At 42.3% G+C, this 539,041-nt stretch overlaps 3 protein-coding genes, 1 long non-coding RNA gene and 2 pseudogenes across 22 annotated transcripts; 2 read left to right on the top strand and 4 right to left on the bottom strand.

Annotated features, from left to right (window-relative positions):
• Positions 1 to 43,213: 43,213 nt before the first annotated feature.
• On the bottom strand, positions 43,214 to 45,108 carry GCNT3 (glucosaminyl (N-acetyl) transferase 3, mucin type). The gene has a single exon (XM_039490410.1). The coding sequence runs from the start codon at positions 44,883 to 44,885 to the stop codon at positions 43,572 to 43,574; it is 1,314 nt and encodes a 437-aa protein (XP_039346344.1). The 5' UTR covers positions 44,886 to 45,108; the 3' UTR covers positions 43,214 to 43,571.
• A 27,309-nt stretch (positions 45,109 to 72,417) lies between these two features.
• On the bottom strand, positions 72,418 to 74,247 carry LOC120373407 (annotated as a pseudogene).
• A 45,267-nt stretch (positions 74,248 to 119,514) lies between these two features.
• OTUD7A (OTU deubiquitinase 7A) lies at positions 119,515 to 429,560 on the top strand. Of its 18 annotated transcripts, none has more exons than XM_039492104.1 (18): positions 119,515 to 119,991; positions 148,507 to 148,583; positions 149,480 to 149,641; positions 156,292 to 156,399; positions 244,142 to 244,253; positions 244,904 to 244,972; positions 293,508 to 293,644; positions 315,061 to 315,215; positions 353,753 to 353,935; positions 362,111 to 362,329; positions 373,141 to 373,242; positions 375,068 to 375,195; positions 378,791 to 378,903; positions 402,191 to 402,318; positions 406,587 to 406,736; positions 424,539 to 424,653; positions 424,910 to 424,994; positions 427,981 to 429,560. In XM_039492104.1, the coding sequence occupies exons 8-18, from the start codon at positions 315,065 to 315,067 to the stop codon at positions 429,409 to 429,411; spliced, it is 2,805 nt and encodes a 934-aa protein (XP_039348038.1). In that variant the 5' UTR covers positions 119,515 to 119,991; positions 148,507 to 148,583; positions 149,480 to 149,641; positions 156,292 to 156,399; positions 244,142 to 244,253; positions 244,904 to 244,972; positions 293,508 to 293,644; positions 315,061 to 315,064; the 3' UTR covers positions 429,412 to 429,560. The 18 variants fall into 18 exon arrangements, 16 of the variants coding, with proteins under 16 accessions (XP_039348038.1, XP_039348042.1, XP_039348041.1 ...); XM_039492103.1 differs by lacking the exon at positions 119,515 to 119,991 and adding an exon at positions 132,345 to 132,392; XM_039492108.1 differs by lacking the exon at positions 148,507 to 148,583 and having other exon boundaries at positions 119,515 to 119,883.
• LOC120373540 lies at positions 208,713 to 209,172 on the bottom strand (annotated as a pseudogene).
• Positions 429,561 to 458,910: 29,350 nt separating the features above from the next.
• Positions 458,911 to 508,474, bottom strand: KLF13 (Kruppel like factor 13). Its single transcript, XM_039490940.1, has 3 exons — positions 508,259 to 508,474; positions 503,859 to 504,871; positions 458,911 to 460,386 (listed from the first exon to the last, which is right to left on the bottom strand). Exons 2-3 carry the CDS (start codon positions 504,400 to 504,402, stop codon positions 460,094 to 460,096), a joined length of 837 nt encoding a protein of 278 aa, XP_039346874.1. The 5' UTR covers positions 504,403 to 504,871; positions 508,259 to 508,474; the 3' UTR covers positions 458,911 to 460,093.
• LOC120373071 lies at positions 495,657 to 524,277 on the top strand. 2 transcript variants are annotated; one of them, XR_005585357.1, is made up of 5 exons: positions 495,657 to 495,765; positions 500,105 to 500,344; positions 503,035 to 503,106; positions 517,175 to 517,357; positions 521,841 to 524,277. It is a non-coding gene; the product is annotated as an uncharacterized LOC120373071 (long non-coding RNA). The 2 variants fall into 2 exon arrangements; XR_005585356.1 differs by lacking the exon at positions 503,035 to 503,106.
• The last annotated feature ends 14,764 nt before the right edge of the window (positions 524,278 to 539,041 follow it).

The following is a 539,041-nucleotide window of genomic DNA, read 5'->3' as shown; positions in this document are numbered from 1 at the left end:
TGGGAATAGTTGTGTAAGTTTATTCCCTCTACTAACTAACTCTGCTGGATCTGTAGGAAAATATTTTCCTAATGGGTAATTATGCCTTGTTTAGAGGCATTAAAACTTCCAGAGAACACATCTCCCGTTAAACCAACTACAATATTTAAAAAAATTCTTTGTTGAATTTTGAACCAAAACTACTTTTATGCCTATGCTTAATAGTATATACTTTTTGTATTTATAATACAATTACTATCCCTCCTTATTCACCACTTGAGATCAGCTGTAGCTTTTTGGATTAATCCATATAAGAAAAGGACATGGAAAGACCGTTATAAAAAGTGGAATGACTTGTAATAGTGATCATAGTAAAAATGATATACCATGTTGATTGCCATAGCAATGTAATTTCTACTAACTTGTGTAAAGGCTTATTTGGGGTTACATCAAAAACAACTTTGTGGCTATATATCTGTGCTTGTATCACAAACCAATTTTCAGCAGATAGCACTAATCCTTCTAGTTCCTTGCCTGGAAACCTAAGCCTCAAACTGATGCTGTAGGTACAGGCATGTGTAGGGCTTATACAAAATGGACATATGTAGACACACCTAGAATCATAGACTTTAAGGTCAGAAGGGACCATTATGATCATCTAGTCTGACCTCCTGCACAATGCAGGCCACAGAATCTCACCCATCCACTCACTCCTGTATCAGACCTGTGTCAGCCATTGAAGTCCTCAAATCATGCTTTAAAGACTTCAAGGTGCAGAGAACATTCCAGCAAGTGACCCGTACCCCACTCTGCAGAGGAAGGTGAAAACCCCCCAGGGCTTCTGCCAATCTGCCCTGGAGGAAAATTCCTTCCTGACCCCAAATATGGCGATTAGCTAAACCCTGAGCATGTGGGCAAGACTCACCAGCCAGACACCCACGAAAGAATTCTCTTTAGTAACTCAGATCCCACCCCATCTAACATCCCATCACAAGCCATTGGGCATATTTATCGCTAGTAGTCAAAGACTAATTAATTGCCAAAATTAGGCTATCCCATTATATCATTTCCTTCATAAACTTATCAAGCTTAGTCTTGAAACCAGATATGTCTTCTGCCCCCACTACTCTCCTTGGAAGGCTATTCCAGAACTTCACTTGTCTGAGGGTTAGAAACCTTTGTCTAATTTCAAGTCTAAACTTCCTGATGGCCAGTTTATATCCATTTGTTCTTGTGTCCACATTGGTACTGAGCTTAAATAATTCCTCTCCCTCCCTGGTATTTATTCCTCTGATATGTTTATAGAGAGCAATCATATCTCCCCTCAGTCTTCTTTTGGTTAGGGTAAACAAGCCAAGCTCTTTGAGTCTCCTTTCATATGACAGGTTTTCCATTCCTCGGATCATCCTAGTAGCCCTTCTCTGCACCTGTTCCAGTTTGAATTCATGGGAGACCAGAACTGCACACAATATTCCAGATGAGGTCTCACCAGTGCCTTGTATAACAGTACTAACACTTCCTTATCTCTACTGGATACCTCGACTGATGCATCCCAAGACCACATTAGCTTTTTTCACAGCCATATCACATTGGCAGCTCATAGTCATCCTGTAATCAACAAATACTCTGAGGTCCTTCTCCTCTGTTACTTCCAACTGATGCCTCCCCAGCTTGTAACAATAGTTCTTGTTATTAATCCCTAAATGCGTGACCTTGCATTTTCACTATTATATTTCATCCTATTACTATTACTCCAGTTTACAAGGTCATTCAGATCTTCCTGTATGATATCCCGGTCCTTCTCTGTATTGTCAATACCTCCCAGCTTTGTCATCCGCAAACTTTATTAGCACATTCCCACTTTTTGTATCAAGGTCAGTAATAAAAAGATTAAATAAGATTGGTCCCAAAACCGATCCCTGAGGAACTCCACTAGTAACCTCCCTCCAGCCTGACAATTCACCTTTCAGTATGACCCGTTGTAGTCTCCCCTTTAACCAATTCCTTAGCCACCTTTCAATTTTCATATTGATCCCCATCTTTTCCAATTTAGCTAATAATTCCCCATGTGGAACCGTATCGAATGCCTTACTGAAATCGAGGTAACTTAGATCCACTGTATTTCCTTTGTCTAAAAAATCTGTTACCTTCTCAAAGAAGGAGATCAGGTTGGTTTGGCACGATCTACCTTTTATAAAACTATGTTGTATTTTGTCCCACTTACCATTGACCTCAATGTCCTTGACTACTTTTTCCTTCAAAAATTTTTCCAAGACCTTGCATACTACAGATGTCAAACTGACAGGCCTGTAGTTGCCCGGTTCACTTTTTTCTCCTTTCTTAAAGATAGGAACACTGTTAGCAATTCGCCAGTCGTACGGTACAACCCCTGAGTTTACAGATTCATTAAAAATTCTTGCTAATGGACTTGCAATTTCATGTGCCAGTTCCTTTAATATTCTTGGATGAAGATTATCTGGGCCCCCTGATGTCCCATTAAGCTGTTCGAGTTTGGCTTCTACCTTGGATGTGGTAATATCTACCTCCATAGCCTCATTCCCATTTGTCATCCTACCATTATCCCTAAGCTCCTCATTAAAGACTGAGGCAAGGCATTTGTTTAGATATTGGGCCGTGCCTAGATTATCCTGAGATGCTTGCTCATCCATCTTGGTCTACAATTCCTGCCTATGAATTTTTTCCCTTTCTTGGGATGCAGGCTTCTGATAGTTTCTGCAACTTTGACTTAAATAATTCCAGGCTTCCTCCACCTTTAGATCCCCAAGTTCTTCAGTCCAATCCACTTTCCTAACGAATTTCCTTAATTCTTTAAAGTAGCACCTGTGTTAATCTGTATCCACAAAAAGAACAGGAGCACTTGTGGCACTCCTGTTCTTAATTCTTTAAAGTTAGTCCTTTTAAAATCAAAAACCCTACTCACAGATCTATTTTTGTTTATCCTTCCATTTAGTTTAAACTGAATTAGCTCATGATCACTCGAACCAAGGTTGTCCCCTACAACCATTTCTTCTATGAGGTCCTCACTGCTCGCCAAAACCAAATTTAAAATGGCATCCCCTCTTGTTGGTTCAGCAACTACTTGGTGAAGGAATCCATCAGCTATCGCATCTAGGAAAATCTGAGCCCTGTTGTTATTACTAGCACTTGTCCTCCAGTCTATATCTGGGAAGTTAAAGTCTCCCATGCTCACACAATTCCCATTAGTATTTACTTCATTAAAAACATTAGAGGTTTCTATCCATATCCAAATCTGATCCTGGCGGTCTATAGCGCACCCCAAGCACTATCTCAGGGGAGGCTTTAGTAGCTTTCTTCCGCAATGTGATTTTTGCCCAGACAGACTGTCTTATCCATTCCATCCCTTCTTATTTCTTTAGTCTACCTCATCATTGATATACAATGCTACTCCACCACATTTGCCTTTATTTCTGTCTTTCCTAAACAGCACATACCCTTCAATACCTGTACTCCAGTCATGACTACTCTTCCACCATGTTTCTGTTATCCCTATAATATCTGGTTTCACTTCCTGCAGCAGTAACTCTAATTCCTCCATTTTGTTACGTAGGCTTCTCGCATTGGTGTACAAACATCTTAATTCTTGCTGTTTCGCTTCACTCACATTCTTTACACGATTAGGCCCAGACATTCTACCTCCAGTATCACCTATTAGACTGGTATCTACACTACCTTTCCTCTGTATGGCCAGTCTCCTACCCACAACAGTATCATTTCTTGATTTGTTTTCTTCCCTCTCAAAGGAGAGGGATAGCTCAGTGGTTTGAGCAGTGGCCTGCTACACCCAGGGTTGCAAATTCAATCCTTGAGGAGGCCACTTAAGGATCTGGGACAAAAATCAGTACTTGGTCCTGCTAGTGAAGGCAGGGGCCTGGACTCAATGACCCTTCAGTGTCCCTTCCAGTTCTATGAGATATAGGACTATCTCCATATATTTATAAAATCCAGCATGGAGATTACCTGGACATCTCCCAACCGTCTCTCCCCAATTCCTAGTTTAAAGCTCTCTTAATCAGTTGTGCCAGCCTCCATCCTAGAAGTCTATTACCCTCCCTACTCAGGTGAAGTCCATCCCGAGAGAACAGTCCTCTGTCCATGAATGCCTCTCAGTGTCCATACATCCCAAAGCCTTCCTTATAGCACCACTGCCTGAGCCATCTGTTGATTGCCATAATCTTGCCACAACTTTGTTGCCCTTCTCTAGGAACAGGCAGAATCCCACTGAAGATCACCTGAGCCTCGATTTCCTTAAGCGTCTTCCCCACCTGGCATAGTCTCCTTTTGATACGTTCCAGCGAGAATCTAGCCATATCATTCATTCCCACATGAAGGGCAATCAGTGGATTCTTTCCCGCTCCCATTAGGATCCTCTTCAGCCTCAGGTCCACATCCCATATCTTAGCACCGGACAGACAGCACACCCTTCTGTTCTCTGGATCAGCTCTGGTTACAGGCCTGTCTATTCTTCTCAGTAAGGAGTCCACAGTCACATAGACCTGCCTTTTCCCGGTGACAGTGCGATTCTCCCGTCTATCCCCTGTTCCCTCTGGCTGCAAGTCCTCTCAATTCCTATTCACCCTTGCAATCCTCTGCAACCCATCCCGTATCCTCCTGGGGCTCATGTTTGGTGTCATCGTCATTGACTCTTCCCCTCTCCTTATAGGGCTAGCTGCTTTTCTCTTCTTCCTTGCCCTCTCACCTTCAGCGACCACCTGCTGTGCCTCTTTTTTATTTTCCAAGTCTGCAAACCTGTTCTTGAGCTCTATTGCTCCTTCACTAGCCTGTCTTTTCCTCTGCCTGGTTCGCTTAGTCCAGGGGTGGGCAAACTTTTTGGCCCAAGGGCCACATTGGGGTTGCAAAACAGTATGGAGGGCCAGGTAGGGAAGACTGTGCCCCCTCCCAAACAGCCTGCCCCCCACCCCTTATCCACCCCCTCCCACTTCCTGCCCCCTGACTGCCCCCCTAAGAACCTCCAAACCCATCCAACCCCTCTGCTCCTTGTCCCCAACCGACCCCCCTCCATCCACCCCCTTCCAGGACCCCCTGCCCCTGACCGCCCCCTTCCAGGACCCTACCCCTTATCCATCTTCCCAGCCCCTTTGGAATGTGGCCCCGCAAACATGGGCGGAGGACTCAACAGGAGCAGGGGCAGCCGCACAGCCAGAGAGAAGCGGCGGTTTCCCCTTCAAAGGGCCGCTTCTCTCTGGCCGGCTGCGTGGCCTCCCAGTGCTCCCCCTGAGTCCTCCGCCTGCATTCCCTGCGCTCCCGCCATCTGCACCGCCCGCCTGCATATGATTTCAGTGCAGCCAGTGTTGAGTTGCCCGAGAGCCCGGCCCTGGGTCCCCCTGTTGTTGGGGGGCCTTTGCCAGGGCACCCTGTGTTCACTTGTAAATCTGCCCCTGCACCGCGCCGCCCAGCCCCGGAGCCAGCCAGGATGCCGCGCTGCCAGCACAGCAAGCTGAGGCTGTGGGGGAGGAAGGACAGCCGGGGAGGGGCCGGGGCCAGCTGGGAGCTCAGGGGCTGGGCAGGATGGCCCCGCAGGCCAGATGTGGCTCGCGGTCTGTAATTTGCCCACCTCTGCCCTATCCACACCCCCGCCCTCTGACCACCACCCCGAACTCCTCTGCCCTCTATCCATCCCCCCCTGCCCCCTTACCACACTGCCTGGAGCACCGCTGGCTGGCGGCGCTACAGCCACGCAGCCGCCGCCACCCTGCAGCACAGAGACTGGGTCAGGCCGGGCTCCGCAGCTCGCTGCCCCAGGAGCTCGCAGCCCCGCCGCCCAGAGCATTGCGCCAGCGGTGGAGCGAGCGAGCTGAGGCTGCGGGGGATGGGGGATAGCAAGGGAGGGGCCAAGGGTGAGCCTCCTGGGTCAGGAGCTCGGGGGCCGGGCAGGACAGTCCCGCGGGCCGGATGTGGCCCGCGGGCCGTAGTTTGCCCCCCCCCCCGGCTTAGTCACATGCTTCCACTGTCCACTTTCCTCACCCAGCAGTCACCCCTCATAGTTCTGTGGTTCTGCTTCCATCTGCAAGTCTGAGCTTTTCCCTTCAGCCTCATCATGTCTTTGCTCCATCATCTGCTTGAACCCCCTTCTAAACTCAACCAGAGTTTCCACCTGCATCTTCAATCCTCGGATCTTTTCTTCCATCAGCTCTATCAGGTGGCACTTCATGCAGACAAAACTTTTTTCAGGTACCCCCTCCAGGATCATGTACATGCCACAGCTTCCACATCCAGTCATCTTCATTGTGTCTTCCACTGCTTGGGTCACTACAAATGCTGCCGCTGTATCTGTCATAGGCTTCCCACCTAAATCCAGTAAATCTGGGAAACACAAACCACCACCCACAGCAAAACAAACCCCCAACAAGCACCAAGACACTCCCAGAACACTGCACGCTCCCTTCAGTAGCCTGTGTTCCTCTGCCTGCCTCTCTTAGTCTTCCCCCAAACTCCCCCTGTTAACTCCCACTCATACTCCCCTATTTACAGCTCTGTTTGCTGGCTCCTGTGCCGCTGCAGCTGTTGTGTCTTATGGCAAAACTCTTAAACTATAAATTTTTGGTGATAGTCATGTTTATCATTTACCTTACAAAGGAACCATATCCATTAGTGGTCAATCAAGCCTTTTCAGACACAAGTTGAAGCCTTACAATAGCCTGACAATAGCACATCTCTGTCAGGTAGGCCTACAAATGTTTTGTATTGATCCAAGATAAAATATGCATTGCCTTTTAACATCTCCCTTTTCAGGTGATATAGATGAATGTGGGCTCTTCCTTGTTAACCAATAATTTGCACAATCTTTAATGTCTTGGGGATATCCCTCATGTATATGTTCTGCATGTCCGTCTTACCCTGTAGGTATTTTTGGGGATATATCCAATGGGTCTGGGACACCTTCCATCTTTCAGTGTTTTAATATTCTGTATAGCAAAGGTTGTTGAAGTTCTGTTCATATGCTCCTAGTACCCCGGAGCAAGATAAATATCTGTTTACATAAAGGTGTTATCTAGGGACAAATAAAGGAATGAAGGTGAGTTAAAATCAGCTAAAAACGTGATCTATTTCTGTTCATGGTGGGTGGAATTCACCTTTCTTTAGGTTCCTGATGGGCTGTAGCAGGGCAGGGCCATCCTTTTCCCCATTCCGTAGAAGACCATCCCTTCCCCAGTAGTGATTGTGGCTTTCAGGAACTACTGTAATAGAAATAACTGTATAATAATTTATTCTTATTTGGGTTTAGGGCAGGGTTGTTATTTGCATCTGTTGGATACCAACCATATGCTATCTCTACAAATCCTTGACTTACTTTTTCCCTTGCTCAGCCCTACTTTGCATGCAGTGAATTCATGTCAAAGATCAAGAAGAAACCAAAATGTACACATTGATTCATCCAGGAATCAATTCGCCAGTCGTACGGTACAACCCCTGAGTTTACAGATTCATTAAAAATTCTTGCTAATGGACTTGCAATTTCATGTGCCAGTTCCTTTAATATTCTTGGATGAAGATTATCTGGGCCCCCTGATGTCCCATTAAGCTGTTCGAGTTTGGCTTCTACCTTGGATGTGGTAATATCTACCTCCATAGCCTCATTCCCATTTGTCATCCTACCATTATCCCTAAGCTCCTCATTAGCCTCATTAAAGACTGAGGCAAGGCATTTGTTTAGATATTGGGCCGTGCCTAGATTATCCTGAGATGCTTGCTCATCCATCTTGGTCTACAATTCCTGCCTATGAATTTTTTCCCTTTCTTGGGATGCAGGCTTCTGATAGTTTCTGCAACTTTGACTTAAATAATTCCAGGCTTCCTCCACCTTTAGATCCCCAAGTTCTTCAGTCCAATCCACTTTCCTAACGAATTTCCTTAATTCTTTAAAGTAGCACCTGTGTTAATCTGTATCCACAAAAAGAACAGGAGCACTTGTGGCACTCCTGTTCTTAATTCTTTAAAGTTAGTCCTTTTAAAATCAAAAACCCTACTCACAGATCTATTTTTGTTTATCCTTCCATTTAGTTTAAACTGAATTAGCTCATGATCACTCGAACCAAGGTTGTCCCCTACAACCATTTCTTCTATGAGGTCCTCACTGCTCGCCAAAACCAAATTTAAAATGGCATCCTCTTGTTGGTTCAGCAACTACTTGGTGAAGGAATCCATCAGCTATCGCATCTAGGAAAATCTGAGCCCTGTTGTTATTACTAGCACTTGTCCTCCAGTCTATATCTGGGAAGTTAAAGTCTCCCATGCTCACACAATTCCCATTAGTATTTACTTCATTAAAAACATTAGAGGTTTCTATCCATATCCAAATCTGATCCTGGCGGTCTATAGCGCACCCCAAGCACTATCTCAGGAGGCTTTAGTAGCTTTCTTCCGCAATGTGATTTTTGCCCAGACAGACTGTCTTATCCAGTCCATCCCTTCTTATTTCTTTAGTCTACCTCATCATTGATATACAATGCTACTCCACCACATTTGCCTTTATTTCTGTCTTTCCTAAACAGCACATACCCTTCAATACCTGTACTCCAGTCATGACTACTCTTCCACCATGTTTCTGTTATCCCTATAATATCTGGTTTCACTTCCTGCAGCAGTAACTCTAATTCCTCCATTTTGTTACGTAGGCTTCTCGCATTGGTGTACAAACATCTTAATTCTTGCTGTTTCGCTTCACTCACATTCTTTACACGATTAGGCCCAGACATTCTACCTCCAGTATCACCTATTAGACTGGTATCTACACTACCTTTCCTCTGTATGGCCAGTCTCCTACCCACAACAGTATCATTTCTTGATTTGTTTTCTTCCCTCTCAAAGGAGAGGGATAGCTCAGTGGTTTGAGCAGTGGCCTGCTACACCCAGGGTTGCAAATTCAATCCTTGAGGAGGCCACTTAAGGATCTGGGACAAAAATCAGTACTTGGTCCTGCTAGTGAAGGCAGGGCCTGGACTCAATGACCCTTCAGTGTCCCTTCCAGTTCTATGAGATATAGGACTATCTCCATATATTTATAAAATCCAGCATGGAGATTACCTGGACATCTCCCAACCGTCTCTCCCCAATTCCTAGTTTAAAGCTCTCTTAATCAGTTGTGCCAGCCTCCATCCTAGAAGTCTATTACCCTCCCTACTCAGGTGAAGTCCATCCCGAGAGAACAGTCCTCTGTCCATGAATGCCTCTCAGTGTCCATACATCCCAAAGCCTTCCTTATAGCACCACTGCCTGAGCCATCTGTTGATTGCCATAATCTTGCCACAACTTTGTTGCCCTTCTCTAGGAACAGGCAGAATCCCACTGAAGATCACCTGAGCCTCGATTTCCTTAAGCGTCTTCCCCACCTGGCATAGTCTCCTTTTGATACGTTCCAGCGAGAATCTAGCCATATCATTCATTCCCACATGAAGGGCAATCAGTGGATTCTTTCCGCTCCCATTAGGATACTCTTCAGCCTCAGGTCCACATCCCATATCTTAGCACCGGACAGACAGCACACCCTTCTGTTCTCTGGATCAGCTCTGGTTACAGGCCTGTCTATTCTTCTCAGTAAGGAGTCCACAGTCACATAGACCTGCCTTTTCCCGGTGACAGTGCGATTCTCCCGTCTATCCCCTGTTCCCTCTGGCTGCAAGTCCTCTCAATTCCTATTCACCCTTGCAATCCTCTGCAACCCATCCCGTATCCTCCTGGGGCTCATGTTTGGTGTCATCGTCATTGACTCTTCCCCTCTCCTTATAGGGCTAGCTGCTTTTCTCTTCTTCCTTGCCCTCTCACCTTCAGCGACCACCTGCTGTGCCTCTTTTTTATTTTCCAAGTCTGCAAACCTGTTCTTGAGCTCTATTGCTCCTTCACTAGCCTGTCTTTTCCTCTGCCTGGTTCGCTTAGTCCAGGGGTGGGCAAACTTTTTGGCCCAAGGGCCACATTGGGGTTGCAAAACAGTATGGAGGGCCAGGTAGGGAAGACTGTGCTCCCTCCCAAACAGCCTGCCCCCCACCCCTTATCCACCCCCTCCCACTTCCTGCCCCCTGACTGCCCCCCTAAGAACCTCCAAACCCATCCAACCCCTCTGCTCCTTGTCCCCAACCGACCCTCCATCCACCCCTTCCAGGACCCCTGCCCCTGACCGCCCCCTTCCAGGACCCTACCCCTTATCCATCTCCCCCCCCCACCAGCCCCTTTCGGAATGTGGCTCCGCAAACATGGGTGGAGGACTCAACAGGAGCAGGGGCAGCCGCACAGCCAGAGAGAAGCGGCGGTTTCCCCTTCAAAGGGCCGCTTTTCTCTGGCCGGCTGCGTGGCCTCCCAGTGCTCCCCCTGAGTCCTCCGCCTGCATTCCCTGCGCTCCCGCCATCTGCACCGCCCGCCTGCATATGATTTCAGTGCAGCCAGTGTTGAGTTGCCCGAGAGCCCGGCCCTGGGTCCCCCTGTTGTTGGGGGGCCTTTGCCAGGGCACACTGTGTTCACTTGTAAATCTGCCCCTGCACCGCGCCGCCCAGCCCCGGAGCCAGCCAGGATGCCGCGCTGCCAGCACAGCAAGCTGAGGCTGCGGGGGAGGAAGGACAGCCGGGGAGGGGCCAGGGCCAGCTGGGAGCTCAGGGGCTGGGCAGGATGGCCCCGCAGGCCAGATGTGGCTCGCGGTCTGTAATTTGCCCACCTCTGCCCTATCCACACCCCCGCCCTCTGACCACCACCCCGAACTCCTCTGCCCTCTATCCATCCCCCCCTGCCCCCTTACCACACTGCCTGGAGCACCGCTGGCTGGCGGCGCTACAGCCACGCAGCCGCCGCCACCCTGCAGCACAGAGACTGGGTCAGGCCGGGCTCCGCAGCTCGCTGCCCCAGGAGCTCGCAGCCCCGCCGCCCAGAGCATTGCGCCAGTGGCGGAGCGAGCGAGCTGAGGCTGCGGGGGATGGGGGATAGCAAGGGAGGGGCCAAGGGTGAGCCTCCTGGGTCAGGCGCTGGGGGGCCGGGCAGGACAGTCCCGCGGGCCGGATGTGGCCCGCGGGCCGTAGTTTGCCCCCCCCCCCCCGGCTTAGTCACATGCTTCCACTGTCCACTTTCCTCACCCAGCAGTCACCCCTCATAGTTCTGTGGTTCTGCTTCCATCTGCAAGTCTGAGCTTTTCCCTTCAGCCTCATCATGTCTTTGCTCCATCATCTGCTTGAACCCCCTTCTAAACTCAACCAGAGTTTCCACCTGCATCTTCAATCCTCGGATCTTTTCTTCCATCAGCTCTATCAGGTGGCACTTCATGCAGACAAAACTCTTTTCAGGTACCCCCTCCAGGATCATGTACATGCCGCAGCTTCCACATCCAGTCATCTTCATTGTGTCTTCCACTGCTTGGGTCACTACAAATGCTGCCGCTGTATCTGTCATAGGCTTCCCACCTAAATCCAGTAAATCTGGGAAACACAAACCACCACCCACAGCAAAACAAACCCCCAACAAGCACCAAGACACTGCCAGAACACTGCACGCTCCCTTCAGTAGCCTGTGTTCCTCTGCCTGCCTCTCTTAGTCTTCCCCCAAACTCCCCCTGTTAACTCCCACTCATACTCCCCTATTTACAGCTCTGTTTGCTGGCTCCTGTGCTGCTGCAGCTGTTGTGTCTTATGGCAAAACTCTTAAACTATAAATTTTTGGTGATAGTCATGTTTATCATTTACCTTACAAAGGAACCATATCCATTAGTGGTCAATCAAGCCTTTTCAGACACAAGTTGAAGCCTTACAATAGCCTGACAATAGCACATCTCTGTCAGGTAGGCCTACAAATGTTTTGTATTGATCCAAGATAAAATGTGCATTGCCTTTTAACATCTCCCTTTTCAGGTGATATAGATGAATGTGGGCTCTTCCTTGTTAACCAATAATTTGCACAATCTTTAATGTCTTGGGGATATCCCTCATGTATATGTTCTGCATGTCCGTCTTACCCTGTAGGTATTAACATTTTGGGGATATATCCAATGGGTCTGGGACACCTTCCATCTTTCAGTGTTTTAATATTCTGTATAGCAAAGGTTGTTGAAGTTCTGTTCATATGCTCCTAGTACCCCGGAGCAAGATAAATATCTGTTTGCATAAAGGTGTTATCTAGGGACAAATAAAGGAATGAAGGTGAGTTAAAATCAGCTAAAAACGTGATCTATTTCTGTTCATGGTGGGTGGAATTCACCTTTCTTTAGGTTCCTGATGGGCTGTAGCAGGGCAGGGCCATCCTTTCCCCATTCCGTAGAAGACCATCCCTTCCCAGTAGTGATTGTGGCTTTCAGGAACTACTGTAATAGAAATAACTGTATAATAATTTATTCTTATTTGGGTTTAGGGCAGGGTTGTTATTTGCATCTGTTGGATACCAACCATATGCTATCTCTACAAATCCTTGACTTACTTTTTCCCTTGCTCAGCCCTACTTTGCATGCAGTGAATTCATGTCAAAGATCAAGAAGAAACCAAAATGTACACATTGATTCATCCAGGAATCAATTCGCCAGTCGTACGGTACAACCCCTGAGTTTACAGATTCATTAAAAATTCTTGCTAATGGACTTGCAATTTCATGTGCCAGTTCCTTTAATATTCTTGGATGAAGATTATCTGGGCCCCCTGATGTCCCATTAAGCTGTTCGAGTTTGGCTTCTACCTTGGATGTGGTAATATCTACCTCCATAGCCTCATTCCCATTTGTCATCCTACCATTATCCCTAAGCTCCTCATTAAAGACTGAGGCAAGGCATTTGTTTAGATATTGGGCCGTGCCTAGATTATCCTGAGATGCTTGCTCATCCATCTTGGTCTACAATTCCTGCCTATGAATTTTTTCCCTTTCTTGGGATGCAGGCTTCTGATAGTTTCTGCAACTTTGACTTAAATAATTCCAGGCTTCCTCCACCTTTAGATCCCCAAGTTCTTCAGTCCAATCCACTTTCCTAACGAATTTCCTTAATTCTTTAAAGTAGCACCTGTGTTAATCTGTATCCACAAAAAGAACAGGAGCACTTGTGGCACTCCTGTTCTTAATTCTTTAAAGTTAGTCCTTTTAAAATCAAAAACCCTACTCACAGATCTATTTTTGTTTATCCTTCCATTTAGTTTAAACTGAATTAGCTCATGATCACTCGAACCAAGGTTGTCCCCTACAACCATTTCTTCTATGAGGTCCTCACTGCTCGCCAAAACCAAATTTAAAATGGCATCCCCTCTTGTTGGTTCAGCAACTACTTGGTGAAGGAATCCATCAGCTATCGCATCTAGGAAAATCTGAGCCCTGTTGTTATTACTAGCACTTGTCCTCCAGTCTATATCTGGGAAGTTAAAGTCTCCCATGCTCACACAATTCCCATTAGTATTTACTTCATTAAAAACATTAGAGGTTTCTATCCATATCCAAATCTGATCCTGGCGGTCTATAGCGCACCCCAAGCACTATCTCAGGAGGCTTTAGTAGCTTTCTTCCGCAATGTGATTTTTGCCCAGACAGACTGTCTTATCCATTCCATCCCTTCTTATTTCTTTAGTCTACCTCATCATTGATATACAATGCTACTCCACCACATTTGCCTTTATTTCTGTCTTTCCTAAACAGCACATACCCTTCAATACCTGTACTCCAGTCATGACTACTCTTCCACCATGTTTCTGTTATCCCTATAATATCTGGTTTCACTTCCTGCAGCAGTAACTCTAATTCCTCCATTTTGTTACGTAGGCTTCTCGCATTGGTGTACAAACATCTTAATTCTTGCTGTTTCGCTTCACTCACATTCTTTACACGATTAGGCCCAGACATTCTACCTCCAGTATCACCTATTAGACTGGTATCTACACTACCTTTCCTCTGTATGGCCAGTCTCCTACCCACAACAGTATCATTTCTTGATTTGTTTTCTTCCCTCTCAAAGGAGAGGGATAGCTCAGTGGTTTGAGCAGTGGCCTGCTACACCCAGGGTTGCAAATTCAATCCTTGAGGAGGCCACTTAAGGATCTGGGACAAAAATCAGTACTTGGTCCTGCTAGTGAAGGCAGGGGCCTGGACTCAATGACCCTTCAGTGTCCCTTCCAGTTCTATGAGATAGTCCTATATCTCCATATATTTATAAAATCCAGCATGGAGATTACCTGGACATCTCCCAACCGTCTCTCCCCAATTCCTAGTTTAAAGCTCTCTTAATCAGTTGTGCCAGCCTCCATCCTAGAAGTCTATTACCCTCCCTACTCAGGTGAAGTCCATCCCGAGAGAACAGTCCTCTGTCCATGAATGCCTCTCAGTGTCCATACATCCCAAAGCCTTCCTTATAGCACCACTGCCTGAGCCATCTGTTGATTGCCATAATCTTGCCACAACTTTGTTGCCCTTCTCTAGGAACAGGCAGAATCCCACTGAAGATCACCTGAGCCTCGATTTCCTTAAGCGTCTTCCCCACCTGGCATAGTCTCCTTTTGATACGTTCCAGCGAGAATCTAGCCATATCATTCATTCCCACATGAAGGGCAATCAGTGGATTCTTTCCCGCTCCCATTAGGATCCTCTTCAGCCTCAGGTCCACATCCCATATCTTAGCACCGGACAGACAGCACACCCTTCTGTTCTCTGGATCAGCTCTGGTTACAGGCCTGTCTATTCTTCTCAGTAAGGAGTCCACAGTCACATAGACCTGCCTTTTCCCGGTGACAGTGCGATTCTCCCGTCTATCCCCTGTTCCCTCTGGCTGCAAGTCCTCTCAATTCCTATTCACCCTTGCAATCCTCTGCAACCCATCCCGTATCCTCCTGGGGCTCATGTTTGGTGTCATCGTCATTGACTCTTCCCCTCTCCTTATAGGGCTAGCTGCTTTTCTCTTCTTCCTTGCCCTCTCACCTTCAGCGACCACCTGCTGTGCCTCTTTTTTATTTTCCAAGTCTGCAAACCTGTTCTTGAGCTCTATTGCTCCTTCACTAGCCTGTCTTTTCCTCTGCCTGGTTCGCTTAGTCCAGGGGTGGGCAAACTTTTTGGCCCAAGGGCCACATTGGGGTTGCAAAACAGTATGGAGGGCCAGGTAGGGAAGACTGTGCTCCCTCCCAAACAGCCTGCCCCCCACCCCTTATCCACCCCCTCCCACTTCCTGCCCCTGACTGCCCCCTAAGAACCTCCAAACCCATCCAACCCCTCTTCTGCTTGTGCCCAACCGACCCTCCATCCACCCCTTCCAGGACCCCTGCCCCTGACCACCCCTTCCAGGACCCTACCCTTATCCATCTTCCCCCAGCCCCTTTTGGAATGTGGCCCCGCAAACATGGGCGGAGGCCTCAACAGGAGCAGGGGCAGCCGCACAGCCAGAGAGAAGCGGCGGTTTCCCCTTCAAAGGGCCGCTTCTCTCTGGCCGGCTGCATGGCCTCCCAGTGCTCCCCCTGAGTCCTCCGCCTGCATTCCCTGCGCTCCCGCCATCTGCACCACCCGCCTGCATATGATTTCAGTGCAGCCAGTGTTGAGTTGCCCGAGAGCCCGGCCCTGGGTCCCCCTGTTGTTGGGGGGCCTTTGCCAGGGCACCCTGTGTTCACTTGTAAATCTGCCCCTGCACCGCGCCGCCCAGCCCCGGAGCCAGCATGGGTCAGGCCGGGCTCTGCAGCTCGCTGCCCCAGGAGCTCGCAGCCCCGCCGCCCAGAGGATTGCGCCAGCGGCGGAGCGAGCGAGCTGAGGCTGCGGGGAATGGGGGATAGCAAGGGATGGGCCAAGGGTGAGCCTCCTGGGTCAGGAGCTCGGGGGCCGGGCAGGACAGTCCCGCGGGCCGGATGTGGCCCGCGGGCCGTAGTTTGCCCCCCCCCGGCATAATCACATGCTTCCACTGTCCACTTTCCTCACCCAGCAGTCACCCCTCATAGTTCTGTGGTTCTGCTTCCATCTGCACGCTCCCTTCAGTAGCCTGTGTTCCTCTGCCTGCCTCTCTTAGTCTTCCCCCAAACTCCCCCTGTTAACTCCCACTCATACTCCCCTATTTACAGCTCTGTTTGCTGGCTCCTGTGCCGCTGCAGCTGTTGTGTCTTATGGCAAAACTCTTAAACTATAAATTTTTGGTGATAGTCATGTTTATCATTTACCTTACAAAGGAACCATATCCATTAGTGGTCAATCAAGCCTTTTCAGACACAAGTTGAAGCCTTACAATAGCCTGACAATAGCACATCTCTGTCAGGTAGGCCTACAAATGTTTTGTATTGATCCAAGATAAAATGTGCATTGCCTTTTAACATCTCCCTTTTCAGGTGATATAGATGAATGTGGGCTCTTCCTTGTTAACCAATAATTTGCACAATCTTTAATGTCTTGGGGATATCCCTCATGTATATGTTCTGCATGTCCGTCTTACCCTGTAGGTATTTTTGGGGATATATCCAATGGGTCTGGGACACCTTCCATCTTTCAGTGTTTTAATATTCTGTATAGCAAAGGTTGTTGAAGTTCTGTTCATATGCTCCTAGTACCCCGGAGCAAGATAAATATCTGTTTGCATAAAGGTGTTATCTAGGGACAAATAAAGGAGTGAAGGTGAGTTAAAAATCAGCTAAAAACGTGACCTATTTCTGTTCATGGTGGGTGGAATTCACCTTTCTTTAGGTTCCTGATGGGCTGTAGCAGGGCAGGGCCATCCTTTTCCCCATTCCGTAGAAGACCATCCCTTCCCCAGTAGTGATTGTGGCTTTCAGGAACTACTGTAATAGAAATAACTGTATAATAATTTATTCTTATTTGGGTTTAGGGCAGGGTTGTTATTTGCATCTGTTGGATACCAACCATATGCTATCTCTACAAATCCTTGACTTACTTTTTCCCTTGCTCAGCCCTACTTTTGGCTGTTAATCAAAATAAAACAGTGTCTGGGTGGGGAAGCAAACTATCCTGAATGCAAAGTCCTGTCCTCTTTAGCAGATGTTTTAAACTGAGAATGTAAAAGAGGTTTCATTGCCAAAATGGTTCACTTCTTTGCATGCAGTGAATTCATGTCAAAGATCAAGAAGAAACCAAAATGTACACATTGATTTATCCAGGAAACAGTTTCAAACGCAGAACATCAAATACATCACTTTCTAAATCCATAAAGCCATGGTAACTCATGGCAGAGTTAAACATTTTAGATCTATTTAGTTAATATTTAACTAACATACACTGTAATTCCTGCATTGTCTATGTGTTGAGGTAATAATTAGAATCTCTCTACCAAATAACTGGGCTTTATTTTTTTAAGTGGGCATTCTGAATTGGATTTAAACTTGCACTTTTTACAGTCCAAACCTGGCAGTGCTGTGACTGGTGCATTTAGAAATCAACATTAAGTGCCAATATGTGCTTGATTAGTTAATTATTCAGATTTAATTAAGTAGAAAAGGATCACATATGGTGCACAGTAAACTTAGATTGTAGAAATGCTTTTGGTTTGAATAATCTGATGTGTTAGCGGAGGAAAATATATATATATATATATTTATATATATATAAATAACTAACCTGACTGTGTTCTTTAAGAGTGCACAATGATATTAACAATTTGGAAGAGAAAGTAAAGAATACTGGATCTAACTAATAATGTAACGGGAAATCTGTAGGCAGAATGTAATTACACAAATATGAATATGGCCAACTTTTGGGGTTAACATCTAAGAGTTCTATGGAATTTTATTAGCAATGCACCAGTCTCTTGATTTGGAGAGGCCGAAAATGGCCTCAAGGAAGAGGAAAAGCTGTATTTTTTTATTATTTGAATGATATTTCAACCCAGAGTTGGATTACCAATGTCTCATAGCATTAATGGCTGGCTTGGTGACCTCCTCATTGACAGCTGGTTGGACTCTGTCAGCTGGGGATATTGTTCATATTTGCCACAATCACAATGGGATAAAAGCAAAACCAAAATTAAACGTTCTTGCTCTTGTGACTTGTATCACAGTTCCCAGCTGGGCCACTGGCCACAGTGAATCTTGTAGGTTCCTAAGGAACAAGGAAGGGCACTTTCTTCTCCTGTTTTTTTAAATTCACAAGGATGAGTTGATTTCTGTTTTGGGACACCTGCTGTGTAACTTTCAGACAGTGTTAATTTTATTCTAAAACACACCCACTCCCTGTGCACGTCCTCACCACTCGTTTGTCTCCCTCTTGCACTTTGTTCCCCTTCATATTCTACTAATGTGCATAATTCTTGTATAAATAGAAAATCCTGACCTAGATTCTGCCTGATGTTTCCTTTGCTGGGCATTCTTTCTGGAGCTTACCGTTTGTGTTGAGGCTTAGACTGTAGCTTCTCAATGGGATTGCAGAGTTCTTGATATGAGTTCACTATGTTTTGCACTTGTATGTATCTGAGCATCTTGTAATCCTTTACACATATAAACCAAGCCTCACAATATGCCAGAGAAGTAAGTTAGCATCCTCATCTTACGGCTGGGAAAATACAGGCAGAGCATTAAGTAATTTTTCCAAGGTCATAGAGGAAGGCTGTGGCAGAGCCAATTATAGAACCCAGGGCCTAAACTTGTGCAGTACTTACATAATTGCAGCAACTTCATGCAGTTATATGTATGCAACTTTTGAAATTTCTGATTTCCTATCCCATTCTTCAACAATAAAGTATCCTTCCTTTCTCTGACAGATGCTTCACCTTTATTAACCCCTGTCAGTAACCAGTTGAGTTATTACACTGTGACAGGCCATCTTTTATGATGCTTTGAATCATTTTGATACTGTGAAATATTAACATTGATGTAAGAATGTCCAGAGCAAGTAAATCAACATATTAATGATCATTGTATGTCTGAACGTGGGCTGAGGAGATGGTGCTTTGGGTGAAGCGCAGCGTGCAGCTGAGTGAGAAAGAAGAGCACTCAGAAAGGCAATATTAGCTTTCCCAATGGAGCTGTAGCTGTATTTCTGTCTAATCTTGGTTTTCATGCTACATCCATCAAATAAGAGAGACCATTCAGTCAGGAGACTTGTCAAGTGGAAGTCACCAAGCAAAAATAAGCATTGTATCTCAAGGGGGGGAAAAACTAAGGCAAGACCTGACCTTCCTTATGGTGCTGCTCCCTGGCTAACGGTTGGGGATGATTTAAAACAGTTGTTTCCAACCTTTTTTAATTTGGGGCCCCCTAAAAAATTTCACTTGGAGGTGCAGACCCCTTTGGAAATTCAGACTGTCGTCTGCAGACCCCTACCATAGAAGTCTTAGGCTGAAAACTGACTGAACAGAATTCAACTGTAATGTTGCACATGCTCAGCATGGCATTTGACGCAGCACAAGAGAAGGCGCTAAACTGTGGGCTTCTATGGTAACAACAACACTTCCGGGTTTTGACTGGAGGTGGGGGTAGTCACATACTTTTGATCAGAGAAACGGACTGCCTTGTCTGGGACCTGAAACTTTCTTTTCATAGTCACCTTTTGTGGACCCCTTAGACATAGTTTGCAGACCACCACGGGTCTGCGGACCACAGGCTGCAAACCTCTCTTTTAAAATACATTTGGCTCAGAATGAATTTATCATCTTGGGTTCTTAATTGAACCTTTTCTACCGATGTACTTTTATCTCTAGATTCCATGGAATTTTCTGTTTGACTTAAAGAAGTCACTGTTCTGGAGCCCATCGCTTTGATGTATATGTGAAATGTCCACAGGTAGAGTCCCTCCTACATTTTTTTCAACATGTATTCAAAATAAGTGTTTGTATTAAGCTTGACTATTTTAGACTTATTTGCCTATCCATTGTTTTCTAACCAGGATAGTGAGGTTGCAACACACTTGCCAACACACAATATTACTCTTCCCAGTCACCTTGAGGAAACACATTATGTGTTTATTTTCTATTTGTATGCCATGGTATCCAGTTACAAATGATTGATCAAGTGTTTAGAATGGCAACCATACATCTGTGCTACAAGGAGAATGAACTCTCCTTTCTGATCTGCAATGTGGTTCTTGATTGCATAGTCTGTACTTGTTGAAGCCAATGGGAATCCTAAGAAATCCTTGTACTAATTCTCTACTAGACTCTTGTTCACTGGAATTTCTGTGATGTATTTTTGCACACTTCTGAATACTATAAACATCAGTTCTGCTTCTTGCATTCAAGAGGATTTATTAAATGAGTGCCACGGTACATCAGTGATGCTTTGACGTAGTGTGTTTTAACAATGTGAAGGTTTAGCTTATCACTATTTAAAACAATCGGTATGAATGAACTGCATGAATTAAGTGTATTAAATTGAAATTGCTCCTGGAAACAGCCTGTGGTTCAATCCTCTTCTCAAGCATTTTATTCCATATGCTAACTGCCCTTTGTCTTAAACATTTCTGCCCGAGTTTCCTAAATACTTCTAGTTCTTAGTTTTAAAATTAGTATGAATATTTTCCTTTATGTCAATGTTATCACTTCATTAAAATAGCTGGTTAAGGCCTCTCAAAGTCTGCGATTCCTTGAACCTTGTTTCTTGATTTAAGTCTTTGAGTGCTGCAATGATCCTCGTAGGTTCATACTGAACCCTCTCCAGGAAACGAGCTTTCCAACTTCCTGGTGACTGATACTGATCACTGCTGTCCAAAAATAGGAGAATAAATCCTAATGTATGTGACAATTCTTTGCCATTTCCCCTGCTATTTGTGAATTATTTATGATCAGCTTGAGAAACTCTTAATTACTTGTGAATTTTTTTAATAAATAATATTTAGGCTGGAGACCATTTGTGAATTCCAAATATTTGCAGTTGTAGTGTGTTGGGTCATTGCTATATGGCATTGTTTCCATTTCTTGATTTAAATGCCACAACTAACCAAGCTGGAGCAATTTTACAATCAAACAGACGCTGTTCACAATCCACTTTGGGCAATGTTTTGAGCACTCAAGCTTAAAATATTCTATGTGCATTAACACCCAACCAGTGTAAGGCACTTTCCCAGCTGATAAGATAAGACTCATCCCTGCCATGAAGAGCTTGCAATCTAAGTGGACAACATACAGACAAAACTCACAGGCACTGTGTGAAAATCAAAACATTTTAATTTTTAAAACAAAATCGAAAGCCACAAATTACAAATGTCGTATCAGTAATTTTTAAAAAAGCCAAACACATATACAGCAGGAGATGTGTAAATATTCAGTGAAGTTCCCCAGTCACTATCTCGAGTCTTTTACTTACAAATCCCAATAACCTCTCTGCTGTCATCATGCAAATTATTTCTGTAAGGTCTTTATATTGCACTTCTCCATTGACATTCCTAAGCTAATGAAGAAACTCTTTTTTTTTTTTATGTATCCAGCCAAGATATGACTCAACTTGACCCAAATTAGTGTGTTTCTATTTGCCTTTGTGTGTTTGTGACTGTAGCAGGGTGCTGGTGCAAAAGCACCTAATTACCCCTGCTCAGCCAGCTCCAATCAAGGGAAATAGATTGGGGCTGGTGAAACAGACCTGATGCCTGGCCTGGGGATTGGCCCCACCTGAGGGCCTGACAAGCCAGCAGTTGTAAGGGCTGGGAGCCAGAAGAAAAGGCAGGCAGGGAAAGGTCAGACTCCTAGCTGTGGGCTGACTGCAGGAAAAGAGGGTACTAAGCCTGGTATAGAGCTCAACACTGGTGGTGGGAGAACTGGGTATGTGTAAATAAAGCCACGGGTGCAGCATAGCTGAAAGCCTCTCTGCACTTTATTGGGATAGCCAGTGGGCCCTGGAAGAGGGATGTGACAGAGAACATGTCACAGCGACATACTAATTATACACCAGCAATGATTAGTTCAGCCTGGAAGTGTTTAAAACATCTATAGTGTGGAATATTGCAGGCCAGGCCAGGTCAAAGTAAGTCATTTCAAATAAATGAAAGATGATTGAAGTTCTTAACTGACTTGACGGCTGGTAAATTGAAATGCCCTGGGTGTCTTCCTTTTCCCTGTATATTGTATTCAAGACAAGCTTATAGTGTGATGTGAACCTTCGCAGCCATAGAATAAATTTCACAGGTCAGTTAGGTGAGGACTGCAGAAAGAGCCAATAACAGCATGTTAAGGAGATAATATTGATTTACTTGGTAATAAAGATTTTTTCATATCAGTGTAATAACTGGTTTCAGCAAGGATTTTCTGAGTGCACAGGTTAAATGGAGGAATGTAAGAATAGTACAGTGTAACTTTGTGTCCTAAGATTTCATGAAGCCAAAACGTTTTTCATTCTCAACTCCCACTCAACTGAAAATAAAAGAAATCAATTTAGGAGAACAGCCTGGACTGAAACATGGCCTCGCTTTGGGATGTCATCAGTCTCATCTAATCTTTAGTTGCTTATTTCACTAATCAGAAATGCATTAATCAGGCCCTATATTTTGATGGCGGACAGCAAATATACTGGGCTTTCTCTGGAAAGGCTCCTTAGTGGCAGAATTGGTAGGGCCACTACAACTGGCCACATGCTCTTTCCAGCACCTCCTTCAGTGGGCAAAATGTTCAGCCCTGGCTTTTGATTTTTTTCAGACTCATTTGTGAATACCTGCCTGGTCACTCCTATAAAAACCAGCCTTTCCTGTGTTTCAGATGGATATGTACACCCATTTTTTTTGCAAATGCAAACAGTTGCACACACCCTTGGGTATGTAAAATCAGAAGCTGTCTGAGAACTTTGGCTCCATTCCTAGGGCCATTTCAAAGAACACATCCAGCATGCTGAAGTGGTAGGAAAATGCCATCTCATAAATCAAGGTGGAGGGGAACAGCACAATGGAGATTTGTTTTAAAACAATCTCTACATCACACACTATCCAGTTGTATTAGGTGCGATGAGATGATGGTAGGATTATTATATTCATGTCAAACAAACTCCCCACATGGCAAGAGCATGAATCAAACATGGTTTTAGAATATGTGGTGGTAAAAATGCTAAAATACATGTTAATAACAAAGTAGGAAAGGACTTGCTATCACATTTTTTAATATACTACTTGATTTAGCCACCCTAATGTTCTGGCTGTTACCGCAAAACAACCAACCCCACCAGTCCCATCCATCTTCAGTGTGACTTGAGCTACTTTACCATTCACTGTCATGACATAAGTTATTTCCTTTGCAAACATGTCAGGCCACCCCTGTTCCCGCAACATCAGGTGTAATGGGAGGTGCCTCTTGGCTCCTCTGTTCCTGTAGCATGGAGGCTTTTTGGAAGGCCATTTTTGCAGCTTCTATGGCATCAGCCCAGCCAGCAGTGGCAGGAAGTCAAAAGGCACAAGTTGCCCAGACCTTGCGCTCCAAGGACCTGTGCGTTTAGAAAGACGCAAGAAGAAAATGAAAAGGAAGCGAAGAAAGCGAGAGAAAGACTAACCTCGATGAAGGGGTTCTGACAGCCTGTGTCTAGACCCTGCCTGGTTTTTAATATTTGCAATAATAAGAAAGGTGCACAATCCAAGCTGTTTGTACAGACTGGGGAATTTGTGGTAATGAACTCATTTTAATAATACCAAAACAGATAATTTTGGGGATAAGACAGTACAAACAAGGGCAAAGCTGTGTGATCAGCTACTCACTTGATCAGGCTGTGACAAAGTGCAAGGAGTGAGCAGGGGAGCCTGTGCTCTGATCACTTGGAGGCTAATTCATGCCTGAGGAGAAGCTGACGGGGGGTAATGATCCATTCAGGCTAGTGGGGGTAAGAACTCAATTGACCTCCCATCAGCCCAGGGCTGCTAAAAGAGGCATAGGCAGGTACCCAAAGGAGGAGAAGCGAGGAACATGGCTAGTCACACAGAGGGCGAAGAGCAGGGAGATTTCTGCTCTCTCTCAGGTCCCGCTAAGAGGACCTAAAGCTTGGCAAAGAGGCAGGAGCACAGGGAACTGTGGCGATATTGGTGGAGGGAAATAGAACTAAAGTGTCACTGAGAGCACATTTGGTGGAGTCTCTGTGGTTTCTGCAGGGAAGAGAATGGGTGTGGTGGTGGGCATAGACAGTGAGTTATATGGGCCTGTGATGCCCTTGCTCCACCAGTGTTTGAGCTTGTATTTTTAGCAGAGTGTCCTGTCCATAGGATGGACCGGAGCAACCACCCTGGGCCCTGCGCTTTGGGGGGGGCTCACTCTTCAGGGGGATGTGGGGTACAGGGCATCCTGGGGGATTAGTAGGGGGCCTGGCCCCAGCCTGCCCCCACTGCTCTGCCCTGCCCCTGCTCTGCCTCCATTCTGCCCTGCCCCCATTCTGCCCCTTTCCCCAAACCCCCACCTCTTTCTGGCTTCCGCCCCTTCCCCCGAGTGATGCCAGCAGGGCGGGCTGGGGGCAGGTCCCCTGCTAACCTCCCAGGCTGCCCTGGACCCCACATCCTCCTGAAGTGCAGGGCCCCCTCCAAAGCATGGGGCCCAGGTCAGTCCTATGGATGGGACGGCTCTGCTTGGACCCATTCTGGGCACCACCAAAAATTATACAAACCTAGCGCCCATGGCGGTGGGCCCCCGTTACACAGGCCCTTGATTCACTCATATATTCAAAGAAAGAAGGCTCTGGCTACTGCTAAAGTCCACTTTTGTCACTGATGGGATGATCACCTGGGAACGCCTGGTATGTCCTTCTCTGGAGGTGTAATGGACGTATACCCCTCTCAGGAGCATTTCCCTTTGCCATGGCTCATGGCAGGTCAGAGGCATTTCTTCAATGGTATAAGAGCAGGTAATTTCACAGGCAATCAAATATTGATTCAGCCATGGAGCCCAAGGCCTTCATGACACAAAATAAAGGAGAAAAATCCAGGGAGTTTTAGCATTTGCAATTTATGGAACCAAAAATAGTACAGGGGTACATTAATAATTAAATTAGATCCAGCTGTTAAATTATATTAATAATTAAATTATATCAAGGCAGTGCCTGTAAAAGCTCCATGAAATGAAATTAAGTGGAGATTGAATAAAACCACTATTGCTTTACTGGAGTTGGACCTATTACTCCGTCAAGTCTCATTTATTGAACTGGGTATTAAAAACATAAAGTTCTCGTACTAATTCTGAATGAGGAGAACAAGAAGGAATTAACATCAAGTGAGTGCTTGCCTGCTTGTATTTCACTCAGCCTATTCTAAAGCAATTCAAACAAAATCATCAATTTTGAAAGAAATTAATGGCCAACGATGAAAAAAAAATAACTAGCAGAAACCAAAAGAGCAGGTTTCAAGTTACAGGTGGTTCTGAAATATCAACTCCCCATCCAGAATCTTTGTTGGTTGCAGTAGCTATGGTGATGTATTTATTAGCTCAGATTAAAAGTGAGTAGATAAAGATTTTTTTCATTACAGCTGGGCAAATACTGGAAGGGTTGGGGAGAAGTGTTCCTGAACATCTATTGGAATAAAAATCATGCATTCACCTCCATGGTCTCTGCCTGCTTCCCATGAATACTCTTATGAATGCAGATTTGCATATGGAAGGAAGACGTGTGACTCCTCGCATGGATAACTGTACACAAATGGTTGGCAGTTCTTTGTGGGTATAGCAGAATATGCCTCAGGTGACCAATGACACTGTGTGACTAGCAAATGCCAACTAGTTAAGGAAGTAGTAGAGACAAGATATCCACCGGCTGAAATATGGTCACAAGTTATGCCTACAATAATTACAATTTTTTTCCAGTAAATATCAAAGTCTGTTTGCAGATCATTTGGGAATTGGAAAAGGGGTTAAAATTTGTTGACTACATTGTTTGCTGCAAATGGAGACCCTATTCCTCTGAACTTAGTTCCATTCAAGGGCAGGCGATTACCTGCCCACAGCTCTTTGTGGGATCAGGACCTTAGTTTTTGACCTTTATGGTGGCCAAAAAAAAAAATTTTCATTATTAGACTCTGTTCTGCTTTGTTTCACATTTAGAGCTTACACAAAAGCAATAGATGTTAACAAACAGGTTCTGGTTCTGTTCCCAGGCCAAACAAGAAAGTGTTCCACCCCCCAACTAACATAAAAGATGTTAAGCTTGGCTACTTTTGCCTGGATTTTTTGCCAATGTGAGAAGGCAAGAAACTGGTTCTAATTGGTTAAGGCTGGCAGTTCACTTTCATCCCCCTCAGGTGATCTATTACTTATTGTGTTTCCACCAGCTGCCAAACATTCTCTCACTGTTATTTTGGGGGTTTTGTTTTGTTTTGTTTTTTAAGATTTATTCTCACAGCACTTTTAATCCTTAGGCAACTGGCTAATCCCCATGTGAATGATACGTGGGGAAGAATAGTTCTCATGGGGACTGAGTGGCCTCTTAGGCACCTTGTACTGAGGAACGTGGGGGAGTGGTTCTGGCCTGTGGGAACTGGAGCCAGGGCCAGACTCTAGCATGAAACAAATACTGAAACTTTCTGCCTGCCTCTTTCTGGGAGCCCTCCTCCCCGCCTCCTCCAGATCATAACTTGCCTCTCTTCTCTATCCATTCCCAGCCACTCCCTCAGGCTACGAACCTGCCTGGGGTGGTAGGAGCTGAGTCTGGGACAGAGAAGAACTGTCACAGAGCATAGACTGAGGGTCCAGCTGTGATCAGAGGTGTGATACAGACAATGAATTGATATACTGAATACTCATCCTCAGGGTCCTAGAGCTTTAAAAACAGACACACGGCAGCTAAAATTGAATTAAGAGAAGACTGCTGCATGCTGTAGTAAAATAAACTAGTTCAACCATTGAACTCTTTGCCAACACAGGCAAAACTTTATATGGGATGACATAATTAAAATACAGTGGTAGCACTTTAAAACTCAGCTAGTCCCATGTATTTTGTGAGACCCATGAAATCACATGCACATGCCACCTGAGGATGAAGGCTCCCACTCTCCTTTTAAAGCTAATTTGGCTTTTAATGGAAGCTCATTCAAGAGAAGGTATCCACCACTCGGAAAGATTTGTGGGTCCCTGCACACTCCCTGCCGTGTTTTCTGGGAAACCCATACTTTTTTCAGATGTCTGAAAATGCCAACCCCTTCTAGCTCCCGAGTCGCACGTGTGCGCTAATAGGCTCTGCCCCCTGGATTATTTTTCAGACATAAGCTATGAGATACTGTCGATATCATAATGTTTATGGCAGATACCATTCCACTGCATTGTTCAAATGGGGGCAGGGCTGTCCTTCACATAACACTTCTGCTGAACATATATATTGTACCAAGGCCTAACAAACTGTGCTGCAATAGCAGGCCTGCCCGTCATAGAAAATGGTTTGCAATGGCATGTTCCTACACAGTGTTCATGTTGCTGCCAGATGCAATGTGTCACAGGAAAGAAACTGTAAGGGTGATGTCTCGGGGCCCTCTGGGGAAGAGGGGCATTCTCCATTCCCCGTGGAGGCAGTGTTTGCCAGCTACTTTGCACAGGTATACTAAAGACACACAGTACAAGGCACTAGAGCATTGTGCCCAGGTTACTGAAATTTGAAAATGGGTGGGGAGGGGTTTTTTGTTGTCTAGATTGTGTATGAAATCTGTTAAGGTGTTCTAATGCTCTTGGGCTTACCCCTAACTTCCCTGGAATGGCTTGGATCCATCTCCTAGTAACAGCTGCTTTTCAATAGTATTTCTCTTTTTTTTCCCCCTCTGCTTTGTGGCCTTCCTTTCTGACTTTCTTTCTCTTCCCTTTGTATCCCTCCCTTGTCTCAAGGGAATTTTACTTACCGCTCATCAAATGGGGAACACAGTACAATATAAGCTGTGCCAGTCTATTGTTCAAGACAGACAAATTGGCTGGCACAGGAAAAGTAGAATATTTGTCACAGATAGAGCATGGACCTGTGGGAAATTTCCCCATTGATATGGATGAGATGAAGACCCATGTGAAGAAATACTCTACTTGGTGGAATTAAGCTCAGTGCCTCATGTGCAAAATCAGTGTATCTTATCTGCAACTTACACTAAGTATAAGAGATCCTGGATAGTCGGCCATTTATCCTGCCTCTTTATATCATTTCACTTACGCTCCAGCAGCCCTAGGTAATTACATGTGCACAGGTAAATTGAATCTATAGAAACAATAACAAACACTTTAAACTTTCATACCACATTCCATCCAAGGATGGCCTGTCAAATACAATTCTCAAAGCAGCATCAGTGAAACTGAGTTAGTATTATGCAACGAAACAGAAGCTGGGACCAGCTTGTCACAGAGAACGTGATGTTGTTATTCTTTTTTAAAGCAAAAGTCATTTTCTCCATTTTATATTAAAACACAACTTGCTTCCGTCATTCTCCATCCTACTGAGGACATGCCACTTGCTGCTATTTAGATTTTTCTCTATCAAAATGGGTCTGCGAATGACAATTATTAAATTATTGACCACACCCCCACCTAACAATAGCTGCTGATACAGCCCACATGACTTAATGGGCCCTCCTGCTTCTAGCAGGGCATGTTCATGAAATTTCTCTTCCGGATAAGTGAATTCAAGTGTCCAGCACATACAGGAGAGTTTTTTTCCCCAAAGCTCTATTATTAGTAGAGTCCCACAGGAGGTTTCCCCTTGTGTTGCTGAAAGAAGTCGATGATTTCTGCAAAGTCCAGGCAGAAGGGCTATCAGTATTTCAGAAATTTATAGCGGCTCATTTATGTGATTGATAGGATTGGGTGTGACAGGGTAAAAGTCCACACACAGGTTCTTGTGTTGCTGAAAGAAGTCAATGATTTCTGCAAAGTCCAGGCAGAAGGGCTATCAGTATTTCAGAAATTTATAGCGGCTCATTTATGTGATTGATAGGATTGGGTGTGACAGGGTAAAAGTCCACACACAGGTTCTGATGAGGAAAGGGTTCAAATTCCCCTGCTGAAGAGCTAAGCACCTCTGCAGTCTGCTAACGTTGATGGGTGGCTGTGCAGGTGTTCCTTGTAAGAAGGCTAGTCAGTCTTGTTAGCAGCAGGCAGCTGTTTCCCTGGAGAGGTGTGGGGTATATAAGTCTGCAGGAAGGCTGTATGCTGGCTTGATGTTAGATAGTGAGTAGGTGGTTTAGCTTACTGTAGTGGGACAAGAAGCCCTTCCCCTTATTTTGGGACAGTAGCAGAAATGTGTCTTTTCTTTGTGGTAGGGTCTTAGAAGGATAAGATATTTTATGCTTTTTCTTCTTGTTTTCAAAGCCTCTGCATTCTATGAATGTTTAAAGGAAGTGTGTAGTATCCTGCTATCTCCCCAGCTGTTCTCTCACAGCTAGGAAATGCTGCCATAGTCAGATGAGAAAGGAGATGATCACACAATCTTCCCACATTTGTTTCAACTCTAATTCTGCAGATTTTCCTAGTGGTCTATTGTGTTTCTTGCCCTGGGTCTGTTTGTGGTTTATTCCCCTTAATATATTTTAATTTGACCCTCCTTTTCTGTTATAATATTTCTCTTACTTACACATGCACATGTAAAAGTAGGATCTTAGAAAACAAAGACATTTATGCTGACCAATCTCTGAGTAGAGAAAGAAGGGATGACTAGAAGCTTTGCTAACATTCCCTGCAGGTGTCTGTGGTTGCTGTTCATTACTGACTATAGCTCAATCAGTTATCTTTTGTGAGGATAACTGAGAACAACTTGATTTAAAATGTGATATTAAAGCCAGCTGAGTTGTATCTCAGTTGTCAGAATCAGAATTAGCCAATAAATGTCAGTCTCCTCTAAAAGATTATTGGCAAATGTCTAATGTACTTCTATCCAGAACAACAGCTGTGCTAAGGCCCTGATTCTTGATGAAGCTCTGCAAAGACAAATCATTATATGGAACCTCATTGGCTTTAGTGGGGCTCTCAATGGATGCAGGGGCAGCATGGTGCTCCATGCAGGACTGGGTCCTATGTCAGTATTTCCCAGGGAAAGCTGGAGGAGCCTATAGAACAGTATCAAGACTACCTCCTTAAGTAAGTCAAATGTTGGAATCCGATCAGTTCTCTGATGCTAATTCTTTGATTCTTGCAGAGTGCCAGGGGATCTTCAGTAACCACAAATAGTCAAGATATCTGTTTTGCTTGTCTTAGGTAGATTCAGATGAACAATCATGAATCACTTACTCATCAACTTTTGCCTTTTTCAGTTTGAGAACAAACTGGGTTCCTCAGATGTTTCACATTATTAGCCAGATAGTTAATTTACATCATTCTTGGGCAGTAGATTTTTGTAAGCAGTTGATTGCCGGCATGTGATATTCAAAATGCAAAGTGTTTGTTAGTGTTTGTAGAGATCAGTCACAATGTATGTGTGTTCATTGACTGGATGAGTAACTGACAAGGTTTCTGGGGTTACTACTTCTATATATATATATATAAGGGATTAAATTTCCATCAGTAATGTTCTGGACAGTCTGAGGTTTGAACCCATTTATGGAGGTATGGGTAGGTTACATGTCTGGGTTCATGGGTGATCTACTGGACTGGGATTCAGGAGACTTGGTTTCTAGTCATGGGATTGCCACTGGCTTGCTGGGTGACCTAGGGTAAGTCACAGCATGTCTTTGTGCCTCAGTTTCCCCAAGTGTAAAGGAATATGATTCTGACCTTCTGGGGCTCTAGATAAGAGCTGAGTACTATTCTATTTGTAATCATTGTCCTTAACTAATCTAGAGTGGAACTGCTGGTTTGGTATGTATGCCTTGGTTCATAAATCTGATCATTCTAATGTTTTTTGAACTGAGCTGTTAAGAACATTTTGTCATGTCAGAGAAAAACAGAGTTCTCACTCTAAGGTTGGGTGCAGCAAGTCAGATGCACTTTATTCTGTAGCAACTGCATAGAGGGAGAGAGTGCACTAGGACACAGGGTTTCCCCCCACCTGGGTAGGTCTCTCTCAAGATCAACAATTAGAGCCAACATTTATACCTTTTTACAGACAATAATGAGCAGCAGCTGCATATTGTTTATACATATTTCTTCTTGATATCTTATTTCTCTCAACAATTTCTGCTATAGTCTGCATTCCATTTTTTCTTAACACAAGGTCAAAACAACCTCTCTCTGTTCTTTTCCACTCACTTGCACAAACCCTGCTTCTACAAGTCTTAGCTGTGAGCAGTGTCCTTGAACAGGGCCAGTGTCTTATCTTTTGGACTGAGCTTGCAAGCTATAGGTTGGGTTTTTTTATTTTTTTTAAGTTAACTTGTTCTGTTCTCTTCTTCTCCCCTTCTTGGCTTCTTTTAACCTACAAAGGAAATATCCACTCTTCACTCTTCACACTGCTCACAGCTAAGACTTGGCTGACAACCAAGAAAAGGGGGGGCTTGAATATACCCATGCAGCTGTAAAATATGCAAATAAACTCTTCACTCATATACCTTTTCCCAACAATGAACACACACACATTGCCATTATATAGTACTTTAGTCTTATTATTCAATGTATGCCACATGCACCCTTCCAGTAAAATAACTTTATTACAGAGCTTTGGAGCAACAAGCCAGGACAAGCACACCCACTTTTGAGGAGTCCATTCAGTACAACCTCTGGTGTCCAATAGCTTTCCTCCCTACCCAGCCCTCTGGCTATAAATCTGAGGTAGCCAGAAGGATCCCATGTACAATATGGGGAGTGGGTTAACCTTTCATGTCCTTGCTTCCAAAGACTGTTGGTGTGAAAATTTTAACAACAAATTTTCAATGAAAAGATCTGGCCTATGAAGTTTCTTTTTCTTAAGCAAATGTATTAGACTTCAATATATCACATTTTCCTGATATTATCCAAACACTTTGTATTCCAAGTTGAATAAAACAATTATCTGCATTTTGATTTAACCCTTCTATTTGATTTTGAACTAGATTGTCCTATGAAAATATTAAACCCAATAATTCTGGCCACAAGACAAACACCACAAGACGGGACATAACATACCACACAATAGGAATTGTATTGTGTGTTTGTTTTTCAGCTGGCATCAGTTTTCTCTGATTTTCTGAAAGACAAAAAGAACATAGGTCTACCCCTTCTGGGCAGTCAGTCATTGCTTAAAATATTCCCTTTTTATACAAATATTCTTGTTAATTGCAGGCAAAACAAAGGAATTATCCATATTTCTGGTATTTGTTTCATAGGCAGCCCAGGTTTCCGTGGCTTCTACCTTATCAATTAGATAATTTGCATTAATACATATGCTTTCTGGCTTGCTTCTGGATCCAAAGCTATCCATAGCTTAGACTCTTACTTAAAAGAGACATAATTGGTTTTACCAGAATTTTGATTGCCTTTTACTTTTAACTCCTGCTTTCAAAACACACAGCGGTGTGAAAGAAAACACCACTTATTGTAGCCCCTTAGAGCCTAATAGGATTTTAATTAAGTAGCACTGTATATTTACATTTCTTTAGTTATTTCGACTAAATTGTTCAAAGCCAAATGATTGCAATCAAATAATTTCTTTGCCTGGATTTATTTACAAATATTTCAAAGACACCAAGAATTTTCCTCTTTAGCATTTTACAAAGTTCAACTGCTTGATTGCCTCTAGCAGCTACAGAGTTAACTTCTCACTCTTTCCTTAAATCACTTGCTTATTTTCCCAAAACACCCCAATCAATTCAGATTTTACCATTTCAATCCATTTTCCAATCTTACTTGTCTGCTGCCTGCCCGCCCGTCTGGGCCCGATCCTTTTTTCCCGAGGTGAACCATTCCTTTCCATGGGCACAGGCTTTATTCCAATACCAATTTAGCAAGGTGGGTGGGCTCCGCAACAAGCCCCCACCCAGGTCCTGCTATGATTGGGGGTAGACTCATCTGCAACCATTCCCCCCCCCCCTTTTTTTTTTGTTCATACTCACAATCTGCCTGGGCTGCCCAGCCCCAGGGGTAGGAGAGACACAGAGAGAAAGATGTCTGGGAGGTTCCGCTCTTGGGTTTTTCCACCTGGGGGTCTCTTGGGGCATCCCTTTCAGAGACTTTTGCTCAGTATTCCAGTCCAGGCTGGCTGCTTGTGGCTTCTTCAGCATCCCCAAACCACACTGGCTACAGGGACATGAAGCTCGGCTCCTCCTTTTGCTATTTCATCTGTCTTCCATCTCTGCAGCCTCTAAACTTTGTTGTTTTTCTATGCTTGGCATGGTCTGTGTCAATTCTTGCCCTTGAACAGAGCAGCTTTCTCTTTATCTCTAGGCCAAGCTGACTTTTCAAATTAACCCATTCCTTTTCCTCCTCGCTTCCAGCCTTAACTAATTGAGATATAAAGAAGCTGAGGGGGTTAATGCAGTAGTTTGGCTCTTCGTGGCTTTCTCTGAGGTGTATGATATCTAAATCAAAGGTACCTTCTGGTGGGAATTATTTAGATGGATTATCACGCATGTAAAAATTTCAATTTTTCTAAATACCTGCAGGTACGCAGGGGTACCCTTTGAGAGCAAGGGGGGAATTCTTAAACTGTCCCTCACCAATTTTCCAATCACCCACACCAGGGAGGACGTCCTGTCTGCTAGCGGCTCATGAGCTAAAGAAAAGTCTCTCACCTCCAGGAAAGGGTCCACTGGGGTCAGTGGTTTCACTGGGTCACAAGATTCGGCTGACCCCCCCCCCTTGCTTTCAGAACTCCCACATGGGGTAGCTGGAGTCGGCTTAAGTCTTAGACCTGGTCAGAGGCTTATACCACCAAAGTTCATTCATCCACACACACTCATTCCCATATCTAGATGCATCTCATTTAACAATAACCTTACTCCTCTATGTCCGTACGTAAAACACTTTTCTCTTCTCGAGGTGGTCAAAACCCCTCTTGAGGCGGTAAAAGCCCCACAGCACCAGTGCGTTCACCTTATGCATTAACCTTATTTGAGGGTGGCCAAACTATAGTCCCCAGTACCACATACAACTACTTTATTGAGCGTGGCAAACTAAGTCCTCAGTACCACTTCAAATCTTATTGGGGGTGGCAAAACAGTTCCCCAGTACTGCTCTGCATCTGATCTTGCTGCACAGCCAATAAGTTCGGATGGCATAAGCCCAACAGAGACAAACGGCCTCACAGACAGTCCTCCTCCGATACCCCAATAGAGATTTCAAAAGGTCTCATACCTCTATTGTGGCGCTATGGGGTTCGAAGAGGAATGATCCACAGCAGCTGCCACGGTCTCTGCAGGCATTGCAATCCCAGACGAGCCCCCAAATTGTCAGAGAAAAACAGAGTTCTCACTCTAAGGTTGGGTGCAGCAAGTCAGATACACTTTATTCTCTAGCAATTGCATGGAGGGAGAGAGTGCACTAGGACACAGGGTTTCCTGCACCTGGGCAGGTCTCTCTCAAGATCAACAATTAGAGCCAACATTTATACCTTTTGTACAGACAATAATGAGCAACAGCTGCATATTGTTTATACATATTCCTTCTTGATATCTTATTTCTCTCAACAATTTCTGCTATAGTCTGCATTCCATTTTTTTCTTAACACAAGGTCAAAACAACCTCTCTCTGTTCTTTTCCACTCGCTCGCACAAATCTCACGTTATTAGGGTTAAGGTTGGCCTGTTTCTTGCTCTGTCTCTTAACCAAACTGCACACAAATCCTTTTCCCTTTCACACTTCCACAGTCAGAATATTGGTCTTTGCTCATCTCTGGCATTAAAACTCTTGTGTTTCCTATGGAAACTAACTCAGCTCTGAAAAGAATGCATGTGTCTGAGTTAAAAAGAAATTGGCAGCAAGATGCTCCTTTTTTAGACTCAAATATTTTTGAATTAAATGGTGAGTAATTGCCAAACAGGAACTAGATAGTCTTTCCTTCTGTATCTCCCCGAGAACCTTGGATATGGGAGTGGCAAGCTGCTTCTCCAAATGACAGACAACTTCTATAGAATCTAATATCCTAGAAGTCAGCGGGGCAAAGGGCAGTGTGCCATCCAATTAAATAAGGCATTCACGTAATAAGCAGTCATTGCTATTAAGTACCTCTGGGCTTAAGTTATTTCTCTGAGACATCCTGGGTAAACAGATTTCCTATTTCAACAGCTCAGGGTCTAGGTTCTGATCCAAAGCCTGTTGAAGCTAAGTGGTGTGTGCTGCTTATGCTGTCCTGTAATATGATGCAATGGAAATAAAACTCTGAAAGGCCTGCATCACGGCTAGTTCCCCACTCTGGCACTTCGAGTGCAGAAGGTGGGGACCTGCAAGGATTCTAAACATTAATACTGGCCACTTCAGGCTTGTATTAAACTCCCAAGGTTACAGCTTTTCTGTGACCTTGGATTGGTGGATGCTGCCACCACGCAAGTGCAGAACCCCTTTGAGAGCCCAGGAAGGTGCACTTGGGAATTCCTTCCTGTGGGGTACCCTCAAGCCCTTTCTCACACACCCCCTGTGGGGAAGAGCTGAGAAAGGGGGCGGGGGAATCTGCTGTTGTCACCAGCTAATTAAACAACATGTGCACAAACCTCTTAAGACACACACACATCCAATTCTGTTCTTAAGGTAAATTTTATTTAAAAAAAAAAGGCAAGGCAATACATCTGGGAACTCAGGCTATTGCTAGATTTTTAAAAGAGCAACTGCAAGGATTAACCATCAAGAATAGTTTCTTGAGGTCCATCTTAAAGGTTACAAGCAAAACAAAAACACGCGGGTTAGCCCAGAGGAATCCACAACCCAGAAAGAAATAAAAGGGATAAACCTAATTGCATCTTCTTAGACATTTCCTGATCTACTTACATATCTGAGGTTTTAAATGAGTAGTTTCTAGGTATGTAACTGATGATTTTTTCATACCTGGCCCAAGCTTCTTACAGCATAGCTCTGCCTTGTCTGCCTCTCCCTGGGAGAACGGAGAGACTAAAGGGGAGTCATTTTTCAATTTTGAAAAGTTCTAGCCTTCCCATTGGCTCTTTTGGCCAGGTGCCCACTCATTTCCATTTACCTATGCATAGCAGTGAGATTTTTTTTAACCCTTTACAGGTAGAGCAATTAGAGAACTGCTATTAAGAAGGATTTTATAGCTGCTGGCTGGGTGTTCATAAAAGGGAGCCTCCCCCATTTATCGCAGCCTGAGATTGGGGTGGCTGAATTAGTTACAAGAGATGAAGCCAGCTGTCTGAGTTATGTCAGTTAGCCTGTGTGAATCTCTATATAATCTTCATACCACCACACTTGCTCAAAAATAAAATGACATTTGTATGCCACATAAATTATGGGAATCCTAGCTTAGAAATGAGTAAAGTCTTAATTTTTATCATGCCTGATGACTAGGGTGAATTTTCAAAGAGGAGCAAAAATACTGCCAGGCTGAAGACTCCTTAGGGTATATCTACACTGCAAAAATAAACCCCTGTGGCAGCAAGTCTCAGAGCTCAAGTCAACTGACTTGGGCTCACACTGCAGAGCTAATAAAAGTAGTGTAGCTGTTCCTACCTGGGGTGGGCTCTGAAACCCAGCAAGGGGGTGGGGGGTGTCTTGGATCCTGCACTCCAGCCCAAGCCCAAACATCTATGCTGCTAATTTTAACCCCATAGTGTGAGCCCAAGTCAGTTGACTGGGACTTGCTGCAGCAGGGTGTATTTTGATTCTTGCAGTGTAAATGTATCTTTGTAGGCCACAAGGCCTAGAACGAGAGTCCAGAACTCCTGAGCTCTATTTCCACCTCTGCTACTGACTGACCAGTATACTTTGCACAAAGGGCTGATCCAGAGCCCATGGTGGTAGTGATAGGTTTTGCACAAGCAGGGTCCATTATAATTTTAGGAAGAGTTCAGTTTATCACAAGTGTCTAGCCCTGAGGTTTAGGCCAGGGTCTATTTCTGCTTCCTTGCAGTTAAGACTGGTGCATTAACCAAGCTGACTTAATTCTCAATGTTTCATTAGGTTTATAATTAAATATTCCAATCCTACAGCATACCTGATTGCTACATTTAATACATTTCATGGTCTAGCTCCTTGGTAAGACCAAGGCTAATCACCATGTCACTGAGTTAATGTGGGAGATCTATTGATCAGTTTCCTCAGGGTGGATTAAGCTAAAATTTTTCCTCAGTTTTTGGCAGTGTTATGAGGGCATAGAAAGGGATGAGGAAGAAAAAATGCCTTCACCAAATCACTCTAATCACTGAAGCTCAAAAGAAAGTACATAGGTTGAAGCAAGATTGCACTGTAAGTGTTTTATCCCACACATAAAATAAAGAATTATTACACAGTGTCAATTGGGCGGCTTATTTGTACTTCTGTGGCCTAAAAGAGCTCGATAGCACACCTGGCCTTTAGCACTTCCTGGTATAAATCAGGACAGACATGACACACAAGCAACTTCACAGTATTTTAGTGTTTCTGCCTCCAGATGAAACCAACAATGGCAAGGAGCACAGAGATTGGGGGTACAGGGGGGTGGCAATGGACAAGAGAGAAAGCAAATTTGATCTTTCCCAAACTTCAGAAAAGGTTGACTTTGAACCTAGGACAAAAGCTTGGGTTAGTTCTTAGTTTCTCCAAACCAGCATGCTTATTTCTGCTAATTAGTCCATAAAATTCTGGTCTGGAACAAGTCTAACATACGCCTTTCCAAGTGCCTTAGACAATAAAAATTAATGTTCTCTGGGGACAATATATATAATTCTTAAAGGGGGAGGCAAAAGTGGCAGTGGCGAAATGTGTATAGAATGATTACAAATGGATTATAAATTACTCTAACAGATCTGGAAGTGTACGGGACACTTGAATGCTATAGAATCATGGAATACTCAAAGCCTATTGTATTGAGATATGACAGACTAGGGAATATTCAGACTGTCATGTTAATATATGTATCTTTATGGGCTTGCTAGTGATTGTATTCCTGGCTAAAAGGGTAAGATAAAGAATGCTTCCTGCAGATAAGGCATATCCTCAATACTGAAATGAGGCAGGTAACAAGTCTCTTGAAGCTTCACCCTCCGGAGGCAGAGTACAGAGTACCTAGTTCAGAGGACCTGACCTACATAAAGTTATTCCAGGCCTGCTTGCGTAACTGTCAGAACACACGTGGCTCGCTTGTCGTTCCAGTTTGTAGAGTAGATGAACCCTAAATTTCCCCTCTTCCCAAAGCCTGAAGGACAGATGCTCATTTCTCGCATATCCTTTGGATAGGGTTAAGGTGACAACTTAATTAGCAAATATCTTGGCAACTGAATAATCATAGTTTCTACTGCGGATTGATAAGTGAGATACTAGCGGTCAGCCTGGTTCCCTCAAAACTATCTGCAGGAAAGCAGAGGGATATGTCCAACAAATAAATCAGATTTTTAAAATTTGTTTCTAGCTTTTTACTTATTTTACAGTCTTAGCCAGGTCAGCTATTTGTCTTATGTTTCTCTAGGGGAAGGGATAGCTCAGTGGTTTGAGCATTGGCCTGCTAAACTCAGGGTTGTGAGTTCAATCCTTGAGGGGGGCCACTTACGGATCTGGGGCAAAAATTGGTCCTGCTAGTGAAGGCAGGGGGCTGGACTCAATACCTTTCAAGGTCCCTTCCAGTTCTAGGAGATTGGTATATCTCCAATTATTATATTACCTTAGCTTCCTAATTGTTAGTAGATTTTATGTAGAGATTTTTCTCCAGAATAAATAAATCAGGTTTAAAATGGTCATATGTCTTGAAAAAGAGAGTCCAGGATCTCATTAACATCCTTCTGTTAGAACACCACAAGATCACATATGAAATTGATTAAAAAAAAAAATAGTCCTGTCCCTGACAGCAGGTAGGGGATCTTGGGGGACAATTACTGCACTGGTGGGGTGCAAAATAAACTTTATTAATAAAATGCAAAAACAGGGAAAATTCAATAGTGAGGGGTATGGGGTTTGTTAAGGTAGACAATTGGGGAGGGGTTTCTTTTAGTGAACAGTAGGGGGGTTTCAATAGTGGGATACAATACAGTGGGTAACCAATTAACACAGAAATATAAATGTAACAGGTAGCTAACAATTTCTATGTAAAGGGTGTGTTACAGCAGCATATAATCAACTAACAGTTATGGAAAAATGTTAAATAACAAACAATTTTAGGTAAAAATGTGTCACAGTGGTGTAAATGTAGAATGTGAGGTGTATCAGAGAGGAAAAAGTAACCAATGGGGTTTTATGCTAGAGATTTAAACTCAGTGAAACACAGAGAACAAACAGGCTGTAAGTTTAAGCAGCAGAGAGAGTGTAACAAGGTAGGGAAACACAGAGAAGCTGGGGGCGGGGATTGGCAGTGGGAAGACAGACTTAATTACAATTATACAGAACACAGCAAAATCTTATCTATGATCTAACTTAACCAAGACTACACAAATCAGCAAGTAACAAAACACAATGCAACAATTCTCTAAGCCTAACTTACAGAGTATAATCCTAAACCTAACTTAATGGGTGCACCTTATGCTAAGAGTAGTTTTAGAGGGTGTGGCTGCAGCAGTGGGACAACTGCAAGTGGGCTTCCCAGGATAGAATCCAGGGAGGCACAGCTTGGCAGTGGCACAGGCTTATTTTTTAGCAGCACAGACCACGGAGTTAGCTTAGGTCTGTCTGTTGGGGAAACAGAGCCAGCAGCCAGGACAGGGGAAGTTTGTAAGAGGGAGTTCTTACCAATCCCCAGGACAGCAGCAAAGGCAGAAGCAGGCACAGCAGTTTCAGCATCAGAGGATACAGAGGGGACTCAATTCGTTCACAATAATCAGGAGATCTCCAGGCAAAATTCATTGTTCGTGGGAGGGGAGTTAAAAAACGGGGGTACGCTCAAAAATAAAACAAGAGCGGAGAAAGGACCCCCCAGAACCCCTGGCTGATCAGACCAGGCAGCAATGCAGGAACCTTTCTAAAGTCTGATCAGAAAATGTCTGGTTATAAAGGCAAACTTAGGCAGCTTCCCACTAGTAACTCTGATTGGTTCCCCTTCTCACAGGGAGGAGAGAAGGCAGGGAAAAGACTGCAGGTAGGCATAGAACATGTCTGGGCAAGTTCTGAGCCCCCAGGTATGACTCATATGCTCAGCTATTTGGCCTTTAGGTCTTGCAGCTCTGGACATTGCCTACCCTACACAAAGCCCAGGTTTAACAAGGTGATAACAGGACCAACCCTTTGAACAGGGCAGTGGTCCCACTTAGCACGCAGCACAAGTGGCCATCCCTTTGAGAAGGGCAGTGGCTCTTGGTAAACAACTTAAGGGGCCCTCCCTTTGAGAAGGGCAGAGGCCCTGGTAAACAACTTAACAGCCAGGGAGGGGCGGCCACAGGAGGAGAACAAAAACAAAATGGAGTAGGGGGACAGCTGTAAGAAACAAAATGGAATAGGGGGATAGCTGTAACAGACAAGTCCCTGCTATATTTGCAACCATTACCACCCTCAGATACAGTGAACCTTCACAAGTTAAGAAACCTGAAATGCTTAACCAGGCTATGCATGTCTGGCAGAGTTTGCACTATGAAGTCAATGGAGCATGTGCCCCACAGTCATTCTAGACACTTTTTAAAGTCTCGCTTTTAAGCTTTTAAAACCAGATTTAGGCACTTAACTTTAGGATTCTTATTTTGAAAATTTGTCCTGTGAATATGAAAAATTCACAATGCATTTGCTAACTCGATGAAAATATTCATAACTTTTCATTGTTGATACTGAGGCTATTTTGTATGTAAGTGACAAATTTTATGCCACTAAAGTTTTTAATAGAAATACAGTTTTAGCCACTGATGGAGCAAACATTTATGCCCATGCCTAACTTGAAGCACATGAGTAGTCCCATTGAAGTGAATGGGTTTAGTTGTGAGAGTAATAGGGTGACCAGATGTCCTGATTTTATAGAGACAGTCCTGATATTTGGGGCTTTGTCTCATGTAGGCGCCTATTACCCCCCACCCCATGTCCTGATTTTTCACAGTTGCTGTCTGGTCACCCTACTGAGTAAAGTCACCTACCTGATTAGGTGTTTGTGGGATCAGGGCCCTAATGGTTAATATTTTGTGTTGCTTATAGCAGTTTTGTAACATTCAGATTCCCTACCAGTTGTGGCATTTTAAAAAACAGCATTTATAATGGAGTTCATGATACGGTTTAATCTGAGGTTGCAATTGCCTATATTTTCAATTTAGTTTTATGTAATCATAACCTGATTTAAATCAATTATTTAAAAAGACAATCAAGTGGTTGAAATCATGGTTTCAGTCACCCTACTGCCATGGAGTTGCCTCAGACATCAGTAGGGTAATAGGGGCTGTCAGCTGAAGGGTGACCAGATATCCCAATTTTATAGGGACAGTCCCGATTTTTGGGTCTTTTTCTTATATAGGCTCCTATTACCCCCACCCCCACCCTCTGTCCTGATTGTTCACACTTGCTGTCTGGTCACCCTAGTCAGTTGGCAGCCACAGTATTATAGTGCTGCACTAGTGAAATAGATACGTACTGTACAGGGTCGTGATACAGAGAAGAATGAGCTAAGGTTCAAGGTGACACAGGGAAAAGCAGCTGGGCCCATGGAAGCTGCCTGGATTAGCTAGCAAAGCTCTCGGGGTGGGTTCAATATAAAAACACATGTCTTCCCCCACACACACAGTCCCCATCCATTACAAGAGAAGGGAAGGGATGAGCTGAGTAATGGTTGGTTATTAGACTAAGATTGGGAGGCAGATTCCCTGCTTTTCATGGAAATCTTGGCTGTCTTAATTCTAACTGGGACTTGGGGTTCTCTTTGTGACCATAACTTTCACGTACAGCACCTTTTATCCAAGAATCACACTGAATTTAGCCTCATAATACCACTGGAGTTAAGGGTTATTGTCCCAGTTTTGCAGATGATGAAACTGAGGCACAGAAGTTAAATGGCTTTGGTCACACAGCAGGTCAGCATAACCTGGATCTCTGGTCTCCCAGTCCTATGTATTCGCAACAATTAAGCCATAAAGGCTACAAAATACCCAAGGAGCTGGGTTTTTATATTTTCATTATTTTTTTTAACTCTAAGGAAGCAAATTAAATATACAAAACATAGCTTCTGGTTAGCTTTCTGTTAGTGGCATGTTTAAAACAAACCAAGCCAAACTGGTTGAGGTAGTAAAAGCCACAGTTGGGTCAATCGAGTTAGGTAGTAGAAAGGATGGTGTTTGGAAAGCCACCTCTGGCACATAAGCACAGCATGGGGCAAAGAAAATGAACTATAAAAAGTCATTTGTGCTCTTGTATAATCTGATCCAAACCTTTAATCTTCCACTCTGGTTTTCTTTCTACTCTACAAAGGAAAAAACTTTGGCAATATTTTCAAGATTCATTTACCTGCCCCTTATTTTTAAATATAAGCAACTGACAAGCCAGAACCAGGAAAAGAGCAGCTAGAAAACTAATGTACACAGTCATACAGGATGGACATTTGTAGCTAACCATACAAAAGGAAATGCAAGGAAACCAATTCACCTCTATCTTTGAAGTGTGAATGTGAAAGATTAGTAAAACATAGAATGAAAAGAGAGGGAAACAACAGAACGTAAAGGGAAGCAGGAACAAAAGAAATGTTGATTCACAGTAAGCCAACTGCCTGCTTTTTAACCAAAGCACAAACACTATGTTCAAACAAGATTAAAGTTTATAATATCTCTTAAGAGATTTTATCTCTAAGGCTGCTGGTGTGTGTTAATGTACTAGGAAATCGTGTCTACAGATAAAGTAGTTCTTCCAAACTTTCACCACAAAGCAGAAAAAAGGTATGCAGCAATTTTTTGTGAGTTGTCCCCACCCCCCAACTCCCTCCCCCCAAAAAGTGTGGGGCTCTTTCCCCAAGACCAGTGGGGATGGAACGTGATGCTTATGTACAACTTCCAGATCAATCACTTTATCACAGAAACAGAGAACTGTACCAGCACTCCACATCTGAATACTCCTGAACTGCAGTTCCCATTATATACATTTTTTGGTGCAAACAGCATCATTTAAATCCATAGATTTCTACAGTTAACGTTTTCCGTGGAAAATCCTTACTCTAGATAGCATGTCCTGGTACTGAGTACTAACTACCTGCAGACGGGATTTCAGAATAAGCAGGTCCTGAATATTACTCTCTCAAGCCACATAGTGCGAATAAGACAGTTACCACAGAAGAGAAACTTCACTAAGAAAATGACTGCGCCTGAATAACCAGGTTAAATCTTATTTCTCCCTCTACAGTGGAAGTGTCCTTACTGTATAGCATAAACTACAAAAGCATAACTACTTTAGAATGCAACTTCAACGGTAGAACGGAGGAAGCAAATTAAACAGACATTCCAAGTGATTAGCAAATTCCTTTTTGTTTCCTTCAAATGAAAAGGCTTTTATTAGAAATCCCCTCTGAGCACTCAACGCCAAGGACAGGGCTACTGGAGGTTTTCTGTTCAAGGTGGAGCAAAATCTGACTCGGTACTTAAAACAGGACGCTGTACAGAATCTCTTGGAGAGGTTTCAGTGTAATTCAGACAGCATCTATCAAGAGATTTTTTACCATAGGAAAAATACTGGTGATAGTCTCAGGTCTGTCAGTTCAGTGACAAGTACTGTATGCAGAGCAAACCCCTCCGCTTGCTTGAGTGCGAGATAAAACCAACTGCGGTGTAAATGTTACCTAGCATTGTTTGTGAAGTTCTTTACAGGTCGCTCTCTCGATTTGTGTTTTCCCCTTGCTGGGCCGGACGTGCTCTCAGAGATCTTTCCCGTACACCGATTTGTAACGTAGATATTCCTCCAGACACTGGATTGCGTTTTCATCTACATTTGGGTCAAACTTGTTGGCTAGCAGATGATGGTTTTGGAGCATCCAGTGAAGATCACCTGCCCCGTACACGCAGACGGCCCGTTGGTGGGCACCCCTACATGGTGGGTAGGGTGCCCCTTTGCTGACATCGCCCTCCAGGTAGGACCACTTCACCAATCTAGCAACAGCATTGACATCAGAGACCTCATACTTATCGTTATAAGGCACCGACCCTGGCATGCCTGGCATCCGGTGGAGGGTGGCCCAGATATGTTCATCCGGGCTGTAAGTATCTTTTGACCACTCCAGCAGCTGCCGCGCCGTCGGGTTTTCAAAGAGGGCTTGAACAAAGTCCCTTGTGACCGCAACATAGGCACTGCCCGTGAACATGGGTGAGCCATGGGGCGGGAGGCTCTTCTCCGTGGTGGTTCGGATCACCGAGTTCTCCACGTGGTGGTGGTACTTCCAGCGAGCCGCCTTGATCGACGAGGGTTTCTCAGATTCCATATTGTTTTTCCCATTTAGAAACTTCAAGGTTCGGACAATCTCGGCGTTGGTTTTGATGGGGAAATCGGTGCCGCAAGTGTTTAAGAGATACCGCCAGGGCACGTTGCTCTTGAGTAGCTCCTCCATGCAGTTCAGGTCCGCTTGGACCCGGGACCAGGACGCGTACACTACTCTCTCCAGTTTAGTGGCCACAAAGACATTTTCGAAGCACGAGGCGATCCCTCGGACTGCCTCCTTGAATTCGTCCGGGGATTTCAGATCTACGTGGACACAGTATATATTCTGGGGCGTGTAGATGGACCTTAACAATCTTTCGAACATCTCAATCTTATCATGCACTACCATGGAATATGCAATAGGAAAATCTTCCTCCTCTTTGCTCAGTGGGAACTCCACAAACCTCCTGCGCGTTTTAAAGTGAGTGCAGTCCTTGGTCAAGTTCACGTAATCTTTCGGGGCTAAAGGCTCTGATTTGGTTTTCGTCTTTAGCCTGCTCAAATGAGCTTCCTCTACTGCTTCCACATCCCCTCTGATGATCCGAGAGCAGTTGATCTGGCCCCTGGGAGACAACTTCAGAGACTGGTAGAGATGATCCTTGCAACCCTCGCTCTTCAGATGCACCGTCTCCTTCCCAAGATCACTGAAGTTGCATTCCCAGGAGGAATATTTCAGCACCACCGTGGCAAACAGCATCAGAAATCCCATGAACAACAGACGCTGAATCTGACACAGACACTTTCTCTCCCGAAACATCCTGGGGGCGGCGGGGGGAAATCTTCGCAACTGGCTCGAAAAGTTTCTTCCCAGTGATAAATCCACTCCCTAAATCAAGTTCCTCTTAATCAGCAGGATTTGGGGATACAAAAATCTTCCTCCTGGATGGTAATCGGACAATTCGATCTGCGTGAGTGAATTAACCCTGGGTAGCAGGTGCATTAAGAGCAGCGGTTCCACACCCTTGTCTTCCTTTCGTGCAATTTACCTGAGCTCTGTTCAGCCAGGGCGGGGCAGAGGCTTAGTCACCAGCTTGATTTCCTGCCCCACCCCCCCCCTGGAGGTGTGGAAATACTTAGCACTGAAGCCAAGGTGAAATGAACAGCGGAAGTTTCTACCCTCCCACTCCCCTTTACGTGGCGTTACCTTTACTAGATGCTGGAATTTCTGGTACATCCAGTAGCTGGACTGATTGCGTTGTTGTCCGTCTCCTGTGGGGAAAAAATCTGAGGACCACACAACCTTTACCTTTAACTATTAGCTGCCTGCGGAGGTGCGACCCGCACCCCCATGATCCACAAGATGCCCATTTCCTATAAAGTTCAAGGTAATCCAGCCTACAAACCCGTAGCCCATAGGAAGCGCTGCGGATACACAGTAAGGAACGGTCTTACATTGACAGGGTGACTGACCAGAGGATCGAAGGGGTCTTCATCTCTGTCTGACTTCCTAGAAAGGGAAGTAAATCCACAGACAAGCGTATCCTCCACTCATTCTGTTTCTAGCTCAGTTTATGGCTATCTAGGCTGTTAACGTCGTTAAAATATAGCAAGAACTAGTCCTTCGAAAAGTAACTCTGCCCTGTGGAGCTGACAGGGGCAGCGAAGTGAGGTGGATTTTAAAACCCTTTGATCGGCATGAGCACTACTTCGGACGAAAATCTTAGCACCCTTCCAACATGGCTAAGCATGAAGGTGGCTTTCCTAACTTCTCTCTCCTCTGCTCACCTGTATCTGGGTCAAGAGTGAGGCAGCAAATACAGATTCCCCTCTTGCTTCTCCTACTGTCTCCCTACCTCCTGCTCCCTCCCTGTTTGCCTGCATCTCGCTGCTACCTTCACTAGGACTCCTGACTCTTAAAACTGGGGCAAAGGTTGGGGCGCGCTTCACTTCCCGGGCATCTTCTCTTCCCATGTCCCTCGCTCCTGGCTTGGTTTGAGTGATGAGTCCATCTGTGACTGCCAAGTTGGCCTCACTTACAAATATTTGCACCCTGTGAGCCAGATCCTGGCCCCATTGAAGCCAATGAGCAGAGCTCCCACTGACTTAACGGGACCAGGATCTGGCCCGCAGGGTGCCAATTGCATTGCACCTATTAAATAAAAGACCAGTGACTCCATGACTCACTGCAAATAGCAGTTTATTTCAGTATCTCCTAGCTCTCAGCTTTGCTGCTGCAGAAAAGACAGCCTCTCCTTGGGGAAGGCAGGAGCTCCTTTGTTTCTTTCAGAACTCTGTTTGTCTTCAATTGGATCTTTAATTTTGATGGATAAAATAAAGCTAACTCACCTTTGGGGAGGTGGGGATTTGGAATCAACGCGTGCACAAAGCCTTAACTTAGAGCAGAACTTGCCCCCATATCTGAAAAGCAGTGCCAGTTTCCATAGTATTTTCAGGGCTCGTTTAACATCCAAATTTGAATGTAGATGGGACAGGAAGGAATTGGACCCTTTAAATAGTAAAGCTACTTGGAAAAGGTAAGTGAACAGTTTGCATTTCTCCTTTCACTTATCAATGACAAATCTTAAAGGGGTAGAATATAGACGAGCTATTTCCTAGCATATTCTTGGTTGTATTTTAATGTTTTCTTTGTCCCCAAACCTGCAAAAGGAACCAGGGAAGCAGAGCTTTGCACCTGATGTCACTTAGTTCTGTATGGGCACTGGGGGGTTTGCCTGCCCAGTTCTTTTTGCAGGAGCTGGCCCTTAGTTACTATCTTTTTCTAACATTTTAAAATATTAAAATCCCCTGATTTTGATGTCAGGTTATTCTCTAGGAGTGATAAATAAGTGGCCATATTTCTTTCTGACACTAGGCCTAGAAATTCAGCCTGGCACTGAAGAGAGTACTGGTGTGCTGCAAATATCTTCTCCAGGGAATCCTCCCAAACTACCCCCCAATTCAATTGATAATTACCTGGAGTGAACGTTCCTGGAGAGAAGACAGACGGGGACTGGGAAATGTTTTTCTCACTGGAGCAAAAATGTTCTCCCATGCCAAGGAAGGAGATTCTAGACAAATAGACTTGTACAAGGAATACTTGTTCAAAAATACTTATGACTTGTTTCTGATAAATACTTAGACTGCAGGAGAGCATTCAGCTTTTGTATTTCAAGGGAGGATGAAGAAATATAGGCCTAGCATTCTCCTACTCGGAGACGCTCTTTTGGAAAATATCTGTTGCTGCATGCAACCTGGTATATTCAAAGATAGGCAATTTTCTCTTTAGGAGAGTTTTATGCTCCCTGGAGGTAAGTTGTTTCTGGTGGAGATGGTTTAGTTGTAATTGGAGAGAATATGAGCTCCATTAGAGACTACCACTCTGCTTTCAGTTTGGTAGCATCTAATTTATGCTAATAGCTCCTGGGAGCTCCCTGTAGTGCTGCTGTTCTGGAGTATTATATGGAGGTTCTAGAAGTCTTCTAAATGCCATCTCTCTTCTTCCACACCTTGATCCTCTAACTTAAATTACAGCATCCAAAGGCGTGAATATGCATTCTCTTCCATACAGACTTCCCTTGTGCATTAGGAAAATAAGATTGCAATTGCACAATTTTAGTCCTTTCTAGTTCAGGTTGCAAACTGCATTGTAGGTGTGTCACACTTGGAAATGTTGTTGTGGAAAATCATAAAGCACTCTTGCAGTAACAGCAATAATGTATACAAAATAATGGCCCTGCAATAGCTCCCGCATGCATAAAATGCAGAAGAAATTGTAGGTCTGTACACTAACTTTTCAAAGTGCAAAGCTTTCCAGATTTGTCTTCTATTTCATACATTCTTGCCCAATTTTCTAAGAACTACAGCATTATAATAATATTTCAAATGCCAGGGATATAAATGCCCCCAAACAGCCAATTGCTCCCTAAGGAGGGTTTGATCACTAATCTCATAGACTCACAGACTTTAAGGTCAGAAGGGACCATTATGATCATCTAGTCTGACCTCCTGCACAATGCAGGCCACAGAATCTCACCCATCCAGAGCAAGTGGGAGCAGAATTGGATCCACTTTGAAAATATTTATACCCTAGGGTGACAAGACAGCAAATGTGAAAAATCGGGACGAGGGGTGGGAGGTAATAGGAGCCTATATAAGAAAAAGACCCAAAAATTGGGCCTGTCCCTATAAAATCGGGACATCTGGTCACCCTATTATACCCCCATCATCAACCCATGCTCCTTGGCAGGCAAGAAAGGTTACAGCCTGATGGCTTTGTGTACATAGTGATTCTGGCATGTAGACTTCCTGTTTGAAATATATGACACCAGTTCCCAGCTGCTTGTGTACACTTTATACAGGAATTCGGGCGGGGGAGAGTAGAAACAATTTCCTTCCTGGTCACAGGTTCATTCGTTCTTGTAGCTTCCTGCAACCTTGTTGTTGAAACTCTTCTAGCTTAGAACAACTATCCTCTGCCTTTCCCCACTTACGTGGTGGTAGTGCTACCATTCTGTGAGCATGAGCCAGCTTTATCCTCTTGTAGACAGTTGTGCTCTTAATGCTAGAGGACTCCATTTTTGGAATAGCAGTCAGAACCTCTGGCAGGCTGGTCACTCGCAGGTTTTCATCTACATCTGTTCTCTGTGTTTAGTGATAAATTGCCATCTATCCATACAAGGGACAAGGTGAGTGAGGTAATATATTTTAATGGACCAACTTCTCGTGGTAAGAAACAAGCTTTGGAGCTACAGTGAGCTATTTTCAGGTCTGTGAAAGGTATCAAGTGTCAGCTAAATACAAGCACATATTCTAAGGTGAATGTGCTATTTGTTTGATCTTGCACCTAGCTGACACTCTCAGTGCCCTTCCCAGAGCTGAAGAAGCAGTGTAAGCTTAAAAGCATGTCTCTCTCACCAACAGTAGTTGGTCCAACAAGATATTGCCTCACCCGCCTTCTCTCTAATATCCTGGGACCGACACAGCTACAATAACACTGCATACAACAATGGAAGTTTCCTTATGCACTTGTTGGCTCTGGGCAACTTTTTGTGGGCCTGGCGCCAAACATAATTGTGGGCCCCCATGGGGCAAGGTGCCGGGGTTGAGGGCGGGATGGTCAGTCTCCAGAGGGAAGGGTGGGCTGGGGGCAATGAGGCACAGCACGGCAGGAGCAGCCCCACTCTGTGCAGCCCAGCAGGAGGGCACTGTTTACAAACCTGCAGCTGCCAGACACACACTGGCCTGCCCAGCCCTGTGCTGCCAGCATGCCCCTTCCCCTTGAGGGCAGGCCCGCACCACACTGCCCCCCTGCCCAGTGCCTCACCCTTATGCCCAGCTCCCCCTCGCCCAGAGACCTCCCCCACTGGCCTCCCACCACAACCGCACAGCACCCTGCACATCACACCACTCACCCAGAGCCCCCTGCCCATAGACCTCCCCGCTGCCCACCACCTTCCTCACAGTCCCACCATCACAGCTGCACAGCACCCCATATTCCTGAGGGGATTGGCACCAAAAAATTAAAAATTCTGTGCACAATATTTTAAAATTCTGTAAATTTTATTTGTCAATAAATAAATGTGGAGGCTCCAACATGGCAGTGGGGAGCACAGGCCACTGGTTGCATGGAGGTGGAAGATTACGCTGCAGCCTCCCCCCCACACCCTGGGCCAGGGACTCAGCAGTGAAGCTGCACCCGATCTTGACAAGTGCAAGGGCCAGGCCTGCTCCAGAAACTCCCTGGGGCCCTGTCCCCCTGTGCCAGGCGCACCAGGTGTGGGGGAGCAGGTTCAGCCGGGCATCAGAATCCAAGTGCAGAGGGACTTAGTGTGGGGGGATCCAGGTGGGGGTAAGAGAGTTCTCTGTGGGGCAATTTGGGTGCGGGTGGCTCAGTGGGGGATCTGGATGCACAGAAGCTCATTATGGGGTTCCAGGTGCAGAGTCAATGGGATTCTGTAGGGGATCCAGATGAAGGTGTTTGGGTCTCAGTGGGGAAAGTGTCTGGGGGGGGGCTCATCGGGTTGGTACAGATGCAGGGGAAGTGGGGCTTGTCAGAGTGAGGGTTCAATGGGGCTGATTAACAGGGGAGCTCCAGCTTCTGCCAATGGGATGCCGCATGCTGGGCTCCAGCTTCCCACATCCCCTTCTCAACCCCATCCCATGCCCCTTCCCCACTGCTCCATCTCCTCACCACCCCACCCCACTCCCTTTGTACCCACTGCCTCTTCCCTCCCCACTCCTGCTTCCTGCCCCATTCTCTTCCCCATCCCATGCCCCTTCCCCATGGCTCCATCTCCTCCCCAGGCTTGGGGGCAAGGGGAAAACAACTCCCCAGCACGAGCCAGCAGAGCAGAGTGGGTTGGGGCTGGGTTGCTCCACTCCCTGCTGCCCGGTGATTGCAGGGTGGGCCTGACTCAGGGGGCGGTGGGAAGTGGAGTGACCCGGCCCCAGCACAGTTTGCTCTGCTCTGCTCCCCTAGCTCCTGGACTTTGGGGTAGGGGGGAACCGCCCCCAAGCACTCACCAGCGACACGGCTGGGAGCGAGCTGAGATGGGGCAGGGCAGGGGCAGCTTTCCTGGCTGGCTCAGCCAGCCTGGGGATCAGGCTGGCCAGGGCCCCTTCTGACTCTGGGCCTGGCACCATGGCGCCACTGGCACCATGGTAATCCTGGTACTGACGCTAGATGATGTTTTTGTGTATTTCAGCCCCATTACTAGCTATCTCATTACCAATGCCTTCAGCAGACTGCGCATCAGTCTTAATTCTTATATTCCTTTATCCATATTAAGAAGCTAAACACTTCAGTCTACCAAAGTAGACAGAGGGCCTGATTCTTCACTTCCTTAGGAATTGTGTAGCCATTTTGACCTATGGAAAATAACATCATGTTTTTGTGAAGTTACCCTTTGAAAAAGTATTAACACTTGTCATTGACATCCTTTCTATAGAAAAATCTCTGGAGGATCTATCATCCAGATCCTAGAAAGAATTGGGAGCAACACTCAAATTTTCTATTTTATCCTATCCTCCACGATTCACCTTTTGAAAAAACCTGACTGACTCCCTTAGCAGCTGGGACCAATCATATTAGTAATATCCCTTCTTAATTTAAATTTGCTGATCATTGCTATGCCAGCTGCCAATTTATTTGTCTAGATGGTATTGTGACTTTAAGCCATGTTCTGCTAGAAACAGTTCAACTCTTCTGTATTTTGGCATGTCTTGAGGGAGACGTTTAGAATGATCAAAAATGTTTCCTGTTATTGTCAGTAATCGGAAAAGAAACTTTAATTACTGTATTTTTGTTAATGAAGAAAATAACCATAATTTCTTGCTGAAATAAGCAAGTATACCCAATTCACTCCCCGTCTCTTAAAGCCAATGCTTTATTTTACCTTTCAACAGTACCCCACACTGACAAATATGTGAAACCACAGCTAATTAGTGCTTCTGTGTTCCATTGACTTCGGACTGGTAGGTGAGTAAAGGACAATGGACACTATGAAATCACATGGACAGCAGGAACAATGTGTTATTTATCAATGTCATTTGACACTGTGCCAGATGTCAAACAGACTAAGGATTAGCTAGATGTTGAACTGGATGTGCTTGCTGGTTATTTCATACTGGATATAGCTCAATGCCTTTTGGGGGCCTATGTACTAAACTAATCTATCTATGGGTCCAGAAATACACCAGTAGTAAGCAAATGTTTTGAAATGCAAATTGGGCAATTTGTATAAACAAGCTTCCTTGTGACCAAAAACACCAGTTCTTCTCTGGCCAGCTTTCCCACTCTGAGCCACTTCACACTATCTTTCAGTCCCACCACCCAGCTTACTCACAGAGGGAAACTACCAGGTAGCGTGGGACAGCGAAAGGCTGCATGTCCACTCACACGTTTGTCACCAGCACACAGTGGTGATGCAAAGTGGTAGCATAGACAAGGCTGTGCATCGAGCATTGTCCCAACACTTCACTTTGCCCAAGCAGATGTAAGTCAGACACACTGGAAAGTGTATTGCTTAGCATTGCACTCCCCTGCAGTCACCAGTGGCAGCAGTTAATTTGCATTTCAGAAATTTCATCTGAACCTGAAAAGAAAGCAGTGAATTTAGATCATAAAGCAAGATATGCAATGCAGTGCATATATGTGTGTACGCAGACACCTTTTCAAAGGGGCCTTCAAACCTGCACTCCAACATTTTATGACATGCCTATTGGTATAAATAAATTCCCATCATTACATGAACAGAACTGGTAAGTGGATGCATTTTGCATGTGTAGACCCCTGATATCACCCATAAATGTTTCTTTGCAAATAGATGTTCACTGAAGCTGAATGAGTTCAATTTTAGTAAATATTAAATGTTTATAGTTTTAAACTAAAAGCACACATGAAACATATAGCTCTATTTGTCTGATGGGGCAACGTAATTCTCTTGCATGGTCAGGGACAATACATTATATGCACATTGTCCATCAGTATTCTAACTCAGGGGAGCCAAAACATCCCATAAGATGGGGTACCAGACAACTAGAACTGCACATGCTAGCTATATACCTTCACATGCAGAACATTCCACAGAAAACAAAAGGCAATATGCTCTTAGACACAGACAAGTCACTCAGTTACAGTAAATGAGGAAAATTCAGAGATAAAAAGGGAATATTAATGTTTAGATGAAACTTGGGGTGTAATATCATTGTCTATATTTCTCTTTGGAGTTTGTAGTAAACTGTCTATGAACTGATTGAATGGTTAGTTACCTTATATTAATGAATGCAGCTAGTTACTGGTGTGTGTCCAGGAAACAGAGATTTACTTTAAAGCAACAATATATCTTACCTATTCTTCATCCAAGGAATACTTGTGATTGTTTGCTGACACAAGCTTTATCAGCTTGCTAGAGGACTATAAAGGAAGCTTCAGGCCTGATTCTGTTTATCCAGAGGCTTAAACGTTGTCAGGGGAAGTTCAAGCCACAAAACTGAGGTCTCCAGGTTTATGCTGGAATATCCCTGCAAATTCTCATGGAAGAACTTAAACTCTACATATGAGCTGCCTATTAGACTATAAGTTTTAAAAAAAATTGATTCCAGAAGGACTTTTATAAATCAGCATCCTCACCAGCTCTACTATGAAACTGATCTAAACTTTATTCATAGCTGTATATGTATGATCTTTTAACCACAGTAACTGTTTTCTCTTAAAATAAAGCTTAGATTAGTTAATAAGAATTGGGCATAAGTGTGTATTAGGGTAAAATCTAAAATATTAATTGATCTGGTGGGTAATATGTCTGATCTCTTGGGACTGGTAGAACTTTATATATGGTGAGTAAGATTTTTAAGTAATCCTCACTATGTTTGACTTGGCTGTCTGGGTGGGAGCCCAAGGCTGGATTGCTTAAGGGGCACTGTATTTTGGGTGCCTTGGTAACCATAAGGTATTACAGAAGCTGTTTTGTTACTGGCTTGGTGAATCTAATGATAAGGATAAACCACCAGTTTTGGGAATTGTGTGCCCTATTCTTTGGAGTTTGCCCTTATTGAGCATTCTCAGTGGGGCCCCTCCAGTGATCATGGTCACATAAGTGTACTATTTTTGATGATAGGTGTCCAGTGTGTCCAATGTGAATCATTCTCCTGAAGGGAAAAGTGTGGAAATCTAGAGGTTTTATGCAAATAAGTCAATACACAAATTGGCCTATTTGATAACTAGTCTGTATATTTACATAACTGACAGCAACTGTCCAGAATACGTGGATTCAAACGTGTCACCCTGACCGGGGCGGCTCTACCTTTTTGGCCGCCCCAAGCAGTCATGCGCGGGAGGCGCCCCCGAGCCGCGGGAGCAGCGGATCTCCCACGGGCTTGACTGCGGAGGGTCCGCTGGTCGCGCGGCTCGGCTGGACCTCCCGCAGCTGCGGGCGGTTCGCTGGTCCGGCGGCTCCGCTTGAGCGCATCAGCGAACCGTCCGCAGTCATGCCTGCGGGAGGTCCGCTCCTCCTGGGGCTCCGGTGGACCTCCCGCAGGCATGGCTGCGGCAAGTCCGCCGGCCCAGCCTGCCGCCCCCCCAGGAAAGGGCCACCCCAGGCGGGTGCTTGCCCCGCTGGGCTCTGGAGCCGGCCCTGACCCTGACACTTCCAGTGTTGCATATTGATAACAGAAAAACTTGCCTACCCCTTCCAGCCTTGGCCAGGTTTCCTCCTCCCCTTCCTTCCTTCATTCCTTCCTTCCCTGTCTGGCTTCCCCTATTCTGTCCCCCTCAGTAGTGGGGGTAGGGAGTCACTCCCTCTTTGTCCAGTTGCCCCCAATTCTGTCTCCCCTTCTCCAAGGACTCATGCCTCGGTGGAGGTTCCATTACAGCCAGGATGGACCTCCGGCAATGTAGAAGGCCCAGCCCGGAGCACCAGTTAGCTGCAGCTTTCCTTGAATCACACAGCTGAGGCCTAGTGTGCTATCCCCAGACACTGAGTATATACCTAGAGTGGCACTGTAACCATAACTCTTACTGTATGTGGGGTGGTATATTGCAGCATGTTTTTGGTTGGAGTCCTCCACTAGTCCACTGATACTTGAGAAGAGGTGTGTTCTTTCTGATACCCATTCATTAGGTGATCATTTGAACTGGGTGAATAACAAACTTACTCACAAATTGTTCAGTACAAAAAATGCCAAAAGTCTCAATTCTATTTGGACAAATGGGAAAATATTTCACAAATTGACGTTCCCTTTTCACTTGCTTCAATAGGTCATCAAATCGTGTGTTTAAAATTTGAAATTCTGGTCAGTTCTACAGTTGTCTGAACAATCGGAGTGGGGAGCATGAGATTAGCACAATTTCTTACTATTTTCATTAAAAACAAAGGGTGGGATATTTTGACAAGCTCTTTATTTGCAACAAGATTACCTACCAGCTCTAGGTGGTATTCTCTGTAATAAGGGATCACATAAATTTCCCAGTGCTAATTCAAAGGCAACTCTTGAACTGCCAGCGTCTTTAGACTAGATCTAAGGGACTTATTTCCACTGGAAATGGGACCTTTATGGGACCAAAGATCATGGAGAAACATACAGCTCTGGAGCTGCAGGTACAAACCAAGGCCTTTTGTTGTCAGAATTTCAAACAACTTACACATTCTATCTTAAGTTTAAAGTCAGGTGTGGCTATTTGGCAAATTGGGGTTACAGAGATGTGAAATACATTTCTTATTGTAATTTCATTCAGTTTCATTTTCTCATCAAGTCAAAACATTTTAATACAAATTTGTGTGAAATCTCACTTTCTAAATTGATGACTCTTTGTACAATCTTTCCGTGAAAGAGCCAAATCCTACAAGACCTATGGCTACATCCTATGGACATAAATAAGTCTGTTTTCTGTGAGTTGTTTCAGCATGAGTTCTCCTCCAGATGCCTCTTCCAAAGAACACGGTGTCATCTTTGGCTCCCTGTGTGGCATTAACAGGCTATATAATACTTGCTACACTTGGGGCAGAGTTGAACCTCCAATGAACTCTAAGGGAAAGACTCTCATTGACTTCAATGAGTATTGGATGGGCCATCCAACTTCTGAAACTGATCAGTCTCGTAATTTATTCCCTCTTAGCCTGGAGTCCGAGAGTTTTTTTATATGCACTTTGCTATGTGCTCATCAGGGCTGCCAAATCTGATTTCTTTATGTGGAAACCTGTCCACTGGGAATTGTAATGAGACTTACCGGTTTTTCATATGGGTCATTTTTTAAAAGCCATCAGAAAAAAGAGCTAGCTGCTACTTGGGTGGACCAGATTCAATACCACTGGCCTAGAGATAAAACCTTCAAGCTCTGTTACCAGTCCCGAGTCCCTATTCATTTTCTATTTTATCATTTTTATTCTTCCCTAGTAAAATTTAAAGATTCTAAAATATTTATTTAGAATACTTTGAAGTATTATGACTGTTAAAAGGATTTGATCGACAGTCAAAGTAAACATTAAAGCGAACCTAACTAAGAAATGAAACTGAGGCATGAGTCCAAGAGGAAAAACACAAGAGACATTTCTGTATTTGAACTGCAATTAAACTTATCCACCATCTCAAAGCTGTAATTGTTTCTTTAAAAAAAACAGGAATGAAGAAATCACTACAATTGTCAGCTCATAAGAAAATACCTTTTAAAAAACATTACAAACTTCCTAAAGAAAGAATAAATATAACCCTACTGAGGGTGTGACCTAATCATGATTTCATCAGTATGAATGGTTACAACTTGCTACTCTTTTAAAGGAAAGCACACAATGAGATGACGCAAGATGTCTCTAATCTGTGTGTTCTTTGAGTTTAACCCAAGCCTCAATCAATACCACTCCCTTTGCTTTCTTTGCCCATTCCTGACTCCATGCTGCATTCCTTGACACTCTCCATGATTCAAGTCTCACGATTAATATTCACCTCCCTCAAATTCTCCTTCAAACTACACAGGGCCAGATCCAAACTCATGTTTGGATGAAACTGAATAGTACTTATTTTGTTGAGTGGAAAGGGTATTAGCCATTGTGATTAGGAAAAGTAGTACCTGGTCCTCTGAAAAACTGCCCCTTTCCTGCAAGGTCTGTGCATGCATGTACAATGCTAGTCCCAGGGACTGTTGCTTGGGTGGTACCTGGGCACACCGTTAGATGGTAAGCAACTGGTGGTCTTTCCTGCCACTGATGTCCCCGTTTTATTTGCTTAACTCAGACAAAAGGAAAAATCCTGACATAAAAGCAAGTGTGATATTTACACAAGACCTGAGGAGAAAAAAACAACAGAGCACTTCCTGAAGAGATCTGGCATTGCTACCTTCTTTTCTTACCCTGAGCAATATTTACAAACTTTCCAAATGAAGCCCATCACTAACATTTAAATAAATTAATCAGATGGTGTCTTCTGACTCCAAGGCTCTAGCTGAGACTTTTAGAAATGTTTTTTCCTAGAGCTGGTTAGGAGACGAGGCTTTTTTGCAGCAACTTTCAAGGTTTCAAAATTTGTTCTCTGTTGGCTTCAACAAAACAGCATACTTTTGTTCTGAGCAGCTCTGTTTCCTCTTCTCCCAGTATCTAATGAACAAGGGTTGCTTACTTACTTCGTAGGATCATCATTTTAGAAAAATTCTGGAGGAGCAAAGTTGTCAGTAAATAGAGAGTATATGATTATATTATCCTGTAACGTGGAGGCAAATGATCAAAGATATCATGGAGCATATAGACCTGTAAACTTGGAGGGAGGAAGCCAAGGTCAGAGGGGCAACTGCCCCCTTGACTTGACTTGACTTGACTTCCAGCACCATCCAGGAATCCTTAGAGGCATGGGGGTGGAATGCATCTCCACTTCACATCAGTGGAAGGCAATGAGACCCCCAACAAGCAAGTGTGTGATTAACAGGCAAACAAAGCAGCATCTAGAAACAGAGCAAACAGGCAGCACGGAAGGACTCAGGCCACCAGGAAAGCTGGATTTCCAAACAAAATCCTTGTACAAGCATGTAAGCAGTGAAAGCCAGAACTGAGTCTGTATAAAGAGCTGATCATGGAGAATAAAGATGAATATTTTTTTAAAAGCTCTATCTCCATCTTTTATGGTGGGAGGAGAGGAGGACAAGAAGTGAGACAGACACTAGTGTCAGAAATAACACAAAATATTGGAACAGCTGCTAATGCTGTTTGAGCACTGTGACCTCAGACAATACGCAAATCTAGAGAGCATCCTTTTTATTTTTTTTGTAACCTAAAAACAAGAAGCAGAAGAGGCAATAGATACTTGAATTTACAGAGCTAAGAACTCGGGCACCACATATCACTTCAGAGACATTTAAAGATTCCCTAATTAAAGGCAGAATCATTTGTAGAACATACAATTCCAGTTCACAAGGGAGTATAAGAGAAACAGATCTAACCCTAAAGAAATGCCTACAGCTGAACTGTCCAGGAAAAGGTTCAAAACAGTGACTGCCTCTCGTGCAGAACAAGTACCTGTGCTCAAATTAAAGAAATGGGATACACAGACCAAGAATGTAGGCATCGTCCAGTGTTTGTACTATGGAAAGCAAAATGAAAGGCAGAAAGAACCCCCCCCCCCCAACCTATGGCCAGGGGTTGTGAGAAACATGAAGTGGTTACGTCCCAATGCTGCAGCCACCCCAGGAATAAAAAAGCAGCCGTACACAATGACTGAGGATGTAGACTTCCAATGAAGAGCAAGATTTCTGCAGTGTGATTCTAACAGCTCTAACGATTCTCACTGTACAAGCACCGCAGAAGAAAACTGCCAGCAACTACCATAGGAACCGACTTCTTCTGGCACCGGTGGGTGCTCAACCCCCTACCTCTGCCCCAGACCCCGCCCTGACTCCACCCCTGCCCCGCCCCCTCCTGTCCCCATTCCAACCCCTTCCCCAAAGTCCCTGCCCCAACTCCGCCCCCTGCCTGCCCCTATTCCAAGTCCTTCCCCAAATCTCTGCCCCAGCTCCGCCTCTTCCCTGCATCCTCCCCTGAGCGCACCATATTCCTGCTCCTCCCTCTTCCCTCCTGGAGCTTGCTACAGCAGTTTGGTGGTGGCAAGCGCTGGGAAGTAGGCACAGGATCGGGGACACGGCGCGCTCAGGGGAGGAGGCGGAGGTGAGGTGGGGCGGACAGGGCTGGCTCCAGACCCCAGCGTGCCAAGCGCATGCTTGGGGCAGCATGCCGCGGGGGGCGCGCTGCCTGTCGCTGGGAGGGTGGCAGGCGGCTCCGGTGGACCTCCCGCAGGCATGCCTGTGGATGCTCCACCGGAGCCGTGGGACCAGCGGATCCTCCGCAGGCACGTCTGCAGGAGGTCCACCGGAGCCGCGGGACCGGCGACCGCCAGAGCGCCCCCTGCGGCGTGCCGCCGGGCTTGGGGCGGCAAAATTCCTAGAGCCGCCCCTGGGGGCGGGGTGGGGAGCTTGGCTGCCGGTGGGTGCGGATCACCCACTAATTTTTCCCCATGGGTGCTCCAGCACCGGAGCAACCACCGAGTTGGTGCCTATGACAACTATGCAATTCAATCAGCAACCTGTTTGATTCCAGATGGATTTTGGAGCAAGCTGCAATATAATCAGGGACTCTGAAAAGCAACAATATGAAATGGAAGAAATGTATATCTTCAGCTTTTCAATAAAACCATACTGAGGCCAGTGGACAAACACAGGCTGTTGATAAGAAACCCATTAAACAAGTGATTATTGCTCAGTTATAGTAGTTGACACCCAGGAGTACCACCCATTGCTGAGGAGCAGGGCATGCAAGCCATGGATTTAATCACAATACAATAGCAGAATATCTTCAACATGACAGAAGAGAGAACGCTCCTGGAGGCAGTATCCAGCACTCCAGCAGAATACAAGGACATGGATACCTAGAGGGCAAGCTGAAATTAGAAAAACCACCTCCACATGCAGCTGTGTTATGGTAGTCTCACAAGAGTTCCATTAGCCTTGGTGGAGCTACTGAAGAAAGGAACTGGCAAGCCTAAAAAGAGGCATTACTACACCCATTGAAACTAGTGCTCAGTGAATCAGCAGCCTAGTAGTGGTAGGAGAACCATCAGGTAAACTGAGAAACTGGATTGGCCCCAAACCCTTGAACAGAGCAATGAAAAGTCAAGTCAATACCCATTACCAGCTGTTGAGCACATACTGCCCGATTTATCCAAGGCAAAAGTGTCCACTGTTTGTGAAATCAAGAATAGATTCCTTGAGCTAGATAAACCACCTGATAATCTTTTCCCCACACCTTTTGGAAGGTATTGTTTGATACCAGTGCTTATGGGGATTAGCATGGCCCAAGAGGTGGTCCAGTATAAATAGTCAGTCATTAAAGGAAGCTCCTGGCAGCAAAATGGCATCCTTATTGTAGGAGGAGGAGATCTCAAGGAAGAGGCAATCCAGGGCCATGATACCAAGTTGCAACAACTCCAAAACAGGTGCTAGAAGTAGAATATTAGGCTGAATGCAGACCAGACGAAGCTGATGAGAACTGAGGTTCCTTTACATTGGACATCTGACCCCTGAGGGACTTTGGCTATACCTTTAGAAACTGAGATCCATTAAAGAAATGGCCACACTGAAGGATATGAAGGGAGGCCACTGACTTATAGGGATGGCCAACTAGCTTTCCAGCTTCTGCGCGCACCTATCAGAATCCTGTGAGACAGTAACACAGCATGATTGCTGTTCCTGGGTTCTCTGACCGTTCCCGTGGTGCATTTCAGAGTAAATAGAACCATGTGAGGCACCAGTCCTAAAGTATTACAATTCTGTGGAGCAGCTACAGCTGTAGTGTGATTCCTCAGAAGGAGGCCTGCAAGCAGTGCTGATTCAAACTCTGCAGTTCAAACAATGCGTTCCCTAGTAGAGCTCTGACGCAGAAATGTGATATGCTCAGATAAAAAAGGAGCTGCTGGCTGTGTTCTTTGGTATGGAACAGTTCACATTTGGGCACAAGGTGGATGTGTACTCTGAGCATAAGCCATTAGAAAGCATCATGAAGTCAATGAGTAAACCCACACAAGTATAATGCATGTTATTGAGACTGCAGTGCTATCATATGAGGATAAGGTGCTGCCCGGGGAAATCGGTACTGGTGGGAGGTATACTGAGCAGGGCATACCTCCCACAGTATAATGCAGGTGGCTATCTGGAAAAAGAGAGACTGTAGCATGTTGATAGACTACCTTTACTTGTCTAATGGAGCGTTTTGGGCAATCCAACAAAGCATTGAACAGGATGGGAAGCTAGAGGCAGAAAATTATTCATATTCTAGGGCTGGTCAGATTACAAGGAGCAAATGTGACAGGAGGTTACCCCCAATTACCAAGTGAGAGATGAGCAATGTTTGCAAAATGAGATTTTTGTTGAGCAGTAAACCCAGCAGACTTAAGATTTGAAATCATGAGATGGATACATGCTTCATACCTGGGGATAGAGGCATGCCTGAGATGAGCCAGGAGTGTATCTATTGGCCAGGCATGAATGTCATCTAAGAGCAAACATGGAACAGTATGAGGTGTCTGTAGCAGGGTGGACCCCTGCTCCTGCCCTGAAGGGGTTAAAAACAGCCCTGGGCTGTGGCTGGAGAAAGCAGCCTTTCAGCTGGGCTGATTGGGGAAGTGGCTGCAGCTGGGGCCATGCCCCAAACTGAGCAACAGGGCTTTATAAGAAGGCCAGGGACGCCAGAAGTCCAGTCAGTCTCTCTCTGTTTGTAGAGGGAGATGGGCCTGGCTGCAGGGAGCTAGACAAGGTATCTAGGGTGAAGCAGGGCTGGGGAAGGCAGAGGAGCTGGGGAGCTCCAGCCTGGAAAGCCCCAGGCTGCAGCCTAGCTTTAGGCCAAGAGGTACTGGAGGTTGCAGGGGGCAACCCAGGGGTAGGCAAAGGCAGCCAGTCCAAACTGTTGGTGCCATTAGGCATATCCCTAGATAACTCAGGAGGGTAGAAAAACACAGTGTTAATGAAGCTTTTCAGTACCAGGCCTGAATGGACCAAAGTTATTTTATGCTGGTCTAAGAGTCCCTTTATGTTAAACTCTAGTTGAATTCCTAAGTCAGCATTTAGAATGGAATGTGTAACTGCTCCTTATCAGTGGAACACGGACAGCAGAAGATAGTAAATAGGGGCCCTACTTGTGTTTAGTTTAGGAAAAGGGGAGACAAGGTAATAAATTCAGAAGTAAACCAAGGTAACAGCCTTGAAAAGTTACAAGATGAATTGTTTGCTGTCAAGAATGATTTAATCTGTTTGATGTAATTGTTAACTATACAAAGTGCCTATTATATGGGAGGGGACTAGAAGGGAGAAGGGGGGTGAGTGGGCAATGGGGGGTAATGAGAATGCCTTGTTGAAATCATGTATAAGAAGGGACACACAGCTTGTATCTGTGTGTGCAGGATTTGAGGTTGTAAATACCTCCCTGGCACCTTACTTGAGCTCAAATAAACTTTTTCTGCATTCTCCACCCTGGTGTGATAATTAGTGCGACGCACACCGGGCAACGAACCACTGTTTGCTGCCTCAGGCCTTTTTTGGGCCGGCAACAGTCTTGGCGTCCCTGGGTGGGCTCGAGGCAAAATTATGCCTTGCCCGGACTCCTCCAATGGCCGGTGGACGACAGTCACAGCCGATGCCCAGCGCGCACCGGTGCTTTTACCGGGGGCCTCGGCAGGGACGTGTCAGACCGACCTTGGAAGGCACAACGGTGCAACGCACTCAGATAGTGGAGAAGCAGCTGCGGGCGACGGTGAGGAACCGGTCCTGTGGAAAAGGTAGGAACAGTTCAGTGCTGTTAACCTTTTGTTTGCCTGTTAAGACCTGGGGACGCCCAGTGTCTTCCCATAGGTATGGGGCAGGGATAGAGTACAGGCAGGGCACGGTGTATGCCCCCAGAATGCATTCTAGCAAATTGGAAAGTGTTTGGTTTGGATCCAATGATTAAGGGTAAACTAAAAAGGTTCTGTACAGTAGACTGGCCTCAATATCAACTAGAGAGCCAGGAAAGGTGGCCACCAGAAGGATCACTTAATTACAACATGATCCTTCAATTACTTTTGTTTTGTTAGCGAATGGGTAGCTTTTGAAACTGTTTGTATAGAGAGCTCTTGTAAAAATCCCCCATCATATGCCCCAGAGCTGCATTGGGAGGAGGATTGTCCGTGGGAATAATGGTCTTGGGGTGTGTGTGTGTGTATACCTGTGTGAGTGTCTGTTACTGGAAGACGCCCAGATTAACCTGTGAAGCAAATGCTAATGATCAGGACTAGTCTAACGCAAGCCCAGTAATTAGTGGATCTTTAGGAGATCCGACCCACGGTGGGCTGACTCAGCCTGGCATCGTCCGGCGAGGAAGCTGCCTGGGTCTAGGAATGTGTGAACCCATCTTCCCTCCCCACCCCTGTAGGGAGAGATTCTTAGTTTATGAGCCGCTAGCGCGGACAGGGCCCCCCTCTTTGTGTGTGTAAGTGGAAAATGGGGGAAGGGACAGTCTAAACATTCTACCTCACCCCCTAAGGGTACCCCAGCATAGTACATGTACGTACATTATGGTCCTGAAACCTGCAGGTATTTAGAGAATTGGAATCTTTACACGCGTGAAAATCCATCTAAACAATGTCCATTAGAAGGTATCTTCAATCTAGATAAGATCATATATCTCAGAGGAGCTTTTAATTACCAAAGGAAAAGCCTCTGACACGGTGTGAGCAATTCGTCTAGGAATGGGTTAATTTGAAACTCTGCTAAGCCCAGAGATAAGGAGAGCTGCTCTGTGTATTAGGTCAGACTATGTTAAGTACAAAGAAAAACTGCTTTTATCCCCAGCTGGCTGTGGGAAAATATAGACAGAGGTAAATTAAAGGTAATATAAGTTACAGAACTGAGATTGCATTTGCAAAGCTTAACTGTTCAGTGAGATTTAACAGTCTTTGCAATCCCAGAGTTGGTATGGCTTGGTGACCTGAATCTCTGAAAGAGACACTGCAGAAGATTCCAGGGTGTAAAAGAACAGCTCTCCCAAGAGTGGAAGCATGTTGGAAATATTGGATAAGCTGTATACAGAATAATCTCCCGTCCACCTATTCCCCTTCTCTGAATGTTATATACAGACGTGGTCAGTCTGGATATGTGTGAGTATTAAAGTGGCTTAAGGCTTGGGGAAGCTTTGAGGTTTGGTTATATGGTGTGTTTTGTCCTCCCCCAACGTCCTGCAATAGATAAATTGGTAACAGATTTGTCACAGTTTGGTGAGTAATTGAGAATGGGGGAGCCCTATAGAATTTACACCATTTATCTGTTTTACCTTTGTTATGTTGAGTTTCTTTTGTTTGGTACTATTGGTGTTATATGTTGAGGATTGCATGATTAAAGATGAGCCTACTCTCAGCTGCAGTAAGTCTGAGAACTGGAAAGGGGTTCTACCCCCAGTTGCAGCAGGACTGGGCAATAGAGTAGTTGGAGAAAAAGAACAAATATGTACTTGATAACTAGAATTGAGCAATTAAGAGCATAGATCATGACCCAGACAGCAACTCAAACCTGCGCTCAGGGCAAGTTGCAGGCTTTGAGACAGGATTTCCAGTTAGAAAAGGAAGCCCTGGCTAAGCAAGTACCAGTCCTTCAGGGACTTGCCAAAATTTAACTATTTGTGCTCAGCATACACCGTAATAGCAGTGTGTTTGCTATAAAGGGAAATTAAATGATTAAACACCAGTGGGTCATGTGTTTTGCCCAGGTGGCAAGCCTCATAAGGGAGGACTCGGGTAGTCTTTTATGGAAAAGGACCAGAAGGGTGGGGGCTAATTGAGAAACCAACCCCCCCCCTTAGTTAAAACTGGCAGTGGAGCAAATTGGTGTCTAGGGAAAGAACGGTTCAGCTAGAAAAGAAGGATCGGGCCCAGGCAGGCAAGCAACAGACGGAGAGATTGGAAAACGGGTTGGAAACTTTTGAGGGTCTAGTAGAAGAAAGGAGTACATAGGTATAAACATGGGGATTTCAAATACCCAGGAGGATACTTGTAATAGTGATTTAAGTTGAGAAAAGTGGTTGTTGGAGAAAACAAGTGAGTGATTTAAGGCAGTGTGAAAAGTTAACTCCATAGTTGCTGGAGGGAACAGCAGTTGAACTTTGTAAAAATGCTAAAGAGAAAAATTCTTGGTGTCTTTGAAATGTTTGTAAATAAATTCAGGCAAAGAAATTATTAGATTGCAATCATTTGGTTATGACCCATTTAGTTGAATTATCTAAAAAATGTATATAGTGCTATGTAATTGAAATCTTATTAGGTTCTAAAGGCACTATAAGTGGTGATGTTTTCTTTCAGTGTTTAAAAGCAGGAATTAAAAGTAAAGAGCAAGTCAGGAAGCATCTGTATTGATGCAAGTTATCTAACTGATAAAGTAGAAGTCACTGAGACCTAAGCTGCCTATGAAATATATATATGAAAATATGGGGTAATTCCCCTGTTTTGCCTGAAATCAACTAAGGTACTTGTATATTTTCAGTGATGATTGATTGCCCAGAAAGGGTAGACTTCTGTTTTTGTCTTTCAGATAATCAGAGAAAACTGATGCTAGCTGAACAGCATTCAACATACCATGCCTTTGATGGCACAGTAAAAATTATGTTTTGTGTTTTATGTTCTGTCTTGTGGCCAAAATTATTTTGTTTATGGGATAGTCTGGATTGGAATACAGATACTTGTTTTGTTCAACTTGGAATACAAAGTGCTTGGATAAATTGGGAAAAATGTGATATACTAAAGTCTAATACATCTCCTTAAGTAAGAGAAAGAGAAACTTTATTGGCCAAATCTTTTAATTGAAAATTGTTAGTAAAACTTGCATACTAATAGTTTTTGGAAGCAAGGATATGGAAAGTTAACCCACTCCCCATATTGTATTTGGATCCTTCTGGCTATCTCAGATTTCTAGCCAGAGGGCTGGGGATGGTGGGAAACTATTGGACTAGAGGCTCTATGAAATAAACTCGTTAAAGTGGGTGTGCTTGTCCTAACTTGTTGTCCCAAAGCTCTGGAAAAAGTTATTTTAGTAAAAGGATAGATGTGACAAACTTTAAATAATAAGACTAATGTACTGTATAAAGGCAATGTATATGTGTTCATTGTTAGAAAAAGATGTATAAGTGAAGGCTAAGTTTCCTTTGTAGGTTAAAAGAAGCCAGACAGGACAAAGGAAGAAGAACGAGTTAACTGAGGAAAAATAGCTAACATGCTGAGTTTAAAGATAGGGCATTAGCCCCATTTCAGGACACTGCTCTCAGCTAAGACTTAGCTAACAACCAAGACAAGGGGGGCTTAATTAAATGTGCCCACACAGCTGTAGAGTCTGCAAATCGTTGACAGGCACTCATGAAATGTGTTAGGTTTCTTTTTTCACAGGTAAAGACAAACTACATAAAGACCCTAGGAGGCCTGCCACTTCTTGGAACCAGGAAACTGGATTGATGTAAAGCTCCACCAGCGAAAGACTGCTTTGGCTCTATGCTGGAAAGACCCTTATTAAGTCCTGGTGACCACCAACAGCGTTGTGCAGTGTCAGAATCCAGGATTTCCTGACCAAAAAGGACATTAAGGACTGACCCTGGTGTAGAAACCAAGAATTATACACTGGCAGGAAGAAATCTGTGGGACCCCTGTTTGAGACTGTGGTATTGATTAGATTTTGGGGTTTATTCTACAGGCTGCACCCTGTGTTTTGGATAAATCCTCCAGCATGTATTGCTCACAAGGGGCTGCCATTAGATTAGTACAACAGAGAGCCTAGATTGTTTCCTCTGCAAGAAGAGGGAATTGACCAGATCTCTGTGGACTCAGGCCAATAATATAGCAACCATTTGAAATATTCTTAAAAGCTGGGAACATGATAAGAAATTGGGCCACCTAGAAAAAGGCCACTAGCCTTATTTTTAAAGCTCAGCTATCCCGAATACAAGCTGGAGTTGGTGGGTTACATGTCATTTCCACCCTTAGTTCTATGACCCAGAAGTTGCTGACAGAGATGGTATTGAGAATCACTGAGACTGGGAAGGTATTGCAGTGGGATCTGGTATATTTAGATGGATCTTGAGCACCAGACTTGGCCCACTGCCCTTACAGACTATCAGGAACCATCTGATCTGTGGTCAGGGAATGACATACTTGGACACTTTCTGGATGGAAGTATGGACATTCACAATGCTCCTTCCAGGCATGTGGACCGGTTAGGGTGGGTGTGGGCTTCCACATACCGAATCCTACCGGGTCCATAGGGAGGATGAATGTGGAACTGAATACCCCAGCTCCCTAGAGTTTAATTGTTGTTTTTGTCTTCAAAGTATGAGAAAACTCAGCCAAATGTTTGTTGAGTATTCTCAAAGGGGGGGATTGTTGGTGCCATTAGGCATATCCCTAGATAACTCAGGAGGGTAGAAAAACACAGTGTTAATGAAGCTTTTCTGTACCAGGCCTGAATGGACCAAAGTTATTTTATGCTGGTCTAAGAGTCCCTTTATGTTAAACTCTAGTTGAATTCCTAAGTCAGCATTTAGAATGGAATGTTTAACTGCTCCTTATCAGTGGAACACGGACAGCAGAAGATAGTAAATAGGGGCCCTACTTGTGTTTAGTTTAGGAAAAGGGGAGACAAGGTAATAAATTCAGAAGTAAACCAAGGTAACAGCCTTGAAAAGTTACAAGATGAATTGTTTGCTGTCAAGAATGATTTAATCTGTTTGATGTAATTGTTAACTATACAAAGTGCCTATTATATGGGAGGGGACTAGAAGGGAGAAGGGGGGTGAGTGGGCAATGGGGGGTAATGAGAATGCCTTGTTGAAATCATGTATAAGAAGGGACACACAGCTTGTATCTGTGTGTGCAGGATTTGAGGTTGTAAATACCTCCCTGGCACCTTACTTGAGCTCAAATAAACTTTTTCTGCATTCTCCACCCTGGTGTGATAATTAGTGCGGCGCACACCGGGCAACGAACCACTGTTTGCTGCCTCAGGCCTTTTTTGGGCCGGCAACAAAACCCCTTAGCCTATGATGAGCGGCTGATACTGCAGTCTGCCCCAGTGAACAGGGGCTAGATGGAGACTGGGCAATAGTCAATACTGAAGCAAAGTGGGGATAGTGGGGTGGGGGTTCCCCTGGGAGGGGGAGACCCAGTTAAAGGGGCACCAGGGTCCAGGGAGGGACACAGGGGCCAGTAGCCGGAAGGCGGATCACCGGCCTGCAGAGGGCGCTCCAGGGCTGGACCGAGCTAATTCCTGAGGACGACCAGCAGGAGGCGCCGCAGGGGTGAGACCGACCCGTTACAGTGTCCAAAGAGTAAAATGATCAACAGAAGGAGACTCTCAAGCTTCATGAAATCCTCACCCTGATGAAAGATTGGAACAGATCTCTTCACTTTGAATGACAGGAACTACATGGTCACAGTAGATTACTGCTCCACTCTCTGGAAGGTGAACTATCTGAAGGCTCCAAGCAAGAACTGAGCTCAAGAAACTGAAGGGGCATTTTTCAAGGCATTGCATACCTGACATGCTAAATTCAGAAAATGGGTCATAGTATATTGCGGCAGAAATCAAACAGTGCAATGACAAGTGTGTATTTGAACAAATCTGTCCCCGGCTACACACAAAACAAAAGGAAGGTGGTGCTAGTAATAAAGACAGCCAAGAGATTAATGGAAAAGGCAAAACAGATGGGAAGGGACCCCCTACCTGGAAAAGTTGGACCATTGCAATACACCCTCCTAGAGACTAGAGAGTAGCTCAGCATAGGGGCTTAAAGGTTGGGAAAACGAAAATTCTGCTTCCCATGAAGAGTCCCAGAATCTGCTGCAACCCAATGGAGGAAGAGTGGACAGCACACAAACAGTTAAGAAAATACCCAAGCAAAGTAGGCAGCAGCTACAGCCAGGGCCGGCTCCAGACCCCAGCGCGCCATGCCGCGGGGGGCGCTCTGCCTGTCGCCGGGAGGTGGCAGGCGGCTCCGGTGGACCTCCCGCAGGCATGTCTGCGGAGGGTCTGCTCGTCCTGCGGCTCTGGTGGACCTCCCGCAGGCGTGCCTGCGGATGCTCCACCGGAGCCGCGGGACCAGCGGACCCTCCGCAGGCACGTCTGCAGGAGGTCCACCGGAACCGCGGGACCGGCGACCGCCAGAGCGCCCCATGCGGCCGTGCTTGGGGCGGCGAAATTCCTAGAGCCGCCCCTGGCTACAGCAAAGGAGCTGAGAACCTGAGGCCACTATGAACAGGGGAGCAGATCTGGGTCCAGCCATCAAATAGACACATAAAGCAAATGGCAAAAGTCCAACCTGCAGTGGGACGCAGACTCTATGAGCTAGCTATAGACTCAGAACACCAGTGGAGACAAAACTGAAGACAACTGCAGAGTAGTACAGCCAGCACATTCAGACAGAAGGAGCCAAGGTGAGGACCAGGAACAGATAGGGCCTCAGACATCATCTTGCCTGACATAGTCAGCAGAAATGAGGTATAGGAACAATACAGAGAATGAAAAGGGTAGCACCCTGCAGAATGAGGCATCAACCGGTTGGAAGCAAGTCCCTCACAAACAGCAGCAGCACAAACAAGAAGTGGGAGACCTGTTCAAATATCAGCATATTTGAAGGATTGAGGCCTAACAGGTCACAATGGCATGGAACTAGAGGTTCTGTTCCTAGTGTGGGCCATGAACTGGTAACCTTTGGCCCTAGCAGAAGCCTGCACAAGAGACATGATTCTTACAAGGAAAGATGTAGAAGCCTGCTTGGAACTGTAGAGAGGAGAACAGGTTACAGAGGGAAGAGCTTGGGGATGGCACCAGGCAATCATTCTGCAGTTGCAGCATTTCTGTAAATAGTTCTCTCGATGAAGCTCCAATTTGGGTTTACATCTGTGGAGTCTTATGATGTTGTTACCCAGCATGTGGTACATGAATGATTGTGGGACTATGAGCAAAGGTACCCTTGAAACAGGTGACAATGCTGATATTGCTAGTTCATTCAGCTGCTGATCATAAGATGGTGGTGGTTTGCCTGCAGACTCTAGTACAAACATATGAGTCTTCAATTTAAAACAGAGGGAGCTGTTGGCAGGATGTTCTTCAGAAGGGGCATTCAGATTCAAGTTTCCTCTTGGTCCAAAATAGCTCAAATCTGTTGACCTTAAGCAATGCTGTAAAGATGTATGTTTGTTTTTTGCCTTGGTTTTGTGCAGGGAGGGCTGTGGCGAGTGTGGGGATTTGCATGGGGCCATGGCTTTGTTTGGTGGCTTTTCTCCAGCTGGTTCTGTCTGCTCTGGGGAAGCTGATGGAGTTTATTCTTGCCATTAGGCGTGTGAGTATGATTCTCTGCTTAAGGTGCTGAAGGCACCTAGACCCTTTGACAGTCATTTTGATACATATAAATCAAATAAAAATTATGGGGAACCCCCAAGAATCACCTCCCTGACTCTCCCCAAAACACTGATGTCTGCTCCAGGAATAGTGGTTTGATGGGGAATAGAAGCTGTTGATACTGGTGGGTGAAACAAGAAATCATTTTGCAGCCCCACCCAAAAATGCTGAGGCTGGTTCTGCTCTTGGCTAGGATTCAAACCATAGAGGTGTCACGGAGCCACAAGATCTGTGTTATGTCCCAGCTTTTAAACAGTCCCTTGGAGGAATTCCTTCAGTGTGCCAGACCTCCAAGGGGTCCCATCTTCCTTAATGGTAGGCCACACAGTTACAACGCCTCTTAGGGCTGGTCTACACTGGGGGAGGGGGGATCGATCTAAGATACGCAACTTCAGCTACGTGAATAGTGTGAATAGCGTAGCTGAATACGCTACGTGAATAGCGTAGCTGAAGTACCTTAGATCGAATTACTTACCGTCCTCACAGCACGGGATTGACGTACGCGGCTCCCCATGTCGACTCCGCTACCGCCGTTCGTGTTGGTGGAGTTCCGGAGTCGACAGGAGCGCGTTCGGGGATCGATATATCACGTCTAGATGAGACGCGATATATCGATCCCCAAGAAATCGATTGCTACCCGCCGATACGGCCGGTAGTGAAGACGTACCCTGAGACTGAGCCTCTGCTTCACACTGAGCAAGTCCAACTGAGAGAGACTCTTTTCAGGGGACTAGTGCACCTCAGCAAGTATTTACAGTGACACCAGGCAGCCTTTTCAAAACAGAGTAGGGGTTTAGTTCAGCTGGATCGCAACATCGGGAAGTCCTGAAGTTAACATAGTCCATCCTGGCCAAGCCAGCATTCTGCCCGGCCAAGCTGCCATGGAATCTGTTTTTGGCCCTCTCCCTCTGTCTTGGTCAGTCCCAGGTAAGAACTGCTCAGTCTCTCAAAAGCCAACTTATACCCTTCCTGTCACCTCTCGGTTCACTGTCTTCCCAGTCATGCTGAGTTCACATGCTCCGCCTGCCAGAGTTTCCTGTTGGATGTTAATTGTTCAGTCTTTGGCGCTGCTATTGTCCTTCTGGATCCTCCATTGATATGGGCAGGGGCAGCTCTAGGTATTTTGCTGCCCCAAGCACGGCAGGCAGGCTGTCTTCGGCAGCGCACCTGCGGGAGTCCCCAGTCCCGCAGATTTGGCGGCCCGCCTGCGGGAGGTCCACCGAAGCTGCGGGACCAGCGGACCCTCCGCAGGCATGCCGCCAAAGGCAACCTGCCTGCCGCCCTCACAGTGACTGGCAGAGTGCCCCCTGTGGCTTGCCACCCCAGGCACGCGCTTGGAGTGCTGGTGCCTGGAGCCACCCCTGGATATGGGTCGGCTTCAGCCAGTCCTTTAAGGACCTATTCGTTCCACCCCAGGTGATTCACATCTCTTGCTCTGCCCCGCAGCTTTAACCCTTCTGCAGCCCCTGGGTAGCAAAGAAAAATAGAGAGGAAAACTGAGGCACACAGAAGAATCCTAAAAATATTACCGAAAATTCCCACTTTGTCACAAGAGGTAATAAAAAAGTAAACATTACTTTTTTACCAAACATTAGTTAACCAGAGTTTCTTTTAATATAGCTTTACATAAGTGATAGGTACATAAAGTATTCTTATCTGAATATGGCACATTTGTATTGTTTGCTGTCTTATATTTATATTTTTTATGACTTAGACAAGTTAGATATCTTCAAATCACCAGGGCCTGATGAAATGCATCCTAGAATACTCAAGGTGCTGACTGAGGAGATATCTGAGCCATTAGCAATTATCTTTGAAAAGTCATGGAAGGCAGGAAACATTCCAGAAGACTGGAAAAGGGCAAATATAGTGCCCATCTATAAAAAGGGGAAAAAGGACAACCTAGGGAATTACAGAGCAGTCAGCTTAACTTCTGTACCTAGAAAGATAATGAAGCAAATAATTAAGTAATCAATTTGAAAACACCTAGAAGATAAGGTGATAAATAACAGTCTACATTTGACATTTGTCAAGAACAAATATTGTCAAACCAACCTGATAGCTTTCTTTGACAGGGTAACAAGCCTTGTAGATAGGGGGAAGTGGTAGATGTGATATATCTTGACTTTAGTACAGGTCTGTCGCATCTTACGCTGGGGTTACGTTCCGCGGTCAGCGCGTAAAGCGAAAACCGCGTATAGTCAAAATGACCCTTGAAAATTCCCTAAATCACCCATAAAGTACTATGCATTGTATACAGAAATGTACAGTATATAATAGACTACATATGCAAAATATAATTTTACAGTATTTTTAATAACATAACAGAGAAGAATGAAAGAATAAAAAATGAAAACAGTACAGTGCAGTACTGTAAACCTGAACAGTCATCAGTCTTGTACTGTACACACTCCAATGATTAGTCTTCCTCTTCCCCTGACAACACTATTACTGAGTCGTCAGAGCTTGATGTCGATCCAGGAGACGATGGGCCAGGCTTGGGTGATGGAGAGCGAGTCGTAGACGAAGTGGTTGTCTCTGGTTCAGCTTGAGAAGTTGATTGTGTAGGCTCTGCTGCTGCTGGTTGTTTTTTCTTTAAAAACATGGTGATTGGCAACTGTCGCTGTTGTCTCTCGAGCTCCTCAAACATTTCTTGGTATGGTCTCAAATCATCTGTAGTACTTCGTGTGATTTTGAGGCTTTGTTCCATAGAGGGATCATATTCAGAAATTAAATCATTCAAGTGTTTTGCTGCTTGGAACACTTCAGAAAATTTATGAAGATTCCAAGTAGCTGGCTCTTCCTGTTCATCATCATCATCTTTGTCTTCTGTAGACGATTTTATCAGTTCCTCTAACTCTTCGTTAGTCAATATTTCTCTATGGCCCTCAATTAATTCCTCAATTTCTTCTTCAAGGATGTCGACAAAGCCATCACCACCCACTCGCCTGGCCACCTGAACAATGAGTTGCACTTCTTTATCAATGGTTGGGAAACCCTTAAAATCACTCACACAGTCTTCCCATAGGTTTTGCCAACATGCATTGACTGTTTCAGGCTTGATTGCATCCATTGCCTGTTTAATATAAGTGATGCAATCAGCAATGTTGAAGGTCTTCCACCACTCCATTACATTAACATTGGGATCAGCATCCATAGCGGTAAGGATCCGTGAGAATGTAAGCCTCGTGTACATGGCCTTGAAACAGCTAATGATGCCTTGGTTGAGAGGATGAAGGTGGTATTGGGGGGGAGAAAGACGACTTCAATGTCGTTATGCGCAAACCAGAGTGCTGCAGGGTGGCCAGGAGCATTGTCTATGATCAGCAACACTTTAAAGTCAAGTCCTTTTTCTTCAAGGTACTGCTTGACCTCCAGAATGAAACACTTGTGGAACCAATCCAGAAATAATGCTGCCGTCACCCAAGCCTTTTTATTTGATTGCCAGAACACAGGCAGGAGATTTTTGTTCTTGCCTTTTAGGGCACGGGGATTTGCAGCCCTGTAGAGCAAGCCCGGCTTTATTAAATGCCCAGTCGCATTGCCACAAAGCAACACAGTCACACGGTCTTTAGCTGCTTTGAAGCCAGGGGCTTGTCTTTCTGATTTCGAAATGTAAGTGCGGGTGGGCATTTTTTTCCAGAAGAGCCCAGTCTCATCAGCATTAAAAACTTGTTCTGGAAGATAGCCCCTTTCCTCTATGATTTTCTTTAATTGTTCGGGGTAGGCTTTTGCTGCGTCCTCATTGGCAGATGCAGCTTCACCAGTAGTCTGCACGTTTCTGAAGTTGAAGCGGTTCCTAAAACTGTTAAGTCAACCTTGGCTGGCTTTGAATTCCTTCTCATCAGAAGGCTGTCCCTCTTCGGTGGGAGATTTTGAACAGCATGTAGAGGCTAAGAGCCTTTTCTCGCAACGTGCTGCCATTGATAGGCACACGTTTACGGTTCATGTCTTCCAGCCATAAGTTTAATGCCTTTTCAGTCTTCACTAAAGTCTTATCACGCACTTGGCTCGTCACCTTAGCAGTTACTGGAGCACGTGATGCCACGGCTTGACGAATTTCTGTCTCTCAAATCTTGATGGCACGGATGCTAGATTCGTTGCGGCCATATTTACACACCACATTGGTGATGGACATACCGTCTCTCAATAAGTCCAACACGGCCAGTTTTTCCTCCAGTGTTGGAACACATCGCTGTTTCTTTGGTTGAGCACCAGATGAAGTAGGTGCCTTGCGTTTAGGGGCCATGTTATACAGTACAAAAAATACATACTGTCTTTTTAAACAGAACAGGCACAGTAGAGTCTCACTCAGTGCAGCAAGATGCGCACAGTATGAGAGGCACAGGGGCACTGAGTACTGTAGTGGGAACAGCAGATTCACTTCTCCCATCTCTCTCTCACTCCAGCGCAGACACACTATTAAAACTTTTTTTTTGCGCCAACCCTCCAGGGTTATTATAGGGGAGACCCTTATCACAGGCCTAAAGACATGCTGTTGCTGTCAAGTCCCCCCCAAAAAATATTTTAGTGGGAACAGCAGATTCGCGTCTCATGCTCGTGGAATCGCCCAGTTTTTTTTTTTTTCTGTCTCCCGACCGCACAAAGCTGAAATTGCACATGTTAAATGCACGTAAGATGCGACAGACCTGTAAGGCTTTTGATACTGTCTCGCATGACCTTCTCATAAAAAAACTAGGGAAATACAACCTAGATGGAGCAACTTTAAGGTGGGTGCATAACTGGTCAGAAACTTGTTCCGAGAAAGTAATCATCAGTGGTTCACAGTCATACTGGAAGGGCATAATGAGTGGGGTCCCACAGGGATCAGTTCTGGGTCTGGTTCTGTTCAATATCTTCATCAATGATTTAGAGAATGGCATGGAGAGTACACGTATAAAGTTTGCAGATGATATCAAGCTAGGAGGGGTTGCAAGTGCTTTGGAGGATAGGATTAAAATTCAAAATGATCTGGAGAAATGGTCTGAAGTAAATAGGATGAAATTCAATTAGGACAAATGCAAAGTACTTCACTTAGGAAGGAACAATCAGTTGCACACATACAAAATGGGAAATGACTACCTAGGAAGGAGTACTGTGGAAAGGGATCTGGGGTCTTAGTGGATGACAAGCTAAATATGAGCCAACAGTGTAACGCTGTTGCAAAAAAAGCAAACATCATTCTGGGATGTATTAGCAGGAGTATTGTAAGTAAGACACAAGAAGTAATTCTTCCGCTCTACTCTGCACTAATTAGGTCTCAACTGGAGTATTGTGTTCAGTTCTGAGCACCACATTTCAGGAAACATGTGAACAAATTGGAGAAAGTCCACAGAAGAGCAACAAAAATGATTAAAGAGCTAGAAAGCATGAGCTATGAGGGAAGATTGAAAAAATTGGGTTTGTTTAGTCTGGAAAAAAGAAGAGCGAGAGGGGACATCAGTTTTTAAGTACATAAAAAGTTGTTACAAGGAGGAGGGAGAAAACTTGTTGTTCTTAACCTATGAGGATAGAACAAGAAGCAATGGGCTTAAACCACCCTTGCTGCAATTTAGGTTGGATATTAGGAAAAACTTCCTAACTATCAGAGTGGTTAAGCACTGGAACAAATTGCCTAGGGAGGTTGTGGAATCTTCATCTTTGGGGATTTTTAAGAGCAGTTTGGACAAACACCTGTCAGGGATGGTCTAGATCAGTGTTTCCCAAACTTGGGATGCCGCTTGTGTAGGAAAAGCCCCTGGCAGGCCTGGCCGGTTTGTTTACCCGCCCTGTCCTCAGGTTCGTCCGATTGCGGCTCCCACTGGCCGCGGTTCGCTGTTCCAGGCCAATGGGAGCTGCTGGAAGCAGCGGCAAGTACTTCCCTCGGCCCACGCCGCTTCCAGCTTTGGGAAACACTTGTCTAGATAATACTTCATCCTGCCATGAGTGCGGGGGTCTGGACTAGGTGACCAGTCAAGGTCTCTTCCAGTCCTATGATTCTCTGTGTGTGTATTTCCATAACAAGATTATTTTAGCAGTAGCTAAATGAGTAAAATAGAAATGGCTATTTTCTTCCTACTTTAAAAAAAAACTGCTCACCTTTGTGGTTTTCATTCTGCTTTCTTGTCAGATAAAAAGTCAGCTCTCAGAAGCAACAGGTGTCCAGAAATTTTTTTATTTTTCCTTGTTTGATCATTTTATTACTAGTGGTGAGAGAGCCTGTGTGAAGAGTTCTGTCTGTGTACTGGTTATAAAACAAACACTGGGTCTTTTTTCCCAACTTGCTTTGCCCTGCATTCATATTCAGAGAACAAACATTTTATTTCTGTGAACCATATGCTATCTGCTGTAAATGGAAGTGTTCTCTTGCATGTAAGAGAACACCTGGTTGTCATTTCCCCCAGGTTGACACCCTGGGATGAACTGTTGAAGTTCACCGTATGAATTCTGCTAGGTTGTGGCTGTGTTCTCAATAGAAAATGGCATCAAGGCTCAGAGTGCAATACCTCCCAGCCTGCCAAATAAGAGGTACAATGACCCTCAACAAGGAACTCAAACTTAAGTGGAAATTATAAATGGTGCAATATTAGTTTCTTTAGGAGTGTCTTCCCATCATGACTGAGCACTGCTGGTGTCAGTTGCTTCACAATGCAAGCCCAGTGCTCATTATTCAAGTCCTTTCTTTACTCCAGTGGGAGTCTTGTTAGATTGACAGGAGGACTTCAGAACTGAGTGCAGAGAGTGAGTGCCCGGTTTGTGTAGCATAAATGGGGGTTTGGAATGGAGCAAATGGTGTACTCAATGGATATAACTTCTCTTTTCAAGCAGATCCACAGTCCTCAAATGTATTCAAAATCTGAGTTTATACAAAGAATGATTAGGTTCTTTGATACTGTGTGTCAACCAAGACCATTTGCATGAAGAATTTGATACTTTATGTTCAACACAACAGTGGTGGTAATGCATACTTAGTCTTGTTAGTCATAGGGCCTACTTTCCATTTCCTGAGCTGATCGTTGTTATAGTGATAGATTCTGCCTAGGTCTGACATGGGTGCACAGTTAGGGAATCGGCCACAAAGGAGCTTTTTTCTCCTTATGCTGCTGGCATAAGGACTAGACAGAATTGCGGAGAAGGACAAGCAGAAGGTGGAGCTATTGCTTAACCATCCTGGGTCTGAAGCCGTCCCCAACCAGTAAGCGGCTGAGTGGGGCAAGAGGTAGCGTACAACCAGCCACACACTGCATAGATTGCTGGGCATGAAGCTCCTGCCATCGGACAGTGGGAGCATCCAGGGACTGCTTACAATTAATTCACAGACTGGGCTAATTCACTCTTCTTTGTCTTCAAACCCAGTCCCTTGGGGAGGGACCCTGCACCCTTGTAAAGGGAGCTCCATTTTAGATAAAGAACATGATCCCTGCCATTTTTTCTTGTGGGAGGAGGGCTGGGGTGGGGAAGAATTGCTATTGGCAGAATATTGCAGGGAGTGGTAAAAGCATCATTACCTGATTACCATCCTCCCGATGCTTGCCTGTTTGAATCCCAGGCCAAAAGGGAGAGGTGAAAGCAGCCTTTCCCCGGCTACACTACACAACATTCCCCCAAGTTTCAACTGGTCCCACACTAGTTGTGATAGGCCCTCTGTGCAATTTCCCTTGTAAACCAAACATCCATGAGGAATACGTTTCTTACCAGGCTCAGGCAGGGACAGTTCCTCTGCCCTTTTCCTCCATCTGTTCCACAGAGACCTGGAGCTGTTCAGGGTGGTTGTGGCTCTCAGTGAATGGCATTGGTTTCACATCACTGGAGACTGCTGTTGAGGGCTTCAGCTCCTTCTTAGATTTGTCATCATCCTCAGTTGGCCATTCAAGAACAAGTCATTCAAGAGCTGTCTAAGGTGAAGTGGGGATTCCTACTCGTGTTGCTGGCAAGCAGCCAATGGAGCTCTTCATAGAGGGGAAATATATGTTGGGCATGATTGGATTGGGAGTTCTTATCATTTGCCCAGCTTCTGAGCTTTCATCTTCTCCCAGCGCTGGTGACCAATCCCCTCCCTAACAAGCTTCTGTGAGACCTTGTTGCAAGCCTTCTGGTTTTGGGTCTTGGAACTGAAATCATAAATGCTGCTGACATCACAGCAGTGAGCAGTCTGGTGCCAGTTGGAGGCCAGGCAGCCGCACACTAGGAAGGTCTCCTCCACTTGCCATATGACTGAACACAAGTGTAATAGTAACACAGGCAGAGAGCTATGTGCAAGACAGGGCTCAATTGTTGAGGTGTACTGGGCAGGGGGAAAAGTTCCTGTTGCCAGGAAGGAGTAGCTAGGCGCACAAATGCTCCAGGGTGGGGATTTTGGCCACATGCTTGGGGGAGACTTTGCACTCAAGTTAACTTGAGCTGAGTTCTCACTGCATTACTGTACTAGCTCAAGCTTCCTTCCAGGCTAGATTGAGCTTAAAGGGCTATTTAACTTGAGCTAACTGTGCTGTGAAGTCCCTCTCAGTCATAATTTGGTCATCCTTCCCCCTTGCTCCAGGAGGAAGTAAGCTCTGCCAGCCCTGGTGCACGTTACTTCCCTCTCTGGGGGGTTCAGCTATGCTGACTGGCACATTGAGATAGCAGAGCCAAGTCTCCACCCACTCTGCTACTCTCCCCCTCTGGCTCAATTGGGTGAGCAGGCAGGAGTCTAGTACCTAATGCCCACTGTAGATTGAGACCTGAGTGAATGCTCTTGGAAATATTCTTTGTGAAATCCACCTAGTGCTAGACTGCAAGAAGGGGCAGACAAGATGCACAATAAGTTTGGAAAGACACTTTTTGTTAAGCTTATTGTGGCTCTTTGGTGGTTCACTTCTCTGTCAGCAACTCTTGTCAGGCCTGACAAACTCACTACACCTCACATGTTGATCACAATCCCTATCTAGAAAGTGACATGTAAGGTATAGTATACAGCCTGATAACACACAGGTCCTGAAAAATCATCATGTGGTGTAAGTATAGGCTGTGTACAAAGTTATTAAATGTATTAGAATTATATCCTTAATGTGTTTTGGTAAGTAATGAATAAACCCAATCTGCCTTAAATAAATAATTGTGTTTGCTTTTCTGACCAACTTGGTTATCAGGCAGATAATAAAAGAACAGTGACATGCAATGTAAACACAGCAAGCAGGAGAGAAAGTATGGGAAAGATGACCTTTAACAGTCTCCTTAGGGCATGGAGACTGGACCCCCAGAAAGCTTTCCTGCCACTGAAGCAGGGTCAATGAACTTTGGGAAGCTATTCGGGGGGAAGAAAGACACTTTGGCACTCTTCACCTAAAGAGACAAAGGAACAGAGCACTCCATCTGTGAAGGGCCATGCTCAAAAAAAGACTTGTTGAGGTACACTTGTTTGGACAAGACTCAAACCCAATCTAGCAAACTAGTCTTTAGAAGAATATTTTTACTTCTGTTTGCTTGTAACACTTGCTATCTCTAGTCCTCATACGTGGCATCACATAATCCTATGACCTTTTGTTAAATGTTTGTTTTACTGTAAACCAAGTCAGGGCCTGTATTGAAGGGAAAGGTGTGTTAACCCCACATAAGATAGCAGGCTGCAGTGTATTATCTCTTTAAAGGAGTAACAAACTTAAATCCTGTAAGTGTTCAGGGACAGGGTTAGATACTACAGGGCAAATGGTTTTGCAGAAATTTGGGATTGGGAGTGTGTTGGAGATCACTCTGCAAAAAGTAACTGGGCATTGGAAGCCAGGGTGTGACCTGCATGCTTCTCTGCTGTGTGTTGGTGCCACAGCAGCATAGCATTTAAGACACTTGCAGTTGCAGGGCAAGTTGGTGACACAACCATTTACTGGTCTGCCTTGAACCCCAGAGCATCATGCTTACAACCATGGAAATTTTTAACTACAAAATTAACATAACCATATTCTTTTAAATGTCTTATATCATGTCAATATACTGGAACAGTTGAGCCACGGTCTAGAAAAATCCTGGAGGGTTCCTTGAAAACTATAATATTACTGAAAGTTTAGGTTTTCTGGTCCAGAAACAAATAACCAGTATTGATGCTTTTTACTCATTGTGAGCTTGGGGCAGTGACGTGTCACTTTTTCTGACATTTGACACTCCTTTGCTTGAAGCACCACTGCTCTGAGCAACAGCTCATATTTCCACGAGCACGGTCTCTCCTTCCACCCCAGCGCCCATTATATCGTTGAAACCCAGTTGGTGTATGGAGAAAACTAAACAGTGTAAATTACATACTGTGGTGGTCGTGCTGCATGAGGCACAGTTTATACCTTATATAGACATCTCTGTGTTCAGTGTGATGATGCATGTGTAGGGTAGCACCGGGGGCACAATAATAATTCTTTTGAACTGTGCACATAATCCTCTCAAGCCATTCTTAAACTAGTGCGGTGTGTGATAGCGTGACTGCACCTTGGGGGAAGTCCTGTCTTTATTTTTTTTTTAAGGTACTGCTGAAGGAAACCAAATACTGTAATAGCTGGCTTAAGGTTGTGGCTGCTTTTCACTGGAAAAGTAACATGATATAACAGTGCAAATGGAAGAAAAGTTTACAGCCATGAACAGACGCAGCCAGGAAGAGTGAATTTGATCTTCCCATGTTTTCATAACCAGAGTACTGCAGTTAATCTATTGAAAGGACTTTTAAAGAACCAGGGGTTGCAGTGTGTGACTGCCTCGGAACAAAACAAAAAAGCATAAGAAATGAGCAACAAGGCTGCATGCAAAGGGGTATTTTCAGCTTTAAGGATTTTTTTGAGGCAGAACAATAGTAACCTATCAATTATCTGTCCAGTCTGTCTATTGCAGGTGTGTGTAAAGTGTCTGTCAGTGTGATATCAAAACCCAGAACAGTTAGAATAGCAAAACTGAGCCCAAATATCCTCCCCTGCCATTCAGCCTTCCAGGACAGGATTTTCCTATTATCTCCTTTTCTCCTGGATATCCAGGGCAGGCCTAGTCAGTCAAGTCTGAACATGCTCAGGGTCAGGGGTAGTCTGGTCTTTTTCTATGAAGTTCTACAGCTGGGGTGTTGTTACTAAGAATACCCTATCACTGAGGTCTATGTAAATGATGAGCAGTCTCTTATTCTTGGGCCCTAGGTCAGGGGTCGGCAACCTACGGCATGCATGCCAAAGGTGGCACGTGAGCCGATTTTTGATGGCATGTGGGGCGAGCTGTCGCTCAGCCCACCACCACTCTGGGGTTTCCACCGCCGGCTCCTGCCAGCTGGGGTTCCACCGCTGGTCCCACTCAGTGTCCGGTGCTGGACTGGGGTTCCTTCCCCCAGGCTAGCAGCAGGTTGAGACCCCGGCTGGCAGGAGTTGGCAGCCGAAACCCCAGAGCAGTGGCAGGCTGAGCCGCTCAGCCCGCTGCCATTCTGGGGTTCCCACTGCTGGCCCCTTGCCAGTCGGGGTCCTGCTACCAGTCCCACTCAGCACCCGCTGCTGGCCTGGGTGAAGGAACCCTAGGTTGGCAGCAGGCTGAGACCCCGGCTGGCAGGAGCCAGCGGCTGAAACCCCAGATGGGGGGCGGGCAGAGATGCTCGGCCCACTGCCAAAACCCCAGAGCTGGGCGGGCTGACCCGCTCAGCCCGCTGCCACTCTGGGGTTCCGGCTGCTGGCCTCTGCCAGCCGGGCTCCCCGCCGCAGCCTCACTCACTTTGCTTCCAGTTGGAGTTCCAGTTCCGGCCCTGCTCAGCCCTACCAGCCGCCAGCTCCACTCACCTCAGCTGCTGATCTGGGGTTCCAGCTAGTTAACAACTGATCACTCAGAAGCCAGTGTGCAGCTTAAAGTATCCAAATACGTGCCACCAGACATTGGAAAACTCAGCAAGGAAAAACAAGGGCAAGGATCACACTAAACTAATAAGATCTGCATTTTATTTTAATTTTAAATAAAGCTTATGAAACATTTTGAAAACCTTGTTTACTTTACATATAACAGTAACTTGGTTATATATTATAGACTTATAGAGAGACCTTCTAAAAAACATTAAAACGTATTACCGGCATGCGAAGCCTTAAATTAGAGTGTATTACATGAAGACTCGGCACACCACTGCTGAAAGGTTGCTGACCCCTGCCCTAGGTGCTTTGCCAATTACTTTGTTCATCAGAGCAGGTCACCTTGTGTGAATGTGCTTAGGACTTTTTCAGAGATTTCATGAGATTTTTACAAACAGAAATGAATCCTGCCAATCCTTTTTGCTTAAGGTAGAAATGGAGAGTGGGGGTTAGCACACCAGGGCTGCTGACTCAAGCCACTAAACCCTGCTTTGAAGATGCTGAATTCCTGCCATTGAAGTACCCGTGCTTCCTGTTTTATGTCAAGTGGCACTATTCTGGGGAAAAAAACTTCATCATAGGATGGCCAAGGGCATATATGGGTGCCATTGCACTGTTGTTACCAAATCTGTCTTTGCTTTAGTCTTTGTGCAAAAGAATATTTGGCGCTTTTCTATTATTGTGTTCCTTATTTTGACTGATCATCCATTTCCCGTCCTTCAACAGGTTTTTTTTCTTTTATATCTGCTGTATAAATTTTCCCCTCATTGCTATCTTTCTCTCACTGGAAGATAAAGTGAAAATCATCTGCAATCACTTTGATGTTTGGTACCTCTGGTCAGTCTGCTTCTTTGTCCCCTCTCTACACCAATAAGAGTTGTCACTAGCACCATTTTGTGAGAACTTTTCTTTACCGACAGCCAGGAGGCTCCTGTCATAAAAACTGCAGGGAGATGGCAGGGGGCGGGAGAAGGGAAGTTGTTAGCATATATAGAACATCACGTATGATATTCTGCACAATTTGAGGGACGGAAGAACTGGAGCATATAAACATGAAAAGTCAGGGGCAAATGTTGGTGGGGGACAACTACCCACCTTACCCCATAGCAAATAACACCCTGCCCACAACCAGTGCCAGGTGGCTACTCACATTCTCGTTACCTACCTCCAACAAGAAGCAGGTGTAACGTTCCCTTAGGAAACAACTGAAGAGACTTCACAAGAACCCCATTGATTTTTAGGCTTGCTCTGTATACTACAAAACAAAGTACTTACCTTCCTGAACCAAATTAATTACCCATGTCATTATTTTATTTCCCATATCACTCTGGACCCATTACCCATTGTGCTATCTCCTGAGCTTTCAGGAAGGGTTAGCTAGGCCTTGGGTAGGACTCTTTGTGCAGGACCTCTTAGGAGAAATTAGCATTTCAATCTCCCAACAACACTTACGTTTTGTGTATGTCAGAGCTGTACTCAGAGGATTACAATGATTAGTAAATCCTGCTCTCTGTAATTCTATATGGATAAATCAGTTGGTAACAATGCCAGTTATCTGCACCCAGTGACATAAATTAAGGGACAGTAGGGAGAGAGGGTTTTTAAATTTATATCTGGTTAATTTTTTCTTCTTTTGATCTCTTTCATGCCCATAAGGCAATGTCATTTGCTTGTAACAGTGGGCTCTGGCAGTTAACATTCAGAATTAGCACCAAGAACATAGCAAACTGAATATTGACTCTAGCTCACCTATGAGACCGTAGTTATGTCTTCAAGAAGGGGAAAAGCAGATGAGTGTATTCTTAACACAATACATAATCTCTTGTCAATTAAAAATAGTCTGTCTTCCAAGCATCAAAAAAAGACAACCTTTTGCTAATTTAACCATTGTAAATCTTCTTTGCAATACTCCATTGAGCAGTGACAGTGTTGTCAACAAGCTGCATGCAAAACATGAATACAAAATCCGAAACCAGGTAAAAAGGATTCATTCCAATCCTGAAACATGGGTCTAATTCTGAAGTCCCTGAACTGATCCTGAGCCATTTTCTGATTTTACTAGAAGCCATAGAAAACTGTGGTTTTGGATGGTTTTGACCCCAAATGTGGCAAAACTCAGTGATTTAGACTGAGGCCTTATCTTCACTACTAGAAAAGGGGCATTTGTTTACCTTAGGGCACATAACTAATATCCTGAGGTAAAAATTCAGGGAAGACCAGGCAGTTTTGTTTCACCGTGAGGTAAACTGTGAGGTAAACAGCCCCGTCAGCCCTCCAGGGGGTGACCTAGGCAAGTTTACCTCATGGTAAAACTAAACTGCCTGGTCTTCCCTGTATTTTTATCTCAGGAGAGCTCTCACTCGTTAGTTATCCTGAGGTAAGCACTACATCTTTCTTGCCTCAAAGATGAGGCTAAGGTTTCACTTTTAGTTTTGAGCTTCAGTCAAACTGAAATTCACGAACAAACTCAGGATATGTTAACCCATATGTCTGCAATAAAATCTGTATAGTTCACTTATCAGAGGCAGAGTTTCATAGGGTGCTAACTGCTAGCCAGTCATGCATTCTAGGATCATTTTGTTGTTGCCTCATCCTAGTTCTGAACTATTATTTTCAGGTCATGTCGGTAATCTGTTTCCAACAATTGTGTTCTTGTCATGTCAATAGTGAATCAGTTTATTGTTGAATAAGACAGAGCTGAGCCAAAATTCTCTAGGTTATAGCACATGCAAAGCACACAGCTCAAATGGGATAAATACAAAACAATAAATCAGTTTAATCACGGTTACCAGATGCCTGGCACTGCAAAATGTGAAATTCTCTTCTAACTTGTATCTTAAATTGAAATCAATTTTAAGTATTCATAGTGCTAGATTAGCACCTTAACTTCACTGAGATGTACAGATTTAGGTGGAGATTGAGAGTAAAGCTATCAAAACAGTCCGTAATATGCACATCCTTTCTTTTGTATGAGGATACGAATGAAGAGCTTAGGGCCTATGTAGTTTGACCTCAGAAGGCCAGGGCAGAGGGAACCATCTAATATTGTATAAGTACCTCAAAGGAAATCACACACCTTCTTGGAAAAACCTATTTGAATTAATCAGCAATGGGAAATCATATGGGTGCTCCTGGCAAAACTGAAGAATCAAGCATAGAGTTTGGGTTGAAGGCATTTGGAAACTTGTCCTTGTAATTTTCCCATGGCTGCAATTACAAAATGCTTGGTTCGGTAGCTTGAACTGCTAACTGCAAAGATATACTTTTTATAAACAACTGTCTAAGGTGTTGAAACAACAGGATTACTGAAGAATCAAAGTATGAAGGTGTTCCTCTGTTCTAGAAGCTATGAGTAGCCATCAAAACTGCCAGTACCTACCTACTTCAATGTATCAGAAATAACATGCTAAAGGGGACTGGTGTACTGCATTTAAAATGGTTGCCAACTTTGGTTGGATGAATTCCCGGAGGTTTCATCACATGACATCATCTTTAATTAAAGATCCATCTTTAATTCCTGGAAACTCTGGGAAATCCTGGAGGGTTGGCAACTGTGACTCCTAGTACTATCACACTAGCACTCTTTCTTACCATGATCTCACTGATGCCTACTGTGATGGAGCCTGGGCAGCCATGCAATGGGAGTCTGGGGTAGGCATGGCAGGGGTCTGGTGTCGGGGCAGCTGGCCGGCCCCGGGGGGGGCTGGGGAGACATGGTGGGGGTCAGCCCACAATCTGTAATAAGTTGAGAACCACTAGTCTAGAACCAAGACCTGCAGAGCTACCAGGCAGCTGACAGCTTGTGCTCCACTTCCCATGACCTGCAGTGGACCCACACCATGGGAAGCTCCAAGAGGCATTCCAGGAATTGTCCATGCAACAGTGTGGATCTTCTGTAGCTGCTATGACTGTTCCTAGCTTGATCTTGGTTTGATTTGGACTTTGCCTCCTGACTTCGGCTCTGACCACCCTTGTTGTGATCCTGACATTCCCTCATGGCAGTAGCATGGAGCTACTAAATTGCTGGTGTTCCTCTTGCCCAATATTAGCTCCACAGCATGGATTAAGTTAATGTTTCCCAAACTTGGGATGCCACTTGTGTAGGGAAAGCCTCTGGTGGGCTAGGCCATTTTGTTTACCTGCCGTGTCCGCAGGTTCGGTCGATCACAGCTCCCACTGGCCGTGCTTCGCTGCTCCAGGCCAATGGGAGCTGCTGGAAGTGGCGCAGGCCAAGGGACGCACTGGCTGCAGCTTCCAGCAGCTCCCATTGGCCTGGAGTGGGAAACCGCAGCCAGTGGGAGCCACGATCGGCCGGACCTGCGGACGGGGCAGGTAAACAAACCATCCTGGCCTGATGGGCTTCCCCTACACAAGCGGCGTCCCAAGTTTGGGAAACACTGGATTAACTTAATGTTAACAGTGTGATGCTGTGGTCTCAGAGGTGGGAAGCACCTACTGTGGTGTTATCTGATTAAACTATGACCATATAGATCATTGCTGCTACCACTGTTATATAATTGCAACAAATCTTGTACAAAATTGTCGCAATCCGATGCATAGTTATGGCTCTGTATGGCCAATTGTCGGTCCACGGCCATCTTGTCCTGTTAAAAGGGCAAGGCAGCCTCCCTCTTGGACCAGGTTCTTGTTGCATAGGAGAGGGCAGAGATGCTATCCTGCCCAGCAACACTGGTTGTGTATGCTTTTCTGTTTTGTTTTCTGGGTCATCTAAGGGTCGGGCTAGTGCCGTGTGCAGAGACCTGATCCTGCCCAGCAACTTGTGGTGTCGTGTGCAACCTTTTGGTGCTGTGTGCATTTTCCCGCTCTTTTTGGGCCCGGTCATCTGGAGGTCTGGCTAGTTCTGCCTAGCAACTCCAGAGTACTGTATACAGAGACCTAATTCTGCCCAGATACCCCAGTGTGCTGTGTGCAAATCCTTCCGACGTGGGGTGGCAACAGCTCGAAACCTGGAGGGAGGGGGAACCAGGGAGCCAATCAGAGACCGACACAAGGGAGTGAGACCTTTCAATAAAACTAGGTTTCCCCCCAGAAAATCTTGTCTTGACCATCGTCTTTTTTGGTGGAGTATCCGCGTGTCAGCTGAAGGGCCCGATCAACCTTTCAGCCAGGGTCTCCTCCCGATATAGCTAGCTCGTGTCGTGTTGTTTTGGATTTGTTATCTTGTGGATTTATCTTTTGGATCTATTTTTTGGTTTTTGGATTTCTCGCTTTGGACTTGGTCCCAGTCGCCTCATCATGCTCCTGGTGTCTGTTCTGCTGGTCAGCGGCTCCTGGAGTGCGGTATTTACTTTTTGATTTCTGACAGTCAGTTTAGCTAGCCACTTATTTTTTCCCCTCCCTAACTTAATACCAAGTGCTGCTCAGGATTGTAAATTTGCATATTTGCCTAGCTAGGATGTATAATTGTTCCAGTTGTTATTAAATTGTTAAATGCAGAATTGTTGTTGTGAATGAATCACTGCTCTGTCTGTGTCTAGTGTGTGTGGTTAAACTTGGGAGCTGTCTCTACTTAGAGAGTAGCTGACCAAGGGGGTCCAGTCCCCGCGGTCTGAGTGAGTGGAATCTGCCCAGCTGCAGCCGCACCACACTCTGGGTTTACCCTCTGTGTGAAAGCAAGGGTGGCTGAGGCAGTGGCCTGTGGGTCTCTTTTCTGTGTTTGCACCGGGCACCGCCCTGACGAACCTGATTCCTACCTTGAGAGATTGGTGTGCCTGTCTATTTGGTGGTGTGGTGAGCAGTTTACAGTACATTGTTGTTGTTTGCATTGTTGTTGTTTGCATTGTTTATCTGAGTCCCAGTTGGAAATTGCCTCCTTCCCCGGCCCAAGTTGTAACCTTTCCCTAAATAAACGCAGCCACTTGGCTTTTCAGTGTTACCCTGGTCCTGCCTGTCTTTTCCTCACTCAATACCAAGCTTGAACGAACCCCCAGCTAATTTGGACAAAAATGTGGCATGTAAGATGTCTATAGAAAGGTTATGATTATGATTATGCTATTTGTATGCAAGTATCATTTTTGTATTTGAAGTTATGAATATTGGCTCTATACCTATATTTCAAATATGTTTGCTCCTGTGGTAATGCTAACAAGGTAGCTTGCCTGCACATCTTGAAGCGACTATTCAAGTTAAGTGGCCCATCAAGGGACACTTAACTCACAATGGACCATGGAAGATGCCCATTCACGCCTGATAGACTTTCATGTGAACAACTAGAGTACAGGTAATGGCCTCTGCTGTGACTAAGGGCTTGTCTACACTGTGATGTTGTCGCCAAAACTTTTGTCTTTTGTGGGTACTTAAAAAAGCCACCCTATGCTGCCCATGGGGCTGGAAGTATTTTGTCAGCAAAAAAGCGTTCACACATGCTGACTTTTAGCAAAAAGGCTGTTTCACCAAGGGCAAGTAATGCATGACCAACCTGATTGCCTTCTATGATGAGATAACTGGCTCTGTGGATATGGGGAAAGTGGTGGAAGTGATATACCTTGACTTTAGCAAACTTTTGATAAGATCTCCCACAGTATTCTTGCCAGCAAGTTAAAGAAGTATGGATTTGATTAATGGACTATAAGGTAGATAGAAAGCTGGCTAGATCGTCTGGGTCAACGGGTAGTGATCAATGTCTCAATATTTAGTTGGCAGCCGTATCAAGTGGAGTGCCCCAAGGGTCAGTTCTGGGGCTGGTTTTGTTCAACAACTTTATTAATAATCTGGATGATGGGAAGGATTGCACCCTCAGCAAATTCATGGATGATACTGTGGGTACGTCTTCACTACCGGCCGGATCGGCGGGTAGCAATCGATTTCTCGGGGATCAATATATTGTGTCTCATCTTGACGTGATATATTGATCCCTGAACGCGCTCCTGTCAACTCCGGAACTCCACCAACGCGAACAGCGGTAGTGGAGTCGACATGGGAAGCCACGGACGTTGATCCCGCGCCGTGAGGACGGTAAGTAATTCAATCTAAGGTACTTCGACTTCAGCTACGCTATTCACATAGCTGAAGTTGCGTATCTTAGATCGATTCCCCCCCCCCAGTATAGACCTGCCCTAAGATGGGAAGGAGAGGTAGATACGCTGGAGGGTAGGGATAGGGTCCAAAGTGACCTAGACAAATTGGAGGATTGGGCCAAAAGAAATCTGATGAAGTTCAATAAGGACAAGTGCAGAGTTCTGCACTTAGGATGGAAGAATCCTATGCACTGCTACAGGCTGGGGACCCACTGGCTAAGTGGCAGTTCTGCAGAAAACTACCTAGGGATTACAGTGAACGAGAAGCTGGATATGAGTCAGCAGTGTGCCCTTGTTGCCAAGAAGGCTAATGGCATATTGGGCTGCATTAGTAGGAGCATTTCCAGCAGAGCGAGGGAAGTGATTATTCCCCTCTGTTTGGCACTGGTGAGGCCGCATCTGGAGTATTGTGTCCAGTTTTGGGCCCCCCATTACAGAAAGAATGTAGACAAATTAGAGTGAGTCCAGCGGAGGGCAATGAACATTATCAAGGGGTGGAGGCACATGATTTATGAGGAAAGGCTGAGGGAACTGGTCTTATTTAGTTTGCAGAAGAGAAGAGTGAAGGAGGATTTGATAGCAGCCTTCAACTACCTGAAGTGGGGGTTCCAAAGAGGATGGAGCTAGGCTGTTCTCAGTGGTGGCAGATGACAGAACAATGAGCAATGGTCTCAAGTTGCAGTGGGGGAGGTCTAGGTTGGATATTAGGAAAAACTATTTCACTAGGAGGGTGGTGAAGCACTGGAATGGGTTACCTAGGGAGGTGGTGGAATCTCTATCCTTAGAGGTTTTTAAGGTCAGGCTTGACAAAGTCCTGGCTGGGATGATTTAGTTGGGGTTGGCCCTTCTTTGAGCAGGGCGTTGGACTAGATGACCACCTGAGGTCATCTTCTATGATTCTATGTTTTTCCACTAGCTGTGCTGAGGGCTTTGTTTGAAACAATGGATTTCCTTCCACATGACAGAAGCTATGAAAGGCCCTGGAAACATCTCCATTTTGCCTCTTTCCTGCACAAACCTCTGGACTATGAACTTATACTAATAGGAGCATTCTAAACAAAGGACTGAGGACCTTCCAATGATTTGGAAGCAACCAGGGTCTTGAGTTAAGCCAGCAGTTTATTCCATCACTGCTACAAGCCTGAACCAAGAACTTTGCAATTATTGTATGTATTTGATTCCTTTAACCAATTTTAACTCGCCTTTCTTTTATTAAATAAACCTTTAGATTTTTAGATACTAAAGGATTGGCAACAGGGTGTTTACTGGGGAAGATCTGAGTTGTATATTGACCTGGAGGTGCAGTTGGTCCTTTGGGATCAGAAGAACCTTTTATCTGATTAAACTGGTTTTAAAGAACCACTCATCTTTAAGTCTAGTGTTTTTGGTGGTGATACAAGGACTGGAATACCTAAGGAAACTGCTTTTCTGACTTCTTGTTAGCCAGTGTGGTGAAACAGAAGTTTTCTTTTGTTGCTGGTTTGGTATATCTTATGGGACAGTAACCACCAGTTTTGGAGTGTGTCTGCCCTATTTCTCAGCAGTTTGTCCTGAATTTGGCATTCTCAGTTGTGAACCACGCAGGCATGGTGATACCTACTTTGAACAAGGTATTGGTTTTTGAAATTGGTAGGGGAAACTTGACTTCTTTTTGTGATTATAATTTTTTTAAGGGTGTTTGGCTAGGTTTCAATTAAGTTAAAATGACAATGTTGCTGTTACTTCCTACTGCTGAGACTTGATAGAATAGTTTCTCAGAACAGTTTACAAACTCATAACAAATATATTGACATAGAACCAGATAAAGAAGGAACTTTGATTAGTAAATAGCCAATAGTTGAAAATGAACAAGATCAAAAAGTTTGTCTCAGAGCCTATATCCCACCGAGCAAATATGAAAGCAGGAGTCAGGGGGAATGATCTTTGTTGGGACTGCTGGAATGAGAATAAAATTGAAGGTCCCTTTTTATTTTGGAATTTAGTAAGGGCCTATATAAACATAACTATAACAGGGACCTAACTGTTTTTTATATTCCAAGATGTTGCAACAGTCATAAACCTATATGACCCGTAAAGGTATTGGTTGTTAACAGTGCCAGTAGTGGTCAAACATAGTAGACTTAAAAACTGATGTCAGCTAAGGATGTAAATGATACAGGATAGCATGCTGGAATGGGAAAACCTAGTGAAGGTTCTTTTCTGTCTGAAAGATAAGAGCGGGTTTGGCTAGATTACAATTTCCAGTGTATGTTTCAGGATCTGTAGGATTAACTGGAAATTTTAGTTAAATTTATAGATGTGTGTTCTGCTTTTGGATGGGATCTGGGGATAAGGATGCATGTCCTCCTGTATAAAGTGTAATAGTTATACTAGGTGTTATATTGACAGAAGCTGTATGTAAATATAGACTGCAGAGGTGACGGTTTATGGGAGGGAAAAGGGGAGCTAAATTCAGTTTCCATCCTGTTTTATGAAGCACACTGTGGTTTCAAATATACTATCCAAAAAAGGCAGAAGATAACCTGTAATTGACTAACCATTTTTCCAGACTCCCTCAAAAACCTTGACTACAATCTAACAGGACACCCATAAAACAAACCCTGATTTCTGATTAGCAGATAGTTTCCCCACATGGAACAATTTTTCTCGTTCTCCAAGAAGATCCCATGACTCCTTTTATAATCCCACCCATACAAAATGAATCCGGGGCCCTTCCCAATACATCCCATGAAAGAGGTGGCAAATATCCACACTGGTTCTAGAGAATTAGTCTGAGATATGCAGCATAGAGCCTCTTTTCATGGGCAAACTACCTTAAGGTAAAATCCATGCTAGAAAAAACTCCCAAAGCCACAGCAGAAAGCGCTATAACCACAGTGACCCTGCCACGTACCCTTTATTTTCCCTTTTCCAACAGTTATTGATAGTAAATATGCAAGATTTACAGTACATACACTAAAAGAAACCCATTAAACAGAGAAGGTTGAGCAGTAATACTGCAGGGCAGTAAAAGACAATTGGTCTTGTTTGGACTATCATTTCATGGATTATTAAGGCTGTGAAATCAGGAGGGGGCAAAGGAGAAGCACAAGCCCAGATCTGTGGGTACGGTTACAAAAATTTCCAACAGGTTTAGAGAACTAGACAACAGGTTTAGAGAACTGATTTGGATTGGGCCAGTTCCCCTTTCACCCCATTCTACTTGTAACAATTATTTCCTTATTGCTGGCATGTAGGGTGCAGCTGTGCACGTGTATTTGGGGAAGGAAATAAATCCTGTTTTCTTTTCACTGAAGCACCTGAACAATCATGACGCTTGCAATGGAATTTAGCAATGCAATCTCTCTAACAAGAATGCTAAAGGAAAGAATGAGTAATTCATTATCAGCCTGTCAGGAGGTGGTAGAGGTTTGTTCACTTATTATAGTTTATTCTTCTCGGATAAACTTTATCACCACTCTCTTACCGCCAAATCTGAAATGCTTCTTTTCATGTATTGCATAAAACTTGAAGTATTTCATTCCCTGAACTTTCCCTTAGAAATAACCCCCAATAAACTTTTTGTTGAACAAATCTTTAGGTCAGGGACAAAATCTACAACAGTGTACTGTGCTATCTTTATATTCTCATAAAGTATGGTGAGTGTAAGGCAGTATTCCTAATGGAGGATTGTAACTAGCTGTGTGAAGGAGTGGGAAAATGAATACTAATTTTTGCTGCTTTTCAAGTAAATAAATTGTTCATAGAAATGTCATCAGCCTAGATTCTATTCAAGTGGGCACTAGGGGCGTCCTTAGGATTTATGGAGCCCTATGCAGTATTATTAAATTGGTGCCCTGATGCCCGATTTGCTCTTAGCAACACAAACATAAGCATACAGTATTGGAAAACTAAATGCAAGCTATTAAAACCAGTTTAAACAAATTAAGCACAATGCTGATGGACTATGTCCCTCGCCTCCGCCTCGATTGCTGACTCACACCAAGCTTCATATGGAGTAGACGCTGTGGCAGCCTGGGTTCACAGTCTAGAGGGGAGGGACGAGGCAGCAAAGGATACTGAGCTGCCCTGCTGGTGGGGGAATGGAGCCAGGAGCGGCGCCAGGGTTTTTGGCACCCAAGGCAGAATTTGGGGGGCAGCATTTTGTGTGCTCCCCACGGGGCGCGCGGGAGCTTCCAGTTCCACTCCCGTCGCGCCGCCGAAGAAGGACCCTCTGCCGAAATGCCGCAGGTGACAGCGGCAGTCATTGAGCTGCTCAGGTGCCTGCTGCTGTTTTCCGCGGCACGTCAGCAGAAGGTCCTTCTTCGGCGGCGTGACGGGAGCGGTCCCGGAAGCTCCCGCGTGCCCCGTGGGGAGCACACAAAATGCCACCCTCCGAATCCTGGCGCCCTAGGCAACCGCCTAGGGTCGCCTAATGGAAGCGCCGGCCCTGAATGGGGCAGGGGGAACTGGGTCTCAAGTTGCTCCATGGGGCCCGGGCCAAGGAGGCTTATCTGGAACAAGGAGCACCCACTGGTTGGGGTCTCCATCCACTGGGTGCCAGTGCCGCCTTCTGCCAAGCATGGTCCGCAAACCCCATGCTCCCAAGCCTCTGCATTTGAATAATGGCGGGGCCGGGGCGGGCACACAAGGCGAGCAGGGAACTGCATGCACAGGACCCTCACACCAGCACTGCCCCAAGCCTGGCAGAGGCCCAAGAGCACAGGGAGGAGACGGGAGCCATGTCCCAGGGAACCCAACTGTCCGCTGTGCATGGTGGCGTGGCAACCAGAAACCCCTGGACCTGCCGCTTAGCCTCCCCCTCCCACCCCCCACACCTCAAGTGTATGAGCCTCTTGGGGGAGGAGGTGGGGCTGGAGCAGAGCCGCAGAGGCTGAGAGCTCCTCTCCACTCCCTCAGCTGGCAGCCGGCTGGCCGAGAGGAGCAAGTGGTCGGTGCAAGTGGGGAGGGAGAAGGCAGCCCAGGTCCCGCTGGCCGAAAGCAGCCAGGGTGAGTGCTGGGCCGGAGAGGAACCAGCGCTGCAGCCGCTTGGCTATGGTGCACATGGAGCATCGAGCCGAGCCAGCGCAAGGCACCCGCCCCAGCTGCCCACCCCTGGTCCTGGTGGTGCCCCAAATTTTCTGGTGCTCTATGCAGTTGCGTATGCTACGTATGCCTAAGGATGGCTCTGGTGGGCACCAAACATTTAGATATTTATGATAATTTTGAGGTGATTTTTTTTTAATTTAATTTTATTCTGATCGTAACTATCTGATAGAAATTAAATAACTGAAGTGGTATTTCTGATTCTTCAATTAGCTGAATCTAAAGGCCTCAAAAAGGTATAGCAGAATCAGAAATTTTCATGTGAGGGTAAAGTGGAGCTGGTGTCTTAGCATGTTTCAAAGTGACCATTTCCCCCAGTATATCTTAGTAAAGCAAAATTGCAGGAAGGAGAAGAAATATATTGCTTGAAACAAAATGAAGAAAATGTCTGAGCAAAATCTTGCAAAAAATAGTCATAACATCCAGCTCTAAAAATTGTCTTCTGAATAGGATTTACTTTCATGTTCCTTTTCTCAATTGTGTGTTTATAATAACGTCTGTAAGGGGAAAAAATAATGGTATATAAATATGTATATATTTCATCCAAGAGAGTGAAATGAATCTTATGGTCCCCTCCCATCTTTCAATTTTAGTAAATGCATTTTAAAAATGAGATTGGGATAAAATTTTCAAAAGCACCTGTGATTTAGTAGCCTAAATCCCATTTTTCAAAGGTGACTTAGAATTTAGGATCCTAATTAGATTTGGACCAGATTTTTAAAGACATTTAGGCATTGCTGCTCTCAGCATTGCAATGCCTAAGTAATTTAGGACCCAAATTCTGCTAGGTGTTGCAACACTGAGCACAGCAACACCTAAATACCATTTAAAAAATCTGGCTCCTGAGGGCCTTAAATCACTTTTGAAAATGAGATTAGGATCCTGAACCTTTTACCCAAGAATGGCTTTGTTCTGTATATACTTGAATTTTTTATGTGAAATGTAACCCGAAAAAGAGAAAAGTTTCCTCCTCTTTGTGATATATAAGGAAAGCCAGAAAATTGAGGGGCTAACTAGGAGAAGAGTACATTATTCGGCTTGTTTTCTATCTGAGAAATCTTAGGTATAGTATGTCCGGCTTGTGCTGAAGAATTAAAGAACTGGAGTTCAGAAATATATTACAGTAACTCTGGGAGCAAGAAAACGTCTTGCCGGCTTGTGAGAAGGCAAGGCATATGGCTGTGGAAAAGGAGATAGCAAAGAGGTTATGAGGTGAAAATGAGAAATGGAAGATGGACAAGAAGTTGTAATTTATATAATATTTTGTGGGTTCAGCAGTTTGACAATCCACCTTTTTTTCTTTTTCTTTTTTCATTTAGTTTTGAAAACTTAAATTTCAAATGCTTTTAAAAATGTGAGGTGTTTTCCATTACCTTGTTGATATCTGTATCCTACAGCCTCAGAGTATGATCAGTTCATGACGACAAAGTTATTGCCTCTTAAAAGGAAGCACCTTTGAATTATTAAAATATTTCCTCACTGGCTTTCAGGTGATAGGTGAATTGGACAAGTCTGCATACCTCAGACCTACACAGGCAAGGAAGAGGTTTAAAAATTCACAGTTTGGAAGGAGGGGGAGAAAGAAGACTTGTTCCATCCTCTATAACAGCCAAAGCTGTCAGGGATCAAGGGGGGAATTCCTCCAATTAGGGCCAAGGAATTAGAGAAGGTAGTCTGGCCAGGGCAGTCCCCATGTAGTAGCTCCAGGCTCATGGAGCTAAATGCAAGAGAAACAAGTGAAAAGTTTTTTGTTTTTTCCTTGGCTGTCAGTCTCTGTGCTACGTGGGTCAGTCAGTGAGTTTATCATTTTAGGAGAAATCCTGGCTGAAGGAAGCTGTATCCATGTGCAATACCTTGATTTTGGGTTGTAGCTGAGGTAAGCCCTCTTCAATGTGTTTGGGCCTCACAGGAGTGCAAGTTTGCTGCTAATCAATAATGAATCTCACCATAAGGCTCTTTGGACTAAATCCTGCTGACAGTGGAAACTGAGGAACAGCTTTATGCTGTTTGGTAAATTGGGGTCTTCACCTGAAAAATCAAGCCGCTGCCACAGTTTCACTGTCTCCCCATCCCATGTACGCAATTTATTTGCTGCTTAGCACAAAATGTTGTCCCATCCTCAGATACAATCTTGACAGCTAAACAATACACGCCATCATGCCTCATGACACTAGCTGTTGGCCACGTATGTATATGTAAGTTCCCTGCTCCACAATGTCAAAAGTTGCTTTAAAAAAAAGTTAGATCAATTTTGGCTATAAAGCCAAATAAAGAATAATCATATTTCTGTCTTAAAGTGTCACTTCCAAGCAGAATGGGTGTTCAATGGTGATTTGCCAAGTAGTAATTGGCTAATATACAGAGAGGACATTAATTCTTTTATCTTATGATTTTATCTAAGAACTGAACTTCATTCCTTCCAAGAGAAAAAATCCATAGGCCTATATGCTATTTTCTTCCACTTCCAGTTTATAGCAATAACACCTTAGGAAAAGTCTCATGCTGATATTATTAATGGCTTTTAGCTCATGCGGTAGAGGCTCATGCACTCAGGAGACAGCATAATATAGTTGTATATGGAACAAGGATTCAGGGGCTCTTGAGTTCTAAGTCTGGCTATTCAGCTGAATTTCCCTGTGGCCTTTGGTGTATCACCCAAAGGTAAACCCAGAACCCATCTCCGCATCCATGGAGGTCCCCTAGGCAGAAGAACCAGTGCAGTACTGGGCTGTGCATGAGTAGGTTCTAGATTCCAGGATGCCATAGAGGGGAAGGAAGGAGCCATCCCACATATGGTGAAAAGCTCAGTCCTTTGACACCTACGTGCGTAACAGTGAGGGGGGTGTGGGTGTGTGACTAGGGAACCACAGCTACACAGATTCTCTCTGGCACTCTCCGAGGCCATGTTAAGGGTGTACAGAGCTACTTCAACCCAAGTTAGTCACTGTGAAATGACACCCCACCCCACCCACAGCCACACTGTGGACTTCAATGGTGGATTTAGAGTTAGTGGGGCCCTGTGCGCAGCTTCATTTCTGGGAGCCCCCCCTTCAGGACCCAGCCAAGAAAAAAAACATTCTCTCATCTTCCCCCCCGCCCCATGTTTTTCATTATTTTTTCTTCATCCTCCTCCTATATTATAAATAACCGGAAGTAAATGAATATAAAGTGAGGTACCTTGATTGGGGCAGAGGGTTGGGGTACAGGAGGGGGTGCAGGGGTGGGGCTCTGGGAGGGAGTTTGGGTGCTGGGTGCAGGCTCTGGGCTGGGGCAGGGAGTTGGGGTGCGGGAGGGGGTTGGGGGGCAGCGCTTACCTCGGGCAGCATGGCTCCCAAAGCAACCAGCACACACACTCTTTCAGCAGGAGCTCCTAGGTGGGGAGGGTAGGGGGTCTCTCTGCGCTGCTGCCCTCCGGCACCGCCCCTGCAGCTCCCATTGACCACAGTTCCCGGCCAATGGGAGCTGCAGAGTCGGCACTTGAGGCGGAGGCAGCGTGCGGAGACACACACATGCCCTGGGGCCACAGGGACATGCCAGCCGCTTCTGGGAATGGCACGGGGGGAAGGAGGCAGAGCAGGCAGGGAGCTGTCTTAGCCCCACTGCTATCATGTCTCTGTTCAGGGGTGCGCAGAGATATGCGAGCAGCCAGTCCCTTCCAGGAGTGGCGTGGGGCCACCAGCCACGGCATGCAGGCAGCCTGCCTGCCTGAGTCCTGCTGCAACGCCGGCCGGGACTCAGTTGTCAGATGAGATTTGTTGTGCATTTTGGGGGCCCTCCATCATTGGGGGTCCCGTGCTACTGCACGGTTTGTTTCATTGTAAATCTGCTCCTGGTGGACTTAATGGAAAAATATATCTTTTTGTCTCAGCTACTGAGGTTGGACACTGGTTCGACCCATTTGATTTAGAATGAGAAAGTTTGGGGACAGGAATTTGTATCTGGTAGTGTGGGCTCCCTTCTGAGGCTTTACATAAGAACATAAGAAAGGCCGTACCGGGTCAGACCAAAGGTCCATCTAGCCCAGTATCTGTCTACCGACAGTGGCCAATGCCAGGTGCCCCTGAGGGAGTGAACATAACAGGCAATGATCAAGTGATCTCTCTCCTGCCATCCATCTCCATCTTCTGACGAACAGAGGCTAGGGACACCATTCTTACCCATCCTGGCTAATAGCCATTTATGGACTTAGCCACCATGAATTTATCCAGTCCCCTTTTAAACATTGTTATAGTCTAGCCTTCACAACCTCCTCAGGTAAGGAGTTCCACAAGTTGACTGTGCGCTGTGTGAAGAAGAACTTCCTTTTATTTGTTTTAAACCTGCTGCCTATTAATTTCATTTGGTGACCCCTAGTTCTTGTATTATGGGAATAAGTAAATAACTTTTCCTTATCCACTTTCTCAAAATCACTCATGATTTTATATACCTCTATCATGTCCCCCCTTAGTCTCCTCTTTTCCAAACTGAAGAGTCCTAGCCTCTTTAATCTTTCCTCATATGGGACCCTCTCTAAACCCCTAATCATTTTAGTTGCTCTTTTCTGAACCTTTTCTAGTGCTAGAATATCTTTTTTGAGGTGAGGAGATCCTTCCTCTCTCCACTGTGCAATAACAGAGCTAATTTAGACTCAAGTAAGAGTCTTGTTACATGCTACAGAGCTGCAATTACTGATACCTAAGTCTAAGCATTAGACCTACCTTGGACTAGTGGTTCTGATGCAAGAAGACTATCCAGGTGCACCAGCAGTGAGGCTCCTCTATTAATAACTGAAATCACTGAGAGTTGAAATCACTGAGAGCTGTGTTTAAGTAGTGGGGGCCTGAAGACATATTGGTGAACGGCCAGCGGGGCAGCTGGTGGAGAGGCACAGTCAGTGGGGTGGCTGGCGGAGAAGACTGGAGCAGAACCCCACAGAGAGGTGTGGCAATCGGTCATCGAGGGCCCAAGCAGCAGAGCATATAAGGTGCCTCCATACGTTCTCCGCCTCCCCCTTCCACCCAGGCTGGGAGATGAACTCTGCAGATGAACTCTGGGGCTGCACTGACCAAGGATAGCAACTGTGAGTGGGGTGACTTTTGGGTTGCTGGACTTAAGAACCCAAAGGGAAAGGACATGGCCCAATCTCCTTGGGGGTGGGTCTTCTGGTTCCTGGTTTGTGTTTATGAACCCTAGTTGTGGTGTTTTCCCAATTTAATGCTAAGTTGTTTACCTCCTGTTGTTAAAGATTTTTGCTACACCGAGACTCTGTGCTTGCAAGAGGGGAAGTATTGCCTCTTTGAGGCACCCAGGGGTGTGTGTGTAATTTTCCCAGCTCACTGGGTGGGGGCTTGAGCTAGTTTTGTATTGTATTGTTGAAAGGGAACCCCGAGGCACTGAACCCAGCCCTTGTTGCTGCCAACTCTGCCTGGCAGAAGGTTTACACTTTCAAAATTCAAAAACAATATAGTTCAGATATTTTAATATTCTTCTCAGTTCATGATGTATGTGATCTTCCTGTATCAGACAAGATAAACACTATCATTCATTGGAAGTTCAAATGTATAGACTAAGATATTTTGCTAGATATCTTAACTTCATTCTGTGCAATTCTTTATTCCATAATGCAGATATTAAATTTCTTTCAATAATTTCATCTGGCATTGTCAATAACCAAATACACTCTTGTGGTCATAATGACATGTATACCTGATATAAATGTAATGGTTTATTCATGTTTGCAGTGTTGTAGCCATGTTGGTCCCAGGATATCAGAAAGAAAAGGTGGGTGAGGTAATATTTTTAATGGACCAACTTCTGTTCGTGAAAGAGACAAGCTTTGGAGCTATATGGAGCACTTCTTCAGGTCTAAGGCCTTGTCTACACTACAAGACTATTTCGAATCTACTTAAGTCGAATTTGTGGATTTGACCTTATGAAGTCGAATTTGTGTATCCACACTAAATACACTAATTCGAACTTCTGAGTCCACATTAAGGGAGCCGGCGTCGACTTTGGAAGCGGTGCACTGTGGGAAGCTATCCCACAGTTCCCGCAGTCCCCGCTGCCCATTGGAATGCTGGGTAGAGCTCGCAATGCCTGCTGGGGGAAAAAAATGTGTCGAGGGTGGTTTTGGGTTACTGTCGTCATTGAACCGTCAATCACGCCCTCCCTCCCTGAAAGCGCCGGCGGGAAATCTGTTCGCGCCCTTGTCTGGTCGGTTACAGCGCGGACACCACAGCACTGCGAGCATGGAGCCCGCTGCGATCATCGCTGCACTTATGGCCGTTGTCAACTCCTCGCACCTTATCGTCCACCTCTTCCACAGTCAGCTGCTGAGAAACCGGGCGAGGAGGCTCTGGCAGCGCAGTGAGGAGAGTGGCGCAGACCTCTCAGAAAGCAGGGTACGCCGCGCAGGGGAGATCATGGTGGCAATGGGTCACGTTCATGGTGTGGAACGGCGATTCTGGGCCCGGGAAACAAGCACAGACTGGTGGGACCGCATAGTGCTGCAGGTCTGGGATGACACAGAGTGGCTGCGAAACTTCAGGATGCGTAAGGGCACTTTCCTTGAACTGTGTGACTTGCTGTCCCCTGCCCTGAAGCGCCAGGACACCCGGATGCGAGCTGCCCTGAGTGTGCATAAGCGAGTGGCCATAGCTCTCTGGAAACTAGCAACGCCAGACAGCTACCGGTCAGTAGCGAACCACTTTGGCGTGGGCAAATCTACCGTGGGGGTTGCTGTCATTCAAGTAGCCCACGCAATCTTTGAGCAACTGCTCTCAAAGGTAGTGACTCTCGGAAATGTCCAGGTCATCATAGATGGCTTCGCCGCGATGGGATTCCCAAACTGCGGTGGGGCTATAGATGGGACTCACATCCCTAGCCTGGCACCAGCCCACCAGGCCAGCGAGTACATTAACCGAAAGGGCTACTTTTCAATGGTGCTGCAAGCTCTGGTGGACCATAGGGGACGTTTTACCAACATCTTCGTCGGGTGGGCGGGCAAGGTTCATGACGCGCGTGTGTTCAGGAACTCTGGTCTGTTCAAACGCCTCCAGGCAGGTACTTTCTTCCCGGACCACAAAATAACGGTTGGGGATGTGCAGATGCCTACAGTGATCCTCGGGGACCCGGCCTACCCGCTAATGCCCTGGCTCATGAAGCCCTATACAGGTGCCTTGGACAGTGAGAAGGAACTCTTCAACTACCAGCTGAGCAAGTGCAGAATGGTGGTGGAGTGTGCTTTCGGACGTCTCAAGGGGAGATGGCGGAGCTTACTGACTCGCTCGGACATCAGCGAAAAGAATATCCCCGTAGTTATTGCTGCTTGCTGTGTGCTCCACAATCTCTGTGAGAGCAAGGGCGAGACCTTTTTGGCCGCTTGGGAGGTTGAGGCAAATCGCCTGGCTGCTGTTTACGATCAGCCAGACACCCGTGCCGAGAGAATATCCCAGCGGGAAGCGATGTGCATCCGGGAGGCTTTGAAAGCTAGTTTCCTCGCAGAGCAGGGTAACCTGTGACTGTCCACTTGATTTTAAGAGAGCCTGATCATGGGCCTGTGTCTGTATGTGTCGAGTTAGATCTGAGCTCACAAATCCGGTTCTCCAAGTTTCCCCCACTTCCAAAGCACGTTTTAAAACTAATGAAATGTAACAGTAATTAATAATAAATCTTTCGTTGACTTTGCATTTCTGTTTCTTGGTTGAAACATGGAAGCATACTGTGCTGGGTTCGGTGTGCACTGATGTACAGACCGCTTGTCCAAAACAGGATGGACAGCCTCCTGCTCCTACATAGGTCTGTGGGGTGGGGGACGGTTTATGGTGGTTGTGCATGTAGGGGTGGGTTTGCAGGAATGGGTGGGTTTGCAGGAAGGGGCGAGGGGTGCCGTCTTTGGATAGGGGTTTGCATGACGGCTGTGGGCTGTGGGTTTGGGCGTTGGAAGGGGTGAGGAGTGTGGGGGAAGGGTGAGTATCTGTCCCTGGATGAGGGCTCTTTTTGGGGCTCGGGGCAGCGGGGAGGATCGTGGCTACGGTCGAAGTGCATGTTAAGGGAAGCCTGCCTTTACATTCGGGGATGGCAGGCACCAGGACCCTGGACAAGCATACACATCAACGAAAGACCCGGGGCAGCATACACCACACAGACTGACCCTGGTGCCTAGTGACTGCAGTCTGTGTGTGCCCTGCAGTTGACCCTGCCCCCAAGTCTGTACCATGGTACTGTGGGCTATGCACTGCAATTACAATTCCCCCCCCCACACACACACACACACAAAGTCTTCTGACACGAGAAACGTGACGGAAACAGTGAGTAACAGCAAACCGCTTTTAATAATGTAGTACACAGTGGGGGGTTGAAACTTGGAGTTGGGACTGGGTGATGCTGTAAGGAAAGAACTTCTACAAATTTACAGCGCGAGAGGTGTCTTGAACATTAGCGCTCTGCTGTGGTGCAGTGACAGTTCTCACGGCCCCTACCGCCCCTCCTTCTTGTAACTTTGGGTGAGGTGGGGACAGGACTTCTTGGCGTTGGAGGGCGGTTGCAGATGCACTGCAGGGGGGCTCTCTCCTCCTCCCTGCGGTCCTGCAGAACATCTACAAGGTGCCGGAGCGTGTCCGTTTGCTCCCTCATTAGACCAAGCAGCGTTTGAGTCTCCTGCTGGTCTTCCTGCCGCCACCTATCCTCCCGTTCGATGTGTGTGCGATGCTGCTGACACAGGGTCTTCCTCCACTGTCTCTGCTCTGCCGCCTCTGCTCTGGAGCAGGCCATCAGTTCCTGGAATATGTCGTCCCTAGTCTTTTTCTTTCGCCGTCTAATCTGAGCCAGCCTCTGCGAGGGGGATGCCGGGGCAGTCTGGGAAAGAGCCGAAGCTGTGTGATGCGAAAAAGTAGGTGATTTTCTTGAACACATACATGTTTGCCAACAGTGAACACAGTCTAGTCAGTTTCAGTGAACAAGACCATACAGGGCACCAAGTCTCAGGAGATCTCAGAACTAGTTCGAGATTTCGGAATACGCTCTCATTGGCGGCGCCATTGCACAGGAGAGCGCACAAGCGAGGACAGACAGCTGCATCCCTCTTGCACAAAGTCCTGGTAAGCCTTACAGTACATACTGCTTATCAGTTAGTGGATAGCTGTGCTCTCCTGCTAAAGGCAATGTGCAAAGCAGAAAAGATGAGCCTTTTGCAGCCCCTCCCGCCAGTGCACGGGAACGATCAATGGATGCTTGTTCTCTGTGGCCTCTAGCACGTGGCTGTTAGGCGAGGGTCATTGTTATGCAACCTAATTTTAAACCATTAACAATAGTAACACTACACTAATTGCCCTACTTAGATGCAGTATTTGCAGAACGAGATCACCCTGAGGCGGGTCACTCATGCCCAGAAAGACAGGATGTTACGGGACGCACTGCACAGACCAGGACCATATGCAGCAATGCTAGTAGAGACGATGATTCCTCTCTATATTCAGATGTCCTGGCGTGGAAGAGTCTGCTTCCACGGAGCGCCCAACAAGGCACCTCTTCCGACGAACCTCCTGCGGAGGCTTTTCGAGGAACTGAATGACACCTTTGTGGAATTGTTGATAGAGGATTATTATTCTATCCCCATTTGTGTGGACCTTCTTTTCATATAGTTTAATATTTAGAATTTTGTAAATACTGTTTCTATTTTTTCTATACCAATGTTATAAAAAATAAATGTTTATACGTGTGTAGCACTTACCGCCTGATCCTTCCCCTGATTCTGAGTCCAGGTTAACGGCAGGGGAGGGTTGGTAGGGGATCTCTGTGAGGGTGATGAAGAGATCCTGGCTGTCAGGGAAAGCGGGAGTGTGTTCGCTGTCGCCTGCGCCGTCCTCAAAAGACCCTTCCTCATCTTCCCCATCGGCGAACATCGAGGAGGAACTGTCCCGGTACACTATTCCGTCCTCGGAGTCCACCGTCACTGGTGGGGCAGTTGTGGCAGACCCACCTAGAATGGCATGCAGTGCCTCGTAGAAGCGGCATGTCTGGGGCTGTGCTCCGGAGCGTCCGTTTGCCGCTCTGACTTTTTGATACCCTTGTCTTAGGTCCTTGACTTTCACGCGGCACTGCATCGCATCCCGGCTGTATCCTTTGTCTTTCATGGCTTTAGAGACCTTCTCGAAGGTCTTTGCGTTCCGCTTGCTGGAGCGCAGCTCCGAGAGCACAGACTCCTCACCCCACACAGCGATCAGATCCATGACTTCCCGGTCAGTCCATGCTGGGGACCTCTTTCTATTCTGGGATTGCCCGGACTCCTCTGCTGGAGAGCTCTGCATCGTTGCAGGTGCTGCGGAGCTCGCCCCGATGTGCAACCAGGACGTCAGATTCAAAGTGCCCAGACAGGAAAATGAATTCAAATTTTCGCGGGTCATTTCCTGTGTGGCTGGCCAGAGAATCCAAGCTCGGACTGCTGTCCAGAGCGTCAACAGAGTGGTGCAGTGTGGGATAGCTCCCGGAGCTACTAAGTTCGATTAGCATCCACACCAAGCCTAATTCGAGCTAGCCATGTCAAATTTAGCGTACTCCACCTGCCGGGGTGGAGTACCAAATTCGAACTAAAGAGCCCTCTAGTTCGAATTAAATGGCTTCCTGGTGTGGACGGTTGAGCGGTTAGTTTGAATTAACGCTGCTAAATTCGAATTAAAGTCCTAGTGTAGACCAGGCCTAAGAGAGGTACTCATGTAACCCATGCACCTTCTGGGTGTAGTGTTCAGTCCCATCTAGTGAGAGAGAGAGAGAGAGAGATAAAATGAGTCTCCTCTACAGCCTTAGCTAACAGCGAGTTAGTTTTTAGCTCATGCGGTAGAGGCTCATGCACTAAGCTCCAAAGAGCTCAGGTTCACTATCGCCTGATGACCGGGGTCTATTGGCCTTACCAAGTGGGGGCTCATCCAGGATTTCAACTGGGATGTTTCTGAAGCTTGGGATGCACTTCCTCAGTGAGGGGAAGTATGTAACCAACACACCTTCTGGGTGTGGTGTTCAGTCCCACCTACTGGCACTGAGACCACTTAGAAATTGTTAAATGAGTCTGCTCTACTACGTTAGCTAAGAGCTAGTTGGCTTTTAGCTCATGCAGTAGAGGCTCATGCACCAAGTTCCAGAGGTCCTAGGTTCAATCCCATCAACTGGAGTCTGTTAATGTTACACTCGCTGTCACAGCTAAATACAAGGTGGAGCAGATAGTTTAGCATAAGTAGTTAACACGTTCTTTGGGACCATTCAGAAGCTGTCCAATAAAAGGTAACTCATCTCCTTTGTCTCTCTAATAGTTTATTCAATAATTCTTCAATTCTAGGGTTTCCAGTGTAATACTGAATAGTATAAGCATGACAATTTGCAACTAACTCACGCACAGCATATTATGTGAGCTTGCATTTACAGCAGTGGTTCTCAAACTTTTGTACTGGTGATCTCTTTCACATAGCAAGCCTCTGAGTGACCCCCTCCCCCTCCCCCTTATACATTAAAAACACTTTTAAATATATTTAACACCATTATAAATTCTGTAGGCAAAGCGGGGTTTGGGGTGGAGGCTGACAGCTCGTGACCCGCCATGTAATAACCTCACGACGCCCTGAGGGGTCCTTACCCCCAGTTTGAGAACCCCTGATTTACAGCACCCCAGTCCTATCATATCTGACATCTCATTTCCAGATAACTGAAGAGACACTATGACAGTGAAATTCCACTAAACATACTGTGTATTAGTTTTAATATTCTGCTCTCTTTATATGTGTCCTTTCATCTTCTTCCTCAACTAGTTTAAAACTATGCTTTCTATACACAGTGCCAGGCCTACTGGCATGAGCCACATCATGTTCCTCAGCATTCCCTTCTTCTTAATCGTTGTCCCGCTCCAGAATCACACAAAGTTCATCCATTTCATAACATGGGTTTGAACAAACGTCCCAGTTGGGAAAAAATTCCTAATATTCAGCCTTAATTTTCCCTTGCTCTTTCCCATCACAATCCTCCTATTTCTATCCCCTCAGAGCTGATCAAATAATTCATCTACTTCCTTAGCTTTATACCTTCAAATATTTGTAGAGATGTTTAATATTTCCCTTAGTTCCCTTATTTCCCTTATCTCTCCCGCATGAGCAATTCCTATCAGCTTCTTAGTTGTTTCTTTTATTCTTCTCTGAATTCCCTTACATTTTCTTTCTTTCTTTAGGGCCCTACCAAATTCACAGCCATGAAAAATGCGTCAGACCATGAAATCTGGTCTCTTCAGTGAAATGTGGTCTTTTGTGTGTGTTCACCCTATTCTATACAGATTTCAAGGGGGAGACCAGCATTTCTCAAATTGGGGATCCTGACCCAAAAGGGAGTTGCAGGGGTATTGCAAGATTATTTTAGGGGGGCCACAATATTGCCACCCTTATTTCTGCACTGCCTTCAGAGCTGGGAGGCTGGAGAGAGTGACGGCTGCTGACCGAGGGCCCAGCTCCGAAGGTAGCAGTGCAGAAGTAAGGGTGGCAATACCATACCATGGCATCCTTACTTCTGCACCGCTGCTGGCAGTGGCTCTGCCTTCAGAGCTGGTCTCCCGGCCAGCAGCCGCCACTCTCCAGCCACCCAGTTCTGACAGCAGTGCCGCCACCAGCAGCAGCACGGAAGTAAGAGTAACCTTGTGACCTCCCCACAACTCCTTTTTGGGTCAGGACCCCTACAATTACAACACTGTGAAATTTCAGATTTAAATAGCTGAAATCATGACATTTACAATTTTTAAAATCCAATGACTGTGAAATTGACCAAAATGGACCATGAATTTGGTCAGGTACTAGTCATACTGCAGTGCCCTGAATTGTATACAGTATTCTAGATGTGGGTCCACCTTTTCTGGTACATTATGTGCTTTTGAGTAAGTAGTCTGGAATCACAATGTTAGCCATTTAATTTGCTATCCTTTATCATATCCTGGGTGTGTTATTCCATAAGAAGAGATATTTAGATAGGAATAATTGAATTTCTGATTATTACTTTTTGTCCAGCTTAGCTTATATTTCTCTATATTGCATCATGTTATTTTTTGCCCACTTTGTATCATAGTTCTTTCATGACTGGTGTTCACAACACTCAATCATGGTTTAAATTATTTTTGACAGAAGTATGTACTGTGTATCTGATTAACTTTCTTCACTCACTCTCTGAATCAGCCATTGTCACCCCACAGAATCCCAAATGATTGCACAATATAGATTAAGTGAATGTAATGGTCTTGACAGATGCCTGGCTGACAGCACCATAAAAACTTTAATTTTTGTTTATCTAATGAACAGGTATAGCTAGCAGCATACCTACCGCTGACTGTCATATCCATCTGCCTCAGCCCTGTATGAAAGAGGCCCATTTGTGAGGTTAAGAAGGTAAATAGGTCTCCATGATTAATTCAGTCCTTGGTCTGTCATCTGTGGCTAGAAACAAGGCCAATTGCACTGATGGTGGTCTACTAGGATAGGTGCTAAGACACCTGCTCATTGTGCAAGCTAACAAACAGCCACTCATATTAATATCATCATTACTGCTCTGCATCAGATTCCTTCAGTGACTGAGAACTCACTCAGTAAACATTTTCTGAGTCATAGAATTCCCTCATTTTACACATTTTTTTTATATGTGCATTTACTGAGCATTACAGAGAGCAACAATTCAAGAGCCTTTTTCTTTGCGCAGCACAAAGTTTTCAGGGTTGCACGTATAGCCAGTCAAAATTATTATTTAAACTTTGGATATGAAACTGGATTTTCAACTAAATGAAAATTCCCATGGAAAGTGCCTGTTTACCTCAAACTTCTGAAGTTTTTTAATTTAAAAAAAAACAAAAAACACCTTTTTCATTTGGGAGTTATCCATTCTTAGCTGAAAAATAAAGTTTTTAGGGGATTGGATTTTGCAGGAAAAGCTGAAATTTTCCACAAGGAAAAACCCATTTTCTGTCCAGCTTTACTCACATCTGTTTAGGTACTATTTATATACCATGATGATTGTCACAATATAAATGCACTGATAGCTGTCATGCTTTCTGAAACTCATTCAGAATTACTCTGGAAGTTAAAATATTTTAAGAGATTTTCTCCCATGTAATAAAATTGATTTTAAATTCGAGAAAGGTTTTAATTTTGTTTTCTAAGCGAAGTTGCTTAATTTTATTCCAACTAATTAATGATTTTGGCCTAAAATCTAATGTAAATTTGGATAGAGGTGCTACCTACTTCCACTGCCTCTACCACAGATTTCCAATTCATAATTGGATCTTTAAATTAGGTTAATATTTTGAGGTCATGTTGTAAATAAACACAGATTTGATCCAAACAGATTTGATTCCCTTTGTACCCTCTCTAAAAGTGGCAATGAAATGGTGGAAGCAAAAAGAAGATAGGACTAGTGACTTCAGCCTTAGAGAGGAAGGGTGGCTCAGTGATTAGGAGGCTTGGGAGACCTGGGGTTCACGTCCTTCCTTCACCACACACATTCCTGTGTGGCACTGGGCAAGTCACTTAGGGTATGTCTTTAGGGCATTTTAAAACCTACAGCAGTGAATCACAGACTTGAGCTCAAGAGGTTCGTGCTACAATGCTAAACAGCAGTGTAGACACTTGGGCTTGGAAGACCAGGGACCACGTGTGCTTCAAAGCCCAAGCTCTAGCCTGAGCTATGATATCTATGCTGCTATTTTTAGCACCATAGCATGAGTTCAAGTCTGTAGACTGGGGCTCTTGGACTCTCCACAGTTTTTAAAATGCAGTGTAGACAGACCTTTAATCTCTCTGTGCCTTAGTTCACTATAGGGGGATAATAGCACTTCCCTACCACAAGGTGTGTTGTGAGGATAAATTAAATCAAGGATTGTGAGACGCTCAGATACTATGGTGACGGGTCATGTATGTACCAAAGCCTTTACTACCAGGCCATCTCCTGTTTGTTTAAGTTCAGGATTTTGGTCCAGATTAAACTGTAGGAAAATGCATGTTTTTGTGAACACAGGATAAAGTCCCCAAATGTGGGAAGCCCACTGACAAACATTCAGTGATGATTTAGGCCCATGTTTCCGCTTCCAGGGGAGCGGCTCCACTGTAGTTTTCTGCCTGGAGCTCTGTGGAAGGGGAAGGGGCTAAGCAGGATGCAAGCTACATTCAGCTCTGTCAAATATCTGTGCAGCATGCTGTTTCACCAAAACAGTGGCAGCCCCATTGGTGAAATCAGAGGTGAATTAATTTTTCTGTCCGTGTGTTGTGAACAATTGAAGACATCTGTAGTGGGCATAATTCAGGAATAGATCACCACTGATAACTGGGCTACTATTTTCTAAAACCAAAACAGATGTGGAAAAACTCCCAAGCCAACCATGACCTTGGAAGTCTATTAACAGTGAGATCAAATGAGTCAGGATTAGACTCAGTTGCAAGATACTTTCTGCTGAGTAAAGATGAGGGTTTTTTAATCTCTGTAAACATAGTAATTTTGAAAATTGTCTTTTATAAATCGATTGTATGAACACAAATCTGACATCAGGAATCATAACATTCAAAAACCAGTGGGACAACACTTCAACCTCTCTAGCCACTCAGTGACAGACTTGAAGGTGGCAATTTTGCAACAAAAAAACTTCAAAAACAGACTCCAAAGAGAGACCGCTGAACTCGAATTAATATGCAAATTAGATACAATTAACTCAGGCTTAAACAGAGACTGGGAATGGTTGGGTCATTACACTAATTGAATCTATTTCCCTATGTTAAGTTCTCCTCACACCTTCTATGGGTCATCTTAATTATCACTTCAAAAGTTTTTTTTCTCCTGCTGATGATAGCTCATCTCAATGGATTAGACTCTTCCTGTTGGTATGCATACTTCCACCTTTTCATGTTCTCTGTATGTATAAATATCTCCTGTCTGTGTGTTCCATTCTATGCATCCGAAGAAGTGAGCTGTAGCTCACGAAAGCTCATGCTGAAATAAATTTGTTAGTCTCTAAGGTGCCACAAGTACTCCTATTCTTTTTGATTGTATGAAGGTAACTTTATATAAAATGGCACATGTCTATTTCGTATTTTTTGTTTAGTCCGCTCTGTATCGCACAGAGTGGCTTATGTGTGTTTAATTTCCCAAGGCAACAATCAGTTGGATCTGTCCATGCATCACAGCACTTTATACACATGCTTTCAATGGGGTTTCAGAGCACAATTCACTTTGCATGAAATAGTGATTTGAACCTGGACCAGAGCAGTGTCTGGATGAAGGAGCACATAACCTGCATACCTCCTGCAGTGGAAAATAAAATGGCAGAGAGTATACAGAACAGTATATGCCATTTGTCATATATAACAAAAAGCAAGCAAGACCTGCTGTCCTAATCCAGGAAGCATAGGATACAAAAGAGGTGAAAAGAGGGCCACAGAAAGCAATGAGAGAAGGCACTGGGGCCTGTAGGGACAGTGCTCAGTTATAAACCTCTACTAGTGATGTTGTTTAATAGGATGCAGCTGTAGTTGTGTCTGTAACAGTGCTATCTTGTGTGCCATTGGAATGAGAAGTGACAACCATGAGCAGCTTCTAAGGAATCAGGTCTTCCAGCCTCCCAGCAGGGAGCGGGGTATCAGCAGGAGGTGCAGGGGGTGGGAGAAGGGGAGGGGGCGTCCCTATGCTGAAAGAAGAGTGCAATCTCACAGCTGAGCAGCTGTGGTTGTGCTAAGGGAGGAGGAGAGCTCTCCAAATAAATGATTTTTTGGTTTACAGGCAGTACTAAAAAATTGGAAAGTTATTTTGTTTTGAGTAAAGTGAAAATGAATTTTTTAAAATGTCTGGGAAACTGAAAAGTAAAAAATCATATTGGGTTAAACATTTTGTTTTGATTTTGCGGCTTTTTAAAATGCTTTATCAAAGTTAAGGAAATTCTCAAACAGTCAATTTGACTGGAATATTGAAATACTTCAATCCCCCCCGCCCAGGATTTTTTTAGGTTATTTTTTGATGCAAACAATTCAGTAAATTCAGCGAATATGCAAAATGTTTGTTTTGATCCAAATCTGCATATTTTTTTTGTCCACTGGGAGAGGAATGGCAGAAGATTTCACCCAGCTCTCAAGAGGAGGAGACTGTAGTAGTCTCTCATTTTGACAGTACAACTAGTCTTAAACTCAGAATTTAGCATCTGAAGAGTCTATTAGTGTCTTACCCAGTATAGACATTGAGATGGATTCCATCTGCCAGAAGTGGCTGAATTGTAGTGAGGCTGCACAGACGTAGTTTAGGAAGCAGGTTGGAATCCTTTGAGATGAAAGGCATTAAATATGTGATTTTTTTAACTATATTGTACTATGTTTTTCATGTCATTGATAATGAAAGAAACGAGGGATGTCCCAGAACTATCATGGCCTTCTTGCCACATTAATTTTCCAAAAGCTTATTTTAGTAGTTCTAGTATTTCTACTGCTTCCAAAATACACTTTTCTCCCCTTTGTTCATGCTTAGGTGCTTCATAATATTCTTCTGCATCCCTGTCTCTGTGTGCAACAGCATTAAATGGAATGGATTGGTACATTGTTCCTTTTTATTTACTGTTTATTGCAGAAGGAAGTTTACTGAGGTGGATCCCTGCCAGTTAACAGATGTTAAAATACAAATGTCATTGTTTACACTAGGGTTCTAAGACGTGTTGAATAACTTTTTTCCCCTACTGTGAACACAGCCTAAAACTTCCCTTCCTCATTACCAGAGTCGGTGTGTTACGGGGTAATATCACATTAGTTCTGCTTCTCATGAGCACAAGACATTTAAACTAGGTCTACACTGGAACTGGACAGTGTAATTTCCAGCTTGGGTAGACATACACAGGCTAGCTATGATGTGAGCAGTATGCTAAAAATAGCAGCATTGCTGTAGTGGTGGAATGGCAGGACAGACTAGCCACCTGAGTATGTAACTAGTGTCTTGAGCAGGATTTTACCCAAGACCGTTAGCCCATCCTACCGCCCTACCTCAGTGCCCACACTGTATTATTAGCATGCTAGCTTGATCAAAGCTAGCACATGCATGTCTACCTGAGCTGATATTACGCCTTCAGCTTCAGTGTAGATATACCCTTAGTTGTTTCTGTGCATTAGGGGCCCAGGGATTCATTAATTTTAGTTCAAGAGATGCCTAAAAAAAGCTTTAGGAGCTCTTTTGATTAAAAAATAAATGTAAACACCATGCTAAGAACAATAATAAATCCAGCAGCCTCCCTTCAGCCCCAGAACTGGATATCTCTAACAAGTAAATAAAAATTGAAGCTCTAAAATGACATCCTCCCTGGAAAGCTTTCATCACCTCCTGAAAAACTTGAAACTAGGAAGGCATGGCCTAAAAGGGGCACAGATTCAGGTTATTTCAGACCAAAGGAGAGTGAATTACAAGACTCAAGGACCCTTCATGACAACTTTAGCAGAAGGTCGTCGCTCCCTGCCAAACTGAGAAGCCCAGATCTATTCCCCTATGGTACTCTTTATTTGTATAACTGGAATATCTAGTCATATATGGCCCCCATTACCATTGTATGGAAGCACCTCACAATCTTTAATGTATTTATCCTCACAACAGCCCAGTGAGGTAGGGCAGTGAGATTAACCCGTTACAAATGGTGTATGGAGGCACAGAATCCAAGTTACTTGTCTTTTTAAGTCTATGGCAGAGCAAGCTACTGAACCTGCATCTTCCGAATCCAAGGCTAGCACCCTACCTTGTCATGACAATCGCTGGTCATCGCCCAGTGGCCAAGAAGGTCCAATTTCTATTACCTCTACTTCACAATCTGTGAGAAATTTAGTTGGTATCCATCCCTCAGGATTGGAGATTGTGGTTCTTGTCCTTCTGAGACATTTTATTCCATCCATTACTGGATTAATCCATTTAATCCATGACTGTTGCCGCTAAGGAAGCTAACCTGAGTTAGTAATCTTGGAAAACGAGGGTTTCAGGTGGGTTTTCTCACCCAGTGAATTCCCAGGCACTTTTTTTTTGGGGGGGGGGGGTGTCACCCATTGCCTTCAGTAAATCACTTTTACTAGAGAGAACTGGTCATTATTTAAGTTACTGCACCACCTAGTGGTAGAAAAAAATGCAGCCTGAGGTTATCATAAAGGCAGCTAGAGAGTGAAAATTAAATACACAACTTCTGATTTCATGCAGAATTAAAATAAAAGGCTCAGTCACATTTTCCCCAACACTGAACAGTAGAGGAGAGAATCTGATACAGAAACAGTACCTATTATTTTTGCATGTGGTTGTGACGCAAGGTATCTCAGTGATACCCAAGAAAATAAAAATCAGCACATCTGGCTTTCTCGTTGGGACCTAGATCAATCCCAGTTCACACATGATGTGATGCTGAGCTTACTGTACCTATCCTGAAGGTCTGGTAAGAATATAACCCTTCCGAATCAGAAGTGTGTGAAATTTCCTCCTACAAGAAATCTTGTTGATGTACCTGGGAAATAAAAACCACAAGCCTACATTAAAGTATATAGGGCCTGATTCTTTTATCCTTATGCATTTTGACTAGTATCCACAAGTAGCTCCCCATGATATCACTCCTGCGTGGAGCAGCAGAATTGATCCTAGAGTAAATAAATATTTATATTAGAGTTGAAACAAATTCACTCCTACATTTACTAAATAGTGTTAATAGGAAAAGCTAAATTTACTAGTAATGTGACAAGTCCAGGCGTTTCAGTTTGACTACTTTTATGTTAGCTTTTCTCCTGCTCCTCTATCTTATGTCTCTGCTCTTAGTGAATACACTTGCTGAATGGATGACAACACAACACTCACCTCAATCCTTACTTTTTTGGAGTATAATTCAGAAGCACCTGGCACTTCATGAGGTCCTCCTAGGTGGGTTAATTGTTGGGCTTTCCACACTCTGCCTATTTAATGGCTTCAAGTATTTGAACACTGCTCTGGCTTTTTCAAAATACTTCCCCTCTACCCCCAGGGATTTCAATGAAAGCAGAGGCAGGTCTTTCACGACCCCTCCCATACAGAAAAATGCACATTGAGCAAAAGAGCTAAGAATGTATAATGCAGAGAGGGGTACTTTTTTGTTTTATCTCCCCCTTTGTATTTTGCTAACACCCTTATCCAGGTAATGGTGTTCTTCACATGGCAGAACGCAGATGAACATGTCACAATGCTTCCACAGTCACAATAGACAGCTTTGTAGTGAAGAATCTGCAAAGCAAAAGCAAGGTATACATGAGAACAGCATCTCTCTTCTAACATCATATGGTGAAATATTCCCTTCAAAAACAAAAAGTGAATTTGACTCCTGAAGGGAGCTGGCTTAACAGCCTGAAGATAGAGTTCCCCTGCTTATCCACACAAAAAAGAGAAAGCATGGAAAGTGGCAGTGCATGCTTCTCCATGCAACCCTGCCAATATGCCTCTGATCCGCTCTGGAGGGATCACCGACAGGGGGCAAATCTCAGGCTATGTCTACACTGTGAGATAGTGGTGTGATTCCTCTGCACAAGTACACATAGTAGCGCTAACCCTCATTGAGCCAGCACAAATATAAATATCAGTGTAATCACAGCAGCATTGCTGAGTGTGTACACGCTTGGAACTGGTGGCTATGTACTTGGCACAGCTAAGCTGTGCTTCCAGTGCCATGGCTACACTGTTTATACTTTCAGAACTTGCTGAGAGCTACTATGAGTATGTGTATGCAAGCAGGGGAATCATACCCTTAGCTCCTAGGGTAGACTTACTTAGCCTCAGTTCTAGTGCCCATTCATTTCTTGTTATCGCTGATTATCTTTCCCCTGGAAAGGTTGTTCTTTCCCACCAGTGAAAAAGTTATCAAAACATGTAGCCAAATGAGCTGTTTGGTTGAACACGGCTAGAGAGGGTTTATAACTATAATATAGTGTCCTAGGTGATGAATTCAGGTGATTTGGAAAGACTACTGTAAATTTACGAAGTGATTCAGGTTACCCACACCTTGCTGGATGATTCTGTTACATTTACAAACTTTGCTGCATGGATTACACTGTTTCCATATTTGATTCCCCTGGATAAACCACTCTGGACTCTGTTCCATGCGTGATTAGTTCTATGACTGGTGCTGGTGACCTGGGGCATATTAGAAGGATGTTCTAGGGAAGCCTGGGCCATGCCAGTGCTGACTGTTACCCGAAATTGGGCCAGCTAGTAAGCTTAGAGAGGACTAGTGACCCACCAGAGTTTGGCAGAAAGCAGCACGTTTATTATAATGATAGCTAAGCTCAAAGGAGGGGTGGGGATTACACTCACATACTCATGCTCCCAGGACAGGCATGGCACCGGAGATGTCAGGATTCTTCAAGGTAAGTGTTCCACAGCACAGCGATGGATGGTGCGATGAAGGTAAGTCTTCCTGAGGCACGATGGAATGCAACGCGGTGAACCACTGGCCAGGCAATCCAGGCAAAGAGCCTTCATGGGAGGTACAAGCTTGTGAGCAGGGGCGGCTCCAGCCACCAGCACGCCAAGCGCGTGCCTGGGGCGGCAAGCCACGGGGGGCGCTCTGCCAGTCGCCGCGAGGGCGGCAGGCAGGTTGCCTTCGGCGGCGTGCCTGCGGAGGGTCCTCTGGTCCCGCGGCTTCAGCGGACCTCCTGCAGGCGCGCCGCCGAATCCGCGGGACCAGGGACCTCCCACAGGCAAGCCACCGAAGGCAGCCTGCCTGCCGTGCTTGGGGCGGCAAAATACCTAGAGCCGCCCCTGCTTGTGAGTGCACTCCGAGCACATGGCCCCTTCCCCTTTTAAAGACCTGCTCCTCACGGCCTGTGACTAGAGATGACTTGGACGCCTCTGGTTGGTCACACTCCACTTCGGGCAGTATCCATGCAGTGTCCATGCATTGGGTGTGTGAGCGCTGCCTAATTAGAGTCCCAGACACCTTGTCTACCAGGGAGCTCTTCTGATCTTCCAGCTGTTTAAGCAGCCCATTCATCCCACAAGCATTCCAGGAGGGAGGGGGAGGAGGAAAGCCATTTCACAGGTATTCAAAGAGGGAGAGGAGACAAAAGGTGCGGGGGGGGGGGGGGGGAAGGGGGGAGTGTAACAGACCTTTTGAACATACAGGTTATACAGAGCATATAGGTCACTGCTGCTTCTACAACACTGACATGAATGGTTTTGTCTAAGGCTGTCAGGTGATTAAAAAGATTAATCATGATTAATCGCATGATTAAAAACATTAATAGAATACCATTTATTTAAATATTTGTGGATGTTTTCTACATTTTCAAATATGTTGATTTAAATTACAACACTGCTTAAATTACAAAAAGTGTACAGTGCTCATTTTATATTTATTTTTGATTACAAGTATTCACACTGTAAAAAAAAACACCAAAGAAATAGTATTTTTCAATTCCCTAATACAAGGACTGTAGTGCAATCTCTTTATCGTGAAAGTTGAACTTACAAATGTAGAATTAGGTACCAAAAATGCATTCAAAAATAAAACAATATAAAATTTTAGAGCCTGCATATCCACTCAGTCCTACTTCTTATTCAGCCAGTCGCTAAGACAAACAAGTTTGTTTACATTTGCAGGAGATAATGCTGCCCTCTTCTTGTTTACAGTGTCGCCTGAAAGTGAGAACAGGTATTCACATGGCACTGAAGTAGCCAGCAGTGCAAGATATTTAAGTGCCAGATGCACTAAAGATTCATATGTCCCTTCATGCTTCAACCAGCATTCCAGGGGACATGTGGCCATGTTGATGATGGGTTCTGCTCAATAACAGTCCAAAGCAGTACAGACCGACACATGTTCTTTTTCATCATCTGAGTCAGATCCCACAAGCAGAAGGTTGATTTTCTTTTTGGGTGGTTCGGATTCGGTAGTTTCCGCATCAGAGTGCTTGTTTAAGACTTCTGAAAGCATGCTCCACACCCCATCCTGATCAGATTTTGTAAGGTGCTTCTGATTCTTAAACTTTGGGTTGGTTAGAAATCTCACATTGGTACCTTCTTTGTGTTTTGTGAAATCTACAGTGAAAGTGTTCTTAAAACAAATGTGTGCTGGGTCATCATCCGAGACTGATATAACATGAAATATATGGCAGACTGAGGGTAAAACAGAACAGGGGACATGCAATTCTCCCCCAAGGAGTTCAGTCACAAATTTAATTAATACTTTTTTAAAACAAGCATCATCAGCATGGAAGCATGTCTTCTGGAATGGTAGCTGAAGCATGAAGGGCCATACGATTGTTTAGCGTATCTGGCACGTAAATACCTTGCAATGCCAGCTAGTGCCATGCAAATACCTGTTCTCACTTTCTGGTGACATTGTAAATAAGAAGAGGGCTGCATTATCTCCTGTAAATGTAAACAAACTTGTTTGTTTTAGCGATTGGCTGAACAAGAAGTAGGACATAGGGCTTGGCTACACTTACAAATTTGTAGTGCTGCAGCAGGGTGTGAAAACACACCCTCTCCAGCGCTGCAAATTGCGGCGCTGCAAAGCGCCAGTGTGGTCAAAGCCCCAGCGCTGGGAGCGCGGCTCCCAGTGCTGTCCGTTATTCCCCACAGGGAGGTGGAGTACGGACAGCGCTGGGAGAGCTCTCTCCCAGCGCTGGCGCTTTGACTACACTTAGCGCTTCAAAGCGCTACCGCGGCAGCGCTTTGAAGTGCTAAGTGTAGCCACAGCCTGAGTGGACTTGTAGGCTCTGAAGTTTTACATTGTTTTGTTTTTGAGTGCAGTTATGTAACAAAACAATCTACATTTGTAAGTTGCACTTTCATGACAGAGATTGCACTACAGTACTTGTATGAGGTGAATTGAAAAATACTATTTCTTTTGTTAATCATTTTTACAGTGCAAATATTTGTAATAAATATACACTTTGATTTCAATTACAACACAGAATACAATATATATGAAAACGTAGAAAAACATCCAAAATATTTAATGAATTTCAATTGGTATTCTATTGTTTAACAGTGCAATTAAGACTGTGATTAATTGCGATTAATTTTTTAAATTGCCATTAATTTTTTTTGACTTAATTGCATGAGTTAACTGCGATTTAATCAACAGCCCTAGTTTTGTCACATAGGTTATCTCCATTGTAATACCAATAATTGATGATAAAAGGATGTTACAACAATATCACTAGGTAAAAATACCACAGTTAGGTACTAGTTCTATACCCTGTCCAGAGATTTCTAACTAATATTTTCTCCATTAACATGCTGAAATGTCATTCATATCTTAGATTTCTATAGGATTTTCACAGGATCCAGATGCTTTACTGTTCTTTATGTACGTACAGCAATAGTGAAATGTAGTCACCTCTGAGCTAGAGGGAGGCAACCACTGATGAGCAGGTCACAGCTCAATAGCATGGGAAACAGGTGGGGAAATGCTGGCCAACATAATGGAGTAGGGATTTGCTCTACTACAAAAGAAGCTTCATATACAGAACTCTGAGAACTCCACCGTAATTTTTAATCTCAAGGTAGATCAACCCATCTTTTTGTCAGTGAAGCTCTTAGTGAAGCTCTTAGTGAAGTTAAAAACTAGACTGTAGATTGTAAATCTTGCTGCAATAACTTTAAAGGAAAGACCCTGGAGAAGAAGAAATGGCTAAGACAGAAGTTAGGGGGTTAAAAATACAAGATCCATGTGAGGTCTTGGCAGTTTACATCCAATCTACTTTGCCGTGTTTGGAACCTTAACAGCCATGGAGGGAAAATTCTTCTGGCAGAAATAAACAGATGTTTCTGCTCCAGATAAAAATCTGACTAGGCGGATCATGAAGATGGCAATACTATCTCCAAATCTGAATTAGAAAAAGGCCAACGATGCCCTCACTTCCTCTGGAAAACTGCATTTAAAAAAACCAGCATGCAAATAGTTTTCCTGTGTGCGTAAATTCAGTGTTAACAAAGACAGATTATATCCAGGGTCATGGCATTTATCTCACTCTTTAGTTTGACTAATAAAACTAGTTTGCTTTAGTGTTCTTGCATCAATATGCTATACTGGAGAGTAGCTTCCCTTGCTTTGTTTTATGGCCACTTCTTGGATTCAGTTTTGTTCTCTGAATCAGTTTCCCTTTTGTTCCCTCCTGCATGGTATTTCCATCCGCTCTTGTTGCATTGAAGGTGGCCATACAAGAGCTACTATAATTTGTCCTAAGGTTTGCTAACTACATTTGAATGCTAACCTATCATGAGGCTTCACTAATGGATTTTTCTTGTTAGAAATGTGTAAAGAGCTCGGTCAGACTTTTCTCTTTCCCCAGGGACTGATGTAGCTTTGCTAAAATTTGCAGTGTGGTAGCTTACTAACTCGCACCTTGTGTTAATTATTTCTGAGTTTCTGCAATCAGCAGTCTTTCTGTAATGGGGAGTACTCCTCACACTGGACCTGCCAGAACTGAATTAGGCCAGGTGGGCCCAATCAGCTAATTAGGCTGCAAATAGGGGAGCAAATAGGCTGGAGGCAGCTAATTAAAGAGAAGCTCACCTGTAAGAGACAGGTGGGGCTTCTACAAAAGACAGGAAATTAGAAGCAGAGGGGGCTGTGGGGAAGGACTCTACAGTCATTGTGGGGTTGTAAAGCTGAGTTGCTAAAAGTTTCCCCCTGGGAGGGGGGAGTGAAGGGACTGGCAAGCCCCGAGGAGTAGAGAGGGCTAGGAGGTATGGAAGTGTCTCAGAGAAAAGCAGCAAGGTGCAGAGAACAGACCTTAGCTGCTGTATAGAGGGTCCCTGAGCTGGAATCAGTAGTAGATGGTGAGCCTAGGTTTCCCCACCAGTCACTGCAGGAATGGCACCATGAAGCAGAAGACTGTCTGAGACTGCTGAAGAGCAGGAACTTTGATACTCACCCTCCCACCTGAAGGGGAACCACTATAGTGACTGAGCCGGAGGGCTGAGTCATGAAGAGGCCAGCTGCAGCTCCTGAGGGTGAGAGAAGGGCTACAGAGGTGAAACTGATGGGGCATAACTGCTGCAAGGGGCATCTGCCTCACTGAGCTAATCCCCAGAACTGCTAGGAGGCAGCACCATCTAGCGGTGAGCGGATTAACCTGTCACACTTTCCCCAGATAGCAAATGCAGCTTTATAGACCCCCTTTATTATAAGGGTCAGTTAGATTTTATTCTTTCCTGTGTGTGTCACAGATACGAAAGAGAAATCTAACTGATCAGATCACTTCAGTAAATCTTAAAATAAAGGCTATCCGTAATAGCCTAACCAGTGTGGTGGTGGTTGGACAAGAGCATGATGACTAATGCAATTCAGGGACTTGCAATGCATGCATACATACAGTAGTCAATGATTGCTTCTTGATCCCCTTCTGGTGGTAGTTTGCACTTTGAAGCATTGCTTGTTTGAGGTTTTTATGCAGCCTGAATTCTCTCTTCCTTTTGAGAATTTCTAATAGCTATTGTTTGTTCTTTTAGTAGAGTATCAGAGGGGTAGCTGTGTTAGTGTGGATCTGTAAAATGCAACAGAGTCCTGTGGCACCTTATAGAGTAACAGATGTATTGGAGCATAAGCTTTTGTGGATGAATACCTACTTTGTCAGACATGTGTCTGACATGCACATGTGTACACATGCATCTGACAAAGTAGGTATTCACCCAAGAAAGCTTATGCTCCAATACATCTGTTAATCTTTTAGTAGAGACTCTTAACTTGTTTCCACTACTTACTAGCAACTGACTTCATGTTAGAAGTTGAACTTTCCTAATAAACATGAAGGGGTTTAGCACAGCTCTGTTTGTAATGCTCCTATTTTCTTGCTTTGTGGTGAATTTCATTACCAGTACTCTTGCATTTTCTAGCTCTCTTCTCACAAATGAACTAGTGAAGATGTTAAATAGTATCTGGTAAATGAATTATCTGCATAATGTCTCTGGTGTGTGTTTGTGGAATTTTTGGTAGACTCCCAGCTGTATAGGTGGCTGAATGTTGGTCCATTACTTCAAATAATATATTCAGTTAGGGTGGGGATTTCAGAGGTGCCCAAAAGAGGTAGGCACCCACATCTCATTGAAATTAGCAGGTTTTAGATGCCAAAATCCCAGCCTTAATTTTCTTCTGCTAGTCAGTCAACCCTACTGGCGATGTAATATTATGGAATCGATAACTCTACATTTGTTTAAAGATTTCATTAATAAACATGTTAGCATCCCATTGGTCTCCAATTGCCATTCTGAGTCTTGAGTCCTGCCTTTCAGCTCTTTCATTTTCAGAGTTAAACACATGCTTTTGCAGCTCCTAATGGTGATAGTGAGATCCCATAGCAACACCATCTGTTTATTCAGGGGATATTTTCTCATATGTGAAGCATGAGGTGATTAAATATAGCTTGATGGTTACCTGACATTTCTGCAGTTAAACTTCTTTTGTTTCAGGATTAAAAACAAATCCTGGAGCAAGTTTAATGAGTCTTCAATGATTCCTTTGTCAGAAACTAATTATAATGCTTGCACAATGAAAACTAGTTTACTGTTAAGAAAATGCTATAGTCTTATCAATTCTCCTAACTTCAGTGATGATCTGATGGCTGTGGTGATCAATCATGGTGTCCCTTTTCCAATTTTGTAACAGGGAGATGACCCTAGTTATAAACATAGGAGAATGTTTGGCCTAGTAAAGTTTAGTTTTATTCCATAACCTGGGAATACAGGCTCACTCAGACATTGGCAAGTCATTCAATGCAGCTTGAAAACTAGGCAGTAAATGAAAATCCATGGTACAAAACTGCTCTGTGCTCTGCCCACTGGCAACAGTCTTTAGTGTGTGTATGATGGGGGGGGGGGGGAAGAAATGGGAAATTGCATGCCATGTACAGATGCATCATGGACCTGATTCTCTTTTCACTCACCAGTGTAAATGAAGAGTAACTAAACATGTCAGTGGAGTTCAACCAGTGTAAAGTGAGAGCCAAAACAGTCTTCCTAGCTACTCAAGTCATGTGCCTACAGTAAGATGTGCATTGTACTGGCTTTAGTATTTTTACCTTTTGAAGCAAACTTCAGTTTTATCAGACTTCTAGATGTTAAAAGGTATTACTGGATTGTTTTGGGAAGATGGCATGTTGTAGATTGGGGTCAAAGTTTACAAATCTGGGCTAAGAATATAAGAATGGCCATGTTGGGTCAGACCAAAGGTCAATCTAGCCCAGTATCCTGTCTTCCAACAGTGGCCAATGCCAGGTGCCCAAGAGGGCATGAACAAAACAGGTAATCAAGGGATCCATCCCCTGTTGCCCTTTCCCAGCTTCTGGCAAACAGAGGCTAGGGACACCATCCCTGCCCATAAACCAGTGCTCCAGGTGAGGCATGAACTCTCTACTTCAGGATGTTTCCTCACAGCACTGCCCTATAAGTACTATGTGCTAACCAACTGCACCACTGGAGCCCCAATGCTGCTAAAGTTAGGGTCTTAAATTCATATTTAAACAACTAAATAAAAGTGTGTGTGTATGTGTGTGTGTGTATATATATATATATATATATATATATATATATATATATATATATATATATATATATATATATATATATATATATATATATAGATAGATAGATAGACTGATCTTGAAAGATGCTGAGCAGCTGCCATTGACTTTAATAGATTTAATGGTGACCAGCAATTACAGAAATCAGAAGAAGAAACGCCCCTGTGTAGTTTTATATTGTATTTGACATAAACAGTCAGATCATACTTTAAGGCATAAACATGGAACAGTGGAGTTAAATTAGAGCTTTGAACTTTTTTCATGTTGCCTTTCCTGTTTTAATTCTTTAATTTTCATGATTGCTTCAGCAAGAGCACTGGCTTTCTGAATAGAACAGACCTATCTGGAATGGGGGAACATGACATGAGGAACTCCAGGTTCAGACTCATGGAGTTTTCAATGCATCATCACACCAGCTGAGGAAGAGGGGTATTTGTGAGACACTAGAAGAAAAGGTGGGTATAGCCCTCCAAATGAATAGATGCCCCCACATCAAAGCAATTCCATAGATCACAGTACTGTGCACTACTTTCTTGGGATCGCATCAGTGCTTAAGTTGTAATGAAAGATGTTCTGGGGATGTCAGTTATGGAAATAAAAACATGGCAAGCCTGGAGGTGCTAGGGGTCAGCCTTAGCACAAATTAAGCCCTGGCTCGCCCCTGACTTTGGAAGCAGAGCTCCTTCAGAAGATGTGGCCACTCCACCTACAAGATCAGGAGACATCTGGGAATAGAGCAGATTTGCACCCCTGACAAATCCTGCCCTTTCTCACCCAGGAACCCACACAGCTCTCATTTTTAGATTTGGGGGAGCTAATTAGAAACCTTCTCATCCTGTTCTTCCCCTGAGTCATTTACTGGTCACTCTTCATCAGTATGTTTTTTGCCTTTATCCCCATAACATTTAAAAGCTGAAGGGAAGTTTCAGCTCATCATTCTGTAAAATTCAGACAAGATGTATTTCTGTATGCCAGTAAAGTTCCCTTAGTGTGTGAGTGCAGTGAGGTATAAATCAAAGCGATGTACATAACCGTGCCCTCATTGCAATGCAGTCTGAAAGATAATGAAAACTCTTTATGCTAGTGCATCCACTGCAGGATAGTGGAGAAAGTACAGATGCTGGAGTCTGTAGAAACCAGAAGTACAAGTGATGCAGTCTTTAGGGGAGACACTCTAGAGCATGTGAAATCTACTCAGCTACACTTTGAACAGCAGCATCCAAGTTCAATGCTATTTGCCTTTTTAACTCTATGTTCCTAGAGGGCATCCTTTTAGGCAGGTAATCACTACAAGATAGTGACAATTAAATCAACTTAACATGTTAAACAGCTTTATTAGAAATGTTCCATTACTAACATTATCCCATAAGATAGTAGGACAAGCTAAGTCCTGAATTATTGTATTCATCTGACTGGAAACTTTTTTTCATCAGAAGTATTTTCCAAAGAACATGGTTTAAATATTGGGAAAACATTTGCAAGTAACTTGAGTTGAAACTGTACGCAGCACTGAGAAGACACAATTCCAAATGCATTGGCCATACCCAAATCCCATTACAGAGCAAAACACAATGTTACATTGTGGCACAACCTAATGTGATACAGGGAGACTAAAATCTACTTTGGAAGTGTACTGTTGGTATTTAATTTGATAACCTTAAATCCTGAAGTTTTTACCTAAAAATAACCTTTTAATAGCTTTTCCAGAGTAAAGGTGGAGGGGCAAATTCTGCCTGTCGATAGGTGGGCAAATCCCACTGACCTCAACATATGGAGAGCACAAATTGTGCTGCAAGATTTGGTGCTGTGATGTCTCCTTGTATAGTATGTTTTCTTTCAGAATTGGTCCAATTTCTTGCCAAAGAATATGGCATAACTAGAATGCTCTTGAGATGGTAAAGGATCTTGCTTTTGACACAGTAATGGAATAGAAACAGCCAGGCTAATCTGAGTTCTGGGCAAATACCGTTGAATGGTAAATGACAATTTCACTGCTTTAGGAGGAATCAATCTAGTGATTCTGGTCAAGCTGGAGACTCAGAAATAACTCTGTAAAGCACCCAAAGGTCTTCAGATTTGAATGACAGTTCAGTAATGTGCTGCAGTATTTAAAGGGGAAAAAAAATCTACCATATCTGTGGCTTTGGAAAGCAAATTTTTTTAAGTCTACTTTGTACCCTCTTATACCATTTTGCTGGATTGTTTAGTGAGTGTCTGTAATAGTGTTATCCTGATCTCTCTAAGCACCACAGAGCTAGACACCAAAACAAAACTGAGTGCTGATTGACTTCTAAAGCCTCATGGTGTGGGCCCTGTCTCCTTTCATGATCCATTACAAAAGCAGTCAGCTGAGGTGCTGTAGCCTGAAACCCCTTTGATATAGGAGGGAGTTACTGGAAGGAGTTTGCAATTATGGCACCTGAACTCAGGAATTCTTCCCCTCCTTTAGTCCAAAATAATCTCAAATCTTGTGCTCTGAAGTTCAAATGACAAAGCTCATCTCTTCCTGAGGAAAAGGAGGGATGCACTGAGGGTAAAGATCAGTGTTCTGAGGGTTGGATTTTGGGACTTAAAAGAACCACCACAAAAGCTATTCTAAGGCTTTGAGTTTCATTTTGTTAGAATGAGTGCTATGTATTTTCAATATGAGATACAGGCACTTATAGCCCTGGATAGGCAAGTGGTTTCATTTGCAAAAATCCAAATAAATATATACAGAATATGCCATCAGTTTAAAATATATGTAAGTTTTGCCCTTCTGAAAAACATCAGATTGATTGGGCCCTGGAAACCAAAGCCCTTTATATATCCAGCCCACCTTTCCCCCCCCCCCCCTTCCCCCCTAAAATACTTCATGGACAGAGCGAATACAAGCTGTCTCATACCATTATGGAAAAATTGCTGTGTGTGACTCTGTGGGCCTGATTCTCCACTGCTTGGCATCTTGGGCACCCATTTATATGGGCAGAGCAGGTGGAAAATGCTTCCAAGAGAGAATTGATACACTTTATACCCTCTTTGCACAAATAAATGACTGTGCAAGGCATTGGAGATTCAGGTCCATGGAGTCCGGCTGGCCACAGAATTATTCTGTACATGCCTTTGGTGGGGGAGTCCAAGGTTATCCTGTGAACGCAGTCCTAGTCTCTAGTTCTCAAGTCAGCTGCAGAGCATGCCAGCTTCTCCATCTGAATCTCTGGCCCCAAGTCCCCATGCTGGGAGCACTGCTACACTACTAGTCATGCTGCTGCTGTTCCCCCTGCTCTGTATGCACACTCCTTCTGTTGGGGAGGGGGGTGTTTGAAGCTTCAGAATAAAAGTTGATTCTGTGAGCAGGATTAGTTTGTGCTGAGTTTTCCATCAGCAATTTCTTAATTTTCAAAGGAGCATGCCCCCTAGAGGTATTGCTTCCTCTCCTCCCTGCCAGCTCCCCCTTCTGACCCATTTGGTTGGTAGCTATTCTCCATTCCTTTGTTCCCTTCCATGCAGCAAAGGATCCCAGGGCCTTTCATTTAGAACTTTTTTCCTTTTTAGAATTTCAAGTTTTGAAGTCCTAAAAAAAGGCTTTTAGCTTGAATTTTAACCAACAGCTCAGCGTGAGTTTGAGGTAAGCAGTGGGTATTGTGTTCCAGCCCTCATCCCCAAATAACCTGCACTGTGCCCTACCTCTACTGGTGGACAGAGTGCTGCATCACACCATGACACACAGCTATTGAATTTGCATGCCTTTTACTGTCATAGCATGATTTGAGAGCTACCAGTACTAGTGAAAGATGGGGGGAAGGGAGGGGGAACACTCATCTAAACTTTTTTTGCTCTGTGGGGAGCAGAGTGAGATTGCTGTACTTGACTGAATTTCTTTTGTCTAACCTCTAGAGAAATTATAAATGATAAAGCTTGCTATCACAATTATACAAAAGCTGCTAGTGAGAGACAGTGTGGGCTTTCCCTGCTTGTCCTAATTAGTCTTAAATGCATAAGACAAGGGAAAGGAACACTCACTAAAGAAACTGCAAGACTTCAGCTCATCAGCTCAAAAGGAGGAGAGATTAAAATGAAATAGACATTAGTTATCAAATTGGTATGTATGACTGGATTTAACAGTCCACATTAGGAAGACCTGAGAGATTTTTAGCTGATGTCAGAAAGGTGGCTTGAGGAAGATGAGATGAAAGGGAAGATTATAATACAAAATAAAGCAAGCAATATATCTGCTTAATTGCAACCTACTTGTATATTAACTGCTGTTAGAGCAATCAAACTTTCTGTTTCAGATTGACATTTTGAAGCTGACTGAAATATAGAACATGAAGGTGTTCATTGATCACTTCAGAGTAGTTTAGATCTTGTAACATACCTGTTAGGCCAATGACTTGAGGCCTGAGACAATCCTAATAGGAGTCATATGGGTATTGTTTATGCAATAAGTTGTTAGAAGGCTACTGCTGAGATTGGTACAATCATAATTTGACTAACACTTTGTGATCATAGTTAAACATCAGGCCACTGTGTGTGTGTGGGGGGGGGCAGCTAAGCAACTCTGGAACAATAAACTAGTGTGCTTGAGCTGACTGGGGGAAAAACAGTGTGAGAGGGAATATGCCCTCAAGCACTACCCCTTGTGGCTGACACAACCCTGCCAGCATTTCCCTTCTCTGGTTTTTTTGGTGGGGAGGGGAGCAGCTTAAAGATTCCACACAGGGCAAAAGGAGGCTGAAAGGGTTCTACTTTGAATCCAAATAAATCTGAAATCAAGTTTCTTTCCTCTTGGCTTTAGGGGGTTGCATAACCTTTCTCCTTGGGGCCTGTTTTCCCCACTCCTAGACTCCCTGGCCTGTAATCTCTGGAACTCTCCCTTCAGAGTTTCATTGTCTGAGCACCTTCCTACAACCAAACCCTCTTATGAGGCCCAGGTGCTCATTAGTAAATTAACTGACTTGCTGAGCTTCATCTCTTTAAATTAGCTCCTGACAGGTAGCCCAGGTCTCAGCTGTCCTTAAAGGGACCAACAACTTTGTGACATGGGCAGGGAACTGAAAAAATTGAAAGGTTTCCCCTGGTTTTCTATTTCAACTTTTCAAAACCGGCTCTATGGGTGCTTAAAATGGAAGGGAGGCTTGCAAATCTTTCATCAAAAAATTCCCAACTTTTGAGAAATTGATTTAGTGTTGAAGCATATGAGACAGAGGAGCAGTTTGCTTTTAAGGTTCTGAAAAGTTGTTAGAAGCAGTAGCTTGTTTTCTGTATTAAACACATGGATGGTGTCTTTTTAAGCATCTTTTAGGATCTGCTTCACAACCAGAATACTAAATTCTAGTATGAAACTTCAAGTAGAAATATACTTGACAGATATGGCAATTTCTTCAAATATCTCTGGGAGATCTTGCTGTATTAAATTTAAGCATCATTGTGGGCCAGGGATTGTATGTAAAATCCATGTGGGTGTGTGACCCCTCCCCCTACAATCCCCCCCACTCTTTGTTTCTGGAATGAAGTATAAAAAGACCACATGAGGCCCAAAGGGGTTAGAAGGCAATACAGGGCCTGATTAGTGCCACCCCTCCAGTCCTGTCACTCCCATTCCAGCTGGAGGAATGGGTTAAAATGAGCTCAGAACTGCAGGCAAGGGATGGGGGTCAGGCTGCAGGAAGCCAGACAGAAGGTTGAGAGGGAAGCCCTACAGTTATCGCATGTTTGCAGAATTTCTCCAGTTACTGTCCCCTTTGAGAAACAGGAGATCCTGTCAGCCCTGCATTTTGGTCATTTTTGTTAAGCTATTGACTGCTTGGACAATAGGAGGCCACACCCTCAACTGAAGGAGCACATAGGTAGGAAGTAGCACAGGGCAGCAGACTTCAACTCTCTGCAGGGAGGACTTGCCAGTCTTACTTCCTACAGGGCCCTGGGCTGGACTAAGTGGAGAGGGAGGGCCTGGGTCCCCCTACCATGCATACTTAAGGGCAAAGGCCCAGATGTGGTTGGAGGCCAAACCACTTCAGGCTTAAGTTAGAAACCAGGCATCTACTTCCCCTGGCACACAGATAAGGTGCTGGAGGTCAGATGTGCTAACCATTTGGCCACCTGGACCTCCACATGCCCTATCAAAGGGGTGACTGGGCAAAATCACTCAGGCTGCAACACCTCTGGAGGGGTACCACCACCTGGAAAGGCTTGTATATACTGATTCAGTCTGGATTCCCCAGAGACCAACAGACACAAAGGACTCTTGGGTAAATAGCCTGAGTTTAAACTGACTCTGGGCTCCTTCTGATCTAGCAAATGGCCAGGACTCTCAATCCAAGTGGGGCCCCAATCCTTCCTGGGAAGTGTTGGCTGGATTTCACTTATTCACAGGAGTCTTTGTTCTGAGCTGAGGATGTTAAGAGTTTGTAACCTCAGAAAAACCTTGGGGTGGGGTGGGAGGGAGGATGGGGCTTGAAGGACTGATATCTACCAGATGTCCTTATTAGAGTTAAGCTTACCAAAGATCATGCCTCTGTGGGAGGGAAAACAAGTTCTCACTCTCTCACTTCCCAGTGGACTCTTTCCTGGGGTCAGTGGCTTATAAATAAGGAAAAATTCCGATCTGCTGGGTCACAAGATTTGGCTGACACCCTCCTCCCCCACTTTCAGAACTCCCACATGGGGTAGTCCTGGTGCAGCTGAAGTCAGCTTAGTCTTGTCCCTGCCAGCAGGTATATGGGATCTTGGGGATCAATTACCACACGGGTGGGGTGCAAAATAAACTTTATTAAGAAAATACAAAAAACAGGGAAAATTCAATAGTGAGGGGTATGGGTTGTTAAGGTAGACAATTGGGCAGGGGTTTCTTTTCTGGTAAACAGTAAGGGGGTTTCAATAGTGGGGTACAACACAGTAGGATACAATACAGTAGATAATCAGTTAACACTGAGGTATGAATGTAACAGGTAGCTAGCGATTTCTATGTAAAAAGGTGTGTCACAGCAGCATATAACCAACTAACAGTTATGGATAAAATGTGTTACATTTTTACCTGGAATTGTTTATTTGTCACAGTGGTGTAAATGTAGAATGTGAGGGGTACCAGAAAGGAAGAAAGTAACCAATGGGATTAGAATGAATGCTGAGATTTAAACTTAGTGAGACAGAGCAAACAGGTTGCAAGCTTAAGCAGCAGAGAGAGTGTAACAAGGTAGAAAGACACAGAGAAGCTGGGGGGGGGGGGTGTTTGCAGTGGGAAGACAGACAATTACAATTATACAGAACACAGCAAAATCTTATCTATGAGCTAACTTAACCAAGACTACACAAATTAAAACACAATGCAACAATTCTCTAAGCCTAACTTACAAAGTACAATGCTAAACTTAACTTAATGGGTGCACCTTATGCTAAGGATAGTTCCAGAGGGCTAAGTGGTGTGTGTCCAGGACACAGCTCCAAAGGGGGGGGGGGGGTGACTGCAGCAGTGGATAGAGCTGAAAACAGTCCAAGGCAAAGCCCACAGGAGCAGAACTTAGCAGCAGCACAAACTTATTTTCAGTGGCAGAGTGCCACGCGGTTTAAGAGAGAGGTTTTAAAACACAGACCAAGGTTTAGCTTGAGTCTGTGTGCTGGGGAGACAGAGCCAGCAGCTAAAATAAAATAAAAGTACAGAAAGTTTCAGAGGGATTCTTACCATCCCCCAAGGCAGCAACAGAGGCAGAAGCAGCAAGAACATCAGAAGGCTTGGTACAGTCTTGATAATCAGGAGATCTCTCAGGCAGCAATTCGTTCTTCGTGGGAGGGGGTTCAAAAACAGGGGTACGCTCAAAAATAAAATGAGAGCAGAGAAAGGACCCCCAGAACCCCTGGCTGATCAGACCAGGAAGCAATGCAAGAACCTTTCTGAAGTCTGTTCAAAAAATGTCTGTTTATAAAGGCAAACCCTGGCAGCTTCCTGCCAGTAACTCTGATTGGCTCCCCCTCTTACAGGTAGGAGAGAAGGCAGAGAAAAAAACTGCAGGCAGCCACCAAGACATGTTTGGACTAATCCTGAGCCCAGAGGTATGACTCATGCCCAGGATCTTAAAAACACAAATGGTCTTGCAGCTCTGGACAGAGCCTACCCTACACCAAGCCCAGGTTTTAACAAGGTGATAACAGGACTAACCCTTTGAACAGGGCAGTGGTCCCACTTAGCATAAGTGGCCATCCCTTTGAGAAGGGCAATGGCTCTTGGTAAACGACTTAAGGGGCCCTCCCTTTGAGAAGGGCAGTGGCCCTGGTAAACAATTTAACAGCCAGGGAGGGGCGGCCACAGAGGAGAACAAGAACAAAATGGAGTAAGGGGACAGCTTTAAGAAACAAAATGGAGCTGTAACAGACAAGTCTTAGACTTGGTCAGTGGCTCCTACCCAGCCTTTATTCATTCAAACACACATTCACATACACGCTCTCATTTCCCCATATCTAGATGTCTTCAGGTTTTAAAAAAAAGGATGCACCACAACCCCTCAACTCACATAGGCCTGACCTAAGCCACACATTGGCTTACCCTGGGGCAACAACACATTTCCCAGCCTCCACGTATGCATACAACTAACCTTACATGGGGCAACCAATTCCTCAACACTGTTCTGCATCTGATCTTGTTGCATAAGCCAAGTTCACATGGCATGAGACGAATGGGACAGACAGCTCCATGGGCAGTCCTCTTGCGACACCGCAACAGAGATTTCAAAATGTCTCTTATCTCTATTGTGACACCATGGAGGTTTGCAGGGGAACAGTCCATAGTAGTTTGTTGCTGTCTCAGCCAGGCGCTTGCCGTCTGAGTCACGGCACCAAATTGTGGGAAAAAAACAAGCTCTCACTCTGAGGTTGGCTGCAACAGGCCACAGGCAGCTTTATTTTCTTTAACATTTGCAAGGGGAGATTACTCACGGGCAGGGGTTCCCCTCTGGAGGCAGGTCACTGTTAGATAAACAATTAAGACAAGCATTTATACCTTTTGTGATGTACAGTAATGATCAACAACTGCAGTTTGTTTATACATTTGTTCCTTTCTGATATCTATCTTTTCTCAGCAATTTCTGCTACAGTCTGCATTCTTTTCTATTACCTAACACAAGGTCAAAAACAGCATCTCTTACAGTTCTCTTCCACTCGCCCAGGCCCTGCTTGGCAGTCTCGTGTTATTAGCTGTTAGTTATCCTGACTCTTCTTCTTCCTGGAAGACTAAGATGTCTGCTCTTTTCCCAACATCCACACTTATTAGCAAACATGTAGGTTCTTTAAATGTGTCTTTTTCCCTCATGCTTTCACCATAAGAATAAATGTGCTTGCTTAGAGCTGTATGGTAACTTATAACTGCTGGCAATCACACTTCACCTTGAGAGAGGAAATCTGGCTTGGTGGGAATAGCACAGTGTAGCCAGGGTAACTATGCAGCCTGTAAAGACCCCACTCAGAAAGGAGAGACACCTTGGTCTCTGACCAAGAGGTGATTGATAAGGAGCCAAGCACTTAAGGTGGGTATTCATGTTGGACACTGAACTGAAACAATGTTAAAGTAAAATACCATTATAGGACCATTGTTTAGATTATGTGATGGAGCAAGGCCGGATGGCTACAGGAAAGTATGAGGAACAGGTATGTTAGCCCCAGGCTAAGCAAATCCCTAGTACCATGGGAACCAAAATGGCAGTTGCTCCAGGGTAATCAAGGCACCTGGGGCCAATTAAGAACTTTCTAGAAGGCACTGGAGAGAGCTACATTGATTGGAGCACCTGCAGCCAATCAGGGCACCTGGTATAAAAAGGAGCTCACCCCAGTCAAGGGAGGAGGAGCCAGAGGAAGGAAGTGCGTATGAGGAGTTGGGAGCTAGAGACACAAGGAACTAAGAATTGAGAGGGTGTACTACTGGAGGATTGAGGAAACACCATACAATCAAGCAGTATCAGACACCAGGAGGATCCTATGGTGAGGATAAAGAAGGTGTTTGAAGGAGGCTATGGGGAAGTAGCCCACGGAGCTGTAGCAGTCAAGCAGCAGTTACAAGTAGCACTATAGAGACTGCTGCAATTCACAGGGCCCTGGGCTGGAACCCAGAGTAGAGGGCAGGCCCGGGTTCCCCCCCCAAGCCTCGCTACTCCTAATCAGACATAGGAGGAGTTGATCCAGATGGTGGGTTTCATCCAAGGGGAAGACTACTGAGGGGAGGAAATCCGCCAATAAGCGCAGGACCTACTAGAGGAGAGGAGGAACTTTGCCACAATAAGCATTTAAGGCAATGCTCCAGGATGAGTCTCTTCAATCCCCTTTGTCAATTAATGCACTTGTCTATTCCTTTTCAGCATAATGAAATAGGATCTCTTGCAGAATGCACACTTAAAGAACTTGTTTGACCATTTGCTACATAGGTTTCTAAACACTTTTTTTTTTAAAGCTTTTGGCTGTTTTAAAATAAAGTAGGATTGGCTGATAATATAACTGAGCCTAGCTTGGCTTTTGATGTAAGAAGAAGCGCTTATTATAGCAGGAACAGTGCCTGGTGCATCTGAGGCAGTGCCTTGGAAGGCCCACTGCTGGATTCAGAGGTCCCATCACAGGACTTGCAGGTAAATGGATTGTCATGAAGAAAAGTCCTGGGATGGCATTCAGGGTCTCCTTACCCAGCAGAAATCCTGCTTCCAGGTTATGGTCTATGCTATAGCAGTTTCTTGGCTCTGACCCTGAGCAACCTAGGATAGGAACTATTGCATTCTGGGGGAAAGTGTGTACAAGTGACAGACCTTCTGAATACTTTCCTTTGGATCCCTCTAGCTCTTATTTTCTTATCTGCTATTAACTACTTCCCCAATAGTGTTCACTACTGATCCATTCTTAAAGTAGAGATGTCACAGCACCTCTATATATGAATGCTATTTCTGGCTTAAGATCAAGAACCACAAGCCAGGAGCCATATGAAGCTGCAGTACACTAATTTCCTGCCTTGCCACCACTCTTTCTCCTACCTCAGATGTCAAGACTGAGATCTGTAAAAGCAGCAAAGAGTCCTGTGGCACCTTATAGACTAACAGACATATTGGAGCATGAGCTTTCATGGGTGACTACCCACTTCATCGGATGCAAGACTGAGATCCTGACTGCTAGTGTTCAGTAATGATCTCATGGCATTTTATTTTTGTTTTGAAAGGATGGAGCATTTGGCCTGGTGTCCAGGCCAAATTACAATTTGTATAATTACTCTGCTTATGTAAATTTTTCTGTTTGCTAGATGTTCTTCTTTATTTCCTCTCCTGAGATACAACGGAGTGGACTGTATGCAGTGTTGTAGCTGTGTTGGTCCCAGGATGTTAGAGGCAAGATGGGTGAGGTAAAATAGATGGGTTTTTTTATGGGACTAACTTCTGTTGGTGAGAGACAAGCTTTTGAGCTTACCAGAGCTCTTCAGGTCTGGAGTTGACTGTCTAACAGTGTTTGCATTCTACTCCAGAGTGTTGGATACATTGACAAAATGACTTCTGCATGTGACACTCTAATGAGCTTTGTAGAAAAGCCTACAAATGAATAATTCTCTTCTTGCATTGCATATTTGCTGCTGTGCACAATTACTTGTCTGTACCATTAACTTTGTGCAAATGTACTGAACTGAGACTCTGATAATTCCTCTCACCCCAGCAATATTTTAAACTGGAACAAAAGTGTCAAAGGACTGTGTGCACATTTTTGTTCAATGATTATGGAGAGCTAGGTGACAAACTTAAAAATAAAGCAAACAGGAATTGTCTGTGGACTACAGGCACATGAAAGGAAATCGATGTAAACCCAACAATCATAACTCTATCTTTTCTTTTCTGTGCTGGGAAAAGATAAATAGTTTAACTTTTTCCAACTTTTTCTAATGGCTAATCCAATGAATGAGATTTAGGCGACTGACATAGCCTAATTAAGATAGAGAAAGAATAGAGGTCAGGAGTAGAAGAAATAACAAAGATGAAAGCAGCATCACTGAGTGTGTCGGTATGGCCTCTAATCTTTGGGTTTGATGGCTCTCTATCTGCTTTTGCATAGTCAGGCAGCATGGTGTGTGGGTTTTTAATATCCTTTATGCTTGCTCAGAAGTTTGCATCCTTTCCTTTCAGAGGTGGGCTTTGCCATGATCATATGTACTTTTCCAATCTTTAGGCTGGATTACTATAATGTGTTCTGCATAGGGTGATACTTTTAAAGTATTAGAAAACCAGCAAGTGGAGAATGTGTGCCTGTTAAGGAGGTAGCATGGTTCAGTGGGTAGGGTACCCAGCTGTGAATCAAGAGACTTGAGATTTTCTTCCTGGCTCTGCTATTGAGTTGGTGTGTGACCTTGGGCAAGTCTATGGGTCTGTGCTGCTTTCATCATCTTATAAAATGAGCCTAATGGTGTGTAAATCCAACAACACATTTGAGAAGTACTTTTTCAACCTTGGCTGAAAAGGGCTACTTAAGTGAATAAAGAGATTAGTAGAGATTTACTGTGTGGCCCATTTCACACCTGTGCATCTCAGTCTGCTCTGGCTACTAACTGCTTGAAGTAGTTTTTTAGGTGATTTGAATCATCATGTCCAGAACAGTGGTGGTCCTGATTGCATATGGAGAAGCAGTTTAAGGCAATGTTACAGCCCTCTAGCTGGCAGCCCTATGGTTTAAACAGGTTGGGACACGGTATCTTCCTTCCTTCCCATTTGGTCCCCCACAGCCCAGATTTGATGACATTCAGACCATACTCATGATATATTTTGAGTGGTGGTGGTGCTTATGACACTGTGGAGAATGGTCATGTATGTGTTGCATTTATGTTTTAGGTCTGAGATGTGAGTGGCTTAACCTGAGGACTCTGCAAGGGTCAGTTAGGTTTCTAGGAGAAATCCCAGAATGTTCAATTGAAAGTTGGCAGTGATAGCAGGACAACTGGAGGGGTGGGTGGGTGGAGACTGGCCAGCTGGAGGATATCTGGTCTAGGCTGGCTGAAGTTGCCATTAAAGGTCACTTCTTCAGAGGATGAGGTCCAGGCTGCCAAGAGGCTGTTCATGAGACAGGTTGAGGGAATGTTGGGCTCCATGGCTTATTAGAAGAGCTTCAAAGGATTGAGGGCACTTGCGGAGGATCAGAACCAGAGTTGATTCATAGGTTCTAATTGTGAAAAATGAATTACAAGCTTGTTAATTCAGTTTGGAGCTGCAGTGAATGAGGGATTTCAGCAGCATCCTTCAAAGAACACCAGCCATACTTATCAGGGGACTGCCTGCTCCTGGGGATAGGGTCCCTGTCACAAGGGAGCAGAAGGAGGGGTGTCCTGAAGGGAAACTTCCAAGCAAAAAGCTTGGTGGCAGCAGGTAACTGAGTGGGTTGTAGGAAACCTAGGGTCATGACGGTGCACTTGCCAAGAAATCTAGCTAAACATGGGAATAAATAGTAAATATGGAACTAGCAATTTTTAGTTTTGTGGTGATACAGAATAATACAGGAATTTGGGGTCACTTCCCCTCATGCTCTCCTTTTAGTGAGAAGCAGAAGACCTCTAGTATCAGTCTTATTAGGAGTCGCTCTTTGCTGTATACCTGATTGTCACCCAATGTACTAGAGCAAAAATTATGCCCATGGAATGGGGAAACAGAGCTGGATGCTTGTATGACTTTGGAAAAGATCTCCAAAATTAGAGTAATTCAAAATATTTAATAGAGGATATTCATGTGGAGTCTTGATTAAAGTCTTGTGTGAGTTGAGTAGTGGTTTGAATCTAAATGATTTCTTAAGTGTTTAACAATAGTTTATTGCTTGTTTCTTTGCTGGAAGTGGCTTTAAAAAAACTTCCAAAAGGGGTTAGTTGAATCTGCTCAATTGAGGTACCTGAATTTCCAGTGTTGCCCACAACATCTTTCATAGTAACATGCAGTTCTTAAAATATATCCTTTAAATCAGGCTTTCACAGAGAGAAATGGCAAGCCCAGATTTGCATAGGAAGATGACTAACAGCTCAGAACTGTACAAAGTGTTTATGCTTCCTCAAGATTGAGTCCTCTTGCAGATATATATATATAGCTCCCACTCTGTTAGGCCACACTTCCTGTCTATCCTTTTCCATATACAATCTGGCTAACAACACCTTTTACCCACCTACTCCCTTCCCACACCACTCTTCATTTGATATAGTGTTTGGTGAATGTTAATCAAAATGCTTATGCATCAAATATGATGAGAACCTGATGATGCACTTGCAGATATTTCATGAGCAGAGGGGTTGAATTTAGAGAGTGTATTGGCTGTGAATTATTAGCTTACCCATAGTGGTTGGTTTTTTCTTCCCTTCTTTCCACAATTCCAATGAGCTGATTGGTATGCTTTGCTTCAACTGAGACTGATCTATAGCACACAATCTACATTCCATGTCAGTCAGGAAAGCAAACATTTGATTAAATATCAAGCTGACATAATTGATTTTATAATTGTGCCAACTAATACAAATTTGGAAATATGGATTCTAATTTCTCTTGTATGAAGTGAGAGAACTCTTTCCTTCTCCTGGCTAAAACTGATCATGAGCTGCACTAGCTGAAACTATGCTGTGACACTTGTGGGTTGAACCCACACCAGTATAGGGTTGTCACTACCTAACCTGTAACCTTGGGTGCCTTAAATGCTCTGCTGCTGTGGCTCACAGCCAGCAGACAAGCATTTAGTTCCTTGAGTCTGTGCTGTGCTGCCCTTGTTTGGCACTCTGATCTCAGCAGCCTGCCTACAACACAACAGCCCCACCCTGATCTCCACCAGCCTTGATTACTACTTGCAGGGTGACCTCAACACATTCCCAGTCTCAAATTTCCCCAAAGTGTCCCGCCCTCTCCTGGAACATTCAGCAATAATGTTTATTGTGCCTTTACAAACATTGAAGCCCAGCAGCTTATTGCTTTAACTGGAGTTAATAATCACTGCAAATCAAATGCAGGACTAGGTTGGTTTAGAGTAAAAGTAAAACAAGCTTATTTAATCCAACAGAGGTTTAAAATGAGTTCAAGTACAAGAGAGAAAACAAATGGTAAATACAAGTAAAAACACACTTTCTAATGGTGAAGACTTAACTTAAAAAGAGTCTTTGTTCAAGGTAGATTTCTTACCAGTCTTCTTTCCATCCATGGCTGACTCTGTCAGGACCTACCACAAGTGTACAAGGTGCTGGTTTGCCTTCCTTTCCTAGGGGAAAGGTACCAAAATGACTGTGGGTTTCCCCCCCCCCCTTTATCTTTTTGAAGTTCCTTGACCCTGTTACAAGATTCAGGATGACCTCATGCCCTTCTTGTGAGACTGTGCTTAGGCATTGCTTGCCAAATGCCTTTTAAAAACATAATTCAAGCACACATCCATAACTTTGTACATGCACAGTACATACATTATGCAAGAATACTAATAATCAGTGAGTTATTAGTTTTCCAGTGACTTATATGGCACCTTTTTTTAGATACAGAATATGACCAGTGTGTTAGGTGTAGCATGTCAGGCCTAATGAGCTGCTGACACAGAATAGTGAACCGCTAATGGGCCTCTGTCACACTTGCTCATGGGTTTCCTAAGCTGCCAGCAGGTGGACATGTGTGCTAAAGGTGGCTTTCAGAGCAATGTGATCTATCATGCACAAATTAATTCAATAGTCTTACTTTAGGAAAAATCAATACTGAGTGAACATAATGATTTTCTGCATACTTTGAAAAGTACTTTTTGCCATTCTGTTAACTGACTTCACAGATTGTGGTCAAAAACCACCCAAATGATTTTTTTAAAACAATTTTTAGCTTGTTGCTTTAAAATTTTGCTGCACTGAATTGCATGACTGACTTATCTGACCAGTAAGAATTTGCTGTTTAACAAAGAGCACAATGTATGACATTGATGAAATGATTAGGGATAGCTTGCTTTGCAGAGCTCTAAATTTAGTTAACTCTGTTTGAGGACACAGGTACTGTGAATTCTGGTTTCAGTCCAATTTAACAGCCAAAAAAACAAACTTAGAAATTCTCCTTAAAAGGAAATGAAGCACTGGGGTAGTCCACCTGGGAGGCTGCCAGAGAGCTGCAGAGCTTGGAAGCCTTGGGTGCCAAGAGACCAGGTGGGCACACTGCCAGGTAGATTACATGCCAGACAGGGTTTTGAAACTTGCTTGGGTTCCACTGGTACATCAGTGAAATTGGACCACCTCTGCAGTAAAGGAATAAGAATACAACTTTTTAAATGAAATTCATCAAAAGGTGGTCACTACAATACAATGACTTGTTGAATGCAGTGACTGAAAATGAAATCCACCTCTGCGTAGGGGACCAGCACAAGACCTATCAGTTAAGTAAGCCCTGGTACTGGCTTTCTGCATGAGGGTGAATAATTTCCCTAGAGTTAGCTATGTGCAAAATGACGACACCAGGAATGATTTGGGTTTTGGCTGGCAACTTGAGTTGGTAGAGAATCCATCTCTAGCTCCCTACATCTGGCTTTGATTCCAGCCTCTGAGTTAGAAAAATGGCCACAACCCTCCATAGTCCTGTCTGAGGTTTTTTGACCTCTGGATCCATGTGTCTGTGAACTAAAGGGGCTCCAATCCACCCTAAACAGCTCCTTAATTAAGTGCTGACAGAATCCCTTACTATCATACATGGGGTGCAAGGCCCCTGCATGCCCCCCACCCCCAAGTGCTCCACTGGCTTCTCAGAGATGCAGTGAAAGGCTTAAGTGGCCCTTTAAGAGCTCTGCATACCTAGATCAAAGTGAAGTTCTAGTACTTGGTAGTGTTGAGACTCTCTACCCCAGGTTCCACAGCATCTTAGGTTATTAAGATTACTATTAAAGGACCATTAGTCACTTGCAGAGGGAGAGGAGATTTAACGAATCATAAGGAAGTGAGTTTGAGCTAATCATTAATATAACATATTGTCCAGATTCTATTTTCCTGGGCACTCTTTATAATAAACTACTTGCCTGCTGTAGTATAGGGAGCCATCACACCAGGGTTGCAGCTAATAATGGTGAGCATTTGCAGGGTAGGCAGGGCCGGCTCCAGACCCAAGTGTGCTTGGGGCAGCGTCCCGCAGGAGGGCAGCAGGCGGCTCTGGTGGACCTCCCGCAGGCGTGCCTGCGGAGGGTCCGCTGGTCCCGCGGCTCCGGTGGCTTGGGGCGGCGCAAATCCTAGAGCCGCCCCTGAGGGTAGGGTTCAATTAACTGCAATAAATACTTTCAATTCTGTCTGAGAAGCCATTTCACCTCACCAAGGAAGACTTCACTGAATGTAGTTTGTGTCAGAAGAATTCCCAGATCAAAAGGAAAATAAGAGTGCCTTTGGGATATGGCAGGCAGTCTTCTGTAAATGTCATCATGAGAGATGCCTGAGGCTATCTGAGAACTTTCAACTCAACCCTGAAGCTTGTTTGTTCCCTGTTGCTTGATTTCAGGTAATTACAGTAGCATATGGCAATACTTCCAGTACAAACTGTGTTTTCAGGGATCTCTTCTTCCCTTCTGCCTGAAACCTGGCACATAAGAATACCAGCTTGGCTGCTGCCTTTTTTTTTTAACCACAGAATTTTATTGTAAATAGGTTGAACCATTTTGGATGTTGAGATAACTAACAAAATACGAGATGACTTTTACCCCTTATCTCGAAGACCTGGGCCACTGATGGACCACCTAGGTACTGGTATTCAAACACACCTAGTGTCCTGTACTATGCCTCCAAGAAAAATTATTGTAGTCTTGACTACTATCTTTATCTTGATGGGCACCATTACAAAAAACGAACAAATCTAGCATCTCAGGTTACTGGCTTGTCATAGCAAGGTCACTGTTATTTCATGGAGCTTTGGGCTCTTTCTTCTCTGGCTGTCAGAAGCTGAGGTTGGGGATAGTTTTGCTTTTGCTTTGTGTTTTGAAGGGATGGCTACAGTTATGGTGCAGTTTCTGGGGATAGCACTGGGAAGCTTGTGGGTTTTTTGTTTTTTAGGAAAATGTTTGTTTTTTCCTCTGAAAAATGCAGTTGCGTAACCAAACTCTTGCAATACTGATACTGTTCACTGGAACTCTTTTTTTTTTTTTCCTTCAACCAAAACTGTTCAAAGTCAAAACAACTCGTTCAACCCTTTCAAAATGTTTAATTTTGGTTTTTTTGGCTTTCATAATTAAGCAATATTTAACTGAACCCCCCAAAAGTAAAACACAATGGTTTTGGCCACTGAAGCAGAAAATCAATTGTTCACTCAGCTCTATTGTGGGGTGGTTTAGAGAACTTGTTAATCAAGTAAGCTAACTATTCCATTAACATTGGTGCTTCAGATAATCGCAATTACGCAATGGAAGAATTGTTACTGCAATACTCTTGTCATACAAATACTGTCCACAAATTGTCACTGAATAAACAGGGATTTTAATAGTAAAAATTCTCCACTGTATTGTATTTTTTTCCAATGACATTTGTATTAGTTCTGAAGAACCTTGGATCATGAAAATAGAATTTTTGTTAAATGCTAGAACTTACCTTGGGCTGGACAAGAAAAGCAAGCCTCCCTTTTTTTTTCTTGAATATTCATTCAGATTTGTGACTGAATTGGCTTCAGTCCTGTTTGTTCCCCTTTTGTGTGAGCGTCTGAATAATTCAAAGGCTTGAGTTTTACTGGCAGAAATGTTCCCTTGCCCATACTGATCCCCCCTCACATGTCTCACTTGTGAGAATCTGCAATGGGACACTAAACTCCAGTGGAAAGATGCAAGAATAGAAATGATAATGCTGCAGCTTTTTGAATCAGAGCAGTGGGCTGAGCAATGCTTGCAGGTAGCCACCTCCTCTGATAGCAATTAAGCAGACACTGACTGTTTTAGAGGTACAGGCCTTCCACACATCATAGGCACTTTATTCTGTTTTCATCACAAGTCTGACAAACCTCACAAGCCCCACATGAGCCTCCAGCATTTTCAAAGTCAACTCTACAAAGGGAAATAAAAATGTGAAGAGACTGAACAGGGGCAGTTTTCATTAATAGTCATTTCTGTTTCAGACTCGTAACTCCTCTAGGCTGCATTTCTCATTTGTTAATATAACTACAGCCTTTGAATGAAATCACTCCCTAAATCTGCTCCTTATTCTTCATTATCTTCCTTCTTTCAGTAGGCAGCTCACTAGGCAGCCAATTGTAAACTGTCCATGTCAAAGGCTCACAGCAAAGCCTCCCTCCTGGTATTTGGGCTCTCCTTCCAGCATTAGCTAATTCTGGCAAATGCAAAGAAGCATCACAGAAACTAAGACAACAATTATTTTTCTTAGGACCCCTACAATGGTGTTCTCATGTCCAGGATTCACTCTTCCCAAGCTGGTCTATAATATTTAGTCGCAGTTGCATAGTTAATAACAGGAGTCATTGACTCCAGGAGTAAGCTCTTGAATGGCTGCAACTTTCTTTTCCAGTCACAGAATTCTTAGTTGTTCTATATGTGGCAGCTACTGAAATAACATTTATATTGAAATTGGGTTTACAAAATCAGACAAACATCCTTGCCAGGGTGTGCCATTCAAAATCTGCTTTCTGCTCCCAGAACATATGTAGCACTGAACTTTATCCAAACTGTGTATGCACTCCATGATTATAGGCAACTCTAACACTATTGCTTTGCCTAATGCTTCCCATTATAACCCTCCTGTTTGCTTCTAACTTAGATATTGCCTCTCCCACCTTGTTGCTCCAACTTTACAGTACTTGACTTTGCAACCTTAATGTTCCCTTAGCATAGTTTTTTTTTTTAAATACGGCTATATAATTAGGACAAGTGTCCTGGAAACATCATTTACACCAACTATATCAAAGTTAATTGTCTGCACAAAACCTTTGGACTCGGTGGACGTTTTCTATCATCTGTCCTGAGGAGAGAGTGTTTTACTCTTCGTGTGGTAACTGCTGGATCCTCTACAGCTGTCTCAATTCAAGGAGCATTTCTCACATGCTGGAGTAAATGGGTTCTGCAAGAATCTTGAGACCGTGTTCAACACTTGTCCTGCACAAAGACTGTGCATAACCTAAACAGAGTTATTTAATTAGATGGGGAAACCCCCTATTCTACCTACTGCACTTCCTATTTCCTAAGAATTCTGTTGTGCTGTAGTGGGGACTGTGGTGTTACCCTCCCTACAATGTGAGCACTGGTAGCCTCACAAAGACAGGAGCATGTACTGCTGTTAACTTTCCTGTGAATCACAGAGGAGGTTGCTAGCCCTGCCCAGTCCTTTTGCTGAGTACAAGGTATGTGTGGTCATGTTCTGTCCCTGTATGGATGGGAATAAGGAGGGGAGATACCATGCTCCCTTTCCATTTCCTCTCTGGACTGGGCACAATTTTCTCTGAATTCAACCCCCTACCCCGGCCCTTGAAGATGTTAACCAGTTGAGCCTATTCCCTGTGTTTAATTTACTCCTTGACTCCTTTTCTATCCTTGCTGTAACTTATCCTTTTTTGGTCCTTAAAGTATCCTTTCTGTTGACCTACGCAGAGGGCTTTTAGTGCTTGGTGCTGCATCGTTAGCTGTCGTCGTCAGTCTTCTGGAATATCTCCTGCAAATCCACTGTAAAAGAAAACAATTCCCTCCCCCCCAAAATAAGACTGGTTAACAGTTTCTGGTGCTTGATCAGGAGAGGCTTGAGCTGCAAAATTCAGATGCAAACTCCCACTTGCAAGTTGAGGGGGATTCAGGACTGAGTTTTTTGGTTCAGGCCCATCTTGGGAGAGCAGGGAGAAGAAACCAAATGCTGTGTCCCTCAGTGGAGAGGTTGACTGTGCTGGGAGCAGAGAGAAACAACCATATTACTGCTGATGTGAGCATTTTACTGTCTCTGTTTGATTGTAGTAAAACATTACACAAGACACAGAAGATGCAATCCAGTGCTAGTAGTTCAAAGTAGGTTTGACAGGATGCATTGCAAGTTTGACATCTTCAATCTGTCACTTTGTATATACATAACAAAGATCTGTTCTTTTTTTAAAGAGTTCTGTGCAGGTTAATTCTTTTTTTTAGGTGGTTCATATGAGTGCACTCCCCAACCCCGGTGCATTTTTAGAAGGCTTATCAAGCTGCTGGGCACCTTTTCTCCTAAAGAGATTTCAGTAAGTTTCTCTCTTACCCAGTGGCCTCAGCATATGGTCCGTATCCTGATTGGGTAGAGAACTTGAATTTCTGAGCATCGGTCTTGTTTGTGTAATTGGAAATACTAACCAAACACTACAAATCAAAACCTTCAGTCTCCCCACACCTCTGCCCCAACTCTTCGGACACTTATTGTATGATCTGTGTTGGGATGTTGCCAAATTGGTGTGGCCATACTGAATGAATGGTGAGAACGTGGCTTGACATGACTGAACTGCAAAAGAGGATTCTGGGCACAGAATCCTTCTCTTCACATCAGGCATATGCCAGAGGTGAAACTGATTGGCTCCATGCTGCATGTATGATCAGGACTGATCTTAGAGTCAGAAAATATGTCCCCTTGAAAGCAAACAATAGGTAGAACATCTTGAGTGGAGCATGGGCTGACCAGGGCATCTCAACCCTGTTGAACGACGACATGCAGGGGGCTAAAGTGATTGATAAGGGAGTGAATATGGGGTAATGTTCAGTTGGCACCACTCTGCAGTCTCCTTCTGAAGTATTAATTAGGTAAAAATTAGTAGCCACACACCTACTGGGCATGCTTTTAAGACATGTGACTCCTTTGAGGAAAGAGTATAAAATCAAGGAAACTAAATTATTGTTGGAGGGGATTCCTTTGTTAATGCTTAAAGAAGCAATGTTGATAGACAGAGTAGCCAAAACTCTGCTTGGTGGGCTCAAGTAGGACTGAGCCAGAGTTGCATTTGATGATATAAAACTAGCAGAGCATACAGCAATAAACCCAGTGTTATGATGAGAGACACTTTTCACGTCTGCCACCATTTGACTGCTGTAAGCTAGATTGCTCCTATTCTGTTCTATAGACGTTCTCATACTGCACTCATCAGCAGAGTGCCTTCATGGTCAACATGCAGAGTAAAATCTCCCTTTGTTAGGATGGGTTTAGGATGTATTAGCAGTGTGGATGGGTGTGGCCACATGAATCATTGCTACAGATAATAGCAGGGGACCTACTGTGAAGGACCAGCTCCTTTGGAAGTTTCTGGTAGCTGTAACCAAATAGTGGTCCAAGGAGAACATTCTCGTAGTCTGTAGAGAGCAGACAGATCAGTTGGCCTGATACTGAGAGGTGCTAAGCAGACAGCAATCGGTGTTTTTAAAGGCTATGATAAATGGTCAATGGGGAATGGTAGGTATTCAGTACCTACTTCTCAGGTATCCAACTTCTTACTACTACTACCACCTCATCACATAAACCATGGTCACCTTTACCACCCCAACATTAGAAGCAGAATTTACAGTGAAATAGTGAATTAGTGTAAAATACAGGACTAAACAAAGACCCTCCTATCTTTAAAAACCTAAGCTTATGCATAAAAGTATAACAATATTAGTCAGACCTGTAGCCCTCATTGACTTCAGTGGGAGCTTAGATTAATAAACCAGTGTTCTCTAGCAATTTGGAAATGATTTAAAATACATTGTCTGCCTGTCTAATAAATGTTAAATCCTTTTCCTATTCCTTGAGGCAAAAACTCTTAAGGGTTAGAAGAAAACAGCCACATGCAAACAGTATTTTTATTAGCATTTTGGCTTTGATTAAAGGCTCCAATGCTGGGTGAGATGGACTCAGTGGTGGGGATCTCATGGCTGCCCCAAGAGTGAGCGTGCATACCTGTAGGGTACCATGCCTGGAAAGATGTATTTTTCAGACTGTGCTAAATCTAACAAGTGGACACAATTTCAGTGACTTATAAGCAAGTGTAGTTTCTTACCCCATGTCTGAATTTGTCTGAATTAACTGCCTTTTTTTGTTCCTTGCAGTGATTGTCAGAGAAATTGATTCACTTTGTAAAATCTCATTATGAACTTTTGATTTGAGAACAAGCCTTAACGGTTGCTATAAAATCTATATAGTCCATGGAAGCCAGTAGCAAAATGTACCACTTTTGAGCTTTATAAGGCCGGCCAATCAAACTGCCTACTAAATATAGACTCTACATAGTGTAACCTTTCACAAAAAAAAAACTTTCCTTTATGCAACAATTCATATTTCAGCCTTTGGATGCAGATTGTAGCGAAAAGGCACAAGGTACATTATTTTATTCTTCTGATCATGATTACAACATTCATGATAAATGCTACAAACAGATCTTGTTCTCATTATAATCCTTGTGCTTGCAGTTCTGGAAAGCTCATATGAAGTTCACTGTGCGCTTTCTTTCCTTGAGCTTGGGTTTGAGGTAGGGGTGTGTGAGGGGTTTAAACAGACTCAATCTTAAAGCTAACCGCAGTAGGGTCTCCTCTGGCTCTGTCTTAAACCATGCAAAACTGAATGTCTTACGGTTTTTTGATAGCTTTATGATTTTGATGCAAGTTAGCCTGAAACCCAAACTTGTGAGTCTCACATGGTTTCTAAGCTTTGTTGTGAGCATTTAGAATTGCTCTATTTATCAATGCTCATCATGCTAAGGAGGGGCAAAAATTAATTCCATATGAATCTCCAGAATGCAGCTTTTAGGGTAAAAAATATTATAATTGTATTTCCTTCCTAAAGTCTCATTTTTGTGGCATTTTCCCTTGAACTCCTACCATAATCAATTCCATCTGGCAGAAAGCACATCTTGATTGTCTTTACTTGCAAGAATTTCAATATCTAGCTTTTCTTTTTAACCAGATGTTTATAAAACAATCCAAAGACTTTTTAGGAATTACTAAATTATTACAGAAATGCCTCAGACATAACTTAGGAGGCAAAGAAAATAGGATCACTAATTCTGACCTCACTTGATAACATAAAATGTGTAGTAGAAATTAATTGTAGGCCAAACTGACTTCTTAAACTAGGAAGCTGTTCCTTAATCTCAAATGATGGAGGCTAAAATGCACTGAAGCCAATGATAGGCATGTGTCCAAAAGCAGAATTTGATTCAATGTACTTGACTGAAACTGGACCCTAATAGTCCAGTTTTGATGGTCCAGGTTTGATAGAGGTTTACAGTGCAAGCATTTGATATAACGAACTGTACTTAATACTTTCCTGTTTTGAGTTAATGTAAAGAGCTGGTCCTTAATATGAGAAGGCCCATTTGAACCAAATGAACTGTTTTGAAACCTCAAAGGACAAAGACTTGGATTTCCTCCCCACACCCCATGGAGAGGAGACAAATATCAACACTTGTCCTATCAGTTTGAATTCTGGGGGAAGGGAATAAAATCACTGACCAGAAGGAACTTTATCACTATGCTGCTTGGATTTAGGAGAGGGCAATATTTCCAAGCATAAGCAAGGGATCCCCAAGCTGCTTAGCTTTGGTTAGCCCTAAAGAATATTATGGAGCTTGCATATTACAGCAGCTTCTGTCTCTGGTTTAAAAAAAAACAAACCTGGAACTCATTTGTGTATTTTAACTGTCTAAGCTGGTAAATAACTCATTTCTTTTCATTAGTTACACTTGAGTTAACTTATAGGATTGGCTACAAATGTCCTCTTTGGTTTGAGATCCGAGGTACAATTGACCTGGTATAAGTGACTGACCCTTTGGAAGTGGGAGTAACCTGAATATTGTGACCTTTTTGGTGTAAGGGACCATCTATTACAAAGGCAAGCTTGCCTATGTGGCAGTATAGACTTAAAATATCTGACAATTAAGGAAGAATAGAATTCATCCCATTTTCTAATAGCTGGTAGAGCATTACAGGGTTGGTAGGAGGGAAAAGCAATAAACTTAATTTTATCACTAAAGGGAGATGATGTGATTCTGGACGCACGCACGCACACCCCATATGAAAGATCTGAGTTGGGAGGTGTAATTTTCAGTCAGTTTTCATGTTGATGTTTTGCAAAACTTTATCGTCCAGTTGAGAGAAGTAACTCCAATGAAAGTATTTATTTAAGCAGATGCTTAATTTTGAGCACCTGTGTAAGCCTCTCGAAGTCCATGGGACTGAAGCCTATACTTGAGTGCTTTCCCAAATAATGGATCCTTAAAGATGCAAAATTCAATAAGAATAAAAAATACAATGCAGTATGGCATAAATATAGCTAAGTATTATCAGTATTAGAAAAACATCCATACTTAAAGTAAGGCACTTCTGTTTGTGAGATCAATAACACAAACAGCTTTACAAGGACAGTGTCATGTGACTGCTGGTGTCACAAAGGATGTTTTCAGCAAGATGGCTATCATAGAAGTGTCTTCAAGCTTTAAATGACTACTGGCCCTTCTAAAGACACTTTTTTTTTCCTGCATTGCTCCCACTAGCCATATACCCCTCAGAGCAGAATGTGCCTGGAATTTTGAATTGTATTAAATCAATACAAGGTTAGCATTTTCAGAACCTAAGAGGTACCTAAAGCAGGTACCAGCCCTATACCATGCTGTGCATCTGCCAAAACATTGTGCTAATTAAGAGATCTAACTGCTGCTGTCTCAGCTGAGTCCCCAAAGTAGCCTCTTGGTAACAGTTTTGGTTAATATTGTTAGTCTATTACTTTTACAGCAAAGAACCAGAGGGTCAGAAGGGACCACAAGAGTCCTCTAATCTAGCCCACTGCCAAGCTACAAGTGATTTGAAATCCTTTTTAAAGAGCAATCTCCTGCCTCCTAGAAAGGCAGCAAAAGAACTGACCAATCTCTGGAATTAAAATAGTGGTTTGTGTGTTTACATTAATTTTACATTTGAGCTTTTCCAACTAAACTCCAAACTTCAGAAGTTTCCCAGCACTCTGTTACACAACCACAATTCAGTCCAGGTACATAGAGGGTTCCAAACCTCCTTTGTACAAGCGGACCTAGTTGTCAGTAAACTTTATTCTAACAAACAAGGCCTGATTTTGTTGTTTTGCATTGAAATCCTGGTAAACTCATTCTTAACACCTTACTGGGAGAGCAGGTCTAAGTTGGTGACTGAGGTTCTCTTTTTAAAGGAACTCAGAACAAAAACAACCCACAAATATTAGTGGGGAAACATTCTTCCACCTGTGGATGCCCAAAATGTGTCCAGGTAAGTGCAGAGTGAAGGAAAAACAGATTAGTTATAGGGTTTGGTTTCTTGTGCACTCTACCAACAAGCAGCTACTAATCTGCTTTCAAGGAAGCAAGAGCAAGCTATAAAAATCAAATGCAAGCAGAAATTTTTAAAAGGTAAATTGGGATGATTCTCAGGTTCCTGAAATCTGTGCTCCATAATTTTTGTCAGATACTGTATTGTGCTGGTGTACCTAGATGTTCCACCTACATGGAAGTGAGAAGCAGAGAATATTTTTTGGCATGAACTCTTGACCTATAGATATTTTCCTCTGCTATAAAGCTCTATGTAGCTCATTTTGTCTATTGCTCAGACATTATGTAGCTTTTCTTTTATTTTAATTTTGTGCAGCAGTTCTTCTACAGAACTTGCTATCTGAACTTCCCTCTGAACTAGTTATAATGTGTCATAAACCATGCAAAGGTGGTTTACCATTTGGACACATTGGATCCCCCAAGCTGATGGATCATGACAGGTCAGACAAGAACTACCACAAACTTGACACCACCAGCAATAGGAAGCTGGGAAGTTATAGTATTGTGGGGAGGGCTTTGTTATGCAGCTTTTACTGTTGTGAAAGAATACATCAGTTGAACCATAATCTCCACTCAATACAGATCATTTAAAACATCCCATGCTGATATATCTGCTTTTAAAAATTAAATGAATAAAGATGGTAGCTTCAAAAGGAATGCTTTGCTTTCTCTAATAGTTCAAAAAATCACATCTTCACAGCCCTACTGGAAAATAATCCAGTATGATACAATCCAGTAAGAATATTGATTATGTATGAGCTGGTGACTTGAAAACTTGTCTTTATGATCTTAACTGAGGAACACGGTTAACTAATTTGACTGACTTCTCCACTCTAGCTATGCTAATAACACTGATGGAGTTGGACACCGTTCCCCGTCTGGGATACCATCTGATGTGCTGAGGTCTCAGTGAGCCTACCCGTTCCACCAGCCTGGGCTTCCTCACCCCTTTTATGCTGTGCTAGGTCCTCAAGCCTTTGCAAGAGCACATACGCACAGGTAAGGCCACAGCCAGCTGCAGAGACAGACTGAAGTCAGCTCTGTGTGAGAGGGTTCAGTTCAGAGATTCACCCAGCATTCATGTGCGTGTCCCCTTTGGGGAATAAACCCCAAGTAATGTTGTGCACTGTAGAGAAATCTATACAAAAACTCATAAATTCACCCCCTCCCTCAATGTGGAAGAAGATATGCACAACTTCTTGCCTCCCGGTTATAAATTGCACAAACTGGGTTTTATAATAAAACAAGTTGACGGCCTTTGTAGTTTTTAGGTGATAAGGGATAGCAAACAGAACAAAGATGATTACTAAGCAAATAAAACAAAACATGCAGAGTAAACTTAAGATCTTAGACTGGATTCAAGAAGTAACTTCTCACCCTAAACATTGTGTTTGGGGCAGATGGCAGAAATTTTTGAAGGTTAGCTATCCTGCTTGCAGCTTAAATCTTCAGACACCATAGTCACAGACCAGATCCCTTTTCCAGCCTGGGCTCAACTCTTTCCTCCTCCTCCCCAGGCCCTGTCCCAGTGTCTTTGTTTCTCAGATCTTTCCAGCTGTCATCCTGGGTGGGGATTCAGTGGAGAGTGAACCAAGATCAAGTTACTTCCCAGCCTTAAATAGAACTAATATAAGGTGGGAACCTTTTGTTTCCCAGTCTTCCACCAGCCCTCCTTTTAGTGGAAAATCACTAAAGTCCAAGATGGTATTTAGTACCAGGTGACATGACCACCTGACTGTGTCAAGGCAATGTCACTATCTCTGTCCTTCCTGAGAAGCATCTTCAAAGTCTTACGGTTTCTTCCTAATGGCCCATCAAGGCTGATGGCCTGCTCTCTGGTGAGTGTTTCCCCAAGTGTGTACACAGTTGTAATTGTTACATAGTCTATATTCCTAACTTTAGATGCAGAAATGATACATACAAATTGAATAATCGCATTCAGTAAATCATAACATACAGAGCATTTTAATATGTGGCTTGCATGAAAGTTACTCAATGTCATAGTTTATTGGCAAGCTGGGATTACTTCAGTTGAAGTATGTACCCTTTTTGTTCCTTCAGAATGAAGGGCCCAGTCCTGCTCCCTTGAAGTCTTACCATATACAACACCTGCAGTTCAGTCAACATGTAATATAATTCAGTGCTATCAGACTGTTTTGGTGCTGTCCTCATACCTGCCCTACAGTATGACCAGGTCATTCAGTTTAATTTCCCTTTATGTAACAGCATTGTGCTTCTGTTGACACACTTTGTTTGCAGTTGTTAGAGCTTCTACAGCCTCAGGCTGTGTTCTGTTTCCATACTATGGCATGTGTAGGGTGACCAGATGTCCCAATAAAATTGGTACAGTTCCAGTTTTGAGGGGTTTGTCCCACGTCCAGACCAGAGTACAGTCGGGACGCCATTTGTCCCAATATTTTGATTCTTGGTCTTCAGTGGCAATTCAGTGGAGAGCCCTTCAGTCATGGACGGTCTTTGGCGGTATTTCGGCGGCGGGTGCTTCTGTCTTTGGTGGCAAGGTTTATTACCCGCCGCCGAAATACTGCCAAAGACCGTCCGCGACTGAAGGGCTCTGCTGAACTCCAGATGGGAGTGGGTGGGGGTGTGTGTGTGTGGGCTTAAAAAAAAAAAAGCACCCCCCTCCCCCGCAGTGGTCCCAATATTTTCCCCTTAACATCTGGTCACCCTGATGGTTTGCTAGCTCTAACTAGGCTATGAGGGAAGCTGGAATAGCTCCCTAGGGAATGAGCACAGAAGGCCCTATAGGAGAAACCCTAGTGACAGCAAAGCTCAGGGAGGAAACTGGGACTGAGGTGGTTGTGTTGTTGGTTTGAGGTTAGCAGTACAGCCACACCCCACAGAGGGGAGGAAATTGTACCCTACTGTAAGTCAGGGAGTGTATGCACTGTTGAGGATGGGATAGCTTCTTGGCTCATTCATGCTATTTTTGTAGCTTATTTTATTATATAAATTTACAATAAAAATGTGTTTACTATTTTCTTGGGAGACAGTATGGGGTTATTGCTTCCCAAAATGGATTATAGTATTCTGCTGACTCAGTTGAGATCATCACAACCCTCTCTTCCCTCATGCTGTTAAAGACTTCACTAGCGAACCTTGTCATGAGCGACAGTCACTGCTCAGCATGGATGTCCAGCTGCACACCTTGATTGCTGATGCAGATTTCTGTGCACACTTGTCAGTGACTAGAGTAACATCTGTGTTTACCTGACATTGGGGGAATGGGGGGGACCAAGGTATGTTTAGCATGCTGAATATTCTGTAAATATTAGAACCATTCGTTTGGTTTAATTCAGAAATTTCCATGCTTGTCAATGTAAATTATAGTTAGGTTTACCAGTGCACTGGTAAACCTAACTATCTTGTAAAACTCCTTAGTATGAAGTCAGGAGTTCATTAGCTAGAGGGCTGACTTAGAAACAATTGCCATCTAATCAGGTGCTGAAAACCTCTGGATAAGTTTCAAATCATATCAAATTTATATTTCATGCAAATGACCAACAGCCACTTCTGTTATGATATAGTCATCCTGCATGATGGTGGGGTACTGTTAACTCTGTGGGGTGAAAAACTTCATTGTGATTTTAAAAAATTCCTATATACATTGATTCCTAAATTAATAGGCAACAAAATTTGCCCATTTAGAGCTTTATCCTGCACCATTGATGTCAGTGGAGGTTTTTTGCATTTTTTTTCCTCAATGGGCTCAGGATCAGGCCTATCCTGTTTCAATGGACACCTGTCAAACTCTCAATCTGTAACAGGCAGGACAAGAATCCAGATTTCCTTGGTCTTGGTCCAGTGCTTGAATCATAAGAGCATTCTTTCTCTCTCCGCAGAGCCCAGTCTCATTCAGTGAACACTGTTACCATAGCAGTGAATGAAGCAGTTCTAGTAATACTGTTTTATGTACATATAACTTTAACTTTTTTTTATTCTTTGGCTATTTTTCTTATTCTCCGGTAGCTTCCCCTCCTTGTTCCTCCATCAAACAATGCCAAATTCTGCTTTGCTTCTTCAGGGGTGAGCATCTTGTTGTGGCTCTGGGGGTTGGACCACATGCATTTCTATGACTGGACTGAGTGTTGCAAAAGTAGGGGAGCTTGGGTGGGTCAGTGTGTACCTGCCTGTTGCCCTATACCCAGATGGTGGTCTCATGGTTGGGTGAAGTAGAAAGAAGGCAGATGAACGATCCTGCCAGTCCTTCAGCCAAAGCTGGAGAGAACTGAGGTAAGTCTGAGCTATGTAGCTCTTTCTCCCACAAATTTAGAGACTGCATAAAATAGCCATCACTGTAGGGTAGTGACAGATTAATAATTTTGCTGCCCCTAGGCCCAGGGTTGTGTTTGCTGCCCCAAGATCAAAAGTCCCAAAGCAAAAAAAAAAACCAAACTGAGTAGTGCTGAGGATGGGGGGGACCCTTCAGAGAGCACAAGTGCCACCCTCACAAATTTGCCACCCAAGGCCTAGGTCTTGTCGGCATAGGCGGTAATACGCCACTGCTGTAGGGTGCCTTATATTTAAGAACCAGCATCTTATTGAAGTCACAACCAAGTTTACACACACACCAGCTTACTGTAATGGATCTGAGCAGAATGGGCCAGTCCTGCCACTTATTCAGGCAAACCTCTTACTAGAGCCACTTCAGCACTCCTCGTGTGTGAAAATGGAGGTACAGGAATACACTCCCGCATAGAGTTTATCAAGGTAACACTCCCACCGCACTGAACTTCAGAGGTTTTCCTGAATGAGGACTATGCTTAAAAGCTAAAGTTTTCAGGATTTGGCTAATGAGTACTGTGTGCCTAGCTTTTCAAGATATGTTGGACGGTGCATGTGAGATTAGCTTGTCACACAGAAAGCAATTAGTCCTGGTTGAACCTTTATCTTGAAAATATGGTGTGGATGCTTTTTAGTTGGATGAGTCCACAACCCCCATGGGCAGAAATAGTGAGCAATTGAGAAACACTTGAACAAAGCAGCAAACGGGTCTCATTTAACAAACTCCAGTGCAGTTTCCAGTACTGAACCTTACTGACCATATCTCTGAAATGTAAGAGCTTACCTTCATGTCTTTTGGGAATAGAAATTCATTTATTAAAACATAGTCTGGATATTGAGTTAAAGCAGGAACTACAAAATTTTCGGTCTCTCTAAATATGGTTGACTTATGGCATATATACTTCCCTAAGGAATGCAAGTTAAACCAAAAAGCAGTTTGGGGCTACTAGCTGGAAGTGTATAGATCTGGTATTTCCTGAAATGATGCAATTATTATATGAACAAAAGACCCATTGAAAAAACCAAGTAGATGGAATAGGATATATTGGGTCCTGGGGAACAGCCAGAAGTCTAGAAAGTTTGCAATTCGTCACCATAAATTTCTTTCACAGGTACATCACCTGATATGGCCTGTTTGTATTCACTGAACCAGGGCTTGTGCTAATGTGTTTTTCTCATCTCCACTCCAATACCCTTTATTCCCAGCTGTACTACCTAGCTTGGGGAGGCCAGGGAGTGGGGAACTGAACAAACCCTGCATTGTTTGTGTCATGGTGCTGTTTGTAAACTGAATGCTGAAGTTTGGCTTACCAAGAGTTGGATGGTTAACCCCTTTGTGTGCTCTTGGGGGCTTTGTATTAATATCAAACCTCCAAAGAAACATCCCATCCCAGGGTTCCTCTACTTACTACTCCTGCTTTCAGGTTGGCCTTGTTCTCCTCACACACCTTTCAGCCCTGGATTTTTCAGGGGTCATTAGCCACAATGTGCTAAGCCAGAAGGGACTGGACTATTTGATAGTCTAACAAGGTAGCTAAGGAGCCCTTGGCAGTATTTAGCAAGCACATTAGCCCTTAATGGGTGGTGTATCTCTGTAGAGTAGCACAGGGCTTCTGCAGCAGAAAAAGGAGGGTTTCCATGGTCCCAGTGCCCTAAGGGGGTGGGAAAGTAACGCTGCCTAATGACACTGCCAAAAGAAAACAGGACATAAAGGGAGCAGCCAGACCAATCCTCAAGCCATCAGGGTTAGAAGGCAGCAGGAAGGGATGAGACCCTCAACCCTTGGGCAGATGGTTTAGGGATGTTTCGGAGGCTCTCCAGACATCCAGGTAGTCAAGGGTTGCTGCAGCTGCTAGGCCACTGCCACCGTGAAGGGAATAGAATTAAGGCATGCCAGGAAAGAGACCCTTCCTGCATTCTGGGGCCAAATCATATAGGGTTAGAAGAGTCATCTAGTCTAACCCTGGCCAAGATGCAGGATTTGCTGCCTAAACCAGGGGTGGTCAACCTGTGGTTCTGGAGCTACATGTGGCTTTTGTATAGGCCCAGACTCTGGGGAGTGCTCACTGCTCAACCCCTGGCTCTGCCACAGGCCCTGCCCCCTTTCCACCCCCTCCCCTAAGCCTGCTGTGCCTTTTTCCCCTTCCCCCTCCCCCTGAGCCTTCTGCATGCCAGGAAAGAGCTGATCAGGAGCTGGAGAGAGAGGTGCTGAGTGGCAGGGCTGCCAGTGGGCGGGAGGCTCATTCTCAGGCTCAGGTTGGCCACCTGTGGCCTAAACCATCCAGGACAGACAGCATCTAGCCTCCTTTTGAAACTCTCCAGTGAAGGAGATTCCACAACTTCCCTAGGCAGTCTGTTCCATTGTCCTACAGTTAGGAAGTTTTTTGTTCCTGATATCTAATCTAAATCTGCTATGCTGTAGTTTGAACCCATTGCTTCTTGTCCTGCTCTCTGTGGCAAGAGAAGAATTCTTCTCCATCTTCATGGTAGCGTTCCAAGTATTTGATGCACTTCAATTCTCCTAATTTATCGTCCTGAACTTAAACAGAGCTGAAATACCTTATTTTCTATCAAAAGACAAAGCAGGGGAAGTATGAGGGAAATGAGGCAGGAAAACCTCAGGCCTTTTGAGATCTTCCCCTCTTTTCTTCCCCCACCACACACCTCAAGCCAGGCAAGGTGCCTGCATTCCTCTTACAGACCGAAGCAGCCAGCTGGGTGAGGGTGAAGGCCTTGGTGGAGGAAAAATGCTTGGCTGGATTTTGTACATTGACTGGCTTCGCAAACATCAGTTCATGAGGTGCACAGAACAATTGGTCTAAGATTCAGGGCTATTCTGATTTTATTCTAGCTGCCAGCATGGCTCAGATATGCCATGAGAAGGTAGCCAGGGCATGTGCTGGATAGGGGTGCAGGGTTAACAAAGGACTCTGCTGGTGGATTGCCCTTTCAGATGGTGGGTCCAACCATAGGAATATTTTCCCCCAAACTAGGGCTGCACTGGCAGAGCAGTACACAACAGCCTCCGTTCAGGGGGTAACCTACCCAAAAAACAATTAAACCAAGGTTCACTTTTTGCTATTAAGCCCCGAACAGTTGACCGAAACAGGAGCTAAAATTAACAATGGCCAGACATTTCGGTCTCCGGTTCACCTCCCTTCTTGTATCTCTCACTGGGGGTCTGTTCTCAAATGTCTTTAACAGGATAAAGGTGCAACAAATTTATTAATGGGTGGTGAGGACTCCCCAGATAAGAAGGTGAAAAACATAATAAAACAAGTCAGGCTGTATCAATGGGGATTTATACACAAAGATCAAAATGACAGTGACAATACCATTTCTGGCAGCTTGATTCAATGGTGTCTTCTCCTGAGGATGGCACAGCACACCAGGACAGCAGGATTCCTCAGATGGGAATAGAACTTCGAGACAGGATCAGACGAGTGTTTTCTCAGGTAAAATGAGTGTTCAAGAGATTGAATTCCTCCTCCCCCCACTTCACCTGTGGTGTTCCCGCTTGCTCCATGCATGACTATAGAAGATTAATTGGGTGTGAGTAGGTAAGTACATCCCTTGCTTAGATGACCCTTGTGGGGTGAATGGCCTACCCTATTAACCTTCCGCTACAAACAGACAGTAACAAGACTCTGCCACTTGGGTGGGCAGCTGATTTAATCTGCGCACCACTTTACATAGACATGGGGTCGCTAGGCAGATTAGCTGATTGACAGCAATGATCTTTTTCCTGCCTAAACATAAAAAGGCACCAAAATCAAAGAAAAGAGGGGACAAGAAGGGATTACAAAATAGATGCCTAGTTCTTCTCTAGAAGACCCGAGATGGCCTTAGGATTTTTACCTCTACACCAGCAGGCTATGGTGTTGGACTGCTGGACATAACACATGGTTGCATATTATGGACCTACCCAACCCGAATTCTGTAGAGGCCAAATTGGCTAACATTACACCCACTTTTTAAAGACTGTTTATTTACCGTGTACAAGCAAGAAAAAGCCTGTTTAACTTCATCCTTTTTTGTAGCTCGCACAGCCCTTTGTGACTGAACAGGCATAGCTATTTGGACGTGGGCGGGGGCAGGAACAATAGTCATAACTATGAAAGCTGCACATTTCGGAGAATTGGAGGTTTATTGAAAAGGAATCTGTAGCCAACTTACAAAAATGATGCATAGTTCTCCTTACTGAACTGGATCCTTCAGCTCTCTGTATTATCTTTTCTGACCAATATGGAAAACCCACACTCTACCTGCCCCCCTCTAGTCCACAGGCATATTGGATTTCTTTGCACCACCATTATTTATTTATTTTTTTGCTACACTGAAGACTTTGGGATGGGTTAGCTCCATTTTCTAGGCATATGTATACCTGCCAGGTGCATAGCCATTTTCTTGGTGGTCTTCTCTCTCGGGGCTCCCTTACATTATCTTTCATAGCTACCGGCATTGCAGTTTACCTTTTGGAATATGACATCACTGTGTGTACTGTATATGGGCCTGATCTTGCAGATCTTACTCAAGTAACTGCAGAGTCGGGCTTTATTCAGCATTTCCCTTTTTCCATTTTACTTATATTTCTCCATGCCTCAGCTGGGACTATTCCAGTGAATGGAGGATGCAGGATCATGCAGTCTTGTCTGGGCATTCATTCACCTCCCTACTCTCTGCCCAAGCCTTGACTACAGATCTATCCTCAAAGAAAGGATTTTTCCACTATAAAATATAGTGTAAGCATTAGGATGGTGGAACATTACAGTAGCACTGACGAATAGACACCAACATGTTAAGTAATTTTTAAACAGGGGTGAGCCCTACACAAAGTTAATACATTTAAAGACCCCACAAACTTTGCTAACCTTAAATGGGTATTTCTCCTTATTACAAATGGTGTGGTAAAAATATTGGAGTATTATTTTGCAACACTACTTGGATTGAAGTGCAACTTTAATAGGAACCCGTTTCCAGAACAGAAATGTTCAACAAGTAACTTCCAAACACTGGAATGGCAAACTCTACTTTTGTAGCTCATTTGTCGTCTCTGTACTTCTGACTGGTTTCAGGGCCAGGTTCATAGTTAGGCATGATGCACTGTGGACAGATCTTTCTCAATGCTGTAACTTTGGGGACAGTGAACTTTTATGATTGTGGTGCAAAAAATATTCAGCTCCATCAACATCCAACACACATTCTTAGATATTACGTAGCACTTGCCAAGTATGATTTAGTTAAAGTAGGTAAATGTATCCTCCTTTTTCAGGGAGGTTGCATGACTTGCCCAAACTAATTCAGTTAGTGCCAGAATAAGGACTAGAACATGCCTCCTGCTCACGTCTAAGCCACTGAACTACAGCTGTCACCAGGCCAATTGTTTCCAAAGATGCCAAATGGGAGTTGGGCACCCAACTCTACTTTTGTGCTTTTGAGAATTTCCCCAGATATTTCTAGAGCTGGGCTAATTAGTCTCTTTACAAACTGATGGTGACTTTCCTCAATACATTTGGTTTGGTTTTTTTTTTATACTGACCTGATAGTACAGTTAGATGCAGAGGAAAATCAGGTGAATGAACATCCTTGGTTTATGTCCTGTTTGGGAAGCAATTACCAGAGTGTATTGATATTTGAAAATTGACTTAACTGGTAAGCTGCTGTTCCCTTCGTAGACAAGTATAACTCTTAGACTCAAGTTTGCAATGCACTTAAAAGAACAAATTTGCACTTGGCTTTCTGCAATACTTGCTTAAAATCCATGGCTTCAGTGAAGATGCCGGACAGTGCTCTCATTTTCTGGAATACTTGCAGAAAGTGAAGGGTGCATGCAAATTGGCAAAGAATGAAATTAAATGTAAGCAGACTTTCACAAATTCTTTGCAGTATTTTCCTAGTTCTAACATATCTGGAAATATACACAACAAGAACTACAGCTGTCAGTAGGTATCTGTAAATCTCCACTTTTACTGAGCTGGAAACAATGCTCAGTTTTACTTGGTTTTTTCTCTTTATGGAAACTTAATATTTAGACCTCAATGTTTTAACTTAACTTCATTCTTATTAATTATCCTTATTACATTAGGATGAAAAGTTTGGTTAGGACCTTATTATTCTACCTTCTATGAAATCAAAGCAGCTGAATTCCCTTTAAACAATCTTTAGGGGTCGACTGTTTAAAACAAAAGACTTTACAGTATGTACCCCATGAGTCAGGAAAAATATGCTGTTTAATTGCATAATAGACTGCCTGAACCATTGGCGTTTTCCTCCTCAGTGAGCCACATTTCAGAGTTTGTGTGGTCTTGGAGCTAATGAGTCTGTTTATGAACTTTTTTCGTGCCCATTCAAACAACTTTATAAACCATGTCCTTAAATAACAGTCTAGATCAGATTCCTTATTCATGCACACACAGAAGCAATTGGACACAGACCCCATAATACAGATAAATGCAGAGGGAAAATCAAATATAAATGAACGTTGGCTTTAACAGTGTTGTAGCCATGTTGGTCCCAGAATCTTTTTATTGGAACAACTTCTGCTGGTGAAGGAGACAGGCTTTTGAGTTTATGCAGACCTGAAGAAGAGCTATGTGGTAGTTTGAAAGCTTGTCTCCTCCAGCAGAAATTGATCCAATAAAATATATTCCTTCACCTACCTCTTCTCTCACTTTTTTTAAATAGCTTTAACAAGTGAGTAAGGACCCAGTCTTGTGATTGGCAATGCCCAGGCAAAGCAGCTATCTGTTCCAGGACTGAGGCTATGTATCTAATCCTTGCTATCCTTACTCAAGCAAAATTCCTCAAGTTTTGTCAAAGTAAATTTTCTACTAGCTTTTATGGGGGAAGAGCAGGTCCACAATTTTTCTAAGGGCAAGATTCTGATACTTATTATGAATAGCACCTTCTTTAACATGTAGTGCTATTGAAACCAATGGGTTTAATCACACAGTAAGATACGATCCATTGTGAGTAAAGGATGGCAGAATCTAGCCCCAAATGTCCCCCAAAATAGCGCAAACAAAAACCATTTTTGAAGTATTGCAAGTTGTAGCACATAATGCTGTGAAGTTAATGAGTTGTCTTTCTAATACAAAACTTCAACTCTTTTTTAGAGCATTGATTTATTCAGAATGTGTAATGGTTCACAAGATGTAGTAGTACACATTTGAGCACAGCTTCAATTTTTAAAATGACAATTATATTGAATTTCAAATTTATTGAACCTAGAAATAAAACTAAACACTCAATTCTTTTAAAGAACAGGAGTACTTGTGGCACCTTAGACTAACAAATTTGAGCATAAGCTTTCATGGGCTACAGCCCACTTCATCAGATGCATTGAATGGAACACACGTAAGGCGATATACATACAGAGAACATGAAAAGGTGGGAGTTGCCCAGCCAACTCCCACCACCTTTTCTAAATTGCTCATCTTAATTAGCCTCTAGCAGCAGGAGAAACTTTTATAGTGATAATCAAGATGGCCCATTTCAGACAGTTTGACAAGGTGTGAGGATACTTAACATGGGGGAAATAGATGCAATGTGTGTAATGGCTCAGCCATTCCCAGTCTCTCTTCAAGCCTAAACTGATAGTATCTAGTTTGCATATTAATTCAAGTTCAGCAGTTTTTCCTTGGAGTCAGTTTTTGAAGCTTTTCTGTGGCAAGATTGCCACCTTTAAGGCTGTTACTGAGTGACCAGAGGTTGAAATGTTCACCTACTGGTTTCTGAATGTTATGATTCCTGATGTCAGATTTGTGTCCATTGATTCTTGTGTAGAGACTGGCCAATCCGGACAATGTACATGATGGCAACTCCCTCCTTTTCATGGTGGGTGTGGGTGTGTGTATACACGTGTATAAAAAAAAAAAAAGAAAATAGCTCCTTACTATGTGTTCACTTCTGTGCATCCAATGAAGTGGGCTGTAGCCCACAAAAGCTTATGCTCAAATTTGTTAGTCTCTAAGGTGCCACAAGTACTCCTGTTCTTTTTGCAGATTCAGACCAACACAGCTGCTACTCTGAAACCTTGTTTAAATGACTATCTGGCTGTATCCTAATTAAGTAGTACATAGATGGGTCACAACTTTATTATAGGAGCTATATCTGTGGTGTTACATTTTATAGCATTTACCCAGTTTTAGAAGTTCAGATTTAAATTCTTAAATAATTTCATCTTTTTCACAGCACATTTACTAGAAAAGAACATCCCACTTGGGGAAATTCTCAGTAACTAGTTTTGCTACTTATATGGCTTGTCTTATCTTCATATAAACTTGGAAAATAGCAACTCGGGGGGAGGGAATCATGAATGCTGATGAGTTGTAAATTTTAAGCAATGGAACGTTTTTCTCCTCTTATGAGTGCTGGAAACCTGTTCCCAGATGCTAGTGGCTCAAAGCATTTGTCTGGAAGCAAAAGGAAAAATGACTTGCAAAATAAGTTCTTAGCACATATTGACTTCAAGGGCTCGTAAGCCAAAAGTCCCTCTAGATTTCTAGAAAAGATTCCACCCCTTCTCCCTGAATTGGTGTGATCTCACTTATTCTATAGAAGTTCAAATCTTTTTCCCCAAGAAAACAATCACTGTATCAGAACTTCACTTTTACAGTACACAGAATTTGGATCATACTTTGCTTTTTAACATGAAGCAATATTCAGGAAGAAGTATTGCTTCCCATCCCAGTAGCTGACATTTCAGTGATGTAACAGAAATATGGGTTATAATATTGATAAGCTTCTGTGTCCACAAGCATTTATATACGTTAACCTGACCAAAAACAGTCTCTCAACACTGATTGGATTCTCTTTACTTGTCCCACACATCCACTACATTCAGAATGTTCATGGCCACACCGTTCTTCACAGCTTGGGTATTCAGCACATTTGTTCAAAATATTGAACGCTTGGACAGGAAAAAGCTTGGCTGTAATGAGTAAAAATGTAACTCAAAAGTGATATTGCCATAATAGAAAATGGGGTGACTGGGCAACAAAATGGCAGATGAAATTCAGTGTTGATAAATGCAATGTAATGCACATGGGGAAAACATCCCAGCTACACATACAAAATGATGGTCTAAATTAGCTGTTACCATTCAAGAAAGATCTTGGAGTCATTGTGGATAGTGCTCTGAATACATTCAGCAGATGTTCAACAGCATTCAAAAAGCTAACCATGTCAGAACCATTAAGAAAGGGACAGATAATAAAACAGAAAATATGCCATTATATAAATCCATAGTACATCCACACCTTGAATACTACATGTAGTTCTAGTAGCCCCATCTCAACCCCCCCCCACCACCACTTAGAATTGGAAAAGGTACAGAGAATGGCAAAAATGATTAAAGGTACAGAACAGCTTCTGTATGAGGCGAGACTAGGAAGACTGACACTTTTCATCTTGGAAAAGAGATGTCTAAGAGGGGATATGATGGTCTATAACAGGGGTTGGCAACCTTTCAGAAGTGGTGTGCTGAGTCTTCATTTAGTCACTCTAATTTAAGGTTTCACGTGCTGGTAATACATTTTATCATTTTTAGAAGGTCACTCTAAGTCTATATTATATAACTAAACTATTGTATGTAAAGTAAACAAGGTTTTTTAAAAATGTTTAAGAAGCTTCATATTAAATTAAAATGCAGATCTTATCAGTTTAGAGCAGTGGTTCTTAACCTAGGGTGCAAGATGCCCTTTCTGGGGGTGTAAGACATGTGAGGTGTGTTTTTTTTTTTTTTTTGAAGGTAAATCAAACACAAATTAAGCACAGGCACATAAGTACAACTACTGTTTCATCGAACCATGTATTAACATTATACATGTTTTAACCATTACTGTAATATTCAACATTTTAAAGCTAATTGTAGTGTAACCCTTGATGAGGGTTGCAGAGCACTGGGACCAGGCCAGGAGCGGTGCCCCGGGCTGGCAGGAGCACTGCGTAGGGCCAGAGGCCTGGACCCTGGCTGGCAGGGGGCCGGGCGGATGGAACCCCAGACCAGCAGTGAGGTGAGTGGGGCCAGTGGCCGATATCCCAGGCCAACAGTGGCTAGCAGGAGCCAGCAGCCAGGACCCCAGGCCAGCAGCAGGCTGAGTGAATGGGGCCAGCGGCTGGAACCCCAGACTGGCGTTGGGCTGAGCAGCTCAGCCCATTGCTGGTCTGGGGTTCTGTCCGTTGGATCCTGCCAGCCAGGGTCTCAGCCGCTGGCCCTGCTCAGCTGCTGCTGGTTGGGTGTTCCGTTCACCCCAGAACAGTGGTGGGCTGAGCAGGGCCAGAGGCCGGGACCCCGGCTGGCAGCAGTGTGCCAGTAAAAATCAGCATGCCACCTTTGGTAAGCATGCTGCGAGTTGTCGACCCCTGGTCTATAAAATCATGACTGATGTGAATAAAGGAATAAGGAAATATTACTTACCCCTTCTCCTAACAAGAACCAGGGGTCGCCCAATGAAATTAATAGGCAGCAGGTTTAAAATATACAAAAAAGTACTTCTTCAAACAGTCAACCTGTAGCTCATTACCAGGAGATGGTGTGAAGACCAAAACTATAACAGGGTTCAAAGAACATGGAGCAAGTAATTAAGGAAATAATCTGCAAACACTTGGAAGGTGGTAAGGTGATAGGGAATAGCCAGCATGGATTTGTAAAGAACAAATTCATGTCAAACCAATCTGATAGCTTTCTTTGATAGGATAATGAAGCCTTTTGGATAAGGTAGAAGCAGTGGATGTGGTATACCTAGACTTTAGTAAGGCATTTGATACGGTCTTGCATGGTATTCTTATCGATAAACTAGGCAAATACAATTTAGATGGGGCTACTATAAGGTGGGTGCATAACTGGCTGGATAATAACTACTCTGAATATGGTTAATGGTTCCCAATCCTGCTGGAAAGATATAACAAGTGGGGTTCCACAGGGATCTGTTTTGGGACTGGATCTGTTCAATAGCTTTATCAACAACTTAGATATTGCCATAGAAAGTACGCTTATTAAGTTTGCAGATGATACCAAACTGGGACGGATTGCAACTGTTTTGGAGGACAGGGTCATAATTCAAAATGATCTGGAGAAATGGTCTGAGGTAAACAGGATGACTTTAACAAAGACAAATGCAAAGTGCTCCATTTAAGAAGGAAGAATCCGTTTTCACACATACAAAATGGGAAGAGACTGTCTAGGAAGGAGTATGGCAGAAAGGGATCTAGAGCTTATAGTGGACCACAAGCTAAATGAGTCAACAGTGTGATGTTGCAAAAGCAAACGTGATTCTGGGATGCATTAACAAGTGTGTTGTGAGCAAGAGACAAAGTCATTCTTCCGCTCTACTCTGCGCTGGTTAGGCTTAAACTGGAGTATTGTGTCCAGTTCTGGGCACCACATTCCAATTTCTCCACTTCTTTCTTGAAGAGGGTCCAGAGAAGAGCAACAAGAATGATTAAAGGTCTTGATAACATGACCTCTGAAGGAAGGCTGAAAGAATTGGGTTTGTTTAGTTTGGAAAAGAGAAAACTGAGAGGGGACGTGATAGCAGTTTTCAGGTATCTAAAAGGGTGTCATCAGAAGGAGGGAGAAAACTTGTTCACTTTGTCTTCTAAGGATAGAACAAGAAGCAATGGGCTTAAACTGCAGCAAGGGAGGTTTAGGTTGGACATTAGGAAAAAGTTCCGAACTGTCAGGGTGGTTAAACACTGGAATAAATTGCCTAGGGAGGTTGTGGAATCTCATCTCTGGAGATATTTAAGAGTAGGTTAGATAAATGTCTATCAGGGATGGTCTAGACAGTATTTGGTCCTGCCATGAGGGCAGGGGACTGGACTCGACCTCTCGAGGTCCCTTCCAGTCCTAGAATCTATAAAACTAAATAAGTTCATGGAAGATAGGTCCATCAATGGCTATTAGCCAGTGTGAGCAGGATGGAACCTCATGCTCTGAGCATCCTTAGCCTCTGATTGCCAGATGACAGGATGGATCACTTGATTGCCTGTTCTGTTCATTTCCTCTGAAGCACCTGGCATGGGCTACTGTTGAAAGAAGGGTTACTGAGCTAGATGGATCATTGGTCAAACCCATTATGACCATTCTTATGTTCCTCTTTTGGCTTTGTCATATGATGATCCCCATAACTACTCAGGGAGGAAACCTATTCTGAAAACATGAGTAAGGTCAGTCTCTTTGTAGAGCTGCTATTGTACCAAACAAGGATACAGTGGGAGACTGCATCAATTTAGGAGCATCTCTGACTTAAGTGCAAGGGGTGCAGTTAACAGTGGCAGGCCTGCATAGGTCTAATCTAAAGGCTAAATGTTCCCAGAGGTGGTTCTTTGAGGATTCAATTGCAGGTGTATTTTCTTCCTGCCTATTGCAGTTTTTCACACTTGAATTTTACATTTTGCCCTGTTTGTACCTTTCTCTAAAAAGGCACTGCTGATGCAGATGAAAGGTGGTGTAAGTACAAAATAGTCATGAAATTTAACTTATTTACTATGTTTAAGATCTTAAACAGGGATTCAACAGATCTAGGTTCAGTTCCCCTCTGGGCCACTGGCTTTCTGTCTCCCCTCAGGAAAGTCAATTGTGTTGTGCCTCCATTTTCCTTCTGTAAAATGGTGACAACGCTTCTTTATTTCACAGGAGTGTTATGAGGCTAAGTTCATTAATGTTTGTGAAGGGCTGAGTTACTAAAGGGATGGGAACTTTATAATTACTAAGGGCTTGTCTACACTGGCAATTTACAGCACTGCAACTTTCTCGCTCGGGTGTGAGAAAACACACCCGAGCACAGCAAGTTGTGCTGTAAAGCACCAGTGTAGACAGTACACCGGCACTGGGAGTGCTCTGCCTCTCATGGAAGTGGGTTGTGGGTGTTTTTGTTAAGAGTCCTGAGAGAGTGTAGACTAGCTTTTAGGGGCATGATTTGGGTCATCATTGTATATCTAAATTCACACACAAGGGAGACAAGACCATCCATGTGTGGTCCTCCCTCTCCCATATGGAAGGGAGCTCTCTGCAGCCCCATTCACCTCACTGCTTCATGGACTCTGTAGTGGTCTTTCTTCGAGTCTTAAGTCCATGCTGGGGAAGGAGGTGGAAACTGGGTAGTCTTTAGAGAGAAGGGGGATGGGATTGGAGGGGCCATGTTATCCTGCTCTAACACTATAGAAAGTTCCCAGAAAAGAGAAGAGTGCAGGGTTAGGAGGCAGGCACAGCCATGGGGTAGCCCTGGGAGAGTAGCTGCCTTGGGGCCTTGCTGACAGGGAGTCTGTGGAATTGCCTAGAATGGATTTAGAGGTAGGCCTATGTGCAGATGGCCTTTTGCATCCATGAATCCCCAGGGAGCCAGCAGGTTTGAGAGCAGGCCTGGTGACCTTTTCTATGGGGAGAAACCCTTCTCCCCCACTTCTCCCAGGAGCGCTGCCAGCTTTTTTGCTGCCCTAAGTGGCAGAAGGTCCCACCCCAAAATGCCGACAATGAGCGGGGCGGCCGAAGATCCAGTTGCTGCCCCCCAAATGTTAGCGTGCTAGGTGACCGCCTAGGTCGCCTAATGGGTTGTGCCAGCCCTGACTTCTCCCCACCCCCATCATATCCTGTTAGTGTTGGTCTTGCTACAAGAGAGCTCTTATGGAAATCTCCTCCCAGTTGCAGTTTTCTCCATCATAAAGGATGAGCTGGGCCAATATTAGAGCCCAGTCCTGCTGCCAATAAAATAAAGGAGTTTTACCTTGACTTCAGTGGGAGTACAATCTGCCTTTCATCCAGATGGGGAAACTTAGTCACATGACTTGTCCATGATCCCACAGGGCATCAGTGTCTGTCTTAAACAGAATCCAGGCCTCCTGATTCCCATGCCAATAGACCCCAAGGGAACTGGGTCTTTGCAATTAATCAGGTTCAGGGTTTGTCCACTTTTTTTTTGGGGGGGGGGGGGGGGTTAATGCACACTTGCACTCTTCCCCACCACCCTGCCATCCATACACTTAATAGCAGCGCACATTTCATCATCAATGACTCAGTGTCTCTAAAACTTGCCTGAAAATCAGTTCATCTTTCTCAACACTCACATGATGGGGCCTGTTTTCCTTTCAATGCATTTGGTTACCCTCATTAATGTTGGTAGGAGTCACACATGCTCACACAGAGAAAAATGGGATCTAATGTCCTCATGACAACTGCTAATTCAGCATGACCACTGTATGGTTCCTTGCATTGTACATGAAGCAGTTTTAGGACGCTTAAGTTAGTCTTAGGCCAGTGTCCAGGAGGGGATAAAGAGAACTTCCCACTCTGTCAATTTATAGGCTGGGAATCTTAGAATATTTTAAAGTAGTTAAAGGACTAAAAGGAACACTATAGTAAACTTTTCTCCCTACTCAGTAACACACCCTGTTTTCAATTCTTGGGTCCATACACTGGGAAGAAATGTGAACTATAGTAAGCAAATTACTGTGTGGCATCTGAACAGGACTTCCAGATACTACTGATGCAGTCCCATATGATGCTTTTAGCAGTGGAAAGTTACACCCTGGTTCTGAGTTACTTCACAAAAACGAATGGTATCCACTTAATAAAACTGTTCAGGCTTATGAATTTAGTGTATTGGGAAGGTGGAGACCGGAATTATTTCTTGATGAGACTGACCATATCACACTTTTAAATTGTTCAGTGTTTTCCCTTCATATAGGTTATAAACCTGTATGTGAAATATTGGTGACTCGGTGTTAGTTTATAATTAGGTGCCCTACTCCCACTGAACTTATCTTCATTATGTTCTTTTGAATATTCCAGCCATAGTGTCAGTCTAAACTTTTTCTTGAATCTAGTAAGCTCTTGGCCTCCGATCTACTGTGATTTTTTTTTTGAGTTCCACAGGCTAATTATGCATTGTCCTTTTATGGTTTTAAATACTTTTTAAATGATGCTATTCATTAATTGTATGTCCCTTTGTATTAAGGGTAAATAGGAACACCTGATTTACCTTCTCTGCGTAATTCATTTAGTCTTTCATAATCTTATTGTTGCCTCTCTAAACAATTAGTCCTTTCAATCTATCCTCAGTCCTTCCAAGCCTTATTTAGTCACTATTTCAGCATGCCATCAATTGATAGATTTTAATTTTAAATTTAATCAGTTGGATATACCAGCATTTTGCCAGAATATTGCCATTTACCAATAATCAGTTGGAGTGAGGAACCCTCTTTGTTCTTCACTGAAGGATTGTCTCTATGTATTCTACTCTTGGTGCACATGTGCTAGAGATCAATCTTTTGGACAGCAGTATCTGTTGGCCCTCACCTGTACCCTACCTTCCCTTGCATCGTCCTCAGATCACAAAAAGACAGAGTGGGACCAACCACCTCAGTTCTTTCTTCATGTCTCGGGCTGAGACAGAACTACTGTGTCCTTGCACTACAGGAGCTAGTTTTGATAAACTCTGTATGTAGTCTTTTTAAATTAAATCTGTAGGTTTTCTTGTATTTTCCTTTGGGGTAACCCTTTGGTCCATTTCCTGTCACCTACTACCAGGTGTTCAGTCTCCATGGCTGAACAAAAAAAACCCTGGCTTTAAATCCTTTCTTGCGAGACAGCCATTCCCTCAGTGATTGTCACTCCACATATTGTTTAGGTATTTCAAAATGAACTTTAAGTGGGAGAAGCTCACTTAAAATTGACTTCTCTTAAACAAATTGAGACTTGCCTCTGAGCTGAGCAAACAAGACCCATCCGCATCAGAATGATCATCTTCCAAAAGTGCCCTGGCTACCACCAGCTCCCAGTTCCTGCCTCCTCTTCACTCTGCAGTAGTTCCTGCAGACTCCTCGTTGCTCCTGCTAGAGCATAAGAGTAGGTCACCATTGGAGGCAGAGATGTCCTCACTCAGTCTCTCATTTAATAGAGCACAACCTGGTCCCTCTGGCACCCTAAAATAATCCAGTGCCCAAACTTTGGTACTGGTGAAAGAGCAGCTATCCGCACTGATGCTGCAGTACCAACCATAGGGCTTTTGGCACTGACAATGGGTCAGTATCAACACTGCCCTTATCACTGTGATACCATCTACACTGGCCCTGAATTTTTCTGATTTAAATCAGTACCAACTACGTTGGTAGTAGGGGATTTAATGGTATACAAATTTCTGGAGTCCCACCCTTATTTTCTGCAACCCATAGGATTCCTGCCTCAGTACCAAGCTGTACTAGAAGATCAGCACAGAGTTGCTGTTTGGCAACCATGAAGGAGACCATGAAAGAAATATCAGTGACTCCTCTTTTATGTCTGCTTTGCTCATGCAGAAGTAGTCATTCTCTGACCAGACTAGGCAGAACTCTCCCATCTGACAGACTGCAGGTACAGAAATTTGAGGGTGGGACAGCCCCACACACAATTTTCCTATGGACCTCACACCTGGCCCTATTGGGTCCCTTGGCTACAGTGCAGCTGGAAGCATGTCTCCCAGCCTGGGGTGGTAGACTTATGCTAGCTCTGCTCAAGCTAGCCTGCTCCAATGAGCAGTGTGCACAGTGCAGCACAGGTGGTGGCTCAGGCTAACCACCCAAGCTCGGACCCAGGAGCTTCGGGGGTGCTTGGAATTTGGGTGGCTAGCATGAGCTACCACCCATGCTGCCATGTCCATGTTACTATTTTTAGCATACTAGCTGGAGAGGAGCTAGTGAGTCTGCCTACCCAGGCCTGGAGGCACACTTCTGACTGCACTGTTACCCAGACCCCTGGGCCCTTACCACATTAGACTGGATTTCTCTATATCCAGGTCAGATCACCCTCCCCTGTACAGTCTTAGAGTTCAATCAGTTTGCATGTCTTCTGTTCAACTGCTGTAAATTCAGACCTCTGATAAGGAATACATCTTCCTTCTGTAGAAGCAGCAAAGAATCCTGTGGCACCTTATAGACTAACAGACGTTTTGCAGCATGAGCTTTCGTGGGTGAATACCCACTTCTTCGGATGCAAGTAGTGGAAATTTCCAGGGGCAGGTATATACAAGCAAGAAGCAAGCTAGACGTAACGAGGTTAGATCAATCAGGGAGGATGAGGCCCTGTTCTAGCAGTTGAGGTGTGAAAACCAAGGGAGGAGAAACTGGTTCTGTAGTTGGCAAGCCATTCACAGTCTTTGTTTAATCCTGAGCTGATGGTGTCAAATTTGCAGATGAACTGGAGCTCAGCAGTTTCTCTTTGGAGTCTGGTCCTAAAGTTTTTTTGCTGGAGGATGGCCACCTTAAGATCTGCTATTGTGTGGCCAGGGAGGTTGAAGTGTTCTCCTACAGGTTTTTGTATATTGCCATTCCTAATGTCTGATTTGTGTCCATTTATCCTTTTCCTTAGAGACTGTCCAGTTTGGCCGATGTACATAGCAGAGGGGCATTGCTGGCATATGATGGCATATATTACATTGGTGGACGTGCAGGTGAATGAACCAGTGATGGTGTGGCTGATCTGGTTAGGTCCTGTGATGGTGTTGCTGGTGTAGATATGTGGGCAGAGTTGGCATCGAGGTTTGTTGCATAGATTGGTTCCTGAGCTAGAGTTACTATGGTGCGGTGTGCAGTTGCTGGTGAGAATATGCTTCAGGTTGGCAGGTTGTCTGTGGGCGAGGACTGGCCTGCCACCCAAGGCCTGTGAAAGTGTGGGATCATTGTCCAGGATGGGTTGTAGATCCCTGATGATGCGGTGGAGGGGTTTTAGCTGGGGACTGTATGTGATGGCCAGTGGAGTCCTGTTGGTTTCTTTCTTGGGTTTGTCTTGCAGTAGGAGGCTTCTGGGTACACGTCTGGCTCTGTTGATCTGTTTCCTTATTTCCTTGTGTGGGTACTGTAGTCTTGAGAATGCTTGGTGGAGATTTTCTAGGTGTTGGTCTCTGTCTGCGGGGTTAGAGCAGATACGGTTGTACCTCAGTGCTTGGCTGTAGGCAATGGATCTTGTGGTGTGTCCGGGATGGAAGCTGGAGGCATGAAGGTAGGCATAGCGGTCGGTACGTTTTCGGTATAGGGTGGTATTAATGTGACCATCACTTATTTGCACCGTGGTGTCTAGGAAGTGGACCTCCCATGTAGATTGGTCCAGGCTGAGGTTGATGGAGGGGTGGAAGCTGTTGAAATCGTGGTGGAATTTTTCCAGAGTCTCCTCCTTCCCATGGGTCCAGATGATGATGTCATCAATGTAGCGTAGGTAGAGAAGGGGTGTGAGTGGACGGGAGCTGAGGAAGCATTGTTCTAGGTCGGCCAGGTCGTTGTTCCAGGTCTTCCTTCTGATCTGCTCCAGCTGCCATTTCTTCCTCTTCCCTTAATGAGGCTGTAGTTCAGTCTACTCCCCATCCCATCCAGACAACCAAGACACTTCAGAATTTAATCACAAGACTGGCAGAAACATTAGATTCCAGTGATGGATATTGGACATACTACACACCTCCTTACCAGAAAGACTGGCTAGCCATTCTACAAGGGTCCATTAGCACCAACACAATTATGGTGCCAGACATCGGCCACCATATCTCCAACATTCAAGAATGCAGATAGGAGATCAGAGGAAAACTGGTGTTACTGCCGCTCACAAGCGTACTCCTCAGCCAGCCTCAGATTGGAGAAGAGTGCCAGATAACTGGCAAATAGGATTCTCGGTGTAAGGTTTTGGATTTTGTGGCTAAATTACCACAAGATTCTAGGGTGCAGGTTTTTTCCTCCCATTGCTGATGGGCATCTAGCAAAGCAAACCTCACTGCAATAGATGCCCTTAATATTGCTGCAGTAACTAATGCAACTGTGGTGACAATGAGATGGGTGTTATGCTGTCTGAAGTGGCTCACACCTGTGTGCGCCTACCTCAGGGCAGACACCCCTCCCCCACACCCCCAAAACTGGTGATGTTCTATAATTGATTGTTACTGGTTTGGTGAAAATGTGAGCTCCTGGATCAGTGTAACAGTCTCACCATGGAGTCACAGACAGTCCCCTTAGACTCTCCAGTCTATCTTGCCAGACTGGACTTTGACATAAGGTCACTTAAACTGAAAATCTCACCCCATCAGGTGTCTCCTAGTCCTAAAACCAGTTACTTACTCCAGATTAATGGGTACTCTGGATCTTACACCAAAGACAATGCTTGCAGCCAATTTTATAATTAACTATCCTTATTAGCTAAGAAAAGGAAATGAGTTTGGTTAAAACAGGTAAAATATAATAACAGGAGCCAGTTTGTAACTGCAAATGGTGGCAATGATATACTTGTCAGGTTTTTTCCCCCAAAATCTTTCAGGGTACCCAGATTCTCTCTGGGGATCTCTGCTTTGCATCTTATACGCTTCCTGGTAAGAGTCCCAACAGTTCAGAGATAAAGGATCTTTGAATCTATATTTATAGTATCTTGACACTGTCAGCTTGCTTTGTGTGTGTCTACCCTATGGGCTTTTCATTTGATGGTGTGTGAGGAATGCACTTAGTTTTTTGACCTCCAATTATTGTACATAATGGCCACTTTCTTTGAAATTAGCATTTTCTGTTTCAAGTCCTTTGGCTCTTCAATAGCATTTCACAAGAGTTCTTTGATGGGTTATTTAGTCACAAAGTATACACAAAGTAAACATTTGTTACATAACAGGAACAGATAAGTGAAAACAATACAAGTAAGGTGCTACTAGTTTTAATGAACTTTAAACATCTGAATATACATTTAATTCTTTGATCTATACCAACAAATAAGTGAATTGGCCTGGGGTTCTGACCTGAGCTGGCACCTGGTTTGCCAGCATCACAGGTGTCATGACTGCAATCCCCAGGAATGCCCTGTGAGCTCCAGGATACAACTGAAGATCTTCCCTTGGAGGGCTATGACCATTTAAATTCTAAAACAGATGACACCTCACATTCAAGTACATAAAAGGTGGTTACAAGGAGGAGGGAGAGAAAATGTTTTCTCTATCCTCTGAAGATTGTACAAGAAGCAATGGGCTTAAATGGCAGCAAGGCCAGTTTAGGTGGGACATTAGGAAAAACTTCCTAATCGGGCTGGTTAAGCACTGGAATAAATTGCCTAAGGAGGATGTGGAATCTCCATCATTGGAGATTAAGAGCAGGTTAGACAAACAGCTGTCAGGGATGGCCTAGATAATACTTAGTCCTGTTAAGAGTGCAGGGGACTGGACTAGATGACCTCTCGGGCCCCTTCCAGTTCTAGGATTTACTGAAGAATTCTCAAAAACAACAAGGAGTTTGGTGGCACCTTAAAGACTAAGGGCTTGGCTACACTTGCAGATGTGCAGCGCTGGGAGTTACAGCTGTGTTCGTACAGCTGTGTAGGGAAAGTGCTGGTTTGTGGCCACACTCACAGCTACCAGGGCTGCAGTGTGGCCACATTTGCAGCATTTGCAGCACTGTTGGGAGTGGTGCATTATGGGCAGCTATCCTAGTGTTCAAGTGGCAGCAACGTGCTTTTCAAAAGGGGTGGGGTGGAGTGTGACAGGGAGCGGGGGAGAGAGAGTGTGGATTTTTGGAGCCGACACTGTCAGCTCACTGCCTTGCAAAATCTGAACATTTCCTCAACCCCTCATTCACTCTTAACTGCAAATAGCCTGCAGACCAGATAAGCAGCTGCTCCAACGGACTCCCTTTCTCTCCCCCCTCCCCCGCTGTTTCTCTCCTCAAGCAAACACTAGCTGTAGACATTCATCCCCTGCCTGCCTCATTCACAGCAAGGTAGTGGGTTATCTCAATTGATTGTTCACAGTCAGTTACAGATTGATCACAGCAAACAAGAGCTGTTTGTTTTTTAGATAAGCAGCTCCCGGAGCCCCGAGTTCACAACAAAACAAAGAGAGGCATCATAACAAAACAAAGAGTAATTTAGTTAAAAGCATTCTGGGATATCTCCTAATACCCTGGAGGCCAATAACAGCGCTGGTGTGTGGCCACACTTGACGAGCAGCGCTGCATCACCAGTGCTGCCCTCGTTATACCCCAAGCAGACCAGGTGTACAGCCAGCGCTGCAGCCAGGGAGTTGCAGTGCTGGATGTGCCTTGCAGGTGTGGACAGTTACCAAGTTGCAGTGCTGTAAAGCCTCTACCAGTGCTGCAACTCTCAAGTATAGCCAAGCCCTAACAGATTTATTTGGGCATAAACTTTTGTGGGTAAAAAGCCCACTTCAGATGCATGGAGTGAAAATTACAGATGCAGGCATTATATACGGACACATGAAAAGAAGAGTTACAAGTGGAGAACCAGTGTTGACACAGCCAATTCAATCAGGATGGATGTAGTCCATTCCCAATAACTGAGGAGAAGGTGTCAATACCAGGAGAGGGAAAGTTGCTTTTGTAGTGAGCCAGCCACTCCCAGTCCCTATTCAAGCCCAAATTAATGGTGTTAAATTTGCAAATGAATTTTAGTTCTGCTGTTGCTCTTTTGAAGTCTGTTTTTAAGTGGTTTTTTTTTAAGTTGAAGTATGGCTACTCTTCAATCTTTCTGGACATTCTATATGAGATTTAAGTGTTCTACAGGCTTTTGTATGTTACCATTCCTGATGTCTGATTTGTGTCCATTTATCCTTTTACGTAGAGGCTGTCCAGTTTGGCTGATGTGCATGGCAGAGGGGCATTGCTGGCACATGATGGCATATATCACATTAGTAAATGTGCAGGTGAATGAGTCCCTGATGTTGTGGCTGATGTGGTTGGGTCCTCTGATGGTGTTGCTAGAGCAGATATGGAGACAGAGTAGGCAATGAGGTTTGTTACAGGGATTGGTTCTTGGGTTAGTGTTTCTGTGGTATGTTGTGTAGTTGCTGGTGAGTATTTGCTTCAGGTTGGGGCACTGTCTGTAAGAGAGGACTGACTTGCCTCCCAAGGTCTGAGAGTGAGGGATCATTCTCCAGGATAGGTTGTAGATCGTTGATGTGCTGGAGAGGTTTTAGCTTGGGGCTGTATGTGATGGCGAATGGTGTTCCATTATTTTCCTTGTTGGGCATGTCTTGTAGTAGGTGACTTCTGGGTACCCATTTCGCTCTGTCAATGTTTCCTCACTTCTCCAGGTGGGTATTGTAGTTTTAAGAATGCATGATAAAGATCTTGTAGGTGTCTGTCTCTGTCTGAGGGATTGGAGCAAATTTGGTTGCATCTTAGGGCTTGGATGTAGATCGTGTGATGTGTCCTGGATGGAAGCTGGAGGCATGTAGGCAGTCAGTAGGTTTCCGGTATAGGGTGGTGGTTAGGTGACCATCACTTCTTTGCACTTTAGTGTCCAGGAAGTGGCTCTCTTGTGTGGATTGGTCCAGGCTGAGGTTGATAGTGGGGTGTAAATTGGTGAAATCCAGGTGGAATTCTTCAAGGGCCTCCTTCCCGTGGGTGCATATGATGTCATCATCAATGTAACGCGCAAGCAGAGGAGGGGCGCTAGGGGATGAGAGCTGAGGAAGCATTGTTCTAAGTCAGCCATAAAAATGTTGGCCTAATGTGGGGCCACGCAGGTACCCATAGCAGTGCCACTGGTTTGAAGGTATACGTTGTCCCCAAATCTGAAATGGTTGTGAGTGAGGACAAAGTCACAAAGCTCAGCCACCAGGTGTGCCGCGGACTCATCAGGGATACTGTTCTTGACAGCTTGTAGTCCATCCTCATGGAATAGTGGTGTAAAGAGCTTCTACATCCATGGTGGCCAGGATGGTGTTTTCAGGAAGATCACCAAGGCATTGTAGTTTCCTCAGCAAGTTAGTGGTGTCTCGAAGATAGCTAGGAGTGCTGGTAGTGTAGGGTCTGAGGAGAGTGTCCAAATAGCCAGATAATTCTGGTGTAAGAGTGCCAATGCCTGAGATGATGGGGCGTCCAGGGTATCCAGGCTTATGGATCTTGGGTAGCAGATAGAATACCCCAGTCGGGGCTCTGGGGGTGTGTCTGTGTAGATTTGTTTCTGTGCTATAGCAAGGAGTTTCTTGAGCAGACAGTGTAGTTTCTTTTGGTGGTACTCAGTGGGATTGGAGGATAGTGGCCTGTAGAATGTGGTGTTGGAGAGTTGCCTGGCAGCCTCTGTTTATAATCCGACCTATTCATGACTGCAGCACCTCCTTTGTCAGCCCCTTTGATTGTCAGTTGTTTCTGAGGCTGTGGATGGCGTTGTCGTGTTCTGTACAGCTGAGGTTATGGGGCAAGTGATGCTGTTTGTTCACAATTTCAGCCTGTGGCCGTCTGCGGAAGCATTTTATGTAGAAGTCCAGTCTGTCATTTCGACCGTCAGGAGTCCACGCATAATTCTTCTTGTAGTGTTGGTAAGAGGGGTCCTGTGGGTCAGTGCTTGGTTCAGTGGTGGAAAATATTCCTTGAGAGGATTCTCAGACCCCATTAAGATCACTGAGGGCATGTCTTCACTAGCAATGTTAAAGTGCTGCTGCAGCACTTTAACGTGGCTGTGTAGTTGTGGCACCAGTGCTGGGAGGGAGCTGTCTACACTGGCACTTTACAGCACTGAAACTTGTTTTTCCACACCCCTGAAGCAAAAAAAGTTGCAGCACTGTAAAGTGCCAGAGTAGACACAGCCTGAGTATCTACACTCCCCTTTTTACTTGAATAGATCTGACTTTCAGAATCTCCTCTATATTTGCTGAATGAAAGAAAGGGCAGGCCATTTGTTCTTGGTGATCATCTAAATGTATCTTGGACTGCATTAAACTCTGCTACCAGTTACCTAAATTAGAAGCTCCTGATCAAACTTGAGATCTCTCCACAAGGGCTCTCTCAGCCTCTGTAACCCTTTCAGAAGCATCCCCATCTCTGAAACCTCTAAAGCAGCCACCTAGAGTTTTTGTTCATGTATTCTCAGACTGCTGTTTCCTTAGAGAGGTATCTAGGGCAGATGACAACTTTGGCAGAACTGCATTACAATCTATATTTAGATAACAGGCACCCACCTCCTTCATTAGGTAACTGCTTGAATCATCAAGAGCGGAGTACATACTGACAGTCATTTGAAGACTGAATGGTTACGTACTTTACAATAACTGTGGTTCTTTGAAGTGTGTTGCTCTGCCCTGTCCTTTTACATCCTCGGGAGAGGGTACTCAAAGCACAAGCATGGGCCATTGGGCTGTGCTGGCCAAGAGCCCAATCGTGCATGCATACAGCAAGAGTGGAATACATTACTGGGGTTCTGAGATGTAAGATAAATATCTGTTTTATCACTTTTTGCAATCCCAGGATGCAACTGAACAAAATGACAACTGGTGCTATGCCTGTCATCACTTGTGAGCCCTATGGCTAGCAGTTCTTGTGTTCCCAGCAGCGGGGGTTTGGAATTGAAGGGGGTGGGGAGGGAAGGGGAATCTTGTTCTCATTGCCATCTGCAGCAGAATGTGCTTTTTAAAAGGCAAGCTTTGCTAAGGTTCCAGCTGGGAGTTTTAACATATTAATAAAACTTAAGTGGGGGATAACTAGAATTTAGTCTGATGGTTGACTTTAACTCTTCCATGTGCTACCTTCAAATCCCGCCCCCCATCAAAACTTTATAAATTTGGTTCTGGGGGCAGAGCAGGTGGGGGGGGTGTTTTCTAAATGTGCATTATTGATGTACAAATGGTCCTGCAATATTTTACCTGGTGAATAACTTATAAAGAACTGCTACTTCTGTCCTTTATTGCATGTCATCTGCAATAGACTTACTATTTCAGCTAGGGGAACTAGTTCTCACTTAGTGCTGATCAATGCTTTTTAATGTTTTCACAGGCCACCGGTTTGCCTCAATGATTCTTTAACCCCCACTCAAATGAAGTCTTCTTGGTTTTACTCCTTTCTAGCTCACTGTGTGGTTCGAAGTAAGAATCTGAGTGGGTGCACACGTCTAGCAGTGAACTGCAGAGTGGAAGCTTAATTTGCAAACTGGACACTATCAGTTAAGCCTAAATAAAGACTGGGAGTGGTTTGATCATTACAAAATCTAACTTCCCCTTACTGTGACTCATGCCTTCTTGTCAACTGTCTGACATAGGCCACTCTCCTTACCACTTCAAAAGTTATTTTTCCTCCCTAGGTATCCTGCTGTTAATTGAATTGTCTGGTTAGACTGACCTCACAGCGGGGAAGGCAACTCACATCTTTTCATGTATTTATACTTGCTCCTGTATTTTTCCACTTTATGCAGCTGATGAAGTGGGTTCTAGCCCCTGAAAGCTTATGCCCAAATAAATTAGTCTCTAAGGTGCGGCATGGACTCCTCCTTGTTTTTGCTGATACAGACTAACAGGTCTAGATGTGTAATTCTCTCTCTCTCACACTCTCTCTCCGCTGTTTACCTTCTGGCAAAATCCAAAGAGAAAAGTGAGGTTTAAAAAAAAAATCTTCTTTGATAGTTTTCTCAGATAAACTCCCCCCACTTTACCAACTCAGCTGGGTGGTTTATCTCTGAAATTATCAGAGCGCTGTAGATGCTGCAGCCCGAAGTAAAGGGGGTGTTATTACTAATAGCAAGCCCCAAACCGTTACTTCTAAGGCATTAAAGATTGTAGGGCCAGGCACCTTCAGAGGCAGGGGGAGAAATGGGGCGCATCCCTGCCCCACGTGCACAAGATCGAGGTGGCTCTTGCTCAGCGCAAGCCCCGGCTGTGCTCCCCGCTCCAGCCTGCGCAAGCCGGGCAACGGGGGTGAAGGTGGTGGCCTGGGCGGCTTTCCAGGCAGTGCCCCGCGGCTGGTAGCACAGCACTGCCGGCTCCCCCCGGGCCGGTGCCGGCTCCCCTTCGCTTATGGACCCTCCTGGATGACTCCTCAGCCTGGTACCTGGCCCCGGGTCGAGCCCCGCGGTCCGGCCGCGAGCCCGGCTCGCCCCAGCAGCCCGGGCCCTGGCTCCCGCCCGGCGGCCGCTCCGCTCGCCGGGGCCGGGGCGAGGCTGGCGCGCCCGGCGTGCGCTGCAGCGACGCCTCCTCGCCCTGGCTCAGCCGGGCCAGGGGACCCAGCGCCGCTCCGGGCAGGAGCCGGGCGCCGCCGGTGTCCTGAGCTGGGCTCGGGCTCCGCTCCCTCCCGCGGCGGCTGCCGGCCCAGCGTGCCACTCAAGCGGCCTGGCACGTCCCCTCGCCCGGGGAGGAGCGCTCCACCCCTCTCCGCTCCGGCTTCTGCAGGGCGAGGAGGGGGCGGGCCGTGCAGCCGGTGACTTCATGGGGAGGAGGCGGCCGCGGCAGGAGGTGGGTCTCTGCCTTTCTCCTTCTGCAGGGCGAGGAGGGGAGAAGCAGCTGCTCCCCCAGGCCAGCCGGGGAGGACCACAGTGACTGAAAGCAGCAGCTGGGGGAGAGGGCTCCAGCTGATCTGATTCCCCCCCCCCCCCCATTAGAGGAGAATGGAGCTCGGGTAATCAGGGCTGGCAGGAGGTGCAGCAGGAGCAGGTAAGAGGTGGCTGCTTCCTCCTCCTCCTCCCTGGCGGGTGCTGTGCATGGCAGGGGCGGATCGGATCGGATCGGATCCGGGGGGAGTGCGGGCAAGTGTCACTGCAGCAGAGGGGATGGGACAGGTGCGCTCGCCGCTTGCTCCTAAATCACCCCTAGCTTGCAGCAGCCCAGCCGGGCGCTGGGACCAGCGGCGATGTCCTTTCTCGGGGCTGTCAGAGCCTCTATGCCAGAGAAGTTCCAGTGGGGTCTGGGCTGGGGCAGCAATAGGGCCAAGCCGTCTCGTTCATAACCTTGTGTAAATCCTTGCCTGTGAAAATGCAGGCAGTGCCGCCCCCCCCTTCCCCGCTCCCTTCCTCCCTCCCATTCAATAGTCAGCTCCTGGAAGGGTTCTGCATTGCAGAATCTCCCACCGAATTCATGGCTGTAGTCGCTGCCTTATCTGATGGGAGCCTGCTTCTTGGCCGGGTAGTCCCTTTGCGGGCAGGAAGCCGGCTTAGGCAGGTGATGACCCCTGCTGCTGCTGGACCTTCACAGGCCATTTGTGAGAGAGGCATTCGCCGATAGATGGTTTCCCTCTCCCATCCAAAAGACTCACAAAAGGGAAATGGTCAGGCTCAGGATCCATGTGAATAAACATCCACCCGAGTTTACAGTGTGACTTGTAATGCAGTGAGATATCATGTGCCTATAAAACATAATGCAGTAAGGTACAAACCACCTCACATCATTTAAATTGGAACATCTCCTTATCCCTTCACTTCCCTTAATGCTTCAGGCACCTCTCAGCTTTAAGGCTTGTGGAGACTCATAATCTTCCCCTATGAAATTGTGCCATGTAAGGCTGTGTGTCACTGGAACTGAAAATAAAAGGACAGAATGTTGACTTCCCTGCTGTGGTTTTAACAAAACATTATCCCCACCACTGATCAATGTTGTGCACACCCTACTCTTCTCCACCAGCTCTGTAAGGGGGAAGGGAGAGGTGGAAATCTAATCTGTTGTCCCTTGGATACTCCTTTAAATTTGACAACATCAGTGATGTCATAATTTTACAAACTCTTAGTTCCCCCGCACCCAAACAGTGCAGCAATGAAAATTTCCAATAGACCCTGCAGTCATAAACTGTGTAAATATGAACAAAATCAAACCTTTCCAACTTTTAATTTGACCTTTAGCAGCTGAGGCCCATATTTGAAACTGATGATCAGGGCATGCATTTTGCATAAATTGATTGAAAATACTTTGGATGTAATTGGCTTGTTTCTAACACTAAACCAATCCACAGAGAACACACCTTAGCCCAAAAGAAACTGAAATTCCTCATGTGAACAGGTTTTTAAAAAAAATCACCCTACCACAAAACCAGTTCAAGTATTTGACGTTGAATCTGGAAAAGACTGGTGTGGCATAAATCTAACATTAGTGAAATGCTTTGAGATCTGTGGGTAGAAGGTACTCTAGAAGTACAAAGTATTGTTTATGATCCGTTGTTAAAATATATGGTAGCAGGGAGGTTGTGTTGTAACTATTCTCTTTTCATTCCTGAGGTATGAACCTAAATGTTTAGCGGCCCCATTTTCTACTCTCGGTTTGAGCTGATAATTGTGTTTTTTTTTAAAATATAATTAAGGGCCAAATTCTGTGCTAAGATGTACGTGCGCAACTCTCTCTGACATAAGTCAAAGTAAAGCTTGCATATCTGAGTGCAGAATAAGATCAAAGAGATTATCCTGTGGTCCATTACCTGTCTCCCTTTCTGGCGTGTTTTATTACAGTCACACCTCATCTTGGTAAGGTCCTGAGGTGGAACAGCAATCTCAAATTAGGGACACAATGAAAGTGGTAGTGCAGAGAATTTAATGTGATATCGTATTGAAATAACATTTTCTTGAGTTTTACTTTTTCATGGTTCTGCATTTTGATGTAAATAGTTTACAAGAATCTCAATCATCTGTGCAACAGTTTAATTTGTTTATAAAATGATGGCACTTGAAAGTACCATATGGGCATAAGTGTTAATGATCAGCCATAATATGCTAATAATCTGTTACCTAAACATAGCAAAATCAACCTGGTCATAACCTAGTCATAATGAGGTATCTATATTTGAAAAAGGTGGTTTGTGGGAGTGTGGATACAGATGCATGAAGTTTAGTCCAGCAGTTGAAATTCTGACATGGTTGGTAGTGGCTAAAAGCCACGATCATTTGGTTGTATGTGTCAAATGAGTTGGGGGGGGAAGGGGGGGGGGTCACATGTCAGTTCCGACTGGACCCATGTCCGCAACACCAAAACCATCATCCTATCTGGCACTCTTTAGTACTCATGTTGGCAATCTTAGCAGAGAGGCCAAGGATTGAATGAGCTTTCAATCAATGGGCCTCCAGGTCAATTTGAGGAAAGCTAGTGGTCATACTGTACTTGTTCAGTGGGTTTACAGAGTTCTATCTGCAGAGCTGTGTGCATGTAGTATCATACACACTTATTCAAGAAACTTAATACCGGCTGGTAGGAAGGAAGCCTTACAGATGCATCCACTGTACTAATTGTTGTCGTGCTAGTCCTAAGTATTACTATAAATCAGGACACTTAAGATATGAGATGGCATATCTTTGTGAGTTTGTGAACCCGTGTTGTCTGTACATAGATAAGGCTGAAAGTGTAAGTGATATTTTTAAAATCATAGTCAACATTTTGTCAATTTTATTAAGGCTGTTATGGATTTGATAAAATGCAATGGATTTGATAAACTGCTTATCTCTGTTCATACTAGTGTGCAGTGCTGCATTACATCATTTTCTATCTGGATAGAGTTCTTTGGTGTAGTACCTGTGTAGGTGAAAAGATGTTAACTTTTTTTTTTTTTTTTAAGAACCTTGACAACTATGTCACTGTATTTTTGTTAGTCTTGATTGTATTTCCCTCTTAGAAATGTGGCTACTTTTTTGTGTCTATTGTCTCTTTCTGTTTGGATAAAATTAAGTTTTTCCTCTTAATTTCATCAGCTAGAAATAATATTGTAGTGGGGATGTTGTAGTCCTGCATCTTTAGTGATCTCCTGGCAGCCTTAAAAATATTGACTTCTGTAATACCACCAGAGCGACAACAAAACTTTTTATTTTTGGTGAGCCTGCAACTTATGTATTCATGGAGACAAAGTTTGAGTTGGGGGTGGGAAAAGAGGGTTAGAGGGAAAACTTGTACCTTCTGTACACTTACCACCAGATCACTTAGACTTCAGATTTTACTGACTATGTTTCATGAAATGTTCCTGGGTACAGACAAATATATTAAATGGAAATTAAATCTTATGTTTTTAGTTAAGGAAATAGCAAGCTGTTTAAATATCAAATCTTGCTGTCAGAAAAGTGAGGCCTGCACTGGGGGGAGGAGGGGGGCATGCTGTTTTTTAGCTGGCATGGTCTTTGTGTTTGAATGAAGTTTTAATTTTTCCTTTTAGCATGCACCAGTTTAGCGCATAAATGTGTGCAAAGAAATATGTTCCATTATGTAGAACTAGATGATACAGATGTTCTGGATGAGATGAATGATGTCACTCTATTGACCTCAATGGGACTATGTTGACTTACCTCACCTAAGCATCTGGACCTCTATTTTCAGTAGGGGTGAAATTCAACCAGTTTAAGTAAGGCATAAGTAGTGCATAGACCTTATGCTGAGCCTTGACATGGGGGTGAATTGTACCCTACAGATAGGTGAGCTAAGAAAACAAACTCTGACACAGTGTATTGCTCACAATAATGTCATACAATAGCAAATAAGATGGCAAAATGGTTTTCTGTCCCTTGGATAGTAATATTTGGGCTTTCCTGGCAGAACGATTAGCCTATGTTTTATAAACAGAAAAAAATTGTTGATGAAATAACTGATTATTGCACTCCCTCACCTTTACTTGCTGTTCTCCAGGCTTCACCAAATGTTAACCAAAAAAAGGTTAAAATGGGAAATGTATTAAATATGCAGGGAGTGGATATGTAAAAGTTTTTGCTAACTTGCTGTTTTCCATTATTTTCATAGCAACATTGTATTTGATAAGCATTTCTCATGGATTTTAAAATACTTGAAAGAACAAAATGAATTGATGTGTTTCAAGCTTTATTCTGAGTTTCCTTTATCTTCCAGCTCTCCTTTCAATGCTTTATTTTGAAGTCAGTACTATGTGTATTAGGTACCTGTCATACCAGTGGCCCTTAATAGCAGTCCTTTGCTGTAGTATTATTGGGTCATTGATATGAGCAGTACTCATCTGTGTGTGTGTGTGTGTGTGTGTGTGTGTGTGTGTGTGTGTGTGTGTGTGTATATATATATATATATATATATATATATATATATATATATAAATAAAATTTTTTGTATGAGCCATTGATGATCTTTTTATGTTTGAAGTAAACAGATGATTAGGTTATATATTTCAAGGAGCTAAAAGGTTGTTACAAGGAGAAGGGAGAAAAATTGTTGTTCTTAACTGCTGAGGATAGGACAAGAAGCAATGGGCTTAAATTGCAGCAATGTTGTTCTTTTTGTTCTTTAAATGCTATGTTCTTTAGGATTATCTTTACCTTGTTAAGTATTTTAAACTCAGGCCTCTAAGTCTGAAAGGTATGTGAGTAATATATATTTGATCATTTTGACTTGCTTATTGTTTCTATATAAAGTTCGTTATCTATCAGTGTTTTAAAACCAATGTTGATCTGAACAAAATAATTCATAAATCTTACAACTGAAGACTTTGAATTATTTAAAGTAGTTTGAAAATCTATTTTTCAATACAGTTTACAGAAAATGTTCTGAGTTTGTTTCCTTCACAGGGGAATATTGTCTCTTCACAGTTTTCCCTGACACAGTATTCAATGCAAATCTCTACATGAATAGTCATTGCTAAGAAATTTATAGATTCGAAGCCAGAAGGGACCATTGTAATCTTCTAGTCTGACTGTCTGTGTAACACAGACCACAGAACTTCTCCCAAAATAATTCCTGGAGCATATTCTTTAGCAAAACGTTCAATCTTGATTTAAAAATGGTTAGTGATGGAAAATCCACCACAACCCTTGGTAAGTTGTTCCAATGGTTAACCACTTTCACTGCTAAAATTTTACACCTTATTTCCAGTCTGAATTTATCTAACTTCAGATTCCAGCAATCGGATCATGTTGTACCATTTCTGCTAGATCGAAGGGCTCTTATTAAATATTTGTTCCCCATGTAGGTATTATAGACTATGATCAAGCCAGCCCTTAGTCTTCTCTTTAAGCTAAATAGATCAAGCTCTTCTTGTGTCTGTAAGGCACGTTTTCTAATCCTTTTAATCGTTCTCATAGCTCATCTTTGAGCCCTCTCCTATTTATCAACATCCATTCTGAATTATGGACTCCAGAACTAGATGCAGTATCCCGTTGGGCCTAGGAGCACTGTTACTGATTGCAGTGGGATGAGCAATGGGTCACCTGGCACTTGCTTACTTTGAAATTAGATTTGTTTTTTAACCCATCAGTATTTTCTGTGTTTTCGATCAAGTGTCTAAACTTTGTTAACACTTTAAAGCAGTGTTTCCCAGACTTGGGACGCCACTTGTGTAGGGAAAGCCCCTGGTGTGCCGGGCTGGTCTGTGTACCTGCCACGTCCACAGGTCCGGCCGATCACGGCTCCCACTGGCTGCGGTTTGCTGCTCCAGGCCAATGGGAGCCGCTGGAAGTGGTGTGGGCTGAGGGACGTACTGGCCGCCGCTTCCAGCAGCTCCCATTGGCCTGGAGTGGCAAACCGTGGTCAGTGGGAGCTGCGATCAGCTAGACCTGCGGATGTGGCAGGTACACAAACCGGCGCCTAGCCCTCCAGGGGCTTCCTCTACTCAAGCGGCGTCCCAAGTTTGGGAAACACTGGTATAGTGTAATAAATTGAGACAGAGTAATTCATATAGAACCACTATTGATTAAAATTATGCATTTTGTCAATTTAACTTGATTTTTGGAATTGGATATTTCTAAATACAGTGTATTTGGCCCCAGACCTGTTGGATTCAGTCATCTGCTTGTCTATATACATGCATCTTTCTTAGTTTTTATTGCTTTACATACAGTGATGCTACTTCCTCTTTCTTAGTTTAAATCAATTACATTTGTATTTCAGTTTCAATAGGTTTTCCTAAAATCATTAATTACTGATGTTTTACTTTGTCCATAAAAAAACTGGCAAGCAATGTGGTTGGAAGTGTTTGTAATATAACGCTGGCTGCTTTAGCTAGAAAATGCAAGAACTTGCTTGATGAAAGTATTTTTAAATACTGCCATATCGAGAGTGTTAATCTTTATTTTCAGAATGGGCAAAGCTACTAATAATTTTGAATGTATCCATGTGGAATCAGAATATTTCACATTGTCTGTTTGAAATTTCATCAGTAAAAATATTTGGAGTTGTGCTGTCTTTTGATCCATGGGCATCATTTCTATATTTTAAATGACATTTTAAGTACCGTTCTGCCTGTATAGAGGATGGACTACAATTACCACTTTTTAGTTTAAATTAAGGTAGCCATTTTTTTGCATCCATCTTTGTATTTTGCAGCTTCCCAGCATTGTGCTGTGCTCCTCCTTTCCTATTTGTGATATAGCTTGATTTTTAGTAAGGTTTTTGACAAAGTCCCACATGATATTTTCATATACAAAGTAGGGAAATGTAGTCTAGATGGAATTACTATAAGGTGGGTACTCAGCTGATTGAAAGATCATACTTAAACCATACTTATCAATGGTTCATTGTCAAATTGGCAGGGCGTATGTAGTGGGTTCCTGCAGGGGTCAGTCCTAGGTCTGGTACTAATCAATATTTTCATTAATGACTTGAATAATGGAGTGGAGAGTATGCTTATAAAATCTGCAGATAACACCAAGCTGGGAGGAGTTGCAAGCAGTTTGGAGGACAAGATTAGAATTCAAAATGACCTTTACAAACTAGGGAATTGGTCTGAAATCAACAAGATTACATTCAATAAAGAAAAGTACAAAGTACTTCAGTTAGGAAGGAAAAATCAAGTGCACAACTACAAAATGGGGAATAACTGGTTAGGTGCTAATACTGCTGAAATGGACCTGGGGGTTGTAGTGGTTCACATATTGAATGTGATGCAGTTGCAAATAAAGCTAAGATCATTCTGGGGTGTATTAAAAGGAATATCCTATACAAGACATGGGAGGTAATTGTCCTGCTCTACTCAGCACTGATGAGGCCTCAGCTGGAGTACTGTGTCCAGTTCTGGGTGCCACACAGTAGGAAGGATGTAGATAAACTGGAGAGAGTCCAGTTGGGGAGAGGAACAACAATGATGAAATGTTTAGAAAACCTGATCTATGAGAGAAGGTTTAAAAAACAAACCAAATAAAAAACAAACAAACCTGGGAACATTCAGTTTAGAGGAAGAAAGACTGAGGGGGGACCTGATAAGTCTTCAAATACGTTAAGGTCTGTTACCTAGAGAAGGGGGATCAATTGTACTCCATGTTCACTGAAGTTAAAGGAGGTAATCAGCTTAATCTGCAGTAGGGGAGTTTTAGGCTAGATATTAGGAAACACTTTCAAACTATAAGGATAATTAAGTATGTGAATAAGTTACTAAGGGAGGTGGTGGAATCCCCATCATTGGAGATTGGACAAATACCTGTCAGGGTGGTCTAGGTTTACTTGGTCCTGCCTCAGCACAAGGGGGCAGGGCTTGTTGACCTCTCAGGGATCCTTCCAGTCCTATGTTTCTGTGATTCTCTTAGGATTATAGAGCATATAGGAAAGCTCCAGTAGTATTTTTACTGAGTAATCATATATATTGACTTATCAAGGAGGGGCCAGAACCTTTGCTGTGAGTGAGCACACAGCAAAATAATGTTGATTCTGTTTTGTTACACTGATTGTATTTCCACTGGTAATACTGGTGTCTGGAATTAATGTAAGGGACGCTAGAAGAATTTGTTTTATCCTGTTTTAATATGTGCCTGGAATACTGTTTTTCTAATTGTTTTGAACATCCTTGAAAACAGACCAGAGGTCACTAAAGGCACAACACACAAACAAAACCCCACCACCATGTTGTCCGAGATGGGAATAATTCTGAACCTAGTCCCCCTGCAGCACTGATTGAGGATCCAAGCTATCTCACATACTTGCAGCTTGTGCAAAGTGATCCAGTGTTGCATGTGTCTTTGTTTAAAACTCCAAGGTCCTGGAGACAAGTGACTGCATGAGAATCTCAGCTTTCATTAAGAAAAGTTTCTAGCTCACATGGTTGCAGAGAGATCCTGAAAACAAATACTAAGGCTCAAAAACCAGAAGGCAAATGAAAAGACCCAGCATTTATTAATTTTCAAAATCATATGATTTTTTTTAAGCCAGGCTTGTGATCTTCTGAGTCCCAACTCATGATTTTTGAACACTTTTAGGATTACCAATACCAGTGGCCTGTGCTAAAGTTACAACCATCCAGAATCTAATACAGCAGATAGATTCAGCTACATCCTACAGCTACAATATCGGCCTAAATTAATCAGATTCCCTCCTATTTGGCCTCCTCTTTCATGGGCCACAGAATACATTACTCTTGTTATTGTGTATAGAAAGAGCATCTCTCTTTCACTTTCTCCATGGGTGCAGAAGGGCATGCGTGATCTTAATTAACTTTTTCTGATTTCAACTTTAAATACTCTCTCCCAACTTAAGATCAGTATGCAGTGGTCTGCTTCTACATTTTATTGATGAAAACTGCATCTCTTCTTTACATCTTTCATTTACCTACCCAGACACAAAAAAAGGATTCCTTAAAAAGAGGGAGGGTCATCTGATGATTTTGTGTTTGCTTACAGTTCAGTACATTAAAGACTCTTTCTTGAGTTGAGGCAGCAGCATGAAGAAATACATTTCAGAGCCATTTCCTTGTAGACAACTGTTTAGTGCCTCATTCTAAAAGAGCACTTGGGATGGCAGATCCTTTTGAGGCTGTGCATTTCTTCACAATAGAAAGTTTTGTAGCAGCAAGATTGTTTTATATAAATATAATGGAGGTCCTGACATAACGTATGGAAGTTACATGTATAGTCGAAATTCTTCTGCATGTGAGTGATGTGGTAAAGTTTCTAATTTCTGTTAATCACTAAATGGTTGGGGTCAGAGCATCAAGTGTGTGTGGAAATAATTGCTTGCATTTATACCTTCTTCCTCCAGAAGGCTCTCAAAGTGCTTTGCTGATTTCTTTCTCTCTCATTTGAATAGAACATACAGTAATGCTTACATCCCCCAGCTCAGGGTGGGAAAGCTGAGGCTGCTGAGCAATGGCAACACTATTTAACATTTTAGGGCAGGAAGTGCAGAGTAACGTATCCAATAGAAATGACAGAAGAATTTTAGTAGGCAGAAAGCAACAGCCCAAAGGGAAATTTAACCGGGACAGCTGGATTAATACGATCCCTATTTGTGAAGAGACTGAGGAGGAAACAAAAGAGGTCCAAGAATCTTTCTTTATGCTTCCTTCAACTTTGGTGCTGTGCTAGGAAAATGAGTATTAGCAGAGTTAACTCTGCCAGATGTGGTGGAGCATTTGATTAGCTGAATGTCTTTTTAGTGTCATCAAGAGATGTTGATATGCGATCCATCTGTTTAAATTTTCAGCTAGTAAATCCAGTCGGAGGTTGTAATTTGCCTTGGGTAAAGGTGGGTTAAGGGCTAACTAGGTGGGTCTAATGGTAGATGATTCTGTGCTCTGAATTCTGAGAAACAGGATTCAGCCGTTTCATGTCATGGCACAAGTAGGCTGTGGCAGGGTAACTAAATATTAGCACCTGATGAAAGAGACTGGTGGAAACCAAAGCTCATCAGGAAGGTGTGTGTGTGTGTATGGAAATTGCACATTTTTTATGATGGAATTTTAAATTTGAGAACTATTCCGTGCAGCTCTAGTAGGAACATCTCCTCCTAGCATAGGAATCCTTGTTATGGAAATGTTTGTTCCTAATTATAACTCTTATTTGTCCTGTATTTTGCTAATATTGAAGTGATCTTATTCTTTTGCTCATTATTTTAGGATGTCTGGTTCCTTTCTTTATTCCTGTAAATATTCCCCCCACCCACGCACACAGTTTTGTTAGTTGTAAATAAATATTAGCCTTTGTTCTTCCCTTCTTTGGACTGTTGTCTACAATCTCTAAAGCAGTTATTAGGGGAGTGGAGTGTGTGGGAACAGATTAATTTTCAACTACCTACATGGGAAAGCTTTCTGTTAGTAGAAAAAGGCATAACAGGAGCCAATGGCTGGAAGCAGGAGCTAGACACATTCAACTAGAAATGGTGCAAACTTTTAACCGTGAAGGTAACTAACCATTGGAACAACTTATGAGGGATGTGGTGGATTCACCATCACTTGCAGTCTTTAAGTCATGACAGGATACCTTTCAAAAAGAGTTTAGTGCTCACCTAGAAGCTATAGGTTTGATGCAGAAATCATTGGCTTCCTGCTTTTGACCCTGTGACCCTCACTCCTGTCCCTGGTTTTTCATTTGTTGTCCCGCAAATTTACTTGAGCCCTGGATTCAGTGGCTCCTCCCCCTTAGGCCAGGGGAGGAGCCCTTAGAAGCCTGCCCATTCCTCTAGAAACTCTATAGGTGCAATGACTCAGGTATGGTGCAGCCTATCACTTGAGCAGAGCCTGAGTCAGAGGACTCCCAGCCACAGGTATTTCACTGACCTCCCCTCCAACACCCAAGCTTCAAGTTCGTTTGTGCAATAGCACTACTCAGCCAGGAACCCTCCTGCCATCCTGCGCTGTCACAGATTCCTAAGACTTTCAGCCTGCTCTTGATGTGATTTCTGTTCCTGCCTCCAGCCTTGCCTCAGCTTTGTCTGTGCCCTACCCTGACCTTGCTCCTGTTCTGTTCCTGACTCAGTGCAGCCCTGCAGCTGCTTCCTCATCTCCCCGCCCCCCCAAAAAACCCCACCCCCTTCCCCCCCCCCAGTGCTAATTCCAACCTGGCTTTGACCTTCAGCCTGACTATGACTACAATCCTGAGTTGGCTTGTCCACAGTCTGACCCACAGTCTGCCCCAGATCCCAGTTACAGATCTCCCCTTGGCCCTGTGTCTGACTTTGACCACCACTCCAACCACTAGGCCTGGCCACCTAAAACCCATAGCCTGAAGCCTATTTTCACTCCTTCACCCACCAGAGGGAGAACCTTTCCAGCTAGGGAAGAAGGATGGGGCAGATAGGATGATAGGGGTTGCACATGGAATCCTAGAACTTGCAGCTGGGAGACCCAATAGAATGCCTTTGTAGTGGGGCCCAGATTTGCTTGAATTTGGCCTTGTTTGTGACTAAGCGTGGGTCACAAACTCTTCATTGCTTATTATTCAGGAGGATCTTCTTTCAAGCAAGCTGTCTTTGTGCATTCAGCAGGCCCTTGTTCACTGGCACTCACTGAAATGAGCATATGACCTTTGTGTGGTCATAGTTTTGGCAGCCCAGCAGATAAGCAAAGAGTACCCATACCAGAAAACCTGCAGAATGTGCATCCATTTTAAATGTCCCCAGCTTGACTCTTCTCCATCAGTGTTCAAAGCAGCTGATGCAGCAGTTATGCTATTCCTGATACCAAACATCATGCCACTGCAGTTTAGACCTCAATTAACTTGAAAAGATAAATCATTGTCTTCTACAACCAGAAGAGATTCATTTTCTTGCCTAAACAGCTCGTAGTCATATGGTGATGGTTTGAAGCTGGTTATAACATTTATTTTTAATCTAGTTGATCAAGTCTCTGTGCCCTTTGTGAGATAAAGATTTTAAAAATATTCACTGTATTTTTCTATCTTTCGTTCTCTTTCCAGTTCACCATAACAACAAAGTTTTATTTAAATCAAGAGTGGGGAAAGTATTTCCTCCTTTAGGGAGCAGAAAATAGCAAGCCATTCAGCCCTGAGATTATTTTTTTTGTTTTTTCTCTTGATATATAGATAAAGATGGATAATTTAATATTTTAAAATTAGTTTTTTCCATTCAAGAGAACCCACATCTCTTTTCCTAACATGAAAAAGTGATTTTTTGTGTGACATATTTGTCGATTAAGTGAATGTTTGCAAGCCTTAAAGAAACCTGTGGCATACCTATACTCAGATGTCATGTTTTATTTTCCTGCAGAAGATGCCTTATTTTTGCGAAAAGACGATTCAGAGAACATCTAAATATTGTTTTTCTGCTATGTGCAATTCTAGATACAAAGGGAATAGTGACTATTTATGTCTCAACTTTTGTATAACATGAACTGATGCTTCATAAAAAGGATTCCTGTTTGTTTCATGTTACCAACAAAATCTAAGATTAACAATTTAGTGCGACTCAACCAAGGAGGACAGGTCTTCATTAACTTACACAAGTACATCCTCGCTGCTCCTTGGGAGATATTCTGCCAGGGGACTGGGGAGCAATTAAGGTGGATGGTAGGCAGTGTCTTTGGCACTGGGTGTCTGGTAAATCTCAAGGACTACGCTGTCCATTCTGTGGGGTGGAAGCCACCTTCCCTCCCCACTGAAATGACTATGAGGAAATGTCCGGAGCATAGATTTGTGACATTCACTGACCCTTATGTGGGATGTGCTCATATAGGGGATGATTTGGCCCATAAACAGCACTTTTCTTGAGATTAGGGTTGTAGGCTTTGAAATAAAAATTGTAAAGCAGTGAATGGCAGATCAATGGGCCTGGTTCACTCTTCTCATACTCCATGCTTGGGAAGGGCAAAAGTTTTTGCCTTTTGAAAATAGCAGATTTAATTGTGCCAGATTTTTTTTTAAACACTTCCTATAAGAGAGATCTCTTAAAAAGGCTCCTCTTCTCATTTCAAATGATGCACGCTGAACGTTGGGTGACACTATCAATAACAAATACTTGGCATGCTTTTCTGGAACAAAATATACAAACTGTAGCTCCATATATATGTGTTTGCTCAGTGCTGTTGCATTCTTTCTTGGTGATGGTTATGGAAAAGCACTTTTGTTTAAAGGAGGAAACAAATGACTAGATTTTTCCCAAACAAATGATTATCCCTCTTCCTTTTGTAGCACTAGGACCAGGGTATGTCATAGCTCTAAGAGATTATTTATAGTTGATCTACCTGATGCAATGAAATCCTGAACACTAGAAGAGCAGTGCTTCAGTGAGCAAAACTCTAATTATGGGAACTTATGTTTATCTTCTGTTTTTACTGTTACATTTTACTCAGGGTAATGGGTGAGTTGACAGTACTCATAATTTTATTGTTTGAAATAATAAGCACTGTATGTGACCGCCTTTTTTTCTTTTAGCATAATATGAATAGGGTTTGTTCTTGTTATGAAGATAAATGAGCTGAACCAAAGCTTATTTGCAATGTTATTACAGTTTTCAAAAACCCTTTTGATGCACAAAAATCCTTAGCCCCTAAGAACAGTTTCCCAGAGAACTTCCTCTGTGTTTTTTTATTTTAAAAGACTGTTCGTAAACAGTCCCATTGGCTACTTAGTAAAATGATTTGCTGCACAGTTCTGCTAGTGAGATGCAATGGTTCTATCTCAATTGGTCCTGCACTTTCCCATGGCTGTGCAGTTGGAAGGCAATGATATTATGTACATTTGGATTTACCAGCTCTCCTTTCTTTCTTCAAGCCTTGCACTGTTAAATTAGGTCACTGCATATATTGCATGTTAAAGAAGAAGAGAGGCTTTGTGGTAATATAGAAGTTGTTAGTGTCCTTCAAACCTGCAAGTATTACTGGAAACACATCTTATACATGTGTATACCTCACAGATGCATCTTGTATGTTCACATTTCTCCATACTACTAGTCACACATGAACACACTAATCAGTTCTTTGTTCTGCATTGGTCTAATCTCCGGAAAATTGTGGCATTTAGACTCAATAGAACCAATGGGCCAAATTCTTGTCTCAGTTACACCCAGGCAGTCTTACAGATGTCAATGAGTTTTCATGAGTGTAACTGAGGAAAGAATTTGGCCCCAAATACTCAATGACCTGATACAGTGAACATCTATGGTTAGTGGCAATTGCCCATTTTCTAATCAAACATTTACAAACTTACTCTAAAATAAAAATGCATTTCCTTTTCTAAAGTTAAAACAAATCTATTTACTGAGGTGAGAGTCACCTACAGACAGACTTGGAGTAAGAAATTCAAAAAGCCCCTGAGTCCCATTTTGAAAAGCAGAAAGTCTTGGCTCTTGTTGAAGGAAAGTGAGTTGACAGCAGCTCCAAACCCATCTCTGACTTTCTGTACTGTACAGCATCAGTGTCCCAACCCTAAACATGTTCACCTAAGACCAGGACGATAGGTGCGTGGTGGTTCTTAAACTGTAGCACTGAGGTATTTCCAACACTTTTACATCTCCGTTAGGAATTCCTGGGGACCCAGCTGAATTGATGGAGGAATGATGCGCTGATGCCTATTTTCTGAGATGATGATGTATAGCTTTTTGTATACTACTTCTTTTCATCAGCACACCTTGAAGCACTTTACCAAGAAGGTCAGCATTGCTATCCCCCTTTTGCAGATAGGGGAACTATGGCACAGGGAGATCAAGTGACTTGTGCAAGGTCACTCTGCCACTGACCAGCAGAGCAACGAATAGACCCAGGTCTCCTGAGTCCCAGTCCAGTGATCTAAACACTAAGCTACACTGGCTCTAGCTAGGGCTGCTTCATATAATACAGCCAAACGTGCAGCCGCAGGGCTTCCCACCAAGTAGGAATGATAGCTAGTGAGAGATTTACCACTCAGTGCCAGTGCCACCTGGTGTGGCGAACAAGCTGATTCATGAGACCTCTTGAAACCCTTGAGGGGGAAAATACACACATTAGTTCTAGACATATTAGTCGAGGACATATATTCGTTCTGCTTTATAAAACTTCAGCCTTCCCCCCCATCTGGTATGGCAGTGCTGTCTGAGGTAAGATGGAGTGAAGATAGTTATACGTTGACTTTTGGGCCTTGTGTATGGGTGACAAACTGGAAAGCTTTGCAGCAGGTCTGGAGTTGTTCGAACTGGCCCTGAAAAGATTATTCCGGACTCCCAAATCAAACAGGATTGATAGGTAGTCTTTTCTCTCTTCTGTTCCCCTCCTTGTTGCTTTGAATATTGATTTAAATTTTCCATCTGCTATAGGTAGAGCCCTAAAAAAAGTTTCATAGACCGTGAAATCTGGTCTCCCCAATGAAATCTGGTCTTTTGTGTATTTTTACCCTATATTATACTATAAGGTAAAAGTATACAAAAGTACACAGTGTTTCTCAAACTGGGGGTCCTGACCCAAAAGGAACTGCGAGGCTATTGAAGGGGTCGCGATATTGCCACCTTTACTTCTGTGCTGCCTTCAGAGCTGGGTGACCACAGAGCAGAGGTTGCTGGCCATTGACCAGGTGCCCGTCTCTGAAGGCAGTACTGCAGAAGTAATGGTATTGTATATCGCTGCCCTTACTTCTGCACTGCTGTTGGTGGCAGCAGTGTCTTCAGAGCTGGGTGTCCAGACAGCTGCTTTCTGGCTGCCCAGCACTGAAGGCAGCGCAGAAACAAGGATAGCAATACTCTGACCCCCACCTCCACACACAATAACTTTGCAACCTCTTCTTGAGTAGGGACCCCCAGTTGGAGAAATGCCCTGACTTAAGGGCTTTACATGTTTTGTTTTTTGCTGGTTTTTAAATACATAGTCATGCTTTGTTACAACACCATGAAAATTTAAGATTTACATATCTGACACCATGAAATTCAAGACTTTTAAAATTCTATGACTGTGAAATTTACAAAAGGGGACCATGAATTTACTAGGGCCCTAGTTATAGGATCCAGCTGCCCAAGGTGCAATCTTGTGAAAATTGAAGCAACTGAAAATGAAGCCCACTGGTATGTATGTACCTGGCTATTGCTTCAGATTAAACAAATCCAGTTTTTTCAGTCTTTCCTTGTAGTCATGTTTTCTAGACCTTTTAATAATTTTTGTTGCTCTACTCTGGACTTTCTCCAATTTGTCCACATTTTTCTTAAAATGTGGAGCCTAGAACTGGGCACTACTCCAGTCAACACCCTTGCTAATACAGCCCGGAGTGATTTTTTTTTTCCCAACTGTGTTACACTGTTTACTCGTATTTAGCTTGTGATCTAATATGACCCTCAGAGCCTTTTCTGCAGTGAAAATCTGGGAGTCACTGCCCTGTTTAGTGGCCTATGGTTCTTCATTTAACTGTATTGCATTAAGGGAAAAACTCTCTTCATCTGCAGTGTAGATCTGTTGTTTGTTCTCTTTTTGTTGCACATATTAAACAAGTGTATAATGTGCATTGGGGCTCTGCTTTCCATATGGGAGATTCATAGTGTGGATCAGAGGGGAAAACTTTGCCTTAATGTAATAATAGAGTGAATATTCTTAGGTACAGACTTAGCCTTTGAAGGCACCGTAGACTCATATAGTTATTAAAATGTTGATTTCCCATATTTTCATTAATCAACAATACAATTATGTATTTATCTATAATTTGACCTCTTTATCCAAAAGGATTTTGTTGATCTCTACATTTGACCGGCAATATGACCTGCTATATAGGCATTAGGGACTGATTTCCAAGACTGCTCACGCTTTTCTTGCTCCCAACTTAGGTGTACAAATGGCCTGGGGTAGTGACATGTACAATGTTTCTGCTCATTGATGGTTGTAAGGGTAAAAATAGAGATAGTGGTAAAAATTATTATATTTAGACTTCATATAATGTATTCACATTAGTCTGAATACTGATAATCTGCTCCCCAGCTTTACTTCTGGTTCATTACAGTGTCTTTAAGGAAGCCCGAAATCATGAGTACATTTTTAGTAGAATTGAAACACCACCAATGGTAATAAGTATAATAAAATATCTTTTTACAGAGGGACATTCGATTAATAAATTACAAAATATTTCAAATCAGGTGAATGACGGCAGATGTAGAGTGATTAAAAACTTCTTACTCAAACACCAAATCGTCTTTTTCAGTATATCTCCAATAGTTTTGAGCATTTGGAGGGAAATTTAACTGAGAAATTATGCTGAAATTTTAATACTTACAAAATTGTGCTTTTTATGCCAGTTATGATGGAGTTGTCTCTTGAAGCTTAATTCTTTGAATTCATGTCTGATGGCAGTGTTTGATGTCTGTGAGAACCAGGGAGAATTTCATGAGCTATTGTAGATTACACCAAAATCTGGAATGACGGAGGATACTGAGTTTAAGAGAAGAGCTGGGCAGGGCAATTTTCTCTCCATCCTTTGATGCTCTCAGCTCTAAATAGTAATCCTCTCTCTTCTCCCTCAGTACTACTGAATATGACAAAGTTCAGGCTTGTGTAATGGCTTTTAGATTAAATTCGATATCCACACCCAACCTAAGTGGATCACTCTGGATGATATTACTGTAATTTAATTAAACTTGTCATTACAGTAGGGCAAATACTGAGAATAACTGAAATGAAATTCGTTTAGGGAATCTGAAGATACAAAGCAGGAAGATAAATATTTGTATCCTTCACCTATTAAAATAATGGCAATTCTCTTTTTCACATTTTTTAAGATAGTTAATGTGTTCCTCCTTTTGTTGTTAATGTATAAGAAAATCTGTTGGAGGACACCCATTCTTTGTGTTAATCTAACCTAGAAGATTTTATCTTAAAATGGGAAATGCTCTTTGATCCTGTTTCATGTATAAGGAGCAAACGCACTCCTACTGAAATGTTAGGAAGACTGGACAAAGACTAGAAAATGTACTGTAGGGAGTAATTCTGCATTAGTGGTTGGAGAAGATAGACTAGATGTCTTAATTCCCTCCCAACCCTCCTCAAGTTCTGTGATTCTCTAGTGTAGTTTCTAAATGTTATTGGATATATTATTTATTTACTTTGTGTATTGACTGAAATGGATTGTCATTGTCTTGATTTGGAGACGCACAGCGTATGACTCATTAGATTTTAAGACCAGAAGGGATCATCCAGTCTGATCTGCTGCATAGCCTAGGCCATATAATTCCACCCAGTAATTCCTGAATAAAAGCCATGAATTCTAATTGAACTAGATCAGATATTTCAGAAAGACATTTAATCTTGATTTAAAGACTCAGTCCATTGCCCAAGTCTGAGTCACTAATGCACACAAAATAGCAGCTTTTGTCACATAAGCAGTATCTCTGTGGTCAGAGTGAGTTGAGGCAGCTCTCTTATCTTCTGTTACAAAAAGAGTGTGTATAAGTGTACAGTTACCTTTTGTGGTCAAAAGGAAGGGGTCGCATCTGTTCATATTGGAAATCTTGCTCAGGTATACCTTACCTAACTGGTAAGTGCTTATGGGCCTTAGACTTCCTGGTGAATAGTTCTATGCACGTAATGCACATATTCAACACTACAGAGGAATTCCACAAAACCTGAAGAGAGACATATTAGATGTGATTTTTTTTTTTTAAATGCCTGTGTGCTCCTTTAGGTGCTCTTGAGATCTGCGTGCATATGAAGTTCTCTGTTTAACGCCATTTTCTTAAAAGGAGACCTAGTAAGGATTAATTTTGCATCTGGGTCCATGCAGGTAGACCTTATGGCCATGCAGCGGGACTCTGTGTGTGTGTGGGTCTGCCCAAGTGGATCAGATTACAGCATCAGGGCCCTAATTAGTAAGCCGCTAGTGTTCTCTTATATTTGATTCTTCAGCTATTTTACACAATTAAATTACCTTTAACACCCAAGACTGCAAGTATAAGCAAGTGTCTTCTGCCTCTTTTAGCATCATTGGGTGAGACAATTGTTAAATTACATACTTGGTTTCATATTTTAAGTGAGATTATTTAAGACAGATACTCAGCTCTTGTAAAGTGGTAGGTCATTAATCTTTTGAGAGCCATTCACACAGTCTTTGCAAACACACATGAGCTTTGAGGATGACCTAGTTTCAATAGCGGAGCCTGGTAGCCAGCAAGCAAGTGCTTGGAGTGGCCAATGGAGAGAGGCGGCACATCCAGGTCTTCGGCGGCGAGTCCCTCACTCCCTCTCGGAGAAGGACCAGTTGCCGAATTGCTGCCAAAGACTGAAGCGGCAGCGGTAGAGCTGCAGGTAGCGATCACGGCTTTTTTTTTTTTCCTTCTTTTTGCTGCTTGGGGTGGCAAAAACCCTGGAGCTGGCCCTGCTGGTAGCTCTTCCTGTAAGTGTATGGTGTTAGTCAAAACAGAATGATGGTCTGCTATTAAATACTAATGCTTCTGAAGTTGGATTGTTATTAAAAATCTGTGTAAAATAGATGGCTTTCTCAGGCCTCAACTAAAATGAAATTACCAAAAATATTGTATTTTCATGATAGATGGAAAGTGCTAGGATCTAAGGTAAGATGCCGTGGGGGGTTTTCATAATGAATTGAGTACTGCATTTTACAACATCTCTTAGGAAAGTTTTTCACTGATTATGTCATAAAATTGAAACCCTATAAACTAAAATACTGATATTTTTCTTTTTTAGTCTAACTTATACTTCTGTCTGCTTCCTTTATAAACTCATGGGATTACAGCCATGTTATAAAGTAGGCTTCTGCATAGCTATATCATGCATCTGTAAGCTCTTCCATTATTTAATAATGTGTGAATTCTTGCAAACATCTGTTTTAGGTTAGAGCCATGTCTTCAATTCAAGAAGGCTGGAGTCTTGCACTGGGCAGCAAATAGCAGGTGTAAAGTTAATTTCCCCTTTGGTAGACTATTTTCCTTTTGATTGGAAGACAAAATAAAGCAACCAAGGGTCTGTTTTGTTAGCACAAACCTAGTTATTTGAGACCTCTAAAACCTTAAAAGCTATTGTCAATGTTTTGTTTGTCATCAAGTATTTTTAAAATGTCAGTCACGAATAAAGCAGACTTAAAGTTGTTAACTTATTAGGTGGCCTGGCTAGCAACATTTATATGGATGCTACCCCAAGTCGAGCTCATCAACTGACCACTTAGTGTTGCAGCTCACTCACTTTAGCTCAAAGCTGTGGGTGTTTCCTTTTGAGAAACAACTAGGGTTGGAAACTTGTGGAACTTTTTTTGGCAAGATATGATCCTTCCTCCTCCTGATGACTGTTTACCTCTCTCCTACCCTTGGAGAAAAATATGCATTTGCTCCTTTGCTGCGTAGGGAGGCAATTTTCCCTAACTTCTGAGGTTTAACAGTCTCATTCACAATCCAGAAGTCTCTTGAAGGATTTGGCCTCAGAAGCAGCAATGGATTAAGGACAACTATATGAATGAAGAGCCAGAACAGGATCAGGGCTCCACACTTGTAAAAGGGTCTCCAGTGCACAGCATTTCTCTTGTGCACCTGAATGTCATGCAATCAACAAAAGCCTCTTCTAGGTTTATTATTTCCATGATCAAAGAGTTGTGTATCCCCACTGGCTTCAAAAAACTAGTCACTTACAAAATCTGTGCTTGTCAAAGGGCTGATCCAAAGGGGATGCTTTCTCTCACTTGAATGTGAAGGAAGCTCACACCTTTGAGGCCAGTACCTCCTGCCGCTTAGGTAGAGCCCAAAAGGATGCCCTTAGATTATTTGTATATAAGTTATACCACACACAGCAGTTTAAAGCAATAAAAGGTTAGGGAATGAACCCCATGAGAAACCAGATCCTAGTCTTTTTATAAAAAGATGAACTGAATGTTCCAGACCAGCTCCTATGGCATCAGGGGCCCAGTGGAAGTTGTATACTGCTTGGATAGATGCTCAACCTGCTGTCCCCACTACTGAGGCCCACAACAAGAGTTTCCGGAATCAGAGCTTGGCTTCTTTCTCTAGAACGTAAGGACTAAAGAGATGGTCCATGGTGCCTCCACCTATCCTCCTTAAGCCTGCAGTAAGGCAGGCTGGAAAATGTAGGGCACCATGATAGTTATCTTTGTGGCCCTATTTGTGGTGAGGCCTGCTGGGGATAAAAGGACTGAAGGCTTTTCCATACAAACAGCTCCCTCTTCACAGACACAGGAGAGCTACAAGGAGGAAGATTTCAGGGAGAATTTATTGGAAGCAGTAGGCTTTTAAGAACTGAGTGAAACAGTGGCTTTCTCAAACCCATCACAGCAGGTTTTTCCTACTTTTATTTTAATTCTAGATCTTCTTTTTCTAAGAGACAAGTGGGTGAAGTAATATCTTATATTGGACCAACTACTGTTGGTGAAAGAGACCAGGCTTTCTTCAGCTCTTCTTCAGCTGGTCCAATAAAAGATATTAGCTCACCCAGCTGGTCTCCCTCATATCCTGGGACCAACATGGCTACCACAACACTTCAAATCTCGATTTTATAAACACTTGCCTTGTTTGTTTTTTAAACATATCTCCACTTGAGTAGGAGGACTGCAGCCTTTGTGGGAAGCAAAACCCTTGTAATTTGCACCAAAATCCCCATCTCTTTACTCCATATTTGGGGGCATTGTGGAATACCTGACAGCCAAGCAACACACAGCCCATTTATCGTTATGAGGGAAATAGCCTCATCAGTGTTAGCAGAAAGGCAGCTTGAGAGGCTATTGTAAATAGTTTATCCCGGTCCTGGTGAAATAGGTAATGCCTGCCTTACTACCAATACATCAGTGCCAGTGATTCTGACTTTTTTCTGTAGGTAGGATTAATGTGTGCTCTTTGAAATGAAGAAATCCAGCTAAAAGTCACAATGCTACAAAAGTCCCAGTCAAGCTCAGTTGCTTGAATTCTGAAAGTTGTTGAAAATGGCATTTTCCTGTTTTGTTTCCTTGAATTAAAATGAGGAAGTGTTTTTACAGTAGCTCTTTAGTATTTTTACTGATTAATTTATTTAACGCTTTATATTGCTAACCTAGTGCACTAAACACAATGCTTTGTTTTAAAACTTGGGGCTTGAGTCTCATTTACACCAAGGCAGTGTAAAAGGACCTCAAAGTGCATGTAATTATAATTTACACCTACTTTAAGACCTCCTTATACTGACAGAGTGGAGTAAATAGGAATCAGGTCCTTGAGCTGTCCTTGGTGGATAAGATAGTATTTGTGTTTCTTTTTTTCCCCTTTTCACGTATTTTAAATTTTACCTTTCTGCCTGCTAAACATTAACTTTAGTGTCAACAAAAACTGTCAAAGTGATGGGTGTAGATCCTACAGAAACCTGAATGCTTCCATTGTTTTTCTTTGACATTGGACAATATGTTATATAGCATCCAGGCAGTTAGCAGCAAGAGCAGGTGAATTCTGAAGAAAGAAATGAGGCCATTTTCAAGCATGTTCCCCACCTGAAATGAAAAAAACACGATTGCGTGATGAGACAGTAAGCTGCCATGGAAATTGTTGTGAAACTGCTAACATAGGTCCCATTTTCATGCACCTAATTTATTTTAAATAAATTATTATGAATGATAAAAGGGAAAGATGAGAGAAAAGATGTTCCGTCATGGGGATCTGTTGAGTGATTCTATCTACTCTGGCATCACTCAGAGATGAGTCTGCAGCACTTTACAGTCAGTAGTGTTGAAGGCTGTCGAAAGAGCTGAAATACGAGTAGTTGGGCATTGGCAGGACAAGAACATTTAAAAAGTCAAGGTGTTTAGAGAATTAATTTAGAATAGGGGAAATCATCAGACTTTCTTCAAAGGGGTGCTCAGCTGTTTGCAGGAATGAAGGAAGCAAAACTCGGAGGAGAGTCAAGGCTGAAGATTAGAAGGCTGGAGAATGAGATTGGGAACAAAAGACAGAGTAGGGAATATGAGTTTGAAGGAAGCAAAGACTGTGAAGGGAAGAGGAGTCAGAGGTTAATGGACTGGGGATAGCTGAATGATTGAGCACGTGATATGCAGAGGGGAGAGCGGCAGAGGACTACTGAAAAGTAATACTAGTTGGAGAGGGAACTCAGGCTGTGAGAGAGAGCTCAGAAAGCAGTAAAAAGGCAGTGACAGACTGTGAAGAATTGGACCAAAGTTGGTGCCTGAATGAAGAATTTAATGAATAATCCAGATGAAACAAAATCAAGGGGCTTAGTTGTGGAAATTGAAGTCATCCAGGTTAGAGTAGTGGGAGGGACTGAGGTGAAATACCTACCACTTTGCCATTGTCGCCTCTGGCCAACCCCAAGTGTCTCTGAAATAAGAACCTTGATTACACAATTCAAAGCACTTGGAGTAGCATGGGAGGTAGACAAACAAAATATATAAAACAGGAGAATAGCCAGACTACTTAGAGAGAGAAATGAGAGTCCACCTTGAATTAACATGCATTTAAGTTTTAACATACACATTGTCTTCGACGCCATCAGATCTCTGTACAGTAACCCTCATAGTCTCAGATCAGTGACAGCGCTGCCACATAAGCAATGCAGAAGTAGTACAAAGATTTTTTTTTTTTTTTGGTAGGTTCTGACTGAGCTCATGGCAAGGCATTCAGTGAGGTCATGTTCCATCTGACACACATGGAAGTTTGTTTTTGATTTAAAGGGGAACAATGTTAGAGTCTATCGATGCCTGTGATGCCAGCTCTGTGACTGGGCTTTTCCAATGACTATTCAGAAATAATTGGGCTCAGATTCCCACTGGGAAAATGGGCGGTGTTGGCAGGAATAGTACTCTTTCAAATGTTTCCTATCGGCTAAATCCACTCTCCTCATATACTCAACCAGAGTAACCATTCTGCTGCCTGACTGCCAAATCTCACTGCAAAGGGGAGTCCCCATAGGACTTGACTCTGGTATGTAGGGGTTCTTCACTGTAAGCATGGGCTCCCTAAATCCATTTTGGTCCTCTATTTGTTCCCACTATGAACTGGGACCATAGTGGTTCTGTCGTCTCTGACATTTTCCTCTGCCATACAGAGTGAAGGGGAATTGCCCCAGGGAATAAAACAAAACAGGCCTTTGAGCCATTCAGTGACATGGAAATTGTCGTCAAGTCAATGGGCCTGATTCTTCAGTCTCCTGTAGAAAGTGGGTGCAAAATGCTACTTTTGTGATTTGGCCATGTTTAACAAGGCAGTGGAGAATCGGACCCAGTGTCATGGTAAAATAAACAACACTGATCAAAGGGAAATAACCATTTTTAGGATTATCAGGACCCTTTCTTTGTTTTTAAAAATATATATTCTACTTTTTCAATCTCTTCACGCTTTTTAGTCCCATCTATGAAGTGGAATTGATTGTAGACTCAGTCATTATGCTGGGCAAAAATTTTCAGAAGCGTCTAAGTCCCATTTTCCAAAAGCAACGTAAGACTTTAAGTCATTAAGTCCCATTTTCAAAAGTGAGACTTAGACGCCTAAATCACTTAAATGATTTTGAAAATGTTACCCTTCATCTTTTAAAAGTGTTTAGGGCTATTTTAAAATGAATTGTCATCTCCCCAGCACATCCAAAGCAGTCCTTTTGTTTTACAGGAATATCCTCCTCTAGACCTCAGCTCAATCACAGCAGAGTCTTCTGTGACCATTGCACTGGAATCCTTGCACTGTAAGCCATGACTATTTGATACTGGCGTGCTCTTGTAGTGTCTGTCTGTCTGTCTGTCTCTCTCTCTCACACACACACACACACCCACACCCCCCCGCTTAACAGTTTACAGTGTTCTTGGAGCATTTTTAAAACACAGCTTGCAGGTAAGGAGAGGAAGGAATCTGAATTTTCAGAAGTCTTTTCATTGCCAATAGTTCATGTGTACAGAGTCATGGAAAGTTTATCTGACCTAAGGCACCATATGTACTTAAAGTATAGGACTAGATTCTACCATGAGTAATGTGTCCCCTTTGAACTCTTATAGATAAACCATTTACTTCACACCATCATGTATTAACTTATGCATCATATGTAACTTAGGAACTATTGAAAATGCATTGGGAAGTTTTTAAAACAATTTATGGGTATTGGTGCTGCTTTGAGCAGGGGGTATTTTTCTTTCTTTGGGGGGAGGGATAGCTCAGTGGTTTGCACATTGGCCTGCTAAACCCAGGGTTGTGAGTTCAATCCTTGAGAGGGTCATTTAGGGATCTGGGGCAAAAATCTATCTGAGGATTGGCCCTGCTTTGAGCAGGGGATTGGACTAGATGATCTCTTGAGGTCCCTTCCAACCCTGATATTCTATGATTTAAATTCTGCCAAGCCTGTTTGTTTATGAAATTTTAGTCATGGAGTATCTTGCTCTAGGTCTACTGTGTGTTGTCATGAACATAGCTGCAGTTGCTTGAGTTGTTTCTTTCCAATAATGACCTAATTGTGAATTCTCAAGGGGAAATTGCATGAAATGGACTAAATGGATGTCACTTCCATAAAACTGAAAAGACACCTGCATTTAGATGGAGCAGTCGTTGGCAGGTCATTTGAAGGGAGCTTGTGATATAGATGTCTGAACAGGGACTGAGATGAGGAAGATGCAAGGACTTCTGATATTCACTCTTCCCATTTACTGGGTAACAAAAGAATATCTGGATAACACACAACAGAAAAATACATGTGCTATTGCTGCGTGCAGTGCAAGGTTTCTCTTGAGGGATGTGTTGAATAAGCATATTTCTGAGAATCTGTTTCCTTTATTTCTAGTAGTGTACTGTGAATAGGATTTGGTGTAGTGGATCTTTGTTTTTACCTGTTTAATATCAAGAAAATATTCCCTTTTCAATAAAGGTGATAGTTTTGTGTGTGTGAGGGGAAAAAGTTCATTAATATGCATTAGCCTCTGATATTTAGGTTTTGCATGATAGGTCAATGGAATTGCATCTTGGATCTTTTATTTCAATTCAGTATTGAAAACCAGGTCCACAGTACTCTGTGCTGTGAAGTGCTGAAATATGACTAGCGCAACGTTGGTGTGACACTAATAAGCTTCATCTACGGAGTTGGATATCATTCACTACAATATATCGACCAACTTTCTGGGTGGGATACATCACATCAGCAAAAGTCCAGCTCATTTAATTGAAAATAAATACAGTAAGATTCATCTTGTCTTAAAGCAGGTTTATGACTCATAACAGTAGCATAAAACATTACTGGCATTCAAAGTATATTGTGATATTCTTCTAATTGATCTTTCATTCCACTGCTCAGAATTACACCAGTCCTTCAACCAGGTAACTGAGAGTACAGATAATTTAAACTTTTGAGGAAGATAGTCTCTCTCAGTTTTATGTATTTGTTGGGACAAAGCTAATGCTGTGTTCTGTTGCAGTGCAGTAAGTAATGAACATTTCACATGGTGCTACAGTTTCAACTTTCATCTATATCCAAGAGTAAATGCCAGCAAAATCTGATTGTCTCCTAAAGCCAAAAACATTTCTATCTTTAATTCCCACCATAGTTAATGCTGTCTTTATTGTATTATACATATCAAAGGGAGTGTAACAACACTGCATAGTCATCCACAGTACATGAAACAAAATACGAGACAAAATAAAGAAAGAGTACATGTCAGTTAATGAGCCTCTTCTGGGGTAAGCCTTCCAAAATGGAGGAGTAATTTCATATTGAAAAGGAGGAAACAAAACATTAGAACATCAGTCTAACAGACATTCTAGCAAAGACCTTCATTATTAACTTGGCAGAATTCAATTTTTATTTTTTATCATTTCAGCAGAAAATATCTGATTGTTAAGCATTTTTTCAATGTTAATCTATTTTTTTCACACAGTTATCGTTCTTAAGCATTTTTCTATTTTTATCTGTGTAAATTTTCACAGTTATAGGAAATTGGGAGGGGGTATCAGACAATTGCTTAATAACAATTGACACTGAGATTTAAGAAGTTAAAGCTTTATAATAACTAAAACACAAATTGTCAACATCACATTCAAAATATACAAAGTAAATATCCTTAAATAAAATTCTAATTCTCAAGAAGCATTTTTTTCTTTGTATATGTGTACATTTTGATTATTAATGGAAATATATTTTTTGTTGTGTGTAGGGTGAAATCCATGCTTACTGACATTTACCGGTCTTTCCAAGCCTAACTATTAATTTCCAAACTCCTACAGAGAAGAGAGATTGTAGACTCCTAAGACATTTAAGTGTTACCAGGAATAAAAAGATTCATCTGCCCACATCTTTCTTTTTCTTTTTAATTTTCAAAGCAGGCATAGCATTTGTAAAGTTACTTGTTAACTTAAGTTCCAGTATCTAGGCTGACTCCTCGTTTTCAGTTTATTGTAACTTTGTCAGAGTTATTTCTTTTGGTCTGAAATTTTTCATCCTTTCATCATTGCTCAGAGGTTATTTTTATTTACAAAGTCTGAGCAAAATTGGATTAGCTGTTTTTGATGTAATCATACATCGGAGAAATATGTTTTCCATTATTTTTCTGATCAGAAATTTTGTGCATGGCTAACTCCTATAGATGATACTAGAAACCTCTATCTTGGCTTGTCTTATCACATTAATAGCTAATGAAAGTATTTAAAGTAAGGGGATAACTTACATTTGTAGTAAATTTGTTTGGGATGTGTGGGTTTTTTTGTTTTTGTCTTGTTTGGTCTGAAAGAGTCTAAAGTTTGAAACAATCTGAAGTTTTTGAGATGGTGTAATATTTTTAGTTGGTGGGAAAATTTGAGATGGGCTCAAATTCATTAGGCTTTTGCATGTAGGATGTAATGTTTGAGTATATGCCTTTTATTTTATTTTATTTTTTAAATGACACTGTGTAGCAAAAAGGAAATATTAAGGTTCAGAGGGCTCAGAGGGCTTCATTGAAGAGGTGTCAAACTGAAGAACTCTAAACCAAAGAAACGAGACAAACTGAACAGCTGATACTGTGTAGTTACTTTAAAAAAAAAAGGGGGATACTCTAAGCCAAAGCAATTATACAGTGCATTGTCCAAGTTGGGAAACCAAGCACGCTAAACCAAGAAATGCGGAGAGATGGGTGGATATTTAATCAAACTTCTCCCCTTTTGCATAGGCCTTGAAAATATGAGAACTCTTTATATAATTTTAGATCACTTCTAAAATACAATATATAATATTAAACAAGATTTTGTGTGTGTGAGACTTGACGTGATGCACACATCTGTCCGACTACTGTGTAATAGCCACTCTGTGTTTAAACTGCTAATGTGACAATTTAGGCGATGGAATTCCATGGACTTTCAATTTCTCTCTAAGGCTTGTGTCTATAGTGAGATCCCAGAATTTACACTAGGTAGTTAAACAGAATGATTATGTACATAGCGAGAGTGTAACAGTATAGGACTGGTGCTGGAGGATTGCTTTTATAGGTATTTCTCTGTCTGAATTGATTTTTCTTTTGGTCTACGTGTGTATGTGGCGTTTACATAATGTTGGTTTTTGGTATGTGCTTTTGATTGATCAGCGAAGCTGTTTTTTCATGTACTAAAGCAAATTACTATTGATGCACTGTTTCAGAAACCGCTGTGCCGAGAGAGAGAAATTCTACTTCTACAAAGTGCTTTTGCTGTCTGACTTCAGGGTTTGATTTTGCTCAGGAGCAGCTTTTGAAAATTGTATGCAGCTTTCTATCTGTGGATTTGTGCTTATAATTTTTCTCCCTTTCTCTAAGCTGCAGTTGAGGCAAATGAAAGATGTGCACGGCATGGAAGAGAAAATGCTAGGATCAGGAGGCTTAGAAAATGTGATTTATTTTTTTTAAAGGGGGAGAGGGGAAATAAACACTTAATGCCTCATTAGGTGTTCAAGTAACTATATTAATTTCCTAGTGAGTGTTTCAGGATTTTCCTTCGCATTATCCCTTTTTAGCCACTCATTGGATGAAAAACTTATGTTTGAGAAATATTTTAGTATTATTCTGATGACCTCCATATAGTGCTACATTTTACACACACACACCACACCACCCCTCCTCCTCCTTCTCCTTCTCCCAATTCTTTTTCATGTCTTTGGAAAATTTCTGTCCTAAGCAGTAATTCAGTTGATGGTTAGACAGAAGCTATGGGGGCATTAGGGGCTAACATGTTGGTTACTCCTGGTTTGCCAGCTGATCCCCCAACAATTCTCACTTTTGAATCTTACATCTACAATTGAGCAAAAAATCTGCCAATATGTTTAATAAGAGACATTTGTTACTCAGTTTCATTCAACATGGCAACAGCTTTATTTTCCATTCTTGGTCTGCATATTTTTTATACAAGTTCTTGAAGGTGTTTGCTCATAATAGGATGGGGGTCAGGGCTTTTGAATTTGGCATATGTTTTGGCAGCTAAATTTACCCTAATAAAAATGGACAAATATATTTTAGAACAGATGAAGTAGCATGGTTGCAGCATGGTAAACTATTATGTAGAGTTGCTGATTCAAAAGCACACTTGGCATACTTACTCCATGGAAGAGGAAAGTGCTTCTCTATTCAAGGGTTGCAGTATTTTTTTCCATTTGAACAATTTATTAGTATGCCTGTTTTACAAGTTTTAGAAAAAGAATCCCAGGATTTTGCCTCCTGTGTGTTTTCGCCTTGCTTCCTCATGGTCCATGATGCCAGCGGAAGTTGTCAGCGCTATGTACCCAAACTGATGTGAAGGCAAAAGGTTGTTCTGCTACTTTTCCAGGTCCTTCAACTGAACATCAAATCTGGGACTGATCACACCACACTTGTTCAGTCTGCCTGTCAGATTAACAACAATTTTTCCCAGCTCTGTGATCATCAATGATCTCAAATTCACCAATGTAACCATACTTCATCATCACAGTTAAAAACCGCACGATTACTTTAGAGCACGGTCTAATGAGAACTTGACTTTTTCCACGTTTCTCTGCATTGTTGATGCTCTTAAGGGCATCGGCCAGGACATTCATGCGCACCATGATGCCGGTGCAGCAAGATGGCGGAAAAAGCCAGTGAGTTTTCTAGTTCTCTGGACTGAGAGTGGATAATAAGAATGGCTAAGGGTGTCCTCGTTACTTGCAGGTTATTATTGATCACCGTACTGTTGGGAGAAATATGTTATCTGATGCTGCAAGACTGACAGGGGGAATGGAGTGGAGAGAGGGGAAAGTGGCATGAATGAGTGGACAGAAAAAAAAAACCTTGTATATAACCTAATAAAAAAAAGTAGCTCAATAGGCTCTTATAATCAACTCTTTGACCAATGACAAACTTGTAGAAGATGTGCTCCGGAAATATGAAAGGAGAAGAGCATAAAAATATGTAAATTTAGAGGACAGAGCAGTAGTCACGAGACCAAAAACTTTAGCCATATAAATTAGACATATTACTGGGTGAGTTAAAGTACCACAGGACAGTGTTATAAAATGCTTACCATCACATGAATAAATAAAATATAATCAGATTTGCAATGATAAAACAATGCCTTTCCATGTTTCCAGGCATGCTCATATAATAATACAAGCAAATCTCAGCATCATTAACAAGTAACTTCAGTGGGAAGCCAGCCAGCTACTTACAGAACTCCTCCCTGTACCTTCATCATTGTGGGAAGCACACCCTCTGCCCTCTCCAAAGCTGTCTCAAACAGACGGTTTACGCAGCATGTCCATAAGGTCACCAATTTGGGTATTCTGGGATAAGAGAGGAGCCAATTCCAGGGTCTGAGAGCCCTCACGGAGAGCACCCTGGCAGCTGCCCACTCTTCTTTTAGTGAGAGGTATCCAGCTTAGGTGCCCCTGCAGGCCACAGCTGTGGCATTATGGCATGGGAGAGAGGCTATGCCTCAGATAAGCTGGTTCCAGACCATGTAGGTCTTTATGCATCATCATAACCAACAACTTAACCTCCCCGAGGAGCCCAGTGGACAGTGAATGCAGTTCAGGAAGCACCGCTGTCATGTTCACAGCAAATGTCCCACTCAGCAAGCAAGCCACTGTATTTTGCACCAGCGTCAGTCTCCAAATGGTTTCAAGATGTAGCCCCATGCAAAGCACATTAAAATTGTCTAAGCTTGAGGTAGTGAAAGCATGGATAATAGGGGTCTGCATCCAAAAGGAAAGGTGACAATCTCCTAGCCAGATGCAGATGATAAAAAGCTGACTGGGTTACTGCTGGAATATGATTGTCGAACAATGCCGCTGGAGATCTAAAATCACCCCTAATTTGCAGACCCAAGTATCTAATGGCCTACATGCTATGGTAATGAGTGCTCTACAAAAACTTGCTATGAATTCCCCTCTTTTTTTACAGACTTTGATAACATGTTATCTTAGGTGTTTCTATGTACCAGTAACCATGGTACAAAGGCACCCAAAACCTTTTGTTGTTGGGTTTACCAAGTTTGGGGTTTGTTTTTCACACCTAATATCACTGTTAGAGGCGAAGGACTTGGAAAATGACTTTGTTTCTCAATTTGCCCAGTGGACTCTAATCCTAAATATTAAAATCTCTTCAAAGCTAAGTTTCTCACTGAAGTGTAAGCAGATCTGTTTCTGTATTGACAGTAGTAATAGGAGTCAGTTGTTAGAGGAATAGTCATACAGAGGTAGCTGCTCATTTGTACGTGTTTTTACTAAGTACAGTATTAGATACCTAAGCATTCCTACGTTTCAATATTCTGTAGAGCTTGTTCTTAAATGTACTTATTGATGTATAAAGACAAAAAGTGCATCTCACATGGGCATTTTGCATTGCCTCTTGGTGGTCGATTTCACAGTTTTGCAGCATGACAGTGTCAGTTAGAGAAATTGATGACACAGTCAGCTATAGAGTAATTCATTTATTACTATTTATTATTACTTGTACATGTTTTCACAAAGTACACAACTCCCGTTGATCTTAAACAGAGTTGGTTAAACTACACAGAGACAACCCACTCTGCAGGAATCTCAGTTCAGTTATTGCTGCACACAGTTATTGCTCTTGATAGTAAGTTAGAACTCTGCGAAAGAGAGAGAGAAATGCCCCTTACCTGCCTGAATGGATGGGGGGAAATTGATGGGGCTGGCAGTGAATGGGGATGGTCCCAGTAGCAAGGGAGGGGACACTAGCTGAGGGACACTAGGTAGCTTTCCAGAGTCTCTGGCATCCACTGGCCAGCTGGCAGCACAGAGGGGTGCTGGTTGTCTAGCATTCCCCCTTCCCCATCCTGATCTAGGAATGGGAACCTGGGCTGACAGTTGTTGTGGGTCTAGTTGATTACCTGTTTGGGGATCAGGAAGGATTTTTTCCCCCATGGGCTAATTGGCAGGACTGTAGGAATGCACTTAGAACCTAAGTGAGGTACTTGGGATGAGTTGTAAATTCATCACAAGTTGTGGCCAGTTTCCAGTGCAGTTAAAGGGATAAAATGAACAGTTCCCAGAAGTGAAAAATCTGAGATTTGATGATGGGCCTTGTGGGCTGAGGTTCCCACCCTTCTACACCCTCTGTCCCGCTTGGGGGAGTGGCGGGCGGGGGAGTGCTAGGGCTCAGATTGAGCTGTGTCCTGGGGTTAGGCTGAGGAGTGCCTACTCTAAATTACAGGTTATATGGTAAAGTGCCTTGTAATCCCAGCACTGGAACCAATTTAACACCAGGTATGGGTAATGGGTGGGTAGTGGGCCTGACACTTAGTTCCATGCATGTGTCTGTCCTCATTTCATTGCTGTATCTGCATCAGCTCCTTATACTTATCATTAATTTTAGATCTTTTATCCAGAACAGGTGTTGTGCATTCTTTTCAAAGGGAAGTGAGTGCCAAATGGGTTTAAAATGCTACCTTTCTCCAGGGGTGGCTCTAGGCACCAGCAAAGCAAGCAGCTGCTTGGGGCAGCCCATTTGCAGGGGTGGCGGCTGGAAGGGATCCAGCCTGGGAGCTGAGAACCAACAGGGGGCCCTGGGAGCTGTAGTTCCTTGGTTAGCTCCCTGCCTATAGAGCCAGCCCTGGAGCAGGGAAGGAACTACATTTCCCAGCATTCCCTTGGCTGCTATCAACAGGAAAGGGAGGGGGAGGGAGTATGGTAGCTGAAACCTCATGCTGCAGCTTGCTGTGAATGGAGAGCTCACTGCTAGAGCTGGGTGGCACTGTGAATGGGGAACAAGTGTGCCCAAGGAGTAGAAGGTTTTGGCCCAGATATCCCCTTCAGAAGACATCCCCAGACTGGATTAGGGATACTGGTGTGACCTCAGCTTGCAGCCCCCAAAGAAGGAATTGGGTGGACTAAATGGACAGTGCCCCTCTCTATCTGAAGCCAAGCAAGGGAGGTATGTGGATCCCACTAGAAGTTAAAATGAAAAGTAAGGGAGGGGAGGCTCTGGACCTGGGCAGCTTTAGATACAGTACCAGGCATGTAGGAGGATTTCCACTTTTGACTTTTTTCCTTTCCAGATTTAGCTAATATTCAGAAAGGGAGTCTAGCATCTGCCTTCCAGATTTGAACACCTCAAAATTCAGGAGTGCTCAAGCTCAATTTGGGCAGCTGTTACTTTATTTCTCCCAAGTCGAATATATTGATCCACTGTAATTTGCTGTAGAAAAAGTAGGATAAAATTGAGCAAGAAATGCTTCCCAGTGGTTTTTAGGACTGGAATTGCTATTTTCAACAGCCATTGCCTTTTTATTTTTTTTAGTTTTATTTGTTTAAAAGGAAGACAGTGATATTGCATTGGCAAATTCCCCATAGAAACAAAGAGTGGAACAAAAGAATAATAAAGGCACCTCAATTTTTCCTCATTTATGGAGGACAGTTTTATAATATGCATCCAGATATCCTCCAATCACACAAGCTGAAAAATTTTCCATTTTACTGCAGTTATGTAACCATATGGGAACCAATCCTGTCTGTGTTCTGTGCACATCCAAAATTCCTGCTAAATGACCAACCCTGGGAGCAAGTTACCAGTGACCCAGGGCTGGGGCAGCAGAGGGTGCGAGTGGAAGGGGCAGAGCCCAGGGCTGGGGCAGCAGGGTGTGTGTGTGTGTGTGGGGGGGGAATGGGAGAGGCCAGAGCTGGGGTGGCAGGGATGGCAGCGGGGTGCGGGTGGGGGGAGGCCCAGAGCTGGGGCAGCAGGGGGTGCAGGTGGTGGTGGGGAGAGCCCAGAGCTGGGATGGCAGGGGGTGCGGGTCGCGGGGGGGGAGAGAGAGCGAGAGAGCCCAGAGCTGGGATGGCAGGGGGGTGCAGGTCGGGTGGGGGGGGAGAGAGAACGAGAGCCCAGAGCTGGGACAGCAGGGGGGTGCGGGTCGGGGGGATAGAGAGAGAGCCCAGACCTGGGGCGGCAGGAGGGTGTGGGGGGAGCCCAGCCAAATTTTTTTTTCTTGGGGTGGCAAAAACCTAGAGCTGGCCCTGCCTTTTTCTCACCTATCAGTATTTTGCATTCACTTTGCACTGATGTAAAGTCCTACACAAGAAGCAGGATAATTGAGAATCAAGCCTCATGAGTCTCTGGGTCCTGCAGAGAAGACCATTTTCCTTTCTATAGCACTTAAAATGTTGTTCTCATTTTCAGATCCCCATACCTTCTGCCTCATGATGAAGTTTCTACACTTTCCCTCCTATAGTTCTTCTCCAGCTACTTCTCTGCTGTCATTTCTTGCTCCCCTCTTGATCTTCTTGTTCTTTTCAGAGACTCCTTCCAGTTTCTGAAACGGAGTTGGAAATCAATGGGGAAACTAGCTGAGTTCTACCTGAAGTGTCTGCTAGCCTCTCTGGTTACAATAACATCGGACTATCCTGTATCCAGAATTGTTATCTGTTGTGCCGTGACCTGCTCTAGCTAATGGGTAGTCTGTGTACTGGACTGTAAATTTCCTTTTATCCTTGTGAAAAAGACCAAATAACTGCTGCAGAAGCTGAGTGCCTGAAATGTGAATCCCTGTGTGAGGTTTAAGTCCAATTTCGGAGGAAAGAAGTGGTTCTGAATTAGTTGCAGACTTTGGTGTCGTGTTTTGGCAAGTGATACTCCACTCATGGTGGTGGTGGTTGTTTTTAGATCCTAAAGTACCAGTAATTTATGGGCCATAGAGCTGGATGAGCAGTTCTGGGAGCTGAATCTTCTCTTTACAAGTTTAGTGCTACCGCAGTAGTGCTATAGTCTTCTCACTGCTCCACAGGCCTTCACCATGACATGGAGGAATTGCTTCTAAAATCAGCAGCTTCTGCATGGAGACCCCCAATGAGGGGGAGACATTAGTGTCTCTAAAGTTTATATGAAATTCCTTATACCCTGTTATCCTTTTTACTTTGTTAAATACAAAGGCAAAGTATCTGAATGACTTTTTTGTGATGTGGCCACATCTTTTAGGAATGCCACTGGAGGCCACCCAGCAGCCATCAGATGGTCACAATTTTTGATCTCTGTTGGTTTGGGCCTGTCTTCAAGTAGAGAGGTAAAGGTGAAAGGTTTCCTGTTCTGAGTGCTGGTAGTCATAGCAATGAACAGAATGATCCCTTCTGGCCATAGACTGTATTAATCTAAACACGTTGTTGTTCGTAGTCCTCTGAGCTACCTTTGCCCCTCCTAACTTTTTGATATTTTTAAGTGATGCAGTTTTTGCTAGATTATGTACATTATTTGATACAATAGAAACTGTTTGAGGCTTAAAGGCTGAAGAATGGATTTTAGTTTAATTGGTAAGAGTTGCTTAAGTGACACACTGAAATCTATTTCATCCAGTTGCAGACCATACTTGATAATGAAAAAATCTGTTGAATTTCTAGGGCAGCATACTGCGGGGAGGATTGAGTTCTTTTAGTTTTGTTTTTAAACAGATTATTCAAAATGCCACAAAGTGCTTGGAAATAGGAGGTGCTCTGTGGTTGATGCGTTAGAATTGTTAGGAGCCATCACACACACTATTTCTAGCCAATGGGTCTAAGTTGCTTTGGAATTCTAAAAGGTCAAGCTTTTAAGATTGATTTGAGAAAAGAATCAAGCCACAAAGAAAAATAGGATGAAGATAGGGGAAGCAAGTCTGGCCAAAGGAACTCAACTTCTACAGCAGTGGCATGATTTTGTGAGTTATCAGTACAACCTCTGCCAAGAAATAGTGTTAGCTCCTTGGACTGCTAGAGATGGAAAACACTAAGTAGATGCCTGTGCATTCTAAATCAAGGTACGACACACAAAGTCACTAATGGTTATTGTTTGCTACTCTGCTATATATTATGAGCTTTTGTTGGCAGGATTGTCTGATCAGAAAGCACAATCTCATCTGATGGGCATCCCCATCCCCCGAGAAAAAGAAATTGTATTAGGGTTGCAAAGCCAAGGACTAAGAAATCAGAAAATGACAAAAGAAAAGTTACCTGTCCATTCATAACTTTGCCCCTTGTGCATATTCATTACAGTCTTTTATTACATGGTGACATACTAGGTCTCCATTTCAACCTGTGATGATAGCAAGGTCACAATAACTTCGGATATGTCTACACTATGAAATTAGGTCAAATTTATAGAAGTTGATTTTTTAGAAATCAATTTTATACAGTCGATTGTGTGTGTCCCCACTTAAGACCAGTAAGTCGGCAGAGTGCGTCCACAGTACCGAGGCTAGCGTTGACTTTTGGAGCATTGCACTGTGGTAGCTATCTCACAGTTCCCGCAGTCTCCGCCACCCATTGGAATTCTGGGTTGAGCACCCAATGCCTGATGGGGCAAAAACATTGTCACAGGTGGTTCTGGGTAAATGTCGTCAGCGCCCCTGCTCCATGAAAGCAACGGCAATAAATAGTTTCTCGCCTTTTTTTCCTGGGTTACCCGTGCAGACGACATACCACAGCAAGCATGGAGCCCACTCAGCTCACTGTCACTGTATATCTCCTGGGTTCTGCTGGCAGGTGTGGTACTGCATTGCTACACAGCAGCAGCTCATTGCTTTTTGGCAGCAGACGGTGCATTCTGACTGGTAGCCATCGAAGTCATCTCCTGGGTGCTCTTTTAGCCGACCTTGGTGAGGTCAGTCAGTGGCGCCTAGGCAGACATGTGCTCCTGGCTGGCCTTGGTGAGGTCAGTGGGGGTGCGCCTGGACATAAATGGGAGATGACTATGGCCAGCAGTCGTACTGCACCATCTTCTGGCAAGCAGCCAGGAGACGATGGCTAGCAGTTGTACTGCACCGTTTGCTGCCAGCCTAAGATGTATAAGAGAGATGGAGTGACTCAAAACAATAAAGAAACCAGATTTGTGTTGTATTCATTTGCTCCCTCCGCCTCCAAGAATAGTTGGGGGGAGGGATAGCTCAGTGGCTTGAGCATTGGCCTGCTAAACCCAGGGTTTTGAGTTCAATCCTTGAGGGAACCATTCTGTTGGACGACATGGCTTACAGGGTTGTCCGTCAACCCTTGCAACAGCAGACAATCATTTTGCGCCTTTTTTCAGCACAGACGCTATAGCACGGCAAGTATGGAGTCCGCTCAGATCACCACCGCAATTATGAGCACTGTAAACACCACGCACATTATCCTGCAGTATATGCAGAACCAGAACCAGGCGAGGAGGCAACGGCAGCGCGGTGACGAGAGTGATGAGGATATGGACACAGACTTCTCTCAAAGTACGGGCCCCGGCAATGTGGACATCATTGTGTTAATGGGGCAGGTTCATGCTGTGGAACGCCGATTCTGGGCCCGGGAAACAACCATAGACTGGTGGGACCGCATAGTGTTGCCTGTCTGGGACAATTCCCAGTGGCTGCGAAACTTTCGCATGCATAAGGGCACTTTCATGGAACTTTGTGACTTGCTTTCCCCTGCCTGAAGTGCCAGAATACCAAGATGAGAGCAGCCCTCACAATTGAGAAGTGAGTGGTGATAGCCCTGTGGAAGCTTGCAACGCCAGACAGCTACCGGTCAGTCGGGCATCAATTTGGAGTGGGCAAATCTACTATGGGGGCTGCTGTGATGCAAGTAGCCAACGCAATCACTGAGCTGCTGCTATCAAGGGTAGTGACTCTGGGAAATGTGCAGGTGTGGCTTTGCTGCAACGGGACTCCCTAACTGTGGTGGGGTGATAGACGGAACCCATATCCCTATCTTGGCAGTGGAGCACCAAGCCAGTGAGTACATAAACTGAAAGGGGTATTTTTCAATGGTGCTGCAAGCACTGGTGGATCACAAGGGATGTTTCACCAACATCAACGTGGGATGGCTGGGAAAGGTACATGACGCTCAAATCTTCAGGAACTCCTGTCTGTTTCAAAAGCTGCAGCAAGGGACTTTCTTCCCAGATCAGAAAATAACTGTTGGGGATTTTGAAATGCCTATATTTAGCCTACCCCTTAATGCCATGGCTCATGAAGTCGTACGCAGGCAGCCTGGATAGTAGTCAGGAGCTGTTCACCTGTAGGCTGAGCAAGTGCAGAATGGCGGTAGAATGTGCATTTGGACATTTAAAAGTGCGCTGGTGCAGTTTACTGACTCGGGTAGACCTCAGCGAAACCAATATTTCCATTGTTATCAACGCTTGCTGTGTGCTCCACAATCTCTGTGAGAGTAAGGGGGAGACATTTATGGCGGGGTGGAAGGTTGAGGCAAATCACCTGGCTGCTGATAATGTGCAGCCAGACACCAGGGCAGTTAGCAGAGTACAGGAGGGTGCGGTGCCCATCAGAAAAGCTTTGAAAACCAGTTTCATGACTGGCCAGGCTATGGTGTGAAAGTTCTGTTTGTTTCTCCTTGATGAACCCTCCCACCCCCTTGGTTCACTCTACTTCCTTGTAAGCTAACCACCCTCCCCTCCCCACTTCGATCACCGCGTGCAGAGGCAATAAAGTCATTGTTGCTTCACATTCATGCAATTCTTTATTAATTCATCACACAAATAGGGGGATAACTGCCAAGGTAGCTGGGGTGGGTGGGGGAAGAGGGAAGGACAAGGCCACACTGCACTTTAAAACTTATTGAATGCCAGCCTTCTGTTGCTTGGGAAGTCCTCTGGGGTGGAGTGGTTGGGTGCCCAGAGGCCCCCCCCACGTGTTCTTGGGCATCTGGGTGAGGAGGCTATGGAACTTGGGGAGGAGGGCGGTTGGTTACACAGGGGCTGTAGCGGCGGTCTGTTCTCAAGCTGCGTTTCCTGAACCTCAACCATACGCCGGAGCATATCAGTTTGTTCCTCCAGTAGCCTCAGCATTGCCTCTTGCCTTCTGTCACCAAGCTGATGCCACCCATCACCTTCAGCCCACCACCTGTCCTCGTGTTCATATTGTGCTTTTCTGGACTCTGACATTGTCTGCCTCCATGCATTCTGCTGTGCTCTTCCAGTGTGGGAGGACTGCATGAGCTCAGAGAACATTTCATCGCGAGTGCATTTTTTTCGCTTTCTAATCTTCGTTGGCCTCTGGAAAGGAGAAGATAGTGTGAGCGTTGAAACATTTGCAGCTGGTGGAGGGAAAAAAAAGGGAGAGTGGTAGTTAAAAAGACATATTTTAGAGAACAATGGGTAGACTCTTTCATGGTAAACCTTGCTGCTAACATTACATAGCACATGTGCTTTTGGTACAAGGTCGCATTTTGCCTCTTATTGAGGGTATGCCGGTTTGGTGTGAGAGATCACACACGCAGGGCCGGGCAACAGAATTTGGCTTGCAGGCAGCTATGGTAAGACAGTCTTTTGGCTTCTTTAACCTTAATAACATGTGAGAATGGTTTCAAACAGCAGCGCCCTCATTTCCCATACCAAGCAGCCGTTGGGTTGGCCATTTAAAAGGAGGAGGGGCTGTGGTTTTCAGGTTACCATGCAGCACAAACCCAACTAACCCCCACACCCCACAATTCTCTGGGATGATCGCTTCACCCCTCCCACCACTACGTGGCTAACAGCAGGGAACATTTCTGTTCAGCCACAGGCAAACAGCTCAGCAGGAACGGGCACCTCTGAATGTCCCCTTAATAAAAGCTCCCTATTTCAACCAGGTGACCAGGAATGACATCACTCTCCTGAGGATAACACAGAGAGATAAAGAATAGATGTTGTTTGAATGCCAGCAAACACCGGGATCATAATCTACCATGCTTTGTTATTCAATGATTCCAGACTACATACTACTGGCCTGGCGTGGTAAAGTGTCTTACCATGGAGGACGGAATAAGGCTTCCCTCCACAGAAACCTTTTGCAAAGGCTTTGGGAATACATCCAGGAGAGCTTTATGAAGATGACCGTGGAGGATTTCCGCTCCATCCCCAGACACGTTAGCAGACTTTTCCAGTAGCTGTACTGGCCGCAAATACCAGGGCAAATTAATCATTAAACATGCTTGCTTTTAAACCATGTATAATATTTACAAAGGTACAATCACCAGAGGTCCCTTCTCCACCTGGCTTGTCCGGAAGGCAGCTTTAGGTGGGTTCGGGGGGTACTGACTCCAGGTCCAGGGTGAGAAACACTTCCTGGCTGTCAGGGAAAACGGTTTCTCCGCTTCCTTGCTGTGAGCTATCTTCAACCTCCTCCTTGTCCCCAAAACCCACATCCCTGTTGCGTGCTACTCCATTGACGGAGTCAAAGCACAGGAGTGGCTGCACCACCTAGAATGGCATGCAGCTCATCATAGAAGCGGCATGTCTGGGGCTCTGACCCGGAGTGGCAGTTTGCCTCTCAGTTTTTTCGGTAGGCTTGCCTCAGCTCCTTAAGTTTCACTTGGCACTGCTGCGGGTCCCTGTTATAGCCTCTGCCCTTCATGCCCTTTGAGATTTTTTTCAAATGTTTTGGGCATTTTGTCTTTTTTAATGGAGATCTGATAGCACGGATTTGTCTCTTTGTACAGCGATCAGATCCTGTACCTCCCGTTCGGTCTATGCTGGGGCTCTTTTACGATTCTGGGACTCCATCATGGTCACCTCTGCTGATGAGATCTTCACTCACCTGCAGATCGCCACGCTAGCCAAACAGGAAATAAGATTCAAAAATTCACAGGCCTTTTCCTGTCTACCTGGCCAATGCATCTGAGTGGAGAGCGCTGTCCAGAGCGGTCACAATGGAGCACTCTGGGATAGCTCCCGGAGGCCAATACCGTCAAATTGCGTCCACACTACCCCAAATTCGACCCGGCAAGGTCGATTTCAACGCTAATCCCCTCGTCGGGGGAGGAGTACATAAATCAATTTTAACAGCCCTTTAAGTCGAAAATAACAGCTTCGTTGTGTGGATGGGTGCAGGGTTAAATCGATCTAACACTGCTAAATTCGACCTAAACTCGTAGTGTAGACCAGGGCTTAGACGCTTCTAAAAATCTTGTTCCTCAGAGAATAACTTCCCATTAGTTTTATGTGGTAGTGAACATTGTTCAAAATTTTTGTATTAAGTTACTCTTCAGTAATACTAGTTTGAACCCTATTCATATAGCTTGTATTTTATAGATATTATTTCAAAGTTTTGCTGGTTGTACCAAGTCTTCCTCCTTTTTTTTTTTTTTTCTTTTTTCTTTTTTAAACACTTACCCTAAATCCTCTCCAAAGTTCTTCAGGGGACGTTTATCTTGGAAATGTCTTTATGCTGATTGTTGAGAAAATGACATGTGATTGAGATGTGAGGAACAATATTATGCAGTTCAGATGGCAAATCTGTCTGTTTATAATTGAAAAGTTTTTATTTCGGCCTTGAGGCTACCCTGTAAGTATGAGAAAGCAACTGAGCCTTGCTAGCAGATAGAGTTACCACTAGCTAATGAGCAAAGGGTATTAAAAATAAAAACCTGGTACCCTGCTCGAATATCAGTCCATTTGTTAAAAAGGCAAGAACAACGCATGCAGCTTTATTTAATTGTGACTTCAGCTGTCACACAGCTGTCCCCCTTTGAGAAGTCAAGAAGGAAAAAAGCAATGGGAGCAGTGATTTGTCTAATATAACTAAGGACTCCATCCTGCAAGCCCTTACTCATAAAAACTAATATATAATTGACAATGTCCATCACAAAGTGGTATACAGGGTCAGACCCCAGAAGTATATTACCGTTACAACTAAAGGCTAAATGTACTTTTTTTTATTCGTTGTAGTTTTGTGTCTGAGCTTTTAAGTGTTGTTGGAACAGAAGACATGCACATAAATATGAAAAGAGCTATAAGAAAGTGATTCTGTAGTCTCTCACTGAGTTTTCCAGACCTCAAATCAGTTCATTTACTTTATCCCAGAGAAGGTTAAGAGGTGAGGATCATGGTCTACAATTACCTACACGGGGAAGAGATTTCTAATACTAAGAAGCTCTTTAATCTGATAGAAGACACAATGAGATCCAATGCTTTTGAAGCTAGATACAATCAGAATAGAAATAAGTCATACATTTTTAACAGTTAAGGTAACTAAACATTGGAACAACTTACTAGGCATGTGGTGGATTCTCCATCACTTGCTGATTTTCAAGCCTGAATGTCTTTCTAAAAGATAATTCAGTAGCACAAATAGAAGTTGTGGGCTTGATGCAGTCATTACTGAGTAAGGTTCTCTACTCTGTGTTACACAGGAAGTTACCATAGATTATCATAAGGGTCCCATCTCGCTTCAAAATATATGAATCTATGGAATTACCTTTATGAATGATATTTAAAATATATTCTTTTAAAATTAAGATTTTTTTTTAATTAAAGGTTGTTTTAATAGGTAGGGATAAGTTTAAAATAGCTCATTTACACTGCAGAAACTCTGGCTTTTAAAAACTTTTTTCTTTCTTCCATTCATTCTTAACTTTTTTTTTAAATTACAAATAACTTTCATAAAATTTGGGCTGTTTCCTATACAGAATATACGTAATCAGAATGAAAAATTATATTAATTAGAAAAAAAACTTCTTGGCACAATCAAGACTCCGTTATGTCGTCAGTTTGAGAAAAATGTTAAAAAAGCAGTGATGGAAAAATGCAAATACCTTTTTTACAACATTGTTACAACTTTCCCTCATTTCAATGTAATAAGCATCAGCAGCACAAAAGACAATTTTGCTCTTTTACGGTGATTACAGAACTTCAATATTTCTATATTTAATGACAAAAATACAATGGAAAGTGGTACATGACCACCTAGGAGCAAGCAATCTTGTGAGTAGTCCCATTGACTTCAGTGGGAATAATTGTGTATGTAAAGAAACTTGTGTGTGTTTTAATAATATAATAGATAGATCTCCATTTATTTATATCTCCTAGAGCTGGAAGGCACCCTGAAAGGTCATTGAGTCCAGCCATTCAATCAGCTCCATGTGGGTAGCAGCTTGTCCCCATAATAAGCTCATTACAGCATTGGGATCTTTGTGTACATTTGTGGATATATTTTGTAGGCAGTATTTTTGATGCATGTTTTCTTTCCATAGGTTTTGTGTGTTGTGGGATAAGCACACATTGCCCTTACTTGGGAGTCTTCACCTTAGTCTTAAAATATATCCCATGTTGGTCTTATGGTTCAAGAAGTCCATAGGACAAGACTTTTTATTTTTATTTTTTTGCTTTATTTTATTTTAAAATATATGAACAATGTAAAAGTACAGTACATGATACTAAATGTTACCTGTTTTACATCAGAGTTCATGTGCTTCTGGGATGATGTGAGCTACATTGTCAACATAATTCTGGGCACAGTGTAAAAATACCAAAGGCTCCAATTATGCAATTGACATGTCCGTTACAAGTATTACACTTCCACCCTCTGTCTGCTGGCACAGAACCCATAAGAGGAAATCAGGAAGGGAATCCAGTAAATATGAGCCAACATACACTGGATGGCTATGGCTTTCTTTCCCACAGACTAGCTTTGGGTATTACTAATAACACTGATTCAGATTTACTGAGAGAACTTCAGACCCTTTTCTCACTCAATATGTATCAGTTTATTAAATCTACTGCTGGAACCGAATATTGGTTTAAAGTCTCTTTGGGAAATTGATATTAAAAATGTGGCAAATACATTATGCATGCTGCAATCTACTTTTAAAAAATAGATCAAGGCTTCAGCTCAGCTGATCACTGAGGAAGAATCCTGTTGAAATGTTGTCCAGGTAAATGTTTGTTGTGATGGTCAGATATTTGCTAGAGTTAATTTAATCCAACTGCATAAACTTTAATGTATCCACCTGACCGAAGGACTTCCCTTGAGATTAGTGTGATGGGTTATCCTTCCCCCTCTTCCCCCTGGGATGCCACCTGATGTACTGGGGTACCACTGAGACACCCTGGGCTCCCTTACACTGTCCCTGCTGAGCCAAGCCCTCAAGCCTCCTCCAGCACACACACAGATGGGGACACACCCAGCTGCAGAAAGACAAGGACACTGAGATCAGCTCTGCGTGGGAAGACTCAGCTTGGGAATTTCCCAGGGCTCAAGTGCACTCTCCCTATGGAGTGTAAACCCAAAATTGTATTGTCTTGTGCTGCACAGAAAACTGTACAGAGTAAGCTCATGAAATTCCCCTCCTCCCTCAATGTGGAGGAAGATATGCATAGCTTTTTGCCCCCTTCCCCCCCATTATGAATTCCACAAACTGAGTTTAGGGAAAACAAAAACAAGTTTATTAACTACAAAAGATAGATTTTAAGTGATTATAATGCATAGCAAACAGATCAAAGCAGATTTCCCAGCAAATCAAACAAACATGCAAACTAAGCTTAATACATTAAAGAGACTGGTTACAAGTAGTAATTTCTCATCCTAAATGTTGTTTTAGGCATTTCTTTCACAGGCCAGACACCTTTTCCAGCCTGGACTCAGCTCTTCTCCCCCACTTTTGTCCTTGTTTCTTAGATGTTTCCAGCAGTCATCCTGGGCAGGGATTCAGTGAAGAATGAACCCTGATTAACTCACTTCCCTGCCTTAAATAGGATTTACATATGGCGGGAATCCTTTGTTTCCCAGTTTGATCCCTATTAGTGGGAAAATACAAATAGTCCAAGATGGAGTCCAGTACCAGGTGACATGATCACATGACCCATCAATGTCAAAGCAGACATAAGTCCTCAGGAAGACTTCCCAGGAAGGTGGGAGATTAGCGTCTTTAAAGTCCCATTGTTCTCTCTAATTGCTCAGACTGCAATCGATCTGGATATCTGGTGGGCGTTCCCCAGGCGTAAACTCACTTGTAATTGTTACATAGTCAATATTCCTAACTTCAGATACAGATATGATACATGCATACAAATAGGATAATCATATTCAGTAAATCATAACCTATCCAATGATACCTCACATGACCCATCTTGCATAAAACACGTCTTAGTTATGCCATATTCATATCAAATGAAGAATTTGGGGCGTAGTGTCACAATAAGATCATCCAGAATGTTAAACCCAAACCCCTGTTTTTTAATTTCCTTTTATTGTGGTTTTATAGGATATGTTTTAAGCCATAAAGGAAGGAAATTAGAGTCAAAGGAAATTCCAGTCTTTATGTTTTCTGCCTCGCTTGTACAGATAATTTACTTTGCTTAATTTACAGCATGGTAAACATCTTTACTGGGATAAATGTCTTCAGATTAATCCCCTTTTCTTTTTTGTACTCAATGTCCAACAGTCTAGAGCAGGGCCAGGCAAACTTTTTGGCCTGAGGGCGGCATCGGGTTTTGGAAATTGTATGGAGGGTCAGTTAGGGGAGGGGGCGTGGCCCAGCCCCTACCCCCTATCCACCGCACCTCCTGCTTCTCACCACCTGATGGCCCACCCCCAGGACTCCTGTCCCATCCAACCCTCCTGCTCCCTGATGGCTCCCCAGGACCCCTGCCCCATCCAACCCCCCTGCGCCCGGTCCCCTGACCAACCCTGGAACCCCTGCCCCTGACTGCCCTCTGACACCTCATCCAACCCCCTCTCCTTCCCGACTGCCCCCCAGTCCCCTGCCCCCATTCAACTCCCCTGTTCCTGCCCCGACCCCTATCCACACCCCCACCCCCGACCACCACCACAAACTCCTCTTCCCTCTTTCCAACCCCCCCACTCCCTGCCCCCTTACCGCGCTGCCTGGAGCACCGGTGGCTGACGCTACAGCCACACACCATGCAGCACAGAGCAGGGTCAGGCCGGGCTCTGCAGCTGTGCTGCCCCAGGAGCTCAGAGCTCCACCGCCCAGATCATTGCGCTGGCGGCGAGGCGAGCTGAACAGCAGGAAAGGGGCTGGGGGCTAGCCTCCTGAGCCAGGAGCTCAGGGGCCGGGCAGGAGTGTCCCGCGGGCCATAGTTTGGAGCAAATAGAGGTTGCTCTTTCTATTTTTCAAACAACCTTGTCCATATAACGTATCTTTCAGTATTTCAAAATAATCAGGGTGCTTGACTCACAACATTTCCCTAGTCCTTTCATTTTTATCCCTATCGCTTCCCTTCTTTGAAGCAATCAGCTAGACCTTCCTGCTGTCTTCTAAGATGAGAAAAGCTTTCCTCCTAATAGTTACACATACAGACCCTGATCCTGCACGCTGTTCTGTATGGGCACTGAAGTGTGTGCACAGGCACTAGCTTGGAGGGGCCATAGTATAAATTACAATTAGTTTTTAGAGTAAAGGTCTCTCCCTTCCTGAGACTCTGGATACCGCTATCGTTATGTGTTTGGTATCTATATCAACTAGGGAGCAAATGCCTTGAGTCAGCAGTATAGCGATCCTATGCTGTTTGTATTTAGTAGTAATTCTTAAATGATCACTCCATGTATGTTTTAAACCTCAATTTGTTTTCATAATGGAGCAAAGTGAGTATATCTGCTTTCCGGAGTAGATTGTGGAAACCTGAGATTCCATTTCATGCAAACGGCTGCTCTGGTTGAAGTCAATAAGAATTCATACTTAACAGTGAATATCAGATCCAGCTTTTTCATTGTTTTTAAGGTAGACAGCAGCAGGTAGCTGACCGTACTGGGTCATATTCACCCCTAGGGTAACTTAGTTGATCTCCAGGCAGTTACACCAAGGATGCATTTGGCCTACTGTGCTTTGAATTAGCCAGCAATGGCTCTCTAAATAGATCTAATGTAGTACATAAGTACAACAGTATTTTCCTGAGCCTTCCCCAACTTGAATAGTATGTTCTGTTCCCAAGCAGAACTGCTGGAGGTAAAAAGAGAGCACTTCTTGTCATGCCTTTTTGCTGATGTAGGAGAATCTTTCATGTCTTAGTATCCCTCTCCCCTCCCCTCCCCGCTAGTGAAACAGATTTGATATTCAGTTCAAAACTGTCTGCAGTGCCTGGGAGTTCTGTCCTACTGTACATAGAGGGAATACAATATGTCAGTCTCCTGTTCTTTACACCTATCCAGTGCAACATTATTCACTAGGGAAGTCTGAATTGTATGCAAGTCCAGTGTTTTATAAATAACCCTTGTTACGTGGTATCAAAGCAATGCAAGCACATGGAGCATGCAGTTTTGCAATACCGTTCAGAGTCCTTTGTAAAATCTCATCCCTCCTTTTGTTAGCATCAAAATGGGCCTGAATACCCTTTCCTGTCTTGTGCATTAGGAGAAAATCTTAAATATTATTTTCTGTTATAAAAAAGATTATTGATAATCTTTATGTTGGTGACTGAAACAGCCACCACTGGAATATGGGGATACTGTTCCCTGTCATAGGATAGTATGTATAACTAGGTTTGGAAGAATTAGATTTTTGTTGGTAAATGTTGGTAAATATCAATTTAACTGTATATACATAAACCAACCAAAAATATTTCTATTGATAATTGAAATGTACAGATAGGCAAAGTAAGAAATACGCTGCTTGAGAACTTTTATTAGAGTTTGGTGTAAGGATATTTACTTTGTCTATTTTGACATGATGTAGACAGTTTTTTTTGTATTTTAATGATTATAAAGTTTTAACCTTTTGAATCTCAACATCTACTGTCATTGTCTGATTCTCCCCATAATTTTTGTCACAACTGTGGAAAAATTAAATTGATAACATTAAAAAAAATTCTTAAAACCCATAATTTTAGTGCAACTGTGAAAATTTAATTGATGAAAATTGAAAAAAATGCTTAAAAATAATCAATATTATCCATTGAAATTATAAAAATGAAAATCAAATTCTACCAACCCTACATATAACTTATCATCCTGACACACCTCATGCCAGCAGACCTGTACACTGCTTTTTTTATTAATGATGCCGTTATATTAAACACCAGCTGATGAAACACCTAATAACAAACCTGATAAACAAACCACTACATATGCAGTCCAGTAAAATAGATTTGCAAAAAAACTATTTGCATTAGAACCTCTTTCAAATGATAAGCAATGAAGTGTAATGATCAGATGTACAGGAGAGTAAAGCCACAGTATAAAGGAAATGCCTACAGCATGCTAATTTACTTCTGCAATAATTCTGATGAAGTTGGCAAACCACACTGTCCCAATGTACCTAAATAGCGAATATTGAAGACTTACTGCATAGCAAGAACTTTGTACCAGAATTAAAACAAAACAAAACAACCCACCAGATGTTAGGTCCCTAGGAGTTACATTGGACTATACCACGTTTTTACCTTTTTCTTCTGTTTAGAAGACTGTACTTTGGTTTAGTCCTGGTGTACTACTGTAATTTTGGTTTACTTTACAAAAATATTCAGAAGTGTCTACAATAATTATAATCATGGATGTTGTGGCTGATTAAAGGCTGGATTGGCATTTACATTATAATCTGATTCCCCTGTTCCTAAATTTACTCCTGGTTGAAACTTGACAAAAAGAAGACTTTTGAAATGAACTAAAACACCCAATTTGCCATAATGCATCAGATAATTAAATCTTACACTCTTGTCTTTTTTTTTTTCAGGCTACATCTACAGTACACACCCCTGGCAGTGATGTGTAGTGTACATGTACCTGCCTGCTGTAGTGATAAACATGCTGCATCCATGCTGCTGTGTGTAGCTACATGTGTCGGTGAAAGGCTCTGACAGGGAATCAGCAGGGAGCTGGCTGCTTTAAAAAAAAATAGCAGCATAGATTGGAAGACACCACTTGGGTGAGCTGAGAGCCATGTAGGGTGTATACCCAAGTACATACCCACAAGCTTCAGGCATGCCTTTACTCATCTAAGTAGTGCGTCACTATCTACACTGCTATTTATACCCATACTAGGTGGGCTACCCAGGTATATACTCTGTCAGGGCTGGCTCCAAGGTTTTTGCTGCCCAAAGCAGAAAAAAAAAAAGCCGCAATTGTGATCTGCAGCTCTACTGCTGCCACTTCAGTCTTCGGTGGCAATTCGGCGGCTGGTCCTTCGCTCCAAGAGGGACTGAGGGACCTGCCGCCGAAGACCTGGCTGTGCCGCCCCTCACCATTGGCCGCCCCAAGCAGCTGCTTGCTGGGCTGGTGCCTGGAGCTGGCCCTGTCTACTGTCACATTCTGGGGTGCAATCCACACCAGTGAGGGGTCGTCACTGCCTGTTCCACAACCTTGGGTGCCTCATAATGCTTTCCTGTTGTAGCTCCCAACCAGGGCCACTCACAAGCAACCTACCAGCGAGCAAGTAACACCCTGAGTGTTTGTGTTTATAGCTGCAGGTTTGGTTCAGCAGCCTATCAGCAATGCTCCAATCACACTCTGGCTTCCACCAGCCTTGGTTACTATTTGCAGTGTGACCCCAACACACTCCCAGTCCTGAATTTTCCCCATAATGTGTGTTCTGCGCTGTCCAGCCCTCTCCAGCCTAGACAGTTCAGATATTATAGGTCTATTGCCCCTGTAAAAGGTCAGTATTCAACAGGTTTTGCTACTTTAACCAGAGTTACCAAACAGTTCAGTTTAAACACACTGGATTACTTTAGATTAAAAATTAAAACAAGTTTATTTAACTACAAAGAGAGAGATTAAGTGAGTATAAGGTATTAAAGTCAGAAATGTTTATAAGAGAAATAAAGATAAAATGCTTTCTAATACCTAAACTTAAAATCTAGACTTGGTTCAAGGTAAAAATTCTTGCCACGTGTTTCCCAACTACAGGGCTGATCAAATTATCTGGTCAGGATCTCCCCCCAGAGTGAAAAGACTGGTTCCTTTATCTTAGGTGAAAGACGGAGAGAGAGAGAGAGAGAGAAACCCTGGGGTGTTTTTTGCCCTCACCTTTATTGTCTAGTCACCCTTTGAAATGCATTTTCCGGAGGGTTACCCTGAGATAAAGTTCATTTCAGCTGTGAGGAAGGGGACATGGAGTGTCATGGTGAAAGAGGTTCCAGGTTGTTGTTTGCTAATATGCAGATTGATCTTTTCTTGCCCCCCTTCATTGCCCAAGAATGGCCACTTGACAGGTGTTTGCCGATCAACTTTGTTGACATCTGGCTGGAGGTATCCGCTTGCCCTTTGTCTTTGAAAAAAGTGTACTCCCACCCTAGACTTGTCTGGTAAACACGTTTTAGTAATAATTTCAGTTTATGTCTATAACTCATAATATGCATTTCCTACATAGATTACACAAGAATACTAATAATCAGTGTTGTTAGCTTTTAAATGATACCTCACAAGGCATATTTTGTACAAAGATTTCAGCCACAGCTACATACCACCAAAAGAAGCATGTTGTGTAGATGTACTTTCACTGATCGACATCTGAATCTTCAAGAAGGTAAAAGCTTTCATAAAACACCTGAACAATTGTGCAGTCTTGAGTGAGAGGTTTCCTATAAATATCCATTTATGCCCTGAATCATTAGAATTGATTCCTGCTAAGTCAGATTTCTGTCCCAGACATCTTGTTACTGTGTCCATTCAGTATTTTTCCATATGGTAGAGCCTAAAGCTCTGTAGGTCTCCCAATGCTGCATTTCAGTGGTTCTGTCTGCTTGGCTTGTTATGGGGACAGTTAGTTAACTATGTTCTGTTGAAGCACTCTTCTGTCTGCCTAAATCCTGGGGTCAGAAAAGATCTGCCCTCTCCATAGTATTGGATGTATGGTAAGATGACTGACAGGATACACAATTATGGTGTACTCAGAGACTTAATGAAAACATTTATTAATTGTGTTTATAAGGCCAATATCATACAGTAGAATAAGAAACCTTAAACTTGGAATATTCAGGAAACTACTTTCTAGAGCTGGTCAGAAAATGGTATATTTTTTTTCCTCCAGGAAAAAAAATACTTCATGCTATTAAGAAATCTTGTCAGCGAGATATTTAATGGGACAAGCTTTCATTCTTGGAAACTGAGGCTTGTGCTTCTTTGGACCTGACATACCCTCTGTTACCAGAGATGTCAGGGGAAGCAGCATCACCTTCCACCCGTCTGCTAGCTCAAGCTTTCTGTGTTCATCTCTCTTTAGCTAACCTGTGATGGGATTTTTCCACTGTACTTCATCTCTGAGAGCAGGCAGTTTGGCCCATGGACAAGCCACCCTCCTGAGTAGGCTGGTCTTCCTGCTCCCCTCCAAGGCTGCTGCTTTCCCTGGGTTTCTTTTTCCAGTTTTTTGGATAGTTCTGCTGCCCTGTGCCCCTCTGTCCAGATGATCCTCGCTTTCTGCCTTTGTGTAATGTTACTTGCCCTGTTAAGGAGTTGCTGGGTGGTTCGTAACCCAAGGTGCTGAAATTCAGTGGCTCCTCCATAGGCAATTTGTAAAGCATTAGGTATGACAGGTATTATGTAAATGAATGATGAGTAGGACTTGGTTTGAGGTTTTTAAAATATTCTTTCCATAGGACATGGGGTGAACTGCACCCTTCTCTTTACTAACACTGCGTGTTGGTCTGATTTGTTTTCTAGGGCAATGCCTGCATTGCATTCTTGACAAGCATCTTGCAATCTCTGTTCACATTGTGGATTCTTCTTCTTCTCATTTTTCTATTCTCAAATACTTACCTGATTTGAACATCATTTGCAATCAACAAAGCAAGACAATCCTACTGTAAATATATTTTTGCTAGTGTTTTGCTCAAAATGTTTGTCGTTTTCTTAAATCTTACCCTGTTGATCCTTTAAAATAGTCCTGAGGCTTATATGAGAATTGATTGGTTTATTATTTCGTACAGTATGTAAAGGCCTTTTAATTTCTTTTAAAAGTCTTATTAGACTTAGTCTGACCCTTAAGATATGTCCTGAATTTAACCCTTAAAATTCCTGCTCAGTAGTAACCCATGGAAGTCCTTCGGGCACTAGGCGCAGGGTGTATTCTTTCCCTGCAGTGTCACTACAACTGGGATAGGTTCTGTAGGTGACACCTTCTATAGGTCAAAGGCCCTAAATGATGGGGGAGGGAAGGGAAGCAACAAATAGGAAATTATAATCTATCTTCTGTATCAAATACTTCCCCTTCTGGAGAGAAGTAGAATTCCTTTTTCCTTTAGTATTTCAATGATGATAATTTGTATTTGGGATCAAGGCCCCATTCTGCTAGGTACTATGATTATTTGTTTAAATAAATAATTGTAGTTGTTTTGCGCTGTTTGATGGAATAGGTTTGGCAAAATTATACCTGAAGTTTTAGCCGTGGTAAGTTGTATCATGTAGTGTCCAGCTTAGTGTTTAATTGGCTTTCAGTAGTTGGTCCCATTGTGTTCAGATTGCTGAAATTGGGTCTCTTAGTTCTTTAAATGCTGTCCACTGCTGGCCTATTCGTTTACGATTCTTGTTCTGTTGGGGATTGCAGGCAGAGACTCTGTACTACTTGACTGGAACAGCTTTTACAGCTGTGAGATAGCAGACTTTTTCTGTTGACTGTTAGGCAGTCTGCCCTCTGGATCCTTTTTCACTTTACTCTTCTGTAATTACTTTGCCAAAATATAGTTTTCTATTGTGATTTCCAGCACAAATTGTTAGAGTGAAAATGAAGAGTATCTCACCTCCTACTTGTCCGTGAAAGGATCTTCTATTTTGATGGAGTTGACAAAATATATGGGCTGATGTCTTTTCAGGAGCCAAATAAACATGGAGTCTAAGGATAGCCCACAAAGTTTAATTTATTTTCATTAAATCTTGGTATATAAAAAAGAATGGTAGCGTTAATTAAATTGAGCCAGATAATCTAGGAGATGTTTTACCCCAGGGTCTTATGTGATTACACATAGTCATCATAAATATAATTCTGTTGTCTTGTATTAGGTTATGTTAATATTGATGTTGATAAGGTAATACGGTATTATTCCACCATCTGCATACAATTCTTTCTAAACTTCTCATAATTCAGTGCTGTCAGGCTCCCTGGCTCAGACTGTGCATTTCAGAAAGAAGGGATAAACAAGACGAAAACCTAAACAAACTAAAATCCAACATGCTGTCTGGAGTGACCAGATCTCCCGATTTTATAGGGAGAGTCCCGATATTTGGGGCTTTTTCTTATATAGAGGCTTATTACCCCCCACCTCCTGTCCTGATTTTTCACACGTGCTGTCTGGTCACCCTAATGCTGTCAGCAAGACAAATGTACATACCTACCCTTAAGAAAGCAAATATATTCCCTTGTACTGTATCTTGGATAGGCTAAAAACCTAATAGACCTCTGCTGGTGGCCCAGACTTGTTCTGATGTACAGCAGGACAGAATACTTGAAATTAGATTTAAAAAACTTTGAACAAATGATTATATACTATGTGATCTGCCCTTCTACAGGGTATCCAATGAGCTAACTTGGTTACAAAAAGAACAGAAGTACTTGTGGCACATTAGTCTCTAAGGTGCCACAAGTACTCCTGTTCTTTTTGAGGATACAGACTAACACGGCTGCTACTCTGAAACTTAGCTACAGTTCACTTGAGTGACTTTCAGTTACATAACTATTCCCAGGTTATTGCTTAGTAAAAAAAAATGTGGTGGTGTTGCATGTTTTTACACATAAAATTGTGCCTTAATAAAGCTGCATCTTTTTATTGGTATGTTAATTTCTATAACATGTACAATGTCTCTATAAGCAACTATCCTGTTCATGAAATTGAGGAGACTCTACCTTTCCCATAAGCAACTGGAGCTGAATGGATTAAGTTACACAGAAGATGTTAGGTTTCTGCAACCATACATGTCTCCACTATGTCTCAGGAAAATAGTCTTAAATAAATGTTCTGGGCTTTAGCTGAGCAGCTCTCAGTAGTCTTAATAGGTGCTCTATGTCTCAAGCCCTGTGTATGGAATTGAGATTATGCTGCTAAGCAAAGAACACCACACGCAGATGACTGTATCACATGGAACCTTTTCAAATATCAGTCTATATTTTTTTACTTATAGATTGTTTTCTAAGGATTTTAAAGAATTATTTCAGATTTTTAAAATTTCTTGTTTCAATTAATTTTCATACCATCTCTTTGCCCATGTCTCTGTCAATGGATAACCCTGTCAGAACCTGAACAAGTGGTCATCTACACATCTGCATTAACAGACAGCAGGCTTATGTTCAGGTTTTTTTGTTTTTGTTTTTTACTATCTGAAGCATTTTTAAAATAAGTCATTTTCAGTGCTCAGAGAGTCAAGGTGAGTGAGGTAATATCTTTGATTGGACCAACTTCTGTTGGTGAGAGAGACAAGCTTTCGAGCTACACAGAACTTGTCTCTCTCACCAACAGAAGTGGGTCCAATCAAAGGTATTACCTCACCCCCTTGTCTCTCTCGTATCCTGGGATCGACACCGCTATAACAACATTACCTATTTTTGTAGAGATAAGAATAGTTGTATTTTAGGCATATTAATCATAATCTGCTGCATGGAATTATTCATTTTTTTCTTGTTTTTACTCATTTTATTTTAATGTAGCCATAGTGAAAATGTCTCTTTCATCAGATGAATGTGTGAAATAAGCCAATAGGCGGCATTTGTTGGGGATTTTTTGCGCAATGTTTCATTTTGAAGTCTTTTCCTGGGCATTTTTATTATAATGATAAGACGTTCCACGGTGTGGTCTTGTTTAGATCTTGCATGTTGGTTGAAGAGATCTAATGCGGCTGTAGATGGAATGAGTTGCTAGGATAGGCAGAATGTAATGTATTGCTATATTTTTTCCTTATTAATTGCTCCTAGTAACTTGGTACAGGGCAGAAAGGGAAAGGAGATAGTAGTTTCTTTAATAAGCAGTTAGTATTAGCCACTTACTATTTCTTGTATGCACCATTATGCCATGTATATATTTAGTGCATATTAGAGAAGGCTTCCAGTGGAAAATCTATTAACAGAGTACACTGTATGTATACAAATATGCTGAAATAAGGAGATAGGTATTTGTCAACCAGCAAGTTTTGTAAAACTTCCTTGAATAAATATACTACTACTTATATATTCAGTTGCCATTCATCTGAAATTGCTGTAATATGTTGATATGATGATCATGCAATGGCTCAACTTTTATGAAAAACAAAGATTTTTTTTCCCCTTAGCAAAATAGAATATGAATCAAAAGTTGATATTACATGGCTGCCTGGGGTGCAAATGATGGCTGTGAAATGCAAGATAACTGCTCATTAGATCCCAAGATGGCTACAGCTAGTCCTCAAACAAAATGTGGATATTATTGGAATAAGTGCTGTGCTTGTGGTCAGAGGACTAAGCACAAGACTTCATGAGAGAGAAAATTCCAGAACCAGGTTACGTGAAGACAGTGAGTTGAACTGTATTTGTATATTTTTCATTTACAAAAGTTCATCAGGTAATGTATTTCTTACAATAGTTCTTTAGTGAGATCTGGACAGTAGATGATAATGATACCTAGCCCGCATAGTGGGCTTTTCATCAGCAGATCTCCATTGCTTTACAAAAGAAATCAGCATCATTATCTCCATTTTACAAATGGGAAAGAGAAGGCACACAGAGGTAAAGTGACTGTTTCCAGATCAGCCAGTGACAGCCTGAAATAGAATCTGGGTCTTTTGCATCCGACACAAGTGCCCTGCCCACTAGGTGTGTGGGTAGAACACTGCAGGTTATACTTGCTAAAGCACTTTATAACACAGCCTCATTTTAGTATTGCAGTTGAGACTGGTGCTATCTTGTCACCCTGTATTGAATTGTATTTGCTATTATGATATGTTGAATTTATATATCTTTATTCTTTTTACTTTTCCACGCTGTTTTCAGCTAGGATACAGAGAGATCCCTTAGGTTTCTTCTAGCAGCTGCTTCATGGAACGTATATGTCAGACACACCAAGGGAGGTAGAGACCCATTGAAATTGTTGAACTTAAATCTTCTGGGCTACTTAATCTGTTTTTTATGTATGGCTCCTCCCTTAGAAAAGTTCATAGATTCCTTTGGAAATGTCTCTTGAATATATAGATGCGAATCCAAGCAATTGAGAAGAACCTTAAAAGGTTGCATAAAAAGAAGAGTGAACCTAATCAAATATGTTGTACTTGTATCAATATCTGTTCTGATGGGTGAGCTTACAGCCTAGCTAGCTATGCTTTACAGAGTATTTTAGTCTGCTTGACTTTTGTGATTTCCTGCTCTTCCCCCGTCCCCCCCATTCTACGCCAAGTAAGCTGTTGTTTTTACATACAGTAACTCCTCACTTAAAGTCATCCCGGTTAAAGTTGTTTCGTTGTTACATTGCTGATCAATTAGGGAACATGCTCGTTTAAAGTTGTGTAATGCTCCCTTCTAACGTCATTTGGCAGCTGCCTGCTTTGTCTACTGCTTGCAGGAAGAGCAGCGCGTTGGAGCTAGCTGATGGGCGCTTGGAACCAGGGTGGACTGGCAGCCCTCCTCCCAGCTCCCCGCTCCCCTAAGTTCCCTGTGCAGCAGCTGCCTGCAGTTCAGCTGTGTCCCTCCCCCCACTGCCCTGTGCTGCCCCTGCCCTCTGCCTTGGAGCTGCTCCCCGAGACTCCTGCTTGCTGTGCCGGGGGGAGGGAGGGAAGAGGGGGGCTAATGTCAAGGTGTCCCCCTCCCCGCTGCTCCAGCACCCCACGTACCCCATCTTCCATAGAGCAGGGTGGAGGATGGAGGGAGCTTGTAGCAGCTGCGGTCTCAACAAGCTGATCTAATTAACAAGGCAGTGTACTTAAGGGAAATGCGCATATCTCCCTCCATTCCTGCTGCCTTGAAGAGTGAGAGAGTTAACCCTTGAGGGCTCAGCCAATTGCTAGTTCATCATTTAGCAGTAAGGGAAATATCCCACTCTCTGACTCCTCCACCTCAACCAAGCTTCACAATTATCATCACTGTGTACCAATATTAAATTTTGTTTAAAACTTATACTGTGTGTGTATGTGTATGTGTATATATATATATGTGTGTGTGTGTGTCTTTTGTCTGGTGAAAAAAATTTCCCTGGAACCTAACCCCCTCATTTACATTAATTCTTATGGGGAAATTGGATTTGCTTAACATCGTTTCACTTAAAGTTGCATTTTTCAGGAACATAACTACAACATTAAGTGAGGAGTTACTGTACAGTATCGGTTGTATAGACAGTTAGCTTGGGGATGACTGTTGCCAGGTGTCCCACTGAAATGCAAACTGACTTCTGACGCTGAAGAAGGCAGAGACAGTAGGAAGAATGTGCGTTAGCACCCACTCGAAGATGAGGGAATTGTCAGTTCCCTTCCCTGATGTCATTGTGGGTATAGGGAGAGACAAGTGGCCCAAGGGATGCAAGGCTTCATTACAGCAATAGTTAATACCAAAATAATTGGCTTTGCTCCCCTCTTGGTCTACCAGAGAAATCATGCTTGTTAGCAAAAGCTGACATCAATTAAATTAAGCTCATCTTGACTAAAATGCAAAAATATTAATTTTCTGGCATTCTTAGTGCTACAACATAGATGCACCATTGGACTCAGTAGTAGTTTTGCCATTTATTTCAGTGAGCGCAGGGTTGAATACATAGGACATACACATGTAGTATGGTGATAGCCTGTCCTCTGTCTGGGTGCAACCTGCTGCCACATTTGGACACTTTAATAAAGTGCAATTTGAACCTGGGAGCGGAAAGGATCAGTTCCTCTTCTGCATTGGTCTCTTTTGTGTGTACAGAAGGAACTTGCTCATAGTGTACTTTGCTACTGTGAAACCATTCATAGACAGGAAGAATGGAAGTTTCACATTATTTCAATGCACTGAACAGATTGCAGTGAACAGATTGTAAGACCTCTTCTGCTGAACCTCTTGCTATGGTCAAGTTATATGAAAATTTGAATGAATCTCACCCAAAGTCTTTCTTCAAGCAAATCCCCCTATTGAAGCAAATAAGACATCTGCAATGGCCCATAATGAGGGATGTACGGTATACCATTTTGTTACCACTCTACAGAAATACGAAAAAAGTTGTTCTTACAGCACCTGTTCAGCATTCCTAATTGCATGGCTGAGCTTTAATTGAGTTAATAGTACAAGCTACACAGAAGTTACCAAGTACCGTGACTACATGGTGGTCATTAGAATGATAAAAAGCTCTCCAGGATAGTGAGATGTTTGCAGCAATATCTCCATTCTATTCAGTGGAAGCTATCATGGTAACCTTCCTGTCTTGCACATTAACTCTGACTCTAACCTGCATACACCTCCACTGTAGCTCAGAGGAAAGTCAGGGTTTGACATGTGGTTCCAGCAAACCCTGGGTTTATGCATCATTGTAGCTAGTGATGTGTAGTAAAATAAAGATGAATCAGTGCTGTCTGGGGTTAGTTGGCCCAGGTTCCAGGGAGCGCACGTCACGTTGTGTTCTCAAATATGGCCAACAGTCCCCTGGCAGTTTCCAACAAACTGGGGTGAATCTTCCGATGGGTTCTCAGTTTGAGTTGATCACAGGGCCAATTCAGATTATTCAAAACCAGAACCTTTTTGAACTTCAAGGGCTGTATGCTCTCTTGAATCTTTATTTGATCCAAACTTGGAAGGGTTCCAGAAGCCACGAGAATAGGTCACTTTCCACCTGATGTCTAATTTGTCCAAAATCTCAAATAATTAGTAACTTTTTGGAGAAACCATATTGTCTGCTCCAGTGGCCATTAAAAGAAGTAACTATTTCCCCCTTAATGGACAGGGAATTTAGGCAGAAATTTCCCAATAACACTAATGGGAAGTAAACTTCTAATTAACTGCACAGAAGTGGAAGTAAAGACCCCCACTGGCTGATAGTAGATAGCAAACCTGTCACCCCTGATAAGCAACCAGTAAGACAACTAGATGCTAATGACAACATACCCTTAAAAATATATCTCCTAATGCTAAACTACTATTTTGTTGTTATAGCATAGCCTTTTTACTGCATGCTTTCAAATGTTATTGGTGATCCATTGGGTATTAAATTAAATAAATTGAAGAAGTTAAGGACAATTTTCTCAGGTTGACTGATGTAAATCCTAGATCTTGTTTCTGGTCCAATGCAAATTATTTGGATACTTTGGCTCTGGCTACAGACACACATTGATATATTTTGGGTCCACAAAAGAACTTAAGAGTGACTGACTGTAGAAGACTCAATAATGTATTATTCACTGGTGACAAACTAGCTTGACTGTCAATGCAATTCAAGTAAATATATAATCTAATTAGAATATATTTATGCAACAATGTGGTTCTATTGAGCATGAGAATTTTTATCACCTATTTTAAAATCTGACCACCATTGTCCTTTACTCATTTAATGTACATCTTGCTTATGAAATCAACAGTGCACAAATTGGCCAGTGTTCTATGATGATAAAATACTCATCCTGCTCAACAGGGTATGGGGTTTTGGCTGGGTTGAGGGAAACAGACTCCACCCACCCCTGCTAGGTTTGGGGATAGGGAGGCATTCTTGGAAGCAGCTGGAGTTCCTCTGAGTGGCTCATTGTACCATTTCCCGCCTTAGCACCTATCCAGGGGATTGGGCAATCTTGGTGCTTGCACTGGGGAAGGAGACACGGGTAAGGGGTTGTGCGTGTTGTGTATGGGGAGGCAGGGTTGAATCCCTCTCCCTGTTCCCCACCCACATTACTGTTGGTTACGTGACATAAGTCTATCTTTTGTAGGGTGACCAGACAACAATTGTGAAAAATTGGGACAGGGACTAGGGAGTAATAGGAGTCTATATAAGAAAAATATCCAAAAATCGGGACTGTCCCTATAAAATCAGGACATCTGGTCACCCTAATCTTTTGGGATCTCAGTGGGCAAGATGTGGGGAGAGTATAGGGAGGCTTCCTGGTATGGGCAGCCAGTATTTGGTACACTTACTCAGCCTCATCCTTAAGTTAGGTATGCTGGATTGCCCAGTGTGTGAACTTCTTGGCCAGTCACCCTCTTGGGACATAGAAGGGATATTTTCTGGGTAGGCAGAATTGGCAAACAGGTGTGTGGGTCTTTTAATTGCTTCTTGGCAACCAGGAAGTCTAGTTCCTGGGTTTATAGAGCAAAATTGCTGAAACTTGTGAAGGTTTAGCTGTGTGGACTGCAGTGTAGCAAAGGTTGAACTGAGAGAGTTGGAGGGCTGCTTAGGCAATGGTCCTGTGCATTGGCATAGCATGGTGAAGGGCGAACTTCAATATTTGCTGCAGCTTGAGGCTCTCCTCATCTCAGTTCTTCTACATGGAGTTGGGGAGACAAGGAGTCTGGCATCCAGGCCCTGTTTCTCAGTAGGTTGCATGGTGTGGAGAGGAGTAGTTTAAATTCCATTCCACTTTAAAAATAAACAAACAAAATTGTCTCTGAGGCCATTGTGGCCGGCTGAATATCCACAGTGGAATGGCACTGCCGGTAGCTGTGCTGTGTGGTTTACCCAGATCAGCTGATGGTTTAAGTTCAAATAAAGTTGGAGAATCCACAAACAACTTGAGAACTTGTCCTTGGGCCACATCAACTTTCTTTTAATTCTGCTGTCTGAATTAGGAAGATCTAACCCCTACCTGCTCAGGTGCCTAGGGAGACAATGAAACCTGCCTTTGGCAAGCAGGTATCAGATAACAGTGGGACCAGGAAGTTTTCTCAAGGTATTAAGATATTTAAGCTGTAAAGAAGTTGATCAACCAAGTTATATCTGGGGTTGGAACCACCGGGACAGATGAAGGAAATACATTTTATCTTAAATCTTTTTAATCTACCTGCTGAAAGCAGATAAGGAAAAGTTGTTGTTTTTTTCCCCTATTTTGCACAGAGTACAGTCACTTTCAATATGTGACATGCAGCACTATACCACACACCTTTAGTATTCTGCAGATCAAAAGGAAGGCCACAGCAAAAATATATGTAATGCAGAAATCCAAATGATGATGAAATAGGTTTCCCATTCTCTTCCATATTCACTCCTCGTTTACAACAAAACAATAAGGGGACAAATCAATGTAGGCCAGTGAGGGCAGAACCTGTCCTATGTGATAAGGGACATTTGAGAATGCCTGAATGTAATGAATATAAAAGGAAGCTGAGCTGACTGAATATTTAAAGCAGATGTACTGAGTAATAGGAGTGGGTTGTAGCTGAGTGACAACTCATCGTATAATCATCACATTTTCCACTTAAAGCATCTCAGAAAAACAGGAAAGACAGTTTAATTTTTTTTGTCTGCAGATAACTAGCAGATTGAGTTATTATTTTTTAAGAAGAACCCCTTAGATTATATATTTTTCGGTTTCATAGAAAGGTTATTTTGAAAGTATTGAGCTGGATGTTGCAAAATATTCATTTTGTCCCAGCTATTAAGTCATACAAAAAATTTCCTCTGGTCATGTTTCCTTTCCTTAACGTCCTCTCTTCTTCTACAGAGGTCAGATTGCTCTGCTGGCATTTCACGATACACAGCTGATCAGCCAGCTAAGCGCAGGCTTCAGCATGTTTCAGAATCTCTGTTTCAGTCTATCCAACCCTTTTCCCACTCACTCTTCCACCCCCAAGAAGCTACCTGTAAGACACATAGATGGACTGGTTAAGTGCAGTGCAGTTAATTGAAGTTACGGTACATGGCTCAATTATAGCATTCTGAGGAGGCAGCTTGTAAACCTCCTCTTTTTTGTCTGAAACACTCGCTTATAAGGAGTTGGTCAAGTGGGAACAAAGGTTCTGTGATCATTTAAAACAACAGAAGGTTCCCAGTGTTCACAGAGAAATCTCACGTACTGCCAAATGGATTTTGTAACATTATCAGGAGAGTAGCAACGTGCTTCATTTAGCAAAGTGAAATTTCAAAGCAAATGCGTCTCTGGGGGAAAATCTAAAATCAATAAGAGACCTGGATTTATGCTGTGAATTTTCAGAGATGGCTCCATGATGTTGTTCCATCTCCACATCCTGTGCTAATCCTGAAAGATCTCATCATGCTGGTGATCAAGAGCTTTGTCCTATGGTAAGGTACTCCTTGTTAACCGGTGTGTGCTGATTTGACTGGGGTTTTTGTATTTAGGGTATTTTAGCTTCATGCAGTGTGATTAATTGTTTTAAACTGATATTTTATTATTTTTGAAGATGGAACTGTATGTGGCCAGTTGATCTAGTATTGGAATGAAGCCTGGCAATGAAACGGTAGCTAGACTTTTGCTGTCAAATCAAGTCAAACTATAGTCTGCAAAGTCAGAGCAAGGGCAAAGAATAATTTCCATTGTTTTTGTTTAATATCCTTTTAAAATAGTGTCACCTGAGTTCAGACAGCATCAATGCATTAATTTTCTTTCCTCTGCTAATGTGTGCAGTTCTGTAGCAAAAAATATTGCTTAAGTCCTTCTTCCTTAAAGTGTGTGTGTGTGTGTGTGTGTGCACGCCCACACGTGTGCGCATATCCAAACACTCTGTGTTGTTTTGATATCTTAAAGGCCTCCAGGGAATGTGTCTCTTCATGTTGCAGTTTTTTGTCAGTATCATAAGTTTTTGAAATTGTATAAAAATTCAAAACAAGGCTTTTTAAAAATTAATAAAACATTGCAGATTTATTAAGTATGAAAAAATTAAGTGTCTGGAGTTGTATGAACATATTATAATTTGGTTGTTATTGCAAAAAAAAAATCATTTTTCCTCTGCCCGATAAAGCTAAATGACTGTAGGTGAGCTGGAATTAATATAAGATATAAGACAATATGTCCAGATGATGTACTTTCTTAGACAGTTAAGCTTGAGAAACTTGGATTAATCAAAGTAGTTGAAGATTCAAATCTGTCTGATATGGAAATACTGTGGAAATGTCAGAAGAGGAAAAATCAGAGACCTGTATTTTGAATCATATGCAAGATCTATTAATTGTATTGTGCACTTGCTAGAGTAAATGTGGATTATCAGAACATTTTAAACATAAAATTAAGGTTATCTTTTAGAACACCTGAAAAGTAAACAGTATCCTCTTTGGGGGGGGGAGTGGAATGAACAAAACTGATGATTTTAGCCTTCTTATCAACAGCAATCGCTCAAACTATTGTTGGTTGGTCTCTCCTGAATTTGTTTCTTTTTACTTCTTTACTATCAGAAATTGAAGTATTGAAAGGATTACATGGGTGAAATTCTGGCCACATTGAAGGGTTAGGATTTCAGGCTAAATATTCTAAGAGCCTGATCCCATAAAGACTTAAGCATGTGAGCAACTTTTACTCATGTGAACAGTCCCAATGAAGTCAGTGAGGCTACTCATATATGCTTAATTCTTTGTAAGATCAAGCCCTATATGAATAAGGACTTGAGGTTTTGAAAAGTGACCTTTTCTCATATTAACTACTAAGTCAGTGAAAAATTATTTTGACACATTCATTAATTCATCTGTTGATTCTCCATTGTCTACAAAAATTTTATTTTAATATAACTTACCTTGAGAGTTGAGATGACTTGAGAGAAGAGAATATAAAGAGTTGCACTCAGAATGAAATGTTTTTCCTTCAGCCTTCTAGTATAACACATTTTTGATACTTGGATAAACAGTTAATTGTCACACTAGCGAAAGCCAGTATTCCAATGTTCAGGTACACGTTAGTTATTTTCCAAATATCCATGAAAAGGTTGGTATCTGAGTTTACAGATAATGTTTAATTAATGTTAGGATGTTTTAATCCAGGGGTCAGCAACCTTTCAGAAGTGATGAGCCGAGTCTTCATTTATTCACTCTAATTTAAAGTTTCATGTGCCAATAATACATTTTAACGTTTTTAGAAGGTCTCTTTCTATAAGTCTATAATATGTAACTAAACTATTGTTGTATGTAAAGTAAATAAGGGTTTTAAAATGTTTAAGAAGCTTCATTTAAATTTAAATTAAAATGCAGAGCCCCTCAGACTGGTAGCCAGGACCCGGGCAGTGTGAGTGCCAGTGAAAATCCGTTCGCGTGCCGCCTTTGGCACACGTACCATAGGTTGCCTACCCCTGTTTTAATCTATACTTTTCCAATTGCTATGGGAGATTTTTTTTTTAAAGTTGTGTAGGGACATCTTGTAACTAACATTACAGAGGAAAAGAGAATTATCATGTCGTGATTCTTCTTGTGTGAAAATTCTGCATTTTTTTTCTCCTGGAATTTATTCATTTAATGAAAGTTAGTGCTGCAAAATGAGCTTTTAATGAGCTAATAGTCAAAGTCAGACAGCTCAGTCAAAAAACTAATAAAATAGCATTTTCTTTTCAATAAATGGGAGGTACCGAAAATATTCTCTCTAAAGTTAAACAGAGATGTGATTAGTTATACTAGGGTATCTATGGGAAAATACAATTTAAGGCTTTCTCCCAAGACATTTTCTTGCTATATGAGCCCTGCTGCTTTGTATGGTGTTTCAAAACAGGTGTATAGATTTGTCACGTAGCCCAAGGTCTATTTTGGGGTATTGATTCAGATCTCTGCCTTTTCCACCTTGTAAAAAAACCATGCACACAATTTAAATATGATCTCTCAGTGCCAAGAAAATCAAGAGCCTTGTATGATTTACTAATTTGGGTTATTTAAAAAAAATCCTCAAATATATAAAAATGCAAATGATTTGACTTCAATAATTTTGTTTGTGCATTTGCAAATATTTTTAACTGGAAGCTAAATACAGCAATACAGCACAGCAGAGCTTCAGTAGCCTGGTTAGTAATGAAGTTGCAGATATTTTTTTTAGCAATGTCTCTCTTCCCTTATATGTGCCCTTTGATTGATTGAAGGAAAGGCAACTGTTCCAATACTTTCTTGTTGTTATCTAGTTTACAGGGTAGACAGGACTGGAACTATTTCTGCAGCTTCTGGGAGCCTGATGCTAAGCAATGTGACAACATAAATCTGGAAACATTATTGCTGTTGGAAACAACTGGAAAAGTGAGTATCTGTGGCTACTCTGGTCCCCCCACCCCGTACTCCATTTCTGGAATGCATTAATGAATATGGTGAGTGAGTATATGTGTGTGGGGGGGAGAGGCGGGGGGTCTGAAGAGATTTTTCCACCTGTATGTTTTAGACAGGAAAGGTTTTTCAGTGACTCTGAAGAAGCTGCAGAGGTAGGCGTCTTGGGTTCTATGCTTAACTCTGCTACTGGGTTGCTTATTACCTCAGGCAGGTCAATTTAAGTTCTGTGCCTCAATTTATCCATACTGAAAATGGACCTAATAATACCTATTGGGCAGGGGGTCAATTAACTGTAAAAAGCTTTGCAGTCCTCTGGTGAAAGATAATATAGGACAAATATTCTTCCCATGCCAACTCTGAGTCAGTGGGTGTAGTGCAAGGGGGTGCGACTGGAGAGGAGGATTCCTTCTCCAAGCCCCAGAGTGGGCACCACAACAACCCTAATGCCACAGTTGCTCCTGATGTCTGCTCTCATTAGCGATTCACTGGCTGCACGTTTGTTCCACTCCTCCCCCATCTTGGGCCTGCCTCCCCAAGCCCCACTCGGTGAAGTGCATGGAGCCCCCAGGCAGACCCCCATGCAATCTTCTCTAATCGTGCCTCCCCCTCCTCTGTCTGCCTAGTGCCCCTGTGCAGTGAAAACCGTACCAGTTGTGCTGTGTCTGAGGATCTTTGTCAATATGGAGATGGAGGTGAGATTGCTCCCGTATATGCACAAAGTACCGAGACCTATATAGAATCATAGAATCATAGAATTCAAGATCAGAAGGGACCATTATGATCATCTAGTCTGACCTCCTGCAAGATGCAGGCCACATAAGCCGATCCACCCACTCCTTAGCAAGCGACCCCTGCCCCATGCTTCGGAGGAAGGCGAAAAACCTCCAGGGCCATTGCCAATCTTCCCTGGAGGAAAATTCCTTCCCGACCCCAAATATGGCGGTCAGCTGAACCCCGAGCATGCGGGCAAGACTCTCCAGCCAAACCCTCTGGAAAAGGTTATATCATACCATTGACCCATTGTACTATTTACCAGTGTGGCACTTAATTGACCTATTGACTAAGCCCGTTATCCTATCATACCATCCCCTCCATAAACTTATCTAGCTTAATCTTAAAGTCATGGAGGTCCTTCGCCCCCACTGTTGTATAACAAACTCACTTATGAAAAGTGTTTTATATGATATTCTTTTTTACAAAGCTACATCAGCAGTGAAATGTAAACTAGAATAGAGCATGTACCACCTGGCAGGGCCGTCTCCATAGAGCTGGGGATTGGCCTCCAACCCCGGTCTGAACTAGCTTGGGTTTGCCAAATTTCAGGGCAAGCTGTAAGGCTGAATTGTTTCAACTGGCCTTTGAAGTAAGATTAAGCTGTAGGCCCATGCCTGGGAGTGCTAGTGTTTTAGTATGTTCCCCAGCTAGGTGGAAGGGGTGAGCTGATGATGTTGCAGTTTCATTTTTGTAATTTTAAATAATTGACTGTGTACTGAGCAGTGGTTCCCAAATGTACTTGATCGTGCCCCCCTCCTTCTTTGTGTCTGTAGTAGTTTACGCCGCTCCCCCTCCACACAAGCGCACATACCGATTTAAAACAAAAATCAACATGCAACTCTCACTAAATATTAAAAACAGCAACGCGTCAGTTCGAACAGAGCCAATGGTCCATTGTAATCAGAGTAAAGGCAAAACTGACATTATGGTCGAAGCTCACAATTATATGTGCACGCCGCATTGAGGCAAATGGATTGACATACGGCTGGCAATGACTTTGTATAATGCTATGCAAGCTTAACAGAAATCTGTCAAAATGCACAGCGCCATCTAGGGTCAAAGGCACAGCGCCATCTGAGGACCCGAGGTGTCTGGAGGAATCATCTTTGTTATTCATTGCTGTGAGCAAAATGTCACGACTCCCCCCAGTACATTCCATGCCCTCCCCAGAGGGCCTGTGCCCCCAGTTTGAGAACCTCTGACTTAGAGTCTGTGCATGGGGACATATAATTGTAAATAAAAAAAAATAGATTGGGGGGATTTATTCTTAGTCTCACTTAACTTCCTCTCTTCTTGTGCGGACTCTGCCATTTTCCTTCCAGAACCTAGGACTCTTGGACTAGGAATATGTTTCTCTATGCAACATACACACACTACATTCAAACAGCCCCCAGATGTAATATGTGCGCACTTTCTCTTTCTCTCTCCCCTTCCCTGCATCAGATCAGATTAATTGCAGACAGCGATGTACAGATCGAGGATAGCAGTTTGTTCAATTCAGACAATGCATACTGGTATGTCCTTGCCTTCACTTTAGCTGTTTCGTTTACAGCTTTACAAAGAAGAGTTGAGTTTAAATAGGGTTTAACCGATCAGCTTGGAAATTTAACCTCACAGCAACAGAGCTTTATATCCCGAGTCTGGAAAGGTTAACCAGCCCTAGGTGATACAGAGGTGTGTGTTGTGGTAATGAGTTTTGGATTTCGGAGACAGCTTCCATTGTGTCAAGGGGTGCTTTGCTTTTTGCTCAGTCACTCAAATTCTTTATTCCTCCTCATGACAACCTCTTACTGTGTTTGACATCACTGTAAATAAATGGCAAAAGGCAGTGATAATGGATGGAAGCAACAGATTTTGCCAAGTGGCTGAAACTTTATTATAACTTCAGACAACAAAACAAGGTCCCACCTAACGGGTGACACAAACTTACTATAGTGAAAGGGAGCATGCAACAACCTTCCCAACCTGTCACTGACCTGGCCCCTTGCAGTGTTGAAGAAGAGAGCAGGCCTAACTATCCAAGGGCTAACAAGATTGCGTTAGTGCATAGCCTAGCCAAGATTTTCAGCCTGATGCAGGATAGTGCATAAAGAAACCTCAGTGCTTACCCCAAGAGCTTGGGCATCCTGCATTTTGAGTCCCTTTTAGTTATCTCATGTCACGGAGTTGATCTGAATAAAATCATTTGCAGAGATCTTGATTTTGTATATTGAACGTTAAAAATATTTAATATGAATTAAGTCTATTCCTTCGATGTACTGGATATTAAATACAGAGAAACAGGTAATTGCATTGTCTGAATTTCGAAGATGTATCTTTTTTATACGAATACAACTTCACTTTCAAGGGTATAACTATAAATCTGGGTTTAAGCAGTGATATCAATCTGATATGAGAACATACCATACCATTGAAATAACAGTATGTTATCATTTCTAGCCATCACCACTCTGAAAACTTAATGAATTTTTAAACAGAGATCTTTTTCCTATATTATCTATGCTATAAAAATGCCACCAATCTAATTTTGAAAGCATAAACCTGCTTTATGGGGACTCACTGGAGATGTTTGATTTGTTCCTCCCACAAGTAAGTTTGCTTTCAAACTGAAACAACAAATCACAACAGTCTCATTTGTTTATCTTGGAGGTAAGACAATGTTTATATTGTTTTTTTTTGTTTGTTTGTTTTTTTACAGATCAGTCTAAGCCATAATTTCAGTTCACAACTAGCTATCTTAGGTCTTTTTATATCAGTGGGTTTTTTTCCTTTTGGCCACCAGCTACTGCTAATTTAAGATAAGATTGAATTTTGAAGTCAAATTCACCCCTGGAATTGGCAAGTGCAATTCCCTTTAATTTGGTGCTCCTCACAGATAGACCAAACCATGATAATTCTTTGACCTCTGCACTGAAATTCAAGTCTTACAGCTCGTTGACTATGGTTTATGTTCACTACTTCGGAAGACCGACCTGTGCACCATTTCTTCCCACTTAATCCCTGGGTTTAGGTCCCACTGTGAATATTAGCATGCAAAGGTCTCGGATCACCCCAAAACCCTTAATCCTCCCTTCTTCTGCTTATCTCTTCATTATCATTAAATTGCTTTCCAAAGTTTTTGTGAGCCTCTACTGAGAGTCGGTTGTAATGGTGCTGTATGCAGGCCAATGGACGCACTGAGAGGCAGAGCCCCCACTGAGCATTCACTCAGTAGGTGCTGTTTCTGGAGTGTAAATTGAGTTCTATGGCAGACAGGCAGATCAGCAGGATGTGATGGAGGCACAACAGTGAAGTGGAGACAACCCTTACCCCTTCCTGCACCTCCCCCCCAAAAAATCTTCAACAACAACATTATTGATGCACCATGTTTTTTTCCAGTGATTTTTGTGTATGACTATAAAATGTGTCATGAATGAAATATTAGTGGTGAAAAGGAATCAGATGGAATGCACCATTTTTTCGGGTTTAAGCATAATTGTAAGTGTTTGCATAATGTGGGTAAATAAAGAAATATAAAGGCTTAATACACTGTACTCAAGTCGGAACTAAGTTTTAATAGTATAAGGTAGAGGATTGAGACCAAGACCTTACAGTGAGGGTGAAAAGTAATTATCTGATCAGGTTCTTCATAACCCCCCATCTTTGACATTCATGAGGTTCCCATATGATAGCAAGCATTAAAGCTACATTCCTTTCTAATGCTGTGAACAAGCTAAATTTTCAACTATGGTCTCTGGTTTTGCACCTGCAAAAATGCATGTGCAGATGTTTGCGCCCACAGAGTTGCACCCACATTCTCCTTTTGTATATACAAATGCAGGTATGTGTGTCATTCTGTGAGCACTAATACCTCTGTGTGCACTTTTGCATATAAAAAAATCTGAGATTGGCTTATTCCTTTACATGTCTTGGGCGGTGTTGTAGCTGTGCCAGTCCCAGGATATTAGAGGGACAAGGCAAGTGAGGTAATAGCTTTTATTGAACAAACTTCTGTTGGTGAGAGGGACAAGTTTTTGAGCCAGAGTTCTTCAGATCTAGGACGTATTCTAAGGGACCATTCAAGGTAGAGTGGCCTGTTAGCATCTCTGCAGTCAGAGGACAAAAAGGGGGGTAGTTAGTGGGTGATAGATTGTTGTAATCGCCCATAAATCCAGTGTCTTTGTTCAGTCCGTGTTTTTAGAGTCTTGGAGAGTTACAAATTTAAGCTCCCAGGCTCATCTTTTGAAAGTGTTATGCAGGTTTCTTTTGAGGATGAAGACTGACCTGTCAGATATGCAGTGATCACTTTGTGACTGTTCACTCACAGATGATGGGGTGTTTTTGACTTTTATCATTTTCCTGTGTGAGTTCATTTGAGAGCATAGTGATTGTCCGTCTGGTTTCACCCACATAACTTTTGCTGGGCATTTAGTGCACTTGATGAGGTTCACCGCATGTTGTGATAGGCATATGTAGGAGCCATGGATCTTGTGTTGTGGTGGGTGTTGATCATTGTAGCAGTGGAGATGTGTCTGCAGGTTTTGTGACTGTTGTTCTGTCAGGGTCTGGTGCCACTTTGAGTTGACGTGTCCTGATTTGCGTGGACCTTGCTTTTTATGAGCTTGGAGAGGTTGTGGGGGTTGTTTGAAGGCCAAAAGTGGGGTGCAGGTTACTTAATATAGAGAAATTGTTCATGGCCTCAGGGACCATAACTAGGTCCAACTATATGTGAAATTTTGGCTGAATATCATAAAGACATTAACAGTATGTTAACAGACAAAATGTCAATGGACAAAACACTCAGCATAAAGCATATGCACTCAACCAGTCTAGGAGCAGAAACAATGCAACGTTACTTATTTGACTGGTCACGGCTATCTAACATAGCTCGAATATTGAATACTGGCAGGGAACCATTTGTCCATAAAGTTAAAAAAATCCATTACTTTTGTTTTAAAAAGTGCAAAAATGTCACCAAATCCTTTGAATAACAAATGTAAGACAGTCACGATCTGCTGGTGGATGTGCCATGACCAGAAAGGGGCTAAATATAGTGGATAGATTATTCAATTAGGAAGATGGGCTCAGCTTCACCATTGACACGGAATGTATAATCCAGCTCTGGCATGTACTGAGATTTGTATCCCCTTCAAACCTAAGGAAAACCAGCCTATGTCTGAATTGGAGTTTTAGGCTCATGGCCCTACTTTCTCTGAAGAGATTACCAAAGGGGCTGCATCTCTGACAAGCTATCACATGCCATAAAAATCTCTGCAGTGGTATGTATAACAACTGTCATCTTACGACCTATAACAGGGGTCAGCAACCTTTCAGAAGTGGTGTGCCGAGTCTTCATTTATTCACTCTGATTTAAGGTTTCGCATGCCGGTAGTACATTTTAACGTTTTTAGAAGGTCTCTTTCTCTAAGTCTATAATATATAACTAAACTATTGTTGTATGTGAAGTAAATAAGGTTTTTAAACTGTTTAAGAAGCTTTATTTAAAATTAAACTAAAATGGAGAGCCCCCTGGACCAGTGGCCAGGACCCAGGCAGTGTGAGTGCCACTGAAAATCAGCTCGCATGCCGCCTTCGGCACCCGTGCCATAGGTTGCCTACCCCTGACCTATAACTTGGATTTATGATGTTATATTTTAGGGTTCTTAAGTAGTATCTAGGTTAAGGAGTCCAAGCATTAACTTTCTTTCTTTTTCTTCCTGTTTCCTTCCTTTTCTTGTAATTTCCAATAAGAGTTTGTTTTCTTTTAATCTAAACTGAACTGGGCTCTGACTGGCTTGTATTTGATATGCAATTTGCTGATGTTCCCAAACAAAAAAGAGCTGTGACCTCAAGAATGGCACAGTGAGATAATTTTAAAACAACCTCAGTACCAGTCAGAGCTACAGCCTTCTTCCTGTAGAGCAGTGTGGCAGATGGATCTACAAGGTCAAATGAGCTAAGGGTTTGAGCCTGTATCCACAGTGCTACTTTTGGTAACAGTTAAACATTTTCAGATCAGTGCTCTGGTCATCGATCCATCATCCCAGGCATTCAATATGCTTGAGATTCAAAACCAGAAGCTAAATCAATTCCGGAACTCAGCATCTTGCCCTGATAAAGAGCCTAGACAGAGAGGTGAAAATATTAGAAAAAAATGTGGGCCTTTCCTGCCTCTTTCTCGAGGGGTAACTGTAAACAAAAAGACCCAGAAATTAACATCTGTTATTTGAGTAGCTTTGAAATGTTGAGCACAAGGTCCTCACAAAGAAAATAAGAATTTAATTTTGTTTTCTAGTTGACAACAATTAAGTGTAGCGAGCCAAGGAAATGGACTAAAATTATTAACAAACTAACAGCATGCCTACCGCCGATGGCAACAGAAAGCTGATGGGTGAAATGGTGATACCCATCAAATGAATCTTTATTGGGGCTTTCTACATTCTGTTTGCTAAATAAGTTAGTAAAGCCACCCATACCCTTGGAGTGCTCAACTGCTGCAGCGGCTGAGCTATCGCTGGTGCTGCTCTGTTTTGAGTTCAGCTTTTTCAGTTACATAATCCGTGGCAATCTTACTGCATGTTAACAAATGGGATGACTCAACAAGAGGCAAGAGATCATAATGGAGAAACTCATAGCAATGGGCCTGGTAAGAACAGGAAACCAAATCATACAAGAGTAGTAGTGCTAATCCTCATCTCATGTAAAGTATTGTCGAGCCATTGACTTCAAGGGGCCTTCTCTGGGGATGAATCAGGGTTGTATAATCAAGGAAGTTGTTGTCTGTAGGACCCTTGCCTTATTTGTTGCAGAAGCTGGAAAGTGTGTAGTGAATGAGGCAGGCAATTGAGGCAGGAAGAGAGAGGATGGCCTAAAGGGTCAGGCAGTTGAATGCTGCCCCGGAGAATTGGAGTCTATCCCTGCTTCTGCTATATAAGCCCTTTATGATGCTAGGCAAGCCACTTAATCTAAAGTTTTCGCTGGTGACACTGGCTGTGTGTTTGTCATTTTCTTGGGCCTGACTCGAGACCATGGGGTCTGATTTGCAGATGTGCTGAGCACTTACAGCTGAAACTGATGTCAATGGGAGCCATGCTTTGAACATACGAAATGTTATATAATGGTAAGTACTCTGAAAAATTGTATCATAGGTGTCTCAAGTTGGGCACCCAAAATTAGTGGACACTTTTGTCCTTGTTCTGTCTCTGCCTCAGCTCCCCATCTGTAAAATGGGAATAATGCCACATCCTGACTTCACGGGTATTGTGAAGATAAGTTAATTAATATTTGTGAGGCACTCAGCTACCATAGTGATGAGCACCAGGGGAAAGCCCAGGAGGAAAATAATAATCCTGACTTCAGAGCAGGATTTGAATAGTATGCAGTAAATAAGGCATGGGGACACTCACTGAACAATGCAGAAAAAAGAAAATATTGCATAGCTGTTCGTTCTCTGCAGTGAATGAGGCTGGGATCCTATGGAAAAAAATGTTTGATCATGTAATTAAAAACTGTCATAATGCACATGTAGAAGGGGCTGAATTCAGGTTGCACAAGCAACCTGAATTCAGGTATTTCCTAATTTTTGAGTAGTTGACTTTATTTAACAATCTATTAATGTAGTATTGTATGTGTAACTTTCATATAGTCTGCTAGTGTAAGAATGTGTGAACCATGGACAGATAAGCTACAAAATTTAGTCCCATCCAGTATCTGCCAAAACTGATGAGCCTTCCCAATATTTTGATTAATAAATGTAAAGACTTTCTACGTAGATTTGCAGCTATGGAGGCTGTAAGCTATTTGTTTAGAATTTTTTATATTATTTTTCATAAAGCACTCTGCAATGTTTTCATAAAAAGTGCCTTTAACAGTGTTTGTTTTGCCTACAATGAATTTTAGCAATGTTTTGTTGAGAATAAAATGGAAATTGTGTGCTTCCAGATATCCTGATGACACAGTTTTGTTGATTAAAACAAGCTTCTCGACACAGAGTAATATTCCTTTAATTCCAAGCATAGATTTCCCTAATATTGTTCAGTGATAGAGAGGAATTGCCATGAAGACAAAGGTCTATACCAGAGCAACAAAGAAAGTTTCAGTACAAAAGGGCAACTGTCTTGTTTGCATCAATTAATGCCTTAATGTCATTTTTGTTGTAAATTGGATGAGGTTATCACATTGGAACCAAAACACAACGTAACGGGGGGAAATGGAACCCCCAACTGAGCCCTTTACTGTGTCCTTGGTTAAGGAAAGGTGAGGATGTGCCATCTCTTATGGAATCAGAGGAAGGAGAGGTAGGAGAAAACAATATAAAAGGAACTAACATGCTTACTAGCTGGAATGGAGTTTCAGTCTGCAGCAGTATCATGTTAAAAGGTCAATTGAAAGCTGCAGCTGGTTGTCTCTTCCACATTTAAAGAGCCCTCTACCAGGAGACTATGTAGAGAAAGGCACTTTTAAAAAGGTAAACCCAGGAGGACAGAAAATGAGGGGATCTGGAATTCCCAGCTTTTGAGAGGTCTAAACAAGAGGCATTTTGACATTGCTATAGCCCTGTTATGTTAAACTCTCAAATGGATCTATCTGTCTTTCATTCTGCTACGGCATTACTTGTTTGTTATAAGAAAAATCCAGATCTTTCTGCATCATCAGTTGAGTTTTGGGCTTGATCTCTACCACTATATAATCACATAGTAAATGTTTTGAGTGCACTCACAGCTGCACAGGTTTCATAGACTGGCCAGGTTTATTTAGAATTTAGTATAAACAAGAGCATGTACTACATAATCTTTGATTAGCATTGTAAATTCTATAAATTTCTGCAGTTGTAATAACTTATTTTAATCTGTGATAAACAATGCAAATTGAAATTTTTACTATTAACAATTTCTGTGAAATTTGTCACCTTTATCTATGATTACTAGGCCATTTCTGAAATGCTTCAATGCATGAGACTAGCTTATTATTTTTGTAATGGACCAAATATCTATATGGTATTTCAGAGCTCTGTAAACTTTAATATTCAGATAAACAATGGTTTGACAATAGTCCTAAATCTACGAGATAGAGAAATCAGAGTTTAGTTAGTTATAAAGGAAAGATTGTCTCAAAATCTCATACTATAGAATAGGGACTTGAATCCAGTATCTGAATCTTGTATTTTAACTTATAGGTTCCACAACACCTTTATGTGTTTTCTATCTGGATTGGAACTGGAGGGAGAAGGCCAACTAAACACTATCCCTTGCAACCTAAGATATAAGAAGCAGCTAAAGAACAAGGCCCTGCTTATAATAAGGGGGAACATTGAAGGGCCCATGTTGCTTTCAGAGCAGTAAAGGGAGAAAACTCAGCCCCTAGGAATCACTGTACAAGGAGAAAATTACCTAATCTGCTGAAAGCTGCCGTTGAATAAGGATGCTTTGAAATCTACCGTAATTCAGGAAGGAAGTATAGTAAGCAAAAGAGAGAAATAACATCAGTGACCCTGGCATCTCTGATGACCAGCTGGTCTCAACGCCAGTTTATAGAGCCTCATTGAATAGTTGTGAAGACTTATTATGGTCTATTTGACTACTAATTAAAGGCATAGATGTGTGCTAATTAGCCTTCCAGAAGGAGCATAACAAGAGCGTGTGTGTGTGTGTGAGAGAGAGAGAATATTTTAGTGTTTCTCTTACTGTAAGTAGAGATACAGGATATAGATTTTTATTATTTTCCAAGAAAAGTTACCAAGTTTGCAGTGATTCAGTGTTTGAGTAACAATACATTTGCAATAGATAAATATTAATCAGAAGTGTAAGCAAAATGCAACTTATGTCACACATTTTAACAAACAAAAGAGAAAGTGGAAGAGAGAAAATATGATTTAAATTCAATAGAAGAAATATTTTAAAACTACTAGAAAGTTCAAATTACACGTGGAGATAGGTCAAATTACCCTAAACTCAGGGGTGAGCTGGAGCCGGTTCGCACCGGTTCGCGCGAACCCGTTGTTAAATTTAGAAGCGGTTTTAGAACCGCTTGTTAACTAGCTTCCCTGCGAGGGAAGCTTTGATGGGCTCTGCCTGGGAAGCCTGTAATTCCTCCTCCCGGCTGCCGGGGGGCGCTGCGCTGTGCTGCGAGAGCCATGTGAGCTGCCTCCTGGCCCTGTTGCTGCTCCTGCTCTTTGGACCTCTGGCCCTGGGGCTCCTGCTGCTGCCTGGTGAGTCCCCGGCTGCGTCCTGCTGCTCCCAGCCCCCCCCCCCGTGTGAGTATCTGCGCCCCTCCCCAGCCGCCCCCTGCCCCCAGCCAGCCCCTGCCACCCCCTGCCCCACTCCCAGCCCACAGCCGTCCCCTGCCACCCCCACCCCCTGCCCGCCCCTGCCCACAGCCGTCCCTGCCAGCCCCACCCCTGCCCGCCCCTGCCCACAGCCGTCCCCTGCCCCTGCCAGCCCCTGCCCCAGCCAGCCCCTGCCCCAGCCACCCCAGCCCCTGCCCCCAGCCCCCCTCTGCCCCCCCCCCAGCCCACAGCCACCCGCAGCCAGCCCCTGCCCCACCCTCTGCCCGCAGCCAGCCCTCTGCCTGCAGCCCCCGCCACAGCCCCCCGCAGCCGCCCCCTGCCCGCAGCCACCCGCAGCCCGCCCGTCTGCATCACCTGCCCACAGCCAGCCCGTGTCACTCCCTGCCTCCAGCTAGCCCTGCCCACGCCCCTATCTGCAGCCAGCCCCACATCCACTGGTGCCCTGCAGTTCCCAGGGCAGTAACCCTGCACACCTGCTTCAATGAGGGGGGGGGCAGGGAGCAGCTGGGACCCACACATGTGCACACCCTAGAGTGACCAGACAGCAAGTGTGAAAAATCGGGACGGGGGTGAGGGGTAATAGGAGCCTATATAAGAAAAAGACCCAAAAATTGAGACTGTCCCTGATCACCACCCACACATGTGAAACGGAGCTCATTTCTAGTTCAGCCCCATCTTTTTAAAAAAGAACTTTAGGTAGGGTTAAAATACATCTGTATTTTCCTGGACATGTCAGGCTTTTCGGTTCTTAATCACCTCCTGGGAAAATATGGACGTAGGGTAACTCTATTGGTACAAAAAATACATGCTGTCGCACATCCCTTAAATCAGAACTTTTTATAGGGAACCCGTTGTTAAATCAGAACTTTTTATAGGGAACCCGTTGTTAAGATTTTGGCAGCTCATCACTGTAAACTCCCTGGCCAAGGTTACTGATGATAGTCACTCAGTGCTGAGAGCTGGTACTAGGACTTGGAATATCACCCAGAATTCTTAGTTCACTCCATATCTTTATTTTTTATTATCTGGACTCTTCCTTAGTTTAAAGATAGCAAGATCTGAATTTCTTCTAGGTGTCTTGATGTCCCAAGGTGCCATAGCAAGGTTTGTATAATGTACTAATTACAAATAAATATTGCCAGTATAAGGAAGTATATGGAAAATATCTGTACTTATGCAACTTGAAGTTTAAGATTCCAATCCATTAGCCATTGGAAAATGCAGCTGTGGTTTCCACAGCAAACTTCATGCTGTTTCCTGTATAGGTTTGCTTTACAACAGAATCATTTCTTTATCATATAACATATGTGGAAAGAAAAGAAAAATGCTACAGATGTGCATCTGCAATTATAGGAGTGCATATCCTTTGTACAGTATTTTATTACTTTAATTTACAATTATCTCACATTGTCCAAGATTGCATGAGCATATAGTGACAGACCCTGTTGCTAAACACATACTGCCACTTAGGTGGCACAGCTGAAGTTCTGGCAACTGCCAATAAAACTTATCACCTATGTGCAGAAGAATAGGCTAGCAAACGCATTAGTAAATAGTAGGGCTGTCAAGTGATTAAAAAAAAGTAATTGTGCGATTAATCACACTGTTAAACAATAATAGAATGCCATTTATTTTAATATTTTTGGATGTTTTCTACATTTTCAAATATTGATTTCCGTTACAACCCAGAAAGTGTACAGTGCTCACTTTATATTTTCTATTACAAATATTTGTGCTGTAAACAAAAGAAATAGTAATTTTCAATTCACTTCATACAAGTATTGTAGTGCAATCTGTTTATCATGAAAGTTGAACTTACAAATGTAAAATTATGTTAAAACATAAAACAGTGTAAAACTTTGAAGCCTGCAAGTCCACTCAGTCCTAATTCTTGTTCAGCCAATCACTCAGACAAACAAATTTGTTTACGTTTGCAGGAGATAGTGTTGCCCGCTTCTTGTTTACAATGTCACCTGAAAGTGAGAAGAGATATTCGCATGGCACTGTTGTAGCCGGCATTGCAAGATATTTATGTGCCAAGTGAGCTAAAGATTCATATGTCTCTTCGTGCTGCGGCCACCATTCCAGAGGACATGCGTCCATGCTGATGACAGCTTCTGCTCGATAACGATCCAAAGCAGAGCAGACCGACGCATGTTCATTTTCATCAGCAGAAGGTTGATTTTCTTTTTTGGTGGTTTGGGTTCTGTAGTTTCTGCATTGGAGTGTTGCTGTTAAGACTTCTGAAAGCAAGCTCCACACCTCATCCCTCTCAGATTTTGGAAGGTACTTCAGATTCTTAAACCTTGAGTGCTGTAGCTATCTTTAGAAATTTCATATTGGTACTGGCTTTGCATTTTGTCAAATCTGCAGTGACAGTGTTCTTAAAATGAACAACATGCTGGGTCATAATCTGAGACTGCTATAATATGAAATATATGGCCAGGACTGGCCTTAGGGAAAATGGTGTCCTGGGCGGACTTGTATTTTGGCGCCCCTCGCCCCCATGAATGTGGTGCCCCCCATTGCTTCTGGTCCCCATGGACCCCAACCCCTGCACCCCCTGCTGCATCCCTAACTCTGGTCACCCCTTCTGTATCCCTAACCACTGGACTCCCCCCTTTGCCCCAACCCCTGCCCCTCCTGCCTAACCTCTACATTATGCCCCCTGCACTTCCTTCCTGTGCCCCTAACCACCACACTCTGCCCCCTTCACCCCCAATTCCTGCACTCCCTGCCTGCACCCCAACCCCCTCCCACCTGTGCCCCCTAATGCATGCACTGTCACCCTTTGTCCTTAATCCCTGCCCCCCTGTACCTCTAACCCCTGCCCCCTCCCATGCTCCAACCCCTGCACTGTGACCCCTTTGCCCTGAACCCTGCACCCCCTGTGCTCACTTGGGGAAACTAATCTGAATGCATGGAGCAGCTGGCATTGCTGCTCATTCCCCTGCTCCAATGCTGCTCCTCCGTGCCCCCCTAGGAGCTGTGAGGGAGAGGGGAGTGAGAAGCAAAATCAGGGCTCCCTGTATCCCGGTCACTTTCCCCACCTTGGCTGCATAAGGGGAGGGCAGAGAGCAGCAGCTGCTGATCCATGCCTCACAGCACAGCCCAAGCAGGGAACATGACCTGGATGCACAGAGCGCTTGGTATTGCACCTCACTCCCCACCTCACAGCCCCATAGTGGGGCATGGAGGAACATTGGGGGGGGGGAGCAATATCTGCATCACCACTTGCCTTCCCACCCCACGTTCCTCTGCTGGGAGGAAGCAGGGAGAAATCTGGATGACCTTGCACCCCCCCACCCCACCCAACGCTCCCCTGCCAGCTGGGAGCAGTTTCTGACTTTACATCTCTGTGCTGCTGCATGGCACCATCTTGACCAGGGGTCTCAAACACGTGGCCACAGCCTGCTGAGTTATTTCCTGTGGCTCGCCATAGGCGCTGACTCCACTGGCAGCCAAGATCCCCTCACCCCCACCCCCCCTGCCTCCGCCCCCCTGAGCACACCTAGCGCTTACCTCCCAGTGCTTCCCGCCACCAAACAGCTGTTTGGCGGTCTTAGGACTTTCCAGGAGGGAGGAGGCGGAGAAGAGACGGGGCCAGGGTGGGGATTTGGGGAAGGGGTTGGAATAGGGGCAGGGCAGCGGCGGGGCCTCATGGAAGGGGTGGAGTGGGGCGGGGCCAGAGATGGGGGGGCTTTTGTATCTTTGTATGAAAAGGTGCCAGAGATGCAATCCTTGGGTCAATGTACTGGTCTTCATGTGGCCCTCATGGTGATTTGAGATCCCTGTTCTTGACCATAGTGCCCCTGGGTGGTTGCCCCAGAAGCCCTTCCATAAGGCGAGCCCCGTATATGGCAGTATGTGGGTAAAACAGAGCAGGAGACATACAATTCTCCCCCAAGGAGTTCAGCCACAAATTTAATTAATGCATTATTTTTTTAACAAGCATCATCAGCATGGAAGCATGTCCTCTGGAATAGTGGCCGAAGGGGCATACGAATGTTTATTATATCTGGCATGTAAATACCTTGCAATGCCAGCTACAAAAGTGCCATGCAAATGCCTGTTCTCAGGTGACACTGTAAATAAGAAGCAGACAGCATTGTCTCCCATAAATATAAACAAACTTTTGTCTTAGTGATTGGCTGAATAAGAAGTAGGACTGAGTGGACTTGTAGTCTCTAAAGAGTTACATTGTTTTGGTTTTGAGTGCAGTTATGTAACAAAAAAAAACTACATTAGTAAATTGCACTTTCACAATAAAGAGATTGTATCACAGTATTTGTATGAGGTGACTTGAAAAATACTACTTTTGTTTATCATTTTTACAGTGTTATTGTTTGTAACAAAATAATAATATAAAGTAAGCTCGGTGCACTTTGTATTCGGTGTTGTAATTGAAATCAATATATTTGAAAATGTAGAAAACCATGCAAAAATACTTAAACAATAGAATATCAATTTAATTTATATTAACAGTGTGATTAAAACTTATTAATTGCAACTAATTTTTTAAATTGCAATGAATTTTGAGTTAATTGCATGAGTTAACTGTGATTAATCGACATCCCTAGTAAATAGTCTATGCTAATGAACCAAGATAAGATATAGAATTTGCAGACAGACTTTAAGACAAGTGTCAAAGTAAGTCTTCATTTTTGCAGCTGCAAGTTTGTGCCCAGAGTAACTGTGCCATATTTCTGTGCCCTGGGCACAGTGTATCCTCCAGTAAGCAGCTCCTCCTCATACTCCTCTGTACAAAAGGTAGGCTAGGCTTAAAGCCACAGTCTTACCCATGTTCTTCTTCTAGCTCTGTGGTCTGAAGGAAAACTTCTTTCACAGAAAAATAGAAATGTAGAACTGGAAGGGACCTCGATAGGTCAGCTAGTCAAGTCCCCTGCACTGGGGCAGGACTAAGTATTTATTGGACTGTCCCTGACAGGTGTTTGTCTAACCTGTTCTTTAAAAACCTCCAGTGATTCAGATTCCACAACCTCCTTAGGTAATTTGTTCCCGTGCTTAACCACCTTTACGGTTAGGAAGTTTTTCATGAGCACTTTTTCAAAGATGATGCTATTAATCCTAAAACTGATTTTCAAAAAATATTAGGATGAATGTTGGTAGATATTTTTTCTCTCTGGTGATCAGCTTGAAATGCAAAGTGCATATTATTGTTTTGATGTAACTTCTTAAAAATTAATGGAATCTACCTGCATAGCTCTTTATTAATGTCATTATCAAGCTTGTGGTATTTACATGATTTTACAAATAATTCTTTCTTAGAGAAATACTCAATTGCTTGGCTACTTCTTGGGAAAGTACTTTCAACCCATTGAAGTATATGTAATAGGTTATTAAATATCAAGTTATTTCTTCCTGATTGCCTACATTTTGGCCCTCTTGGCTTTCTTCAGAACTGGGAGGGGAATAACTTGATGTTAAACTAATATTTTAATCCAATTAAATACTAAAAGATTTTCTTCAGCAAAGGAGTGCAGTGGACCTGCTCTGTGTTTTATTATTTTCAAATTTAACAGTTTCATCAGTGAGGTTTATGTTGTTATGGACATTTGACTGGATTAATGGACAAATAGAAGATAAACATAGCTCTTAAGTATTAAAACATATTACCAAGGTGAAATTTATTTTTGTAATGTTGAATGGTAGGAAGACCTCAATTTTTTTTTCTTAATGTTGAAATCATTGGAGAACCCTGAAACTCAGGATTGGTGAAGGACATGTCCCATGAGACAGACTCATTTTTGGATTATTATATATTTATACTTCAAGTATTTCTAAAGCTCATGTTGCCATAAACAGTAGTAGAGGGTGTGACGAAGTGGGACTGTTCTTACTGGGGTGCTGTGTCCAGTTCTTAAGTATCTAGCAAAGCAAAAGGCCAGTGCATCCGAATGCCTGACACTCTGTCTCCTAGCAACTGATGGCCCGGGCCCCTCCTGCAAAGGTGCCAGGAGAAGGTGTTGGAGACAAAGGGGTCAGGTGACCTCCTGGCCCGGGAAAGAAGCTGAGCAGAGGGGAGGGGCTGGAGGAGGCTGGGCAGACTAGAGCTGGCTGGGGAAAGAAGGGAAGCAAAGACAGGGCTCTGATCCCCAATGGGGGCTGTGGGGCTCCTGGGGCCCCAAGATGGACCTAACAGGGGGGATCCTGTTATCTGTGCCTGCAAGACCTGTGTTGGACTGTGTTCCTGCCGTCTAAATAAACCTTCTGCTTTACTGGCTGGCTGAGAGTCCTGGTGAATCGCAGGGAGCCCGGGGGTGCAGGGCCCTGACTCCCCCACACTCCGTGACAGAGGGCCCTAGTGATCAAAAGTGTTTCAGGAGAACAGGTTGTGGTGATACAAAAACACCTGACATTTCTTTTACAGAAGAAGGTCCCTGTAACACACAGAAGCCCTAAAAGTGAAAAGTGCTGGCCAGAAAGTGGGCATGTTTTAAGAAAAAGGTCTTTTGTAGGAGCACCCTGCAAAGTCATTCCATGTTAACGACTTCTTTGATTGTCCTGTAGCTACTTCCAAACAGGAGGTGTGGTATGTGGCATGGTCCCTGTCAGCCAATGATTGATTTAATACACACTGAAGGTTACTGTTATATATGGAGTTCATAAAATCAATGAAAATTCCTATCTTGTACACGTACAGATGCCTCAAACCATGTCACACCAGGTGTACTGTTCTGTAATCGCACTGTGCTTTGCTCCCTGTGGACTGGATCCAAAAGTCACTGGTGTCCATGGGAAAGTTTCCATTGACTGTAATTGGCTTTGGATCAGGCCCTCTCTTCCTTCTTGCTATTAAAACTGATTCTCTCCAGAGCTGCAGTTGCTTAGACAGGTCTGCATTGCAAAAGTAGCACTATCGGAGGTGCTGCCAGTCAGAGGGGGATCTTATCATGGTTCTATGCCACCCATCAACTTATCACACCTCCCCCTACTGCTTGAATGGCTGGGGCTTCCCTGTGCCTTAGTGATTCCCCGCTGTGGGTTCAGCTCCTTGGGGCCATTGGGGTCAGCATGAAAGCTGATGTAATTTATGCCAGGGGACAGTCTGGTGGACAGGTAGCCTGGGGTGAGAAGTAGAGGATGAAGGTGCCTTAAATCATCTTTAAAAAATTATTTTAGTTACAGTAGCAGCCCCATCCAAGGGCAGGGCCCCATTGAGCTGGGTGCCATTGTACCCTTGTCTGAGTAGCAATAGTAATTCTTCAAACAGCCAGGGATGGGGGCCTATCGTGTGAATATGTATGAAAGTAGCTTAATTAGTCTACAGTTTTTTGTTAAATCCAAGTTGTTGAATTTACATAGGACTCAAAATCTTTTTTTTTTTTTTAACAACAAACCTTAAAATCTGGGGCAAATACTGCTTGCTTTTAATATATAGGCAGACTGACATACTTCGGGGATACAGTTCATGGCAGAAGAATAAATGAAACACTAACTTTTGTAGGTATTTAATTGCCCAAACCAAAACCAAGACATAAAACATCGGAAGTGCTTTATTTCAAGTACACTCCAATACCATGAATGTTGATCCTGTCCTGCAGCATAAAATGAAACAAGACTATTTGGACTAGGCAGTTCTTTAGTTATACAATTATATCAATGATATGTTGGCTGAGCTGATGATTAGGAATCAATTGATTAAGAAGGGAGATGGTCAGTGTCACTCTATCATTAGCTCTTATACAACAGAACGCTATTTGGAACATGTACGATAGAACAGAAATATTTACTCAATCCTAATGGATAAGAAGAGATTATTTTACTTAATGCAGTTTAGAGGCTGTTTAAAAGCACTGTACACATTTCTCTTATCTGAGGTCATACTCTTGTATTCTTATGCTATAAACCAGTGGTTCTCAACTGGGGATTGGCAGCCCCCTGGGAGTCCGTGAACCCTTTCAGGGGAACCGTGGAGCCCCGCAGCTGAAACCCGGTCCCCAGTGCTGAAGCCAGGAGTGGCGCAGGGTGTCTGAAGCCAGCGCCCCCAACCCCAGCCGGAAGCGGCGCAGGGCTAAAGCTGGTGCCCCCCTCCCTCCCAGAAGCTGGGAACAATGTGGGGCTGAAGCTGGCAAACCTCCCTCCCGCCCCCTGCAAACCAGGAGCAGTGTGGGGCTGAAGCCAGGAACCTCAGTGTGCCCCCTTCGCTGAAGCTGGGAACCCCACCCCACTCAGCCCCTAGCTACCCACTGCCTGCACCCTGAGCAGGGCTGGCCTTAGGGAAAATGGCACCCTGGGCAAACTTGTATTTTGGCGCCCCCCCATCACTCTTGGCCCCCACCGGCTCCCTGGGCTGCCCCCCCCCATCACCTCTGGGCCCTGCTGCCTCCCCCAATGTTTAATTTGTATTGAAAGAGATGTCAGAGGCTAGAGCTCAGCCCTGGCACAAATTAAGCACTGGCAGGGCTGCCTGATACTGGCGGGTGCTGGCCAGGCACCCAGCTCTGAAGGCAACACCACCACCAGCAGCAGCGCAGAAGTACGGGTGGCATGGCATATGGCGTATTGCCACCTTTCTGCGCTGTTGCTGTGGCATGTGGCTCAAGGCAGACTTTGCGCTGTCACATGGGGGCTGCATCAAACTTTTTGAACTGGGTCCATCCTCTGATTTATATATTTTTGGTTGCATCTCCCTACAGCCCAGGCAGGCTGGGTGGCCTCCTGAGTGAATCAGGGGGTGGAGGTGGTGCTCCCTCCCTGGACCCCGCTGTGCAGAGCTGGCTCGAGCCCTGTCAGACCTTGCCCCCTCAAATAGAAGTAAAACTATGCCTATGCCCAAAGGTTCCCCCAGCCTGAGGTGCCTGCCCCCTCCCCCTCTGCCCACCAGACCCTGGCGTTTTTATAGCATGTTGAGGGGGGCCCCAGCTATAAACTATGTATTTTCTGATCTATAGTATATCTTCTTGTTATGAATATATTTTAATAAACTTGTGTATGTAGAAATTACTTTTCACACCTTTGTTCTAAGACTCTTGTGTGATTTTTGCAAGAGCTGGCCAGGTTACATGTCAGTCTATTAAGAACACAAGTTAAAGGTTATCATCTCCTATTTAATGAGTTTACAGAGCGCCACTTGGTCACTATCAGCTTAGTAGTAGTCCAAATTAAAGTTCCCTCTCTCAGCTGAGAGTTCGTGACCCTAAGGCCATCTGTAAAGTAACAAAGACCTGACTGGGGAACCTTTGTACTGTGACTGGTGGTGAAGTGGAAATTAGCAAAATCATTACAGAACGAGTTAAACTCTTTACCTGAAAAGTTTTCTAAATATGGCCCTCCTAGTATCATACTATTCACATGGGTTAATTTCTCCAAGCATAGTTGTTGGACTAGAGCATTTTGTTAAGTCAGTTAGTATTTCTATATACCATTAGATCTCATGAATGCCAGTCTAGTAAGAGCCTTTTGGCTGATTTTGCAGACACAAGGAACAGAGGGAGTTGGATGGACAGTATTTATAAAACTGTGGCACTGGGGAATATGCAGAACTGAAGAAGAGGAGACAAATTGTCTCTTATTCCAATATATGTTGCTAAACCAATAACTTTTGTTAGCAAAAAGATTCCTCCAAACAAAATAGTCATTTGGTGTAATAATTTATCTTCTCAGATTTCCATGTGCTCATTTCATGCCGTTCTCATTTCTGCATCTGCTCCCTACAGGCTATATAAAGTAGAATTAGGAAAGAGGGATGCCTGGGTTTTGATAGCTACACCCAGGTCTCTGATCCAGATCATGGGATACACACCGCAGGTTAGCCCATGTCTAGAAATGCCTCTTAAGTTTTTAGAAAATTCCATCCTCTAATTTTAAATAAACTGACCAAAACTTTATGCAAAAAATAGAAAAATCAAAGCTCAGAAGAAAATGATTCCATTTTTAATTTGCTGGTGCAATTAATTTAGCTTTTAATCAGGTTGATAAAGCAGAAATAAGATTACATTACACTGTAGAGAGTCCTGTTCGTTAACAGATTTGTTTTTTTTAGCTATTTTAGTTTATTACAGTGAAATGGCAGTAGTTTTTGCAAATAATTAAGCATGTCACTTGTCACTACATGTAACTTGCTTTTAAATTCATAGTTTGGTTGTTACTATTAATTTTGGGTTAATTTCAGACTGTTTAATTTGGTACTATTACATATATATATCTCCATCTTTTTTAAATGCAACTGATAAAGACTGAGTGCTATATTCAGATACCTCAGACTGCTCTGCACAATGTAGGTGGAAACTGAGGCGTGGTTTTTGTCTTTTTAATTTCAAGTTAATATAATTGTAGGCTAGGTTCCACTGTCATTCTGAGATTTAATTGTTGGATTAGTTATTATAATAACTGTCTATTGTACTGTAAAACTTTCATAGCTACATGTTCTCAGTAAGTATAAATATGTAGCTTTAAATTTTTCACACATAGAAAATACACGTCTGAAATAGCATCTCTAGGTTGTTTACCTGTTCACTCTTTCTCTCTAGTATATAAGATTCTCTTACATGCTCCCTTATTTACTCACACCAGTGGAACACCTTTAACTTTTTAGTCACTGAGAGATTTAAAGAGCTTTAGTAAAAAATGCTAATAAGAGTGGGGTAAAATACTTTTAAGCCTGTTTCGTCTCATGTGATTCACTGTGGGATTGTTTTTCTGCGTAATTGTACAAACTATATATATATATTACCCACCACTGACATAGGCCAGTTTTTCAAGCAGGGGTGCTGGAACAATTTGTATGGGGGGAGGGGTGGGCACGCATGTGCTGAGAGCCATTGAACCAAACTGTAAACCCTGTATACGATGGAACCACTTCAAGCCAGCGGGTGGTGCCGTACCCCTAGTTCCAGCACCTATGTCTTCAAGACAGCAACACTACACAACTTTTTAGGACAGGGCATGATGAAGAATATTGTATCCAGCTGATGATACACAAGGACTATTAGGTAGGAAGAATATAATTACTCAAATTGGATTCACCCATGGCACCAAGGTTAACAGTCGTCCTTACAAAAAGGTACCATGGGATCTTAAATAACCCCAAGTGGTCTCATTTACAGTTCTTGATTGGTTTGGAGAGTAAATGTTTTGTCTAGTGAGGAGTATTCCTCTTCTTACCAAAGCATCACCACCACTGAGGCCTCTCTTGTGAATGTGCAGTACAGTTACTAACCTCAAGAGGTTGTAACAAAGGGAATTAACTTCTCATGCACTTCCCTTGTAGTTTAGCTTTATGGGCGATGACTGCTTGCTTTGTCTTTATGGTTCTGCTTCATATCTTTTTGTCTTGTTTGATTCATCAGCAGTCACTTGTTCAGAGATTTGCTTAATAATATAAATTCACCCTCCTCAATTCTTTGAGTTCAGCCTAGATATGCACATTCAGCATATTTGGAACCTTTTTATTAAATGAACAAAATAATAACTGGTGACCTAGTTAAAAAAGGGACAATTTGTTTACTTGATTTCTAATTATTCAAAATGGTTGAGGAGGGCGGAGTGGTAAACGTCTTGTCTTTCCCTGTTAATTCTTTAACCATAAAGTTTACTGCATGTGTTGGATCCGTTGAGAAATAGAAAAAATATTGTTGTACTCCCTCATGGTTCATTTGTGGGGGGGAGGTGAAGATTAAGAATAACTTAATAATTGGAATATGATTAGGAAACATGAGCCCTCTTACTCCTAAAGGTGTTGACATTTCTCATCTGAATATTTTAATATCACAATCACCTGTATCCATTTGTGGTTCACTGGAAGGAGATAAGCTCAGTGGAAGTTTCCTCCATCCCCACATTTCTGCCACAGGCATGCAAATGAAATGGGAGCAAGTAAGTGGAACAGTAGCACAGAAAAATAGGAGTATGGCAAGGAATGGCTAGTGGTATCAGAAACTCACCAAGAGACACAGATTGAGAGACTAAAGAACATTATCAAAGGAGACTAACTTGGGCATTCAGCAAAAAGAAAATTTAAATCTGATATTTTTCTGGCTGCAAAATGGAAATGGATTTATTCAGGTATACAGCTATGTTTTATTTATTTAAGTTATTGCCCTGGCAAGAAAATGTTTTCATTCTAATTCCAGAATTTTTTTTAGAAAAATCTAGAATTCATCCAGACTTTATTGTGAAGTCCCAAACTTCTGCTAGGTTTTCTGACCATGGTGGATTGAATATGGATATATCCATAAGAAATGGGAGCTCAGCATTTGAGAATTTGCATCTGCTGTGAGTAGAGAGCAGTCTTTTTTTAATCTGATTGAATCAACCAGCTGCTGAAGGCTAACCAAGCAATGTGCCATGGGCAAACCTCTGAAGGCAATTGCAATAGACGCACTTAGAATAATATGCAGAACGCAGTTCTTGTTTATGCCTTTTCCTCCAGTTCTGCTAACTACAATGACGATCTTCAAGATCAACAAAGAAATGAACATGGGGTTTCCTGAAGTCCTCCTTCTGCCCAAGAAAGTCATATTTACCTTGCCTGAGATAGCTTTGGATATTGGAGGAGGCAAGTATATGAAAATATTGTTTGATTTTGAGGATGTAATTGTGCTTCCCTGTAATGATCTAGAGGGTTCAAAGCAAAGTAATGGTCTTTAGATCCATAGGCTAGGCTTAATAAAGGCAAAAGTCCATCTTCAGAGTATGTTCATCTTAGAAAGTCTTACTGTATTTTGAAAAATAACAGACACTGTAATAGAGTGGATGGACTTGAGAAGTTTCTTCCCATTTCAAAAGTTGTATTGCTCCTAGCAATATTCCCCATTGTAAGAATAGGAAATATCACACCAAAACTGTGGTGTGGTGGTGGTGGTGTTTATTATGGTAGTGCCTAAGGACCAAACAAAAAACACGTGCTAGACACTGGACAAACAGAGTAGTAGACGATGCCTCCAAGAGCTTACAATGTAAATAGACAGGACAGGTGAAGGGTCGGGGAAAACACACAAACTGCATGAACAGTGTGATGGAGGCCAATGTAATGTTAATGCCAGGATTTATTTATTTTATTTTGGGAAGTTAGCTGGGGATAAGCTAAATGGAACAACAAGGGAGGGGGATATTGAAGGGAAGGTGGTGTGGGGAGGGTGGTGGAGGAAGGAGAAAGGTATTGAGAGACTGAGGTGAAGAGACTATGACAGAAGAGCTGGGAAGGGCTGGGAGCAAACAGCCATTCAGCACAGGAACCTGAGTGGAATACAATTCCTCTCTCAAACCGATAACTGCTTTTTGATAGTAGAAGCTTTTAAGTGCAGCCACCATACGTGGCAGTTGAGAGCACTGTTGAGGTATCTTTTTAAATGCTAACTTAATAAATCTTTAAAACAGAGATGGGCAAAAACAAAGGTGTCTTTTTTTATTTAGATGGTGCAAATTTCTCCGACTAGATTTTTGGCTTTGAAAAACCAAACGCCAATGCAGGAATGATTGAGATCTGGATCCCAGTTTATCCAAACCTACAAAGTGATTGGGGTAGTTTTGAGTAATGAGCTGCAGTTTTTAAACATATTTTTAAAGTAATATCTCCATTAAGACAAAGGAGAGAAAATATCAGCCATTTGATATCACAATTGTATTCAATTGTGTGGATGGGCAGAAAGAGTATATGTTTAAGAAGCTGATGCTGTTTAAATTGCTAGAAGATTAAGTAGCTAATTGATATGTTAATAGAGAAAACATGGAGAAATGTCTTTTTTAAATAACCCCCTTTCTCCACTTTTGTCCTTGAATTACCTCTATGCATTTCAGATATGAAAGACGGACACCCTTGGTTTCATGTGGATGTTAGGAACCTTTGGAAACTTTATCCAGAGAGAATAAAATCCTTTTGAATGATTATAATAAGTTTTAGTACAAACTAGGCCACTAAGATTCTAAAAATCTCTTCATGGATCAGTCAGTTCACTGCAGAGGAATAGCGGATCTTTAACATTTATATAAGCTGAAATGACGTTTGGCAAGTAGAAAGTATCAAGACTGAAAGAGGTCAAACGTACAGCATCATTAAGTTCCAGACATCCATTTCCTGAGCACGTTTAGCTAAACTTGGAAACCAGTCAACAGCATTTGCAAAATGAGTACTGCATGTAATTATGTTCCATATATTGTCTCTCTGGAGGCTGGGAGATTTGATTGTTCCACTTGTGCTGTTAAGTTCTGTAGTGTTTGTTGTTTCATAAAAATAAATCTCATGCTGGTGGTGTAATAAATTAGTGAAAATAATGTTTTATTAAATTATTTTAGTTTAGAAGGTATTAGAAGAATTATATTGGTAGTATTTTCTCTTCTACAGTTGAATAATCTCTACCTTTATATAGAAATGTCCTCTTTCATTTCAAGTATAATACTTAATAGCGAGTTTAGTGCCTATAAAAGATGTTGAATTGAAAGCCCTAGAACAGGGGTAGGCAACCTATGGCACGCGTGCCGAAGGCGGCATGCGAGCTGATTTTCAGTGGCACTCACGCTGCCCGGGTCCTGGCCACCGGTCCAGGGGGGCTCTGCATTTTAATTTAATTTTAAATGAAGCTTCTTAAACATTTTAAAAACCTTATTTGCTTTACATACAACAATAGTTTAGTTATATATTATAGACTTATAGAAAGAGACCTTCTAAAACCGTTAAAATGTGTTACTGGCACGCAAAACCTTAAATTAGAGTGAATAAATGAAGACTTGGCACACCACTTCTGAAAGATTGCCGACCCCTGCCCTAGAAAATGAAGTCCTCTCTCTATATTCAAAAGTATAGATTGGATAGTCAAAAGGTTTTCCTATGCCAATGTGTCTCAATGATAGCTCCTTTAGGAATGGGAGGCTAGTTCGGTCTCCGTAACTATTTCTTCCTGGCGCCCCTCCCCCCCCATCTCTCTCAACAAGTGTCATCATTGTGATGGTCATCTTGTCCACTAAGAACTTAACCAGCACTACCAGTTCATTTCACATGCAATAGCCCAGCCCTGCAAAAATTTCATTTGAATCAGGGTGACTAATATATTTTTCTCTTTCTGGTGAGTAAAATGTTAATTTTCACCATCACAGTAATGAGAGCTATGTAGCCTTTGAGACTGGACTGGCAGACTTTCATGACAGTTTGGCAAGGGTGCCTTAGGTCTCTGAAGAGCACGGTAACAGGGGTGAAATCCTGGCCCTGCTGCAGTCAGTGGAAAAACTCCTAATCACTTCAGTATGGTCAAGATTGTTTTGTTGGTCAGTACTGAACTGAGTGCCCGATTGGAAATGGCAGTTTAGAAGGCATTGCTCTATATCACATAGCCCGCCCCTGAGACACAGTCCTCCATCTGCATTAATTTCAGTGTATGCTATAGCTATATTTCTGATCATCATCAGCATTTATTTATACATGCACGCACAGTATCTTGGCTCAAAAAATCAGTACAACGCGAGATTCTTTGGGATCATCTATAGAACTGAGGAGGAGCAGTCTGCATTTGAGCAACTAGCATGAGTTCACTGCACTTTCAAGCTGACCACTATGCTGCTGTAATCTATTCCCTACATAGCTAGACTGTCTGTGTATCTTCTTAGACATTTTACTTGTATCCATTTCACAAATCTCTAGTTCTGCTCTTTAGGCTAGCATAAAAGTGATGTTTCATAAAGCAAAGAGGAAAATCAATCATTTTACCCATGTCCTCAGTTCTCCAGATCCATGAAACCTCAGCATGTGAAATGAACAGTTCTGAGAGCTCTGTTTTCTTCAGGCCCAGTGCTGGCAGATGGATATAGCTAGAAGGTGCACTCTGTGGACAAAGCGCAGTAAACAATTGCAGGAATCCAAACAAAATGGTAACATCAAGCTGAATGCTCAAACTGCTGAAGGTCAGTGTTTGAGTCCTGTACAAAGCAAAGCCTAGCACCAAGGCTGCCCGTCCTTTTGAGAAATATTTGGATCTAATTCACTAGACAGTATCTGCAATGCTACCCATGGGTATTCATAAAAGCTGTAGTTGCTAGTCGACTGGGCATTTCAGATGCAGAGGCATAAGGAAAGGGAGCAAGCTGAGCCAGGCCACAGTAGGGACTCCATTTCAGCCATACACACCATTCTGAGCCGAGCATCTTCCTCTCAGTGGGCTTGGGGATGTTTCTGTGGGCTGCGACAGAAGAGCAGAAATCAGGGCACAAAAGGCCGTTTGTATCACACAGCCCTTCACAGGCTTTTGCCTTCTTCTCTATCCCACCCAGTGTGGAGAGCTGGCTGGGAGACCTTTGGTATTGGAGGGGTTGGAAAGAACTCCCTCTCAGATCTGCCTCTTCCTGTTCCCCTCCAAAATCTCTTCTGCCATGTTCTGCTTTTCTTTGCTGTGTCTCCCTTGCCCTGCCCCTTCTGTACCTCAGCATTTATTAAGTATTAAGAGCCAATATTTCCAGTCAGTGGGCACTTTAGTTTTGTGCAGAGCTTTGTTGACCTAAGCAAGAGACCTCAAGAAGGTAAGGGACTACAAAAAATTGCACAGAAATAATCAGATTGAATGAAAATTTTGCTGATCTTACTGTCAACCTTACACTACTAATATGAATTAAATATGAGGTCATGACTTTATAATATTCCTTGTGAGAGGTCATTTTTATGTACTTCAGTCTTTATTTGTGTATGTAACTATTTATCCAACCACTGCATGTAACTGTGTAAACATAATAAATTATCTAGTTGATGACGAAATCCCAAGCCAGTTTTCAGAGAGTACATATTTTAATTGTATTTTGCCAAACTCTTAGCAAGATTCTTCTTTAATAAAGATTATAAAAGTCTCCTCTAATATAAATGAAGTGTAATTTGAATGCTACTTAGTTAATAAACATTGAACCAAGGGGAAAGATTGAATGGAGCACAAAATACTTAATTTAGGGGAAATGTCCAAATATAGCTAGTACTGTAAGTAATTGTTATATAGCTTGATCCCAAATCAGACTGACTTTCTATAGTATTTTCAGCACATGTTGCTTCTAAAATCCTATAAAATCATACAGAGTTATTAAGGAAAAGTGAGTGGGAAAGAGATCAAATCTAAAAGTCTGTTTCAGATACTGAATAATTGAGCAGTGGCCCACTTGTTAAAGGCTGATGAAAGGAGCTCCACAAAGGAAGCTGTTTGAAATGGGTAAGTTTTATTGGTCCAACAAAAGCCAGGAACAATGGTTGATACTCTTGAGCACCATCTGCTGGTACTTTATTGGTTACAAAAACGGTATGTAAACATGCCTTTTACATTGCTGTTGTTACAGGAGCGCTAGCTTAGAACCAAATGTGGTCATGGGGAGGTGGGGCCTGGTCTACACTAGGCGTTTAAATCGGTTTTTGCGTAAAAAAAATTAAACGCCAAACCAAAACACACTAGGAGGGCACCACCTTATATTTTTAAATGGCTCTTACCTTTTTTCTGTACTCCTCTAGAGGAGGAGTAACGCTGGTATAGTATTAACATATCGGATTAGGATTAGGGTGGGGACGCGATCTGATTGGATCTATCGATCCCCAGTGCACCCACCACAGTGCACCCTGGACCGCCAATCTGAACTTCCGGATGCGGTGGCAGGGTAGAGGAAAAACTTTTGAATATTTCCTTTTATTTCCTGTTTGCCCAGCCGCCGGCGCGATCAGCACGGGTGGGCGCGCAGTCGAATCAAAAAAAAAAAAAAAAAAAGACCATGCATGGATGTGATCGCTGTGTATCAGGCAAATCTGCAGAATCAGCGCTTCGTTCAAAGAAAAAATGAAAGAAGAAGAAATTTTCAAAATCTCCAGACAAGACGCAGACCAGGGCAGGAGCGCGCGAGCGTACGCAAGCCAAAGCCAAAAATGGATGACTGAAGCTATGGAGATGACTGAAGCTATCCATCCATGTTTCAGGCTCAGTTCCAATTTGTGCTTGGCTGAGCTCCAAATAGGCTGAGGCTAAAAAAACTTCTCTCCAACTCAGTCAGGGCATGGCACCCCCTTAGCAACCCCCAGCCCACCCCACCCCCCCCCCCCCCACCCCAAAATCAAAAACTCTCCTCTTACTCTACATGTTATAGTGCACTGACTCTGATAGGATGCGATAGAGCACATAACACCAACATCCATCATCCCCTGCCAAAAGGTACAATCCATACAATGGTAGGTACATGGATCCAAATCATCATCATCATGATCAGCTGAGCAAAAGCTGAAAATCATGATCAGCTGCCTCAGGCAGCCTCAGCTGAAACCTCAGCCTCCTGATCAGCCTGGCCCCCCGGCCCTATGGTGGTTGGATTGGTTTGGTTGGGGGGGATGGTGGGTGGATATCACAATAGCACCATGGCTGAGCTCCATCAGCCCCCCATGTGCTCTCATCCCCTTCATGTCAAGTGGATGAGAAGATCCTGCCTCTGGCTTTCTGCTGATGCTGCTCTGCTCTGGCTTACACACTGTACTCTGGCCTATGTCTGCTGCCTTCACTAGCTTTGGCTGCCTTCCCTGCATTCCATTTCTCATTAACAAGTTTCTTTGTTCATTTCATTTCATCACACAAGTGGGGGACAAAAGGGCCAATGCTAATGTAGCCAAGAAAGGCTGGGGTTGTTACAGGAGCAGTAATGTGAGTAGCATAGATACAGATAATAATTTCTCTCTTCTGCAGTAGCTGTGTGCTCTGTCTCTCTGGCAGCATTCTCATCTCTGGCTCTTCTATAGGTCTATCTCACCCAGCACTGCTATTATTTTAGAGCACTGATTTTATTTTTAAGGAGGAAAATTTGAGCTTTTTGCTGATCAATTTTGCTTTTTGCTAGGGGGCATGAATGGCAGCCACGCTGGAAACAAATACAGGTAAAAATGGACTAGGTTTAATACGATGCTTAATAGCCAGGGGCATTGGCCAGGCTTGGTAGTTGCTGGGTGTACAAGGACTGGTAACAAATGATCAATTTTGTTCCAATGATTGATGTTCCATGGTTTAATGTGTGGGTAATGCAAAATATGGCTGTGTAACCATCTCTGCTCATTGCAAATGCAAAGCATGCATCTGTGTAGCGCTGCTGAATCGCCTGTGTGATCGAGTGTACACATCACGCAAGCTCCATGACAAAGCTAAAGGCAAGCATCTGCCAGGGCGCCAGTGGCTATGGCCTCTGGCAGGGCAATCCAGGGAAAAGGCAGAAAAAATTGCTGCGCATTAGATGCTGGGATGGCCCAGATGACGAGGTTTCCCCAGAACCACCAGCTGGGGGATTTTTGCCCCATCAGCACAGGGATCAGAGGCGAAGTTCTGAACGGGAAGGAATGTAGACATACACCACAGAAATAGCAGCGGCCACAGTGCAACGCTCAGAAATCGGACCATGGAATGTTTCATGGACTAACACACCACATTTAATGCCTAGTATGGTGCTTTACCATTTTTTTAAATTTTTTTTTTTTAATAAATTTTTGCGGATAAATATAATTATACCTGAGACACAGTAATAGCAACAGAGAAAGTAAGTTGATTGTATGCTCACTTCATTTTAGTACACCGAATATTTCATACAGAAGTGTAAGAGGGACAGGCACCAGGGTAATTCCAGATATACCTCTAGTGATGATGGGAAAATACACCTCTCCTTCATTAGCCAGAAAGTAGAGGAAAACACAATGAAGTCAAGGTTCCATAATTGTGAAATTTATTGTAAATCTAGGTCCAAAAGAACCGCACACAGGTTTGGCTTACCTTGCTTGGGGATGTATCTTTTGAAGCCTGGTAATAAAGAACAAAACTGGCAACTAGGAGTTTAGACTCAATATAGATGGAACTGGTTTTGACAAACCAAATTTTTTTCTTCCAAAGATCTGGATTGGTTTACATTTCCTTATGCTTCTGTCAGCTGGCTGGTATTTTCTAGTGCTGATTGGTAAAGAGGTAGTGAAGGACCCATTTGGTGAATGCAGGAGAACCAGGTGCCCAATGCACTTCAGGGTCCATAGTCATTACTTTTATGATGCAGTATTTATCAGTGGAAGTCCTTTTGGTATGGAGCCAAACTTCAGGTGAGTGTGATAGGCATAGATAAGTGCTGGAATCTGGTGCCGCAGACTTTGCGCAGGATGGCATATCATTGTGCTGTTGGCTGAAGATTTTAAAGAAGTATTCACATTGACCCGTGGGGGGGGGGAGGGAAAAGAACCAAGAAACCTACTTGAAAGATGCAGCACTTCTCTTCTGTCTTTAAACACTTTGCTGTTGAAATTACGCTCCTGTTTCCTGAAGATCTCTCCAGTCACTTTAATTGACTGAAAGGTTAAGGATGGTACTGGTGATCACGTTTAACCTTTCTAGCCGATTATCTCTATCAACAAGCTTGTTGTGTTGTTTAATGGATCTGTCTATCACTTTAAAGTAACAAGAACCTCAGAACAGTTTTTTCTTATCTTTCAATATAAACAAATGTGTAGGATATCTGCAGCATGTGCTAAACTGGCATGAATGGGCAAACTTCTTCTCTAGTGTAACTTCATCAGAGGTCAGTGTATCGGCTGGGTTGAATTAATTCAATAAGTCTAATCATTGTCATGGTGTTACTATTTTATATGTATTCAGACCCACTCAGAGGTCTCAGCTGTTGGGATCAACATAGTGTGAGGCACTGTACATGAATGTACAAACACGTGGGGTGAAATCTTGGTCCTATCGACGTCAATGACATCAGGATTTCACCACATTACTTTCCCTATTTTTTAATTTTTTTAAGACATTTTGTTAGTTGACCTTGCCTATTTTATTTATTTTTTTTATAACTTTTGCACCTCTTAAAAATAAATTGTCCTTGCCTATTGAGGGCATGTATTTATGTAAAACCAAATTTTAATTTTGTAAAAGTGGCAAAATAACATCCCAGTCCCCTCCCATCAAACAATGAAATATTGTCTCAACCTCTTTTTTTTTCCCCTCACACCCTCCCGAAGTGCATCATCTCCTGGCAGAAATAAAGAGCTCCAGGGGCCAAAGCTTGGGTTGCAACTGGGGAATACTTGTTGTAGCTCAAGAAAGTGTGACTCATCCTATCCCATAACAAACTGAGTTCCAGGCCCTGGGCAGCTGGGCATTGGCCAGGTCATGTATTTTTTTTTCCATCAACCATATGCTTTGCACTCGCAGCTGGCAGTGTAACACCACCTGAGGTTCCTTTAGGCAGGGGAGGAATTTTCCAGTGGCTGGCCAAGCCAGTTGTGTTTTTCTGAGCGGTAACAGATGTTGAGTTTCCAGTTGGAGAAGAAATCAGTGACTTAGTTTGTTACACTATGTAACCTCAGTCTTGGAACAGAGGTGGTCATGTACAGCATATAGGCAAGTCCCTCTTCCAGGAATCTCAGCCAAAACACCAGTGCCGCCTTGGGCCTCCTTCTTCTGGCTGCTGCCAAAACTTGTATGAGAGGACCTGGTGAAGGGATAAACTGGGGTAATTGAAAATCAAAAGGCTTGCTGTAATAAAGGGATATAGTATATCTTGAATTCTCATATCCTGAAAGCCTTGAAGCTGTGTTAAGGCCATTTCTTTATTTGTTTGACTGCCCCTTGCAGGTTGAGAGGAGAAGGAAGGCCAGGTTTGAGTAAGGATCCCAAAGGAAAACTCCTGATCTTGAAATATATTCATTTTCTCCAACTAACGTGAATTGTATAGTTCACAGATATTTATTCAGTCTTCTGGTCAGAGCTGTTTACTATTATAAATTTTGTAATGAAGCAGAAAACAGCAATCCCCTAGTGACTCTTGTTGTAGCTTGTTATACCACCATGATGTGAAAAGTACCCTTTCACAGAAGCCTTTGAAGAAATCATTTACATTTGTTTAGTAAATGCAATCTAAAGTAGAACTAATAGAAGAATGAGCTACTCATTCTCCTTTGCCTCCTCCTTTATTTAACATCTGTAGCAACAGACAACAATCATGACTATTTACAGAGCACGGCACAGCCACTGTAAGTCCGCGTGGCAAGTGATGTTAGATGTTGGTTCATCAAGTTGATGGGGTCACAGCAGTGAAACGAGGACAGACACATGCATGGAATTAAGCAATTTTTATAAAACTCTAGCACAGGGGAGGGGCACTATCCACCCATCACTTATTTTCTCCTCTATTGGTTCCAGTGCGGGGATTACAGGGCTCCTTACTGATAGAAACCTTAACTCAGGGTACACTTTCCTCAGCCTACCCCCAGGATTCAGCTCACTGAGTTCTAGCACCCTTCCCCACCCCCAGCACCCAAAGGAGGACAGAGGGTGCTAAAGGGTGAGGACCTCAGCCCAGGACGCTACAAGGTCTTACCCTGTCCTATGAGCCCCAAGGCCTGTCACCAAAGCCCAGGTCTCTTACCTCTGGGAACCCTTCATTTTATTCTAACTGTCCTGGAAACCAGCTGCAAGTTGCAATGAATTTACAGCTCTGCTGTGTGGGGGCTGGGGGAGAGGAAAAGAGAGAGATCCCTATATACATATAGTAAACACTAATGCCTATATAGACGTAACTCTATCTAAATATTGCCCTAATCATTTTTTTCACATTTTTATAAATGCACTCATTGCATGTGTCAAACAGAACTTCATTGGCAAATATTAACTAAATAGCAATAGACTTGTTCCCAGATTTAAAGTGATAGGCATAAAGTGTTCATCGCTTCATAAGGAAAAAAGCTGAATGAACAGATAAACTTTGAAGCATGTCCTAAAGATGAACAAACTAGGGCTTTGCTAGACCAATGAGGGAAGCGAATTTCAAAATCGAGTGCCCCATCACTAGATATGCAAGTCTAGAGTCCTGAGTGGATCTCAGTTTTGATGGTGTGCAAGGAGGGATTTGCTAGGACCCAAAATGTGTAGGGTTTTGCAGATTAATGTCAACATATTGAATTCCATCAGGAAGTAAACAGAGAGCCATTGTAGTCTTTCAAGCACTGATGTAATATACCTTCTGTTGCTAAACTCACTAAGCAGCAGGATCACAAATTCTGACCCACCTGCAACTTCTCAAGTAGTCTTCTAGGGTAGTACCATTCGTGGGCTTTACAGCAGTTCTGGGTCGAGCTCACAAAAGTCATGCATGCATAAATGTAGAAACGTCTACGTCTGAGTGAATTTGATAATCATTGAGCCAAATGCAGGTGAACAACATCTTGCTAAGGAAATATTGCTTTGCTACCAATGAAGTGCGTAATGTGATCCAGAAATTGTGAAATGTAGATGGTGCCAAATGACTATCCCATGTCCCCAATTAAACCCCCTACTATGGACTTATTTCTTCTGTAAAGCCCACAGGCACTAACCCACTTCGGTCAAATACTGTCTTCCTCACCACAGCATTGTGTAAGAGGGCAGAAAAGCTCTTTCAATGGCTTCTTTGGGTTTCTCACTTCATCTTGTCATCTATGACCGTAAGCTGTGACTGGAACAACACAAAGCACACTGGTGTTTAACATGTAATTAATAATTGGATAAGCAACAGAGCTGGGCTAATAGGTCAAAACTACCCTCCAAAAGCTGGCATCTCTGGCACTGCGTGCTGCCTCTTACTTTTGTGCAGATATGAATTCACCATGTCACACGACTTAAACACACAGTCTTACTACTCCTGTGCCCATCTGTGCAGCTGTAATTTATCAACTTTCACAGCCCCAAAATATTTTTTTCTGGCCCATTGTCCTTTGTTTTAAGGATCCTGAATGTTTGTTCTTCACAGAAGAATTGCAGCAACTTGCAAATGATGTATGAAATTAAAAATCCCTCTTCACTGCTCAAAGGCTAAATAATATATGTTGTGCTGTTTGCTATAATATTCATAGCCAGAAAAAATTCAAGTCCAGAAATGAGAGAGAAAATGGTGTATATAGACTTAAAAACAAATTCTCCCTACCCTAGCCCACCTGCTGTCAGCCAGGTAGCTGGAATAGATTCTGCAAAAACCCTTCCAATTGCTTGGAAAATAAATGTGTTATTTCTTAGCTTTCTGAGATATGTTTAATACATGTCTTCAGGGTAATGGTTGGGCCAGGGAATGGTTTACCCCCTGATATATTGAATATAGCGTTGGGTTCCTTGCTCAGAGATCAACAAGCAATAATAGTAACAATACCTAGCTTTTATTTAACATTTTTCATCTTTAGATCTCAAAGCACTTTAGAGGAAGTCATTATCCTTGTCCTCATTTTACAGATGGGGAAACTGAGAGACAGGAAAGGGAAGTGTCTTGCCCAAGGTCACCCAGCAGGCCAGTGCCCTATCCACTAGACCTCACTGTCTAGTTATGGAAGGTCATGGGGTAGATTCTGTGGCAAAAATAATGGCTAGATACTATAATCTGCATGTCATGCCAGGGATACAGAATTTGCACCTTACCCATCGATAGTCTCATACCACTGTTTTCACAAATGGGGGCACCAACTTTTACAAAGTGCATTGGTATGTTTCAGAACTAAATCACTTCCAACAGGAAAGAGGCTGTGAAAATGCCATTGTGGGTTTCAGGTTTGGGTCTCCATTGTTGTTTGTATTATCATAGTGCCCAAGAGCCTTAATCATTGACCAGGACCCCATTGTGCTAGGCACTTTACAAACACAGAACAAAAAGGCAGCCGCTTGCCCCAAGGAACTGACAAACTCAGTATAAGACAAGAGCCAACAGCTGGGTACAGACTAGGGTGACCAGATGTCCCGATTTTATAGGGACAGTCCCTATATTTGGGCCTTTGTCTTATATAGGCGCCTATTACCCCCCTGCACCTGTCCTGGTTTTTCACACTTGCTGTCTGGTCACCCTAGTACAGACCAATGGAGAACAACTAAAGAATGCGACAGTATTGTCGGCATGGTAGGCATTGGTCCCAGCATTCCAGCAGCCGAATCAGTGTCAAGTTTTTTGTAGCCATTGTGGCAAAATTGGCTTTTGAGGAGGGACTTGAAGGTGGATCATGAGGTAGCTTTGTGGATGTTTACCTCCCAGGTGTGAGGGGCAGTACAGAAGAAAGCCCAAAGGTGCTTTGTATGACAAGTTAACTAGTGGACAGTGGAGGCTGTCATCGTGGGCCAGTCGGAGGCAAGTGCTGACAGCTTGATAGCAATTGATACGTAGGATGGGGATTAATTATAAAGGGCTTTCTAAAAGTGAATACAAAGCAGCTTTGGGAGCCGGTGGTTATATTTGTGCAATTTAAAAGTAAGGACATGTTGCATTCACAATTGCACCGTAACTACATCTATAATATCCTCAGTGCCCAAGTCTCAGGTGATAATGTATGAACAGAAAAGGACATGTTGACCAATATGCTGAAAAGCTGCTAGTGTGGGGTTTTTTTTATAAGCTTGAGACTTCTTAAAGGGGCCTGATTTTCAGAAAATACCGACCATCTGAAAATCATGCATTTTCACAATTCCTTTTCAGAGTAGCATCATGTTTTAAGGGCTCTGTCTCTTTTATAGGAACCAGTTGCTCCACCAGCCACAGACTGCTGGCTTTGTCTGCCCTTTCCATATTAAGAAAGCATAGTATGGTGGTGGTGTTCTAACTCAATTCACATCCTGAGCCAGACTCTCAGCTCCTTCTGATAGATGGTTTGCTGAACTGCAGCCATCTTAATCCGCAGTCTTCTGCGTGCATCTGGGGAAGCAGAAGTTACTCCAGAGCTCTCTTGGAGGGTTGTGCATGAGGCAGTGCCCCCTGCCTCCAGCTCATTGGCAGCCTGGTAGTGAAAGAGATTCATTAGAGACGTTGAGGAAGGCATGGGGATTCCCCTCATTTAGTAAGTTCTCCCCATCACTTGTTATGGCAGCAGCAGTTTGCAGCAGAGCCCAGGAGTAACATCAAAGGGCTCCCACCCTCAGAACCTCATTCTGGCACCCCTCGGACTGAATCATGCTTTGAAGATGAAAAGCACTATACAAGTGCTATGTGTTTTCTATTATGAATAACGATAGCAAATGCAATGTAACCGGGTGTGTGTATGAAAATGTTGTAGCAGAGATATCTGTCACTTAAATAACTTGAAGTATAGAGAAATATGCAGCCAACAATCCAGTTTGCCCAAATGAATGTGGGTTTACACATGCATACTAAGTAGTCAATTATTTTTTACTCTTTTAATATGACTAAGCAGAATCAGTCAAGTTTGCTGTTGTCTGAGAACTAGGCCCACATTTTGTATAAAGGCTCATTAGGATGGGGACTTTATTTTAAAAAAAAATCATATCCAGGAAATAAACGTGGAGGTTTTCTTACTACCTTTTAATAAAATCTCCTGTATTTACATTATAAACCTATAAAATAGTAATATTCTGACTAAGAGTTAGGTATTGAGTATTTTTGCATATACCCAGATCTATCTGTGTATTCTACACAAATGCTTGATTACTAATATATTTGAATTAAAGTATATCTATCCAGGGCCGGCGCAACCAATTAGGCGACCTAGGCGGTCGCCTAGGGTGCAAACATTTGGGGGGCGGCAGCCGGCTCTTCAGCCACCCTGGTCGTCATCGGTATTTTGGGGGCGGGACCTTCCGCTGCCTCTGTTGGGGGTGGCATTTTGGGGGCGGGACCTTCCGCCACCTAGGGCGGCAAAAAAGCTGGCAGCGCTCCTGTATCTATCATGGGGGAAAGAAGAAGGGGGGCATTAAAGCTATTGACTGGGTGATAATATAATAATCACATTCCTTTCTTCTACCAGCACCATGTTCCTCTGATCAATATTTAGTCGAGTGCTGATAGTCCCATCAGAATACTGTAAATAGGGAAAAGCCGCAATTCTGTAGTTCCACCTCTCCCCCAACATCACCCACAGATAGGTAGTCTGCTTATTTTACTGGTCACATTCAGTGTAGGGAGGGGAGCCATAAAGAAATTAGTCCTTCCTGTCTGTCACTAAATCGAAATTACAGCTTCTGCGATTGCTGGTTCAGCAAACTGAACAAGATGAATCAGCAAAAGCAGAACAGGAGTATTTGTAAGTAGGAGAGAGGTTGATGAAATATTGCATGAGTTAGTTGACTCTCTGGTATGTTAACCTATTCAGCAGGAAGGTGGGCCTGGCGTGAAAAGCAAAAGAGAACTACAGTGGGTCTTTGATAACACATTGCAGAGCTAGATGGGGCGATGAGTTCCCAGAAATGATCCTCCTGCACTTTAATCCATCCATTCCACCTCCATTCTAGACAGCACTCCAGTTATCTTATTGTAGAAAGACATTCTATGCAGACCCTTTTTGCCTAATGTTTGACATCTTGTAGTTGGGAGAGGGATGGCTTCTGTTCCCTCCCTTTTTTCTGAGGGTTTTTCTCTCTTTCATTGGTTGAATTAGAAAGTTTACACCAAGAAATGCAATAGATGGCTGGACATCACATGGTCACCAAAAGCTTTGGTGGCACAATAAGTTTGCTATTGATGGACATGAATTGAATCTGGGTGGTGCTAATCTGAATCCTTTTGGATTTGCTATGATGATGTCTCCTATCTATTGTTGTTCTACTCCCTAGCTCAAGTCCTCATTGGGTCACAAGATTTCTTCTGTCTTCCTTTCTGTGTTACCTAAGTATTTCTACCACATGGATTACTATGGTATAAGAATCCTTTTATTTTCATGAGTGGGGGGGGGGGATTTTTAGATGGGATTCTCTTCCTCCTTCTCTCCTTGGCCAGTGAGCAGCGCTGCCAGTCAAAACAAACACAACAGCTTTGTGCTCTGGCTCCTTTAAAATTTATAACCAAATGGGAGCCTGCAGTGAAAAGGCCATATACATCTTCCAAAAAGTTTAGGAGCTATTTGAATCATAGAATATCAGGGTTGGAAGGGACCTCAGGAGGTCATCTAGTCCTCCAACCCCCTGCTTAAAGCAGGGCCAATCCCCAGACTGATTTTTTGCCCCAGATCCCTAAATGGCCTCCTCAAGGATTGAGCTCACAACCCTGAGTGTAGCAGGCTAATGCTCAAACCTCTGAACTATCCCTTTCCAAAGAGCCTCTATATTTATGGAGTTTCCACATGCCAGTAGCTGAGCAGGCTCCTTTTGTCTGGATTGGGCCCTTAAAATGGAACATAATTCAGCTTATTAGACTCTGCTTTGTATACACAGGAGGGAGAAAAAGACCCAGCTTATGGGCTTGCTCACGTGTGCAGAGTAGCTCTCTTCATACTGTAGTGATAATCCACACAGATAAGAAAAGCTCTCAGCATCCTTAAAGAACAAAAACAGTTGAAGACCAGTGAGTTTAAACTATGCTTTTCTTTTCAGAGAACTTTGCCATCTAGGATTTTGTATGTATTTACTGAAACATCAGTGACCCTTTCTTCTGCCCATAACTTTTGGGAGTAGCTATTTGAAAGATTGGTAGCTAGCAGGAAAAAAAAAATTACATTCCTCTTCCCACATTTGCTTGTGTTTTATGGCTGATTTTCCTTCTCAATTTGCATGCTTTTCTAGGCTCTTTTATTTTCAAACAAAAAATACTGCCAGTCTTCAAACCCAGATGCTTTTGATATGAAAAGAGGAGAAATACGGCATAATCACTGCTGCAGCGGACTCCTCTCCCCAGCTACAGTTAAAAGAAATAACAACCGTTCTTTCACTTTATTAGTATGTGCTGCAGCTCGCAGGAAGCCCTGGAAAGCCATTCTCAGTTCCTTAGGATAATATTGCCATCAGCATTACTGAATATGGCACAAAGAGAGAGCTGTATCCCTCCATATTCTTTCCTTTTTTAAATCATCAGTAATTTGAGAGAAGCTGTTTGTGGTTTGGAAACTACTGTCCTCCTTGCAGTTCTATCCACTTTATTTTCTTTCCATAGGTGCACATATTGTAGCAAGTGCCATTAGCTTTTTCTTTAGCAATTGCCTGGAGACGTTACTCTTCCATGTGGTGGTGGTTTTATTTCTCTCCTCCTCCCCCGCTGCCCCAAGCTTATTTTTCAATCAATAGTAATTCCATTTCTAACTTTCAGAATTCCCTAGTTCACACATGGATATTTAACTCCATCCATGCCTCCATTTTTATAGCACATAACAATAGATGATGACAAAAATGGCAATTTAGAGCTAATGGTCGACTTCTCAGCGGTACCAAGCATCCACAACTCCGATTGAAGCACCTCTGTTTAGCACCTCTGTTTAGCACCTCTGTAAAATCAGCATCAAATTTCACATTTAGCTTAGTCACTGCACCATTTCTTCATTATAAATAATGCATCTGCATGTTTCCCCACAGTCTCACCAACCAGCCCTCTATGCTGTCTTCAAACCAGAGCTTCCTGTTAATTAGCTCATCTTATTTTTATATTTTCCCCAATTTTAAATTAAAGCTATAAAATCAATTGTATTCTCAAATGTTGTGACTACCTGGGTGGCTATAGCTCATTTGTACCGAGTGAAGATATAAGGGATGTTGCTGAATTGATCTGACAGACTCAAGAAATATGAGAGGCTTTTTTGCTTCTTGTGGCATATTGTATTCCTTTTGTGGTTTCATAAACAGCCATGGATATTTTTAGAAATGAAAGCCATTTCATGGAAAAGTTAGGCTATATGACTTGTTAATGGTATATAAACAGAGCTCTGAAAAGGCGTTGCAATCTGAAAAAGCAAGACACTAAAAGGAAAAAAAAATTCAGATAACTAGGGCACTAACATTTACTTTTATTGAAAAACCCTCCTCACCTATCACTTTTGTTCTGTCTTGTTAAATAATTTATAACGTGTGCCCAGAAATAAAGTTGCTGACATTAAACAAAACCTTAAACCCCCAAAGAAGCTACAAACATTTGAGCTTCTTTGATTTTTATGCTCCTGTCAGTTGTACCTGCTTCTGTGCATGGACTCACAAGCCTCAGTCCTGCCCATAAGAGACTCCCCCTGAAAATAAAAGATTCAATTTCTTGTCCTCTCCGATCAAATTGACAATAACATTCTGCAGTGATGTAATGGTTTTTGGGCTGTGGGCATCTGTTTACTGGAACTGGACTGAGACTGCTAATTTATCTTTGTAGGCTACTGAACACCACTCAGACAACTTTCAGTCACTATCCGCCTGGATCAGATTCAAACCAATGACCAGAAGTTAACGTAGTTGTGCTGCCTGACAGCCTAGCATAACAGCACAGATGAGGACACACCAATTCAAAGCGGCACCAGGGATCCTACACATGCCTGTCACAATGTATGGTGTACCTCATCCAGTACACAAACTGCCACAATAGCAGTTGTGTAAGTGAAACCAGACAATCACTACCCTCTCGATTGAACTCGCACAGGAAAATGACAAGAGATGAAAAACATCATATCACCTGTTGGTGAACACTTGCTCAAAGCAAACACTTATACCTGACCTATCAGTCCTCATCCTCAAAGGAAACCTGCACAGCACATTCAAAAGACAAGCCTGGGAGCTTAAATTCATAACTTCGCTAGACACTAAAAATCATGGACTGAACAGAGACACTGGATTTATGGCTTATTATAACACTCTGTAACCCACTAACAACCGCCACAGCTGCTTTCCCTCCATCTTCAGTTCCCCGCCATCCCCATGACTAGAGGGGTGTTAGCAGGCCACTTCATCTCGAATGGTCCCTTGAAATGGGACCACTTATGCTAAACAGTCTGTTCCACCGTATATTTAGCCGTGACACTCTAAGATAGTTTCCCAGACCTGAAAAAGAGCTCTGTGTAGTTCAAAAGCTTGTCTCTCTCATGGACAGAAGTTGGTCCAATAGAAGATATCACCTCACTCACTTTGTGTCTCTCATATCCTTGGACCAAAATGGCTACAGCAATACTGCATATAGCATAGCAATGGCTTTTGCCACAGGAGTATTCCAGTCCCTCCCTGCACCAAGGCTAATTTCTCAACATCATCTTTTAACTGAAGGCAGGGCTACATTTAGGCATTATGAGTCTGTCTACACTACAAACAATTTGCTGGTATAGCTATATTATACCAGAAAAAGCCCCTAATATAGATGCAGTTATATCAGCAAAAGATTGCTTTTGTTCTACTGGCAAAAACACCTTTTGCTCATATAACTTTGTCTACACTAGGGGCTTTTGGCAGGATAAAAATGTTGTAAAACATCACACCCCCTGAGTGACATTACTAAACTGGGAAAAGTGTTTAGCATAGATCTGGGCTGAGGTCCTAGGCTGTGTGGTCCCCATTTGGTGTGGAGGTGGCTCCAGCCTTTCCCTTAGGAGTGCACTAGGGACTCTGTACTTCTCAATTCTCTCCAGACCGTTTTCCCAGTGCTTACCTCAGGGATTATCCACTATGACAGGTGGACTAGGACCACTGCACTCTTTCTTGCTTGCCACACAGATTTCACTGATTGCCTGGTGTTTGCAGGGGCAATGAGATGTGGAATTAACTCCATATTGAACTGTATGGGGTAGTTCACTCTTCTGAGAACTAGTGTTTCAGGCTGCCTGCAGACTCAGGGAGACGTCACAGCATTGTTTACACATTGTTTACACAGCATTGTTTACACATAGAATCACAGAAGTGTAGGACTGGAAGGGACCTCGAGAGGTGATCTAGTCCAGTCCCCTGCACTCAAGGCAGGACTATGTAATGATTAGACCATTCCTGACAGGTGTTTGTCTAACGTGTTCAGTCCAAGTGTATACATCTTTGATAAACAAAGCATCACCTCCCTTTTATCCGCTGTCTGTCCTTCCTGAGCAAGCTGTACCCTTCTATACCAATATTCCAGCCACGTGTATTATCCCACCAAGTCTCTATGATGCCAATTATGTCATAGTTGTGTTTGTTCACTAGTATTTCTAGTTCTTTCTGTTTAGTCTCCTACTTCTTGCATTAGTGTACAGACATCGAAGATACTGATTTGATTTCTTCTCTATGTTCCCTCTTGTCTCCCATTTGTCCCTGCTATAATGGCCCATGCGCACACCCCACCCACCCCCCGCCCTTAGATTCCGACCCTTCTCCCAGGTCTCCATGTTTTTGACTTGGCTTTTGTCTCCTGCCTCCATCAAACCTAGGTTTAAGCACTCATCAGTAATATCCAGGTACTCTTCCCCTTCCTCGATAGCTGGACCCCATCTGTGCTCAGCAATCCTTCTTCCCAGAACAGCATCCTGTCATGTTGTCAAGTTTTCCTTCGTAACCATGACAGCTAGAAATTTACTTTTTTTAATGGAAGCTAAGATTCTGATATAAACACTTTACTCCTGGGGCTCTAGGCATGAGTCTATAATGCTAATGCCTTAATCCAGCCCTGGCTGCAGGCTGGGATCAGACTCCCTTCAGAACACTTAAATGGGCTAGCATAGTCATGCTATCCTAATGGCCTAAATTTCCTTTCTTTCTCATCATAAAATATGACACGTGATCTTCGTTTCTCTTCTATAGCCTGCCACCCCCAGTGAGCTGTGAAAGACAAAGAACAGGATTCAAATGCTGATCCTCTATATCGCAATGTCTCACTGCTCAGTCACTAGCATGGCTATCAAGTTGTTTAATGACCTGTAATAGTGCATTTGGCTGGATATTCTGTATAATTCATAAGTGGGGATATTGTCCCTCTGGATTTGTCTGACACATGGATTTTGTTGTTCCTAATGAGATCTTCACAGGCTGTCAATTATTTATGTAGTTTAAGTGAAATACACAGAATGGGGTGGCTATCCTTCAATTATGCACCTTCACGATGTTAGGAAAGGAATCATCCCTGATTCTGTGTCTCATACCCATATTTTCTCTTTTGTGTCTGTTCTAAAAAGGCTTTAAGTGACGTTGCAGGGGGTGTAGAAGTGAAAAAGGAATTAATCCAAGTACTCTTTTTAATCACCTTGCAAACAGAATACAGTAACCAAACAGTATCAGCTTTCACAGAAACAGAAGCATGGGAGACAAAGGGGGAAAAGAGATTTCTAACTTTATTTTGGTGTATTGTGTGAACTCTTTTCTACTGTAATGCACAGGTAAATGCAGGCATGTTGTCATTTAGCTATTGTGTGCAGTAGAGCGCTTAGTGCAAGGCCTGCCTGGGATTGAATGCAAGCAGTGCTGTGTAAACATTTATCCAAAGCTGAAAACTAAACTATCCTTTACTCCTGCAATATAAAGTTTAAGGACATTTAAGATTGTTCTTTGAATCTTGTCTGAACCTTGACAGCTCTATTCTGCTGGTTTTTGTTTTGTTTTGTACTTGCTATAAATGTGCATGTTGTTCTCCTCCTCCTTATCCAGTCATACAGGATGTATGATGGGCTCGTTGTCTGCATAACTCTTTGTAACAGAAGCCTTCAAAAGATAGGCCTCAGAGCTTCCATCCATTAATGTTAATGTGCTGATTCTCTGTAGCCCTTTACCATGTCTAGTTATTTATACCAATGCAAAGCATGACCAAGTCAAAGTGGTAGCATTTTAAACCTGCTTTGCATTCACTTTGTACTGATATAAAGGACTACACAAGGGACATGTCTATACTGCCCCGAAGATTGGACTATGGGATGTGAATAGCAATGCGCACTAAAGAGCTGCACAGTTACTTCCCTGGGTGAATGGCTGCAGATGCAAACTAAAAGGTTTCTATTTTGCATTGACATAGCCATCTTCAAACAGGACTTAATTCTTTATTAAAGGTGAACTCTGACCGTTTCAGTTCATGCCCGCAGCATCCACATGGGGGAGAAACAGCACAGCACTTTTGAGCACATTGCTGTTCACACCCCTGTAGTCTGAGCTGTGGGACCAGATGGACATGCCCCTTGGTGCCGGGCCATAGGCGGCAGGTTTGTATAATTTTTGATGGGGCCCAAAATGGTGGGGCCCCCCCCGCTCCCGCCCTGTAAGCCGATATAAAATGAAGCTACAACGCGTCAGTGCCACAAGATTACAAGGGTCAATTAAAAGTGGAAAGTCAGAAGCAGCACTTGCCTACTTCAATATACATTTTACCATCACTGTATAAAAATGGTTCCCAATTGTCGATGCAATCTGATTAATTTAAGAGCACATTACAATTAAATATTTCAATTCTCAGTCATTTTAAGACTTTGCCACACACTAGTTTGTCTGTACACCAGTTTCAGACAATCCTTTATAGCAATTTTACTCCAGGTCCTATGTGAAACCATCAATCACTTCCTCCTCTCACCCGCATGGTTTTGTTTTAAGCTGTAATCAAAAGTGGCTTCATTTGCTTTAAAAGTCACAGAGCAGCAGCCACAAGTCTGCAGGTCTTAGGGATATTGTCCTGGTCAACTCAGTCAAAATTAATTACAACCTAGATGGGATTATGGTGAGGGGGCACGGCACGGCCCCCTCCACTCCCCTCCCCCTCCTGAGGTGCTACAGCACCAGCAGCTTGCACTGCTGTTCTGCTGTAGCCCTTAGGTGGCAGCAGCAGCAGCAAGGGAGAGAGACGCGCGCTGCGTGCGCTTTATGTTCAGGCAGGGAAGCTCCGGGCAGGGCCGGCTCTAGGTTTTTTGCTGCCCCAAGCAAAAAAAAATTTGGCTGCCCCCCTTCCCAGCCCTGGGCTCCCCCCGTACCCTCCTGCTGCCCCAGTCCTGGGCTCTCCCCCCACCCCCCCCACGCCCCCTGCCACCCCAGCGCTGAGCTTCCCCGGGTCCCCCCCACCCGTGCCCTCCCTCCACCCTGCTGCTGCCCCAGCCCTGGCCCCCCCCACACCTCCTGCTGCCCCAGCCCTGGGTCACTGGTAACTCGCTCCCAGGGCGGGTCATTCAGCCGGAATTTTGGATGTGCACAAAACACAGACAGGATTGGTTCCCATATGGTTACAGAGCTGCAGTAAAGTGGAACAATTTTCAGCTTGTGAGATTGAGAGGATATCTGGATGCATATTATAAGACTGTCCTCCATAAATGAGGAAAAGTTGAGGTGCCTTTATTATTCTTTTGTTCCACTCTTTCTTTCTATGGGGAATTTGCCAATGCAATATCACTGTCTTCCTTTCAAACAAACAAAATGGCAATGGCTGTTGAAAATAGCAATTCCAGTCCTAATAAGCATTTCTTGCTCAATTTTATCCTACTTTTTCTACAGCAAGTTACAGTGGATCAGTATATTTGATTTGGGAGAAATGAAGTAAAAGCTGCCCAAACTGAGCTTGAGCACTCCTGAATTTTGTGGTGTTCAAATCTGGAAGGCAGGTGCTGGTGGGGGGGGGAGGGGGCTGTGGGCTCCATGGGGGAGCATGGCAGCAACTGTCTGGAGCTGCACCGAGCCAAACACGCTGATCTGAGTGGCACAGTAAGCGGTTTGGGGGTTGGAGAAGGGGTAGGGGGTTCTGGGGGGCAGTCAAGGGACAAGGCGCAGGGGGTTGGATGGGGCAGAGGTTCGGAAGGGCACTCAGGGGACAGGCAGCAATTGGATAGGCATGGGAGTCCAGGGGCTTTATCAGGGGACAGGTAGGGGGTGGGGTCCTGGGGGGGGAAGTTGGGTGGGGTCTCAGGAGGGGGCAGTTGGGGACAAGGAGAAGGGAGGCTTAGATAGGGCCACAGGGGCTGGGGTCCCAAGGGGCAGTTGTCTCGGGAGGGGGTAATCGGGGGACAAGGACCAGTGGTGCTTAGATAGGGGGTGGGGGTCCTTGGAGGCAGTTGGGGCAGGAGTCTGGGGAGGGGGCAATCAGCGACCAGGGGCTGGGATTCAAAGGGCTCTGGGCTGCTGGCAGCCGCGGGGAGCCCTGAGCCGGCGGCGGCTGGGATTCAAAGGGCTCTGGGCTCTCTGCCCCTGCAGGCAGCGCAGAGCCCTCTGACTCCCGGCTGCGGCTGAGATTTAAAGGGCTCTGGGCTCCCCACCGCAGCGGGCAGCGCAGAGCCCTCTGATGCCCGGCCGCGGCTGGGATTTAAAGGGCTCTGGGCTCCCCGCGGTTGCAGGCAGCCCAGAGCCCTCTGACTCCCGGCTGCGGCTGAGATTTAAAGGGCTCTGGGCTCCCCACCGCAGCGGGCAGCGCAGAGCCCTCTGACTCCCGGCCGCGGCTGAGATTTAAAGGGCTCTGGGCTCCCCACCGCAGCGGGCAGCGCAGAGCCCTCTGATTCTCGGCCGCGGCTGGGATTTAAAAGGCTCTGGGCTCCCCGCGGTTGCAGGCAGCCCAGAGCCCTCTGACTCCCCTGCGCTCCAAGCAGGGGAGAAACCTAGCTCCAAATATTGGTGGAGCAGAGCCCCTGATTGTGAATATTCCTGGGGCTTTAGCCCCAGGAGCCCATATAAGTTGGCGCCTATGTGCAGGGCAGCAGGGAATCAAGCCCCGTGTTTCATATAGTAACTGACGTACGTGTGTGTGTGTGTGTGTGTCAGAACTGTATGTGCAAAAGATTCCACTTTAAGGGAACACACTACAAGTCTTAACATGGACTATGCATTTGACACAGTATTAAGCATTCAAGTCAGTCTCTGATTTTTATGTACAAGAGGATAATGTATGCTTGGAGAACTGTATCAGTAAGATTACTCAGCCAGAGCTCATAATGCTAACACTTTTGATGCCATTAAGCTGCCGTCTCCACATTGTTATTGGTTGAATCCACTGCCCACACTCTCCAAAACTGAAACCAGTGGCACAAGCCAAGTGAAGAAAAATGGATTTTAACTCTCTCACAGGGAGGAAAAAACAGTGCATTAATTACTAAATGCTTTCTCAAGGTCTTTGCCCATTCAAATTTTGCAACGTGATTATGCATTTAAAAGTGTGATTAGCTTTAGATTGTAGGCTAGTGGGACAGAGACCATGTCTGCCTTTGTCTTATACGGGATCTAGCACATAGGTAAATACTAAGTAAATCCCTTGCTCCCCCAATATTCTATGATCATCATAGAGATTTAAGAAAGAGAGAGTTCCCATGCACTGTCTATAAAGGGATTTGTAAACAAGACGTGGAATAGAAAGACAAGCACAGCTGGTAGTGGAGGAAAGCCTGCTTGTGTCTTGCACGGTGGAATTTATATGTGAAGTAGTCATTTTTTAAAATGAGACCACCAGAATGCTCCTCTGTACCTGGGGAATTTGGGCTACCTGCTGGAATTTGGTGCCAGTTCGTTTTTCCCAGTGTACTTCAATCTTTTTTAAGACCACAAAAATTTCTGTGTTGATGTGATTTGGTAGTTCAAGCTACTTTATTTTATTTTGCTCCTACCTAGCTTGTTTTCCTCAACCCCATTATTCACACTGTTTTAGTTTGTGACTCCTCTTTGCTCTTGCCTTCCACTCATCAATCGGGAGTATTGCAAGGTAAGGAACATTTGTAGAACAAAGAAGCAAGCCTTGCTTCTTTCACTTTAAAACTGACCAGATGGCATTAATCACACCAGTACCACAGGGGAGTGTTGTTTTATCACACAAGGTGAAGCCCTGAAAAATACCCAAGCCCCATTTAATATTCTTGGCTCATGAAAGACATCAAAATACAACTGTGTCCACTCTTCACGGAAACCACGGCGTCTTTCGGAGCAGAGAACCCACCAAACTCCCTTGAAAAATACAGGAGCCTGCTCAATCTTCAGAAAGCCAACATTTCACAAAGCAAACCTCTCCAGTTCTCATCCTACCTCCAACCACTCTTCCTGGCAAAACTGTCAAAGTAACGACAGGCAGGCTCCAACAGTGGAATGTGTACCAACACTCTGGGTGCTTTGGGCAGACGCTGTATCTCAGTGCTCATACTACTTACCATCCTACATGCTACTGCTAGAGTAGATGCTCAGCACGACAATGGTTCCTAACATTCCTCTCCAACAGGACCCAGTGACTGGTGATGGGTAACTTCTCACCCTCAAAAACCCTCCCCTACGGCTGCTCTTCTCATAATTTCACTTCCCTGAAATGTTATGACGTGTCCCTCTGCCCTCCCACTTAACCCTAGGTGAAAATTTGACCACAAAAAATTAATTCATGTTGTTTTTACCTCGCCTAAAGGCTTTCACTGATTTTTTTTTCATGCCTGCCTAAGTGAACATTGCACCCATTTTGTGCATTCAGAACTCCCACTTGTGTGCACAGGCAGAGGGATACCCAGCTAATCTGCTTTTCCCATGCAAATAGCTGTGTGCAGTAGCATAGTCAATATCCATATCAGTGCTATATGGTGGGCACCTAATATCAGAGGGTAGGGTTGACTTTTTTAAATGCACTGATAGTTGGTATCATTCAAACTGTGCATAGGAAGGAAGATGATTAATGTACAGTCTCTTCTTTTTCAGATTTCTCAGGGGACATATTTTCACTTATTCACACCTTCTACTGTGGCAAAAATGGACTATTTTCCTCACCGAAAACCAGCAGTATGATGCCCATCTGATACATGCCTCAAGGAACTCCTATTTAAAATCTGTTGAAAGTAAGTCAATGAACAACTTGCTTAAAGATAGCTTTAATTGGCTGTATGGCTATTTGTGGCTCAAGAATAATCATAAACTAAGAATAAACTAATATTAGCAGTCTGGCTTTAGGCTATTGGGGGGGAAATAAAAATGAGCAATAAAGCAGACGTCGAAGTTGTGCTGTTCCCTGACTATTTGGTGCCAGGGCACATCACAAATGTTTTATGTACCCTGACTATCGATCATGTTGGAAGTTCACTGCAACGAACTGTAAATCCGCAGCTCAGTTGTTGCGAATGTACAATGTGAACTAGAAGATTATCTGCATTGTAAATGAAGATTTGGATTCCTGTTGCCGTGACAGTTAATTTTAGAATTGACGATGTAGAAGTGGGGACTATAGACCACTTGCTGTTTCCTGTATTGTGTATAGAGTCATTCTACTTCTGCTTTTATTGTGGTGGTAGCTGAAACATCCTGCAGTTCCTCGTGACTTTAGATCTAAGTGGAAGGCTTGACATTTATATATGCACACCTAAATTGGCCAGGACTGTGAAAAAAACCCACACACCTGACTAATGTAACAATGCCGATATCCCTCCTACCCCAGTGCAGACACAGCTATGTCAATAGAAAAGTGCTTCCATCAACATAGCTAACATCATTCAGGGAGGTGGTGTTCCTATATTAACAGGGGAAAAACCCCTCTGTCAGTGTAGGTTGTGCTTACTCAACGGTGCTATGCCGACATAGCTGTGAGGGTTAGCCTCCATAGTGCAGACTTAATCTCTTTAAAAAAATGCAACTACGCTTTAAAAATCCAGTAATGATAGATCGACAAAGGCCATACTGAGGCCATAATTCAGAACTCAGGTGCACATGTATAGTTATCTGGCAACATGTGCATGAGAGATGCATAGCAATGGGCATATCCAAGGTCAGAGTTCTGTCCAGAATCACTTCTTAATCCAAAAATGAGAGGAGAATAGAAAAAGAATGTATTTTACTGTTCTCAGGCAGTTTGTTTCTTGTAGGATCCAGCAAATTTCTAAATGACTGCAGTGTGGGGTAGGGGTCAGGAGTTAAAAAAATGTTACATTATTTTATGTCTAGAAATCTCTTCCAACCACTCGTTAACCCACTTAAAGAATATTTTTTAATTGGTTCCAGCATTTGGTTTAGTGTGTGGATGGCTTGTCTGGGGGATTTCTAATAGTTTCTTGGCAATGAGATTTGTATTACTTATTCTGCTTCTACTTTCCACCAAGGTTTGAGTACAATTTCCTTAATGCCATTCAAATCCTTTACCAAAGCCTACTGAAACCAGTTTAAAGACTCTTGTTGGCTTTGCCTTGGATCAAGTCCTTAATGTGCTGTCTTTTTTCACAAGCAGGGTAAGGTATTTCAGATCAGATCTGAAAATATTGACTGAAGATCATATGGGATTCCATACCCTTAATTTTGTTTAGTTCACCTCTGGCACTGTTTTCCCCTATCCCTTTCATTTGTCTGTTTTCATTTGCTGTGTTTGTCTGATGCATATGGTGAGCACCCTTGGGTAGGGGCCATTTTGTTTTGAAATCTCTGTAAAGCTAAATTTGACATTTTGGTGCTATATAAATAATAATCATATTGCGTCCATATTCTTAGCTTCTGTTTCAGGTTCATTCGAAGGTGCTTCAAGCTCTGTAGATGTTTTAGAAAATCTTGAGAAAATTCAGGTGTTCTTCATTTATCTCAGTGCCTTAAGCTCTCGCCTCCAGGTTTTTAAAGGTATTCTTCAGGAAGTAAGTGGAAGGTTTAGGTGAGACAGTATCTCTCATTCTCTAACTCTTAAATTCGACTTGATCTCAGTCCTCCTATTCTGTGGGTTTTTTGCACCTGAGTCACTAACCCCAAATGTGAAATATTCTCAAGCAAGTTTCCTGACCAAAGAATATTCAATGGAGTCCTTTTATCTCTCTTGGTAGCTTTTATTCTTAAAGAACTCAAACAAGTTAGAAAATAATAGGTGATTAAAACCAACAGTGCTTCAGAAACCTGAACTATTTTAATAAATACTCCCGATTGATCTCTTAAAATAGATGATGATACTTTCTCTAAGGCTGAAGTTAAAAATAATTGGACTGAATTTTTTGTTCTGTTCTTTGCTCTCTCTCTTTTTTAAGATAATGGCACTATCTTGGCTAGTTTCCTGTTATCAGAGGTTTTTATGTATATTGGCTGAGGCTTCTTCAGCATCTCTCTCTCTCTCTCTCTCTCTCTCCCCCCCGCCCCCATCCTTTGGTTCAGAATGTCTGATCCTGTATCAGTTGAAAGAGCTTCTAAGCAATTAGACAGTCTTTGGTTGGAGGTATTTTTTTAACTTACTACATTGTTATTTTTTGTCCTGTAGCTCTGAGTTTTGGCTACAGGGAAATCTGGTTTTTGTACAGAAAGATGAGGGATAGCTTTAGTGTGGCTTCATGGGTTAAATTGCACCCACTGAAATGAGGCCCAGATTAACCAATGTGCACTTATCAGTGGGTAGCCGTGTTAGTCTGTATCCACAAAAACAACAAGGAGCCCAGTGGAGTCCGGTGGCATCTTTAAGGTGCCAATGTGCACTTGGCCACTTCCACAGGGCCCCCATCTTAGGTTTTGCCTGGCTGCCCCTCTGTCATGACAGAGGCGCAGCTGACAAATTTAAGTGAGCGGCATTGTGACCGAGTGCATAGGTTACAGCACCATTCGGGTTTGGCTGGGTCACCCCTGCATCATGACAGAGGGGCAGCTGGGCCAAATTTGAGTGAGTGCTGTTGCAACTTGGTGTTGGCACCTGCCATTAATAGTAGGGGAGCAACTCACCTGCCCCAGCTAGGCACAGATCCCACAGTCACTGCCATTGCTGGCATCATCATGCCAGCCTGAGGAGGGTCCACAAAGATGAGAGCCCTAAGGTAGGAGTGGGGTTCGGATTCAGGGATACCACTCCTACTGGAGCTCAGGGAGAAGAGGGACCAGGAGCAGCACCATGGCTGACTGCAGGGCAGAGTGTCTTACCCGACTACCCCACAGACCTGGGCCGTCTGTGACCAACTCATCCCTACAGACCTAATATAGTGGTATTTTAAAGCTGTGTTTAAGTGCTTTGCAGGCTTAGGATATGAAGCTTGATCAGTGAATATACCCTCTGATCACTCCTCCCCATGTCTCTCTCAGATTATTCCTGTCCCTGGATGGACTAATCTGCTGAGAGAGCATAGCATGGGACAGTAGATAGTCTGAATGAACCCATATTAACCTATAACAGAAGTTATGATAAATGTGCTTGTGGCCTGAATTTGGCCACTTTTTTTTTCTCCCTTTCCAGAATAATAGTTGATTCTGAATAGCTTCTGGGGAGACAAAATAAAACCCGAGTACAATGACACAGGGTACGATATGGATCATTGTAAATTTAAGAGGCTCTATTCTGCATAGAGCAAGACAAGAGACTTCATAAAAGGTTTTGTTGTTGCTATAAAATATAGAATAATATCAAACTGCAGCATCTGTCCAGACAGCTTCCATGCATGGAGTCTCATTGAGTTAAGTGGAGTTTCATGTGCACTCTAGGTCATGCAAAGCAACTTTCAAGATCTAGGCCTTAGGCCCTGTTGTTCCATGACACGTACTTAATGTATATTGAATTCTGTGAGAGTCATGCTTAGGTATCCAAGAATAAAATTTGCCCTTAGTATTTATTTTCTTGGCAGATAAAACAAGATGCTGTTTCAATATCAGACTCTGGTTAGATTAAGGGTGGGAATCTGGGAAATCACTACGAATCTAATTCTAATAGGATAACTGAGAAGCTAATTATTATGGAAAAATACCCTTGAACTAGAGGTTTTTTTAAAATAGATCAACCTTGACAGTGCTCCTTAAAAGTATGTATTGCAGGAGTCCTTATGTAAATATCCCCTCTAAGCATAATATCAGAACCACTCTGATCTGTGCAGACCTGTTCTTTCTGGTATAGTGTTCTCTAAGCGTTCTGTCAGTGTGTGAAAAAAACTGCATCTTGGGCAGTCATGTGAGGGTCTTTGTCAAGAGAAATGAAATTTTCAGAGGGCTTGGGTTGTCTATTGATAGGCAGCACTGCCACTGGGAAAGTTCAAGGAGTTTTAGAAAGTCTTTGTAGAAGTCTGAAGACATAACATCTTTAGGGAGTCTGAAATCATTGTAGAAGTGATAGGGATGGATGCCTTTAGAGGAAGGAAAGAGTGGGTGATCCCCTTCTAACGGATAATAGTCTTCCTATGAGGATAGAGAGAGAATTCTTTCATTCTGAGGAACACTTTCATTAGGGTCCTGATCTAACTTTGTTTAACATTTATTTTATTTAGCATTTGCATATTCACCAAACCAAGTGATAGCATTCTTAGTGGCCAAGTGGAGCTCTCATTCCCCTGCTGAATTTGGTTAGGGGGCACACCTCGACAATGTGCATCATTGTTTGATTGGCACAATAGCTGCAGCTTGGTTTCTCTCAAAGACCCCAGCGGTCCTGGTTGGCTGCACAGAGGCCTTGCCCAGTTTGGAAGGGCCCACTGGCAACGTGGCAGGTCGAAGCCGAGTGGGCGAGTAGTAGGGCCTGTGACAATGAACTGATTCGTGATTGATATTAAGCACCAGTCTTCTCACCACAGGGACTTTGCTGTCATGTCCTGGCATGGCAGCCTTGACCACAGTGGGAATCGGGATGAAAGACTTATACCTGGTGGGCTAAAAAGATAGCTGAACAAGGTCAGGCTTAGGTTGGCAAGTACCATCTCAAGCAGTTTACCAGCTGCAGTCTCCCTCCTAATGTAAGTGGGAGCAACGTGGCTCAGAACTGGAAGCCATGGAAGATAAGTCAGTTGGAGAGTTCCTATGATGATGCACATTGCTGAGTTGAGTTGCATATCAACAAATTTGGTGCATACTGACCGACTCCATACCGGCGCATGGTACTTTGCTATTATGTATGAGATGGCAACGGCTGAGGGTTGGAGCATCCGCTTCCTGTGAAGAACCTGCCAGTTTGCGGAGAAGGTTGTTGTGCATGTCTTGACCTTCACTGCTATCTTACTCAGGTGGCTTTTGTATGTCAGTGTTCAGTCAAGGGTCATGCCTGTGTAAACTGGGTATGCATCAGCCTCTGGCCATTCTTTATGCTGTTTAGTTCTCTCTCAGCATTGGTATGGTGGAGGTGGTATGTTCTAGAGACTGTCTTGCTGGTGCTAGGCTGAAGCCACCAGGTCTTACAGTGATCTGCCAGCTTTGCAGCATCATCACTCAGGGTCTTCTCCAGCTCAGAGAAAGTTGGAGCCTGCAGTTCGCAGCAGATGTCTGCATAGATGAACTTCTGTTACTGGGTCATTGATGTATAGATTGAGCAAGGTTGTGTTTACTGTAATGAGAGATGGATTAGGCCCTTGTTTCCTAAAGTCATCAGTCCTGTTAATGTTTACAGGTCAATTCTGTTCATTAGGCAGTTCTGTTAATAGGAGTTGTGCATGTTTGTCAGTAGCAAAACAAAGTCCATATTGGGAAAATGTCAATAAATGCATTAATTGAGTACATAAAAATGCAAATACATTTGTTTTGCGTGAGAAAATGTTGATCTGCACACAAATTAAATTGTATGGAGAATTGTGCACTTGCAAATTTAAGGAGACCCACTGAAAAATCTGGCCCAAAAAATTTAGCTCACTTGTTTTTACAGTAGTTCGAAAATGTTGACACACAAATATGTTGAGCATATCGAAACCCCATACTTTCAAAATCCCTGCATTATCAGCTTTTCCAGTTCTGGTACATGTTGGTGTAATGTTCATTTATGGGCAGGTATCCAGTCTCCCAACACCTCTGTGAGGCAGAGGACTACTATCCCCATTTTACCAATGGGAAGCTGAGGTACAGCAGGATTATTTTTATTTATTTATTCACATATTATTTATTTGTATTGTGGTAGCACCTAGAGGCCCGAGTCATAGACCAAGGCCCCAATGTGATAGGCACTATACAAGCACATAATAAAGACAATCAGTTCCCTAAGGAGCTTACAGTCTTAAGTATAAATATGACAGTAGATGGTACAACAATCAGACAGCAAGAACACACAGTAGCAATGAGATAAAACTGGTGAGAAAGAAAAAGAATTGTCACTGCACACCAGAGGCCTAACCAAATGACTTGCCCTAGGTCACACGGCAAGTGTGGCAGAGCAAAGAATTAAACCTGGATCTTCTCAGTGCCAGGCTGGTGCTATAAGCCCTGGACCAGGCCTCTTTTCCAGTTGAAGAATTTTCAGAAAGGGAACTGGTTTGCTTACTCTGCAGACAAAAATGTAGATGTTCTGATTAAACAATGATGTTTAAAATAAACTATCAAATCTAGCTAGACTAAAACAGCAATCAAGTTTTCTGTGATCTCTCCCAGCATCCATTATTGAATAATTATGCCAGACTTTGTTTTTTAAAAAATCTACATTACATTCTTATTTTTGTAAAAATAGAGAGCTGAAAGACATATTCCTAATTTAAGCAGTACTCATCTGTTTTTATTAGTTTAGTTTTTTTCCTGTTTACAGCACAACTAAAGAATATGTCTGTAGTATTTATGTAAGTTTTTTTCACGTAGACAGGGGCGGCTCTAGGTATTTTGCCGCCCCAAGCACGGCAGGCAGGCTGCCTTCGGCGCCTTGCCTGCGGAGTGTCCGCCGAAGCCACGGGACCAGCGGACCCTCCGCAGGCAAGCCACCGAAGGCAGCCTGCCTGCCGCCCTCGCAGCGACCGGCAGAGCGCACCCCGCAGCTAGCCGCCCCAAGCACGCGCTTGGCGTGCTGGGGCCTGGAGCCGCCCCTGCACGTAGACACCTGAAAATCAAGGTTAGGAAGGTGTGATAGGGTGTCCATCTCATACAAGGCCCGAGTAGGTAAAAAGGGCCGGTTAACCCTGTGACAGGCTGCACCTGGAGGTGGGTCAGGGCTGAAGAAACCTAATAGCTGATGAAGCCCAGCTGGGGGAGGAGCTGGGACAGGCATAAAGAGAGGAAGTTGGTGGTAAGAGGAGGGCTGCAGTCACTCCTTAGAGTGGAGGGGAATTGGCAAGAGTCAAGGAGGAGTCCTAGGAGGGAGTAAGTCTTGGAATCCTGCCTGGGAATACAGACTGTGACAAGAACCTAAGGAAACCGAAATAGGAAACTCCAGTGGCAGCATTTAGAGAGCAGAGCAAGAGATGAAAGGTGGGAAGTAGCCCACGGAAACAGCAAAGGGGTCTGGAATTGTATAGACTGTGGTTGCTATTCACAGCATAGCATAGACTGGAACCCAGAGTAATAGGTGGGCCCAGGTTCCCTACTAGCCACTGGAGAAGTGGCACCATCTGGGCAGTGGAACAAAGGACTGCCTGAGACACTTCATCCAGCAAGACTTTGTTACAATGGAAGGGGAAAAGAGCAGTGACCTAGGTGGAGGGCCAAGCCACAAAGAGGGAGCAATTGAGTCCAGAGAGAGAGACCTTGGGTCAAGGAACTAGAGGAGGGGGCATCAGACTGGTTGAGAGCTAATTCCCAGATGAGCCACAAGGAGGTGCCCCAGCAGTGAGCAGCAAACCCTGTGGCAATTTGTCAAAGGGCTATCATTTATCATTCTAAAACATAAATAAGGATTCTTGGTTATTGAGCATAGTTGCTATAGTAATTTGATGATTAGTCAAATATCATTTTGTAGATTTAGCCAGTCACATCTTAAAAATCCCATTCCACAGGTTTGAAATCCTTAACAGCAAATGTCTGATTAAATGTTATCAGCAAGCACGACTTGTTTTCTGACACTGGTTGCTGGCTGCTTTTTGAATGTGGCATGTGAATTCCAGGTGGGATGACCAGACCGCAAATGTGAAAAATCGGGACGGGGGTGGAAGGTAAGAGAAGCCTATATAAGAGAGAGACCCAAAAATCAGGACTGTCCCTTTAAAATCGGGACATCTGGTCACCCTAATTCCAGGGGAGTGAGAAAAGTATGGTATCCTTTTGTGGCAATACTGAAAGTGTCGGGGGAAAGGACAGAGTGAAAGGTATTGATCAGAGAGGCACCATACACAGATAAGTTTTCCCTTCCCTTACGGTTCCGACCCAGACTGAGTAGGCTTTTACTTTGAAAATTCAGCAGCCATAATGTGACAGTTGAGAGATGGTTTTCAGGCATATCTCTCAGCTTGTCAAAGTTCAAATCTGTGGGTTAAGAGAGATGCAAAATAACAGTGCAGTAGCTTTAAATGTACCTATATATTAAACAGCATTTGTTTATAATGCCAATTTCATGATTGCAAGTCTTTTTGATATAGACTGTAGTGGAGATTTCAGGCCAGAGACTATTCAAGTAACTTTGTTGTGGTGAGTTTAAAAAAAAAAAAAGTCTCCAGAGCAGGGTTGTATTTCCTCTGATTGTTTTCATTTCTTAAAAGCTGGGAATACTAGAAGACACTTATTTAATTGGTGCTTGCCTATCTATTAGGATTGCCTTGTATAGATGTAAATTATAGGGAAGAAGTTGCATGGATTTGTTTGGGGAGAAGAAATGTTAGTGGGGAAAACAATAAAATATTGGTAAAATGTGTTTATATTTAGCTTCAGGGAGTTTAAAGGTATCACAACTGGTGATTACAGAATATCGAGAACGGTGTAGTCTGCAGTAAATCTGGGTCTCATTGGCCAATGGATGATTGATTCCAAATTGTATATCCTACCCAATGGGAGCAGTTAGTAGCAATTGAAAAGAGCAGGACAAGAAGCAATATGTGCTACACTGAAACCCTGTAGAGCTTTGACAACATGTTGTAACATGTCTGGAAGGGTAAGATGATGCAATAAGACCTCTCATCAGCAGTATCAAATTCTACCAACAAGTTCAGCAGAAGAATGGAAAGATTCCTGCTGTTAGAATCATGCTGAAGTTGGATGATTGTCTTAATTCTGTAATCTGGATGGAAGCTGCTGTACTATTCCTCAGATGTCTAAAGTGACGGATTGGAGCTGAGAATTCTCAGCCCATTTCTCCCTATGGATGTCAGCACCACCTGTTCTCTCTTCCTTCCCCACCGCCTTACCCCTGTCTGCTTACAAGTGGCTGAAGAGAATCCCAGTCCCACCCACTTTCCACCTGCACCTCTTCCACCCCTAGTTCTCTCACTGCTTTGTTCTGAACCCCTTGTCCTCAGCTGTTTCCCAGCATCAGGCAACATAGGGATCTTGGCAAGACTTGAATACATTTTGAGGTATAAGAGGAGGCTTGCTGGCATGGCAAGGACACAGGGCCTGTAAGGATCTTTTATCCCAACTCAGCTCCTCCACCTGGTGCACAGAAACCCTCCCTCCTCCTTATGACAAATTATGTCCCAGAGATTCCATTTTTGCTGAGGAATATGGTCAGTGCCAATGCTGTGTAACATTTCAGGATGGGTCAGTTTCCTAGGGGTTAAAAAATAAAACCAGATGGTCATGTGTCAGAATGTCCCTATGCAGTCTAAAGCTCGTAAAGAGCTACCCTATAAATTTGATTATTTGTATTCTAATTCTTATAATGTGCCAATCAGTCTGTAGGTGCGGGTACAGCATGGGAAATCATGTCACCAACAGACTTACTACTGCACACCCACACTCAGACTTCCTACCTCATCACCAACACTCAGACCAGAGTCTGAGAAAAGAGATTGGCTTAGACTGTGCCTTAAAGGGCAAGAGACTTGAGCTTTCTCAGACCAGTTGGGGCAAGCAAACTCTGCAGTTAGATGAGACAGCCCTTTCTCCAGCTGCCCAAATGGTCATGTCTAGAGGGGCTATAACTGCCCTAAATGACCTCATCTACCATCACAGCATTTGGGGAAAAGAGTGATCACTCAAGTATCCAAAAAGATGGGGGAAAGTCTAGAGACCCAGATGATGTGCAGTTATGGGGAAACCACAAGAGAAGAACTATAGAGATAATGTCACAACTTGACTTGTGCCTTGAGGCGAATAGAATAAGGCAGCATAGTCTTTGGTTTTACAGGGTCTCTGTGGCTAACACTGCAAAACTGTCAAGTAGCCAAGTTATGTAACAGCTAGAGCTTCCCACTGGAGAAGTGTAGGTTGAACTGCAATAATAGAATCACAAAGACATCGATAACTGTGGCAAGTTCTACAGCAGAGAGGGATGTAATCTCTTTACCAGATCCAAATGAAAAACCAATATCATCTGAAAATCTAGAAGCAATTGGACATCCAGAAATTCTCTGACATTTCAAATCTCGTGCATAAAAGTTTACAGTATTTGATTCTGCTCTTTAACAGAAACAGGTTCCACCCTACCACATGCCCTATGGCCCCAGTTCAGCAAAACATTTAGTCATTTGATTTCAGCAATACTTCAACATATGCTTTAAGTTAAGTACAACTTAAGGGCTTTGCTGAATCAGGGCCTAGATCTCTTTTTCTCTGTACAGAAATGGTTCAGATATGTCTGAGTCAATAGGTATCTTTAGTTTTTAGAAATTATAACCGCATGGGCTTGTCTGTATGGTCAGTTTGTGCATGGAAGGCTCAAGTGCTGTAGATTTACATCCCACCTTGCCATACGCTAATTGGTCATGTAGATGAGTGTCTGTAACTTAAAAAATTGAGGCATTTATGTTAATTCCCACATATATTGCTCATGTACATGCAGAATTGTGCCTTTTTTCTTCGGTGAACTATATTTTAAACTATTGTTTCTACTTGATTTTGGAATATATAGTGTTAACTTTTTGATTCCTTCCAAAAGGTGTCAGTTGCTCATTTTCCTACCCCCAAAATAATAGCAATATAGTTAATGGACATAGTAAGGAATCCATTCTAGCAAAGAGTGTCAATTTGCCAGTAAATCCCATATACTCCTTGCAGTGATAGAGATGTAGAGAATATCATTACCCTTATGTCAGCTTTTCACATTTTTGCTTACACACATTTGCCATTCTGGACAGATGCCAATGAATTGAAAGCAATGACATTTTTGTAGCTGTATAATGTGCTAGTATTTTCCTGTATTTTATCAGACACAGTATAACCACCAAAATCTTACTTAAGAAAGGCTTATGAATTCTAATGCTTAGAGGCACTGTAGAATAAAGTTAATAGAAAACTATTTTAATGATGCAGTTGTGCAGGGTGTTTTCTAAACAGTTTCCTATTAAAAACTGTGTCAACTGGTACAATGTGATTTTTATTTATTTTATATATTCATTTGTAAAGCCAGCACACAGAGAACAGAAGGAGGTTCCCTTGGTGCCTTCCTTCCACCCCCCGCCCCCGCTCCAAAGACTCTTGTATATTCTGGGCCAGATTCTCCATTGCCCCGCTCCTTGTGTAGTCATTTCCACTTGTGCAAAATGGATGTAAAATGTTGTTATGACTTGGTAGCATTTCACACTCACTCTGCACAGGTGTAAATGACTGTGAAGTGGAAGGAAGAGGACAATCAGGCCCTTTTAAACTCGAATATTACATAACGATATACTTAGGCTCACGTTTCTTTAATCACTGCCAAAGACACTGCTGTTCATTCTTCTCCAGCCAACTCATATTTTCAGGCACTTATTCCTATTTCAATTTTCCAGCTTTCAAGGATATGAGGAAAAGGATAAAGTTCAATACAAGATTTTATCATCTGGAAATTCTGTGTTAACAAAATGCAACCAGTACTGTGTTATTCCATTGCCAAAAAAAGGCGTAACCCTGAAAAGTGTTCTCTGCATCTGCAAATGTAACATTTCAGATTTGAGTGTGTCAGAAGTGCCCAGGACAGTTGTACCCATAAAGTCTTCCTTACTTGTCTCTCTGTTCTGTTTTGAACCCTGTGAAACAGAAATAAATCTGAAATTTCATTTTTCTTTGTGTGAAATTCTGTCCATTTTTCAACCAGCTCCAATTTACATATATTGTGGACTTTGGTGTCGTGGGAATTTTCCTAACACAAACTCATAGTGGATTACAAAACCACTTAGGCATCTGCTTAAGTCCTCTGCTGTTCAGGACAGTACTTAGGTAAATGCTTAACCTTAATATACTTAAGTCCCATTCATTTAGAATGCTGAAAATTAAGCATGTATTTAAGTGGTATTCTGAATAGAGGTGCTTTACTGAATTGAGGGAGGTCCATGGTGGATAAAATAAAGTGGAAATTAAGTTAACCTTATAAACCAAGGCTCAGGAGAAGACAATCCATGTTTGGAAATAGCCATGTTTCTCTCAGATGATCTATATTAATTACTAACAGAGTTGAGTCTGTGTCTTGGTCACTATAAATACTTCAGAGATTCAAAGTAATTCCTATCAATTATTTTTGATGACACATTTTCTTTCTGTCACTCAGGCTGCTGCTCTTTCTTTAATAATTCACCACCTTGTTACCTGGGCAGACGATTTTCTGAGCAATTTTGTGACCTAGTGAACTAAAAGCTGAGCAACAGCATTAACTCGAGTTCCCTTACTGTTGATGGTTTGTCAGCTCAAATTCAAAGCAAATCTAATCTGATGGATCTGATTGTTTAATTTTGCTTTCTTCCTTAATAATTGTTCGGCTATTTTGCAAATGTGCATTTGGCAAAATGTTTCTAATCAAAAGTGGAACATCTTTAGAAATGCTGTAAAAAGAGAATGAAAAGTCTTCATGTAACTGTCTGAATGCTATGGGATGCACTTCACATGGAGAAAACTGAGGAAGAAATTATGAAAGCCTTAGTTAAAAGAAACCAGTTGTTTGCTGCATCAAATGTGCTTTTATTTCGTAGATTTGTTTTTATTTACTGAATTCAGTTATCTAAAGGGTGGACTAAGTGACATTTTTTAAAATACTTTAAAATGTGGTATGTCTCAGTAAAAATTATTTTCAGTGTCTGGAGCTATGTAAAGCTGGGGAGTCTTTGTACCATACATGTCTGCAAATTAAAAAAAAATACAAATTCAACCGCAGAGAGATGGTGCCCCTCTGAAAAGGATAACAGTTTGCCCTTAGCCTTCACATTGCCTCACCAGTCAAGAGGAGTCAGCAATGTTAATCAGACACTTGGAGTATTCACATTAACAAAATAAATAACCTTTGTGTGCCATCTCCGACCATTGGATATATTTGCTAATCGCAGTAGAAGGACCGCATGCCAGTGTAGGCAATCTCATCATACCATCCCTTCCATAAATTTATCAAGCTCAGTCTTAAAACTAGTTAGGTTTTTTGCCCCCATTGCTCCCCTTGGAAGGCTGTTCCAGAACTCAATCCTCAGATGGCTAGAAATCGTCATCTAATTTAAATCTTAAACATATTGATGGCCAGTTTATAGCCATTTGTTCTTGTGCCAGCATTTGCCCTTAATTTAAATAAATTCTCCCCCTTCTGAGTGCTCATCTTGCAGTCATATTGCCCCTTTAGTCTCCATTTTGTAGGCTAAAGAAGCTAAGCTCCTTAAGTCTCCACTCATAAGGTAGGTTCTCCATTCCTCTGATCGTCCTAGTAGCCCGTCTCGTCACATGTTCTAGTTTGAATTTATTTTTCTTAAACATGGGAGACCAGAATTACACACAGTATTCCAGATGAGGTCTTCACAAGTGCCTTGGATAATAGTAATAACACTTCCCTATCTCTACTGGAAACATCTTACCTGAGGCATCCCAGGATTGCATTAGCCTTCTTCACAGCCACATCACATTGGTGGCTTATAGTTGTCCTGTGGTTGATCAACACACTCAGGTCTTTTTCCTCCTCTGTAGCTTCCAACTGATAAGTCCCTAGTTTGTAGCAAAAGTTCTTGTTGTTAGTACCTAGTGCAAAATGCAAGGTTGTGCAAGTGCAAGTATCAAATTTCATCCCATTTCTATTACTTGAGATTTGAGGACTTCAGAAACTCAGCTAGAGGTTATGGGCCTATTACAGGAGTGGCTGGGTGAGGGTCTGTGGTATGCAATTTGCGGGAGGTCAAATGAGATGATCATGATGGTCCCTTCTGGCGTTAAAGTCTATGGGAGCAGATGAATTGATCCAAAGCCCACTGAAGTTGATGGAAACCTTTCTACTGACTGGGCTTTCGATCTTGTTCATAGTGTATTTTTATTAGCTGTCTTTGTTTTTAATTTTAAATCTTCAGAAGTGAAAAGCTTGTGATTCAACCCCTTTGTCCGTTGCATGCAAACAGCATGGCATTTCTGAAAGTCATTTTCTGTAGTCCTTCAAAGTGGATTTCAACTTCCTCTTCTGAGAGGATTCTGATATTAAATAAATGAGAACCTCAGGTGCTAAGTATTAAATTTATTTATGCATTTATTGTCCGTAAGAAGAATGTTGTTCTTTTGAGGAAGACTGTGCTTTCATAGATTGATGATATCTGCTCCAAGTGGGTATGCAACATTATGAGAGTGAGCAAGTGTTAATAGTTACAATTGCCATTAGTAGCAAACATGGTGATGGTTCGGTAGTGTAGGAGGTGCTGTGTTCATTTGGTTAGAACAAAAAGTCTGGCAGCCAGCTGGATTCTGAATTTCTAATTTGTCGTGAGTCACTGCCTCCTTCCTTATAGTTTTTCTTTCCTTGCTTAAGTCTTTCTTTCCTGTCCCATCTGGGTGTGTTTTTATTACTAAAACTGGCTTTCTGGCGAAAAGGACCTTTTATCAGAAAGTCTGATTGAAAGATTTATTCTTGCCTAAACTGAAGGAAGCTGGGAGAACAGAGCTTACCGGCTTGTGCTATATGCTGCCCCCATCATACAGAGGCAAGATTCTCACAGTTTCCCTCATAAAGCAGGATGCCCCCGTTTTCTCCAAGAAGTAGATGTTCTTAGGTTTTCTGATTAGTTACTACTTTAGAGAGCATTGGCAATGGGATAATGCCACAGTTTGACTTGTTCTATTTCAGTAAAAGTTGCAGCTGTGGCCATAGTCCAGTTACCAGTGTGTTGCATTCTCTTCCCACATCAGCCAGAGTGGCATTAAAAATAGAATGCCCAAGTATTCTCTATTTGTATGTATGGGTCTTGGAAGATGAATCGTCTACAACACAAGGCAACATCTCTTTTGGGAAAAAAACTGCTTAGGCTGTTGGCATAACCTCTGGTGCAACTTATGAGATGGGTTACATGTGAGCTACAAAGCTATTGGCACACACAGAGTATGGGGTTCTGATGACCTGTGTCACCATGAGAGCAATGCAGAGGTGATTCATGATGTCATAAAGGCACTGAGAGATGGCTCTGGCTTTCCTATATTTCAAGGATTTCAAGCTTAAGAAAACCTTGTTCTAGTTCATTTACATTGTGGGTTGGATGGCTCAGGATATTTGGATTTAAGGGCCATTCACTTTCAAGTCAATGTTTTGAGTCTTTTCCCAAGTTGAGGCTGACCAAAAGTTATCAATATGGGTAAATATATTTATTTGGTCATCTATATGATCTCAGGCCAATCCTTGTCGCAAAATTCCATTAACAGAAATGACTGTCAGCCTCTGAATTGAGGCCAAAGATTAAATCGGAATAGAGAATGATTTAGCCACTTGTCCATGGACTTGCCCTCATCTGGACCAAGATGTAGTGACTGGGCAGAGAGGAAAAGCCTTAACTGCTGCCTGTGTTGCACCTGTCCTGTGAAAAGAGGACTTCAGTTTCTAGTGTTGCCAATCTTGCACATCCCTCAAATATTAAATTAGCTCTGAGGAGGCTTGGTTAAGGCCTCTCTCTAGTTTTAAACTCCAGATTTAGGTTTGAACGTGTCCCATCTCTCTGATGGGCCACACCAAAAATCTCTTTATGCAAATATAAATGAAATGCTGTGGGTCCCACCCCCTCACACACATGGTAGATGGACTGTCTATTTATGGCTTGTGTCATGTTTTCGGTAGTACTAAATCAACTAAATAAAATATATATCCTTGATTTGTGTCTTTCTGTCTCATTATGGAAAATACCCAGGAAGAAAAACTATGAAACTGAGCAGTCAAACATGCGTGTTTAAAATCATAAACATGAAGTTAAGAAAAAAGAGGGGGTTATGAGGGGAGCTGGGCTGAAATGTTGGAGGTGTTTTTCCATACAGAAATATTGGAGTTTTTTAACTGAAAACTCAAACTGAAAATGTTCAGATGAAGGTTTTTGGTTTTAATTTATTCCATTTCTTTTATTTTTCTGTAGAAAGTAGATGCTTTTGCGGGGAGGGACTCATTTTGTTGAAAACCCAGTTTTCCATCAAAAATAGTTTTGACAGAAACATGTTGACCAGCCATAGCCATGAATTGGGAGGGATCAATGGACCACAGCTGTGAGGAGGAGAGGGATCTATTGATAAATGTGTGGGGCTAGGAAGGAAAAGATAAGTAGGATGCAGACTGATTTTACTGTCCAAGAAAAGGAAGTGTTAATGCCTTTGGGATAAGCATACAAACTTTCAGCTCATTAACCGAACCAGATCTCTGACCCTATTGGGGTTCACTCATCCCTCATAGTTGCAGAGTCATAGATAGTGGAGAGGGGAAAGATTTACTAGGTCATCCAATCCAGCTCCCTGTCTAGGCCCCAACAAAAGTCAATGGGAGTTTTGTAATTAACTTTGATGGCGCTGGAGCTTTACCCCTAGTGTTTTGCCTGTGCACATTTTGTAATATTATTTGACTCACCATAAATTCCTAATAATATGTTACTTTCAGCCACATTACTGTGTGTGGCTGTGGGGGGAATAGGTGATATTTATTATTGTAAGAAAGGTCGCTTTCTACTGGAACAGTGTGCTAGTCACTGGATCTTGTTTTCAGACCTGTTCAGATCTCTCATTGGCACGATGACATATCTCTTCAGACTAGATTTATCTAGGCCTTCTGGCTTAGCTAGCAACTTGCTTTGCCCATTGACCCAACAGAACCTTTGGGAATGTGGAACCCATGTTACGCCACAAAATATTTCTCAGCCTGAAGTGCTTTTCAGAAGATATTTGAAATAATGGGAGGGGGAAACCTAGCATTAAAAATAGTGAAATATTGCTATTATACAGATGATCCATGATTTGACTCGTTCAGACTGACATACAGCTAAAATTTCCAAATCTTTGAATGATCTGTCCCCCGCACTGATTAATGATTGTATTTGACTACCCTGAATATACACATTTCTAAAAACCACAAACTTTTACTGCCAGATGAGTCATTTATGATTAAGATCTGAAATTTACTAATGCTTTGCATCATTCATCTTCAACAAGCTCTGTAAACTTGACTCTGAATGTCTGCATCCTTCTGGTGCAGGTTTATTTCATCCGTTCTCCAGGTCATAAAGAAAATTGTCATGGATTTTTGGTTACAATGTTCTCCTGTTTGTCCCCCTCCTCTCCTTGTGTGCAGCTATTTTAGAAATTAATCTGTGTTTACTAGGAAAATATTGGAAGCCGCAACATTACTCCCTTCGTACCTTATTCTTAAAACTGTTAAAATTCAACTGCTGAATAGAATGTATACCAAACTGTAACCCTATGGCCAAATTTAGCCATAATCTATCAAGGTAATGGGCTTTCGTGAAGTGCTTGCACTTTTCTTGTAAGAGGCCCTGTAAATCTTTCCATGTTTCCCTTGATTACTGGTTCTAGGTGAACTTTTATAGCCTTCCCTTGTCCAGCTGTGCTAAAAGTTGTGAAAGTGGTTCTCTTACCTTTCTGAAACGCAGCCTGATATGACAATGATGAGTGCAATGTAAGTAAATTAAATAAAAACGTTTGTGGCCTAGATTGCCCGCTCACATTTGACTTCATCTCCAACGCTTACAGTTTGAATGGACCCATTTTTCAAGGTCTTTTGTGCACCACATATTTAGGAGGGACAAACCATTCCCTATACAGCAATTGCTTTCGTAGCTGGTGAAATGATCCTTTCGTAGCATGTCTATAAATGTAGTTTTATAAAGTGCTTTTGAGTCCTTTGAAGAGAGAGATGCCAAGAAATCCAAGATATTTACTTACTTATTATTAAACTTAAATGATAATCCTACCCTATTGTAAGGGCTATTTTCTGAAACCTAATTATCACTGAGGGCTTTCTTTCAAGAAATTCCTAACCTTTTGACAATGTCCAGTTGAGCAACAGCTGTTAAAATAAACTTCAGAAGAGTCTGTTTGTTTGTATATATGAATACATACACACGCATGCTATAATGCAGGGCGTGAGGGAGAGTGTGCTAAAGTGTGGCCTACCTAGCACAGAGGCATAAGAGCATCCAAATGCCCCTTCGCACGTCAGTACTGGCTACCCACATCATGGGTAGCAGTATGGGAGGGGAAGCGGACTCTGCAGAGCTGCTACTTCCCCTCTTGTGCAGGTGAGCTGGAGGGGGAGAACAGAGGAGGCACAGGGTATAGCTGCACCAGCATGCTGGGGAACATGCACTGCATTGGCTCTAGACCTGGCACAGTTTACTCCCTCTTTGCTGCAGTGGCAGAACCAGGAGCCAACTAAAAGTCTTCCCCCAGTGCAGCACAAAAAGATATTTCCCCTTACTCTTGACTCATGGCAAAAGCATGAATGAGCCCATGAGATTACACATTCATCTGATCTTTTCACTTAAAGATTAGCTTTGGCCTCTTGATGGAATGAATGATAGATGCTGAATAAAAGTAAAACTTGTAGTTTCATTTATATCCTACACCATTTAACTTGTACCATCTCCTCTCTGATCTGTTCTGATTCCTTAACAATCCTCAAAAGCTCCTTAAAATGAAGTTTGAATACTGACTATATGATAAATATGTTTGATTCAGCCATTCTTAAAAACAACTGCTCTAAATTTTTGTAGGGAGAGTTGTCTATGAAAATAGATTAGCTTCTACTTGTTCAGGAAATAAGCAAGAATATTTCCCCTACTGTATCTAATACTTATTAATCTGTTACCCAAAGGCTAGACCTTTCCTTAGATCCAAGGGTATTTAGAAAAAAAATGAATATAGGAGAGAGATTCCCCTCTGGGTTGATTTAAAAACTCTGGGGACAAATTATCCTAAAGCTACTTCTATTTTAAGGCCACTTTACTTGGTCAACAATGAAAGTAAAATACTAAAGAAAAGCTCCTGATTGCACATAAACAAGGCTATGTTGCGCCTGTCAGGAAATGCCAGAGATGGGACATACAGTGCACTTTCCTTCCCAATTATTTTTGCTTTGACACTGTAAAGAAAAATTGTGCATGACAGAAAATGAAAAACCCTTCTGTTTTGTTTCCAGAGGTTGTTTTTAGTACACAATAGGCAAAGGTGGCTTCCAGAGTGTTTTTCTAAGTACGTTTAAAATATTTCACTTGCTTAAGATTTAATTGCATACTGCTTGTATAAAAAAATCCATTATCTATACAAAAACAAGAATATATTTGCATTTCATCAGCTATGATTGTGGTTCCATTAGCTGCTACGTGCTGGTTCCTAGGCCATGAGTCATTGTCACATACTGGTGTGATTGTTACTTTTCTCAGCAACTGAATGGTACAAACAACCTACAGTAAGCTGCTGAACACATACTGCATCACTTTGCTATAAAACAAGTGAATCATTCTGCAAAGGAAACCTGACTTCCTACCACTTCAGGAAGATGTTAAAGTCTATTGTGAATCCCCTGATATTAAATAATTAATAGTAATTACTCTAGCTGGCCTGGAACCGTTTCTGTAAAATAGGTGGCTGATGGCTTTTAAGTAAAGCATTTTATTGATTGTGTTTTAACTAACAATTGGGATTATTTTAATTTTATTAACGTGATCTATAATTGCATCTGATGCAAGCAGAACGCATGGGTGAAATCCTGGTCCCATTGAAGTCAATGGTAAAATTCACATTGACTTCATTAGGGCCCAACTTTCACATTGTGTCTGTGGTAGTTGTTCCTAACTTCTTCTTAGTTTTTTTGTTTTGTTTTGTTTTGGTTTTTTGAGGGGGGGAGGGGAATTTCATCACTGGAAATTCAATAGAAGAAAGAATCCATTTGCAGAGTATGCTGGGATTACTACACTACAATGGTGTCTGTAATATTTATAGTAGTATGGTTCATTGTTTGCCTGAAAATTACTTAATTCAAGATGAAAATGAACTTGTATAACAAATGTAGTCAGCTCCATTCCAGTTAGTTTTGAGTGGGGTTGGTGTGTTGTGCAGTATTTTGCAGTATGTAAGTTTATATTTTAAATAGTTGTTACATTTGAGGGAAACCAGGGAAGTGTTTATAAAGATCAGTCATGTAACAATGGCTTTCTTAAGAAATGTACAATGTTATCTTGAAAATGTGTTTTTCTCTTAATCATGCTGATATGGAAGAAAAAAAAATTGCTCCTGCAACAGTGAAAGGTGTTGCTTTGTGTGGTCCTGACAAGATTTCTATTATTAGCACGTGTCATTGATTGTGATGCTGAAAGGCATGTACAACCAATGAGAGAAACTGCCATTGTAAGTGAGTGTGGGTCCCTTCAGACTGTCAACTTAAATGATAGAAAGGAATTGGGGAGAGTAGATACCCACCACCTTCCAGAAATATGAGCAGTAACAGTCTGGAGATTGGCCTAGTAGCAGCTTTTGGTGTCATTCCATTCATTGTGGTTGTCATCATTATTGTACTTAAAAGAGATGCACTAATGCAGATGTTTAGAAGGTTCATTAATACAGCCTCTCACACAAAAGAGGTACAAGTTGCTGCTGCTGTTGGTGATGGTGAGCATGATTCACAGCACCCCCATGAGGAAGACAGCATTAGTTCCGAGGAAATGGGAGAAGACATAGATTCCCTATCAAGTACATCTTCCAGGCAGGGACAATAGAAATAACCTATGTATTGGTACAGATATGGATACAATAAATAAGGGAACAAGTAATGAGTTATAATATATGTGTATTTATATTAAAAGTATATAAATACAAAGGTCATGCAATATGGCCTTGGTCCAGATAAGCATAGGTTTAACTTGAAGCACATTAACTGAACCAATGGGACAGTTCTCATGCTTAGAGTTAAGCATGTGCCTGTTTGCAGACTTCGACATTTAACACCTACTCTTATGGAGTTTTAATTTTATAACTTCCTTGTACACTGAAAAGTTGTGCAGAAGGAATATTTTAAAAGAGCAAAGAAAAATAGAAAAGAACACTAGACGTGTGAAAGATGAGAAGTAGTTATTAAAATACTCAATCACTGGAACAGATTGTGAGCCCAGGCAGAGGCAGATCATAAATGCTATCAACGTGATATTTATGTAAATGTATTTTCTTTTTTTAATCATTGTAACTTTGACCTTTTATTGTCATTTTATAAAAAAAATTTAATTGGGTGTTTTGTTTGGGGAAAAAACGTGTGATTTCCAATATTTTATAGCCTACTATGACAAATACATCTAGAACTCTGTATTTTTGCTCTCATTTATAGATGGATGTCTTGTAGCCTACCAACAAATCCTGCTACTGCTGCGTGTGTGGCAGCACTTCTACATGATCACATGACTCTTGATATGGACGCGGTCCTGTCAGACTTTGTTCGGTCCACAGGGGCAGAACCAGGTCTGGCAAGAGACCTGCTGGAAGGTAAGCATACCCCCTAAACCTTTGGTACCTTTTCCTCATATTCAGCACTTTCATGCTGTGGTAAATAAAATGTGAAACAGTTTTTTAAAGCTTCTAGTATAGTCTGTTAAATCACTGATTCCTTAGTATCTGTGCCAACAAGCCAATACTCCTGGCAGTTTAATCACACAAGATTGCACCAGTACAGCTGTTTTCAGGAAAGGCCATAGAAAATCTCATATTGTGATAGAAGCTACATTCTATATTACTTATTATCTTACCTAAAAAGTGAAGCAAAAGGCTTTCATCTAGATTCATACTCTGTCATTTTAAGCTGCCTGCCACGCTCATTAGTCATCAAAAGAAATTCTGAGAATATGGAAGAATGGTTCCATTAGTTACTTTAAGCTTCTAATATGGAAAACCATACTGACTTTTGAGTGTGTCATGTTTGTTAATAGTAAGAAAAATGAGGATTGGTTTTGAGTGTGTCTTTTAATCTGGGCTGGTTGTAGGTGCTGCCAAGTGTGGACAGTTACAGATGTTTTGATGTTATGTGTATAAAATGCCCACATGCCAAGGGCAAATATTTTTGGTTTTCCTCGTATAGCCAAAATTCAACATATACTGAGCACCTACTATGTGTTTTTAAAATATACTGGTGAATATTTTTCCTGTTCACAATAGCAGATCAGTGTAATAGTAGCTGGGCTTGAATAGTATTTAGTTTAGTGTTATGTATTGTAATGTATCTTCTTTACTCCAGGTTTATTACTCCAAGTAATAAGGAATAATACGGTAGTAACTCTGAAGTGTATACGATGTGAAGTGCAGTTTTACAATATGTCATATTTGTTTTGTTTCCAAAGACATCTGTGTTACATAAAAATAAGTCCTTAGAAGGTGTAATTGTGAACGTTCTCCTTAACGCTCACTAAATGTAACAAAAAAATCTTTGTTTTGTCTGACTGATTTGATCAACCTGCCATTCTGGGCTGAAGTCAGGGCCGGCTCCAGACCCCAGCGCGCCAAGCGCGTGCTTGGGGAGGCATGCCGCGGGGGGCGCTCTGCCTGTCGCCGGGAGGGCGCTGGTCCCGCGGCTCCAGTGGACCTCCCGCAGACATGCCTGCGGAGGGTCCGCCGGTCCCGCGGCTCCGGTGGACCTCCCGCAGGCGTGCCTGCGGAGGGTCCGCCGGTCCCGCGGCTCCGGTGGACCTCCCGCAGGCGTGCCTGCGGAGGGTCCGCCGGTCCCGCGGCTCCGGTGGACCTCCCGCAGGCGTGACCAGTGGACCCTCCGCAGGCACGTCTGCAGGAGGTCCACTGGAGCTGCGGGACCGGCGACCGCCAGAGTGCCCCCCGCGGAGTGCCGCCGTGCTTGGGGTGGCGAAATTGCTAGAGCCGCCCCTGGCTGAAGTCCATCATTATCTTCATGACATGGCAATTCACCCAGGTTCACTTAGGGAGTGGAATAACTGGGCCCCATCTTAATGGGGCTACTCATGGACTAAAGTACACTGTGAGTCAGGGTGCAGAACTGGGCCCTTCATGAGGACTTGAAAGTTCTTTAATAAATTCAGTACTCAGAGCCCTGTCCAGTGGTAATGTTATGAAGCTCTCTGGGTACATGCCAGGCTGACTTGTTCAAGGACAAGGCTGACTAGGTGACATAGGGAATTAAAAAGCAAAAACAGCTGAGCTGCTTGTGTATGTGGATATCACATGTTTGCCAGTGGCCCACAAGCAGCAGGACTTAGGGTTAATATCCATATTCCTTGGGGTAGAAGAAAAGTTTAAGGATTTTTTGTTCTTTTAAACATACATAGGGTTACTTCCCCCACCGCCAAATCCCTGTGTGGGCTGACAGAGGAGACTCCTCAAGTCCCTCCCACTCCACGTTCTTCTTGTATAGGTGGGGAGTCTGTCAACTGGCAGAGTGGTAGAGGGCAGGTTATCTTTTCTTTCCTTTGCATCCCTGGTCGTATCCTTCAGAGAGAGTGTATCTCCTCAGCTGAGTTTTAGCTGGAGCTGTCATTCAGTGAGAGGGTTTACAGCCAAATATCTCTTTAAAAATTCTTCATTGTTATAAATGCTTTATCTGTATAAGGAGGCCTCTGAAATCTATTAGTGGACAAACTTATTTGCATCTTAGGGCTTCCTTAAAAGGGATATGATCACCCCTTTCTTAGCAAAAGGCAGGTAGTTTTATTTACTGTGGGTGCATAGTGTTGTCTAGTAGTTGGAGTACATGCCTGGGAGAGGCAGGATCCTGGCTGACTTCGTGCTATCTCTGCCTCGTTTTCTTCACTTGTGGAAAGGATGCTTACCTACAAAACTAATGTTTGCAATGTGCTTTGCAATCTTCGATCAAAGGCTCTATAGAAGTAATGTTGTTATTGGTGGAGTTGGTGATTTATCACCATTGCAGTAGGTGAATAAAGCTACACTGAAAAGACTAACAAAGAAGTGGGCAACAAGGAGTTGAATTATTCTTAACAGTCTTATTCTTAGTCTTTAACTTCATTAGACACATACTCCAAATTCTGAGTACAGTACAGACCTGTTTACGCATGGATGTCGGGAATCAAGCCGTCATGACCGTGTGTTAACGGACTGCGGGTTAAGAGGGCCATGCTGAAATATCTTAAGATATCTATATATACATGTATAATTATCTAGGATTACATACATATTCACAGTGTCCCAAATACTGCAGGCCTATCTGTTAATGGTGCTTTGCAAGAATATAAATTCAAATGTGTAATCTAATAAAAACATTATTACTTCAGTACGCAGGGGTGAAAGTGACTCAGGACACTTACCGGTACGGGGCGGGGATGGCTCTGGCCCGGGGAAGGGGTGGGGCCTTAGGCAGAAGGGGCAGGGCTAGGGGTCAGCATCCCCCAGCCAGCCCTTCCAGGCCGCCTGGTCCGCTCTCCCCGGGGTTCCCGTGGTGATTTAAAGGGCCCATGGCTCTGGACACTGCTGCTGTGGCAGCAGCGTCCGGAGCCCCGGACACTTTTAAATCGCCGGCCTTGGGGCAGCTGCTCCCTTTGCCCCCCCTAACCATCGGTGGCCGAGGGGGGGCAAAAGGGGCAGGGACCTTAAAGCACTGCAGGGTCCTTTGCCTCAGCAGCGCTTTAACGTTGCTGCGCCCCTCCCCCTGCTTTAATGTCCCTGCACTTTTTGCCTTCCCCGTCCCTACTGGCAGGGCCGCCGACGGTGGGGGGTGAGGGGGTGGGAGAGGACAGGGGCAGTAACGTTAAAGCGCTGCCTCAGCAAAGGACTGTCCTTAAAGCACTGCCCCTTTCTTCCCCCTCCCCTAGTCGGCGGTAAAGACGTACAACACGTTTCTGCTCTGCACTTCCTGTCAATTTCTATGGGAGCGAGTTAGTGAGCAAATCTGTAGCACTACATAGCAAGTTCCTATACCACGTGTTAACGAGTCTCGTGTGTTAAATAGGTAGCACTGGGAGGCATGGCACTACTGCACGTTAAGCGGATTCACGCGTAAATGGGTCTGTATTTCCTCTCGCACAGGAATTTTCTCAAGTTTATGAAGGTAAAAAGAAAATCTGAGGGGTTAAGATGTTCTCATAAGAACTTTTCAACACATAAGAATATGGTAGCAGCTTGCAGTAACACCTGTTAGCATTGCCCAGGATCTTATGCCAGGGTAGTAGTTTTACTTACCAGTTCCTTATCCACTTTTCTGTTCTCATATCACTCCCCATTTTCTCTAATTTAACTAGTAATTTCCCATGTGAAACTGTATCAAATGCCTTACTGAAATCCAGGTAGATTAGACCTACTGCATTTCCTTCATCTAAAAAAAACAGTTATCTTCTCAAAGAAAGAAATCAGGTTGGTCTGGCACAATCTACCCTTCGTAAAACCATGTTGTATTTTATCCCAATTACCATTTTTTCCATGTACTTCATTACTTTCTCTTTCAAAATTTGTTCCAAGACCTTGCATACAACTGCGGTCAAACTAACAGGCCTGTTGTTTCTCAGATAATTTTTTCCCTTTGTTAAAAATAGGTAGTATATTAGCTCCAGTCATAGGATACTACCCCCACATTTGTGGATTCATTAAAAATCTTTCCTAATGGTCTTGCAATTCCATGTGCCAGTTCCTTTAATATTCTTGGATGCCCCCACCCCCTCCCGATTTGGTCCCATTAAGCTGTTTGAATTTGACTTCCACCTCAGATGTGGTAATTTCTACTTCCATATCCTCATTTCCATTAGTCACCCTGCCACAACCATAAGCTCCTCATTACCTTTGTTAAAAACTGAGGCAAAGTATTCGTTTTAGATGTTGCACCAGGCTCAGATTATCTTTAATCTCTACCCCATCCACAGTACTTAGTGATCCCACTTTCTTCTTTCCTTGTTTTCTTTTTATTTATATGGCTATGTAACCTTTTACTATTGGTTTTAATTCCCTTTGCAAGATCCAACTCTGCTTGGCTTTTGGCAGTTCTTACTTTCCCCCTACCCTTTCTGACCTCCAAGAGAGAGCTTTTCTTGCTGATCCCTCTCATCTTCCGTTCCTTGTAGACTTTCTGCTTTCTCTTAATAGTCTCTTTGAGATGCTTGTACATTCAGTTTGTTCTGCAACCCTTCCCTATGAACTTTTCCACTTGCTTGGGATGCCGGCTTCAGATAGCTTCTGCAAGTTTGACTGAAAGCAATTCCAAGCTTCCTAAATATTCATATCCTTGTTCTTCAGTTCAGTCGACTTCCCCAACTAATTTCCTATTTTTTTTTAAATTTGCCCTTTTGAAATCAAGGACCCTAGTTGCAGACCTATTGTTGTTTATCCTTCCATCTAGTTTAAACTGAATTAGCTCATGATCACTCAAACCAAAGCTGTCTTCTACAGCCAGTTCTATGAGGTCCTTTCTACTTATCAACACTAAATCTAAAATGGCATCTCCTCTTATTGGTTTGGTGACTATTTGGTGAAGAAATCTATCAGCTATCACATCCAGGGATATTTAGGCTCTATCATGAATTAGTACTGCGTGTCCTCCAAGCTGTAGCTGGGAAATTAATGTCTCCCATAATCACACAATTCCCAGTAGTATTTATTTCATTAAAAATATTAGAGGTCTCTGTCCATATCCAGATCAGATCCTGAGAGTCTGTAGCAGATCCCAAGCACTATCCCAGTGGAGCCTATTTTACCTTTTTTCCCCAAAGTGATTTTGAACCAAAGAGATTCTGTTTTATCCATTCCATCATTTCTACTTTCTTTACAGTCTACCTCATTGTTAATATACAAAGCTACTCCACCACCTTTACTTTGTTTCTCTTTCTTGACCACAACTTACCCTTCAATACTTGTGCTCCAATCGTGACTACTATTCCACCATGTTTATGTTTATCCCTATAATATCTGATTTCACTTCCTGCACCAGTAGTTTTAGTTCCTCCACTTTGTTACCCAGCCTCCTTACATCGCTGTGTAGACATCGTAGTTGTTTCTGTTTGCCTTTGTGCAGACTCCTCGCCTGATTAGGTATAGTCATGGCACTGCCATTATTGCCTACCTGTTACTGTCAGGGGTGTTGGTACTGTCTTTCCTCTTGTCTAGTCTCATACCTCTGTTGCTCCTTTATTCCTGTATCTTCCGTTATGTGGTTTTCCTCCTGCTCATTGTTAGAACCAGGCATCATGAACATCTCCCCTGAATTCCTAGTTTAAAGTTCTTTTACTCAGTCGTGCCAACCTCCATCCCAGAAGTCTATTTTCTTCTCTACTTGGGTGGAGCCCGTCCCATGAGAACAGTCCCTGTGAATGCCTCCCAGTGATTGAACACCTCAAAGCCCTCCTTTTAGCAACACAGCCAGAGTCATCTGTTAATCATCATAACCTTGTCTCACCTTCACTCTCCTCTGTTAGGGACAGGTAGAATCCCACTGAAAATCACCTGAGCCTCCATTTCTTTAACCGTCTTCCCCAGCCTGCTGTAGTCAGCCTTGATGCGTTCCAGCAAGAATCTAGCTATATCATTTGTTCCCACAGGAAGGACAATCAGTGGATTCTTTCCAGCTCCCATTGGGTCCTCTTCAGCTTCAGGTCCACATCCCATATCTTAGCTCCTGGCAGACAGCACCCCCTACTGTTCTCAGCCTCAGCTCTAGTGACAGGCCTGTCCATTCTTGTTAGTAGGTATAGTCTCGAGTCTCACAGCTCTGCCTCTTCCTAGTGTTGGTGCAATTCTGCTAGTCCTCTTGTCTCTTGATCTCTCTTGCAATCTTCTGCAAGTCATCCTGTATCCTCCTGGGGCTCTGAACTCGGAATGTCTCCATTGGCTCTCCCCATCTTCTTATAGAACTAGCTGTTCTTCTCTTTCTTCCCTTCCCTTCTTCAGTTACAGCCTGCTGTGCGCCTTCTTCTTTCTCCAACTCAGCACAGCTGTTCCTGAGCTCTGTTTCTCTTTCACTAGCTGGTCTTTTCCTCTCCCTGGTTCTTGTTGTCACATGCTTCCACTGGGCACTTTCCTCAACCAGCAGTGTACCCTCAGAGTTCTCCAGTCCAGCTTGCATTTGAGAGTCTTGAGTTTTCCCTTCATCCTCCTCGTCATTTGCTTGAATCCCTTCAAAACTCAACCACAGTTTTTACATGCATCTCCAAACGTTGCATCTTCTCTTCCATCTGCTCTATCTGGTGGCACTTCATATAAACGAAGCACTTTTCAAGTACCCGCTCTAGGATAATGTATGTGCCACAGCTTACACATCCGGTCCTCTTCGTTGTCTCTTCTGTTACTTGGGTCATGATATACTTTGTATATACTGTGCTAAATGGAAAAGTTTACCACCAAGGTCAATCTACATCAACTACATCCCTCATAAATGCAGATCTCAAACATACTGTAGTAGCTACTATCATCAAAGACACACAGAATAGCCATGAGTTCCCTTAGGGTCCATCTCATCTAACCACCTTCCAATTTAGGGATGCTCAGTTTTGTCCCATACTATGATAGCTAGATTCCTGAGGGAGTTTGTCAGAGTTTATCCCCCAGTCAAACAATTGACACCTTCTTTGGACTTAAATATTGTTCTAATGGGATTGAGTACAGTCTTTAGAAGTTCATAGAGCCTTGTCATCCTGAATAGATAGGTTTAGGCCCTTTAAGATATCCCCTAGATTACATGCAACTTTCATTCAGAGGGTCAAAGCTTAATATGTTTTGACCCAGAGAATTTCTAATTGGATTCTTAGGTGTAGCAGACTATATGCTATGAATTAGCTAAAATAGACTCACCAGAAAGAGTCACAGACCACTCCACTAGAGCTCAGACAACCTCAAGTGTTTCTTTGAGGAATGTGCCCATAGTAGAGAGATGTTGGGCAGGTACATGGAGTTCTTTACAAGCCTTTACACAGCATTACTCCACTGTAGAAGCATCATAATCCAATGCTCATTTTGGCAGGGTTATCTTACAGTCATTATTTAGTTGGACTCCTAGCACCCACCTCCATCACTGCTTATGAGTCACCATCAGTGGAATGTATATGGCAAACACTCAAAGAACTTACTTACCTTTCAGTAACTGTGGTTGTTTCCGATGTTTTGTCCATATTCCACAACCTTCCCTACTTCTCCCCTACAGTGGAATCCCATAATATCCAAATTCTGTATTGATGGAGGAATTGAGAGATGATTGGGGTCATCTCACTCTTTGTGAAGGCATGAGGACACTCAGGGCACAGGAACAGCCCCAATGATCACCGCTGGGTTAAAGAATCCAAATTCAAATACATAGGGTACATGTGCACCATCAGTGGAATGTATATATGGACAACACATCTAAAGAACCACAATTATGTTTTTTATTTTGAAAGGAACAAGTAGTAGTCATTGGTCCAGACCCCAAACTAGATTAGATATGCAGGCACATTTTTACACCTCCCTGTAACATTATGAAAGAAATGTGACTAAATCATTAGTAGATACTTAGAGAGCACTATACATCTATATCAATATGACTTTGTTCTGTCCTTTACAGCAATCCATTTGAAATCAAATTGTATTCCACATTGACAGAAATATTAATAATCAAATGTATGAAGGTGTATTTTCACCAGAAAAAAATGTTCTCTATTCTAGGAGAGTTAATTTTCTGACGAGGATAGGGAGACCAGACAGCAAGTGTGAAAAATCGGGATGGGAGTGGGAGGTAATAGAAGCCTATATAAGAAAAAGACCCAAAAATCAGGACTGTCCCTAAAAAATCGGGACATCTGGTCACCCTAGAGGAGGAGCCTCTGACTTGAGCTGATTTAAGTTTTTGTCCTAGAAGCCTGTAAGGCATACTCACGGTCCCAAAAACAGACCATACATAGGTGTTGTAGCGTCCTTATTAACACCAGTAGTATTGCTTTGACAAATGTATATGCTGCTTCGAACAATTACTGTTTCCTGCTCCTACCCACCTGAAATGTTAATAGATTTGCCATACAGTTTCCAAGTTGTATGTTTTTCATCCCTACTTCTACTGCTGAATAATTCACAGTGAAGAACTTACGCAATTAACTTACCTCTCCTCACAGACTTTGTGAGGGCAGATGGCAGATTTCTCTCCTTTATAATCTGAACTTAGTCCACAAATATATTAATCATGATTAATCGCATGATTAAAAAAAATTAATCATGATTAATTACGCTATTAAACAATAATATAATGCCATTTATTTAAATATTTTGATGTTTTCTACATTTTCAAATATTGATTTCAATTATAACACAGAATACGTGTACAGTGCTCACTTTATATTTATTTTGAATTCCAAATATTTGCACTGTAAAAAACAAAAGAAATAGTATTTTTCAATTCACCTAATACACTTACTGTGGTTCAATTTATTTATCATGAAAGTTGAACATACAAATGTAGAATAATGTACAAAAAATAACTGCATTCAAAAATAAATGGAAAACTTTTGAGCCTACAAGTCCACTCAGACTTATTTCTTGTTCAGCCAATCGCTCAGACAAACAAGTTTGTTTACATTTGCAGGAGATAGTGCTGCCTGCTTCTTGTTCACAATGTCACCTGAAAGTGAGAACAGATGTTCTCATGGCACTGTTGTAACTGGCGTCACAAGATATTTACATGCCAGATGCGCTAAAGCTTCATATGTTCCTTCATGCTTCAACCACCATTCCAGAGGACATGTATCCATGCTGATGACGGGTTCTGCTCGATAACAATCCAAAGCAGTGCAGACCGACACATGTTCATTTTCATCATCTGAGTCAGATGCCACTAGCAGAAGGTTGATTTTCTTTTTTAGTGGTTTGGGTTCTGTAGTTTCTGCATCGGAGTGTTGCTCTTTTAAGACTTCTGAAAGCATGCTCCACACCTCATCCCTCTCAGATTTTGGAAAGCGCTTCAGTTTCTTAAACCTTGGGTCGAGTGCTGTAACTATCTTTAGAAATCTCACATTGGTACCTTCTTTGCGTTTTGTCAAATCTGCAGTGAAAGTGTTCTTAAAATGGACATGTGCTGAGTCATCATCCGAGACTGCTGTAACATGAAATATGTGGCCGAATAGGTAAAATAGAGACATACATTTCTCCCCCAAGGAGTTCAGTCACAAATTTAATTAACGCATTTTTTTTTAATGAGCAACATCAGCCTGAAAGCATTTCCTCTGGAGTGGTGGCCGAAACATGAAGGGGCATACGAATGTTTAACATATCTGGCACATAAATACCTTGCAATGCTGGCTACAAAAGTTTCATGCAAATGCCTATTCTCACTTTCTGGTGACACTGTAAATAAGAAGTGGGCAGCATTATGTCCCGTAAATGTAAACAAACTTGTTTGTCTTACTGATTGACTGAACGAGAAGTAGGACTGAGTGGACTTGCAGGCTCTAAAGTTTTGCATTGTTTTGTTTTTGAGTGCTGTTATGTAACACAAATGTAGTTGGTTTTTTTTAAGTTGCACTTTCACGATAAAGAGACTGCACTACAGTACTTGTATGAGGTGAATTGAAAAATACTGTTTCTTTTGTTTATCGTTTTTACAGTGTACATATTTGTAATAAAAAATAATATAAAGTGATCAGTGTGCACTTTGTATTCTGTGTTGAAATCAATATATTTGAAAATGTAGAAAAACATCCAAATATATTTAATAAATTTCAATTGGTATTCTATTGTTTAACAATGTGATTAAAACAGTGATTCATCACGATTAACTCAAAAAAATTAATTACGTGAGTTAACTGCAATTAATCGACAGACCTAATTTATTGATTTATTGACACTTGATTTCCTAGAGTATTTAACTGAGCGATATTCCGTTGCACTCACAGATTTAATGATTGAACTTTTAAAAAATCCGGTTATAAAAGCACAGTAACAGTGCACATAATCTTCCAGTTGCTCTTAATCTACAGCTAGGCTATGAGCTAGGGGGGTGGGTTTTTTTGTTCATGTATAAAAATCTAGCCCTCATTGAACTAGTGCAAGTATAAATAGCAGTGCAGCCGGCATAGCAGGGGTAGTGACAGTGGAGGCATGGCTGAGCTGTGCCAAGTACAAACCTTCCTGAAACCACTAGGTTTCATTTACCCAAAAGGAAAGATGAGCCTGGCAGTTACCAACCTGGGAATCTAACTCCTATCCCTAGGTTAGGTACTTATTACAACAAATATTAAGAGAAAAATAAATAAATAAATTGCCATACTGGGTAACTGTCTTTCTGCCCCATGGGTTTTTATGCCCGATACAGTACCAGGCAGTACTACAGATTTGTACTGTATGTGATCAGCCTTCTTATTCAATGTATGGGACACCATTCAGAGAGTTAGAATTCTCAGTATGTAGATGACACACTCTCTCTGTTATCCAGATGGAGACAGGGATCCCAGTGTGTCTCCCAGGATGAGATTAGGTGCTGCACCTCTTGAGGTCACTCACAGAAGTCTCAGCAAAGTGGAGGAGGGAGTGGGCATTTGATTCAAAATACGACGTCATGTCTGTTGGCTGAAACCAAAGGAGCATGATGGACCTTCCTTATACTGTCTGCCATCCATTTTAAAATGCTAGTTGTGTCTTTTAAAGTCTATTTTCCCCCTGTTCCTTGTAGCATGTACTCTTTACCACAGCTCACACCCTGGGATTTTCCGCACATGATTGTTAAAATTCTGAGGGTAAGTCAAAATTTCTAGGCTCAATTTTGCTAATATGTTACTGCCATCAAACCACCTGGTGGTGATATCCCGACAGATACCATATGTTGGGTAGCCTCCATGCAGGTTGTTAGTGAGATAAGACCTTTGAGAATCAGCAGCATACAGGTGCTTTTGCTGATTCAGTAAGTGACTCTCCTCCCTATGGCCTGGTACTGAACTAGGTCCCCACCTACAAAAAGCCCCTGGCTATTTTCTATCTCTAGGTTTAAGATCAGTGGTTCATTATCCCTGTTTCCTCTTCAGTATAAGGTAGGCTTTGCTATCTTGCACCATAGTCTCACTCTTCCTATTTTTAACCTTGTATCATTTAACTTCAATAATGCAATAATTAAAACTACTAATTAAATCTGCTGTTATTAGCAATTATGACAATTAAAGGACCAGGTGGGGAGGGGAAATTAGTTTAAAGTTTTATTTTGATTTTCTGTCTTCAGCATCCTTGCAGTCAAACACCTATTTACATTTTGTTTTTGCAATTAGCACCCTGATTAGCTCAATGAACTTAAAGAAGCATGTGATTACAAACCCAGGCTCTGACTTGAACCATTTGTTGTAAGTAATAATTAATGAAAGCACAAAATGGTCAACTCTCATATTCATGCTAAATTGTCATGTGTAACTGTAAATGTTATAAAGTTACATGCCATCCTCCAGTGGTGCCAATTAAGATATTTCTTGGTTGGGTGGAGGAGGAATTCTGGTCCCCACCCCTCCTGCAGGGGCCTTCCATTCTCCCCCAGCAAGGGAGTCATCCCTGTCTCTTACCCACACAGCATATGAGCTGGTGTCGCCAGGAGTTGCGTTCTCTGCAGACTGCCCTGCACTCTGCTGTACAGGAACAGACTTCAGGTCACAGCACCACTCACTGAAATGTGGTCAGTGATGGGTGATTGGGTCAAATTTTAGTGGCATTGCAACAGTGCATCCAGAGTGATGCTCCAGATCACTCAAGCAGCAACCATGCTAATTTAGTACGGGATTACTACATTGTAACTACAATTGTATCCATGTTTCCTCCTTATGGTCCAATAAGAGCACCCGCTTTAGGTTCTCGGCTCCTTAATTATCACCTCCCTTGGGTGGAGACCCGTGTCTTTTTTCCCTCCTGACTAGGGTATTTCCAGGCTGCACAGTTCCCTGCCTATGCTGTGAATTTCCCAGCAACACAGACTGCCTCAGTAGGTCTATTTTGCCTTCCTTTCTCAAAGGCTCTAAACAGCGTAGTTGTCACATTTAAGTTACCACATAGTTCTTTCTAAGCAAGCACGTTTGTTCTTAAGGTAAAAGCACTACAGATAAAACATTAAAAATACTAAAAGAACCTATGTGCATGATAAGCTTACCAGAGGTCAGCCAAACTCAACCAGTGGCTCAGGTGAACAGACCCTCAAACGCCACACAGCGGTTTTCCTGTGGTTACAATTCATAACTCTTATTGAGCATCTATCCTCAAGAATTTTCTTAATCTGCAACTTTCTAAACATACTGTGCTTTTTAATGTTCCTTGCTTTTTAACTTCCTAACAACTGCATGTCCACTTTCGAGATGGGGCAATTTCTATAATTGCATGGGGTAGCTGAGACTATAAGAAAAGCCCCCATGCAAGTGATCATGAAAAATGAACACAAATTATGTCGTCTTTTTGGTTTGTGCATCCAGCAAACCAGAGCCTCCCATTCAGGATTTTACCCACCTCTGCAATGATAGAAGCTGGTGTCCATGCCCCCCATCACCCCCTCTACCCCAAATATGCCTGCATGCTTGAGCAATAACCGAGTGAGCTATTTCTGTACTGAATTCCCCAGCTGATCTGCATCCACATCCAAATCTGCAGCCCTTTCACTCTGTCCTGGCAGTGTCTTAGGCTTAAAATACTACACTCTTGTTTTCATTTTGATAGCTTGTTCTTCCTGCTACCTTTTCTTCTGTTTTTATCTTAGAGGGTTTTCCCCCTCCTCCGCAATCAATAGAACCCCTGCCTGAATGCTGCATCAGACCACCCAGGGTGCTTTCATCATTGTTTTCAATGGAAATCAAAGAGCAGTTTGCTTCCAACCCTGCCAAAATGCTTGGTCAGCAAAATAGCTGAACTATTAAAGAGGAAGCAGGGAACCTTTTACAGACAGTTCTGTGGGCTCTGCTACATCCAAGACACTTTCAAATATTCCCTTTAAGTGTATGGGACTCCGAGGACCAATAGCACTTTCCATCTTTACATGTAATCTTGCTTTATCTATTTGTGGGGTAAAGGGAAAAAACGTCATAAAGCAAGATCTTTGGATGAAAAACAGAGTGTGTCCGCTTTCAGGAGTTCAATGAACATCTACCAAGCCTTGCTGTCCAAGAATCCTGGTATCCTGGAGAAAGTCTCAAAAACATCAGTTTCTTGGAACCTGGCTCAGTGGTCAAAGCAATGATCTTTTTCACATTCATTATTAAAAGACAAAGAAGCAACAGGACAATGATGGTATTCCTAAGCAAATAAGGCATCCAAACCTATTTCTTGCCTGTACCAAAAAATAATTCAGATCCTAAATTGGGAAGTCTGATCACCTGCTATTTCAGCAAATTACCGAGAGTGAATGTGACAGCTGGCTGGCTCTACAACTAGCATCTGACTCCAGGGGAATGAGAACTGGATCCAACATTATTCATTGTGTTGGTTCAGGAATCACATATACCGAGAGTGGGCCACTTTCTATCAATGGAAAAATACCCAGGAGACTGACTGGATAAAGTCATCTCTCTTCCTCCAAAAATCTAAATTATTTAATCAACAAGTCTCAACACAGGGCTTCCCTACCTCCACACTATCCCGTGGAAGCAGCGTACCAAATAATTCCCAACAAGACAAGGGACTCATTGGCTGTTGGGATAGCAGAAGTATCTGAAAGCATAATGTGGCCCTTTATATCTTTTTCTAACATTAACAATATTATTTTAAATTACAGTCATATCTGGAAAGGAATTTTTGAACTGTGGGAGCCCCTCTAGCTAATTTTCCTTTTCTCCATATACATCCAAAATGTGTTCCTCCAGTCAGTTCCTCTGTTTCATTTACATTTCTCCATATCATTACCCTTTCTTTGTTCAGGAATTTACTAACCCCAAGGAAACTGAGTATATTACCTTCTTAGAAAGATAATCAAAAGATGCCTAATTAGGGGACAACTCAGGCAAATTGTTCTTTCAGTATTATGGCAACAGAATTTTTCATGTGAAAAGCATTAAAAATCCCTATACTTCCATATGAGTCAACCTGTCAAAGAAGCTGAAACCAGGCAAGACTCCCCCAGTGCATCCTACATAATATACTGTATCATTTCTTTGTGGCCAGAGAGGAACTATTTATTGAATGAAGAACCTCTTGTGATGGTGCTTTTTACTGTATAATTCTACAAACCATTTTTTCAACTCCACACTGTTCATACTCATTTTTCTCACTCTGTTTATTGTGAGCCTCTTGATTGTTGGAGATACTAAACGGAAACCTATTTCTTGGAAATTTTTCTCATAGCCTGACATTTGCTATTCTGAAGGGCTCAGCTCTTAAGTATACATTGTCTTATATATAGATATAATTTTCAATGACATAAGTTTAATAGCCAATGTCTTCTGCGGTGGGAGGGAAGGAACATCCACTGGAGAATTTGCCATGTATGCACAGCCTTGTTATAATAGCAGAATCACTTATAAAAAAAGACTTAAATCCAATCCAGTGGATGAGGGGAAAATCGTAAGATTTGGTAAATGCACAAAGATGATGAATTTACAGGTACGTGGAAAAAAATGGGCATTGAACGATGTTAGGCATTTATTTCCCACTTCCAGTCAGAAGAGAAATGAGTAATCTAAAACATTAGTCATAACTCTCCAGTGAAAAAGTAATACTCCCTTCCCCCATAGCATGATTTTTAGTTGATGAAAGTAGCTTACAACATTTGCATGATTTTATAGTATGAATTTGCACTGTCAACATTCTGTATTTATAGAAGTGCTCTTAAATCTTTGACAATAATTGTAAATAAACACTTAAGGATGCCCAGACGTTTCAGCTTGAATGACACCTGCTGAAGTGAAATGCATCATTACTTGTAGATGTATTTTCATACATTATCACCAGTGTAACAAACAATGTCACTCTTCTACATGTTAATAAACGAGTTTCTCTTGGTCTCCATTTTAGCCCTTCTGTAGATGATTTTTCTGTTTTTCAGAACCTTTCAAGTCCAACTATTCTTTGCTGCTATTTCTTTTACTTGCTCTAATTTACTTGAATTGGCACATTATAAATCATCAAAGTCAAATTGAACTTTGTGAGATTTTTAGCACTTTGTTTTCCACTAACTCATTGCTTCCATGTAGCTAATTAGAAGCTTAGGACCTGCAAGTACCATTGCTGCTGCTTTGTTTTCCAAATAGTAAGAGAATGGGCTCTCGGGGGGCTGGCAAATTCATAAGGGTTTAGGTTTGAATGAACATAGGCTAACAGGAGCCTATAGACCTCAGACAGCCAGACACATAAGATTTGTTGTTCTCCTACACTGTTCAGAATTTGTTTTTACATGGCACTCATGTCCTATGTTCTAACAACATTTTCACAAGCTCTGTTTTATGCTATCAGTTCTACAGTTGCTTATTGGGCGGATTTGTAGTTTTACCTCCATTGGATTCCACTGCTCTAATAAGCATAGTATGCAGTGTAATTGTAATCGTGTCTGTGCCAGGGCATTAGAGAGACAAAATGGGTGAGGTAAAATCAGCTTTACATGTGAGGTTATAAAAATTAGACTGCAGGCACTTCAGTCAAGTCTTCATATGTGTCTGTAAAATAATTGGCACAATGGCACCCTGATCCTGACTGGGGCCTTTGAGCCTTTTCCAAATAATAATCATATCTTTTATTGAAGCAACTTCTGTTGATGAGACAGACAAGCTTTCAAGCCACACAGAGCTCTTCTTGAAAGCTTGTCTCTCTCACCAACAGAAGTTGGTCCAATAAAAGATATTACCTCATCCATCTTGTCTGTCTAATAAACATTTATTATTGTACTTCTCCTTCTTTAATATTTTGGTGATTTCTAGTCACGAGTTTCAAGTTGAACTGGATCTGACAAAAATATGAGCTGCTAACACTAAAATTTATCTTCAGTTATCCCTACATTATTGCTGCTATCATTATTATTATTAGGACGTAGCTCAAAGGCCCCAGTCAGGATCAGGGCCCCATTGTGCCAATTATTTTAGGGGTCCACAAGAAGACATAGTCCTTATCTGAAGTGCTTACAGTCTAATTTTTATGTAAAGGTGAAGTGCAAAGGGCAAACAAAAATTGGGGTTTTACCCTGGGATGGGATGGGCTAGCCCCAAAGGCCCCCTGCTGGAGGCCTCAGGGCTCTGCCACATCCATCCCAGGAAAGGAACAGTGGAGAGGTCCTCCAAGCAGGCTAGCGTGGCTGCAGGAGAAGCAGCCAATAAGGGCCCAGAAGGGCCATATAAAAGTAGCTGCAGCACAAAGCAGTGGTTGGTTGCTGCTTGGAGCTGGAGAAGAAAGCGCTGTGGTCCTGGGTGGAAAAGTAGCAGGACTACGGACAGCTAAGTCAGCTGGCAGGGACCAGGGGAGTGAGAGGCTCCTGGCTAGCTACTAGGACTGAGCCAAAGACAGTTTGCTAGCAGGGACCAGAGGAGCAATGAAGGCGTTCCTGGCAGTCTGCGGGGACTGAGTAGGGACGGAGCCCAGGGAGGGCCACAGGAAGATGGTGTCTCCAAAGAGGAAGTCCTGGGGATTCCACCCCTACCAGGGTTGGACTGATTTAAAGACCGCAGACGCACCCAACCAGAGGTGGCACTCATGAGAGGTGAGTGCCAACCCCATTACATACCCTTTTTTATAATGTCTCAAAAGGTTGGCAGCCTCTTAAAAAAAAAAGTGGGGGTGGGAATGGCTGAAAAATCAGTATTGTCTAGTCATATCTGCTTGTCTGGGTTAATTGGAATCATACACATGTAGATTGTGAGCTGTCTCATTCCTTAATTAAAGAGTCCAGTATGTTGAATCTTTAATAAAGACTATTTTTTCTCAAGGGTGTTTATGTCCCAGAGTTATAAGTAGGACAAAAACAAACAATTATAGTTTTAAACAGTCAGAATAAAAATCACTTTGTCTTCATCAGATTTCACTTGTATGATATTTCTGATGTCACAATAGAGCAATTCTCCAGACATCTGTAGGATCTTTTGGGAATAACAAGATGGACCTGACCTGATTTCTAAACAACCAAGGGAATTAAAAACAACCAACGGAGATTAAATATAAAAATGAATTTTAAGACCTCCTTTATACAACATTCAGGTCACCTTTTAAAACTACAACTTCCATCATGGTGCAAAAAAAAAATACACTCACTATGAAAGGGGTACTATTTATACAAAGAATAATAAATAAAAAAACATGAAAATGCTTCATGCTTAAGGAGGAGGCAAATATTTAATTGACCACAGCAGTTGGCAGCCTCTGAAGGAAACTTTATTGTTTTTTTCTTTGGTGGAAAAAAGATGGTGAGATTTAGAGCCTGGATCCTGCAAAGTGCTGGCTTCAAAGGATGTTGAAGGCACCTAACAACTTGCAGGAATCACTCAGCACTTTGCAATATTGAGCCCTTATGCCCAACCCCTCCCTAAGCCTCACTTAGCTTCTGAGGGATGAGCAGGAAGAACTGCCTTTGCTTATAGTCACAATAAAAATATAGCTCGGCATAAAATTATAAATATTAAATTAGAAGTTAAATAGGAATGAGAGAGATCAAGTCATGCATGGCGTAGATTAAAGGGACAGCGCATTTATGTTTGACATCTTGGCAAAGTAGTTTTAAAAGCAATGCATGGCTAGTGAACTTGTGTATCCCTGCCAAATTCAGGATCAGGATTAGTGTACATGCTATGTTCATGTCAGCTGGAGGAATGAATGCAGTCTTCCTGGATCCAGCTCTTCTGAAAGACTTCCTACATTTCATCTTCATGAACCAGTGCTTGTTCTACAAGGGCCTGATCCAAAGCCCACTCAAGTTGGTGGAAGGACTCCCCTTGACTTCAGTGGGCTTTGGATCGGGTCCCTCAATGCCTGGATCGATAGATCTGTGTGAAAAATGGATCCTTCCCTTTTTTCTCATTCTCCATCCAATGTTGAATTCTTATAGACCAGTAGCAGACCACGGGAAGGATTTTGTTTCCTATAGGATAATCTAAGGAGTTGTATTGCCTTGGTGTGCCAGGTGTTAGATTTTTTGTATAATACACATTTGGCATAAGCCATTTAAGAAAATAATTGATTTGTCAAGTCAATTTGTACCTTGATGGTTTACACTGATTTCAGAGCAGAAACGTGGCAGTGGGTGTAGATATCCTTAGAGACAATTAGAACAGCGGTTCCCATCTCAACTGGAGGTCCACCAGCCCTTTCGGGAGGCCACCGAGCCCTGTGGCTGAAACCCGGTGCCCTGATCCCCAGCACTGAGGCTGGTGCTGTCCTCCTTCCTTGTCCCCCACCCAGCAAGGAGGAGTGTGGGGCAGCTGAAGCTGGTGCCCGGCCCCCCAAGTCCCCAAAGCCGGGAGCGATGTGGGGCTGAAGCCGGGAGCCTTACCCCCTCCCTCAGAAGCTGGGAGCCGCACTGGGAGCCTCCCCACCCATATACAGCCCCTAGCTACCCACTGCCTGCACACAGCTCCTAGCTACCCCGCTGCCTGCACTCGGAACTACCCCGCTGCCTGCACCCGGAGCTACCCCCTGCGTGCACATAGCCCCTAGCTACCCCATCCCTGCACCCTGAGCGGTTTTCGATCTTTTTGAACTGAGTCCACCTTTTGAGTTATATTTTTTTGGTTGCATCTCCCCACAGCCCAGGCAGGCTGGGTGGCCTCCTGAGTGAGTCGGGGTGGAGGTGGTGCTCCCTCCCTGGACCCTGCTGTGCAGAGCAGGCTCAAGCCCTGCCAGCCTTTGCCTCCCACAACAAAATAGAAGTAAAACTATGCCTATGCCCAAGGGTCCCCCCGGCCCAGAACCCCTTTCACCCCTTCCCCCCTCCCCCACCAGGCCCTGATATTCTTATAGCATGTTGAGGGGGGCCTCAGCAAGAAAAAGGTTGAGAACTCCTGAATTAGAAAATCAATTAGTAAAACAGTCAAAACTAGCTGGATTCACATTCTAGGGTGCAATTCGGACCAGTGAGAGGTGGTGTCACCACCTGCCCTGTAACCCTGGATGCCTTAAATGCTCTGCTGCTATAGCTGTCTGGACACTCCCAGCCAGCACGCCAGCATGCACATAGTGCCTGTGTGTTTAGAAACCCTGGTTCAGCAACTCTGACTCCAGTAGCCTCCTTTTTACTCCACAGCCAAACTCTGGTCTCCACCAGCCTAGGTTACGGTAGAAGGGAGGAATGTTGTGCCTGTGATAATGGCTGTCAAGCCTGCTAAGCTGTTATAGCTGCTCAGTGCTTCTGTTCTTGGAGCTCCTGTGTTATGAGCACTAGCAGAGAGCTCAGCCTGCTAATTCAACAGACCTTGTGTTACTCATAGGGAAAGACAACAGACATAGTTCGGAGACAAAGGCACTCAGGTTTATTGCCTTCAAAACACAATCCTAATGACTCTCATAACTTGCACAAGTACATTAATAAATGAGTGCTCCATGGCAGGGAGTGGCTCAGTCAGCAGCAGGAGTGTATGCTGTCCCCTCAGACACAAAAAGGGTTAAGGCAAGGTACTCTGACATCTATGATGAGATAACTGGTTCTGTGGATATGGGAAAAGTAGTGGACGTGATATATCTTGACTTCAGCAAAGCTTTTGATATGGTCTCCCACAGTATTCTTGCCAGCAAGTTAAAGTATGGATTGGATGAATGGACTATGAGGTGGATAGAAAGCTGGCTAGATCGTTGGGCTCAATGGGTAGTGATTAATGGCTTGATGTCTAGTTGGCAGCCAGTATCAAGCGGAGTGCCCCAGGAGTTGGTCCTGGGGGCAGTTTTGTTCAACATCTTCATTAATAATCTGGATGATGGGATGTATTGCACCCTCAACAAGTTCATGGATGACACTAAACTAGGGGAAGAAATAGATATGCTGGAGGGTAGTGATAGGGCCAAGAGTGACCTAGACAAATTGGAGGGTTTGGCCAAAAGAAATCTGATGAGGTTCAACAAGGACAAGTGCAGAGTCCTGCACTTAAGAAGGAAGAATCCCATGCACTGCTACAGGCTGGGGACCGACTGGCTAAGCGTCAGTTCTGCAGAAAAGAACCTGGGGATTACGGTGGATGAGAAGCTGGATATGAGTCAGCAGTGTGTCCTCGTTGCCAAGAAGGCAAACGGCATATTGGTCTGCATTAGTAGGAGCATTGCCAGCAGATCGAGGGAAGTGATTATTCCCCTCTATTCAGCACTGGTGAGGCAACATCTGGAGTATTGTGTCCAGCTTTGGGACCCCCACTACAGAAAGGATGTGGACAAATTGGAGAGAGTCCAGCAGAGGGCAATGAAAATGATTACTGGGCTGAGGCACACAATTTATGAGAAGAGGCTGAGGGAACTGATCTTATTTAGTCTGCAGAAGAGAAAAGTGAGGGGGGATTTGATAGTGGCCTTCAACTACCTGAAGGGGGGTTCCAAAGAGGATGGAGCTAGGCTGTTCTCAGTGGTGGCAGATAACAGAACAAGGAGCAATGGTCTCAAATTGCAGAGGGGGAGGTCTAGATTGGATATTAGGAAAAACTATTTCACTATGAGGATGGTGAAGCACTGGAATGGGTTATCTATGGAAGTGGTAGAATCTCCATCCATAGAGGTTTTTAACGTCAGGCTTGACAAAGCCCTGGCTGGGATAATTTAGTTGGGGTTGGTCCTGCTTTGAGCAGGGGGTTGGATTAGATGACCTCCTGAAGTCTCTTCCAACCCTAATCTTCTTCTAAGATTTATAGACTGAGACAAACAACTGGGATAAACCACCTTATGTTTCTTGACATCTGTTTGTTACCTCCTTTTGTATTTTATTTCTAATATTTCAGACAAACTTCCCTATTCATTACTTTGTCCAACCATCTTACCTAGTACTAGATTGGGGTGTATCTGTACCAGGCTTTTGAAATATATTTATGTAAATATCTAGTGACTAGTACTTTTTAGGAGTGTCTATGTTTTAGCAATACTCGCAGCAACTTTGCCAAGTTTATGTACCAGACTGTAAACTTGTAAGCATCTGCTTCGATACATGACCTCAATTTGGTTCACGGCCTCTGATTTAGGCCTCAGGTCTTGCACCAGGCCCAGTGCTCCAGGCTCTCTCTGTCTACTAAAGTTACTATTAGCCAAATGATCCCAACACAACCTCAGTCCCAAATTTCCCCAAACCATCTGCCCTGATGTGTCCAGCCCTCTTCTGGAACACTCAGCGAAGTAATAAAATCCATTGCTGCTTTAAAAAGACAAAAACACAGTAGTTTGTTGTAATTAATCACTTCAATTCAAACACAGCACTGGGTTGGCTTACTGTAAAAACATGTAACAATTGTATTAACAAAAGGACATAGGTTAAGTGATACCAAGTAGAAGGAATAATATTAGAAAGGGTTACAAACAAACAAAAGTAAAAATATGCTTTCTAATGGTGATGACCTAACTTCAATAACTTATGATCTTTGTTCAAGATGGTGAGAAAACTATCTTCTGTTCCTAGAGATTTCAACCCGCTTGGTTGAAGGATCAATCTTCCTCAGCTGGCAAGAGCTCTTATGGCCCCTGGTGTCTGTCTAGTGATGTAAGCCAAGATGTTTTCTTCTCATTCCTTATATTTTCCCAAACTCACTGTTTTGTTCTCACACACAGAATGACTTCATGCTATTCTTCCCTTCCCTGTGGACTTCCCATCCCTGTGCCAATTCATATGTAAATGAGGCTGCCATTGTTTTTGGTCCCACATTGCTTAATTTCACTGGAGACAAGTAGATAGCTGCCTTCCCTCCTGTCTGGGAGAAAAACTGTCTCTCTTCGTGTGGTCACAGATTTTAAAGCATAATGTCAGTGATTATTCATGATTCCTCATGTATTGTTAATACAGACATTTTACAATGGTGTTAATCACCAGCTGTCATAAAAGACCTTATTTGATACACTTTTATAATGCAGTAGTATTGTATGTAATCAGTTCATTCAATTACTCATCATTAGAGCATCAGACCTTCTATTTTTTATAGCCCTGTAAACCATTGAAAGTTCTTCTCCTTCTGGGAAGAGATGCCATGTGGTCTAGTGAAGACTTTTTGCTGATTTCTCCCCAGCTGGTGATAGTTGAATTGTTACCTCCACCCCTTGTTAGCTTGATGGCTTTGTTTACCTTTTGTGTAAATGTACCTTCATTGTCTGTCCGTCTGACCGGACTGGTCAGCCAAGCAATACACATTCCATTCTCTAGGGCAGGCTGGGCTTATGCGTTACTTGCCAAACACATTTTAAGAACATAATTCTAGTACACGTCCATAACTCTTTGAACACATCCTGTACATATATCATACAAGAATATTAATGATCCGTGAATTATTTGTTTTCCATGACACCTTTTTAAATACAGATTATGACAACAGTGTGTTAGGTGTAGTGACTAATTCAGACCTGACAAGCCACTGACACAGAATATTGAAGACAAACGGGCCTCAGTGTCACAGTTACTACGAAGCAAAATGCAAATAAAAAGTAAGCGTGTGATTCATTGAAGGTGAGGCGATAGACCTGGGATGAGGTGCATTATCATGATACTGACTTCCCATGTATCCAGTGGAAGCTGGATGCTTTATGAAATTGACATACTTGGGGACAAATTCCCCACTGGCTTCACTTGGAGCTGCATTCATTGATAGCAGTAGTGAAGTTATCCCTTGGACTCTAAAGTATTGATGACAGCTCTAAGCACACCTACAAGTGTCTTTTGGGGCCTCACCAGCTACTCTTTAAAGGAGACTGTGTAATTTTTTTCCTTAAATGAAAGTGTTTTTGTTGCCAGTCAGTGCTGGGTGCAGATTAACATAATCCATGTTTAGATTCATGAAGGAGCTCTCCTGACAGTACAAAAATAATAATAATAATAATAATTAAAAACAAAACCCCAGCATTTAAAAAGATATATTTTAAATGAAAAGAGCATGTTGATCTGCAAAAACAGATGACACCGTGCTTTTCTGCTAAGCCATCTGTCCATGTAACATTTCATCAGCTGCTTAAAATAATTGTCATCCACCTGCAACTTGGTATATAGCTTAATCAAGATATGTTCTGTTCACCACCAATATAATCCACCAAGAGATTGGATTTTGGATTTCTAATTCTGAAAATGCATGCAATCAAGTGGATTACCCAGCAGAAACTCATCACAGATGCAGTTAGTTAGTGTTTTCTTCAAAAAACAGTATGTCTAAGTAGAATGAAAAAACAAGGTAACATAACTAATAAAAAGGAGAAACACAACCCCCCACACCCGGCCAGAGCTTGAGAACAGTCCTATGACCCAAAGTGTGAAAACTTAACTTCCTAGGGGCAGTCTCTTCTTTCAAACAGTCATGTCGTGGTCCTCTTAATAGACATCAATGCAAGGGGAGAAGGAAGCTGAACAGAAGTAAACTCCTTGTTCTACAGGGACCAGAAAGATCCCCTGCACCTTGTCAGTGCAAATTTGAGTGACTTTCAATTAATCCATTCTAACAGAATTTTCAAACAACAGTAGTGATATGGAACTGATCTTTTTTTAACTTGAAAATCATGGAGTGAAAATAAATCTTTCTTTTAAACTCAGGCTCTGATTTTAACTCAGTTTTTCATCTAAACATCATGCCAAGAATACAGCTGATATAGAATCTCTCTTGTCTTATACATATGAATGTTTTTGTTAATATAGGCATACCAATGGGAAGAAATGATGGCATTTAAACTGAACTTGGGGATTGCTTTATTTATTGGCAGCTAGTTAGTAAAGAGTGAGAGAAACTGGCAATTTCTGACTTGTCTATCCTTTAAAAGAATGTCAAGTGTTTTTTGCCATATTGATGTAAATGATGCATTGGCTCAATGGAACAAAATGAGAGGCATTTTGCAGTGATGAAAACTAATAATCTATCAACAACCTTGAGAGCCAGACACTAAATACTTGTCATTTCTCTGAATACTTTCCTGGCATTAGGTAGCTTTTCCCATATAATGCCTAGATTTGATAAATACTCTCATGCAGTAAAATAGCTTTTAGAATTATCAGTGCTAGCAATAAACATAAGAAAGAACACAGCTCTTACTGTGGAAAAGGACATTTTTGGCCATTTATTTTTTCTCCATTTTTGTTTGTTTGTTCATAACCCTGCTATATTACTATAATCATTTTAAATATCATCTGGACGGAATATTGGGTTTACAAAGTCTCCCTTACAATATTGTAACAGTATAATGCCAGATCTCTTCTCCATGACATCACCAATTAAATCAACTCAACAAAAGCAGCATTAATATAAAGAATAAAGGGGCAGAAATATGCTATAAAGCAGGATAGTACTTGAAGTGATAAAAGAGAAGAGAAAACATTCCAGTTTCCTATCAACACAAGGGGAATCTGTCTCCTACCCTAAAAATGTAATGGAGGAAACAATCACAGACACTAGTGATTTCACTAACTGCCACCCAGTGCCTAACCTCCCTTTTTTAAACAATCTCACAGAGGGCAAAAATCCCAAATGGTAGTCAGAGAGTGAATGGAAGTGCCCTGAAATTGCTCACATCCTACAGTGAGCTAGAAGGATAATTCAAGGTCTGAGAAACATTACCTACAATGAGAGACTAAAAGAGTGCAATTTATTTAATTTCTCAAAGAGAAAGTTAAGAGTTGATTTGATCACGGTGTATATTTATTTAGATGGGGGAGATATCTGATACTAAAGGCTCTTTAGTCTAGCAGACAAAGGCATAATAAGTGCTATTGGCTGGACGTTAATGTCTTCAAAGTTCAAACTGGAAACCTGGCACACATTTTAGAAGTGAGGTTAACTAACCATGGGCATTATGAAAGGTGTGGTAAATACTCAATCACTTGGAACCTTTAAAATAAAGCTTGAATGTCTTTCATTAAAAGGTGCTTTAGTTTAGACAAAGTTCTTGGGCTAGATACTAGAATCACTGGGTGAATTCAATGCTCTGTGATAGTCTGGTGGTCAGAGAAAATGATCATAATGTACCTTCTTGTTTTAAGTTTGTGAATACTGAACTCAGATGGTAAGTTCTGGGCAACTGTTCCTCAACCCACAGAATCTCACAAAGCACAGTCCTCCCTCACATATTAATCAACATCAGCAAGGTCTTCAGAGAGCTATTGACACTAACAGATGAAGTACCAGTAGTGCAAAGACAACATTCAGCTCAACAGCATCATCTGTAAAGAACACCAGGCCTTATCTTTCTCAATGCCTTGCATCTGGATGGAGAGCAGCTGGCTAAGGCTGGAAACAGGCAGGACTACGGTGATGCTGATAGGAGGGAAGAACTCCAAAGAACTTCTCTCTCCTGTAACATCCCCCACTACTGAGGGTATTTGCTTTCGGTCAAATCAATCAATGGCCAAGTCGTTTTACCTAGGAATGAAGTCACCCTGAAAAACCTCAACTGGTACAAAACATTATTTAGCAACAGAGATTGCCATGGACCCTTCATCCTGGTGCACTGCATTCCTGCACTGGATCTGCAATGAATACAGAGTCCAGTTCACAGTCCTTACCTTAATATTAGCAACTGTTCATGGGATTGTTCTTTTCTATCTGAGAGTTCGCCTCTTGTCCTCTGTGACTACCCATAACAGCTACATTCTCCTGGCATTCAGCTGGTGACTTAGAAAAAGATTCATGGGTGCAGGAGACAGAACTCTTACAGCTGGACCTAGGCTATGAAACTTTCTCAGGCCTCAGTAGGACTTACCATGTTCAGAAAAAAACGTAAAATTCAATTCTTCGTCTTGACTTTCCTTTTATACATATGCAGTTCCTCTTACATACATGCCGGCATATACACACGCAACACCCAACAATCTAATCACATAACTTACTCCTACCTGCTTGGCAAGTAGATTGATATCATTTTGTTTTTAATTCTAGGAAGGTGCTCAAAATCTACGGTGATGGCTGACCTAAGAACCTTTATAGTCGTTCAGGTTCCAGGGGCAGCTATTTAATTATTTTTAAAGCTATACTGTTTGGCTTGCCAAACATAATTCTGAAGGCATTCAGGATGGATAGCTAGCTGGTGACCCATAAATCTCTGTGGTTATACCTTCTTTCAGGTGGGCTTGTCATTCTTAAAGGGGAGAATTAGATGAATCAAAAGTTTTCTGCCCAAAATGTCTGTGTCTGTTTTATTGTTTAGTTCTTGAGCTACATTGTAGACTCATTTAGAGTGTTGGGTCAGTTTAAGAGGCTAGAACAACGTCTTCCCCTCCTAACAGCATGCTGTGGTTTTACAGATATTTATGGGGACAGTTGTCATTCAGTGGATTTCTTAATATACAGAGTGACATCACATGTTGGTTTCTCACGGGAAATGTTCCTACTATATGTTTTGCAGGAAATAATGTTTGCAATGGTGTAGAACTGTGATGAGTTTTATCTGGCAGCAGGACCATTACTGATATTGCAGGGGGAGAGCTGAGGGGGCTTGTCTGCTTTTTGCAATGATTTATTTCTGGCAGCTTGATGTGGTTGTTGTGATTTATTGTGACACACACTGGAAGTGTAAGGTTTTACAATAGGGTTTTTCACAAACAAAAATATGGCCCAAAGAGTTGAATAACTAAGGGTCCAAATCAACAGCATGTAGCTTGTGGATTCTAATGCACTGGTGGGGGTGGGGAAGGGGAAAGGGTGGGGTTATGAGTATATCTTTTTAAAATAATCTCAGACTCAAATATGATGGCCTTTCATGTGGTTTTGTTTTTTCCAGAATTCTTTGTTAGGTCATGAGACTATGTGAAACATTTCCTACAGCGACAGTATTCACATAATCATCATCTAAATTCTAGCTCTCTTAGGCCCCAGCCCTGCAATGAGCTCCGTGCAAGCAAATCCTTCTGCCCTGAAAAGCCCCATTGGCTTTAGAGGGCTCTGTGCAGGAGGATGCTCACTCTGAACTCATTGCAGAAATGGGATCTAAGCACTCATCTATTAAATACACAAATATAAACAAAGACAAAAATATTTAAACAAAGATTCTTTCGTTCCCTGCTCCACCTTCCCAAAATGGAGGATGGATTGGCCCCACTCATTGCTGTCCAGTTTGAACGATGCCTTTCAAAGAACTGTGAAATGCTAAGTAGGATGTGTTTTACCTCCAGGATTGTCCTGGAGTCTCCAGGAAATAAAGATTAATCCTTAATTAAAGATTATGTGTCGTGATGAAATCTCTAGGAATTCATCCAAAAGTTGGCAACCCTAGTTTTACCTTTTGTGCTAACTCTAATTAGAGAACAAACTAAAAAGCAAATTGTGCCAATTTTAATTGTTTTGCTATATCCCCCCCACACACACACACACACACAAAATTTCTCTTTGTATAAGGAAGGTTTTTCAACATGGCAACCTCTTCCTCAGATCTTTTTGTTCCTTGTAGGCTTGAAAAACCTGTTGGCTTAGCCTCTTGTTTGATGTCCTTTTCTCTTTATGCTTCTATGTGTATTATTTTTATACTCTTATACACTTCATTCTGTAATCAGTTCCTAGCTGTCTTCTCTGTGATGTGTAGCACTTCACATATGCTTCTTTATTGCTTTTTTGAAACTTCATGTTCATTCATATTGGGTCTCTTTATTACCACCTGTGGTAAATAGTACTCACTCAACTAACGCAGATAGTATAATACTGTAATTTGTTGTTAAATAATTTCTTCTCACCCCTCTGTGACCTTGTCTTATACACTTTCATCCTATATAGTTTTAGCCAAAATTTCTTGCTCTTCTTTTTAATTTCCTTTGTTGAAATTCTGCATGGATGTTGTTACAAATCTGCCTCCGCTATAGTCAGTATTACTTAGATCTTCCCCAATTCTTCATCTCAAATTACATCCTGTTTACAGCTAAATCAAGTAGTGCTAGTGACCTTTCAAGCGCCCTCTTTAACATTTTGGAGTAGGCTGAATTTTGAAAGCTGTGTGTGGGATTTTATAGTTGTATTATTCCTATTGTTGCTAATTAAAAATAAGGGTCCCCAATCTTGTCTGGGTAATCATATATTAGCTCTTTTTTAAGAAATGAAAATGTAATGAATTCATTACCCATGATAGCCATAGTGAGCTACTTTAGTGGTGGGGGAACACCTAACTAAAAATATTGCTGCAGCTGATCCCCTGTCATTCATGTTCCCCTCCATTCTTCACATCCGTCCCCACCCCCAACATACATTGCCAGCTGGATGAAAAGTGCTATATAAGAGCTAGATATTATTATTAATGTATTTATTATATACGTGTACAGCCTCATGTGCTAGAACACTGGCTCTGATCCAGCAAAGCCTGTGCTTAACTTTGAAGCATGTGAGAAGTTTCATTGACTTGAATGGGGCTACTCACATGCTATTAGGATGACCAAATAGCAAGTGCGAAAAATCGGGATGGGGGTAATAGGAGCCTATATAAGAAAAAGCCCCAAATATCAGGACTGTCCCTATAAAAACAGGACATCTGTTCACCCTATGTGCTATATTGCTAGGAAGTCTAGACGTTTGTCTCTCTCCCCCTCTCCTTATAACACAATCAATTCTGAAATTTCTCTGGAGGAAGAATACATGACAAATGAAGTGGATAAATATTTTACATTCCTTATATGTGGACTATTTTTATATTTCAAAATAATAAGGGAAAACATACCTAGGTACAGCGGTAATCATTGAAAAGCTTAGGTATGATTACCTATTGCATTTCTGAAGAATGAGTATGCTTTCCCCCAAAAGGTTGTGATATGTAGGGTCCCTAAAGCAAAGCTTTAAATGCTAAAGTACAAAGCTTTAAATGTCAAAGTGCAAAACTCTACTGCTTTTCCATTTCACCTCTGCAAGCTGATAAGCTCGTTAAAATGCAGAGTGAGCTAGAAGTAAATCAACGCTGTGTCAGAAGATCACATTGGAACTCTTCCAAGAGTGCAGCCACAGTTTATAACTTTTTTTAAATCTGCAGTATTTAGTTTGATTGGATTTTAAATAATCTGCATTAGGGAATATTTAATGTAAAATCCAAGGTAGTGGTGGTGGTATTTTAAAATAGAAAATGGGCAAACCTCTGACTTTTCTATTAGCACAATTTATTCTAGTTCAGACGAGGGGGAAATAATTATGTAAGTACTGTACATTTCTCATCACTCTGAAATGCACAGACCTGTTATAATGGATACTTCAGACAGTTTGTACTGGGAGCAGAACCAAACCCTGCCAGTCACTGGTAACAGGGGAATGTCCCACCCACTGGAGTGCCCTCCAGTTTGTTTCTACTTCCACAGTGGCAGGTGGGCAGCTTATCCCAAACCTCCCTCCTGCAGAGCTTTTCTGAGGAAAATTCCAACATTTTATTTCACATTTTCGACTAGCAGTTTAGTTTAGTAATTTGCCATCTAATTCCCAGTCGTGTCCCAAGGCTGCATTTGTCTTTTGGGGGTGCTTTCCCCAAGCTATTCTTAACCTTTTGAGATCCTGCCATGGCTAGTGCTGCTCAGAAAGTCAGAAAATGCCAAGGATAAACATCAAGATCTGTTTCTCCTGCTCCACTCCTCTTATCTAGTGTCTCATTGGAGTGGTGAGGGTCTTTAAAGGAGGCCCATCTGAGGTCACCTCAACCCCATTCCCACTGAGGTCACCTTGACTCCATTCCACCCGAGAAGCCATCTTTGGTGGCAAGTGGCTTCCCCCATCTCTGAGGAGAGTGATACTGGGAAGGCAGGAGGTGGAAGATCATACCTATGTGCTTGGAGCCTGCAGCAGCAGCAGCAACCATTGCTGAGTGCAAAGCCTAAGAACCTCCTCCCCCTTTCTGGCTGAGTGAGGAGTGACCTGGACCTAGCACAGGCATCACGGACTCTGGCAAGTACAATAAGGGGCCTTCAGAGCCAGTCCCCTCCTCATTGTTAACACTTCTGAAGCAGACCTGCTCTAGGTTCTCTTCTGATATTCCCAGCTATGTCCTCTAGTGGAAATATAGACCCATTGCTCATGTGGATCCCATGCAGTAGGAAGCAGTTGGTCTATGGGACCTCCCCATCCAGGTTGAGTTGGTCCCAAGGCATCAGGTTTCTGGGAAGTTCATTCTTGAACACCAGCCCACTCCTTGAGAGATTCAGAAGGGGCCTAGAAGAAGGAACAGTAAGCCCAGCCTCTGAGGGCAGAGAGCTTTAATCACCTGAAATTAGGGCTGTCAAGCAATTACAAAAATTAATCGCAATTAATCGTGCGATTAAAAAAAATTAAACATGATTAATTGTTCTGTTAATAATAGAATACCATTTATTTAAATATCTTGGATGTTTTCTACATTTTAAAATAGATTTTATTCTGTGTTGTAATTGAAATCAAAGTGTACAGTGCTCACTTTATATTTATTTTTACTACAAATATTTGTACTGCAAAAGAAATCGTATTTTTCAATTCACCTAATACAAGTACTGAGTACTGTACTCTTTATCATGAAAGTTGAACTTACAAATGTAGAACTATGTTAAAAAAAAACAAAAACAAAAAACCTGCATTCAAAAATAAAACAATGTAAAATTTTAGAGCCTGCAAGTCCACTCAGTCCTACTTCTTGTTCAGCCAATTGCTTAGACAGACAAGTTTGTTTACATTTGCAAGAGATAATGCTGCCCACTTCTTGTTTACAATGACACCTGAAAGTGAGAACAGGTGTTCTCATGGCACTGTTTTAGCCGGCATTGCAAGATATTTACGTGCCAGATGTGCTAAAAATTCATATGTCCCTTCATGCTTCAGCCACCATTCCAGAGGACATGCATCCATGCTGATGACAGGTTCCGCTCGATAACATTCCAAAGCAGTGTAGACTGATGCATATTTATTTTCATCATCTGAGTCAGCTGCCACTAGCAGAAGGTTGATTTTCTTTTTTGGTGGTTTGGGTTCTGTAGTTTCCGCATCGGAGTGTTGCTCTTTTAAGACTTCTGAAAGCATGCTCCACACCTCATCCCTCTCAGATTTTGGAAGGCACTTCAGAGTCTTAAACCTTGGGTCGAGTGCTGTAGCTATCTTTAGAAATTTCATATTGGTACCTTCTTTGCGTTTTGTCACATCTGCAGTGACAGTGTTCTTAAAATGAGCAACATGTGCTGCATTATCATATGAGGCTGCTATAACATGAAATATGTGGCAGAATGTGGGTAAAACAGAACAGAGTACATATAATTCTCCCCCAAGGAGTTCAGTCACAAATTTAATTAACATATTTTTTAACAAGCATCATCAGGATGGAAGTATGTCCTCCGGAATGGTGGCCAAATACCTTTCAATGCCAGCTACAGAAGTGCCGTGTAAATGCCTGTTCTCACTTTCAGGTGACATTGTAAACAAGAAGAGGGTAGCATTATCTCCTGCAAATGTAAACAAACTTGTTTGTCTTAGCGATTGACTGAACGAGAAGTAGGACTGAGTGGATTTTTAGGCTTAACGTGTTACATTGTTTTGTTTTTGAGTGCGGTTATGTAACAAAAAATTTCTACATTTGTAAGTTGCACTTTCCCGACAAAGAGATTGTACTACAGTACTTGTATGAGGTGAAATGAAAAATACTATTTCTTTTATCATTTTTACACTTTGATTTCAATTACAACACAGAATACAATATATATGAAAATGTATAAAAACATCCAAAATATTTAATAAATTTCAATTGATATTCTATTGTTTAACAGTGCAATTAAAACTGTGACTAATCACAATTTTTGAGTAAATCGCATGAGTTAACTGCGATTAATTGACAGCCCCACCTGAAATACATCTGGGGTAGATTCTGACCCCAACTTTGTTCCTTCTTTGGAAACATAAGTATGCAGACAAATGCGAATAGAGGAAAGGTGTTTGGGGTTTCTACTAGACGTTTCCCTCTTATTGGAAGAGACCAATTATTCCAAACAAGGTTAGAGGATCTCATACATAGTCTTGGGCATTAGTTGGGATTTTATTTTGCCCAGTTTATTCATCTCTACATATTGTGATAAAATACTGTACTCTACCAGACTCTTCCCTAACACAGTACTAGTAAGCTACTCAGACACTACCTTGCTTTACTAATCCACTTTAAGGAGATTTCCTTTCTATTGTGTAATTATATATTGCTTGATCTCTGCCTTTTGTTTTTACTCTGATTGACATATCTTCCTGTTCATGTATTCAGACAGTATTATTTTTGAGAGAAATTCTCGCCTACACCTGTACCTGGTTTTATTTTTAATTTTCCCTTTGATCTGCTATCTCTGACACTAATTAATTCAGAACCAAATGTCTGTCAGACAGTATATTTTCTATCCTTTACTCTTCTTTATTTGTTGCATTTTTCCATATACTTCTCTCTAACAAACACCAGTTCTGTCTCCTGGCAACCAGGGGCACTTGTTTGTGAATCCAGTGACTGTTGACTCCTAATCTTTACTGAATTGTTTGGGAATTCAGACCTCTAACTGTTAAGTAAGCAAAGCCACAGAAATAACTGAACATTAGGAATGGTTGTAAAGTTGCAGTAACCTCTCCAGTGGTTTTATAACAGACACCTTTCAGTCCTGTTAACTTTTACACCTGCTGACTCATGTAGCACATGCCGGTGTTTTCACAATAAGTGTTCAGTAATAGCATTATTTCTCTTGACCAAGATAATTCATTTCTCACTCAACTTTACAAGTCCTAAAACTTAATTAAATTTAATATACCAAAAGGATTCACTAAATTTGATTGCAGAGATGTATTTAAACTGTTTGTCTTTCAGATTTAAAGCATACAATGGTAATAGGCCTGAGTTCAGTAAAGTAGGATAAGATTTGTTAGCATTTGGGCAACGTGTCTGCTTGGCATTTGTTTAGAGAAAAGCTGTGATTCATGGACCTGTAGAGACAATAGGAGGGACAGAGTGACCTTGCTGAAACAATCCTACGATTTTTAATGTGAGCTCTATCACAGATCCTAGCAAGCGCCCGTTCCTAGCCACCCATTAGGACTACTACGAGGGAAATCCAAGCCTCTGTGTTCTGGGTCCCTAGGGTGTTTCAAGCTTCTGGAGCCTGAACAGAGTCCAGACCTTGCCCCAATCTCAGGGGCCCTAAGCACACCCTCAGGGCACAGACCTTCTATCTAGCAACCCCTATGAGTATTGGAACCCGCTGTCCAGCTGCTTAGCCCCCCTTTTGCAGCACTGACCCTTCAGACTCCCTGGTACTTAAACAGCCACCTATTCCAGAACTCCATTCCTAACGGTGTGAAGCTTCTGATTACAGTTTACTACTTTCAGTTCTGCAGCTGTCAGCCCACATGTACCTTGCACAGTCCAACACCTTTATGTTCTTTTGTGCTGAATCAGGAGAGTACCAATTATGCAAAACAATAAAACACCAAATGCATGTCTGTGCCTCAGTTTCCTCATCGAGGGGGGTTATAGCAGAAGTGTTAATAGGATTATGAAGCAGGGGTGAGGTACAGCATGGAACTGACTGAAATTTTTGATGGGGAAGAGTATTCTATCCAGGGAATGTCCTGTGTGTTGCTGGGTGGCACAGAACATTTTTTGAGGGAGCCCTCTGTTAACATTGTGGGAACCCTTCACTGATCTTACAAATTCTATGTTCATTTGCTGAAACAAGGATACACAGAAGGGGTTTTCCTCCCCTATAGGCTTTAGAAAAACTTTTTGGCCATTTGAAGCACATTCTGACACATTCATTTTCAGCTGTGTCACAGAAATCCAAAATTAGATTATTTGCAACTTGGTGTTAATGATTACAGCTCATCTGCAACTGTCACAAGCTCAGTGCATATTTTTTCATGGAGTGTTGCTTAAGCTGACAACCCTACATCCTTCATGTTCAAGATACACTTACGTGCTGCTGTATCTGATGAACTGCTATTCATAGAACTGTGATAGGACTTTGCAGAGTTACTGTTAAATAACACACCATCTTTCACCCTGAAGTGCCAGTGTTTTGTCCCGCACAATTGTATTCTTTGCACAACGTCCTCCACTGCTTCCATAAAAGCCAGCTATTCAAGACTATGCATCATTCAGTGTCAGAACACTTTTTGTAAGAGTAGCCTAAATAAAAGACTTCCATGATGTCAATCCATTTCAAAAACCAGATTAATAGGTGGTGTAAACAAGTAACATGAGCAGCATCTGGAAACTATCCGAAAAGACTGATTTGAAATAGTTTGTTTTTATCCTCTCAATTAGAACAGCCATTCTTTTATCTGAGATGACAAAGTCGTCTTTCAAGTTTTATCAAGTGCTTTGAAGTCCACATCAACTGGTATGCATTTATTCATCAAAATCTGAACTGCAGTAGTACACTGTATACCCTAAAGAGTGGTGTTTCTAATGGAGAAAATACTGTTACACTCCTACTTCTCCAATAACTCTTCCTTTACTTTTGTGTGGAAAATCACTAAACATGCTCTTTGATCCCCTCTAATCTTTCTCCCTCACCAAGGTGACTAATGATCTCTCTCATAGGTAAGTCAAAAGTGAACTTAGATTTCAAGAATATCTACTGCCTTTGACACTACTGATCACTCTCGTTTCTCCTCTCTTTGCTCTTCCTTCAGCACCACCTTAAATTATATCTGTCTCCCATCCCCATTAGTATCCCTCAGTGTTTTGTCCTTAGTCTCCTGGCCTTATCTGCTCCTCTGGTTTCTGTTACCATCTGCATATTGATGATTTCAAAATCTAATGCCTGACCCCCAAGCTCCATTCTTCACTCTCACATCTCCACCTCTCAGGCATCTCCATTACACCCTGTTTCTCCACAAAATGGAATTCTTCCCTCTTCACCATCTCTCTTATCTACATCCATTAACAGCCTCATATATCTCCCAAGATCACAATTGCATACAGGTTTGTCTACCATCTTTTTCAAATACAACACTTTGTCATATCTTAGCAGTCAGTGTAAACCAGGTATCAAAATCTGCATCATGTCAGCTTATAACATTTAAACGTTGCTGAAGCGAGAAAGGAAAAAAAGCTGTTAGCTCTCAAATTATAAGGGTTAAGTCTCAAAGAGAATGAGGAGGATAAAACTTTACCTTACAGACAAGTTCTCTGACTCTTGTCTCTACATGAGCCCTGCTTGGTTTCTTAATTAATCCTATAGCATATTCCTCTTTAATATAATCAAAATTGATCCCTTTTTCCTTATTATCCCCATTGCAAAAATCTTTTGTCTCTTGTCTTGATATTGTAACTTCTCTGGCCTCTGTCTGTACATTACTGCTACAGTCCTTTACTGGTGTTCCAGCCAGATCACGCTTCTCACTGGATCTTTTTGCTATTTACCTGCCCCTTACTGCATTACATTCAAATTCCCGCTTCTTACCTTCAAAACTATACATAACCTCACTCTCCTCTACATCTCTTGCTCATTTTCTCCCGCATCCTCTCTCATGCTCTATATTGTCCCCAGGTTTCTCTTCCTGCCCTCCTACTTCTTCCTTTTTCTCACTTCTGGCTTTCTGCTCTTGTTCATGGGCAACAGGGAAAGTAGAACATCTATTATTGTATTTTCCTGGCAGGAAAAAGGCAGTTGAAAAGAAGAAAGTCTCTTTTAGGCCCAGGCGGTGAGAGGGGTTATTGTGTTGATTATGGTCAGTACTTTTTTCTCGATCAATCACTGCTACAGGGTGGTTTATGGAACATTATTGCAATTCCCACCAAGAGGGAGTGCAGTCACACAGCTGCCATGGGGTGGATATGTGGGAAGGATGTGTGGGAAGAATATACTTGGTGAAAGATGATTGAAAAAGCCTATGCCAGCCATTCAGGCTGGCTAATATCCTGATTCACCACTTCATTGATCTGGAGGGCCTCTTGGCATACACTCTTGGTTGAGGATTTGCCTGCATCCAGATGTCTAGGAACTGCAGGAAACAGAAAAAAATAAAACTAATGGTCTTTGCCTGTGTCAGTGCTGCTTTAAGATATCATGTTTTGCTGCTGACTGGCTGTCTCATGTGGGAAGCAGCTATGTCCAGGTGTACTGAGGAGATTTGAAAAGAAAGAAACCACTTACTTCTCTGTAACTTTTTTTTTTGAAATTCCAAGTCTGCCGTAGCACGTTTATCTGCTATATCATTTGATGGAGCCTAACTACACAATTCAGAATTACAATGCAGTGCACTTCAATCAAGTCCCAGAGACCACGCTCCGCTTTTATTGTGGCAAAACTCCCAAAGAAGGTGATTGGATTTTGTCATAGTGTAAAAGCAGACCTCCGGAGGCCTTGAGAAGAGATTATTAGGAAAATAGGCTGGCTCCTGCATTCCTTCCATATTCCTGCTAACTTCATCAGGCGTTTGGGGTATGCTAGGAATGCAGGGCTAGAATGCTGTTTGTAATGTGCAGACGTATCAACTCTCACGGATTAATCAGGAGAGACGTGATTTCTAAGTAAAATTAAGCCGGACTCATGATCTCATGAGAAAACTCTCAAATGTCAGGATTTTTTTTTTCAGCTGGGCTGCTGGGGCCCCCACTGTCAGCAAGATATGTGACCTGAGAGCACCGTAAAGGCTCAGAAACTGGAAGGGAAATAAAGAGAACCCACGTTTATTTGAAAAAAAAATCCTCATGATTTGGGGGAGGGGGGGTTGTCTGACTCATTATTTTCCAGTGGCGAGGGTTAGCAACACTGAGTGTGCTTTAAATTTCAAGAAATACAGTTGAGTGCTAAACTTTTATCTGTGTGGCAAAAACACCACTTTGGCCCCATTGGGACAGTCTTAGAAAAAAATACTTCCCCATTGTTAGGGCTTAATCTAAGTATGTTTGCTTGGCTTATGGCATGTGAAAGACACACTGCATAACTAGTCAATCTTAAGGCACGTGTAATGTATGCTGCTGGTTTTGCATGCGAGTTCTTCTTTGAATGAACAAATAAAACCCTATTCTCGGGATTGATCAAGTTTGTTTATTGTATGCTCTGCTCTGTTCCTAAAAAAAAAAGAGACAGAATTTCTGTTTAAGCAACTGGTTTTGCTCAAGTAGCTTTTGTTGCATGTATGATAATTAAAACGCTGGATGATCTTTTACATTTTTTTTTAATCCTTGTGATAGTGTGGGTAGTGAGTGTTTTTAAAATGGCTTTCCTCAAAGTAATATAGACAACAAAAGTCTGATGTAGATCTGAACAATTAAGACTGAGTGATGTTATAATTAACATTTTACTGTTGCAATTGTTTTATTAGTTGTACATCAAAGAATAGAATGATAAAAGGCAGATGTGTTCTTTTCTATGGTTAAGGATTCATTTGAATGTATGAGCAGTTCCAGTTAACAATATCAAATTAAGACAAAATAGCTTAAAGTTCATAATGATAACTCAGTCGGGGATGGGTAAGAGGCTTTTATTGGAGTTGATCCATGAAATTAAAGTTAACAAAAATTTAACAGATGTTTTAAATAAATACTGTTAGCTCTTAATTAAATCACACTCAGTGTGTGATCTTTCACTCCCTTCAGCAGAAATTGTACTAGTATACACAGCAAAATATATACAAAAACCTCCTTTAAATGTGACTTTCTTTATGACCGTAAAGTATATTGAATAAATGGACAATGCGCCATATGTGATCCAATGGATAGGTTTATATACAGAATGAGAGAGAGAGGTTGAGTAACCCTAAATGATGGTAGGCACTTTGTGGACAAGTTGCTCCCTAAGGATTATGATCTAAAGGCCTTATCCTGGAAACAAAATAATTGCAGTAAGAAGGCTGAGTGTTATTTGTAGGATCAGGCCTTAACTAGATAGACAACGTAAGCAAAAAGAGTGCAATATTCAGCAGCTGGTGAAGTGACCATATCTATCTAGGTATCTTCTGAAGTGGACATGGTTTGTTGGGTCCCCAATTATTGTTGATTTTAAAAGAAAAATATCTATTAGTTCTCTAATGTTTTATTCAGAGTTATATCCATTTTCAGTTATATGAGCCATGTCCCTAAAATGAATGGCAGTTTTGTTAGTCATATCAGACATAGCTATAATTGTTAACAGAATATTACCTTCCACCTTTTGGCAGGCAAAAACTGGGATTTGACCGCTGCTCTGAGTGACTATGAGCAGCTCCGACAGGTACACACAGCCAACCTGCCACAGGTGTTTAATGAAGGGAAGTACTACAAGCAGCAGGAAAGAGACCCATCCCAACAGGTGAACAAGACTGAACGACCAAGTCTGCAGAGACAGGATGACATTGCTCAAGGTAAATGCAGCTACTTGACCGCCTTTGTGGACAAATAGCTTTTTTGGATAATCAAAGTACATTATGCAGGTAGTAGGAACTAAATCATCTGCCACCAGATAAATTATGTCATTGTTATTAACTTTATGGAGATGCTGATGGGTTGGGCCCTGTATTGCACGTTTTTCAGTCCAGTTTATCTTTGCCCATGTTCGGTAGATTTTAAGGTGTAATTGAAGTATTCAGATTTAGGTTTTTTAGAGACAGTGTGACGTTAACTATGAGAGGAGTGGGCTAGATGAAGTTGTAGACTTTTCCCATTTCTAATTTCCCATGTGCGTGAGTCCAGAGAAAGTTCCATCATTTCGGTCATTGACTTCTTGATCATTATTACATGATAAAGGTGGCACTGGAGAAGACATCTGTTGAAGTAACTTTTGTCATGAAAATGTCTTAGTCTCTCGATTCCACCTCCATAAAAAGGTGATATTGAATTAGTATTTCAAACAAAGGAAAAAAAAAAAAAAGGAACAATTTTCAGTTATAGCAGTTGGTTTCCATTACATGATTATAAGCATTCGGATTTATTTTTCATATTCAAATTGCTTGCGCTCTCTGACTGTTGTAACAGGTTTCTTCTCATTTAATTCACCAAAGAGTTGAGGCCTACATTAAAGGTTAACCTATGGAATGCCAGCTTCTCACATTAAAAAAAAAAAAAAGTAACTAGTGACCCGGCAGGAATTTGTTGTCATGAAACCCATCTAGACCTGAGTCCTGTTAGCTGAAGATCTGCCCCTAGAAGTGCTACAGTGGTGATGCATTCATGTATGTGAGAAGCGTTGGAAAGGAAAATAATTCTTTTTTGTTTCTCAACAATTTGTCCCTGACCCCACAGGAAAAAAGACAACACAAAAAGAATGTGGTTTAAAAAAGCCTTTATTAGGTAACTGTGAGCTGTCCAGCGCAGACTATCCTTTTGTAATCCATTCCACTTGGTGGAGGGCTGCTGTCAGCCCCTACCCTTCTTTTGGGGTATTGGTTGCAGCACTGTTGCTACGACCCTATTACCCTCACTCCATATGAGGGTTAAGAGGGAAGGGAAGACATGGTTCTCTCTTCATTGTACCAGGTGTTAGAAGCCGCAACCCCATTACCCACCTTCTCTAGGAAATACCTTCTCCTAATCTGCTTCCAGTTCTGGTTTATCAGTGAACTAGACCCTTTATTGAACAAGTACCTGCACTGAGTGCCTGCCAAGTTGCAACACACTGAATTTTGCAAGCTAACTTATCCACTGGGTCCTTGGGCTACCAACAGAACACTGAAAAATCCCACCTTGCCCAGTCCACTCTGGCAGTGAGGGAAAAATTCCTTCTCAGCCCCAACAAGGTAACTAGCATGAGCCCACAACAAGGACCAAAAGCCCCAGTCCTTTTCTAATCCCAAAGAGAAGGAAGCTTTTCTTCTCAGTGCAGAATGAGCCTTTGAGCAGGGCAAAGTGCTTACAAGCCCTCCCTTGGGTACCTGGGAGCCAATAAGCTGATATTGCACCTTCTGTCCAACCAATCAGCCACAGAGGCCACCATCCCATGCCCCTCTCGAGTGCTTAATTTGTAATGAAAGTGCCAGAGCTCAGAAAATTAGGTGCCGGAGCTCAAGTACATTTTTTTACTTTAATAACTGATGCAGCAAGCCCAGAGGTGCTGGAGCTATGAACTGCCAAGCCTAGCAGTGTCAGGGATCAGCCCTTGCACAAATTAAGCACTATCCCTCTCCTCAAGCCCACAAAGAGGGGGACAGTGCAGCAATCCTTAAAGAAGGGAGAAGGGGTTTTCTTTCTCCCGCTGGCTCAGGCAAATACCCCCACACACACACTCCCTCTGAGGATGCAGGGTTGGGGAAGGGTGGCAGCATTGCTATTGCTACTCCTAATTTAAGGAGCATCATTGAAGGACTCCGGAAGCAGCCTTTCCTCAGTTGGTACCTGCTGACCAAAACAAGGCTTTGGAAGGGCATGAGGAGGGAATTGTAGGGCTTCTTTTGACTCAGTCTAAAGTGCTGGATTAATCAGAGTTAAAGAAGCAAACCTACACATAAAGGGCTAGAAGTCAATGAATTATGCCTGTTTACATCAGCTGAAGACCTGGGCCACTGTCTAAAAGTCAACGTTTTTAAATCACTTGTTTGACATTGAAATGGCCACTTCATGTTTGCTTTAAGCAGTGCCCTACTGATACAAACAAGGAAACTGGATGCCAGAGCTAGGGTGACCAGACAACAAGTGTGAAAAATCGGGAAAGGGGGTGGAGGAAATAGGAGCCTATATAAGAAAAAAAAAAACCCAAGATCGGGACTGTCCCTATAAAATCAGGACATCTGGTCACCCTAGCCAAAGCTCACAGTAACTTTGTCACTCAGTGTGTTCCTAGAGCAATTCACGTAACCTGCCCTGTACTTCAGTTCCTTCATTTACAAGTGGGAGTAGTGAATAGTGCTGGCTAAAAAGTGTAGGGAAAAAAGAAACAAAAACTTCATCTCAACATTCAGAAACTTGCTGAAGAATGTCATTTGGATTTCAGAATTAGAAAAATTTTGACCAGCTTTAGCAATAATAAACTTTTGGATGTTCTGAATGTTAATTCATTATTATTTATAAGAGAGACACAGTGGGTGAGGTAATATCTTTTATTGGACCAACTTCTGTTGGTGAGAGAGACAAGCTTTCGAGCCACACAGAGCTCTTCTTCTGGTCCATCAGCATCTGCCACTGAGGATAGACCTGAAGAAGAGCTCTATGTAAGCTTGAAAGCTTCTCTCTCACCAACAGAAGTTGGTCTGATAAAAGAGATTACCTTACCCACTGTGTGTCTGTAATATGCTGATATCGACATGGCTACAACAACACTGCATATCATATCTACAAAGTAATTTGAGTTCTCAGGATGAAAGGTAGTAGAAATGCTGTGTGATGCATCCATACATCTCCTTTTAAATAAACAGGATTTGTGTGTGCATGTCAGAGAGTGGAGTTAGGCTCACATGGTATAGTAATGTTTCTTATTTACAGAACTGTACATGTTCACTGTCTGATCACTAAGGGCCAAGTTTACAAAGATTTGGGCATCTGAGGATGCAGATAGGCACCCAATGGGATTTCCAAAGCTCCTAAGCAGGTTAGGTCCAGCTCTAATTAGGTGCCTAACTCTGATTAGATGTCCAACTCTAATCAGAGTTAGGCACCTAATTCACCTAAGTACTTTGTAAATCCACTAGGCACCAACCTGCATCTTTTGGCGCCTAAAGATCTGGCCCAAAATCACTCACTAACTAAATCCTCACAACTTCTGTGAAATAAATAGGGATACTTAGATTGAGAGGTTGGATAAGTTGCCCATGGTCACTCAATGTCTCCATGACCATAGACCTGTGCACTAAGTGGTCTGCTTCTCAAATTCTATATAGTAATTTGTGAAAACAACACCTAAGGTAATGGGAGGCATACGATAAAGCTACTAATTTTGAACAAGCACAAAAACCAGGCAGCCTAGAGAAATTACTGGTCCCAGGAATATCAACAGGAATAATGGGTGGAAACTGAACAAAGAAAAAATTATATTGGATGTCAAGGGGAATGTTCTGTCAGAGGGCTCTGCATAATTATCGAATTGTCTCCCAAAATAAATGGTAGAAGCCCTATTGCTTAAATCATTTAAAACTAGACTGAATATGTTGTAGGGGGAAGTCTTGCATTGGGGGATGACGTAGATGATCCAGCCTATGTAGGTACAGTATTTTCAAGTCACCCAGTAGGAATTCTGATTGTGGTAAATGTCCCTTGATTATACAGTTCATTCAGATTGTACAAAGCAACAGTGAATACTGAATAGTGAAACGCTATACATAAAAGTAAGAAAAAAGCTTGCATTGTACACTTTTAGGGAGTCTTTCATTTAGGAATCCATAGTACTTTTTGTATCTCAGGAATTATATTTTCTAGAGTCCATAATCCATTTTGTGTGTGTGTGTGTGTGTGTGTGTAAGATTTTGGACTATCCAAAGATAGCTTTCATAGCATCTCAGACAATACTAAACATAGGCAAAATAGGTGGCTTTTCAGCACATATCTTCACAAATTTATACGTATCAGATAACAAAGGAAGGCACTGACTGACAGCTCAGAACTATCATTGCAACACTGCATAACTAATTAAAGAGGCATTGTCAAAAGAATATTAAGTATTTTTTAAAATACTAGGCAGTATGTTCCCTAACAGTTAATGGCTTCAATATTAAAACTGAAAAGTCCATTTTAGAGCTGTTTTTCTTTTTCTTTTATTATTATTATTATACTGTTCTTTGTCATTTGTTTTTAATTGCTTATCAATGAAGACAGGACTTAGAATGTTAAGATTTAACTTCCAACATCTGTTGCTATAATATGCTAACAAACAAGATGTTCCACCAAACTTTGGGAATATTTTTTCTTAATAGTTACTGTAGCATGCTGCAGGTGAACCCAGGAACTGAACATAAGAATTGCCGTTCCAGATCAGACTAGAGGTCCATTGAGTTCAGCATCCTATTTTTGATGGTGGCCCATTCCAAGTGTTTCAGAGGAAGGTGAAGAAAACCCTATAAATGTGCTCACTGCAACTTTATGCAGTGTGTGCTTGTCTGGCTAGTTGGAAGAAAAGGTGGTGTTGTCCCTTTAAAGAATCCCCCTGCAACTAGCAGCAGAAAGGGGAAAAGTTTACCTGTACAGACTGGAGGAAGAACAGGAAAAGGCTGGATTAGGTGTGGGGAGCAGGGGAGGGTACTACCCTTCCAGCAGACCACCAGAAGGGGGAGGGGTATTTATCTCCACCAGCCCCTGCTGCAGGAGAAGCTCCCTTTCACCTATATCAGGCTGGCAGCAGCTCACAGAAATGGTGGGTTTCCTCTTCTAGGCAGACTGGAGCAAAAGCAGCAGCTCCAGATCAGCATGCAATAGGGACACATGGGAGAGGGTGCAGAGTTAGGGTACCTAGCACACAGGAGGAAGGGGAAACAGGTAGTAACAGGGGGAGGGTGCTGTGTCAGCATCCCAGAGCACAGAAGAAGGGGAACCCAGGAGCAATGACTGGCTGAAATCAGACTCATCCCAGGATCACAATAGAGGCAGAAAGAGCAGCAGAGGCAGGACTCAAATAAGTGTGACTACTTCCCTCCCTCCACCACCACACCCACAGAAGCTTTTCCTTGGGTGAGTGAACCCCTTAAGGGCCTGGGGGCTGAGGGCCTAGCTGAGCTCTAAACTCTCTTTCCACCCCCCCACCCCCCCACACACATACACAAATTCCATATGCAGGAGCATGCGTGGTGGGCAGCCTGGGAAGCATTTGGGGGAGTGGAGTAAACACAGAGCAGCAACAGCCTGAGCCAGAAGAGGAAGGGCTAGTGGCTTCTTGCAGGTGGAGGGGGGCTGGCTGTGCCCCCCATATCACAGACTAGTGAGTGGGTGTCCCCTTGAGCAGGCTGGCTGGGCTCTCCCCACCACCACCACCAAGCGGGAGCACATATTATGGGGGGTCAGTCCAGTGTGCTACTAAATGAAAGCACCTGGGTGAGTGGGGCAGGATTGCTGGCTGTGCTCATCCCCCCACAGGTGTATGGCCCCTCTTGGGGACTGGATGGGTGGGCATAATATTGTGCATTTGGCCCACAAATTCTGGGCCTCATTAGTGAGGCATCTCTGAGTTGGCATAGATGGAAGGGCACTCTACAAGAAGCGAGGGAGTTAGTCAAGGAGGGGCCATGCTCAGGGACCTGCTGATGCCCCTTGTACACTCTTTGGTAGGCTGGGAGCAGGCCCTGGATGTGATTATTGTTCACATTGGTGAAAATAATTTGGGAAGGTGTAAGGGGGTTGTCTTGATAAGAGGGATTTGGGGCAGATCCAAGATTTTTCCGGGGGTGGGTGTGGCAACTATTTGGTCTGACATGTTACAGCGCAGGGTGTGTCAGGGAGCAGTGAAGCCTCCAGGGGTAGTGTTAGGACCAAGAGATATACAAATAAGGAGGTGGCTAAATTCATACATACCCAAGGAGGGTTGGTAATTTCACATCTAGACATATCTTACTTGGCAAGCAAGTTATTCAGAGGATGGGGTACACCTATCCGACTGGGAAATGAGGTTATTTTTGTCTGATATTAAGGAAGGAATCAGTGAATGTGTGGAGCCTGGTTGCAGGGTTAGGGGGTTGGGGGGAGTTCACAGCCAAATAAAATTGCTGGCACCGCCTTGTGGCAGATGTTCAGGGCAGATTTTCATTATGGAAGGGATATGGATATTGGATAAAGTGGATTGGAAAAGGAGGTAAAATAAAGCATCCCTTAAGGGAGCTGAGGAAACAGGGGGTTGGGGCTCCTATGTCTGTTTTAGCAGGGAGCCAACAACCCCCTCCTTTTCTAGCTCCCTTAAATCTCTTATGCGATGGCTGGGACCAGGTTGAGGATTATGTGGAAAGGATTAAGGAAACAATGATGACCTTCACTGTACAATTTATTGCCAGGTACACCCATATATTTTAAGTGAATAAAGTTGCATCTAAATAAACCACATCCGTTGCCTGCTGTGTTTCTTCTGCCATGGCCAGACAATGGACCTGCCTTTTAAGGAGTTTCTTCCTAAAGCCAAACAGTCAGCATTGACTTTTGCTGAAGTACAACAACTTAAAATAATTTAAAAAGTTTATCTGATGCAACTGTGGATATACTTGTTATCCATATATCCATGTCTAGTCTTTTATTTTAATGCTACCAAGCTCTGGGTCTCCATTATGTTTTATGGCTGTTAGTTCCACAGATGGCCTCTGTTCTGTTTTTAAAAATAGCCTTTTATCAGTTTTATCAAATAACTCCTTGTGCATGTATTGGGAGAGGTAAATTAGTGCATGATACTGACCTTCTCTTATCCAGTCATCATTTTCTAAAACCCTCTCAGATCCCTTCTTGCTCATTTCCTCTTTAAACCCTCTCCGCCTTTTCAATGTCTTCTCATACAGAAGGTTTTCCATGCCTCTAATCTTTTTTTCCTCCCACCGTGTTTTTGGACTTGTTCTATTTCTGTCTTTTTGGAGATAAGGTTACTGGAACTGAACACAGTGTTCCTGGTGAGGGTGTGTCATCTAACTATAATATTGGCATTATAATATTGTCAGTAGTGCTTTATAGCCCACTCTTTGTAAATCCCTATGTTTTGTTTGCCTTGCTGACCTCTCCTCTGTACGTTGAGTAGATGTTTTCACTGTTCTGTCACATCAGTAGCTGGCCCTTTCCTAACACTAGCAACGTGTTTGAGTACTTAAAATTATTTTTTTCAGTGCGCATTAGCTTGCACTTGACTACATTGAATTTCAATAAGAATTTATAGCAAAATAGGACAAAGGGTCCCATAGGAGTTTGTTTTGTTTTTGTTTTTTGTGGTTTTGGTTTTTTATAAAATAAGGTTCTCCCCTAATATAGGCTTGAAATATTCTTCATTCTTTGTGAACTGCCTGTTATTTCTAGGATCAGGGCATATAAAGCGAACAGAATAATGATGTTGAGATTACTTCTGAAAAGACTTTTGAGATTAAAGCAGAATATGGTATGTTTGATGTTTGGAGTGATGCGAGATGATAGTTGTGGGCTAAATTTCATTTGATCCATAACAAGTTAACCAAACGTAGGGGTTTAAAATATATAATAGTTATGATCTGTCACAATCACTAGTATATATTTCTTAAAATAAATCCTTGGGAATACAATTCTCCAAAACCCAATTCTACAGAAACACTTCTCTTTCACCATTCATTATTTTAAAAGTTAATCTGTCCAGTCAGAGCCACATTCATCTGTGATGTGCACAATGTCAGGGCAGGAACCATGTGTTCTTTTATGTTTAACAGTGCCCAGCAAACTGGTAATAAATAACAATAATAATGAATACTAAGTCCTCAAATGAAGGAAATGGAGGTGCATTTGGAATGAGTTCATTTGTTGACAAAATACCATCATAGGAAAGACGGAGAGGCATTCCTCCTGGTCTCACTTGTCAATTGTACCACCGCCTTCCAATTGCCAATTGTTAGACTAAAGAAGTATTGTCATAAAATCATGACTCTTTTTGTAATGTTCTTACTTTCCTCAATCTGTCTTGGGTTCCTCCACAGAAAAACGACTCTCCAGAGGTATTTCTCATGCCAGCTCAGCCATAGTCTCCCTTGCTCGATCACATGTAGCAAATGAATGCAGCAATGAACAGTTTCCTTTGGAGATGCCTATATACACATTCCAGCTACCAGATCTTAGCGTGTATAGTGAAGATTTCAGAAGCTTCATTGAACGTGACTTAATCGAACAGGCAACAATGGTTGCTTTGGAACAAGCAGGTGAGTGAGTGCGCTGGGTGTCAGCGTGATCTGACACTTGATTTAATATTCTTCGATCACACTTCATTATTGCAGCTGGGCCATCTTGCACCAGAAAGAAATGTGAGTGAGCAAAAACAAACACCATGTTCTTTGGAACATCGCATGCAGTTCCCTGCTCCGTCTCTAAGTCTCTGCAGTAATTAGTGGCAGATTGGTTTAATAAATAGGGAGACTGAGGTAGAAAAGAGGGGAGGAGGAAGAGGAGGGAAAGGAGAATGAGACTGATCAGGTGGAAGGTAAGGGGAGAGAATATTGTAACCCATTGAATGCCATCAGTCAGTAGAGTTTGGGATCATTTATAGCACTATCCTTGTGGCTCAGTTTCCCCGTCTATAAAATGGGGATAATGATGTTTATTTGCTTTGTGAAGTGCTTTAAGCTATAAAGATGAAATGAAGCATAAAATAGTGGGATATTTATGAATTTTATATATATATATATAGTAATATTAGTTAAGCCCATATTAAATCTACATTTAAAAGTTGCATGTGAAATTGAATTTAAAACTAGCAAAAAATGTTTAAGAACATTTCATTGTAAATGATATTTAATGAATGAGAGACTCTGAGATAGAAGTTAGATAGCAACCTCCTGTTGAGAGACAGCCAGGGTTTCAATCCTGGCTCTGCTGATGACATTTGGAGGTTGCCATAATTTGAGAGACCATGGGCATAGCTGCAAACTCCAAGGAGCCCCAAAGACCACGCTCCTTGTATGAGCTCCCTGCATCTCCTGCTTCAAATGCCCAGTCCCCCCAGCACCTTGTGTCATTCTTAAACTCTAATGAGCTTCCAAGTAAATTGCTTCACTAGCCACAGTAAGAGAAGTGCTTGCTCAAGTGTACTCCTTCTGCATTGGCATAAATAGACCATCAGTTTCACTCATTGTAGCTATGTCTCTTATCCTTCCTTAATCTTACATCAAAACCTTTACATTTTTAAACACATTTTGTCAGTTGGGTTGGATTTGCCCCAGAATTTAAAGGGCATTGTATCAGAAACGGGTAGTGGAACGTTTTTTTCTTCTTCCTCCCCTACGCTGAAAATTCTGTCATGCTTGATTTGCTTACATCGCAGTTTTACAGGGTGATGTACCTGGTGTCATGTCAGTTAAAAAATGTGTGGTAAGCCATCTGTTAAAATATAGAGTTAATTGATTCTATAACGTGTGCACTAGAAGAAAATTACTTCTGAAAATCAAGAGAAATTACATGTAATAAAGCCTTGACCTTAAGAAAACCTCGAATCTGCATTGAGCAGTACTGTCTTCTGCTGATACAGCACCTTTTGCATAACATAGTTAACATTTTCCCCAATACAACATTTTTTTATAATGGATCTATTTGCAATGACTTATTTTAAAATGCTATATTTTCAGTTAATACACAGTTATTGGCTAGAAATGGAGTGAGCTGGAAGCCCAAATCCAAATAGTACAGGGGCGTGGGGTGTATAAAATCCAGACCCAAACGTGGATCTAAATTTCACAATTACAGATGACCAAGTAATGAGCAAAACCCTGAATATGAAAACCACTGAACTTTGGACGAGGAATGTTGAAATCCAGACCTGAATTTTGCAGCTCAGGCCCATGAATAGTTGTAACTAAAACTTAGAGAAAGTAGAGATGGACAACCATTACAGTAGAATAAAACCGATTCAAATTGTTGACCAAGAGTCAAACTGAATCCAAACTAAAACTTTTTTGTGAAGTTCAAAAGTATTTAACACGTATTTTTCTTTTTCTTTTTCCTCATATCTCTGCACCCCTCTGGGTTTGGGCCAATCACAGAATTAAAAGTTCCAGTTCAATTTTTATTCAAGGGAATATTTGTGAATAATTCTTTGAGTTATTTCCCCAGCTCTAGTCAACCATAAAATCACATCACTGTAATTAGAAGCTTCCATATGGTGCAAAATAGCAGCCGTACTAAAGACAGAGTTGCATTTCACTCATTGCATTCAGTACGTTGGCTCAGTTAGTTGTTCATGACACACATGGTATTTATTGGCTGCAAGAAAACAAATGATCTTAGAATATGCTCATCCTTTTCCACAGCTCCATTTTTATACCTCTTTTTAAGTTAATATAGAAATTAATTATGATTAGACTGATGATTAAAACTATGTGCTACAACTTAATACAAGGGGCAAACAATAGAGGAATAAACAGTGATTTCTAGATGGACTGTTAGGGTTTTATGAATTTTTCTGTAGCTGTAGGAAATGTTTAACAAATTACCTGCTCTTCTATGGAAGTTGTCAGAATTCTCTCTGTTTTCAATAAATGGTTATCTTTAGTATTATAATTCAATATCTATGGTTTCCTGACAGCTTAAGCTTCATTGTGATCAAAGTACATAATTGTCCTCCTGGGTTTTTAAGTTCCAGAATAGTAATTATTTCCCTCGTTGCCATGGTGAGAGGTAAACAACAGACCCTCAAGAAACAAACAAATCATTCATAGGAAGCTTTAAAAGTTCAGGCCAGTCATTTTGTGATAATACCTAAGGCAAGGTCACAATCCTGTACAGAGTACCCGCAGAGGCACCCCGGCACCTTCATAGTTCTCAGTGCGCAATCAGGGCCACATTTGGTTCATATCTACCATTTGTGCAGGGGCATAATGAGATTTAATGACATGATTAAGCTTCCACGTCTCGTGAGACATCTATATTGTAGTGGGTCTTTGAGCCTTTCTTCATGATTAATTCATGAAAGTACATCTTGAAATTTGGTCTTATTTTATGAGACAAGTTTATATATTTTTCATGGACTGACTATAACATTGTCTAATAAGGAATCTAAACCTTGAAAAGCAGCATTTCATAACTGCTGTGGAAAAAATTTTTAAATCTCTAATTTTAATTTTAATTTATGACTGGTTTGGACTTGTAAGTCAGCCATGAAAGTCATTTGAAAAAATATACCTCAAGTAAATAATATACTGTGGGTTTTTTAATAAACACATTAATCTGATGAATGAAGCATGAAATGAGTACATCTGAACTGGTTCTATAATATTTAATTTAAACTTTGACTCAGATTTTAAATTCATGTAATGAATGTTTAATAAATATACACAATTTTATAGAAATATAAGTAGCATCCATAGCATCTAAGTACAATACATTGAAAACTACTGCAAGAGGAGGCCAGATCCTCAGTCCTACCACACTGTCTTTGCCCAACTCTGATGATATAAAGGGCCCATAAAATCATTTCTATTTGCCACTTGAGAAATACCCAATTATGTAGAGCCACCACTGCTGCTTTGCACTATAATCATCTGCTTTACAAATTATATGATGATCTATTGTTGGATGTACATTTGTGCATTTTCTTTGCTGTTACAGTTAGTAGGTAAGAGAAGGGGAAGAGTAAGCGTGGGATTATCATCCAGTCAGTAGCAGCACTCAGAATTTTTGCCATAAGTCCTTCATGTGAATGAACAACATTAAATGGTTAAATAGCCTGCTTCCCTAGCTGAGTGTGGGTTGATTTCTAAGTACCAACTACCAGGGGAAGGGCAGGGCAAGCAATATAAACTGGCTCCATCCACCATCAACTTCGTAACCCACCCAGTTCCATAGGCTTCCCATATAAAAGCAGAAAACACCATGGTCAAACTCTCACAGTGTTTCTTAGGCACTTTGTTTTAATTACTGTTTCTCTCTGAAAACCAAATTGAGACCCAGTGTAGGTTTATAAGTCTGATCACAAAGTATAAAACCCTACATGGGGAACAGAAATTTGATGATGTAGCAAAACTCCTGCTGACCTCAGTGATGTAGCACCAGGCCCTCCAGGAGAGAAATAGATAAGGCCAATACTCCCTACTACAGATTAGTGCTATTCTGCCATACTAGAATGAGCTTTCCACTGTTCACATCATTACTTTCTAAACCCCACTCTCAGACAGAACTCCTTCCTTAAATCTTCATGAGACTTTAGGATTTCCTCGTCTACACTGCAAAAATAGACCCACAGCAGCTAGTCGCAAAGACCAGATCAGCTGACTTGGGCTTGCGCTGTGGGGCTCAATATAGCAATGTAGTAGTTTAGGCTTGGGTTGGAACCCAGACTCCAAGACCCTCCTCCTCTCGCCAAGTTTCAGAGCCAGGGCTCCAGACTGAACCCAGATGTGTACACTGCTAATATTAGCCCTATAGTGCAAGTCCGAGTCAGTTGACCCTGGCTCTAAGACCCATTGCTGCAGAGGGGTTTCTGCAGTGTAGATGTACCCTAGATACAAAGGTTGACATTGTTCTCCTATGTCTTATTAACTCAATTATTGTGTATAGGTAACTGCAGAATCGTATTTCACAAGTTTGGTGACAATTCATGCTCGTATGTTTGAGCGCAGGTCTAGTGCTTCATATTAAACAGTGGCTATGTTATGTTCCATTATCATTAAAAGAAATGGGATTTCTATCCTGAATTGCAGAAAAGTAAATCTGCAAACAGTGTGGAAAATAACCCTGGAATATTTTTTTTTTGTTGCAGTCTTGAGTGCAAACCTCCAATGGCTGACAGTTTGGATAACAACAGCACTGTTTTCCAAATGTGGACTAAATGATAGGAATCAGATTACACAACAAATGGAAGATTTTTCACATACAAACATACACAGATACATACATGTGTGTGTCCGTCTACCTGTGTCTTTCTCTATACCTAGGTCCCTTCCCTATTGGAGTAGGAGAGAATTGCTACAAAAACCCCAACAATTCTTGTTATTGTTTCCGGGACCGTTATTAGGCTGGGACTGAGACAGTGAAATGAGGAAGGGAGTTACTATGGCGATGGGCTAGAGAAAGCCAAAGATCGATAGGCAGGATAGTTAAGATTAATGTTTTTTTAACTGAACAGAGCAAAATCTTTTATTACTTTGCTTCAGTATAACCAAGTATAACAACAATTTTAAACCCTATGCAGGCCAAGATATCAGTATGCCTAAACTTTAATAACTCTTAAGTGCTGAGGCCTGTGTTTTCTGTAAAGAGCCTAGCACAGTTACTTTGGCCTGGATTGCAGTGTTCATATCCCAAGAGTAAAGCCCAAGGAATTCTGAAACTTGGTCCTTTGAAGCAGTTGCTAAAAGTTAGGCTTCATTAAGCCAAAAATATAATTGTCTTTTGGAAATGCTACAATCTTTTACTTTTCTGGGAGCAGATTTATGCAGAAGAGTATGCAGGGAGAAAAGCAAAACCCATTCATAATTCTGGGAGATCTGCATTCATTTCCTGAGTACCAGGCTAGAAATGCATACTTGCATAATTTAATTCTAATATGAATGACACAGTGATGGACAGTGCTGTAATTTCTTAAAAAAACTGATGTCTTAATTTTGTGAGACTATATTAAAAAAAAAAAAAGCCGAAAAGCAGTATATGACAACTCACAAGTCAAAGTTATATGTAGCCGTTTGATCAAGCAGATCCTACTGCCTCATTTTATTTTTTTAACATTTTTGTTTTCATTTGCATTCTGGTTGCTGGATTCTCTAACTGTCTGTAGCGCTTATGCACCATGCCAAAAGAGAAACACTTAATTTAATTGTGCAGTTTTACGTGTTCCTTCATGCATGGTCCAATGCTGCACTTCAAGGACATAAGTAAATGATGAATAGCCTCTCAGGCACTGCTAGAGTGTGGATTTCATATCACCTAAAATAAAGGAGAGAACTCCTATATGAAAGTCCTTTCTCTGAAGGACACAATGTATCTATGGATATACAGCATGATCACAGTGCTGTGTCTGAAAAATACAACAGGTCACTTAATGATTAATACTAGACTCTGGAAAGCTATCTTTTATTTTGTTTACATCAGTATTATAGGTAAATATTTATAATCAGGAAGAACCAAATCTAAAAACTTTTAGATGCACATAGAATACACAATTACATTTCAAAACCTATAGCTTTACAAACTGTAGAAGTATGTAGTGGTGGTGAGCCATGTTGGTCCTAGGATGTTAGAGAGACTAGGTGGATGAGGTAATGTCTTTTATTGGACCAACGGTTGGCTCTCTAACACGCTGGGACCAATATGGGTACAACAATACTGCATACTTCTATAGCTTTTAAAGCTGTATGTTTTGTTATTACCTCACCCACCTTGTCTCTCTAAGTGGTAGAAGTGACTGATGCAGAATGGCTTTGCTGAAATTTGGATCCAACATGCCAGCTGTTAAGGAGTGCTCCTAGCACATTGCATGACCCATCTGCTAATTCTTAAGGGACTAAGTAGTTCCCCGCTGATTTAAAGAGCTTGTAGTGTACACATTTTAGAATAACTATAGAATTATGAAAGGAAGACAGTGATTGTTTGATCAAGTCCTGACTCTGCAGGTCTCTGCTCTAACTGTACAAGTAGAGAATTATCATATTAATCCACTGTTACAAAAAATATTTCCCAAAGTTACCCAATCCCAGCTGCTTAAAAGTCTCCAGACTATGAATTGTAATTGTCTTTTGTTTTTTCCTGTGTATGAAGTTGTTCCCTCATTGTGTGTGTATTTTAAATTGAACCACTCACCTCATCATATTTTAGAATAATGTATATTTTTATTCATGACAGAGTTTAAATTGGCATTGGCTTCTACTGTCACAAAAATGAAAAGCATATACATATACAATAGGCAACATGACCAAATATATTTAGGAGCAGAGCATCATCATCCTTCAAAATTCATAGCTGATTTGCATCCATCAGGAAATCAGATTTCCCACTTCAGACTATCCTATTTTTTCTGATTTCAGCATGTAGAGATTTAAATGATAAGAAATGGCACTTTTCAGGTCAGTTGTGCTGCAATAACAGAACTAATAGTAGGATGGGAAAGACTCATTCTACAAAGTATGAGCAGAGAAGGAGAGGTGATAATGCTTGAACGTAGCTAGTCTTAACGTGTCCCTCTCTGCAGCCAATGGTGCAACGGGCATTTTGGAAAGGGGTGTGTTGGAGGTAAGAAGGAAAGTGGCCAAAGCACACTCAGACTATCTCTGGCCCGTGTGTTCTCAGGGGTCAGCTGGTACAAGTTAGGACAGTCCCCAAACAACTTGTTATTGCTTCTCCTCTATTTCCCCTTTACTCAGCTGCCTAGGATAGCTGTATGGGGAAGAGGTACTTAGCTAGCCACTCCTCTAGGCTCTAGGGTGACCAGATATCCCGATTGTATAGGGACAGGCCCAATATTTGGGGCTTTTTCTTATATAGCTCCCAATTATCCCCCATCCCGATTTTTCACACTTACTATCTGGTCACCCTACTAGGCTCAGGCAGAGGCAGTCAGTTCTTGTCTCTCTCTCCTTTGGGTGCCTACTGCCCAGCAAAGAATCAGGAAACAGAGCAGCCAGAATAGCCTTAGGTTATAACTTGGGATTGCTTTTCAATTCATAGTCAAATATACTTTTTTTTTCTTAACACAGACAGCTTTGAGGGTTACAAGTGGTTGCTGGGCCACATCTTGGCCACCCCTGTAATCCATATGATAAAATTTCAGGAATGTCACTCTGTGTGTCACTCTGAAGTCTACAATATCTGTAGAGTCACCTGATCTGGTCCACGGGCCCTGGGCTTAACTTGTCCACAGGGACCACCTACCCTGTGACAGTTAGTGTCCAAGATAAAGTTTTAAATGTGTCATGAAATGAGCAACGGTCCTGTAAAGCTGCTACTGAGCTCTCTATCAAGTCGTGTTTACTCTCAAGGAGTTAGTTTCCAAAAGAGCATTAGAGGTATTAGTTTAATTTTTGCTATTGCGCGTCATCAGATAGCAGTTGCTTTTTAAGCAGAACTATTCAGCGGTGCTTTGTACCTTTAAAAAATAAATAATAAAAAGTCAGAGGCAAAAGAGGTAGGATTCCAGAGGCAGGATGACCATAGTGGCTGGCTACAAGCATAAGTGCTGGAACTAAGGGTGTGGGGGTGTTGCTGCTCCCCCTGGCTTGAGGTGGTTTCCTTGTAGACAGGGTTTACAGTTTGGTTCAGTAGCTCTCAGCACCCCCATTGTACAAATTGTTCCAGCCCCCCCGGCTACAAGTGAGACAAGTGTGCCACTACCACAGCATTTAGCTGTCCCTCTCAGAAGATGTGTCCCACTGTGAAGATTTGAGAAAGGGGGAGCTGAACATACATCTAAAACATCTATTATAAAACCAATAAACTGTGAAGGAGCAAGTGGTGGCATCGGGTGGTGTCTGAATGGAAGACAAACTGAATATATTACAACAGAGAGACAGAGAAGTCTTGCAAAAACAGAAATAAACCAGTTTGGAAGATATCCATTTCCATATGGGACTTCGCTTAAGCTGCTTTTCTAACTCCCTCCCCCCAAATCCATGTAACTGGTAGATTAATGTAATGGTTAGGTTGAAAGAATAGCAGTGCAGTGGTTTCTATTAAAGGCCACATGAAGCAGGCCTCTGTATTGCCAATATAATCCAATGCAGATGTGTCAATATTTTATAAACCACAGACTTGTTAATATCAACTGAAAAATCATGGTAGCCACAAGCTGGCTGAAAAGCAAGAGATCACCTCGTGCTCCTAGAAGGAATGGCTTTCGATGGATGGGAATGACTATCGATCTACAGAGATGTGCTCTTATGGTAATCAAATGCCCCTAGATCTACTGTAAACATTTATGAACACCAAGCTTTAGTGGTTTCCTGGTCTGTGTTGAAGTGCAATTGAACCGTCCTTTAAGAAATGCATAGGTCTTGTATGTTTTAGGAGTTTGTAAGTCTACTTGAAGTGCTTTAACTTGTCACTGTTGTATTAGTACCAAAAATATGCTGTACAAGGCAGGTGACAGGTTGTTATTTCACAGCCCATAGAAACAGGAGTTGCTAAAAACAATAACTCGTTATTTCCAATTTTATCTCTCCCAAAGCTATCCCGTGGCTCTTTAAATTAAGCTATTCAAATGCGTATTTAATTTTGAAAAGACTGGTTTGGGTTATTAAGCATGTACCAACTGGATATTGAATTCATGTAGGATTACCAAGTTCATTTAGTAATCAATCTACAGTACATTTATTGCATATTGTACAGTAACTCTTAATCCTGAATGATGGTTTTAATTGAAATTTAATGACAGTTATGGTCTGATAATGAAATAATTGATTATTAGAGACACTTTTATCGATGCTCACCAAAACTATTGTATGTGGTATTTGTATGCTTCTACTACTGCAAGCAAGCTTCAGTATATTTATTTGTAATAATAAGCATTAACAGGCAATAACAGTCTGATTACATGATACCAAATCTGTATTTGAGAGCCTTAATTTTAAAAACATTGCCAGCTATCCTAATACTATAGATATTTTTCATCTTCTCTTGCAAAAGGATTGTGTGTATGTAGTATTTTTAAATAAAGTTATTTTAAAATAGCTATACACTGTTATAACATACAAAAATAGTGGTGTGGGAAAATCACGCCACTGATTTGTGCAAAATAATTTCCTTATCCAAAGTACTGCTTATCTCATCAGTATCATTTCTAAAAGGAGGAGAGGATAAAGCCAGGAAAAGATATAAGTATATGTTTGTTGATTGATCAGCCACCAACTGCTGACTTCATTATATACGGTATTTAACTGCAATTTTCACAACTGACAGCCTTTCAAAAAGGATGTGGGGAAATGCACAAACTATTAGTAATCACCTGCCCCATAGTGTTTTACAATAACTATTTCTGATCCCTTTGTTTACATAAAGAACATAAAGGTTCCCATTTAAATGCAAAAGAAATAATATCTGAAAACATGCTCCACCCAGCTGGCACAAACAAATCTGTGAGCCAGGAATTCTGAGTTGCTAGTCTTGGCTTTGACTCTCTCTCTCTCTCTCTCTCTCTCTCTCTCTGCTTTAATTAGGTCACTTAAGAGCAAATTTTCAAATTTAAGCAGGTCTCTAAAGATGCAGGTGGGTGCCTAGTGGGATTTTCAAAAGTGCTTGAGCAGGTGCCTAACCTGCTTGGGTGCTTTTAAAAATCACATTAGGAGCTGATGTATATTTAAGTGCCTAAATACCTTGGACAATATGGCCCTTAACATCTCTGTATCTCATTTTCACAATCTGCAAAATCTACCTCATAGGGTATTGCAGGGATAAACTAGTTCATATTTGTAAAAGGTGAAAAGCTAAATAAAAATATTGACCGTGGGCTGGACTCTGCTCTCTCTTACAATCATTCTACATTGGTATAACTACTGATTTTAATTGACTTATCCTGATTTGCATTAGTGTGAGAGAGAGGATAATCAGGCCTGAAAACATTCCACTAATTCATTCTCCAGTATTTAGTCAGAAGTAAAAACAGAACCTTTGTATATTGGATCTGACTTACCTAGGATACATGCTTTGTCTGAATAACACAAATGGAATGCTTTTGTCTTATTAGATGTTTTTTGTAATGATGTAGTCTGTCTTCTGTTTATATAGTGCCAATGATCATTAAATTAAACATAGTATTCGAGAATAGCATAAAAAAATTAATCCAAAGTACTCTTGCTGTTTTTCGTTTCAGCCTTGGGTATATTTGGAGAATGTTTTCAATGTCATTTCCCCACCATCTCTTCCTATCACAACTTCTTCAACTTCTGGTTTTGCGAGTAGTGTTACATGGGGGAGGATGGACTTGCAATGGGCTCTGAAAACCTCCAGAGTTATCCATCATCCCTATATCCTCCTACTTACGTGTGTTCAAGCTGCCTTAACACATACTCTCCTGTTTTAATAGACACTTTCTTTTCAGGTCGACTGAACTGGTGGTCCACAGTGTGTACAAGTTGCAAACGTCTTCTTCCATTGGCTACAACAGGTGATGGAAACTGCCTCTTACATGCTGCCTCATTAGGTAAGGGAAAGTCTGGATTAGCTGCTTCTGCTACATAAAACCTTTTCTTGAAGGTTTGCTACTTTCCTCTATTTCCATCAAAGGTTTTTGGGTGCAAAGGCCTTTTGCTACAAGGGTGCCTCTTTGGGTACATCCACTCTGCAAAGAAAACCCTGCAGCAGCTAGTCTCAGAGTCTAGGTCAACTGACTTGGGCTCACAGTGTGGGGCTAAAAATAGCAGTATAGACGTCCCGCTTGGGCTGAAGCCCGGACTCTGAAATCCAGCAAGTAGGGAGGGTCTCTTTTTAGCCCCATCGTAGGAGGCCCCCAACCCGAGTCAGTTGACCTGGACTCTTGAGACTCTCTCACTGTTGTTTTTTTTCCCTTTGTTTCTGGAGGGGGGTTTTGCAGTGTAAACATACCTTTATATAAGGCTGCTACACTCTATTCTTCAGCTTCTCCCTGAAGCAGTGTATCTATCTATACAGCTTGCATGATGAAGGTAGAAGTTTTCAGCTTGCTTTCTAAGATGGAGTTGAAACAGGAAGATAAACCCTAGCCTCTAAGCTAGTGTACATTTTCTATAACGGGCCTGATCCTGCAGTCCTGGTGCAGGCAAAACTCCTGTTGGCTTCAGTGGGATTTTGGCTGCATCATAAACATAGGTTCAAGCCTATAATCCTCTGATGTTTGTTAAACGTGCATCCTACTATCATTAAGAATACAAATGCAAATATTTTTGGTGTGTCCAGGCTTTGGGAAGGATAATTGTATGGGTGAGAGAGAGATTAAGGTAAATTACACTCTTTCCTATGTATTTACCATTGATTCAAAGCCACTGCAAAGTTTTGTACAAAGGGTACCAAAAGAAAGCCCTGTGACTACATACTTGGAAGTGTAATATGCTGTTTATTTCCTAATAATCACTTTTGTGCTGAAATATTGCACCAGTAAGACTCCAAAAAGTAACCTTTCTCTTAAAAGCATGGTTATTTTGTAATCATTTTGCGTCATTTTGTTTTTGAAACATAAAGTAAGAAATAACAAGAAAACAGATTTGAATACTCTCAAAGTATCTTTTATAAATAGTGTTGTTTATCCAATTCATCTCAGCTACAAGGGATTGTAAATTATTTACAGCAATTGATCAGGGCATTTTGACTTGCACACTTTGGAACAAAAATATTTAATGCCAATGGCTGGCAGTATAATAAATTAAACATAGCTGCCTACGGGTGCTTGTCATGGTGAGATCTCTGACTCTCTTTTATTATAGGTTACTATTCTCACATACATGAAGGCGTATTTTTTTTATCTTAAAAGTTTGGAAGCCCGTGGCTGCTTGTATTTTTATGCTTCCAGTAGTCATGAGTGTCTGTCTCTTTACTGGGACTTAGATACCAATGGACATGTATCATCTCTGCTGTATGACAGTGCAAGCCTGTGGGTGTCTGTGTTTGAGATAGCCACAAGTGCCTGTCGTTATCCTTAGCACTCTGATGCCTGCACATTCAATGAACTCTGGAGCTAAAATGAAGACCCGTGCATTGAATGTTCATTTCCTTATAGCAACGTTGAAGTCATTAAAAACAAAACAACTCAAAGCCATAGTCAATTCTTAACCAGACTTTAAACTTTGCTAGAATTCAGCATTATTCTTCATTAGCCTATTTATGCTGACAGTTTTCATTAGGAAAGCTTGAAAGTAATGAATAGGAATCATTAGCTAGTAAGAAGATTTATAATGTGCACTGCTTTTTTTTTTAATGTTATTTATGTTTCATGCAACTGATTGTTTCTATTTCATAACTGGATCTCTGTTACTCGGTGCATTTTTGCGCTCTAGGGATGTGGGGATTTCATGACAGGGACCTTGTGTTACGTAAAGCACTCTACACCATGATGAGAAGTGGAGCTGAAAGGGAAGCACTGAAGAGAAGATGGAGATGGCAACAGACACAACAGAATAAAGAGGTCTGTGTGGCCTAGAGAGTTTAAACCATTGTGTGGCTGATATCATTTAGGGCAACATTTTTATTCCTACCTCTGAGGTTCTATGAAAAAGCTTTTGCTCTTACTGAATTTCTTGTGACACGTATTTCTGCATGAAAATCAGGCATGAAAAAGCAGATGACTGTTTACACCCACAAGGTTTACATATGCATAACTTTACACCTACAAAATCTAGGGCTGGTTTGGGGCTACCTGAATATTTGGGGCTCCAAATTTAAATATATTATTTATAGAGGTGTTAAATGATTTAAAAATAATCACAATTAATTGTAAAAGCAACAAAGAATCGTGTGGCACCTTATAGACTAACAGACGTTCTGCAGCATGAGCTTTCGTGGGTGAATACCCACTTCTTCAGATGCACTTCAGATGCACTTCTTCAGTCTTGCACTTCTTCAGTCTTGCATCTGAAGAAGTGGGTATTCACCCACGAAAGCTCATGCTGCAGAACGTCTGTTAGTCTATAAGGTGCCACACGATTCTTTGTTGCTTTTACAGATCCAGACTAACACGGCTACCCCTCTGATAATTAATTGTAAGATTTAAAAAAAAATTTTTTACATAACTGCACTCAAAAACAAAACAATGTAAAACTTGAGAACCTACAAATCAAAGAATGAAGGGACATATGAATGTTTAGCGCATCTGGCACATAAATAATCAGCTACAACAGTGCCATGCAAACGCCTGTTCTCACTTTCAGGTAACATAAATAAGAAGCAGGCAGCATTATCTCCCATAAATGTAAACAAACTTGTTTGTCTTATTATTAACTGAACAAAAAATAGGACTGAGTGGACTTATAAGAGAGAAATTGAAAAATACTAGTTCTTTTGTTTCTTTTTTACAGTGCAAATATTTGTAATAAAAAATAATAATATAAAGTGAGCACTATACACTTTGTATTTTGTGTTGTAATTGAAACCAATATATTTGAAAATGTAGAAAAACATCAAAAAATATTTATAATAAATTTAAATTGGTATTCTGTTTTTTATTGTTTAACAGTGCAATTAAAACTGTGATTAATTGTGATGATTTTTGTAATCTAGTTAATTTGTTTTGCGTTAATCTCATTCATTAACTATGATTAATTGACAGCCCTAATTATCTACCAAAAATTACATTACAAAAAAATGAAGACTGTAGATTAATTCATGAAAGAAAAGAAAATGTCAGTTAAGGACCAAATCTCTATGCTGAGAAAATTGACCAGATTTTGAAATATGTATTTTAACTGTAATCCTCAAGTAGCCTAAAATTAGACACTTCACTTTTTCCCCAAAAAAATTTCATATCCAAATATGTGCTGGAAGAAGCTATGTTTGAGAGCAAAGCCTTCCCCCATTGGTATGGAGGACCAGCCTGCTGCAGATCCTCTAGCAATGGGGCCAGATATCTGGAGACCTCACATTGGCTCCACTATTGCAGAGGGTAGGGGTGATCAGCAGTGGAGTTTGCCAAGGAAAGAGTAGGGCCTGTGTTTTCTGCAACTATGCAGATCCACCAGCTGTTTTGCATTCATACCCGTGCAGCAGAGGCACAGAAACCACAGGGGCTATTGCAGTCTCATGCAGTGGTTGCTGTTGAGCAGCTCCGCTGATGATATTTTATCACCTTCCAAAGTTCCCATGGAGCCGTTTCACACCCAGTGCTCAAACCTTTCCAGCAGCACCCAACTCGGTTTCCCAGGCTGTGCGCAGGGGCAGAGTTTGCCCTTTTGTGCAGGCCTCTGCTCACCTGATCACAGTGAGGGGGTTCAGCAGTTCCTCCAACATAGTCATTACAAATGTGAAATCATGTGGCCATTTGCTTTGCAGGCAGCCAATTGTTGAACACAAAGGTAATTGGTTTTAGGATTTGGTTCTTGCCTTTATCTACACACACCCAACGTTTTAAATAGAAAAGCCCTTTCATTTAAACAAAAAGGCATTCTGCCTGTGGTGAGGGGATACAGAATTCTTCATTTATACCAGCTCATTGGGGAGCTGCTGGCATTGCTTCACTATCTGGAAAACAGAGGGGAGCAGAACTGGCTCTCACCAGCACCAGTTCTAGTTAGGCTGTTGAAAGAAAATATTCAAATTTCTAGAGTTTTCTTGATTAACAGCACCTTTGGATAGCTTAGCTGCTGTTGTGTTCAAAGCTGTGATGTGCTGTTCTGAGGTTCGTTCTTCTTTTCTCTCAGTGTGAGAATTTATCCTTCCATCAATGGCAAGACATAGTGCAGATGAATTAATTCAATAATTTTCCAAGTACTCCAGCATAAATGTTGGCCATACACAGCTAGCTGAACATGACCAAATAGTTTTGGCTGGTAGTTGTGCTATTCATATACGAATTTTCCCTGCTTGCTGTTGGCAGCAGCACTAATGAGAGCAGTAGAACTCAATTACAGCACTAATAAGCTCTTCCTGACCCTGTCAGTGGGAGACAGTTGAGCTGTCCTTGGCTAGGCATTCTCTAGTCTGCCTGAAAACACAATGGGCTGAGGTGCCTACCTGCCCTTTGTGCCTTTGGAAATCTCTCCCTCCAATCTCCAGGGGAGAAGGTGTCACAAGTACTGCTGTCCCCAGCCTATCAAGGAAGGTCTGCAATGTAGAGCAAGGGGGAAAAAATTCAATAATTTAGTAACCGGAAGTGCCGTGTCGGTCGACCCAAAACTCTTTGCAAATTTGTGTCAAGTTCATGAAATAGTTTTGACCAAACTGAAAAAAATATTAGTAATGCTGAAACAAACCATTTCATTTTTACCTGACAAAAAATTTCAGGCATTTTGACAAAAGCAAAGGAAGACTAAATTCACAAAATGTTGGCAGAGGGAAGAATTGGTTTTGGTACTCTCCTGGGATGTGGGAGACCAGGATTCAACTCCCCCCTCCTCCACTTCCTGTGTCTGATATGGAGAAAGAATTTGAACTTAAGTATCCTATGTTACACATGAGTGTCCTCTCCACTATGAGAGATTTTGGTATGTGGCTTTCGCAGTTGTATCAGTTATTAAGTAGTCATTGGAGCGAGGACTTGAACTTGGATTTCCTATACGTAGCTGAATTCCTTATCCACCAAGCTATAGAGTTACCCTCACCCACTCAGTCTTTCATTGGCCCAGTGAGCATTCATTGTCATAATGAATTACTATGAATTTCCACTATGAGTGACAGTGAATAGTCATTGGGTCAGTAATAAGATCAAAGATCCACAATGGCACTGGAACTTGAGAACCAAAATGGAAGGAATTTCACATGCATGTGAGATGACTGGATTCCCAGCTACCCAGTTAAACAATTGCATAGGGCACTTTTGCAGAAGCAAATTGAGAGCCTCCAGCTGAAAATTTTATCCAAAATGTAGTAGCTGTCTTTGATCCGTTTTGAGAATTTGGTGCTCTTTGATTTGAAAAAGTGATACTGTAATAACCCAGGGCAATTGCATGTCTTATTCAAATAGCACTATAAATGAAACACATCATTTGTCAGTGGGTCATGATGTCTACTATCTGATACTGGTGATATTTTTAACATCATATCCTGAAATATACTCCTCTCTCCCCTAGTCGGGTTTAGTTTATACAGAAGAAGAGTGGGAACGAGAATGGAATGAACTGCTTAAGCTGGCTTCAAGTGAACCTCGCACTCATTTTGGCAAAAATGGAGGCACTGGTGGTGGGTAAGTTGGATTGTAACAGATTCTTATATCCTTTGCTTCTGTAGGATGGTTATACTAGCACATGCACTAGAGTAGGAATTTCGTGGGACATCATTCATCTAACTCTTGCATTTTTCATGTTGTATGCTAGAATACTTACTCTGTAATCGTGCCCATCATTTTATTGCAGCCTCCGAGTACAATGATCAATTTGAGCTGGTCAGATAATTCCAAGGTACCTGTCTCTGCAGCCATGCAGAAGAACCAGGGCTCCACAAGCCCCAGTTTCTTGCTCTCTGGAGGTAGTGTGGTGGCAGTAGAGTCCACACCCAGGGAGATGGAGGGTGTGTACCTTTCATCATTCAACAATGACTTCCCTGGGTTATTAAACACCAGCCAGAAAGATAGCCATTACTGGAACCTTGGGCTTGATGCATGGAAAGTAGAGGTGGGTAGAACACTGCTCTTCTTCTAATGCAATCTATTTGGAAAGGAAATACCCACATCAGACTAGACTTTCAGCTGTCCAAACAACATACATATATTTTACATGTTCAGATAAGAAATGAACAATAGATTTTTTTGGACATTAAATGTGTGTGTATTCTATACAATGCATGTCAGGCTAAATCCTTCCCTCATTTATACTTGTGCAAACCCTCAGTGCAGTGAACTGGGTTGCAGAGAATTTAACTCAATACAGCCATGTACTATCACAAATGAAGCAAAGTATTATTACAGAGCATGTCACACTTTTAAAAATCTAATTATGTTTTGAAGGCAGTTGGGTGGCACAAGATATTAGCCAGGGGCAGAATTTGGCCCAACAGAGAAAAAGTCAGTTGTGATATTACCACAAAACATATTCCAAAGAACCCAGATTTTGGGGGGGGTGGGGGGGTTTGGAAGAACAAAAGGATTTTTTTTTGTTTATATAAGACAATACACTACAATAGATAGTTGTAGTCTCATAAGGCCTGTTGAAATCTACACACTACTTGAACTTTGATTCCATGTTGTTGTGCATGTTGTTACCAAAAGCCCTCAATGAAAATAATCAACCTTTATATTGCAGAGCTTGCTTTAGTTTATTTTTTTCTGACTTTGTTAACTGTTATCATTCATCTATAATATAAATAATATTATCAAGCCAGAAAATTATTTAAATGTAGTTTTCTCAAATTGAAATTGATTTGCTCTTTGTCCTGTTGAAGATAACAGTGGGATTGTTGCTAGAGAGGTCACATCAGAGCAAACACATCAAGTTCTAAGGCCTTATATGATCTTTCTTACCTGATTTCCAAGTCTGTTCCTCTGGATTCGTTCTGCAAGAATGTGGTAGATTGCAGTTACTTTGATTAAACTCCAGAGGTTGTAGAATGAAACTGGGTAATGTCAGATGGGTAGTTATTGGGAAATATTTTCATTATGAGACAATGAAAGTGGGTACAGCCCTCACACTTTGGCTCCCTGGGTGGCCATCTCTGTCAATATAATTATGTACATTTTAATTAAATTAGCATATTGGAGCATACTATGGTACTTGATGTGGTTTAGGGTAAGACCAAGTTCTGTGTAAGTTACTACCAGCATGTATTTAATTTGAAGCATAAAGAGGTCTCAGGAAAAATGGAAAGAATAAATTATATTTTTAGACATTACTTAAGGAAATAAAACAATATTGTTTGTATTATAATTAAATATCCTTACTGCACAAATGTAATTGGATTCCTTATAGCTTTAGGACTTAACATGAAATAGCACTGAACACGTAATCAAAGTGCACTTGTTCATAAAGTGCAGCATAGTTTTGTTTGCAATAGACCGGCCCTGAGAATATAAGAACTTTAATTTTCATACCTGAATAGGGGGGTGTTATAACTAAAGCCATTTATTCCCTATTCATTCAGTGCATTCTTTTCTCTAGTTGCTGTTTCCCCTGGAGAAAATTGCATGTTATAAGTAATTAGACAAAGTGGAGGCGTAAACCACAGTAAGGATAAAAAAAATCTTTAGAAAACGTGTTCCTACTCTCCACTGTGCTGAAGCAGAATATGACATTCTTCTCAGCATTTTTAACCTTTAGATGTCAAGACTAAGCATTTCCCTGACACAACATTTTTATTTTTATTTTTTGCAAAATGTTTACTGACCATAGTGTATATATATTTGTCCTTATATACAGAAGATAACAAAGAATAATTTTGCTCTTTAGTCTTCTGTGTTTCCTCTAAATCTGCCACAGTCTTTTAAAATGTAGTTCAGTTCACATTTCTACTACATGCAGACATACAGGTACTCAACACTAGTTCCCACAACCTCTTTTTGTCCATTTCATGCTGTATGTCTCTCATGGAGCACACAGCTCCAATGTATTCGGTTAGAGATGTGCTGAAACGGTGGTGGTTGTATTTAACAGAGAGACACACACACCCCTTTTAAAAATTATCTTTTCAGTAAGCTTCACCTCCCTCAAGTTTTTTTTAAAAGAAGTCTAATACCATTTGTTAAATCAAATATAATTGAGTTCAAATTGTTGTTAAATAGCGACATGGACTAGGCTTTTCTCTTGTTGGGGATGGGAAAGTAGCAATAGGAAATGGTCAACAAATCAGATGTGAATTACAATCCTAATATACACTCTAAGAGAATAGTGAAGACTAACCAAAACTAGCTGAAAAAATTAACCTGTAAAAGTGTATAATTTTAGTACGCACTCTAACCATTCCATTGCAAGGAATAGTGACTAAATAAATGATTCTTTTCAATGTACCATACCAAAAAATACTTCTTAAACTAATGCATCATCTAAAAGGGAAAAGAACTCTTCAAAGAATAATATTTTTGTCTGACAGTGTAGTGTAGCTACCGGTTATTTACTGTCCTCAAGTAATGTGCAAATCAGCCTTTGAATTATAGATGAGATAATCTCCTTTGGTGCCAGAACTAACTAAAGCATCAAAAGTCACATACCCATCAAAAGAAAACCTCAGTAACAAATGTGCTTTGATTTGTCACCACATCCACCTGTGAGTTAGTTTTATTTATTTATTTATTTCTTGTGAGTCCAAGGCACTTATAAGAAATCTGCAATTGTCTGTGAACCTCCAGAGGTTCTTTGAGAATCTTCTTTTTGTCAGAGCAGATGCCAAGGAATTGAAGTCACTGAGCAGGAAGACGATAAAGAGAATCAAGGGAAAGCTATGACTTGAGTTCTTGCCTCCTACACGATGAATCCTGCAGCCAGTTTAAATAGGATAATTAACCATGAAACAGTCATTGTTTCAGAAGTGATTTGTACACGTTGTCCTTAGTGGTCCCAAAAGGAATCTCAGATCATCAGAATCGTTTAATTTATCTCCATGTTGAACCAAAAGCAATAGGACTGAATGGAAGATCCAAAAGGGAACTGCTTCAGTTTGAGAAAAGGTTCTTACATTCTTTATTTTATTTTTAAAAAGGGCCTCACTCCCCTTCTCTCTCCCCAACCTCCACCTCCACCACAATGCCCCTTTCAGTTAAAGGGCTTTAGTGACTGATTGGATTGTTGTTATGACAGTTCCTTCATGGACAGATACTGGGGCCAGCCAAATGCTTGATGTCATGTGATTACATCTTCATACCTTGCTTCTTGCAAAGGCATGAGAAGATACCCTGGGAGAAGCATAATGATTTCTTTTAACATCTTTGTCTTTCCATGACTCAAGTAGATTTACACTTAAAGCAGATTCTGTAGGTGAATAGTATTTTGGCTTTAAGACTAACAGGAATGTTAGCTTCTAATTCTAGACATTGTGTGCTTGATATTGTTAATGTTTTGTTGTCACTATTGTATAAAACCAAATGGTTTTAAGGGGTTTTGTTTGTTTGTTTTTAATCACAACAAGATATTCAGAATCTTCCCATGTGTCATCTTCAACACAAACATGAAGAGGAAAAGTAGGGAAAAATCAGATACCTAGTTAGGAAACAATCCCTAATGCACAGATGACTCAACTCAGGGGGCTTCAAACTTTAAGTCCTAGGAGTATTTCATCAATGTATAGGACGAGCTGCTTGCTACAGCGCGACACATTTCATTTGAAATGGAATTAACCTGAAAAGGGTCACTAACATAGAATTGTAGGACTGGAAGGGACCTTGAGAGGTTATTCCTGCACTCATGGCAGGACTAAGAATTATCTAGACCATTTCTGACCGGTTTTGTCTAACCTGCTCTTAAAAATCTCCAGTGATGGAGATTCCACAACCTCCCTAGGCAATTTATTCCGGTGCTTAATCACCCTGACAGGAAGTTTTTCCTAATGTCCAACCTAAACCTCCCTTGCTGTAATTTAAGCCCATTGCTTCTTGTCCTATCCTCAGAGGTTAAGAAAAACAAATGTTCTCCCTCCTCCTTGTAACAACCTTTTATGTACTTGAAAACTATCATGTCCCCCCTCACTCTTCCCTTTTCCAGACTAAACAAACCCAATGTTTTCAATCTTCCCTCATAGGTCATGTTTTCTAGACCTTTAATCATTATTGCTCTTCTCTGGACTCTCTCCAGTTTGGCCACATCCTTCCTGAAATGTGGCGCCCAGAACTGGACACAATACTCCAGTTGAGGCCTAATCAGTGCAGAGTAGAGTGGAAGAATTACTTCTCGTGTCTTGCTTACACCACTCCTGCTAATACATCAGAATGATGTTCACTTTTTTTGCAACAGCGTTACACTGTTGACTCATATTTAGCTTGTGATCCACTAAGACCCCCAGATCCCTTTCTGCAGTACTCCTTCCTAGGCAGTCATTTCCCATTTTATATGTGTGCAACTCATTGCTCCTTCCTAAGGGGAGTACTTTGAATTTATCCTTATTGAATTTCATCCTAATTACTTCAGACCATTTCTCCAGTTTGCCCAGAACATTTTGAAATGTAATCCTATCCTCCAAAGCACTTGCAACGCCTCCCAGCTTGGTATCATCGGCAAACTGTAGAAGTGTACTCTCTAGGCCATTAGCTAAATAATTGATGAAGATATTGAACAGAAACGGACCCAGAACTGATCCCTGCGGAACCCCACTCATGTCCTTCCAGCATGACTGTGAACCACTGATAACTACTCTCTGGGAACAATTTTCCAACTAGTTTTGCACCCACCTTCTAGTAACTCCATCTAGATTGCATTTCCCTAATTTGTTTATGAGAAAGTCATGTGAGACAGTATCAGAAGCTTTACTAAAGTCAAGATATAGGTCTACATTAACCTAGCTCTGACTGTACGAACTTTGACAAGACCTCTATGTGGCAAAACTACTTAGAAAAAATTGTAATAAAATATTGGTTCACAAAGTTTTGCATTGAATGTCCACATCTTCATGGAGAGATTCCTTGTGGCCCACCTTCCCTCCGCACCCATAGCCTCATACCGCTCTTATGACAACTATGGTAACTGCACACAGTGAACAATTAATATTAAGGGAATATTTAATATATTTGTAACTGTCTGATAATAAGGGAAACAATGAGGTGAGCCATCACCATATGACCAGCCATCTATCCACAGATCATCAGCAAATGCTGCATAGACCACAAGTGACCTACAAATGCATTTTGAGGACCTCTGCAATAAAATATGTAGAGCTGGTCAAATGTTTTGACAACTTTTTCATTTAAAAAAAAAAGTTTAATTTCAACATTTTTCTACAAAAATAAGTTCAGTTCTGAACTGTAAATACAAACACAGAGAGATTTTTATTTCCTCTCTAGCCTCTGCACACAACTCCTGCTCTATATCTGCGCCACCAGGTGCTGAGGCACAGTGTAGGGCAGGCTGCCATAAGCAGCCCCATGCAACTCCCTTTGCAAGCCCTGTCTCAGGGGGTAGGTGAGGGGAAAGGACCAGGAGGGGGATGTTCCAAACTGCACACACACACTGGAGATTCTGCATGGCTCCAACCAGTGGATTGGCCTGTAGGCAGACCTCAGGAGGCTACTATAAATTAGAGTACACTTAGGGTACGTCTACACTACGGGATTATTCCAATTTTACATAAACCGGTTTAGTAAAACAGATTGTATAAAATCGAGTGCACGCGGCCACACTAAGCACATTAATTCGGTGGTGTGCATCCACGGTCCGAGGCTAGCATCGATTTCTGGAGCGTTGCACTGTGGGTAGCTATTCCTTAGCTATCCCATAGTTCCCGCAGTCTCTCCCGCCCCTTGGAATTCTGGGTTGAGGTCCCAATGCCTGATGGGGCAAAAATCATTGTCGCGGGTGGTTCTGGGTAAATGTCGTCAGTCACTCCTTCCTCTGGGAAAGCAACGGCAGACAATCATTTCACGCCCTTTTTCCCTAGATTGCCCTGGCAGACGCCATAGCATGGCAACCGTGGAGCCTGTTTTGCCGTTTGTCACTGTCACCGTATGTGTACTGGATGCCGCTGACAGAGGCGATTCAGCAGCGCTACACAGCAGCATTCATTTGCCTTTGCAAGATAGCAGAGACGGTTACCAGTCATATTGCACCGTCTGCCATTGTAAATTGGCAATGAGATGATGGTTATCAGTCGCTCTGTACCGTCTGCTGCTATCATGGATGCCCCTGGCTGAGATCGGCCGGGGGCACAAAAGACAAAAATGGGAATGACTCCCCGAGTCAATCCCTCCTTTATGGTATCTAAAAATAGAATCAGTCCTGCCTAGAATATGGGGCAAGTGTACTAGAGAACCAGTGTACCAGAGAACCAGAGAGCACAGCCGCTCCTTGTCAGATCCCGCAGAAATGATGAGCTGCATGCCATTCACAGGGGGTGCCCCTGCAACAACCCCACCTGTTGATTCCCTCCTCCCCCAGCCTTCCTGGGCTACCATTGCAGTGTCCCCCCATTTGTGTGATGAAGTAATAAAGAATGCAGGAATAAGAAACAGTGACTTGTTAGTGAGATAAAATGAGAGGAAGGCAGCCTCCAGCTGCTATGATAGTCCAGACAGGACATTAAGCAGTGTGGGGGAGAGGAGCCCAGCATCCCGCTGCTATGATAGTCCAGGCAGTACAGAATCTTTTCTTTACACATGAAGGGCGGGGGCTGATGGAGCTCAGCCCCCTATTGCTACGATGAAGATGGTTACCAGCCGTTCTGTACCATCTATTGGGAATGATCAGGAGTTTTTTACCCAGGCGCCCCTGGCCGACCTCACCTGAGGCCAGCCAGGAGCACTCACGGACTGATGATGAGGACAGATACCAGTCATATTGCACCATCTGCCACCAGTGAGGGGGAAAGAGGATACTGCAATTGAGTGCCGCAGCATCGCGTCTACCAGCAGCATTCAGGAGGGTGACATTTAAAAGAGTCAAGAGATGATGTTTTTCCCTTTTACTTCTGGGGGTGGGGGTGGGGGTAAATTGACGAGCTATGCCCTGAACCACCATGGACAATGTGTTTGACCCTACAGGCATTTGGAGCTCAGCCAAGAATGCAAATGCTTTTCAGAGACTGCAGGAACTGTGGGATAGCTGGAGTCCTCAGTCCCCCCCCCCTCCATGAGCGTCCATTTGATTCTTTGGCTTTCCGTTACACTTGTCACGCAGCAGTGTGCTGAGTCACTGCTATGGCCTCTGTCTGGAGATTTTTTAAAAATGCTTTGGAATTTCGTCTTCTGTAACGGAGCTCTGATAGAACAGATTTGCCTGCCCATACAGTGATCACATCCATACGGTCCATGCTGAAGCTCTTTTTGGATTTTGATTTCAGACTGCATCACCACCCATGCTGATCAGAGCTCCATGCTGGGCAAACAGGAAATGATATTCAAAAGTTCGCGGGGCTTTTCCTGTCTACCTGGCCACTGCATCCGAGTTCAGATTGCTGTCCAGAGCGGTCAGTGGTGCACTGTGGGATACCGCCCGGAGGCCAATACCGTTGATTTGCGGCCTCACTAACCCTAATCCGATATGGTAATACCGATATTAGTGCTACTCCTCTCGTTAGGGAGGAGTACAGAAACCGGTTTAAAGAGCCCTTTATATCGATATAAAGGGCCTCTTAGTGTGGACGGGTGTGGCGTTAAATCGGTTTAACGCTCCTAAAACCGGTTTAAACGCGTAGTGTAGACCAGGCCTTAGTGTTGCTCTGATTTGTTTATAGGAACAGTCCCAATTTGGGGGTCTTTTTCTCATATAGGCTCTTATTACCACCCACCCCCGTCCCAATTTTTCACACTTGCTGTCTGGTCACCCTAACTGTGCTGCATTTCCTGCATCTCCACTTCCTTCTGTGTAAATCTGAATAAAGGCTTCATTGGTGTCTAGGTTCCTAATAGTCACCAATTTTAGGAGCCATGATAAGTCCATCACCAGGAAAGAATACACAAGTGATCTATTTGAGTAGCTTTAACAGACCTCATACTCAGTGTGAACACCCATCTCAATCCAGAACAGCAGCCATTTTTCCATTCCATCATTTCACATGTGCACATTTTTTTTTAAATTCAGGGTCCAAGCATTTTTTATGATTTTTCAGCACTTCTAGTTCCAGACAAAACAGGGACGTGAACCAATCTTTTTTTTTAATATGAAAATGTGGCAGTCTGATTTTTGAGAAAAGCTTAAGGTCATGTCTTATTTTCAGAGAATTTTTCTCATCCACTTGTTTACACAAAATTCTTAATTACTGTAGTAAATAATTACCTTTTTTTTTAATTGAGGCATTAAATCAGAAAATCATGAAGATCATGTTGGTTTGTTTTGTGGCCTAAAGTTTAGTTGATGATTTATTGAAAAACAGTTTAAAAGCAAATCTATAAAATGTGTCCACATATTTACTGATCTCAAGAATGTGACACTCATGAAGAAGTTCCCAGCATTTTAGACATAAAATACACAGATACTGTATGTCAGACTGAGTAAGAATCATTCAAACATCACTGCAGGGAATTCTTGCATCCTCCAGGGTGACAGGATCACACACACAGCCACTTAACCAGGGTATTGTCAGTATGAGTAGTAGCAAGTTGTGAGTTTAAAAACAATTTTTTTTAACTTTTGTTGATGTTGAAGAGAAAACAAAGGAGTGTTTAAAAGTGTAGGTTAGCATAAGTGTTTTATGTAGAGTCAACTCATGTTCTTTATTTTGGAGAATATGATAAACATCTCGTCCTTCCCCAACCTCCTTTCCAAATTCTTGTATAAGTATGTCATATTATTCTGGTCATTTAAAAAAGACTTAAGGGGAATTATCTCATTGGCAAGACAACAAGATAGAGAGGTCACTTTGCTACAGTCCATCTCGTCTTGTTTAATTTGGGAAGTTGCCTCCTTTGTAATCGCGCGCGTGTGTGTGATGAAGACTCTGTGAAATGCTAAGTAACAATCCAAGCTATTAAAACCTCCAATACTCTTGCTGATCAGGAATTATGTTTACCTCCCACCCCTGTGCTCTCACACACCTGGCACACCTAGCCATATCAGATGCAGTTTAAAGCAACTCAGCATGTTCTAGATTTAAATTTACCGTGATTGATGTCATACAAGACATTTTCCAGTTTTGGTTGAAAAATACAAAAAGCTAAGTGATTTGTTTAAAAAAAAATCACCATTGATGGACATGATAGAGACTTAACTCAGAATACCAAAGAATTTAGTAATCATGAGGAATTAAACAAAAAACGTGTAAAATAAATGCATCTTAAAAGAAATTTGGTGTCGAGTGTGTTGTCTATGAGTAAAAGAATCGGGGTTTACACAGTGGAAAGATCATTTGGATGTCCCTCTGTCATGTTCCTGAGAAGGCCAGTCTGGTAATGCTTCTGCAAACAGGCACATTACCCTGAGAATGGCCTAAGTATTCAATCATTTTTTAACTGTTAAATGGGGAGTGATCACAATGACCTTTTGATATTTTTACATTTTCTTTCATTGGTCAGATTAGTTCTGTAATTCATACATATGAGTTTCTTTCTGTCCCTTGGTATTTGGAGAGCAAATGCCAATGGGAGATTAGATAAAATAGCTTCAGAGGGAATAGATATTTTAGTGCTATATTGTATTTCCTAGGCACTACTGAAATTTGTATTAGAAGTCTTGTATTTTGCTAGAAGTAAAATGTGTAAAACGATCAGTTTCCTCAGAAAATTATACACTGGATATTCTCAAAGAATACATGAACTTCATGATCTATATTAGTGACAGTAATATTAGTTGTATCGGAGGCCTCACTCATATTGGAGCCCCACTGCACTAGGTTCTGTTCAAATGCAGCTATGGCTCCAAAGCTATTACAATCTTTGTAATGTTAGGAATAAGATGTAGTAGAAGAAGCTCTCTCTTTGGAGGATGGAAATTTGGATCCAAACCAGGCAATGATGTACCCATGGATTATAGTCCTATTGAAACTGAGTTGTATAGTCCCGTTGTAGTCCCATGCAGATGTAAGAGTCTTTTCAGGATCAGGATATTGATTAGTGGGGTGTTGCTGTGAGTCAGAAGATGTCTTTCAGTTCGCAGTTATGGCTGGGCTGAAGTCTTTAGTGCAAGATCATACTCTGGTTTATAGATTTCAGATGGGAGGTTGGGTGCATGACGTAGATCTCACCAAGGACTCCATTTTGGAAGAATTGTAGAAAAAAAAAATTTGCTGGTTCCTGTGGGTAAATTTGTCGTCATTTCTACATAGTCCCTAAACCGCTTGACACAGATCCTCGGCCAAGACTGAGGAACACATAATAGAGTTTAGGGGAGGGGGGAGTGGACAAAGGTTGCCATTTAACTCCTCTGATTCATAGCCAGCTGCAAGCAAGACCACTTCCCTGGCATAATTTAGCGCAATCTGAAGGCTGAACAAAGTAATGCCAGCAGTCAGTGATCCCCAGAGACCAATATGGCAGCCTGGAATCAGGAGAGCATTAAGAAGCCGTGCAGATGCCTTCTTATCAGCAGCCATGCCCCTTATGCTGGCAACAGGGGTGGACTGGTGTAGGAGCCATTACACTGGATGATCCTCCCAGGACAGTGCTGGCTGTAGGACCACTTTGCACCTGCAATTTGTCATAAAGTAACTGCAGTGCAGCGCAGGTGCCAAGTCTGAGGGCCATATGCTGTGCGGTTGCTGAGTGCCCTCAACACCCATTGAAGTTAATGGTAGTTGAGAGTTCTTAGCACACCTCTCAGGATAAGGTGCTAGTGAGCTATGGTATAAAGAACAATAAGTAATATGATTTCATGAAGAAATATCTTGCCAGACAAAATTTTATAGAATTATAAAAATAGTGAGTGAAGTTAAAGCATCTGATATAATATATAGTATCTGCATTTTAGTGAAATATTTGATACATTATCATTCAAAAGTTTACTCTCAACTACCTTTAATTAGCTTGGACATAAGCACAGGAATATGGACTGAAAATTAATTGAAGGACCTTAAATAAAATGTAATGATGAATGGAAATGTATCCGGCTGAGAGGACGTGGCTAATTGAGTACTACATGGATTCTTGTTAGGCCTAAGTATTTTTCAGAATCTTCATTAATCTTCAGCCAAATCATGAAATTCATGGCTGCTGGTAATGAGGAGGAGATCTGAACACAGTAATGACCCAGAAACAATACCATGTGGCCTGGAGACCTTGGAGAAGTGTGCTGGCCATGACAAAACAAGACTGAATGTGCAAGCTGGGGGCTGTCACAGATCCGTGGCTCTGCTCTGTGCCCTAGCCTGTAACCAGTCCCTCGGCTCCTTAGGGGCAAGACTCCAAAGCTGAGACTTCAGCTGCCAGTGAACCCTTTGTGGCTCCCAGCAGCAAGTCCAGCAGAGCCAGACTCCTCTGGGAGGCTTGTCCTTTACTCGTTTAGGGCACAATGCTCCCGGGAAGTATTTGCAGCAACAGCAGGCAGCTTTTTCAAAACAAGATAATTTATTAGTCAGCTGGCATACAGAATCTGAAAGTCCTCAGGTTAGCGTGGAGTAACAAAGGTTAAGACGGAGCTCAGCCTGGCCAATGTCAGGGCTCTACACAGCCAAGCTGCTGTAGAATTTTGGCCCTGTCTCTCTGTCCCTTTTTCCGTGTGTGCGCGCGCGCGTATGTGCTGTGTCTCTGTGAGCTCAGCTCTTAACACAGCCACCTGACACCTTTCCCCTTTGTTCTCATGCTGGAGGCCTTTGCTCAGCTTCCTTGCAGAGGTAAGGAGAAAGAAATCTCCTTCCTCTTAAGTGTTTGTTGTTAGGTGTGGATGTCGTGGCCACTGGGGTTTCCATTTGTCTCTTCAACGCCTCCATTCAATGTTTAGACTTTATTCAGCTTGTTAATGATTCTGGTTTCCAACCAGGCTGCTGAGTCACCACCTCATCCCTTCCCTCTATGCTCAGTGCATAGCAATGCAAAGCCCAGAGGAATACTGAGGCGTGCATAGGAATCATAAAAATATTACCAACATTTCCAGATTTGTCACAGGGGCAAATAACAGGAGAGAGAAATCTGAACATCATGAATGGGATTGTGAATATAAATTTTGAAGAGACGTAGTGATGTGATATTGAAGGGGGGAAAAGGACAGTGGAATTTTGATCATATATAGAGACCTATCAATTGGCCAAGGAGGTCACAGTCCCTCTCTACGCAGCTCTAGTGCAACTGCTCCTCCACTATTGCATTCACATCTAGGGACTTCATCACCTGGGAGATATTGACTCCTGGAGGGAGCTGAGAAAAGAATAACAAAAAGGATTAGGAGACTGGCAATATTGTCTTATGAGGAAAGAGACAAAGAGCTAAATACCTCTGTCATGTTGTCCTAGTACCAATGAATCTCCTAAGGTCCTTTTCAGCTAAGCAATGATTATAGAAGAGACATAACAGTCTGCAAATATTGGAAGGCAGTAAACACCAAGGAGGTAGAGGAATTTAGTAAGGAATAATGAGAGGAAATTAAGAGTGAGAAAATGTAAATGGAATATGAGGAAAAGCTTTCTGACCGATTGAATAGATGCAAAAGGAAAGTGACACCCCCATTGCTTGGTACACTTATAAATGGAGTAGATAAAATACTAGCGTATGTCCTGAAGGGAACAAGCTACACTGGTAGGGAGATGGACTAGATACGTTCTGTGATTCTGAGGTTTATGTAATACCAGCCCTTCCACTTTAGTCTGCTCTTCATACATTTTCATTCTACTGACACTCCCTGAATTAGGTGCGAAGATTTTGTGTAAATGTTTTCGGAGGGGATGCAAAATGCCAGGACTTTGGCAAGGTTACAATATTTGGACTGCACCTCCTAGTGCAATGCCCCCCCCCAATATTCAATTATTCTCTCCTGACAAATATAATATTATGAAAATTAATATTAAAATGTGTATCTGAATCACTCTGATAAGCTCATGATTCAGGTTTCCTCTGGAAAGAAATGAGCGAGTGGGTGCCAAAGCAAGAGGGAGTCGTGAGTGAAGAATACGTGCTGCTCTTCACAGTTTTATAGCATGCAGCATGTGTCAATAGCTTATAGACTGATTAGATGTTTGTTTCTTTCTCTGTTAATGCTACTTGTTCACACTGAGCTGTTTGTAAATTTTTCTCTTCTTGTTCTATTACAAAATTCTATCTTGTGTTAAGTTAAAATCAGATTAAAACTGGAAGAAATTTGACCTAAAATAGTAGTACAAGTCTAGTGCATCTATCCTCAGGGTTTTATGGTGAAGTCATTTTCTGACAATGGGTTGTATGGTAGTTCAGGTACTGTATATGGCAATCTTACTATCACTCTGTCAAAATCAGACCATAGCATGAATTTGAGCCACGCGTGTTGAGTCCTGATATTCCCACAGATATGTGATGTATGCTATCTAGACTTCAAAGAAGTTTTTTTCTTTTGTGACTTTCTGTTTCCATGAAACAAGTGGAAACAGTCCTAGTGTACACATGAGTAAAAACCAGAAATATGTGACCCTAAAGTTTGATGGGAAATTCTAGGCACATTAAAAGAGAAAAGATCTCCTCCTTATCCAGAGAAGAATATTCCTTGCCTTTGAGAAACTTATGATGTCACACTAATTCCTTCTGAACTGGCTTTTCGGGAGCATATGTAACCTCTAACACAGATTCGGAGGAAAGAATAGCGATAAAAATACTTATATCCAGTGCAAACGGTAGCTGGTGATCTTTGTAGATTCATCCAGAATACTGAGGGGGAAATAAAGGAATATTTAGCTGGTACTGCTAGAATTTAGAAAGTTCATTTACATCTCATCATTTTGGAAATGCTTCCACAGATTCCATAAAAGTTTACAATGTGGTAAATGTGGTCATTGTATATTGAAAACATACTCGAGCTCTTAGTGTGCTAAAAGTTTGTTTTATGTATTTGTTAGCATTTTGGGGCAGGAGCTGTCTCTTTGTTCTGTGTTTGTTCAGTGCTTAGCACAATGGGATCCTGAGCTGGGACTTCCAGGTGCTACTGCAAGACCACTTATAATAATAATAATAGATCATTTAAAATAATAATCTCCAACTCCAGCCCAATTGTGGGCTCAGAACTGGATTCTGATTTGTTTGATGATATTCAGGTTGCTATAATGCACCTGTTACCATGGGATCTAAGTACCTTTTTGTGTAAATAGATGCATTTATTTTTGGCACTTCATCCAACCGACAGATGTCTTTTGCAGACTAGCTAATCTCATTGTAAAAACAACATGAATTGTGAGAGCAATATTAAAACGGTGGCATATTTAATCATAATAAGGTTCCTGCACTGCATGTTATTTCCACGTGATTTTGACTTCTGAGCTCTATATAGCATGCAACACATTGATAGTGTCGTCAGATGCTACCGGTGTGGTGCTCTGCTCTATTCAATGTTATCATCAGTCGTCTGCGTGCGTGTGTTCCCTCTGCGTGCTGCCCCGGCTCTCTGGATTGCTGACACAGCAGACCCCGAGAGAACCCCCAGTGACCACAGACTCTAATAAGGTATGAAGGGATCCAGGCCAGGTTTATTGTCAAACAAAGCACAGTAATAGTTTCCTATAGACTCTACAGGACATACTACGAATGGACACAGCTCAGTCAGTGGCGGGACTTTCCACTGCCCCCTAGGCTGGACAAAGACGTCCACTCAGGGATGCATTCTTATACACAGGTACAAACAGGTTACGCGTCATTGAACGTACTGAGGTACATCCCCTCTATTAGGGGGTTGCCTTTCTCTTGACACAGGTTGGTTTGAACAAACTATCCATCCATCATACTGTTTATCCATCGTATTGTTCTTTCATATTGTCTATTCATCGTATTGTCTATCTATCATATTGTCCTTTTATACTGTCTTTAGGCTAGGTCTGCCTGTTCTTTATCTGCGTGCGATGTGCAGGATGTGTTCGTACCCAGCTGTTCTGGTGCCGGCTTGGCCCATGTTCATTTTATTGGTGATTAATACATACTTCTAACAGCTCTCCTCTTGCCAACTTCTGTGAGCGGGACCTGCCTCTGGCTCGCAGCCCAGCTTTGCTTAACAATGTCTTGACTATTACTCTAGTTCAGGCTTCAGGCCTCATACCGGGCCCTGATACCAAGGGTTTGTGTTTCATTGACTCATTTTACTACAGATAGTTGTGGAACAGACCCTATTACCAGTTCAAAATCATTTTTGTTAGATTTCCTTGTGTTCTTAGATCACCCGTGAAACTTCTGTTAGGACATTCAGTGACACTATTGTCTGTGGTCTGTTCTCTCCTTTACACATGGAGATTAATGCATTTAACTCCCTTTAATACTAACAGGAATTATGGCTGAAGTCCATGTCTTCAGCACCAACCGTACCGGGAAATGGGCTTTTGCTTAGTGGACCAAAGTGACCAGTATGGAGATTGTAAACTCTGTGGGGCAGATTCTGTCTTTTGTTCTATGTTTATATTCTATCGAGCACAATGGGGTCCTGCTCCACAAATGGGGCCCATAGGTGCTCCCACAAGACAAATTAATAATAATAATAATGATTATTAATTATTAATATAATCCATTTTCTTTCTCCTGCCTCCACAACCTGGATGTCAGGCAAGGGGCAGCTATACAATTGATTGCAGCCATTACTAATAGCCCACAACATTCCCACAACCTCATGTGAGATTAGTAGCCAATGAATTGACACAATTTGGAGATCCATTGGCTACACACACCCATAAATTTCCTTGTCAAACAAAGAGTAGAGAGTCTACCTCCATGGTTGTTCACTTTTTCACTCCACCCCCACATCAATCTACCAGTTCCCACAACATTTTGGGTTTCCCACAACATGATTTCATCCTAGCTGTGTAAAACCTCTCAGATTTAGAACATGCTTTTATGGTTCTTCTGGTATTTGTTATTGCCCTTTCTCTTTTCCATCTCACCCTGTAATAAGAGGTCATACTGGAGTATGTTCTTGACTTGAATCCTAACACAGTACTGTCTTCAGAGTGTAACACTGTGATCTTTTTGGTCATTTTGCCTCATTCAATTATGAGAGGAATCTCCGCGTGCACTTGTTTCATTTTGCTCCAAGCTTTCTGGTGTTTCTACGTTAAGATGTAAAAAAAAAAAAAAAAAAAACAGTATAAAAGAAAAGATCTAGTATATTTTTTAGCCTTTGTCATCCAAGTCCAAATACTCATTCACTCTTTGGAAACAATATCCAAATTCACTGAATTAAAGTGTGAGGTCAGCCTAAGAAATACTGAAGCAGGTTTAAAATAATCTTCTGGGAGAGACAAAGAGATAGACAGTTTGGAGAAAATGAATAATGGGAAATTATGTGAACTGGGATCTGTTAAATTATATACACTGGGAACAAATAACTTCTCAGCAATATTCACTTTCCCTTTCAACCTCCTTCAATTTTCACAGTTTAATTAGCAATCACAGTAGACTGGGAATCGCACCACTATTGCAAGGTAAACTGTGAAGTAAAAAGTGACTTTTATTGATTTAATCTTAAATATTAAAATATTTCTTACATTTCTAGATCCTTTCATCCTAAAAGATAGTAAAATGCTTCACAAATGTCATCTATACAGGGAACATTTCACCTACTTCGGAAATGCAATCCCTCTAGAATAATGTGCACCCACTCATTAAGAGCTCATAGAGCTGCTAATCAACAGTTTAGGACAGGAATTGAAGAAAAATGCCATAGCATGAAGTTGATGAGGGAATTTTAGGTAGAAAGAATATATCCAAATTATTACTTGATCAGGAAATCAGTGTTTATCTGCTGAGTCTTCTGAGGTGTCCCTGGGATCTTTGATTGCCACCAGATACTAAGCACTTCTTTGTTGTCTCATCCAAAAGAAAACACATTCAGCAGCCTAAGGTCTCTGAGTCCACTACTAACCACATGCTGAATCATTGGTTCAATACTAACACAAAGCAAGGGTTGCTACTTCCTGAGTAGCCAGCACCACTTCCTGCTGCATCATGTTTTTTCCCTAGAGTTCCCTTACCCAAGTATTAGGAGTAATAGCAACAGCAGTATTGCATAGTGCACACATCACATCTGTCCCTTATGGAAGGTGATTATAGAATGGTGTTATAATTTTTGAGGGAAAGGGCAGCCTTTACAGTCACAGGATATGTGCATGGGGTTGGTATATGGATGAAGGAGACCCTCAAAATTCAGAAGTAGAAGGAAAAGTCTTTGGATCTCTACTGATCTGACAATTGAAATTGCCATTAAATTTTTTGATGAAAAAAATGAAACATTTGCAAAAACTTTCATTAAAAATGTGTTTTGATTTTTCCCCCCCAATCTCTACCAACTAGCATCTTGTGTTGCTACCTTCCCTACCTGAGGTCCTTGTGCACCTTCATCCCAGCGGTGGCTGAATTTCTTTGTGGCTGTGTGAATGTTCTTGTAAAGCATGTTGAGTTCCATCAGGAGGAAAGTGCACTATCCTGTCAAAATATATGAACTAGATGATAATATAATTCATAGTACAGAGAGGATAATTCTGATTCCCCTCTTACACTTTAATGTGTGTTCAAGTTTCCATATCACTGAAAGATAAGAAATAATCTGCTAATTAAGCAAACGTATATTGCTTAAAAAATTGAAAATATGCATTTGAAAAAATAGATCTAATTTATGTGAATTAGTTTGATATATTTCTTTCTCTTTCTTTTGTATTGTGATATAAATTATTTCTCTAAATTCTCAAAAAAAAAAATTAAAATATGCAGCCACTATATATATCCTCACCTTGGAGATTTGTTTTTTGCTTCAGTTTTCTCAAAAAGTCTGTAATAAGGAAAGAAACCTCTTCAGTGAGACGTGAAGAATAGACAAACAGTGAACCATTGCTTCTGGCTACCCATTTGTCTGTATCTTTTGGATGGTCGCTTACGGTCACAGATTTCTATAAAATGTTCTTTTAAAGAAGGGCATTCAAGGTTCAGTTCACTTCCACTCTTTGTATTGCTTTCTGAAAACTTTCAAAGCTGCTGTCTCAGCAGCACTTTCTATAGACAGTTGATTTATTTCACAAGGTACAGACTCCTAGTCAGTGGTTTTTCTGACTTTTTCCGTGTTTTACCAAAGCAAGAGGATATAGCATTGCTTAGGAAAAATCCATTTTCTCCAAGTAAGGCTCTATAAATGGCATTTATTTAACTGAATATTGATCACAACATAAATCTCGTAGGCTTATCGTTCCTGAGGCGCAGGAGAACTGGAGGGTGAAGTGCAGAAATTGTCTCAGTAAAAGATATGGAAGGTACAATATAAGAGTGATGCAGTGGAATTGTCCATGTACTTCCTATACTTCTAGATTAGATTTTTCAGCTAATTCCTCCCACACAGTTTAAATATTACTCTAGAGAATTACACAATCTATAGAAGTTTTGCATGCTAAACAGAAAAGGGACAGATATTCAGTTGTCAGCTAGAAATCTGGACCATGGCCCTTATGCCAGAGAAAAATCTCTCCTTAACTCACACCATTCCCTATTTTCAAAAAAATGACAGTATTCTGCAGCTACACCTCTACCCCAATACAACGTGACCCGATATAACATGAATTAGCATATAACGCAGTAAAGCAGTGCTCTGTGGGGGGTGGGGCTGAGCACTCCGGCAAATCAAAGCAAGTTCAATATAACATGGTTTCACCTATAACGCGGTAAGATTTTTTGGCTCCCGAGGACAGTGTTATATCGGGCTAGAGGTGTATCTGTAACTGTACCAAAGCATTCGCGCAAGATGTAGCATTTGGGGCCATTACTATAGAACACTGAAGTGCTACTTTTTTCCTTTGTATGTGAGAGACAGAGAACAGAGAGACTGAACTCAGAAAACCTTTATTGATCCTGAATATGGGGTCTGTTTTCACCATCACAAAAGATTAACAATGGAATGCTGTATCCTGTGTAATAGGAAATGCATTGGTTAATACATTTCTTGGTGAAATGGAAAAGTGAACAATGATGCAGTAATATTTATAGGCAAAAATATTATGTAGGTTAGTCAAGACTAGAGAAAACTGAAGACTTCTTGTAGGTACCGAACAAAACTAGGCAAATGGATAGTAGGGTGGCAGATGAAATGCAGTGTTGCCAATGCAAGCTAATGCACACTAGAATAATAATTTTAATTTCTCAGACACATTACTGGGTTCTAACTTAAATGTAACCAACCAGGAAAAAGAGCTGGTTATCATAGTGGATAGATCAATGCAAACTTTTTAGCTATGTGAAGCAGTGGGTAAAAATACAAACAAAAATTCAGTCTATATATAAAGAAGATTGAAAACAGTACTGAAAATATGTTATTATATAAATGATGCTTATTATAGTAGTGATTATTATACTAATATTATACTACTATTCATATTATATTTACATGTTACACTGTATTAAATTCTAATTATTATGCTAATATTTGTATATTGCTTTTATATACATCAGTGGTACAGCGTTCACTCACCTGATTAACTGTGTTCAGTTCTAGTTACCCTATCTCAGATAAGATCTAGCATTGACAAAAAGGGTTAAGAGATGGGTGACAGAATTATTAGGGGAATGGAAGAACCTGGAACAAATATTTGAAAAAGATTAGGGTGAAATCCTGGCCCCACTGAAGTAAATGCAACTTCTCACCAACTCACCCCATTGACTTCAGCAGGGCAAGGATTTCACCTTAGGAATGTTTTTCGTTTGGAGTGAAAATGAATCAATGAGGACAGAAAGAGGCTTTGAAATAATGTTGTAAATAAGTAAATCCTGTTGTACATAGATTTGTGATTCTACATCCTTCAAGATATGAACCAAAAAGTTCTATTTGTGCATAATAATAAGAAGGGCACGTGTGTCACTGTTCACTTTTCCATCTCACCAAGAAATATATTAAGCATAGGGCATTCCACTGTTAATTTGGGATAATGTCTAGGCTGCAGTGCCAATGTTGATTTGTCATAGGTCTTACTCATCATGGAATCTATATGCTGTGTATGTTTTAAATAACAATCTATTAGCTGGGTATAATTTCTTCTCTGTCTGACTGTCTCTCTCCCTTCTTGCCTGTTATCTTCAGGTTTTTAACATATTGTGTTGTCTCCTTCTACCTACACTGCTGACAACTTTGCCCACTAATGTGCCAGACATAACACAAGGCGAGGCTTCAAAATGACTTAATGACATGCGGGTTAGTAGGGAGGAGAAAACAACAATACTGTACTACTAGAAAAATTGCTAATGAAGGAAATACAAACTTACATAAAATGTTCAGTAGTTCTTACTATTGTGGTGACTGAATGGCCTCCAAGACAGAGTTCAGCCAAGTCAAATAGAGGGCTCAGTTTATCTGCAAAATAGAACATATGATAGGTTTGTTCTTGAAGTCTGGATCAGAGATTAATCAGAGTGTACAACAAATGAAAGACCTTTTTGGCCTTGTTTGCGAAGGTGCTGACCACTTGTAGCTCCAGTTTTTGTCTTGGAGAAACTAAAGGCCTGATGGAAAACTCACTGAAGTCAATGGGAGGCTTTTTATTGACTTCAGTGAGCTTTGGCTCAGATCCTCTAAGCTAATTTAAGGGAAAACCAGATGTCTGTGGCATTCGATGACTGGCATTTTAGGGCCATATTAAAGGTCTAGAAGATGCTGGACCCTAGTCTTTAATATACTGTGTCCCTGTTCTTGCTGCTGCAACTGCTGGGCTGCTAGATGCCAGATTTTTTTGAGTGTTCTGTATACTTTCCACCCGGTATCTCAATACGATGAAAACATTTGTGTTTGTGTACACAGACATATGTATATATACATGTATGTGAAGAATGTAGAATCTTTGAAAATGTGTATTTGGGGGGAGTCTAATTCATTTTTGGTACCACAAATCTTTCTTTTTTTAAAAGTAATTTTACAAAGTTGTTAGGTTTCTGAAACGACATTCTCAGGAATATGTATGACCCTCTAGATGTAGATGTTGGTGTAATGCTTTCTATTTGTCATGTTGACTTTTGTCCTTGTGGCACTTGATCCTACTAGCTCTCAGTATATGGACCTTGTATGAATCTTATAGGTACTGACCTGGGTGCTCGTCTGAGCAATTATAAATTACAAGTCTCACCTTATGTGTCACAAGCATTGTAGATGTAATTTTTGCTGCTTGCCTAAGCTTTGTACTCTATAATCCTCTTGGGTAACAGTGATTAGGAAATTTAATCTGGGTTTTCACTGCAATGCACATGGCACCTAGATTCCTCATTTCTCTCTTTCAGTGGATGTCCAGCAGTTATGGTATTTTCCATTTTGTGTCATTGCTGGTGCCTTTGAGACATGAGATTATGAATAGAACAGAAACTGTCTGAAGATCACCCCAGATAGGATTGACATCGTTCTAATTTGCTAACAGCATCGTCTGCGTACTTGTCTCCTCCAAGATCTTTTTGTAGGCAATTTGTTCATTTTGGCCACCTTTGAAGTTAAGAACTCTGGTCTAGTAATGGATATGATCTGATGTACAGAATTATCTTCTTTCTTTGACACAAAATGTCATATCAACAACTGTGAAATATTACCAAATAACTCCCCTTTCTTGGGCAGCTAGATGCTAAAAGGCCATTCTGCTCTTTCATCATGTAGAGACAGTATTATAACTTTCTTTCTGGTGTCATTATAATTAAGCTTATTTTATATAAAATATGAAGGGAGAAAAAGCTGACATGTAGAAGTCTTTTCAAGTGCTCAAGAGCTTAAATTGACCTCCAGTTAAATTTTGCATTGTTTTTCTAAATTCCTTTCTTTTCATGCATGACGCTTTCCAAGTTACTTTTTAAGTATTTTAAGTTACTTTCTCATTATGATGCTGGGTGAGCTTTAGAGCTACTTAGACTATTGTTAAATGTTCAAAATACAGACTGGAAAAAAATGTCTGTAAAAGCAAAAACATTAATGACCAGATATTTTGACTTAAGAATTGCTCTTAGTTTGATATTTGTTTTATTCCGCTAGTGCCACACGAGGTTTTGTCCCCGAACTATAAATAGTACTCCGAGCTCGATCTAGCTCCTGTGAAAGTAAGTGGAAAGACTCCCATTGACTTCAGTAGGAGCTAGATCAGACTCATTACAAGGTCACCATAAATGGAAGAGTCAGATGTTCAATAGTTTATTCTGTAGTCCTGTATAGCATTTTGACTTTCATGAATTCTTGTCTTAAATGTGAGCTGCTTACATTGCTTTTTTTTTTTTGTATGACTCCAGAAACAAATGTCAAAGCTGGTCAGTGAATGGACAAGAAAATTAATTTGAAGGAGATTCCTCATCTTTTCCCGACCCACACCCTAGTTTTTTTCTTTGTTTTTATTTTCTTTTTGTGTGTATTTTGATACTGACTAAAAGACTTAGAGGCACAGGTTTAGAGACTGAAGTCCTCTCTCCACAAGGCAGGTATGACATTGGTAACAGAAGTGCCAGCCTCCTACACTGCTGTACCAATGTGCCTCAACCTTTACCTGGGAGGTGTGGGGGAACACTTGACTTTCCAGCCTTGGCTTCTCTACAGAGGGTGCCAAAGGTGATGGTAATTTTAGTGATAGGGACGACCATCCACTAGGAGCATGGCAGAGAAGCTCATAAAACTGGTGGCTACCAAAATGTATCAGATGGTAAAGATTTCAATCACTACTAATCTAACCTGAATTTGAAATGAAGACTGAAAGAGAAAAGGTTCCATGTGTCATTGCTAGTTCATGTGAGAACCTTATTTCCCTCTTTCTTTTTGTCTATTTAATAACCTTGAGGGGAAAAAAATCTTCATTTGTAAGCTGATCAGCTGAGGTCATTGTGCTATGTTTTCCAGAGTTGATAATTCAGAAGATCCAGTGTATGAGAGTTTAGAAGAATTCCACGTTTTTGTCTTAGCACATATATTGAGAAGACCAATTGTTGTTGTAGCAGACACAATGTTAAGAGACTCAGGGGGAGAAGGTAAGTCTTTCATTAGCACTTTATGCACCTAGCTAAAATAAATAAATGTAGTAGCCAAGGATTTTAGAGCACAACACATTTGTCCATTATAACAGTCTTTTTATAATAATGTCCATAAACAAGGGGTACCAGTGCAGAGCATTTCAGGGATTTTAGGTCTGTGGAGCCCATCATCTTTCATGTGACTTGATTCATGTGTCTAAAAGCATATACAGCACTGTGAACATTTGCCCCATTTTAAAAACAATATTGAAATTCAGGGAATCCGTAACAGATTTATAGGGCAATCAAGCTCTGTTAGCAAAGTTCTAATTCTGCTGTATTCTTTTCTCCTTCCACACTCCGCAATCATCATTTTCTATCAGTGTTTATGCTTCTTTTAAATTTTTCCTTCTTATGCATTTCCTTCTAAAATTTAAGCCCTTTTTTAATATAAAAATCACCGAATTTAAAAACACATTCTGTAGTTGTATGCCTTATCTAAAGCACATTGAAGTCATTGACTGCATTGGGCTTTGAATCAAGTCCCAGGTCTAAATAAATTTTTAAGGATAGATCAACTTTTTATATTTTTCTATTGACTTATTAAAAAAGGGTAGGCAAATATTACAATTCATTTGGACTTTTTTAATTTTTTTATTTTGTTTTTTGTAATGTGAATTAGGACACCAATAACAAACCACAAAATAGTGAATTGTGCAATGTATCATCAAATCAAATAGTTTGAAAACAATTCGTGCACTAAAATATGTTCTGACAAAGTGGTTTGAACCATTTCAAGTAATGAACGCATTTATAAAGTTCAATTTGTTTGCACACAAAAAAAGTGAAGTTCATCCAATAAACTATTCACTATGAATAATTTGCCCAGTTTCCTTTATAGTCCTATTTTTTTCTGAATGTTTTTGCATATGTTATCCTATGATGGGTCTTTGTATGTAGTAACACTTATTATTAACGTCATCTCAAAATTCCCACTATAAGCCCCTGTTTACAGTTGCTTATAACTTTGCCAAAGTAGGCTAAAATTTTCCATGCTGCCTTAGGCTGAATTCTTTTGGCAAATTTCAGCTAAATTTGTTTGGCTGTTTCTGAGAACGAAGCCGGGCGGACCTGTATTGTTTGCCCATGTTAAAAACAATTCTAGTGATCTCTTCTTTGAGAAGCTGTAACACCCTTATGCTTTTGGAGCAGGGATTTGAAATTTGACAGGGCTGGCCTTAGTGTCAGAGAAGTGCCTTTTGCCATCCCCATCTAAATCCACCCAAATTTTGCGAAGTTCTAAGCCTTTGAAAAATCACTGTTCACACATGCCCAGGGCCAGGCAACCTTAATTATGGTATTTCCTAACTTGCAATCTTAATAGAGTTCTCTTAACATAGTTTTCAGTTCACCAGCAGAGCTGGAACCTTTAAATCCACCCCCCAAACCTCTGCCACTTGAGGTAACGGCATAAGTGATAGCAGTAGCAGGCTGTCATTCTCTGTGTGGACCAGCACTGGGGAGAGGGAGAAGGGATGAAGCACACACTTTGCCATGAGCAAGCATGAACTGCAATTTTTGTAAAGACTTATACACTTGGATAAAGCTATATATATATTTTTTTCTAGCCTCATTCTTGGAAATTCCTGAACCATTTTGGCTAAAATTTATCAAACATCTTGACAGTCACCCAGCATGTGAAATTTCAGCTCAAATGATTATAGTTTACCAAACTTATAGGCAACCAAAAACAAGCTCTTATCATGGGAAGTGTTGGTTTAATCTTATGAATAGGCAGTGCTAGCATCCCTGCCTATATCTTCTAGTGAATAATGCACAGTTAAATAGATCATCACATTAAAAAGTATTTTTTCCTGGTGCAGATTTTTCCATACGTTTTCCCACTTTTTTGCGTTACTAATGTAAAACAAGTGTTGAAATATGAGTTTAACTGGGGTAGGCTTGAAAACTAACAGTGTTTAACACGTAGATAGTACTTTCCTCTTCAGAGTGCCTTGCAAACATTAATTCATCTTTGCTGCCTCCTACCCAGCTGTGAAGTAGGTAAGTGTTATTAATTATCCTCGTTTTACAGATGGGCACACTGTGGCAGAGATTAAGGGATTTTTCTAAAGTCACAGAGGGAGTCATTCTCAGAGCTGGATTTAGAATTCAGGGATTCCTAGCTGCTAGTCTGTTGTTCAGACCAATAGACCATGTTTACCTTTCCATGAAGAAATGATTAGTGGTTTTGTGGGGGCAAAAAAAGGTGTTTAGTCACTGCTTAATGGGATATTGTTCTGAATGCTATAGTTATATGAAACTTATGACTTGCATTACTGTCTCATGTATAGTATAAGAGCCTCTGTAAAATAATGAGGCTCCTGTATAATAATACATTAATTGGTACTGTGACGTTCCCCTCTGGTGTTATCTGGACCGGTGATCTGCTAGGTCACTCCAATCCTTGACTCTGGGAGCCAGCCTTACCCTGCTCTGCTGTGAGAAGCCCCACTCCTGGGTTGTTCACGCACAGCCTCTGGCATGTAAGCTGCTCCTTGGCTTGTGTAACTGAATGACACTAGCCAATATCTCCAGGTCCCCAACACAACCCTTGGAACCTCTGTCTTGCAGTGTCCAGTTATGCCTGCTTGACGCTGCCATCTTATATAAGTTTGTCAATTTAACAAAGAAATTGATATGTACCAGGCTTGTTATCCCAAGGGGAGTCACTGACAAACTTGAAACCAAATGCGCTGCTTCGGGTAGAATAAACAAACAGATTTATTAACTATAAAGAGAGATTTTAAGTGATTGTAAGTCAAAACATAACAAGTCAGATTTGGTCAAATGAAATAAAAGCAAAACACATTCATACCCTTACAAACTTAGATGCTTCTCACCACAGGTTGACTGGTTGCTCTTCAGCCAGAGACTCCCCTTTGATCAGCACTTCAGTCGCTTGGTGTGGTGTCTGTAGAAGTAGGTGGAAAAGAGTGAGAGAGAGAGAGCATGGCAAATGTCTCTCCCTTTTATCATGTACTTTTTTCCCTCTTGGCTTTGCCCCTCCCCCTTCAGAGTCAGGTGACCATTACCTCATTGCAGTTCCAAACTGACCAAAGGAAGGGGGGTGACTCCCTCGAGAATCTAACAGATTCTTTTGTTGCTGCCTAGGCCAGCATCCTTTGTTCCTGTGAGGCTGGGCTGGGTTTGTCCCATACCTGCCCTGATGAGGTGTGAACTGCCTCTTCGTTCTTGGAGAGTTTTTGCCTGGGCTTGCTTTAAGCCATGAGGATACATTTTCAGCCCCATCACTGTATACATGAAATTATAACCTATAACATTACTATAACATTACTGTAACAATTACTATAACATCACTATAACAACCAGGCTCAGTGCATCATGAGCCTTCCGAAGACACCCAACATGACAAACTTTGCATTGGATACCACACAGTCATTTTACAAAGATGAACATGGAGGTGTAGGGTGTTCCCCGAGGTACAGAGAGTCACAGGTATATTTAAATGTTCAGGCACCCATTCTCTAAAACCTCTGCCACTTTAACAAAAACAACTAGAAAATGTAATACATGATGATAACAAGTTGGCCAAATCAATGCATGAACAGGGCTTAGAAAAAATCCTTCCCCGATATACAATAGTTGAATGAAATATCAAAGAACACAAAGGAAAGGAACACAAACATTTGAACTTTCCCCTTGCAGAGACAATACTCATAACAAATTGTAAATGAGTACTATATATGCAACTGTAATCAAAGAAAATCTGTTTGGCAAAGAAATCTAGTAGCCAAGGAAATAATCAGACTACATTGCCAAAAAAAAGAAGTGATACTGCATCTTTGGTGCCAATAATGAGAAACTTTTCCTTGTAACTAAAAATATTCCATGGAAAATTCAATTCTGCTCATGTGTATCAGACATGAAGATCCTGTTGTTATACAGTTACATCTTCACTAATAAACAATTGCAATTAGGAGAGAATCTGGGATAGGAACAGAATTGTTTCATAATTATTTCTAAATTCATAATTCCTTTAAAATTTTAGCATGAGACTTGAACTGTTCTTTAGACTATTTTCAACACCAAAGAATTAGGTTTTCCCCTCACTTAACACTGCCTGCTGAAACCCACATGTAGCTCTGATAATGTTGAGTAGTGACTGGTATAAATTACATAAATAATGTCAGGGTCCATTTACTCTCTCCATCCCATTTTTTATGGCTTGTTTATTTCAAGAAATCTTGCATCTGTCTTTGCAGCATTTGCACCTATCCCATTTGGAGGAATTTACTTGCCACTGGAAGTTCCACCTAACCGATGTCACTGCTCACCTCTTGTCCTGGCTTACGATCAAGCGCATTTCTCTGCTCTTGTATCCATGGAACAAAAAGATCAACAGAGAGAACAAGGTATGGCTGAGAAATTTCCTATCTAGTCAATATTTTGTGGTGAAGTGCTAATTGCTGTTTTTATCTATCTAAAAGGAAACTGCACCCATTGGATTTTACTGGGTAGGCTCATTTTAATCATCTAAGAACAAGACTGGAGCCAAGAGCTCCTGAGTTCTAATCGTTGCTCTAATACTGATTCTCTCTCTCTCTCTCTCTCTGACATTGTGCTCTTAACCCCTTTGTGTCAGCTTACATATATGGAAATGAGATACTACTACTTACCTGTTTTACACTAGGGATCCTGAAGGCATTCATTAATTAGGATTAATAAAGGTCCTGAAGATGAAAAGTGGCTCACGCAGTTGTGACTGAAAGCTTACATAGGGTATGTCTACACTGCGATGAGGAGGTCTGATTGCGGCTCATGGAGGAGCTCATAGCCAAGTTAGTTTTGACCAAGCTAGATGAAAGCTAGCTCAGGTACCAAGAGCAGTGTAGTCAGGGCAGAATGAGTGGTGGCACAGGCTAGTCTCCTGAGTACAGCCCTGCCCAGGACCTTGGCTAAATGGCTAGAAGCTGGACCATGCTACCCATGGCTACACTGCTATTGTTACTGGAGCTAGCTTTGGTCTTGCTGTGTGCTACAGTCACACCTCCCGACTGAGGTGTAGACATACCCCTAATGAAAAGTATCTTTTGAGTTGTGAATTAAACATATTTTTCCTTTAAAAAAAATCAGTTAAAACTTTTATTTCTGATCCGCTTGCTGACATCTGTTCTTCTGCAAAAAAAAAAAAAAAAAAGTGATAGCAGCTGTATAAAGATATTTTACCATAGGTTTGTATACCAGGTTTCAGTCTGTTGAAATATTGGGCGAAGAATGAGAAGAATCTTGGGGACAGATTCAATCCTACATCAGGAGTTGAGGAGCTGGTCATGGCTCCCTGACCCTGAATGCCGATCTGCACCAGCCTCAACAATGCTTAGGGTATCAGCTCAGCTGATCTAATGCAAGTCTCTGGTGTAGGGTCCTTAATGGACCATATGCTAGTGGAGGATAGGCCGAATTCCAACACATCTTTTCCACAGCACAAACTCTATTCTTGGGGTAATGGGATAACTAGTGCAGACCTAGATGTGGCACATCTGTGCCAGCTGGGATTTCTCCTGTGCCCGGGTAATTCTCTGCTGACTTTTTGTAGCCATTTTCCAGCCTCACTGTAGCACTTCAGAGATGTAAAGAGGCCAGATCTCAATAGAGAATCCACCCATAATTGTACAAAGGCTTTGTTATCCTCCTGCTGCATATGTGTTTCCCATTAGAGTTAGAAGTAGGAAGATGGTAAACCCTTTCAATAGTAAAATTCTTAGGTTTCTTTAACTAGAGCATCCTAACACGTTGCAGGCTCAACCATCTAGCCTAAACCTGAGGCCCTACTGGGCCCATATTATTCCAAAGCTTGTAACTTCATGCAGGGTGGTGCCCAATGAATCCACCCAGGCTCACAAGTGCTCAGACCTCCTCACAAGTCCATTCCCCCTCAGGACTGATGGAAAGATAAAGCTTAATTCAGAGGAAAGACCATTAGTGCATCCTGATCTCTGCAAGTTCAGGAAAGCCTCTCCCCACAAACCCCAATAATATTATCCCCATTGAGGAGAATTTAACCCCAGCTGCAAGGACGACTCACCAAAAAGTGTGATCCTGTGAAACAAACCATCAATTAAATGAATCACAAAACTCATGCTTACTCAGCAAGTGCAGACATTTCTGCTGATTGAGACTGATACCGCACACAATCAGGAACGCAAATGAGATGGAAGAGAGGGTGGGATTTGCATGATGCTGAGGGTTGGAGCAGGGGTGGTGCTTCCTCCCTGTTCTGCTTTTTATGGATGGTAGTCCACTGGCCAATCCCATGGGCTTCAGCAGTCCCCTAGCCAGGAAGGGCTGAAATGGTCCAGCCTGCACTTTGGTGTGGCCCACCTTCCCAATCCAATGCCATCCGTAATAGCCAGCGCCTCTCATTGACTGTTTGAGTTACGTTTTTGGAGGGTACCATGTAGTGTGAGGAAAATGTACAGGATGTCAACAGCAATGTTCTGATTGTTAAACCAGAATGGAGATTGGTTTATGATCTGTGACACAGCTCACGTATGTACGCAGATGTTGCAGATGTCCACGTGGCAAAAATACATGTCATCAATCAACTTATATATCCCTTTTCTGGGGGGAAAAAAGTGGCAGCTTTCATTTACGTGAAATTTTTTATGTTGCCTTTTAACATTGTGTTTACATTTTCATACATGTGCAAGCTGTGTGCATGTGCAATGACAATTACCATGCTTCTGCATGTAGTCACAGCAACTGTGTGTCCAAGGAACATTTATGCAGATAACTGTTCATTGGCTTGTGTAATCACTACAAATGCACACACAATCACCAAAATCCATATGTATGGGCAGTTATAACCACTTGGACACATATGTACCTTGAGAATTTCTAATTGAATTTTTGGAGGGAATGGTTGGGGGAGTTACAATACACTATCATGAATAGGAAAAATTTGGTTAAACATTAAACAATTCTAGTTTTCCCCAAACAGCCAGTAGATAGAGGCAATATTTTAAACTGAACTCTAAAACTTTCATATGAAATAGCTCTTATGAAAATATCAAGTTGCTCTTCTACAGATGGTAATTATTTCTAGACATTGAAAGTTTAACCAGTTAGCCACCAACAGCAACTCTTCACCATTCTAAGTGACATGTACAAAGATATCCTCCTGACATTAGTACTACAGCATTCATTTCAAACCTCACTTCATCTGATCCCTGACAATACATGTTCGGTGCCATTTAATTGTGAAAGATGCAGTTTTCCTCAAAGTTGATTGTTATGCTGTCTATAGTGGCTCATGACCATGACCTCAGGGCAGACTGTCGAAAACAGGACAGACACCCCCGAACTGGTGATTTGTTTTATATTTAGATTTCACCAAGCCAGTAACATATGTGAACTCCTGGATCACTTTAACAGTCTCGCCATGGAGTTTCAGACAGTTCCCTTAGACTCTTCAGTCTATCTTGCCACAAAAGCAAACTGGACTTAGTGATAAATGGTCACTTACACCAAAAATCACACAATATTCAGGTTGCTTTCAGTGTTATAAAAAGCACACAAGATCTTTTATAGGGGAGAAGGCAAAAACACCCCATTTATTGAGAATATAGCAGTTAGCATGTGCTTTTCAGTTACACACACACACACACACACACACACGTGCGCGCACACACACACACACACCATGCACACAATCCTGCCAGTTGATGTTTATAGTTACCAGTCCAGAGTCTGGATCCAATCTAGTGGCCATCCAGATTGGTCGCAGAGGGGAGCAGGGCTGTCGGTCGCGATCCGATGCTCCTGGAGTGTGGCAAGACGAACCCAAACCCCATGATAAAGCACCCTGTTCTTAGTCTTTTTTCTCTGTTGAAGTCTGTGGATTTTGCTGTATCAGTTTATGACCAGTTACTCCTTAATTGGTGTTATCTTTTGATGTAAACATTCCAAAACACCTTCGAGAGGGTCATCCTGTTCCAGATTTGATTTAATCAATTGTCTTTAGGTGTGCTAGCCTCCACCTCAGGGTCGTCAATCTGCCCTTCCTCAATCATGGATGCTCGTTGATGGTTCTCTGGCATCAATAAGTCTTGATAAGTGTCTTCACTCCTCCTTTCTTGACCCTCTGGTTAACAATTGCCTTCACACCTTATCTTTTCCTGATGCATGCATTCTTCATTCACACAAACAGTCTTTTACAGAGACCTTTGAGAATCCAAACAGCAATATTTTATATCGAGCAAAAAGACATTGTAAATTAAACCTTGCTAAGTTTTATAACCAAAACAATTTACATTGAGGCCCAGGACTTCAACGTTCCTCTAATCTACTTAATCTACTTAACAATACAGGATCCTGTCTCTTACTAACTAAACCTTAAAACAAAGAATTAAAAAGGGCCCAATTTGTAATCCAAATGGGAAACAGAATCCCATAGTCCCAGAGGGTCATTCTTTTCTGCTATTCAGCAAGGGTGGCTGGCAGGATGAAATCAAATCATACATTAATTTTCATAGTACAATTATAAAATCCTGCTCCTATACCAGTTCAAAAAGACCAGTCATTTACCCTAGATCAGTTGGTACCCTACATCTTACACCAAAGACAACTCCTGTAGGCAATCCTGTAGTAAACTATCTAAAGGTTTATTAATTAGGAAAAGAAATGAGTTATTTACAGATTAGAACAAGCAAACATATACACACAAATGAGTTATCCGCTAAATCCCAAAAGTGACAGAGTTGTAGTGATCTGTCAATTCAAAGTGTCTTTTAGGGCAGAACCCAGAGGTAACCCCCAGGATCTCTGGTTTCACTTCGGCTTCTCTGGCCCTGTGAGAGTTCAAACAGCAAGGAGATGAAAAATCTTCATATCAACTATTTTTATTTCCCTCTTCCAGCATTCAAAGCAGTGCGACAAGGCCTCCTGCATGTACTTCTCCATGGATGGATAGGGCAATTAACAAAGCTTTTGTCTTATAATGGCCCACTTAAATTTTGATAGTCCTCCTGGATGGGCAGGGGGAACCATTCCAGTGCCTGGGTTCACGAGTTCAGAGCAAACATTAGCTATAAAGCAAAACTTACATCTTTTCTTATAGCCTCGAATACCGACATTACAGGTGAGATAAATGCATGCAGCAACTTACAAGCATTTCATAGAGTCTGAATACTGAATACATTGTTATAAGATAATACCTATTTTGAGCAAAACTAACATATAGGTGAACTGAGCATTATAGTCAGCATTATGCCCAGTGGCAAGTGTTTCCAGAATCTGCCCCTACTATTGTGGAAGAAACAATATGATATTTTATTGCATTAATTGAAAAAGAGTATGTTGTATAATTAACATTATATCATGCAGAAACACAAGGGCAGAGTTAAGGTTGTGTGTGAAATTTTGATTTTCGTCATTTTCTGACTTTTGAATGCTTAAACAGGCCCACTCACTGTACACTTATTTGTAGACATGCTTGGATGGAATATAAAATAGAATGGTTGTCTTTTCTACTGTGGGCCAGATCCTGGCCACTACTCCAGGTGCTTTGTGACATTCCATCAGCACAAAGCACCTGGTCTTGTTTGCTTGGGGATTCTTCCTGTGTGGAAGTCTCCAGTCGTGTAACAGCTCCTACAACAATTCCCATAGTGGCCACAGTGTTGGGAGCATTGATCGATCAAACAGGGTATGGCAAGAGTTTCCCTATGCTCTAGTAATTCCTGGCTACTGTAATGATCCCCTACTGCTCTAGCTTATGCAAGGTACCAGACAAGCCTGGTATGTCACCAGCTGTACTATCAGGGGAACATAAATGTGGCTTAGTGGTAGACACCTTTGCTCCCCATTTCTTTGGTTCTGCATTTAGTAAAGCTCTGTTCTTCCACAGAAGCTAGCCCTTAGTCATTAGTTGAGTCAGAATTCCAGTTAGTTTCTTTTAGTAGATCAGAGTGCAGAAGAGGTTATCATCCTACTCTACATACAGCTACCTGGATGAACACTATCTCATTCAGACTCATGACAGACTTGGCACCAGGTGGTAACTGGGCTATTGTGCAATTTGAAAGACACCTCTACTTGTAAAGAAACTGTCCATGAAAAGTTTCATTGAATGAAGTTCAACTAAATGCAATCCATTACTCTAGAGGCTTAGTGTTTCATTAGAACCACCTCCCCCTCTTATATTCTTTATCAGTGATGGGAAGAAGTATTTCTAACTAGACAGATCAAAGATCAGAGAAACAAACACCGATTCACTACTGGTGGAATAAATAGTAGTTTATAAATAGCAGTTCAGTTGTGAATAATTAACCTAGGATGGCAAATATTATTTGCTCAATGAAGAATCTACCCAGAGAAACAACCACAAAAATCCATTTATAATGGTGATAGATCTTTGTTCTCAAGTGGCCAAAATACCATCTGCCTGGGGAATGGGCTCTGTCATTCACCCCTTAAGATGGTTCACTTGGAGACCTCACAGAGCAGATGGAGAATTTCAAGGGGCTGATGACTGACTTTTGAGGTAGCTGGTGGATGTGATTGTTACTAGAGAGGGCTCTCTTACCCTTCTCCTTTGATCTTCACACAATAATATTATGTGTTAGGATGAGACACAATAATAACAGAAGATAATACAAAAGCTACAAATTTGAAGCCAAACACTGGGGGCATTTTTGTTTGTTTGTTTTTTATTTGAATGTGAAAGCCCCAGTGCTTTTGTAGCACAAAGGTGGTAGATTCCGATCTGAAGTTGATTCCCTCTCTTCATCAGATCAATTTCAAGTTATTTGAAGATACTTTTCTTGGGGGAGTCAGGAGGAGACAACTAAAAATGGGTCTCTTGATTTCTAGACTGTTACTGTGAAATAAGCAACTGTCACATTGAAATTCTTTTAATCATGGGTGTTTAGCTGATTATTCCTAAAAGCCTTTATTCATGAATTTGTCAGTTCAAAGGCACAGTAACTCTTTTTATGAAGCCTGATTTCCTGTAAATGGATAAATGTAATGGCTCTACTCCCAACATAGCTCAAAGCATCCTTTGATTTAAATGTTACAAGGAGACACTATGAAGTAAATAGCTCCTGTTATTCTGTGTAGCTTACACCCCACAAATTCTCAGATCAGTTTAGAAAGATTAGTGTTAATTACTTGACCCTGTCTGTGAACTGTTGGGGAAACCAGAAAAGTGGACAGTTGCGTTTATTTTAATTGATTTGCGGTTGTTTTTCACATTAGTATGCTAGCGGTAATTGTGTTTGTTTTTCAAAGCTTTCCAACTGTATTTATTTACTAGTGATCCCTCAACAAGAGAGACCAAAAAAACAAACCTCCAAAATTTTGTTTAGGCCTGGCCTTGGCAAAGACATTTATGCTGTAAGTGCAAAAATGTCAAATATATAAAGGTTTTAATGCAGTTCTCTTAACCAAAGCAAATTTCAGTCATAATCCTCTTAAAAATATTACAGATTAAACTGTCAAGATGTAGCCACTGCTGCTTTGGTAGAAAAACATGGCCTTTCTGAAATTTCTCTTCTACGTCATTTAGTTCTGCTGCATAGAATCAATGCAGCTTTGCTGCTACTCCCTGTTTTGGCTAATTCTCAAGGATGAGCACTCCAGTAGGCAGCTGCATCTCACTGATTAGTGTAATCACCTCTGCGGAGGCTCCACTGAATATGTATAAAATTTAAGGGGAAAGAAACTGTCATTGCCTTTCTCCTATCTCATTCCTTCCCCTCTTCCTGTCCCTCTGCCTCCAAGCTACACACACTCTCTCTCTCTCTCTCTTCTTTCACTTGCTCTGAAGGAGATGGATGTCAAGATTCTGACAAAGTTTGGAAAATTGTCCTTGACATTTACAGTTTAAAAAAAAAAGTAGCACTAAAAAGTGAAGAATTATAGAAGCACAATAAATGTTAAGTCTGCTTTGGTTGATGTTAATTTCGAAATGGTTAGTTAAGTGACAAGAAGTGAAGGGGAAGCATGGCTACGAGTTGATTGGAGTATAGATGAAAGCCTCATAGCTCCAGGATATTAAGTGGAGGATATTCAGGTGCTCCTAAGCATATTATTTTTAACATATTTTTTAAAAGTAAAAGGAGCAAAGTTTAGTATCTTCCATGAGATTTTGGCATTAAAGCTTAAATGTTTCACTTGTGGATAACAAGTGGCCCAATAATAAATTAGTTGCAAAACCAACAATCCTGCAGGTTGTGATTTGTGGCAAGCAGACAATGTGGATTTACAGATACTCATGTGGGAGTGTTGGCTAGTAAGTACAGTAGACAATTGGAAGCAGAACTCCTGGTTCCATTACCACCTGACTCATCTTGTGACTTTGGTCAAGTCACGTAGCTATTTTGTATCTGTTTGCCAATCTGTAGAATGGGTACATTAATACTTACTTCCCTAGTGTTGCAAGGTTTAGTTCATATTTAGGAAGAGCTTTGAGATCCTTGGATGACAGGATCCAGTCCAACCTCTCAAAGTGCAAATTATTTTCACTAGAATTATTATACCTCAGCAAACAAATACATTTAGGCTGAGATTTTTCAATGACATACAGGGGATTTTGGAGTTCAGTTCACATTAATGCATCCAAATTATTTAGGCAGTCTTGAAAATCTCAGTCTAGGTTTTTTAATGCTTTCAGGTATACTTTATTTTTAAAAAGGAGTAAGTTTAAAATTACTATTAAAATGATGCATTTTTACACAGGACTTGGTGGCTTTCAAAGACCAACACTCTTCTTACAGAAAATGTCTATAGACAGAAAGCTCTTACCTATATTTTTTAAAGAATTCCTTTCCCTTTCAGATGCACTATGTTGGAAAGCTGATTTAAGTGTGTATAACCATTGATTCAAAATGTATCTTGTCCAACTGTATTCCTGCATAATGCTGCTCCAGTACCATCATTGGAGAAAAGATGCATAATTTTGGATTTCTTGTGCATAAAATCAAACTTGTAGCTCTAGCCTGCTGTGAATAAATCATATCCAATTAAGCTTCTAGTTCTGCTTTCAAATCAAAATCACAGCTAATCAAAAACATATCAAGTTAGGAGGAAATCAGCTGAACTCAGATTTGTGTTTGTTCCTATTGTGTTGGAGGGAAATGTATTTACTAAGGAAACAGGGAGAGTTATGAGGTCAGCTTGGTGCTCTACAAGTGATATGTGCTAGGAGAAATGAATTTGAATCCCAAATACTGTTTCTCATTCACTGACAAAGCTGCAGAGGTGTTTTAAACTCCCAAAGGAAGGTATATACCCCTGTTACACAACAACAAATCCTGCTGGCTTTTCAAGTCTCTAATGTCTTTCTGCTTGAAAGATAATCATGCTACAAAAATGCACAAGTTGCAGCTAGAGAGGAGGATGTTTATAAAAAGGAGGGTGAGGAGGAAAGAAACTTTTATTACACACCTTCTTCGAACATCTTCATCCAAGACTTGAACACCCAGTCATGTCCTCTTGTGTAGAAGTTTGGGTGAGGTTGTACAAAAGGGGACAGTGTCATACGGTGGCTTTGTGCAGTACTGAAGAAACACTTGGTATTAGAGAGCAGTGCTAAAAACATAATATAGAAATGAAAAAACTGAATCTAAATGTCAAGCGTATGATGGGGAAATCAATTCAGTAAAATCATTGAGCCTTAAGTGGCACCTATCTTTGATTTCCTTTTTCTCCTACATTGAGCACCTGGTCTCCAACAGCTTATGTTTAAGGGATTTTTCAGGTAGGTGCTTGGCAACCAGTTTGGCCTTTGCTGGGAATTGCATTGTGCATAATGGACATGGCAGCTGTCTCGCAGCTCACCAACAATAACAACCAGTAGCCAGCCAATCCCTGTGAGAATTCTTTTCACAAAGGAGCCATTTCCTAAACAGTCCCAAGGTACCATTCGAAAATCCTCTCTGAAATGAAAGCCTGCAAAGCAAATGCATACAATGAGCTCATCTAACCAGAATAGAGATGCAAGTTTTGAATATATCTTTAATGTTACCATTTCATTACAGAGGTTTGTAGGAGGTCTGGTGTGTGTTAGCCAGTTACTGACTTCAATAGATATTTGTATAAATTACCAGTTGTGGTGCAGCTTCTAGATTTTAATACATACCTCCATCTTAAGCTTTTTTTCTTTATAGTTTTTTAGTTCTTGCTTTGATGATTTTATCTGATACATGATGAGGAGCAGAAAGACAGTTCCTGAGATAAGGGGACTCTCGCCCATTCAGGGCTTTGAAGGTGAGCTTGAGCGCTTTGAAATGGACCCACTGGCAGCCAATGTACCATGCAAGATACTGGTATGAGGTATTCATACAGTCGGCTCTGCTTAGAACAAGGGCTGCTGTTTAGGATTAATTTAAGGCGGAAAGAGTTATATGGGTTGTGGTTCATAGATCTACTTCCTAGAGGAATGAACACGATAGCTGAACAAGGCAAAGGTGAGAGACATCCCTGTCTGCCATTACTCCCTGGGTGTCTAGACTCACTGAGTTGTGAAGCATGATTTTGCACCTGTGTGCCACTTTGATCCAGGTAACAGACTCCTGCAAAGGAGGGGCAGGTCACCTTTTCAGCTAGTTCCTCAAAATGCTGCACCCTTCCCAACTCATATAACTTCTGCCTTTCCCCTGCAGCTCTTCACCCTTTCCCCACCCCCATTCCCCTTATTCAAACACTGGATCACTAGGGAAATTACAGAGTGCACATTTATTAAGATGGGGCATAGAGCTAAGTGCCATCTACATACTGATGGTAACATCAGAGCCTGTGGAATCTTTCCTGATGACCTTAGGAAGATCATGAATAAGAGAAACGATAGGATCAGTTCCTGTGGGATTCACCATGTGAAGGTCTTTGAGGGAAGAGGGAATAATTTCATCTGAAAGAAAAGAGCAGAGTCAGGTCTTGTAGATGGGTGAGCAGCACCTCACAGTCCATGGTGTCAGACTGTCAAATGGTCCAAGCGAGCTCACATTCACATTTGGCCTCTACATAGCTCTGACTAGGTCATAGCCACATCCAGCCTTTTTCCGCAAGATGAAAGGTGCTAAGATGCAAAACCTCTGAAGGACAGCAAGGGGAAGTGTAGCATGGGAGAAGAGAACCTCAGCTCTCCAAGCAGGACATGAAGGGATAGGAAAAAAGACAAGAATCTGGCTTAAAATCCTCTGCCTGAAAGCCAGAAATTCTGAGCCAACGTGAACCTTGGACAGTTTGCTTCATTCAGAGACCTACCACACTGAGCACCAAGAGATATGACAGGTCAATAGTACAAAGAGATGACATTCTTTGACATAAAAATATGTCAGCATACTCTTTGGTTACCATCATAAGCTGTTTCTGTTTTCCTATTAGTTTGAAGACATATTGGAAGTTTTCTTAATAAATATCAGTTTTAAGTTCATCTTTTGTATTAAGTACAAACAGAAGTCCCTCTTGCCAAATGCTCTGGAGAACTGTCGTGTGTCACATGTCAAGGATATTTACTGTTACCCTTTTTCTTCTTCCTGAAGCAAACTTGCTTAGGGATGAAGCTCTGTAAAGGGGATCAGTGGGTGGTTGTACTTTTGAAAGGAAATTGATCCTTCCCAATAAGTTGGTCCAATAAAAAATATTACCTCATCCCCCTGGTGTCTCTTTCTCCATTCATGTAATACTGCATTGTCACAGCTTTTATAAGAGCCTCTCGGTTGAGGAGAGCTAGATTCTCAGTGATTCCCTGTTTTTACCAGCTGTGTATAAACATATTGAGTGTGCTTAACTACCTCACAGTGCTTAAGTGCTTAACTACCTCAAGGGGATATTGTAAGACTTAATTACATGTTTGTAAAGTGCTCTGAAATCCTTTGATGAAAGACGCTATGTAAGTGCAAAGGAATATTATTACTATTATTTATTACTTCTAGGCACAATAGTCTAATTCTTGTAGTTTTTAGGATTCATGTGAAAATGACCCCAGTCCTCTCCCAGTCAGGATCTACAGTGTATAATTTAGGATATTAGGATTTTTCCTGAAAACAATCCAATAGGATAATAAGGATCTTTCACTGAAGGAAATGATAAGAATGAGTGGAAATTTTTACTCCTAAATTCGCACTAGGTAACATGACACATCACAAAGTTAATTTGGGAAAAATATTTAAATTAATCAATAGTTCTAATGTTACCTTTATACAGATATTGTATTTTCTCTTAAGTTTATCCTCATCATCATAGCTGTATTACTATTAAGCATGTTATATATTGTAGCTAATCAGAAAAAAGTTCATTGGTTAAATTGGAGACCATCTTTTTAATAAAGAAAGCTGGTTGTGCTTGTTCGAAAGCTGCGTTCTTGTACGCCCTTGTATGCTTGTACTCCCATAGGTAGTAATTGTACTAGAGAGTGAGTGAGTTGTCGTACGATTAGAGGCCATCGTTAGAAGCACAAAAAATAGAGAAGCAGATTGATACTGTCCACAAACCAGCAGCACAGTGTGGCCTGGTTCTTGGTACTCTGTCAGTTCCTGTAAAGTAGAGCATTGGTTGGACAGCAAACTGAAGCGTGTTTGTGTCACATTCTGATCTTTGCATTTCTGAATGGGATCTCCAAAGGCTTGTAGCATAATTGTTACATGGCAGGATGGGTGTGTGGTTTTATGCATTTGACTGTTTGAATATTGCTTTGTCAATGCCACTCTGCAGTTATAATGCCTTATGCACGGGGTTAACTAGCAACCATCAGAATTTTGTTTACTGTAGTGCCCAGTGGTGGCTGAGGGAGCCCCCAAAATTGCAGTTTAAAAGGGGATGGAAGGAAGACCCTAGCATGTACTTGTCACAGCTCACCTGAGTAAATTCTGCAAGCAGGCTTACTCTCCTCCCAAGCCCATCACCGCCATGACAGCCACACACTCAGAAGGGTGATGAATGCTACTGTTCAAATAAACTCCATTCTCTATGCTCTAATTACAGTCCTCAGTAAATTAAACCCTTTAATGCCACCTAGTGACACATTGCTATTATTACAAGCTATTATATGTTCCTGTTATTTATTGTACATTGCCAAAATATTTTATTTTTCATAATTAGGGAACACATTTCCCTTGGTGGTAGTGAATATGATCTTGAATGATCAAAATGTTGGTATTAGATATAATATAAAATACTCTTTTTAGAGATAATCTCCTCTGGGCTGTTTCATATAATTGCATTTGCGTGCAAAAGGTGTGGGATAACTGAAAGCTGTTGAAGAACCCTATGGGCATCAATGTAATTTTAAAGATTGGGTTTCCTTGTTATATTGTTTCCCTCTGAAAAACATCTTCGGGATTTACTCTTTCTTATGCCCTAGACTGCTTCACTTAAATGGAATCATACAAGCAAAGACAGTGACAGGCTAATCACAAGGGCAGTTAAATCAAAGTAGTATTTAGTGTGACCTGCTTTTGTATTGCATGCTAGTGCAAGTCCACATGTGGTTCAGCCAAGCAATGTTTGGCATAAATCTGGGGTGGTGGGAATGCTACACCATTCAGGCTCCAGTACAGCAGCCTCAGGTCTAATGTATTATATGCAGCTGCCGGTGGTCGTCAGATACTATTGGGACAGCCAGGAATTAGATGGAAAGAGAGATGCTCCACTCATACCCATTTTTTCTTGCCACACTGACAGCCAGGGCAGGGACTGAGTGATAGCCACAATGATGTACCATATCACCACAGGAACTCCCTATCTGAGGTAATCTTCCAAGTACCAGATCCACCAGGCCATATTACCCCTAAATATGCAGTGTAACTAATAAATACCAAAGAAAAACATTAAAAAATTTCATAGTCCTATTGAGAATAGAGGGGATTTGTGCCTATCAACGTCTGTTAAGAATTGGGTTTGGGTTTTTATAAATTTTAAATAAATACAGTGTAATTATAGGCTGTAATAAAGATTTCTTCTCTATATACGAATAGCATTGATCATGTAATTTGAGAGCTTTGGAAGAAAGATAGCTTTGACTGATTTTTTTTTACTTGGACTACGTAGTCTCACCAGATGAAATCTGGAGCTTTGACTTATAAGTAAAACTCCATTAGCATTTATAGGTGAAACCCCAGTGACTTATCATTTTGCACTCCTATACCCCATATCTAAATTTGTTCAACTCCTATACATATATGTTGCAAAATTTGTCACTTACGGAGGAGATAAGGGTGGGTTACCTTGCTCACAGGTCCCCAGGAGGAACCCTGTTTGGAGAGGATTTTAAAACATACTTTGTCACCAGTGGTTTCCCTGAAACACATTTTGACATGACCTTGAGTTATCGCTTTGATCAACACATTCTGGTAGTTCCATTAACTGTAAACTGGGTCCTATAGGGTGAAATATATCAGCTGGCTAGAACCTGCCAATAGTTTTGTCTTCTCACAGGCTGCTTATCCAGGTTTTTCGTCTTTGTTCATATATTCAGAAAAAAAAAGAACATTTGCCAACTGGGGCAGAGACTGTTTCATGAGGCTTACCTAAGAGCTCCCACACTACAATGAAGTGCTTTGTCAACCAGCCAGCAGTGAAATGACTCCTCATAATCAGGTTGAAATAATAATTGTGAGTTGTATGATAACAGTCCTTTGACCATAATACATTTATCATAAAGGTTCACTGGAGAGAACCTATTTGGGCATGTTACTTTGCAAATAGCTTTAGAAATACTTTAAAAAGTACACTTGGAGGACATTGAACGCTGTCATTCATCGATAGCTGCAATGACTTTTGACCTGTCCAATTTTCAGCAGGGCTTGTTAACAGAGTTATTGCAAGGTTACAGCTAGGACTGTTCAAAAAGAAAATCCTTGACCATACTGGAGCAGCAAACAACCACAAATTATGCAGGTAGGCAATTGCAGGATACTTGTTCACTCTAGAAATTAGCCTGAAGTGTCTTACTTACAGTCCTTGAACTTTACAATTGCTTCTGTCATACCGGAAGGTGGATCTCACCTACAGGAAATCAAAGTTACTGAATAGAATGTACCTTACAAAACAGGCAGCACAGTGAAATTTTAAAGATTCAAGGCTTAGCTATTAAATTGTGCATGAAGAGAGTAATATTCCCTCATCCTAACCTCAAACTACCCACAAGAATCAGTTTATGGTGTATATCCTCATCACAGGGCTGCAAAAAAATTCAGGTGAAAGGAGCTTCAGAAGCTGTGCATATTTATGGAGATGGTACAATATTATAACCCTTAATGTATCTGTTTACTGATTAAAATATTATTAGAGGGCCTCTGTCAGGACAGTTTAGGCCAAATTACAATTTGTACAAATAGCTTTTACAAATATCAATAAAAATGTTATTTATAAAAACAGCTAATTTTAATGGATTTCTCTGAAATCTGTGTATGAAAACTGTTCATTGTAACCTGTCATTTTCTCTTACAAAGAAACCAAAAAAATCTAAATGTTTTTGTTTCTCAAGGTCCTTTTACTTTCTGGGCAGGAACTAAATGACAATAGTAAAGGACTTTTGGTTTCAAGCCATGTCATGACGTCCCAACTCACAAATCACAATCTGTGCTCTGCAAGAGCATGCACCATCAGGACTGGGCATGTGTTTATCCTTGGCTTAGTTGGGCTCTTTTCTTGCTTGCTTTCTGTAACATGCCGATTTAATATATTTGTGAGGAGTATAATAAATCCTAAGTCCATAACAGTTGCTTAATTAACTTAATTTGCATAGGTTTAATAAGTTCTGACTGCACTTTACTTTTTGGACTGTAAATGACACTCAAAACACATGGGACTTGATTTTGTTTTCACTCCATCATTGATGTTCCACTGATATAATACCACAGAATTCAGTGGAGGTACCCCTGATTTACATCAGTGTCCATGAGATTGGGATCAGGCCCAGTAATCACTTCTGCTTGGTAGTGATGCCCTTTGGAATGCCCCATAGGGCAATGACTTGGTAGCTGTAATGCAGAGCTCTCCAATTAATTTTGAATTGCAACATCATATACTATACTTGTCATCCAAATGCATGTTCTTCAGAGCTAAAGTCCCTAAGAATACTTGTTTCCATACCTGAACCTAATGGCAATATATGCAGCTAAAACTGGCTAATTGTCCACAGTTTTATATTTCATACAAGAGCAACCTGGACAAAAAAAATGTACTACAGTATAAAGAATTGTACTCTATTGCCAGTAGGGAGCAATCTTGGCACAGAATTTGTACACAATTCTTGCTTTCCTCCTCATTCCCCCCCCCCATTCTTTTGTGTAGAAAATCAAATTAAACAAGAGGCAAAAAATAGTTTTATAGTGGAGTCATCAAATATGTCTAAATCAGGCACAATTAACAGTTGATTTCAGCATGATTATTGTTACAAGCGCAGATTATACATCCCGCATTCTGTTCTGCGATCAACAATAATTATCCAGAAATGCTCCATCTTCCAGTGTTGCTAATGTATATGTCTGTGCTGCTGGAAAATAACAGTTAAGTATTGTTTATGGTAAAGGTAATAACCTCTGAATTATTCATTGCCATGTGGCTGGCTGGCTTTTCAGAGTCCCTTTGCCCTTTGGCTTTCCTTGGGTGAATATTTACAGTAAGTCATTTAGGCTAATGTTAAAGAAAATTAAATTTCTTGATTGGTTGTCACTAGAGCAGTAATGGGCTGCATAATTCTGAGAAAGAGGAGTCCCCTTCCAGCCCCCCTTCAACAACTGTATATTAAATGTCATCATAAAATATGTTAGCAAAGAGACTAATCTTTTTTTTTTAAATGAAACAGAGGACAATTGCCAATTTTAATTCAAACCTCCATTACATTTCTCATAATGTATTCAATTAAGAATCTATCAAACGTATTGTAGTAGAGTCTTCAGTATGCTCAGTATGCAGCACAGCTGCTAAACTTCATTCCTGAAGCAAACACCGAGCAGGCAGAACAGCAAAAAGAAAGAAAACAACAGTGGGGTATAGCCCAGTAGCAGTGATCCTTTCAATGGACTTGAGTAGTCCTTAAATAGCATGCTTACTGGATCACGCATTGAGCTTTGCCTCAGGCTCTTAAATACCTTAACTGGCAATCATTGCCTGAGTCAGAAATCTCCAGAATCCCTCTCTGCTTCATGTTTCAATTTTGAATGCTCTTACCAACTTTATGGGCCATAAGAACATATTGAGAACATGCAAAAAGCAGCTCAGAATAGACAGGGATGGAAGAGCCTTGTTCATGCCCTAAGCAACAGTTGAAGGATTTAGAGTCAAATTATCAACCTTTTATTTATTTAGCTGTGAAAAATGAAAAGGTACTAACTATGAAAGACACTCACACGCACATTATGTGTATTGTGTATATATAAGGTGTGTTTATATATATAATCTGAATGGTGCTAAAATGCGGGGTTTATTTCAGCTATTTACTAATATTTATAATGTAATATATCCCTGTAGATGTACATTGTGCATTACAAAATGTCAGGGTCCTTGCTCCAAAGAGCTTCCTTGGTCTGGTCTACACACAGATTTCGTTCTGCTATAACCATGATAGCTTGTGGTGTCATATATATACTTACCCATACAGGTATGTTGGTAGAACCCCTCCTGTGGATGCAGCTATACCAGAATAAAGCTTATTCATACCGGTATAGCTCATTTCCCCTTCCCATACATGAATAACCTATACCAGTACAAGCCTGTTTATACCAGAATAAGCATGTTTATATGGTATAGCTGCATCCACACTAGAGGGGGTTGTATTGCTTTAACTGTACCAGTAGAGTTAAAGTTGTACACCTTTGTCATGTAGACAAGGCTTAAGAGGCTGATCCTGCAACTCTCACTCATGGCAGTAGCCCTAGTTCATGCCAATTAGCCTCATTAGTTGCAGCGAGACTACTGGCATGAGTACAGGCTACAGCACTGAATGCAGTGGCAAACAAATACAGTACCAGCGATTATGGTTCAGATATGGAGGGGGTGCGGGGGAATCAGTGTCAAAATGCTTCACAAAAGGCCTGGGTTTAGAGGAGAGAGGTGACACATATCACACAGGAATTGGGAGACTGTTTGGTGCAAAGGCCTCTTATACTCCATATTCCTGTACTGGTTCTTTCCTTCAGCCAATTATTTCTTCTACGCTTTTCCCAGCTAAACCCATTTCTTCACTCCTGATTTCTTCTTTTCTTCAGCGGTGATCCCTCTGACTGACTCTGAACACAAGTTACTGCCTTTGCACTTTGCAGTTGATCCTGGGAAAGACTGGGAGTGGGGAAAAGATGACAATGATAACACCAGACTGGCCAGGTAAGAACTCTCTGTAATCTTAACAGTAAGGTGTCTTGAACCCATCAAGCCTGATCTATGTTCCGGGACACTCACTAATAGAGAGCTTTATTGGGGGAAAAGAGGTGGGTGGGTCTCAACCTTACTAACATGCTGTGAGCTGCTCTTAGTCTGAACAATGCAAATTCTCTCCTGCGGTGAAGTGTGAGTATTGATTTTCCTTAGATGTATTTTTAACTAATTAGTCATCTGTTCTCTTTCCTCTGTGTTTCTTCAGCTTGATTCTGTCTCTGGAGGCAAAGCTTAATCTCCTGCACAGCTACATGAATGTAACTTGGATACGCATACCATCTGAAACACGGGTAACCCTTCCCTCTGTCTAAACAACAGAAGAGAAATAAGACACAACAGGGCGTGTTCATAGCAGAGATTGCAGGGTTCGGCTACCTGCCTTGTGCCACCTCAGGAGTGAACCAATAGCCAATAAAGGCACACAGCCTGGTGTAGCTCACTGATTTTGGAATAAGGCTTGTAAATTTTCCATCTCATTTTCTTTAAAAACACACACACAGCTGCCTGGGTGTTTTTGCAGCATGCACTCCACTTTGAAAAGTAGTTTCTAGTAAAACTCTACTATTTGGAATTATTTTTCTCTAGTTTTTTTGTTTTTGTTTTTTTTAATTCTCTCTTTATTTTTAAAGGTTTCCTGAACTATTTAGGCCTTCTCCGCATTACGCCCAAAAGGTCAGCTGCCCTTTCAGCAGCATTTTATGGTCTAAAAATCCAATTTCAACTCAGTTTCTCTTATAAGAACTAAATTTGGACCACTGGATAGCTCATAGTTCCACTTTTACATTAGAAAGTGGCTGACAGGACCACAAAGGGCTGCTAAAATGGCAGCCTGGCACCTTGGGAGGAGGAAGCTATTTAAAATAGTGCACAGCTGGGACCTCATCGCTGAATCTCTCTCACACAATTCCCATGCAAATCATATTAAAAGAGATGGGGGTTAATCTAGAGTCAAAAAGTCAATGGGTGAGGACAAAGGTAATTAGGCACCGAGCAAAACCAGGGGTTGAAAAGAGAAATTGAGGGTGCAGGGGAAACAGCGAAGGTCTGCAGGAGAAAAAATTAGTTTTACAAGGCCCAGCGTATGTTCATTGAAGGCACCACTCCTAATAAGAGACTTCCAGATTCTTTCTTTTCTCTGTCAGCTCCAATTCCTCCCACATACTCTCTGCCCATCCCTTTCATTGACAGATCCTCATTTCCCCACATTGTTCATGAATCATGTCTGGTCCCATTGAGGTGTTACCAACCACCTAGCAGATTCCCCTTTGCTTCCACTGAATTAATCTGTCTGCACAGACAAGCCCCATCTCTATTATTATTATTTATTGTATTAGCTGACAGCCTCATGGGCTGGCTTTTCATTCTTCCGCAATGTGGGGTGGACATTGTTTTATAAAGCAACTGTGAACCTCGTTTTTAACTGAACTGAAGAAAACTCCTAGAGGAAAATCCTGGCCTCATTGAAATCAATGGCAAAACTCCTGTTGATTTCAGTAGAGCCAGGATTTTATCCTTAGTGTTGGAGAAGATGATAAATTTGTCCTTGTTCTTGCCTCCAATATTCATCCGTAATATAAAGTGTAGAAGTAAACAGAAGGCGCAGTATAAAGTGTAGTTTGTATGGGTGTCTTTGATTCAGTGTCTATACCAGAGAAGTAGAGCCAGTTCTTATTGAGTCACAATGTATAAATAACTCCGCTGAGAGCATAATGTTGTCTCACTTGTGCTTTTGCACAGCTAGATAGTAATAAACGAATTATTGACAGGTTTATTTTGGATGGGCAGAATGGCATAACTCATAGTAATTCCCCAGCAGAGCTGAAACTTTTCCCCTATGGAATGAGGGTGAAATTGTCCCTTTTGCAGAGAGCATATAGGTGCTGGTGCTGGAGGTGCTGTCACACCCCCTGGCTTGAACTGGTTTCCATTATACACAGGATTTACAGTTTGGTTCAGTGGTTCTCAGCACCCCCACTATAAAAGTTATTCCAGCACCCCTGGAGCCAGCACAAGCATATGCACCACTTAAGCCTTATTTTGAGGACTTAATTGAGACATAGTCCCAGTACTGGCTTTTTGAACAGGGATGAATTTTGCTCTGAAGGATTATGGTTAGTTAAACGTCTCATATTTGCTGTTTGGCAGATGTAAAGACCTGGTGCTGAACATGCTCAATACCCATTGTAGTGAGTGAGTGGTTTGGGCGCTCATCATCTCACAGGATCAGCCCTCTACGTTAGCAAGAGTTTCACCAAAGAGGCCGGCTGTTGCAGTAGTTTTAGAGTCTATTTTTTCCAGTTCTGGAGACTTATTTTTATCCCTGTGGTCACAAATGATCTCAACTTAGACCCTAATGAACACTGGTCTCTATCCCGGATGTGTCTCACAATTTAGTATGATTTGCAGCATCTGTTCCAGGGAGGCTCAGGATTGAGAGGGTAGAGGTGTTGCCAGCCAGGACTGAGCTGTAGTCATAGTTTGGGAACCTTGCAAGTCACTTAACTGTTATTTTCATAGTATTTGCTAGTGCTGTTATTGTCCGGCTTCCATGAATCCCCATAACATTATTATAGTGATTTACCTTGAGAATGGTGTGGTAGCTTAGCTACCATAGAGCACAAACTGGGCAAATAGCTCACGTATGAGAGAAGAAGTGCAAATTTGTACTAAGTGCTAATGTTGCTCTTCAGAACAAAATTGACACTAAGTTAATAGTCTTGCAGAATTGTAGTGAAATTTACTAGCCCTGGCACAAAATCAGTTACCAATCCTTTACCGTGACGGTGATGATAATGAAGAACTTTACTCTCTCACCCAGCAAAAAATGTCACTTATTCTCAACAAGTGGGTGAGTAGAATTTTGCAAATTAGAATGAACATGTGCAAGTTTGAAAGCTGCAAGAATTTTTAGTGTCCCCTTTGGGATCCTTTTGTAACTATTCTCTGCAAACTGTTGTGTAGTTTCACCTTCAAGCATGAACCGGAACTCAGATTTCCAAATAAATGTTAACTCTTCCACATTTTGTGATTGACAGTAGTGTATTTTTTTATAAACTAATATTGTTGCAGAATATACACTTATCCCTGAAGTAATGTACCTTCTGTTTTGTTCATTGTAGGCCCTGTAGGCTACAGAGGTTAATTAAAACTTAACTTTAAAATGGCTCTGTGTAGATTTAAAGCTACAAGTTAGAGCAATTTGATGGGGGATATAAAATGCAATCCTGTGTAAAACTGATTTTATTCTATCTAATCATAACTAATTTCCCTTAACAGGCCCCTTTGGCCCAGCCAGAATCGCCCACCGCTTCAGCAGGGGAGGATGTTCAGTCTCTGGCCGACTCAATGGACTCAGACCGAGATTCCATCTGTAGTAATTCAAATGGCAGCAATGGCAAAAATGGTAAAGAAAAGGAAAAAGACAAACAGAGGAAAGATAAAGACAAAAACAGGACGGATTCAGTTGCCAATAAACTCGGAAGCCTCAGTAAAACTCTAGGAATTAAGCTGAAAAAGAATATGGGTGGGCTGGGAGGGCTAGTGCATGGCAAGATGAACAGAGCAAACTCAGGGAATGGGAAAAATGGCGACATCACAGAAAAAGTCAAAGAGAAGAAGTCGAAGTCTCGCAAAGGGAGCAAAGAGGAGTCTGGACAGTCTGCGAGCACATCTCCATCTGAAAAGACAACTCCCTCTCCTACCGACAAGGCGAGCATTTCACCTGCCGAAAAGATAAACACGAAATCCCTCTCTGACAAACAGTCTGACCCGTGGAAATACAGCACCGATGTAAAGCTCAGCCTCAACATTTTGAGAGCTGCCATGCAAGGAGAACGCAAGTTTATTTTTGCTGGCCTCCTTCTAACTAGCCATAGGCATCAGTTCCATGAGGAGATGATCGGCTATTACCTGACCAGTGCCCAAGAGCGCTTCAATGCCGAGCAGGAACAGAAGCGAAAGGAGACTGAGAAAAAAGCTGTTCTCAATGGGTCATCTTGCAGGAAACTGGAGCAAGAAGCATATTCAAAAGAAAAGTTAGAATCATCTCCTCAGGACAGGGCATCACCAGTCTTGCCTCAAAGCCATACAACTCAACTGGTTTTAAAGTTTAAAGATCGCACTAGTCCCACTCCAGGGTCATTTTCTTCACCAAGTAATTGTGCTAAGAAAAGTGGACCCGTTCCGGTATCTGCCCACTATAGCCATACTCCACCTGTTCAAAGGCAAAGCGTTATTCATTTGCATGATGTCAACTCCAAGCCATCAAGCTTCCAAGATGATAGCTATAAGCCAGTGGTTGGCACCTTAAAAACATGTGCCACTTATCCCCAACAGAATCGATCACTGTCTTCACAGAGTTATAGCCCAGCACGGATATCGGGTATCCGTACAGTGAACACAGTGGAATCACTGACCTACGCCATGCCTACCGAACACAAGTCACAGACATTTACAAATGGGTTTAATACCGGTGATATTAGAGATTGCTTAGAATATGCTGATGAGGAGGCTCCTCAGACCTGGTTGAACAATGATAAAAACCGAGGCAGAAGCACAGTTTCTCCAATATATTCCATCCAGCAGAACCGTTGCAAGAAAGAGAACTGTTCCTTTTATGGGCGTCCTGAGACTGAAAATTACTGCTCATACTGCTACAAAGAGGAGTTAAAGCGTAGGGAGAGAGAAAGTAAGGGACACCGGCATTGAGGATTGTGAGGATCCTTCCCTGACTACTTAGTTTAACCATTTTCTTACTTGCAAAGTAAATAGCAATGGATTATGGAAAAAGGAACCCTAAAAAGGGAATGATGGGTAAATAATGTCTAACTTGTCACTTTTCTGGGGCAGTGCAGAAATAAGAGGATTAATTTATCATAAAGAATTTATTATTTTCCATTTTGTCAGTGTCTTTTTTACATACACTGGTAAGCTGAAAGGTTGTTTACTCCTTTGTCAGTGCTGTGTATATGTTTGGTCAAAAATGTACTAATGGTGCCTGAATTTACACTGACATCACTCAGGTAGTAGAATGACAGGGAAAAAGTCATAATACTGGAGATGTGGTATTGTAATAGGATAGTATCTGCCTCATATACATTTGAAATGCTATAGCCATCATAGGGGTGATTTTTTTTCTCAATAGAAAGTAAATTTTTCATAGCCCCTTTTTTAGAAGGGTAGTCATTTTGCATACTGCAAATTTTTAACGTAGTGACATATTACATTACTGTAAACATTTTGTATTCATTTTAGTGTGAAATGCAGTGTCTCCAGAAATGTGTGAATGAAGGTCTGGATTCATGAGGACTGTATCTCCTCATAAGTGTTGGTGCTTGCGGATTTTTTCCTCCCAGTTCAGTAAAAATCTGAACTAGTCAATCCATTTGTTAATTTGTTGCGAATTGCAAGACAGATATTGGACATTGTTAGAAATATACTGTGGCCCTATTACATGCAAGATTTTGCATGACATAGAAATCCCAGCAATTAATCTTAGTCACATGAATTTCAGCAGCATTTTTATGGCTGTGAAGATGGGGAAAAATCTATAAAAACTACCTTAAAGGACTTACAGAACTTGCTCACCAGCCAGAATTTTTTGCCACAGTCTAGGGCTGGATGAACTGTTCAGCACAAATAATATGTTGAATGAATTTAATTCCCCTATCCACAATCTGACTTCTTTCTTTTATTAATTTGTTCATTGTCCAAAATTACTGGATGAATGGTTATTGTGAAAATACTTCCATCTAAGCACTACTTGCAATCTATTTGTTGCAACTGTTGTATTGAGTCTTTTGGACTGAATGACACACACACCCTCACAAAGAGCTTTCAAGATATCTGTGCAAACACTTCCAGCATGAATACTCATGCAAATGCAGATTTGTGCAAGTCTTCATATCCAAATATTGACATAGGTATTTGTGATACTTCCTTTCCCCTTTGGGAATAAAGTGTTGTTCTAATGGATGTTTGTGAAAAGCAGATAGAAGGGGTCACAAATACCACCAAAATACATTTGTGGTTCTTATTCCAACAAGTTTTCCTGAATGTTATTTGCAGTTTTCATGCCACCAACCCATGCAAGTATGGCAATAAAACAAACTCAGATTTTTAATATTGATACACTTGTAAACAATGGCTGGATTTTCTGTCTGTCTACATTCATGAACAATAGCTCATTTCCTGCAGGTAGACAGAAAAGCACTTGCCTTCAGGACTCTCTTTGCTAACTGGTAATTCTCTGCCATTCTCAGGATCATGAGTCCAGTTTTATTCAAGTATTGAACAGCATTTTTCCTGGGCCACAAGTGGCTGAGGGCCTATTCTCACCATACGTACTCAGATCTTACACGTGTATAACTGTTAATTTGAGTACAGTTGCTCCTACTTAGCATGGTTGTGAGCTCAGTCAGTCCCTTTGACCCTGATTCAGCACATACTTAAGTCCATTCATTTTCAGGAAAGCATTTAAACATGAGCCAGAGCCCCCTTGAAATCAGTGGAACTTTGGCACCTTCTTAGTGTTAAACATATTTAAAGGGTTTGCTGAATCAAACCTTTATTGACATTTTTATTAATGAATCACCCCCCTATAAAGATGAATTCATGAAAAATTGATGGGCAATACCTAGCTAGCTCTTTCATGAATTCAGACCTGTATTGAACTGATATCCATTTTTTCATTAAGGGAACATGTTACCAAGCTGTATGAGTTATTAAGCTCCCTTTATTATGTGACTCCCCCTTATGAAGCCCGGAGTTCAAAATCATGTTCTTGGTTTTAAGTATCAGAGGGGTAGCTGTGTTAGTCTGGATCTGTAAAAACAGCAAAGAATCCTGTGGCACCTTATAGACTAACAGACGTTTTGCAGCATGAGCTATTGTGGGTGAATGCCCACTTCGTCGGATGCAAGTAGTGGAAATTTCCAGGGGCAGGTATATATATGCAAGCAAGAAGCAAGCTAGAGATAATGAAGTTAGTTCAATCAGGGAGGATGAGGCCCTGTTCTAGCAGTTGAGGTGTGAAAACCAAGGGAGGAGAAACTGGTTCTGTAGCAGTTTCTCTTGGTTCTTGGTTTTGTATGCTGGTACGCAGACTCTTTTTTGGTTAGCTGGGGTGATTGAGTATATGTTCTACTTGTCAAAGAAATCTGTGATTTCAGATCATCTTACAACAAATCAGACATACTTGATTGTATTTGTTATAGAAAGAGAGACAGAAAACCAGAAAGGACAAAATTTCATGAAGGACAGAAATATTAAATAATTATTAGAGTAGCAGTAGCATATGATATTCCTATAAATGCTTCTGTATAAAGTTAGACTTGAGAAAACTGCACTTAGTGTCCACTTGCTCCTGTCCATTTATTTGATTCAACTGCATCATCTTTGAATAAGAAGAAATGTGGTCAGAGCACATACTTAAAAATACATAATTTACTTGTTTTAAGTTTTTTTAAAAAATTGATTTAGTAAGGTTTTAGCTGCAGTACTCATCAAAATAAGAGGTTTACAAAGTCAATATTTACAGAAGTAATTACTATAGTCCAAATTACTTAATAAATTGACTCTTACCTAGAATATTTTGCAAAGTGTAATTGATCTGCTGAATAATAACACAATTGTGTCCACATACCCAAGCTTCACAATACACAAGGTCATACTTAAATTATGAAAAATGAACAGGAAACTATTTCTTCAATTATTTAAAATAAATCCGTTGTGCGATAGTAGTGCTATTACGCAGCCGCCCCTTTCCTCGGCTTCTTTAATAACTTATTGGGCCTTACTAAATTACCTCAACACAGGGTTGCCCTCTTATGAGAACTTTTTCCCAGCATCCCCTTCTCATAGTGTCCCTTTACATTTGGCAGAGATAAGCAGGTGCAGCCCTAAAGTGGCCATTTTGCAACTGGCTGCTGCTAGCTATATCTTCCTCCTCTGCTGGTGAGGCTTCTTTATTCCTGTTATGCATGCACCCAGTGTTCCATATGTGACTCCTGAGCAGAACTGACACTTATTCCCATTCGCTGCTAGTATTTATTTTGGTCTAGCATGGTGCTTTGCACTCTGCACACCAAACACATAGAAGACAGTGCCTGCTCTGATAAATTTATAGCATAAGGACTGATTCTGACAAACACTATGGTGCACACGCCCTTTGAACTGAATTTGCAGGGTCCAGCCCTAAAAGGGAGGTTCTTGTCTACCTTTCTTCAGAGATAACTAGAAAATGCTCATGGCTTGAGTTCATCATCAGTAAAAGAAAATCTTCAGTTGCTCCTCATCCAGCACTTAGAGGTCCTGTGCCCCATTTTTGCCATTATAGTGAGTAATATATTTGTAACTCCTATACTTTTTATCTTCCATCAAGTGTAACCCACTGGTCAGTGTGTTATATGTACCCCTCTGTACCTGACCAAGAGAGAAAGTATGCCTCTTAACAGCTTTCAGTTAGAGGAGCTTGCTTTTTAGCTCACACTGTAGTAGAGACTCACACTTTTAACTTTGGAGGTCTCCAGTTTGATCCCTAGTGTTAGCCAAATTGGTGGCCAATTATACAAATACCATCTTTTACTTTTTAAAACCTGTTTTTGTTTTGTTTTGGCACTCTCTGATCATGGCACAGCGACTGGCTGGATCAGCCCATCATTTCTCCTCCTTATGCCCCAGCTCATGCGTTTAGATGCATGTTTGCAGTATTGAGGAAATTGTGCTGTAAATGTAGAACACAAAACAGTGATCGAAGATCATCACTCCTGATCACTCTTCATTGGAAGCCCCAATTTAAAAAAACAGTAAATGCGTGCACATGCAAAATACATTCATAGTCACCAGAAGAAACGTACGCTAGAGGAAGTAGGTATTGTTTACATTTTTCGAATGTGCAGTTATTGCTGCTAATAAAAAAAAATTAAAAAGCAAAAACCCTTATGGAAATATTTTACCTTGCTCACAAAATCTGCTCACAACAGAGGAGGCATATAATCCATAATAGACTTTTGATCACGCCTTTACATTGATTCCATTTATAAATGGTTTATCAAGGGTTTATAAATGACTGCTAGATGTTGTAAGTATGTTACAGACACGAGTTGCACATGTGATAGTAATAAGCATATCCAGTAGAAGATTGTAGATGGTCATAAGCAGCTTAGGGTATGTCTACACTGTGATTTAAAAATGTCACTGAGTCTCAGAGCCTAGGTCAGCAGGATCAGGCTGTGTGGCTTAAAAATAGCAACGTAGATGTTCAGGCTTCGGCAGGGTTCTCAGAGCCCGAGCTCTAGCCCAAACCTGAACGGCTACACTGCATTTTATAGACCGAGGCCAGCAATGGTGCAGGTCTTTGATTGTATCCCTGTTGACATGTTGGACTCTATAACAACTGATTAATCATTTATTACAAATATATTAATTTATTAAGCTTTTAAAATTATTTATAAGTGCATCAATTATATAAAGTGTGAGCAACCTTCCTTTAGCAATTTGCTCTTCTTAAATTCAAACGTAATGTACAAAAGGGTTCTGGGGGAGGAAAGATGCTCCATTTGGAATTTTGTGTGTTGCTCATTTATTAAGAACTTTAAATAGTCCCTCAGATGAAGGCTGAGAGTTCTCTTAAATACAAAAAGTTCTAGGATATGAGCAGTGTTTCATGATGCAAGAAACGTCAAAGGCATGGCTAGCATGGTGTGATTCCAATCGCTTACTTAGGCATGCTGACTGATTGTAGATCAGTGCAGACTGCTGTAACGATCACAGCCTTTGTCCTTCTGTGATCTGCGGGCACATCCCGGTTTGTTTTATTTTTATTGTGGTGAATGTGTTGATATGAAATAATGCACAACTGGCAGAGTATTGCTCTTTAAGGCCCTAATCTTGGAAATAGTTACACATGTACTTCACTTTATGCATGTGAATAATCTCCCTCACCCCAATGAGACTGCTCATCCGCAAGGAAACACGTTTATCAGTGTGCAGGATTGGGCCTAACCTTTCAGCCAAATTTGGTCCCCTTTAGGGCAAAATGCTGTTCATCTTCATTAGACAGAACTTCCAGTGACATCAAGGAGAATTTTTCTGGAGGAGCCACAGACAGAAATTTGTCCCATCAGCCAGATCCAAGGGCCAGCAAAGTTAATGGAAAGAATCCCACTAATTTCAGTGGGCTCCAGATCAGGCCCTTTGTGCACACAAACGAATAGAAACAAGCCGTCTAAAGAAGCAATGTCTTCATAACCTCGGGAATGTTTCGTGCATCATTAGATATCCATATCCAAATGGAAATCGCAGTCATTTGAATAAGACCAAGATCCAGAGAAGCTAAATCCCTGACCCTGACTGTAAGTGGCTTTTCAGCTTAATCCATTTTAACTCTTTCAATATACTGCAAGTATATTTGTTTGAAGCTATGGCAACTTCCATAGAATATCACCAAATAGTATACAGCATAGAATTTCAATTACTTCAGTAACCTACACTACTTTAAATTTCTAGGCACATTAATTTCCTGTGTATATGATTAAAAAAAGAATAGTATATTGTTAAAAAAGGGTATTTGTAAGTGTGTTCTGTTTGTAGATTTAAGACTGTATTATGTTGGAATTTTACAAGCCAAGTTTAAATTGTAATATAGATATTATTTTTATATTATTTTCAAAATATGCTACAGAGCAATATTTTGCGCCTTTATTAGAAACAGGGTTGTCATTTTAGTAGGTTAACTTTGGAAATGTTGGTAGAAATTAACCATGAAAAGAAAGCTTTGTAAACATTCTCGTAAATTCTGAATGCTCTTTGTTGTTCACGCCAATGTCTGTTGAAAGTTGGAATATATGAATGTTTTTTATTGAAAGGCTTTACATTTTTGTTTATATATTTTGGTACAGTACTTCCTTCTCCCTGCTCAACCTCTCCAATGAACACCCTTTTTTATTAGCAACTTCAGAGTCATTAATTCATCCAAAAGGTTTTCTTACCTGAATAAAAAAGGAAGTCCCTACACAGAATGTGGTTGCGATTCATAACAGTTTGAATCCATTTCAGTAGATTTATTTGTTTTTTTTAAATATGTTTATGGAATTGTTATTCCTACCAAAATGGAGAGTGACAATGAGACATTGGTGTAATAATTTAATACCTATAGATTGTAAATGCCTCTAGATTGTGGAAATGTCAACTTCTAACTGGTAAATGCATTTTATCCTACTGTATATCTCTGCCCAGCATGCCTACACGTACACTCATGTTTGCATATCAGCTTCTTGCAGATTACATCATTCAGATTTTTTCATAGTACTTTCCACTGTACATATCAATATCTGATGAACTGTGCAAAAAAAAAAAGACTGCTACTAATGCATATGTAAGTCACAAACCAACAGGTACAATTTTTCAGGAAGTGTTGGGTATTTTTAAAAGAACAACTACTAATGATTGTATTGCAATCAAAATTTTCAAATCTGGGTGCCTGAAATTAGGACCCTAAATCCATATTTGGTCTAATAAATGAGTTGCCTGGTTTTAAGAGGTGCTGAACATTGACTTCATTGGGAATTTCTGTTGCTTGATGACTTCAGAAAATCAAGCCAGTCGTTTAGGTGCCTATAGGGGATCTTTTTTGCCTGTGTGTATTCAGGTTTTTTATTATTATTATTTTATTGCTCTCTCTTTTTTGACTCAATGAAAACTATGTGACCTTTACTGATTTTCATTTTCTGTGTCAGTAATGATGATGATTTATAAAGTGATCACTTGGGTACGGAGAACCCTGCCTTGGTGTACCAAAATACAGTATAATTGTCCATTTAATAACAACCTACTTCTTAGCAAGGCTAGGATTCCTCAGCCGTTAGGGGAAGTGTATCTTTCTTTATTTTTCCTTGCAAAGCCTGACCACAATAATTGGCTTCTCTTAGGCAAACATGCTGCTTTGACCCATCTCTTTTACCTCCCGTTACCTGAATGCATGTACTGTACCAAGGGAATCTAAACGGCTGATGCACATTTGCACTGTGGAACACACAGCGTGGGTAAAAGCCACCATGTTCCAAACAGCCTTAAAGTTATGACTCTCTGGGGACTGAGAGTCATTTAACTGGATGCAGCCTGGGTCCCCACCTCCTCATTTACCCATGACTGTAAATTGCTCTAGTCTGCTGTAGCCTGCATAATTATGTGGTGCTGTAAAACTGTCTGCTCTGTATGTTCATTTAAATCATAGGTAAGGTTTGTTTTGGGTTTTTTGGAATAAAAATGGTCTTGAAAGTTCCAATTCTTTGATAACTGCCAGTGTGCTGGGAAACCTGAATGAAAAGGAGGGAAAAGAGAGAAAAAGTAATTGGGTAGGTAAATGGTGGGTAACATAGTAACTACGGCAACAAAATGTTTAGTGGAGTACAAAGTTCTGGATATCAAAAATCATTGTCTGCCTAGGCTTGTGGATCATCCCACGTAAACTCAGAGAACAGAAGCATGTTGCTTTGCTATTCATCTGTTCAGTTGTCCAGACCTGTTCATTGACAAGGCTTATTCATTGTTTTTCCCCCCTTGTGGAGAGGACTTTATTTGTAACATTGCCTGAAGTTACAAAGGCCTGGTAAAATGTCAGAACTAAGTCAGTGCCTAATATTGCTCCATTTATTAATTATAATTGGCTTTCTTTTGACTCTCTTAATGCTTTTCATTAGAGTGAAATGCAGCTTGAAAACTGGTGACCCCATTTTCCTCTTTCTTATGCATCAGTTTTACATCAGTGCAACGGCAAAGCGATGCCGGATTTGCATAGGTGTAACTGAGGAGAAGGCCCTGCATGGGCTCTCATATAGAGGTGTTACTGCTTTGTCACAGAACCGAATTAGAATGTGGCATGGGCCAAATTTTGCCCAAGTGAAGTGGTAGTTTGCCAGGAACCGGTGACCTGTGCCTCCGCCATTGTTGTCTTTTAATATGGGCACTGTCCACTGGGCTCTTCTGTCCCTGTGAACAGCATCTCTATATCACAGACCATGGTAGTGGAACGAGGCCTTGTAGAACTCTGTTCGCTTGCACTTTGGCCAGCTTGGCTTATGTCATTCAAAATAGGCTTTTCCCCATTTTTATTAAAATATGCAGGAGATCCAGTAGCAAAATATAACATCAGTCCCGCACGGTCTGAGGTAACGTCTTTGCGCGCTTTTAACTATATTAAAATGTTGCCATCTGAGATGAACAGAAAAACAGCTATGCAGGGACAGTAAAGAAGCTGTTGGCTCTCAGCATTGCAAATTGTACATGTTTATGCTCTAATATCAAGAGAAATGTACAGAGGGTTTTTGACAGCCTCTCTCTTGTTCAAGATGCTGCGTACTGTAAATGCAGTAACTATATAATGCCCATTGTGCTGCTACAATAGACGGAAAGCCCTTTTCCCATGGAGCTCCTCGGGGAGCTTTGCATACACATAATACAAAACTCAGTTCATTCAGCATAAGCCAAGGAGAACAAATAGGATTTAAGCCTAGATTAAATAATAAATGGAATTAGCCACACAGACTTCAGTAGTCGGGGAAGTCCAAACTGTAGTATTATACCATGTTAACATTAATAATTTGAACAGGACTTTGCCCCAATTAACTAGATTAGGTTCATACACTTTCCTCAGGGGAAGAATGAATCTTTCCCTGTTGTTTCCCAACCCATCACTTATTCTAATGCTCACCCTCCTGTTACATTCATATGGTGTTTGTCTTCCATGATTTAAGTAGAGACATTTTGTTGTGAGCCGTACATGGCTGTTGTGTTTTTATTGTACTGTTCAGTTCAGTTTTCTGTTAGTATTTTGATGGCAAAATACTGTTATAAATATGTCATACTGCCCTTCAGTTGATGGTTGCATGATTGGAAGAATTTCTTCTCTTTAGAAGGCCTTCTTCTCCTTCCTTGACATTTGTTACTGTACATTTTTCTTCATGGAGAAAGATGGATCAAATGTTCAAAATCTGCACACTGTTTACAATGTACATTTTCTATTGCATAATTCTCCATGGTTTAAGCCAGATGCATCTCACACAAGGGCAAGTTTCTTTAGGCTCCACCCGCAAGAGAATCCACCATATAGGAACTATCTCTAACTCAGATCATTCGACTGTCACCTTATTATCACCAACTATTATATCACCTGCCCCAAAATTATCCGTACATTTTCATATCTACTGATAACTTTCTTCCTTTCTTTCTTTAAACTCTTGGCCAAATTCTTACTCCATCCTCTTTATGCAAAATTCCCATTAGAGTCAGTGGGAGTTTTCCATGAGTAAGAAGGATTTGGTCCTTGCATAGAGAATGTTTTGTCTAAATATGAAAGTATTGAAATAGCCCACCCATTTTATTTTTTTAAAGTCCATTCGATGGTCTTCATGCAATTTTAACCAAAGCTAGTACAATACAATTTAAAAAAAATCAGAACAGGTGATGCAACTCTTCCTAGTAACCTAACCAACTCAAATTGTAAGAAGTCTATATAAATGTAGAGTAAATGTATTCATACGGGACTGTCAGCAATGTTGAAGCAAATGTTAACACAGAAAAAAGCAAACTTCACTCATTTCTCTAGGGCAAGAATTAAATTTCTTGGCAGTCAACCCATTCTCATTGTTTTGGAGCTTGAGCGTAATTTATTGTGGTCTTCTGTACATTTCTTAAGAGTTTTAGCAAAGGATTGTTTTAGGATTTAAAAAAGTAATATGGATATAATAAGCATATCAAGGCTTTATTTAAAGCTGAGGTGACTTTCCAGATTTATTCAATTTGATCATTTCCATTTAAATGTTCATCCCCTGTGAAACAAGATGATTTATCTTACCCCTGCTCTGTTAGTAATTGAATGATGTGATTGCTTTCTATCACTTTGGTCTGAAGAGAAAACATTTGGTCATTTTGAACCTGCCTCCAATATCATGTTTAAATGGATTGTTCCAAAGAAATGAAAGCATTAAATAATGTTAAAAGGTAATGAATATTTTTTGCGGTGGAAAGTGTGAGTTCTTGAGAACCTTTTTTACATGCAATGTTCATTCTGATTCAATTTAAATGTTATTTTTAATCTGATCCCATTCTTTGACAAAGATGATGTAAGAACTGTTTTTAGCAGTTGGATTGTTACTTTGTAAAGTATTAAAGCACTAAACCAATTTTTGCAATAGATAGTAAATCTTGCTTTCGTTTCGGAAAACTTCCAGTTATAACTGTCGCACTTTTTATAGCAGAACTGTATTTAATTTCTTTCTTTTATGAAAGATTACTATAAGTAACTGATAGCTCTGTAATCTGTGTGAATTGGCTTCTCCATTATTTGAAACAGAGAGAAGCTATAATGCCTATTCAATAAAATTAACTTATTTGTAAAGTATCCATTTGTCTGAATTTTTGAGCAAGCCTTTCATGTACTGTACTACTAACTATTATGTCAGGAAAGTGATGAGGCCTAGAGGGTGAACAGGCAGGGAGCATGATGCAAGCCTATGGGATATCAGTTAGCTCACCACAAGACTTCCTTCTGGTGGCACAAAAGTCACCAGCATTGCATTTTCAGGATTAAATTGCCTAGATTAAATTGCCTGCTCACAACCTGATGATTAAGCTCAAATAGGCTTGATTTTTTCTTTTCTATGTGAGAACACAATATATGTATTTCAATCGATCAGTGGTTCCCAAACTGGGGTTTGTGAACCTCTGGGGGTTCGTGAAATGTTACAGGGGGGTTCTCAGGGAAAAAAATCCCTAGTGGTGGACAGAGCTGTCCCTAGGGACCCCAGGCAGCATGGGGCCAGGACCCCAGAGCCCCTGGACTTCCACGAGCTAAGCAGATCAAAGCGAGCATATCTATCACACTGATGTGATTTAAACTTCAAGACTCTTATAAGAAATGGAAAGGGAGGTGGATATTTTTTGCTTTTTAAAAAATTAAATAGGCAGCTAGTATTGTTTTTAAAATTATTATGAAGAACAAGTTTAAGCTTTGTTGTAACATGCGTTGTTTGCCTGGACTGCTTAAGACCTGAATGCTTGTGTAAGAGGAACTCTTTGAGCTGGCTTCTTAAATACCTTCATGCTGTTTCACATCTGATACTCCTTGATGAAACATAGGAGCCTGTCTTATAACAGGCTTATTCAAAGTGATACAAGCTACGAAAGGGAGATCTTGGAAGAGTGTTGCCGTTTTCATAATGTAATAAAAATACTGTAATGATAAATAATAAATAGTGTATAATAAGCATGTCATAACAAATTTTATATTTCCAAGATCACTGCTTTTATAATTTATACTCAGGTAAAGGAGAAAATCCCTGGAAATATTCATTTAGGAGGGGGTTCACGAGACTTGACATTTTAGTGAAAAGGGTTCACAGGTTGTTAAAGTTTGGGAAGCACTGCAATAGATGTTCCTAATGTATGTGTACCATACCCAAGGGGAGAGGGGAATCAGAAGAGCCAAGAGCATTGAAGTCAATGGGACTTAAGCACACGTTTAAAGATGAGCACCTGCTGCAGTGCTTTCTTGAATCGGCACATAAGAGATTAAATCTAGTAGAGACTAGAAGTCCTCCAGGTCAAGTCAGAAGAATAGTATTGACAGGGTAGAGTGAAGAAGGTTGACTTCATTTCGCAGGGTTGTAAGGCACAGGGACAAAAGTAGGGACTCATACTGTAGCTTGTAGAAGAACTCTGGGTTGAAGGAACTCATGAGAAGGAGATGGAGATGGGAGACCTCAGCAGGGGAAAGGTCAAAATTGCACTAGAGATTTCCAATATGCCATTATAATATATCTCCTCTTGACCAATGCATAGAGGGAGCAGCATCTGCTTTGATCATGGGGCGGAGGGGGAGAAATTGCTATCTTAACTGAGGCCAGTGTGGAAGATGTGATGGTTAAACAATAGCTTCAGAGAGAAGGGGGTGGAAACTTTAATACCATATTTGCTGGGTTTGGGTGAGGAGCTGCAAAGGGAGGTCCACAACCTCATGCAGAAAGCAGGCTTGGCACTGCAGAAGGAAACCGTACAATCACAGAGAGGGCATAATTTCTAAGCATCTTAAGCAAAATATGCCTCTACCTGAAATTCAAGTACTTTGAAGTGTGCAGTCATGTGTAATGAGTCCAGTCTCTACTCCAGTGAGCGTCCCTAGCTGTGAACGCGGACCAGACAACAGGAGAAACCAGGTGTTATTTTAAGAAGGAATCCCTATGGCTTGATATTGCCTCCCTCATGCAAGCAGTATCTTACTATGCACACAGCCCCATTGACATCAGTGGAACTACTTACAGAGGAAGGTACTGCCCAAAGTGACTAATGCTGGCAAAATCGGTTGTTTAGTTAAGATTCTGTAGAATGGATTGAACCAATTTGTAATATTGCAGAAGACACAAGTTGCTGAGGTTTGTGAAACTTTTGGGGGATTGTGCCTGGACATGTCACCATCAGGGTATCATTAGAATCCTGGACTTGGGCTGGTATAGAGAGGTAAACATCACAGCAGAAATTCAGGTGGGAAAGAGAGATCAAGGCAGCTAGAATCTGTCAGGAAGTCACGGGCAATGGAAGAAGCAGAGGGGCTAGAGAGAGAATGGCAAAGATGGCCCTGTGCTTGGTGGGAGAAGACTGGTTCAGAGTGGATCTCCGCAGACTTCTCAGGTTGTTTGTTGAAAGCTTTTATTCTCAATTGGTGTTTACCCCCTAAGGGGGGGAACTTTTATAGGTGGAGTTTTGCACCTGGGAAGGTAGGGTGTTTTGGGGCCAAGGTATGAGTCTCTCTGTCATACTCCTGTATCAGATATGGACTAGTTGCAGGACTTGCTTATTCCCACTAGATGTGTACTTCATAAGATCCTTTACAGATCTGCCAGTTATGGGTAAGATTCTTTTAAATAAAGTCTTTTACACACACTGTCACCTACTGGCTGAACAGGGTAATATAGTTTAGCATTCCATTACACCCTCTATGACAGGAGAATGGGCTATTTTTTGGATGAAAAAGTACACCGTATTCATCCTTGGCGCTTCACAGCCAGATCTCAAGGCAGCATTCAGGGAGGAAGAAACCTGCATGGATCAAAACCAGGATCCAGGTTTGTGTAAATGCCTGTAAATGGAAACTACCAAGCTGGGCATGGCTCTGTTCTAGGCAGATTGAGGCAAGTTTAAAACAGAATAAACTCAGAGTCTCTTTGCCTTTGGGGATTTAAGTCATAACCTTGGCTTTCTACTACAGCTTAGGGGTGAGTGCGCATTTACTGTAATTGCAGACCACAGTGGGTGGGTCATCCCCTCCTTCAAAAAAATAACCTGGGGGCAGGGCAAGGAGGGGGGAGGCAAGGAAATGTCCCTTCTTGAAGTGTTTTCCTGATTATTTCAGGAGGGTGCTGGGCTTGCCTCCTTCAGGATAGGCCATGGGACCTGTTCCCAAACCCCACAAATCCCCAGGGATCCACATGAGGCCAGGGCTGAGAATCATGTTAAGGCTTCCCCCCACCCACCTCACACACGCTGTCCATCTCCAGCCTTGGCTGCTCCTGGGAAGAGGTTCTCTGGAAATGATGAAATAGGCCCACGCTGCATTATCTTTACTAGGGAATCTCCATGGAACCAGAATGAGAACAATGTGCATCCCCCTACCTGTGTTGTCTCATGCCCCCTGTCCAAGGCTTGGGGGTAGGTTAATGTCATGTAAGTAACTGACGCTCCTCCACCATGATACCTGTCTCAAGGGAATGCTAAATGATGCTGTGCTTGCCTTATTGAAATTCTGTGAGGCGGGCAGGTGCAAGCCCGCCCACATCTAAAGAACCCTCCCCCAGCCTTTGGGGAGGAGCTACTGGACCTGGGACTCAGCTGAAAATGGGGGACAACTAAGGAAGAGCAGAGCCAGGAGTGGAGGTTACAGGGTCAAAAGTAGGGACCCAGAGAGGGACACCAAGCAGAGAATGCTGGACAGCATCCACTGCTCCTCCAAGCTGTCTAGGGAGCCAGGAGTGCCGCCCAGAGGAACTCTGCCCACATGTGTGAGACAACGGAGGAACACAAATAGGCCCCACAATCGCAGAGCATCTCCCTGTTCAGCATCCTCCTCCTGGTGTTATAGATGGCTACTTTGGCCAGTGCCAGGAGAAGGTTAACAAGGAGGTCTCATACTTCGTGGGGCCACGGACAGGGTGTGTATATATGAAAAGGTGTGGAGAAAAGTGCAGCCAGAACCTCAACAGGAGGTTCTGGAGGAGCCAGAAAAGGGACTGCAACCTGGTACATTCTAGATAGACATGCACCATGGTCTCCCTCATGCCACAAAATGGACAGGTGTCAGGGATGGGGGTGAACCACACCAGGTACGCACCCGTGCTCACGGCTCCATGAAGAAGCTGCCAACCGATATCCCCAGTGGGCTGTAGGACCAGGGTGGAGTACAGGCTGGTCCACCGGGGTTCCTCACCCTCCACAGTCAGGCCCAGCAGTGTTTGAAACTGGGCCCGTGTTTGTCTGAAATGTTCATAAGCCTTAGAGAACCACGGAACTGGTATGAGATTTGAGTTTGCAACAAATCCCCAAACCGGGTAAGTTCATGTGTTTTCTTGCGTAGCATTGCAATTATTTGCTGTAGCTCTACTAGCCTCAGGAAAAGCTATAACAAAGGTAGCATGGTGAAAGTTAACATGAATCATTAATCCATAAACATTACTTGCTCACCTTTTTATGAAACAGCTACATTTGGACCAGATGCCAGGATTAAAAAATGAGTTGAAGTGCAGCAATCTCTTGGTACAGTACTGAGGAGGTCAAGATCAGCTGAGGCTCTTGATTTAACAAATCCTTTGTTTAAATAATAGCAACATGTTTTCATCTAGGAGTCCTTACTCTGGAAATTATTTCCCCTTCCTTGGTCTGGCAGATGCCAACTTTTCTCTTGTTCTTGCAGATAGAGTATGTTGATGGTGCTAAGTTTTGATGAGTTAGGAGGATCTGGTTACTTGATATCACTGCAATTTGTATATATATTTCCTATAAAATTGTTTGTGTGCACCCAGAACAAAGCTTTGCCACATAGATAAATTCAAATAATACATGCAAATCATAGTCAGATTTAAAGGCCAGGGACCAACTTCAGCTCTGTCTTTTACTGAAGTCAGTGAGAGTTGTGCCCATCTACACTCAAGCTAAAGTTGAACTGAAGTTAAATCCAATAACATTAGTTTTAATAACAGTTTGGGATGCAAAAATGTTAATCCCAAAGACTCACTTTGTAATACTAAGAAATAGTGTAATTTGTTCATGTGAATTGAAGCAGAGTCACAAGATTAGCCTGGCGTCTGATCCAGTTGTGAAGGACTGTCTCTGATGTTCCATCTTCCATGCTGTGTTCCAGGAAAATAGAATGCTTTGGACATCCAGAGGTTTGACGTGTTGGTAAGAGAGTCACCTCAAAAATGTTTGTTTTTTCTTGTTTAACCAATGTTTTTGACTCAACAACAAATTACAAAATTAAAAAAAAAAAAAAGTTTCCTGACCCAAATTCAGATTATGGATGTGTGACTATGAAAAATACCCCCCCCCCGACCTTTTGCCAAAAATCAATCAGATTCAGATCCAATCCTCTGCTGAAGCTTAAAAAATGGTACTTCATTAGTGTTAATTTTTAATACTTTCTCCTGCTGATCTGGTTCCAGCTGGGATTTGAAATGGAAGTGGCCCCTACCATGCATTTGTGCAGCATTGTGGACCTGACTGGAACAGGCAATATTGAACATGGGTCATCAGCGCCCTGTCAATGCCATAGGATGTCTAGAGTTTGGGAGGGGTAAGTGTGGTGTCTGTCCTGAAAGAAGCCAGTCCTTCATCTTGACAGCCCGAGAGACTGACATTTTTTTTGTACACAGAATAGGTGTAACACAGGCAGTGGCTGTGCAAACATCCCCCACAATTCCCTCATGAGGAAGGACACCTACAAAAGGGAGTTTCTAGTTCAGTCTTTATGCTCACTCAGCCCCTACCTTGTCTGTTGAGATATCCAACAAGGGGTGCCAATTGTGGTGGGTTTAGTGGTTTGACAACCTGTCACCTGAGAATTGGACTGAGCCCACCAAACTCATTTCCCATAGGCTGCTGAAATCAGTCATCATCTGATGGCTTTTTAGTTACTGCCTTATCTGACCAGGTTTTGAATAGAGAGGACCTTATACCTCTTTACTGGTAAACTTGTATCGCGTTTCTGCCTTTGAATATTTGTGTTAGGAAATTGTCACAGAAACCAGTATTTTATTAGTCCTCTTAGGGGTACCTTGAAAATCTGAGTTTAAAAGGTTTGCAGAAGAACTGAGATTTAACATTTTATTATCAAAGACAATTGAGTCCAAATAGAAAATATAAATGACATCCACCTCATCTGTATTGTATCATACTGTATGTCATTTAACTGTGGCCTGGACTGATGGCTCCAAAAGCTCATTATGGATATAGCTGCAATTTAAAAAAAATCCAGAACATTATTTATTAGGGGGGGAAATTAGATGGCATGTAATTATTACGTCAGTTGTTTTATAACCCCTTTCAACTAATACAATTATCTGTCTACATGCTTAGAAATAAACAGATCCTGAAGTAGAGGGTTTGCAAAGAGGTACTGTCTGTCTAATCAGTGACACAGGGGCAAGCATTTGTCATTCCGTAAAGGTAGGAAACTTTTTGCATTTAATAATTCCCAGAAATTTTTCCTAGCCACAATTTTTTTTCCAGATCTCAGCCATGCATACAGTAAATGACAGTTCCAATTCGAACATGGAATTATCATGCAACTCTTCAAAAAGAAGCCTGACTATTCTCAAAGGTGTTTTTTCATACGTGCTTATAGGGCATGATCACATCTTTTATGTGAGAGAGGGGTTTTACATTACACCGCTGACGTTCTCCAATCTGATCTGATAATCCTTGCAACTGTTCCTGTAAAGTCTGGAATTTATAAACTAGAATCAGTGTAAAAATGTTGTGATATCTATTTTGGAAAAATCTTTATTTGTATAAGAGGCAATTAAAGATGTTTTGGTTTGGAACTTGTTAACAAGGTTCATGGTGTCTTCTCCATGGTGACAGAAGTTGTTCAATTATATAGTGATGGATGCTGTGTAGACAAATGAGATGGACCTAGCACCTACTGTGAATAGGCTGGTGCTCTGAATGAAAGCATGACCTGGGAAATCAATACAGAAATGGAAGAGAAGTGGGGTTAGGGCACAGAGATTATAGATACAGGTTCCTCCTTTTCTCTTCTGCTAGCAAAGTTGGCATTAATGTTGATAATACCAAATGTAACATAAGGCCTTGGGGCATGCAGAGAGGCATAAATCGAGTCCATTATTATCAGTACAATAACAGTTTAATCCTATTACCATAGCACGCAGTATTCTATCTATCATGCTTTAACTGCTCAGTCCAAGAGTTTCTTTGGTTTCCACTAAGATCCCTCCCCTTCAATCCCAACTTCTTTAATAATTTTTTTCTATTTTTATCAATAGGCCTCAGTCCCAGACAGATTATTTTAAGGCTCTGCTTTTGGTATTTTAAAAATATATTTAAACATTCTCATTGCTTAATTCCATCACCCAGAGAAGCCAGGCTCTGTGATGGATTTTGCATATGGTTGAAAAGGATTCCTTGTTGATGATTACATTTGTTTTTTGGATCCTTTATTCTCAGATGAATAAATTGCCTTATGGTTCTGGAGTTTCTGCCAGTTGTTCTGGAAGTCAGAGCCAATCCTACTGAGTGCAGAATTAGAGTATGAGGTACGCCAGCAGTAGCACTGCAGATGAGCAGTGTGCAAAATCAGACAGAGCTTAGATTTATTTTCAACATGGCTCTTCTGACTTTCCTTAGTTCATATTTAATAACAGTTAAGTGGTGAAGTGTTGTCTTGTGGAAACTCTTCAGCTCCCTTAGCAAACACAATATAACATGCAATTTTTACAGTTTTGTAGCATATTTTTACTCCTGAAATGTAATCTATTCTTTTCAGCTCTCTTTAATCATAGTGATTGTGCAGAGAATACAAAATGTTCCTTTCTGGGACTTAGAACCTAACTTTATTTCGTTCCTTGTTTCCCTTCTGCATTAATTATCTCTCCTAAAAGGGGATAGGTGGAGTCCAAAAATATCCAGTGGAGTTTTTCAGTGGGAAGTCACTAGCCAGTCTTGTTTTATTCACTGCATGCTGTTGTTCATCCAGTCCTGTGTCCCACAAGGTTCCTGTGCCCTGAGTCTGCTGAGATTTCAGTTTACTCCTGCTTCCCGTAGCAGTTGTTTAGTACATCTGCTTTTGAGATAGAATGTTCAGCAGTGCCTTAAGGGACAAATCATCCCATTATCTGGTCCCAAAGAAAAGACGCAAGGGTTATGTCCGCTCTTGGGTACTGAGTCATGTTGGGGCCATTTCTGCACTTCCAGGAAAGTAGCTTGATTGACCCCTGCCTGTCTCTCCGTGTGTACAAATGACTTAGCTCTATGCAGGCAGATTAGGGATCTAATAATTTAGCAAAGAGGTTCTCAAACTGTGGACCGTGGACTACCAGTGGTCCGCAAGCTCCATTCAGGTGGTCTGTGGATAGTTCCCTCTGAGGAGCGCCCTGGGCAGCTGCATACAAGAGAATGAAGGGCCACCCACCTAATTAGTGGAGCCAAGCAGGCTTGGCTGCATTAATTAGGTGCCTGGACCCTGGAGAAGATGCACATGTAAGGTGAGGTGGTGGCATTGGGGGAAATAGGGGGTAGGTGGGAGGGGACAGTGGGGTGAGAAGAGGAGGTGGGGGCGGAATTTGGGATGTGCAGGGCTGCAGTGACCAGAGAAAGAGGCGACTTTCCCCCACTCCAGGGCTGCGGCTGCCGGGGAGAGACGGCCCTTCTTCCTAGCCCCTGCTCGGGGGCTGCTGGGGCGGGGGAGAGGGCACATCCATCGCATTAGAAAGGTAAGACTGCTGATATTAAAATATGAGTTGTGTGCTTTTATTTGTAGAACAAAAAAACATTAATTATTAAGTTTTTTTTATATAGCGCTTTTATCTAAAGTGCTTTAAAATAGTTAGCTAATGGTACAAACATCATTTGGAAAGATCAGTCATCCACTGAGACACTCAGCAATTTTCATGTGGTCCACGAAAAAAAAGTTTGAGAACCAATGATTTAGCAAATGACTGAAGACTGCGACTTTTGTTGTTATGAGACTAGAAGATTTGGATGTATGCCATTTCTCCATTACTGCATAAAGTCCACGTACCTCAGTTATCCACAACATTGGAGGGATCGAAGTTGCTATCAGTATAGGAACAATCATAGGATAAAAAGGGGGGACATGCAACACAAAGAAGGAAAAATATACTCTGTCAGGTCCTGATCTGTGGTGATTCAGCATTTTGGCATAGGAAACTTGGTTTAATTATGGTTTTGGGTCTGGGCACTGAAGGGAGTGCCTATCCCATCCCCCTTGGCTATAGATGGTGGCTGAGAGGCAGGCTCTTAAATACGGGATATTAAAGTGAGGTTGCAGGCGGCCAGGGGAGTGGAGGGAGAAAGGAAGAGGGTAGGAGTATTGTCGCAAATGAGTGGGATTTCCAAATATCCATCTGACTTGCTAAGGGAAAAACAAAGCCTGAGGGGAAAATCCAGAGCCTTTGATGTTCTGAAATAAAAGCTAGCAAACTCTCGTCGACATTTATTGTATGTGGCAATGAGTAGGTACAATCTCCTTGCCCCAAAGAGACCCAGGAGATAGCAAAATAGTTGTTTGTCTGTTTCTTGTTTCTCCTCCACTGGGAAGGTTTTGGTATGTTTGGATTGTTGGTATAAAGGGCGGGGGAGGGGAGGAGTGCCTCTCTTTCCGTTGCTGTTGTGTTTTGTTATGGTTTGTATCTATTTTGTCTCCAGGATCTTACAGAAATGACTCACTCAGTGAGTTAGCTCTGCAATAAGAGGGCCTGGGAAAATGCAAACAGTCACTTCTTAAAGACACAGGATCCCATTTACTGAGGAATGACATGCTGTACCCTCCAGTCTGTGCAAAGTGTCACTGTCAGAGTCATCTTCCTCCCCACCACATCACCCCTTTCAAATCTCTCTCGATTGCTATTTCTACCCATTGTCACCCAGCCTTATTTTTTCTGAGGTACATGCGATCCCACAGAGAAGTGAAGCAGTCCATGCAGTAGAGACAGCATGGCACTCGTTTCCCTCCTGCCCGTACGTGGCAGGCTTGCTTCCATAAAGACATGCACATAAAGTGCAAAAGAAGAGTATCCTGGATTTAGATGCTGCCTGAGGGCCTGTAACACACCCACTGAGCTGGAGAACAATTGCTTCTGGCTTTGTTGCGTTTTGGCCTGCCTGTGAGTTTGCCTCAGCCCGGCTGGCAGGCTCAGGCCCACTCTTGCTCAGTCAGTAAAGTTTATTCGTTGACACAAAGAGAGCAAATGTTAGCTCAGCCAGGGGCACTGCCAGCAGCAGAACCACCACCCAGCCCTGATAGCAGCCCCTTCTTGTCAGATGAATCTTCACTCCAGCTAGTGGTAGTCAAAAGAATAAATTTGCCTCCTGCCATCGCCAATCAGTAGGGCAGGTTGATCTTTTATTTACAATATGATGAGACAACAATTACATTTTAGAGTGTTTTTCTCTTTGAGTATGTAGAGTAATTAGCAGGTTATTATTTAGGCCGCTCTAGCTGTACTTCACTTATAGGCCTTAAGGGCCTTTTCCCATCTGAAATCCCACGCTGGAGTCTCTTCCTAGACTTATTTAGTCTGTTCAGTGAGTTGCCCAAAGCACTATCCTGACTCCTGACAAATGCTCTCTCTTTCTCTCTCATTCTCATGCTTCCTGGACCTCTCCTGCTGCAGCCTGCCTCTCAGATGTTTGACATCCAGACTCCCTTCCCATGTCTGGAAGCCCATTAATGCCTTCCCCTATCTCAACACTTATGCCCTAATCATTGCCACAAACTCACTGTGGTTAGGCACATCTGCCTCCCCTGTTTAATTGGCATATGATATAGCTCCCTGCTTTTTTGCTCTGTACCTTGCTGTTAGCAAATAGCACAGTCTGGTATTTGAAAATAACAGCTAGCCAGCCCTGAGATTTTTGAGCCCAGTGGGTCTAGGCTGTACCTTTTTGGCCCGCTCAAATGTTGGTTGGGCTTTCTGATCCTTTTGGCCTTCATATTTCTCCCATCTTTTTTTCTGCTTCAGTCTCCTTTCTCTCTGACTTCTCCTCTTTCTGTCTCTATCTACACTGCATTTATATTTGTGTAGTTCTAATTAGTCTCCTGTGATCAGTTAGCACATATACTGTGGGTTTGTTTCCTTAAGGAGGACTGAACCTTAAGGAGGCGTATTCTGACACTTACAAATGCAATTGCAGGTAACCTTAGGAAAATCCCACTATAGATCCAGCAACATGATCTATTATCTTCTGAACAGATAGACATCTGCCAAGGTTATAAACATTTAATGGTAAAGTGTTGAGTCATAGGCAAGGCAGAAACCTCATACATTTATCAATCTGACAACAGCAGTTTCTTCTGTGAATTAGAATGTGTTAACATATATATTTAAACGTGTGGGTGTCTGGGTGTGTAGGCATATAACATTATAATATTGAGGTAGCAACTCAACTCAGTACTTATGGTCAATAAAGCACTTTTATTCTAAACCTGTAACTTTCCCAAGAAATAACCTTTAGAAGGGAATTTGGGGTTTTTTCATCCTACTTGCAAGTTTGAAGAAAATCTATTCATCTATCCCTGCATTATTCAAACATAAGGGGGAAATGGGTGTACTTGGCTGTCTAATGCTGCATATGCAGCACATCTCACAATCATTACATTCCCTTTCAGCATTAATGTGAGGTTTTCTGTTTTCTCTATAGTTGGTGCTAGTGAATTTCTGAAACTATATTTTTAAAATGTGTATTTCAAGGCTTCTGCATTGTAGAAGAACTTTCAAGCTAATGAACTATAGGAAACGTCTGTGCACTTGCTTATTTGATTTACACGAGCTCAACTTGGGAAAGCTTTTCTTTCCCCAAGGGCCAAGCCACAGAAAAATGGTAGCAGACAGGGAACTGAAGAGCTCTTGAATGCATCAGGCCTTAAAATTTGAATTTTAACCACTCTCATTGAAGCTATTGATCACCACTTACCCTTCACAGACTGATCATGCTCAGTAACACCGCTGAAGCCAGCTGCCCTCACTCTGCTGCCCCTCCCCCCACTATCAGCCGGCACAGAACAACAAAACTGAAGCCAATGGGATTATTGGGAGCATAAATCTTCAATAAGGACTTCTAGATTTGACTCAGTAAGCATAAAATCCCAGTAAAAGGCAAAAAAGAGCATATATATGTGTCACTCATGCACAGAGTTTGTGCTGATATTAAATTTACTCAGTTTTACAGTAATACTATGTTTAATTTCATCAGATCTATAACATTCAAAAACCTGTAAATGAAAGCAAATCTCTGTTTCCACTAAGGTGGGTTTTTTTGTTCTTGTTTTGTTTAGATGTATAATAAACCTTCCCTTGTTTTTTGTCCAACTGAAAAGTAATTATTTCTGTTTAGGAGAAAAAATCCCTAGCAGTTGTATAAATGTCTTTACTCTAATGCCCAAGGAAAGGAAAATGACAGAAATAACAAATCTTTTTTAATTACAAATTTTATTTTAAAATGTAAATGTCATTAACCATGCATACAAGTTAAGATGGTATTTTACAACTGGGTTTTTTTTATTTTTATTATTATTATTTTTTATTTTTTTATTATTTTTTTTGCTTAGGACATTGTTACAATATATACTCTATGCAGTACAAAATACATAAAAAGTTACAGCAGAGCAAGAATAGATCAGAATATAACTGTACAACTGTAATACTTCAATGTAGTGATTTAGAAAGATTAAAAAGTGACCCAGGAAAGCATTGAAATGCTGTTGATAAAACTGTCCAGGTAAAAATGATGTATGTAACATCAAATTTCACCAAAAGTGAAAAATATGACTATAACACGTGTGTCCGCGCATGAACATGTGCACATGTACACACACACAATGTACATACACAACTAACTATAGTTGTAACTAAAGATGGGTCTAAACCACAAAGTTCAGATGGAGATCCAAATTCTCCCAAAGTCCCAATAATGTTTGTTTCTAGGATTTTGGGTCAGACTCATCACTAGTTATAACAAAATAGATACCTATCATTGCTCTGTCAACATTCCCTCAAGTATTGTTTCTTGCACTCTATTTTTTATTCTTTTCGGGGTAAACAAGCACTATTTAGTTATGTTCTCTTCCACCTGCTGGCTATATAGTCATCCCCAATGCTTAAAAATATATAAACCCATTATACTGCTCACTGTCATATCTACACATGAGCATCTATATGCACAAACATGAGGCATATGGGAGTAACAGAGCACCAGAAAGTCAGTTTGTGGGCATCAGTTGGTGAAATTAGCAACGCAAGTGGCTATGAGAAGGCAAGCTTTAAATATAAAGAGTCTTATTTTCCTTATTCTTTGTTCATAAAGCATGTCTCAAAACATAACACAATTCACGCAGTAAAAAACTTAGAACTCACATCAGATACTCTGACTGGACAAAGCCAGGTGTGAAATCGAATGAGGACTTCATGAGCTCTCACATGGCCATTTCCTATACCTGATGCTATACTGGCTATATAAAACATACAAAAAGCATTGAACTTCTTGATACACGGTAATGAGGGTTTAAAGCTGTACAGAAGCTTGCAGGGCTAGAATTTATTGCAAGTAATAATGCAGTAAAGAAGGTAGGGTACATAGAGAAAACACATCATCTTATACAGAAATTAGGTGTTCCTATCAAACATAGGCTTTTGTTGTTTTGTTATAAATATATACCTTTACCATTACCCAATGTAAACAAAGAAATGCTATAAAAGCAAGGAGCCAACTAGTTTGCAGACTTTAAGGCTGTGGGGGCACCTCATATGACACAGCCCAGCTGCCTAGAGCTTACCATGCTGGACTCCTTTCCAAGAAGCAGGACAGGAAACTGAAGTTTTATGGCCATTAATGCACTTTGGGTTTTCCACAGAGGGAAGTTAAACTATGTCCAATGGATCATACTGCAATTTTCTGGTAACTAGAATAAATTTGTATATATAAAAGTATCTGAGTGGAAACCCATGGAGGGAACAAACTACTGTCCTCAAATCGTGCTGGTTCCAGCTCAACAACAAAATTAACTCCTTAATGTTGATAAAACAGAAAGCAGAGTTTATATCAAACTGTGTGTAGTTTACAGTCAATCAGACTTCAGTTTATTTTAATGAACGTTTAATGGAGAACCACAGCAATCTTTACAATTTCCAAGAAAACTAAAACGATCATTTTCAATGTTGTAGGCTCTTCTTACATCATGGCACTTCAGTTTAACTACAGCAAAAGAAGCTAGGACCTGGGCTGGGGACAACTGTAAACAAATCCTAAGGGTTTTATTGTTTGCTGCTATTAATGAATTTATTGTTGAATAAAAACAAAAATTTAAAATCTCAAGGCAATTTCATTGTTCAAGACCAGCCATATCAGCTGAGTGCTTGGGTCTCTGTGCTTGGAAGGAAGGAAATAAACACTTGACATGGAGCAGTGGACAGAATTTGTACCTAGCCAAAGCTGTGTATACTGAATGTGGAGTTTGGGTGTAGTAATGGGAGACTAGTTTTTAAGTGAGAATGTTCGATAAAACAGCAAAACGTTTGGCCTTTGGGGTCCGTATGGATAAGCATCCAGATTTCAAATGCTTTATCTGAACAGTCTAGGCTACGTGAGTCTGCAAAAACTGAGGAATGAGAACGGAATCTTATGATATTGCTGCCACTTCTGCTTCTGGACAAATGCTGGAGAAACCAAAACTGTCCCTTTAGCTAAGAGAATCTTGAGAGAGGTGCTGTTCAGATTCAATTCTAAAACAACCAATGGATTGGATTGTGGGGAAGGGATTCTTCACTGTATCTCTGAATCAATTTGCTGATCCATTAACAGATGCACTAGTGTAGGTCGCTATTAAACTGGCATTAACAAGAACCTAAATGTTCATAATATTTATGGCCACTAATGTAGAAAGCATTTGTCAGTTTTGAAACTCTAGCCAGGGTCTTAACGCATGACAGATCTGAATATTAACTACAAAATTTTATCTCTGAGGTGGAAGAAATTCAAAGGTTTTGAAGGTTTGACACAGATACTGCCCCAGTTTAAGAATAAAATTGTTCTCATGGCTTTTCTCATGAGATTATTTGGTTGAGTTGGGAATTCCATTGAGAACAGCTTGCATTCAACATTTTTGCTTCCATCTAACGTTACAGAATGAATCCAAATATTTTTGAGAGCAGGTAGATTAAAGCTACAGTTTGTTTGGGTGAAAGATTTATTCAGAACGGTTTTACTATCCTCTTCCAGTGCTGCTAGAGCAGTAGGGACAAACTTTTGCTGTAGCTAGACTGAGACAGTCAAAGCATTTTGCTTATAAACTAATCCGTATCTTTACATGAGTTACCTTAATTCTTAGTATACCTGATAAACTTGAATTTTGCCTTCAGTGATAGGTCAAGAACCTGTTTTAAATCAATGTCACCATGTATTATAATGGATGGAATTGAATTGTATTCTGCAACAGAACTAAGACGAAAATAATGCTTTCTTTGGAGACGATAAAGCATACCCAATTGAAGCCATAACACATAAAGGCCATCACTTTTTTGATGAGTACTTTGTAATCATCCTTTGTTTTCAGTTTTGTTTCCTGTATCATTAACCCTATAGTAAGATTTATTCATGATTAGAGAAATATTTTTACACTTAATGAACTGTTTATAGAGTGTGTGCATTAGGCACAACTGACCTGTACAATTCTCTAAGCTAGTTGTCTTTATTGTCCTTTTACTAACTACAGCACAAAAGCACTCTTATGAGCTGCAAAAACCATTGGAAAGTGAATTCCTGCTACCTGAATTGTATTAAAATGTTAACGTTGTGTATTTTATCAGAAGAGATTACAACAGTTGTAACTAGGGAGGTAAATGAACATGGCTTTTTCTAAACCAACAGTGTGTAGGCAACTCATCATACAAGTTAAACAATAATCGGACTTCTATCAAAAGGCTTTTTCCATCCATCATATGAAACCAGAATGTCCAGCCTTATGTGATTTTACAATTCAATAGAAAAAATTGTTTTTGTAAAGGTGAAGTTTAAAACAAATATACACAAAAATACTGAAATATCTGCACTTTAACCTGTATTTAAGTAGTTACCAATCATACAACTGAAAGAGCGCTTGGAATTATCAACAATGTAAATGGTATGCAAGTACCTATGAAACTACATACAAATCTATAATGTAATAGCCCCTCACAGTTAATATACAGTACAAAAAATTTTTAAAACCTAGTAAAATTGGATCAATGCAAAGCAGCAAGTAAGATATGGATCAAGACTCCTTTGGAATGTGGAGGCATTCACTTTATATCAAACAGCAGGTTTGGTGTATTGAGTTTCTTTTCACTGTGCTACACTTGACTGCATTTATTCTTTACAGTAATGTGAAAAAAATCCAAAACCAAAAGCACCTGAATTTTTAATATGCACCATCTGAACCAGCCAATCCGAACAAAGTATATTTTCTGACAATGAGGTCTCTGTGACATCACAATATTCTGGTCCTTTGCTATATGATATACCATTTATAAAGCATAGATATATACCCGATAAAGTGGTCTAGTATTAAAAATGGATAGAAAAATCACAACTCCCCTTTTTAATATATAATGTCTCATAGGTGAAGGGGACATTGCTTTATAGAATGCTGCTCTACAGGTGAAAGAGAAGCCTGAAGTATTTTTTGAGCTAAAACACCATTTTTGTAACACTTTTTAAAAAATGCATGTTTTTTGTTTCCTTTTTATCGGTGACCACAGTTATGATGCAACAGTGGACAGAAACTTTGTCTTAAGCAATTTCTTTGTGTTAGCATCCAGCTGTACAGTAGCATAGGCGGCAGGTTCGTATAATTTTTGGTGGGGCCCAAAATGGTGGTCCTCCCTCCCCCCCCCGCTCTCACCCTGTAAGCTGATATAAAATGAAGCTACAATGTGTCAGCACCACAAGATTACAAGGGTCAATTAAAAGTGGAAAGTCAGAAGCAGCACTTGCCTGCTTCAATATACGGTATTAAATTTTGTTGCACCTGTTGTGACAAAGTGGGAATGTTCTTAATGTTTTCTCTGAATACTGTGTGGGTGCCTCAGTTTCCCCTGCAAAGTGCCAACTGACGGTGTTGGGGACAAAGAGATCAGGTGGTCTCCTTGTCCGGAAGAGACACAAAGGCCAGATGAGGGAGTGTCAGTTTGGAGCTGGCTGGGGAAATCGGGAGAGGCCCAGAACTTGGGTCTGGGCTCCCCACCCCCGAAGATGGACCTGACTGAGGGGTCCTGTTTTCTGTACCTACAAGCTCTGTTTTAGACTGTATCCCTGCCATCTAATAAACCTTCTGTTTTACTGTCTGGCTGAGAGTCACATCTGACTGCGGAGTTGGGGTGCAGGGACCTCTGGTTGCCCCAGGACCTGCCTGGGCAGACTCGCTGCAGAAAGTGCACAGTGTGGAAGGGCTGAATGCTCCAAGGTCAGACCCAGGAAGGTGTAAGCTTCTTGCCCTGGAGACAGTATGCTCAGAGAGGAGGCTCCCCCACAGTCCTGACTGGCTTTGTATGGAGTTGTTCCAAAGCATCCCAGCATCCCCTTCCACACCATGCGCTTCCCAGAAGTCTGCACAGGCACTGACACTCCCTCCTCTGGCCTTTGTCTCTTTTCCAGGCATTAGGAGGCCACCTGATCTCTTTGTTCTCCAACACCTTCAGTTGGCACCTTGCAGGAGAGTGGCCCAGGCCATCAGTTGCCTGGAGGCAGGGTTGCAGCCATTCTCTGTGCAGACGGCATCACACTGGCCCTCTAGGGCTTTACAACAATCACACCCCCTTATCCCACCACCTAGAGCCTTAAGAAATGCATTGGGGAAACTGAGGCACACAGACAGTATTCAGAGAAAACACCTGTATATGACCAGTTACATACTTTGAAGGGTGTAAAATAATCAAATATTGTGCTAAATACAATGATACTCCAAACTGACCACCAAATTTAAGTTGCATGTTTTTCCCCTCAGGTGAGGGTTCTGGGGTGGGGCTGGGGATGAGGGATTCACAGTGCAGGAGCGTGCTCGGTGCTGGGGGTGCAGGCTTTGGGGTGAGGCAGGGCTGAGGATGAGGAACTTGGGGTGCAGACAGGCTGCCCCAGGGCTAGGGCCAGAGAGGACTCCCCATCACCACCACTGGCAGCAGCAAGCTCCAGGGGAGGGACCCCTCCTGCCCCGCACGGCACACACACTCTGCACATGCTCCTAGGGCCCCTCTCAGGTCCAGAAAGCTCATTCCCCTCCCCTATGATGGGTACTGGGGGGGGCACAGGTGGCCTTCCATGTTGCTGCCCCTCACCATAACTTCACTGTGGATGGGGCTGCCCCTTGCCCAGCATGGGGCAGAAGTGGGGTAGGCAGGGTGGCGGCTGGCTATGGGACGGGGGAGCAGGGTGTCATAAAATTCACCCAAGCCCCAGCTGCTCAGGTCTAGGAAGCCTCCCTCTCCCATCCCTCCTGTGGCGGGTGGGTTGGTGGGTGCTGGGGGAGGGGGCATTGCCTTCACATGTGGCTTCCTGCCTCCCCTGTGCAGCCTGCTGTGCTTCACTGGGGGTAGGAGTAGGGGCTGGGACTGGGGCTGGGGCAGGGGGGGAATCATAGGGTCAAACACTCAAAAAAATCATAGGGTCAAACACTCACGGAAGCCCCAACAGCTGCTAAGGTGAGTGATGTCTGTCTCCTGGCCCGTTTGTGTCTCCTCCAGGTAGGGGCAGGAGAGGGGAGGGGATGGGAGGCCCCTTCCACTCCCCTCCCCCTCCTGAGTGCTTCAGCAGCAGTTAGCATTCCTCTTATGCTAATGCTGCAGCCCTTAGGCTACGGCAGCAGCAGCAAAGGAGAGAGAGACGCGCTGTGCGCTCTCTTTACATTCAGGCAGGGAAGCTCTGGGGAGGGGGAAAAATGTAGCTCCAAATATTGGTGGAGCAGAGCCCCTGATTATGAATATTCCTGGGGCTTTAGCTCCAAGAGCCCATATAAGTTGGCGCCCATGTACAGTAGGTAAGTACCTTGATAAAAGTTTTGATGGGCATCGGTTCAGCTACAATATTTTCTCTGTTCTTTTTTTTTTTAAAGGGGGCGGGGAGTTGTTCAAGTCAATGTGGTTTGCTTTAATATTTCGTTGGTCCCATATTCGATAGGCAGTGCAGAGAGTGCTTATAACTGAGACAGAAGACAAAATGCCTCCAAAATTCCATACCACCTTGCTGGAAAAGCTGTTACCCAGTGTAAATGTGTTTCCTTGTGTTTAGATTCTTTGATTAAGGCATCTCATTTAGAAATCTTTCTTGGAAGTTAATCTAGCTTTAAAAAGAAAAGTTTATCCAACTTGGACAGGAAGATTTTTGCAACAGGAAGTTGGCTTTTGGAGCATCTGTGGTGAGAAATGAAAGGATTGCTTGCTCTCAAAAGCAAAGGGCAGCTGCATGAAAAAGTGGGCCCCCCAAAGGTAGGATGTAACTGAAATCAAACAATAAAAGAGCCTGGCACTAACTTCCAGTACTAGTTTTTGTTTTTTTCCCCACGTGTGTGAAAAAATCCTAACAAAATGCTTCTGAGTGCAAATATATTTACCGAGTAAGGTTGTGGCAAAGGTATGTCTTCATTGTACTTACTGTGTAATATAAATAGCCATCCCTGAGAAAGGAGGGGGGGGGGGAGAGAAATCCCAACACAACTGAATTGTAACTGTATATATGCTTGTGTTGTGCAATCCGATCTCTCAAAACTGCTCGGACACCTGAGGTGAATTATAGATGGTTGTGGTTTTTTTTAAGGTTTTCTGGTTTTTTTTATATATAAACAACAATCAAGAGCATCTGTTTATGGCTGTAAAACGTATGAAATATTGAGGCAGCAGGAGCCACTAAGTGGGACATTAAGATCCATCTGTCCGTGAGGTTAGACCAGGCACCTGTTTGGCGAGGTGAAGAGTTCTTGTTTTGAAGTTGCAGTGAGAGGCAGCTACTTACTGATTTGAAAAAAAAACAAAACAAAATAAGCGACAGTTTTAAAACTGTGTGCAACACAAATTCAACTCCACAATAAGTGTCAGAGGCAAAGTGCTGACATCCAGTGCAGGTAGGTTTACGGGGAGCTGGCGGGGCTGATGGTGGGGCTTGACGCATCCGAACGGCTATAGTCACTGACGGACCCCGTTCTGGAGCTGCTACCGCTCCGCCTCTTGAGCATGCTGGGGTGGAAGTTGGCATGACGACGGGCGTGCTTCGTCAGGTGGTCACTGCGCATGAAACGTTTCTCGCAGAGTGGGCAACCGAACTTCTTCTCTCCAGTGTGAGTGCGGTAGTGCCGGGCCAGTTCGTCGGAGCGGGCAAATTTCTTGTTGCATTCTTGCCAGCTGCATTCAAAAGGCCTCTCTCCTGCAAAAAGAATGACATGGTCTTTGTAATTACAAGGGCCAGCACTGCAAGCACAATGTTTCTCACGTTTCTGTAGGAAAGAGGAAAAATGTGGGAGGTGGGGATGGAGTGGATGTCATTCCTCCCAGAGGGAGGCAGATAAAAGGTCTATTTGTTGTAGAGGAGGCTGCTGTTGTATTCCAAATTATTGGGAATTCCAAATAACAAGTGACTCTAGTGAATGGTTTGATCTTCAGAGGTGCGGAGCACCTGCCACTCTCAGTGAAGGCAAGGACAGCCGTGGGAGCTCATCCTACGTAACTATGGCCCACCCTATGTAACTATGGACTTTATTGATCCTATCTGCACTGCCTGTGCATCTGTGGAGCACTCTCTGAACCCCCAGAGTTTGGGGTTATGGTCAGAGGCAGGAGTTGACTTTGATAGTGACTGAGAGATGATGAGGAGGGTGGTGATAGGTCGTGAAGAGCCTTGAGATTTAAGACAGGTAGTTTATGTTTGATGTGATAGAAAAAAGGCAGGCAGTGAAAGGATATTCCAAAAGATGAATTTTCTGTTCCAAGATTCTAAGGCCATAAGGGACCATTATAATGATCTAGTCCGACCTCCTGCAGAAGATAGGCAATAGAATTTCACCAACTGATTTTTGCATCATGCCCTTAACTCCTGGTTGAGCTAGAGCATCACTGTAGGCTACCTTTAGCAGCTACAGGTGTGAATCCCAGTTTGCATTAAACATACTTGCCCTAGCTCTGCTCAAGCTAGCGCGCTAAAATAGCATTGTAGACACAGTAGCATGGGCAGCAGCAAGTGTCATATACACGAGGTTCTGGGGGGTGTCGTACTCGGGATGCCTAGTGTGAGTATGTCTAACACGAGCTGGTAATTATACCCCTAGTTCCCAGTGTAGACATACCCTTAAAAAGACAGGCAGTCTTGATGTACTGCATCTTTGGGGCAAGTAGCACTGATAACAGGCCAGATAAAAGTACTGATAAATGACCCCTCATGGGATTTTAAGAGGCATCTCTGATTAGCGAGAATAGGATTATATCTCCCATGCACAAGGAGCGACGATCATGTTCATGCTAATCAGGATGCATGCTTCATCTTCTGCAGACGGAGCTGAGAACTTGTTCCCTTAATGGGTGAGGGCAAAGGTGAGCTGAAATCCTGGGGATGCCTCCATGCAGCAGGAGATACCAAATGCTTCAGCATTTAAATAATAAACAAAGCACATACTCCATGTTTCATGACCACCAGGTCTATGTTGTCTGGTAAGCATATAAGTTTTTCACCTTCTCAATTACATCAAGCTCACATTTGTTCCTGTGACAGTATCTCTGGATTTTTAATCAACTCAGACTACAAAAGAAGGAGGTACATGCTAGCCCCCCCCACACACACATTTTTTTCCACATAGTATTGAGCTGGGGAGATTTAATATCACCACCAACCCCAGTGGGATCATGCCCACTGCAGCTCTGGGTCCCAGCACCTTGCCTGCTGCGTCTGCGACATGCTCAGCCCCCCCACTGGGTTGCAGAGCTGAGGTTGGCTCCTTTCTTCAGACATTGTGACCTGGCGCACAGTATTGCAGTGTCCCTGAGGTTTGGCTCATCCGCCCCTCCGTTGATGGAGACAGAGGAGCAGATGGGCAAAATCTGAGTGAGTGGTGCTGCAACCTAGCACACAGGGATCACAGTACCACTCACGTTTCGCTGCCCCCGACTTTGAACAGGCCAAACCTGAGTGGTGCTGTGATGCCCAGGTGCCAGGTCCCAACACTATTCTGGGGCCCCTCTCCAACAAGGGACTTGAGGGAACTGCCCCTTTTTCCACCATCACTGTTACCCTCTGGCAACCCTGCTAGCTATGATACACGCTATGTGTAACGTGCATAAGGTTGCAGGCGCCACTGGTGCAGACACTGTGAATGCTAATAAAGCAAGATGTACATGAACAGAAAAGTGTGAAACTCTGCCCTAAACATAAGTGGTTATGTTAAAAGGAGCATCCAGCCAGTACATTCATGTAGCTCTGATAGCTAACAAAGCTTAGACGATATTCAACCCCCAAAAACACAGCCTCTTTCTAATCCTCCTCTCCATATATCACAAGACTAGCCAGCTCTGCTGTTTGAACCAGTTTCAGCAAATCCACAGGCAACATTATGACATCTGAGCATCACTTTATTTTCCATTTTGGGAGTGGGGAAGGAATCTTCTAGGGACCCCTCATTTTTCTCTTAATTCCACAACTCAAGGGCCCCATGTGAGATTGACCCATGTTAGCTGATGAGTGCTAGATGCAAAGACCATAAAACCCCCACTCCTTGGATTGGGCAAGAGTTGTACATTTCAGTGATGCAAGGTATATATTATTTCTTCCCTCCCTTGCCCCACCACCATGCTCCTAGAACACGGGTCTCAAACACGCGGCCCGCAGGCCACATGCAGCCCACAAAGTTATTTTCTGTGGTCCGTGAGCTCCTCACACACACCCGCCCTCGCCCTCCCCCAGCCTTTACCTAGAGCGGTTCCAGCTGGGTGCACACTGGAGGCAGGGCAGGCTCCCTGCCTGCCCTGCGCTGCCCTGCCCCCGCGCTACTCCGGGAAGCGGAAAGAACGTGGGGGAAGAGAGGCGCAGAGGGCGTGTTGATGTTGCTTCAAGCACCACCCCCAGCAGTTCCCATTGGCCGTGGTTCCCTGTTCCTGGCCAATGGGAGCTGCTGGGGGCAGTGCCTGATGCAACAGCAACACACGCCCCTGTGCCCTTGCTCCCCCACGTTCCAGCCACTTCCCAGAGCAGCACGGGGGGCAGGGCCAGAGCCCACCCCCCCGGACCCCTCCTGCAGTCGAACCCCCTGTCTTGTGCCCCTTGCCGCACCCTGCACCCTGACCCATTGCCACACCCCTCCTGCACCCCAACCCACTGCCCTGAGCCCCCTGCTGCCTCCGCCCCCCTCCTGCACCCCAACCCCCTTCCCTGAGCCGCCTGCTGACCCCCTGCCCTGAACCCCCTCCTGCACCCCAGTCCCCTTCCCTGACCCCCTGCCCTGAGCCCCCTGCTGCACCCCACACCCCTCCTGCACCCCAACCCCCTTCCCTGAGCTGCCTGCCGACCCCCTGCCCTGAACCCCCCACCTGCACCCCAGTCCCCTTCCCTGACCCCCTGCCCTGAGCCCCCTGCTGCACCCCACACCCCTCCTGAACCCCAACCCCCTTCCCTGCACCTGACCTCCTGCCCTGAACCCACTGCCGCACCCCTCCTGAGCCCCCTGCCACACCACTCCTGCACCCTGATACCCTGCCCTGACCCCCTGCCACACCTCTCATCCCTTCTGTGCCCCCTGGGGGCAGGGAGGGGGTGGAGTTGGGGTGGGAATTTCGGGGACTGGGTTGGAAGGGGGGCAGGGAAGAGGTGGGAAGAGGCAGGGCAGGGGCGGGGCCTTGTGGAAGGGGTGGAGTGGGGGCAGGGCCGAGGGCGGCGGGGGGGGGAGGTGTCAGTAATGCGGCTCTTGGGCCAATGTACTAGTCCTCATGTGGCCCTCCTGGTCACTTGAGTTTGAGACCCCTGTGCTAGAAGCATGTTTTCCCAGCCACTGCCACATTGGGGAGCAAGGGACACATTCATTTTCTGTTTAATTCTTGCATGACCCTGTGAAATATTCTAAGTTGTCTCCTGTCTAATTTTTCTTTTTGCTTTCCCTCTGAGTACACTGCACATGTTTTACTATGATAGGTACGCTTTAACATTTCCATTAGCTCTGCTTTTCATGTGTGTGTGTAAGGGGAAGGGTGTGTTTTCTGTTTCAATATTGCTCTTGCTGGGCCTGGAGGAAGCTTCTGATCTCTTTATCGCTCAGACTAATTTCTTAGTGTGTGTTTTCATAGCAACCAGAATCAGCAAATGCTGTTGGCAGGGAAGACTTTCTCCACTCAATGGCTGCTCTTAGATAGTGAAGGGAAATGCCTGACCATGAAGAAAAAACAAAGTGGTATCTCACCTATAGATCAACTAGCTCACAATCAGCTGCTATTTTCTATGTCCAGTGTTTAGTACCATGCAGCAGGCACAATGCCTCTAGCAGCCCTGGGATGCTAGCATAGCTGCTCTTTCACATTTGGAAAGGATGCTGTGTTCACTCTTTGTTCCTTTCCTCCCCACCTCCCTTCAGCCAGCTGCCTTGACCAGCACGGAGTCCCTCTGGGTAGAAGAGACCCCAGGTCCTGGAGCTTAGAAGTAGAATAGTACCTGGCCCATTGGGCACTCATAGAGAGCCAGTCATTATGGGCCAGAATATGACATCTGTCCACATGGCCAGCCTGAGCTAATAGAGGTGCATGACAACAATTATAGTGAGGACAATGGGCATTAGAGCAATAAAAATGGTGATGCTTGAATATTCCCGAGGGTATAGAAGGAGAGGATCTTCCTCCACTAGCCCCTGTACTCTTCCTTTCCAAGCCCTCTTTTCCCGCTCCTTCCAGTTCAACCTTCCTCGCCCTCATTTCAGTCCTCCCTCGTCATGTCAAAGTCTGACTACTTTTCTTTCTGTAGCTGCCCCGAAGTTTCTTGGCCTGGTGGAGTCACCTTTCCCAACCATGACTGGCAGACAGGGTTGCTTCTAGGGATTGTTAGTTTTCTAAAATGCTTCCCAACTCTGGGGTAAGTCCTCCTTAAAGAAAAACTCCACAGTGAAAGAGCCCTGGATGCCTAATGTAAAGAAACCAAACTCATTACTCTTTATAAACATCAGCATGAGGGCAGGAGCAAAGCTGCCTTTGGGTATTAATTAAGGTGAGTCCTAGCTGCAGTACTTCTTCCAAAACCACATATGGAAATTCTCAGGCTGCCATCAGTCTCCTCCTCTCACACACAAAAGAGAAGTGGTTTTCTGTGCAGGTAGGTTATATAAGTGGCCTTTTACTGGCAGTAAAGCAATCAACAGAACTGGAAATTATATGACTTGATTGCTTAATTGTATGAGGGAACATGCAGCCACGGTACATTTTTCTTGCATAAGCATTACCCCATGGACACAGTGTTCTCTCCAAACAGCTTTCAGTACTAAAGTAGCTCTCTCCTTTGTGTTCTGTGAAGCAAATCCTGCAACCCTAGCTCACGCAACGCTGAAGCTAATGAGAGTTTTGCCTTAGTAACAAACTGCAGGGTTTGGCCCTAAAGGTTAGTGTAGAAATATTACATGGTGACTGAAAACTAGTGTAACAAGTGAAGAATGTGTATATATTCTTCAAACTGTACCATGGCTACCTGAGAATCCTTTTGCTAACAGGGATCGTTATGGACATTGGAAGCAGATCTTGCCACACACAAAAAAGAAGTCAATCCCGAAAGATGAACTGCAAGGGTTTTAAAAAAAAAAAAAAAAAACCTCGTACACAGGCTCCTCAGAGAGGAAATAGGTGCATGGCTATCTTACAAGGTACGGAATATTCAACAACAATTTAAATAAGTTGGATCCCAGAGATCCTAATAAATCTGAACTGCAACCTCTCTTGGTCCTCTGACAGAGCACATAACATCATCCAGCTTGTGTCTGGAGTTACAGCATTAAAGTATAGGACAGATGGAAAAATAACACATTGGAGAGCTAAATTCAACGGATCTTAATTCAAAATTACACCAGCAGGAACATTCTGGCTTCTTCCTGAACTCCAAACAGGCCAAAGGGAAAAACTGTGCTAAGCTCTTGTGTGCCCTGTTGTGTTCTGGAAATCTGAAACCCTCACTGTGTAAATGTGAGGTGCGGTACTGGGCATTATCTTGCTATAGAAACGGTGTGAGAAACTTGTCTCTGCTTCTGAAAAGGATTTAGAAGCAAGTAGGGTCAGTTTTAACAGGGGTTCATGTAAATTGTGTCTGAAACCACCCTTGTATGATGATTTCATTTGATAAATCTGTGTTATCTGTAATTACACATGCTACACATCATCATGGGAGATAAGAAATACAGAAGTGGGCCAGATGTTGGCCTCTATTAAGTCTGATTTGTGCCACTCTGTAGTACATAGCTGACTTTAAACCTGGTATATGTCCAGCTGAGGATTCTCCTTGCATGCCACTATCCTTTGTAGTCCTTAGTGCAGGGGGTACGAACAGATTCAGGCTGATCCTAAATTACTGGAATATCCCTTAGGAGGTCATTGCAGTCAGTGTAACTCAGAGCAACTTGGAGGCTGTTCTAAGTTGTGCCAGGGCCCAGCTGGCCCCAGGTTCAGGGGACAAGGGGGTACAAAACCACATCTGCCCCACTTCTCAAGTCCTTTCATGGAGCACTGCTCAGGCAGACCCAAGTTTCTAGCCCTAGTGTGTGCAAGTGTTTAAGGTTTCGCTAAAAGCCACTGTTTGTACACTAAGGGTTACGGCTTTGAGTGTGCAGCTGACACATTTACCCTTTCCTGAGAAGGCCAAGAGGAAATGGCAAAACTATTTTGCTCTCAGTAACTTTCATCTGTTTAATTTTTGTTGCTAAAAAGATGATTAATGAAGAAAGAAGGTGGTGTGAATAATGCATCCTCTGATCAACTTTCTAACGCCCTTGAGGCTCACGGCCACATCCCTCTCTCTCAATATTTAACAGCCTCGCTATTTCTGCCTTATCCCTCCTCAGAAAGACTCTTGTTTTGTTCCCCTGTGACCTGCCACAAGCTGAGGAGTTGAGAAGGGCCAACTTGCATCATGTCATTAGCCATCTGCAGCTGCTTGCAGCCTGATTCCATGTGGATTGTTAACTATATGCAGTGGAGGGATATCTTAAGTGGCAATGTGCCACATGATAGGCATGGTGGAGGATGTCTCTAAGGCGCATGTGTGCTCAGAGAAGCTGCTTTAAGTTTCACCAACTTAGCTGGACAGTTGCTTCTTCAAGTGCCCAGAATCTGCACAGAGTCTAGAAGAGAGGCCAGTGAGTTTGTGCAAGCTTAAAAAAGAAAAAAAATCTACAACTAACTGAGCTGCCAAGACAGACTCTGACATTTGGGACATTTTCAGTTTTATAGGACACATGGTCAAAGATTTGGCAATCAGAACTGCCCCATTAAAAATGGAACAGCTGTCAACCCTAAGGCTTAGAGCATTATTAAATCTAAATCTAATTACATGGAGGTTCACATGCTTATAACTTAATATCTTGACTTAGCTTATGACAGCTTCTGCTGGTCATGTTTGCTGCCCAGAACACACAGAGCAAGTATGTGCTCTCCAAAGAAGTTCTATTTATCCTGAATTCCCTGAGACATCTCAGCTGGAGGCTTGGTGACCACAAAGCCAGAAATTTTGGTTCCAAAGTGAACTGTAATCTGGTCATTTAGTTCATGGAAGGGAATTGCATATTGTCATCAAAACAGAGTGAGAAACCTGAACACGCCAACTAGCACTATCCTTGTATTAAAAATATAGAAATTCATAATTTAGTGTTTGGGTTTTTTTGTTTTGTTTTGCAACAGGCCGAGTGGCTGCTGAAGATAGGAGGCAGAGGATCAGTAGAGAAGCAGCTGAAGTGTCCCTCCTCCAAAAGAGGAAATGCTATTCTAGGAAAGAACATTAGACCAATGCAGTCTAATTTATTGGGTTTGCACTCTGAGTGAACAAACTAATAGACTATTTTTAAAAACTAGTCTTCAAATAACACTGGCATGCACTTGGGAATATTTCCATTGCCACTTCATGCCTGTTTACATAAAGGCACTTCAAGCTGGTTGAGAAATGAAACCCGTAACCTCCTCAAGGCAACAGAGGTTTTAAAATGTAGCTTTGATGCTATATAATGGTGCTTTCTTTGCAGAGAATCTAAAGGGAAAAAAATAAACTCCCAAATTTCCATATTCCTGTAAGTGGAAACTCATGCATTCCTAAGTTCCAAAATTTATTTTTTCCCCTAGCATTTTCACTTTCTTTGGTTTTCACAATAATTTTGTCAAAACCCAAGATGTATGGATTGGAGATTCTAAGCACACACCAACCCAACTGAGATATTCCCACCAAATACCTGGCCTACCAAGATGTTGACAGGGTTACTTTGATCTTCAGCTCTCCCTATGCAAGAGCAACTACTCGAACTGGAACTGAGCAAGAACTGCAACCACCACCAAAAATCTTCAATTAGTTTCTTGACCTTTTAAATAACTGTGCTTTTGCTGCACTTATAACCATTCTGTGTTTGCTGTGCATGAATGTTCATGCCATCAACTTAGACTGGGATGAATGTTTCTCTAAAAGAGATTTTTCAAAGCTGCAAAACTTCAGCTTTATTTTACTGTGTGTGAGGGTCAGTGCTGAAAGTGTTTGTGTACTTATTCAATGTGAGAGCAGAAATTATACAAGCAACCACCACCGCTCAAATAGTGAATGATGAACACACACTCAGTTACTATGATGATGATAGCCATAATAAGCAATGAAACATTATAATTAGTGCAAAATTCCTACTCTATCCTAAAATTGCAGTCAGTTGCAAGTAAGTAATGACCTTTCCATTTGGTACAGTCCAATGTTGCTTTAAAATGTTAAGACATGACTTGACCAGAGTGGAAGCCCATTCCACCCAAACACTAAATTATGAATTTCTACATTTTTAATACAATGCATCCTCTTAGTGAAATACATCCTCACATTTCCACATATATTCTCTCTTCATTGAAATCCAGCCCTTCTAATACAAGTCTGTCCAATGATCTCATGCGGATCCTGGATCTTATCTCTGTAATAGTGTGATGGGGTGTACCAGCCCTTTGAGGACCCCTGCTGGAGCCCTCATGGTCTTACCACACCCTGTCCCAGAAAAAGAGCAGTGAAGGTGGGTCCTCCAGGCCATCCTAGAGAGGCTGCAGGGAAGCAGCCAATCAGAGTGTAGCAGCTCACATAAAAGGTGCTGAACAGGTCAGTTTCTGGTGGGATCAGAGGAATGAGGAAGGTGTGTTTTGCTGGAGTTCTAGGGCAAACCAGAAGATGGATTTTGGTGACATTGTCATTCTGTGAGGAAGAATTCCAGCTCTGAGGTAAGGGTAAAGAGGAAGGGGTTCTGTGGGAAGTGGCCCAGGGAATAGCAGCAGCAGCAGCAGCAGCAAGTATTACAGGAAACAACAGGTGGTTGCTATTTATAGGGTCCCTGGGTTGGACCCAGAGTAGTGGGAGGTTCTGGGTCCCCCTGCTGACATGGTGGCCTAAGCCTTGAGATGGGGATAAGGGTTGTTTAGAGGCCCAAGTGAAGGGGCAGGACTTAGTCTCCAGGCAGGAAGTCCTGGGGCACTGCTCTATACCAGGGAACGTGTGGCCTTAAAGCTAGCCCAGAAAGGGCTGAGAACTGAGCCCAAAGACAGGGCTAAAGATACCAAGAAGGGCACAGTGACAGGTCCTGTTGGACTTTTGTTACCCTGGAAGAGGTTAATAAACTAGAATCATAGAATATCAGGGTTGGAAGGGACCTCAGGAGGTCATCTTGTTCAACCCCCTGCTCAAAGCAGGACCAATCCCCAACTAAATCATCCTAGCCAGGGCTTTGTCAAGCCTGACCTTAAAAACCTCTAACCAAGGAGATTCCACCACCTCCCTAGGTAACCCATTCCAGTGCTTTACCACCCTCCTAGTGAAAACGTTTTTCCTAATATCCAACCTAAACCTCCCCACTGGAACTTGAGACCATTACTCCTTGTTCTGTCATCTGCTACCACTGAGAACAGTCTAGATCCATCCTCTTTGGAACCCCCTTTCAGGTAGTTGAAAGCAACTATCAAATCCCCCCTCATTCTTCTCTTCTGCAGACTAAATAATCCCAGTTCCCTTAGCCTTGCCTCATAAGTCATGTGCTCCAGCCCCCTAATAATTTTTGTTGCCCTCTGCTGGACTCTTTCCAGTTTTTCCACATCCTTCTTGTAGTGTGGGGCCCAAATCTGGACACACTACTCCAGATGAGGGCTTACCAATGCCAAATAGAGGGGAATGATCATGTCCCTCGATCTGCTGGCATGGCTCCTACTTAAGCAGCCCAAAATGCCGTTAGCCTTCTTGGCAACAAGGGCACACTGTTGACTCATATCCAGCTTCTCGTCCACTGTAGAGGTGAGTGGCCCCTGTCACAAATAGCCCTTAGATACTTTAGAATAGTGTACTTTAATCAAGCCACCTCTTTGTTGTTTTAAGGTTAAATAATCCCAGCTTCATTAAGCATTTTCTTCAGAGGTACTCTCCATTATACTGGTCATCTTTGCCTACACTATACACTAAGTTGGAGAGTGTCTCATTCTTTAAGTGAGGAGGCCAAAACTGGACACATTATTCAAAATATGTATAACAAGAGCCCTATAAACTGGTGGATTAATTTCCTTGGATTTAAAAATATACCACTTTTAATATAAGCCAGCATTTTACTACACTGCATACTAACCTAAGAATCTGAATGTTGGATTTATCACCACACCCAAATCCTTTTCCTTCCACCATATTAACAACCATTTGAGCTCTGCTTAGCCTAGGTATTATTTCTGCCTAAGTGCATCTCTTTGCATTTAAATACATCACATTTTATGTTCCACCTTCAAATTCAGTAACCTAATTCCAAGCCATTTCATACTAGGAAACAGTAGGTGGCTGAAAGGTAAGGTAGGGCAACTGAAAAAACTATCCCAAGACAAAGCTGCCTGGAAAACTTCAGGGTTGAAGGATGAGATTTCTTAGTTGAAATTTCTCTGTTTCTCCTCTTTCCCCCCCCCCCCCACTATAATTTTGGATAAAAGAGTGAAATAAAAACCCAGTTATGTTGCCAGTACTGTCATTTCAAACAGTGACAGCAGAATGTTCTATTTTCACAGACCATGCTGCAAGCTGAGTATTTGTTTTCCTGGCATTTCTTAATTGTGGTAACTTATTAATGTTCTTTATTAAAATTTCTTGGCAGCTTTTCCTGAGTAACACTGGAAGCTTGACATCTGAGGTTTGTTAAATTGGCAGTTATCATTCTAGATGTCCAATGTCTAACAAAAGCACAACCTCACCTGTGATTTCAACAAATGCTTCACCTCTGTTCCTACTGCTCATCTGAATGGCTGGTTCAATTTGCTGTTTTTCATCAAATTGTGACAATACTATAGGAAGTTTGAAGAATAATTTTTACTTCCTTTTAGGCTTTTTAGTTTAGAACAATGACGGATTCCAGAAACCAACTAGCAAGGGCAGGGTTAACAAAAGTTCTGCAAACTCCCCTTATCAGCCTTCCTAAGAGCTGGTATATAGAAATCACAGAACATTATTCGCTGCTTTATTAGGCACATGATGAGAAAGAGACTGAGGGGCTGCCCCCCATTGTTGCAGTAGGCCTTAAAGAGTCTTGCATGATTTCCTTTCAATGTTCAGCTACGAGAAGTAAATTGTCCAGTGTGATGCAAAGTTACTTGTGTTCCTATGTAGGTTCAGTCTTCCTGAGCCATTCTGAGAAATAGTGATAGTGATGCAGCAGTTTACAACAGTTCTGCTTTCAAAAGAATGAAGTTAATTAGAAATCATACAGGACCACATAGTACAAATCTGCTAATCATCTGCTCAAAATGATATTCAAACAATAAACTAGCAGCTGAATGAAAATCCTACACCTAACAGTGATTTTTCTCTTGCCCCTTTGAAACGGGGACTTGCTGCAAACTTAGTCTATTCAGACGCTAACTTTCTTGTATGTACTCTTGTGGAATTTTTGCCTACACTGTACCAAATTGCAGGTGCAAAGCTGAGTATTTGTGCCTCTAATTATTTGATTGCAGGTACAACCCCCATAGGTTTGCAAGTACTCAGATGTGCACCCACCGTTTACTTCAGCAGATGCACAAACGTAAGTGTAAGTTGTGTGGGTGCAAATTGTATGTGCAAAACAGTCTTTGAGCTGCACAGCTCCATCAATGTTCATGTAGCAGGGGATGAGAGTCTAATACTGCATGTCCTGTGCTCGCCTTAACAATAGTAAGTAACTTTGCACATCTACAGAGATTGTTTTTACCCCTAGGATTTGTGTACTTTACAAAGGTCAGTAAATCTTCACAAAGCATTCCTGTGCAGTTCTTTACAATCCCAGAGCCTGTGAATTCCATCGTGCTCTACAAAGTGAATTCCATGGGGGAAAAACACCAGGCTCCTGTAAATAAAACGTTCTTCCTGAAAAATAGGTGAAATGTTAAGGCTCCAGGCCTGTATCCCATTCTTCAGCATGTTTGTTAGGGGCCACCTTTTCAGAGGTGTCAAGTACCCTCACCTCCCATTATCTATAGCATCTCTAAAATCAGGCCTTAGTCTAGGTCTTTGGGAAAGTCACATAAGTCAGTGGCATAGGTAGAAATTAGACTCAACAGACTTGACTCCCACTCACTACCTTACCTGCTGGACACACTCTCCCCTTCCAACAACAACATCTGCCTGCTTTACTAGTGTGTTTCTCTCGCTCCCCTACACACTGATTCTTTGTCATGTGAGGGAAGTCTGTCAGGTTGTGTGTTTACTGAATATGACGTTATTACCTGCCATGATTTGTGTCTAGACTCCTATCAGCGGGGCAGGTGACAGGATGGTGAGTGGTATAGAGAAGGCTTACGTCAGCCACATGCCCCTTTCAACTGTTACTGCACAGAACGCTAACAGTTCAGCAGCACAGAGGCTGCAGGGGACAAAAATATCAAGACACAAGAGCTTCTGAGCAAACTAAACTTCTGGACAGTCCTGCCTGTAGAAGAAGCTACGTGGTGGGAGTGGGGGGATAGGGTGACCAGACAGCAAGTGTGAAAAATCAGGATGGGGGGGTGGGCGTAATAGGAGCCTATTAAGAAAAACCCACAAATTGGGACTGTCCCTATAAAATCAGGCCATCTGGTCCCCCTAGGGCAAAATAAAACAGAACTTCATTGTCTGAGGGCTGTTAGGAAATTGTCAGTTAGGCTTCCATACATTACCCAAGTGCATTCACTACTTCCAGCTGCATTTTTTGTCCTTTGAAGAGAAATTCTTCAGGCCATTAGTCCTTAGCGCCGTATAAACCAGTGCTTTTCCCATAGACGTTTTGGACAACAAGTAAAATTAAAGCTGAGTATTTTTGATAAATGTATAATGTTGTCCAGCACACAGGTTTCTTTAAAATAAAACTTGCATAAATCCCTGTTGGAGCCTCTAGTCCCTACTGGCATGCAAATAAATGATGATACATTCTAAGGGCCTGATCTTGCAAAGGAGTTATAAAACCTTAAACTTCAGAGCATCAGCCACTTAGGACAGGGGTGAGGAAAGAAACTTCCTGACACTCCCCAGCACTTCAAACGAGTCATGTGCTTCACTCACAGTTTCTCCTTTCCAGAGACAAAACATCAAACATGCTGTCCCACTGATTTGATCTAGTACAGCAAAGCCTATGAGGCAATCACAGTAATCCAACTGCTATGCCAACAGCATTAAGTAAAATCTCCAAACCAAACATATTCTAAATATCTTCTCCTAAGGATGAATATGATTCAAACACTATTTCACACGCACAATTACAGAGCAGTAATTGTCTCTTCTCTGTAGCCACGTGTACTTTACAATCTCTCCATTGATCTTCACTAGAGATCATCCAAACATTGATGCATCCTGGTTGGTGGTTGTGAAACTTGACTCTTTTCAGTAAGTTGAAAATTAATAAAAAGATGATCCAGAGTCTTTATGGGAATTAATTTGTTTCAGATGCTTACCAGAGCTAGGTACTGAAAGGCTGGTGCTGCTATAGCTACAGGTTTGTGTTTGTGTTTTGTTGTTGTGAACTTGTACCATGAAGCATCATGCTTGCCATCTCAAAACTTTAATCAGGTAAGGAGAGTGTGTGCACACATCGTGTTTTTTGTCTTATCGTTTTCCTATCACCTGTGGATGAACACTTTTCACAAAGCGATTACTCTGTTTCTGGCCTATCAGGCCTCATCCTCAAAGGACACCTGCACAATGCTTTCAAAAGATGAGACTGGGAGCGTAACTTCATAACTCTGCTAGACACTATAAATCATGGACTGAACAGAGACACTGGATTTATGGCTTATTACAACAATCTGTAACCCACTAACTCCCTTTTTTTGTCCTATGACTGCAGAGGTGTTAACAGGCTACTCTATCTTGAATGGTCTCTTAGAATATCTGGTAACTCCTTATGCTAAACAACCTTGAATTTAGATGTGATGCTGGGAAGTAGCTTTCCCAGACCTGAAGAAGAGCTCTGTTCTCTGCACCAACAGCAGTTGGTCCAATAAAAGATATTACCACACCCACCTTGTATCGCAAAACTAAAGCTTTTACCATCAATGTTAGTCAATTCCTGGCTTCTAAAAATCATCCTAAAGAAGAGTTTGCTTTGTCTTCCTTCCTCGCACCCCACCCTCTGTCATGCCTCTTCCTTCCTCTTTTGAACCTGTCACTACAAAAAGCAAGTTCATCAGGGCGAGGCAGGATACTGTAAAGCAATGATGAGAGCAGCACATAGGTAGTGCCTGTATTTATTTAGAGAGAGAGAGAGAGAGTGTGTGGCCAGATTTTTATGGAAAATGCAATCAGATCCAAAATTTTTAGGGTGAATATGCACCAGGCTTTAGTCTCTGGGAAAAGTAACCTTCTGAGGCCTAGGGCAAAAAGGAAATGAGGAATGATATGGGTGTGTTTGTGGCGAGAAGTAAGGTCTGAAGCAGCGTAATAAATATTTAGGCAACAAAAGTATTTGATAAGCACTAGCCCTACTAAAAAGGGAAGAGAGGCAGCTTCTTAGCTAGGATACCCTGAATACAGTATGGTTAAAGGCTAGAACCAAAGCTGCTCTTGTAGTAATTATTCAGAAAAATCACCCCCCGCCATATGTCCACCATTTAGGTAAGGAGGGAGTGTACATCTGGCAGCTCAATTTGATGCACTAGTAAAACCTATTGGAGTAGAAAAACCAGCAGAACGACAATGCTGAAAGAAAGGAGGGGAGGGACTGAGAGGAGGAGAAAGAAGAGAAATGTCTTGAATGTGCCAAACAATCCATTGCAAAGTGTTTTGCTTTTATTGTTTTGAGAATCTTTTATAACCTAAGAGTGAGCCATGGGCCTATCTTTAGCAGAATTTTCATTAATGCCAATGAGAGTTGTGGATTGAGAGTATTACATGCCCAACATCCTTCCCAGCCTATTACATGGCTGCCCTTGGTAACAGTGAGAAGGTGATCAGCTACCTCTAGGAATATATTTTTCCCCTCCTGAAGTGTTGAGATTATATATAAAAATATAATGTACCCAACTGAGTAATCTGTATAAGATCATTGCTGAGATTCTATGGAAACCAGGGTTTCTGATATGCACACAATGACTGGTATCCTATTCTTTCTCTTCTAGCTTCCTTGTTCTTCTACATAATCCATTGCAAATTGAAAGATATTGCTATCACATCCTAATAGGTACATGAACTAGCTGTCAAACAACATCTTACATGTCAGCATACCATATACTACTTTTTTTGTCTCATCTAAAACCCATACACATATAGCACAACACTCTGTATGAAAGGATTTAACAGCCATTTTCACTCCTGCTGGACATTCTCATTCACTAGCAAAACTGGAGTTTTCTAGGTAGAACAAATGCTATCAAAGAGCCCCAGCTCATGCAAATAGAGGTGTGGCTCTTTTGGAACCTAAGTGAATGCAAGTACGAATGATGGTAGTGAGAGCGTACCCTGCACTTTGTCTAATGATCAGGACTGGTGCAAGGATATTTTGCACCCTAGGTGAAACTTCCACCTTGCGCCCCCCCCCCTCCTTCTCTTCAACTCCCCCCAGAGCATCGCTTATTATAAACTTTCAAAAATGAATACTGCATAATATGGCATTGTTCATTAGAATTAATACAAGGGGGTCAAAGGAGATGATCACAATGGTCCTTTCTGGCCCTGGGAACCTATGAGCAAGGAGGAGGTTGAGAATGCCCCCACCTCACAGGGTCTCTAAACGTTCCCAGGCTCTGAGTACTCTGCCCTCCGGGGGGGGACCCAGGGGCAAGGAGGGCAGAGCCGGGCTCTCCCAGGGAGCAGGTGAGGATCTCCCTGGGGATCAGGGCTGGCTCCCTGCATTGGCACAGTGCCACCGGGGGGTCGGTGTTTGGAAGGGGCGCCAGCCCTTTCCCCTCCGTTGCACTGGGGTTTCATTTCACTTTCCCTCGCCCCAGGCGCTGTGCATTGGAGGGTAAAGCTCACTCGAGCTCAGAACCTCCCCCAACGGCTCTGTCCCTTGGCCGCACTGGTCACCGCACCTGGACAGCTGTCTCCTTGCTCCGCCGCAGGCTTTCACTGACCGTCCTGCGCTGTGCCCCTCGCTGCGGCAGTGGGTTTGTTATGGAGGCCTCACTCCCCACCCTGCCCCGCTCAGCTGACTCCCATGATGCTGCACACTGCTGTTTGGCACCCCCAAATCTTGGCACCCTAGGCGGCCACCTAGTTTGCCTAGTGGTTACACCGGCCCTGCTAATGATGTATACGGGATCTGGTCTGGTCTGCACTTCTGTATAGGCCATGAATATATTGTGCTCCCTTTGACCCCAGGAATATATCTTTATTATAATGGTAGTCTTTAGCCTCTTTGCTTCTGGAATTGGTTAGTGAATTATGCTGCTGTTTTACTGGGCACCAACAATGTGCTCAGCACTTTACAAAACACAGAAGACGACATGGTCCCGGTCCCAAGGAGCTTATATTCTAAAACAATACAATCTAACAGAAAACCCTGTATCATGCTACTTGATGGGTTTCATCTCAGCGTTATGTTCCCATGATTACCAAGCATGTAATTTCTACTTAGTAATGATGGGAATTCCCACCAGATCTTGATCTATTTGGAGCACCAATTCCCTTCCCTATTCCATGGGCTGCAAAGCCCCTCTCACAGGAGAAAATAGAGCAGTGGAAACTCCACTGCCTTAAAACAACAGAATTTTCCACTTGACTTTCTCTCTTATAGTTTGTTCCAAGGAGGGGAATCAATATCTAACACTTTGACTTCTGCACTTATAGTCAAAATAATTAAATTGCTTTATGCTAAGCTGGGGAAGTGCTAAATCCAGACTGTGTGTTTGGAGGAGAGGGGTATCATCCAGCTTTCCATCATCTTCCAAACCACTTTGAAATATCAGATGCTGGGGTTTTGGAGAGGTTCCCATTAATTATTTTATTTCAATTAACAACTTAATTGCAATATTAAGGTGAAAGAAGGACAGATTTAAAAAAAAAAACAAAAAACCAGTGTGAATGGCAAAGAGAGAAGAATCCCATTTAAAATAAATAAATAAATCAAGTGAATATAAGCTGGGGTTTCCTGAATGACAAAACAAAAGGATTTTTTCCCCCTACCCAAAATCCTACCCTAAAAGAACGTTAAAGTTGGAAAGTCAAGAGTTAGGAAATGGTAATAGTCAAATCTGACCTCTTGCATAATCCAGCCATATAATTTGACCCAGTAATTCCTGCATCAAGCTAATAGTTTGTTGAACTAGAACATTCTCCCCCACACCTGTTATACAAAGCACATTGCCTTTAGCACAGTAGGTTTCAAACTTTTTTGTCTGGGTGATCCCTTTCAGATAGCAAGCCTCTGTGTGTGACCCCCCCCTTATACATTAAAATTAGGGGGTGTAATTCAGTGGGGCTCAGGACTTTCAGCTCCATGGAACTAACAGCTTGTGACCATGTAACCTCCCATGTAACCACCTTACAATGCCTCGAGGGACCGCAATCCCCAGTTTGAGAACCCAAGTCTGAGAAGCCTGGAGTATGGCTAGGGTGACCAGATGTCTCATTTTTGGGGACTTTTTCTTATATAGGCATCTATTACCCCCCCAACCCCTTTCCCATTTTTTCACAGTTGCTATCTGGTAACCCTAAGTATGGCAGTATCCCTGAAGGAGTTAAATTGGGCCAGGTGGCCCCAATCAGCCAATTAAACTGCAAATGGGGGAGGTTTAAGCTGTGGTGAGGCAGTTAATTAGAAGGAAGCTCACCTGTGAGGGAACAGGCAGGGCTTCTATAAAGCCAGGAGGCTAGAAACAGTGTGCAGTAAGAAAGAAATCTGCAGGCTCTTCCTGAGGTAAGGAAGAGGTGATAGAGAAGCCCTTCCTTCCAGATTCTCAAGAATGTGGGGTCTGGTTAGGAAGGCTGGAGAATAAAAATCTTGGAGAGGCATAGGGAGAATTAATCCAGTGGTGAGAGAGAGCAGTAAGGGGGATGTAGCTGCAGACCATAACTGCTTGCTACAGGGCCCTGGACTGGAACCCAGAATCAAGGGTAGGCCTCAGTTCCCCTACCATCCACTGCAGAGTGGTATTGCTTGGGGTAGTGAGTGGGAAGACTGCCTCAGTCTCTATGGGTATGACATGGGGCAGCAGGTGTGAGGACTACCTGATTGGAGGTTTTTCGCCTTCTTCTGCAGCGTGGGGCACGGGTCACTTGCTGGAGAATTCTCTGCACCTCGAGGTATTTAAACCACGATTTGAGGACTTCAATAACTCAGACATAGGTTACGGGTTAGTTACAGGAGTGGGTGGGTGAGATTCTGTGACCTGTGTTGTGCAGGTCAGACTAGATGATCATAATGGTCCCTTCTGACCTTAAAGTCTATGAGTCTGACTCATTCAAAATGGAAAATAATATAGGTCCTGATCCTGCAGTTGGTTCTACTCAGGCAGACCCCTGAGCCCACTGATGTCAAAGGGGAGCCTTGTGGATGCAGGGGTAAATGGCAGGATTGGGGCCTTACTCTGTAACTTGTCACTTCATGTTACTCTTACCACAAGCACCTAGCTAATGTCAGCATGGGAGCCAGCCATGGGATGATGAGGCTCACCCAGCAGCAGAGTAAATATGGTGATTAATAAAAATCTTCTGTAGACAGAAACTGAAGCCAAGAAAGGCAACTCCCCCTACTCATGGTAGCCTTGCTGCTTCATGCACCAGGAGGAGAAAATCCTCCCTGCAGCTGCCACAACTGAATAAAATGAGTCTAGAGGGAAAACTGGTAGAAGCACAAGGTTTCCATTACAAACTGTTGTCCAGATCATTCCTCCTCCACCTTGGAGATTAGTCATAGGAGCCAGCCTGCTCTGTGAACTCAAAACAGTCCCAGCAGAGAGTACGTTAGGCATCTGTCAGTAGCTCCACCTGGGCTCTGAAGATTTATCCCTCTAGGCCTCCCTTTTTTCTTTTTTTTCCCTCTCAGTCCATTGTTGCTGTAGGGTGTGATTGCTAAATATTTGTGGTGTCACCCTGGCTGACTTTGTTTAATTCATGTAAATTGGTGAGTAGTGGTGGCTGAATTCTTCTATGGAAATATCCTATAGAAAGTGTTTCCAAAGATTTCTTTGCAAAGTATAAATTTTGCATGTTTCTAGTCCAGTGTGGAATACATCATAACTTGTCTGTTGAAATACAAGGGATTGGAGAGGGGTGATGAGGTAATAAAAAGTTATGAATCACAAGACACATGATACTAGAGAAATGCTTAGAAAGCTAATAAGATCCCCCTAGCTGAAGTCCTCAGAACTACACCTACCACTGGTACCCCACCTCTTCATCCACAGGCTCCATGGGGGAGAAACATCACTGCAGAAGTTCCCATTCCCAAGAGAAGGGTGGTAGTAGGGCAGAACCTACACTCAGTGAACCCAGCCATAGCATGAGGAGATGATCCACAATCATCATTTTGTATTATCTTCCATATCAGAACCTCACTGAAGTTTATTAAAATGAAGTTGCACATTTTGTCCAGTTGTTTCTTCTGCACTTGGGCCCATAACTGCAGCCTGGTGCCTAGCCAAAACAACTTGGTCAGGGCACTAACCCATACCAAAAAGTTTGAGGAACATTCCCACAAGCTGTGTTACAGCCCCCTATCATCCAGATCCTGATTTCAATGGGAGTTATGCAGCTAAATACCTTTGAAAACCTGGACTTGTAGTCCTAGAACAGCTCTTCAGTGAGTAATAATAATAATTGGAGATATACCAATCTCCTAGAGCTGGAAGGGACCTTGAAAGGTCATCGAGTCCAGCCCCCTGCCTTCACTAGCAGGACCAATTTTTTGCCCCAGATCCCTAAGTGGCCCCCTCAAGGATTGAAGTCAGAACCCTGGGTTTAGCAGGCCAATGCTCAAACACTGAGCTATCCCTCCCCTGTATAGCAGTGAGGGATAGCAGTGTCTGTATAGCAGTGAGTCTTCTGTCCCTGCCTAATATCTCGCCCTTGCATGATGGCACTCATGACCTGCTGTGGAGAAGAGCGCTGCACCATCTCAGGAGTGCATACCCTCAGGTTCCTCCTTCCCCTTGCATAATAAAACCACATCATACTGCTGCTTGGGGGCTCCCAGTGTTATTGGAGTTGTTTCTTCATCATTCCCTGCTTTAGTGTTTGAAGAGTGGTACAATACAAAGAGGAATGATGCAGGATCTGAAGTAATTTCCTTTCTTGGAGATGGCCCTTGGCTATTGATCAGTCTTGTGGCCTGTCATCTACTAACTCTCAGCAGGATAGTAACAAGAAAAAAACCTAAACCAATTTCTTCCAAACAGAAATCTGAAGTCATTCTCCTCCTACTAACGGCCACCTACAAGCAAAATCTAGTTAAATTGGTAGGTCTTGAAGTTATTGTATATGAATTCCAATCATTTTGGGGGGAAATGGCTAGAAACTTAGAGTTGGAGCCAAACTAAAACCTGAGACCTGAATAACTGAACTTTGGGGACACTGGAACCAAATCTAAACATCATGTACTGTCCTCAGTCTGTATGGTGGATACCAAAATGACCTCTCTATTTAAACTACATCGCTGATGGAACTTTCCAATCCAAATACTTGTGATTAATTTAGACCCTTGTTTTGGTCAGTGAGTCAAAACGGACCTGACTTTCTTTGAAAGTACTTGTTCTAAATTAATTTCAGATTAGGGGTTGCTCACGGTTTGCTATTTTTGTGATGTCTGATTGGCTGCTTAAATATAACCGATACCATCTGGTTATGTCATAGAACACACAAATAACGTAGAAGTGTTTCTGCTCCCAGATTGGATGACAAACATTTTAAACAGAATACTCATTTGCATTTTGTTAATATGCATCTGGTATACTGTGAGTGAATGCCAGAATTTATGCATTCTTAAGGATCCCTGAACACTGTCAGTGATATCTGGCAACTGCCTGAATTATTGTGAAGAATAAATCATCTGACTTCCATAAATCAGTCTCTTCTCTATGGGCATATTCATGAATCCATTTTTATGATTCGTCCTGTTAATTTTTAATATAACACGCTCATTGAGAATAAAACTTAATGGAAGGCTGCATTATAGAGTCTGACAGAGTAACAGGTTCTTCACCTAGGATTTGGGCCTGTGATTTTTAGGCTTTGGTGCCCAACCCTGCAAGATCCTGAGCACCCTCTGCCCCCACTGAAATTCACATCATATGGCTTCAGTGGGTGTTGAGGATACATATTACATTACAGGAGCACCTCACAAGATTGGCTGAGGGGTCTGTTTACAATGAGCCAAGCCAATAAAACTGTCCCTGGCGGCAACTGCAAATTTTTGTGTATGAACTTTAGGGTTTAATCAGTAAACCCACAGTGGCACAGCATGGCCGAGGCCTGTGACTTTAGAATCACAGAAGATATGTTATAGCAGAGTGACATAATCTGATACTATGAGTTTGTTAAACCTTATATGTGGGTGAGAGAGGTGGGGATTTATTTTCTTTCTGATCATGGATGGATATTTTTGCATGAGTCATCGGGGTACTTAAGCAGTTTATGAGCAGCCTCAGCCAATGAAAACTACTCCCGCTACTGTGAATGGTAAGCTCTGAGAAGTCGTTTTATGGGCTGATAACCAACAGTAGAACTGTGTTCTCACTGCCTGACAGAGTGCAGTTGCCTTTTACTGTGTATATAAACCTGTCATATACTTTATAAAAGCTTTTGCCCAGATTTTCAAGCCTCACTTGCCATTATAATCCCGGGTATACATTTTTCTAGCAAGGAGTCTGTGAAATACTTTGAGTTTTAATCCATGATCCTCTGTTTTAAAATGAGTAAACTTTTAGAAAAGCAACATTTGCAGTTCTGCATTCAACTCCTACCAGTCACCATCATAAACCTACATGCAGTCACTTAATTAGGACAAGCTTTTTCCACATTAATGGGACAACTTGCACACATGAAACTGACTTCTGTTACACAGACTTCCCACCTTTTCGCTTCAGGCGAATAAAGAGTAAAGAAGCCATGCTGTACTGTTTACTCTTCTCCATTGTTTTTCAATCTTTCATAGGCATGGCCTCCTTGAAATTGTACATCTTCACATACAGAGAAATTTGTTACTTTTAATTCTGGGTTCCTCAATTTTTTGCTCCTTGTGACACCTTAAAGTGGGCCTGATTTTCATTTTCTGAAAATCTGGACCCTTTACAATGTCTCAAGATAGGCTAATGATTTTGGGTGTGCGCCCCTCGCCTCTCCCCACCCCCCCCACACTTTTTTTTTTTAAACAAAAAAAATCTTGATCATATTCTAAAGCCAGAGGGGACCATTGAGATCATCTGTCATTCTGTATAACACAGGCCATAGACCTTCCCCAAAATGATTCCTAGAGCATGTCATTTAGTAAAACATACTCTTGATTTAAAAATTGTCAGTGATGGAGAAACTACCATGAACCTTGGAAAACTTTTTAGTCCAATGGTTAATTACACTCACTGTTATAAAACATGCATATGAAACATTTTTGCTATGAAATTCCTTTAGATCTTGGATACAAGACAGCCATATTAGAGACACCTAAATCAGATTTCAGTAAATCAGAAAACAGCCCAATTTACTTGTGAATGGACTGACCACATTCTTCAGTTGAGTTGTGCTGCTTTTTTCAACTATTAAAACTGTTTTATTAGTATTTAATATTGGCTTATTTTAGTTTTATTATCAAAAACCCAAATCTGTGCCATCTTGATGCTCTAACAAAGCAATATACAAAGATAGCAATGGGTAAATTCCTTATCAATCCCAAGGCCACCTGGGGGAGGAGGGCAAGTGGGTGAGAGAGGTGGAGATTTATTTTCATTCTGATCATGGATGGATATTTTTGCATGAGTCATCGGGGTGCTTAAGCAGTTTATGAGCAGCCTCAGCCAATGAAAACTACTCCCGCTACTGTGAATGGTAAGCTCTGAGAAGTCGTTTTATGGGCTGATAACCTTCTGCCCCAGGACCTGCCCCTGAAGTGCCCTGAAGGCCCGTGGCGGGGGGTCCTTCTACCCCGGGACCCGCCTCTGAAGTGCCCCAGGCCTCCTGAGTCCTCTGGGCAGCCCTGATCAATCCCTGCTCTCCCTTGCATTCCCTGTTACAACTTCTTACAGTTTTTTTTCTTTTGAGAAAAGTCTATTTTAAAATAGTTAGAAATGTGTGTTTAAAAACAAACCACACATCAAAAACAAAATATCAAGCTGATGTGGTAGCAACAAGTGGCTAATAAATGAAAGGGAAATCAAACTAAAAAGCTGAAGTGAACTTTTCTCTGAAAACCCTGTAAAAGCTGCTAGTGTTTGTAAATTTTGATATATGGATGATTCCTTAAGAGGCTCTGTGTTCTATAGGCAGTGTGTATGTCATGTGATGCTATAGCTGCCATGACTGCTGCTGTAACAGGTAGGCAAGCAACAATAGGAAGGTGCCTATTACTTGCCAAAGCTTAAATTACTAGGGCCTGGGACAAAGTTGCCTTGTGCACTAGTATAGTATCTCAACTCAGGGCCGTCCTGAGGATTCAGGGGTCCTGGGGCAAAGCGGGGGAGCTGCGGCGCTTGTACTCACCCGGCGGTGGTCCGGGTCTTTGGCAGCATTTCGGCTTCGAGGGGCCCTTCAGTCGCTCCGTGTCTTCGGCAGCGCTGAAGGGCCCCCTGCTGCCAAAATGCCACCGAAGGCCTGGAGTGACTGAACTGCCCCTGCAGCTGCAGACCCGGACCGCCACTGGGCCACGGCTCGCGGGGCATTTCGGCGTCGGGGGTAGCCTTCAGTCGCTCTGCGTCTTCGGCAGCACTGAAGGGCCCACTGCTGCCGAAATACCGGCCGAAGACCTGGACCGCCGCCAGGCCAGGGCTCATGAGGGCCCTGCAGGGCCTGGGGCAAATTGCCTCACTTGTCCCCTCCTGCCCCCAGGTGGCCCTTCTCAACTTAATAAATGAACAAACCTAGCCTATGTTAAGCCTGCCCTTTTAAGTGGGGGAGAGGAGAATTGTGATTCCTTTCTCTCCTTTTGATATTGTGCACCTGCTGTCTGGCTACATTGAAATAGATTTACCACAATTTGCATGTACAGAGGAAAAGGGTTTTGGTGAAATACTCTGCAAAATGTATGCTTTCATTACAGAAAAGCTTTGTGTCTTCCAGGAAATCTTCTCTTATGGAAAAGTCCTATAAAAGCATGCTTTTCTATACACTTTTTTAATATCCTATTTTATATGCCATTTTTCAATAGACAATTACATCCCTGTTATGGAATTCTATAGGATAGCTCAAATGACCTTCAGAAAGGATATAATTCATCCTCTGACATAGGTTAGAGCAGCCCCAGAAAATGAGCAGCAAGTAGGTAAATGCATAAATCACAACCAACACCTCATGAGGCGAATACCATAGGATTTCAGATTTATTAGCTTGCAGATGAGAACATGGATTCCACTGAAACTGTTGCAGCAGCTCTGCAACTAAGAAGACAAGAAATGATGTGTTGCTGAGCCTTCATTACAAGTGACAACAGAACACAACTCGCATCCAAAAAATGTCAATTGTTTGTCAAAAGAAATAGTATCAAACATGTCGTATCAGCTTATTACCATGCTGCCACAAATGGATTAATTGAAATGCTTATCCAGACAGCCAAGCAAGCAATTTGTACTATGATTCCAAATAAAGGTAGCTCACAACACACTATTAGGAATTTTCTTTGGCCTATAGGTACACAGAATATTCAACCACAAATGAGATATAACCTAAAGCCTTGCCTAGACTTGTTAAACCCAATCTACAAACCAGCCATTAAGTGATCAAATGGCCACATGCAACTGTGCACTTTTCACATGGGCGAAGTCTTAGTAAGAGATGGCCCCATATCCTTGACTTGTGTTCAAGGAGTAAAAAGGAAAATCGCTGGATGTGAGGTGGGCAGGATTTGGTCCTCCACCTAAACTTTTTGTCAAAGCTTATGAGTCTGAGAGGTGGGGAAATCAGTTATTCCTTTACCCATCAACAATCTAAAGACGTACTTATTTGAAATGATAAGCTGGACTTATCAGTTATTTTACCAATCCCTTGACCTTAATTAACAATAGCCATTTAAGGTAAACAATCTTGTTTTAAATGTGGTGGGGGGGGGAGAGGGAAGGAAATACTGACAGACCAGACACAGGTTTAAAATAGTACATTGTTAGATGATTGTCCTTTGATAAGGTTAGTGAAGTTGTTTTCCCTGGAGGCAGTGAAGCATTAAAAATTCCATATGCAGAAGGCTTGCTAGCAGAGATAATGGACCACTTTCTTATATGGCTTTTAACTGACAAACAGTCTAAATTTGATTTGCCCTTCCCTGACTAGACCTTGTTGTATGAATCAGGTGAGAGCTTACACTCAACCTGAAACTACACATTTGTTAGGTCTATTCGCTGTAATAAAGGGTTCGGTCAACCTCATACTCTAAACTAACTTTAAGCAGCAAAACAGCAGCCCAGATCCTCAGAGGGAATGGGGGGGGGGCTACATTTATTTTGAGGATCTGGGCCAACATGGGTTTGTCCTGCTTTTGAAAGCTGGATTATTTGCTTTGAAGGTGCTGCTTCCAAACATCTGTATTTTGATAAGCTGTGTTTAAAACCCATTTCTCAATAGAGCTGTATCTGTAGGCTCTGTAATGGGAGCTGTGCAAGTTACTACACTGAGACAATACGGTGTCTGGCAATCTCACTCCCAAACGTTCTTCATCTGTACATTGTCCAAATGTATGAGGCAGTTTCCAAGGCTGCGAAGAGGTTCATGCCAAACCATTTGTGGCAATTTCATGTGTAAGCTTGCCTATTAATGGTGCATGCAGCAGAGATGATGGTGTAGCCTGTTTGACCATCTTTTTCTTGAAAGCCTCTGATGATGCCTATCAATTAAAATTGGTCCCTGAACATTAGATTTCTTCTCCTGAATTCCAGTCACCGGCAGCTGCCAAGTTAAGTCTAAGTTGGTTCCTGGGGCACGGACATCCCTTTTAAAGCTGTTAATATTACTTCAAAGATCAGCAAAAGGGGTTTTATAATAAAAACAACCCCCAGGCCTGCACCTGAAGTGTGTTCCCCTGATCCAAAGGCTGGTGAACACTGGCAGTCCCTAGATGCAGTGTAGTGCAAGTAGTCCCCATGTATCATTCTTGGATTCCAAGAATGCCATGGCCATCTCCTAAGCATACGCGTGCACACCATCCCACTAGAACTGGTCACGCAATGACCAGAAATGCTGCCCCTGTTTATAGATGGGGAAACAGAATAAAAACAACAACACCGAGATACTGATAGTAAATTCTACACTTACGTGGGCATAAATCTAAAATAATTCCCCTGAAACTAAAAGAATTACTCTGAATTTACATTGGTATAATTGGGAGCCAAACTGGCCCCATGTTCCATATTTCAGCGTGCAACAGTCACTGCTATTTTACAAAATTCATTGAAAGTAGGAAGAAAAGGAAAAGAGTAGAGCAGGTTAGTAAGGATGGGGAGGTTAATTGCACTAATAATTAGAAACTGCTTCACTTCTGATCTACTGTGCTCTTTGAAAGCTTGTGTAAAGGAGATATTAGCAAATGTGTGAAATATAATCCTTATTAGAGTTAATGAATGTTGAGTTCCTATTCTGTATTTCTATAGGCCTTCCATGGCTGGCTGTAAGAGGAAGTATAAAAAATTGTTCTGGTGCTTGCTTGCCTGGCATTTTCTAATAATAAAATATTGTTTCAAACCTGATTTGTTTAGATTTAAACATCCAAACTCTGATAGCTTCTGTCTCTGCATTTGAGAGTTACAGAACTCTGATCTATAATAGAGATTGATCAGAATGAAAAAGAGGTGTGTGAACATCTTCAAAGTTTGGAGAAGTTAGGAATGGAACTTTAGCGCTAGAAACAGAGGACAGATTGTAGCTATAAGACATATTTGGAGGTAGAAGCTGAGGTTATAGTAGTTACAACACCTTCTTATCTGATCCAGAATTTAGGGGATTAGGAGTTACTATAGAAAGCTGTTACATTCTGCATGACTCTTCAGGGATCAATTAAACCAGTTTCCCAATTTTTTGAAATCTGAGCTTCCCGCCAGGATAGTGAGACCATTTGCGCGCGTGCGCACACACACACACACCCCACTCCCTGACATGTAGTTAAAGCTTTTCCCACCTTAATATATACATCGTCAGGCACTTCTTCCCAAATATCTCACTGGGCATATACTTCTTCTTTGCTTGCTTAAATATAAAAATTGCTAACTATTCTATTTCACTGCTCATCAAAGTATCACCACTGGCCTCTGAGAACACCCACTGCAATGACTGGATTAGGATCACACCTTAAAGCTACTGTTTCAGGTTCTTTGCACATTCAGGCAGATGCTGCATCAGTCACACTGTTCACATTCTGAAGTTTTTTGTTGCAACCTAGCATCTGTTCTGGGGAACTACTAAGAATTTTATCCATGCCACTTCCAGCTAATCCTCAGTGCCCTCTCCCCACATGGGGCATGTCCCACACTTTGAAAAACATTGACTTAAACTATCAAGCATCAACAAACTCAACCCACCCACAACACCTCCTGTTCAGCATAAAAGGGGGGGGGTGTGAAAGAGAGAGAGCACTATACATGTTTAACTAAACAAGCTGCACAAAAGGGTGTGGGGGGTTTTGGTACATGTTATTGATGCCATGCTTGTTAAACATGCAGGTGGTGAGGAGGGGAAGTGGTTTCTCTCCAAATGAAACACACAATTCTGTGTTTTTTAAAAATAAAGCTGCATGTTTCCTTATCAGACATAGTAACGGACAGAACTTCATTGAAGGCAGGGGCGTGGTTAGCCAGAGATAATCATACCTTGGTGTGTAAAAGTGAAACTGAGTCCATTATTTTAACCAACTCACTGCACTTTCTTAATAGAGAGTTAGTTGTCTATTCATTGGCTTTTATAAATACTCTAGACATCTCATTTAGAGACCACTATGGTTATGATTGCCAACCAATCCTATTTTCAGTTGCTTAAAACTTTGTTTGCAAATTTCAGCCCCAAAGGTAAAATTCAATGTTGGTTGTCAGACTGAGAATAAGCAGAAGCTTTTGTGTTGTTGCTGTGAATGATGAAAGTATAGGGTCTGGGTGCAGTTTTTTCTCCTGGAGAAAAAGGGTCTTCATACTTTTTTACTGAAAACTTGTGTAAAGGAGATATTAGATATTATGTTCAAGAGTAGATGGAACATGAACCTGGGCAGGGATAGCAATCCTGGTTAGCAGATGTGCCTTCAAGTGATCTAGTGAAAATTAATTTTCTGTTCTGGCTGGTTTATAAGAGTTTAAAAAACGCACTTTGCTAATTTTATTGTATAACAAAATCCAGGGTATATCTGCAAAGTGCTAACTTTGGCACTGTTCATGCAAATGTATATCAACTGAGTGGAAATTTCCATTGACTAGACTGCTCTCAGTTCTCCATTAGAAGTGTGTTCAGAAGAAAGCTGTGTGCAATTCCTTGCAATAGGTAATAATGTTGTTTGTCTGGCAAAGTGTATCAATGACCAGAATAAAACAAAAAAGCCAAGGAAAACCTGTTCAAATACTACCCACCCTGTCTTGTCTTACCTGCACACTGGTAGCTTATCTGCTAGTGTTAAAGTTACATATGTAGGCATTTTTTTTTAAAAATCCCAGGATATGTACTGAATGAATACATCCATGGAAATTTAGTAATATCTATACAGTATCTCCATATTTATTATAGCAATGCCTTACATCCATGCAAAACAACACAGTCCATAGGTGTTTGTATTGCATTCTTTTTACAAGTGTAAACTGGTAGTTTCACGTCCTAATTTATAGAGTGGCTCTGCACATGAACAAAAAATACAAAATAAACTTTTGTGCACTCAAATTAATAAAGGGTTTGATACTCAACTATTGCAAGAAACATTTGAATAGGGACTAATAGCTTGCAGGCCAAGTTCCAGTCCTGGTCAACTGACTCTATGATAAACCCTAATGCAAACATTGACAGATGTTTAGCTAGAGAGGCTCAATTCGCCCCAATCAGCTGTTGCAGATCATCTAGATTCTACCCTGGAATGGGGCAACTAGTGTTTGCACCGCTACCTTTCCTCGGAAGAGAGCCCCTCTTCAAAGTTGGAGCTGGTGTAGGCTGTCCAGCTATGTGCCTAATCAGTGCATCCCTACCTGCTCTGATCACACCCCTCCCACCTCAGACTCTGCCTGCGTACAGGCCCATGGCAGCCTGGGAGGTTGCAGCAATGCATGTCTCCTCTGTTCAGATCTTCCGTTTCAAGGGACCCACTTGCAGAAGCTGGCATAATTCATGACTAATGTTGCTTTGTGAATTTTGTGGTGTAACTTGGTAGAAGTATTGCCTATGATAAAGCTAAGGCAGCGTATTGATCTATCTGTTACAACTCTGAATAGTAATCACGGTCAAAAAAAATTAGTTTCTGAGAGTGTCACAGAAACATTAACCGTTGCAATGATGTTCTGTCATTGCACAAGAGGTCATTTAAGGATCTGCTCACTTCAATGCTATTTGACTTAGCCAAAATTCCTGGTTAACAAGTTTTTTTTTATATTAGGGTTGAGGGGAAAAAAAACACACACCCAAATTCATGAGGTCATTTTTTCCAATGGTAGCTGCAAGATGGGAAGCTGAACTTTTTAAAACTTTACTGTTATCCCGAGTAGAGGCTCTATGAAAACAGCTGAGTCTGCACAACCTGAAAAATACAGGATGTGTGTGTCTGACTTCAGTGCCTGCACTTAAATAACCCATATTGTCTAACAGTATACAGTAAGATAATTATCCCACAGCCCATGTGAATCTAACTAACAAAAGCCAACTAACTGGGTAAGGGAAAAAAAATCTAGAAAGTGAAATACTATAAAAAGTACCCTTTAAGGGTTGTTCTTAATTTGGACTGTGGCCTAGTTTTCAGCTCTGTCAGCAATATCTGACTTCCAAACAGCTGATCCAAGATTATTTGGACGGTGGGAGTTGGAACATGCTTAAGCTATAAAACAGAACTAGAAACCACATGTCCTATATAAACAAGTTCCAGGTTTCTGCTCTTGGACATGCCATAATCCTGTTCAGCCAGACAATAACACAGTGCAACTCTTGTGTTTTAAAGGTTTAAAAATGCCTTGGGGGAAAAAAATGAACTCTGTGCACTTGTTTCATAATGAACTCTGATTTGGCAAAGCTTTTGTTCTTCCAGGAACCATGTCACACAGAAATATTTCACGGAGTCGTACAGAGAGAGAGAGATGCTTACATCATGGCAGCAAAATACTCTGCAGGTCATTCAAAACACTTTTCCATAGAAAAGTGACTGATTCCTATTGTAACAACAAGAACTGTTGCTCTCACTGGTTTATCCTGGGGTCTGTGGCAGGAAGTAGGTTTTGCCTTTAATCTGTGGGAAGCAGGAATACAAATACAGGTGTGTGGAGGGTGATCGGTACTTGGCACTGCCAAACCTTCACTTGTAAGAGCCTGCAGTTGCTTAGTGCTACTTAGTGATTTATCCCTAGCTAATTGGCCTACGGAGCCTGTGATGTTGCACTCTGTATGATTTTATGAAAGTATGCTGATGAGTATGAATATAATGTAACTGGAATATGCTTCATGCAAAAGGTCTCTTGTAAGGTATCATTACAAAGCTTATAATCTACTGAGTGAGGTCATCCTATTTGTATAAATGTACCACTCTTGTATCTGAAACTAGAAATACGAAATATAACTCTGAGGTCCTATTGTAATTATGCAAAGTATGGGCCATTAATGGTGGTTTGGAATCTTGATGACTCCCATTAACCAGGACAATTGACTGCAGATGGCTGTTTTACTTGTAAGTTTTCCTGTATATGTGTGTGCTGGCAAGTGGGTAATGAAGTCTTACAGTGACATGTGATCATGTCACCTGAACTAGAATCCATCTGTAACCTGGTGTCTTTCCATTGAGAAGGAGTGGGGTGGGAACCCAGAGAGGGACAAAGGATTCCTGCCTTATGCAAAAGACATATAAGTGAGTGGAACAGAACAAAAGGGGAGCCATCATGAGAAATCCCCTGACTACCACCTGAGCTGGAACAAGGGCTGTACCAGGGGAAAGGACTGTGCCCAGATTAGGAAGGTGTCCAGTCTGTGAAAGAAACTTATTGAAACATCTCTGAGGGTGAGATTTCATGTGTATTCAGTTTTATTACTGTATTAGGCTTAGATTTGCATGTTTTATTTTATTTTACTTGGTAATTCACTTTGTTCTGTCTGTTACTACTTGGAACCACTTAAATCCTACTTTCTGTATTTAATAAAACGACTTTTTACTTACTAATTAACCTAGAGTATGTATTAATACCTGGGGGGAGGGGGGACAAACAGCTGTGCATGTCTCTCTATCAGTGTTATAGAGGGCAAACAATTCATGAGTTTACCCTGCATAAGCTTTATACAGGGTAAAAGGGATTTATTTGGGATTTAGACCCCATTGGGAGTTGTGCATCTGAGTGTTAAAGACAGGAACACGTCTGTAAGTTGCTTTCAGTTAAGACTGCAGCTTTGGGGCACGTAATTCAGACCCTGGGTCAGTGTTGGAGCAGACGGGCGTGTCTGGCTCAAAAGACAGGGTGCTGGAGTCCCAGGCTGGCAAGGAAAGCAGGGGCAGAAGTAGTCTTGGCACATCAGTTGGCAGCTCCCAAGGGGGGTTCTGTGATCCAACCCGTCACAGAGCCATTAGGAAGCAGATGGGCTTATTATTCCAAGGCAGTGGGTGGAAGTGAATGGGCACCCAGTTCTCTCTGTTAACTTAGTATTGCAAAATATTAGACTTGCATTAAAATGACAAATTACTTTGGGCCAGAGCATCCTCTCATATGTTAAAAGCCAAGAGAGGGAATTTTGGAAAAGGAAATCTGAGATTCCTACATGTCGTCATCCCATCAGGTGGGCGGTGTTTACCACCTGCAGAAAAGGTTCTCCCCAAACCAGCAGATCTTGAGGAATCTGCAGGAAGCCAGAGCTACTTCCCCAGTACTGCCTTCCCGACCACAGCTCCCTGAGAGTGCTACTCCATTGGATCAACCCAACCAGAGACTGACTGCTCAGGGTGGTCCTCAGGACCCCTGGCAGGGGACCTCACAGAAAAGTTAATATAGCATGGCTGTATTTTTTCCAAGGATCCTCCATGGGAGGCAGCAGGGAAAGAGATGCACATTCCCTCATGACCCACTTGGTCTTTGCTCCCCTCTCACACCTTGAATCCCAGACCAGCAGCAAAGCCCCTGCTGGGTACAGTTGGGGAGGACTGTACGAATGAAGGCTCTGCTTCCCTCTATATAAGGACTGCAGGGCAAGGTAGAGTATGATGTGACCCTTCAGAAGACCTTTTTTAAAAACCTTTATTCACTTTTGAAAGGCTTTACTTTGACAGTCACGTGGGGGATCTGAGATGAGTCCTGATCTCTCAGGGCCAGTAGAATGGGAGCAGTGAAGAGGTAGCCTGCCCAACCAGCAAGAGAACAGAGTACCTGATGCCACTCCAGGGTGAGCCCTCTGGCTGATGCTCAAAACAGCACTGTCTGGCTTCAGAGGATACCATATTGAAGATTTCAGCTTGATGCTGGGCTAATGGGGGATGAGGTCCAGGAGAAGGCCTAGCCCCACAGCAATACCAATACAAAACCTGAGAACTTTGGAAAGTAAGTCTGACCAGTAAATCCTGATTCTCATGGAACAAATGGGATACACTCATCCCCAGCCAACACCATTGAGAGACGCATGGATTTTAAGGCCGGAAGTGGCCATTTTCATCATCTAATCTGATCTCCTGCATAGCACAGGCCATAAGATTTCACCCAGTAAAATTACATGTCTACATAGCCAGCAAATGTCTGCGGCTGCCTGAGTAATGTGACTTCTGCAGATGCCCATGTCTTCACCTTCAGTCCTGTGTTACACTCTGCTCTGCAACCTACATAAAGGACTATGCTACATACAAGGCTAGTTAATTCAGCAGAATTATACTGCATCTAGCTCAAGGGAAATGGGGGTAAATCCAGAGCAGTGTAATGCCCTGACGAAGTAGCTGGGCAGAGTGCTGAACTTATGCACTGAAGGGAGGAATCTTTCCGCATTAGCTGCCAAGTGGCTGTGGGCTCACCATAAGGCAGGAGCATTTGGGGGATGTGCAACCCAAAATTCACCCTCTTCCCTCCCAAAGGAAGGTCATTGATCATGCTGTCTGGGGACCTTCTGCAGTGCAGGGGTGATACCTGGACAGAGCTTTTCCCTAATGGGCATGGAAGGCTCCCTGACTCTCACTCCTGGAACAGCGAGAAGGGGAATCTTTGCCAGATAGGCCTATAGCTAATACAACAAACAGAATTTGACTGAAGTTTTTGTCGGGGGGGAGGATGGGGAAGTTTCTGCTCTGGGCCAAATGATGAAGCCCTCGCTCAGGGTTTTACTATGTCCTTCCTGATGCAAAACTATTATTGACGACTGAAATAGATATATTTAAGCATTTCTTTAAAATTGCTTTTGTCTTTAAATATCAGTCTTAAGCAGTATCCAGCACATGTTGCCTCATGTCTAATTTAATTCCCAGGGGTTTTTGAGTTAGGAGGGAGGAAGCCTCTGTTCCACCATTTGTTTGATCCTGCAGCAAAGTGGCAGTATCACAGTAACTTCTATGGCATTGCTCCAAGCTCAAGCACAAGGCAAAGCTGGGCTGAGAATGACACAACTCGCCACAAAACTAAGGCTTCAGTAGGAGCGGAGGGGGACTAGCTATGGGGAAGTGACTAGCCAAGGGCTTTTCCAGTTCTAGAAATGTTCTGAGTACACCTCAGTCTCACACTGTAAGGCAGAAAAATGCAGCGAGGTGTATTTGGGTTTGTATTTTTAAGAAAAAACACAAAACCAAATACATCTGCTTCATTGACAGGAGCTTGCGTGTGACCAATGAGTGCAAATTCATGCATTAGCTTTTGCTAGACTGTCCAAAATATACAACCCCTATAGACAAGGAGCCAAATTGTGGGCCAAAGAGTTTTTATTCAGGCAAAACTAAGTAAAAAGAAAAGCCTGGGCTGAAAAGCAATATGGAGAGCAGGAAACTTAGCCCTCTTTAGAGGTTAGTAATACTGCACTGTAGAGCATTATTAGCCAATCAGATCTCATATGCAATTGATTTAATCCCAATCAACTGCACAGAATTAAATTAACTGTTATTTACCCCTGAGCCATTGAGACAGGCCCAGAGGTGAGTAGCTTTGTTCTTTATGGATATCTGACTTCATCTCCCTTTTAGCATCTGAGTCTTAAAAGCCTATTATTCTTTGACATTCATGGGGACAATTACTCAGACATTTCTGATTAAAATATTCAAAATACATGTAACAACACATATATGGTTACTTCATGTTTCTACCTATGGAAGTAAATATTGACAAAGTCTTTGGGTAATGACATGTTGATGTTCAAGTCAATGGCCCAGATTTTAAATTCAACCCCCTTTAGGTTGTTCTAGCAGCATAAAAGGGGCTGATTCCATGGGGTTGCAGGGTTTTTGGTTTGTTTGCTTGCTGTTTGGGCAACCTGACTTGCAAAGGGTTCTCCACATGGTGAAGAGCCAATGTAAAGGCTCTACATCTGCCCCCCTTGTATAGAGGGAATGTGATAAATGAGAGGGAGGATAGCTTCCTTTTGTGAACACCCAGCCAGCCAGTTAGCTATGGAATCCCTCTTGGTGGTGGTACTCTATTTGCTTTACCTGTAAAGGGTTAACAAGCCCACAGGTAAAAGGAAAGGAGTGGGCACCTGACCAAAAGAGCCAATGGGAGGGCTAGAACTTTTTAAAATTGGGGAAAACTTCCCTTTGTCTGTGTGTTGTGGCTCTCCAGGGAAGAGGGGAACAGGGCAGCAGTTATGCTGTGAGAAGCTTAAGCCAAATATGAAAAACCATCAGATCATACCTAGAGATTGTTTATCTGAAACCCCAGATATGTAAGTAAATGTCTAGGAAGACACGATTAGGTTTATTTCTTACTGGCTTGTGGACTCCTCTGTGCTAACCCCAAATGCTTTTTGTTTTGCTTGTAACCTTTAAGCTGGACCTCAAGAAGGTTATTCTTGGTGTTTAAATTTTGTAAGTAGGTTTTTTAAACCTAGCAAAAGCCTAAGTTCCCGATGTATTTTCTTTCTTTATGTTTTTAATAACATTTACCTTTTTTTAAGACCAGGATTTGATTTTTGGTGTCCTAAGCGGTTTGTGCATGTTGTTTAATTAGCTGGTGGCAACATCTGATTTCCTTTGTGTTCTTTCTCAGCTCTTCCCCAGAGGGTGGGGGGGTGGGGAGGGTGAATGGGCTTGAGGGTACCCCACAGGAAGGAATTCCCAAGTGCGCCTTTCTGGTTTCAAAGGGTTTTTTTGCATTTGGGTGGTGGCAGCATCTACCCATCCAAGGTCAGAGAGAACTTGTAACCTTGGGAGTTTGATACAAGCCTGAAGTGGCCAGTATTAATGTTTAGAATCCTGGCAGACCCCCACCTTCTGCATTCAAAGTGCCAGAGTGGGGAATCAGCCTTGACAGGTATTTGAGTGTGGTAGTGGTGGGTGTTTATCAGAGCACCCTGATCTAACTATTCTAGTCTGCTGGATGACTCCATAGGGAGATGTAGCAGCCGTGAGAGTGCTCTAGCTTACACCAGGGACAGCTCTGATCCCTGTCTGCCTCCAGAGTCCAGGAGGCACAAAGGTGGTGCACAGCTTTCTTACCACTTGGCTGCAGCCCAGAGTCATATCCCTATTAGTCACCTAAGAATGAAGGGTAGCGAACTAATGTGAGGGCCTTGGCCATATGTACATGATGTTACTCTACATTTACAAGGAGTTCTATTTTTAAACCAGCCACTGAAACTTACTTGAAGGAAATGAGGATGTTCCCACTGAGCAGTACAGATTGTTATGACACACACATGTAACCAGAGTCATTGCAACTCCTTTGTGTGGTGTCTTCAAATGTAGGATTCCTAAAGGGGATGCTAGGAATTCAATAGCAGTGATTCTAGCAGGGTTCTGCAGGGAAGCCCCAAAACCCTGTGCTATCTAACTCTGAAAGACAGTGATTTTGAATTAAGGAGGCGGCCATACACTGGTGAGTTGCCAGACGTCCTAACAGGCTTCCTGAGGCTGGCAGCTCACAGTTGTCCTGATGCAAGGTGCTTGAGAAAAGACTTTTGACACACTTGGCAAGGTAGGGGGGTGGAGAGCAATAAAAGAGCTTTTAAAGGCACAAATGGGTGGGGACCTACTCCAGAGGTCTTCCATAGCATGGATCAGGCTCCCTGTTGTTTGAGCCAGGCTCAGCTATGTCTGACCACATCAGAAGAAGCCAAAAGCGGGAGCCCCAGAAGCCTGTAACTGAGATGTAGAGGGTAGAAGTTACACAAACACAGTCAGATTCACCCAAACTGCAACTTATTCCTTCCTGTGCCTTAAAGGGGAGTCAGACCAGGCAAAGAGAAGGCAGAGACACTAACTTCCTCCTCCTCAGGGTCTGAAGGGTATGTCATTGCATCTTCTACTGGGGAGTCCAGAGGAGGCCAAAAGCAGCTCAGAGGACAATAGTCCCCAGCACCTGCCATACCCCATTCAGCTCTACCCTCTTTTGAAGAAGCACTGGTCTTTTCCTCCACCACCACTCTGCTCACAGGTAAAGGGAGAGTTAGAAAAACTTTCTGCCATTAATCACAATTAATCACATTTTTAATTGTGCTGTTAAACAGAATACCAAGTGAAATTTATTAAATTTTTGGATGTTTTTCTATATGTTCAAATATATTGATTTCAATTCCAACAGAATACAAAATGTACAGTGCACACTTTATAATTTTTATTACAAATATTTTCACTGTAAAAATGATAAAAGAAATAGTATTTTTCAATTTACCTCATACAAGTACTGTAATAGTCTCTTTATCATGAAAGTTGAACTTACAAATGTAGAATTATGTTCAAAAATAAAACAATGTAAAACTTTAGAGCCTACAAGTCCACTCAGTACTACTACTTGTCCAGCCAATCACTAAGACAAACAAGTTTGTTTACATTTGCATGAGATAATGCTGCCCACTTCTTGTTTATAATGTCACCTGAAAGTGAGAACAAGTGTTCTCATGGCACTGTTGTAGCCAGCGTCTTATGATATTTATGTGCCAGATGCGTTAAAGATTCCTATGTCCCTCCATGCTTCAACCACCATTCCAAAGGACGTGTCCATGATAATGAGGGTTTCTGCTCAATAACAATCCAAAGCAGTGCAGACAGACACCTGTTCACTTTCAACATTTGAGTCAGATGCCACCAGCAGAGGGTTGATTTTCTTTTTTGGTGGTTTGGGCTCTGTAGTTTCCGCATCAGAGTGTTGCTCTTTTAAGACATATGAAAGCATGCTCCATACCTTGTCCCTCTCAGGTTTTGGAAGGCACTTCAGATTTTTAAACCTTGGGTCGAGTGCTGTAGCTATCTTTAGAAATCTTACACTGGTATCTGCTTTACGTTTTGTCAAATCTGCAGTGAAAGTGTTCTTAGAATGAACATGTGCTGGGTCATCATCCAAGACTGAAATATGAAACTAACATGAAATATATAGTAGAATGTTGGTAAAACAGAGCAGGAGACATACTATTCTCCCACAAGGAGTTCAGTCACAAATTTAATTAATGCATTTTTTTAACGAGCATCATCAACATGGAAACATGTCCCCTGGAATGGTGGCCAAAGCGTGAAGGGGCATATGAATGTTTAGCATATCTGGCACGTAAATACCTTGCAATGCCAGCTACAAAAGTGCCATGCGAATGCCTATTCTCACTTTCAGGTGATATTATAAATAAGAAGACAGCAGCATTATCTCCTGTAAATGCAAAGAAACTTGTCTGTTTTAGTGACTGGCTGAACAAGAAGTAGTACTGAGTGGACTTGTAGGCTCTGAAGTTTTACACTGTTTTGTTTTTGAGTGCAGTTATGTAACCAAAAAAAATCTACATTTGTAAGTTGCAGTTTCACGATAAAGAGACTGTATTACAGTACTTGTATGAGGTGAATTGAAAAATACTATTTCTTTTGTTTTTATAGCACAAATATTTGTAAATCAAAAAAAGAACACAGTGTACAGTGCTCACTTTATATTCAGTGTCGTAATTGAAATCAATATATTTGAAAATGTAGAAAACATCCAAAAATATTTATATAAATGCTATTCTATTATTTAACAGTGCGATTAAAAAAATTAATTGCACTTAATCACAATTAATCGCTTGACAGCCCTACAAAGAAACATTGCAAAACTCTGCTCACCCAGGATGAGCAATGATTTTGAGGAGAAGGTTGAGTGAGATAGCATACTTTTTTTCATTATAGTTAACAATGTGGCAAAGAGCAAGTGAATAGATTTTGCTCACTGCTAAATTTTCACGACATTAGTGAATGTAAATGAAAGGAAAATAATTTGTTCTTCCTATGCAAATTCAGCAGATGTTTAGCCTATAAAAAATAAGGGCACCTAATTGGATAGAAAAAGGCCATGTTATAATATGTGAGCTCAAGTCTCTTCTCCAGCTGAGTTGTGCTCAGTGCAGGACTGGGGAAGGGGAGGAAAATCTGGCTTTTAAGCTCCTTTTACACTTCCCTGAGCCCCAAGACTGCTCTAACTTACGCCTTGTGCCCACAGCCTCAAGGGGCCATTCCAGCAGCCAAAGCTCAACTTGGCTCAGGGACTCTCTGGCCACACCCACTTTCTTGTGGACATGCCCTTACTCTGGTCACTGTGTGGAAAGGGGAGTGGTGTATGATTTGCCAAGGTGACTGTATCCCATCCAAAGATTGTCCTGAGCACAAAGTCATCAAGAGGCAAGTTAGACTTTTTAGGATTGCCTTGCACTGCCTTGAAGCAGCACAGAGCAGCTGTTGAAGGCCCAAAGATCTGACCCCATGTTTTGTGCTTCCCAGTAACTGGGAAAATGGGCATTTAGCCTACAGTGTCTATTTTTTCATCTGTATTATACTGGTTACTCTTTATGCTTAAATTGCGTGGCTTTCTATTATAAAATGACTGAGGCTGACCACAATCTTTGAGCTTAACTTTATTACATTAATATGGGCAGCCACATCTCCTCTTATATCAACATGTTCAGGCAAATATGTACAGCTTTTTCTAAATGCTGCTCTGCACTTATGCTGCAGCGGGGAGAAAAAGCGGTAAGGAATTGGGTAGTGATGCAGAAGGGAGTTGCCAGTCCAACTAAATTAACTCCTCTTCTGCACCTTCTTGCTTTCTTGCAGCAATAGAAGGATGCAGGTGCAATGGAAAAATAAAAGCAACACTGCCTGAGAGGGAGTAATGGGTGAGAGTAAGTCCAGACAGCACTGAGGGATCCAGATTGGTTCCCTTCATGCACTCCTGAATCATGATCCAATGGGAAGGCAAACTACAGAGGTTTTTCAAATTGCGGTCCCTTCGCCAAAGCACCAGAGCTGGAGTTCATCCTTCTTGATAGGACAATGGGAAGATAACTCTGCCAGGTAAACCCTTCTCTATGTTTCATTACAGTTTTTTGTTTAGGAATTTGCATAGTTTTAGAGGTAACTGTTGTTTAAAAAAACAGGAATGCATGGGACTTTAGGGCAAAGGGATCAATATAACTTGGCACATAGAGATTTGAGCATCGTATGAGAGCTCTGTGGATCACTGATTACACAGCTTATGAGGTCCACAGGAGTCCCTGTAGGATTGAAGTTGGACTTGAAATCTACACTCTTACAGTGCATCTAGCTTGCTGGTACACATTAGGACTTTAAGAACTCTGTGGCCTGTGAATATATTGAACTCCAGGCCATCCACCTGTGGGGGATGGGGACATGAAAAGAAGGTGTGTATTTGAGGTAGGGAGGATTGAAAACAGAAAATGTTTCACTAGAATATCTAGCTCTAGAGCTTGCAGGTTTAGAAATCATATGGCATTCACAGGCATGGGAGTGGTTAATTGACATGGTGGTAGAAAATCAGAAGCCCAAGGAGCTTTTTCTGTACTGGGCTCACATTGGCAGGCTCATCGGTACAGCTGGACTGGTAGACGCACTAGTGGAGAATTATTTTTGATACAATTCTCTACTGCAAACAAGGTCTAAAGAAAGAAGGCCAAGTTGGTCTCCTTGGTCATTCAATCCTTGTTCCCTCCACCCAGACTACAATGGCTAACTAGTGCCAACTATGGTTTTTTTGCTTTGAACACTAGTCCACTAGAGACTGGACAGGGCCCACAAAAGGGATCTCCTGTAGGGCTTTAAACACCCTTTAGATAGCACCAGCTTTCAGGCCCAACCAATCTGGCTTGGATTTGGACCAACAGCATCTGAACTGATCCTCAGCCATCTAGCCCCTTCTTCCCTGGGTGTCCCAAATGTAGTGTAAAAACCTTAATTTAGGAGTACAGAAGCAGACTGCTGAGTACGTTTCTCAAGCAAGTCACAAGCTGTGCTATATATGTGTGTCTCATCGCAATCACAGATATCCCACTTCTAGCCTTAAGTGCTGTTCTTAACCTTCAGCTTGCACATGAATACAAGTTATTCCAGAACTACAGAATATGAGAGCAGTTCTGTTCCTTAAAAGAACTTTGTACGTTCTGTGGTCACGATTCTTCATAATCATGTTGTGGGGTGACTACTGAGAGAACTGTTTCTAGCACCTTCTATCGGAGGTTCTCAAAATACATTACAAACTTTAATTAACAAAACCTCACCTGATCCTGCTGAGGTGGGTATGCACTTCCATCGCCATTCTACAGATGGATAAATGGAGGCACACATGGTTTCTTTAAGACCGTGTTAGAGCCAGAAAGGAGAATTCAGACCTCCTGAGGTCCCTGTTCCAACCATTAGATCCTACCACACCTACTGTAAAAAAGGAATGTTCACCTTTCCCCAAGCCATGGCTACCAGTTTTATGTGCTGAACTCCTGGCCTGGTGTGAGCTATTCTCAGGCTTGTCACAATTCGTATGATATTTGGAGGGGGAGGGGAGATGGAAAGGGAAGGGGATAAAGATTTTCAGTGTCTCATTGAAACATGTTGCAAAATGCTTCATAACAAGAGCAAGAGACATTTATACCTGTCTGAAACTGAATCCAAACAGAGACAGTCTTGTTGCCAATGAGGGAAACTGTTGGCAGGACTGTTTTCTTGCGTCGCCAGGGTCTGTCTGTGTGGGAAGCTTTGAACAAAGACGCTCTAGTCCCCTAGGGTCCTGGCACTCCCAGGGCAAAACCAGTCCCTTACCCTCTTTTTTTTTTTTTTCTCTAACTCTGTCTCACACGCATGCACGCCTGCGCTCTCAGTACCGCTAGCTACAACAACAACAAATTAAACCCGACAGTGCTGGTAAACTTACAGGAAAGGAAGACTTAAAAAAAAAAAAGAGAGAGAGAGAGCTGGAGCAAAGCCAGCGTCCCCGAATGACTCCAGCTCACCAGCCCGCCCCTGAATGACGTGCTTCACCCCCTCCTCCCCAGAAGGCAGCCATGGCGAAGCCTTGTTCTCTTCATAAGAGAGAGGAGTTCCCCTTCTCCCTCTCTGGGTTTCTAGTTAGTTTGAGAGCTCAGGAACCTTGAAACTTTATCTTGCATTTAAAAGGAAAGCAAAGATGAAGCATAAAGGGGCAATGTTAATAGACTTTCCCCAAAAATCAAGCAGCAAAACCCTTTGCATAAGTCAGAGGAAACAAAAGCTGGGCAAGACACAGTGCAAGGCAAGCTGGCTACGGTACCAAGGATTCGGCATGCCTCTGGCGATGTGGCACAGGGAATATGTCACCACCCACACACAACTTAACATTCCATATTACCCTCTCCGCTTCCCCAACACTGAGCTCAAACCCTAAAACCAGAAGGGCTCTCATCCCATGTGCCACATTAGGGGGGGGCGGGGGGAGGCATGTGGGATGTCATCTGCATCAAAGCTAGCACTAATTATGGCTGGTAATTTGTTCCAAGTATTTCGTTTTTATTTTTCCTTACGCTATTTATCTGTGGCCATACTTGAATTGTTACAAATGTGTTCGTTGTTTGAAGTTATTCAGAGAATGGCCCATGCAAGCATGCTCCAGTCTGTGTGTTGTTCTCAAGGTGCTCGCTGCGACTATGGCTGCGAGCGAGCATTGGCCATCTAAAGCGTGTGGTGCTCCCTAACGGTTGGCCTAATCCTTCTCTCTCCAGGAGTGGGGCTTGGCTGTTTCAAGATGGCCATGTTAACACTTCCAGCACACAACTGTGTGTGGCCACTTTCATGTGAGTACTCGCAAAACTTTTACTTTTTCTGTGTACATTCTTGCGAGCCAAAAAAAGTGCTTGTATGAAAGTTCACAGAAAACAACTTAAGAAAGTCTCGAACACTGGTCAAACTCAGCTGGTGGTTTGCATTCAAATGGATGTTTGTACCTGAGGATGTGGCCAGCTGCCACCACAGCCCCTGGGAGATTGTTCTTACAAGTGTATGGGGGTGGGTGAACATAGGAAATACCTCCCTGGGTCTCTCTCTCAACCTCTCCCTATTCTCTTCTGGACCATTCAAGTATCTACTGCATAGAAAGAAACACACTGACTCAGGTGTCACTAAAATGTTTAATTTTAAATTCATGGATGTGAGTGTTGGAGCTTGCATAGGAGGTGATGGGCTGCTGATTTCAAGGTAGTGCCAGAAGCAGAGGGTGGGGAGCTGTAGGCAAGAGGGGATGCAGGCATAAGAAGCAGTGGGTGGGATAAGAGGAATTACATGACGGGGGCTAGCAGCTGAGAACTATACCTCTGTGGAACTGTCTACTTAAACCTCTAACACTTCATACGTACGACTAAAGCAATGAAAATAATAGCTAGTTTCACATGGATGATGACTAGAATTATTATTCCCCAAAGTTTTATTGTGGGCTTGAGTTCTGAAAGATGAAATCATAATGTTGGCCAAATGCAAGTTGGGGGAGGGGTCTATTTATTCATTTATGACAAATTGTAATGAATAAATCTTTGGCCAGCTAGTAACTAACCTGTGTGGGTCCTTAGATGAGCTTTGAGATGGGAAGATTTGCCATAAACTTTTTCGCACCCCACGTAGTGGCATTTGTGCTTTTTCTGGGGTGACTCGGGGTCAGCCCGGTTTCTTCCCCGTCTGCTCCTTTGTTTGGGGCTTGGCTCGCTTACTGCAGCCAGGCAAGTAGGTGTGGCTGCTTTTCCTTCTCCACGCTTGCCGGCTGGGGAGACACTTTCATCCCCAAACTCCTGAGGAGGAAAAGAAGGACTTAGTTTTTCCCTGTTATCGATGCTCTCTGTTTTTTCCATCCGAACGGTGGCAGAGTTTGGGACGTGCTGGTTGAGATCTGCTAAAATCCTGGCCACCACAAACAGCGACGATCCATTGTCTTTCCCGGTCTCTCTTACTTCCCGCTTATTTTCTCCATTTGATAGAGGAGGAGGTACTGCTGCATCAGGTCGGGGATCTGCGTCCCCTTTGGGACTGTGGATAATAGCACGATTGGACATAGAAACAAGGCACTCGGCTGCAAAATGATCCACGTATGCTGCTGTTGCCATTTTTCATAGGTGTGTTTAAAAAAAAAATTGCACGTTTTCCCTTTTAAAAAAAAAAAAAACGAAGTAGACTTTTCCCTTCCTATTTCTTAGGATCCCTTTGTAGAAGCCAGGGCTGACTGAGCAGCTATCCTACATGCACTCTGTTTGTGAAGACTGCACCCAGCTTGTCACTAAAGAGAAAAGGCATTTAAAGTCCAATGAAAGAAAAAATCATAACTCTGGCAGCTTGTTGCTTTAAGCGGGAATTAACGCTGATCTTCTAGAGTGCAATGAAATGACAAAAATGCAGTTTCTCTAACCCGTCCATTGCATTGTGACAGTAGAATAAGCTTTCTCCGTTATTGCTCCTCTGAGTGTTTCAGAGCCCTGTGGGGGCGTGTCCTGGAAAAACATCTGGGTGTGATGTCACAGAGAAGCCACATCCTGGGTTGATCAGGTTAGCAATGAACATAGACTTCAGCTGCTGCTGCTGCACTGAGAGAGAGAGAAAACAGCAAAGTACAGACAGAGATGTGGCTGTGAGCTTGAAGTCAGCAAGGGAATAAAAGCAGGCAAATGAAACAAAGAATGTGATTGGTTCGGGGAAGGTGTTGCATAGGCCAATCAAAGTGTCTATGTGGAAACCTCCACATTTGCAAATTTCAAGGAGCCAATTAAATTCTTCTTACTTTATGACTCAGCAGGAGGCAGAAATTCAAGATAATCTTTGGCTCATTTCTGTGAAATCTTCCTTGCAGAAACAAGCTCATTGATTGTGGGTGTGTTTTTATATGATACAGAAAAGGAATAGGCTGGTGAACTGAAAACACGCACACACTCTCTCTCTCTCTCTCTCTCACGCTCCATGAACTTTAGTTTTCAGGATTGTGCAATGATTAACCACGTCATTGTTTTCTAATGTTATTCCTTCTGTAGTTCCTTAACAACTTCAGGGCATGGTATATTTAACCTTTTATTAGTTGACGCAATTTAATAGGCATTGATTTCTAAAAGGCAGGAATTAAACAACTTTCTAAATGTGAATGAAACAATTAGCATAGGAAAATGGAAAGCTTTACAGAGTTTCAAGGTATAGCTAAAAAACTGGAGTTCCTTTTTGGGACTAGATGGTTTTTATGCTGTCAAAAACCAGGTTTAAATAAGTACAAGGAAACACTGTTTAAAACACCACCTACATAGGCCCTATAGACAATAGCACCTTTTCTGGCTATTTAAAAATAAAAATGGTAATAACTTTTTTTTTTTTATTCCCAACCTGTAGGAGAAATAGCCTGAGTAGTTATAGAGTATTTGTTTTTCTTATGTTAGTGTGAGTGAATGAATAAGCAGATATGATGTGTTTGTGTGAAGTTATTGAGGGAAAGCACAAAAGTCAGTTTGTATTTAATTGTTAGTTTTGTGAGCATTCTTATTTCTTGTTAGAGTGTGTTCATGGGCTAGTAGTCCAGTCCTTGAGAGATGGGTCTTTCACACTTATGAGCCTTTTGTCACCCTTTTTCTGGGAGGAAGCAGATTTCAATGTCTTGCCAACAGGGGCGGCTCTAGGCACCAGCAAACCAAGCTGTTGCCTAGGGCGGCCAAATCTAGGGGGCGGCAGGCTGGGCCGGCGGAGCTGCCGCAGTCATGCCTGCGGGAGGTCCACCGGGACCGCTGACGACCCGACCCGCGGCAGCATGACGAGGGGGGCGCGCCCGCTGCTCTCTGGACCTCCCGCGCCGCACAGCCGCGGGCGCGCGCAGCGCGCGACGCCGCCGCGCCGCCGCGCCCGCCGCCGTGCCGCGCTGTTTCCGGTTCCTCCGCTGTCGTGAGCTGGCGCAGCGGCAGCGCGGGGGGGGCTCGGTCCACTCATCCGGGCTCAACCGGCCGGAGGAGCAGAGAACCAGAGGAGGAACCGCGCGGGAAGAAGGCGCACACGCGCCGCAAGGGCGCAGGCTTTCGCTGGCTATTTTCCCCTGCCTTGTCTTGCCAATTAACCTTGTCAGAAAAGTTAGATTGGGGTGGGACGTTTCTGTAGAAAATTTTGACTTTTCATCAAAAGGTTTTTGGCCAAAAAAAAAAAATTCAGTTTCTGTCAGGGAAAATAGAAATAAGATGTTATTTTAGGCTGGTTTTACCTGAATTGAAATATTTTGGCTTGTCAAACCAAAACATAGCACCTTGTGGGAGTTGCAATTCAGGTGCCTTGTGCTCTATTCTCCCCTAAAGGGCGGTCTCTCTGGCTGGACTAGATCTCCCATAATCAACCAGGTCTCCCCTCTCACTACCCGCCAGGCAATAGTGTGGCAGATGTAATCGAGCCAGAGAGCTCAGTCCACAAACCAGAATGCAGGGGCATGAGATAGTTTAATGGCTCAGCAATATGTGGTTAAATGTCAAGTTGGGCCAAAACATTTAGATTCAGGAATATCCATGTTTTGATCGAACACGTCTAAACAAAGTGCTTGACCACGTCGAAATTGAGTTTGGGGTTTCGCGGGTACGTTGAAATTTTCTGCAAAAAGCAGACCGTTTTCATAAATTTTGTTTCTTCAAAAACCTCACCTTTTCCAGTGAAAAACAGTTCTGATGGAAAGTTTCTGACCAGTCCTACTCGAAGACCAGTATCCTCTTTGTGGCAGAAATCCAATGAGACAGTCCTATTTCACAATGTACACAAGTTCTGTTTCTGGGAATGGGGTGGTAACAAATGGCACACCCTCAGCTCTGTTTTGGAGAAGCTGCAGGTAACGCCACACACTGCTGTCCCAAGAAGTAGATGCCTTGGCCCTCTCTCTCTCTCCAGGACCTCACACAAAACTCAGGGCTTGTCTACACAGGGAAATTTACTGGCATAACTGAATTAGTATAATTATATCACTCTGTGTATACCAGTGTAACTCCCCCTGTGGGCACTCCTATTCCAAAATTGGAGTGCTTTTTTTGTAATTGAATTTATCACTCTAGAAACTAACATATATCGATATTGTTGTGCAAATAAATTTCCCCATGTAGACAAGTCTTCAGACAGATCCAAATGTTTAAGAACATTGTGTCCCCTTTCTCCCCTCTCAGCCCCTGCACTTTATACCTGGAAAGCCCTTGTCCAAGACATTCCAGACTGCATGGTCTTGGTCTCTCTTGGTCAATGTCCTGGCTGTTTATCCTCCTTGTGTAGAGCTGCTTTGTAACACAAATGAAGCACACAAGGGCATAATGGCCCTGACAGACTCTCACAAATAGCCCTGAATGACTCTCTGGGTGTGGTTAATGCATGGCATCTTTAATTCTTTTTCTGGAGAGTTTCACCCTGGGTGCTTATATTTTAATGGCCCCTGATGTACATGACATTAGCACCTTTTATCTTAACACTGTCCTACTGCAGGGAATATCACGGGGCAGCCGAACTCATGGAGAAAGCTAGGCTGAGATTCATATTCTGTTGCAGCTTTGAGTTACCAACAAACCCCAGTTAGGGGGTGAGTTTGGGTACTAATTCCCTCAGAGCACACAGTAACATTGTCCAACACCAAATAGAACTTTCATTTGTATAAATGTGCATAAAATTGGAAACAGTCTACTTAATTGTAAACTCCACAACAAGCCCACCCCAGCACAGCCCAATCTGTTCCACTGCCCACTCCAAGCACAGCCAGGATAACAATGTCTTCCAACAAATTGATTCTGCACTTATTAAAAACACCCAACACATTTAATTCCGCCCTCCCAGACATACCACCAACACCCCCTCCATACTTGATTCTGCCACCACCCTTCCAGACATACCACCAACACCCCCTCCATACTTGATTCTGCCACCACCCCAGAGATAAAACAAATGCCCCACACACATTTGATTCCCTGACCTTGATTCCCTTACCTCTCTCTTTTGCCTTTATTCTTTGCCAATTCACAGTTCTGCCTCTCCCGCTGGCCTCTGCTCCTTGCTCTCCCTCCCACAAAAAGAGCAGCTGCTGGAGTGGAAAGAGACCCACCACCCAGATTCTTCATCCTCTCACCCTCCAGCCTTGGCAGTGGGAGCAACTTCAGCCTTACTGCACGCTGTGGGTGGGGTCAGCAGTAGGAGCTGCACTGCTCAGCTGGCATGGAGATTCTATTTCCCATCCAGCTCAGCTTTAGTGCTGGAGATCCTATGTTTTCATGGGGGCACAAGTTGCCTGTCAGCATATGGAGCAGCTCTGATTGGCTGCTCTGGCCCAGGAAGTAGAGGAAATAAAGGTAGCCAATCAAACAGGGATTTCCATTTAGGTTGAGGGGTTTGCCTACAAACCCTAGGAGACTTAGACAATTTGTATCGACGGGAGGGGACCTCATAAGCTTAGCAGGTCTTCTGAGTTTAGCATCCATCCTTTCTTCCTTTCTGGTTAGTAACTCAAAAGCTATAACATAACTCTTATTCTCCCTGAGGCTGGCTGCCCCTAGTGTTCCCTTACAGGACCTGTGGCTACAAGGAGGGTAACCCAGTGACGTGCAAAGCAGTGTGGACTAGACACTGGACTGATAACAAGGACTAATACTTTCTAATCCAAGCTCTGAAACTAACCTCTGTGAGCTTAGTCAAGTCACTTAACCCTTCTGTCTTTTTCCTCATCTATAAAATGAAGCTGCTAATAACCACTCACCTCCCACATAGGGTATTGTCCCTAATGATCATTGTCTGTAAAGTGTGACAGAAATATCACAAGAATGCACACAACAACCCATATGGACAAGGGAGTGGGGGAGAGGTTAGCAGCCCCCACAACATCAGCTTATTAGAACAATTATCCTTTGCAACACTTTAAAATCTGGCAGCACCGCCAGTACAAGTAGCCGCGTCTTTATCCTGCAGCAAGAAACCTGATGTCACTTCCTCATACTTGCCCCTCTCCTCCCAACAAGCACACTGGATATAAAATGAGTTCATTACATTTGGAGCAAACTCCAAGGAATCATTTCACTGACCCTCCCCAAAGTACTCAGGTTGGCTCTGTGCATCATGGTGCGGTCATGTGGACTTGTGGGTACATTAGGCAACAGGGGTATTGTTTTTCAGGTCCACCCTAAAAAGCTAAGGCTGTTGCCTTGGGAAGGGAGCTGTGAGGTGGGAAGGTGGGAGTTTCCTCTCCCTATCCTCTTGGAGGCTTTGAGGAAGGGAAGAATGTCCAGCTAGGAATCCTAGGTTGGCCTGTCTGATCATAGCAGAATGAGAGGATGGATGACCATCACCAGAAACTTTAATGGCTACATATCAACTGATAATCTATTTTGGGGTTCTATACTGCCACCTATCACCATGGTATCTGAGTGCCTTCCATGTAAAATCAATAGTGAAGACCCTAGGGAGTCTGGAATTTCTCCCTTTGTGTAGCAAAAACTCTGCTTAGAGTAGGGATTGGGCCGGGGGTGTTGGTTTGGGGGAAGGTTTTTTTTGTTTTTAATTTCATTAACTTTTTGTTTTGAGAGAAAGGTTGATTTGTTTCAGAGAACTATGGAGGGGGGTTGTCCTTCATGGTTTAGGGAATAAAAGGGTGGGGTAACAATGTTGTGAGTGTCACTTTTGGGTGGAAAGGCCTTTCCAAAGAGATTGCTGAATACAGCCTGCTGCTGTTTAGGAATTTATTCAGTTTACCCATCCCAAAGAGGAAATGAAGGAGACTTCACTCTCCGAAGGTAGGCCTCCCAGGAGAGGAACAAAGATGTCCCTGGAAGATGTGAGAAGGGCCGTTTAGCAGGCTGTCCTAAGAAGATACCAGCAGGTTCTATGCCATGCTCTGCTATGTGCTTTTATCACATGGCTGAGGCAGGTGTATGCTTGCAGGGATGGGGAGGGGGTGAAGAAGAAAGTTGGCATAATGACAGTGGTGCTTTACTCTGTCATTACCACCTGACTGTAAAATGAAGACATTGGGGGCTTTGCCAACATCTGCTTAGGAATCCAAGACCTCAAGACATTTTCATTACACTATGCTCATGAAAGGAGCACTGTCTTCTTTTTTTTTTTAAATGTGTAGAACAGCAGACTATAATACAGCGTGTTTATCATCCAGACATAAACTTCCAACTGTTTAATGGAAGATTCTGTAGCAATCAGTATAAAATAGCAAACCTTAACTATTTACCTCTGTAAGAAATAGTAACAATCAGACTCTATGCAAAATGTTATCTTAGTGGTGTTGGTCTGTCTTCATACCACTCATCTTTCCCTCATTAAACCAGTCTCAAAACCATCATGAACATTTACCAGATTAGACACAAAACCTACTCAACTACCCTTTGTTGTGATGATAGATGATGTTTTTTTGTTCTCCTCAAAAAATTATTCACTCTGCACAAGTGGGCAAGTCGAGTTTTTGCAGGGCTGCACTAGATCCAAAGTTGGCCTGTATTACGCATAGTGCAAGTGTTTACTTGTATTTTCATCAGACAGGCTGAATCATGAAATTGAGATACCAAAAATGTTTTACTGAAATTAATCCTACTTCCCCTTTCTCATTTTCTCATGCTATTGGGCTATGATTTTGCAATGCTCTTAGATTAGAGGAATTTAGGCCATATACTGAAGTGAGACCTCCTTTCTATGTTCTGTTAACGTTCTTCTATCTACTCAAAGGAGTAAATTGTCCTATTTTTTTCAGTTTATTTGTATGTATGGGCTCTTCTATTCATAATACATAGCTTAGGCTTCCCTTTATCTACAATGCATTATGGTGATTTTAAAATAAAGGGCTAGCTCATGGGCTGCAAGCCAGGGTGTGAATGCACAGTGAACTTGCCTGCTGCACACTGACTGACTGTGTGGACTCTGCAACTGCACACTAAAAACACTCTGTAGTGTGCTTTGATGTACTGTGTGCTGTGGAACTTTTAATGCACAGCGCACTCGTGCGCCGTACATTGCCACCCCACTTTGCTGCATACTAACCAGCCATGTAGACAAGCCCTAAAAAATAGTATGGGATGGACATTGGCAAGCAGCAGCTCAAATTAGCCACCCCACGTACATACCCACGGGCTCTAGGTGGGTTTGTACTTGGGGTGGCTAGCCCATGCTGCTGCTGCCCTTGCTACTACAGCTACACTACTGTTTTAGCGTTAGCTCCATGAGAACTCATGTGTCTACGCAAACTGTGAATCACACCCGTAGCTCCAAAGGTAGATCTAGCCAAAGACTCAGTAGGCCAGATCCTCAACTGGTGTCAATCACATAGCTTCATGGACTTCAGTGGAGTTATGCAGATTTGCACCAGCAGAGGTCTTTGTCGTGGGTGTATGTTGGAGCAAATATTTCTGTTTTGATTTTCGGAGGACTGTGTCTGGGTTCTAGCGGTACTATTTGCATTTGTTTTTCATGTGCTTTTCTCGAGTGCCTCAGGAAGATCTTCATGGGTTTGAAAGAAAATGGCTGGTGTGGTCTCTTCTTGTTTCAGTGCCTGGAGGTAGCTATCACATGAAAAGAGCAGATCTCATTTTATTTTGGCCCCCTAAATGGTTTCCTGACAAATAAATGAAAAAAGCAAATGCAAACGTGTGTGTGTGTGTGTGTGTATTCCTGTGATACCTGCATTCACAGGCCTCTATTTCTATGCAATACTAGTCTTCTCCAGTGCTTGCCTCAGGCTATTTCTGACCTGCAAAGTACAGCTCCATGCCCTGCAAGGGGCCGCTGAGTTCCATGGGCTCTCCATGGTCCACACCACCCGCTGCAGGACCACACCAGTGCTGCTGTTTTCAGTCACTGGACACCCATGGAAAAAGGAGTGTGAGCGTAGGGCCCAATCCTGTAGCTCTTTCTCAGGGAAGCAGTCCTATTGCTGCTAACAGAGCTACTCACGTGAGTAAGGTTTGCACCAGTAGGCCATTTCTGCAGTGATGGCTTCCCCCTTTGTCTTTTGATCACACAAAACAAGTCAATTATTGCACTTTGTTGCTGTTTTTGCTACACAAGAATCCAGCTACAACTCCACGTCCATATCACTCAAGCATCCTATTTTGCTGTGAAACTCCACTACTGACATCACACATGGCAGATGAAATGAAGACAATACACACACAGACAATCATTCTTTCATCATTCTCTTTTGCTGATATCATGTTCCTCATAATACAGTGGGGGACAAAGGGTTACTTCATGGACACAGTCACCCTCTCTATGAAATGTTTCTTTGATGTTCTAGCTACCTCGGACTCTCCTGATGACATGATGAAGAGCCAGTTTCAGAAACTCTGCCATTCCTTTTAGTATCCTAGCTCCGGACACTCTTGGGACAAGTTAGTTGGAGATCTCAGATACTTGCCTAGATTCATGTTAACACAACAAACAATGTAACACCGACTCTTGAAGAGTTTAAAGGAATGTGGTGTTGTGAAACCCTCTAAGAAAGGCTTAAATTGGACAAATGTCCCCTCCCTTGATTCCATTTTTAACAGGGCAGAGGCAAAAACTCCAACAAGAAAAAACCAGGAAACCACCCTTCATTTTATAGATAGTCTTATTGCTCCCCGCAGCATCCAGCTCTGGTCTGTCTAGGTTTTTGAGACATTGGCTTTCATGCATGGTAAATTAATGACTGGTCGGTGGAGGTGGTTTTCTTCTTAAAGCATAGGGATAGCATCTAAAACCCAGCCCTGTGCTGGGGTATATATATCTGATGACATAATCTAAAACAGGTCCTACAATTCTTCAGTCATACAAGGACACTAAGCTGGAGCAGGTTTTTTTGGTTGGTTGGTTGGGTTTTTTTGTGTTTTAAGTGTTAGGAAACATTTGCAGCAGCTCATACAAGTAAAGCAACATATGGGTGGCAAGAGAGGCAACCAGGCTCAAAGCTCCTTCAGAGAGAAAGTTGAGTGCACATTCAACCTGTAATGTGTAAATCAGGATTTTTGTGCAAGAGACTAGTAGTGTGCACACGTGTCGGGAACTTGCAAAAGTGTATCTGCACAATTTGCAACCTTTTGTAAATCAGAACTTAAGTGACTAGTTCAAAAGAGTTCCGAGACCATCTCTCTCAAAAAGCAGATGTTCAGCAGAGGTCTAGACTGAATTCCTCTTTTCATTAAACAAATAGAGCAAAGGTCAGGCAGCCCTTTGCTGAATGGCACAATATTAACTTTTAAGAAAAGAATAATTCCCAGTCCATTAGAGAAGCCAAAGCTGTATGTACTGCTTCAGTGTCACTTTCCACTTTAGGGGACGGGGCTGTGATCTGCATTTTTCTGATATTTGGTCTGCTGGCTGACTTGTGAACGGGGATTGGTGGATTTGGGATTGGCTAGCAGGTTCTGATAAAGTAACAAGCGTGCTCCTTCATTGATCCTTGAGCTGAATCCAAGTAAGTACAGTAATTAAAAAAAAAATGCTGTGTATATCCACGCTTCCTAGTATTGGCCGGGACAGAACATAAAAATGCCAAAATAGTTCACACTAGGCTATTTCTGCAGCATTTTAAGCCCAGCTGAATCCAAGCAGCACTGGAAATTTCATGATACTCTGTTTTGGGAAGATTTCCCACCTGATTTTCAGTCAAGTTTGGATGCTTTTGTGAACCGTTTCCAAACTTTTTGAGTTTTGCCTTTCAGCGGTGCTCATGGGAGAGAGGTGATCTTCTAACTTTAGATTGGAGACAAGATAGCTGGAGTGGTTATTGGCAGGAACAAAAGAATGAATGCAAATATTAATTATAGAACATTTAGATTTTGAAAATGGACACACCTCATTCTCTGTTGCTCTGCATCTTGTGCTGTCCTTTACACCAGTGAAAGGCGAAGTGAGAGTGCAAAGTCGGAGTAAAAGATGGCCTATCAGAATAGTAGTGTTCTACCCCTACATTGCCCTGCACTATATGCAGTGCAGTGGAGAATCAGGCCCCGAATCTGCATCCCCATTGATATGCATGGTAAAAGCATTACTATATATGATTGGTTTTTTGGTTTTGGTGAGTTTTTTTTCTGGAAAGTAAGAAATGCTGGAAAAGCAAAGGCAAGCAGCTTTGTTTTTCAGTACTCATTCCTTTCCTGTATAAGAAGAGCATGAAATAATCGCCCAGATTTTTAGATCTGTGTGTCTTTAATATTCACAAATGGTCGGTTCTGTGTCTAACTGATCACTTGTGCGTGCTGTTACTGAGGCTGCCTGCATTATTTGCACACACTATGATTGTGGTTATGCCTAGACAAGTGTAAAAATCTGGGTTTATGGGTATTTGGGGGTGGAGGGGAAGGGGAAGCCACTACATCTTGTATAGGGATATTATTATTTACACTCCTTTTTTTTTTATCCATTTATGTTCATCATTTTCTTGGCGAGATTCGTTTGCGAGTGAGGTTGCTTGTCAGCCACTAGTTCACAGCAATGTTTACTCAGCAGCAAGCTACTCTGTGAAATGCAGGGCTTTCTCATTCAAGTGGCAATGTTTCATTAATTTTCCTTTTGTTAGTCCTCCTTTGTACACAGTACAGGACTGGTGTATGTAATATAAGATCAGCCCTATGCAAAGCAGCATGTGTGTGTGGGCCCATCCTGCTTCCACCCCACCTCTTCATCCCCATGATGCCACTGATCCCACCATCACCCAGCTAGCTGCCTCTTGCCTACCTGCAACCCTCTCGGCCTGTGCTAACACATTTGTGAGGTTCTGTGAGGTCTCTGGTGACTCCGCTCCATGGACTGGGAAGGCAAAAGGCAGATCTCCTGCATATCTTTCCAAGCAGGAAGTTGGGGAGAACAAGTAAGAAATTCAGTTTCTGCCACAGTCTGCTGGCACCAGAGAGTCAAATAAGACAAGAAGGGAGAGTTGAGGATGGTGCACATGTGGGCTGGTTATTTAAGCAGAGCACCTGGAAAAGCTGTGGCCTCAGATGTGACGTGGACCTAAGGCTGCCATGGGCTATTACGGTGGGTTCTTTCCTCCTGGAAATGGGTCCTGAGATGTTAGTGCTGCTTCCTGGAATAGTGATCAACTGAGAGTCCTGAAAGGGAACGTAGCTAACAACCTTGTCAAACACCCAAAACAGGTCATCCTCATAGTATATGAGCTCCACAAGCCCAGGGATGAGAGTGCCTTGATTGCATGCCAAGTACAGGCCTCCTTTTTGCTGTGGTCAAACCTCTGGGCTGGCAACCCACAAGTAAACACCTTTTGCTTTTAATTACCTCTTTCACCCTCCTTTTACCCTTCTCTCTCCCAGCTTGTAATTTTCACTAGGTTACTCTTCAGCCCACACTACAACAGAGCAATTCAGTGTGAGCAAAGCTGTAGGCCAATGGTCCAGACAGTAATCATAACATACTATTAGTTTATTCATCGTATGTTGTGACCGGTAGTTCTGAGATGTCTAATTCTAACAAATAGACAGCAGTGCCAGTGAAGGGCTTTTTAATTGTTGATATAAAAACTCAAGAATATTGGGGAAATGTAACTTTCCTGCCATAAAATATTGATAAAACTTGGAACGATGAAAGGCAGTTCTCCATCTGGTGCATATTTGCATGGAATCAGGTCAAAAACTGAAAACAATTTCTTTTAAGCATCATTGCAATCTGAATAACGTTTAAAGCCAGAGAGCAGGAGGGTGGTTAGGTTAGGCACAAATGTGGGAAGAAAAACCATAAATATGATGGATTAGATTGTTTTCAGTCTCTGAATGAGGAGACTGGGACTTGGGGCAGAATTTGCTAACTATAAAACCCGAATCTTCTTGTTCATTAATGCAAGTGATTAAAGTAGAGACAATGCATTAAGAAGATTCACTTCTACTGGATTTGATCTACATAATCATTCTTTGGGTTTTGCTTACTTCATTTTGATGTTGCTGTTTGTGGCCCACAGTTATTTATCCATTTATAACCTATAATCTTCTACATATGGGATTTTTTCCCAGAGCATAAATATTACATGTCACCACTTTTGCTAAACTTCATGTCATTCAAAACCATGGGAAAAAATACAGACAAGAATAACTTGCCAGTTCTTAGATGAGCAAACTGCTTAAGTAGCTTTCTTATTAAATAATATTAGGGTTATGCCCACATATAATTGTGTCCACACTTCTGCATCTGCGATGAATTGCAGGTGCATATACTAGTAGCCACATATCCAACCGAGTTTGGGGGTGCACACTCAGAGTCAGATGTCTAACTGCTAATATGTTGTGCTAAAACAGGTCAGTTCTGAAAATCAGGTCCCTTATGTGAATCACTACTAAAAAGAAGAGTGTTCACTCTGAGTAAATGAAATGAGGAGGCTCTAACACTTCTTATTTAATATTTATTGCTCAAAACATTTACATTGGTGCCATAAACATAGTGTTTTACATAGGCGGATCTTGATGCATGTCCCAGATAGCTCTTTGAGAAATGAATCTTCTTTCCTTCTTCCATTCCTATCCTTAGGTAGGTTTTACACTATACCCACTGAACCATATATTCTTGTGTATAAACCAATTTGTAAAAACTCCTTGTTTGCTATGTAAATATTAACTAAAAGAATAAAAGCAGCTGCATTTTTAGTTGTTCAGCCTCTGGCACACTTGCAAAATATCCAGTGAGAAGTGGAACAAAGCATCCAAGCCTCTGAGATTCCTCTGACCTGAGTTGGGTTACTGGCTGCAGCAAGGAGGCAGCACACAAAGTGGTGGGTGGCAGATAGGGCTCAGTAAATTACAACTCTCTGTGATTGATTAAATGTGTGGCTATCCGAGCAATGCAGCTCCTGGACCCTGGAGCCCCCATTCTGACTCTTCTTCTGATCATCATCTTCCTCCACCTGAGCACTTTCCTTGTGCCTCATTTTAGCTGCTGCAGCCTCTGGCTTCCCTGACCCTTGGACTCCAATGGCTTTTTCAGCCGCCACAGGAGATTTGCCTGACTTGCATGTGGTTTTTCCCTGGCATTGCCCTCCACTTCTGCAATGAAGAACTTTTTATTGTAACTTCCCCAGAGGAGATTTACCAACATACGAGCCAACTCCCTGAAACAGTGAGTGGAAAACTAAAGCTACTTTCTCACTCTTGTATGCATGTCTGGTTCATCACTGCATTCTAATTCATATTGCTAGTAAATGCTATGAATCATATTTTCCATGAAAGCGTGTTATACTCTTGCTCAAGAAAAGCCATGTAGAACCCACCTATCCTATCTTTCCTCCTCTTCTTTGCAGTTTATTGCGCTCACTTGAGGTGTCGTGTCTGAATTTAGAGCCCAACCCTGCAAACATTTAAAAATAAGATTAATTTGACTTAAATAGGACTACTTATACCCTGGCTGTCCCCAGTTGCCCAAAGAGTCCCTTGAACAGCTGGTATAAATCAGAGAAGTTGCCCTCATTTACCCTGGGGCCCAACCAAGCACCACTATAGCTGCAGGATCAGGGCTACAGCACCCCCACAGTGAGATGTACCAAGCATGCTAAGCTAGGAGCTGGGGCCTGTCTTTACTTGTTCTTGTAGAATGCCCAGCCAACTTCTGGGAGGCCAGAAATGATTGTATTAATTAGCTGCCATAGTTTCATATGTCAAAGATAGGAAGCAACATGCATTGAAAATATATAAATTCTGATCACTTCATAAATTACAGGTTGTGCATTTTAAATATAGTGTTAAGTGGAGCAGATGTTACCCGTGTAACTTGTATTTTATATACTTGTGTAATTTACACACAGACAAACCAAAAAAGAAGAGCTCTCCTCTGTTTCTCATGGCAGAATGGTTGATATAACATAATCAAAAGCAACAGAAGTTTCCTCCTTGCTCCTCAAGTTTTTTCCTGACCCTTAAAATAAGGTTCTGGGAGTCTTTTTTTATTTCTAGTAACTTTCAGCCTTATCAGCTCTGTGAATCTGTAGGAGCAGTTGTGTTCTCAGCGCTTCTGAAAAACGAATCACTTATTTAGAGATCTAATTGTAGCGGAGGAGGCTCACCTTAGGCACACATTATTTAAAATCTTACCCATGCTTAGTGTAACCTGACAGGGTTCAGTTATTTCCTCAAAACAACATTGGATTCACTTATTATAAAAAAGGCACATGGGCCACTGTAACTTAAATAAAATTAATTCCATCTCAGGGCTCGGGTGACCTTCATAAATCATTCTAATTTCTCTCTTGCCAGAATACATTTCTTGGTAAAGTTATTTCCCTGTAAATTATTGCAGTCCACCTGCTAGTCCATATATAGTAAACACATTGCAACACATAATACCCTTGAGAAAGCTCTTATCAGAGCAGCACTTATCTCAACAGCTCACACTTCATTAGGTTTTCCCAGAAACGTGGAACAATAATAGAACGGGGAGAGGGCTTTCCAAAGAACAGGGGTGGGGTCGGGGTTGTCCTGGATTACCTCTGATATGTCTGGCACTTGTCATTTGATTCTGATCATCTCACCTTTTGAGGAGTATGACCCATCTCTATGGATGAAGTATAGACCAGCGGTTCTCAAATATGAGGTGCAGGAATGTGTTAAGGGTGGTGTGAGCTGTGCTTTTTATTTTAAATAAATAAATAAATAAATGCTCTGGTTGTCAGCCCCAGGTAGCTGGGGCTCTTGCAAAAGGGCCATGCCCACACGGGAGGGGAGAAGGGGGGAAAAAGGAACAGGCAGAGCCCTAGCTGCTGCCCAGTCTTGGCCTCTCTTCCCAGCTCCCCTAATCCCTCACCAGGAGGCAGCCCTGGCTTGAGATTTCCTTCAATCGCCTCCAAATCCCCCCCTGGGAGGTGGTGGTGCGTATCTGGTTATCAGCCCCGGAGTGGCGGCAGCAGCAGCACAAAAGTAAGGGTGGCAATGGGGCGCTAAGTCCGCTATGAAAAGTGATATTGACGAATATCACTTTTCACATTGTCACCTTTACTTCTGCGCTGCTGCTGGTGTGGCGTTGCCTTCAGAGCTGGGTGCTCGGCCAGCGGCCTCTGCTCTGCCTTCAGAGCTGGGTGGTGGCACATGTACTTGTGGGGAGATAAGGGGCATAAATAACTACAGACATAAAGAGGGGGATGAAATCAAATAAATTTGAGAACTGTTGGACTAAATGCTGGCTTTTGAAATTGCAAGTGAAAGTGAGCAGCATGAATGAGATACTCAGGCCAGCGCCTTCTTCCCTAAAATGGTTACTGGGGATGATATGCAGATTCTTACGCCCTTTACTTTTCCTCTCTGAGCACAGTCCTGTCCCTCACCCCATTGAAATCAATGGGAATTTAGTCCCCATTCGGCAACTTCATGGGCAGCGGGTATCATAGGCTGGGGGAGGCTGAGCCTCCCCAAACATCCCAGTGTGGCCCCGCCCACACTCCACCCCCAGTCCTCTCCTGCTTCCCGCTCTGTGAGCCGCTCTTCCCCTGTGCCATCATGGTGCCGGGGGCTGGGGCCGTGCTGCCCGGTCTCCTAGCACTCTGGGCTGGCGGGCAGGGGCTGGAGGTGCTAGCCTGGGGCAGGGCCAGCAGCCACAGTGGGGGGCCTCTGGGCTCTTGTGGGCATGGATGGGACAGGGAGGGACTAGCGGACCTCCCCCAGCCAGCGGTTCACCCACCACCTATGAGCACATAACTTTAACTTTAAGCACCTTGACGTCAATGGGACTATTTATGTATTTACATTTAAGCATGTACTTAAGTGTGCTACTGAGTAGGGATGGACTTCTTCACATTCTTACAGTTATGCATGTGTTAAAGAGCTTTGCTGAAAATGGGTCTTCACCATTGATTTCAATGGGAGCAGCACTGGGCCTTCAAAGTGTGTTGAATTTTTCTATACTTTTAACAAAAGTTGTGCTACATGAGTCTCTCATTCAAAAGTCAATATTCTCCCACCTAGTGCTTAGCACTGACTTTAGGAATCACACTGAATACAAAGAGACACGTGTTTGTGTGCGCACGTGTGTGTATATGCAGAAAAAATAAGTATGGAGCCTGGACAGAAGGAAGAGGAATTGACCCATTAACACACACTACTTTTTATTTTTATTTTATTTTTTAATATTCAGAGACGCATCTCTGTCTCTCCTAAGTCCCTTTTGTGCTGCTCCAGCTCTTTCTTCATTCATGAACTCCCCATGAATACATTGCAAAATTCTTATTTTTGCTCATTATTTATTTTGAACTATTTACAAATTCTCTTACCAACTAATTCTTGGTCTGCAAATCATTCATGAAAATCTGCAACTCAAGCTATTAGTTAGTTACCTAATTTGCATGGAAGAATTTCTGTTTCCTGAATGGAAAACTGATATGATTCACCAGCAGCAATATGGATTTTAAATGTGCAGTTCACTGTTTCACATTAGGCAGTTTAAAATTTGCTTCCAGTGAATGTTCCAACCTTTTGAGTTTTTAAAATTCTTTTCACAGCATTTATTAATCATGATAGTAAGACTTGTTCAATAGACTATTCATGGAAAGCCAGCACAAGAGGGATTAAATACAGTCTACATGGATTTATTTAAAATTTGAACAAATAGCTCTAGATTTCAAAATCATCAGCTGATTTATCATCTTATCAGATTGTCAGCTTGAGTGAAGAAACTGGCCTTTGACTTTTGTGCCCATAACTAAAATGTGACATGGATAGTTCAAGGATAAAATGTATTGACAAGATCTGGTTAATTCAGTTTAGACAGTAGAGTTGTGTACTTTTGCAGTTGGCTTTCAATGGCTGAATACGCTCTATTACGGGAATATTCATTGTCTGATGAGCCTGGTCTTCCTTCGGTGGTGGTTGGTGTGGTGTTTTTTGTTTGTTTTTGTTTTGTTTGTTTTTTTGTTTTTTAAATATTTTCATTAGTAATTGGAAAACTTCAGTGCCATTCAGCAGAGAACGTATAACACTTTGGTATTCATCCCCTTTTAGGGCCAAATCCTGTTTGCAAAGCACAACCAGACAAGGCGCTCAGGATCACTGCTGGAGGTGGCTTAATGGAGCTACATAGTAACATGCAGTGTTGTTGTAGCCATGTCTGTCCCAGGATATTAGAGAGACAAGGTGGGTGAGGTAATATCGTTTATCGGACCAGGTTTGTCTCTGTCATCAGAAGAAGTTGGTCCAATAAAAAATATTACCTCACCCAGCTTGTCTTTCTACATAATGACAGTCACCTCTGTTCCAAGGCAAGAGCATGGAGTCCCTGTGATTTGCCCTGCTCTCCTCCCATCCCCAAATACCCTGCAGAGAACTCCACAGTGTCTCCATGGTCATGTCCCTCTGTGACAGTGAGGAAGAATAGGTAGAATTTGTCTCTTTGTAATATTTATATTCAAATTCTGCTTTTCATTACACTGGTTAAACATTTACTGGTCTGGCTTTATAACACTTTGTGAATGCTCTTATATTTGGCATGGTTAATTTGTCTCCTGGAACCCTTTTCATTTTTCAGAGTATAGCTTAATGTGAAATGCTCATTGACCATGAAAAAGTAGCTGATGGTGCTCTGTGTAGCAGGTGCTGGCTAATTGCATGTGTTCATTTCACAGCTGCTATGTGGTCTTACTATCCAGCTGAGGCAGATCATGAAAGTTCATCTGAACCGTGACTGGTCAACAACAATCTAAGACAATGGTGTGTTTGTTCTTACATAGTGACAGTAAAATGCCACAGGGCAATGCTAGTTGTTTACCCATTTTTCACAATTTTGTGCAGCACAAATGCTGAACAAAGCACAGTAAATGAGTGACGCGATGTACTGCATTTTCCAAAGAATCTTGCAAAAAGAAAATGATCATAAATCTTTTCAGGGAGTGGGATGCTTTTTGAGAAAATATATAGGCCGTAATCTATAACCCTCAGTTCCAAGTATACAACCTTCCTGATTTCAACACAGTTATGCCAAGGTACAGAATTTTGGTCCGATGTTTCAAAATAAGAAAAATCACAGTGGTTTTCCATTTAAAAAAAAAAAAACAACATAAAAGAGATTCAGTAATTCCTAGTGTTGACAGTACCCTCCCATAAACGTCTAGTTTGTGAACTGCATGGATCAGATCTGAGGGCTGAATCTTTTATAATAAGAATCTGGTGCTGGAGAAATGAGAGCATGTTTCATTGCTGCTTGTGACACTCATTAGCATGTTGTAGTTACAGCAGGAGTCTGTCAGTTTGTGCTTTTTGGACCCTCCCTTTATAACTAGGCTGAAATTTGATAGATTTTATATTGTATGTTTTGTATGTTGTAACCAACAATAACTCTCTGAGGTAACCATATATGGGCAGCTCACATGAGAACCCAGTAATGTTTAACGATATATGGAGATATGTTATTGATTACATAGGCAAAAAATCAAATATGACATGAAGGCACTTTTAGGGAAAGGTGCTAATGTTATGAGTCAATATACAGACACTCACGATGAAATGAAACTCTCACTGCACCCACATTGTCATGAAGGGGATTGTGTGAGGTAAAGCAGCCTTTGTTAGGGCAGTCAAACCTCCTGGGAGATTCCTTTGTATTGCAAAGCAACTGCACAGAAAGGAGGGCTGAGTCCTAGTCCCAAACTCACCTTCCAATGCCTTGTGTTCCTAGGTGAGCAGGTTTGGGCTAGAGGACTTCCTACATGAAAAGCCCTGGGGATTAGGGAGGGATAGGGAACAGTGTGTTTAAACAGAGATATTCTAGAGAGCAAACAGCTGCCTAATGGCGAAAGGGCAGGTGTGCTTTGGCTTTGTGTTTCTGCAAAAGAGAGCTGTACCTTGTATGGAGTCTGGCCCAAATCCACAAAGATATCAAATCTGTCTCCCATTGAAATCAATGGGAGGTAGGTGCCTAAATCCACTTGAGGATCTGGGTCGCTGTGACCGCCCCTGACTAAAAAAACAGTTTACTCGGTCTATAAATATATTACTCTCACAAAATACCCTGACTGTCACCAATTTTTCTTCCAGCAGTGTACAGCTTTACAAGGCCCCCACATCTGTTACTGATTGGCAAAGGAGCTACACTACAGCAGGAAATCAAAACACAAAAATGTGCACTTCTTCTCTGTCCTCATTCCCTACTATGTCTTTTACTAGGTGGTAGGTATGAAATGTACTATTTCCCCAAATCCTCTGCTCCTGCTACCTCTCCCTCACATGTTCATAGCCCCAGTGGTTTCTTCAAGCCCTCCTTATTGTTGTCCCAGTTCAGGAAAGCATCCATAATCAACAACTTAAGTTATGCACATGCTTAAGTTTCATTTAAGTTAAGCCCTTAAGTTGTTTTTTTCTGAATCAGGCCCTGTAAGAGTGACTCAGCCAATCAGGGAAAAGAAACAATAGCATGAGATTCAGGTGACTAGGCACAACTGAGGAATTGATCTCAAATACAGTGTGTTGGAACTCACAATGAACTGATAGTGAGCAAGCCATAGAATAAAAATGTTCAAGAAAACAAATTTTAACAAAGTAAATTCAAATAACAAATGTGAGGATGTCGCAGAAAAAGAGGCTAAAGTTGTCAAGGAAAATTATTCACCTTGAACTGTTCAATCAAGCCCTATTTTGATTTCGGAGATTCCTTCTCTTTACTGGGGCTCTGAGATTTGAGTTTCCCAAAATTTTCCATCATTTGCCTCATGGAGGGCTATTGAAATAGCCCACCTCTTACTGAACTGGTCTCATTCCATCCACAGAGATGACTGGAATGTCTGTCACAAGCAGAGAATGAAACAATAAAAAAAAAAAAAGCCATTCTCAACATTTCTCAGTGGCTGATGTGAACCATAGGGCAGAACACAGGGTTCTGATGGTCCCTGACACCAAAACACACTGCATATCCCAACTATTAGCCACACCTCCATTGTTCTATGCACAAACACACAATATTCATGTATAGTTCAACAGATGTAATGCACTGTACTAAGTAAATGATGCAATTGCAGGTAATGCTCATAGAATACATATGAAAAGGAACCATTGGGTTTCTTACACAAGTCTGGGGAAAAACTGTATTCTGTTTATTAAAATCTTTCTAAACAATAAAACATTTCAATGTTAATTAGCATTTTCCATGTTGTAAATGAAATGCTTTGATGGGAGAGAAGGAAAAAACATGAAGACTTGACTGTAAAATTTACATTAGTAAATATTGCAATTTACAATGGACTGACATTTCCTGTACATACAATATATAGTGCTCGGAATGGGGAGATGTTATAGTTTTGCATTAAGTAAGTAAACTGGAGTGTGTCTCATATGAAGAGCTCGTTAAATATCCCCCCATTAGTCCATACACAGAATATCACTGATATCACTAGCTATCTCTCTGTCCTTCGCCACAATCTCTAGGCTTTGGTGCAAGAGTCTTCTCAGATTTTCATCAGATCCTTCCATCTGGCACAGACTTTCTATATAACTATGCTTCTTTGGTTTTTTGGTTTTCCATCTTATTTAAATTTTAGCTCTGTACCTGTCTTTTTTTTGTTAATACTGTCAGGTATTTTGGGATAGCGCTTGTATGGTAGATGCAATAGAACAACAACCTGTGCTCAGTACCCTTGGGTCAATGGGAGTGAAAGGAGCTCATCACTTAGCAGAACATGGCCTTAACCTTCTATTGTATCAATAGGAGTTCCACAAGCAGATCACTAGCAAGATATGGCTCAGACTGTTTGTTGTTCTGACCAAGATGATGAGACCCTAGTGTAATAATATAATCCTGAGATTACTGAAGGGGGGCGGGGGCCTATGTAATGCTTGCAAAGAGTTTGTCCTGTTTCTTCAGCTATGGCATGTATTTTTGATCTCTCTAGATCTTGGCAATGTTGATGATATTTGACAGCATTTTTGGGAAGTTAATGCTTCACCTCTATTTAAGCTTTTCTGAGCTCATTTAAATAATGCTGTTAGATCCCTTCCAGTGTTTTATTGCTTCCAAGGAGTTTTCTAGTATTTACTCTTTTTTTTTTTTCCTCTTGCTGCAATCAGTTAGCACATTTGTAGCATGACAATCTTGGTAATCTGTCAATGTACCGCTTATTAATTCTGTTTGATATCAGGGGCTCACATTTATCTGTAAGATTGCAGACTCCATTTTGAATATGGGGTTGGTTTGCCTTCTCTGTTTCCTTTTACCTTTGTATTGGACTGGAATGCCAAGGGGTAGCATCACAGGGCTAAAAAATAGTCACTAATGTAAGTGTTCTCCCATTGAAATGGAACCACCTTAGACAACAGACTGGCTCCAATGCAGATGAACCAGTCTTCTCAGGTGGGCTGGTAACTAAGCAACTGGTAGGGGATTTTGATCATCTGATGAGGCTGACCAAGGAGTCCTCTGACAAAGAGAGCTGGAGCATTTAAAAGGAGAGGCCCTCAGCAGCCAGCTGGCCCAGACATGTTCTGGATGCAAAGCTGTGTGCAGAAAGGATAGGAAGGATCCTGGACTCTTTAGAGGACTCCGGCCTATACCCAAAGAACTCTCCACAGCAGTGAGAGAATTGAGGTAGCAAAAGGCATATAGGTGTGTCTACATCTGGGTATTTCCCATGCTAAGTAAGAAGTAAAGTCTCTTTGTTGGCTTTCACTGTCACATGCCTCTGAAGTGTTTAAAGTGTAAACCAACAGGCTCACTCCTTCAGTAGGATTCTGGGGAACATAGAAGTGCAGCTGGGGAGGCTTAGGGGACACTGCACTAGTTTCAGGGTGTAGGCAATTGGACCGCGGCGTCCCCCCACCAAGAAGGGTGTTGGACACAAGGTCCATACCCAGAGTGCATGCCTAAAGGCCCAAAGCCAGGCACAGTGTCTAAACTCTGCCCAGCTCCAGCAAGCTAAGGGTGTTTGGATCCCCTGAGACAGTCCGATGAGCAACCAGCAGTGACAGCTTGATCAGATCTGTGTGACGTAGTTCCCAGAGAAACATGAGAATTGTAGGTTGGGCTGCAATGCATGCTGGGAAAGGGGTTGAGCTCTAAAAAAGCTCCATTTTGGCTAAGTAAGAGAGAAAGTGAGGAAGAAGCAACACCTGGAATTGGGGTCTCTCTCTGAAATGAGCAGGATGTGCAGTGGGTCATCCAGCTAAGTGCCATCCAAGGAAGAAGCCTGTGGGGGACCAGAAAGGAGGCCCCAAGGCAGGCAGGAGACTGAAGAACCCTGAGGAGGGATAAGCTTGGTAAGTTTGGTAAAGGACTGTAAATCTGAAACTAAGGAATTTTATGGAAGGGTGAAGTATTTGGACTTGCAGTAAAGGCAAATAGAAAGAAATGGCTTGAGACAAAATAAATATTGTGGGCTTGAGACCTGGATTGGGCTCCTTCTTTTTGCCTAGGGCTGGGGCTTCCAGAAAGGATGGGAGGAAATACACCCAGTCCTTCACTCCCCCACATCTAGGGGGAAGATGACTGGCCATGGGTAGAGGGCTGTGGCTCAGGGAAGGTGAAGGGCTATCCTTGTTTCGCTGAACTTTTCATTCCCCTGGAATCTTCCTAATGCAGCTGGCTAGCCAATCACTGAGCAGAAGCCAAGGCAGTCACCCCACTGGATGATGGAAAGCTAGGCTGCTTGGCGCACTTACTGTAAAAGCTTTTGGAAAATAACTGTTAAAACATAGAAGAGTCAAGTCCACAGGGGTTGGGACAAGAAGTCTGCCTTCTCCGGTTCATACTTTATGCTGGTTTCCAAGCCCTGTACACTGGCTGCTTCTGCCACAAGATGGATATGAGAGTAGACAGACATTGCTTCCTTCCTGCCACTTCTGGGTGCTGTGCATGCTTGGAGCAATAGGAAAGGAGCAGTTCTTGTCTTCAAGACTTGTCCCTTTCTGTTTACCATGTGAGTTTCTGCATACTAGTAGAGCTCTGGTTTTGAGAAGCCTTAACTGAGCCCTGATTTAGTTGTGTGATTTCTGTGGCAGAAAAAGAGATCTGTGTAAATCAGAATAAACGTAATTTCATGGCAAAGGATACTGTGCTATGAGGAGTGCTTTTTTTTCTGTAAAAGAATGTCCTCTCTGTACTAACAGGGAAGAGAAGTGCAATAACAAGTGTGTAATTCCTTCATAACCATTGTCAAAACACAGCTAGGAGAATAGTAAAATTTTTCAATAGTAAAACTTTTATTAGCTATTTTATTAACTTTCAATGAAACTTAAGCTCCTAAATGCCTGTCACTTTTGACAATGGGACTTAGGCACTCAAGTCACTTAGGTGCTTTTGAAAATTTTACCCTAGTTAAAGGAAATGAATTATTGCCCAATTCTGCATTCCTTGTGCACCCAAACCTCCCAGTGAACAAGGAATGCAGCCTTTAACTCCAGATACAGAGAAGCACATGACAACAGTGGTGAGATTAAAATGTTATAGGGAGCTGCATCAATTAGGATAGTGTGAGGTGGATATAGAGAGGCTGATCAGCCTAACAGCGAAGGAGGTTCATTTCAACATCACCAATCCCAGCATTATTTCAGGATAAATATTTACTTTATATGACACTGGAGATCCTACTAAAGGGGCACTTCCCCACCCCATGAAAATATTTAGAATTGTACACATGCTAAACAGGCACAAGTATCCCCTCAAGCCTCATTTTTCTACCTTCTATTTTAAAAATCAGTTATTACTATACCAGCATAATGGTCATTCCTTTTAATCTTTACTTAGTACTGTACATATTGTATCTTGACAAATTTGATATACAAGTTAAGGCCTCGATCCTGCAATGTGATGTGAGTGACAGGACCCTAGTGAAGACCATTGGGCTCTGCAGCAGCACTGGGGTTCTCCTGAGATAATGTTTTGAAAATGAGTCATCTCTCAGTATGCAGAGACTCATGTGGTAAACAGCACCAGGCCAAGTTCCACCTCATCTTTGCCTGGTGCAGGCAGGACATAATGAATCCCATGCAGCCCATGTAAGTAAGGGTCCAGCAGAAGTCCAGTTCCTGCACTTGAGGACAAGAACTGCTCCTTCCCTATTGCTCCAAGCACGCATAGCACTGATAAGTGGCCGGGAGGAAGCAAGGCTACAACCCCTTCGTACTCTACTCCTTCCACTGCACCGGTCCAAAAGGAATGTTGTAGTAGGCACAGCAATGCTTCCTACATAGACTAGGTTCCTCAAGGAGGCTTTCTATCTGTCACAGGCAGAATTCTTGGAGTCTGTACCTGAGACACAATCTAACCTCCATTTTTTTTATCTCTTTTCTGACAGGTTGTTTAAATACTATGTGCCATCATAGACCGAGCAATCAACAGCTTGTACTTATGATGCCACAGTGTAACTGCAGGCATAGGCGCCGACTTCTGCTCCCGCTGGTGGGTGCTTGACCCACCCCTCTACCACGGCCCTGCCCCCACTCCACCCCTTCCCCCAAGCCCCACCCCCACCCTGCCTCCTCCCTTGAGCGTGCTGTGTCCCTGCTCCTCCCCCTCCCGGAATGCCACCAAACAGCTGTTTGGTAGTGGGCAGAAGTGCTGGGGGGGAGGAGCAGGAACATGGCACACTCAAGGTGTAGGAGGCACGGAAAAGGCAGGGGGAGCTTGGCTGCCGGTGGGTGTGGAGCACCCGCTAATTTTTCCCTGTGAGTGCTCCAGCGCCTATGACTGCAGGAAGTACTGCCTTATTTAAGGAGTAATGTCCAGAAACTGAGTTTTATATCTGGCATTGCTGATGGTACTTGAAACAGGGATAGTGGATAGCAACATACTGGATCTGCTCTTCCTGTGGGCTTTGAAACAGTGTTTCCAAAAGACACTTGAATTTTTCAGAATTTCTTCTGTCCATGTCTCGGCTTTAAACGGTTATATATAGATATGTGCATTTATTTTTTGTGCTGCAAATATAAAAGAATGTACAAGGATCTCTTTCTAATACCTATAGAGACAAATAAGCCTTGTATAATAAGTAGAGCTGTCCAGAAAATTTCCATCAAAATAAAGCTTGGGGTAGATGGGGAATTTTTCCACAAAACTTTTTCTAATTTCCTTCCCTCCCCTCCAATGCACTAGCTCTAATAAGAAGGATGGGTCTGTGTTTTGTGGTAAATTAACAATTTTAGAAACTGTGACTGGCGTATCAGACTTTATGACCCTATAGGATGCTGCAGAGCTATTTTGCTGACTCACCTTGGCAGCCAGACCCCAGTTCAGGGATATAAAAAGCTGCATGGCTATCTGCAGAAGGAACAGGAAGCCTGGTGGTGTAGGGGGGAAGGGAGAGAAGCCCTGTGATGAGGAAGGAGTTCAGGCTCAGCTTTTTGTGTTTAAGTATGGTTCTGGCTCATAGCTGGGTTACTCCAGTTCAAACTAAAGGAAATTCTCAGCAATGATGATGGTTTGGTCAGTAGCCTATGGGCTGTAGGGGCTACTCCACCAATTTATACTAGTAAACATAAGCAACTCATTTCTAATAAAAATGTGCTCAACCTTTGCATCTAGGGATTTCTAAAATGAAGGGAAACTATGCTCTCTGGGATTTGTAAAGTTTAGAGAAACAGCAACATTAAAATAGAATTATTATCCCCTAGGTTCATGAGCACATTTCAAAATGGATGTATTTATTTATTTGCTTGTTGAAAGCAAGGGAAAATAATATTTAATTAAGCTCAATGGGCAAGCAGACTGGACAGGTGAGAGATGAAAGGAAAATGAGTCTAAGCTGGTAAGGACTAGGAGTTATCCCAGTCTAGGGGGTATGTGTAAGGCTCTTCACCTCATTAAGTGTCACCAAAGCTCTTAGAGCTGTGCTTAAATGGTCCAGAGGGCTTCAGTAACAGTTCTGCACTCGGATGAACCTCCACCACAATGTGCTTAGCCCCTGAAGACAATTTATTTCATTCTGTAAGGCAGCCTTGGGCAAACATGCACAGTGGCAGAGATGGACTTTTCTATGGAGCTGCATCCAAGGGCAGGCTGCTGCTGTGCAGGGCTTTTGGGGGAAGGAGTAATACAGGGAAAAATAAGAGAGGAAATGTGAAAAAAGGAATACAAGGTGTGTGTGTGTGTGTGTGTGTCAGGAGAGGGAGTTAATTCAGAGGTGACAAGCAAATCTGTTTAGGAAGAGAGAGAGCTCTGAGCGGGGAGGCGTTCCTTTGGTATTAGCAGGGTATGTTGTTCCTTCTTTCCCCAAAAGAACATGTGTGTGACAAATTAAAGCCTCTCTAACTGGGAAATGTTTCCGATCTTCTGTTTGCATTTCCTAATTGAATCAGATGCACTGGGGCATGGCTTTGTGAATCTGGACCACACTGGGTTAATCACATCAAATATTTGCATTCTTCCCCTCTCCCCACTTGAATTAAGACATTGTGAAATTCTGTGTGAAATCCTATTGTGTAATGTTGCCCAGAAAGACCAAAGCAAGAGCATCTTGAGTAAACTCCCTTAACACATAATTATTTGGATCTTATTTTAAGGTCACTGGTTTAGCTAATACTCAGTGGGAAATGCGCCAATCATCCCAGCTGGCACGCAATCACTGGGGCAAGGAGAGTGAGTCAAACCTTCGAAGTGGCACTGCAGTGCCTGTCAGCCTATGGCAGCCCTGCATGGTTAGAAAGGCTGCTATTCGTCAAACCCTGAACTTCTAAAAGCTGCTGATATTGTGAGGTGGTGCCAAATGGCACCATGGCACAGGCTTCTTCCCCTTTCTCACATTCTGGTCAAGGCCAGGTGCTGAAGCGTTAAAGTATTGCTGATGGCTGCCTTACTCTTACTTTTGGACAACATGCACCTCCTGGACATGGGAACTGATATCATCTACCTGAATATATTGTCAGGGATTGAAAACATGGTGGTAGTGGCGGCAACAGCAGCTTTTTGTATGACAGTAGCTCCTAGAGGTCTCAGCTGAGATCACAGTCCCACTGTGCTATTGACAGTATTCGCCTGGCACTTGGCAGATGTTCTGATGACGAGGGGGTGGGGTTTTGAGCACCAAGAGCCAAGGCACTGATGGAGAGCACACATCTGCTCATGGAGCAGGAACTGGAGGAGGGCCAATGTCAGCCCAGGCAGCAGCAGGACACCCTGTGGGAGGCAGCAGGTGAGAGGGTAGTCAGACTGGACCCTAATTGGATCTCTCTAAAACAGTCTGGTCCATTAGTAATCAGCACTGACTAACGATTATGCTTGCCAATCCCTTAAAGTGGGGAAAGCTTTCTCAGTACTTCACAGGATTCTAATTAATATGCTTTTGGTCAGCTTAGTCTTAGGTTGGAGCAGGGGAACCCTAGCAGCCATTCTGGATTTGTTGAGTATCTTGGAAATCAAAGCAATAAGTGATTGCAGTGTATAGGGTGTCGTCGTCATCGTGTGCCCCTTGCCCCCCAGCTGCACTGTTATGTTGTGTCTCATCCTTATGCAAGTGTTGGTTCTCCAAGATCATTAGACTATGCATAACCACTACCGCTGAATCCGTGCAATGGCATAGTACACCATAACCATTGTCTAATTGTTGAGCCACCCCTTGTTTCTTAAGCCAAGAGATACAGTGAATAGAGGCAATTCTTTTAGCTTTGGCGTCATGCCACACAAGTAAGCAATTTATAAGTCCTGCCATTTGGTTGAATCTTACTCTTGGCTGAAATGTGAATGTATAGTACTGTTAAGCTTTTTCATATACTATGTTTGTTCATGGGACAGCCTTATTATGCAGGATCATATTTACTACTGGACTAGCGTCAGGAAATTCTTTGGTGTGCTGAACTTTGGAAGTACACTAGTCTATCACGTACATGATGCTTACATCTCGTGTACGTCTGATCACACATTCTGTACAATGGAAACCATTAGTTAGTCTCTGTATTAATAACTAATCTGCCTGGGGCTACTGCTGTTGTACCTGTTCTGCAAGAGTAGAGGTGCTGGGAAGCTAATACTTGCACTGACTTTAGTAAGAAAACTCAGATTATTTCCACTCCAAGCTATGCACGATGAGGACTTGGCTAGAGAACTCCCACCACCATTAAAAAGAAACTCTTCCTTGGGGGGAAATTCACAAATGTTGCTTGGTTCTATGCATTGTGCTGGGATGATAACAGGAAGGTCTGTGATACTAACTACCATTAAAAGCTGCCCTTGTCTCCACAACAGACTAAAGTACCCTTGTGGCTCTTGCTTAACCTCCTTTGCACCATCCTTTGATTTTACCAGGTGTTAGTCTCCCTCATTCCATGAATCCTAAAGTCTCTGTGGCCAAATGGTGCTGCATACCCCAAAGGAGAAATTCCACAAGTTAGCTACTCCCATTCTACCTTAGGTCCATCAAAGTCTGTATGTTCATGTTCTCACTAGCCTTGGTGGCCTCCTAAAAGATTGCCCACAGGGGTGAGTTGGAGTTAAGATTACTTAACTCCTGTTTTGCTTTCAGTCATGACCTGTCTGACCAGGTGGTCTCAAGGGAATATCTATTATTGGAGGGCATTGATCTCTAGTTTTGGAGTGTTAACTCAAATGCCCAATAGTGATGATTTAAATGTCAATGGTAACTATTTAGCCATTTGAGAAAGAGGAAGACCTACACACTCAGCTCTGTGTCAGCACATTTTTAGCTCTGAGTGAGTAGCACTCTCCCATGTACTTCCACTTTCTACCATCCTCCCCACCCAGGTTCAGCAGAACCTGCTGATTATATTTTGAACAGCTGTGCCATTGAAAGCAAGTGGCATCTTATTTTGAGCTTGTTTTGTTGGGAGAGGCACAGAGCCCAGGAAAAAGTACCATTGTCTCTTCTCTTCCCCCCCCCCCCCCTCCGTTTGACCCCTGGATTTGTGGAACCACAAACAAGAGTGAAGGTGCTTAGGCAGTGCATTGTACCCTTTTCCTCTCTCATTGTCAAAGGTAGCTCTGACAGAGAGTTTCATGCTCACCTTCCAACCCTACTGCTGGAGAAGATAATAGGGCCTACTCCTGCTGCAGAGCTTACATGAGACACAGGTAAAGGAGAAGTCCAATGGGCCATTTGCTTTACTTGTGTTTAGGGCCATGGGCCTCTTTTATTGAAGGTGGGCTCAGCAGGCAATGTTCAGATTCAAATAAGGCTTAGTCTAGATCTCACATCCTATGAAATCTCATGAAATTGCCAGCATTTTAGGCTCGGGTCCCATGAGAATGGCAGTTCTTGCCAAATTTTTGGCTACATTCAAAATGAAAATGCAAAATGGATCCAGCCTGGAACCCAAAATCATAATAAAGCATACAGAAACAGGCATTTGAATCTTAAGCTAACAGCACAGCTCCCCAAACATACATACTGGAAAGCTGAAGGAGTTCTAATTCAAGAGGTTTTGCTTTTTACCCATATCTTGCTTTCATAAGCGTAACCTGAAGTGCCATTACAAATTAGTATGTTTGCATGGTTAGTTTCTCTTTAAGGAAGGGAGAAAGAAAGGAAGAAAACAAACACCCCAAACCCTATGAAATGGATTATATGGAGAAGATTACAATCTTACGATCTGGCCTGAGTAAGGAGAAGCATGTAGGGGAGCAGGGACCTAAGTTACTCCTTGCCTCATTTGGGAAGTAAGCTGTGCTGACCCTTTTCCTAACATTCCTTCCCTTCCCCACCCCCACCATGGGCATGCAACCAGGTTTGTAACTGAACTCTCTCTATTAGCAAATGCAAATTTGTAGAAACTTTACACACACACCGCTGAATTATTCTCAATTGTTCATATTTTGTCTGTACCCAAACTGTTTGGTTTCGGTGCTTACTAAACTAAATGATAACATTTACAACAGCTACTCAGATATCAGCTAGTTCCTCAGGTGACTTCTAATCTTTTTTCTTTTTATTACAATACTGAGAGATTAGAGCTATGGCAAAAGGACCACAGCTGCAGAAACACTTGTTTTTCTGTTCTTGTGGTTACTCTTCAGAGTTAGGCAATGTTTCATTTCCCAGCAGAACTGCTCAACAGCCCTCCCCTCAGAAGTGTCAACATTATGCAAATTTGTGTGTGAGGAATGTTGCTACAATACCAACTAGTTAAACTTTTTAAAGTTTAATCACTTGGCTGCTGCAAAGATTAAAAAACCCACAGAATTTCCCTGAGCGAGACCTGTGCAACCTGAACTATGTATTTTAGAACTGGGCTTTTTGTGTGTCTGGGCATGAATAGCAACTACCTCAGTGCTCAAGTATTCTGCTATTGTGTTCCATTATGATTAAAAGTGTAAATGTGTAATTTCAAACCCAATAAGGTTTTTTTACATTTTTCCTTTTTTTAAAAAAAAAACAACACTTAATCTCACCTCTACATATATTGTTTTTAATGCTTTATTTTCAAAACTGAAAGGGCTAGATTGGGTAAGGATTTAGGGGTCAATTCATATGTTCATTAAGTACAAAATTTTATTGCCTTCCTTCTCAGAAGCATGGGAAAGTGTGACCATTGTCCATCCACAGACTGGCTTCCCATTCATTCTATGATCCAGTCTAAAATTCCCTTCCTATGACTTCAGTGGGGCTAGAATTTCTCCCCTTGTTTTTAAAATCCTCCATATACTTGTCCCAGCCTTTCTCTCAGACCTAGTCTCTCTTTACCTCCTGAATTCTTCATCTATCTTTAAATCTCATGCTCTTTCCTGTTATCACTCTTATTTTAATTTCACTGCTGCACTGTTTAAACCCATACATTTTGTGGGAAAGAAGTGACACACAGAAGAAAATTGTTTTACAGACTATATGCTACTGCATGGGACACCAAAGTACAGTATGGCCCTCCCAAAAAATTCTCATTACTCTTACTTCTGGTTTTTAGAAGTTTATTTCTCAGCAGCCTTCATAAGCAGCTTTATAAACCAACTAACACTGTTCTGGAGGGGGTGTCTTGTCCTTTCAGGTCTGCCTCCTATCTGTACTTATCATACTGAGAGTGGTATAGCATGTGTAAAGAGCATGAGTCAGTCCCCTATACTTCACTAAGTGCTAATGATTCATTGTACAAGACATCATTCTAAGAATTGCCAAGAATATATCTGCACTACTGAACCATTTGCTTCTCTGCAAGATTTTCAGGGGGAAAAAATCAACTCTAAATACAACTTGGTTATACCTACTGTTGTCTTTCATCCTCAAGAGATCTTAATTCTTTATAAAGCAATGAGTTAAAGATTGCAATAACCACATAGATAAATGGTACAACTTTTATGCACTCAACAATAGCTCATGTGCTGCCTTGGTCATTGTTTCATGGGTGCTTAATCCAGCACAGGCCCAGCCCTGCAAAAACTCGTGCATGTGTTCAGTTTGACTACCGTGAGTACTTCCATTGATTTCATGGTCGTAAAGTTAAGCACATGTATAAATGTCTGCAGGATCAGGGCCACAGATTCCCCAGTAGAAGGCCCCCACTCACTTTTTTTATGACAGATTATTTGATGGTTTTACTTCTTTTACATTGTTTTGTACATGGTTTATGGCTTTGGCTTTCTTTCAGTACATTTTAAGTTGCTTCATTGTACCTGAAACACCTTGGCTTTTGATCATGTACTTTCATGATCATCAACTTAATATTAACATTTAGAGAGTCATGATACCATGATGTTAAGGGGCGACTTTTGAAACACCTGGAGTACATTACACAGCCCACCCCCCACCCCCCCAAAATCTGCAGCAGCAAGTCTCAGAGCCTGGTTAACTGACTTGGGCTCACAGGGTCATGCTCCAGGGCTGAAAATAGCAGCATAGATGCTTTGACTGGAGCCTGGGGTCCGAGACCCTTTCCTTCACCAGGTTTCAGAGCCCAGGCTCCAGTCCGAGCCTGACTGTCTATGCTGCTATTTTTAGCCCAGTAGTGTGAGTCAATTGCTCCAGGCTCTCAGATTCCCTGCTGCAGGTCTCCTTTTTGCTGTGTAGACCTATCTGTGGGTGCTATTGTACAAAATGTGGTAGGGAAGATATGGCTTTGTGAGACCAATCGTGTTGGCACACAATTCACAGGTGTTAGCACTGCTCATTTTGGTGTGTGCATACATTTAAACCATGTCTGTGACTATGGCCAGGAGGTATTTCAAGTACAAAATATACACTGCCTGGTTTAGAAATGTAGCTGTCCTCTCATAGCATGGTTTTGGAAACTTAGAAAATGTAGAAAATTGTTGGCCAACTGTTAAAAGGCCAAATACGCTGTGGAGTCCTACAGACTATGCATTTCTGCTGCGTAGCAAAATGTAAAGATGGTTCTGTAAGATTTCATTGGGAGTCCTTTTTGCCAGAGACTTTGATCCAAGGCTGAAGACATTACAAGCTGTAAAGCTTATGTCAGCAGCAGACGTTTATTACAAAATATGTCAAATTGTGTTTTCATAAGAGCAGAAAAGTGAAAATGATTTCCCTCTAAAGAAATATTTAATAACCTAACAGTTTAAAAACTCATTTCCTTCATCTGTTTGCTTCTAGACATAATTTGTTCATTATGTCACTTGAATCTAGTAACTGCCTCATTATAATAACATAATATCTACCATTGCAAAGTACACCTGGTGTCTTATTTCTTATACAGAGGGAGGATAATTTTGTGATTAAGAAGAGGACTTAAAGTTAAGAGATCATGGCCATGCTACAGATTTCCTGAGTGGCTTCATACATGTCCTTTAGACCAAAGATTTCAAAATTGTCCATTAATTTTGGGTGCCCGTTTTGACATGCCCAACCCGAGAAACCTAAGCCTCAATTTTCATAGGTACCAAGCACCCACCAGTTCCATTAACTTCAATTGGAATTATAAGTGCTTATTGCCTTGGAAAATCAGGCCTTGAGAGTCTGAAGCTGAGCACCCCAAAAGCACCCCAAAAGCACCTAATTCTATGTTTACACCTAAACATAGTGTAAAATGTGGGGCTTCCTCTCTCTGACTTCATTTCCCCATCTGTAAAAGGGGGATCAAGTTTCCCTTTTCTACAAGGATGTGCATCATGGCTTGTCAAGCAATTTCAGATCTTCTAATTTAAGCATACGTAAGTGTATAGTAGTATTTTATATATATCAAATATCTGGTGTGCCGGTTCGTTAATGCTGTATGGGTCTTCCTGGTGTTTGCTCACTAACTATTATTTGAAAATAGCTGATTTCCCAGTTAATTACAGTGCCAAACAGCTCCCTTTGCCACTGACAAACTGTGATGTACCAGGGTACAATCTGCACTGAGTAGCTGTCACCCCTATTCTGTACCCTGGGGTGCCCTTTACAATGCCTTGCTGCTCATGTCCAGCAGCATGTAAGTTTCTACCCACTATGTCTCTGTGTATGCTGCAGCCAGCCAGACCTTGACTCTTACCAACCCTAAAGTTTACCACAGAGTGACCCCAACACACTCCCAGCCTATAGTCTATATTGCCCAGTCCTCTCCTGGACAGTGCATATGTATTGAGTCTGTCATTCCTTTAAGGGAATAATATGCACATCCCTTGTTTCCCCACATGGATTTACCCAGACACTTCAACTTGAACACACTGGATTAGATAAAACAATAAACTACAAGGAGAGATTTTAATAAACTTGTTTAAGTGACTACAAGTAATGAGGCATAAAAGTCAGAAATGGTTACAAGGAAAATAAAGATAAAATGCTTACTGGTGCCTGTCTTAACAAACTACATTGGATTCAAAGCAAAGTTTCTCACCACATGATTTCAGCAGTCTTACTGGCCAAACTCCTTCAATCAGGATCTTTCCCCTAGAGCTCAACAGCCACTTCCTGTGAATGCGATGGGCAGGGTGGGGACAGAGGGGTGCTTTGCCCCTCATTTTTATAGTTTTAGTCCCTCTCTTGAAAAACATTTCCAGCTGAAAGCCAGGACCCAAAGAGTTGAGATGGAAGAATATTCCCTGCTGGTTTTTTCACCTGTTTAAACTTCCTTTATCTGCTCTTCCTGCTTGATGACTGTTTACTGCTTAAATGCAAATTAAGCTGTGCACAGGTTCCAGTTTAGGGCAGACCTGTTTGCCAACTTCTGTCTGGGCAGGGCTGTAGGGTTTTGAACATATGTTAATAACACAATACAGAGAAAACCTATAACTTCACATACAATGTTGCCACACCTATTTTACCAGGGCAATACTGACCAGAAAATTATGAGTTTTCAAATGATACCTTACAAGGCATACTTTGTACAAAAATAATTACAATAAGGTGTGAATGCAAGGGTGTATTCTGGCACACAAACATAGTGATTTTCCTTCTTCACTCAGCTTCCTGGATTCTTGTATGCCCTCCCCACAGACCCTCTCCCTCTTCCCCACCTCCCAACATGGATTCCTGTCAAAGTCCAGTTGGGTTTTAAGGTGCAAATCCAGACCAATGAGGGTTGTCATTGCCTGCCCCATAACCCTGGGTACCTCTCAATGCTTGGCTACTGTAGGTCCCAACCTGGGCTGCTCCCAGCCAGCCTATCAGCATGCAAGTCACATCCTGAGTGTCTGCGTGGTAGACAGCCCAGGTTCAGCAGCTCTGACCCCAGCAGCATGTCTACAGCCCCACTCTGGCTTCCACCAGCCTTGGTTGCTACCTGTATAGTGACACCAACACACTCCCAGTCCTGAATTTCCCCAAAATTGTGTGCTCTGAAGTGTCCAGCCTTCTCCTGGACAGCTCAGAGAAATAATACAGTTCATTTGTTCCTCTAAAGACACAAAAAGCACATCACAGCTTATTAACTTAACTAGGGGGTGTAAACACAGCATTGAGTTGGTTTATGGTGAAAATGAAATAGATCAGCAATCACATAGTATTAAGTGAGTTCAAGTATAAGCAGTGAGATA

This window comes from Mauremys reevesii, linkage group 10, assembly GCF_016161935.1.
Source record: "Mauremys reevesii isolate NIE-2019 linkage group 10, ASM1616193v1, whole genome shotgun sequence".
NCBI lineage: Eukaryota > Metazoa > Chordata > Testudines > Geoemydidae > Mauremys > Mauremys reevesii.
Note: the sequence above shows the minus strand (reverse complement) of the source record. Positions and strands in the feature narration are given on the sequence as shown.

Excerpts from the sequence above, each read along its gene's own strand:
- GCNT3 (XM_039490410.1), bottom strand. The coding sequence starts at position 44,885 with ATGTTTCGGGAGAGAAAGTGTCTGTGTCAGATTCAGCGTCTGTTGTTC.
- OTUD7A (XM_039492101.1), top strand. The coding sequence starts at position 314,177 with ATGAGCAGTAACAGTCTGGAGATTGGCCTAGTAGCAGCTTTTGGTGTC. Across the intron at positions 315,216-353,752 it reads GGCAAGAGACCTGCTGGAAG|GCAAAAACTGGGATTTGACC; the intron begins GTAAGCATACCC and ends ACCTTTTGGCAG. Across the intron at positions 378,904-402,190 it reads AATGGAGGCACTGGTGGTGG|AGTTGATAATTCAGAAGATC; the intron begins GTAAGTTGGATT and ends TATGTTTTCCAG.
- KLF13 (XM_039490940.1), bottom strand. The coding sequence starts at position 504,402 with ATGGCAACAGCAGCATACGTGGATCATTTTGCAGCCGAGTGCCTTGTT. Across the intron at positions 460,387-503,858 it reads TCATCTAAGGACCCACACAG|GAGAGAGGCCTTTTGAATGC; the intron begins GTTAGTTACTAG and ends TTCTTTTTGCAG.